This window comes from Lathamus discolor, chromosome 10 (genome assembly GCF_037157495.1).
Source record: "Lathamus discolor isolate bLatDis1 chromosome 10, bLatDis1.hap1, whole genome shotgun sequence".
NCBI classification, from domain to species: domain Eukaryota; kingdom Metazoa; phylum Chordata; class Aves; order Psittaciformes; family Psittacidae; genus Lathamus; species Lathamus discolor.
The window spans coordinates 8,832,586-9,409,301 of NC_088893.1; the positions used below are offsets into that span (position 1 = coordinate 8,832,586).

At 38.2% G+C, this 576,716-nt stretch overlaps 5 protein-coding genes and 3 long non-coding RNA genes across 17 annotated transcripts; 4 read left to right on the forward strand and 4 right to left on the reverse strand.

The window, feature by feature from the left end:
* The first annotated feature begins 204 nt into the window (after positions 1–204).
* On the forward strand, positions 205–152,236 carry GABRB2 (gamma-aminobutyric acid type A receptor subunit beta2). The gene is made up of 9 exons (XM_065690325.1): positions 205–319; positions 444–535; positions 1,475–1,542; positions 55,767–55,987; positions 88,776–88,858; positions 134,368–134,505; positions 135,771–135,923; positions 137,021–137,265; positions 151,862–152,236. The coding sequence occupies exons 1-9, from the start codon at positions 243–245 to the stop codon at positions 152,207–152,209; spliced, it is 1,425 nt and encodes a 474-aa protein (XP_065546397.1). The 5' UTR covers positions 205–242; the 3' UTR covers positions 152,210–152,236.
* Positions 152,237–225,018: 72,782 nt separating this feature from the next.
* Positions 225,019–466,884, forward strand: ATP10B (ATPase phospholipid transporting 10B (putative)). Its single transcript, XM_065690824.1, has 27 exons — positions 225,019–225,050; positions 228,119–228,256; positions 337,742–337,901; positions 407,335–407,387; positions 407,489–407,534; positions 414,374–414,667; positions 415,692–415,886; positions 428,538–428,742; positions 432,286–432,371; positions 435,049–435,155; positions 438,759–438,890; positions 441,109–441,236; positions 442,380–442,632; positions 443,565–443,800; positions 447,596–447,775; positions 448,343–448,928; positions 449,465–449,571; positions 450,306–450,432; positions 451,855–452,039; positions 455,415–455,727; positions 456,916–456,992; positions 457,540–457,665; positions 459,016–459,216; positions 460,896–460,976; positions 461,088–461,192; positions 461,421–461,608; positions 464,581–466,884. Exons 6-27 carry the CDS (start codon positions 414,393–414,395, stop codon positions 465,080–465,082), a joined length of 4,395 nt encoding a protein of 1,464 aa, XP_065546896.1. The 5' UTR covers positions 225,019–225,050; positions 228,119–228,256; positions 337,742–337,901; positions 407,335–407,387; positions 407,489–407,534; positions 414,374–414,392; the 3' UTR covers positions 465,083–466,884.
* An 11,188-nt stretch (positions 466,885–478,072) lies between these two features.
* Positions 478,073–489,703, reverse strand: LOC136019844 (uncharacterized). The gene is made up of 3 exons (XR_010615090.1): positions 489,621–489,703; positions 486,711–486,821; positions 478,073–480,583 (listed from the first exon to the last, which is right to left on the reverse strand). It is a non-coding gene; the product is annotated as an uncharacterized LOC136019844 (long non-coding RNA).
* Positions 489,704–494,813: 5,110 nt separating this feature from the next.
* LOC136019843 (uncharacterized) lies at positions 494,814–500,518 on the reverse strand. Its single transcript, XR_010615089.1, has 2 exons — positions 495,964–500,518; positions 494,814–495,197 (listed from the first exon to the last, which is right to left on the reverse strand). It is a non-coding gene; the product is annotated as an uncharacterized LOC136019843 (long non-coding RNA).
* Positions 500,519–509,224: 8,706 nt separating this feature from the next.
* On the reverse strand, positions 509,225–526,106 carry LOC136019842 (uncharacterized). 7 transcript variants are annotated; one of them, XR_010615085.1, is made up of 5 exons: positions 526,042–526,106; positions 525,624–525,759; positions 513,900–515,224; positions 513,082–513,166; positions 509,225–509,546 (listed from the first exon to the last, which is right to left on the reverse strand). It is a non-coding gene; the product is annotated as an uncharacterized LOC136019842 (long non-coding RNA). The 7 variants fall into 7 exon arrangements; XR_010615086.1 differs by lacking the exon at positions 526,042–526,106 and adding an exon at positions 525,942–525,979; XR_010615084.1 differs by lacking the exon at positions 526,042–526,106 and having other exon boundaries at positions 525,624–525,859.
* A 13,893-nt stretch (positions 526,107–539,999) lies between these two features.
* PTTG1 (PTTG1 regulator of sister chromatid separation, securin) lies at positions 540,000–545,396 on the reverse strand. Of its 3 annotated transcripts, none has more exons than XM_065690396.1 (6): positions 545,206–545,396; positions 544,295–544,397; positions 543,798–543,976; positions 543,058–543,142; positions 542,083–542,232; positions 540,000–541,569 (listed from the first exon to the last, which is right to left on the reverse strand). In XM_065690396.1, the coding sequence occupies exons 2-6, from the start codon at positions 544,374–544,376 to the stop codon at positions 541,490–541,492; spliced, it is 576 nt and encodes a 191-aa protein (XP_065546468.1). In that variant the 5' UTR covers positions 544,377–544,397; positions 545,206–545,396; the 3' UTR covers positions 540,000–541,489. The 3 variants fall into 3 exon arrangements, with proteins under 3 accessions (XP_065546468.1, XP_065546467.1, XP_065546469.1); XM_065690395.1 differs by having other exon boundaries at positions 545,190–545,392; XM_065690397.1 differs by having other exon boundaries at positions 543,058–543,139; positions 545,190–545,391.
* Positions 545,397–545,479: 83 nt separating this feature from the next.
* Positions 545,480–559,172, forward strand: SLU7 (SLU7 homolog, splicing factor). 2 transcript variants are annotated; one of them, XM_065690394.1, is made up of 16 exons: positions 545,480–545,581; positions 546,269–546,454; positions 547,073–547,226; positions 547,514–547,594; positions 548,196–548,360; positions 549,818–549,883; positions 551,380–551,427; positions 551,921–552,052; positions 552,328–552,425; positions 553,804–553,871; positions 554,057–554,196; positions 555,088–555,249; positions 555,685–555,789; positions 555,974–556,048; positions 556,303–556,407; positions 557,359–559,172. In XM_065690394.1, the coding sequence occupies exons 2-16, from the start codon at positions 546,291–546,293 to the stop codon at positions 557,536–557,538; spliced, it is 1,743 nt and encodes a 580-aa protein (XP_065546466.1). In that variant the 5' UTR covers positions 545,480–545,581; positions 546,269–546,290; the 3' UTR covers positions 557,539–559,172. The 2 variants fall into 2 exon arrangements, with proteins under 2 accessions (XP_065546466.1, XP_065546465.1); XM_065690393.1 differs by having other exon boundaries at positions 545,532–545,841.
* A 6,726-nt stretch (positions 559,173–565,898) lies between these two features.
* On the forward strand, positions 565,899–574,510 carry C1QTNF2 (C1q and TNF related 2). Its single transcript, XM_065690426.1, has 3 exons — positions 565,899–566,126; positions 571,356–571,604; positions 572,917–574,510. Exons 2-3 carry the CDS (start codon positions 571,364–571,366, stop codon positions 573,528–573,530), a joined length of 855 nt encoding a protein of 284 aa, XP_065546498.1. The 5' UTR covers positions 565,899–566,126; positions 571,356–571,363; the 3' UTR covers positions 573,531–574,510.
* The last annotated feature ends 2,206 nt before the right edge of the window (positions 574,511–576,716 follow it).

Below are 576,716 nucleotides of genomic sequence, written 5' to 3' on the forward strand. Positions count from 1 at the left end.
TTTATTATTATTATTATTTTAAATAATGCATTTCCTTCTTCCCCTTTAATTTTTTTCTTTTTTTTTTTTTTTTTTTTTTTTTCTTGGCAAGGAAATTTGCTCCATCTCCAGCAGCAACCACTGCTCCTTTTGATGTTGTGGTACGCCGTGCGCATGCGCTTCACATTAGAATTACTGCACTGGCCAGAATAAGTTGGATCTCCTCTTCACTGAAACCCTAAATCATATAAAAAACTAGAGGGATGCTGAGAGTCCGGAAAAAGGGTTACTTCGGGATTTGGTCATTCCCTTTAATAATAGCCGTGGTGTGTGCACAGAGGTAAGTGATGAGGGTATCTCTTTTGCTTTACTTTGAATTGCATGTATGCTGCCCCTGAGAGGAATGTGCACCTTTGGTCTGAGAAATAAGAAATAATAAAATGTTAATCTCTCTTTTTCTGTAGTGTCAATGACCCTAGTAATATGTCACTGGTAAAAGAGACCGTGGATAGACTGCTGAAGGGCTATGACATTCGCTTGAGGCCAGATTTTGGAGGTAATTTGCCTGCTTTTGAATAGGAGCGATTGCATCTCCGGGCTGGGCACCTTTGGCGTGTGGGGGTTTAAAACGTGTGGTGGGTGCTGTTGCTTTGGGGTGCGCGTGTGTTGCCATTTTCTTAAGCTGATCCAAAGTTAAGCCCGTTGTTACTCAATTTTCTCAGCACAGGGTGCTCTTAATGCGATCACTTAAATCTCTGGCATACTTGCAATCGGTCCCTCATTTTGTGTGTGTGCTGATACTTTATTAACCTGTAATTAAACCCTTGGTTAACTGGGTTTATCGAGATGCAAATCTCTTAAGTTTACCCAGCGCTTGCTGCTCTCAACCTAATGTGCCTGTGATCACAGTTACTATTTTTGAGTACAAGATGTGCTGTTAACTGATACAAAAATGTCATTTAACCCCCTGCGTGCTCCTACTTCGAACTACTTTGTTTATTGCGGACGTGTTGGCTGTGGGTGCCCCTTGAAACCACCAGCCCCCCCACCCCCCCTCCCCGCAGCATCCCCCTCCCCAGGAGCTCGCTGGTCGCCGTCCCCCGGGCTACCCCCTCCGCCGAGGCTGGGGGTGATGAGGACCCGGGTGGCAGCCGCTGAGGCCGGGGCCGCGCTCCACGGAGGGGTTCCGGCGGGGGGGGGATGTCCCCACGCTGCGGGGTTTGATGGGGGGGTCCCAACGCCGCGGGCCCGGGCGGCCGCGGGCAGCACGTGTGTGCGTTACATAAAGCCCGGCCCCGCTGGCGGGGGGCGCGCTCCCGGTGCCGCTGCTCGGTGGGCGCCTGCTGAGGGGCGGGTGTGTGTGGGGGGGCGTTCTCCCTTCCCACTGACTTTGTGGGTTCGTTCAAACGCCGTTTCGTTTGTACGCTGTGAACTCCGGTAAGAACGAGTTAAGTTCTCGGGAGATCACATTGCCGACCGTCTCGTTGGTTTGCAGGTCCCCCGGTGGCTGTGGGCATGAACATAGACATCGCCAGCATAGACATGGTCTCGGAAGTCAATATGGTGAGTCTTAAGGGCTGGGGCTGGTGGCTCTCTTGAGGGGGCGGCTGTCGCTTCCCCCGCCCCTGCCAAGGCAGAGCGGTGCCCGCGGGGGTGAGGGGACCCTGCGCAGCCTCGTGCCCCGGGATGGAGCACGCCGCCTCCCGCGGGGTCGGCAGCGGCGGGCGGGCCGGGGAAGGGTCCAGGTTCCGCGTCGCCGGAGCTGGGGCCGGAGCGCCGGGAGCCGCGGACCCGGGTCCTGCGGCGGCGCTCCCGAGGCTCGGCCAGCTTTGCCGCGAGCAACGGCGCCCCCTGCCGGCCGCGCTCCTGCACAGCACCCCGCTGCGAGCTGGGAGCGCTGCCGCGCGGAGGGGCCGCGTCCGCGCACCGGGGCCGCGGGGACGCGGAGACGAGGTGTCGGCGGCCGCCCCGGTTCTGCGCCGTTATTGGTTTCGGTTTCTGTTGTGGTATTAAAAAAGAATTTGCAGTTTTGTCTTAGTAGTGCACTTACGATTAAAAAAAATCAAAAAGTTGGGTTTTTTTTTGCGGCTTAAATACTATTTCGGATGGTTGTGATAGTTAATGATTTAAGAAGTTTTAATTATTCAAGGTGTTTGTTTCTCTTAACTGGTTTGCACTGGCTGTGCTCAAATGCTGAACTTGTTCACAGTGTAATAACTCAATGCTTTCTATGTTTCACTCTCGTTACCTGGGAGACTAATGAAGTGTGGAGAGAATTGACGAAGTCTCAGATCCATGCTGTAGAAGAAACTGTTCCTGGCTTACATGAAACTTTCTAACATTTCCTCTTTTTTTTTTTTTTTTTTTTTTGAATATTTACTTGGACATGTTTGGGATCAAGTTTTGAAGTTTTTCTCTTGCTTAAGGGCACAGAATTTGGCCTGGTGTTCTAATGCTTTAAACAAGAAGGACAAAATAAAGACACTGAAACATGGCAGCAGCAAGTGATAAAAATAAATGTGGTTTTGTGAAATATTTGTTTACTAGTGATAGAAGCTTGTTGCTTGAAGCAAACTATTATTCTTGAACACGTTGTAAGGAAGCATCTTTTAAATACAAATATGGTTGTAAGGATAGTGCTGAAGCTTCAATGAAGCATTTGAATATGATATTTTGAAAGTTATTGGTTGCATTAATATTACTTTACTACTAAAATATTTTGTTTAATTCCTCAGTGGCATCTTTGGGTTCTCAGACATGTTGCACTGAATGAGTTGGCAAACATCTGGTCTCAAACTGGATGCACTGTATGAAATAAAGGAGTTTTCTCATAATGTGAAGTATAGCCTTTGGCCTGATTTGAGGATGACATTACTAGTGGTTGTATTGTGAGACTGGGAGGTCTTGGTGAGAAAGCTTGGTACTTCTCTTCTTCAAGATACCAGGAAAATACTGAATAATTTTACCTTGAGGAAAATTACTTACAAAATATTTCCAAGGGGCTAGAGTGGGCTTCCAGACTGTTTTCCTAATCTTATAATTTAGTTATCTACCTTCAGGAGCTTTAAGTGCAAAGAAAAAAGATGGCATTGTATTTTAAACCACTTGCTTTTCATTAAAAGAGCTACGAGGTATTGGGTTATTTCTTAGACAGCCATGAGCAGTGTGGGAATGGTGAGGGTTTTCTTCCTGGACTGATGGAACTGCCATCTACTAGGTCAGTGTTATATCCTCACATCTCTTTGAAACTGGAAGGTGGTGCCAAATGTTTTCTTTTGTGAAAAGATTGTGAAGATACTTTCTTCTTTTAATGATTTCTAGAATGTTGGTCTCCAATTAAAGGTGAGAGTGCACCAAAATACTGTGATCTGACACTTGCAAACCTACTAAAAAAGAAAAAAGTGTATTATATTTAATGTTCTGTATATTATATTTAATGTTCTGTAGTCAGTTTATTGTGTTTCTATAACGGAACGTGACCTTTGCGTGAAAGGTCTTTTCAGGCTATCTGCAGAACTCTAGGGGGAGGGAGGAGGAAATGTATAGGCAATTTTGTCCCACGCATTTGCCTAAAGTGTTTCAGCTCTAGGGTTATTTTACTCTTAAGCTACCTATTTCTGAAAACCAGGCATTCATTTTAGTGGGTTCTTTTTGTTTGTTTGGTTTGTTTGTTTGTTTGTTGTTTTTTTTTTTTTTTTTTTTTAACTTCTAGTTTCAGAAGAGATTCCAAAGCAAGCTTTTCTCAATCTGCTTGTCTGCAAATGTAACATGTAACAGTTAATTTTACAATGGTCTTTATAGCCTAACAAGTACTAACATACCCTGATAGGTCTGAAAGAAATGAGACATGTATATCAGGTATTTTGTTGTCTACTTGCAAGGTCTTGACTTTGCCTTGCAAAGTCATCAGAATTTGGGGTAGAAACCAGGAGGAATGCCATGGAGTACTAGGTGATGCAAAGCTTTCTGAGATAATAAGAGACACACAAAGAATGTTTTGAGTTTATGGACCTACTTTTCTGAGCCATGGGCTTGCTGTTGCTCTGGCTGTAGTCATGGCAAACACCACTGACTTGAGATGAAGGCAAATCAATGACTGGGGTAATGTATTAACATTAGTGAGATTGCATGTTGCCTTGAGAGGAAGGCTAAATAATCATTGTTATTTGGCTTCAAATTGGTTTTGTTAACTCCAGTGTTAACAAACTTGAATATTATCGTCCTTGCATTTCTCTTCCAGCCTTGGCATATTCCAGCTGCCGTATACATTTTTTGCTGCTCTGAAGGCAGAAGGCTTGTCTCCAGTATCATGAAGTAAATCATAAACATTTTACTTTGCTGAACAGGAGAATTTAGATTTACTGTTATAGAAAATGAATGTGTGTTTAGGATGCTGAATTATGTTATCGTTGACTTTGTATTCTTAAAGAGGTGATAGATACTTCATGTCATGACAAACTCATAGTGTAAGAGGCTTTACAACTGCCCTCCAGATAAGTTGAAGCTGTAAGATGTTTAACTTTTGTAGTCAGAAACTTGAACTATCATATATCTGAGTTTTCAAAAATGATTTCTAAGTACTGGTACTTGTGAATATAATTCTTTTCAGCTCTGGGGAGTGCACTGAGTGCCCCTAAGAAAAGTGAGAGCTTCAGGAATATGTAGCTGTTGACAAGTGTCATGACTGGACTTATTTTTTTGTATTTTAGAAAATAAAAATATCCATGTGGTAATAATTTTATGCAGTACAATAATGACTATTGCTAATTTCACTTACCTGTCTGGACCAGGCCATGCAGTAGTGTTGATTGTATGCTTTATGCTAGTGATACTGTAGATTTTCTTAAGGTTTCCCTTATTCAGATAACAATGGAAAACAAACCATGGAGGGGCATGAAAGCTACTGAAATGGTTTTCCTGGGCTAATGAATTTGATCTTACATAAGATTAGCTGTATTGCAGCGAGTCTAATGCAATGTTCTTAAGATAATTTTCAGGTGTTTCTTACTGTACTTGAATTTTATTCTTAGCATCTTTTTCCTTAATACTTAATATTAAGGAAATAATTTATTGAAAAAATTATACTTTCAGAGGGCTTCATAGTTTCTTTTTTCCTCCCCCCCCCCCCCCCCCCCTTAATAACTACTGCTAGCTGGGCTGTCACATTTCCACATTGTCATCTCCTTATTTAATTATTGAAGTAGAACCCTTGACAGCAGAGCAGCTTAGACTCTTCTCCATTCTTATTTTCTCCCCTTTCCTCCCAGCAGTTCCCTCCCTCTGTTTCAAAAAATTGGTACAGGTTCATTGAGAAAAACACAAGTACATTTTCTTCCCTAGACACCACTGAAGATTCCGCATAACATGTTGTGCATTTGATCTATCTAGATAAGACATGAGGATTTCTATGGGTAATGTTGGTCATGTGGTGACTTTCAGCATCTTGGCTTATTCCCTATTAAATAGGTCAACACTTTTCCTTTGTTTTTTTTTTTTTATTTTATTTTTTTTTTTTATTTTCTCTTTTTCCCCCTTCTTCGTCTGTGGCTATTCTGGGATTACAGCACAGGATGTCTTGAAAAGAGAGAAAAATGTTCTGTGGGTGTATTTTTTTACCAAGGAAATATACACATTTTGAGGTAAAAGGGTTGTATATTTAAATAAATATAACTATTCATACTATGGGTTGTTGGGGGTCTGCAGAGAGGAATTTGAAGAGTGTATTTAATTTAAAGTATTTGCTTGCTTATCGTTTTACAGATTTTGGCACGTGGACTCAGTATGTGTACATGGAGTTAAACAGATACAATAGATTGGTTTGTCTTAGTGGGAGCCGTTAGGGTTGATTGAGTGCATAATCCTTCCATCAAGTGGGAGTTGGAGAAACAGAGGAGCTGTTATCATCTATCAGGGAAAGGTTTACTTGTTAGTGTGTGCCAAGTTTTACACGACAGAATGTAGTAACCTCAAAGCTCTAAAAAAATTATAGATTTTAATATTATATTTCATTTCTATGTTTGAGATATGCCAAAGTTGCACAAAATAGTGTATAATACTCACAGGTCGGAATATCCTGAGTCCAAAAAAGCACAGGCACAGCTATAATTTGCTGATAGACCGCTCAGTTTCAGATGCTTTTGATGAGACTCACTACTGGTTTTCTTAAAATCCCTGATGTTTTCTTAAGCTATTTTCAGTATGGGGCATTAACAAAGCTTGAGACATGTTTAGATTATGAGAACAACATAATCTTGTGTGGCTGCCTCTCAAGTTGCAGCAATTATCCTTATGTATGTAAAGGGAAGGGCTTGTGGAATGGGGATTAAGTGGTAAGAAAATAGGGCGGAGCTGTTCCAAAGCAGAAAACTCTTCCAAAAAGTTATGGGCAGGGGGGGAAGCATAGAACAGGAAATAGCATCCTATAGATACTGGTAGAGAAAGAGCTGTAGAAAATGGTTCCTGTCAACAAGATTTTCTTCTGTCAATCTATTTGAGTTGTACACGTAGCTGTACACAATTCATAGAATAAGTAGAGGACAGGACTAAAAATGCATTGAAAATGAAGTATTAGAAATATCAGAAAGTTATCACTTCAATAATCCTAAATACTTCCTGCTGCTAGACACTGTTGGGTTTGTTATTTCCTCTGTTTCGTAGATGCATATGTTTCTTCACACAAAACTGCATTCCTCAGCAGACAGTTTGGATTTGGCTCTTGCCAAATTATCATGCTTATACACTTCTGACTCATCCTGAAGTGTCTACAGATACTCCTGTGAATGCAGAGCAGGTGATGCGTACCTCAGAAGTGAGAACTTCTTTTCCTGCAATCCTTGTATCACCTGTTCCTTCAGTTACTGACTGGGATAAAATCACAAGACCTTTTCTTTTGAACTGGAGTGTATTACAGTAGTATGGATTTCCAATTCTTGTTACTACATGTCTCTAATTGAGGCATTTTCTTTTCTTAGCTCTAAGGTATGTAAAAAATAAATAGGAACTCCCATGTTCAAGTAACACATTTATTCTTGGGGACCAAAGTGAAATTATTTATCTAGAACATACGTGAAGGAATGTAGTGAGTTTGCGGCTGCTTTTCATAAGGTAGTCCAGAAGCGATAATGCATATTTATACTATGTGTATCTGTATTATATATATTTAGAAGCCTGATGTAATTCTTTTGTCTTTTTAAGGTCAATATAAATGGTTTGTTAATTGGATTGCCCTTTCAGTGTGCTACAGTGTTGCAAAACTTAAATCAATAGAAAATCTTGTTTCCTTGGTGGTCCTGATGCTTCAAAGTGATCTCTTGCTTCTGAAGACCAGGTGATGGTTGTCAGTGATTTTAGAGATTGCCTTGGAGGTGGTCTGTGTAACTGAATTAATCATTAGTGCTGCCTTGTTTTCAGAAAGCCTTGACCTATAAATATTTAAATAATTTGGCTGCTGCCATTGAACAAAAGATATGTTTAATATGTTTCATGGGCAGTGCTAAAGCATGGGAATGAGCATGAAGTGTACTCTGTTAGCTCCTACTATAGCCTGGTTTATTTCATAACTTCTCTGTTGAAAAATCACATAAAATCATTGTAGATGAGCCATGTAGTAGAATGAAAGATTTTTATCTTGTGCTCTACAAACCTGTTACAAGTTTAAGCTGTTCCAATGGTCGTATTTGTGCTTCTTAGTGACTCTAAAGTCTGTCAGTGCAGCATGACTAAATCCTTATTATTCCTTCCTCCTTTTTTGTCCTCATATCCAGTGCAGTTCTCTGCAAGGTTTATAGTACAGTCTTTAGTGTTCCGCAATGTTGAAGCACAGACTTATATAGTAATAATTCTTTCATTTTTCTAGAAGTTATCCAGATTTCTTGTAAGGTTTTAGTGGTTAATGCTGTAGGTCTCTGCAAGTGCTTGCATGAATTAGGTAAGCAAGATTTAGTCCCTTCATTTCAAAGGAGGGTGTTCATCCATGAGCTAACTTCGGAAAGGTCTCCTTTGTGTAACGGAAGAAAGCATCTTGGTTGTCTTTAGCGTTAACTTCAGAAATAGTCAAATGACTAGAGTTATTAATACTGAAAAATTGTCTACTATGGGTGGATCCAATCTGTAATTGAACAATAAATGAATGTGCATAATGTTAGAGTTGCAGGCACACTGTGGGTTGTCAAAAAAATAAACAGGACAGGAGCAGCCTTGATGCTTTGTTGTTAATTACTCCTCTTACTATGCTTCTACAGGGATTCCCACCCAGCTCACATTTCTTGACAGCAGTGCTGTGTACAACGGACATATCATGGCTGAAATAACACAAGCCGGATAAGAATAGTGACATAGTGGGCATATTCAATTGGTCTTAACTGCATGAAGGCCAGGTTGTGAAGTAGCAGTGCTCTCTGTTTGTAGGTTTTGCCTAGGAAGTTCATTGCATGCAAATTGTCTGGCTAAGTATTTTCAGACTAGCTAATCAATGCAAAGATTCTCCCAGCCTTGGAATCACATCTACTGCATATGTCATTTCTGTATGGGTTTTACAAGTAAGCATGTAATTACCTCCCAATCAAAACTAAAATTTCTGTTCTAAATAGGAAAAGACATTTAAGATTCAGGAAGTTGAAATGTATGCAACTGAATATAGATTTTGTAGGTCATATTTAACATAGGTTATTGCAGGCCAGATAAAGCATTTAGAGTATGAGCTTTTCCCATGTCCCCAGACTTAAAGAACAAGGGGATGATTTCTGTTTATTTTAAGCTGCTTTTTTTACATATCTCTATCAAGGTTAAATCCTATTAATTTTTATTCTGTAAATACTGACAGGAGGGATTAATTTGTTAGTTTTGAGGTAATAAGAGTTTAACCATGTGAAGAAAAAGAAGAAGCCCTTCAGCAAGATGCATTTTGCATTTCAAGTATGTGCTGTTGTAGTAGATACAGTAGCGGTTCGTGATTTTCTTATAGAGAAACTACTGGTTCACTGTGATTGTGCTGAAAGGCAAATTCAGCTCTATAAATTTCAAACAAGTAAAAGGAAAAAATTGCAGTGAGTTTGGCTTTGGACAGGGGTAAATATAATAAATTATTCGAATGAATATTAGAAAATTCGTCTGCTTGAAGTGGAAAGTCTTTGTTCCAGTGCCTGATCTCTGGACCATTTCCTCTTGCTTTCCTTCTGTAATAAAGAGGAATTTCTGTTAACTACGCAACTCTGTGAAAATGGGGTAAGCCTCAGAATTTTCCTTCACAGCTGAGTGTCCTTGCTGCTCTTGAATGTCTCTTTCCTGTGGTCATGTTTTGAATTCTCTGCTGCATAACAGCCTGGGTGTGGTGCACCTTTTTTCTAGATGGCTTACCAGCCACTGGTGGTTGTGAGTGGAAGTATTCAGCTTGCAGAGGACCAGAAGCAGAGGTCTTCCATGTTCCGAAATAACCTGTGAAAGGCTGGAAACATATCCTTTACTTTCTTCTCTGTAGGAGCCATGACTTGTTACTGTTATTAGATATGATTTAAGCATACCAGTTTTATCTATTTTTTTCATGAGATTTAAAAAAAAACAGTCTGCATGGGCTTAGGCAGGAACAACCTGTCTGCGCTGCCTTCTCACCTGGAACAGCTCCATCCTGAATAGAAGTGCACATCTTAAGAATTAGGAAACTAAATAGTCAAAAGGGCAGAAACTTGTGAATGTAACTTTTCCCAGAGAAAAGTCATCCCAGACAAGTCTCTTGAAAAGTTGTTTTGGATTGACATAGGGCGAAGGGCTCTAATGTGCAAATTGCTGCTGTGTGTTGCTTTGTTTGTTTTTTGTTTTTGATGGGTGTTTTCTGGTGGTGGTGTGGGGTTTTATGTGGGTTTTTTTGTTTGTTTTGTTGTGTTTTGTTGTTGTTGTGGTTTTGCTTTGGTTTTTGGTTGGTTGTTTTTCTAAATATGACCCTTGGAGAAAAATGTGCGGAAAGTGTACAGTTAGGGAAAGGTGATGCTAAACTCATTTGAGATGAGAAGAAAGTCTTCCAGAAAAGTTAGTGACTTTTCATATATTTGGGTGTCTGAGAACTGTGATATTTGTGATTTATCTTTTTTGGAAGTGATTCTCATTTAATTTCTTCCATTTCATATGGCTGTGAAGTAGCTACAAGTTCCTATTGCTTTCAAGGATCAGAAGGCATTTTTTTCTTGAGACCTGCCTATTAAAGTTAAGTATCTGAGTCAGATACTGAAGCATTTTGAAAAACTAATCACTGCCGTGGATGCAGAAACCTTTAGAAAATCTGGTCCTAGTTGCTGTTGTAAATTAATATATTTTTTTATGGAAGTTTAAATTGTGTTTTTAATACTTGGAACAGAGATTCTTTCTGCTCTGAAGAGTAAAATTTGCTGAGTAGAATTAGTGTTAAAACTTATTTGTTCTCTGTGTAGGCCTTTGAAAAGGTATTTTATAAAAAAATTGCATACTTTATTGCATCCATTTTGTGAAAGTAGTGACATATTGTTAATTCCTCATGGTCCATAAGGGTAAATAAGTGCTGTTTGCAGAAGTTATTACCCAGTAGTCCAGATATCATTATGGTCCACTGTGTAATCCATATTTGTTTCTCTTATGAAGTGTAGTTTTGAGTGAATAGACCCTGCAGCTCCAAAGGAGTTGTAGAATGTTGTGGAAATTTTTTCTCTCTCAAGGAATGCTGACCCAGTAGGCTCTGTTGGCTCCCTCAAGGGTGTCACAGTAACAACGTGAATCCACGTCTGACAAGATGTGCACTGAAGGAGTCATAAAATTGAAGTATAAAAATTAGTTTGAAGGCCCAGTAGACTGAGTTTCTAAATTAAATAATTTAGGAGCGTAACTCACTGATTATTCCTTATTACAAGGTGATGTACTCTTTTCAGATAATATATAGGGAAGAAGAAAAAAGGATTAAACAAATATGCATGTTACTTACGAATGAAAAGCAGCATTTTGCAACTAATTGCATCGTTTCACTAATCAGACAAGTCCAGAAATGATCAAAGAAACCTTTTAATCAGTCTGAAATTTTCTTAAAATGTATATGACTGTTCAATCCATTATACTGTCCTGTTGCTCTTTTTCACTGATGTCTTGTGATCTGGGATGTTTTTAAGAATTCCATCACTAAGGTAGTATATACCACCTGAGGGTGCTCAGAGTAAAGTGCTAACAACCTCAGTAGATAGAAAAATAACTTGCAAAATTACTCTCTTTTTTCAATTCTGAAGGAAGCCTTTCAAAGGTGTAGGATCGTTTACTGAGTTAAGCATAGCTGAGAGTTTTGTTATCAAATTTCAGTCCAAAGATTATTATTATAGCTGATGTTTAAGTCCCCAGAAAATAGATTTGTAATGGAAATGCCAGGAGACTCTTAACTATAATCATTCTTGTTACTGTAAATGCCTAGAAATGAATACAGTTTTCATTAATCTGGTATTATGTGAGACAAGTGACCACTTATAGAGAAATCCATAATAATTCAATTTAACTGGCTGCATTCAAAAATGCACTTAAATGTACCCACCTCTGTGCATAGGGTTTGCAGAATGCTTTTGTGAGCTCAAGTCCCATCTGAGACTTGTTTTGCAGTCTTAAAATGTGTAAATCTGATGCTGATTTTTCCACTGAGGCTATTTTTGCCTGTTTTTCACAGAAGATTTGTAGGTACCTAAATGACTTCAAATGCCTTACAAGATGTCTCCTATAATGTCTCAGACACTAAGTATGAATAGGGACAGGGTAGTAGTCTCCAAAATTGTTGGGTGCTTTTTTGAAGTGAATGGATGTGCTTCGTAGTTTTTATTGGCCAGAAAGTCATAAGAACTTGCTGATGGCTTTGATATAAGGATATTTAAAAGCTGATGAGTTCAATCATAGGAATAGTGTACCTTCTTATTCTTAGTCTTGTGTCTGTACCATAATCAAATGCACCAGTGAGGCAGCATTAGGAGGCTCGTGTGGTTCCTTCTAGGGCAAAACTTTGCCTGTTAATAAATGGAAGACATCAGTTTACTTCAGTATTGTTCTGACAGCCTTTTTTGCTTTCAGTAAAATGAATAAAAAGGAACCTTTTTGTTCTGAACCATAAAATCATCTTGGGTAAGGTAGATAGTAATAAAAAGTCTTAGGTGTAGAATTAAATTTTGACTCTTTGAGAACGCAGTGATGTATGAGCTTCTGATTCGTAGCATTAGACACTGTGGAGATAGACATGTATGACATAATAATATGCTGACTAGGTAAGTTTTGTAAATGCATGAAGGCAGCAATTCTTTAGTAAAGATACAGAAAGGCTTTGGTTTCATCAGTTTTATGGGGAAGCGATTGTTTTTGTAAGGAAGTATCTTGTATTTTAGGCAAGTTAGATTATCTCAGGTTAAACTCTTTGAAAACAAAAATGTGCATATGTGTTTTCTCATTAAGTAATTCATACCAAGGAATATTTTCAAATGGAGCATGTAGTACTGCTGGTAGGCAAAACTACTATTCTTTTGTAATATTAAACAGTTTGTATTTATTCCTTTCAGTATCTGCTTGTAAATTATATTGGAAAAGGCATATTTTTTTTTTTTAATTGGATATCGTATCATTATAGTTAAATAATATATTGACTGCAATATACACAACCTTTTTATCTTTGTAGGTGGTAGGAGCTAAAATATTGTTTAGCTGTGGACATTAATATTGCCACTTTCCTCAGGTTCTGTGTAGTAAGATACCACAGCACTACAGGCTGGTTGGTTGGTTTGTTTTTCCTTTTCTGTCCATACTTTGCTGTGCCTTTCTCGGTGAACAGCATACAACCACCCTTCTTACATCACCATCTTAGAAGTGAACCCCTGTGTATTTGTGGCTGTAACTCAGTAAAATTGCTGTTTGGCTTTTGAAAAATGATTCTCAGAATTCTGTGCTTGGGGAGAGATTTGCTGTCAAAAGAAACTTGTCTTTGTTTTGGGCTGGTGTGAAGCCTGTGTCTATCAATGCCATTTTGAAATTTAGTATTCAGGACTGCAGGATGTAATATGAGAAGTAATGTGTTGAAATCACACCAAGGTTCGGGTCCAATATGAGCCAAAACTTTCAGTAGTGCAAATACTTGTGGGCTGAAATTGATGATTTAGGTAACTCTCAAAGAACTGCTGTGGTTTCATTGGAAAGGTGGTAGGTCTCATCCTATTTTGAGAGAAAAGGAAGGGGTGAGAAATGCACAGCAGGAGTTCTGCATCATAAATACATGACTTCATTACATTTGTTTATTTTGAATGATATCTTAAATGGGAAGGAACTGTGTCTGGTAGCCTTAATTATGAAATAAAGGGGTGAACCAATATCTGCATTTCATTAGCTAATGGAGAACTGAATATTGAATAGATTTTAATTGATTAATATTATTAATGCTTTGTTAATACAGAAGTTAATACTCCTTCATAGCTCTGATGGTAAATGACAGACTGCTTACTCAAGCTTGAAATCAGACTGTTTTCCACAAATTGAAAAAATAATTCTGTATATCTGATGGGCAGATCAGGAAAATGGTGGTGTTAGCGTATCAGCAGAACAACCAAATTGAATTGGTTTTGTCTGGCTTCAATTTTTACCTTATATTTTGATTTCCCTACCTCCCTCCCCCCCAGATTTTTCTGCCTCAAAAACTATTTTCTTAACATTTCCTTACCTTTTTTATTACCTTTAAGATAGGGGAAAAAACAGTTGAGCTTAAGTAACAACATCCATTAAAAAACCCCAGCAGACATTCTTCTCTGTGTAGACATATAGCAAGATCACATTTATTTATTTGCTGGTTTTTATTTCCTTAGGCCTTGTTAAAAGGCAGGTTGTCAAGGAGGGAAAGCTTGATTTAGAAGGTAGAAAAGCATAATCTTGAATAAGGGGACCTCAGAGGAATTGTATTAGAAGATTATATTAGATTGAAAAAAATGGCCTCAGAGTAATTTTTTGGGGCAATAGAGAGCCTATATTGTGGCCTGAAATGGGAGACAGTAATGTCATTATTAACAGTGATTCTTTTCTTTTGTTTCAGATTAGAGCTTAAGTGATTTTTACTTTATTTTTTAAAACTATTGAGGGATGAATGTTGTTTTGATCTAGTACCTTTACCAGATACTGTGGTGGGTACATTAAGGAAGACCACATAAATTTAGCAATTTGCATATGTTAACCTGTACATTATACCTTACAATTTCAGCCTTGCTTTCAGAGTGTATTTGAGACCTCTACCACTTTGCTTTCCAGCATATATCTCTGCTACAGTCAAGTGATTCTGATGGTTATTGGGCAGTTATCATGAACATGGTGGTTGCATGCTTGAATACCTACTGATTTTACCAGTCATCTTCTGCAAGAATACTTTTGTGAGAAAATTTTTGAAATTCATGTGCTGTGGTTATTTGAAAGCATCACTTCATACTTCCTTATTTTTATGAAATACTGAAGTGTTTTTAAACCTGAGTGGTTCTAGTTGGAATGAGTGTCCCGTGGGTCAAATTCACTGAGATCAGAATTGTAAGGGTGACTTTGGTTTTGTTGGAGTTAATATTTATGTTGTATATATTTTCTGGGAGAAAGAAGCTTCCTGCCTTGAAATGTGTGGGGTTTATGTTGATTGTATTTGTGGCTGGAGCTTCTGGGGTCAGTCATTATTCTTTTGCAGACATGCTGACTGGAGGTTTTGTTGTTTTTAATGCTCATATCAGAGTAAGCAATTGTCTGAGGTATGTTCCATGGGCAGCATTGGGTGTGTTGAGACTAATATTTGTGGGAGAGGTAATTTTTTCTTGTTTAAAATCATTTTAAGGAGAGAGGCAGTCTGTGAGGTGAGGCTGTGTTTGCAGCATTGGCAATTTGTCTTTTACGGATGACCTTGGGACTTGATCTATTGAGGACAGAAGGACTTTGCTACTGTTGCTGTTAATTACAGTAAATAAGTGGTGTGTTGAAGGCAGTCTTGTTCCTGGAATCTTCTTACTTCTCATCTACTTCTGTTTCAGGCGAATGTTCATTGAGACTGCCCTCTGAGTTGCTACTGATCTTCAGGTTTTAGTGCAATATATCTGTATTATATTAGAGACATCTATTTGCAGATTTTTGAGTTACTTACGTATTCTTCAATAATAAATTGAGAATATATTCTTTAAACATATTTTTGAAACTTGTATTTCATAACAGGAAGTTAGAACATAATGTTAAAATCTGAGTGGAATTGAATATAGTTACTCAGCATCCAGACAGACTTTTGATAGATGCTGGAATTTGATACATCCTCAGCAAAGACATGTGTGTATAGTGTTCCAAAGAGCTTGATATATTGTATAAACAATGACTATTTATATTCAAAATCCTCCATTTTGATATATTTAGATACAAAACCTTAGAATATAGGAACAGATAGTAAGTGATAAAGTGAGATTGTGTCCAGAGTAACCATGGAAGATATTTCAATCTATGTGTTATGGCTTTGGAAGTCCGTGTTTTGTTTATTTAGGATCACTTCCATTGGGTAAGAATAACACAACATCATTTCTACCAACAGAATAGGATCCTAGGTGAAGTCATGATCAAATATTTACAAGAAGCACTCTGGTAAAATCTGAGCTTGTAGAGAAGAGAGAATGAAGTATAACCATTGTGAAGTAATATCAGGCAACTTACGAGACTTAGGAAAGTAAGTAAATTATATAAACCAGTATAACCCACAAATAAACACAAGCTATAACCACAAACGTTGAAAGTCTTTAGTAGTATTGTATTCAGATGTGTGCAAGACACCTTTCTAATGCAAGTTTAACATTAATTTTTAAATGTTTTGTCCTGCTTGGGAGAGAAGTATATTATGCAAATTGGCTTTCAAAGAGAAATGGTTGATCGATTTTTATTTGGTTTTTGAAGAAACACAGTACTATAGAAAAAAACACTAAAACGTGGAAAAATGTTCTATAGAAGATGATTGACTTGTGTGAAGTCATTGACAGAGAAATGTGGAAAAGATCCCAATGCATGTGAAAGGCAGAAGATTTAAACTACTATTAAGAGTATTGTGGAAGGTCAAGGATCTTCTTTATGGCGCACTGAAATATTTTGCTAAGTCATTTATAAATAATTTATTAAAAGTATAAAAATATTTTGTGCCTTTTTTGGCTTTTTTTTTTTCTTTTTTCTTGATACATCACAGAAGCATAATAGAAAAGAGAAATAGCCAAAAAATTGAAGCAACTCAATTTTGTGTTTTCCATCAAGCAGCCCATTCTGTCCCATGGTGGTGAACTCCTTTGATTCTCCCTGTTTCTATTGTTGGGTATTTCCATTATACTGCTCATGAAGGAAGAAGCAAGGAGACAAATGCTGAGTGCCATCTGTGATGGCATATCTGTGATGGCAGCCTTCATGCTCTGCAAGAAGCAGGATTTAGGGGCTAAATTGATATGTTCAATAAAGATCTGTTGACCAATTAGCTGGACAAAGACTGATTTACTTTCTCTTTTTTTTAACTGCCAGACTTAAGCAATCCTTGACTACCCTGGTAATAAACTGTGAACTGGTAATTCTTGGGGTCAGTGTTTCTTAGTGTAGAAGAAGGCACTTTGCAGGCTGTGCTTATTTTTGTTATTACTCACTGGGCCTGTGGGTGGGAATTGTTGAGGGTGGTTTTGAATGCAGCTTTCCCTCTATTATTTTTGAAGATCCCTGTCTCCTGGGGGAGGAGTGTAAGGCTAGTATCGGGGCAGTTCTTCACATATATTTATCTTCTGTGCCAAAAGCTGAACCTACTTTGCAGAACTTGGTAATAATCATGGCGTTTTCTGTTCTTTTCTCCAAATAGTTTTCTCCATGGTTATTAGACTTGTGGGTCTTTTACTGCTAATACTAAGACAACCTTTCCTTTTTGAGGAGGTTTCTCACTTGTGAATCCCACGGTGGGTGATGGACAGCAATTTGCAATGTTCTATGCATAAGGTCTGTGAGAAGGATTGCAAATACAAGAACAATGTCTATTTATACAAAGGAAAAGACAGAAAAGGGGTTAACAGTTAAGCAGTTGTTAAGATGTTAAGTTAACATCTCTGTGTGTAGGGAGGCAGAAGAGAAAAAACATACTAGCTTTGAAATTTTTCAACCCTGGGATGCAGACTGCCACACACTAGGAAACTGGGAACCAATGAGGTGGTAGTGAAAGGAAGCAATTGTCCAGCTTCAGATTTTATGTTCCTTTTAGAACTTACTCCAAATAACTGAATAGTAATCAAGACAAATTACAAACCACGGTAGTTTAACCTCTTGTAATGGAAGGTGAAGTTAAATGATGGTTCCTGTAACTTCTTCTAGGATCCAGAGCAAAGTCTGGAACAGTGCTATCAGGTACTATGGAAAAAATAGGGTCTCTTCAATCCTGTGGTCATATTTCCTTAATAACTGAATTATGGATGAACTGATACTTAAAAGATGAAGTTTTGGAGCCAATGAAAGACAGCCATAGTAAAACAGCAGGGAATTTATAGAGAATGAATATAATAAGTAGCTTTTAGTTAAGTTTGTTCTGAATGTTGATATATTGATGTATCTTCCAAACTCTAAATAGAGAAGAGATAAAGTAGTTTTGTATGTATATCTGTATATATTTGTAGGTTGGAGGAACTTGCTTAATTTTGAAGATCTAGAATAGAATGTAAGTATGCATGGCTATCTTTGGATATATACTATGTCATTTTGTAATAAGAGAAACCACATGCTGTTACTGCTGTTGCATGTGCTATATAACTAGAATATGTACTTGAATTTTCCCCTCGCCTTCCTTTTCTAAGGAAGATGTAAGTGAAAGCTTAACTAAGAAAGATATTTGAAGGTAGCTTAAGGATGGGGTTTTGTAAATTGGCATTTCTGTGATGTAATACAGTCCTATTTGATACAGGTCTTTAAAGAAAAACATATACAGTTCTGTCTTAAATATGCCACTTACAACTTCCATCTTATGTTAACAATCATCAATCTGCTCTTGAAATGTCACTAATATCAATTCTATGAAACATATAGATGGTTTTGAATTTGAAACATTCATTTGCTTTGTAATGCCTCCTATATAACTGGCAGCTTATTTAAATTTGTCTTCGAAAGGTGTATCTGAGATTTTAATGTAACTGGTATATGCCACTCTTGTAGCATGCCCTTGTTTTGTATAAAGAGTTACATAACATTTTTTTGAGAACTGTGGGTTTTTTCTCCTTGTGCAATAATCTAGTTATTAGGTTCCCCCCTCTTGACTGTTTTCTGATGATAGTGTATCCTTTTACTGTGGGATGGTAAACCATAACAGAATTTGTTCCTTTCCCAGTCTCTAGTTTAAGTTGGATCCACATTGTTGGATCCAGCATGTCTGGGATGCCACTCCGCATCTGGGTAAGAGCCCTTTTTTATTACTAATTATAGAATGAATCTAGAGAGTGGTAGTCTCCTGGAATAAAGTCAGCCCTTGTGACTTTCATAAATTTTTCTGTCATATTTCCTACTTGCAGTTTGACCACAGCAATGCTGGGTAATACCTGCACACAAAAAATGCATGTGTGAAAGTTGAAATGCTTTCATGAGCTTCTTTTCATCGAACATCAGCTAAGGTGCAAACCTCTCTTCATCCTATCTGCTCTGTTTCTGCACTGTTTTCTCTGGTTCTTACTGCTAATTTTTCATTGATTTCTGTTGGTCTGGCCTGACTCTGCAATGCTTGCTTCACTCTCTTCCCCTTGTATGTGTGTGTAACAGATCCCATTCACGCAGTTCCCTGAGTCTGTTATGTTTATTCTGGCTGATACAGTAAAATGGTTAAGCATCAGTGGTTCAGCGAGTGTAAGCATATTTACAAACAAAAAATGTGAAGTTGAATTTGTCGTAAGTGTCTGACCTATGGCATTAATCTAGGTGGCACTGCTGTTATACCATGACACTGACTGCAGCAGTAATGGCAATCTATGTGCTTACCAAGACAGAAAAAGAAATTCCGTATGTTGTCCTTACATCTCCATTTGCTGAGGACACATATCCGTAAGACATAAGCATGTGCTAGAAGTTAAGCTTGTAAGTGTTTTGCTGAACAGTGTCCTTTTGGTCACACTGGCTTCAATCTGCAAAACCAGACAGAGATGGGAGGTGGAGGAGTTTTCCACTGTAACTAATGGTAACATCATAAACAGGATTATTTCCTGAGTTGTAAGTGGCAGATTAGACAGCCATCGAGAGAAAATCTGTTTTCCAGCAACCATTCTCAGTGATAAAGAACCTTAGGAGGGGAAGATAAAATGTGATATATGGGCAGAATTGTTTCTATGCAGAATATATTTTCCAGATTTCCCTAGAGGCATCAGCTGTTCTCTGAAGAAGTTCGTTGTGCTTCTGATCAGCTTCCCACACATTCTCACCCACACCACTTTGCTGTGTCATCTTAATGTCATTTTTAAATACTAACAAAAGAAGCATTTTGTTTATAACTCAGAAATAAAAATCTTGAGAGGGGGAAAAAGAATATCTTTTGTGTTATTTTAGCAGATCAAAGCTGACTCATGAGTAGCAAATATGAAATAAAGTAACTAATGCATTTAAAATTCACAATTCCTGAGTTAAGGATTTGTTAAAGTAGTACTTTGATTATAGTAATCAGATTTCATACGCTTTTTTCATATATGAATTGGTATTATTTTTAGAAAGTTTACCTTGCTGCAAAGTATTAAATTTAGACTATATAACAGTATACTAATTTGTAAAACTAGATATAACTGGTGCTTTAAATAGTGTGCTAAATGGAACAGTGGGTAGGTATACTGGAGGCTAAGTGGGAAGATGGAAAAACAACCTTACTCTGGAGGTGGTGGTGGGGTGAAGCTATGATATGATTTATGTAGCATGGGAAGCTTTAGTCAACTCTTGTCATTTACAGCCTTTATGCTGTCCTGATATAGCAAGTTCCTATTAGAACCAGAAATAGTTACTGCCGCCGTTGCAGGCAAGCACTCGTGCAAGTTAACTTTTACGCCAAAACTAGACATTTTCAAGACTACTGAACTCCATGTAGTCTCTTGGAACTGCAAGGTGAAAAAATATTACCCCTTGAGAGGTCACTGAAGCTTGAACAAGTTTCCTTCTAGGAAAAGGAAAAAAGGTGTTGAGTATTCCACATACTTTCCAGTTGTATGTGGAAATAACTAGCAGTATATGAATAGCAACAGGAGAAACATTATCTGCATTAACTATATCACATTTTATCAGTAGAACAAGTGCTCTATCTCATCTATCCTGTACATTTCTAGGCAAGTATCAGTCTAGTTTTAAATTTGCAAATTTTTATTATTCCGGACACCAATATCTCCATATTTTGTTGGCTACTGAGAAACTCAGTTGGGATTTTGATTGAGGTAGGGTGGTCTTGAGACCAAGGAAGTCAAATCTTCTGGACAAAAAGAATGTTTAAATTTGAATTAAGATTTGATTCCATTTATGTAGAAGTTGACTTCAGCTTTTATTTTTTTTTTTTTGACACTATCATGAGTTTCTTCACACATGTTGTAATAAGAGCTTTCAAATTGTGGGGTGCGCAGTGCTGTGGTTGCTGTTTATTTTGCAGAAGCAGCTACCAGCCCTTGCAATGACCCTGTTCTAATAAAGACAAAGATCTTGTGCTTGAAGGAGGTGAAGTGCAATTGTCTCAAAGTGTAACCAACGATTTATCTCCCCTGTTGCCTGAAAAGTTTCTTTTAAAAATACATGTATAAGCTTACTGGTGAGGAAAGGGCTTCCAGAACCACAGTAGTGTTCTAACTATCCACTGTAGGAACATCTGCCACTAGAGGGGCCAAGGTTTAGCTCACTTGGATTGTCTTTCTGTATTTAAAAGCAAACAAACCCCACAAGGAATCCAGAAAGAAAACCCTCCACCTATTTTCCAGTAACCTTAGAGCACAGTTAAGTCTATGACTTACAAAAGTAAGATAGTTGGAGCTGCTGTTATGGGCACAGTTTTATTGGTGTGTGTTAGATTTAATTTTTGTTTCCTTTCTCTCTGCTTGTGTAGTTACACTCCTGCTAGTAAGAGAACCTGAGACTTAAAATGCACTATGTAAAAAGCAATGTTGTGATAGAGAATTAAAGTTTTGATTAATTCATTTTGTCTGAAGACCTCAAAGGTCATTCTTTTTGAACCCGAGTTTGCTGTTAAGCCTTTCAGTTCCGTTTTGAGTTAAACTGATGTTACAGTAATGTGTTGTTTCCCAGTTTCAAATGCATACAGTTCAAATCTGTCATACTAAATACCAATCGACTTTCTGCAGCTGGCTGTGGTGGGAGAGGGCAGTGGCTTGTTGTTTCCTTTCATTTTACCCTCATATATACTCACTAGAAAGAATTGGAGAGAGAATGAAGCTGAGTAGTCACTTTAACTGAATGGGTATTAACTGTAATGTGTGTTGCCTTTTTTGTTTGTTTGTTTGTTTTAATATGATGGCAATTGTTGCTTATCATTAAGAAATGATGAAAACTTGACATTTCTTAAGGATACCATTCCTTAAGGACACAGCTTTTGGGAATGTCTCTCAATCCTACCAGGCTTACCAGTCCTGTTTTATGGAAGGTTGAATGACCACCTTTGTTACACTTTTAGTGAGACAACTGTGTTAATCATCTGATAGTAGTAAGCTTATGTGAGAGTAGACTTTGCATCTCGAGATGCTATTTATATATCATTTTAAGTGGTGTGGAACAATGGTGCTGTTCTCTGTGTCACCTCTATACACCTCTGACACAGCATTTTATACAAGTGGCTACATTATAAATGAGACTTCAATTTCATGATTGCATCTCATTATTACTGACTTGAGACAATTTTCCCTTCCTTTAGCACCTAAGTTACAGGAATTAACATTAACAAATACTTTAATTCTAAAAATATTGGTTTCTAATTCACAGCTGGAATTTACATAGATCTTTATTCATGAAGGTGAGAACAATTGTGATACTGCTTTTGGTTCAAATGAAGCCTTCCCCAGCGGAAAGAAATTGCCATGTTGGGCTGTTTTCCCTCATGTTTTCTAAATATAACTCAACAGCAGTCTGGTTCCCTAAGCCATCTGCATTAATAACTCTAAAGAAAATAAAATGTCATATTAGACATTTATTTTATAAGTGAGCATAACTTGGCAAAAATGAAAATAATTCTTTGTAAGGAAATACCCTTTTAAGCAAAGACAGAGCTCTCAATGTGCTACAGCATAGAGGTCTCATGGGACTGCTGATTATGCTTGTCTCCTGTTTATAGGCACCCAGCTGTGGAGGCACTTTCAAAATGTTTATTTTAAGGCCTAGTTTTGAGTGAGTAGTAATTATTCACCTTCCTCTGAGATTTTAACTTCCTCTGTTTTAGCCTAAAACACTGTATAATAGGAAAAGGGTAATGATTTCTTTAAAGGTGAACCAGAGCAGCACAAGGGAAGGTTTAAAGTAAACAGGTGGAATTCAGGTAAGCCAATGGTTCCAGCATAACAGCAGTATCAGTTTACTGTAATTGTCTTTATGAAAATAGTCTTTTACAGTGACACAAACAAAATGGAATAACCAGCATTTTATGTTCTCCGTATAGCTGCTGATGTTTTCCTTTATGCTCATATTTTTTTCTGTCCTTTCTTTGGTTTGTTGCATTCATGTGTTTGTTTGTAATGATAAATCACATTCAAAACTTTCTTATTGTTCAGACATGCAAAGATATTCTCAGAAGGGAGCCATTTAAGACCAGCATTCCTTGAATTACCATCACTAGGATTTTATAGGTATACTATTCAGTATTTCTCTTTTCTATTAGGAAAGGTTATGCTGTCATTACATTGCAAACCAAAACTCTGGGCTGCAATTCTCCCAGGAATCTATCTTCCTGACAGTGTCATACTAAATCCTCGGTATGATCTCTTTGCTCCATCCTCCATGCATTGCATTTATTATTCTGCATTCCTTTAAATTTCTGTGGTATTTTTCCTGTTTGATTTTGGGTCCACCTTACCTATAGTCTTCTGAATTAAGGTGTGGCAATAGCAGCAGGGGACTTACTGCGTTTTATGATTAAGCAATGGGAGGAAGCTTTGTTGTCGTTACATTTGTTGTTTTCTTGTTTGATAGGTTTTTTTCTTTGGTTTTGTTGGGGTATTTTTTAAACCCAAGTACTTTCCTGGATGTAATTGTAGTATATATAAGGGTGGGAAATATTTCCTTATGAACCTGTATGTTCTCTACAGTAAATAATGCTACAGTGGAGATGGTTTGACTTAGAGAAGTGTGAGACTGTTAATGCCTTCCTCTTCGGGATTCTATTGGCACTTAGCAGCTTTCTCTCGAGGCTGCACAGCCTGGCTGCATATGCCCCCTTTTGATTAAAAGTTAAGATTTTCATTCAGAGATCAAATAGACAGCTGTAACAGCCTTCAGACAGTAGATAAGACCTTTAGCTCTATGTGTGTTTTGACTTTTTTATTATTTTAAAAGATTTGATATAAATTCTGCAGTGACTGCCTTTTAAAAGTCCTCACTTTCTAGTGACATCCATACAATAGTAATTGAGCTAGAACTTTTGTATACTTGGAAGTAACAACTCTAAAATATCGAGCACCAACTCTAGGTAAATGCTGCCTTTTCCATTTATGGTGCTTCTAATGCACACATTTCTTCTTTCAAATTTCCTTCAAAAGGACATCAGTGTGTGGCCTAAAGAAGAAGGAAATAAGGCTGGATTGCATCAAGCAATCCTGTGGGCTCACAATATAACCTGTGAAGAGTGATTTTAATGCATTGTATTGGAGCATCTCAGTATTGTCCGGGGGTTCCTCTGTTTGCTTAAAAAATAAAAATAAAAAAAATAAAAATAAAAACCTTTTGAATACAGGAGCTCATCCATGGCTGCTTTTAGCCATATTCATGCTATCAACCCTATGTAGTTTAAATGGCAAATGAGTAGTCTAGTTACCTTTAAACGTCTTATTATGAACTTCTGTCCTGGCTCTAGTGTGTCTGTAGCAGAGAGGGTATCAGTGTGGTAATACTTGTTTTGTTAAAAACTAAAAAGTAATCACAGTAGCACTTAAGTTAGAGGCTACTGTGAATGTTCTCATGTCAGCATTCACAAAGAAGGGATGATGTATTAGGTGCTAATGACACAAAATTATTTGTTAATAGTTTCTCCATGTACTGTTTACCCATTTTTCTTAAAAGCTTTTTTAATTTGGTTTTTAACTTAACACTTCCCAAACCTTTATTACTGAACAAAAACTGAAGTAAAACTGTAGGATATGAGCGTTAAGAAAGAAGGTGAAAGACATTTGTTTATTCCTGTACGTATTCAGTGCTTTGAGAACTTTAATGGAGTACCCATTCATGCTGCCTGTAAGAAACAAAATCCATCAGCAAAGAATATGAGAACATCTGGAGTGCAAGCCAAGTATTTAGGTCAACAAATGACAGTTGCTAAAAAATGGTACAAGTTAAGGCTAGTGGTTGAGCCTTACTTCTGCAGGATTATCTTAAAATAGTACTTTTTTGTTGTTGCTCAGTGATTTAATTTATCTCTCAAGTCGCTGGGAGGACATAGTTTTCAGCTTCAGCAGCTTTCCACATGCTGCTGTCCTTTGGCTAAGGTAATTTTATTGATCTTATTATTAATGTGCATCAGAAATTATGATGCAACAAACCTTGTCACAAGGGAGCAATGTCTTGAGACACACTTGCTGTAAAGGACCATGTGCTTTTGATGTCTGAAGAATATTTCTCCAGAGAAGAGGGTTTTTATTTAAATCTTTATAAAGGTCTGAATGTGAGATATTTAAATTGTTTATACCCATAACTCATAGACTTTTTCTTCAGTGCGTACTGGGGTTATTCTCATGTGACTGCAGGGCAAGTCAGAGTGGTCTAGATGAGTGGTCTAGATGTATGTGTCATAGATGAGGTACTTTATATGTAAGTGTATTAGGTTATACAAAAAGAGAAACAGTGAAGTGAATGAGGGAATCCAGCCAAGTAATAACGGACATGTAAAAGTAATTTGACAAACATGGCAGTCTTTTGATATTAATATTCTGCAGTTGTACAGTTTAGGCAAATGCCAAGTTACTTTCAGGAGGCTGCCTAAGAGTGCTTTTAAAAATCGAAGTGAATATGGTAAAATGCTGTATCCAGTAGAATCTTACCTGATTTTCATAAGTATATTGGAAAAAGAGTTGCTATTATCTTAGCCTTATTCCTCAAATAGAAAATATAGCTGCGATTTTAAAGTAATTCCAGTTTGGGCTTTATTAAGGCACTTTAATCGTATATACATACCGTAAGTAGGCCTTTAGAGTCATTATACTCTGGTAGTGAAAGAATAAGTGCAGGAATGTGGGTAAGAAAATTAGAACTACAAAATGTTTCTTAAAACTGTGCACTATAGCTGTCCTCATATTGAGAATTAGCTTAATGTAAAATTCTATTCATGTGAGTACGCTTTTTCTTTTCAGAAGTAAATTATATCAAATATATATTCATCAAACACATTAAAGTAATCCACAAAATTTTCACTGAGCTAAGGAATGCATTTCTTTCTTTAAATATTTTCTAGCCAATTGATTAACTGTGATGTAGAAAAGATTGCATGGCACATATTTTAATATGTAGAAAACAATGTAGGAAATAAGTCAGCCGTGGAGCTGTTCTCCACCTAACAAAAAAGAAAAAAAACAACTCCATTATTTAAGCATTTCTAAATTATTAGAAAAAAGCCTCTTGAAGATTTTAAAATATTTTTTTAGTTTATTTTTTGTATAACAGTAAATAAGAAAAAAAATCCACAAAAAAAAAAAACCAAAAAAAACGAAAAGGAATAGAACAAGCTACAATTAGTAACCAGTTATTAATGGCATGCTTGTTGATTAGGGCAATGAGCAGCTGACAGTGATGCAATGTGCAGTGATGTGATGACAGACAGCAGACAATTTCCATTAATACTCCAAACAAAAAGAAACTTTATTTGGTTTCTGTTTTGTGGAAACCTCAGTATAACATGCGTAAACTCCAGAGAAGTTCTTTTACTCTTCTGGCTCATTAGAGGTGTCAGATAATTCCATATTTAATCTCCTGATGATACTGGATGATATTGTCATTTTCACTGATATCTGACTTGGTTTTGTCAATCTGTGCTTTAAGTCTCATGGATTTTTTTAGGGACTAAGTGCTGTGTGGCATCCTTATGGCATGTACTCTAGCAAGGTTCTGGTTCTCCATTTGTTCTTGCTACCCTTTAGCCAACCTTTTCTGAAACACGAAGAGCTGGCTTTCTGCTTTAAACTTCTGGCTTAGGCTGCTTCTGCAGCTCACCCGCCTTTCCTACCCCCGTCTTCTGTATGGGTCTGTTATCTGATTACTGCTTCCTTCTATTTGCAGGTGCTTCAGTTTGCTTTCCTGCATCTTCCCTATTTGTTACTCACAGCTTCTCACACCTTTGCATAGATAGACTGTTAAGGATTTACTGATGGGAAATGAGAGTTGTGATTTCAGAAGCATGTATGTTTTCAAATTAGCAACATTCTTGTCTGAAGCAGATAAGTAGGTATTTATGTGTCAGAATCACATAGAGCTTGAGGTTTGGGGTTTCTTTTGAATTGTGTATTCTCTTATCTACCTGGCGTGTTCTGAACCTTGTTGCACAAAGGGCATGTTGAGACAAAAGACAAAATGTTGATTTTAAAGTGTAAAATGTTTCTGCTTTTGACTGAGGAAACGGTAATTTCTGGATCATTGTCTTGTGCACATAATGGCACATGTTCCTGAGCATGACTTTACTTTTTAATTCAGGTGCACTATGCTAAGTAGAAAGCCATCTGACCAATGCTGCAAAGTGGCCCTATTGGTTTAAAGAAGTAATTTGCCTGAAGTGGGACCTATTTTAGAAGGTACAGATAGGAACTTAACTGAGGATCACAACATAAAGCAGAGGACAAAGGATGTGGGGAGTCATCAGGAGCTGATGGTTTTGTTCAGTGGAGAACGGCAGTTGTATGTGAAGAGAATATTTCTGTTGTTTGAGATGAAAGTCACTGTGAAGATGCATCTTTGGCAGCTCTGAAGAGTTGAAAAGTGCAATCTTCAACTTTTTTTTTTTTTTTTTCCAGCAGAGACCATTATTTTGTTATGTGTTTGGCCAGTGCCAAACATATTGGGGCTTTAATTTGTTGCCAGAGCTTTTGAGTGCTAGCCATAGGCAGTAACATTTGTGCAGTTATTGCTGTCAGACTAAGAATCTGAGGCAGGTGGACTTGAGGAAAAGGTATGAGCATATAAATATATGGATAAAGCAATTAATTAGTCAGATTTACTTTCAGAGCTATCATTATGTACCACAATTTTACTTGTAACATTAAGGTGTTTAAATCTACACAGATACGTTTAAATGTAGTCATTAGTAGCAGCAGCAGGAGTGTAAAGAGGTGTTCGATTGCTAGAAGTTACAAGGTAACAAATACAAGTCACTTTGCTGTCAGATTCTAGTGGCTATGTAGATACGACTGGAACTGTATAGGTCTGACATGATGAGAACTTGAAGAAGAGAGAATAGATATTTGATGGAGTCTTTTGAAAAAAGGATGAAGGGACCAAGAATTATCATGAAGGGAGAGAATAGTAGTAGAGGAAGAACTCAACTATCAAATTTATGTTGAAAGATTTGGCACTATAGTGGTGTCACTCGAGTGAAATTTGATGGGCTATTTATAAGAGCTTATTTACCATTTGTTTTCAGTTTACAATGCCTATGATAAGTTTTATATTTCATAATAGTTTTTTTCTGGGTGTGTGGAAGTTTTTTGCCTAGCCCAGCACTGGGTAGTTTAGCAGTGTTAGGTCTGGTCTTTTCATAATTGCTGAAAAAGAGATGTGTTTTTGTGCAACTTCTCCCTGTAATATTCTTTATTCTCTAATTTCAAACCTTCAGATAGACTAAGCTGCTGCCTATCTGGAGGGGAATTTAGGTTACAGATTTTAGAGTAATCGTTGTGAGTCTTCCATGCTTCTGGAGGTATTAAGATGCACTGAATAGCAATAGTTACAAATTCAAAGCCTCAGATAAAAGTAAACCAATTTTTCACCTCAGTAGCAATAAAGATGCTTTTACATTCCTCCCTTCTGCATCACCCTCCTTTCCTCACCCAATCAACTGAGTGAGAAACTCACAATAACTTTAACCTGCATCCCTGAGAAGGCTCAGTGTGTAAGTAAGTGCAGTTGGGAAAATCTGTTTCATTCAGAGGTATGTTTTTAAAGCAAAATAGTTTATATAATAAATGCCAGGAGATGGCTTATGGGAGGCCTTTTTCATAGGGCAGAAAAAGGCTGGGGAGGACAAGTGTCTTGTCAAGTCAAAGCAACACCCATTAGCCACATCATTCTCATGTGGAATTAAATCCGTAATCTTTATCTTCAAGATAAAGAAGTTTGGTTCTCAAGAGTTGCTTCAGCATCATCTTGAAAGGGCTTGGGTTTCTTTACTTTTTTTGTGTGCGTGTGTTTTTGGGTTTTTTTGTGGGGGTTTTTTGTTTGTTTTTTTTTAATTAGTCCTAAGATGCACACTTCTCGGAGCACATTTGCAGTTATGTTAACTAGAGTGAAAATTAGGTGTCGATAAGTCCTTTAGCTTCAAGGCAGTATCTGCATTAGCATCTGGTTTTGGAAAGAGGAAAAGAATGATGTTCAGAGACTCGCATCTTCCTGCAAGGCTTCTGTTAGAAGGAAACACTAACTGAAAGACTATTACCTAAAGAGGTAAAAGATTATTTTTTTTTTTTTTTTTTTTACCACTGTTTTTCTATAACTACTTTGGAGTCTGCTTGTCTTGGGAAATTGGGTTTGTTCGTGCATTGCGCTAGAGGTAACTCACTTTCAAAGACAGCTTTTAAGAATGTTGCAGAAATAATTTTCACATTTTATGAATTACTGAGGACATAGGAGAAAGCTTCTCTATTCACCTGCATACACTCTCAGTGGCCAAATTACCATGTATATACCATGTGCTAATTTCACACCTAATCTGAAGCAGGAGGAATCCGGTCTCCTGCACTCTGAGAAATGTGTGTATCCTGGTGGGAATTGGGAGAATGGTTAGAAATGACCAAAATAGAAGAGGGAAATATCTGTGGTTTCAGAGCAATTTTAGCAGGGAATTGATTGTACTGCAGCTTCTGTGTGTTAGGGGTCTCTTCCAGTTCATTATCCTGCTCTATTTCATGCTTGTAAGTTCATTTGCATTGAGTTAAAATTAAATGAGCCTATTTATGACTGCATAAATATGGTCACCTATTTCATTTTAAGTGTCCTCTGACTTTTTTTTTCCTCTGGTATATGGCAAGGCACAAGTACATACATTTGGAGTTTATGATCATACCTTATTAATATATATCACCATGTTTTAAAATTAAATACTTGATACTGCTTCTGTACATTTATTGACTACAACATACTATTAATATTGTGGGATTTCTTTCTGTAATATACCAGTAACATCACTTAAACATTTCTGCATCAATGACAGGTTTTAAGTTGTTCTCATCATAAGTGCTTTGGACTTTTTAAAATGCATGAGACAGAAAAATGAAAAAAAAAAGAAAGGTGGTGTGTTCCATTTTTGGAAAAATTAGCAAGTTCTATTCATGTCAGTGCTCTCTTATCAGAAAAAAATGTGTGTAACAAAATAATTCTGGTAAGCATTGCTTAGTTACAGTCATTCAAGTAGTAGCATTATGTTAATTTTCTTCCTCCCTGTTCTTACAGAGTTCTTTATTGTACTCAACTATAATACAACTACTTAGTTTGTTTAATTCCTTCTGTTTTATTCCTTTAATATCCAAATGCCAAAAAGATTAATGTCACAGAACCTATCTGGATAGTAGGCATGTTTGAAAAACCAATGCCATTGCATGTATGCTGTGGATGCCTCTGTACTGTACCAAGTATGTTTTTGGTTTACAGTAGGCTCATGGTACCCCTTAATTAAAGGAAGCTATGTTATTATCTTGCTTAAAGCAGCATACCTTTTTAGGCAGCAAATCAAATTATGATAAAATGTTGCCTGCACATATTTCTTTATATATAATTCTAATTATGAAAAGCACAATGGTGTGTTGGAGTTATTGCTGCCACATACCTTGTAATGTGGAATGGAAAAAGAGCCGTGTTCTTCAGATTTCATTGTACAAGTTATGTCAGAAGTTTTCAAATCAAACATTTGAATTATTGTTATGGCTTCAGATGAGCATGTTACTAATGGTTATATAGACCATGCTTCTGCTAAATACTGAGGGACTAAAAGGAGCAGATATCCTCAAAATGTAACTTTTTTTATTAATTGTTGTCTTGCATGTGAAGATTATTAACAATATATGTAAGCTGTTGGCCAGAGAGGGTTTTTTAAGAGTCTCATCTGCCTTGTATTTGGATAAGGTTTTATTGTGTACACAGATTATCATTTCTTTTTAATTTAGTCATGAGACTGTGGTTTTACTGTAGGTATACAACTATCTCACTCTAAGCGTGATGTCTTCAGAAAATTATTACGTTGCAGGGCTGTGTGGTTTGGGGTTGTTTTGGGATTTCTTTGTTTTTCTTAGAATCTGAAGCTAACATCCAGGATGTTAGATAACCCTAATCCATTATGAACAATTATTGCTAATGACTGAAGAACTTAGAAATTTCTTGCTCACACCATCTGCAAAATTTAATGCAGAAGTAGAAATTCTTACTTCTCTATGAGATCATTTGGATTTTACAAAACTGAAAAGAGAATTTTGCACTTCCTTAGCATTTATTATGCTCTGACATTAGTAATGCAGCATTTTGCTGTAGATAATCAGGTCAGCTTTTTAGGATGTAGGCAAAAATTGCCAACAAAAATTGCACATAGCACTTGGAAACCAAAAAGGTAGCTAGACAATGGTTTTGCAATTAAATAAAGATGTTACCGGCTGTTTTATAGATTGGTCACTGGGGCTCTAATGTGGGATAATTAACTCTACCTTACATAAGGTAAATTATGCTTTCACTCTTTGGGTGCTACTAATGAAAGGACCTTTAGGGAAATGTAAAATGAACTGTAAGATCAATTTTTAAGTCTGCTTCGTGCTGTTTACTTTAGCTACCACATTACCTTATGCCACAGGGAGTATGAGGAAGCAAATAACAATCCTTTATTCAGACATGTATAAACACAAACATGCAGCACATGCAATTTAAGTCTACCTCCAGAGCATTAATGGTTTCTTAGTGTCTGCTGAGATAAGTTTAAGAATCTGTAGATTTCTGTCAAATTGTAGTAAATTTTGGTATGTCCAGGTCTTCTTTTAATATACTTGGACACTTCCCCCAGAAGGAAAATATAGCTTTATTTACCAAATGTCTTAAGTAGTTTGTTCCTGATTACAAAAAAGTTTGGAGAAGGCAGAGGAATTTGACTGAGGTTTATTGCCCAAATTGCTGGATGATCACTAGACCATCAAATGAGCAAAGGAGACTGCACAAGAATTGAGGAGGAGGGTCAAAATACCCTGGCCTCCCAGATTAAAAATTTGGGGGGGAGGGGGGAAGAAATCAATGCTTTCATAAAGGTTTTACTGTAGAGCTGCTGTAGCAGTTGCTAAAACAAACATGATTATTATTAGAAGAGTCTTGTTTCTTCTTCCAGTGATCATTACACATGTTTTCCTGTAGATATGTATGTGTTTCAAGCTCCCAAATTGCAAGATATTTTTAGTAGCTTCAACGTGAAATGGGTCTTTTGTTGCGCCTTTGTTGTTCTCAAGTGCCTGCTGTCTGAATTATAGGCAAGTTTAATCTTTTACTATATTCATCTGGACCACAGGAGAATCCTCATTTTAATTAGTAAATTGCTTTCCAGTTATGTGTTTCCATAAACTAATCATGGTTGAGTTTGCATTGTGTTGTGGTGCTTATCCACTCTGTCAAGTCTGTGTTAGGAGACCAGCTCACCAGCTGTGAAGGAAGGAAGTAATCTCCTGTTACTGGAAACTCTGAAAAGTCTCTTGGCCACAGCTTTGTCACCTGTGTGCAACCCATCATGTGTCTCAGAAGGGATGCTGTTAACCCTCACTTGTGTGCTGTAAACCAGCCAATAGCACTGAGTTAGTTCTTCACTAGCAGTCATTTTTGCAAGTTACTGCTGCTGTTGCTGAGGATTTTAGCCCCTAAGGATTTGGACTCCCTGCTGGGTTTCCATTTTAATTTCAAGAGTCTTTGCACTTTCTTCAAATATTGTGTAAGCATTTTTTTTTCCTTCAACATCATTATCAAAGAGTTAGGCCACTTCCTTGCTTCTTATACAATTTGGGATGGTGGTTTGCTGAGGCGGTAGTTTGCTGAGGCAGTGTTTTGGCTACAGTAGATCTTATCAGCTGTTTTTGTATGGTCTTAGTAAGAGCTATGGACAAGGCAACAAGGCACTCAAAAAATAAGCCCTGCCATCCCAATTCTGTTTTCTGTTACATTAGACTGCCCACAGGCCATTGCAAAATCTGCATCCACCTGAAGAAAATGGAAAGCCTGTCTGAAGATACAACCAGTCCATGGATACATAAAATTTGCTTAAATCATCTGCTTTTCCTTCAGGTGAAGGAGAATTGCAGGGCCTTTTCAGGATGTTGCTTTTTCATCTCGGTGCAGAAAATCAGAAAACAAACATTTTTGTAGTAGTGATTGAGTCATGCTTCTGAAACTTCAAACAAATCTCAGAGTTATTGCTGCTTTGAGGGCCCTACTGTGCAGGAATGGCGCATGAACAATGAGTCAATGGAGGAGAGCAGTCTGCTTTCTTTAGATACCTGAAGTTTCTGAAATATGATGCCCACATGCTCTCCAAGCCCCCTTTCTTGACATACAGCGTACCTCGTTCTGAAGGTTGAAAGGACACCAACCCTTTATGCTGCTGGTATAAAACACATCCAAGTTTTTATTTTCTAGTGAGCAAACCCAAGTAGAAAAACATTCCTCTCCCTTAGGGTAAATATTTCTCCATTTCTGCTTCTGGTCATTCTGCTATGCTCCACTGTAAGGTAGGGAGTCTTAGTTTCTATATCTATAAAATGGCCATAAAGATATATATATGATCTTATTTAATACTTAGGTGAGGTTTATATGCTTGGATTAAAGGTTGCACATGCTGCAGGGTTCTGTTGGAAGTCATTTCAAATGCTGAAAGTTCAGAGCAACACATTTGAACAATTGTTGCTCTGTCTCAATATCAGGTTTCAAATCAAACAATGTAATCAACATATCCTATTCAGTATAATAGAAATATAATTTGTAGTAGAATATTGTCATACGATTAATCTCCCTTGCTTTGCAAATAAATGGCTTAGCTGTGCCTTGGCATTTAATAGCAGCAGGAGACCATTATCCTCTAACAATACAAAATTCATTGACATTATCTCTTAAGTCACAGTATTGCAGAAAGAAATTGTCTAAGCGTGTTTCCTTCTACACTGAAAATAAAATGTAAATGTAAAGTATGTTAGTTCATGCAGCTAATTTCTGTTCATCTCCATCTTCTCTTTATCGAGATAGGATTGTGAGCAGGGACAGTTCTTGATGTGTTTTATTATTAGGAAACATTTAAGATTTTCTCATGTTTTAAACAAAATGAAGAAGGGCAATCTTGTTTTGATGATGCTTATGTGGGGGTGGAAATAATCTTAAAACTTTAATTAGAAAACCACACAAGCTAACCTTAGACTTCTTTCAAAGACAGATAATGATATGTGGTTGTTGGGGTTTGTTGCCCTTTTTTTGTTGGTGTTGTTGTTTTTTGTTGTTGTGTTGATATTTTGTTGTTGTTTTGGGGTGTTTTTTGACTTCGGCAGTGGTAACAACCACACTTTTTTGGTGGAGGTGGTGTTCCTTGCTTTACAAGGTCCTGGATTCTGCCATGTGCTATAGGATACCAGCATACATTTCTGCAGCAACTTTCTTGGCTCTGCCTCATATTTCACCAAACTAAGTGGCCACTGCCATATCATCTAATAGACTTTAAAATAAATAAATAAATATAAACCCACTAAGTTAAAAAAGGTTGGGAATAAGTTGCTCCTGACCTATACTCTCAAAAGCCACAATTTGTTGTCTTTTCCTCCTTTTCTTGTCTTGCTGGCATTTTCTTTCACAGAATGTACAAATAGGTGGTTTGTTTCTGTGAAACTAATACTGACAATGTCCTGTTAATTTCATATTTTGTCCAGTTTTGGGGTATGCTTAGCTAGTTGCAGATGACTTTGCTTGGCATAAGAAAATTACATCTTTAAGGATCAGGGACGCAGAACATGAGACGTTAACTGCAATGCAGCCACTAAAGTTTGTATGTGAAAGGCTGGAATCAGTCTGCCAAATGGAGGAGGTACCAAAGTAATTTCTGAAAACTTAGTTATGTTTGCATGTAGCCTTCTTGTTCCCACATGATGGTAGCACCTGTTGCTTTCAAAGTGGTCTTTTACTGAGTTTTATGTATGATGTGGGGTGTTTTTTATAAGACATAACAAGGTGTTATAACTGAAATTTGAAACTTGCCATTAAGTTGCTTCAGGGCATTGCTAAACTCCAGACTCTTGTTTTATGTTGTAGTCTGGACATTTTCTCATTTTTCTCGTAGTGATTTTACATACATGCTGTAGGATATTGTAAGCTAATTTTGGATAACCTGGTCAGCTGGAGCAAGATGTAGTCATTGAAATCCCATTTTATGGGAAGAAAGAAAAAGGAACAAGAGATTACGTAGACAAATGATCACTGAACGAAGAAAAAAAAAATCCAAATCCGAACAACTCCTTAAAATGGATATGTAGAAATATTCAGACATCAGTGTGTGTGGAGGAATTGCTTAATACCTTTGGATCCCTTTAGGTGGAAAAATGAACCATGGTTTGATTTTCCTAGATATTAAAAGCTATCCGTTACAGTTGCTTTGTCTCAAGGAAATTTCAGCAACTTAGATTTGACATAGGTGCTCCACTTAAATGTGTTCAATGCATAATAACGTTATTCTTTATCTAGAACAGTTCTTGGAAAATGCTGTCTTGTGGAACCAGAAACTCATAAAATTTGGATGCTTTTACAGACAAGTAATTTGTTATTAAACACTTGTATCTAGAGCCTTCTTTTACACATTTAAAAAGGCTTTCTAGCTCTATATGAGATGTGCAGTTCATGTTACATTCCTTTCAACTTACTGAGCCCTTGAGTCTACCTATTGTGAAATTGTGATGCATTATGGTATTTAGGCTATTCTGTTGCTGTTATCTTTAGTACCAAATGCCATTGCTTGCATAAACAAAAAAAGATTGAAGTCTTATTATATGGTAATACAGACATCACAGAAAAGAGGGGAGCACTTTTCAGGGGTTTCCTTAGCATTGCTATAGTTAGAGGTTTTCCCAGGTACTTCTGTATTCATAAGATGCTTGTATGTAACATAGAGGTAGGGTAAAAGGATAATTTTTTCAGCAGCTGACATGTGAATGTAGCTGCTGTAATGTGGAAGAAGGCCGAATCAGAGCTCTTCTAATCAATTAGACCCTCTGCCTGTTTGGCTGCAGTCTTGCAAACCTGTATTGAGCTTGTACTTTTCTGTAAGATATCTTAAAATATTTACAGTAAAACTCTTGCCCTATTAACAACTAAACAAATGGACATTTCAAAAATATATAAAACAAGAATAATCCTGTAATGTATGAATCTGTTGAGAAGACAGATAAATGAGCTGGAGAAATCCAAGAGAATTAAAGTCAACATACCTTTTTCTTTGAAATACCAGATGAGATTTATCCCATAGCCGCTGACAGTGGGCTATGGAAATATTGTCAGTGTTTTGAGAATTAACACTAGTTACCTTTATGGGAAGAAAGTATATTTAGATAGTATAAATATACTATAATAAATATATTTATATTATAATAAATATATAATAAACAGAATATAAACTGAAAGGCTGCATTAACCCCCGAAAATAGGTCTACTGTGTCCAGGTTGACCAGGTGTACATGAAGGAAATTCTATCAGTGTTCCAAAACATTGCATGAACATACAGAAAAAGTATCTAAGAACAGGTCTGCTTTTGTCAAGCATTTTTTTGTAGCTGTGAAGCTATCAGTTCTTTCAGTGCTCAATTTTTGTGTCAGTGAATATATTGCCAATACTGGGGGATTTAAGTAGGTATCATTTTCTACAGTTAACACTGTCTGGTGTAAAAGGATGAAAAAAAAATATCTTCAAAGAAGCAAGAGAATTCTCTGCTATTACCATTTCTAAATGTGAATTTTTGAATGTCATCTGACACAGGTCTATGCCATGGCAGGATTGAGTGAAGTCCAGTCCTTAGGGATAACCTGCCTCATCTAACAGTGTATGAAACAGTGTATTCTTTTGGCAGTGTATTTTCTTCAAATTGAGAATAAAATTAGAAAGTTCTTTGAGCAAAATAAGACCGTTATTATCACTTGTGCAGGTTAATACAGTTTCGTGTTAAGGCATAAAATTTCAATAATAGGACTGAGGAAAATAAATACAAAATTTAAGATTATTCTTGGTATTCTCCATTCTAATTTTTCACGTGAAATACAACTCAGTGGTTGGTTATTTTGAAGCCAAATGACAACAGCTATTATAACACTGTCATTTATATTCTGTCTCCAAACAATACTGAGGAGCAAATTTGTCCTACATTAATACCAATAATAAACTTAAATGGTCAGTATGGAAGAGGATACCCAGTATGCAGGCTGCCTTTACAGACCTTTTAAAATACTTACTGATAGTTAATAGAAGATAGAGACTAATTTACGCAAATTCTCAGTGAACCCTTCCATATGTGACATGATTGATTGTCAAATTTAGTAAGTTCCTATGAATAGTACCATGTGGCTATGAGAGATTCAGAATGGGACCTAGAAGAGTATGTACTGTGAAGAGACAGTAACACTTAGCTGTTTATTTTATATCAAAAATTCCATAGAAGAGTTAAGATGTGCTTTCCATGCTAACTCCAGTTGTTTACCTCCAGATTAACATAGTTTATATGTGTGTGTTTGCATGCACACAACCCTAGCACAAGTTAAACTCAAGTTGTCTGTCCTGTCAAAAGACCTAGGTTAAAGCGTGAATACTGTTGGCAGTAAAATAGAAGGTCACCTATTGTCTGCTGCTGAAAGACCACAACAAGCCACTTAAGTCTTGTTCTGCACCATCTGCTCCTACTGCAGCAATTCTGGCTTCTGCATTGCATGGAAATAATGTATATTAATGTTAGAGTGGAGAGAACCCTTGAGTGCATGATGAAAGTGTGGGCCTATATACTGGAACAAAAAGCACTGAAGGATCACCTGTAAAGTAGCTGCATTTTTGGTGACATGACATTAGGAAAATGATGAGAAGTTAATTTGTGTATTTTAAATTAGTAGATATTTAGCTATATATGGAAATGTTCAGTTAATGTTTTAAGTCAGATGAAACAATGTAAGTTTGGATAGATCATTTGCTTTTATTTCATTTTTTCTAGAAGTAGGTGGAGACTTAAAAAACCTTTTGTCAAGGTTGCTTACAACAAGGTGAGTTAACTTCACCAGTTTCATCACTTACATTCCACTTTTCCCACATTCTGTTGAACTGACTTTAAGAAGTGGATTACCATTTTGTAAAGTACAAAGTGTAAAGTACCCCTAAAACTACAAATTAGTTGAATTTTTGTGATCTGTGACATTTCTGATAGTACCCTGTATTCCTGAGGTAGAAAGCTAAGGCACAAGTCACTGAAGTTCAGGAGAAGTGAACAAGTTTTGCCCTCTTTCTTCTTTCTTAGTTTATTTCCTTTTCTCTTCATATTAGGGGTCTCAATTCAGATAATTCTTTGCTGGTTGTGTGATGGCACATTGTCCTAAGAAGAACATTTTTCCATAAAGGTTTGTTCCATAAGTAATTTTAACTAATGTCAAATACTTATGAATCATCCTCTTATCACTTACAAAAAGAACTTTTAGTCTTCCATCTGCTTCTCCTTAATTTTCAGCTTTATTACACATGCAATTACAATTTTCCTCTTCTAAATAATTCACTACACAGTTCATTTCACACAGAAGGTAAACGAATAAAAACTTGTTTCCTTTAGCATTAGCCTGTCTGTTTTCTGTGCATGGCTGGCAGCCAGGAATATTAGATTTCAACATCCAATTTTTAAAAGTGTGAGTTTTGTGTTAATAATAGATAATATGTATGGGTATTGTGGAAATTATCCACTGGTTGGAATCTGAATCCTCTTTTGCCTGATTTTGCCCCTTCACTTTGTTGTCTGTTCTATTCTAAGCAGAAAGGCGAGTTATACTGAACTAAAATATAAAAAGTGGTTATTGTATTACAAATAAGCACAAAGTAATGAATACACTGAGTTTTCTTTATCAACTAGAAAGTTCCTGTGAGATTGCACTGTTCTTGAACACAGTTGAAAAACAGGATTTAAAAAATAAAGCATAAATACCAGTTCTCTCACCTGCCCCCAGAAAATCCTGAACAAAAAGACAGCCAACCAACCAAAACACCTGACACTGACAGGAGCGGAAAGATGTTTTCTCACAAAAACCAGACTATGACACCTGGAAAAAGGTTAAGAAGGTGTTTAGAAGTTATCAGCAGATTTTTTAATGTAGTGGATTTAAGGTTCTTTCACTTTGTTTGAAACATCTGCCTGAGGTGTTGGAGGGGAAGAACTCACATTTTTATTATCATGCAGAGGGCTCATGTCTGAATTATGACAGAGGAGTCATGTCTGGATTTTAAAATTACTGTTGATGCACAATCTACCAAAATATATAGATCACCCTCCAAGAAATTTGTTCTAAGTAACAGATAGACCTAACTCATTGAGTTGGCAGTTGACATACTGCCAAGTTCCAAAGCAATGAAAATCCATACATTGTGGTACTAAAGCATCATGGTGTACTTAAGAAATATACTTAGTAATTCAGTACTTCTGTCTGTTTTATTGTAACTTCATTGGGGTAGAAGGGGAGGGGAAAACTCAACTAAACCAATGAAATGGGATGGGATCATAGAAGCTGCGGCCTATGGTATGGAGTTGTGCTTTCCTGATTAAGTCATCTAAAAATTTACTTTACAATTATACATATATAATATTGAGAAGTTTATGGCAGTGGTGTGGGTTTTTTTGTTGGTGTTTTTTGTTTGTGGTTTTTTTTTTTTTTTCTTAAGGAATCACACTCATGTAAGGATTTAGAATAAACTTATACTGGGAAAGAGACTTACTGTTTATTTAACTGCTTAATGGTTATTTTTCTTACAAAGTATGACAGCAATGTAAATAAAAGGCAAGTGAAATGAAGTTACCAGAAATTTAAAGGGTACATGGAGGCTTTCCTTACACTCAGATTAGAAAAATAATAATCTAAATTGAATCTCAGAATCAAATACAATCTGAAGAAGAATCCGTATATAAATAGCTGTCATGACGCAGATTTCATTTGAGTTCCCAGTTCAGTGAAGCTCAGAATTGTGACTGTCTGCATTCATAGTCCATAGAATTAAGTTTTTTCACAGTCTGTACTGAAGTTGGGCCCTAATTTAACTGTGTGCAGGTTTACCAGACATATGAGAAGTTTTGTGCCTAAAATTTCTGGTCCTTCACGAAATAGCAAAAGTGAACTATTTTTTGCCTGTGAATTTACCTGGTGATGTGGTGGGGTTTTTGTAGGTTTTGGTGGTGGTGTTTTTTGTTTTGGTTTTTTTTATTTTGTTTTTTTTTTTTTTTTAAGGCTCTTCTCAGTATTGTTTTGGTAAAGTGCTCAAAGCATCCTTGGAAAGCACTGAAAGGCATGTTTAGTTTTAAGCACTTAATGTTTTCCTCAGGAGAGCTGCTTTTATGAAGTATTGAGTATGTATTTCCCTTCTGTTCTTGCAAACTTTGCTGTAATTTCTTCCCTATATCATATAAAGAGTATTTAACTCTTAAAGGTTCTGACAGCATCTTCAGTTTCAAATTTTCCTTGCTGAATAGCTCAAACAGCAGATACTAAGATTCAGATTTCAGTGAGTTCCTAAATATGGGATTTGAGAGTACATGCAGCATAACTTGAAGTCATTAATATGAACTGTTCTAGACAATCATGTTATGCTGTAAGCCAGTTGAGGTTCAGCTTGACTTTTTGAATACTGCAGAGACGAGGAGATAATTTAAGAGGAGTACTTAATTGTAATATTTAGTGACATTAATAACAAGTTGCCTAATACAAGAAATTAAGCTATTAATTTTAGGGTGTACTTGTCTCAAAATGTTCATAGAACAGCTCAAGTTGGAAGGAACCTTGAAAGAACAAAACATTCTTGCTACCATTCCCTGTTCTTCCTCCACCCCTGCTGAACTCCCCCTCCTCCCTCCCTCTCCCGTCCCCCGAGATGTCACCAGTTCTGTAGATAAGACCGTGAGTTAAAACACCAGCCTCTGTTCCTGGGCTACCAGGCATAGTGTTTTCAGTAGAGATACCACTGCAATTACAATGTATCCAGGCAGTCATAGTATACTGTAGTAAAGAGAAGAACTTTAGTACAGATGGTAAAGAAATATTGTATCAAGTAATGAAGCAAAAAGCAAACAATGAAGAATTTGCATTAGAATTAGATATCAAAACTTTGAACCACATTGTATGCAAGCAGTCAGTGACAAAAAAATTTTACTTGGAGTAAAATCAATAAAGACTTTTCCAGGAAGAACATGTAAGTGATTTTGAAGTACTATTTGAAATGAGTTAGTTACTGTTTGTTTCTTTGGAAAACTTATGTTTGACATATTAAGGTTGACTTAGATACTGGGATAGTCATGCCATGGATCAATATAAATGCCTATTTAAAACAGCAAGATCTATTGAATAGGATTTTGAAAATCCTTTGCATGTTTATGATTCTGAAATGGTGCTTGAAAACATTTGGTGTATTCTCATATTTTAGATTTTAAGTCAATCAAAAAAATTTAGTACATGGTAATGATGTGAGATACATCAATTGATCTTACGTACTTTAATTGATTTTTAGACATTTGCAAAGAAGGAATATTGCTATGGGGAACACCAGTACTTTTCACTAGCATAATGCCTTTTTAAAGGTCTTTAACTAATATACTGTAAATGTTATTTATTATAATGATTTTAGATACAGTAATTCTCCTAGGAAAGCAGTATAAAAAAGAGAGAACTTAATGTAGGATCCTCATATTTACCAAGTCTCATTTGCCAGTCCAACTTTAAGCTAAATTTATACCTTAATTTTAAATCATCTAAGATATGTCACTTTTGTCTCAAAATAATTGTTTCTAATGTCTCGTCTATAATAGCACAGTGCATATAGTTTACTACCCGTAAATTTACTTTTTTGTTTATTTTTCAGTTTTAATTCCTTTCTTTTGTAAATATTTCATAGCAAAGAAAGTATTGAGTTTTTTAGTAGGTAGTTAGGAGTCAGCTGGAAATAGTATTTTAAAATATCCTGTCCATAATGGAACACAGGGCTTCTTTTCAGTCATGCTGGTATCAAATGCTGGTTCTGTTGTGTTTCCTTACAAATATGAATTTGAGTGCTTTCTCATTTTCAGTGTGACTTTCTGGCAAAGGTGATGATCAGAATTCAAGAGTAGAGGGTTGATAAGCAAAGCCCAGTAGGAACAAATTTATAGGGTATAAGTATTGCTAAAGGTTTTGTCCTTTCTTGCTTTCTTGTTTGCTTAACGGGAGGTTGGAAATGGTAAGAGAATGAGATCACTGGCATGTTAGTGAAACAGTTTGGCAAATGCATTACTTATTATTTCACTTTTTCAAATAGGACAAAATTATTCTTGAAAGGAAATTTTTAGAGAACTTCTGTATCATTTAGGCATGGTTGAGAATGCACCTCAGAGGTTCTTTTAAAAAAGTCTTAAATTTTAACCACTTTGTAGCAATATAAGAATATGTTGTGTTTTTGTGACTCTTGAGCAAGAAACAATGCTGTTCTTTTCAAAGAATAGATGTGTCACAAATCAAGCCAGTGAACTGATGTATAAATGCATTTCATGCATGAATTAACCAGCTACTAACTAGCAGATCTGAAATCAATGTGTTGTGCTTGCAGACTAACATGTAGTGTGCTCAGGCAGAAATCCTGTATAAAGCACATGAGTTCATGGTTAGAAATATATGAGCTGCTTGAGATTTTACTGGTCTAACACCTGCTACAGCCGTGTACTTACTGTGATGGCTTAGTCTAGTATTTGAAAGAAAAAAACAAAACACTTCAGCTAGAGTCTTTTTGAACCTGTTAAGAAGAAAACATTAAACGAGGTCTTTATGTCAATGGTACAAAATGAATTTAGAAATTCATCACTGCAATTTCATCAGGACTGACCAAGCTGCCAGGAGATGGGTTATTATTTTCAGGACAATCTCAGTGGAGTCATCTAGAGCTTTTTCGTAATTTTTGTGTATGTATATGTTTACTTGAATTGCTCAAAATTGATACTTTTAGTAATGCATATGCATTCAAACATATTTATACTTACCATGTATTATAGAACTACATAACTGTATGAAATTCAACATGTATTATGGAACTGTAAGTTTTACAGTGAAGTGGCAGTTTATTTGGTGGGGAGAACAGTGAACATCTATAAGGGCATTAGTGACTAAAAGCCTATTATGGGTTTTTCTTATCTGTATTTAAATTTTGAAAATGACAGGCAGACATAAGTTAAAGATGAAGGGTTTTTTTTTATTGTGGAAATACAGACATTTCTCTGGAAAAAAAAAACAAACAAAACAACAGAAAGCAAACAACAAAATATGTTTGACATCCACTGACTGTGGGAAGGAAAGTTCATAATGGCTTTTTCATAAATTTCCAGCTTGAAACTGTTTGCTTAAGTAATCTGGGAAATGAAAACACATTTCGTGTAAGTTTTGAAGATTCCTGCTCCTACAATCTCAGTGTTTCTTTCTGATCCTTGGATTAGTTTGTTTTCCACACATTTCTTAGATTTCTGAAAGAGTTCTTAATTTCTTTTTTTTTTTTTTTTTCAGAAACTGAAACAACAGATTTCATTGTAAGATCTGTGGCACAGGCCAGATATTCTCTTATGAACTGTAGAGAAACATTCTGCCATATCTGACTAGATGAAATTCATTTTGAGTTACAGTTTCTGCTCTTTTTTGCTGGTTATTATATCTGCCAATTTATATTGTGTCCAGTTGTGTTTTCTGGGTGAGAGCAGTTCATGTTTTGGCACTATGGCTGGGAGCAAGTCAGTCCATTTGTTTTGCTGTTCAATGGACCAACAGATACTTGGTTCCTTTAAATGGTGAAAGCAAAATATGAACCAACTCTGTTTAGCTGAATTGGTGTTGATATTGCTTCATTGACTATATATAGCATATCTGTCTTAATATCTTTTATGATGTGATAAAGTGAAATCTTGTCTATTTTTTAGCTTTACTTAAAGCTATGTAATTAGATGAAACATTAATACTTTGATCCAGTTCTTAATGTGAAAATTGAGGGATTAAGTGGAATGTGTCTTGAGACTTCTTTCTAACAGAGTACATTGGCTGGTCAATTTTGACCTTTTCCAAATACATTAAGATGTGAGAATGATACTGCAATTCTGTTTGTCAAACAGGAAGCAGGTGCATTGCTTTCTGTTACCTGTGGAAGAAAACTACTGCTCTTGCAAACTCTGGATTAGCATTCCTTCAGCGGTGAAGAAAAATCAAAACTCAGTTCTCAGTTACTTTTGAAGTACTTGTAGAGTTCATTATTTCCTAGTTACTTCTTCCCGCAGACATTTCAATAAATATCATGTGAGTAAAATACAAAGAAGGCAGAACAGATTGGATCCAGACTGCTGGTTTGGATGCTCAGATAGAAGGAATAATATAAAATGGAGAGTCCCAACAAGTTCTATAAATGCCTTCCATAAGAGTGGTTGGAGGGAACTGCTGTGAAAGTTTGAAGTTCACTCTGCAAGATCTGAAAACTGCTTAAAAACTATCCATGTTTTCAGAAGTGTCTGCTAAATCAAATACATTCAAGGCACGAATATAATGAAGCTCCTTGCTTAGAAGTGGGATCTATTTTTCCGGAATAATTTCCTGCTGCACTTATCTCTGAATTTGTGAGAAAGGAAGAAAGTCTGGAAACTTTAATACTTTTATTACCATTTCAACAAAAAGCAGGCTGATACTTATTGTGGAGATTTATGGTATGCTTATTCTTTTAAAATATACTAGATTCCTATTAATGCCAAGTAAGAAATTCTTTTCATGCCATTCCATTAACCATTTACCTATCATGTCTTGAAAAAGGTAAGCTTCTGTCTTGTTCTTTGTGTTTCCAGCTGTCAAAGCAGTTATTTCTCTTTGGTCACTGAAGTACAAGCCTGACTCCAGCTCTGGGAGAAATAGTGAACCACAAAGAAGGAGGCAAGTTTTGAAGGTTGATGAGACATTTTAATCTAGTAAGGGACATACAGATAAATCCACTCAGTAATGAAGGATGCCCATGTATAGAGTATGTTTCTGAGAATTGATAGTTACAGGTGTAGTGAAGTTAAATTAATAGGTCTTAATGATAGCTTCAGTCTGACAAAGTACAATCAGGACTGTTTACAAAGTAACTATTAGCTGTTGTGGCAAATGGAAATGAATTATTTAACTGCATAGCAAGTTCTCTGGCACAGGTAGGAAGCCATTAAGACTGAGAGAGGGAGAACAAAGAAAAAGCTGTCAGAATGTATCTACTGTATAGCAGCAGGGAATAACTTCATGGGAAGTGAAGTTTGTTGGTGACAGTTGAAGAGCACAGGAAGTACTGAACAATCTATGCATTCAAAAACTCAATGCTAAATGAATTCTGTTGATTTCAAAGTGGCTCAGATAGTTGTGAGACTAAAGAGTAGAGGGAATTATTGATCAAATGGCACAAAAAGACTGGACTAATGATATGCTAAATAAAAATGTTTAGAGGCAGTAGTGTGCAATGGTTCTAAGATATGACAACAGTGCTTTTAAATCAAACCGAAATTAAACTGAAATTAAATTACAACCATTGCTAAAATAGGGTGTTAATCCTGAATTTTCCTTTTTGATGAATAGGGAGTTTCTTTCTAAATGCGTACATCAATTTCATTGTTATTAAAATGTTGTTCTAAACCATATAGAAAGTATGTCTCAAGTTTTCAAGTTTTTCAAGAGCAGATTGGATAAAGCCTGGAACAATTTGGTCTCACTTCACAGCTGCTTATGCTTTAAGCAGAAGGTTGGACTAGAGACCTCCTGAGGTTTCTTCTACCCTAGGTTTCCTATGATCTTGTGAAAATACTAATGCAGCATTGTCCATGCAAATCTTTCCAGTATTAATCTCCTGTTGATTTCTTGTAGATAAAATATGCAGATTGTTTGTGGAAAACTAGTGGTATTCTGTCGTTGTGGGCATTGCAGTTGTTCTTTACTATAAAGTCTTATGTGCCTGCCAAGGAAAACATACCTTTATAACAGAGGCACTCAAAATGGAGATTCTTCCCTGTGAGATATTCCAATAGGCTTTTGCTTTGCTGAACCATGACCAATTTAAGGTATAATTAATGCAGGTGCAATCACTGTTAAAGATGCAATATTTTTCCAACTGATTCCAGCCCCCTGTGCCTTATTTTTTTCTTCCTCAGATATAATTATATACGTTTATTTTTTTGTCTGCATCACTTATAAATGCTTTACTGTTTTCTCTTTGCTGAAGTGTTGGACTGTCATGCAAATTGGACTTTCTATCAGTTTCCACAGGCTTGTCATCGCTATGAAATAAATTATATGTACTATTTAAAGTTGTCCTTTTACTTCAGTGCTGGCAATTCTCTGCAGTGTCTGACATTTCTGAGAGAAGCAGCCTGGCGCATCTTGGGTTACAGGGAGGAGAGTGTTTAAAATACAGAAAAAGATCTACATGACAAGATGCCTCTTTTCTTTTTTTTCATCCTCAGACTCTTCACTGTTCAAACCCCATGAAATCTATACGTAAGGTTATGGGATTCAAGCGATTATTGGCCAAGGAAGGCAGCTAAATCAAATTATTTGGTCTATTCCTGTGAGATTTATATGTAAACAGGCAAAAAACACATTAGTCTGAAGTGCTACATGTAGCCTCTGGTGTATTAGACCATGGTATATAAACGCTTATAGGAATGTATCTGTGGGAGATTTGCACCCTCCAGAGTACGTTGCTTATTTCAAGACATTGGTTTGTCACTAACAGATTAATGAGCTGTTTTAGAGAACTTGGGATCAGCATAGCAGAGAGACAAGGTGTTGCAGGATCTGTGGTCACAGTGCTTCCCAGAAGTGAGTTGCTGCTGGTGCTTCTTATGGGTGTGGAGAATGGCATTAAAAATACCTGCAGATTACAGTTGCCTAGAATCATTTCTATTTGTTTCCAAAGTGGATGCAGAAGTATTTGGGGTTTCTACCTAAACTTTGTTTCTTTTTTTAGTTACAACTAAAAAACCACACAAAAAATAGCAAGAAAACAGCATAGTAATGTAGCATGGTTAGTAGTGGTGTGTGAAAAAATGTGTGCATAGAGACAGAGGAAGAAGGACTCTTGAGTTCATTTAGGAGAAAAACAGAGCGAAAATAAGATCAGGAATAATCATGCACATGCCTGACTGTTTTTCTACTGTAAATTCCTATGAAGTATCAGCAGTTCTTGGAGACCATAATAAGCTAACAAAATCAATTAGTTTAAGTTTAGTTCAGTTACACGGTACATTATTAAAGGAAATGTTAAGCATCTTCTTATTTCTATAATTCTGAAATGAACTCAGTATCACGGAGAAAACGTTTGGGTTTTTTCTTGTAGAAAACTTTCCTGAATTTCACTTTCCTTCTCTTACTCACTGTCTCTCTTACATCAATAGTCTCTGTGAGATTGTTGTTTAATGAGTGCAAAACATTTCTTTGTGAACTGACCTTAAAGTTTCCTTTAAAGTTTAAATTTATTATTAAATATGTCCCTGGTGGTTTATTTTTAGAACTGGTTACAAATATTAGACAATCATATCTCTTTTGACAAAATTGTATAATAACTGAATCTGTATCTGGCTAAGGGGTACTCCAAGTCAGAACAAAAAAATATGGCAGTGACCAGTGTCCAGAAGCACTGAAGAAAGCAATCATTTGATGAATTAATGAGCTATCAGTATTGTATTATCAGACACTTTGTTTAGGGAAGCATTTAGAAAGCACTTTGATTTTGCCCACTCTTCCAATGCTAATATAACAGGGTTTTCTTGGTTATTGATTACCTACAATTTCAGTTGAATTCTGAAAAAATTATAGGGCTGCCCAACTTGATCAGTAATTTTACTCTGAAGCTTCCTAATATCTGTCTGACAGAATATGTTAGTCTAAGCTTCTTGTCTCTCTCTTTATTTTTTTGTCTTTAAAATAAAAGTGATGTTTAGTAATGGCATAATGCAGATACTGATGAAAATATTGCCTTAGTATTGATTAATATTAATATTTACTCCATCTTTTTTTTAAGAATTCTTATAGTAAGGCAATCTGAGATGTTTTGGCTGTCTCAATCAAAAAGCATTTTCGCATAGGTTAGTAAGATTTTATTTATCTCTAGGTCACAGATGTTACATCACAGGAAGAGCAAAAAATTGATAGTGTTTTCACCTGTGAAAGAATTCATAGGAGAAAAATCTTGAAGGACAAAAAATTTATCTGAAAGTCACTTGAAGTGTTTTCTGTTCTGTGATACAGATGGACTATGATGTAGATTTGACAGAGGGTAGCAGTAATACCAGAACACAACAGCAGAACAGAAAAATTACCTGAGCATATTTAGGAAAATGAAGAATATACATATACATGCCTTCTTTAGTGTGTCTGTTGTAGAAATTATCTTGTGGAAAGCTTCTCTATTGCTGAACTGAGGAGACAGCTAGCTTTTTACCTGAAAGGAAATACGAGCAAAATAATCTGCTTAGTAAAACAAACTAAATAGAGCAAAGTAAATTCCTTTTCCTATAAAAATGATCCAATAAAACATTCATAGAGTATTTTTCTTTTTCAAGAAGTACATCCTCAGGCAGCCCAATTAAATGGGATCATGGAAAGGATGTATCTTTGTTAGAATATTGCATTTCTCAGTAGCACTAAGTGTACAAATTCTGTCTGAAGGTCAGATAATCAGTTTTGTCAGTTTTCTCTTTTTAATATTAAAATTAAATTTGTACTTTTTTTCCTTGAGATAACTTTGTGGCTTGTTTTATTATTTCTGAAAGGAGTATTGTGTCATCACTGATAGTGTAGCAACAGGAGTGTTATTATTGCTGTTTTCAACAGGCTTTGCAAGCATTTGTAGTGTTCCCATTACTTCATGGCTCAGGACAGTTCGGAGGTTCACTGTGTCACCCTAATACACAAACATACTACCATTTTTTGCAAAACTGAAGCAGCAGAAGTGACCACTTGGTGAGATAAATCAGGAATTTGCCTGTGGTTTAGTTTGGACTCTAGGGAATTACCAATATTGTAACATTTCAAAGTTTTGACCTAGTATTGAAAATTATCTGTTTACAGCACTTCTTGAGGCTGGAATATTTTGCATTGTTCATAACTGTTAATAGTTCAGGGAAAATGAACACTGATGTGTAAGGTTAAGTGCGTTAAGACAGGACTTCTTAAAATATCAGCAGGTTGTATGTTTAACGGAAAAACTGTAACTGTTCATGAGGGCTAAACAGGTTTTGTAATGGGCAGCTGAATTCTCCAGCAGCCTCAGACTGCAGCAAACTGTTAAGGATGTAAACAAACAACCTGTTCTAGTAGTAAAATGCTGAGTGCATCTCAAACTGTTTCTACTGGACCAGAGCCTGAAGCTGAGAATATAGGGATTGTTTTACATTCTTTTAGATGTGAAAAGGCAGACAGAGCTAGCTAGCATAACAACAGCCATATTAATGGCACTTTTGTCATTGGACTCTCCTTGTCTTGATGAAGTGACAACATCTTAATTGGAGGGAGCAAGACCGTGTTTTAAAACAGATAAATTCTGGGAATGTTTATTCATTTCAATATTCTCCTTGAAAGAATATTGCAAAATACTGATTCTAAAAATAAATGTGCTTTACCTGAACATTTATTCATTTTATTATTAAATATGTAAGATATTCAGAAGTTAACTGCACTGATAAGGAGCAGCTGCGTTAACTTGGCATTCATTCCGTTTCTAACTATATTCTTTAGGCTTTGTTTATGTGTTGACAACTCTGGAAATTATAAAGCATCCGGAAAAAGAGGACTCATCCAAATGTTCTGCACCAAAGCATGACCAGAGTTCTCAAGTTGCAGTCAGAATTAATGACTGTATTCTTATCCTGGAATGTTCTTTTGATTTGGGTTGGTTTTTTTTTTTCTTCATTAAAGGTATCAGTAAGACATGTAAGTTTCTGTTACCTGTTCCTGTTTTTTTGGATCTTGTCTGTAAAACAAAAGCTTAGGCCACCATCTACCCTGATCAAACTTTCCAATTGAATTTTCAGTTCTGCTTAATCACCAGTTTATTTTGACTCTATTTAAGAAATTATAATTTTGTTGTTCCTCTTCTTTAGCATTTTCAATCATATTTTTAACTCTTTCAGTACTATTAAAAATAGCCTATAATAAGAGAAGCCTAGTAATAAAAGCAATTTCAATATGGTTTCTATTACAGGTATTTACCTTTCTGGAGATCAGTGGGATTGTACAATTGCATAGGAAATGATCTGTGAACTCAGAATTATTTCGCTATTCTGTCAAATGGCTTGTGATACAAAAGTAAAGAAAAAATTGAAAATCAAATATAAATCCTTTTGATATTTTTGTACCTTAAAATATTCTATTCTACTTTGAATGCATGACTAAATAATTCTACACATAATTTTGAGACAGAAAAATAGTTTCCATAACTTGTCTTGAAAGTGAGTATTGATTGCATTTATTCATCTTTGCATTTGCTTTGCTACTCTGAGAATCCTGCAATGCTTTATAAAGAGGACTAGATATTTTCCCAAGAGAAAAATCTGAAGCTATCAAGATACGTGACTCTTGAGCAAATAGCAGTTAGATTACAGTTTTCAGTGCAAGTTCACTTTAATCAATCTTCCTCTTATCAAAAGACAGCAAATCAGAGAGAGCTAAAAGACACATGGCAGATGCTCTTTGATTAGAATGACACACAGATTGCTGGCTCAGTAAAAGTGCAATATCATGGTTCAGGCTGTGTGACTTGTCAGAAATTAAAACCGAGTGTCACAGTGGCTTGCTAAACTAATTGACGTTACAAGAAACATATCAAGCTGTAACTGCTTTAATTTCAGTGCATGAAATGTAATGACGCTGCATCGCAGTACAATGTATAAATCACTGTGCAGAAACAATAATAATACTGGCTACTGTCAGTAGTACCAAGCATACACAAATTCATGATCTGTCGCTGAAATGGTAAACAGTCTCTTACTACAGATTTTATATAATCAGTGGCTTTATGTCTAGGAGTCAAGCTCTGCTGACAGCTGTTTGGCTTTCATGCACAAGTCTTGTTTGGTTCAATAATACTGTCTTTTTCTAAGAACTGTTGTAGGAGATAAACAGCCCTTCTTTGATTATTTGTTCAGCTGAGAAATGAGAATTGCTGATGAATAATTCTGGGGTAGCTGCTGCAGAATAGATGGTAGGCTTACTTGTTAGGATCTTTTCCTTTTTGGAAATATTGTAGACTTTAGATCATACAATTCCTGACAAGAAAACCTACCTGGTAAGATTTAGGAGACAGAATTAGCTAGAAGTGTTTCATGGATTTGAAGACAGTCTGGAAAGTAGAACTTGATAGATCAAGAGAGTTCAACTTGAATTCTGTGTAGGGCTCTTTTTTTTTTTTTTTTTAAGTAAAAATTTGCAGAATGTAAAAAATACTCTTTTGAAAGAGCATATGACAGAATTTATTTTGACACTTCTTTGGTATCCCCCATTCTTTCGACAGTTCATTCAACTCTTATGTAAGTCACTTTAGTGTCTCCAGTATTAACAGAGCAGACTTCTTGTGTTAACTTTCTTGATGTGCGAGATAGGTAATTATGAATCAAACATTGTAGTGGTTGGTTTTAAATGAAATGAAGATTGAAGGGATTGTCAGTCAGCACTCAAGGAAAGGCATGGCTTTTGAAATAAATCAACTGAAACTCCTTTAGCCCAAAATACTTTGTTTTGGATTGTTATATGGAACATCAGAGTAGTGAAGTGTGTGCTTCCCACTGTAGAAACTGCACACATCAATGAAAATTCTACTCCTCAGACACAAAGTTAACATTTGCTTCTTTTTTCTTATGTATATAATAGCTTTTAACATATCAAAATAGGTTTCACAGTATAGATATACGCATTTAATAATTTACTTAATGGCACTTTTAAATATATTATCAACAGACAGCTTTTTAAATGTACCTGGTAAGTAAATATAGTATTCAGGCAAAATCTTTACTGTCAAGTGCTTTCAGAAGGAAATGATATAACTTTAAAAATGTCAAACTGAGAAACATAGTATTTTTACAATTTAGGAATAACCAGGAAAGTGGTGAGAAGTGGATCTAAGCCAAACCACAAATGAGTTCTCCGTTCATTACTGATGAGTAAATAACTTCTTCAGCTCCATGCTGCTATCTGTTACAATATACAGAATATTCGTTCTACTTTTTTTATTTCCTCCATTGTTTCCTGATTTTAATATCTGAAGTGTTTCAGTAGCTGTGTTATATGCCTGTTAATACAAATGTTGGTGTACATTTTTAATATGCACTGTCAAATCAGCCCTGTTTTGTGTAACATAGAGTTATCTTTTAAATCTTGTTTTTGCTCACATTGCATCTTATCCTCATGTTTAGAAAAATTCTGCATCTGGTTTTGTATTAGACTCCCACTGTCATTGTGAAAGTTCATGAAATCTCTTTCTTTTTTTTGCCCTGATCCTTCTTCCAATATAAAAAGAGGACCAGCAACATACATCTCACAGTAATTGGCCTATGGGTCAGTTTAGACTTGTGTTCTCATCTTTTTAAACCAGCAACAGTCCCAAACTACTGTTTCTTTTTTAGCTTAAAAAAAACTTTTATTTGAAAGTATTAATGAAATGAAAGACTATAGAAATGTGGGTTTTCAGATCTGATGCTTTCCTGCACAGTATCTTCCCTTAGATTGTTAAGTTGATGGTCATTAATTTACAGCTCGGCTGTCTGTAACAATTCTAACAACTCTATATATCAAAACTGAAGTTGAAATCTCCCAGTGTATTTACATTTTCATCAGCTAAAAGTGTTTGCAGACAACCACTGCACAAACATAAGGTTCAGGAAAAACAAGTTACTCATAAATATGCTGATACAAATGAAACAGCTTGTTACTTTTTATTCACAGAAGAAAAATTGCATTAAGATTAACATTCTCTAATATTTGCTGCTCTTGTGTTCATTGTGTGAAGTAAGAAAATTGTGAAACTGAACTTTAACTGATGAGGAAAGGAGGAGAGATGTTTTTGATCAGGACAGAATAGGAGTAACCATCCATTTTCTGTTGCTTCAGTTTCTGTGTCTGAGGGAAAAAAATCTATGTGAACAATGTAATAATGAAAGGTATACAAATGAAAATATTTGTGTATTTACAGAAAATACAGTATTTATATTCTATGTTTTGCTTAACTTTGGCAATTCTGATAAAATTTTGTACAGCATTTCAAGCTTCAGGTGCTCAGGGTAACGGATGAACCTCTTTAATTCTATTTGTACAATGTGTCTCTTTATTATGCCTGTATTGTAAATAGTCTGTACCTTTGTAGTTTATATATGTGTATTGATATACAGTGACAGAATCATTGTGAGGTTTAGTACTTTTTTCAGCTCATTAATTATTGCCCTGTGCTAGGCTTTTTAAATAAATTAACTCCTGTTTCATCTTCATACTTATAGTAAGCTTCTAACAGTCCCATCCTGTGATTTGTTAGGATGTGAAGGCCTTAACAAAATAAAATCATCCTTTACTAGTCAGTTCTACTCATCCACTTTTGTTTCCTTGTTTTCCTATTGACAAGATGTTTGCATGATTGTTTTGATGTTTATCCTTAGAATAGACAGGAATTCCCATATTTAATGTGAGTTTAACAGACTCTTTTTCTTGTCGTATTTCTGCTAGATGACAATATTCTTACTCTCAAAGTATAAAGAGTCTTGGGATCCTTCAGGGACACTTTGTACCTCCGTATCATCTTTTTGAACTACTGTTTCATTTTGGATTTTGAAAACAGATGCCTCCCTCATTTATAAGGAATGAATTGCACCTACGTGACAAGTTTTCCTTTTTTCTGACTACTCACTTATACTTTGAAATACGTAGCTTGGAACACATTTATTTTTAATAATAATTAAAAAAAACCCCACAAAAAAACAATCCACCAAAGCAATCAAGGTTGTGAGAGTTTTATAAAAACGTTATTTAAGGCATCCTGTTTTGATGATCAGAAACTCTGGTCACATATGAAAAACTAGGGCCAACAGATGACAAATAATTTTGAGTTGGAACACCAGCTTTGTCTCTGGAACAGAGTGTGTTTGATTCTGAACTCGAGCCGGGTGGCTTGGCTTTTCTTTCAGCTATACCAGTGCTCCAATTTTACAGTTTTATGTAATTCATTTTTATGCACTGAACCGTGCATGTTTAGTTTTCTTCCTCCTCCTCTTTTCTGCTTTTACTGAGGTGTAAAGAGGGAAGCATGTTCTATATATAGGCAATATACTAATAAATGTAGATTACACCTTAGAATAGGAATAAAAAGCAACATTCCAAGGGTAATAGGGGAGCAATTGCTACAGCTCATCTACTTTATGTTGTGATATATTAGTATAATGAAGACTAATATATTTTCTTACTGGCAATATATTACTGAACATTTCCTGGTATCTGGTTGTGAATCAGAACAGTGATGAAGCATAACAGTAAAATTCTTCAGATGTAGGTGGAACGTTCTTGAAAGCAGACTCATCCTGATCCTGAGGGGTGGGAAGGGAAAGAGATTTCAAATAATGAAAATTGGTCAAATTAGCATAGTCATGAGGTAAATATATTTGGTAGTAAAATAATTGGAAGAATTATTTGGTATAACTTGTAATTATGCAGTTTTGTTAATGTTTGTGACATTCTACCATACATTTTTTAAAATGAAAATGCATGTAAAATACAGTTATTTCAGATGCTTTTAAAGTATTTAGGCAGGAAGTTTAATATTTCTTTGCTAACTGTAATAAAAACCGTTTCAATAGCGGTCTCTAAAATATTCAGTAGCTAATGAGAATTAATATTGCAATTTATACATTAAAATATCAGTATCTTGCATACTTTGTTATGCAGTGCTAGAAATTGGTTTGTGGGATGTAGTCACCATAGTTTATTATTTGTTCTAAGTTAGGTGGGAATTCTTGTTTTCAGGTGCGTCAAGACTGATGTGTAGATAAAGACTTTTATACTCTTACGTAGCTGAATCCTGGGGTTCCTGATAATAACAGCAGCTTTTGTTGGCTTTCTCTTGAAAGCAATCTTTTGTAAGCTAACAGTTCTCACTATTTAATCAAGTACATGTGAAATATGAGTTCTAAATCAAAGTAGGCTGGGGCCTGATCATGACTACTGTAGAACAAGCAAAACAAAAACCGGGTTTTAGAATATGCCTCCTTTAGGTATTTCTTAAGTAATGTTTTACAGTCTCCAGTGGTCTGTGATCAGACATACAACTCCTTTGTATATTATTTATGGATGTTTTTCTAATATAGACTAATAGATAATATTTTGCCCCTGCATAACATGTCTTAAAAAATATAATTTCTGTAGTTGTATTGTTCTCTAAAACACTACAAGGTCAAACATGTCCAAAGTACTGTATGTTAGACAAAGCAAGTCTCATAATACTGTAGATATTTACCCAGATGCTTAACTGTGCTCTCTGAATTGCTCCATTGAAGTAACCAGAGTTACTTCATCTGTAAAATTAAGTAGAATACTAAGGCTCTGTTGCATAGAAACCTCAGAGACTTCCCGTTGATTTCAGTGCCCAGGGGAAAGTTAACAGACTTTGAAGAGATTTTAATTTAGAGAAGTGTTTGGGTGGTAACTGCAACTTCAGAGATACAAGACCTGATCCAGAGCTCTACTGAATACAGTGGAGACCATGAGATGAAATTCAGATCTGTGAATATTCTGTTTCTTAGAACTCCCAGGCTTCTGCAGTGCTACAGGAATTGCCGACTGCTAAGCCTCTACAATTCTTTTACTGTTTTATTTTTAAATACTGAAATAAGAGCTCCCAAGTCATTCATAAAATGTAAATACCCCATCTTTTCTGTGTTCTCGTTTCTCCTATTAAGTATACACAAGATGTTCAGTACTGTAAAAATAAATAAATCAATCCACTTATAGAAATTCTGAATGCTAATGTTTGCCTTTAAAAACAGTTGCAAAGAATAAATGTGCATTTGCATAATTTGGTGGGTTTTGTTTTTTTTTTTTTTTTTGCATATGTGTGCTGTCTGTTTCAATGCAAACTTTTTCTTGTTTTTATAATCACAGGACTATACCTTGACAATGTACTTTCAGCAAGCGTGGAGGGATAAGAGGCTGTCGTATAATGTAATACCTCTAAACCTTACTCTGGACAATAGAGTAGCTGATCAGCTGTGGGTTCCTGATACCTATTTTCTGAACGACAAGAAGTCATTTGTACATGGTGTCACCGTGAAGAACAGAATGATCCGATTGCATCCAGATGGGACAGTCCTTTATGGGCTCAGGTCAGTATGAATCATTTCTGACTCTTCTCTCTTTTTATTTTTAGTCTGTATATCATAGCTTCAAATTAAAATATATTCTTTACCTTTTTTGATGCTATTCTTTTTATTGCTGTATTCTGTATAATTTACTATATTCCAGATGCAATTTTAATTTAAGTATGCTAGGAATGGACAAAGGTTTTTATTCTTATTTTATGTAAATTGTGTTGATAAACTGCCATTCTTGGAGCAGCTGAGATACTTGTATTAAGGACAGATAAGACTGTAAATATTATTTAAAAAACTCATTCTGGATTAAAAGCCAGGTTTAAAGCTGTTTCCTCATAGAAACTGAAATAAGAAATACCAAATGAGGATTAGAGATAAAAAGGGAAGATGTATGACAGCTGAATTGATAGTCTAACTAAATGATGCATTTCTGTAAATATTTTTGATTGAATAGTAGATTGGTTTACATGCTACACAGATGAATCAATTTTCTGATTTTCACTGAGATGAGGCATGACTCAAAAAGTTTTTCAGCCTGGTGGTATTACCGTGTATGACTATAGGGAGAGTGGCAACTGGAGAAATCAGCAGAACAACTTCACTCCGAAAATCTTGGAAACTGGGGGAGCTGTTTATTTAGCAATGCTTATAGAAAAAATAATTTCCAAGAAAGTGATTTGCAAATATTCCTGCAAAAGATGACTGACAAAATGGTGTGAGCAGGTAACAAAATAGAGAGAAAGCATTGACTGGGTTAAAAAAAAAAAAAAAAAGCTGCAGAATTTAAGTGTAGAATGCCTCATATTTTGATATTGAGAAAAATATGCAATAATAATTTTGGGGAACATTATTCTTAAAACTTCTATTCGTGTATTTCTTTCATTTTCAATTGAAATTTCTATTGTCTGTCTGTAACTATTATGTCAAGACGCATGCATTATTAACATAGTTATTTTCTTCCCAGCTGTAAAGACAAGTGGCAGTGTCTTCTAGCTCTTAGGTAGAAACCAGTCTCCCTGAGACTGAGAGAGAGTAGATGAGTGTTCTTACCACTGTGCCAGAGTCAGGCTTCAAGTGCCTCCTGTCTGGATGAGACCTGGTCTCTTGCAATCTGTGGCGGATGGTGATTCACCCCCAGAAAAAGGGAATGAAAAGCGTGAAAATGTTCACTTGATAGATACTTTAGTTTTGAGGCACTCTCCTAATGTGCACAATGCTGATTTCATCCTTCATTGTAGAATATTTTCCACTTGGTGAAAAAAAAATTGGGCTTTCCCTGTCTCCTCAGCTTCCTCTATGTTTAAGGAATAGCACTGCCTTTTATAGCTGGCAAATTATTTTTCTACTTAAAAAATAAAGGAAGAAAAATAAAGGGCTGTTATAGTTACTAACAGAAATAAAATTAACTGGCTACATCTGGTACACAGCAAAATTATGCCTTCTTGAAGTGTGACCACAGTATCAAAGTACCTAAGTGCATTTGCAGGCAGCAGCATGGCTGTTTTTATGAAACTTGAAACCAAGTAGAGCATTTTATTAAAAATTGCAATTTTTTTTTTTATTTTTTTTTTTCCAGAAACTGAAAAAACAGCTTTCATTGTTAAATCTGTGGCACAGGCCAGATATTCTCTTATGAACTGCAGAGAAACGTTTTGCCATATCTGACTAAATGAAATTCATTTTGAGTTACATTTTCTGCTCTTTTGTTGCTGGTTATTATATCTACCAATTTGTATTGTGTCCAGTTGTGTTTTCTGAGTGAGAGCAGTTCAGGTTTCAGCACTATGGCTGGGAGCAAGTCAGTCCTTTGGTTTGCTGTTCAATGGACCAACATATACTTGGTTCCTTGAAATGGTGAAAGTGAAATACAAACCAACTCCCATTAGCTGAATTGGTGCTGATATTGCTTCATTGAGCATATACAGCAAATCAGTCTTAATATCTTTTATGATGTGATGAAGTGAAACCTTGTCTATTTTTTAGCTTTACTTAAAGCTATTTATTTAGATGAAACATTAATGCTTTGATCCTTTATTTCTCAGAGTTTTGTTTTTTTTTTTTTTTTCAATACTAGCTATCACTGTGTGGTATCCAAAATGGTTTTATAATAATTCTTTATGTTGCTTCTATTGCAGAACTTGCACACAGCTCAAAATAAAGCTATATAGAAGATTTTTTTTCTTAGGTCAATAGTTTCAGATCAGAAAATAATTTTCTAATGTTCCAATATACCTAGCAGCCTTGTATTTGTGATTAGCAATTCTTACATCCCTTTTAAGACTGTCCTTGGTACATTTCAAGTGTTCTCTTTGCCCTGTGAGCTCGCACAAGATGCATGATGGATGTGAATTCTGCCTCTGTTTCCTTGTTGTGCTGAAACGACTTGTATGCTGAGGGCAGTGGCGAGATGACTGTCACTGTGTACTCTCCCTACCTGTCACAAAAGATCAGGGGCTGCAATTGTCATGGGTCCAGCTGCAACTGTGTTTTTGAGCAGCAAAAGAGGAAAGGACACCTCTTTTTTCTTGGAGAGGCAGTTTATTCTGGTGTAGAGGCTGTGCAACATGAATTGAAACCTAATAGATGAGTCCATGGCAAGAAGAGTGTAGAAGACCCTCCCTCCTCCTCCTCCTTAGACTCAGTTGAGTAGGTCTTGGAAAGGCTTTCTGGCTAAAATGGCTTTCAAATACTGGTGTGGATGTGGCAAATACACTTGCTGGTAACACAACAGAATTGTATGATTGGCCATATTCTGCTTTTGCCTTTGCTGGACCATGTGGCAATCAATGATGTGATTCTAATGATAAGGTTTCAGTTTTATAGCTTTTAAAAGCTTTAACTATCTATTTAATCTAAGATTAATTCAAAATTAATGTGATTTAAAGTGTCCAGAGTAGTGATATTTTTAATGCCCGCTTAGTATTAATTTCCACATATCATCTAAAAAAACCCTGTGTACTATTACTGTTCTGAAAATCATTACTGTTATGGCTGTGTTAATTTACTTCAGCTTATACTTGCAGTGGCATATTCTGACTTTGAAATGCATGCTACTACATTGAAATTCCTTTAAATCAATTTTAAAATTTTACTTTTGCCTCCCCAAACATCTATTTATAAACATGTATAAATGTATACACATGCACACACAGACATACATATATTACTGTTAATTCGGTTTCATATACTTTAATTGCTGTAATCAAATTCGTTGAACTCCAAATCATCTTATTACTAAAATGGTAATGTAGAGATGTAACCATCTCATTCTTCTATGGCCCTGTAGTTCAATTTCTATTTTGGATGTAAGAAGCGGTGATCCCTTAACATGGGGGTTTTTTTTGTGTTTTTCCTGAGAGAACCCATGCAGTGCACAGTGTCAGATCTGGTTAGGTTAAACATTATGAAAGTAAAATTCAGGGAGTCAATTTTGTAAGCACCTGCCTTATACTGTCAGTGAAAGGGGAGAGAGAGAAATGGGTACTAATGAACGTAGACATCTATATGGTAGTTATGATGTCCTTGTAGCCTGCCCTATTCACTGCTACAGGGCATAAGGTAAGGGTGTAACTGAACTGTGACCAATCTCTTACAGAGAACGTGACATACTGGTTACTTTTAGGTTTAAAGGGATTTTTATTTCTGAGGGATAGCTGCCAGCTATTTATGTTTTGGGAAAATGCTTTTTTTTTCTGTATTCCAGTTGCAGTATAGTGTTTACAAATACAACTGAATTTTTTTCTTTTTCCCCAATTAAAAATAAATGCTTTATTTCATATTATTTTCCTATTTCATCTGGCAAGAAAATTCTTTGCTGCCCAGACCAGGACATTCAACAGATGATATATTTAAATCATTAAATGGTAGAAAATTGCAACATATAGTCTTAAATGAAGAGTCATTTCAGGGAAAATTGCTATCTGTTGGTAGATAAGATGACTTGCAATAGGATATTAGTGATTTGACAAGGTATATAGAAAAGTAAACTTGGAGGATCAATATTCAAATCTAGGATAATAATCAGTGTGCACTAGGTTGAGCTAAGCTTGAGTGACATATGCAGCCAGAACTCAGGAAAAGGCATGGCTTTAACTAAATTTCTGTATCCTGAAATATCTGGTTTATATAATACACACAGCAGAAATAGTTGCTATGATAGATAAGATCTGGTGTTTCTTAAATTTATTTTTGTAGATATGTACATATATATAAAAAAAATTCCCCTGACTTTTGACATCAAATCTGTTCTGAAATGCAGACAGAAAATTCAGCTGTCTTCTGGTTTATTCTGTGCCGTTCTGGGGAAGAATCACTTCTCAGATTTTTGCAGTCTGTGGAAGCACTGGAAGTTTTCCAGGGTTGGAATGCACCTCTTTGCTGGAAGAGACCATCTGGGTGTTGTGTGTCAGAATAAGGAGGAACATAAGTTTAGAATACTGTGGTTAAATATCGTTGAATAAGTGGCTGAAGAAGATGTTAGATGTGGTTTTGCACCTTTAATAGGCTGGGTTTAGGGATATTTACTCTTGCGTACACTTATTCTTGCAGTCCTCAAAAGTGAACTCTGCAACACTGGGTTAGACAATGAGGAATGATGATTACATGGCAAAGAGTGCTGTATACTTTTGTACCTCTTCAGTTGACTGTTTTTATGTGTTCTGTAACTGAAGCTTGTGGGTGTTTTTTACTGAAAAATAGAACATACACAAGTTCTGATAGTGTCCACATCCTGTGAAGTGATGGCATTTCCACCCTTTTTAGCCAAAAGAAAAACATAAAGAAGTAGGCAGAGAAATTTTGTTGGAAATTAAAGACTTGTCCCACTTGAAAGCCGAAAAGTTTTTAGTTGGTGAGATTTACTTAATATATTGCAAGCTATAAGTTTCTAACCCAACCAGCAATAATTCCTGTTTGACTGATATGATCTAGCAATCTCTTGTAAATGAGTGAATTATGTGTACATTGGTCTTGCTTTATCCTGTCTTTATTTCTTGCTACCAACATTGTGTCATGTGAATTCAAAACAGTCCTGGATGCTTGGATTCAGCTGTGCCTTGTGCTTCCTGCTCACTCAGCTTCAGCAGCATGAAAATTTTCAGTGTTGCAAGTGAAATAGATTCTCCCACACTGTGCTCTATTAAAATAGCCTTGGGCATTTTTGTTGCATTAATAGACTTGTTCAGCAGTTTAACTTCTCATTTGCAACTTATTATCTACAAAATCTGATGGACAGTTTACAAAGCAATTGCCTTTCTAAATGCCTTTAGTTCTTAGAACATACTGTTTGAGAGGTGAATTGTTCACATCAGACACCCTTCAGTAAATCATCTGATCTTTATTTTGCTACCTTTTGCTGCTTCTGACACCACCCCCAGCCTGCTTGATAGGGCTTATTTTTTAAGTGTAATGTGGAGCTAAATTTTAATTTTTCAGTTTCAGGACCATAGAATCATTTGTGCTAGCTGGAATTAAAATGATGCCTTTGGGCCATGCAGACTATTTCAAATATCCTTGTAATTCCTAAGCTTCCTCTGCAAGAGAGATCTATCCTGCCTTTTTGCGACAAAAATATATTTCCAGATGGTGGACAGAAGTTATTTAAAGACTTTAAATGTGCTTCCATGCTAAACAAAAATTTTCTCAGAAATCAAGCATTTGCATCTTTCTTAATTTGGGGATTTTGGAAAGGATAAGAAGGACCTGGGCTTCTTTTCTGGGGAGGAAGATGCTATTTTGGATGCTGTGTTCCTGATCGTGGTAACTGTCCAGGGGCAGGTGCTTCTGATTTCATCACCTTGCTGCTGCTCATGGCTGTGCAGCCCTTCACTCAAACTTGTCTGGTCTCAGGAAGAAAACAAAAGAAACATTATAATGAGGTACTCTGGAGTGACTTAAAAGAAAGCCCTGCAGTGAGATGCTGTTCTGTCACTCTTGTTTCTCAGTTAGAGCACCAGCTTCCTCTTTCGACAGTATCTCAAAATACTGTTGCCATTTGTTAAAAGAAACATTATTATAAACCAGACATAGCTTCATGAGGGTGTTTAAAAGTGTCATGCCAGGGACATCAAATCGTCAGTAAATTGTAATGTAAATTTGAGGGCCAAAAATTTACATGTTAAATGCTCGTTTGAAAAATATGTTAACGATGCTTAGACACTAGGCCCCTTTACTGTCTCTGCCCCAGTCATTTTGGCCCAGCAAGAAGACAAGGTGTCATGGAGTGACACAGAACTTCAGATTGAGAATGTTTTCTTGAATAAAAAGATTCAGATGTTTATCCTAAAATAAGGAATGTAATGGTATAGTAGCTTTCTGTTGCCCCAGTTAAACATGTAAGTTTTCTCAATTTTGGATATCACTTCTTGTCATTCTTTTTATTTTATATAAATATATAACACTACATTTCTTGATATGACAATAAGGGCATATACAAGCATTGCAAAGAGTGAGTGAAAAGTGATTTCTTTAAGACTTGTTTGAGCATGAGACTGTACTGTGAACAAGTGTTTCCATTGTGGTAACTGGATAGCTTTTTGTGTTAGTGCTCATGCTCACAGGTACAGTTACTGAATTTTCGGTTGCCAACAGTACTGGAAGTCAGTTCACAGTCTGGCATGCAGTTGTTTAGTTTTTCACAAGAAATCAGGTGAATTGGATTCCTGTGTCCAAATTGTCAAGACTGTTAAAGTATACATGCACAAACATAAGAACCTTTAAATATTGCACACAAGCGTTCAAAGCAGGAGCTTTTTGAAAACAGACACAAATGTGAATGTAGTAAAACATTGCCTTGAGTTGAAGTCATGTAGCTGTTGTGAAGACACAACAGAGAAAAATAGTGAAGAATGCTGAACAGTTATGCAGAATTTTGAGCACAAAGCATCATCTGCATTAAAAAGAAAGCATTCCCCTCATCCAGTCTCATTGTTTGGAAATCCAAATAGGGCAAGTCAGATACCAGTTCTTGTCTTGCACGGTGCATATAGATCCAGCATAAGGAAAGAAACTTGAATCTCAGTGTGTTGCTTAAGTAAAATAATTTTTGTTTTATCTATACAAGGTATCATCAACTCTCACGCAAAGTAGTTGCCAGATTCTGTTTTCTTATTCAGGAACTCAGCACAGAAACAGAACTGCTGTTATTTTAAATGATACATAAACTGAAGACCTGGATTGTCTTTGTGACATGAAAGAAATCATACAGCTCCTCTGCCTCAGTTATTCCATTTATTAAATGGAATGCTAAAACCTGCCTTCTCACAGGGGTGTTGTGAAGATTAATTAATTAGTTTCTGAAGTGCTTTGATCCCATAAAACACTACCTAAGTGTCAAGCATTATCATGAAGAATTATAATATGCCAGCCTTCATATGCACCTTGGGATAGCTGTTTTATAGATACAAGTCTGTTCCATTCTCCTTAGAATCACATTGTTTGACTTTTCCTACATAGCACGAAATGAGCTAAGTTTAGGAAAGATGCAATTTTTGGAAAAAAGAGGAGATCACTTGATGGTCATAAATACCATTTTCCATTAAGGACTCATAGACTAAAGATGCATTTTGCTATAGGATTTGGAATGGTATAATTTCAGAACACCTCCATCCACAGCAGGAGGGAGGGTAGTTGAATTTTAAATACCTCCCTTATCTGAAAGAAAACAAAGATATCTTTCTACTTCAGTTCCTTTATTAGATCTTAAGTATGGGATAAGTATTCAAGAGGGTCTTTTCCTTTTATTTTATATGAAATGGCTTTTAAATCATTAGTATGTGAATAATTAATTCAATTAAGCTTAATAAGGAAAAAGCTTTAAGTCACAGGAATCTTTCCATTAAAAGCCCTATTATCCAAGATTATTACATTGCAATGAAGTGAAAAAAATTCTGAGTTTTATTGCCTAACAGACAGACTGGCATTTAGTCTATATTAGCAAGAAAAACTCCATCAGCTATAGAACCATGTAACAGCTTAAGTTGCTCCAAGGATATTGCATATTCCAAAACCAAATAGAGGTCATCAAACATTTAATCTTGAATTAAAATTTAAATATTAACATTATTTAGAATTACAATGATCTATCCAATTTCCCTTCTGTAATGTCTTTTATCATATCATTTTAGCTGGTAGTTGGTAGTCCTGACAATTGAAATTTCACATAGAAAGGACATGCCTAAAATCCAGAAAACACTGATCAAGTCTCAGCTCTTGAGATGGATGTTAAATATGTGTATGCACACATATGTTTAAATGCATAATATATATTCGATATGTAAATACAGTGCATGTATATATGCATGAAGTTCTACTCACACATATTTTTTGTCTAAAATTGGTAAAATCTCAGATGGATGTCATAACTAGGGGCAGGCTCATAGAGCTTCATGAGTGAAACTTTAAGGCCTTGCATTTGTAAGGAAAATAAATGTTATGACACTATTTAGAGCTAGTACCTCACAGTCACTTTCTACTTTTATGAACATTACTGTAAGACATTGTAGATTACTATTTATTAAATGGAAGGAGCTTTTTTTTTTTTCCTAGCAAGTGTTTTAACTGAAGGTGCAAGTACTTGGGCATATTTCTCATTCCAGTTAAATACCTAGGTTTAGTGGTGTTTTGATTTGTTTTGTTTCAAAGGGTTATCCTTTATTCTTGAATGGAATCTCTGTGAAGAATAGCTCTTTTCTTCATCTGTTGTTTTGTCATATTTTGTTATTGAGCTCTAAAAAAATGGTAAAATTGTTTCTGAGAAATAAGAATTGTCTGAACTAAAATCTAAGTCTTATTTTTAAAATATTTTTCTCATATTTCCTGGGTCTATTGTCTATTCTTTATTCCTGTGAAAATTTAAATTTCTTATGGCCCTCAGTGTGCAAAGCAGCTGAGGAAACCTTTTATTGGAACAATATTTAGTCATGTTTAGGAGAGAAATTAGAAGTTACAAGAAATTCCAGGGTTTTGTTTTTGGTTTTGTTTTTTTTTTCTTCCTGATAAGTTCTCCAGACTCCACTGGTGTGTGTAAACATCTGCAGAAAAGCACTTTTATGCCATGCTTATCACTGATCTTTAGGCTGTAATGCAGGCATTTTTGCATCAGCCATCAGAGAATAGGTTTTTTTCTCTTCTATATCAGTTGTGTAAGAAAGCAATATTTTTTTTTCCATAGTTGCTCTTTCTTTCTGAATAAGCATCCCTAGAACATTCCCTGCTTCTGCTACTCAAGAATCATGCAATTTGAGGAGTGAGGGAACAGAAAAATTTGGAAAACCACTCTTTGAAATTCACATGAATGTGCCATCTGTATGAGCAGATGGGAAAAATGTCTCAGGGCCAGGAGGAGACTGTGAGATCAAATCAGAAGGAAAGAACTACAGACAGACATGTTCCTTGTGAGCAAAAAGGTCCTTAGTGATTACTTCATTGTCATGATCTGGAGCCTAGTCCCTCAGAAATTGGTGTCTCTGTGGCAGAAGGAGTTTTGAGGGCTGTAGTCAATACCATATAGATTCCCATGGCATGTAATCTGCGGACACTCTCTTTTCTGGGAGACTGCCAGAAAAGAATAAATGCTCAGGTCTCCAAATTATTCTCACATATGAACTGTGAATACACACTGTGCATTTCACAGGGAGGGTTCACCAAAGTGTGTTATCCTCCTTAGTTTCTAAATCGAGAAATCATTGTTTTCTCCATCTTTATATGGTACATCATTCTTGAGGACATTCTTTAAAGAATAAAATTAATTGCAATAAATGCAGACTATCGAATATACATGACTTCCTTCAACAGGTTACAATTTCTGTTGCATGATGGCTATTGCTGACATTGGATGTCAATTCACAAATGCTGTGAAATAGAATCACAGAATCATTTGAGTTGGAAAAGACCTTTAAAATCATTGAGTTCAACTGTTAAACCAGCACTGCCAAGTCCACCACTGAACCATGTCCTTCCGTGCCATGTCTACACATGTTTTAAATTACCTCCAGGGATGGTGACTCTACCACTTCCCTGGGCAGCCTGTTCCAGTGCTCGACAACCCGTTTGGTAAGACATTTTTCCTAATATCCAATCTAAACCTCCCCTGGTGCAACATGAGGCCATTTTCTCTTGTACTATTGCTTGTTACTTGGGAGAGGAGACTGACCCCTGTGTCGTTACAACCTCTTTTCAGGGAGCTGTAGAGAGCTGTAAGGTTTCCCCTGAGCCTCCAGGCTAAACACCTGCAGTTCCCTCAGTGACTCCTTATCAGGCTTGCTCCCTAGACCTTTCACCAGCTTCATTGCTCTTCTTTGAAGCTGCTCCAGGACCTCAGGGTCTGTCTTGTAATGAGGGGACCAAAACTGAACACAGTATTCAAGGTGTGGCATTACCTGTGCCGAATAAAGGGGGGTGATAACTGTCCTTGTCCTGCTGATCACATTTTTTCTGGCTCTTCTGGTTTTCTCATGACATCCTTTTAGCTCTCCTCAGTTGCCTGCACCTTCTTCCAAAGGTCATAAACTCTCCTTTTTTTCCCTGGAGTTCCAGCCAATTTTTCTGTTCAGCTGTGTCAGCCTTTTGCTCTGCCAGCTTGTCTTTCACCACATGGGCATGGCCTGCTCTTGCACCTTTAAGATTTCCTTCTTCATGAACGTCCATTCTTCCTGCACTGCTTTACCCTTCACAACTGCCGCTAAGGGGCTCTTTCAGTCAGGCTCCTAAACAGGCCAAACTCTGTCCTCTGGAATTTTAAGGTAGCAGTTCTGCTGATCCCCCTCTTCTCTGAGAATCATAAACTAGCATTTTGTTCATTACTGTACCCAAGGTGGCCTCCAACCATCTCAGCGCCTGCTAGTTCATTGTTCACAAACAACGGGTCCAGTGGGGCACTCTCCCTGTCTGGCTTGCTCACCAGCTGTTTCAGGAAGTTCTCTTCCATATGCTCCAGAGACCTCCTAGACAGTTTCTCCTCTGCTGTTTTGTATTTCTAGCAGATATCTGGTAGGTTGATGTCCCCTATGAGAGCAAGGGATAGCAATTTTGAGCATTCATAGCTGCTTATAGAATATTCTGTCTGCTTCTTCATCCTGGTTGGGTGGTCTACATCAGACTCCCACCATGGTACCTGCCTTTTTGGCCGTCTCCCTGATTCTTGCACATAAACACTCAACTCTATCATTGCCGTCATTAAGCTCTAGGTAATCAAAACACTCCCTGACATACAGGGCTCCCCCACTGCCCTTCCTGCCTTGCCTATACCTTTCGAAGGGTTTATAGCCATCCACTGCAGCACTCCAGTTGTGTGAGTCAACCCACCAGGTTCCCATAATGGCAACTATATCATAATTTCGTGCTGCACAAAGGCTTCCATCTTCTCATGTTTGTTGCCCAAACAGAGAGTTAAAGCTTGTGAGTACGTTATCATTTACTGACAAGTGTTTATCTTGGGACTGTACTTTAAAACTCTTGACATTTAAAAGTATTTGCTCCAATAATTTATCTTGAAAAGTGAAAGGGATATAAAAGCACATGAACTTTTTATTCAAAAATGTCTACTTTTCCCAAAGCCCTGTGCAGGATTGTAAAGGCACTGAGGATTATAAAACTAACATTTGCTTCCACTTAGAAAATGTAGTGATTGACTTTAACAACCATTGCAAGACAAAGTTAGTTTTACTGTAGAAGGTGTTGCATGCCAGTGCTTTGCTTATTTAAAGTGCTTATGGAAAATGTATTTAGTATATATTGAAAACGTTATGGTGCATTTTCTTCAGAATGCAAAGAAACAAAGGATGAATAGCTGTTGGGGGAACACTATGAAATCTCTGTTTCATCTGCATTAACTGAAACTGGTGCGGTGTGGTTAGGACCAAATGTTAGAGCATTTATTTTTCAGGCTTCTTGTCTCATAGGCCACAGATTTTCTAGCCTACTTTAGTGTGTTACTTCTATCAGTCCTGATCCTATCCCCGCTGGGAAGTCTCTGAGTAAACACTAGAAATGTTGGAGGTAGAAGAAAAAAATTCTTTATTACTGGCATGCACAATTTCTGTCCCCTTTCTTGTCATTTGTGACTTGTCATGCCAGTTTTATGGCAGTTGTTACTGGTGGGAATGTTAGCAAAAATTAGCTAGCAATCATTTGCCTTTGCATAGGATTTGGCTTTTGGCTTTGGTTAGTGATTTTTTTTGTTTGGTTTGGTTTGTTTTTTATAACCTAAAAGCAAGATGTGTGTTTGAGAACAGCCATGTACCTTAACAAGGTAGTATAGCTGATTCTGCATAGGAAGAAACACTGCAACAAAGTTCTGAGTGCTTCTGCTTATGTGGGAGAGCAACAAGACATTAATTTACCATGGTCATAAGGCTTCTCACAATCTACTTCATAGATATTTTTACCAAAATATTAAAAAATTCAGCCAATGAAAGCCACTCGGAAAGAGCTTAGAAATCCCCTGAACTCAGATGCCTACAGAATGTTTGGATATGGTCAGCGGAGGTGGTAAATTATTTTTAGACCTTGCTGATAAGTTCTATCCTTTCAGTGAGATATCATCATCTGTGTTTTCATCTTATCATTCTGTCCCTAGAAGATGGCTCATATCTGCTCCATTTGGTTCTGTATGTAAAAAGCAGAGATGATGATCAGTGCACAAGATGGGAAACAAGACAAAGGCAAGGGGGTGCATACTGAATATTCATCCATCTCTCCTTTTAATTATACACATTAGAAGCTTATTTCATAATTACATCCCAGACTACATTTTATTCTTGGCTAACAACTGAGAATAAAGCACTGTACGTCTTTAAACATAAGTCTGTGGGCTGTTTCTACAACAAGACAGTCTCCAAAATGCATTTAATTCTAATGTAGAAATGCTGCATTATGGTTATCCTGAAAAGCCTTTGAACATTGTTTCATAGCATTAGTGTGGCTGAATAAATGGCATGTACAGCACAGAGCAGATAACTTTTGTTGCTGTTGGAATTTTAAAGAGGTAATAGAGTAGCCATAAGATAGACATGCCATTAGTAATTTTCTTATAACTTTGGTATGCCTTCAAGAAAATACATTTAAGAGCTGAAATATTTATCTGAAAAAGATTTGTGCAAGAGCATTGCTGTGTTAAACACACACTCCCTGCCCCCCAACCAGACTGAGTAGTGTATTCCCTTTGGAAGGAAAACATACTGTAGGTACAGTCAAGATAATTTTTTTTTTTTTTTTTTATAGGTTTCTGTGTTCAGCTTCTGATGCAAAATGTTTTTAGGTCACAAAGAAGGCACGGTATAATTTCAGGGCAATTATTTGCATGTCATTAAAATTAAAGGATGCTGATAAAATGCTGGGTGCTGGTGTCCAGGAAGGTGATCTTAGTTTTCAGTTAAATGCTTTTGATAATAGACATAGATAAAACTTAACCTGGTTCTGAAGGGTCCTGAAGTCTTTTCCAGACATTTACCCTGCAGGATTCAGAGTTATGATATTATAAAATATTTAGCTAACATAAAAAAGACAAAAAAACCCAACTCTGAGAAATCTGAGGAAGCATGAATGCAAGCTAAGTTCCAGAAGAGATTAAGATCCTTTTTGAGAGTACAGAGATCTTGGTATGCAAGGATCAGCAAGAAATGTTTTTCCTGCACAGGTAGCTCTATAGTTACCCACTGATGTTCACGTGGGGTCCCACTCATGTAAATCATCAGCAACTGCAGTTTGCTGTTTATGTCAGGCTTCCTGTTACCATCTTTTTTTCTGCTCTTCCTTTGATTTAACTTAACAGATCCAAAGCTTATAATGCATTTACATATCATGGCATTCTTTGTTATATTGAACACTTGACATTATTTCAAAAAACATCAAAAAACATTATGTGCAGGGATAGCTCAGAATCTGATACTGTAGTGTTATGATGCTATGCTTTTGGTTTTTTTTTTTTCTGTGTTAATATTTTTTTTCCACAAGTACTGAAGGTATTTTTCATGTATTGATAGACTCCCATTCTAGCTGTCTTGCCTGGTAACATCTTGTCTGCTTCACTTTATTTAATCTTCTTTAAGTTTCATCTTTTCATTTTATTTCAATACAGCTTTATCTTCAATGCAATCTATATCTGTGACCTATGGGATTTCTAGGAAGATATGCTGTGTCCTGGTCATAGAAATAATGGTAAGACTGAATAAAAGCACTGAGATTGTTAGCAGTGGGATTACAACCCCATAGCACTGAACGCAAGAAAAAAGACATGGAGAGTTATATTTATTTAATATCAAGAATGAAAGCTAGTACTAAGTGTTATGTCTGGTAATCATTATACCTTTTACAGAATCTTAGCAATTTGTTCAGAGGAAGTAATAGATATCAGATCAATGTAAGGCAGTTGAAAAATACATGACTGATAGATGCAATGCCTGAACTATATAGCTTCAGGAGGGAAAAGGTATTTATGACTTTAGCTTATGAAAGAAAAAAAAAAGTATCAACAAAGCAGTTTTTCTCACTTAGATTTATTTTTTATGTTGCATTTGTCAGTGCAATAAGTAACAAAAAGGTCTTCTAAGTTTTGCTTTGTTAGGTAATGGATCTGTATATTGCATTTTGTCTCATGCTAGATATGTTACTTATGGCCAAGCTGATAAACCTGGAGAGTTTGTTGAGCCTTAGCAAGTATCTCAAGATATCGCTACTATATTCCTGATTTTTTCACCCCTGAAAAATGGGGTGAGAATGTGGCAAACTAAATATTGTGCCCATGGCAGAAAAAAAGATCTGTTAAAAGAAATAAGGTGTCTTCATGCTTTCAGACTTTTAAAATTCCATTTCAGTTGAGAGAAATGAGCAGGAAATGCAGGTTCGTTTGTGTTCATTAGATTTGACAGGCATGAGCAAGTGAAGTGTCTTACTCAGTTATTTGTTGTGCAGTAGTTCTTATCAGCCCTGGAAAATACAATGTTCAAAGTGCTTTTTAAAAGATACTGATAGTTCAGGCCTAGTGTGACACGTAATCTTTTGTCCTGAGTACTGAAAGTAGGATATCAGTTAAAAGAGTAAGGCATCAGCTCTGCATCAGAGGATTTATCTACTAAAAATGTTTTAGTGAAGCCATTTTGTAGGTAGGAGCATTGGAGATAGTGGTAACTTATATCTGGTCAAGAAGTAACAAATCGCACTTGTGGATTATTAGTTATCGGTAGAGAGTTTCCATTTAGATAAATCAGTGCCTCTCAATGTTGGCAAAAAGGGTCAGTGTTAGCAAAACCAGTTCTCTTCTCTGTTTCAAGCATTAATTTTGTATTATATTCAATATTGAGTAGTAATGAAAATAAGCTATATAGGTAAGTCGAGATCTGTGAACGGCAATGTCAGAGGCTGTGTTGTCGTCGTCCCAGTTCTGTCCCCTCTATCTCTGATTTGTAATTCATCAAATATATTCTTAGTCCTGATGAAGTTCTCCCTCTTCCTTGTGTTTGCTTTGAAAATGCATTATCCTCTCCCCTTCTGGCTTTGCCTGACACTACCATCCTGCGTTATCACTGTGTGCTCATCCAGGCTTTCTGTTCAGCAATTTCCTAATGTAAAGTCTGTACAATCTCTAAATCTTTTGGAAAGCCAGTTGTGCTTTTTTATGATCAGTTTTTCATTCAATTACAGACCTTTTTTTATCCCGAGTCATCATTTTCCTCTAAAATTTGCAATGTTCTCTATTTTCTTTTCCTCCTTATTGCAAAAATTGGTTGAACTGGTTGGGGGGAGGGAGGAGGGTTGCCTTAGATTAGTAGCATTTGATTGTCACTTTGTCTTGATGTCATGCTTCTGCTTACTAACTACTACTTAAAAATGCATCGTTTTCACCCAACTCCAGTCAGACCTTTTTTAGAGTATTGTTTTGAGGCCACTGTGACAGTTTCAGTAAATGGTGAGTTTTAATTTGTTTGTCTAATGAAGATTAGGAACTTGGCTAATGACTACATAGTCATAAGTGATGATGCTTTTCCCTCCTACTCCCTCGTTGCTTAGAACATATATTAATTGTGCAGATGGTAGTGGCTTAGCTATGTGATAGTTCGCTTTCCATCTCCTCCTCTCATGACATTTACACCATGCAGAGAGGGTGTATTGCCATCTCCTTATTTATGAAAACTTGTGATTCATCACCTGCCTTTTAAATCAAATACTAAGATTACATCTTGTTGCTAAGAGGCAGAATTTAGATGTGTGCTTTCTTCTTTTAAACACACCTGTGCCAAGCTTTGCCTGAAACGTTCAAGCAAATCACAGCCAGAAGCACTGAATTTTCATTTTCATTCCTACTGACAGCATGTGAAACTTGCAGTGCCTGTTTTATGTGGGTAACTGCAAGTCATTCCTTATGTATTCAAATGATTCACAGATTTTTTTTTTTCAGTGTTTAACCTATCCAAAACTTAAGGCAAGATTTACAGGTATTTAAGTTTCACTGCAAACATTTTTTCAAATTACTAGAATACAAGTGTGATTTGTATGTGGCAGATAGAAAGTAAACACTTTTACTGCCTTTTTTTTATTGTTTTGCTTTTCTTTCCTACTTGTGCATTGATTCATTCTTACAGTTTGCAAGAAACAACAGGAAAAAATCATAATTTGGGCATGACTAATGAAGAAATTCCTTAAAATTTCATTTTTTCTTCAATGTCATCTGTCTCTCATGGCCATCTTACCTACCAGATTGTCTGCTATTGCTTCTTTCACATAAAGGTATTGCTGGCTTTGTGTTCAAACAGTTTTCTGGGTTTGTTCTTCATAAAATTACCTGGTTTACTCATAATTTAAAGGCCTTTTTACTTTTAAGTATCACTCCTGGGTTCCTGATCCTTATTTGCAAATACTAGTGCAGCTGAGTTTGCTCTTCCTTTGTATAGGAAAGAGCCTGTGTTGCAGGTAAAATCAAAAGAAGTTGAGGATTACTCTCTGAAAGTCACAGTTGCAGAAAATAATTCTTTTGCTGTCAATTTCAGTTCTACCTTTGGTATCTCTTTATATATACGTTGTCTTTGGCAAGATAGGGATTAAAATACGTCTTACTTGAAATTGCTAGCAAGGGAGGGGGTAATGGCGCATGAGCCTTTGGGTCACAGAGGGTTGATGCTGAGAGAGAGAGGAGTGGGTTTGGTGTCAAGGTTCCTGAGATATAGAAGGTCAGAAATGTAATTGGAAAAGTGACCTTAAAAAGAGTAGAAAGGACCTGGAAAGAATTTGCTTTTCGTACATACAGAGTTGTAGGCTTACACCCAGTGTATGGTTTCTGTTACCTAACACAGAAGATCCAAAGGTTTTGAATCTTATGTAGTATTCTGAATTTAGGAGGATTTCTGCTATTTCTGCTTTGAGAAGAGACAAGTTAGTAAGACCTTCTTAAGGCACTGAAGTCATGATTGAACCAGTTGACTAGAAAATGAGTAAATGAAAAGGTGAGATCCACTACAATTTGAGATTGTTGACTGCTGAAAATTCTGACAAGTACAGGAGGTTTGAGCAAGCTGGTTATCACCTCGGTGTCTGTATTGCTAGGAAATGTGGATTACAGTGCAAGCAGACTCCGTCTGACTTCACGGCCTCTTCCCTTAGTGAGCTACTGATGTTCATATGATTAGTCTTCTTATTTGTTAGCATGGAGAAATATCTAACCTTAAGAAAGTTATTAACCTGCTGCCATAAATATATGGTCTGTGGTTAGAAATGAGTTTTACCACAGATAGGAGAGATTTTGCAGAGTCACTAGCTCTAACATTAGGTTACATGAACATATGTAATGCATGACAGTAGTAATGAATTTGGTCAGTGCTTTGAAATATCTGAAAAAAGTTTGTATGTGAAATACTGAAATGTCGTGACAATTAAAACAACCAAACCAAACAAAAAACAGATGGATATTTCTCCCTGTGTAGCGCTTAACTAGATACTTCGGAATATGTACTGTGCAATGCAAAGAATGCTTGGCCTGGCTTATACAGAGCTATCTTACCCCTTCAAGACATGGCAGAGAATTTTCATGTACCTTTCCATATTTCTCACTTGAGAAACCTGCTTGCCTATAAAAATGTGGCTGTTTCATTATACAGCCTTCTCTCCTACTGTCCCCATATTGCAGGCAGTGCTGACTTGAAGTCCACATCCCTGCTAAGACTTTTCTGTTGAGTTGCTATTTTTAAAAAGCTCTTCAACCATCTTTCCCGTAAGTATTATACCTCATGGTGGGAGTGGTGCAAACTCTTATTATCCTTGTACATTAAGAGAATTAAAAGGTATTCTTGCCAGGTGGTTAATGGAAATGATCATGTCTTCTTACCATTATTTTGTATCAGATAATAGTGTTGATCTGTGGACATTCATAATGTGAAAAATAGCAAACAACATTTTAAAAAGACAGTGCTCTTTGCTGTTTATCAGATTCCTCTGATAAACACCAGTTTTTACATAAAGGAACAAACTCGAATATTGAAATTGCTGCTTTATAAATATGAATCCTAGGAAATATTCATTTTGCTGCTGGAAATTCCCTCCTCTGAAGCCTATTAAACAGGTTGATTTTGTGAGTTGTCATCCACATTTAGCCAAAGTGGGTGGCCACTGCTCCCATGCCTGGGCTTAGGAGTAGGTGAGGATATGTAAAAGAGGACACAGCAGTCATCAAACTCACTGTTATGCCTCTCGGATGGTTATGTAGCTTAACCTGCTATGCAAGTGATGCTTTCACCTTGCGGTTTTATGCTAGTGTTTTCAGTAACCTCAAAGTACCTGTGCATTTAATCAAGTAAATGACTTCCTGATGCTCTGAATTTAATTTACTGAGTTTAAGCATGTGTTGTCCTATTGTTTATGTATAAAAGACTTTTGAGTAAAACATGGGAGTAATTTCAGAGATTATTTGAAAAAAACGAACAAACAGAAGATGCACCTTCTACAGCAAAATGATCACCTTAAAGAATCCCTGAACACAGGGGGCAGTTCCAGGATAGGTCTGACATCTCTGAGGAGCACTTGTTTTCTCATCAAGTGTATATTTGAAGTATTCAAGGTAGAACTGATATTTTGCAGCTGAGTCTTCATTCATCTCAAATGTTAACTATTCCTAATTAATTTCTTGGAGAAAAGAAGGTCTCATGTATAGCCAAGGTAATACGAAAAGCAATGGGGGACATGTTTTCTAAATTACATTATGAAAGTGCACAATACAATATCCAGTTCTGAATATAGAAAATGCTGAAAGTTATACCCTCTGTCTGCGTAAGTATATGCAAAGCAGAGACCTGATTAAACTGATTAGAGTCAGTTGAACTCTTCTAATTATCTTAGAGAATGTATGACCTAAGACTCTGATAGCAGCAGTGTGTACAGAATCATTTTGGGATGTTAGGCAGGTCAGAGTCAAGTAGAGTCTTCCAAATCTAATAGCTTTAGTGATAAATGCAAATAACTGACTATAGAAACTGATGGAACTTAAATTAAAATGGAAAAGAAGGGATCTTGGTAAGATTGCCGAAGCTTGTTTTAAGTGTATTTGATTTATTTATTAAAAAATGTACTTTGGAGCAAAATATGGTAATTAGGAGGAAATTTACATATCCTGCCTCCCCCAGAGTGTATGGATTATTGTTCTAGTCCCTGGAATCTGGTCACTGAGAAGTCTCAAGGGTCACATTTCAGCAACAGGAAAGAGCCAACTGAATATCAAAAAGCAGCCTCTATGTAGCTTTTCTATTTAGATTTCTCATTTCTGTTTTTTATATAGCTCATCAACCTTTCAGTTCTTCCTGCTAGTATGATGCAGTGAGTGTGTCAGAAAGTGGTTTTGGGGTGTTTTTCCTGCTTGTGTTTGGCACAGAGTTATCAATGTTCTGAAATAAAGATGAGGAAGAGAAAGGTCATAACTGAACATCCTAACTTTGCCACAGGAGGAGATACAACCCTTGAGAAATTATGTGGATTTCAGCAGGACAGCTGGAGTTAACTTAGTTGCATATCAATTGTAGTCATGAGGTTTGACTCATTTTAAAATTAAAAAAAGCCCTATATGCTTCTCTCATGCATCCAATAAACTCTTAACTAAAGTTGAATTGATATGAAATATAGATACTGATTGGGAAATGTTAAAGAGCATAGCTTCCCATTCTCAAAATAATATTGCTGCTACTTTTATAATATATTAAAGCAATAAGTATATTTGTCTAAAATGGACCAGATAGGAAATGGAGGATTGAGTGCATAAGCCTAAAACAGTAGATGAGAAGAGCACTGAGGCCAGACTTGACATCTGGAATGTGATAAGAGACAGTTTTAAGTAATTTATTTATTCATTGTAAAAAAATAAATAAATAAATTGCAGGCTTAGGTATCATGTCAGTGGACCTGTCTGTCAGGGGAGGTGAAGATAGAGCATGACCGGATATAGCTGCAAACCGTGTTTTCTTCACCGATGTGTACTTGTAGATAAGCCCAATTAGGGAAAATATCAGTGTTTAAGAATAAAATGTGCAGAATAAACTGTTCCCATTTTGTCCAAGTCAGATCTGTCATAAAGCTTTTATATGAATAAGAAGCATTCTTTGTTTCCCAACTCCCCATTGTAGTGTTTTATGTATAAAATCATCTGTATGTATCTTTTTCTCCTACCCTGCAGGGGCCTTACCTAGGGTCAGTTGACATTAATAAGAATCAGCCACTTGAAATATGTGTGCTATGAATTAGACCTAAAAATATCTGCTAAATCTTTATTAATTGTCCTCAATTAAATACTGTTCATGTGGGAATAGTTGTTCAAATGGAGTACGTAGCTACTGCAAACTGGTGATTTATTAGAGACAGCTTAAATGGCCCCAGATCTGGCTGTTAATTGGGGTGGAGAAGCCCCACTGACACTGGAACTTCAAGGCTGAAGTTCTGTAGCTTTATATCTCTAGGGGTTAGTTATTACTCTACACATATGAGATGCTTTACATAATGTGCCTTATTCTTCTGTGCTTTATAGAAAGTCCTTTAACACAAATCATGATTAGCAAAAACTGGTAGTCATTTTAGGTGAGTGATTTCTATAATTTCAAAATACTGTTCTGGAATGAAAAAAAAATGTACATTAGTATATTCATATTTGCATAGTCACTATCTGTATTTTTATTACCCATCTTTGTCAGACGCTACATCTTATTTGCTCAGTACAGGATTTGATGTCCTGTTTGTGCCCCTCTGCTTAGATAACTAAAAGTAAATATGAATTTATATAAAGTAATATGAATTTGTATAAAATAATATTAATTTATATGTCATAAATACTATTGAAATAATAACTGCTGTTATTTATTTAATACAACCTGAAAATCTTTTGGAAATAAACACATCACTGAAGCAAAACAAAGCAATTCAAAACCAATCAGGAGCTTCATTGCTTGTCCTTCCCTGTTTCATGATACTGCCTTCCACCCAATTACCAGTGCAGTCAGCCTCTTTTGGTAGATCATGGTGAGTATGTGAAGAGGAGTGTTCCTATGAAAAGTTAAAAGCAAGAGAAGTAGTTGGAAGCAGGCTGTGATTAGCCACAGACTTTGTTCAATCCTTCAATCTGTTGAATCGTTCAGAATGAACTGAAAGAATTCAGTCTGCCTTAAAAATGTTTCTGGCCTATCCCCTCTGCACTGATGTGAGGTTTCAGTAGTTGATGCTTTTAATGCATTAAGATACTTGGATCTACAGGTCTTGAAGATCTGTGTTTTCACAAATAGATTAGTGTGAAGTACTTGCTATGTGGTGCATGGTTAACATCAGTATCAAAACTATATTTTATTATAGATGCATCATTTGGGGGAGTAGAGTGTCTGTATTTTTGGTATCTACTTTCTTTGAGTGTTTTTGACCCATTAAATTTCTCCCTATTCTAGGGAAGAACTTTCTCACTCACGAATTGAAAACTTGATCCTGTTCAGTAATAAGTAGTCTATGGACATGACAATTGCTGTGAAAAGAACTGTTAAATCTTTCCCTCAAGGACTTTCACAATGCGCCTTTTAATTCTGTGAGACCTTCTAGGTTACTAGGTGTTATGTATGTGAGTTGTATCACTGCAGTATCTTGAAACAGGCCTTCAGTACTGTAGTGCCTTCGCTCTTCAGTGCATGACTTAATGCAGTTTCGAGAGCTGGCCAATGATAAGTTATCATGCAGTGTATATGTCGTGCTGACATCAGAGCTGTCAAAGAAAAGAAAAAGTATAATTCAGTCTAATTATTTTTTTTACTTTTTTTCCAGTCATATAATGCTTTTTGCTGTAAAAACTAAAACCTAAAAAACTTACAGCTCTGTTGTTATAGGAATAAGTATGAGTTATAGGAATTAGTAAGTCAAAGAGTGGAATGAAATTAGAAAAAATAATGGTTAAAAAAAACTAGAAATGAAACAATATAGATCACTGTTAGGTATTAATTTAGGGTCTCATAGCATTATTATTTTGGTCAGCTTTTATTTCTTGTGTTAAATCTATAAATTGATTTAAGTGTTGCAGCAATGAAGTACAGTTCATGAATTATTGATTATAAAGATTTGTTTAACCTCAAGGATAACAAACTAGATGATATGTGATATTTCTCAAGCAATGAAACCCAGTTCTTGTTAGTCTGTTTGTCAGGGATTGAAACCAAGGTTTGTCTGCAAAAAAGGGAAAATACAACTGCAGGGAGAAACTCTACTAATCAGTAACAGGGCACATCAAGGAAGGATGATTAAGGAGCATATATTATTCATATAGTTACATATATGTATGTGTGTGTGTGAGAATGTATTCATGTTGCTTGTCGTGATAAGGTGAGGGTACTCAAGCAATTAGTATTGCATGCATCGATACTGTAGATATGTTAATGGCAGTATGGATAGTCTCAACCACACTGAAATATAATATCCCTTTACTTTTTGTTTTACCAGTAACAGTGATATTTGCATGTCTGAGCCCTGCAAAATCTGTCATGGACTTCTCCATCTATTACATAGACTTCACCCCTCCACACCTCCCCCCCCTCTTTATTGCCATGGGGGAACGAATCATTACCACCTACTAAAGTGCAAATAATGGTCATTCAGCAAAGTTAAAAGTGAAATGATACATTAGTGTCAATGTGCTCATCTAGCCGTAGTGTTAATATGTTAGCATAAGCGGTCGTAAAATCTGAGGGCAGTACTTCAGATGCTTTGGAACCTTAAGATCATCTGTGTTGGTTGTTTTCATTCTCTTCATTGACAGTTGATATTACAGTGATGTTTGAAAGGATGTCAGTAGAGAGTGGATTTACGTATTTGGATATGTCTCTTAAAGTTCCCTATATACTGGTGTGAAACAAATGTGTATTTGCAAAACGAGATACTGCTCTTATGACAATAATCAATTACAAGGTTATTTCGTTTATTGTACTGTTCAATAGTAGCATGAAAAGGGGCAGTTCCTTGTTCTCTTTTTTGCCTGTTGAATTGTGTTAAGCTTAGAAGAAGCATGAGGAGAGAGGGAAGGTGGGGACATCAACATGAAGGCCTTTCTGATGTGCTTTGCTGCCTGTGCTTTTCAGCTCTCATCAGAAATTAAAAGAAAAAAATTAATATTTTGTACAGCAGTTTGATGCTGGCTGGGCTCTCTCAGGTACAGAATGAAAGAGGTATCTGTTACCAGAGGTAAGGAGATCCAAAAGGCAAGAGTACTTCAGGCATGGAAAGCATATAATAGCTGCAGTAGGTGAGGCAACTGTGCTGTAGGGGGTCGAGCTGGTTGGAATGAGCTCCATTGTGACAGAGGGGATCTGTGGCTCTTACTTTTGGGGATCGCTCAGCGTGTTTTGTTTTCTGCATCTGAGTATCTGCTGAAAGGCACTTTGGTTTTTACATGTATACAGGGAGGAAGGAATGGGGAGAGCGTTCTCTTTGTCATCAGTAAAAGCAGAAGAGAAAGAAAATAAATTTGTTTAAGACTTGGTCATAGATAGAGGCAGCCTAAAGTAATGCTATATGTAAAGTTTATGTAAAAGGGGCACTAGAATAGCCTGGAGAATAGTGTTTACTCAGAGGAATCAGTGTTAGCACACAGTGGCGTGGTTACAGTTCTGCTCAGAGTGCAACCAGAAGAGGCTGCACAAGCGCAGAAGAGGCTGATGTCGTAATAGACTGATGTGGCAATCCTTGATACATATGTAGTAGTTAATGATGCAATCCGTGTTAAATATGTATTAGTAACCAAATTTTAGTGTATAAATTGCGAACGTGATGTGACGAGGTCGAAGCCAGATTTGGGCGAGCGCCCCTGGTTTCCCAGCGCTGCAATAAAGCACCTCATATAACCATTCCGGTGGTTATGTGTTTATTCTTACGCTAACAAGAGGAGAACTTTTACCCTTACCCATTGCTCACACGGTGGGCAAGTCACCCATGGTTGGTTGTACCAGACACTTTGGCATGCTACTGAAAACATTCCTGGTGCATTTTGGGGAATGTCAAGTTCTCTATAGACAGAAGGTAGAAGAAGAAATGAAGAGAAGGTTATTAAATATGTCATTCCAAGCAGTGAAGTTCTGTTAGAGGAGAGTGGAAAGGAGAGAAATTATGTGTTAATGAGCTTTTCTTGCTAGAAATAGGAAGGTGTAACATAGACTGTTTGATCGGGAGGAATGCATGGAGTCACATAGGCTATGCAACTCTCCTTGTATTCTAGTCCTTGTGGATGAAAATTTCTAATTGTAATGGAATTAATAAGTAATAACCTCTGCCCATTATTCTACTCTGCTTTACACAGTTTGCCTTTATCCTGACTGTTAACTCCCCCCCTGATTGATTGCTTTTAAATTGTATCTCCTGCTTTAGGACAGGGAGAGTTCATTTTACTTTTGTCTCAGAATTTTGTCAGGGTTAGAATTTTATGGGTTACTGCTTTGTTGTAAAGGTGCTTGAAAGAAACGGAAAATTTTCAGGTGTGTGCTAGAGGGTTTTATTGACTTTTTTCCTGCCTTTTTGGATCTGAGAGTAATTCTGCTTATGAAAAATCCACTTAAATTTATTATTTTTATTGACATTTCCGTGTGGGAAATGAGCCTTTTTATTCTGACTCACAAAAGTCAGAGGAATAGGAGTTTTCAGCTCTTATCTTACTTCTTCTGTAAGAATTAGTAAATAAACTGCAATCATAAAACTGAATGTGCTTTTTCTACTGAAGATTGGTTTGACATTCACATTAATTTTTAACTTGGGTAGAATGTCCTTTCTCCAGAATGGTGAAAATACTTTCCACTTGGATGTCTTCCTGAATAGAAAGTAATTGGTAATATTCTTGGTGGCATTTTATGAAAAGAAAAGATTTTGTGGGACAAACTCTGTAACGGAAGTATAGATTAAGACCATAAGGAAGAAGTCACTACAGTTTCTTCATGAGCTCATCATCCAGAGCACAAGCTCTTCACTAATATAGGAAGGTGCAGGAGCTGCAGGTTGTGCAAACACCACTGACATCCGCCTTGAAGGTGGTTTCCATGAGAAGCTGTGTCTAGCAGTTGTTGGAGGTTGACTACTGGAGACATTTCAGAGATGGGGAGGATAACACACCTTTAGGTAAAAAATAGTAACTCACTATTTTCTAAAACCCATGATTTAACATTCAGACACAGGCTTCTGAGAGAAACAAGGTAGTGCTCTTCCAAAGATGAGGGGTGCACTAGAGGGTGGTAGCGCTGCTGTAACTGCTAGCCTCTTCAGGCATAAAAAGGTAGCCTGGGGGTAAAGTTCATATTGTTTTACCTATGATAATCTGTACTTCTCTATTTCTGCTTTTTAGCAGCAGTATTATTTGTGCACTGAGGCAGTGCATGGTTTGTGGAGAAGATACTAATATTTTCCCTTAGATCTTCAATTATTTGATTAAACATTATATCTTTATCATCCTGGAATAATAAATATTAGTGTAGGGTACATTTACAGTCCAACATATTCACTAGAACTAAGCACCAGTTATTTTAGGTGCTGCTGAGCATTGATTAAAAAGTCACAAAATCCATGTGTCATGTTGGGAAATTCTAGCTCTTTTCCACAGTATTAAGAGAGCCTACATTAAATGGAGTGTAATAGTGGAATTTTAAGTTGGCTGTTTATAAAGAGAATGCGATTACTTCTGATCTTTTAATGCTGTCATGTATAAACTTGAATTGCTAGCGCACCCAGCAAAAAAGGTTGTGAGGAAGGTGTTTTATATGTTCCAAAATGCATTGAGTTATACAATTTTCTTTGAGAAATTTATGAATGATAATTTGTTGTTGTTGTTGAAGAGGCTTCAACATTAAAGATGTTATATAGACAAATATATGATTTATTTGTAGTATGCAACATGTCTTGGGTGATAGCAATGTAAATTTTTAAGAAAAAAAGTTGAAATTATGCACTTTTTATTTCAATGCTGACAATATCTGAGTGAAATAGACACACAATTTTCACAATCAGAATAAGTAACTTGTTTTGAAAAATATTTGAAAGTAAAACTTTCAGTTTCCCAGTGATGGTTATAAAGCAGAAGGACTACGAACTCTGTATAAGTGGAGGAGTGGTAGTAGTTACTAGCTTTTTATTCCAAGGTTGTTTGCTATAGACTGAGTCGCTCAACCATCGTGCTCGTATTGTTTTGCTGTTCTGTACCCTGGTGTTTTAGTATTCTCCCATTTATCTATTTTTATTTCTTGTGCAAAGGAGAAGTGAAGTGAATGCTGAAAGACAAGGATACGTTTCCTAGTAATAAAATATTAAAATTATGAAGTGCTCCTCTGAGCTCTTCTGCCACAGCTGCTGCATTGTGGTATATGGCTGTTATCTTCTAGAGGAGCACATATAACTTCTGAGAATGGCTTGAATGATTTTGGTCTAAAGCTGAGGTTATTGTACTGGAAGATTTTGTCATGGAATGAAGTGTGCTTTTTACAGGGATTTAAATTATGAACACGATGTTGTGACTGGGTTTTGAACTGTGTGACAGGATAGTAGGCAAAGCTACCTAATTACAACAACAATTTAGAGAGGTACATGCAGAAAGATATAGCAGAAAATTTGGCACCATTAAATGGAAATCTATGGCAAAATTCTCATTCTTCTTAGTCATAATTCCTTTACCATGAAATAGTAGCAGAATTCTCCAGTTTTCCATGACTTCCCAGCTGGCATGCAGATGGCCCAGCAGGCTATCTTTCAGCAGAGAAATACAGAGCTTCTTCCTAAGAAAAATCAGAGGCATATATTAGATTTTTTTTAGAAATCTTGCATGTTTCTTTTACCAGCAGTATAAACAACAACAAAATTTAATGAGGTTGAAGTTTCTTTCCCTGTTTTGTATTGCATTTAGAAAATGCTTTAGCATCATATACTTATCCTTGAGTTGCTTTATGGTTGTGCCTTCTAGCTTCAACAAATACACTTACTGCTTTCAGAGAGTACCTATCTATTCAAAGATAGCACACAACAGAAACAAGGGAAAGACACCTGCATGTTATTACATAGTGAGTCCCAACTGGAGTGAGAAAAATGAGCCAAGTTAGAACTTAGGCTAGGACTACTCAGGAAATGTTGAGAAGTGGCATTAGAAGAGAGCATGTTACAGATTCTGGGTGTCCTGACCATATTATTTCATCCCAAACCAAGACAGCAACAAAACAATTGTTATTTTTTTTCCTATAAAACCACACTGAGAAACTCGATATGCAATTTACAGTTAAAAGATTATAGCAGTCAGTAGCTGAAAGTTCAGGTTTAATGATGGACATGTAGAAATGTCACTATTGTCTGTGATTTGCTTAACCCAAGGTAATACAAGGGAAGCTTATCTTTTATGTGACTAAGCAGGAGGAAGGATTCTGCAAACTCTATTATTAGTAATCTATTTTAATTTAAAAGTAGATCTGTTAGTATGTCTAACAACCTTGACACATATGTCTAAATCAAATATTATTGTTCAGGAGAGAGATTTATCACACTACAGTTTTGCTCCCAAATTTCCAAGTATTTGAAATTGGTTCTGCTGGCTATTGCTGCCACCAACATTTCCAACAGTCACGCAGCAGGGCTGTTTCCAAGAAGCAGAAGTGAAGTGTGGGTTTAGCTGCAGTACATGTTTTCAGTAACTAATTCAGGGAGTTTGTGACTCCCAGTCTGAGTGTGCAGAGGATTCTTATGAAGTCTATGATAGAGATGTAGTCTGTTATAGAGCATGGTATCCTTGCAAGCTCTTTGGGTTGCTCCAGATATTGTTAATGGGGAGTCATATTCTGCCTTCAGATGCACAAATCTGAAACAGAATCTCACACTGCTTTTGACAGGATATATGTGCATACATTTAAAGTAGATATTGGTCTTTGTATTTTCCTGGGTTTCAGCTGTGTCTGACTCAATAGGATCCCAATCTGTGAGTGCTAGAGTTAAGAGAGTGTTACATAGTTCTCATACTACCACTCTACTCAGAGGACCTATCTGAAATTGTCACCTTCTTGCTCATCATTTCTGTTGTGTCTGTAATCCTGTAATTACAGGTCAGGGCTGCTTCCTTCCAGGGCGGAGGTAAGTTTCTGTTGCTGCTTATTCCCCATAGCTTCGTACAGCCAGTTTTACTCCAAGAGAGAAATGGATTCTGTCCATCTCCACCTATCATTAGCATTGCTCTACTGTCTTTCAGTGCTGTTTTCTGTTCACTGGTGATGTCAGAATTGTTTAAGTTGTTATTTTGAATTTCAAATCCCACCTGAACTTGTCAGAAGAGTAAAATCAATGGGATTTTGAAAAACTGTTCCCTGTGTAATACTGAAAAAAACCAACTATTATCACTGCTGAGATAGTATTTGTTAAGTGTATTATTTTCTGCATCACTTCAAGTTTGGAAGTGTTATAAAAAACATTTTTATGGCTTTCAACTTTGGCCTGTGAAAGGAGCAGTGCCTATTTCCAGCTCTTATTTGAATCATAAAACCTCGTCAAAGGTTTGGAGACAAGGGCAGATTTTCAGCTTTCTCAGAAAGAAAAGTTTATCTGAATTACTTTGTATTACCAAGAGCAAACTTTACTTTCCCTTCAAGTTATTTGTGGTGCAGGATTCTTTGCACTGTAGCTGTGCTTACTTTGACACACAAAGTTTTCTTTAGGTCTAGTTCATAATACTTCAGTCAGTTCAGTGCTTCAGGATTTGCCTTTTTTTTTTTTTTTTTGGTGGAGGGTGAGGAGAGGCTCCATGATCAAGTCTACATTTAAAACACAGATCATAAAAGGGGAAGCTAAAGTCTGGTTTGTATTGTTAGGAGGCTTAAAATAAAATATCACAAAGTTTTTCTTTCTTTAATAGTAGATGAAGATTAGTCTATGAGACAGTTCTGTGCTGTGTTTCGTTTCATACAGTGTTTCTCAGAGAGCAGTGTTATTCTGTCATCCCTAATGACTGCAATGTGATGAGTTGCAGTGCGGGTTTTTAAAAGGTTTCACTTTTTCTTTTCTTTTTTCCTCCCATTTTTGTTCTGAAGGTTACATTATGCAAAATGCGATGGTATGTTTTGTGCACCAGTCCAGGCTGCATACAAATAGTTTTAATCCTTTAATGAAAATTGGAATAGCTCCGGTTTGGGGCAGAGGCTTTCAGCCTGTTTCAGATATTCCTATCTGCTGTAATGAGCGGCTGTTTCTTTCTCTGTCTGAAGAGGTATAGGTCATGTGGCTTGACTTTAAAATAGTCTGAGTTGGTCATTCTTGCATGCTCTTGCATTAGTAATTTGGTTTAGATATTCACCATGAATTGCAAACCACTAAGAATTTGAACAACCAAAAGGTAGTTTAGTTGTTGAAATAATTTTGAAGATGAGAGTTTTTGCTACTTTACGCTGAGTGTGAGAAAAGTCAGGATAAAAACGAGGGAGGTACAAAGAGAGGAAACGACAGACTCCTTATTTTATTACAATGGATTTGCATTATGGATAAGAATGAATAAGCAAGTTGAATTAAATGCATTATTCAAACTGCTGTTTTGGCTTGATTAAAGCTCTGCTCTACCAATCATTCCCATTATTGTGCCACTTTTTTTTTTTTCTTTGCCCCCCTTATTTTCTGATGAGGTAAAGCACTGTGTATTGTAATGACTTTATAATGTTCCCTACACAGCTTTTATCCTATCTGGCTGCAGCCTTTGGCCCCTTCTGGGTTATTTGCTGCACCCAAAAATCCTACTGAAGATATGTCAGAATTGAGAATGCTCAGCTCCACCATCAGTGTGAAAAGACACTTTGTGGAGGATAGCACAGGAGTGGCTTTTTCTCTGTGTTAAACCCCCTAGTCTGATGGAAGCTAGTAGGAAGAATGTGTTTAGGGCAGAGAAAGGTATTAGAAGACTTAGTAGTCAACCAGGTTAGAATTTACCACTGTTCTTTTTTGCACTTCAACCGTGGTTGTATATCTCTGCTCCTGCCTTTTCATCTGTGAAGTACTGAAATTCTTCTAAAACTCATGACTATAATATACACATAGATATGAAAATAATGAAGGTATTAAACAGAACAACAAACCTCCCCACCAAAAAACACAACCAATCAAAAAAACATGAACTATAATTTTTGTTTTCTTTTCTCACTCTGCCTTTTCTGATGTTTTCCCCCAGATAATCAATCTTGCCTTGATACTGGAATAGGGCGAAATGGCTTTGATTTTTCCTCCAAATTTTAAGACGCTGTATATGGACTGCCAAGAGATTTTTATTGTTTTGGTTTTTGTTTGGTTTTGTTTTTTCTCTTTTAACAATACATGCTTCTGCTGCTTGCTCCATTTGCAATTGCTATCAACAAACATATATTCCTCAGCAGGTTTTGTTAAAAGCTGGAAGACTTTTATTGAGGGAGCCAAAGGATTCTGTCATCTGTAGTGAACTGACACTGAAAACAATATGTTTTCAAAAGCAATTTTATGGGTACCCATGTAGTGACTGAAGAAAGAGCTTAGTACCAAAATTTAGTTCTTTTTCTCTGGCAGCCCAATATATATGAATGGTCAAAATGTGAAATTAAGGGATCTTGTCTGGATTGACCAGGAAGAGGTAGGACTTCCTTAGTATCTATAGGAGTAACTTGCCCTTACTTTTTTTCTTTGAAGACATTTACAGGGATTTTTTTTCTAGAAATCACAGTAAAGCATTATTAGATAGTAAGCATGCTAATGAGAAGAATGTAACTTCAGTGTTTCCTAAATGTCTTGTGGAAGGGATTGCTGGAGTCAATTTTGAGTGAATTTTGAGCCTCTCTCATGCAACTGTAGTTTTCTGCCACTAATGAGCTCTTATTTAAGATATTTTAGGGGAAAGAATGAGGTCTGTCAAATGAAAGAGTTCTCTGTCTCATCAGACAGAAGAAAGTATAAGAAGTTTTTCAAACACTTACTGACACTCTAAATACCTACTATGAAAGGCCAGTGAACTTCATACTGGGGGAACAGGATTTTGAGAACTGTTGATCAGCAAAGTCTCTCTTGAATATCCTGGAAAGATGTAGCTGCTGAAGCTGTCAGGTCATGCACTGTCTGCATGTGCTGTAGGCACTCCACCTATCACCTTGGGTCCCATTTTGGAGTTCTATCTGCTCCATCTTGGGATTTGTGATTTGAGCTAAATGAGCTAAATCATTTGAGTTTATGAGCTAACTCATTTGGTCAAACTTTCAGCTTGAAGAAAGCTTGTACAGTTGGATGTGGTGCAGTGGCCTCATTTTTCTACTGGTGTGGAAGCAGGTTCTCCACATGCAGCTGGCCAGTCAGCTGTACTTAACACTGAGGGGAAAATCCTTGTTTCTCTGAAGAGTCTGTATAAATCACCAGGCTCTAGCAGGGGTAGAGGAAGGGCTCTTGCCAGGTAGAGAGGGAGAGAAGAAAGGCTAGAAACCTCTCAGCTGGTACACTAAATCCACACCTGGCTCTGTGTGGAGTATATGCAGGGCATATTAGTTTGACTGTTGGTAGATTCCAAATTATCATGCTTTACTAAGTTACTATAACATTGCTTGGGATTGGGAGGAGATTAAAAATTGGGATTTTTTTCTACACATTTAGGTGACGTGATGGGAACACAGTTAATAAAATGCTGCTGAGAACTGTGTTTCCGTTAATATTCAGCTCAGGGTCACATCATTCTGTGAGATTTATCAGCAAAAGATTTATTGATGATACAGATGTTTCAACATCTTAAAGACATGCTCAACATGTTAATTTTACTGGGCTTGGTGAAATCTGGAGGCACAGATATGGTTCTAAATTTATTTTTTTTTTTGAAAGTGGTCCTGAAAATGTTTGGGTTTTAACATGAAGATAAAATAGTATTTTATTTATAAAGCATTATTGAACAGAAGAAAGAATTAAGTTTCATAAGGGGATTAAGGTGTTAACCCAGGATACAGTGTATGTCTTTTGTTTCTCTTTAGATTTCCGCTGCTACCTTTCATTGAGCCTGTCCTGTTTGGTTTGAAGTCTTCTGCTAGAAAATGAAATACTGCTGCCCTAATTCATGCTTCACTTTTTTAGGATAAGTTGGTTGATGATTATTAAAGCTTGCAGTACTGTGTAATGGTGTGTAAAGGGGAAGCTCTCTGCTCGCCCACCAGACTGGCATAACCTTCTTAGAAAGGCATTTGTTACAAGTAAACAGCAGACACAGTATTTCAGCAAAAATAGACAAGAACATCAGTTATGTAGAAATATATTTTCTTCTATCAACTGTGTGTAATCAAGAAAAGATTGGAACAAGACAAATTAACAAGCTCTTCTGTTTCCTTCCTAGAATTACAACAACAGCTGCTTGTATGATGGACCTACGGAGATATCCGCTGGATGAGCAGAACTGCACGCTGGAGATTGAAAGCTGTAAGTACTTCTGCAAATCCTACTTATTCTGTGGTCAACCGCTTCAGAGTTTTTTATCTCTGTCATACTTTTTTTTTTTTTCCTTTTTTAACATGCTACTAACCCAGTTCTTCCTGATAACATTTAGATCCTTGTAAACACATGCAACAAAATAGCTTTCCAGATGGATTAGTAATTTGTGGCGAAGGATTAGCAAAAGTTATTCTGTATTTTGAAGGACAATTTACAGCTTTAAAAGTCTTATTTAAATACCTTGTTCAAGTTCATGTGAGGAGTACAAGGATTACTATTGGTTCTTTATCCTTCTTTACCTCTGAACTGTGTGGCAGCTTGTTTCCATTTTAAAATGATGGTAAGAGGTTAGAATTGTTCTTGAAATAGGTGGTTTGTGGTTAGTTAATTTGTTTTTTTTCTAGATCCTATGCTACAGTTAAACTTTCAGCGCACACAACACAGTGTTATATAGACTGATTTAATAGCTAGTGTCTCTGTACAGCTTTCTATGTAGACAAAACGCGTGAAATAAAATTTCAAATCTCTTTTCACTGGAAAACTTCAGAGAATCTAAGTACATCTGAGAAAAAGCAAGTCATGATGACTTTTTTGAAGACAGTATGCTAATCATACATTATTTGGCGCTCTAATTAAGATTGTATCAGCACTTTAAAGATGTATTTCCTTTTTCAGGACAACCATAAGTAGTTCAGGTCGGGTGTATTATTAAGTTGAATGTGGCAAGCAGAATGGAAATTAATGGCATGTTTTAAGATCCAGAACACAAAAGTATGTGTGTTTTTAAAGTAACCTCTGTATTATAAAAGATTATATGGGATTTCAGTGTGCACCGAAGTACAAAATGACAGTAGCTTGTGTGGTAAGAACTTGGTACGGCTTAGCTTCTATTCTAGAAAGCATTTATGAATATGCTTTAAATTTGTGTCCAGGTTTTCATTTAGAGTAATTTAAAGATGTGAGAAAATCCTTTCCTGAATTAACCCTGTGACACTGCTGTTTGAAATAATTTGCATGCATAAAATAAGAAAACTGAGTCTTGATAAAGTTCACCCCTTCAGTATGCTGAAATACACAAGCAGCAAATGTGGACTTAGCTCTTTGAAGAGTTGATAAAATCCTGGTCAATTGTTGTTTTGATATTTTTCTGTTTGTTTGAGGACTTTTTTTTTGTTGTTGTTGTTTTGGTTTTGGCTTTTTTTGTTTGTTTTTCCACAGCTAATTTTTTTGAATTCTATTGATAGCATTTGATTTAAATTTTTTACCTGCAGTCTTTTACTGGTATAGCTGGCTCATTTTAATGTGGGAGAAAGCTATTGGCGTATCTGTATTTGGGTTTAGAGAGAATTTCACTGAGAATGTTGGCTTCCTATGCTGGTGTCTTTTAACTGTTGTTGTTGCAAGAAAATTTGTCTGTTTTCCAATTTTATGTGAAAGATGGAAAGCTGGAGAATCATCCTTTCTATTTACAGCATTGTTTAAACAGTCAACAAAGTCTTGCCATGTCTCTGCATTGTTGAGATGCCTGAATCTTCTTGGGATTCACAAACTAGATATCCCCCACCTGTCATGCTTGTAGGACACAGTCTGGGAAATATTCCCAAGAAATACCTCCCAGGTCAGTCCTTATGCAAACCTGAAAATGAAATTATGTCCCTGCTATTCAATGAGAACACTTTTTCTCCTTCAGACTTAGAATGTGGAGACCTCTAGGTTGACATTTCCCTTTCATCGGATTTGAGTAGAAGTCTGAAGCCACATTAAGTTCTCTTTCATTAAATGATCCTGGTAAACAGGATATTGAGCTCTTGAAATTGTTGTTGCACTTGGCATGAAGAGCACAGTACTCATTGTATGATAGAAGAGTAGGAGTTTAATTTGCCATAATGGTCAGGATGCTTGCAGGAGAGCTCCTTTATGGCTGTATTAGCTCTGTTGCAGCATCACAAATGTAAAATGGGTTAAGATCAGGATACTGTATGTAGTTAGTCTGGCTTTCATTTCAGTAAGAAAAGCCATTAAAAAATGTAGATAGAAGTAATACTTGAACTGTGTTTTGAAATACTTTCATGCTGCTTTAGGTAATTAATGCTCTTCATTTATGTCATTCTTTTCAGGTAAAAAACTGAGTCTGTCTATACTTTAGACAAAAATGCTGGCAGGTAGATAGGCAGAGTGAATGAGATTGAAAGTGACTTTGAGTTGTTCAGTGCAGGTACTCCAGTCACAGTCACTTCTTTAAACTGGTTAAGCTGCATGCTAAAAGTAGGTTGGTTTCTTGCCCTACTGATCCGTTTGGATGTTTGCTTCACCACTGCTCTCTTGTGGTGATTCAAAATTGTTCTACCCCAGTTGTTTTCATGGCTATCAAGGCATGAAATTATTCTCGCTGCTTGTGTCAACAATTCATGTTTTTTTTTTAGCTTGTTGTCTTCCCCAGCTCTGTGGGACCCTCATAGTACATTTAAAGAAAGTGGTCATAGTTTCTCATAGGTTTAATTTCATGAACATGAATATGCCAGTCTCTTTTAGCTTCCTCATACAAGAATGTGCTAAGAGAAATGCAGAATTAGCTAATATTAGTTCTTCACTAGGAATAACTAGTATCATAAACAGTGTCCCAGGTGAAATCTTTATTACATTGTGCCTTTTTCCAAGAGCCACCTTTGCCTTTCTTCACAACTACGTAACTTTCACAGTTGATAGTCTTTCCTGGAACAGTACAATAAGGTGTTTCTCTTACTCATTTTCCAACAGTGGATTCTAGGTTTTGGTAGAGTGGGTTTTTTGCATAGTACTAAAAACACATGACTTGGCATTTTATAACACGGTTCTTAATATTGCTACACTCCTTACGGTTATCCAGTTCTTGTTATATTTGTTCTGATCATTCATTGTCTTAACAATGGCTGCAGATTTTGTTTCATTAGAAATTCTATTAACACATAAATACTAAAGAATATTAATTCCAAGGAGGAATAGCTTTGCTTATAACCGTTCTCTGCATTGAGCATGAGCTATTCTTTCAGTGTAGTACAATTTCCTACACACCTTTTATATGTCTTTACTAATTGCCTGTTCTTGTTCTATAGGAAATGTTTTTACTAAAGTCCAGGTTAGGTATACTTTGTTAAAAAAAGGAGTTATTGTCTAACCAGATACTTTAAGTCATGATAGATTTTTATGATAACTCCATACATGTTAATGTCTTAAATGTCCTTCTGTTCTTTCTCTGCTTCTTCCTGCCTTTCCACGTACCCCTACCTCCATTAGTAATGCCAGAGTTAATTGCCTTCTTAGCTGCCTGGGTTACTTTTTCCTTGTGTCATTGTGTTTATTGAAGTTTTTGTTAATGTAAATTTGCATAAATCTAGATTAATTTGAAAATTAGAAATTATGATGGAAAAGGGTTGTATGTAAAATATAAAAAATGAAACGTGGGAGATGGTATCATCTATTACAAGAAGCTGCCTTTTCTTATTTAAGGTAGTATTAGTGAGATCAGATGCTGGAAGTGTGAGATGACTATTCCCCATTTGTTCAAAAGGTATCAGCTTTGGAGAGCTGAAATCCTATTTTTTCTGGTATACCTAGTTATATCTCTGTGATCATTTTTTGCTTTGCTCATCCTTAAAGGGCAGAAACGTGTTAAATGTTCAGTTTTACTATGATGCTTCTAAACCTGTAGGCCATCTTTTCCAAGGGGTCTAATCTGAGCTATTCTACTCCTTTTCTTTTGTTATTTCCCAACACACTGAATAGCAGGGTTATAATACTGAAGGGAAATCAATTTTCCTATGTATTCATTTCTTAGTTTCCCAACTTGCAGGCAACAGAGAGCTTTTTCCTTTTCAGCTGAATATTGACTTGACTCAGTAAAATACCTCTACTTTCTGCTCCCTACCTCTGCCACTGCTGTTTCCTGCCTCTCTGGGGTTGTAACTGTTGAAAGGAATGTCTTAGCTAATCAACCATGAGACTCAGTGGAGCTCAAAGGCACAAAGAAGAACAAGGGAGTTTGAAGAATACTTCCAACTCCTATAAACAAATAACAATCATACTGTGTATTCTGTAGCATAGCAGAGAGAAGTCACTGTGATTCTTTCGATTATTTTTAAATGTAATCCTCCAAGATTCATCTGGTAGGTTTGGACCTTTGTCCATTTCAATTACATGATGCCACATAAAGATAAAACAGTTACTTCAGTTCCGTCTTATGTCTTATGTTCCGTCTTAATGTGTTTGGCATAGTTATATTTGTGTTATGCTGAGGTATAAGTCAGAAACTGACTGCCTTATGGCAGTGATGGGGTTTTTTTCTCCTCTATTTCTTTGTTGGTGTGGAACAAACAAGAGCACATTGAGTTTCTTCTTAGAAGCATATTCTCAAAAATGTTTTCCATAGTGTATTAAAGATGTGGCATAAAAAAATAAAGTGTTAAAGCCCTGCTGTCTGAAGCTTTAGCAAACAGGGAGCTTGCCACTCAGATGTACTGTCCAGGGAAAAAGGGCAGTCAGAACAGCATGCACAGACACGGAGGAAGGACTGTTCTGCTGATGAATGAGAAATAATTGTTTTCAGAACATGTCATTTATATAACTGCCTGGGGTGTTTGCATCAGAAATCATTAGATTTTTTTTTCTTTTTTCATGACAAAAAGGCCACAAAAGCACACTAAGTTAAAAAGCTTCCATGAGATAACAGAATCTAGAAAAAGATGGAAGGAACAGATGCAAAAGTGTTTCATTCCTCACAGTACCAGTGCAGTCCAGTATCAAAGGGTTTCTAATTGGATCATCCTGAGAGCTCATCAACAAGAGAAGCAGAAGTCATCTTTGTGTGCTCAAGGTGACTTTACAAGCACATTTAAGGCAGTGAAAAGAAATCAAGGATGCTTTTTGCTAAAGCCTTGAGTACTTTGCAGATGGCTGCTCTGGCCATTGATCAAAGCTGTAATCAGGTCACATGGCACAAAAGGTGGAACTCCAGGAGCCAACAAGACAAGGTTTTTCTGGGTTAGAGGCGAATGTGCTTGATGCCAGGAAAGAGACTCTGCCAGTCCCCTGGGAGTGAGCGTTCAGCAGAGGATACTATGGGAACATGTCACTTCCAACAACTGCACAGTAAGTGGAAAGCTAAATACATGAATTGTGAGCCACTGGTTAACAGTGATTCATTGTTTTTTTAGTTTTTTTTTTGTTTCCCTTTCTCAAGTTTAGAGTGTGTCCTGTCCCCCCTGTCCCTTCAGCTAAGGCTCCTTTGCATAGTGGCCCTGGTGCAGAGAGGATATTCCTCTAGCAGCAGAAGTTGACCTTACCAAAGTACCCCTTTTTTCATCCTTGTTCAGATGTCTTAATGTGGATTCTATGTCAATTCAACCTGCACAGCACATTGTGGGGTGAAGAGACATAGATTGTTTAGCAAACCTCGGTACCCACACAGCTTATTAGTGGCTCTGGGGACAGGTACTTCATTCTTTATTTGCCCTTAGTTTCATCTCAAGTATGTCAAGAAGAGGTACAATTTCACTGACAGAATGCACACTGGCAACGAACAGGAAATCCTTGACTTCTCTTAAGTGTGTAGATAGGAGGATGATTCAGTAAAAGCTAAAAAAAAACCCCACAGTAAATGATTCTTCTGGCTAGTCTGAAGAGGGGAGGGAAATATAGACTAACCATCAGTGCATTTACCAGGGTGGGTTGTGTACAAGCGAACTAGTGTTTGTAAGGTTTTCATACACACACATAACCCCAACAGGGGGCTTGTGTCAGGCTTTCAAGTAACGTGCAAGGTATGTTGCCCTGCAGATAGGCAAGAAGGAAAGCTAAGGCCCAGTTAGAATTAAACTTGGCTAGGGATGTTAAAGATAACAGAAAGAGATTCTATAGGTACATAGCAAATAAAAGACAGACTAGGGACAACGTAGGCCCCCTCTGGAAGCTATCGGTAGAACCAGCTACACAGGATTTGGAGAAGGATGAGGTTCTTAATGACTTTTTTGACTCGGTCTTCACTGCCAAAGGCTCTGACTGCGCCACCCAAGTCTTGGAAGGCAGACGCAGGGACTGTGAGAATGAAGACCTTGGGCCCACTGTAGGAGAGGATCTGGTTCTATACCATCTTAAGAACCTGAACATACACAAGTCCATGGGACCTGATGAAATCCATCCGCAGGTCCTGAAGGAGCTGGCAAATGAAGTCGCTAAGCCACTGGCCATCATATTTGAAAAATCATGGCAGTCAGGTGAAGTTCCCGATGACTGGAAAAATGGAAATAACCCCCCATTTTCAAGAAAGGGAAAATGGATGACCCAGGGAATTACAGACCAGTCAGTCTCACTTTGCCTGGCAAAATCTTGGAGCAGATTCCCCTGGAAGGCATGCTAAGGCACATGAAAAACAAGGTGCTTGGTGACAGCCAGCATGGCTTCACTAAGGGGAAATCCTGCCTGACTAATTTGGTGGCCTTCTTATGATGGGGCTAAGGAACTGATGGCCGGGGTAGAGCAGTTGATGTCATGTAATTGGACTTGTGCACAGCATTTGACACTATCCCACATGACATCCTTGTCTCTAAATTGGAGAGACATCAATTTGATAGATGGACCACTCGGTGGATAAAGAACTGGCTGGATGGCCTCACGCAAAGAGTTGTGGTCAATGGCTCTATATCCATCTGGAGACCAGTAACGAGTGGTGTCCCTCAGGGATCGGTGTTGGGACCGGTCTTGTTCAACATCTTTGTTGGTGACATGGACAGTGAGATTGGGTGCGCCCTCAACAAGTTAGCCGATGACACCAAGCTGTGTGATCCGGTTGATATGCTGGAGGGAAGGAATGCCATCCAGAGGGACCTTGACACGCTTGTAAGGTGGGCTGATGCCAACCTCATGAGGTTTAACCATGCCAAGTGCAAAGTTCTGCACCTGGGTTGGAGCAATCCCAGGCACAGGTACAGACTGGGCAAAGAAGAGATTCAGAGCAGCCCTGCGGAGAAGGACTTGGAGGTGTTGGTCGATGAGAAAATGAGCATGAGCCGGCTTCAGTGTGCGCTCGCAGCCCAGAAAGCCAACCTTGTGCTGGGCTGCATCAAAAGGAGTGTGACCAGCAGGTCGAAGGAGGTGATCCTGCCCCTCCACTCTGCTCTTGTGAGACCTCACCTGGAGTATTGTGTGCAGGGGAAGTTTAGATTGAATATAAGGAAGAAATTCTTTCCTGTTAGGGTGGTGAGGCACTGGAATCGGTTGCCAGGGAGGTTGTGAATGCTCCATACCTGGCAGTGTTCAAGGCCAGGTTGGACAGAGCCTTGGGTGGCATGGTTTAGTGTGAGGTGTCCCTGCCCATGGCAGGAGGGTTGGAACTAGATGATCTTGAGGTCTTTTCCAACCCTAACTATTCTATGACTCTATATTTCCTACTTTGTGTATGTCTTAGTGCATCTTTGCAGCAGCCTACACCTTGGAAGTTCTCATAACATAAAATGATGTACAATTTACAAATGAGGAAAGAATTATACAGAAGTTCTGCAACTGCTTCTTAATGCTTTGAAGCAACCTGGAGTTAAATTTAAAAGGGAATCCAAGAAACTAATATCCAGTCTCTGCTTATCAGCACCAGACGATACAGGCAATGTAGACTTTTCACAGAGAAATTCATACCTTGAAGCTCATTTTTATCATTCTAGAAATGAATATGGAGAATATATAAAATCATAAAGATACACAGGCAAAATACAAATAGTTTTTAAACTTCTAGAGCATTTTGCCTTTTATATCCAGTCTTCACTAGAGTACATTTGTTGTTATTACCCATAACCCTACCTTTTATCAAGGGATTATTGGGAACATAAGAAAGCACTAGATTCATTTGCTAAGGGTTTGGAGAAAGCCAAATGTCCATGAAGGCATCACTGATGCTGTAGAAAGATGCCCTCCAAAAGAAAATAATATATTTCTAAGAGATACTCTCACAATCTTACATGCACTAAACTGCATGGAAGTGTGGAAAGCTGACAGTTTGGCACTTAACAGTCCTGTTTACCAAAGGCATGAATTTCATAAGTTAAATATTCACTTTTTTCTTTTTACTGAAATGAATAGCAGGACCTCTGTTATAACTTCTCATACTTTAGATAAATGTTTTTATGTAGGTCTAGTATTCTTTTCAAACATCTTGTAACTGGTGATTTCCTCAAGAGAAAGAATATTAATAAATGCTCTTGGAAAAGACATTGATACTGTTACGTATCTATGTCTATGTAGTGTGTGATCTGAGATTATAGTTAATTATTTTCCTTGGAGTACATCTATTTTTATTTTTATTATTTTTTTATTATAATTTTGCTGTGCTTAAAATGGTTGAAAGCTTTGATTCAGTCAGCAGGCAATTCAGGTGGAATCTTAGGGGGGTTGGAACTAGATGATCTTAAGGTCCTTTCCAACCCTAACTATTCTATGATTCTATGTTGACTCTTCTGCAGTATTCATTGTTCTGCCAAGTTCTCCTATTTTGGTTTAGGCACAAAAGAAATTGCTTTTAGTTGAGCCATAGCTTGCTCACCTGTAATTTTTCAGTTGTTGCCTGGTGCTTGTAAGTGTTGGACCTGATCATTATTAGCTGTAGAATATTGGTTAAAAATATACAGATCTCCTGAAGGGGCAGGAAAAACATGCTTCGTGCTGGCATGCATTGTATTCCAGCCAAGCAGAGGTCACGTTACATCAGAGGCTGTTGCTCCTGGTAATAAGTAGTCAATGATTTGAAGTGGCAATACCAGCAATTTTCTGATCATTCAGTTAGGCTGGCAATGCTTCTTGAGTTTGGCCTAGTGACACACTAATTTGTCATGCTTTTTTTTATCATTGTGACAGCTGTAGGTTCTGATACAGCTTTTATGAGCTATTATGAAGTTTATTTGCATTGAGTTCATAGCAGCTAACATACCTGACCTTGAGTGGGTTGTGAGAGTAATCCTTTCCCTCCTTCCTCCTCTTTTTTAAACAGCAAACCCATTTTTGGCAGACAATGTTTTGCTCCCCTGTTACGCATAGCTTGCTTGGATTGCAGAGTTTAGTGCTAAACAAAGGTTTAGTCAAGATTTGGTGAAATAGCCTGAATAACAAAGTGCTATTTGTAAATAATGCCCTTACTTCAATCTATCTCAAAAAAAAACTTATATGTGGCAGTTGTATCTTACTTGAAGTTAGAAATGATCATATGTGATTACTACTTTATTTTTCATGGAAGAGTGAAATGTCTCAGCATTCATATGTATTGCTAAGCCCACTTCTGGTTTTTAAGCCTTTTTTCTTTTGGATATGTTCAATTCATGATGAACTGAGAATATCCATTAGGCTTTCTGTGAGGAACAAAGTTCAAATATATAAATACGGAAAATGATCAAAGAATTTTCATTATTGTGTTTGGCTCAGTAACAAGTTTCTTGTTATATACCTCCAAAAGGCATCTCTTTGTAACTGAAAAATGTATACATTGCCTTTGGACATTATGCTGTTTGTACTGTTATTATAATGTTGTGTATGGAGTACAGGTATGAATAGTCGGCCATACAGGAATACGCTGGAAATGCATTCATTGAGGTTACAGCTTTAGATCTTGCAGTATGCCATATTTCTACTCTTCAGCTACAGAGCAAACTACTACTTGATTTGCTATCACGCAAGCTTGTTTCATCTTCTGATTGATGTGTTACTTGAGCCAGGATTTGAAATGTTACCTCAGCCCAGGCAACAATCTTATTTAATAAGAGGTAACATAACAGAAAAACCAAGGAATTGATGGAAGTCAGCATTCAAACATATGTCTAAGAACGCACCTTTCCACTTTGACATTATGTGTACAGGTACTGCGCTGTAGAGAAGACTGCGTGATATTGTAAATAACAACTTGTAGCAGTAGTAATCTGCAATTATCATGAATGGAATCAAGTGCTGTGCTGAATCCAAGTACTTTACTGACGTGTGAAAGATGATTATCTGAAGTATTTGATGTTTTTTGCATAACCTCATGCAACAGTTTCCTGGTAAAATCACTGGTTTTATCTTACTTTCTGAAACTGTTAATTACAATCAACATACATTAGAAGCAAGTATGTGTTCAGTAGCAGACACAGCTTTGTTCAAGGCAAAGACCTGTTGTGGGCTGCTACAAGAGCTAGGTTCATAAAAGCAGAGCACACATTTGTATTTTACTGTGTGAGAGCTCATCTGTGCACATCAGGGGCTCTTCAAGGAAGTGGCTGCAGCCTGGAACAGTCTCTTCAACAGCTTACTTCTGGAAGACTGATCTGTTCCAAAATGTTACACGGACAACCTGAGTGACACTGAAATTGTGGTGAGTTTTGCTTTTGCTTGTGAATTTTGATTTTCTTACTTTGTAACCTGTTACCTATTTTGGGGAAATTATAGAAAAGGGCAAAGAACACAATGGTGTTTTCTTTTTATCTGTGTTCTCTCTTTATATTCTTTTCTTTGCAGAGCCAAAATGAATAATATAAACATTTACAGTGGTGACTCCTATTCTGTTAGAATTACTTTCGTAGGGATGGTATCCATGCCAAGGAACTTTTTATTCTTCACATACAGCTCACGTGAATGTGGAGGGGAGGAGATGAACATCAAAGTGCTGCACGTGCAATGCTTTATACTGTAAGTTGCTTATGTTGCTTATAGCTTATGCTTATAGCATACTTTTTATCAGTGGTGCTGTATACATGTACTAACCAAAGTATCATTTCCCTTTCAGGTTTCAAGAACAACTTTCTGCAAGTCCAGAAAGAGCCACAATCTTATTAGATCAATACATGATTTATTTACCTGTGAAACCAGCCTAATTTCCTATTAAAGATTGTTCTCTTATTGTCCAAGAAGAACTAACTTTTGCTTATCTCCATTTTTATTAATTTATGGGAAGATGGGATCAGAGAAGTAGGGTTTGCATTTTGCTATGAGGGCAGAAAAACCTGTACCTCACTGTCTCCAAAATTTGCATTTTACTTTACAATGTGTTACGTTATAATGTGTTATGCCTTCTCTCTTTCTTTTACAACGATTCTTCATGTGCTGCTGAAAATACTGTGGAATTGATTGTATGGGTGTGGAAAATTACTTTTGTTATAAAATTACAAGTTCTTTGCTGTAAATGTTAGCTTTTTTCAAGAAATAAAACAGGGTTTTTTGACTGTTGTATCTGTGTGTTTCATTATGAATATAAAGAAATTCTGAGCACAGTAAAAGGTAGGAAACAGTCTACTGAAAGATGACTACAAGATTGTAATGCCTGGCAGATGATTTTTCTATTTTTATATTAAAAAAATGTAAATGAGAGTACTCATAAAATTATATATAAAAATATTAGGTGTTATAAAAATAATTGTATTTCGGATGGCAGATCTTGAAAGCAATGTAAAAGTAAGTAGCATTTGTACTGTGCATGTTCCTGTCAATTTGTGTACTGAGTACAGGCTTTGTCATTTTCTGTTTGTTTTTCTTGAAGATACATCTTGTTGCAACTGAACAGTAAACTCCTATTTTCACATGTTTACATATGTATTAGCTCTTATTTGGCCTTGAAAGTGTACTCAGGGGCACTTTGTTCTGTGTCTGGATGCCAACTTGCTTTTGGCTTTAAGGAATTTAAAAAACAAAACAGATATTTATCAATTAGGTAATTATGTTTCTTACAAATGGTATGACCATAATTTTACCAAACAAGTTGTAAATATATAAATGTATTGATGCAAGTATAGTTTAAGTGTGATTTTTGTAGTCTTAATGATCATATGAACAGGCAACTTAACATGTTCTCATACTTTAAAGTGTATGTTAAAATGACTTGCTTTTTCAGGCAACTCTAGCATGATTTAAACTTGAGCTTTGGCCTTCTGGACTCTACTGAATCAAAGTTCAAAGCTGGAGCCAGGATAAACAATGACATAAAGGTTTTTAGCTTCACCTAAATAATATTTTAACAATTTAATAAAATAGTGTCTGTAACTGTGCTATTGTAGGAAAAGAACTGTAGATGCTCTTTATGTTAATCTCTTAAATCATTGCCGGATCACTATCCTTTAGAGGAAAAATGAGCTATATAAATTCTTGAAACATTGTAGTTTTGTCAGCACTGAAGAATAGGAATAGTTATTTAACTTGCACCTTTCCCACAGAAGCACTTATGGGAACAGCAGCATTAATTTTAGGGGGTTTTACAGCTGGCATTCAGCAAAACTAAGTTTGTGTCACATACTAATCTGCAGGTGAAATACCCGGAAGGGAGAGGTATCTGTTAGACACATCCTTTGAAACATAAAACTCATTTAGCATTTTGTCTTGGAAGCCAAAGAAATCAGCTGTAATATCTCTTGGTCTGTATGCTTAATGAAATCCAGGTCAGCCTAGTATTAAATGTCTAGAGAGAGATTCTTTCTTGAGAAAAACAGAGGAGAGGTGGGCACATAATGTGGATATATACCATTCTATGATATGATTTTTTCATGGCCTCTGGCATGGTAAAAACAATAATTTGATCTGAGTATTATCCATTGATTTGAGAGTGTGTTTGTGACAGTAGGGAAATATATACTCTCATTGCACAGCAGTATTCAAGGTTCTCATCGGGTGTTAGCTATATTTCTCTTAAGTAACTCCAGTGTAGTACTTTTCACAAACCTGATTGAGAACATACAACAGTATCTGGTTTAGTACTTTAGCATGAAGTGATCTTAGCTTTGTATTTAGGTAAGATTTGATGACTTGTGCACTTGTCTTTCTTGCTTGAGCGTAAGCCAGCATCTCCCACTGAGTTAAACTCCTGTGACTACTTCCTTAATTTTATTTCTTCTTGGAATGGAAAAGCATTATCTTGAATTAATACTGTAATCTTAACATGGCTGCTCTGGAGATGAGAAGAATCTCGGGTTATATAGAAACAATGTAATTTTATGATATCACTTGCTTTCACTGGGAAAATATCATGGGTTTGAAAGCATCACATTTTCCTTAAATACAGGAATTTAGGCAACCTAGAGCAGCTGCTTGGTTTGTGTGTTTTTGTGTTTGAGTTTGTTTGTTTTTTAAAATCCCTTTTGCCTTCAGGGATTTGGATGATTGTGGCAAGTATTTTGGCCAGAAGGTAGAATAAAGCTCACTAGGGAGACTCCAGATGGGACTGAAAATACAGCGTTGTTGGTTCCACATGTTCATGAGTTAACACATGAGGCCATTTGACCAGCCAAAAACAAACTCAGTCTGTTAAAAGAAGATAATACGTTTTTTAAGTGCTGTTATTAAGGTCCTATCATTCTATTATGACAAATATATCTCCAAAATCCTGAATTTGTTTATGAATACTGGCTATTCTGCGAGTGTCTGACCTCCGAAGAAGTGAGCTCAGCTATCAGCTCAAGCACTATCCTCCCTGGCAAGTTATCCAGAATAGATTACAAGCTGCTTCCAAAGGAAGGATAAATGTAAGCCTTAAATAATTATGAGGATGATGAGTAGGCAAGCCTTTTAGTTAGATCTTTCCTTATCTAAATTGTTATTCCAAACATGATAAAAATATCGAAGTATGCAGTAAAAATATCTGAGCAAAATATCAGAATCAATTGCACAGAGGAAGATAATTAGCAGATAGTGTGCATCTGTTCTTACAGGCTCAAAGAAGGGCAGATGAGCTGATGTGGAGCTCTGTGTACTTTAACCTGGACTATTTTCAGCCCCTTGGTTATCTCACTATCTGTCCACTGCATTGCAGCTGTCTGCAAAAAGTATTTATCTAACAGTAATTCTGTTATTTTCTACAGTGCATCCTACAGTGAATGTTGAACTCCAAAGTTCTGATTTTGCTAGTGATGGAAATGGCTGATGCCAGTGGAGTTTCCTGGGCAATATGGACAGGGGAGTTCATGACAAAAATAGTTGCAGAGACCTTATCTCTCTGACCCAATAAATGTGGACTAAAAGCTGTCCCCATTTAAACACTTTTGTATGAGAAGAAATGTTCTCATCTTAAAGGCATTGTTGTTGCAACTGGGACATGTGGTCTGAAAGTGTATGTACCTCTTCCCAGCTGAATCTTGTTGGTCTCTCATAATACTTGTTATTGTGTGCTGATATCTCGAGTGTTTAATAATAATTTGTATTTCAGATTATTGTCTGAGAATAGGAAGATATCGTCAGTGTACTGAGTTTTACTCAGTATAATGGAGTGCCTAAATGAGACTTTTAGTGCGCAGAGAGTAACTTGTTCAGTCTCTTCTTGATGGCTGCGTTAGATGTCAAAGTTGTGAGGTTGGTCTGCTCTGAATCACCATGTGGACCAGGCAAGTTTTGGCGCTTTGCATTGTCTTCAAGGAGAGCCTCTCTCCTTTCACTCTCTGAGTAGTTGTCTAACTTTGGCATCAGTGCATTGATGTACACAGCATTGAAATCCTTGACTGACATTTCTGGAATGATCAACATAGCTACAATTGACAAACAGTATTAAAATTAAGGAAAGAAACACAAAATTAATTACTAATTTGTAAAACTCTTTTGTCTGGTTTTGGGAAAAAAAATTAACAGTTCAAACACATTTAAATATAACTTTAGTTCTATTTATTTGTAACTTTATTTTTGGTGAGGAAATTATTGGGTGTTACTTACTGGGTGTCTGCAGCTCAGTTACGTATTTTTTGCATTTTAATTTGTTCAAGCTGATACAAAAAGACCTTGGGATATGTTTGATCAAATATCTCAAATTCTTGGTTTGCAAGGATAGATCTGCTGTTTTGTGAAAGCATGATTGTGCTTCCATAGATCTTGTTAATGGTTGAATATTTCACCTATAGGACAGGGTTATTGTTCATTCCTCATCCGTTTTTTACCTATCTGTATGCCCTGTATGACTTCTCTGAAAATTGATGGTAGTAAAGAATAAGGGGAAAAGTTCCTTAACTTTGAGGCTATTTTAGGAAAGAAAAGGTAGCTGTTGGAGTTGATGCCTTGCACGGTATTCCCTTTTCTGAACATGAAGAAAATATAGTATCTTCCTGAAAACTAGCCCAGCCAGTTCACATGTTATGCATACTTGATGTTGATGTGAATTTTCAGGTTGTTAGAATCACATATAATGTGGAAATTTATATATTAAAACAAATTATTGGGTATTTGTGGGTTGAACTTCAATTAAAAATAGAAGTTTTCTTGTTTCCCCTTTGGAATATTTAAGGGGGAAAAAAGCTCATGAAGCAGGTTGTGTAAATAAGAGGAGAGCCCTGTGTCAGCACTCTGTCTTAATTTGCAACAAGTAGAGATTTCACTTAATCAGTTCTTGTCATATACTTAATGCTTCATTGCGGTGCTCTTTACACATAGAAGATGCTTTTTAGGATTGTACTGCATATTATGGAGTTTCCCTGATTCAGTGGCCTGAGTCAGTTTTGCCTCCACTGTAGCTGCTTTTCGTTCGGTTCTTTTTGTTTGGTTGGGTTTTGGGGTTTGTTTTTTTTTTTTTTTTTGGGGGGGGGGTTGGTGTTTTTGTTTGTTTGGTTGGTTTTGTTTTGTTGTTGTCTTATTTTTTTTTCCTCCTGGTTTGCTTTTTAAATTCAGTTTTCGTTCTTATTCTTTTTACATGGTCAGTCTTAATTCTTCCATCTTCCCTGTTAAATGGAAATGCATGCTATCTGCTAATTATCTTCTTATTGAATTCCTTGTGATCTCTGTCATAACTCCAGACATGTTAAATGCCCTCTGAAGTATGTCCATACTCTTGTCTGAACCTGAAACCTTTTCTTGGGCATATTCCCAAAGGATGTGTAACTATAGAAAATTGGCAAGTTGCCTTTTTGGACATCAAAGCAATTCTAAACTGTTTGGATTTTTTGGTTGTCCTGGTGTTTTCTGTTACCGTTTTCCTGTCTCAGAGTAAATGTGTACACGTCCTTCCCTCTGTGTATCTGTTAAGTGGATTAGTAATGCACCCCCACTCAGAATAAAATATTTCTAGATTTTTCCTTACTGTCTTTAATGGTGAATCCTGCTCAGTAGCACTGAAGCAAATGTTGAGAGTTAATGCAGTCTGTGCCACATTATGGGGAGTATTATCTATCTCACTACTGATGGCTTCATGCTGTGCCTATGATTATTTGTTTTCTGAGTTCCTGTGTTGGAATTGTCAACAAGGGATTGCTTTCCTTATTCTAAACCTTCTTTAATAAAACATGCACCAGAGTATTTGCAAAGCTGGCAGCTCATTGAGACCTTGCACCCTCTGCTGTCAGCTGAGGAGCCCTCAAGGCTGCTGCCAGCCCATGGCACCATTACAGGCACAGTCTCCAGAGAAAAATCACCTCTAGGCAGTCACAGTAAGAGCTGGAAATGTTAACAATATTAAATGAGCCACAGAATTATTTGCTCAGTTATTTTTTTTTTGATCTCTAGTCTGCAAAGTTGGTCAGCTGTATATATCCTCCTTCCCTCTACTCCATACAAATATTTGAACCAAACACTGCTTTTCATGAGCAGATCCCATGTGGTGGTGCCTGGACCATTTCTGAACAGAAGAGTTGTTTGCTGCAGGCAGTGCATGTCCTATATTTTGACATTAATAAGGTTCCTGACATTGTATTGAATGATATTCTTATAAACAAGGGTGGGAAACACAGACTACAGAAAACGATCTTTGGAAAATAACATGAAGAACATGATTATTGAGTTTACTGGAAGGAAAAAACTTTGAATCAAGTCAGTCTTACCTGTTTTCATTTAATGATCTGAAAGTCATTAAACTTGCCTAAATATTTGAGTAGCTCTAAAGGTTAGAGTTGGGTTTTGAAGGTTCTCATCTAGCTAAAGGGGTGGCTTGAAAAATAAATTCTGCATTTTACACCTCAGAACTGGGAAATAACAAGGTAAATGGCAGCCCAGGGGAGGGCTGTGGGAAGCAAAATTAAAGAAAACCCCAGCCCTGGAGAGGTGTCATGGATTTCAGTGTGACACTGATTCCTTATCAGTGTGTTGTGAGAGTGGTAAGGCTGACAACAGGGTCTGTTTCTAAAATAACTGAACAAATTTTTCTGTTCTATTCCATAGTGGCAAGTACTCAGAGGTCAGGCTATGTCCTTCCAAGGACTGCACCTCAAGGGAAATCTGTGGTGATTAGAGAATATCTAAGAGATACTAATGAAATTAACCCAAGACCTGGAAAACAACACTTAGAAGAAAGATTGAGGGGGGGTTGTTCTGGTAAAGAGGAATGTAAGGGAGAGATGGGATAAGTCTTCTATAGAAAAATACATAAATATATATAAAAATACATAAAAATATATTAAAAGTACTGTAAAGATGAAGAGGATAGTCTGTTTGCTATGATGTTGGATAGCACAAGATGTAATTAACTTGAATTGCAGTAGTGAAAGTTCAAAGTGAAGATGGTGGGCATGGAAAGGATAATGATAACCATAGTAAGATGCAGGGATAGAGCATGGCTCTTTCACCTCCTATAGCGCGGCACAGTGGGGCTTTCAAGAAAAGCAAAAACCCATTTGGTGGAATTGCGGAGCTACTGTTGCCCTTAACCTTGCAGATAGTTTCTTCATGAATGGCAGATGGATACACTAGTGTGAAGTTGTCATTGTATAAACAGTTGATTGAAAACTGAAGGTTAGGCTTGACAAATGGTTCAAGAAGTCAACATGTCTTACTCAAGGCATTGTGTTTGCATTTCCCTCCTACCACTGTAAGAGTATATGGCCAGAATAAGTATCTCTGAATATAACCTGTAGCATTGCTCTCTTCTTCCTTTTCAGATCTCAAGAAAGTAAAGACTGTTTTGATTTACCTTCTAGTAGAAGGTTGTCTATCCTTTCCGTGTGTGATGGCATACAGCACTTCAGATGCATGCAAGGATCAGTAAATAAGCGTATTGCTCTTGATATTCGGTAGTATTTATGTATGCATAAAAGACATCTTTCAGTATTTGCAGCTGCAGAGCTTTATAGGCTCCAACTTTCCAAATTTGTCTTGTCTTTCTCTAGAATAGCCCTGGGAAGTAGGTATCATGTCTCAATTACCTTGTGAGTGTAATTTTTGTACTATGAAAAAAGCTTACAAGAGAATGGATACTAGTAGTTTTGGTTGGTTGGGTTCTTTTTCCCAGGGAGAAATTACTGCCTGCAGACATGATGTGGCTTCAGGTCTGTGTGAGTTTTATTCATTGTTTCTATTGCTTATGGCAGTGAAATAAAAAACCCATGAAGACATGATGATATAATCCAGGAGCTGTGGACTTGTTGGAAGGCTGTTGTTTAATGTCTTCTGGAACTAACAATGGCATTGCTTGGTTTTGAGCAATTTCGGTTTGTCAGTGTTCCTGGCTTTTGGTTGTTTATGAAGTTGGCAAGGTTCTGGATTGCTCTTTAGGAATGAATATATTTCTGTTAAGCCTGTTTTGCTTCCAGTTTTTTTTTCTCTGGAAATTAGGGTTTCGTTGGTTTTATTTTTTTTTTTTTACTTTTATGTTCTTTTAATGTTTTCTGGTACTGCTGCTTGCCAGCCATCGTTCGTTTGGGAAGCTGGTATTAGTTATAGCTGGTCCTAATGTCTCAAAGGTGTGAAGAAGAAATGGTAATGTTATGGTTCCACTTCTCTCCACAAATAGACTCAGCAGGGGAGTCCATCATGTTGTCATGCTGCACCATTTAAAGGTGCAAGATTGCAGGAAATATTTCCAGGAGTTTTTTAGATGAACATGTAGGAATGAAACTAAAATCTGCTTTTGGACTTTTCATACTGTGTGGTTTCTCATTATTTGTTGCCTCAAATCTGGGAGCCATCTTTCTTAGCCTAAGATTTTTCAACAGAACAATTTCAGCCTTCAGCAAGAAGGCACAATAATGTAACTTCTTCGATGTGGACATGCCGGGGACATTCCCTGCAGTGCACGTGTGTGATGTGCGATTTATGATTCATGCGCAGAAAGTAGAAAGAGGCTGTCCATTTTCTGTCTTAAGACATCACCATTTTATTCCTCTCCGCTATGTGTCGTACTCTGTCCTGCACCTTAGTTATAAGGAGTTGTCTTTCCTGTGATTAACCTTAGCAGATCCCTGTTTTGATAACGAAAGATAGGGATGGCATATTTAAACAGTCAATGAGTTCCATATTATTAGCATGTTCTGTCTAAATGATTGTGATAAAAGCTACAAAACATGTGGAAGTGAAGTCACATGCATATGAAGGATTATTTAACTTAGTGCTTTTTTAAACAATGTGTAGTATCAATGCAAAATATTTTTCTTGCTGAAAGATGTAAATCAAAGAGCAGCGTCTACTGCGTTGTAACATATGCTACTGCTTGGCAAAAGCAGTGGCAGAAAGTATGTCAAACAACGGTGCTTAGAGTATTAAAGTTTTAACAAAATGTCAGAGAAAACTGGAAACCGGTTAATCCGCAGAAATCTGTCATAAAGATTGCATTGTAAGGTGGTTTCAACATGAGTTCTAGTGGCATATGGGAGCTTAAAATATAATCTAATGATATATCTCTGTCTGTGAGATGTTTATGTAACAACAACAGAGATGTCTTTTCTTATTAATTTATTAGGATAATGAAAGTTGCAGTCTTTTCAGAAAAATGGAAAAGACAAGTTTTACTCAAAAACAATCTCAGTGCAGGAACTGAGATTGTTCTTTTGTATACATTTATGGAAACAGAAATGATGCATCTAGGTTGGAGCATGCTGGAGACTGGCAGCCTGCTGTATGGGAATCTGTGTTGCTGCTGTCTTCTGTTATTGTGGATTGCAGCTCTGGGCATTAGTGCATGTAGCCCAGCAAAGAGACATGATAGAAATACAATATAAACCATGGACTTAACTTCCTGAATGGGAAAACAAAACTTTGTTCAGGGGCAGCTCTCAGGGAAAGAATTTTATACAGGAGTAATCAAGTGAAGGTCTTTTCCATTGGAACTGGAATTTAAAATGCTCTGTCTGTAATGCTGAAGAAAAATCCTAAATTATTTCCACATGCTTCAGTTTATAAACCAGGGGTTTGATTACTCTACTGCTTGGTTTTATAGGAATGTTATTATGTGGCAAAAATGTTTAAATCATAGTGAGTTTCTAGTATCTATATTGGTCCAAAGTGTAAATAATTTTATGTGTTGTGGAAGGTTTTATAATTCAGCTGTTTTTTCTATTATCGTGGTTGGTAATGTGACAACTATGATGTGCGTATGATGCAGTTAAGATACTTGTTAGTGTAGTTTATGTCAAGGGCTATACTTACACTGCTAATCAAACACTGGGACACAAGAGCAGAAATCTCTTTACTGGATTTTTTCCTCAGAAGGTAAATTTCTGCTAAACATTGTGGCAGAGGATTTCTGCTGTGCTTGCTGCTACAGCAAGGCTGTGTCTGCAGGGGATGGTGAGGAGGCTTTTCCGCACAGGTCCCCTGGGTGACAAGGTGTGAAGCATTCAGAGGGATGGCATATCCCAGACATCTCATGCTCTCTGGGGAGGCCTGGGATCTGTTTTACTGCACTGTGCTCTCCAGCACCTGGGAAGTGACAGTGCCTGAGCAAGAAGGTTGTCATCAGTTTGATGGTGTCAGGGTGAGGAGCTGATAGGGCTGGGCTCTTCTCAAATGATCAAGTGCTTGTCGTTCTGGCCGCTCTTAAAGCTAAATGGGCATATTCCAGCCTGATTTTAAAAGTTAGATTTTGCTTTTCATAATTATTTTAAATAGTCTGCAAAAGGACTGAGGAAATTCTCTCTGATAAACTGCTATAGAAGGATAGTTCTTTTAAATAAGAATGGAAGTTTTTAATGCATATGTGTTCAGATCACATTTGTTCTGAGCGATTTTCTAGTTACCCTGGAAGATGTGTGCACCTTATCTTATACTTCTTTCATATAGCCTTTTTTTTTTAATTAACTAATGATAGTGGGAGAGAAATCAGTGCCCAGTTTTGAGGATTCTGTAATATGAAAGGACAAGGTTTCAGCAAAAGATAGCCATCTACATAATTGCTTTTAGCTCTTGAAATGTTTTCTGTGACTGGGAGAACAGTGTTTATACATCACTGTTGGCTTGCTTTGTGTGGTGGAGAGAGGTGTGTGGGAAAAATGCCATATGATTGCCTTATTACAGACTGTATCATAATGCAATTATACAGTACAGTGAATTAAGGTAACAAAGTTCAACTACAGGCATCTACTGTTGGATTTAGGATCTCTATGTTATATTCTTCCTGCACTTTGGAGAAGAGAGATGTTTGAGGCTATTAGTCCTTTTAATATTGTTCAGGTATGTGCCAGCAGCATACCCCATATATCTATGATGCTTTACATTTCTTGACACCTTTAGTAGCCACAGTTTAGAATAAGTATAGAAATGGCATGGTTTCACAGGAAAATTGAAAATACCGCTTCATGACTCGTTTGTCTGTAGCTGCATAATATTTTGTGTCAATGCTTCTCTACAGTATGAGACCAGCTTTAAAAGCAACTACATCCTTCAGTTCAGGAGAGTGTCATTTTCTAGGTGCTGAGAAAAATAACCAAACAGCCTCAGAGTACCATCTGTTGTCTGACTTAGGGTTTAGCTCACCTAAGGGTAATGATCTAAAAGTCAGGCATCTAGCTAAATAAACTGTTGGATCTCCCTGCATTCCAAGGGAAGTTCTTATATCCCCAAGAAATCAGGACATCACACTTAAGAGGAGATTAATACTCTTCTGGAAGTTATTCATTCTTTCCACTTTCTGCAGATGAAGTCTAGTTGTCTAGTCTGAGTTTCAAGATTAGGAATCTGAAGTTAGGGATGCTGAACCTTTCTGCAGCCAAAAAATGCACTGGTGATATCCCCAGAATTCTCAATGTGCTAATTTTGTGCTTTTGCAGTATCATCACTAATTGTATATTGTCTTGTTTATCCTGCTAGTGAAACTGGAAAATTCCTCATATCCTCATTTTCTGTGTCCATGGAATGTGTGTTTCATATCCGAACAGAAGCTCTGTAATCTGGACAGTTGACCATGGGTCCTGATGCTTGTCCATGGGAACCTGTCTTTATATAAATATATTTGAATCCTAGGAGGATTGAATCATGGTAGTTTATTCAAAATGAGAAGGATTTCATGTTAGTTATAATCACGAACTGAAAGACTGTACCTCTTCAGTCACCTTCTTGTATTGCAGGAAGAAAACCCTCTTATATGTTTCAAGTATTTGTATCTCTAGATTCTCTCAGAGAAAATGTCTTTGTTACAAAGTTATCTTCAAAACTGATGGGTCGTCCAGGTTAGAGATGTTAATACTGTAACACTGGAAGTAAGGCTTAGTGTCCCTAACACTGCATGCACTTTCCTCTCAATGTTTTTTAATTTACAGGCTATTTAAACACAGCCCATCACTCAGCACTGTCGTTATGTTTTGAGCAGAGCCTTTGCTCCTGTGTGGTTCATGGATTAAAAGCCAGCCTGGTGACCTCATGCATACTAGTATGAGGGGTATTGCTTTGGCCAAATTCATATCTTGAAGATGAAATTAGTGACTAAATGCTAATTGATATGTAAGTGCAATTGTTACAATGAAAAGGAGCAGGAAATATCCCAGGTAAGTAATCCACTTCAAAGTGGTGCACACTAGCACCAGCCCCTGGAGACCATACCTGATGAAAGTTTCCGTTTAATGAGTGGTGTTGTAAGGTTTAAGAGAAGACACGTCTTTTTATGTATCAAGTCACTAATTCTTCTTACTAGGTTGCCAAAATGTTGCACCTCTCAAAGAAAACTCACGAGAGCTGTGTCTCAGTAAGGGTGAGCATCTCGTGTGGGACAGCACCAGACTGGGAAACAGATTTCTGATTCTACATTTACTATTAATTTGGTCATTTCTGCGACCTGTGGTGACATCTATCTGTACTATACTTTTTCTTTTTTTTTTCCTACTTAATTAATATTTCTTTTGATAACAAACCCACTGTAAGAGTTGAAGTTGTTGTAATTTAGAATGATATTGTTGTTAGTATAGAATGTTAGGAAGAAGCTTATTATAGAAAGAGAAGTATAAGTGAAATATAACTTAGCTTCTGATAGAGAACGGTACTACTGTGGAGCAACTGCTGAAGTTTGTTGTATTTTACGTTTATCAGCAATAATTCTTATCAGCATTATGCCATTTACATCTTATTACCTCCTTATACAAAGCTGGTTTTGTTAAGCTTTTTCTCTTCTCCCACATAGCATTACATGATGCAGGCATCTAATGATTCCCCAAGAGAACGCATACCATGTACAGATTGGTCCCATTACTGCAAACCACATAATAAGATAATGTTATAGTCTGTTACACTTAATTTTTCAATGATTGTTTCTTACCTTTCTTACAGATTCCAATCAGAAATTGATAGCATTAGTCAGTATCTAGGAGCACACTAATCTGTCTCTCCCTGAAGACTGCTAGCTATATGCTGTCTGTCCTTCTTGAGCACAGTTAACAGATTATAATTTTGATACATTTATTTATATATCCTGTCAGTGTTCACACATAACAGTTAAAAAGGGGGAATTCGGTATTATTTATCTTTATATTTTCAAGAAAAGTATGTTATTTTAGGTAGTCAATAGATTTTCAATATGAGCAAGGTCTGAAAAATAGAGCAGGTATCTTGAAATCCAGAGGATTAAATGCACTTCACCTGATTGCATTTATGTAACATATGCATGAATTCCTGATTTGTTCCCCTTTACTTCTTTGGCTGTATACTTCTATTTTCCTTCCCCCTTCTCTCTGCCCCACCCCCCTTAAAATACAGATAAATACTCTGAATTTAGCTAGTTAAGAGAGTGTAATTTTCAGAAACACTCAAGACAGCCCTCACTCTGAAATGGTTCAGATAGTATATTTTATTTTTTACTGTCGAGGAAGTTGGCATTGACTAAAACAAAACACTTTGAATGTGAGTGAAGAAAAAAATGTTGCTTTTGTGTCACAATAAATCAATCTTCAACAAGGACATAGAATTTTATGTCTTTTCTTTTTAAACTGTAGAGTATCCAGTATGAGAATAAATGTTTGTCACAGGAAACAGACGTTCCTTTGTAGAACTTAAAAAAAGCCATAAAAAAGCCCCAAACCAAAACAAAAAACCAAAACTGAGACCATGTTATTAATAGTAGCAGAGATCAAAGAGACATCAGGATCTGGAGTATTTCAATTGGAACCCTCAGGTCAGAGTTTTCAGCAAGATTTGAGCGAAAAAGTCATGCTGGTTCAGATACTGCAATTACTTTGTCATCTTTGCAACCAGCCAGGACTTTCATCTGGTTTGTAGGAATGGTTTAAGAGCTGTTTGCTGGGGCTTTGTTGGGTTTGGTTGGTTAGTTTTAGGTTTTGGTGTTTGGCTGGTTTGGGGTTTTCTTGTGTGTGTGGCTGTTATTTGTGGGGTTTTGTTTGTGGGTTTTGTTGTCATTGTTGGGTTTTGTTGTTGTTTTGTATTCCTGTGTTCATTTTATGTTTTAAAAAAACAAGAATTTGTAAATATTCCATGAAAAAGAACTATACATAGAAGTAGAAATCCTTTAAATTAGTCTGTGTTAAAGATACGCAGAGTAAATATGTATCTACATATATGTTGATAAAGTAACATGAGGTAGCATTTTTTGCTCCTAAAGCATCAGTTCCCTGTTTAAAGTACTAGGTGAATGATAGGTGCACTAATATAGAAATCTGTTTTTTAGTTGTGAGGAGGTAGAATGGCTGTCTTTAAAGGCTCAGTTATAAAGTACTGCCCCATCAAGTTGTGAATGATCTCTGTGTGCGATTGAAAATGATACTCTGAGGCTGTTTTGTTCCCACAGAATCATTTATGTGCTGTTTAAACTGTTACCAGCCCAAGTGAGCTGCTGACATTGTTTTACCATTTTGCTGTTGTTGCTACATTCAATTAAAAGCATAAAAAGTTCACTGTCACGTAGCATCAGCAACAGCCACCTTCAACAAAGACAAAAAGCATTCAAGAAACACGTAATGAATTAAAGTCAGAAAGATGAACTAGATGAGAGAGGATTTTCCAGGAATATTTATTTTATATTTATTAAACTTAGATGAAAGTTGAAGTACGTTCTTACCATTCCCCTTGAAATTACTTTTCACTTAATAATATGTGTATATATATATAATGTTTCTCTCTAGTTATACCTGTATCAACCTATAGATATGCTTCACACAGCAAAATGTATAAATGATTTCATGTGACTGTGAGTCCCAGCCTAAGTACCACAAACATGTTTCTTCCATGTCATCTATATATGTTCCTAGTTACATTAACTCCCAGTAACACAGTGGTGCATTGCACACCCTAGATGTTCTCATACCTTTTACCAGTAGTAGAATTAGGCTTGTTTCACTATCATAGCATTTGTGACCCAGGTGGCTACAGTGTGGGAGCACAGTGAAAAGGATAACAATGATCAGCATAACATAGACTTAAATCTTGTGTTGTGGGAGAAAAGGGAATAATGGAAATTGGAGATTCAAATTCATGCTATAATTCATTATTGTGTCTTTTGTCAGGCAGATTTGGAGAAAATTTGGACTTAAAATTGTACCTGCAAAAGCGCAACTGCAGTAGACAAATAGCAGATAAGTCTAAAGAGAAGCTTTTCAGAATAAGGAGTACCAGTGATAGATACTTTTCTTTACTCAAAACCTGGCAGTGCTTCACTCAATCTTCATTCATTGCTTGCTTATTTTAGATGGAAGATACACTTTTACTGTGACTGATGGCAACTGAAAAGGTTTCAGGATGGAAGCATTATCTGAAGGACTATGCTTCTCAGACTATACCCTGCCAAATTTTTGAGAAAGCATCTTAGACACCACCTGTTTTTCAGAAATTCTTTGGCAATTAAGCCTTTAAAACTGAAACTCCCTCTAAGATATCTTAAGTCACATTTTAATCTCTTAAAAATGTTGATGCCTACATGCTGCAGATTTAAAAGCAGTGCTATTGTGGGAAGAATTAAAATGCCTAATTTTATAGATGCAGGTTATAAGTGATTCTAGGTGCACACCACAGGAATTGAGTAATTTCCTTAATCACCAGCTCACAGTCACTTTACAGTGGATAATTAATGTCACTTTCTGACTGAGAGCTGAGCTAGGGTAACCAAATGATGGAGGTGACAAGTGAGTTTGGAAAGAAAATCCACGATCCACAAACAAGTAACATTCACACAGCACACATCATGCCCTGGAGACTTTCTTGCCAAAGGAACTTTACAAAAGCATATGTGTTTACAGAATAAATCAGATTCATTAAACCTGTATATATTTAATAAACCCACTACAGAAAATGTAGCAAATTCTTTTGTTTTGATGGGTTTGTGAGATGGACTTCCAAAGCATTTTTGTTTTCACTCAGGAATATATATACCAGTGATGGCTTGTATTCCAGCCAAGCTGTATAAGTTACATTTCCCTTGATGATTGCCTGGTTATTCGTGTACTTTCTCCCCCTGCTAGAACCTACTGCATTATTTCTCCTTATGTTTGCTGCCAAGAAAAATGGTTAAGAAAATTGTTATTAGTGCCATATTGCAGACAGTAGGGCAAAGATTTGCAATAGACTTGTCCATGGCAAATCTTGCCATAGCATGCCACAGGCTTTTCTTTAGTCATTCCTACTCCACTTTGATGCTGTATCCACCTTTTCTCATTAAAATATCAGATTGCAATGCATTTTGCAGAAGTTTATATAAGGCAAAGCAGGGAGGTTTGATATCTTCAGTATCATTTTCTTTGCTAGAGGAATATAAAGTGCCTCAAGTTTTCTCATTGCACTGAATAATTATGGAACTTTTCTCTACAGATGTTCACTGAATTTTCTCACTATCATAATGAACATGTGGGACTTAGTACATTTCAGTTGAAGGATTAACTGCTTCAACCCTCCCTCATGATATACAGTATGATCATCCGCTTCTATTTCAACAATGCTCTTCAGTGCAGCAAGAATATTTTAGTTAAAAACCAAGTTATCTAGTAGTAGATATTTCTACCTTTACATTTTTCAAAAGACAGCTTAGTAATCTGTCAATGCCATGTTCAACCATGCACAGCTGAACTGGTCACATAATTTCTCAATTTTGTTTTTTTTTCATCTTTCAATATATATATATTTAATATTAAAACCTTATGTTGTAACAGTTGATTTGAGAAATTGGTAATATATAGACTTAATTAACAATTTTGCAAATCACAGGATTTTATTTTCCTTTCAATAAAAATAATAGTAAGAAATACAGAACATACACCTACATTTTATAATGAAAAGTTATGATTTCAATATTGAATTTAAAATGTTAAATTGTGTTCCATATTTCTGTTGTTCAAAGGACAGCCTTGAGGCAAAGATGGACATTTTTGAAACACTCTTTGCATTTCTATTTAGAAAGACATTGCCAGAATTTCTAAAAGAGGTTTTCAAAATTATTTTCTCTCTCATTATTTATGTAATTACCAAAGCTCACAGCTTTAATCTTGATGCTTTATTTGTCCTGCACTGCAGCTACATGTGGATTTACTAACAGTGGGGTTCATTAATGCTGGTTTTCTGGTATCTGTTCCTTTCCTTTCATCATTAATAGAATAGGACTTTAACTCATAAGTATAATGCTGATGGAAATAATGAATAGCTTAATCAACGACTTCATCTTTTCATCAGCGAGGTAGTCTAGTGACTTGATGTTAATGCTAATGAATTTGACAGCAAATCTAGAGACAAAACATTAACGACAATCATGTAAGATAGTAGAATTGAATTTGAATTTTAATTCACAACATTGGTAACTGTAGCGGCTTACCAGATGTAGAAAATGCTCTTACTAGTCTTTGCAAGATGTCACTTCTAGAACTGTGAATGAAGGGTATGTTTCTATGGATGTTTTGCATATGTATCAAAGCAAATACCAACTCGCTCCTAAGCAAGTAAAAAATGCCAGAATTGAGATTCAGTTCGTGATTTGTTTCAGTTCATTGTTAATATTTCTACTGTTGGGACACTTAAAAAAAATGAATGATCTGCATTTTGGGATGTGTTTTAATACCTTTAAGTAAATCCATGTTCTCATTTCTACATTGGGCACACGAGAGAGAAATAGTGGGATTTAAGAAAATCTCAGATCAAATGAACTTTAAAAGTACGGTGAAACTGAGTCTTCTTGGGTCTGCATATGTGGCTGAGAAGGTGCTTTTGACCATCCACACAAATGAGCATTCCAGTTGTCTCCCAGTGACAACCAGTCTCATTCAGTGATCATCCTCCCTGCCTGTTTGATCTTGTTTTCTGCCAAAGGGAGCAAGACCTCAGGATGTTTCACACCACTTCCTTGCACGCATGCCTTGTGGTGCAAGCACAACCATTGTATACCTGTGGCCACTCACAACAGCTTATAGGGATCACTGTAGCTAGTTACAGAGAGTAGGTAAAAGATGCTTATAAGTTGGATTTAAACTGTGTGCAGAAATATGAAAATAAGCCTATTTCACTGTTCCAGCAGTATTGCTTGGGTTGGATTAGGATTTTGGAATAAGTCAGAGACTTCTGTAGGCAGCACTGATTGCTGAGAAAGCAATGATTCTCTGTCGGAATGAAAGAAGGATCTAAATGTGACTAGAGGAGCTGTCTAGCAAATGTAACATAAATTATGACCCAAATGTTTGTTACTACAATTCTTTGTCACTTTACACTTCAGAACAGGTGTTAGCCACAGTCTCTTGGCAAAATTGTATCTTTGCTAATTAAATTCTGCCCTACTAAATTCCCCTTGAAATTTTAGTTGGATTTTGTATTCCTTACTGTATGCCATAAATTGTTTTGTGAAGCTGGTTTGTGCTATTAAATGGTTGCACTTAATTAGTAGGTGGCATACTCCTCATGCCCTAATACAGTGCCTTATCTTTCATCAAGTTATTTAAAATTTATTAATATTGGTAGCTACAATCCATGAAATGTTCATCAAACAAAACTCACTCTTAGTTTTCCCCAGTCTTCTCAGATTTTATTTGGCTAAAAACTGTGTTGGGGAATTGTCTCGAGGGGATGTACAGGTATAAGTGTAAAGTGTTTCCTTCTTCAAAAAACCAAACTCCAACCTCATCCATGCTGAAGTCTGATTTACAAAGAGAGAATAGTATAAAAACAGACTGTAAAATGAACTAAGCTGAAGCATTGTTCTCATGAGGCAGATGTGTTTTGGAAGTATGCTTACTAAAACCTCTTTTTCTCTGTGCTTTGGACCATCACAAGTTAGCACCTCGTAACACACTATGGATTGATTTGCATATATCTTAAAGATATGCTCAAACTGGATTTAGATAGCAATAAAGTCATAAACGCTTTATAGTCTACCAAAGTTGATGTTAAGGCGGACAGCTTGGAAACAAAATTGTTTCATTTGGGTTTTTTCCTATTCTGCTTCTAATTAATTTTCCTTTTTAAGAAAGGCTTTTCTTTGCTGCAATACTTCTATTGTGGTTTTGGTGTTTTGTTTTTTTTTTCTTTTCCAAAGTTGATTTGATTTTTTGCCTTCCTGTAATTTAAGTGCTAAAATACTTCTGGTCTTTCTAAATTAGAATTATTTTTCTCTTGATAATGTCTTTTTTCATATGATTTAGTTTCTAATGCTGTCTAATGCTGCAATGATGGCAAGACTGATAACAAGTACCCAATGCTAGCCTGACGTTCTTTCCCATCACTTTTCTGGGCTGAAAAATATCTTATTGGCAGATCCTCAACAGATGTAAACCGTCATGACTCTATTGACAATCAACGCCAGCTTAGCATCTGCCACTGTATTGTTATCTTTTCTCAGAAATAAAATTCTTACTGCAGTTTCTGAGTTACCAGTGACTGAAATATTGACATATGGTAACTGCAGAACACAGATGATGTAAGTACAACTTCTGATGTGCCTGCTTGTGGTAAAACAGCACAGACTTAAAAGATTATTCTCCAAAAAGTAAGTGGAAATTCTCTTTCGAAGAAGGTGTCATTCCCAAATATGCAGTTCACATGTAAGTCCTCAGGAATTTTGCTGTTATCATATACAACAAATATGATGGTTTGGTGTTTTCCTATTTTTCTTGATATTCATTGTTATTTGTATGGGATATTTTTTGGTATACTTGATGTTCAAGGTGTGTAGAGAATGCCTTTGATAGATGTATATTTATATACATAGTTTAATGCATTAGACTGTGTTTTCGTACACTGCTATTTAGAGTGGTTAAACCGTTCAAAGTCTGGGTATTTAAAAAAGAAATTTAGCATATTTTTACATATGCTTTCAGAATTTTTTTTTTTTCCCATGTATTCTGCTGCTTTTTAGTGGATTGCTTGCTGGTTTGCCAGTAGGCTTTTTAGATGGCTGATTTTACATTAATTTCATAACTTCAAGTATCGGTCTTATTCCAAGCACGCTGATGATCCTACAGAAATGTTAATATAGTTCTATTTCCTTTATCTAATGATGCGGCAAATAGTTATAATGAACAGGGTCATGAATACATTTGTGTTAGTGAAGAGGGCAATAGTTTGATCAGTGCACCATAGTTTTTAATTTCATTTATTCTAATTAAGCTGCTAGACTGCCCTCTATGTGTATGATTTTGTCCAGAGTCAATCCAACCAATCAAGAAAAAAACAACTTGGAAGAAATGTTATGGTTTAATGACTGTCCACTTAGCATTTAATATTCTTAGGCCCTTTTCACCCCTTTGTCCTACAGATGTTGATCTGTTTTAGAATTGTGGTTCTGATGTTGGAAGGTTTTTTAATAAGTGATCTCCAGCTATATGTACAGGTAGAGCAGAGGGAGAATTTGGGATGTGCCTGGGGAGGTGCAGAGGTTGACCATACAGCTTAAAGCTCAGTGGTGAATCCTCTCGAAGAGCTACTCCTCGCTCCATGCTGCTCCTGGGCTTCTGTTATTTACTATGCTTACGACCACAGGAATATAGGTGCTTTGGTTTTTAATGGGGTTGGGGATGGCCCCTCTCCTTTATGGTCATAAGCATTTATATTTATGGTACTTATTAGTATGGTACTGTACTGTTAATGGCTAAACAGTTCCATCAAAACAAAGAGTCTAGTCTGTGTGGTCCTCCAGTAAGGGCTGTTTCACTTCAACCCTTTTAGTTTGGGTTTTTTTTTAGTGTAGCTTTACTGACAGTTTTTTCAATAGTGCTGCATGATTTTGCAGACCTGCAGGATAGTTTTTTGTTTCCTTGAAGAAAAATGTCCTATGTCTTCCCCTTTGACTCAGCAACAATTTTTTCCCAGTAATTCTTTCCAATAACTTCACAGAACAAGAATCAGGCTCAGTCTGTGTTTCTATATGAGTGCTTGGTCCAGGGAAGGTAATAAAGTATTTCTTAGCTATTTCACCCCTGTACACACAAGTTGGATGTAATCACAGACCTTGTGCCCTGGAAAACATTGATTTTGCAGCCTTTCCACACGTCTGGCAGCTCTGTGAGATATTCCAAATCAAAGTGGCTGCTAAAAGCCACTTGGGACAGTCCAGTTCTTCAGTGTTCCTACTAACCCATGACAGAATGACATGATAAAACTCTAATGAGAAAGATCGGTATCTTCAACTCAATGCTTTCCAATGATATGATTTGTGTATTGCCATTTATTCTTTGCCACAATAAGAGGCCTTTCAGTTCTGAGCTTTAGACAAATAATTACCTTATACAATAGTAGTAATGAAATATTTCCTAAAAAAACCCTGCAGCATATATCTCTGTGTAACATGAACTGACTGCCACATTAATTCAAACACTCCACAAAGTTGAGAGCACCACAGATAGGGGGACAATGGATTAAAAACATGTTGACAAGGTGGCTGTCAGATACTTGCAGCACTGATGTGTTCCTGAGCCATGACAGCCTCCTGGAGACTCAGGATGCTACAGAGCAGGGGAGGAATTCAATTTTCATGTTTATGGTAACAGAGCTCACTGTACTTTCAGCTTCTTGCTTCTACACAGAAGCAATGCGTTCCCTGCAAATAATAATTTTCTGATTTGTGAATCCCACAGACATGCACAGGATAACACTTTCCAAAGGAAGCACAAAGTTAGAAAATAAGAATGTAAATGTAGACAGTGACATATGATGCAAGTAAGCCTTGGGTTGTAAGGCTGTGCTAGGAACATGAGTGTACAAGGAAAAAGGCAGCTTAAATAGCGAACACACAAGCACAGGTATGGAATTCTGTAGGGTCATGTGAAAATATTGTCAAATTGCTTGATTTTTTTTTTTCTTTTGTAATTTGGAACAGAATTTAAGTCATAATTCCTTCAAGAATTAAGCCATGCAGTTGTGTGAGAAAAAATATAGTGAAGTACTAATAATAGCATTTTCCATTGCTGCATAGTGTAATATACATTCTTGTATTATTCATGTGATTTTCTCTTAGTGTTTTTGAAGAAGGGTATTTATTTCAAAGGCACGAGAGAGGTGCAGTCCACATGGGGCTTTCAGCATAAAGATTAAGTGCTTTAACTGTTTTATTTGGGGCCGATTCTCTTTTATGTATGTTAAAATATTATACTGGATTCTTTTTAATGAACATCTACATGCAGATATCCTGCTTTTCCAGCCCAAGAGGCAACCTTATGTAATGCATATTTGCATATTGACACAGTTATGATACTAGAGCTGGAGGAAAACAGAATAATAGTCAGCAGTGTGCTAAAATCTACTTGCAGGGAAAAGTTCCTTTAAGGGTTGGCATTATCTTGTTAATGTCACATCTACTTCAGGAAATAAGCATAGCCTCGAGCAATGCTTGGAGTTGTTACTCAGAAGGAAAGTGAATGTTAGAAAAGTTATAGACAATTTCATTAACTTAAAAACTTCTAAAATGAGAAATGTGGTGATGAAGTCTTCTTTGTATGGTACCTGGGAGCATCTATGCAAACCAGAGGAGAATAAAGGATACCATTTAAACCAGGATATTACTTATAGAGCAGGATTTATCATGGCTGTATGGTGCATAAAAGCCAAAACTTTAAACTGAACTAGAGTAAGTCTGTTCTTCTAGTGAGAAAATGTGAAATGAGGTTGCTTGTGCCATGGGTTTCACAGCTGTAACTCTTAATGGCAGTTTTGGGGCTCTTCAGGGTTACTGCCTTCTGTGCCAGTTAAATCCTGAAGTACATTTGTTTCTCCTTCTTTGGCCTTGTCCCATCTCCTGTTAAAATGCTTCCACTTCCTGTTACCTTGTGCATACCTATCCACAAACATTAGCATCTTGTTATCCAGCAAATAACTTTTCTTTGTATACCATTTTTACAACCTGGAGGCTTTAGTGTCAAAAAAATTTATTCTTACCTCTTTCAGCATCCTAAGCAAGTGGTTGGGATACTGCCAACAAGCCTGTGCCGTCCTTTTTAATATAAGTGCCACACCACAGTTTCCTACAGGAATGTCCTCTGGACCCTGAGGCACACAGCTCCCACTAAAATATTTTGAGAAGGCAACAACGTGGTTTCTGACACCAACCAGGCTGTCTGAAGGACATCTAGGAATGTTACAGGTCTATTGCAATTTTTAGGAAATATTGATGTAGTTTTGATTATACAGGGTCTATAATTAACATTCCTATAAACTTCATTCACATGATACTGTATAAATAGTTCTCTACAGCAAAGGTGCATGTGATTATCCTTGAAAAAGCTTTTAGAAGACAAAGGACTTACCAAGATAGGAAATTATATTAAGAAAAAGTTCCCAAATCCATATGGATAACTTTAGAAAGAGTATTCATTATAACTTACTCATTACTAAAAGCAAATTATTTTTTGCAGGCTAAGTGTCCAAGACTAAACTTTATTCTACATGTGTAAAAACATGTGGTTTTCTAACATTCTAATGATGTCTAGCTTTTATCAGTAACAGTTTTTAGCATTTTGTGTTGAACAGTTGGACAGAGAGCAATGTTCCTACTCTTTCATTCTTCCATAACCAGATCTTAAAATTAGAAGTGTTTTAGGTATTACGATGTCCTTTATACTGCAGGTAAAGACAAAATAACATTGCAGAGCATTACCTCACGCTGCATTGCAAGCTATGATATCTTAATGAATAAATATTTTTCTAAATTGGATGAATGGAACAGTCACTAGGCAGCAGGGCTTTCTTCTACCAATTACGCTTTTGTCCTTATGGCCTTGGATTATTAATACAGCTATGGAATAATTAAGCAGAGTGGAATATTGATGTAATTTTATAAATAATTTTAAGGTTGCGGATGTGGCTCATCTTTCCTATCTGTTTTTTAATGTACATCAGCATTCAAAATTTAGGCTGATAGTGGGTTGTGGGAAACTTGGCTATGTAAGAGCAAATGTGTTGTAAGGTATTAACAATTGAGCTTATGTAGACGATGCTTTACTGGTTCATTTGTTTGACTATATTCCAGTTTTGAAAAGACCAACTCTTAAATCAGATCAAAGGGCAAAAGTCCAACATATGCAGTCATTCAATGAAGTCTTGAGTAAAAACATTAGAAGGTGTTTATTTACCTGATAGATAACAATATTCAATATCTGAGCCCCATCATCATTTCCAGACCATATGCAGTAGGTTTGACACCAATTTTCCTCTCATAAATTAATGGTAATGTAGCCAAATGAGGTAATAGTATAAGGATCAGATCAGGACATGGGGATTAGTACAGGCTGCATGATGGTAGGGTGCAAATGTAAATGTTTGTTTACGATCTTTGCCCTTAAGAAAGGGTGGGAGGATGTCGTGGTTTAAACCACGACAGAGGAGAAAAGTATTTGTTATTTACACTCACTTAGAATATATAGATGTATGTTTTACTATGAAAATTCTGCTTCTGGAAACATGGCCTACTCAAGAGCAGAAAACAGTTGCTAATAATTGTTTCCAAACATCAGAAACAGCCTTCAGTTTTATGCAAAAAGTTGGGGTTCAGGGGATTTCCATCAGTCTTCAAAACTATCTTTTTGGAATACAGTTGAGAAACTCAGTGTATATTTGCATCAAAGTACAAGAAATTGTTCCCTCTGCTCCCAAGTTGGATCTTTATTATTATGCAAAAAATATAACAGTACTTTCAAATTGAATCATTGCTTATATATATGCCTCATTTGAAAACGCGTATTTTGTATGTGACTGTGGTTGATGAGACTACCCATGCAAAATCTGTTCAACTTTTAGCCATTTTGAGGGTATGTCCTTATTAGTACACATATTACCTAAAATTTGTGTTAGAAACCACCAAATAAATTTGCTCAGGTACACCCAAGCATGGCACAAGAAATGTGCTGAATGAAGACTGAGCAGAGGCTGAAAGAGCCTGATTAGGTTCAAGATAGTCAGGTCTTCAAAACAGTGTAAGACCAAAACGATGGCATTTACAGCCTCAGGTGTTTGTGGTTTCCTTCCACTCATTCAAAACAGCTCTGATTGACTTCTCAGAGGTGATGTTGCCCTTGCTATGTTCAGTTAGGTTTTCCAATTGTTATGGGCTGCTTGTGCAAAAAAAAAAAAAAAAAAAAAAAAGTACCAGAGATCTTTTAAAAGATCTATAAAGTTGATTTTTTTTTAATTTTATTTTTTTAAATATAATATAAATGCTTATTTACTCAGTCCCTTAGGGACTGCACAAGTCCGATGGAAGTATCACAAACAGAGCTCTTGTCCACCTTTTGTTTATGGATTTTATGTATAGATCTAATAATATTTAAGAGATGTATGGTTCATATACTAATTTTGTTCAAGTGAAAATTTTAGCCCTGTATATTAAATATGTGCACTTATTTACCATCCTTTTTACACTTGAGTATTTTGGGTATGATAGAAGGTTCAAGCAGTCTTAGGCATTTTGAGTTGGTCCTTCAATGCATATAGTACAGTTTAGCTTCCTGGGAGAGCTACTTATATTCTTATTAAAATTAACTAGCTTGAGCTGGGAGAAACAGACATTTTTCTGCAAGCAGTTTTCAATGCCAAACTGTGGTATTAAAGATACTTATTCTTTTTATTTAACTTTGACTTGGTTTCATTGACTTAAATGTGGAAGAAAATAGTTATGAATGATGGAGTAACATTTTCTTAAGTCTTGCAATGTAGTAAATACGTTATATTTTCACTGCCTGCTTATACCTCATGGCACTTGTCTTTTCAAAATGGTTCTTTTCACTTCAGTTCTGTTCATTCTGTGATTTAATGGCATTGAAATAGATGGCTTAAGAATTGATGCATTCGTTTTTATCATATTTACATCAGCTGCAATTCACATTTAAATAGCAATTTGTTATTTCTGCCTAAATGTTGCTTTCCTTGGCAACGATTGATCTCATCCTTATGCTTATATATTGCAATTTCCTGTTACATCTTTGAAGGTCTACTCTTACGAGAAGTGAAAGTAAATTTCTTGGTTCTTCTGTATAGCTGGTAATCAAATTGAGCTTCAAGAAAATTGACCATTATCTCGGGCTTCTCAATGCTCAGCCTCCCAGTATTCTACTATAGCTTATTTCTAATTGCAAATTAAGCGAAGATCTTTCCCCATCCCCCAGTAAAAAGTCTCTTACATATATGTCATGTTTAATATTGCTACCTATGTGTTCAGGAACTCCTTTTTTATATGATACATTTAATAAGGAATTTATGAATTTTACCGCAGTATTGTATACAAATCTGCTTTTTAAAAGTTGCATATTAAAGGATCTTTTTTCTGTATAATTTTATTATTACTGGAAATGAGAAATAAGTATATTTAATGCTTTGTGTCAGCAACAGTTACCACCCATGTTTTCTTCACAGTGACTACAGTCATTACAGTAACACTTTCTTAAAGTCACCCATGCTACGCTAACAACTCTTTCAAACATGATCCAGACTTAATCAGTACTCAAAACTGACATATCGTCAGTCTTATCCTCAGAAGAGATCCTCTGCTAAACAAAGTCAGATAGGTAATAAGAAGCTGTGGCACAGCTATGGGGTAGGATGTTTCTAGGATGTTACTGTATAAACTGTGAATGGTTATCTAACGTTTGTTTGCCTACAGAAATCAGACATGTAATCTCAATAGTGATGCAAACTCCTGAACTTTAGACATTTAAATAAATAAAACTGGACCAGATGTATTATACATTAGTGTGTTCTGGGATATGCTTAATACATAAACAGCACTCTGTACTTGCAGTAAACAGCAAGCACAAATAAATGATGGAGATAAGAAGAAAAAGGTGAAGAGCATTCTTGCATGTGATTTGCGAATTCTGCACAGTGTCAGTGTATAGCACTGCAGAGACTAGCTCTGGACAGTGTGGTGCCCAGGTGTTGCTGAAGTCTCCGAAACAATGCAGTTCTGATGACGTGGCACCCGCTTTGGGCTGATTAGACATTGTTAGTTTCATATCACCAGGCACCATGCTGCTGCATATACTCACCTCTGTTACGTGAGGAACATTTAGACTTGCAGGATCTTCATGGTATTGAGTACAATAACTTTTTATATCATTCATACTGGTGGGAGTAACTGAGCTTAGGGAAGCAGAAAGATTGAAAAAAATTGCCAAGTCCAAGGAGCTAGGCGGTTTTTGAGTATTATTGCACAGTTCTCCATGTTTCTGATCTATCTTTCTTTTCCTAAAAGTATTGTAATAGTGGAAATTTACTTATGGAAGCATCTTGCAGCAAGTGCCTTAAAGTGCAAATCATTTTCATTAAAATAATGAGAAAAAAAAACAACCCAGCAATGATGTTTTAATGGGTTGTGCCAGGACAATTATTGTGTAAGTTACCAGGCTTCTCTAAGCAAGAATCAGCCTGAAGTGCCTACATGAAAATTAAACTTGGTTCTGCTATTGCCATGAGAAGCCTCCTCTGAGCCCTGGAATCAATTTTGTAATTTCACTTGTTCATCAAATTACCTTTTTTACCTTTTTTTTTTTTTTTTTTTTTTTTCATTGCTGTATGCTGTCCTACAGTAATAATGGAGTCACATTTCCTGCCTTCTCCCCTCCCCGCCCTCTCCAGTAAGGAGCCATTTGTACAACTTGAACGTGGTTGCTTTTTGAGAATGTTACAATTTAGTCTAAAAATCAATTGAGTTTTACTGTAGTCAGAAAATCGTACATCCCCTTTTGTATCCAGATCTTTAGAGCCTTAGGGAAAAGGTCTTCGAAGTGAAATGTAAAAAAGAATTTTCATGTTTTATGCAGGAAAGACAGAATTTGGGGGGTGTGAGAAAGAGGAGAAACAAGTACAATATGTTTTTTCCAGCTTCTCAGATGCCAGATGTGTTCAGCAGTACAGAAACTGGCTTTTCTTTTCCTCATTGTATCAGCCCACTGATTTCATTGTACGGTGACTTGCATTCTCCTTGGCTTTGAAGAGATCTGCAAATCCAAAGAAACAATTCTAGCTTATTCTTTCTATGTTTTTGAATAAGTGGAGGTGAAGAATGAAGTGATGCAGTGAACCAAGTCTGAGTGTTCTGAAGGGTTTCAGAATTTCAAAATATGCTTTGCATGTTACTTATGATTTTTATAAGTAATTTTCTGTTTGCTCTGTGCAAATGCGGAACTGCTGAAGGAATTCTTAAAAAATGAGAAAATGGTGGTTCTATGTTTAAATATAAACAAAATGTATAGATATTGCTGCCAAAGGTGTTCCATGATCTGTTGTGTAAACAGGATTAACCATTTATTTAGTATGCCTCTATAGCATTCATCTCACGGTACAGGGCTTGTAGGTGTCGTGTTCCTCAATTAGTCTGTGGCCTTCATTTAAATAAATTAATATGTTTTAAGACTGTCAGCAAAAAATATTTTATGTATTCTGAATTAAAACAGTCTGGTATAAGTATCATCCATCAGTTCTCTCCATTTTATTTTGGGAAGCTACTGTATTGTGAGTGGCTAGGCAAAGAGAATAGCAGAGATAAGTAGCTTCATATTCATTCCCTACTTGTAAGTTTATAGATTTCTGTTTATTGTAAAATAATTTAATGGTGTTGGGTTTTTTTGCTTGTTTTTGTAGGAATTTTGTTTGTGGCTTTTTTTTCGTTGGTTGGTTGGGTTTTGTTGTGTTGTGGTTTTTTGTGGCTTTTTTTTGGGGGGGGGGGACGGGACGACGTGTTGGTTTCGGGATTTTTTTTCTTTTTTTTTCCTGAAATACCATGTGTAAATGCAACTGCTGTTCTTCACAACATATCTGCTATTCTTGTAAGGGGTTGCTTTATAATAGTGTTTAATTCCAGAACCAGCTGTAAGCTGAGTTCTCTTGTTCTTTATATTGTGAGCAAAAGACAAATACCTTAGGAGAGCAGAAGGATTGCGTAATGCCAGCTTTCACTGAGTCTCCAGACCTGCTGAGCAAAAACATTCTTGAAATGGCCAAATAGTGCTTCACTGTACTTCCATGCTGACAATGTTCCGAATTGCTGATAGAAGATGTAACTAGAGGAACACTTTATCCAAAAAACTAGCAGATGGAGTTAGGATTAAGACTGTTCCCAGCAGGATCCTGTTGTCTCATTGTTAATGCTCAAGTAGTTCTTCTTGGCTCAGATGTGATGCTGGGTGTTTGCATGTATTGCTCAATGCTGTTCCAGCCGTGCTAGACAATTTGCTGATGGTTCAGAGCAGAGTGATGTTAATGCACGGTCTCAGAATCCTCTTTATGTTTTAGCCCCATTTTCACTGGTTTGCATGTTTATGTCATTATTTTTTTCCCCCACAAATTAAGAACTGTCTTATCTGTGGTCTCCAGGTGCTACCATAGTGTTAGTAATACGGACCACTTGAATTCCTACACAATGGGTACACTGTAGGTGTGTATTTGTATCTGTTAATCTAAAATATTGGCCAGCTGTCATGTACAAACAAAAGCATTGTGAGGTAGTGAATCCTGCTGATAAATCCTGAGTTTTTTAGGAAAGTTTGCCTTCTTTTTTTCCGTTTTGTGGTGTTTGTGACTGCTGTGTTACATGTAAATACTCTCAAGCTCTGCCAGTAATGCTACAACTTTCATTTTAGGTTGGTTGTAGTTAAAGAGCTTCCAATTTTTGACTTCTCGTAGATAGATTGGAAAAAAACTTACGTGGTTTTGTAGTTTCTGTATGAAAAGGTTTTTATTTTATCTTCTAGTAGTTGTTTTTCTTCTACAGTACTTCTTCATCTGTCATTCCTTGGAAGTACAGGCAATGATAAACACCCTGTCCATGTTAATGGGAGTAGAGAATGCTTTGCTTCTCTCAGGATTGGTGCCATATTACCAGGACAATATATTGATTTGGTTGACTGCAGATGTGTGATGCATGACAGAAGTGAGAAATTGAACTTTCTGAATGTGAAGTAAATCGTGCTGCTACTGATATATAAATGATTTAGGAAAAAACAATCAATCAGATTCTCTGTGCTAGTAGCAGTGCTACATAAAATGTAATACATAGTAAAACAACAGTTCTTTTACAGTCTAAATCAAACAGACAGTATTCTGTGCTAAACTCAGATTCTTGCAAAAATTACTTGCAGCATTTTTGGGTTTAGCATGATTTACTTTCTAGGTAACTGGCATGTGATCAGGTAGTTTAGAACTATTGAGCTGACATAAATTCTGCCTTTTTCTTGTCAAGAGCCACTGATTACTCTTCTAGACTGCTTATTACTATTTTTAATTGGTTTGTCTTCAAATAATTTTAACTTGTAAGTACAGTTGAATAAGTCTCAAATACCTGCAGATGAAGTTTAGGGTTTTGCACAGATAATTGAACTTTAATATCTGTAAAACATCCACTATAAACATGAATAGGCCTATTCTCTCTTCTGGTAGATGTTTTGCAGATATTAGACTTACACCAAATTATCTTTGGGTACTTTAGCAGTACACAGTAGCCTTCATGTCCCGATGACTATGATATTCTTTGCTCTCCTTTTCCATGCTATGAAATGAATGGGATAATTTATCCTTCCTGGACAGAGAGAGAAGAATTGTAATGAAAGCTTTATGAGACTTTCTGAAATTCTTCCTGCTGATATCTATTAACAAGTCTTGTCATTCTGTGTCAACGTCTCAGCTTAGCATTTCCCCAGGATAAGTACCTTCAGCAGTAGGGAATTCTTCACAGTCCTCCCAGAGCTTTGTGTATTTTGGAAACTGCTCTGAACTTTTGGGTGAGATTTTCAGAGGAATTCAGATCTCCTTAGGAAGCAATTGTCAATATTTGCTCAATATTAAGGTTATGAGAATACAGGAAGGAGCTTGATCACATCTTCCTGGTAGAGGGGGAATATTGAAGCATTTCAGGGCCTGCTGGAACATAAATCCTGGAGTACTCCTTTGTGAACTTGTATGATTAGATGATTCTACTAGCAGATGTTAATAGAAAAAAAAGCGATTTCATAAATGTATTTTCCCTTACATAAAAAGGTGTTTCTTTTTCTTGCTGTAACTTATTTTAGTATTTATTTTGTCAGAAAGAAAAATAAACGATTTACTTATGAGTCATGAAGTTTAACAGTTAAATTACCTCAAAATCACACAAATTACCTTGTTTAATTAAACAAATTAATCCCACAAATTCAGTAAATGGTAGTATTAGAATATGGAATTTGCTGTTGGAAAGCAGGGTTTGAGGTGGACTAAAACTCAGCCGTATCAGAAAGGAAAAGTGAATCCTCATGACAAGGTATGTAATATTATTCTTTCTAAACTCACCAAGGATGTTATTTTATATTTTTCATAACATATACTTGCCAATCATCCAATCATCCAATTTGTTACTTTATTTTATTGTCGATCTTATTTTAGTTTTTTTCTCTCTGAAAGCCTGGAGTGAGACTTTATATATAAACTGGTGACAGACAAGGAAGCCTAAGTAAGCTGTCTGCCTTTTTCCTGAAGACAGACTTGTGTCCAAAGATATCATGACAACCTGATAAATTTCAGGTCTGCAGGATCTGAGTAAGCTGTGTGCTTATGCCACATAGCACTTGAAAAAGTGAAGAAAGAACTTCATGCACTGAATGAAGGATTTGTGCTTCACACAAATACCGAAACAAATGTGTTCCCTTCAGCTCTTATTGAACTGGGTCTGTCTTGCCATAAACACAATCATTAATGACCTCCATCCATGTACCATTGATCTTCATGGAAAATTACTTTCTAAAGCAAATGAAGCAGATCTAGCAGTACTTAAAATCTAGCATCCTGCAGAGAGTGGAATCAGCTTGTCAACAGCCAATGCCCCAGTGCTAACAGTGATTTTCCTTCCTGTCAGACAAAACAACTGCTTCTCCACTGGGAGAAGGTACACGAATAAGTGTAATGTCCAATGTACATTATAGAAAGGACAGAATGCCTTCATTCCATGCAAGTAATTTTCAGGAATACAACTTTTGCAGGTATCCACTGGAGAAATAGATGGTGGGGCTGTGCAGGATGAGACAGCCACAATCACAGAGCCACAACCCACAACAATTCACAACCACAACCCCAGAAGAAGAGGAGAGCTACCCAAGTGTTACATTCACAGTGCCAGAGCCAGAACTTGGTATAAAATTATACCACAAGAATTTATGAACATCAAAAAGCAAAACTGAAGGTTGCAACATACTGTCAAAGCTTTCCAAGTTGTGTTTCACAGCTCATGTCTTTTAGTTCAGAAACTATGGTAATGTCAATTATATGGCAAAGTACAAGTATTCCTAATTTCTTGAAATGTTCAATAATTGAAAGTGCCTTAGTATTTCAGGTCATTTTTGAATGAAGGAAATTTTTAAAGTGTTGTGCTCATCCTTTGTGTACCCTTTGCTGTCTTTTTATGTGGTGGAAATAGAGCAGTTTTAATGGAAGAAATGAGGGATGGGGAGAGAGTCTCTCATATAATTAGTCAGTCTTAGAAAATAATAACTAAGCAGCAGAATACCTTATTTCCTTGTGAGAACAAAACAATTCCAACCTCCCAGTGAGTCGGTAATTTGACTTTTTAAAATAATTCTACGGATGCTATATAGAAAATTCAAAACCAGTTCTAGCAACAGTCTTGGCTGAACTAAGGATGCCTTGCATAGCTATTGGAAATCATTATGCTGAAGCTATTCTTATCTCTACGTACAGTATCTCTTGGCAACAGGAAACAATTTTGTGCTGTAAATTTCGTCTGCAACAATTCTATGTGGGGCGCGTAGATGCAGTAAACAAAAAGAAAAGTTCAATTGCATGTTATCTTCCTGAGACAACTTCATCTGATGATGAAAAATGCAGATTTGAACATACTTTGTATCACAAAATGTGGAAGAAGATGAAAAATGCAGATTTGAACATACTTTGTATCACAAAGTGTGAAAGAAGCATTGGTATGATGGTGGAGTCACAGGTAATGTTTTATTACAGAGGATAGGCCTAATGACAAATAACAGTAATCTCAGCTCCTTTTTAGACTTCTCGTGTTTTAGGCTCTAAACCAGTCACATAATATCTATGAAATTCTTTAGATTGCTCTGTCCAAACAGAGTAGGGAAGCTAAATATTGTGCTTCCAGATTATTCCAGGTTATGTTCAATTATTCCTTTGATGATTCTCCTCATGATCAAACAAGAGAAGGTATGAGGGGGAACTCATCAGTGACCACTGATGTAAGCTATTTGTTGATGTAATTTAAATTCTGTTTCTTGAAGAGTTCTGGATGTGTCAAAAGCATACCGTGTTCCACATCCCACTTTTTCTCCCTTATTTATAAAATACAAGCTTCTTTATATCTTTGGTTGTTGTCAGCAGCCAGAACTAGTGAACTTTGGAGTAAGTGGAAAGATTCAGGAATAACTTATTTGACAAAAATTTAAAAAATCTCTCATCAGTTTTGCTGTCAATGTCAGCACCTTTGAAAGCAGAGTGGGTTCCATCCTGAGTTCTTGATGTTGACAAGCTGCTCAAAATCTGCCCTGTATGAACGAGATGGCTCTTATTCCTGAAATCACTTTTACATTTTCTGCCCTCAAACTACTTTTGATTTGCTGCTGGCTCCATGAAAAACAGAATGAAAGTATTATACAAAAAACTGCAATTGCTAGCAATATGCTGTAAGAATGTAACTACCAAAATAATTTAAAGTTTGCTGTATGTTGGATAGATTTTGATGGTTGTTTCAGTGTTTTTGCAGATTATTGGCTTCGTATCTTCAAACTCGCCTGTCTTCTGCCACTGCTGTATGCGTGGGTTATATTTGAGTTATCAGAAAATAATGATGCATGGAAACAATTTTATAGTTTCTAGGTTATCACAAAATGCATAATCTGCATTATTTCTTGAAATTAAGTGCTATTTGAGCAGTCTAAAATTGTTTTAGTATATCATTTTGTCCTTTGCCTGTGGGTGAGAAATCAAGGTCATAGATAACATTTTACTATGTCCATTTCCCAAAAAGTCATAGTAATTATTCTGCCTCTGAGTTGTTTTTGCTTACAGTTTTCAACAACAAAAACCTTTAAATGACTACAAACCTTTGTGGATATCTTATTCCCTGGTTTTCAAACACATCTGCTTCTGATATCTACTGATCAGTTCCGCAAACCAACTCCAGAGTATGCAAGTTAGCTAAGCTCCCATTTGGCAAACCCAGATTCATATTTCATGCATATGTTTTATGACTGTGTGAACATGTGCTGTCTTCTGTTTTCTTTCGTGGGTGGTAAGATTTTTTTGGTTTGTTGGTTGGTGTTTTTGTGGGTGACTTTTTGCAGGTATTTTTTTGTCATCCAGAATGATGGCTGTTGCTTCTGCTACAGTTGCTTCCGGCCTCACTGATTGTGGCTGGCTTTTATTGCATTCAAGCCATTTTCAGAAAAAGAATGATGCTGGGTTTATAAGGGATATCTAAATGGGTTTGAACTAGAGTTTGTCCTTTGTATCCATAGTCAGAGTATAAACTACATAGCATACAGAGTAAATATAATGAGATAACTGTACACTGAACTTCTCTCTTACCTGTATAACTTTCACTGTCCTCTTTCCTTTGCTGATCATGATGCACAAGACAGAAAAGCATCTCTTTCAGGCAGCTCTCTGTGATCTGATCATCTTTCTGGTACCAGTTCTGGTGTTTCAGCCTAAGGGCTGAAATTACAGCAAACCTACGCTGTTTTATCCAGCCTTGGAATTAGAAGTTACCTTAAGCCAAATCTACAGTTGCTATCTATATATGGGATGTGTGTAGCCCTAATTTGTTTTTAAAGGTTTGCTTTATTAACATATTAGTATAATATATTTTTTAAAAGATTTCCATTCAAAATTGTATTTCAAATTAGCTGTCTCTGAATGCTCTTATCTATTATGTTATAAATGGTTTATTTTTAGAAATATATTTTAAGTTATTTCATTAATTCAGAAGATATGTATATCTTAACTGTTTACTCCTGTTTTTATAGATGGCTATACAACAGATGACATTGAATTTTACTGGCGTGGGGGTGATAATGCAGTCACAGGAGTGACAAAGATTGAACTGCCACAGTTCTCCATTGTAGACTACAAGCTTATCACCAAGAATGTTGTTTTCTCTACAGGTTTGTGGAGGGGAAGCTAAAAGGGGAATTGACTGGGAAGACTTTTAGAAATGAATTAATTATTAACATGCAGTTCAGGATCTGAGAAAAAAAAAATCTTAGAAACAGAAATAAATTAGGGCAGCAACTGTGAATTTTGAAAGGAGCAGTTTTTATTACAGCTTTCATACTGTAAGGCGTCACCCATTAACATATGAAGAGGATACACTAGTCTGTCATGTTAGGTTCAGTCAAGTAAGCTGTATTTTCTGTTTTCATATGAAAACTAATTAAGCCTCTTATACAGTTCAGTGCCCTAACCCCAACAAGAAATGATCCAGCCTGTAGGAAATTTAGGAACATATCTCTTAGTATTTCCAGATGTTGCTTGTGCCAAGCTGTGGGTGTATTAGACTGATTATTTGTCCTTACTGTAAACCCATTAAAATCTTTGTTTGACAGGATTTGTAGTTTAGCTTAGGCAAGCAAGGATCTGACTTTCTGAAGGCTGAAAAGGTGCTTTGTGAGGAGGAGTAGAAAGTAAGATTGGATTTCATCAAAACAAAACAAAATAAAAAAAAAAACCAAATCCCAACAAAACCACAAAACAAAAACCAGCAAAACAAGCAACAAGAACAAGTAGAACTTTTCGGTGACACAATAAATCGTTCAAGGGAGACAAGAGTTGGGCTGGGCTGATATTATGTGATGTTCTCTACCTCCTTGAGAAAGATGCTAGGTGTGTTTAAAAAAAAAAAAAAAAGGTCTTTAAAACTCACTTTCTAGGCATAGATAAAAATCGTCTTTGAAGGGAGTATAGGAGGATCTTGAATTCTTGAAAACCAAGCAGAAATGGGACTTGGATAGTGATCTTTAGGTACTCATTTCAACAGAAGTTTCATGCACCAAAATATTTCTGGTGTTCAGCGACAAAAGGCAAGTGTTGTGTTGCTTGGAGAGAAGGTTGGAATAAGGGTTACACTGAAGTAGGCGTACTGCTTCTTGGCACTGAAAAACACTTGTATGTGTTGATGCTCCAAAATGTGTTTGGATTGTTGTTGAATATTATGGTTACCAGCAGAAACGCATCTGGAGCATACTAGTACCCTTAGAATAAAAGATTATTTAATCCCTGTCCTTGCTAGAAATTCTGCAGCTGATTATCCTGGATTTTTCAACTGTCTGTGTACTCTTATGTTGCATGAAACAATCAAACCAAAATGACAGAAGAATGTTTTCAGGCTTTATACAAGTAAATTATGGCCGTACCAAATATTCTCTTTTAGGTGCCTACCCAAGGCTGTCTCTGAGCTTTAAACTTAAGAGAAACATTGGTTACTTCATTCTGCAGACCTACATGCCTTCTATTCTGATCACTATCCTGTCCTGGGTTTCCTTCTGGATTAATTATGATGCTTCAGCTGCAAGAGTTGCTTTAGGTAGGCATTTTTACACGTCATGCAGTGTGCATTAACTGAATGCTTTTTCTTGCTTCTGGCTTAGTGGGTAGTACATGATTTGAAAAATAAATCTTAGATCTTTTTATGTCTGGCTTGTTAAGCTTTGTCTTATTTGAATCAGGATTTAAATCATCACAATTTAAATAAAAATTAAAGTGATTTCATGTCTGAATTAGCTAACTGTATAATCATTGTAACCAGAATTAGCCTAATTGTCTCAACGTTTTTTGTTGGTTTACTGCTTGGTTTTTTGTCCAAAGAGAATGCATTTAGTTTGCTTTTGCCCATGGCTGTCCAGAATACACATTCAGCACTGTGTTATGGGTTATAAATTGCTTTTCCTCTCAGGTATGAATTAAATAAAGTTTTACTAGGGTTGTATAGCTAACTTCTCCTCAAGTTGAGGGCTTTCTTTCCCTTACTGTTACCTTACATTCTAAAAGGAAACCATTTCCCTAATTAAACTCTAGAGTACTCATATCTCATCACTAATCCCATGTGTGCTTGTTTATGTCCTCATCAGAAGATCTAAGCATGTTACAAAACTAAATGAGTATCTATTACCAAATTTTTTATAAATCAGACCAATTCCTGCCAGTACAGGTCTCATATAGATAAAACAAATGAATCACTTTAAAGGATAAAATTGAGAATTTGACATTTTAACTTTATAGAACGCTGTCTGAGTTTTACCAGTCCTGTGTAGATTTTCCCATAAGAATTCAGAACCGCAGACATTCTAAAAATGCTGGTAGAAAGCAAGATAACAGTGACTCTAGGCTGGTAATTCATAGCAGAGACTCATTAAACTTAGAGTTCAGCTGGTTAAAAACATACTCGTAGAATCCAACTACCATTTGTCTGATTGAACACAATTATTTAGAGGTGTAATTTTCTTTGCTATACAAAATATTAAATACAAAGATAAGATACGGAACACAGAGGTTGCAGGTGGGCTTTTATCTAGCAGGAAAAAAATAGTATTTTTCAGCTTAAGCATTTGAATATTATGAACTATTGTACTGGAAAATTAAAATTAATTCAATCAATAGACATGTCCTTTTTTTTTTTTCCAGGAATCACAACTGTGCTCACAATGACAACAATTAACACCCATCTTCGAGAGACTCTTCCCAAAATTCCATATGTGAAAGCCATTGACATGTATCTTATGGGATGTTTTGTCTTCGTTTTCATGGCTCTGCTGGAGTATGCGTTGGTCAACTACATCTTCTTTGGCAGGGGACCACAGCGCCAAAAGAAAGCTGCAGAAAAAGCTGCCAGTGCCAACAATGAAAAGCTGCGGATGGATGTCAATAAGGTAAACTGAAACAGGGATGTGTTTTTAGCATTGCCCCCGGAAGGCAGCCTTTCACTTCTGCCAGACAGAGCCTTAAAATATAATTTCTTGTAGAAAATGAATAGAGTGGGATTATTATCTTGTTTTAGCTCTGCTGAGCACTGTACTTAGCCACCTCAGCAATGAATGGTGCCCTCTAGCCTGGAAAACAGAATTACTTTTTTCTAAAGCATGAACTCAGTTAAACTTTATTGTGAGATGGTTTTTCTCAGTCAGGATGTAGAGTTAAATATGTCTAATCTGTTTCCAGAGGAACAAATCCAAAATGATGGCTATAGCTGATATTCTAGTAAGAGCTGTATGGAACATTGGAAATAAAACTTAAATTTAACCTACTTCATAAATCTTTCAGATGACCTGGATAAGAAATATTTGCTAGAGAAGTGTTTAAAGCTTGAAAAGTTTGCATATGTTCAATGTATAATGGCCCAGGATACTATTGACTAAGTGAGAAACTGCTCAGAAATTGTAGTGTTTTAAGTGCAGCCACTAACTCAGATCCACGCAGCCCGCTCGCTCACTCCCCCACTTCCTCCCCCAACCCCGCTCCTGGAGGGGCGGGGAGGAGAATCGAAAAAATGTAACTCCCACGGGTTGAGATAAGAACAGCCCAGAAACTAAGGTATAACACAAATCACTGCTGCTACCACCAATGATAATAATGATAAGGGAAATAACAGGGGAAGAGAATACAATACCACCCATTGATACCCAGACCGACCAAGCAGTTAAGTAGCCCTTCTGGGCAACTCCCAGTTTACATCCTGGGCATGACGTGCTGTGGTATGGAATACCTCTTTGGCTAGTTTGGGTCAGGTGTCCTGTCTCTGCTTCCTTCCAGCTTCCCCTCCTCCCTGGCAGAGCATGCGGCTCAGAAAGTCTTTGGTCAGAGTAAAAATTTGAGCAGTAACTAAAACATCAGTGTTATCAGTGTTGTTCTCAGGCTGAGAGTCAAAAACACAGTGCTGCACCAGCTACTAAGAAGGAGAAAAATGACTGCTACTGCTGAACCCAGGACAGAAATAAAACATCAGTGTGCTGTGCACTTAATTTGAAATCTAAAAATGGTTCCCTGGGGATTGAGAATTGAGGCAGAAAATACATTTGCCAAGAAACACACTTCTGGAAAGAGTATCCATTATGCTTAATGACAATGGAGCACTTGCAAAGCACTTGTCGTTTTTCACTTTGACCATCTTGGATGAGTTGCACACAGTGGCAAATCTGGGCTGACTGCTAAAATGTACTCAGTGTGAAATGTATTAACTTTCATATACAGGCAAAATTGGAGAGTTAAATAAAGTTAATTTATTTTGTTTGTTTTGTTGGGGTTTTTTGGCATGGAAAGATTTTTGAGTTTATAATTCAACGTGATTACTCCAATGGGAACGAAACAACTCAGAATTAAAAGAAAAAATCTAAATCAGAAAGAAACTAAGTGATTACAATAATTATTTGTGAAGAGGAAACCTAAGTTTCATACAGCTCTACTAGTGGAATTTCTCATGTTTTTTCAGAACTTCTACATTACCACAGTGTGCCTGCGGACAGAAACTTTTTGTTTCATTTTTGCTGGAACAGCAATAATCCATCACATGTTGATAGCATAAAACAGTTTTATAGGTTATAATTTATAGTCTTTTGAAATGAAGGATTATATTGTCATGGCTCACATCTCATTCATCCATTAATTTATTTTATTTTTAATTTCAGAGAAACATGTTTTAATGAATGAAGGCAAATGCATAATGATGAGATTAATTTTGATGTTCTGGTACCATGGATCATCATTTACCATTGTAAAGTTCATGAAGACACTGTAAAATTTTTTTCTGTCAGCGTTTTTTCAGCAATGTAAAAAATGCAAGCTTTAATTTAATTTGTAAAGTTTATTTTTTTTTTTTAAGCAGTATTCCTTTAAACAATCAAGGCTATTAAGTAAGAAACTCTGTAGGTAGTTTCATGAAGGATCTGCATTTACATTGGGCCAACCAAATACTTCATCTCTAATCAATATCTAACACTGAAGGATTAATTTTATGAAGTATGAGTGTTTTTTTTTGTGGTATTACTCGATTCCTTTTATATCACTACAAGGAACTGAGTAATAAACCTCAAAACATGAGGATGAAAACTCCTGTACAGCTCTGTTTTTGCATTCTGCATAGACATTGTAAAAAAGAGCTATTGGAAGTGCTGCTTATAGTGCAACATCTTTGTTTATACATTATAGGTCAGCAAATCTGTAATAGATTTCTTCAGATTCCAACACCTTTTTTTTGTAACAGCTTCTTACAACTTCTTGAACAAAAGGTGGTGAGAAGCGCTGGTTAGTCCTTGCATCCACAGGTACTTGCAAAATTGAAGTTAATACAGGCTCTATTTATGCTGTCAGCTTCTCTGATGTTGAGAGATTTCAGGACAGGTACAGACATTGGTAATCTCTCTGTTTTAGCTCAGTGTTATTCAGAAGATACTAAAGAACCTATAAAACAGAACTGAAGCACAACAAACAGAAGCTGTTCTTCCATGACTGTGGTATCTCCTGAATTCAGTGTAATCCCTTGGAGATCTGGGGATGCAGGAGGAGAATGTCTGGTTTCTTCCATTTGAGCAAACACAACCATGTTGGCTGCAGAACTTCCCCTGAGTTATTCCATATGAAACTGTGGCCAAATCTTTCTTTAGATTTCATATAACATATACCTAGTATGGTCATTTTGGTTTGGTTTTGTTGTTGGATTTTTTTGTTTGTTTTTAAATCATAGTATGGTTTGGATTGAAAGGGGTTTTTAAGGTCATCTAGATCAATCTTCCTGCAGTAAGCAGGGACATTTTCAACTAGCTCAGGTCACTCAGATCCCCATCCAACCTGACCTTGAATGTTTTCAGGGACGGGACATCTACCACCTCTCTGGGTAACGTGTTCCACCGTTTCACCACTCTTACAGTAAAAAATTTCTTCCTTGTATCTGGTGTGGATCATCACAGAAGACTGTAACTTCATATACTCCCTCATTTTCAAAGGTTGTTGGCTCTGTTTGGAATAATGGAAGGAAGAGAAAGGATTTGGCCTGGTTTGCTTCTTGAATTCTGAAACACAATTAATAAAATCATGGGGAAATTTAAGGACACAAAACTCAAGGAAGTTTCAGACTCAGTTACCAGCAGATACGTTATCACAGACTTGTTAAATCAAATTGGACTTGATTATTTTCTTTGCAGTGACTTCAGCTTAAAATGGCTGTGTGCGTGATTGTTTCGCTCTTGAATCTTCTCAGGCTGCATTCAGCAGTTCATTCCTTTGGTCTAACTCAGCATCTTTTGCCTCTTTTATCTGTAAACAGATGTATTGTTGTTTACAGATAAATCACTGGCTTTCTTCCTATTCTAGACATCAGTCATGTATTTGATACAGCATTCACATAATTTCACCTCTCTTTTCAAGCCTATTATTGTCTTACCTTACACTTTTTCTTCAAATGCTTTTATGGTCTTTATAGTCTCAAGACTTTGAATTTCTTCCGTTCTAAATGTCATAGCACTGCAAGCGTATAGATAAGGGTAGGTAAACTAGGACTGTTGTACGTGTAGTATATATAACCCATTGTTATGCAGTTTTGTTCTGTCAACTTTTCTATTTTAAATAGGAATGTTGATGGTTGTCAGCATCCTTTTTATCATTTGTAGGCACATTTCATACTGTCTTTTCCTGTGCTTAGGACACCAATATATTGTCTGTTCTTCCAGCTGATTAGCAGATATGTTAAAAAATAGGGTGAAATTCTAACCTCTGGCTTCACCATATCATTCAGCTAACTGTCTTCCTGTGAGTAATTGTACATATATCTAGGACATATCATCTCAGTAGTTTTAAGATAATGTATCAAAGGCTTTACTGAAATGCATAGCTTTCATCTGTTAATTCTGTAATTACATAAAAATGGTCTGGAAGGATTTTGTCTAGAAGCCTCTATGAAGTTTCTTTCCTTCTAATTGTAATTTTGGTTTCTGTTTCTCCTTGGGAGACAAGAGGGCAGGGAAAGAGAAACAAGCTACTGTGGTATAACCTTTCAAGTTTTCTCCTTTATGAAGCCTGGCTTTGTGTTCAAGGAGATGATTAGCCTAACCAGGATCTCAATCTAGAGGCTGGTACAACTGCGAATAATTTCTGAGGTAAACCCCCAGCCATTTATACTTAATTTCTGTTACCACAGTTCAAATATGGAAGTTCTTGGTGCTCTCTCAGTACTCATTTATTCTCTGTAAGTTTCATCCAGAATCCAGTAGCCAAAATATTTTTGTTTGATTTTTACATTTTCTCTTACATTGCTGGATCTAGTAATTTTACCTTGGATGTTTCCATCTTGGAACTGTGGCTTAGATGGGCTTGCTGATGCTGATTGCTGTGATGTGTCTGGTGTATCTTCTAGTTTTTGTGTTGTTCCAGATTTTCAGACAGATTACTTCTCAAGCCCTGAATTCTCTTTATATTTTCCTGTATTACTAAATTCCCAGTCTTCCCGCTGCTTATGCTGCTGTTACATCTTTTGGATTCTTTGGCTGTTTTTTTCCTGCAGTTGCTTGTCTAACTCATTTGATCCAGACTACTACATACATTAATTGCCTTCTTTGGAGGTGTAAGTAAGGTGGAAATCCTTTTCAATATCAATGATATGTGTATTTGTTATTCTGGATAGATCAGAAAACCTCCATTACAGCTATGTGCTAATTTAATGGAAAATGTAACTGTCACTGTAGAGACCATGGTAGATGTACTGGGCTTTATGAAATCCTGATTCTTCCTCTGTAAAGAAGTAATTCTTGCATCTTGCCATTTGTACATTTGACAAGGGGTGATCATAATGGAAAAGCAGCTGTATGCCATCCTCTTCCAAAGCAACACAGATTGGAAGTGTGTCAGGTAACAGAGATAATAATCACTGTAAGTATTGATCAGTTTGTATATCAAGGCTCTTGTTAAAAGACAGCTCTAGATCCATCCCTTGATGGAGCACCTTGTCAGTCTTTTCTGAGACATCTCTAAGGTTTCCTTAGCAGGATATTGGCTAGAAACAGGATGTGATACTTGCGCTTTTTAACCCAGATATCAGACCTTATAGAGGCATTACTATATAATGATTTGCTGCATCTTGCCTTCCAATTCTAGTCGTAACTTTCTGACTCTTACATGCATGTTATTTAGATGTGTTTAAATTATTTCTAAATTATTTTCTTTATATTTAGGTCATCCAGGTTTAGAACAGTTAATTATTGCAAATTATTATTTCTTATATAAAATGGGTTTGTTATATTCTTCAGAAGTAATTTGATTTACCACTTCACAGAAGTAGCATTATGTTTTGCATAATGTAAATGCATCAGTTTTAGAATGCATACAGTTGTGGTAATAATTGAAGCCTAGATATTTCCAACCTAGCTTAATGCACAGAGACATTGTGAGTGCACAGCCTATATACCTGGAGTATATGGTAACATAAGTCACATAAATACAGCTCTCTAATTTTGCAATCATGCTGTTGTTACTGGGAGCATTAATAAAGCAATTTCCCTCTGGAAAAGAGAGGAAAAACGTCAGCATATTATGCAACACTTCATAGAACTGGTTATACAGATTTATGCAGTCTTTTTTTTTTTTTAAATAAATGTGAACTGACATTGCTAACCTCTGCGTGTTCAGCTAAGGGTTTGTTTTTTTCTGAACGCAGACTTTTTCTAAATATACTGAGTGTATTTTTAAAACACTGGGCAATTCTTTACTCAGTAGTCTAAGTATTATGTAAGGTGTTCAGACAGCGCACCTGAAAGTTACAGTGCATTGCTATTACTGTGTCAAGTCACAAACAAGACAAATTGTCAGACTAACAGTGTTTTAATATGAGAAATTTGGGTGCCAAGCAAAGAACATGGAACTTCAATATGATGATGAGATTAAATGGCACAGTAACAGATTTGAATAACAATATAAATGCTCTTGTGAAGAAGGAATGTGGGACTTAGAGAGCTAAGAAGTTTTAAATAAGTACAGGCTTGCATTTCATTGCCCTCCTGACCCACTGTTGTTGTACCCAAGCTAGCACACAGCTGCTAACTGAGATGGCAGGGAAAGAGCAAATAGGAGCTTAACCTGCCCTCCATTGCATTTAATGTGGTAACTTTCTTCCCCTTCAAGTTGTCCTTGCTGAGTCTTTTCCTTACAGATTTTTGACCAAGGAAAAGTCTGACCAAGCTTAATCAGAAAAGTTTAATAGTTGTCCTCAGAGCTTTCATTTTCAGAAAATTCCACTGCATTGTCAGAGTTTTAGGGCAAACAAGACCATTCAATTCACTATTTCACACTTGATTGTGCCTAACTGTTATGCCAGTTGCTGACACAACTGAGGATGGACAGTTTCTGGCCACTGTATAATCCAGCAAGGAAATGGGGCTACCACAGCATCTTCCTTCTCCAAATGCACGTTTTCAGATTCACTGGCTCATATACATGTGCTGTTTGAACACAAAGACTGAATACTGTTTCATTGTGTCAACAGTGCCATCCATTACACTAGCACACTTGGAAATGGCACAGAGTCAGCTCAAGTAATGCTTTGGTAGCTGCCATTTCCATGGCAGCTTCCAGACTTACTTTCATCACTCTATTAGTGAATAAGTGGAAAAGTGTGCTGTGGAAGAGTCTGTGCATTTTTTCGCTATCATAAACACAGATGCTGCCTTTACAAAAAAGTGGTGAAATTAGATGGAGTGTGGTCACCTGAGCCAGTATGAATCCATGGATATATGTATGTGGCCCTTTGCAGGCCAACCTATGATAGGTTTTTTTGTGCTGTAAACAGACAAGGTCGCTCTCCTCAGTTTTCAGACTAAGGTGTAAAGATGCATTAACAGGGCTGCAGGCCTGAAATAATGTACCTTGCTCAGAAGCGATGCTCATTAGCTTAGGCTTGGCTAATGCCTTTATTTCCTCTCTGATTTGCTGCTGGCTTTCCTCTGGCTTTTTCAGTTCACAGCAATATTTGCTCATTTTTATCTGAAAAAATCACGTAATGTACCTCTAGTGAGGAAGAATTATTGAAAAGGTACCTAAAACCAGGCAGTATTTGTTACATAGAACTGCACCTTTTACCCTATGCAGTAGAGGTACTTCTAGTATAAAACGTGACTAAGCACGTACAAAATGTTTAAAACAAGATGTAAAAATTTATGGGAAAAAAGAGGATTTTTAAAATGGTTATCTGCACAGAATCAGTTACTAAATTGAACAGGATATTAAAACACTAAGGAAACATTAAGGTTTTAAAATTTCAGTCTAAAATCTCAGATCCTCACTGCTCTGTATTGCTGGAGCTAATACTGCCACTGTCCAGATTTCAGTGAAAGGATTCATCAAGGAGAGTTTTCCTTTAGTTTGCACTACAGGACTGATTCTCTTGATTCAGGGTCAGAAGGTGTTCCTTACACAGAAGTTTGTTGAAGGACATGTAATAAAAATAGGCATGGATTATAAAAGCTCAGCCTTTCTCCTAAATTTACATTCATACATTATCAAGCAACACCTAGCATATGAAAGAATCAGCAATGCACAGAGCACTTGGCCAGCCTTTTTGGGTTTTGTTGAAACCAGAGGTTTAATAGAAGTGAAATTTGAGGAAGTTCCAGTTTTAGCCTGCAGCATTGTGCAGAAGCAGTCAGAAGGTGATTTATTTCCACGATCTGTAGCGGGATTCCACATGACATCTGAATAAAGGTCAAGTCAACTGCGTGAGGTTTTTCTTTCTGCAGCTGTGCTCCTTTGAATGCCATGTTTAATTAATGTAAGACCAGTGTGTGCACACTCTATTTTTTTAAAAGCATATTATCCCTTTTGCTTTTGTAGTGCATCAATAAACCTGCATCCACCTGTGACCCTGAATTAAATATACTTTCGGTTACAAGAAAAAATTCCATTAATGCAGTTTATATCATTATTTCAAATTGTGGGGAAGTAAGGCAAATCATATACAGTGAAGTAGAAGAAATGTATGTAGCTGCAGTCCAGAAGCCATCTGGCTAGTGAATTTGGTGAACTGGTTTCCCAAAACAGATAAGCTCTAACAAGTTTGCCAAGGTTTAATTGAATGGCCATGAGTCAGCCAATTTCCATGCAAAAAATAATTTGTAACTCTAAATTTTATGTGCTAGATGTAACCTAGTTGTGCTCATGAATCTTGAGATCACTGGGCTGTGTACGCTAGGGTGGCACTAAGTGATAAAAATATTATTGTAACGTAGAAGATGACTGGTTTTCAGCCTCTGCTTTATTTATAGTGTCTAAAATGGTCATGTTTGGTTTCTTTTTGCAATTTAGAAGAAATTGACTTCAGATGATCCAAAATTTATAGCAGAAGTGTTTACATAATCAGAATTATAGTATCCCAAACTGGTAAGAAGGAGGATACAGATTTCAAGTCTCTCCTTTATAGTTTTTGCCCATCTTTAGAGTATCGATAACTATTCAGTAATGCTTTACCTTTATTGTTGTTTGTTCTTTAGGCTGTAAGCTTACCTAGCCCAAATCAAGTTAATACTTCAACTGCCCAAACTGTTGTGTTAGAATATATTTCAAGACTCTATCCCAATATTTCAGAAATATTTTTTGCTCAAAATCTGTCTCTCACCAGCGGTGGAAGCATCCTAATTCCCAGGAAAGACATGGTGCATGCTACAGAGAGTGCTTGTCCTACATGAAGGTAAAGATTGAGCAATGTTAATGAGCAGAACAGCCCAAATGACCCAGGAATAACCTATCGAGCAGTATTCAAAACAAAATGTTACTGATGTAGCATAAGAACTGGGCATCCGTTTGGACATGTACAAATTGAATACTTTCTTATATGTGTATAAGTAAGTCCACCTAATTTTACCGTCGTTTAACTGCACATTTTAGAGTCTGGCCCAAATCTTAGGTGTATGTTGAAATCCAAGCCAATGCATGCTAACATGGATATGTAAACAGTTACTGCAGTGCTGACAATAAATTCAATTTTATACAGACAAAGGAAACATATTCTTAAGGGCATTGTTTCACGTATGGATGTTTTGAAGTGTTAGTCACTTGTGCTTTATGAGTTCATACGGCTTCATCTCAGCAGACTCGGTTATTATGTCAAAAATGTCTATATAGCTTTAGACAGGTGCCATTTGAAAAGTATTAATTCTTTTTTCTTCCAGAGTGAACTTTGCATCAGCTGTTACAGCACTATCTACCTACCACACATTATCCTGTGTAGTCAGTGCAATCCCCGGAGATAAGTGGTTTCTAATCAATAAGTCAAACTTGCTGATAAGGTGGCAGATCCCTATTACATGCACTTTGTACTTTTACCTAAGCTTGCTGTAGCTACTGTGATTAGTCAGGAATGTGATGTTACTGGTTTTCCAAACAAAGCTCAGCTGCTAAGAGGCAGGAAATTATTCTATAGATGGTACTGAGGTGTTTATGTCTTAACAAATTAAATTACATGTCTAGGCATGTCATGTTGGTCGTCATTGTGAGAGGAATCTCTGTTTCCACCTTCGGTTCTTAAGAATTTCTGTTCACAGGACCTATAAATGATGAGACCTAAGCTCAGGTGTTATTCTTTGTAATAAACTACTTCTGTTCTCCCTTAGGGATTAGCTCATCATATTTTGCTTTTGGCTAATGGCAGCCCTACTTAACAAAAGGATATTTATTTTGAACTTACAACTTTTTTGTTTCACAAGGTTTTTCTATCAGAAATTCCATCCCTGCTGTCTGTTTTATCCATGGTTTCTGAGCTATTCTGACATAATATGAGTGCTTGCCTGTAGTTGAAGGTTATAGGTGAAAATGAATAGTATATGAAGAGGGATAAGTGTCAATAATGTATCTTTTCATTAATATAAATTTCCCTCCTACTATAAAGCTGTTTGGGTGTAATAGTAAAGCGTAATCACTAAGATGCTGGTTTACTTCATGTTAATAGTTTCAGAGATCTGGTCATCCTTGGAGGATTTCTAATGTACATGTGTAATGTGTGAGTATGTGTGTGTGTGCTATAATTTCCTTGTATTTTACAGTTTCTAATGTATTAGTGTAAGAGGAATTCCTCAAAAAAGCCATCATTTTGGAGTTTCTAGGTAGCAGGAAGATTGTATTATGGTAACATCTCTACGCTTTCTTCTGTGTTCCCTTTGTTTGAGGCCATCAAAAAGGTCATGGCCCCTTTCAAGGCTCCAGAGTCAGCTGTTCTTCCAGTGGACCTGGACCTAGAAGTGAATATCATTTCCACCATATATTTTGCCATCCATCTATAAGATTGATTTTTTTAAAAACCACCACCCTCTTGCATGGTTATTGAACTCTCGTCATTTCTCCTCCACTTCTGCTTCCACTTTTTATTTCCACGGTACTTGCTGCTGCTTTTTCTTCATCTTCATCTTCATCCTCTCATCCTTTCTTGTCCCTGGGAATTTCTCCATTGAGTTTGAACTCTCCTGTTCACCATAAAGAGTCTGGTTCTATGGTTGAACAATCCTTCAGCACCAGGAGATCTTTTTAACCTTCTTCCACCTCCTTTTGAAATCACTTTTACACTTACTTTTCCCCCAGAATAATTTTAACAATTGTTTTCATATCATCATATCTTCCTTGGTCAAGTGACCAGTTGGAAAAAATACATTTACATCACAATGTTATGTTACCTTGAGGAGCAGAGCAAGGCAGTAATAGCACCTCTGAAGCCAGAATATACTTAGGCTAATTGTTGGCTTAGAGGTCCTTATATCTTTTAATTAGTTGTCCTATTATTACCCTAGAGTGCTTTAATTTTAAATGAAAGATAATAGCTGCCTTATCTCTAAGGAAACTGGTCTTGATTTTATTAACTTACAGGACAGAAGAATAATTGGCACATATCATTGTCCAGAAATGTATTCAACAAAGGTATCTTTCATTGTTTTCTAATGTTTTTATCCTCAGAGACTTAAAATTCAGGTCCTGACCACTTATGGTCATTAAAGATCCCATGGCACTTTTTTAATAGTGTGGTCATCTCAACCCCAAGCACCTGGCCAAATATCAATTTCTGTAACTGTTTTGCTTACCTAACATTCCCCACCACCACTCACCCACCCCATAGTTTCAATTGGCTACAGCATTCTCCATTTCCTTGACTAAAATATAGTGTACTGTTCTGCACTGTCAGTCACCACATTTCACCTGAGAGGTGATTGTGCTTCACTGGGAAATAGCTCTTCTTTCTAATGGTTGTAAAGCGCTTTGGGATCCTTTTGAATGGGCGGTGCTGTGTACAATTAACGTAATTCATTATCATTCTATCTCAGGCTTCATTTAGTTACAAAAGCATGTTTTATTTAGAGTTGGGCGAACCTACTTGGTGGAAATAACACTCCCAGCTCTCTCTAATCTGAAAAGGAACCTTTTGTCAAAGGTTGACAAGTTAAGTTAATTTCTCTCTGGGTTTTGGTTTTTGTTGTTGTTGTTGTTGTTGTTTGTTTCTTTCTCTCTTTTCATATTCATTTGTATTTCTGGATTGGAACTTTGGGAGTCCTCCACAGTGGGAATTCAAAATACCATGAAAATGCTGTTCTTGTTATGGTTAATCCACTGTTCCAGGTACAAAAGGGTTAAATTAGTGCTTGAGAAGCACCTGAACTTTGTGGTGCTTACCTGGCTATTCTAACACTTGAAGGTTCGCCCATCACTAATTTTTACCGTATTTTGCATTGTTCTGAAAAATTCTTGGAATATTGAAAAATGCTGTGCTCCAACTCTGTTATCAGTGTGATATATGCAGAAGACGACACTTTGCCCTAGAAGACAGTTTAGAATATTTCTAAATGGGTTTTTTGCCCAGCATCATTAATCTTACTAACTACTGCCAAGATTACCAGATACCTGTAGCATTTTGCTGTGTGAAGAAATATGCTAGAATGAGAACAGAAATGACAAAAGAATCAAAACAAAAAGTTAAATGGAGGAGTAATACCATGTCACTAAAACATGCCTGGATCTAACTCTAATAGACTAAAATAACTATTCTTGTATTTGTGTTACATAGAAAGTATATCAGTGTAAAAAGCACTAAAATTTCTAGTATCATCGCAGATCAAAAGGCTAAAATACTCCAAGTAGATTCAGCCTAAGAAGATATAAGATGTGAACATATTTGTTGGCACTAAAATCTTTCCCAAAATAGTATCATAGAATGCACAACATTGAGGTGAAAATAACTCAGGCTGTGGGCTATGGGGTAAAACCACTGCATTAGTGGTGGTATGTCAAACTTCCCCTGATGTCATTGGAACTGAAGTTTCTATTCTTTTCTTAAGGCTTTGTGAAACTATGGAAAATGTAACTTTCCAAATGGCTTTGCACCCCTCTTGTAAAACACTTCTGTTGTTTTTACATGTTCCTGGAATGAATGAATTACCAAATGCCTGTAATTGCTTTTCTTTTCAGCATACTGAAAGTCTTACAATTTGTCTGAGATCGTATAACAAAAATGAAAGCCAGTTTTGTCTTACCCCAGAAACACATAAGAATTTTCTAAATAACTACACTTACTAGAAGGAAATGTTCAAAAGTTCTCTTTAGAATTTTTACAGATGCATTTGAAAGCTTTTGTGTGTGTTTGCTTTGGTTTGTATTATAATAGCAAAATACTGGTTTTGCCTTAGTTTTGTCTAAGGCAGAGGAGAAATGATTTGATGGCCTTCCTGGCTAGAACACAGTGTTTCCTCACCATGCTTAATATTGTGCTACAAAGTTGTTAAAAGAATTTTTCTCGAGTTCCAGCTGAACTTTCCCATTTTTCCAATGCTTCTCAGAAAAGACTGATTTCCTTAAAACCGTAGAAAATTTGAAGATTTCATATGGCCTTGACAGAAAACATGCAAAAATAGATGATTTGGGCTGCTTCACATTGAGACACTTAATTTAATTTAAACCTAAAATATAATGAAACTAGAGGGGTGCAAACTCACATATATTGAGGAGAAAAAAAAAAAACAAGGGGGAAATCTGGCATCTGGGCAATGCTAGTTTTTATGCATCACTTGAACAGATGTAATCACTCAAATGACAGCGTTTCAGTAGGTTCAAAGAACTTTTGTAGGTATCTGACTTTCCTGTTCATAATACCGTGCAGTGGATGCTACTAAAAGCTGTATTCAACTAAGTTCTCTTATAGTGCCATATAAAATATTAGAAAGGGGCTTTTTTCTTAAAACAATGGCAAATACAGTGCTATATTGGGTAGTGTAGCAGGGTGCCTGCTGCTGCCTTCCAAATATTAGAGAATAGTCTGATGCTATATTATTGTTTAGAAATCCACAAAAGTCACAGTTTGTGCACTTTCAATAAAGATCACTGTATGTATTATGTACATGATAAATTAATAATGTGGCTGAGTTATTCTTAAAGGAGCTCTGAAACAGTTTCACTTATTTGGCCTGGAGTATATCTGCACTGCCATGACTAAGTCAATGTACTTATTTAGCTGCTCATTAGCTGTTATTTTTTCTAGCATACTTTGATCACACAATTTAAAATGCATACTTAGACAAAAGTGGGAGGAGAATTACAATTTCCTAAATAGCCTTACTTTTGTTTCCTAGAAATGGATTATTTTGAAGTTCTCCTACCATACTTCAGATCTACTCCAGGTTGCCTAAGAGTAGAAATCAGTTCTTCATCTTTGAAATCCTCTTGTTTGTCTGAAGGGTTTCTGTACAACTTCATATTAATATTTTTATCTCACTGAACTGCCTTTAAAAATAAATATACAGTAGCTGAAACTACCCATTGAAACAACTGTTCAATGTACATTTGACGTGATTACACTCTGTATGTTATTTTCTTTGCTTGAAATTGCAGATCTCTGCTATTCCAGCATTCAGATTTCCACAGCATGCACTATATTTATGAAATTCATTAGCACTGCAGAATGGAATTTCCTCATAGGTATAGTTTGGCTAAGTTGGTGCATTTCCCCAAGTAACCGGCAGTCCTGTTTGGGATATAGGGACTGAAAATTTGCATTCTTTTATGCAGTGCTCAGAGCCTCATTTTACAGAGGCAGGGAGACCTTGTGAATACCTGAAGTTTTTGTCAGAGCAGAAGCTTTTGTTTGAAAGAAGAAAAGCCAAAACAGACCCTTTTCCATTTGATTTCTCTCTGACACCCCACAAAACTTCAATATTTGCCCAGGATTTCCTATCTAGTGGCAGAATCCCACATTCAAGCTGAGCATTGTACTTCTTTTCCAGGTATTGCTCCTACTCACTGGGAAATACTATTTATTGCATTATGCTATACTGGCCTTATTGTTTCTTGGGTTCAAAAATAAGTATAAACAATTAATATAGTCGCAGCTATGCTTAAAGTCTTTCAGACAGGCTGATATCCAACAAATTAGTAATGTTAGGTCTAGCTCTCGTCAGCATGGCTTCAGTTTGCAGCTAATTTGGCTTCCTTTTCCTCTTGCTAAGTCTTCATTTTTATTTTTTACAGATGGATCCACATGAAAATATTTTGTTGAGCACACTTGAAATTAAAAATGAGATGGCTGCCTCCGAGGCGGTGATGGGGCTTGGGGACCCTAGAAGCACTATGCTGGCGTATGACACTTCAAGCATCCAGTACCGGAAAGCTGGCTTACCCAGACACAGCTTTGGCCGCAATGCCCTGGAGCGACATGTGGCACAGAAGAAAAGTAGGCTACGGAGACGTGCATCTCAACTGAAAATTACCATCCCTGACTTGACTGATGTAAATGCCATAGATCGATGGTCACGCATATTCTTCCCTGTTGTTTTTTCCTTCTTCAATATTGTCTATTGGCTTTACTATGTGAACTAAGAAACAAAGCCACACAGGAAGCAAGAACTGGATTTCTCTTCAAATCGGTTGTACAGCCAAAAGTGGGACTTAGAAAAATTCTATTCAGGACAAAAAGTTATTTTAAAACACCTTAGTTGCTGGCCCACTCTATGGTCTGTTTTTATAATGTTTTGGTTGTATCTGCTAAATCTTAAATACATCAAGTTGAAGTATGGACATATCCCCTTATCAAAATATAAGTGTATTGTGAGTGTGAAGGCAGATTGGATTTTGACAATCACTTCTGTCTCATTGTCCCTCACTCTTTTTTTCCTTCTTTTTTTTATGGCCATTTGAATTTAGAGGTAAAAATTATAGAGCGGCATTTGAGAAACAAGTTCTAGTTTCAAAAGAAGCACATACCATTCCCTGGGAAACTGCATATCCAATTCATGCATCTACACTTAAGAGAGTGTACTAAGTTGTTATAATGCTTATGAAACATATACACTTTACCTTTTTAAATGTGTAAACTTGAAAACAAGTAGTGCCTATCATCTTTCCAAGATGATGATGGTCAGAGGTTTCCCAACCATATTCAGGTATTTCCTGATATTTATTGAAAGAACTAAGCCTTTGACTGGTAATATTAGGGTTGGGTATTTGCACAGAAGCTGAAGCAAAAAAAAAAAAATGAAAAAAGGTAGCCGTTACTTCAAGAGTTTAATTACACTCTTGAATGTTTCCTGCTTTAGGTGGTTTCCACTGAAAAACAAACAAATTTCAGATTTGCTTTAGAAAAGTTTCAGAAATAAAAGTGAGACCTTTTTTTCACTCCATAGAGCTTTACTCTTATAGGCAAAATAGAATAGACAGAAAGTAGAATTTTACAGGTAAAGGGGAGATTGTCATTTACTCTATTGTGGAACTTTTTTCTGTAAGGAAAAAAAAATCGTAAGAAAAGTATAGAGTAAAATTCTGATGACTTAAGTCAGATCCCAAGCATTGTTTAACACAAAGTATTTCATGAAGTAAAAGCCACATCTGTTGTATCTACGCTACTTCTCATCTGCATATCTCTACAAATCTCTGAAAGAAACTAGAATTCAAGTATCTTCTAAATAGTAAAGGATTTTTTCAGGCAGGTACTTCTTCCCCATTTAAGTATTCCTTTGGCAATATTTTAAGATAGTTCTTAAGAATATTTTTCATGAAATATTTTCTATGGTTTTTTTGTTCTTGCTTAAAAAAAGTAGATTTTTTTTACAAGTTTCTGTGGGGTTTTTTCACTGTTTGACAGTGAATGACAGTGATAGGAGGAAACCAGTTCTGGGAACTAATAGGCCAATTTTTTTACTTCATTTTGAGCATATACTATGCTTATTTCTGCTTCAAATGGGAGAGAATAGGCCTGAGACTGCAATGGGATTTGCCAGGCATACACACTACCTTGTTGCTTTCAGGGAGTTGTGTGTATGTTCACGTACTGCCTCCAGGTTCAGACTCTGCGGTATGTAGAGACATGCTTTCATCATGTGATTGACTCTTCAAGTCAAAATGTTGCTTTTTATTCACATACTTAATTTCTGACTGCATTTCATACATAATGCAGTAAGCTTTGCAGATGCATTTGAAATTTCAACTGATAGGTATGAACCTTGTTGGATTTTTTTCCCAATTTTAAGAAAAGGAGTCACATCAAAATTCAGTATTTCCCTTCAAAGTCTGTTCTTCAAAAGCATTATTATCACAAATAAAAACAGTCTTCTAGTATTCTTCTGTACAAACTTTTATTTCACGAATGATGATAGACATCAAATATAAAACCTTATGGAGACTATGTTAACTCTCTGCATTGGTTTACTGCATCAGCTATTATGAAAACCACAGAGGTTGAATCCTAGAACTGCACATTCATTTATCTGAAGTTACAGTACAAGCCATAATACTCTCTGATGTCACTATTCAGAGAGTGAAAGAAAATGTCTGGTTTCTGCCCAGGTGTCACTAGGAAAGATATGTGTGGGGAAGGAGCACTTTTTGCTTTTACTATGTCCTTCTGGCTATTAATGTGATGTATAAAATTAGTGAAAGAGAAGGATTCTATCATTTTGTACTAAGGCTTAACACTGTGATATAAAAAGATGGGGGTGAGAAAGACTGGCGAGGCACTATCAAGGGAAAAGTATAACTCAAGCCCAAGGTGAGCACTTTCTCCTCTTCTGAGATACTTGAGTGAAAGTGAGAAGTTATGCCAACATACAGGAGATACTGGGTTTGCTATATGTGCTACCCTCCAGGTGAACTAGAATAAATTTGCTTTTACTTTAGAATTGACCGAAAATGATTATTCTAGGTCTTTTAATCATGTTAGTTGTTGTTAGTTTCAATAAGTAAAGTATCAAAGTTAATAATTTAGGTAAACCTTGTAATATAGTTGCACATTTTGTTGTTCTATTAGACATAATAGCCAGCAATTAAGGTGTTTTTCATCTTTGTGAAATTCATGGGCAAATTATGACTATAACATGGCACAGTTTTAATGAAATCTTTGAGATCAATCTGTAAATATATACTGTACATGACTGCTAGTAACTATGATACACATTTTCAGAACTGAAAATTCATGCAACATTTTTCTGTGTTTGCATAAGAAATGTTATGTTTCTATCCTATCACAGTTTAATGACTGGGAAGAAAGACTCAAGCAATGACATTGTCACCATTTCTTTTCTCATTCCCAGGGGAGGAAACCAGAGTCTTAGATAACAGCATGCTGCAGAGCCCTTCAGAGAGTTTTTACATTCAGATAAAAAGGACATAAAATCTGTAAGGTACAAAAGCACAATGTACGGAGAAAAGGAGTGGTGGTCTTACACCTGGGGGAAAATTTATTTCAGACAAATATGCATTAAAATTAAACCTCAGTTAATTTTCACTATAATTATTAGACTGTGTTCTAATTCTATACTATAACACAGTACTAAATGTAAGTGAACAGATGTTTAACATAATCAAACTATATGTGCATATGGACATGCACCTAGATGTCTATATGGACATATGTGTGTATATATACACGTACTGAGTATATATCTGCGCACACATTCATATGTTGGTGTGTTAAAGGAATAAGCCAATAATAGTTTTGTTTCTACCATCAAGCAGTGTATGAATATATTTTTGAGAAAAAAAAGGATTAATGTATTTAAAAAAAAAAAAACAACTTACTATACAGGGTAACTGGGTATTTCTATATCAGTCAATCAATGCTTATAATTCGTATGGAGCATTGCACTGTTTGACATGATGATAGTACTGTACCTCCTAGCATCTGAAATTAGACTAGTCCTCACATTGCTTGCCTATTTCTTCTCTCTCTTTTTATAACAACATTGTCCACTAGTAAGTTTTCAAAACTGACAAATCCTTAGGGAACCAAGAAAAAAAGGCAAAAATATTAACTATTTCTAGAAAATAATCTAGGGTGGGATGGCCAGGGTACAATACATCAGTAGTGATCATAACATTTTGCTATGTGTACATAGAACATACAATGTGAGCAACCATAACTTAAGCTGAACGTGTGTAAATATTATCAGATTTCTTAAACATTTTTAACTTCTAATTTGTACTTTATGGTAAGGCAAAAAGCTAATTCTACTTATGGTTTAGGTTCATGTGTCCTAAAATTATGTAAATAATTCAATAAGCTGTAAATGAGCAGTCAATAGATACAGTAATTGTTTAGTGACTTTTTTTTACTAAGTACAATAATTGCAGTGCTCTAGCAGAGTAATTTAAACACCCTTTTGCATAAACAGATTTGGATTCCAGATATAAAAAAAGTACAGAAAGTACTGTAGTGTAAAATAACCACTGCAGCCACTGCTAGCACAGTTGAATCTCTTGTATGGTTAAAATCTTTGGGCAACAGAAGCTTGTAACTTGGCATTCAGTACTCAGATTAGCATATACAAACAGGGCCTGGTTTTCACTTACAGTAAGGCACCTTTATGTTGCTCCAGTGAGTGGAGAGGTGAAGGAATCCAATGTAAGTGAGAATTTGGCTGTTGGTGATTTCATTACAGAAAGCCTGCATATTGCGTCTGTCTGTTTCTGAAATCTGTATCTCTTACGGTATCTAATAGTAGACTTCTATTTTTCTTTACAAAAAAAAAGAAAAAAGGATGTTTGACTGTCATTAGATAGCATAGTCCCCCAAAGCCAAAGAATCTTCACTCCAGAAATTGTTTAAAAGGGAAATATAATAAGTCACTGCTTAACACCAAAGGTAAAGCTTAATAAAATGCACTAGGAACTTTGTCAAAATTTTTAAGAAGCAAATGGAATGTTGATCAAAAAGACTGCCCTATTCTACTTTGTAAAGATAGTAATAACTTAAATACAAATTAATATAAAATTGAAATAGATCATCTCTACAAGAATATGCAACACTAACATTTCATAAGTATAAAATTATTTTCTTTGTAAGTGCTTTGAGAAAAAATGAAACTTAACGATGAAAAATCTCACCTCTACTTTCATACTAAGGGTTGTATTTTTTTAATGTTTTTCAGACATGAGGTCATCTATTCCAATTTGATAGCATTTTGTATGTTTTCACTGTTGCTGTCATTTGACAGATACTCACCAGGCTGTATTGTTCATGGTCTGTCCTGTTACTTTCAGTTGAAGACAAAAAGAACATTTGAAACATGATTAATTCTAACAAACTGACTATGATTTGACTTCTATCACGTTTTTATTTGCATGGGTGTTTAAATGGTTCTGTTAGTACTGTCTTTGCACAGTTCTGATTTATCTTTTTTTACTTAGTACTATTTACTTCATAATGTAGTAATCATCAGCCTTACTAATGACCTTGTAGCCTTTCTTATATGCACATAATGCACATTTTCCAATGGCTAGAAAATGCAAAATACTAGTGGATATCATTGCATCAGATCTTCATGTCTTTCTCAAAAGGACTGCTAACCTCTGGGATATATGAGGTAGTAAAATGATGATTGTAAATGAGTAGCACATAAGAGATATTTTCTTGAATTTAAAATTATTGCAGCCAGTTTCAGCATGTAAATATATAATAATGTTGGCTAGTGTGTAATTCTTGAACTAAAAAAATATAAATAAAGAAAACCGAAAAGATGTATATGTAGTTGTGTTATGTTGGGCAGGCTATTTTCTCAAAACTGCAGAAATTACAGTTCTCATCTGAAGTGAGTATCTATGAATATGGGACGGAAAGGGACACCAGGAGGCTGGGCACTGAGGCATCTCAAGTGTAGGCTTAATATGCGTTGAAGCATCTCAAGTCTAGGCTTATTATGCGAAGAGGGAGCTGTAACTCAGTGTTAATTTGCCTATGCAGCAGTCAAGAGGCCTTGTGTGTCTGGGGAATATAGGCAATGTATGCTGAAATGCTCAGTGCTAGTCACTAAAAAAATGCTGAGAGGAGAGCAGCACAGAAAATCTCACAAGTTCACTAACACCTTCTCTTGGGAATGTGTTACTGATGGTAAGTTGCTGGTGTTCTCCTTATAGAAATATGCTAGCTGGTGATGGTGGGATTGTATTTCCTTTTTCTGAAAAAGGTCTAAACAGTCTTAAGTCTGTCTATGTGGGCTTAAGATATGGAATACTCAAGTTCAGTACTTCCCTCTTCCTACTTAACATCTAACAGGGGAGGTCCTGGATGACCAAATTATTGCCTCTTTCAGGATAGTGGATTTAGCAGGTTTTTTTGTTTTGGGGGGTTCTGTTGCATTATAAAAAACATTAACAGATGAGCAGGAGAGAGCAGTCAAGCACGGTCATGAGAGGCATCTGTACTGCTCTATTTCATCTGCTGACTGGTACAAAACTTTGCTGGCAGTAGCACAGTCTAGAAACTGGATCTTGTCTCGTGCTCCCAAGATGTAAAATGTTCACTAATACAGATCTTGCTTCTAGTAGATCTTGATCATTAAATAGGCTTCAGAAATAGACTTGTTTGTTTGCTTTACTGAGGGAACAGTACACATCTATTAGCTGTTCTATGCCAGCCAAGCTCTATTAAAAAGGAATTCATAGCTGTGTTTACAAACCCCAAGTATCACTACATGGGGGAGATTGCAGGGTTTTTATTTGTAGTCTTAGCTGTACATACCCGTTGTTTCTACCACAACTTGATTTTTTGGTTGATCCAACCAGGGGGAGCAGATGGAGCACCAGAAAAGAGAACAAATGGTTGTCAGGCCCAAGGCTGCCAAAGGCTAAAACTGCCAAAGGCTAAAACTGCCAAATCCTCATTCTTGTCTGGAAATGCAGACAGCAGTTGGTAATTCCTTTTGAAGTTACCCACCTGGCTACACGCTGTTCCTTGCCCCTCAGCAGCACTGCTTTGATGGCTGATCTCTTCTGGCCCTCTTTTCTGTGGATAAAAAGCACTTGCTCTTCAGAGAAAGAGCAGAGACTGAAGACAGGAAGATCTGTGCGTCTCATGGCTGGTACTGAGGTGAGGAGATGCTGATTGCAGGATGCTGGCTCTGTATCAGGAGACATAGAACATGAGAAGTAATATATTCCAGACTCAAGCATGACTTCATCTCTTCACTGTTTGAAATATATTACATCTTCCTCTGAAGCTTCTGAACAGTAGATATAAGTTCCGAAAAAAGACTAAAATGTCACCACTGTTGCCTTCTTACAAGTATGTGATGTACTGTTGGCCCTTATTTTCACAGATGATAACAAGCTTGAATGCAAAGTATTTCATCTTTAAGACTGGTTCGTGATTTTAGGGTCTAAAAATATTTATACTTATTGGTGAGTATCATTTCCAAATCAAAAAGTGTCTGTCTACCTTTTTGTCTATATGTATCTATAAACGCATGTAATGTTATCACATCCTAATAGGTGTTATATGAAATCCACTGGCACAAAAATAAGACTTGTGCTGCATAGTATTTGAATAATTTATTCTCTTTATTCTATTCTGAGTTTTAACACTTACTTCATTACTTGTGTAACATGGCCTTTCCTCTATTCAGTTTGCTTGACTGCAAATAAGAAACATTAATATTGGTTTCTTATTGGTATATTGTGCTGTTGGATATATCTTGATAACCTAAAATTGACAAAATATGTTAGAAATTATCTAGCATCACAGTTCTCAGCTTACTAAAGGAAAGTGTTCAAAAACTGTGTAGATGAGGCCCTCAGTGATATGGTTTAGTGGTGTGCATCCTAAAGAATGAAATTGCACATCTGTCAAATATTGAGCAGCTGTGAAAGAATGGGAACTGGCTTCTAACACATTGTAACTGCTGCATATAAAATAAATGTAACATTAACAGCTACATAGCAAGTATGTTCAGTAATGCAAATTCTTTGGTTATCAAAATTAATGACCAGCATGACATTATTAATTTGTAATGCTTGTTATTCTTGAAGGATATTTGAGTGACTGATTTATTATGATGTTCGTATGAGTCTAGGCAAGCAATAAATAAAAGAAATTATGGTTACATACAGAAATGGGGGTTGGGTATTCAGGTGATGTAAATTGCTTATGTAAATGGAGATATGTTTGTCTTGAGTGAGATACAGGCCCAGGGAGGTCTCCCTGTGTGTGTGTGTGTGTGTTTAATTTCAAGGCAAAACTTTTGAATGCATCTTATTCTTGAAACAGAAGTGTTTTTCCCCCTCTTTCTGACAGACTGTCAGAGCTGACATCCTGCATTCATTTTGGCATTTAATGGCTAAGGGCACGCTTCCAGCTGAGACCACTTTTTTTAAACTTTCTCTTTTTTACAAAGAATATAGCCAAGGAAACAAAGCTTCCTCTGCGCTTTAAAAATGAAATCATTTAAACTGCACACATTTTCTGTTTCTGTGCTATTTATTTTTCAAATGGTATTTGAGTAAAGATATGTTTATATCTATGGATATGTAGAGTCACACATATTCACATTTCTAAGCTTGATTGATATATCTAAAGACTGATGCTTTCTAAGCCCACGTGAAACTAGTCTGTGGCCTTTGAGTTCTTCATGCTTAATGTTTCCATACACCTTTTCTGAAGGGTCCGGTTGATCATGTCAGTCTTTAATCCTAAACTTTTTTGTTTTATGCCACTGATGTTTATGATGATACTGCAAAGAGTGACCATGGACAGGCCCAGGAGTATAATGTCATGCAGCTTACAGTGAGTTAAGTCCTGTCATATGCTTTTTGACAGCAGCAAAGAAGGGAAAAAGTTCAGTGATAAACCCATAGCACAAAAGCTAATTTGGCCTAGGAAGAATTAGTGCTGTTCCATTATTGAGGATGATATTTCCCCTTCCATGTTGATGTAACGTTAAGAAATTGTATTTTCAGGTGAGAAGACATTGACAGGAGAAGCAATGTGGATAATAGATCGAAACCTACACTTCAGGACAGCAAGATTTATCTTCAAGATTTGCAGAGAAATTGGATTGTTTTTTGCTGTTCTTTTGTATTTTATGTTATGACAGATTGAGGCGTTTTTATTATTGTTGTTAGTCACCATTCAAAAAATATCTGCAATAGAAATATGGGCCAGACAGGTGGGAAATCACTGGGGAAAACAAAAAAAAAATAAAAGGAGAAATAAAAAAAAGGAAAAAAAATCCAAATCAGCATGCAGAAATCCAGCTCATACCCTCCCAGCCTCCCAAGCTGCAACAAAGTGTAGTCTGCATTGCCTAATTTATATTCTTTTCTCCAACTCATAACATACTTTAAAATTTGAAGGTTTTCAGACTGTACGTAGTGAAAAATTCTTTCTCACTCTGCCCCTTTATATGAGTTTGGAAACCTAGCATGAAGCTTATCATGAAGACCTTGGCTAATTCCAGTGAATGAGTCAAGTCTTAATTGGTTTTGGAAGGGTCTCCAGATCTCTCTAAGAAAGGTTAAGAATTATTTATTTGCCTTCATTACTACCCAAAGCACTGTGATTACTGAACAGGTTTGACATTCAAACTAATTAAGGCTGAGAGAAAAAAAATAGAAAAGGCCTTTATATGAAATCCAAACTAAAATTTACAAAAGGAAGAAACAAAAAAATGGAAAGGTCAGGCAGATGAAAAGTAAAGGATGTTTTCTCACTCATGCTATAAGATTTTAAAGGAAATACAAGCTGCTTCTCTGGCGTAGCATGTTTCTCTGTCTTTTAACTGCAGCCCAGCCATCCATCACCTGGTTTTCCTATTTCAGATTTCTTACAGGAGAACCATATGAGGTAATATCTTCTGGTGTTAATGAAAGGAGAAGATGTCCAGCATGTCTGTAGTTCTTCCCTAGGGGTGTATTTTACATCTGTCAATAGTTGAAAACAAATACCAAATCCTACTCCCTTTACTCTGGTGACCAAACTTGGGCCCAAAGGATTTCACAAGTTGTTAAGCACCTCCTTGAAAAACAAGCACTTCCTTTTACTGTGCATACCCAGAGTGGTTAAATCAGGGGAGGAAGGGAGGGAAGACCTTAGTCCTTTAATGACTGAGATAACAAGACAAATCTGTTGGACTCTAAGTGCAAATGTTTTGCTTGGATTTTTCGAGGATTCATGCATGTTACTGAACTGGAGACCACACTGTATGCAAAACCTGTCCAGCACTGGGAACACAGTTGGCTTTGCTCATTTGTCCCAGAATTTAAGCGGATTATTTAATTCTAAGGAAATAGAGTGATAGGGACATTTGAAAATATAGAAAGTCATATTGTAATGCCTTGTACCATTCTTCTTTCACAGAGAAGATAAACAGAATGCCACTTGCTGGTTTCTTGTTTGAGATCCATCTCTGGAAGAGGACAAGAACTGTGGGCCAGTACTTTTCTTGCTTAAAAGTACATGGTAAATATGTCTTTGTCAGCAACTCATAATGCATGCGGTAATAGCTTAGTTTTGATTTCGTGTCATTAAATTTGACCTTTCAAAATCCTTTTCTGCTTTTTGAAAACATGAAATTACTTTGTTTTATATCTCCATAGATAGCTGAACTGCTCAGTTATGATTGCATGGACAAAACAGAAGTTCTTTTCAGTATCAGATGAAATTCATTCTATCAAAAATATGTAGGGAAAAAGTATATGCATTTTGGGTATTTACTCAGGAAAACATGGTATTTGTTTTACATGGATAATTTATATGATTGTAAATTCTTGCAATATATTTGGATTTAAATTTTTGCAAAATATTTATTTTAAAAAAATTTTCAAACCCCAAAATTTTCCACAATGCAAAATGGATGTTATTTAACACTTTTTAAAAATGCAATTATTTTAATATCCTAGTGGAAATGGTTTTCTAGGAGATTTCATTCTTCCTTTCAGCTAAAATATTTTTTTATTTTTCATGACAAATATTGGGAGTTGAGTTGAAATTTTGTTTGTTTTTTGCTTTTTCCATCAAGATATCTGGAAAAAAAAATCACCTAAGCACACCAGCAGTCAGCTTACCTCTGAAATACTTAGATTTGTCATGAGGAGGAAGCAGGATTGTAGGACAAGAAAACCCTAGGATTGACTTAACAGATTTTTAGACTTTCAAAGCTTGCATGCTTTGATGATCATACCTTTAAAATTTCTGATTAGTTATAAACAATTTATGATTGATTTAGCTGATGTTTCATTTAAAAGCTTAAAATTCTCATGTGAGGTGTGTTGAAGGTATAGCTCTGAGATTGACCTGATAAAGTGGGAGTATGCGGTTCCTGCGTGGTGGTGTCTCTGCAAACTTGGCCTCCTCAACTCTGCTTGCTGTAACAGGTAGGACCCATAATATGCATGTCTATGAAACAGTGATTGATTTGCACTTTGGTTTTTGCACTCATGTCATTTTGCTTTAAGGAATTAAATTCTGATTACCGTAGCTTTTGCGTATTTTAAATTTAGATGGATGCTTTGGAATGTCTAAAAACATTTGCCACATAGACAATAAGCTGACTGTCAGACAGGGATTTGTCTCAGGTTTGCATCCCATGTGTCATCCTCCCTCCTCTTGGAGAGAAAAGTGCCCCTCTTCTGTCCCAGAATGGTTGGATGTTATTTGGCACAGGGAAGGCAGCAAACTGCGTAGTCACGTACTGAGGACATGGCAGTGCTTAGGTCACTGACACCTCCTAACAGTTTACAACAGAAAGGTCCTACAAGACTTACTGTGACCCTTTGCCTCTCAACTATTGTTACTTAGATGTGACAGAAAGGGAGAATGTTGAATGACACTTTCTGTTCAGACATCCAAGCTAATAATGTCCTTTATAGGTTCTCAGGTCCTCAAAGGCCTGTAAGAACTTATGATCTAGAATTAAAGATTATGGGCCTTAAATAGCAATGGATTAACCTAATATTTTCATTGAATGCAGAGTGCATAGACCCTTGCACTGGGTGGACATGCTAAATACACCTGTGTTTTGAAAAGTAACACCTTTAGTCTGCTTATCATTCTTCGCATTTCTGTGTTTGTTAGGTGTCAGTCCTCAGTAGCTATGAACAGAGCAAACAGACACCCACAGTCTACCTGCAAGCACTGTGTGAAACAATGAAGTATAGATATATAGAAAATAAAGAGTGTCTTTATAGGCACCTGGTGCCTGATTAATTTGCATCAAAGCTGAGGAAGGCTGTGCTCATGGCCCTGTTGTTATTGCTAGATTTTCTTACTGCACCCGTTACGATAAAGCATTACCAGCACAAAAACCAGTCAGGTACTTGCTGTGCACTTAGAGGAAAGGATTGCTAGTTATTAGTCAACTGCAGAAGTGTACTGCTATCCTTTGTATTTGTTTTCTTTCTTTTAATTTCTTGCTCTCAGACAAGAAAGGAGAGCTTCCATTTTGGCATACCATTTTTTTACCAACCAGCCAACTTCCCTGTTTCTATCTGATTCTGAGATAAGTTAGTTCTTCAACAGGACATTCCTATTAAGACAAATAGACCAACATACCTTATTTCATTGGAACCAGCTCCTTTTCTGACCGCTGCAGTATATTACGGTTAGTCCATTGTAAATTACATGCTGTCTCCAGGGACCTGTTCTGTACTTGAAATATCACAAGACTGCTGTCATGCATAGTGCTGCAGAGAGCTGCTAAATTTATATCCGCTAAAAATGTGCTTTACATTGCAGTGTGACCCACTTTAACTTTGATGCATACATTGGTTGCTTTTTCTTTTAAGTATTACCCATTATTTTCTGTTTGTCCACAGTTTTAAATTGCTCAGAGAAGGCCCTTGGACACTCTGTTATTTGTGCTTGGTGTATAGTGTGATTATAATTTTATAAATCTTGGACATACTTCCAAATTCCCCTAGAGACAAAACATGCAAAGGGCAATTTTGTCTGCCAGCCCATGTAAATTCTATCAGACTACATAAACAGACAACACTGGCAGGTTGGCTCCTGGAGCTTATGGTTTCTTCTGCTCCTAAGCAGCTGGCACAGCAAGTAGAGAGGAAAGACTGTGAAGCACAACTTACACTAACAGATAGATAATGGCACTTCACTTGATAGTTTCAAAATGTGTCCTATGAGACAGTTTTAAAAGCTTTGGGTTTTTTTTTTTTCTTCTTGTACATGAGAATAGGAATCTTTCAAATTCCAGCCTGTTTTTAATAAAATTTTAAAAACAAAGCATAACTCTCTGATTCTGTATTCAAGTTCTCCTTCTCATTCTTAGGGGAGAGAAAAAGCTGAAGCTTGAAATGCCTCCAGGATACTATATACCAGAAATCACCATAAAGAAGTACATCCACAGGAATTCTGCCAAAAAGCATTAGTGTATAATAAGAAAAATATATAGCAAGACTGTTAGTCTACTAATTAATTGGTTTCCTAACATGGTTAAATAGAGGATAATATAGTCCACTGAGTAGACATTTATAAGTGAACCTAGGGGAAGAAGAGAGGCAAGTAAATATTGAAAAGATTTTTGGTGTGTTTTGTTGTTTTTTTTTTTTTCTCTAAATCATCTTAAGATGGTCAAAAATGGTCACCAGCAGTTATGTTCCTTTCAGGCAAGAAACATCTCCTTGGTCATAAGTGATTCCACACGATCTGCGCAGTTGGACTAGATGTATGTTGTAGGTTCCTTCCAACTGAAATATTCTGCTCCACTCTGCTCTATTCTGCTTCACTCTTGTTATAGTTTTTGTCCTAGGAAAATAGCACAGCATCCACTGGACCCAAAAACTGTGGTACTGAACGGATGTACAGTGATAATGGACTTTTCTGGACCATAAGCTTAAATTCCACTCTTGGACAGGCATAGACGGGGTATGAAAGTATGTCTTCTTCCAGCAGATGTCTTGGCACCACATGTTATGATTAGCTGGATGTTTGACTGGAATTATGTAACAGTGAATGTCTTTGCAATAGTAAATATTAAGCTGTGCCTGTGCCTACCCCTTCTTTCTTGGGAGTCTTTCTTAAGAAAATATTCCTCTTTCTGGAACAGAAGAGGACTGGGGAGTTACTTAAGAATCCCAAGGGGAGGAAACCTCACCATCTCTGAATGCTTCTTCTCTTTGGCCATTCAAAAGAGTGCAGAGGTGAACCTTGACTATCTCAATGTCTTCATTTAAAACTTCAATCTCAGAATGGTTATGCTGACCTTTTTACAACATTGTGGGTCCAATCCCGTTATTTTTTAAATAGACTTAGGTTAGGTGCATCTGTTACCAACAATGCACAGAAAAAGTTGCACTCCAATTGAGCTGGCAACACTTTAAAGACATTTTCAAAATGGAAGGTCTAAATAAAGTTTGCTCATCTGAAGACTTGAAGGGGTACTAAATACATACCAAACTAAATCCTGTAGCAGATAATTTCCTTAAGCAATTTGCTAAACATGTCTTTCTGTGCATAAAATTACCCCTGTTTATGTGCAAGTGTTTGCAACTTTCTTTTGCCCTTAGAGTGTTGTATTGAGAAGATATACCCAAATGCGACTCAGAGAAATGTAGAATATAAATATTACTATTTTAAATGAAGGTAGTGAAAATGTCAACAGTTTGGGGCAAAAAGTTAGACTCTAAATTTGAACCATTCTTTGCAGGCTGTGTGAAGTCTGGAAGCTAATAAGCTCCTCTTGATCAGCTGGACATCAGGAAAGTTCATGCATAACCTGAAGGTTCATAAATAATGAAAAAGGTTTGGGTTTTTTTTAAGCTGATTTTTCATGAAGAAACAGAGTTTTCATAGATCAGTTTTTGAATGGAAAATGGTTAATGTAGACTGTAATTATTGATCTGTGAAGACAACTGGAAATGTAGTACCATTTTGTTTCCTTGTTTGAGCTACTCCTGGGTAGGAAAATAGTTTAACAATTTAATGAAGAGCCTTGTCAACTCAAAATCACAGGCATTTCTTGGCTAGATCTGATGGTTACAGATCTGATGATACATAGGAGGTACTTAATCCAGAAGAATGCTAAAAAGGGCTTTTTTCAGCCGTCATAACTCAATACTGTAAAAGGGGATAAGAATTTGAAAACAGGTTTACCAAGATCCTTTTGCTGTTAGTAGTATTTTCTACCATCAGAAAGCATCAGCTTCTCAGAAGAGGCCCTGGGAGGCCGCGGGGACAATCAGCTGACTGCAGATCTGTAGTGTGCCCTTGCAACAGTGAGGCTGACTGTATGTTGGGCGCTATTAACAAGACTACAGCCAGCAGCTAAAGGGAAAAGTCTCTCTTGACATATGATGGCAATGTGTAAATAACACATGTGGGTCAAAAAGTAATATTAGAAAAAAAAAAGTAATCTGTTCGTAGGTTGTTGCTCCAAAGGCAAGTTGTTCATTTTGCCTCATTTATCCTTTTTTCATTTCATTGAAAATAATATAGAAAATTCAGTATAACTGAGATTACTTTGAGTGCAATGTATGCATCGTCATTAAGTTCATACAAGTACTCCCCAAAATTTAGAGTATGTTCTATATTTACAGTGTCACGTACTGTGGTGTAATTGGAGGAATAATTAAAAGGGTAAACTTTTATTTTTTACCAGGCTATCTTTTTACTCATCTTTGTGGAAATCTAAAATGAATGTAAGCTCAATGTTAAGAAAATGAAGTATCTAGAAGAATTCATATTACTTGAAGCAGTAAGCCACATTTAAGGAAAAAGCATTTAGTTCCATTACACGAAACCACAGCCTACTTACTGCAAAAGTGTGATTCAGATCCTTAAACACTGTACATTTCCTGGGATTTTTTCAGTTTTAAAATTCAAGGTAGCCTTTTCTTACAAGCAACACATTGCCATGTGGTTTGCCATTTTTTTGTCAAAAGCTGCATGTAAGAATCAATCATTTTGTCAGTCAGCTGCTGTTCTGCATCTCAATAGCAGCTGCCTTAAGTACCTCTCAGGTCTCTTGTCTAGCAATATTATGTCGTGCAGTTTTTACTTTTTAAGGACAGTCAAGACTGTACTAATCCCAATTTTCAATCTAAGCCCTATGATTTTTAGGATGGAAAGAAAAGGTTTATTTGTATTACTATACAGATATACTATAGCAGCCTGTTTTCTCATTTGTGTTTTAGTTGGCTTGCTTAGGACTTTTATGCATATGTCAGTAAATGTTTTGATAAAAAATGTTACACAAGAAACAGCATAGAATTGTGCTATCTGATCACCATAGCTACTCATAAGGTAAAGTTAGATAATGAAGCTTGCATGTAGGTGGTAAAAAACGGGGACACAAAGCAGGGTGTTACTGGCTTAGATGTGTACCTCAGTCCTAAAAAGCACTGATACAGCCTGAGGGCTTCATTTGCCATGGTCTCCCTGTCCCAGGATCCTCTGAGGTCAAGCCTACAGGTGAAGTTTTGGCACCCCAAGTGTTCTTCTAGGGTTAGAAGTAGAGGCAGCCCAGGGCACAGGGAGATGACCCCTATAGGAGCCAGCACAGTGCACTGACCTAAAGCTGGAGCTGCAGCAGCTGCAGAGACCTGACTCTAACCTCATATAGATGGATCAGACTTCTCAGCAGCTTCACAAAAGGTGTTTGGAGGCTATCTCAAGCTGGCACTGCTATGCCGGCAGCAGCATCTCTGCCCTCTACAAGTGTGGTGTTAACAAGAGCTGTATCAATGGAGGGGTGCTTTATTCTCTGGTAGGTGCCATGAGCAGGTGTCAGGGAAGATATGAAAGGACAATTGTAGAGTGGTATTTGCTGGCTTCTTGAATTGTGGCTCAGGAAGTCCTTCAATCAAAGACGGTATTCTCTTCTTAAGATACCTAGATGATTCTCCTCCCATAAATTAATATATGTACTTTTTGAATCCATATAAACTCCTGAATCTATGCCATGCATTAGCTATAATGCCTATAGTCTAGTTTGTGTGAAGTTGTTTCTCGTTTTGGTTTGAATTTGGCTCCTAGCCATTTTATTACAGCAAACAATGAATGTTGCTTTTAAGCTTTTCACTAGCACACACAAGTTTATAGATCTCTATTATAACTCTTTCATGTGTCTATCCCACTGGGCTAATGATACCAGTGAAGTTTTAAAGTACAAGGGAAAAGATCACTAACTCTCTGCTGTACATCAAGTATTTGGATGTGTTAGAAGTGTGACAGAAGTATCATAAAAGCCTTCAGTTATAAGAGTGCTCTCTTAACAGGGCTAATATTTACGAAGCTGAAAACAAAAAGCAAATAACCTAGTGGAAGACATAATATTTAGCAGCAGCCTTATTTGTGTTAGCTTTAAAGTATCTGCTTTAGAAAGTGATTTGATAATATTTGATGGTGTGAGTCACCATTCATATGAAATTCTGTTGATACAAATAAGCACTGAAGAAACTATGGTCATGTGAATATACTGATAATTAAGAAAGAGAAGCCGGAAATAGCTAGATGGTTAAGTCCAGCCTGTGCTATTCCAAGTGGGGTGACAATTTTGACTTGAGGGAGAAACCATTTTGTATGTAACACTTTCAGCTAATTTATTACAACTATTTTTCTGAAAACCTGCATCCTAGATGTGCCACCAGTTCAGTTGCACTTGAGTTAACACAGAAGAGTAACTACTTACTTCTACTTAGTACTAATAAGCATGGGGTTTATGATAACGAATGGAGGAGAGGATGAAAACCGCAAGAGAAAGGGGCAGAATGATAGCAACTGCACTTTCCCTGCCTTAAACTTACCACTGAGGGAGAGAAAACATACACCCTCAGAAGAAAACAAATGTAAGGAAATTGAAAGGTGACATAGTAGAGACAATACAAGAATTCCTTTTACTGGAGAGTCTTGAAAGAATCAGCTGTGGTATGGTGGTGAAGGGCAAGTGTCAAAAGTGTCAAAAGAGGTGAGGTCATGGGCTCTATGGACATTTCTGGGAAGACCCCTGCTTTACCACTGTAATAGTTGTTCCCCCTGGCCAGTGACATTCTCTGGACTTTCTCCATTACCGTTCTTAATGCCTTAAAGGTGCCATCTTCAGCTCCTTGGCTGGGGTTTAGAAGGCTTTTTTGGAAATACAGGATCTTGGTTTGGCCCAGATGGCCCATTGTGCTCATCTGCAAGTCATTCCTTGCCTGGAGCTGATCTTGTTTGAGCTCCCTGCATCTACAGAGAGAAGTTTAACTAGTGTTTAGACAAATTGCTTGCTTGTTTATCCTAGTTGGAGGAAACCTATACTCCATGGAGCTGTGCCTGGGTCTTGTCTCTCACAATGTGACTCCTCTGGGCCAAAGGAAAAGTCTTTAGAAGTGGTAGGGAAGGCTGCCTGAAAAATAGAAGTTCTGTTTAAATTTCAGGGGTTTGACATTTGTTCTTTATTCTGCACTGAAACAAATTGAGACCATGCAAATTAAGTTTGTGAAAACATCAGAGAGATCAACAATGGAATAGCTGCTGGGAGTCCGAGATTCGAGATGTTGTTCTTCCTGATTCATTTACGTCATGGGCAATGTTCCAAATCACCCTTCATTAACTTAATGAATATTTAAAGAAGTATGAGAAATGGCATAGAATACTAAAATCCCAGCAATTAGGACTTCAACCACAGGTACAAAAGAGATGGATATTTGTCCCTGTTCTATGTAAATCCTTGCTCTGACTAGCAGTCCCCACTATTTCAGTGCAGTTTTGTTCTTAATAACTCTTCTTAATTATATATCTCTGTGCAAAAATGCTTCAGAGGATCTTCGTATATTAAGAACATTTCTTTTGAAAATTTATCAGTGTATTCTAATATTGAAGAACAAGATAGCTTCCTGTGAATGCTTTGGAATGCTTCACAGAGAGACACTGAATGTTTCAATAGAAAGACAACATTCTGTAGTGAAACTATTGGAAATTAATTTTACCACACTGCCCCTCATCTCAAAGAAATGCAGTGCCTTTTGAACACTGGGGTAACATAAACTGATATCTTGATTTGCAGCATATTAAAAGATAAATGGTAGCTTATTATTCATTCAATGTCAAAAGAACTCCTTCCTCAGATTTATAGCAAATATATTTGAAAAGAAAAAACAGAAAACCTGACGTGCATGCAAATGCATGTTTGGAAGGCAAGAATAATGATTTCAATTCAATTCCGTGGACTGCAGACATAACTGTATCTTCTGAGAAATTAAATATACAGACACTGACTTCTAAAAAACTGGATGGATTTGCTTGAATCAAGCCAACAATATGCAAGAAACAGCAATATTTTAAGGCAGAATGATAGGAAGGGAATGTGATCCTATAAGACAGTACGAGTTGTTTTTGTTTTGGGTTTTTTTTTTTTTATTTTTTTAGATCAAGCTTCTGTATTTTTCCAAATTTTTCTTTCCCTAAAGTATTTCCCATAAGTTGTCCCACCATGACTAGGTGGGCTAATCTTGAAGTAAGATGTTACTCCGTGTGCACTATGAGAAGATCAAAACATAGTCCAAACGAAAATGGCAGTTTCTCATTTAGCTGGTATTTGGAGACAGGGAAAGTTAAATGTCAATGTATAGAAACTTCAAAGACACAATCTTGAATTGGTTCATCCTTTCTGAATTTTTGCAGTCTGGGGGACATAAATTTTTCGTTTTCGTTTAAGTACCATACTGAACGACATTAGAAACTACAAACAGAAGGTATGATTAAATACTTCTCTAAACATAGATTTTCAAATCACTGCAAACTGACATATGCAATCACTTAAGTACCAGTCAGTACAAGGCATGATTATTACATGAGTATATATCTGCTGTCACTTCATTTCACAACCCACAAAGTAGGCTGTAACAGTGGCTTTCCCAAAATCATTCTGTCAACAGTGGCTCAGCAACACTCAGGACCCTGATTTTGTAGTAACCCACAGATCTTTATTATGTGAATGAAGAATTAATAATGTGAAATACGGAAGTCTCCTTGGATTTTATTTAGTTTACGTGGTGCTCACTGAAAAATGCCATATGCAAGATGGAAGTCTAATGTGCTGTGACACTGGATGGTTATTTTCACATGTGTTTGATACTGGCCTTGATTTTTATTTTTTTTTTCAGTGGAGAAACATTCAATAAATTCTAGACAGAGAGGTTTTAAATGCTTAGGAAAGCCTATACTATATATTAAATTATATATTCATACAGTATTATAGTACTCAAGAATATATCATTATTGTACAAGACACAAATTTATGGATGAAATCACAGTGATAAACTTTAACAAATAAACTTGATATACTCAAGCATTTTTCTTTCATTCAACCCAAAGAAGGAGTCTGACTGCAGTATTTAAGTTCAACCTACATTAGTGCTGACAGGAGAGGAATGAAGACTCCGTTACATGTGCATTTCTGGAATATTCAATTTAACCCTTGGAAACATCTTACAAAAAGAAAGAAAACCTTAGTTATTCCAATTTCCTTTATGGTTTTGGTTTTGTTTTGGGTTGGTATTTTTTTTATATATGTATGTAACTTCCTGATTTTCATCAAAGAATAATTTGGTAAACATAATTATACACCAGAAGACCTACAACTTCACATTCAATGCTAGGGCTTTGATGGCATCAGTATTTAAATAATGTTGATTCTAACGGCTACTTACTTTTGGATAGAGTGATTAAACATCACAGGGAGGGGAACGAGTACTGCCAAAACATTTTAAATGCCATCTCAGCAATGTGGAAGACTTGGCATTTTCCACTGCAATTTTTCATTCTTGAAGTACCATAAACATATGCTGAAGAAGTACTTCAACTGCCTTGGAATAGTAGCACAATATACTCTCAGCTCAGCAGCTCTGGACATTCTTATTTATTTTTCTAAATTAAGACACTGTACTTCATGAGAAATTAGTGCTGACCCAGGTAGTCATCACAGAAAGACATACTATCCTTTCCATTACAGTTACACAGGTGTATTTGCATCCTTCCATCATCTCTTTTGTAGTAATCAGAATAGGAGTTATCCTTCTGCTCTCTCCCATATTATACTGCAGATACCATGCAAAATGCTGTATTCCCAGAGACAGTCTTTAAAGTCTAGTCTTCCATTTTCAGATTTCTTAATTTGTTCCTCTGTTTAATCTGGAAAACAGCATCAGGAAAGGGGTGAGTATGTTATTGCAGTTTAGCACCAATATTTCCATTGACTCAGTAAGCTACTGAGTAAGTTACTGGAAGAGATGTGGTTTGCATATATCCTCCACCATTTGGAGTGTGGGTGGAAGGCATGCTTGAACTAAAAGTGTTAAGATGACACTATTAATGGTTTTGGATGATGCTCCTCCTATGAGAACAAAATAACTTCAGCCAGTTAATTATTTTGTCTGCAAAAAAGTAACAAAAGGACTTACTAGTGTCCTTGAAAAGGTAGGAGTGTGTGTGTGTCTTTGAACAGATACATATCTGTATGTTTATACAGACACATGGAAAAAGAATAGTTCATTACAGTGAGAATAGGGGTTATTTAAATTATTTTATTAATTATTATTAAATCACAGGGGTGATTTTAATTATTTCTGTAGTATCCTTATTTATTTTTCCATGCTTGCTTAGAGGTAATCTCAGTCCTAAACTAGTTAATACAAATGGGAGCAGGAGAGAGATCCTTCTGCCTCGTGTTTGCCATCCTAATAGTTTCTAGCTCTGTAATAGGAAACCTCCTTTGCACACATGTTTATAAACCATGCAGGCTGTTGAATCTGCTTTGCCTTGTAAGAATAGTGCACAGGACAGTCAATGTGGCACTGCTTCTCAGTGCTTACTTTTCTCTTTCTCCTTATTAGCTAATTTGAGCTGCTGGAATGGCACATTAATGATTCTGATAGAAGGCCCAGAAAAAGCAAAACTGGAAAAAGAAAAAAAGCTGAATCTGTCACTAGAGCACCCCTTCCATTTTTTGTTATAAAAAATTGTATTTCCTGTATGTTTTCCATGACAAAAACTAGGCTGAGCTGCCCTCATGGCCCTGCTGTTAGAGAGAAATCAGAGGTCCAGGTAAGCAGAAGTTTTCTATCCTATGCAAAGAGCTCAAATACGTATTTCTGAAAGAGAAGATCAGTGTGCTTTTACTGAGGATGAAACTGTCACTGATTTAACAGCAGTACCTCATGGTGTCACAGCTTCTCAGAGCTGCCCTTCTGCAGCCATCTGTGAAAGGACTCTGTGGTTTATAATCTCTTCCTTTTATAATGATATTCTTTAGAAATTATTTTTAAAATACTGATGAGTTATTTTTAGCAGATGTTTTCTGAAGCTGAATTCTAAAGTATAGTGTGGATTCAGCAACAAATGACCTGACAAACTGGAGCTGAGAAGAAAAAATACCGGCGATAGACAACTTCCTGTACCAGACTCAGTGCCAGTACTCCAGAGCCACAAAGACATCTATCTCCAGCTTCATGCTTATGATTCAAAACACACTTATTGACACATATCAACAATTTCTCCTCCAAACAGTGGTAAAAACAACTTTAGATGCATTTTCAATTATTTTATTTTTCATTTAGTCTTACTTGAAACGACAGCAACATCAAATCTTTTGCTCATTCTCACCTTTTTCCTTCAGGTTCGTTTTATTGTTGTTAGTTTTTTGTTTTTCTCTCTTCACACCATACTGCAGGTTTGAGTGTCTCAGAGCCTATGAGAAATTGATACTGAGACGTGCTGAGAATGCATTGTAGTTACCAAGGAAGTGGTTTCCCAAGCAACAGTAACCACATGAAATTTGACAGAATTTCTTCCCCCGTAACTGTATCATGTTTGCAGCATTGGAGGAGGCAGAGTGTGGGTAGCATAAGTGATTTTCTCGTTGTTAACCTCACTTTTTGAAGCGTATATGGTGATATTTCTGCCTTTGTTAAAGAGTTAACTTCAGTTAGAGCTGAACGCTTGTATTTGCGTGTGTGTTGTGGGCTGGATTTTTGTGCTCCTTCTAGCAGACAGATTGTGGATGTGCCAGATAGTCCTGCAGCATGTGGGCAGATGCTAGAGGCAACATTCTCAGCTGTTACACACTCAGTGATGATATTTACCATTCAAAAAAGCCATGCCAGCACCTTGGTTTGCTCCAGTAAATTGGATGAGACAGTTGCCAGCTTGATGATGTCAAAAAGTGTAGGAAATATGTACGTGTTCAGTATTAGTGGACGGATATGAAGCAAGGGAAACAGAGGGGCAGAAGTCCCAACTCCTCTACGGTGGGGCAAACGAATGACTGTATGTCAGCTGGGCCACAGTCAAATAAGGCAGTATTATAGTTCTTCTATCGTTATTAAGAAATTACAATAACACAATGAATGTAGCTCTCTGAAGACTGACTTGATTAATCCTTGTTCCCAGAAAGAAATAGAAATTAACAGACCCAACATTTTAACAAGCAGTGCAATTTAGTATATTTTCTTAATAGAAATGTAACTGATGTTTGCTAAGTGGCAAGTCACTGCAAAGGTGCTGTTCTGAAGGGCTCAATCCTGCATGACAAAGAAACAGGGAACTCGTACTTCAGTGAGTTTGTTTGGTATTAAGTTTGTTTGGTTGGTTTTAAGAAAATCTAATTTTATTTTAATAATTTGTCTTAAATTCAGCAATGTCTCTTTATATCCACTTCACATGCATGGCAAAATCTAAAAGAGGAAATGGGACTGTATTTACATGAGCAGAATCCTGCAGGAAGGTGTGTATTTGAAGTAGGAGGTATATTAGTGTAATACTTAGGTTCATGTTGTGCTTGTTCCCTTGCATCTTTTCTGAAAACTTAGATTTCTGCTTTGACTAAGATAAAAAGATTTTTTTCATAACTCTTAGAGCTTAATTTTTAACTCTCACTAGTCCTCTGGATTGCAGGTCTCCACGGATAATGAAACATTTGAGCTACAAAAGCTTGTAAAGTATATGAAGAAACCATTAAGTATATCGTGAATCTGTTAAGCTTCATGGATCTGAGGCAGCTTTGTGCATACCCAGTGTAATGGACCTGCTTTTTGCCCATAATTATAAGTCTCCAAGCAGAAGAACAGGAGTGAATGAGCAAGGGGATAGTTGGGCTTCATTGGCTCTGGATTTGTACCAGCCCCCGCAGCTACAAGATGGCTCCTAAAAAGCCTTATTCTTTTTCATCATTATTTTTTTTTTTCTACCTTGCTGAACTATTTCATACAAAGAACTGCCTTTTAAACCCATCTCTCAACCCCTCTTCAAGTTCCAGAACTGACATATCTCTCAGCTAAGTATCATGTTCTTTTTAGAGAAAGCTACCTCTATCCAGGCAGGCCTCTCACTTTACTAGAAAATACACAGCGGACACAGACCTGATCAGTTTGTACACTCAGTTTCAAGTTGTGAAAATACAATCAAAATCTTTTCAGATTTAGTGGATGAAATTTTTGAGATCTAGTATTGTTTATTTAAAAGGTTGGGATTCACTCAAAGTGTGATGTTATGTGTGGGATAGTCCCCATGTGGACTGAATGTCAAAGATCACTATAGTGCCATTACACTAGATGAAATAAAGTATTTTCTCCATGAAAAAGTCATAGAGATCTAAGCCTGCTGCTGTAACTGGACTGAATTGAAAGCTCTTCCTTCCATAACGAGGAGGAGTTCCTCTTTCTCCTCAGCTTCTGGAATGGCAATACTAACTTACTGCCTGAAATGTGAGCTGCTAGAAAAAGTCTAATGTCTGGAACAATGAGAGGAAGTTAAAGAAAACAGAACAGAAAGCTCCAGCTTTCTCATGAGCTAAGTATAAAGGGCTTGTAACTGTGTTTCAGAATATTTTCTTCCGGTTGTAAATATATACCTATGGATAACAAAGTTTTGTCAGAGGCCATATGCGAAGTTTGATTTAAAATTTATAATTCAGAGGGCTTTTAAAACTTGCACTCAAGAATTATTTATCTAACCTGCCTATTCAATCTGCTAGCCATCTATCACTTTATCTTCTCCTTCCCCCTTGACTCTGTTATTTTAGACACTATTCATTTGCCTCTTTGTATGATTTATCACCTGCTCTTCCTATTCTTATCTATCAATAGACAAGTTGCCTCTTGCTTCTCTTCAACATCATTCACACTCCTTTAGCTCCACAAATTACGATCTGCATTCCTTCCACCTCACTATCCCTTTCTCCCTCCCTTTAACAGTTATGCTGCAAATACACTTCAGGCATTTCTTCCATGTCCCTTCTTCACATCCACCAACTTGTCCTACAATCAGATTTATTCCATATTTTTTCTTCTTTCTTTCCTAGTTCTAGCAATTTTTTTTAATGGAAATGGAATAGCACTCAGGTCATGTGGTGTAGACTGCTCACCCTAAATACCTGATGTTGAACTAGTATTTTTATGAACTACCTAGTATAGTGCCAAAACCTGCTGATTTGAGTGCATTATGGGAACAGGTGGCCGAGGCATAAGCAGCAGTGGGAAGACTTTAACTAGGTATTAAAAACGGACATTTGGCTGTAGGACAAATCCCGAGCAGAAGGGCAGAAGGGTTCATTTTAACCCCTCTTTTTCAAATTTATCCATTCCCCTTAAAGATAATTAAATTTTGCATTTGATATACTACAAGAATATTGATTTAGTTATTTTTTGCTTAGAATAAGGAAACTGCTGTCTCCTGGCAACATCAAATGTAAACATAAATACAGAATCAAATACGGTGGTAAAATGTCACAGATTCAAGTGGCGCCCTGCAGTGAAAGGCTAACAGATTTGCTTTAAAGTAGTTTATATTTTCTTTTTTGCTTTTTTTTTTTTTTTTAATGAAACTTTACTCACATCATTAACCCCTAATTCAAAAAATTTGATTTCCTTCCAGGTGAATCTTCTATTATAATAAAAACAGGTTATAGTCCTTTTGCATACACTGTGATGGAGAATATGTGTTCTGTCAGCTTGTGCAACATTTCTGGAGCAAGTATAGTGCAACACACAGGCAAAGTACTCAGTTGGGTAAGAATGAGGAGAGAAGATGATGCTGTGCAGGATATCCTGGTTGTCTTATTATGGCTTATCTGTCATAGTAAGGAAGGAAGGTGGAGGTGGCATTTTACTTTAGAGAAACGGAACATGCTCTGCTTTCGAGACATTTTACAAAGCAAACTGGGAGAGGATGCTGCAAGGGAAGTAACTGCAGGGTTTCTGGCAGCAGGAAGGGGGGAAATACACAACCAAACCACCCAAGGTGAGGGAGGGACATTGCCAGGGACCAGCAGAGATCTGGTGGGGTTCATTCAACCCTCAAAGCCACTAAAGTGTAGAGGAAAGTAGTTGTCCTATGAGGTCACAGGAAACAAGGCATATTGACTCTCCCAAAGTCAGTCACACCCAGCCCACCACAACATTTGATTATTTGAAAAATTATTTTATTCTGGTTTATGTTTTTATAATAAAACCTGCCTTCAGAGGCTGGAATTCAGAGTAGGGAGCATATTTATTGTGAAGAAATGCAGGGCAGACACATCCTTAAGGCTCTAGCTATCTCAAGTTCCTGCTATGTAATGTTTAATATTTTACGTTGAGGGTTTTTTTTCCTCCCTCCATCTGCTGCTAGTGTTTAGGAGGATATTGAGATAGCCTGTGCTCTGCACAGCTTGGCAATTCCCTAATTTTTGTTGTAATAATCAAAACACTGTACCAGAACACAGTGATAATCAAAACCAGGAAAATGTGCCTCTTCACTGTAGTCAGCTGATTTAGAGGTCTGTAATTAATTACAGAGAGTAAAAGCTCTTTTCTAGGCCATGAACCCATTCCATTGCATCTTCAACTTTTTCTTGCACCATTCTGTCATATATCTCTTTCAAAATCTGAGACAGGTAAACACATCTGACACCATGTCTAGTAGCTTTCCTAGATGTATTTAGAATTATCACATACGTTGCTGGTACATCACAGGATTGCTGAGATGTGTGAAATCTAACCCTAAACTTTCTGCCATGCCAAATTGCTTGATTCTTTCTATGGCTAGCAGCCATAAGGAGCTACATATATTATTTTATACCTGATTCTTTAGCTGATTGCATACATGTGGTTTTAAGCTTCTAAAGAGCAAGGGTGCACACTAAGTGCGCAGCTCTACAAGACTGTAAGTTAGTGTTACTGAAGTTCTACCATATATCCCTGTCTCTGGGAAAGCAGTCCTTCCCTTTGTGTTGTCTGTATATTGTATCAGATAAGAATTAAAATTGCTAAGAAATATCCCACCACCATTTATCTTCTGAATTTCTCCACCTCGCGATTCATCAGTTATGACTGATGGCATCCAGGAAGAATCAGGGATGTACAGCCAGAGCAAGACAGAATTATGGCAGTACTGATACAGATCAAACTTAACTGCTATGAAAAACATCCTGAGGTTTCATATCAGTACTGTAGAAACAGCAGTAAATTCTGTTTTGCTTTGAAGATGATTGTGTAGTCATTCTAAAAGGTTGTATTACATTTAAAGTTGGGAAGAGGCAGACCATAGTCATGTTTCAGTGTTAAAACCTGTACTTTGAAGTAATTTTCAAGTTGATTAATTTCAACATCTCCCTGTGGGGTCAACTTTGAATGTAAGTGAGACCTCTAGCAGAGAGCAGCTATCTGCAAATATTTGAGTGTCCTCATCAAGATTTTGGGTTAGTGAAAAAAACATCCAGATAGAAGGTCTTTATGTGTAAGGTTTGTAATACCATTCCGAGTGCTCTAAACATCCTGAAAATGTTTTAACCAGATGAAATTTGTACATTTTGTAATTGGAAATTCAGATATTCCCTTCCCAGGGAGCCAATGAGTAGTAGTAAGTTGAAATCTTCTAATCCTAGATTTCAGCAAAAACATTTGCAGAAACGTTTTGCAATGACAGGCATTGACCAGAAGATTGTCTCTGAGGGACAGGACAGGACAGGAGGAGATAATTTAATGGGTTTTCTGCATATGCGTAATATTAAACATTTTCTTGTTTTTTAAAATTCCACACTATTTCTTCAGTAGTAAAATAATATGCTTATTTTTGCGTTTCAGTGAATTCCTTAGGTGTGTTTCAGTGTTTTTCTTGCTAGTTAAAGGAGTGGTTGACTATTGATGAGGATTTTTATAGCCATGGGTATGGTTCATTGCTAAAGATGGGTCTTGGTTTTATGATTTGTTCAGCCTGTACAGGCAGCCAGAAGAATTGAAACTGTATCAAATTGCACATTTGCCAAAATGTCAAACAACTTCTATATGCATGTTGACCTGAATTATTACATCCATCCACTTCTTTTATTTTGTATTGGAATAATATTAACATTGTTTGTTGAATGCCCTTATTTCAGAAAAGCCTAAATTCCACCAGCCCACTTTTCAATGACTCCCTAGATGGAAACACCATCTTTCATCCAGCCCATTAAGTCAGTTTTGCTTTTAAATGATGAGGTACTGAAAGGAAACTACTGATAATGTCTTAACATGTTAAAAACCGTGCTTGTTGAAGCTATGGTGGGATAATATGGCTATATATAATAGCCATAATAATATATAATAATTCATACATAATCTGTGACATTCTTTCATTGCATCTGAAAAAGAAAAAAAAAATGTTATGAACACATTTAGAGATTTCAGGATTTAAAAACAGAATTTGTCACTGAAGACAGAAAAAAAAAATTGCTAAGGAGGTTGCGGGGTTTTAATGCGATAACATGTGTTATGTGGTTATATTGGTAGAAAATAAGAAGTTTCTACAGGAATAAGATTTCAGTACAGTCAGTTACCAAAGTCTTCATGCTATCATCTCAGGTGAGGGAAAAAAGATAGTTGTCTGAGCATTTACAGCTGTGATTTCTGATCTTTCTGGTAGGTTTGAGAGAATTCCTCTATATTGTATTTGCACTGAAGTCAGAAAAATACGAAAGTTTGAAATGTCACCATTTCTGCATATATTTTATAGCAGAAACAAGACTTGCCAGCTTTCAGATCCAAATATCTGGGCAGCTAACAACTCTTCATGTTTTCTGTAGACTTGTCCAAAGCCTCTAGAATCTTTTGGGAAACACGCCATTGTGTCATTTTCATAATATGCAAATACTTTTTGTTTACTTATTTTCCTCTAAGTTTACATAAAGCCAGGAAGCTGAAGAGCATTACTCTGTCATAGGTATGTACAAATCCTTTACATATGCAAGGTACGTAGTAAGCTTGACACTTGTGGAGAACAGTACAGATTTTGCTGCTTCTGTCCCAGGCACACTAACATCTTGTTGAATCGTTTCTAAAAGCCAACTATGATAAACAACTATGACAATCTTCTGTTCTCAGACTACCTATAAACATCTTGGCTTTTTTTTTACAGATGTATCTGTTCACATTTACTTTGTGCATACTGTGTGCGTACAACAAATATTAGCCTCCAAAAAATTATGCCCATTTCTGCAAATGTTTCTTCAGGCATTATTATAGGCCTTCTGCCATGACAATGCTGCGTGGGTTTAAAGGACCACAGTGGAGGTCATGAGACAAACATTTGCACAGGTGCTTAGTTTATAAGCATAAGTATTTTGTCATTCTGTAAATATTTCGATAGGAGGAAAGGGAAAAGATCGCCTTCTCCACCACCACCTTTTTTGAGGGAGGGGGAAGCTGTGGTAGCAAGACTTCCAAGATGTGAGTAAATCAGTTTTTATTTTAGAACAATAATGTGGATTTAGAGCATTTTGAGCCATATACTGGTGGAGATATGTGGTCCTGAGGGCCAGACTGAATCTTGTCTAAGATAAAACTCGCACCATGTCTAATGTAAAAGCTGAGGCATCAGCACCAATTGTGGTTTTTTTCTGTTGTTCTGTTACTATTGTTCCAAATTGCTCATTGGTGTGAATGCAGAAAACATTCCTTTCAAATTATCATTTAAGTTTTCTAACTTCTGTGATCCTTTTTTAGCAAGTTGTGTGGGTTTTTTTTTTTTTTTTTTTGGTAAATTGCCAGTTTGCTTCATTGAAGAGACGTAACTATACAATTAAAATCCATTTGAGGCTGTTTTACCAAAATAACAGAAAAATAACACTGAATTTATTAAAAAATTACGTAAGACAAATGATACTTTAGAATTCATGGCTTGATAAACTAAAGAGATGGACCTAAGTTGTACAGGACCATTTTTCTCTTTTTTTCTTTGCATTGTCCACTGCCGTGCCATGTGACGTGATTTACTACAGTCAGACAAGCTTTTGCTGAGTTTGCTGCTGGGACAAACACTGAGAATACTGAACAGTACTAAATTATGGGATAAGAGACAGAAGTAGGTATGTGTATAAGGGCTGGAGAAGGAGTTTACATGTGTGGAATGTGCAAGAAGTGAGACTGATAGGAATTACTGAGATGAAAGAAAGGTGCTTGAGAGGTGTTGAAAAAGAAAACATAAACATTTACTGATCTGTGAAAACAGTAAGGAAGATGAAGAATAATGCTTTATCTGACATTTCTCATATTCTTGTAAGGTTGGAAGACAAATAAAAAAGGTCTTTTTTTAGCCATGCACCAAAGGTAAAAGCTTGTCACCAATTTCACTTACATCTCACTTCAAGTGAAATAACTTCCCAGTTCCTTTTCTTTTAACAATTAGAACCAATTATCTGTTCAGAAAGATTTTGACATGCTTTCCTAACATATCCTTTGTTGCGCTTATGTTTTTGGCTCAATTGTTCTTTTACAGAAAGTTAGAGCTTAATTTTAAAATAATGTTGTTTCCATATCCAAGGAGCAGTTAGCATCACAGCTGTTTTCCTTCTTTTCACTTCCTGATCTTCTCTTGATTCTATTACACCCAAAATGGAATCTATAATGTAAAAAATGCCCTTCTATGTATATGAGGGATGGCTAAGCTTTCAAGTAATGCTAAGTCATGATCTTTAAATAGTATTATCTTGTTAATTCCACGTTTTCTTTCTGACAAATTAATCCTCTTCAAAGTACATTCATTCAAGAATTGTTCAAACAGTAATTTATGAATGGAGCTTTTATCTTGAGGGTCCAAGAAATAATACAGACCCCTTTTGGCAACAGCAACTGCTTTAGTGCATATTTTCTCAGAAAGATTATTTCTGAAGTTTAAATTATAAACTTTACTTTAGATTTAGCCATTTAACATTAACATTTTTTATTGGTATCTTTACTGGCAATTTTCTACAGAGTGATCTTCTACCTAGTTCATAATGTGTTTAAGAATCGGTGGGCACATTAGCTTTGGTTACTATTTAATATATTTTCTAGAACACTTGCCTATATTTCATCCTTTATGCTGGCTCTGAACTGTCTGCATTACATTTCATACTTATGTTACTTAGTGTCTCTAACATTAATGAAGATACAGAATCTTCCAGAACAAGCACTTATTGTATTTATTATTCATATTTTTAAATGGGAAAAAAGCATAGAGCTTTTGGAAACACGTTTAATTAGGATGCATTTCCTTAAATAAAGTGATGAGAATAGGTAGGGCAACAAAGGCAATTCCCATGAATAACTATTTGCAGTAAGTCTTCAAATAATAAAGCATTTTCTTCATGGGCTTCTATTTCTTTCATCCTGTATGGATAACACCCGTCCCTCTCAGAAAAAACACATCATCTAGTTTTGAGGTACTCAGTGCTGACAGATCATGAATTTTCATTGGCTGAGGATTGAGATTTATTTTTGTTTAACATAAACTCACATTTCAAAGTTACTGTAAGGACCTGTTAAATTCAGAAAGCATTGTGCTACATCTGGTAAAGAATGTAGAAAAGGAAGACAACAGTGTCCTTAAAGTATTAACATGCTCTTCCCATATACAAGCATTACTTCTTGCCGTATCCTGTATTTCCACTTATTTTTAAGGTGAAGCAAATGAAGTCTTAGAGAAGCATAGAGCTGGGACTTGATTCAGAATCATCTTTCTGAAGAGTTAATGTTTTGCAAAACAAATGGGCATATCCGGGGGCTCTTTCTCAACTTTGTCTTATTGCTGGATACTGAACTATAAGAAAGGAAATATTAATGATTTCTGGTACAAAATACATGAAGGTATTAAGCATATATAACAAGGTTCTGAACTAATTTCTTGAATATGAATTGCACAAGGAGAATTAATTATGCTTCAGAGACAGTCATGTGGCAATGTACATTCATATCCTTTGTAAAATCACCTTTAATGATTGCAATATCTATTAGAGAAATTCCGAATCATTCCTTTCTAATTTTATGATCTCTCTCAGAATAATGAGGATAAGCTTTGCCTCTGTTCACACAGTTTCAGAATCCTAGCCCTTTTTATCTTTAACATTCATTACCCAATCAATTTCCAAAGTGCTTTTCTTCCACAGATTTTTCCAGTAGATGTTTTTATTTTCTTTTGTTATTTTTAGTATTTACCTTTGGACACTAAGAAAAAAAAAATTTTTCTTCCTCATCTGTTGAATTGTTCTTGGGTTTTCTTTCTTTTTTCCTACTGAGTTTCATACTTAACAAATATTCTAAGGACAGAATTTCCAAATGTCATTAATAGAATACCAATAGGATAGTGAATTGTGGAAGTTAGTTCAACAAAAGCCAGAATTTTGAAGAAAATATTGCTACTCAGCCTTGCTCCTTCTGCTTTATCTTTTAAACTCTATTGAAAAGAAAAAATCCAGAAATGTTCGTTAGATTGAAGGAGCATATGTATGGCCACATCAATGTAATTTTCCTATCTAGTACTTAATTTTCAGTACCAATATGAATTGTTAATTATGAATTGTTAATAGAGCTAGCAGTTGTATATTTCCAAGTGGAGAATGCACAGGTTATTAGCACGTAAATTCCCACATATAGGTTTTGAAAGCTTTTCTCAGATCTTTGGCTTTTGTTTCCTGCTGTGCTCAATTACTACTCCCATTCTTCAGGCTCTAGTCAATCTTCAAAAATCATCTCTCTTTCTATTTGTATGAGGGTAACTGTACTAAATTTATTATAACACTCTATTCCCATTTTTTATCTTAAAATCTAAAGCAATTTAAGATTCTTTGTATGGAGGCCATAAGATAAAGCTAAATTAAATTAAACTGAATTCAGCTGAATCTATCTGACTAGGCTAACAACTTTTAAACTTAACAAAAAAAGTTAAGATATCCAGTTAAACTGATATATGAGACAACTAGGTACTACTTTTTGTACAAAATCTTCAGGGGAGAACAGATCCTTGAGAAGAATTTCCTGAATAATCTTTGATTTGCTGCTGATATTATTGCTGCTACTAAAACCTCAGAAAGAGCGTTTGGCAGTTATCATAATCTTCACCTGGAGACTCAGGAGGATCTGCAGAGCACTAAGATCTCAAACTGACAATAAAAGAAAAAATGACTCAAGTGAACACAAAGAAGTTAGAATGTATTCTAGAGAAAAATGACACACTATTTAAACATAAATGGAAAAAATGATTTAGAGAGAGGGAAAATTAGGCCCAGTTTATTTATAGTGAGAGTTATGCTATTTATGGTTGGACCTTGAATTAAGAGATTTATTTTATACCGAGTTATTTTATTACACCAATAACTTGGTATTGTTGCAAAGAAGAGCAATTACCCTGGTAGATAACTTATAAATCCTGGCAGACAATATATAAACAGAATTTATTTTCTGAAGCCTAGTAGCTCTGCATTAAATACAGTGTGGAACTTGTCTTCCATATCCAAATTATGTTGAACACAGCATGACCAAATAAATTCAGCAATTTTCTTTCAGAAGCCTGTGACTGTACCTGATCAAAAAGGATTCAAAAACTTTTTCAAATCAAACATAGCTTTTTTTTCTCTACAGAAAATAAGATGTTGTGAAAGAACTGAAATTGGTGAGGATAATAGTAGAGTGCATTCTCCCACACAGAAGGAGAGTCAGGATGATTTCTCTTAGCCCTGTGAACTCCCAGTTACCCTCTGCTCTCTTTCATCACTACCAGATTATCACAGATTCAAAAGTTTTACTCTCTTAGAATGTCTTAGCTTTAAGGAGAGAAAACTGTCAGCCATGCTGCCCATAACAGAACTAGTAATTGCACATGCACGTATGAAAGGTCCTTCTTCAGCGTGAAGGCTTTATCTTTGTAATTGTCTTACTACTTTTGCTTTCTCACAAATAGTTTTCTCTGACTTAGTTCTGGAATTCTAGATAGCTTCTGCCAAGCAGAAAACTCAAGAGCTATGTGCTATTTATAATAAATAGGTATATCACACACATTTCCTAAAGAAAATAAACAAAGGCCACATCTTCAAATGTGTGATAGTGTGATCTCATATCCTGCAGACAGATTACACCAATTTACAGACACTGATGTCTTATCTGCTCTTATTATTTGGAAGTGAGGCTAAACTGATTTGATTTGGGATTGTTTTTAATGGAGTGTTTTGAGGCACATGCATTGAGTTCACATATTAACATAAGACTTAACTGATTATTGACATTAAATTTATATTTGACAATGGGAATTAATACAATTTGTGTTAATCCATAACAACACATCCCTTGGAATGTCTGACTTGGCTTAAAAGTCCATTTTTGTAGTTGCTTTTATATATTGACTTTAAAATTGTGTGAAACCATTGGAATACACAGCTGTACTTTTTTACTGTTTTGTTTTTTTGGTTTTTTTTTTTTTTGTAGTTTATACTTCTCTAATGAGATTACTTTTCAGGGTTTATGAAATGTTTTGTCATAAAGTGGTCATTTAATTCTTGTGTTTTAATTGTAACAGACCATTATTGCTTCTGATTTATCCTCTTACAAGCAAATTTAATCACAGGAGCTCTGTTTCCCTCTAATCTTTATTAGAGTAGTGGAGAGAACACTCTGTACATATATTTAGCAAATAACTGAGTATTTTCAAAAAAGACAATTCCTGAAAATCAATGGAACAAAATTTTGTTAAAGTGAAGAGTAATGTAGAAGTATCTGAATGGCTAAAGAGAAACGTTTAGAAAGAGAATATAGCAATGTACATATCTCAACATCAGGTAATAATCTGAATATCTGAAGTTCTGCTTACATTCTAAAAGAATAAATGTTCCAGTAAGTTACCTGAATAACATTATCTCTGCTATTATATCTAGGCAATCTTACTTCACTAATATTTGTTAGTTTAACTTTCTTCATAACCATTAAGAATTTTTCATACCTTTTTGTATACTTAAAAAGAAAAAGAAATCTTGGTTGCTTTACTTTTCTCAGGAAATAGTAAACGGTGATGCCAAAAATATTTCATTTACATTGCCAGAATTAAAGGTATCTCCTCCTCTTCTCTCATGTGCCTCATTTTTCCATTATGCTGAATTTTCGAAAGAAAATAGTATAAATATCAGTTCTTAAAAATCAAACTGTGTGGAATGGAGATGGGGGGTATTTTTAGTTACAAAAATTGATTGCTTCAGCTGACTTTGTTTTATTTACGAAAGATATTATTTTTTTCTCTTTTGCTGGTATTATGAGCCAACAAAGCAAACACTTGCATATTATGAGACACCATTACCACAGTATTATTGTGCAGGCTTCTCCCACCTGCTTTTTGAAACGTAATAAAATATGAAGCCATGAAAAAAAAAAAAAAGGCTTTTTAACAGTACTAGAGGCATATGCTCTACCATATTTTTTACTGGGTAGTAGTTCAAGAACTAATTACTAAAACCAGAGTCATCTAGTGTTTGACACACAGGGAATAAGTAGCGGGTACTATTTTTATGCAAGCTTGTCCAAGCCTTTTTCTTCAAAACAAATGCAGTTTTGAAAATTTAGAACAAGGAAAGTCGCCAGATTCAGACAACTCTGTAAAGCCCTCAATTTATTTTCTAAAACTTTTCAGTGACTGACATAGGAGATCTGAGTTTTAAAGTACTAAATGAAATGAAATTAAGAAAATAACAGGAAATAACCCCAAAGAGACAATATCCTTATTTCAACAAAGGGATTATGTGGGTGTGTTCTCCTTACATTTTTGCAGTTATTCCAATGCACAGAGCTAATAAATCTATTTACTTTTCTTAATTTTTCCACAGCATTCTTGATTTCTCTTATTAACAGTGATGTGTGTTGCATTCTTTTGAGCAGGGCAGCCAACTGTTTGGTCTGGTAGCATACTCCCAGAGAGTTGCAATAGCAGCTCTTAAGCTTTTGTTTCCTCTTTAGAGTTTGATGTAAATATGGCTTTGTGAAATAAAATGTGCAAGACAGACATTGTGTATGCTTTGACCTCTGCTCATAGAATAACATGAGGATTTTAAAAATCCAGCTTATTTTAAAGGAGTAAAATACTCATCTTTCATGAGCACAGACAAATGCTTAAAAAAAAAAAAAAAACAGAACAAAGTTCCTACACGCTTTGTTATTGCCCATTATGTCAGAAGTGACTGGTGTCTTGACACGGTCAGTAAAATTCACCTATGTTTCAATCATTTCTAGCCAATTTCTGGACTTTTAATTAAAGTTACAGGTAAATGTGTGTTGAAATTCAAAGGCTGAGGGCTGGGCACACGTTCTGCGCTCACTTTCCAAGGAGAGAGCATCCTCTACAGCAGAAGGATGAAAGTCAGGATATCACTGATTCTGTGCCACCTTAAACCATGATAATTACTCTCATTAAAGTGGTGGTTGATGCTTTTGATCCAATTGATTCTTGCAAGTTTAGCAACTCTAGATGTTAAGAGATGTATATAACTGTGTTCACTTATCTATGTTTTTACATCTGTTGCTATTCTAATATACAGGTAACTAAGATGTATCATATTTTGCCATCTGGATTGCTTGTGTTTGGTCCTGAGAACTGTGAATTTTGAGTTCATGGTTAGAAGAAAATCAATTCTGAACACTGAATCAGAGAAATCAGCAGATGCTGAATTCTAAATTGAATTGAATCAGTGAGCTCCATTTAAAAGCCAAACATTCGAATTACTTGGTAAAAGTTCCATAGATATCTGTTCAGAGAAAATCTTATGCCTTCAAAATAAACAGTACAAAAAAGTAAAGGCTGTAATTTAAGTACTGTGTTTTTCAAGATAAAATGCAAACAGAATAATTAATAGAAATGCAAATACATTATTAGTTTCTAGAAGAGCTTTATCTTGTGAAACAAATCATTTAATTATAGTGACAAAGCTTGCAACTGAAACAAAGGAATTAATAAAGGATTTTTTCTCTTAGAGGTGAGTAGGAATTTTCTCCTTATATTATTTTTTTTTCATCATGACACATAAAAAACTTATAAAACCTGAAAATTTCTACTAGAATACATGTTCTTTCTTTTTCTTTCTTCCCCACCACCCCCACCACCCCACCCCCCCGCCAAAGATCTTTTTCCTGTCCTGAAGGTAACTTCTGATTCAGGAAAAGATTGATTCTGATCCTCCAAGTAATAGGTATAGATGTAGCTTTGGTCTTTTTCCCTCCTCACCCCTCTTTCCTTTGTCATGAAAAGCTTTGAGAGTGCTTTAGTTTGTTGCAATATACGGTGGGAATATCCTGAAATCTCAGAAGTCTGTAGCAATACAATTGTTGCCTAGCTCCTTCTTGCACAGTGTAGTTGTCAGCTGTTCCCTTTTCAGAGTTCACTCAAACCAGATTGATATTGGTGCTTGAAAATAGTTTTGTTCCTAATGCCTGCATCATATATGTCGATCACAAGACTAACGCGGATGAGGACGAAACACTCTTTGACAGACTTCAAATGGTTTTGAAGTTTTAAGAGATTAGAGCTCATTCATTAGGTGAGAAAAAATAACACAATCTGGTTTTGAAGGACTGATTACAAGTGTTTAACCTGAAATAGATCTTACTCAATTTCTTGCATTCGTATTGTTTTGAATCACCTTGAACTTAGTTTCAGTACAGGCATCTTTCCCATCCCATTTACTCTTGCGATATGTGATATTGGGATGCTTGTCAGTGCAAGGGGGTTGCAGTCTTGTCTCTGATAACAAATGTAAAATGGCATCACAGAGGCATATAAGAATGGGAGACTGCAAGGCCAGACACAAGAAACTTGACTCTTGACTGCACTCTAAAATGTAGGGTTGTGGGAAGGCTCAGTTGGAGCCAGATGATGTGGGGGTTGCGAGAGGGTCTGAGACAGCGGGGTGAAGCTGTCGCTGTCTGGACAACGTGTACTCAGCATTGTGATTGGATTATTTACCTGGGGATTTTTACTGGGGCCAATGAGATCGAACATGGCATGCTTGCGCAGGTTGGGAAAGTACGGAACAAGGGGATAAAAAGGGCTTGATTGTAATAAAGTTGGATTTGAGTCTCCTCATCAACTTGAGCCCATGTCATGATATGCCACATAGGGTCTATCCCAGGTTACTCAAGTGTGTTCCTCAGTGTGATCTAGGAGGTAAGTTAAGTTTCTTAGCAAAGTGATTTCATCAGCTGTAGGCTTAGCTCTGAGGGTCCACTGACACAGGGATAATCCTACGGACAAACAGGAAGTTTCTGATGAACTGTTGTAGCACATTCATATAGTTGTCTCCAAGATTACTGTGTTCTATACCTCCTGCTGTGAATGCCTCTTTTTCATTTGAGGTTTCAAATTGATGTTTTGTCAAGGAATTCAATACAGTCCTTCCATTTCTGCAGTTTTACCTAGGCTTTCCATTAAGTTAAGGTTCAGCAAGAAACAGCAGGCTATGCAGCAATTCAAAACCACATATTCAAGCATGTTTACTTTCACTTTATTTCCAGTAATTTATGCTGCTGAAGATAGAAACGAGACATTTACTAATATCACATGTACACATAGAACTTGCTCAAAAACTATAGTTTATTAATTTTATAATATGAGCATGTAGGGGACCCATTAAATTTACCCAGTAGATGTCTGAGTTACAAACTTGGGTTACTGACAGCAGTAATGGCTATGGTTGGTGCTCATTATCACTAAATGCAATGAAGGATCAGCATGGCTGGTGTTTTTTTCGTATCTTAGCTGTCAGGACCGTAAGTGCCAAATCTCGGCTTCCGTGAGGACTACAAAGAGTTTCCTCTCACAGCCAAAGACTTTCCTGCTCGCCCTTGCCAATCTTCTTGTCTGCTTTGTCCTTATTATTCCAATGCTAGATTAATATCTTCTCTGCCTCAGCTTGTCTTGCTTCATTTTCTTTACGTACATACTTACAGGCTCTCTTTCTACGGCTTCTTGACTCCTTTATAGACTTGTTGTTCAGATTGTGGTCTGGTCAGCCCACTAATTTGTCTTTTCTTCTTACTATTTGATCATAATCTCCTTGGAGACTTATGCGCTATGTGTCATTCTTCCTTTCCTGCTGGCTTCAGGTCACAGCACATCCCCCTTCATCTCCGCATTTCACTCTTAGCTCCTCCCTGCTTTCTTACTGCAGTAACCCTGATTCCTTTGATCCTGCCTTTGAGTATATTTTATATGTAGGATGCACAATGAGCAGCTGGTCTTGCTTCCTTCAATACACAACTACACTGGATTTTAATTCAGACCAAGTTGGAACCAAGATTCAGTGAAAACTCGGTGAAAGATTGGTCATCACTCAGGGATATTGTGCCTGCTTAGGGAAGACCAATCATTGGGATTTTAGCTGCTATGCTGTACTTAAGGAGTTAGGGAGAGGTGAAAAATTTCTTAGCACTTGAAAACAAAAGATAAAGTAGATTTGATTGGTCTGAATTACAGCTTGCACATATTTTGCTTGCTTCTGATTCAGTTCACTGTAGTGAAGGTCTCTGCTAGAAAATCCATTAGTGTGAATGAGTGACAATATAATGCAAAACCAAGTAAATTTCAAAGTTTTATCTTGCATTGAAAGACATGAATTTTTAAACTTTGAACCTTAAGACACTCAGCTTGTTAATAGTTCCCTTTAACTTGTGTTCTCCATTTCAAAGTCTGTGAGGTGTTTAGAGCAAGGTCATTAGAACCGAGGGTGAGTTTGTAAAAAATTTTGCAAGCTTTTTTGTCTTCAGCATTTAAAGTATCTTGCTCGATACATTGATAAAACAAAAATTATAGCCTAGAGTTACTTGGCCATCCTGGTGGAAACCATGATTTCAAACTTTTTATTTATCATGAAGAAACAAGTGACAGAATAGATAGCACTTTTCTAAAATCAGAATTTCCTTTCTGGCTGTATCCTAATTGGTTTTATTGTTTGTACTTCACTGAAAGCTATGACTTTCATGGATAACTTTTACTATTATTAAATAAAAATCTTGCACCTCAGTTTCTTTCTCCCACTTTCTGTAAACTGCTCAGTTAACCCTGAAACAAACCATTCTCGCCATAGATATGCAGCAAAAAAAAATTACGCAGTTCTCCAGAGGCTGTGAACTTATAAAAATATGTAATTAATTCAAAAAGTCTCCTGAAAATGTAAATATCATCCAAGATCTGTAAGGATTAATTTTAGAATATTATGAACTGCCATAAATTATAACAGTTTTTCAAGCATCAGTGTTTTGTTGTTTTTTTTTTTTCAGATGCAGACGAAAATGTTTCTGATGTATTCCTACTAACTTCTGCTTTCTAAGATCACTGGAACAAGTTATGTTTCAAGCTAAATGCATGTCTAATTTTCTTTCTCTAGGTCTGCTCCTGAGGTATCTGACATTTACCCGTGCAGTTGCAATTCCATGATCTTCCCACTATTGACCATCCCTAGGGCTGCAGTTTCTTGGCTATCAGCTGTTCCTGCAAATCTGCCTGCAGGTTTCATAATTCTTTCCTTGGGGGACCTGTTTTGGTCCTTTAAAATTCACATATTTGATTTTTAGAATGCGCCTTTGATTTGATTTGGAAATCGACTATATGAGTAGTAGAAAGATACATTCCTGTGTGTAAGAATGTCAGGAAAGTACTTTGATAAAGTAGTTTACATGCATATTTAAATTGGTTAATGGATCAACATATAACCTGATCTCAACTAGACCTGACCTAGCTTCTTAAATGACTTCTGAAGCTGTCTTTGTCTCAGCATGCTCACTGCTGTATTGAGCATTAAACCCTTCAAATTTAGTGCTTTTATACTTCTGTTTTTCAGGATGTACGCCTCTCAGTTTAAGAAGCAGATCCAGTCTTAACTGTAATTGAGGTATTTAAACAGGGGAAGTTTAGCTTAGTCTCTTTAAGCTCTTTAATGTGAGAGTGGTGAGGCTGCGGCACAGGTTGCCCAGGGAAGTTGTGAATGCTCCATCCCTGGTGGTGTTCAAGGCCAGGCTGGACAGAGCCTTGGGTGACATGGTTTAGTGTGAGGTGTCCCTGCCCATGTCAGGCAGGTTGGAACTTGACAATCTTAAGGTCCTTTCCAACCCTAACTGTTCTATGATTCTATGATTGAAGGAATTCTTGAGCCACAACTCACTAGAAGCTAGCAAATGCCACTCTACGATTGCCCTTTTATATTTTCTTACAGCTACACTTGTGCAGAGGAAAGGAATTCTGTGAGGTGCATCCCAGTGCCTGGGCTGTACCAGCAATTTGATTTCACCTGGATATGAACGGCTTTGTGTTGTCCTGTGACGCTAGGGCCACTTTTTGCATGTAGGAGGAACTTTATGGCAGAATATGGCCCATGAGTCAGGTGCTATTACAGGGCACAGACCTTGTGCTGGCCCATACAGCCCGGGGGGAGGTAGCCTGTCTCCGCCAATGCCTTGAGTGGGGGCAAGACCAGCGCAGCAGCGGTAGAAAGAGAAGCCCTGCAGGGGGCGGCACAAGGGACTGCTGCTGGGAGGGTGAGCGGGGCCATTGCTGGGGGCCTGAGGTAAAAATGGCTCCGCAGCCTGGGGCAAGGGCACAGGGAGGGTTCCACATCTCTTCCTCACAGGGGGCCTCCCAGCAGCATGGTCTTCCAGGCTTACAAGCCCAGCTTGGTCTTTAGTGTTGGGATACAGAGGTGTTCAGGGTTTCAGGGATTCGAGACTTGAAGTCTAGTTTTTAGCAAGGGAACACAACAAATGCAGACTCTGCCACTGTTTCCTTCAGAGTACTTGGTTGTTGTTAGTCCACAAAATGCTAGCAAATGATGTTAAACTAAGCAAAATAATTTGCAAACAAACCTTGGTTTTCTGTGTCCAAAACTTCTTGTTTTAATTTCTTTTAGGTTGTAATTGACTTTATGGAGACATGTATGTTAAGGCTGTTCATCTGATTAGATTCCCAAAAGTAAAAAAGGAGATCCTGGTACTATCCATACTCTTGCAACTCTAAGTAGATATAATACTTACTGCAAAGTATTTATACTACTAGTATACTATATAAATATACTAATAGTATATTTATACTATTTATATTTAATATTTTACTTACTTACTTATAAGTAAGTCTTATTTAGTGTAACCAGTAATTTATTTCGTTCTGCTATGAGTGAAAAAATTGATTCTGTTCACTTTTATGTGCAAAGATTGCATACTTACAATACCAGTGTATGATGCTAGCCCCAGTCTTATAGCCCTCCTTCACCACATAAGTTTAGGCACTTCAATAACTGGCAGTAGTCAATTGAATATAACATATTTTAACACCAAATCCAGTGTTGTAATAAGCATCTTATTTGAAGCAGTAGCAGCAGACTATTATTCTAAGCAGCCTTAAACTTCCTTAGCTGTAACCAATTATTTAGAGTTATTCAGGGTAAAATATATAGGTGAGATGTTAATAGAGAACCTGTTAGCCCAAAATACTGTTTTAATCAAGAATTTGAAATGCAGACTAGAGTAGAATTTGATACTGTAATAATACCTTTCATATTGAAGGCATTCTAAAGCAATATTCAGTAATGAGCTAGGTAGATAGTGTGGGTGCTCTTACTGTGTGTGGAATACAAATACCAATAGCCACAATTTGTTCAACATGAGCTTTCTTACACAGAGATTTGAGTATGGAAATATGTTTGACTGGAATGAAGAAAATTGTTTAAGACACTGCACACCTGCCAAAATAAGAATTTAAAAAGAGTGCCAGCCTTTTCACCTAAGCAGAAAAAAGAATTAAACAGATTAGTTCAAGTTTTTTGTGTTTTCAGCAGTGGTTTCCAGGGCTCCATGTCCCTTCCCCTCAATACCTCAAGCCTCAAAAATAGCACGTACACCCTCACTGCAAACAATCTGTGAAAACAAGCAGCAATACACCTAAAAGCCCAACAGTATTAAAATAGGGAAAACTGCAGTGTGAGAGTGTTACATTTCTTTGGTTTCAATGAATATTCTACTCTTCAACCAGCCACGCGAAAGGCTTCTAGAGTCTCCCTATGTCCAAGTTAGTATGTGGATTGCAGCCAAAAATTCTCATAAGGTGGATAAAAATGAGTTTGTGTTAAGAAAAAGGAGAAAAGAAAGATTCCGTCTTCTTGTACCTGGAAATCAATAGCCATACAGTAAAGTTTTACATAATGAATTGCATTAGGGAATAGGGGAGAAAAACAATAAATTTTTCTTATGTATGTACTTTATGCACTAAATGCTTTGTATATTAGTGCCTTGTAGCAACTCTTTAGCAATGAAGTTTTTAAACTGTTGATTTATGTATTGCAAGAAAGCTTCCTCATAATTAAGGGAGAAACATGGACAGCAATATCTTTATATACTGTACAAATTTGCATTAGATTCACTAGAGAGAAATAATATGAATATCTGAAGAGAGGACAGTCTGTATTTGTTAAATACATAGTGGAAAGTTTAAAAAGTGATTTTACTCTGATTTAAAGGCTGAACTCAGTTTCAGAAGGCAACATTAATACAAAAAAAAATTAGAAAAGATAATTTGAGTAATAGAGACAAGGATATGAAAATGTTTTGAAATTCTTACTCCTCAGGAAGTAGAAAACAAATCTTTGGCAAGTGGAGTAGAGATTTTGCTATTCCAAGGATCAAAGATTTCATTCTTACTTTCTGGGAAATGTTAGTAACCTAACTATAGATTTGAGAATACCAGTTTATAATATGGGATAAACCAGACTGACTTCCAAATAGATGTAGGATAGCTACAGAAGAAATATAACTTCCTGTGCACAAGGTCCTGGAAAATTGATTTCTTTTGTTTTGAAGAATACTTGTCTCATCAGCTCAAGCAAACTTCTGGAGCAATTAGGCTTCAGTATGTTCAAATACAGGATCCATAATTTTTTGTTTCCTTGGTTTCTCTTTATGAAACATTCATGTCCAATCTCTTCCTGCATTTGTGTTTACAGAGTCATGAGTTTCAGATAACTAACGTGGGTGAGATGTTCAGATGTCACTGTGGAAGCATCACTGACAGACATAGAGATTCAAATATATGTTTCTTCTGTGACATATTTATCATGTGAGTGAAACATTTAAGTTCGGATAGGATATCTTCATATGTTTGGCTTCGATGACTCTCCATCTTCGCACATAACCTATCTAAAATGTATTTTCCTGCATGTTCTATCTTTTGAATTTTTATTTGTTGGTTAGCTCACTTGAAGAAGTGGCAAAATAATGTGATACCTTTACATGTAATTGTTCTTCAGTGACATACCTCTCCAGATGAGCAAGGGAAAATTAATAACCTTTTAGATTTAAAAAGTTTCAAGAAGAAAGGGCACTGGGGGAGTTATTTGCCAGTCTGAAGATTTTTGTAACAGGAAAACCAGTGAAAACTCGAAGTCTTTTGAGAGAATATTGTTTCCCTGTGTCGTGGTTTAAACCCAGCCACACAGCTCGTCCACTCACTCCTCCCCCCCTTCTTTCCCTCCCTCTACTCCCGTAGGGACGGAGAGGAGAATCGAAAAGAATGTAACTCCCACGGGTTGAGATAAGAACAGTTTAGTAACTAAGGTATAACACAAATCACTACTGCTACCACCAATAATAATAATGACAAGGGAAATAACAAGAGGAAAGAATACAACACCTCAACACCAGCCGACTGATAACTCACACCCCACCTCCCAAAACGAGCACCGACCGATACCTCGTCCAACCCCGCCGTGCCCTAGTCCTTCCAGGTAACTCTCTGTTACATCCTGGGCATGATGTGCTGTGGTATGGAATACCTCTTTGGCTAGTTTGGGTCAGGTGTCCTGTCTCTGCTTCCTCCTGGCTTTCCCTCCTCCCTGGCAGAGCATGAGGCTCAGAAAGTCCTTGGCCAGACTAAAACATTTGTGTTATCGGCTCTGTTCCCAGGCTGAAAGTCAAAACACAGTGCTGCACCAGCTACTAAGAAGGAGAAAAATAACTGCTACTGCTGAAGCCAGGACACACTGGTTATCAAAACATTTGACAGGACAGAGACCATTATACCTCAATGAAACAGACAGCCAGAGGAAAAAGGAGATCTGATCTTTGAGCAAAAAGATAAAAAATTATCAGAGTTCATGACTCTGTTAATTCCTGCTTACTTAACTTTCAATGAACTAGAACCTTATTTGTCCATTAGCTACATGAGCATCTAGAAATGTCATGCTGCAGTCTTGAAGGATCTGAAATGCTTTCAGGTGGGGCATGAAAAAGGAAAAGAATCGTTCCCAGAGCAAAACTCTAAGCTACCACATGTTTATCTTTTCTTCCTTTAAATAACTTCATAAAATTTGTGGGAAATTGTTTTCTGAATGTTTTTTAAGCTACTTACCTCTACTTATGTTGTTCTCATACTCACTTTTTAATGACTAGAAGAATTATCTTGAAAATGTGTTGTCGCTTTTGAACTGTTATTGTCTCTTTAAACTATGATTTTTAAACTATGATATATATAGTGAAGCATACTTTGAGCTGGCCGTCTTGCTTGAAATTCATCCTATATACATAAACCCTTTAGAATATATAAAATAGTATTTTTCATTTGTTTCTGCTTGTTCTTCTTGGTACTTTTTGCAAATGTGTATGCATGTCTGTATTGAGGAAAGGGAGGATTGAGAAGCAGTGGTTCATCTCCAAGAATGGGATTTTGATGTTCACAAAACATATCAAAAGCTGCCATGTTGGATATTAAATCGTGTCCTTAGTACTTACCTATTATATAAGTTCTTAAACATGCAGTACATTGCTGCCTGCTTTATTTGCTTTTGTCATGTTCCAGGGCTATTCCCTTATCACCATAATACCCTCTGCAGTTGTACTACTTGCAATAAATTACTTCTGCTTTTTCTTTTGTTCTCAAGGTTATCCTAATCTCTCAAGAACACCTAAGGACACTAAGGCTATGAAGAAACAGAGAATGACAACTGAAGTTCCATTACAAGCTAGTAAGTTCAACTTTTTGACATTTGGCATTTACAGTGAAGTGTACAGAAAATATATGGAGACCTTGTACTATCATGCAAAAAACTATCTCTCTCATTGCACTTTCTCAGCTTGCACTATGAACAAAACACTGCACAATGGTGACATGGAAAATATTAATAATTTTAAGGCAATCACATGTTTATTTTTCAAGGATGATCCTTTATTTGTAAAGAATTGGGGGGAGGGAGGGAAGCGGAAGAGATGCAGTTTATCTGATCTGATTATTAACAGTTAAAGATGCCTGCTCTTCAGTTATTAAAGGGATTGGGAGTGACTGGCTCAGGCTTACACATTTAGCATTTAGGTGTCAAGAGTTAAGCCAGATCAGTTCAACACTGTATGTCTAAGAATTGCTGAGCAGAAAAATCAAATTCCTAGCCCAGTTAACAGAGAAATGTAGCACAAGCAGCCTGCAGAGAATTCAGCCTTTTGTCATATTCTATGCAGAGACAATAAATTCAGTACTACTTGAAAATGTCTTATTTGCATAGGTACAAATAATTTTAAAATCACAAGGTATTTATAATTGGTAAAGTATGGAAAAGAATTAAGCTGACATGACTTTCGATATGATACAAGACAGACTAAATATCTTTCTTCTTAAAAGACAGGAAATTGCATGAGGAAGTTGAGATAATAATTATATTTTATATTATTGTCATTTTAATTTCTTTGAATAGTATCCAACTTTTTATATACTCCTATATATACTGTAGTTTTCAGTGTCATGGCTAAATTTAAGGTCAATCATAACTTCACTTTGAGAATTTTCTAAATGTCGGAAGTGTTAAAATGTCATTATTTCATTATTTTTATAAAATATATCCATAATCACTTTACTGTTATTGTTTCATTTCTTTGGCTACCATACTTGCCTATTGAGCATTAGTTTCAAATAGATTACTACAATTTTTGATGCCCTATTAAACCGGCACAGCTAACTTGTTCAGTCCTCCTTTTTTGTTCATCAAAACTGAGATAATATTGAGGGCCACTTTAAATTTCATCACTGACATAACCAGTTTTTTTTGAGGTACTACTTAACCAATTATTTTTTTGTAAACATGACAGTACAACATAAGTGTCACCTCCTCCCCTGTGAAACACCTCAAAATGTAGTTCTTTATTCTGCTTCATAGTTGAATCAATTGTTGGCTTAACAAGCTACATCTAGAAACCAAGCTGTATCTTGAAGAAAATGTTATTACTTGCTCTGCTTTAAGTCCAACTAAACATTTAGACAGTTTTTAATTGAGAGAAGGTTGGACAATGTAATAGTAATTTGGAGTCAGGAGTGAAAGCAAAATTAGTTGCTCTGGCGCAAGCCCTGGGCTTGTTATGGAAGAAGATGATTACTATAATTAGTGGTAGTGAAGATGTACAATTCTCTTTATAAAACGGCTGTGGATGATTCTCCAGAAAATTATTATGCTGTCTGTCTAGCCAGAAAAATATCAAAGGGGCACCTGTGTTCCAGATAGAAGCAGCTGTAAATGCATTGTTATATAAGCAGTCACTGCACTCTCAGTACTGTACTTGTTGCTGGAATCAGCCTAAGCTGGAGAATTGGTTACATTCAAACAGAAAGAAACAGGAGGGAGATGGACAACTTTTAAACAAAGATCCCTTTCCCCTCAGTTTTCTGCCTAACTGATATATGTTATGTCTGTAGTTTTGTTCTGGAGGTCAACCTAGGAATTCATCTTCCCAATTGCCTGCTGTAATTCATAGGCCAGAGAATAATAATCTTTCTTCTCTCCCTAACCTCCCAAAAAGTAGTTGTTTAATTCTCATATGGAAAGCGCCACAGCTTCCATAAGAAGCTTGAAAGCTTATCTGTCTTTGCATCTGTGCATTTTGTTTTAGATGGTAGATACATAGGTTCGAAAACCACTTTAAAGTAAAAAGAATGACCAGAATGGTCACTGGTTCAGTGAATAAATTTTCATCTAGAAGGGGAAGGAAAATTTCACTCTTTTTCTGGTCATTTTGCAAAAGAAAACAATTTCTGAATTTTTACTTTTTTTTTTTTTTTTTTTTTTTTTCAGCATGCTTTGAAACTTACTGGCAAAAGACCTTTTGAAGAGTAGGCAGAGGAATACTTATGTTTACCATCTACAGTGAGGTACATGACACTTAAGTCTTTCAGGATTTAATAATTTCTTATAATTTAGAATAGCTGAGATCTTTCTATCTAAAGAAATTTTACAGTGAACTTCCTGTTCAGTTTATATGTTACTTAGAGTCTATATAATTCAAGGACATAGTTTCAAGGTTATGTCTTTGCATCTGGGAGTTTAAATTCCATGTAATTTACTTATTAGACAGGCATTTAAGTCCCTTTTCAAGCTGTGGTATCTTACCTGGTTTGGGGTGATTATACAATTTTAAATGCGCTGTATTTATTTGCTCAGTCAAAGAAGAAGTCTGTGAATAGAGCTGTATTTAAGCGCAGTTTCAGCCAAACTGCCTGTTATTCTGCTAGTGACATATATTAACAGTCCTATCTATCATCTGACTGTAACTTCCCATCCACTACTGATGGCATATAGATTATTTTTCTCACTCTGGCAGTGCTGCCGCCTATGGCGTAGAAAGAATAAGGGCATGCTTGTAACAATAATGCTACATAAGTAGTACTTTCAGGCCAGGGAGAGAAATACAGTGTATCCAATAGAAGATTAAAGAGAATTTGTAGAGAAAGAACTACCTGATTTGGAGTGAAGTCAGGAACCCTGTGGTTAATGAGCTCATCCTTGAAAAAAAAAATAAAAACCAAGGCAAATTATTAACTCAGGCCTGAAGATACAGGTCATCAAAAGTAGATCATTAATTCCATATATTTAATGAAATATCAAAAAACATTATTCAATAGTATCTGAAATTGTGACTTAAACGACAATGATAGCATAACATTTAAATCTAAAATGAATTTCTGCAGACATTTTGCTACCCTGATAAAATGGGGAGAAAATCTCTCTCAAAAGATGACAGCAGAGTCCTCATGCTTTTTTTGTTTAATCTGTTTCAAAGGCCAGCAGATATTTTGTAACAGTGCCTTTCTTTCCCAAAGCAGACATCTGAGGAGACCTTGTATTTGATGCTCCATTTCCCACACTAAAATCCCCTGCCTTGACATTGTTCAAGGTGAGCTTAAATAGGGCAAGACACATGCTGTTCTTACAGCTGTATTTGTTCAGGTGCACAGTACTCAACTGCATGGGGCTACCTGCTCCCAGTACTAAATGCCAGAAGACACAAAAAGGGGAAATAGGTAGGGAGGAGAATTTTATTTAAAGGTCCTGCTATTGTTAGAACAGTTAGAGTATCCAAAAGCATAATTAGCAGTTTCAAACAAAAGGTTTTCTTTTCTTTGCTGTAAAAGAAAATGAATTATAGAATTGGCTGCTCGTGGCTTGGATGGGTATACTGTTTGCTGGGCATAGAGCTGGTTGGATGACCAAGCCCAAAGAGTGGTGAACAATGGAGTTAAATCCCGTTAGCAGCCAGTCAGAAGTGGTATTTCCCAGGGCTCAGTATCAGGTCCAGTTCTGTTTAATATCTTTGTTAATCATCTGGACAAGGGCATTGAGTGCACCCTCAGTAAGTTTTCAGATGACACCAATTTGGGTGGGAATGTTGATCTCCTTAAGAGAAGGAAGGTTCTACAGAAGAAACTGGACAGGCTAGAACAATGGGCCAAGGCCAGGCCTGTCTATGTGCTTTGCTGAATCACAACAACCCCATGCAATGCTACAGGCTTGGGGAAGAGTGGCTGGAAAGCCCTTGCAGAAAAGAGCCTAGGGGTGTTGGCCAGCTGAATATGGGACAACAGTGTGCCCAGATGGCTAAAAGGGCCAGTATCATCCTGGCTTGTATCAGAAATACTGTGGCAAGCAGGACTAGTGAAGTGCTCAGCATTGTTGAGGCCTCACCTTGAATACTGTACTCAGTTTTGGGCCCCTTGGTCCAAGAAGGACATTGAGGTGCTGGAGTGTGTCCAAGGAAGAGCACCAAAGCTGGTGAAGGGTCGAGAGAGTGGCTGAAGGCCGTGAGCTTGTTTAGCCTGGAGAAAAGGAGGCTCATTGGAGACTTTATTGTTCTCTACCACTGCGTGAAAGGAGACTGTAGCAAAGTGGGTATTGATCTCTCCTCCCAAGTAACAACCGATTGGACAAGAGCTAATGGCCTCAAGTTGTGCCAGGTTTCAATTGGATGCTCAGAAAACTTTCTTCACAGAAAGGGTTATCAAGCATTGGAACATGCCCAGGGAAGTGGTAGAGTCACCATCTCTGAAGGTATTAGAAGACATGTATGTGGCACTTAGGGACGTGATTTAGTGGTGGACTTGGCGGTGCTGAGTTAATGATTGGAGTCAGTGATCATAAAGATCTTTTCCAATCTAAACAATTCTATAATTGTTTTACGGTGATAATGTTCAGATTTGGCTGTTTTAAGAAATAGAGTGCCCTCCTCTTTCTTTCCAAAGAACTGCAGGCTCTACCTACTTTTGTTTTATTAATTTCTTGTAGAGTCCTTATTATAGAAAATAAATGTTAATAGGATGCCTCTAGCAGTATAATTAAAACTTTCTGGCTTGATTAAAGTATGCAGGCTGTCAACTGCTACACCATAAGAGGTTCTGCCATTGACATTTTGGAATATGCAATGCATTCAGGGGGAAATTTCCCAAAGGGGGTTTACTTCTAAGTAAGCATAATTCATGACAAAATTTTAAGAAGAAAACTGCAAAGTGAACTAGAATAAGCAAGATATTTGGTATGAGTGAATCTTACTAAAGGTTCAGCCAAAAAATTGATGCTGTATTCCCAAGACAAGGCTTTATACATTTATATATAAATAATGAGATGTTATATAAAAGTGTATGTGCTACAGACAGCATTGGTATCTGGGCATCTGCCTTGCTTACTAATGAGGCTAAGACAGTGGAGTGAGTCATGTTGCCAAGGAATATGTACTTGTGTGCATTTCTGAGAGAGATTTCAAGATCTGGGTGTTTCATTCAAAAGAGGGGGGTTGAGAGGAAGGGGGCAGTATGAGTAGGTGTGTGAAACATAAAGTAGGTGGTGGAGAGGCTAAAGTGATGTACAGAATGATTGTATGTTTTAATAGAAATTATCCTTTCAATGGAAATTAAAATAAACTCCCTGGTCAGGTCAAGGGAGAGTAAAAATGGTTCTTTTATAATAACTTTCACTGTCTGAAAATTGTTCCTATAAAATGACAAACGAGCATGATTCTATCACTAACATCTCTGTAACAATCCTACTCATTTTGGTTTTGGTTTTTGGTTTTTGTTTTTTCCTTTTTTCTTTCATTTGTTTTATTTTATTTTATTTTTTAATTTTTCTGATTTTTGAATGTGACCCTGGGAAAGAAAATACGCTTTGATTTCCTTTAGTTGTTTTCACTGTACACAGGCTGAAGCTTGAAACATTCTGTTCAGGATTTCATAGGAAACAAAAAGCAACCCTATAACATTTTGTTATTGTTTTTTCTTAATTTGTTTATTCAGCTCATGTACGCAGCTTGTTTAGGACTAAGATCTGCAGTGCATGGGACTGACTCTGGCATAGGTAAAGGTGTGGCACTGCACTAAGACAGTAAATTCAAAAATCATGCTGCATTCTTTGTCTAGAACTATGCAGGTCTGTCTACACAAGTGTAAGGCATGTCCAAAATTTTATATGTTGGACTGAGACTCTTGATAAGAAGGTGAAGGGGTGATCCACCAAGATATAAAGGATTTTAAGTTTGCTGAATCCCAGATAAACAATACTGTTCCTACTGTCAAACAATTCCTTTGTTATAGCTCTGCACATACTGTTCTGCTACTGGATCTTCTGAATGCTGATCCAGGCATTCTTCTTTATTAGCCAGCCCTTGCCTCTGGGTCCCCAAGTACAGCAGGTTTTAAAGACTTGCCAGACAAATCTAAACCCCCCAAATTTGTTTGCACTAAACCACTCTGGAACTACATGAAAAATCCTTCCTTAAAATAGAGCCTTAATGTATAATGGGTCTATTGTGACTGACATGTAGTATGCATAGGCTCACCTTCTCCCTTTTCTGCTTAGATAATAGTGAATCAAGATCAGCCAGCTGGAGCCTTCCTTCATCAGGATGGTGACCTAAGTCATCTAGCTTTGTGCTAGGCCTCATTTAATTAAAAAAAATTAGTTGTTTTCCAGCATGAATCATACCAAGCAGAAATAGCCCTTTGAAATGCTTAATAGTCTTTCTCTCACTAATTTTATTTCAAGAGATCTCTGGTGATTCAAATTTAACTACAGTTCAACTCTGAAACTTCTGCCATATGGGTTTCCCTGAGCTGTTACATAATTCATCATAGGCTGAAAACCCTCAGATATTAACTTTTTTTACTTAAGGCAAATTTTCTAATGAAGTTGGGAAGATAAAAATCTGAAGGAGAACGGGTGTTGTTTACTTTATATTCTTTGAGAGCCACAAGGTTATGTGCTATCTTGTAAATGGGCCATGAGTTTATTTTCTCTCAAGAAGCAAAATGTCCCTGGAACATTACAGAGAAAATGGTTTTCAAGACTCAGTTCTAAATTTAGAATTGTCATTAATTGTCAGCTTCTGTGAGGATCAGTGTTTTTTAATGATTGCTCATCATGAATTGCTTTCTAACGTATGTTTCCTCTTTGAAGATTCTTTTTCTTTCAAGTTTTTGGGGACATAATGGCCTTGGAAGAACTCAAATGTTGCCTTTGCTCTGTTCTAGGATGAGGATGATACTAAAACCTATTGCTAGTACCATCTGTAACTAAACAAAGCACTGTGATAAATGAAAGAAAGAACAAGTCAGTACTTTCCTAACTTTTAGTAGACATCACAAGTATGTTCAGGCTTTGACACCTTTATGTATTCTACTGAATTGGTTGTGGATGGAACTTTAAATGTAAGCTACACCTGTGTAGAAGAAGGATAAAAGAAAGATGTCAGCATTTGAACTTGAAAGAATTTTGCTGATAGTATCTATTACAGATTTCAGGTTGTCCATTATAGTTTGTTATTTCATTCATTTCTCACAGTTGCCTTTTCTGTTTTCGCTTACTATGACCTTGCAAGGAGAGAAAAGAAGTGGAAGTGCAAGATGTAGATCAAAAGATTTACCAGTAATGGTAAATTTTAATAGAAAAAACCTGAAACCATTTTTCTTTCTCGATCACAGAGATGATCAAATTAAGAAAGTAATTTCATCTCCCTTAAAGCAGCTGTATGACTGAAAGAAAATTTATATAAACACTTTCTGTATTTGATAAGTAGTTCAGTAACCTAATTAATACATTTTAATTAACATAGTGCCTGAAGAATGACTTGTGTTGTACAGAAAGGATTGTCAGGTAATTATAAATTGGTACCCACCATTTTTTTTAATAATTAAGTGAAGTAAAAATTTGTGCAGTCATGATTTTTGCACAGTTGTATGTAGGAGCTCAGTTATAAAATTTTTGTCGTGCCATCTTTATATAACTCCTCTGTTGCCTTTTTTTCTGAGATGAATTGTTGCAGTCTCTTAGTCTGCTGTTTGGCAAACATTTAAAGCCAGCATTGTCCCTGAAAGGTGTAAGCACAGTATTCCCTCATTCATTTAATCCCTGTCGCCATGCTGCCTTATCACCTGTTTTGGCACAGGTGCTTGTATGACCATATGGTGGATCTGATGGTGGAACTGATTCATTTTATTACTATTGATTTTAACCAGATTTTTTTTTCTACCAGAGTAGGTTCCAACTCATTTACTGTTTGGCTATTTGGTCTCCTAGAGCATCTTATGTAAGTTTTCCGTAACTCCTTGTCAGCCTGATCTCTATTTTTTTTTTTTCTTTTTGCTATATAGTATTTTTTTGTTTGACTAAAGGTTATAAAACATGCTTTCTGTTTTGTGGTCAGTTCTTTTATTTATTTCTCTAATTTTCTAAACTTCTTACTGCTAAGGAAAGAGCTTATCTTTCCACAGTACCTAGGTTTTGATTTTCATTAGCTGTGTTTTAGGACTTGTGCCTAGGTATATATTCTTAGCGGTTATTCTCCCTCTGTGCATTAATTTATATTTATACATACTGAGTATCAGCTGCAATTCTATCACCATATTATGTTGTCTTGTAAGATCTTTCTGAAGCCCTCTGCAGTAAGTTTTGCTTTTGATCATTATGAAACATTTAGCACGGACATTTTAACATTCGACCATATTTTCAGATCATATGTGTGTGTGTGTGTGTGTGTGTGTATCTACATATATATATATGTATGCAGATTTGCAATGGAGGTCCAGGATGCCTTCCTTTGAGATTACTACTAAACTCCATTGTGCAACCTTATAATTAATTTCTGCCATTGTTTTCTTGTTTAACACTTAAACAGAATGACCCTCATTTTCCTTCCAAGACAAAATCATTTTCTTGCAAATGCAGGCAAAGGCTTTTTGTCCTTTTTCTCTAAAGGACAAAGGACTGTATGAAGTATTTGGAAGTCCACATATACTATATAATAAGGATTTCTGTTAATATATTTACTGATTCCATTAAAAAAAAAATTAACACTAACAATATTTGTGGCCATGACTTTAGTCTGTCAGAACCAGTTCTTTCTGTCTTTTTTTACAAAGAATCTGAAGCATATAAAGTATATCTAGTTATTGCTGTACAAAACATTTTCTGCATAATTGATACATTTTGTTAAAATGAAAAAGCTGACTTTTCATTTGACTAAGAACCTGTGCTGCATTGCACACTTGCACTGAGTTGACAGAAGGGATGATTCTTTAAAAGAATATCAGTCCTTATTCTGACTTGAAATGATACTGGGTATGCAGAGATTTATCTTTCACTATTCTAAAACATAAATCCCCTTAGTTTTTGTTTACAAAGAAATAGAGAGCAGTGATACTACTGTGGGTTAGTGCACTAAACTGAATCCCAGAATAAGGTATTATTAAAAATGCTGATGGCAGTCATTCGGTTCCTCAAAACAAACTATAGCTTTGAGATTTGGGCAAGAAATCAGGAAATAAGGTCTAGTAGTGAGAATGTTTGGTACCATGGCTTGTATGTATCTGGGAAGATTTAGTGAGTCATATTGTCACCAGTGTTTGAATACTACCTCCATATTTTATTGATAGATCCAAAGTTTCCCTGTGACAAAAAAAAAGCAGAAAGATGTTGAAAGAAGAAATAGATATGAAGAAGAGCCTACTTTCAGACAGCTAAGAAGTAGAAATAGTTCCATTTTATGTTCTTCAAACCACACTTACAGGATGGGATTGATTAATAGGGTAAGAGATTTCCCTGAGAGATTGTTCTCAGTTAATTAGCATTTTCTTCCAAATTTCATTTGAGTCTTAGATGATGGTAATCTATCAGAGAGGTTGAGCTGGGGTTTAGTAAGGTGGTTTTTTTCCTTGAAAAACAAAGGAAGAACATGTGAAGAAGGACAGGAGAGAAAGATGGGATGAAAGTAAAAACAGATTAATCAAGAGGAATAGAATAAGTAAGAAGAAAACATCACTGAGCACAATAGACTTAAGTATTGCTTTCTGTAGGTGCTTTTGTTTAAATGCACTCCTTTTAGGCTCAAGGGACAGGGATCATAAAGAGCAAATGGAGCAAGGAAATGAGGATTTATCAAAAGCTACAATTTGGAGAATAGCAGAATTTTTTTATATCCTTTGTATGTTTAGTCCTGAAGAACTTTACAACCACTGTAAAAACTTTACTAGAGTAATATCATTTGTTAAATAGTGCTATGTGAGATTTGTATCAGTGCAACAAAAAGAGTGCTTTGTTTTGTTTATTGAAACAACAATATTAGGGCAGGGTTATTTGGGGTTAAATATTCAGAGCCTTGATGTGCCTTTGAGAATTTATTCTCATGAGACCGTTTCATGTGAAATCTCTAAAAAGACATTGACCACACATAGCTCATTAAATGACCCCATTCAGTCTGACCAAAGACTAAGATTCAGAACTTCAAATCCGACCTTCTATCCAAATTATGTTAAATATTAATTTCCTGCTTTGACTATATAGTTGAAGCATTCATTAAACCATATCATGTGGAAGTGCATTTTGTATATGCATTTAAGTTTCACTTATGTACTGGACTATAAATACACTTAAGACACACTTGACTAAATAATAAGTAATTTCCAGATACAGAGAATTATCTTTGATAATTAAGATGGACTACCTCTGTGTCCTGATTTTGGCTGGGATAGAGTTGTGATTCTTCCAGAACTCTCTGTTCTGTTTCCTTACTTCAAAGCAGGTCCCACAGAAGAAACTTTGAGGAATATATTCTCCCTGTAGTTTCTAGGTTGAGTTTTCTGTGATTACAGACAAAATCCATGGTGAAAATAAATCTCCCTAATAAACTTCTCCAATTGCAGAAAAAATAAGAGCATCTAGTTTCTCTTTTAGTTTGTTTAGATAGCTGCCTTATGGACTTTGTCTTTCAATTGCCGAGTTATGTACAGGTTAGATCAGTAGCTGTAGCAGAAAAAGACTATAAAGTATCATGATTACTGACATGCTCGGCAAATTCATAATCTGTTGACCTTCAAGTGTATTGGAAAGCCCATCTGTTTGGACAGGCTTTTGCCTGATAGGGGGCCTTCTTTGTCTAATTGCAGTTCTATCGCTTTTGTCATGTTAACTAAAATAAATTTCATACGCGTGCATAATGCTGTTCAGTGGGTGAGTTTTCCTCTAATCCTTTCCTCAAAAACCTCATTTGGTTCCTTAAAAACCACGTTTGAATGTAATGTATGACTGTTTATGCCACTGACTGGAGACCCATGTAGCTAAAATTGTCTTCCTCAATGCAGGCTAAGGGAGAAATTTTGACAATTCCACAGCCATTTCATTCTTTTAATAGCTTTATTATTGGCTGTCCCAATGCATTAATTTGCAATGAAGCTAAACTGAATTAGTCATATATATAAAAGCTCTTCAGTGTTGCACTTATACGAAACTGAAGTATTTCCAGCTGGTATGGCAGCTTGTGAGGCTTTTTCTGGCAGAAATGTCATGTAATTTACCAATAGGTACAAAATAAAGAGTTACTTCTAGTTTGTTTTATAGGTCTTACTACACCAGTGATAAGGGCAGATGCTCAGGGAAGCTGGGAAAGTTTATCAGTTGCTGCTAATATGGTTCACGCAAGACACCATTGCTGCACCAATTTGACATGGCAAACGGAATGTTCATCAGGCAGCCTTTTATGCAGTGGGGTCCAGTTCAGGCATATTATTATTATAACAAAGGAAAAATAAATGGCCATCATCTCTTCTTCCATTCAGTCTGTCTAGAAAGCCAGAAGATTCAGTCATTGAGGCTTAATTTTCCTGTTTTGACTATTGAATATTAGCATCCATTTTCCCCTTCTTATCTTTGTTGATTATGAGGAGAGTAAGAGCATACTTGAACATGAAGAGCTTCTCTTGTGAATCAGCTACAATGGTACTTAGAGTTAATTTTTTTCTAGGTTCATAACAAATTGTGGCTTTGCTTTCAAAGTAATTTCTTTCAGGTACTTGGACCATAACTTCAAAAGAAAAAGCAGGAAATTTTTGATAACTAAGCTAAGCTGAGGTCTATTTAGGGGAAGGTGAAACAGTTGTTAGGGCGAGGGATACTTGAACATAAAAGTGGAAAAAATCAGGTTAGTGAGAGCAGCTATTTCAAGCAGTATGTGTGTACTTCTCAGTTACGTATAAATACTCCCGATTCCTATCAGACCTACCAAACCCAGCATTTGTTAGTTTTTCCAGGTATTAATCTCCGTGAAAGTTGATGTTATGTATGGAACTAAGGATTAAAACTGAAATTACTCTTACTTAGAAACCGCATTTTGTGTCATGTTTACCAAAATGTCTCTTAGAAATGATCAGCTTGCCTATCCAAATATCAATCATAACATTTGGGTTTACATTCACCACTCGATATGGCATTTCTTCATATGACCATTCATCTATTTATACTCCTGTTCTACTGGCCTCAGAATTGACAATGATATGTTAGTTTTGCTGTCCTAATTCCAAAGTGTAAATTTAATGAGTTTTCAGCAACTAATGAGGTGTCACTAACCACATGAATGAAGAGTCCAAAATTTTTGTTCCCACAAAAAAGTCTCCATCTTTTTCTATGTTAAATCACATCCTGGGCTATGTTAACAGGAGCTTGTTTAGTTGGGTTTTTTTTCATCCATTTTAGTAAACAATTAAACATACTTAGGCCCTAGTGATGTGAGTGATTTCGTAAGAAGATGATTTTTTCTATCCTTAGAGTTGCATACAGAAATCAGTGAATCCAGACATCCATGTCTATTGGTTTAAATCATGCCCCTTTAAACTGAGACACATAAACTGAGTGTTTTGATTCAGCAGGGTTAATGAATAAAATCCACAGTGATCGTCACTGTAGGGAGCGATCTTGGGAATTGTATGATCTCAGGCCAGGATTCAGGATTATTTTCTAACAAAATTCTTCAAGTTCTATACAGAAATCTGGATTTTCCTGGCTATTCAGGTAGTTAAAGCATAATTCCTAATTTATTATAAATATTGAATACACCATATATTATTTAATTCATCACTGATGATTGTAGTAGACTCACAAAAATGACCCACTGATTGTGAATTTGTTTAGTTCTTGCACTGACTTTTTTTTTTTTCTAAGAAATGATGGCATTGTCCAGGGTTCTTGCTGAGGAAACTCGTGTTCTGATTTCTAAAGTCCTTCACTTTCTGGGTTAGTAGTGTGGCTTTTAAAACCCACGCCTGCTGTGGTAAGCGCTACAGTATAAAGGAGCCACTGCAGGGAGAGGCAAAATAGTATAGTGAGAGCCAATGATTTCTGCCTTTTCTTACTAAGAAACTGTAAGACTCCACAGAAATTGTTATTTCTGACTGAGATGTATCCTTCCAAATAATAAATGACAAAATATGTGTGTCCAACTGAATTTTAATCCAGTTGAACATGGATTTCTCTAATGAAATCTGAAATTAAAGAATACAGTGTCCTGACAAGTGGAAAGTGACAGAATGCAGGTCCTGCTGTTGTTGCTGCCTTAATTACTCAGGGTTAGCAATGATTACATTACACCTCTATATGACTTTCTCAAAAATAGATCAAACAAGTGAAGGGAATAATTTAATTCCTCGACTTGATCCTGAAGACTTTTCTTCTCCCTCAACCCAAGGGTATGCTTGTGTACAGTTTGATCCTAGCAACTCTAGCTCACTTTAATGTATTAGTAGATGAAATGCTAGCATTTGAAAACAATATCCAAGTTGGTGTGTTTGGATTTTTTACACTGTTAACCTCTCAATTTATATGCATATATCAAGTTACAACTTGGTGCCAAAGCTGAATATATTACTGCATACAAAGCATAGTGTTAAATCTTAATTTCTTTGAGATCTCAAATATTCAGTACTGTTAGTGCTTACAGCATTTTATAAATTAGGAAATGTATGGTGTATGCAAAAGCTTACTGTGAGGTGTTTCCATTGACTTATACTCTTGTCTAAACACTTGAGGATGAAAAAGTTCTGCATCACCAATCGTTCTTGTCATCTGGTATGATTTATACCTTATCAGTGCTTTCCATTGTTTCAAAGTAGTTTATCTAAAGCAGACAAACACAGTGAGCTATAATAAAGGCTTCAGGAAGTATATGTATGAAAGTGAAAAGGTATCTTTACTCCCAGATAAATTACAACAATAACATGCAGCTCAGGTTGTTTCACTGAAGATGACAAAAGAAAGGATCCGCTTGGGCAAAGGGAATATTTCTGTAGTTGTAAAATAGATCCCTTTTTTCTGTAGAAATCTGTTCTTGTGTGTACTGAAAATACTGAACATGATACTGAACAAAAAACTGAGGCTATTACCCTTCCTTTTCATCCTCCTAGTGTCTGAAAATCTTTCAAATATTTCAAGCATACAGTAAAAGATAAGATCATGTGCTGCTACCTGCATTTCTGGCTAGTACGAAATGAAAGATTTCCACTTTAAGTATAGCCCAGAAGTGAGAACCCCTGGGATTTCTCCTATTTCTTCTTAGTATGTGATAAAATTGTCTGTTTGATGTCAGCCTCTCCTAACTCCTTTTTGGTTTTTTTTCCTCTGGATCATCAATATTCTTAAAAAAACCCACAGGCTTTGGAATATAATCACAGCATGCTGATTCAGTTCACAGCCAGTGGTTGTCAAGATACCCTTATAAGTGTTGCTAACTCAAAGTGATCATACTATTAGAATATTTCTCCATATCCATCTTTAAGAACAAGCAATAGGCATAACAAAGTTAAAGGCCCTTTTAAGTCATGCACCATGTTAGTTATCAGGAATGATTTTGTAGTTAAGATATTGCAGAGGGATTCCTAAGGCCAGGGATTCTTGGCTCTTCCATGCGCTCGCTGTGCTTTGTTGAATTATTCTTTTCGTCAGCATTTCAAAGACAGCTAATGATGGTTCATGTTGACACTATTTCAATCTATACTACTTGTCTTTCCAGTTGTCTTTATCAACACATTTTATGGCAAGAGGCAAAATTACTAATATAATGATGTATCATTGTAACAGAAAAGTAGTCCAGATGTAAACTATGTTCTCAAAACATTATTGATTAGAAATGTGTTTAGCAAATATATAGTCTGAATATATACACATAACTTCTCTAACTTACTTTGTAAACCTCATTGACAAATTCAAAGGATAAGCATACAAGAATTTAAAGAGGCAAATCTCAGTTCTTATTACAGACATGTAAGAAAAAAATACTTATATTTGTTGTTTTTTAAGTATATACATGTATATATACATGCTTAAAACTATAATTACAAGTATATTCTGAAACTTAATTTACTAAATTACTTCATATGAAAACCAAATCATAGCTCAGAGAAATGTTTTATATAGAAAATGAAAGGCACATTTCTTTTATATATGTGGGATCCCCTTTGTGAAGAGAAAACACAAGAACTTCTGAAACTTATTTTTCAGAAATAGACATCTATGACCACTAATGCAAGAGCTGTATCCTTATATTCTTGGATGATGTACTTTATTTTACCTTATTGTTTAGAGATATATGGATAATAACACAACTAATATTTGTTCAAATATTAGGAAATCACCAAGATGAAAGTCAGCATTTAAAAAACAATTTACAATAGTATTTAAATTGATGTCCACCAATACATACTATTGCTTCAGTGGTTTTTTTCCGAATTTACTTCAAGGTTCAGCCTTCCACCGTTAGAATTATATTATCTTTTCCTGCACAATATCTCCAGTGTTGTCTCCTTTATTGCTGTACAGTTTATTATCTTGCTATATATCATTTAGTCTAAGTAAGAATGTTAAGTACAAAACTTTTCTTATCAGTAAACATTTTCTTTCTTATAAAATGGATTCATAGTCTGAATTTAACGTAGCTACATCTTTTCAAGGTATTGAATAGGCTTTTGTGTACATATAACAGATCCAGCATTCCATCAGGCCTAAATACCTTACATATTTTTTAAGAGGTTGCTTTAGGAAATGTAAAGACTGGGATTATATCCTGGCATCATTAAATTCTTTGGAAGTAGGATTTTATTCTGCTCTTTCAACCTTATGGAATACTTTTTCTTTGCCATTCATATGTTAATCAAGTTACTGTCATGAAATCAAACCTACATAAAGAAAGTACTTTATGACCAGCTAGTATTATAATTTATGTATACAATATAGAGTTCTTGCTGTTTAGTTGGGCCATAAGCTCATGTTCTACAGATGATCTGAAGTCAAATGAGTCAGTTGTCATAATAGAGATATAATAAGGCACTGTTAATACCTGAAAATTTCAGTTCTCAACAGAGCTGTAGGCTTCTTTCTTCCACTTTTACAACATAAGTAATTTCTGTTATCCAGGTGTGATGAGTATTAAATGATCTATGGAAGAAATCAAACTAACAGACTTATTTTATTATTTGAATGATAGATCAAAAGAAAGATGTGCAAGCCAAAATAATAAAATATGGAGATTGGATAATAAATCTTTTAAATCAGGTTTGAAAGTAATCAACAAATCTAGCACTTTGACTAATGGAGCCATGTATTTCCTACTCCTTGAGGGCTTATTTCTAACTTCTACTAAACACATGTTGTTCTCTGAAAATACATCTACACATTGAGAAATATCTCTTTATTTTTTCCTTTGGGCATTCAACTTGAATTATAAAAGGATGTCAAATAAGATTGCTCTTTCCTTTTTTTTTTTTCTTTTATTTCTTTTTTTTTTTTTTTTGACAAAATCTTATGCTACTCAGTTGTTTCCTTAAAGAAATTATCCCTTAGATAAAATAACTCAGATAACTTAGATAAAATAACTCAGTTTTTTTACTTCATGGCTACTGTGCAAATTTACTTTCCAAGGAAAGATAGTACCTCTGTCTGATCTGTAGTGCATAAAAGGTAGCATTCTGTTTGTTACCATCATGACAAATTTCTAGACCAAGATGAGACACTATTTTCTGAACATGCTTAATCCTCTGACTCTATTCATTTGATATGCATTATATAAATATTGTATAATACATGATGGAAATGATGTGGTAATTGGGCAAACTTTAAAATTATTGGCATGTTAACTGCTTTGATCCTTGTCTCTGAAAATGCTGGTCAGTTCCTGTATGTGGTTAGCAGCATCTTTAAAATCCATGGCACAAAAAGTTAACCAGGTTTAATTACTGTTATTAAACACTAAATTTACCTAAAATATAATTAATTTTAAATTTTGCTTGATTTGTGGGTTGGAATCTCTGCTTTGTGCCCTTTTATTTAACAGTTTATCTTCCATCCATTCAAATAATTTTGTGTTCTTTTTTAATTTGTTTTTTTTTCACAGCCTGAAGAAAACTCAAAATAAAATGGGAAAATATTATTGGAATTGTCACTTTGAATCAAAGTTTCCATTACCCAAAAGCATTTTAAAGGTGAACTTAATTTTTGTTTTTCTTACTGAGCTTCTTTTTTCTAGGTAACACAGAAAAGGGGTTGTTGGTTCTTTTTTCTGTTCATAATAATAGTGGGTTAAAAGAAGCCCAAAGCTAAGTACCAAACTATTCTATACTGACTTGACCTATACTGGTGACAGGTCAAGAATGACAAATCCCATCACATCAGTGACCTTGAACAAATAAGGTTTTACACAACTCACTGGAATTAAGGATGCCATATGTTTGAACATGATGTTTATTGCCTGGTTATCATCAGTGGGCTGAAACTGCTTGTGAGGCTTAATTTTTTTAATTTTTTTAGTTTGGGTTGTTTTTTTTTCCTTTTTTCTTTCAAGAGCAACAGTGCCTACTAAAAGCATGTTCTTAATGTATTTTCTTGAAAGGACTGTCTTGTCCTCTGTGCAGTCAGGAGGTCTAATCCAGTGAGCTAAGCATACATCTGGGAACTGAAGAAGAGGTATTTGCTACTCACTCCGACTTGCATTACAGTTGTAGAAAGAACATATATTTCCTTATGTTTGCTTTTTTCCTGTTTGAGAAACAGACTATTATCTTACATGGTGTTTAACATTTTGACTGATGCAAGCAATCTTAGTGGTGTAAGTCTATGAAACAGAAAACATAGAATCATAGAATCATAGAACAGTTAGGGTTGGAAAGGACCTCAAGATCATCTAGTTCCAACCCCCCTGCCATGGGCAGGGACACCTCACACTAAACCATGTCACCCAAGGCTTCATCCAACCTGGCCTTGAACACCGCCAGGGATGGAGCACTCACAACATCCCTGGGCAACCGATTCCAGTGTCTCACCACCCTAACAGGAAAGAATTTCCTCCTTATATCCAATCTAAACTTCCCCTGTTTAAGTTTTAACCCGTTACCCCTTGTCCTGTCACTACAGTCCCTGACGAAGAGTCCCTCCCCAGCATCTCTATAGGCCCCGTTCAGATACTGGAAGGCTGCTGTGAGGTCTCCACGCAGCCTTCTCTTCTCCAGGCTGAACAGCCCCAACTTTCTCAGCCTGTCTTCATACGGGAGGTGCTCCAGTCCCCTGATCATCCTCGTGGCCCTCCTCTGGACTTGTTCCAACAGTTCCATGTCCTTTTTATGTTGAGGACACCAGAACTGCACACAATACTCCAGGTGAGGTCTCACGAGAGCAGAGCAGAGGGGCAGGATCACCTCCTTCGACCTGCTGGTCACGCTCCTTTTGATGCAGCCCAGGATACAGTTGGCTTTCTAGGCTGCGAGCGCACACTGCAGGCGGCTCATGTTTATTTCCTCATCGACCAGCACCCCCAAGTCCTTCTCCGCAGGGCCACTCTGAATCTCTTCTTTGCCCAGTCTGTAGCTGTGCCTGGGATTGCTCCGACCCGGCTGTAGGACCTTGCACTTGTCATGGTTAAACTTCATGAGTTTGGCATCAGCCCACCTCACAAGTGTGTCAAGGTCCCTCTGGATGGCATCCCTTCCCTCCAGCGTATCAACCGGACCACACAGCTTGGTGTCATCGGCAAACTTGCTGAGGGCGCACTCAATCCCACTGTCCCTGTCAGTGACGAAGGTGTTAAACAAGACCGGTCCCAACACCGATCCCTGAGGGACACCACTCATTACTGGTCTACAGCTATCATGCATTTACCATTTTTCTGTCCTAGCCCTTTATAGACTGGACCTGAAATGACTCATTTTGTTTCCTATGCCTTTCTTATGCCTTAATTTCTATGCTTGTGCCTTTATTTTCTACTACCTAATATTAAGGAGGCAGTTGTATTTATAAATGGAAAATAAGCTATCCTTGTTGCATGAAAAGGCTACAAAATGTCTGGAAGAAAAAGCCTATGATAATGTATAAGTCTGTTCTGAGAATGTCCATCAATGCCCTTGTATTATCTAAGGTTTCTAACAGTTACATCTTTGGCATGAAAATAGTCTACCCTTCCTGAATAACTATAATGGGAATATCATCATGTATAAGGCAATTTCTGTCAATTCACATACTCTTATAGAGACATGTTTGACTCTCCAGCCATTCATAGTTCTATTTCCTTCATAATTTTTCATACCTCTCTGTTTTATTTACAGCCCAAAATGATTGGGATTTTTTCAGACAACTGCCTGTGGAAATTTCACAAGTGACCTGTACTGTCTTATTATTATTTAGTCAATTCATTGTATAACAGCCAAGTATAATTTATGTTTACATCTCAAAAAAATACAAAACTTGTTACCCAGAAGGCCTAAGAGACCAAAAATAGACAAATGTCTTTGTATTTCACTAGTGAAAGACAGCAAGAATGTTATTTTAAATAATTGTTTCATATGCTCTTCTATTCTTCAGTAATCATTATCTTCTAGTACTTAGTAGAAAGCACGCAAATAAGGACACAGTCTATGTGCAGAAACTGCTGCCATTTACAAGGTAGAATATTTGAGACATCATGCCTAATAATATTCCCATCAGCTAAGGTATAAAATACCGTTTTCTGCATCTTGGATGGAGAATTCAGCAGGTACTCAAGTAAAAGCCACCTAAAAATTCCTGACAAATACTGAAATCGTTAGCTGATACTAAAAGATAACATGCCTCTTTATAAAGTTTAAATCTGTTAACTCTATTTAACAATTCTTTCTTGAACAACAAAACCTGATATGGGATGTAGGATTCTCTGGTACTCCTGCTGAAGATGAGAGATCGCTTTAGATCTGGAAAAGGAGCTGGTGAGCAATATGCACTGGGAAGTCACCTGCACCTTGTTTGTGGTCTGACTAAAAAACAGCATAAAACTTCAGACTTTACAAGCTTCAATTGTTACCCTAGCAAAAGGAAAAAAACTGCAGCATTCCTATTATTGCACTTGGGGAAAAAGGAAGCTGATTATTGATTATTTGCCTCTTTTCCTTACTTGGGCATTTTCTTCTTTTCTCTAGGTTGTATTTTGTTAAGACATTTTAAAGTACAACATTATAGCTCACTGAGCCCTTGGACAGTTCAGTTTAATTTGGGGTAAGTTTTTCAATTAGGCATTCATTTTTGATCCTTAGAATAGAACTTTGCCTTTTCTGCTTCCATTTGAAAGTTGGAAGAGGAGTGTGCTGCAAAGAAATCTAAATCCTCCCGCTGTTTCCTCTCCCTTGCCTTCAGATATCCACCAGTAAAAAGTCTGGGGTTTATAGCTTTAGGTAATAATACTCTTTTTCTCCAGTAAGTTTTTCTATCTACTATAAAGACATGTTTGTTGTTACTTCTTGTTAACAGATCTGTACAAGCACTAGCATTCCTAAGTTACCTTCAGTGTTAAGTTTGTGCAATAATCTCCCAGCAGAGAGCAAAGAAGTCAGACAACCAAATCTTAGTCTTGTAAGGTTGTGCCATGAGTCAGAACTAACTGGCTGATGACTACTTTAAAGGAAACTGTTTAAAATGTAAGTGCACTGTGAACTGAATGAAACAGAGAACAGCAACAAAAATCCTTCAGGTGGGATTGGAAGGCTGCTGAGGAAATTTTGTTTGAGTCATGCAGCTCCATACTAGGTAGATGGCTAAAATGTCTTATGACCTTGTCTCTGTTCACCTTTTGCAGACAAACAGCTTTCTCAGGAGCCTGCTAAACTGTTCTTACTATATTGCTCTCCTTTGGCTAAGGGGATACATTTAAGATGACACCATTATGACAATATTCTATTTCCCTCTAGTCTCCTTCATCAGTAATCATCCATTTCCTTGTAATTCATAACTGTAGATCCAACTGCTTAGTGAGACAAACTTAACTCTTCTGGCATTCTATTCTCCCTCTTTGGTGAGCAAGATTCAGTAACTTTAAAGATCAAATCTTTACTGAGGAAGTCAAGACATTTCTTGGGCTAGTGAGCTGAGTATGTGGAACTAACATTTGCTTTCATATACTTCATGTTTGCAGGACATGTTCAAATGCTAGAAAAAATAATTCTTCAATATAAATTGATCCTATGTCAATCTCTTGAGCTTAAATATATGTATAAAACATATAGATGTTTAAACAAATCTGCTTTCTGTGTGTGTATATATACCCTAATATGTATACATGTGTATATATACACTTTAACAAATATCACTAGCCTTGCCTTAAAGGAATATAAATTAGAACCAGCAACCTGTAAAGGGTTGGCTAATAGGACACAAATAAAATCTGCAGTTCATGAATGCATAGTTAAGATACCGTTGCAAAATTTCTCTTGAAAAACTGAAGTTAATCAGGTATTTGACTATTTATTTTTAGATGTAAGAAAAAGGCGTAGGGTTTTTTTAAGTGCCATTTGGGATTTTTTTTTTTTTCATGTTCTCTAGCTATATCATAATACTGAATCTGTAGGAAAAAAATAGTTATTACATGTATGTACAAAGGCTCTTGATGGACATCACACAGGATAAAGGCTATAAAAAAAGAGAAGTAGAAAACCACATAAACATAACGATTTAGTCACTGCAGTCCAGCTTGGCTATTCTGTTAATATCTTTCTATTCACAGTAAATACCGATAAAACATCTTTTGTACTTAGCTTTCTGGCTACAAATTTATGTGATCTTTTCCTTTGTTATGAACGTTTCTGCTTCAGAACTGCTATGTGGAGACTCCAAAGCTCTGGAGTCACAGCAGAAAACTTGTGAAGCTTCTGTCCTATATTTCTGAGTGGAAAAACATCTAAACACACACACTTGCATTATGTTCTACTGTCAGAACATACTATAATAGTGTCATTTTTAGTGCTATTTTCACTTTACTGAATACTAAGAAGAAATATAATTTTGTTCATTAGTTTTACTTTGAAACCTCAGACATGCTAGTTGGGAGTAATGATTCCATAGCCTCCCTGGGCCACCTATTTCAGTGCTTTAAAATCCCAGTTGTCTTCCCCATCCAACTAGAGAACTTTGGTTTTCACGTTTTCCTGTGTTGACGGTAAACCCAGTTTTTCTTCTTTTTTTTTTTTTCAGGTAATTGCGTTGTATATAAAGCTTTATACTGCACCTCTTTTCCTAGATTAAACAGATCCGGTTCCATCAAACCATTCTTATGCTTAATGTTTGCAGGTTACTTATTATTCTTCTTGCATTTGTTGGATTTTCTCCAGTTGGTCTACCTATTGCTTAAATCGGACACAGTCTGCAGCTGAAATCTTGTGAGTGCCACATAGAGTGAATTGATTACTTTGCTTTTCCTATATCCCACAGTGTTTGCCTTTGTCAGAAGCACAATATTGTGATCAAAAACCTGTTTTGAAGACACTGTCTATTGAAAAATAGAGAACTTGCATTTATGCATGCCAGATTGCTTCCACTAATCTCTTAATAATTTGTTCTAATCCTGTCTTCTGATATGTTTTTCAGCCTTCAAAAGACGGCATTGTCTAGGAACTTAATAAGTATATGCATTCATCATTCAGGTTGACATTGTATATTAGGACAGGCTGAGGAAAACAGCTCTGGCTCAAAGTCACCTCATCTTTGCAAATAAATAGTCCAAGTTTTCAAATGCCTAACTGCAAAAGTAATTAAAATCATTAATGGAATTTAGTACCAATCCTTGGCTGATCAAATATTTACAGGACAAAGTTCATAACTAGTGATAGAAAGACAATAATAGGTTTTTTTAATAATGATGCATTCCTTACATATTTGATAAATTTACCACTAACACGTTTGTAAGAATCATACTAAACAGACCCAAATAAAAGAGTGCCTTAGCAGTAATCCAGCAATACAAGATGGACTTAAAAATCTTGCACATCATTGCATCATTACATAGGCAATATTCAGGTTTAGTTCACAGTGGAAGAAAAGTCAGTGCTATAGTAGGTGATTCAGCCACCTGACCTATAACAATTATATACTTTAGAGCAAAGTATCAAAGGTCTCTTAAAATTATGTCTCCTTAATTCATAAACATGTGTCTTGCTTCATGTATCAGTGCTACTGATTATAATGGTAATGAAATTTTTTTATGACCATTTTTTCATCAAAATATTCAGACAGCTTGCACAGTCAAACATCATGATTGCAAATTAAAGCACTAAAAGAAGAACACTGGTTGGAAAGAGCTAGCCTAAATTTGGAATCCTATGAGGTGCTGTGATGCCTTTGAAGAGTATTTGACATCTAGCTGTCAAAAGTTATAAACTTGCAGGATCTTAAAATCAGTAAAAAGTGAAGTACTCCTCAGTTTGATTAACCATTTTAGCAAAAAAAAGCAGTACTAAAAATAGAGTACTTACAGAGTTAAAACTACAATAACTTTGCATGTTTCTCAACTGATCGGCCAATTGAAATCCTCAGGATGAGCACTATATTGCATGAGAAATACTGCCTCATTTGAATTTCACAGCCATACAGTATAGTGTCATATGAGAGCTTTGCAAATTGTTAAAGAAATAATTGTCATAAATTTTTCAGGGTCTGGAGGAGAAGGTGTTGGGTCACTTTCGTTTTTTATTGTTTTAATGTGTTTTTTTTTTTTTTAATTTTATGACTAGAAAATTACAATTTTGAGAGACATTTGAATGGGAAATATAGGCAAATGTTTAAACCTTCAGAAGTTTTGTTTGATATAGTCATCAGCCAGAAAGCCCAAAAAAGAGACAGCTATTGCTACCAGTGTCTAATATATACAGAATGAATAGATGATAGATGGCTTACTGGTTTGACTAGTATCACTTAAGGACAAGTAAAATCAATTGAACATAATGTCACTTAATGTCTAATCTCCCTAGATAGAAACTCTATTTGTTCTTCTGGGTAGCCCAGCATTCCTTAAGATCATGTACTTTTAATTCAAATTATCCTAGTCACAGGCCTTCGATCTAAACAGTCTCTGGGAGTAGAAATGTAAAGTGTCTAGCTGTAGGTCACTTTTCAAGTAGGCAACTGCTAAGAGGAGCTGAAGCTAGCAAAATGAAAACAAAAATAGAATGGAGGAAACTGCTAATGCAGAATATGATAATTATACAAGTCAGCTAAAGTAATAAAGCAAAAGAGGTCATAGTAAAACTAAGATTACAGCTACAAGTACTGAATGCAGCAGCAGCTAAACAGACCAAATTTCTCTGCTGTAGAATGCAAGAAGTGATTCAGGGAAAATAGAAGTTGCAGAAAACCTTGCTATCCCACCTCAATCAACTCAGATCTTAAAGCAGAATGGCTAAAGATCTCCCAAAGGAAAAGCCTACCTACTGGGACAGGCATGGTCATAATATTCTTAAATTAGCATTCAATTAAGTACCAGAAGCATATCTAGGTATCAGAAAAGTGAAAGAAAAAAGCCTACTCTGAAGTTTGTGTGATTGTCACCAGTGGAGCTTGCTATTTCACTTGCTAATCTCAAGTGGATGTTGAGACTGATTTTGAGGCAGACTTGATTAGCTAACACTTCACAACTATAACCTTCACAGGAAAATCCCAAGACTTATTTGTGAGCTTCCTGACTTCCTCCAATAGGCTCAAGCCAGACAATCTGTATCTGCCCTCTGTCTGTGTCTCTCCCTTCCTCTTCTCCTCCCCTCCCTGCCCCCCAGATATACACAGATATTATTTCCAGGCTAAGTTCTTCACTGAAGTGAACATGACTTATTATATTTCTGCAAATTCTGTGTTATGACTCATAACCTGTCTTGTTTGTCTTAAAACTCAAGTATGGGTACTGTTAGCTATTTAAAAGTATCAGCTTCCTAAAAATAAATAAAAATTAAACGTAAGTAGGGTATAGACATCACAGTTGCTAGCGAGCCTTTGGAAATGTGACCTCTATGACTCGGGATTCAAAATACAATTACAAACAAATCAAATGTAGAATCTAATAAATAGAATTTTTTTTTGGGGGGTGGGGGGTGTGCCTCCTGATTATTTAGTTTGAATATTGGTGATACTGTTATATTAATTTGTTAATATTTATTTTAATCTGGCTCCCAGAAACTAATCATAGACCAAAGTACCTCATGCTAGGCACTCTAAAGTCCATGGTCAAAGACATGTAGTCTAATAAAGGAGTCATCGATTCTCTGGACTAGCCTAGGAGTTGTCTTCAACAAGCTGAGCTGTATATAGCATAATTCCTCTCTCTTCATTATATTAGTCCACACTGTGCTGATGATCTGTGATTTAGTGAAGGACGAACTCAAGGTCAGATCTCGTTAGTAATGTTGGCAGTATATAACATATATGTTTATAACATATAATGTAGGCAATATAACAACTTTTGGTGGTTTCTGCTGCTTTCAGAAAAGCATTTTTTTTCCTGAGGAAAGAGAACATGGAACTGCATAAAGTATTTACTACTACATTATTTGTTAACATATTCTTGCCTCTTTAACAAATACACAAACTATTATGATAGTTTGGGAAATATTGCATTGCAGGCACAAAAACAGATTTTAAGGTTTGTCTCTGTACTTCTAATCTCTGTCCCTGCAGGGTGTCTAACTAATGATGATTTGTTGTTTGGAGTTTAATTAAGAAAAATTTAAGCTTTACTTACTTGTGTTCTTACAATTAAATGCAAATAGGTTTAGAAGATCCTGCTTGGGTATGCAAAGAGGAAAAATACTGACAATCCAATAAAAAACAGTGTAAAAAGGCAACTTAAGTCCTGAATAAGGCAAGCTACACAACAGACTGTTTAGTATTGACTTGCAGGGGGTGAAGTGGTAGTTAATAATGAACTCTAAATTTCATTTGAAATAGATCATAAGAAGTTTTCTGTCTTAATCAACTATGTTCCTGGACATACGAACAGATAACTGTTCATATCACCACTGTTTGGTTTTTTTTTTTTTTAGTGCTTTCACTCACTCTGATGTGTTTGTCCATTTGCTTTAGTTCATTTTTCCTTAAGCAATTCTTGGCTTGTTTTCCATTGCTGCCTTCCTTGTTGGATTTGCTCCTACATCCAGACCATCCGATTTGACCTCATACTGGACAAATTCAGTATGAATACACATTCTATCTTTCTATCTGTCCTTAAGGCATGCAATCTAGCATATTATTGTACCCACAGATGCATGTACATGCAAATTTCTCATTATGAAAGTAATGAGAACTAGATGAAAATAAAGCATACTTTTAATATTCATTACGTTAATCATCTGAAAGCCTTGCATTAGCAATTCTATCACATGGACAAGTGTTATCTTAGAAGTTTCAAGGTTTCCAATACAATTTTGTATTCTTTTTCATCTTGGTACATTATACATTTGTGTATTCTGACCAAGATAAATCAGACTGTCCATGTGACTGAAGCTGAGTATTTACTAAATCAGGGATTTACAATGGTGTTCTCAAAAGTACAAAAGGAGTTTTGAAAATCCAATAAAAGGTACTGTTTCTATCACATCTGATTCCTGACTATCCATTTAGAAAAAAGCAAACTCTACAGCACTTTCAAAACTTAAGATTAATAAATTTTATCATATTCCATACTGAGTTCAACCACTTATGGTATTTCATGGCTTTGTAAGCTAAAACTATATTATACTAATCTGATCTCATATTTCACAACTCATGCAATTACCTCAGAGATTCAGGAAAGATTTTTTTCCCTACTAATGGTACGACTAATGAACAGTAGTTAATTCTATTAATAGGAAATAATTCCTACTAATGAACAGTAGACAAGCTGGTAAATGGATGTAGGTTGGTTAATTCTGTTTTCTTATATATGAAAGATGAAATTTGTAGCAAGCTTAGAAAAAAACAGAGATTTAGATGGGCCATGCAAATTTTGTAAACTAATTTCTAATAGCTACACCCATGTAAGTGTGTCCTGATTTTGGATGGGACAGATAATTTTGTTCCTAGTAGCTAGTACAGTGCTGGGTTTTGAATTTAGTAGGAAGATAATATTGATAACATGCTGATGTTTTTAGTTGTTGCTAAGTAGTGCCTATACTAACACAAGGACTTTTCAGCTTCTCATGTCCTGCCGGTGAGGAGACTGGAGGGCCACATGAAGTTGGAAGGGATACAGCCAGAACAGCTGACCCCAACTGGCCAATGGGATATTCCATACTGTATGATGTCATGCTCAGTATATAAACTGGGGAGAGTTAGCTGGAAGGAGCCAATCACTGCTGAGGGACTGGGTGAGCATTGGTCAACATGGGGTGAGCAATTGTATTGTGCATCACTGTTTGAGGTTTTGTTAAGTTGTATCTCTCTTGGTTATTTATCTTTTCATCATTATTTTTATTAGTATTATATTTCACTTTATTTCAGTTATTAAACTGTTCTTATCTCAATCCATGGGTTTTACCTTTTTTGATTCTCCTCCTCATCCCACCAGGGGTGTGTGGAAAGTGAATGAGCAGCGGTATGGTACTTGGCTGCCTGCTGAGGCTAAACCACAACAGCATGTCACCTTTGAATAACAGATTTCTGTGCCTCAGTGACTTCCTCTACCCATACCAACTACTTCCTTAGTCATCAAGGAGAAACTAGGAAAAATCACCTGTAACCATTCAAACACAAACAGGACACAACTTTGTGCTCAATATTGAAACTGTATATTGTAGAGTGTTGTTGATAATCCTTGGCTTTGCTCTGTGTGAATTTAACCTGTGCTTTCAAGGCTGATGGTAGCTGTTATAATATTTGGGGATTATTGTGTTTCACTTCCCTTTTCTTTTTTTTTTTCCCAACCATGAAAATATTAAGCCCTAGCAAGGTTATTTATTTTGGTTTAACCCCGGTATTCTTCTGATGCTTTTTCTCCAGCTCTACAGACCCTTTTTCACAGAAGATAAACTGCAAGTGGCTAAGAGTGCTAAATGACAAACTTAACATATAAAAGGTCAATAGACGATGTACAAAGCAATGTAAATGTTTGAATAAATCTAAAAGCCCTTTTAGGATTTCATTAAATAGGCTTTAGAAAAATGTTCAAGCCTCTCATGTTCAACCTGTGTAAAACCAACATGGTATGGAAACATACAAAAGAAGCTTTACTGCTGCTACTGATACTGATGTGGTGAACATAAGGTATTGATTCTGTGCAATAAGAGAATGCTTAACTAAGCACCTGTATTCTGAGTTGTTACTTAATTTTTCAAACTTCCTAGGGTTTAAAATTAATAGTTAGAAAGAATCACTGCACATTAAAGAATTAAACTGAGCCTGAGACTTGAATACTTTGGCTCCTCGCTTTAGAGGCTCCTCCCACCATCTTGAAGCACAGATTAGAGCTAATACATTGCACCTGCTGCTGCAGGGGTGCAGAGTTTCCTTTCAGAAACAGAGTGAGTTATCTGGTGGATCTGTTTGCTGGTAACTAACCAGAGAGAGCATGAAACAAGAGGACAGTAAGCATGATAAAGGGTGTGTTTATCTTCATGTAAGTATATGAAACAGTATTACTTTGTTGATGAGCAAGAAAAAAAGAGAGTCTAATACTTGCCTTAGCACATTGTATGGAAGAGCTGGAGAGCAAGTACAAAGCAATGCTATGCGACTGTGTCTTAGTGATGGTACTTTACTTCCACCAGACCTTAGGAAGTTTTTCTGAAATACCAAGAGACTATTTTAGTCCATGGGAATCAAATACAATAGGTTAGTGTGTGTGAGTTTGTCTGAATGTTTCCCCTGAATGATAGGAAAAATGTATTTGATCCACTTGGAGAGAGTAATTTTGTTCATTTCCTAGATGAAATATAGTGAAAGTAGCTCAGAGACATGTAGTTTTCTCGCTGATGTTCCTGCTGGATGCTCAAAAATTTATAGTAAGTTTAAAGGACCTGTGATTCTATATGACAGACATGCACAATACTCTAGTACCATGGAAAGTTGTTCTATATCCTCTGCAGGGGGAGAAAAATTATTATTCTAAAATGTTTGGATGCAGTGTGCCATCTTTTTGTAACTGAGAATTTTTCCCATTGTCTAGCTTCATTAATTCTCCCTGTTGTATTTATTAATCCTTGACTGCTAATTTACATGTCAAATGTTCATAATTCACTAAACTGCTTGGTTATCTGCTATGCCTTTGCCTGCAGTAACTTACAAAACCACTTTGGTGACAATAAAAGACCCTGCCAAGACCTGTGGAAACTACTACTACTAGTAGTTGGAGACAGTTTTATTAATGAAGAAGGAATAGATCCTTAGCTGCTAGCAAAGCCACAGAAGCACTGATATATCTGGTTACATGTTTTGCTGTCCTTAAAAGTATGTATCTTGATGTATGCAGAAAGACTGTTATCTTTGTTCTCTCTCTCTCATTTTGCTTATTGAATTGTGATCTACTTACACTGAATTTCAAATGAAAGAATTTTGCTTTAATATGTGTGTTTACTTAAACAAGTTAATGGGAGGTTCCACATTCCTGCTTTGGTGGCAGTTCATTACCGATTACTGCTGAATAATTTGCCCCTAGTATGTGACTCAGAAGTCACAACTGGCAAACACTAGACCACAAGGTCAGAATGCATTTGATCTATTTAACTGAGCTAGAGCAACAACAAGAAAAGAAATCCCACAGGTATATTTTGTTTGCTGTATTTTGTGACCAAAAATATTCAAGATAATTTCATTCATTTTGACACTAAATACGCTAAAGTTGTAGACTAAGTCTAAAAAAACTGTAACCTCAAGCTCAATTTTACTGTATAACAAAATTCTGAGACATGCTGTAGGCTTTCTGTTGAGTTATTGCTATTATAAAGCCCCGGGACTAGATTTTGGTTATGGATTTAACATTAACAAAAAAAAAAAAAGATTATTCTGAACACAGCTGTTTCACTGAGGAACACTTCATTTTCCTTTGTATACCTTGGAGACAAAATATTACTAGCATGGTGTATGCCTATAAGTATCTGACTATGCCAGAGGAGTCTGACAGACAAGACCAGCCCTTGAACCAAGGACAAGCTGCATAATATTGCAGCCTGAATGGTAAGAGATAATATACTAAGAGCTGATCATAGGAAATGAGTGACCCTGATTTAATTCAGTTTAAGTTTAACAGAAACATAAACCAAATGGGTTATTAATTACATTTTTAATTAATTCAAATGGGCAAGTTTTGAGAAATTAAGGGAGCTTGTCAGAGAATTCAGCTGCACTGAAGAGCTCAAGCCTTTCAGTGTCGATGAGGCCTGATGTTTTTGAGGTTTTTGTTACTAACTAAAAATGCAGAGCTTTCCAGAGTTGTCTTTACAAACTTTTGAATTTCTTGCAGGAAATGGTTTCAAACCTACTGGGTGAACGGCTACTCAAGAGAAGAATATTACAAATATGCAGAGAGCCTGTAGGGAATGGAGAGACAGATCAATCAGCAAATAAATCTGCTTCAGAAGTCAGAAAGCTTAGAAAAAAGGTAAGAACTGGCGAAAGATGTTCTGGTAAATTTAAAACAAATAATGAAAGATTCATGCAGTAAAGATTAAAGATAATGTCAAGCTTCAATGGAGAATGTGATACTTGTTTTTCAATGGAAGCGGTTTTGAAATGGAAGAAGAGAAAGGGTCATTCCATGATAACAAAGACTCAGAAGAGTCCTGAAAAGTTGCCACAATGGGACAAAAATTAAGGTTGTTTTTTAAAGACTGAAAGACTTACTGCATGGCATGGTATATGATATGGTAGGAATTTCTAATAGGTGTACTGTTTCAGAAACAGATATTTAGTTTCCTTTAATATTGTGATCCACAGAACAAATCTGTGCAGTGACCATCTTAATCGAACAAGCAAATGGTGTGATTTATTCCTCATACTGTCATTAAACATTTAATTATCTTGTAATCTAATGATTATAGTTTTACAGAGTGTGCATTCTTGCATTCTTGGTGCATGTCTTATCACTTCTGGGGAGACCTGTTTCAACAGTGGTGTAATGTTAGGGCTGTGTCAGACAAAGACTAGTGTGGTTCTGAGTCATCACATTTGTGCTCTGGTATTTTTGTGTGTGCGCTCCAGTTAAGTGTTCCAAAATGTACCTGTTAATTACTTCAGCTCTTGATGTTCATAGTTTATATTTAACTATCTCTCAGAACTCTCCCATAACTCATAACACTGTGGAAAATGGTTACAGAATGCTACAATTCTAATGTGATATCATTTTACAATAATCTTAAACTCTTTTTATATACATTGTGTATATGAAAACTCCCCCTCATTTTCTTCTGCCATGAAAAGGACTAGTAATTGGTTTGTGAAACAAAGAAGTCCCATGCCTCTGTCAAAACAGAGTGTAAGTTGAACAAAGACTCTTGGTTGGTCTTCTTTCCAAGCATGATTTTTATCTGAGTGGAGTCCTTTGTGCTGGAAACATCTTTGGAGACAAGTGAAAATAGTTGCCATGGACACATCTATGTGAAAATCCTATATTCTTTTTTTACTCTGTGACTGCATACTGATATGCATTATATAGAACAGACTGAGTGTCCCCAACTTAATTCCTAACATGCACTGTGACTTTTATGCAACTCCCTACACAGCTAATTTACACAGCTTGCTTTCATTGCAGTCTCTATCAATTTTGGCAATTTCTTGCGAGAGACATGGCACCACATGCTCACTGATAGCTCATAATAAGCCAGTATCTTTGCTGTTAAGATAACTGTGAACATCATTAAATGAATGCTATGCCAGGGGGAATGGGTATCCTTCCAAGAAAGCTTTTCATTTATCCTGTAGTGTCAAGCACAACAAACAAACTGTAATCAGCCTGAGCTGCTTGGGATTTCTGGGGTTGGAAATTTCTCATACAGTGAAATTCAGTGTGTTCATATATAAGGACAGCAGTGCACCCTCCACCTTCTGGTAGCAACCTAGAAGTCCTAGGCTAAACCTAGTTTGCTTCAAAATATCTATCCAGACAGATATTTCTGGATAAAGAGTTATGTATTATTTTATCATTATATTAATGTTAAGAAGTTAGATTAATGGAGTTGGGGAATACTGATAGATAGGAATAATGTAAAGAATGTATTCTACCTCCTACATATTTTGCTATAAATAATGTCAATATATTATAAAATATGCAGGTTATATATGGTTTATATATGGTTTATACGTTTTATAAATCTAGTATAAATAATAAATTAAATGGGAATAAACTGATAAAAGGTTCCTGAATGAGCTAATTTACTATAAAAATTATTTTATGAGGACATAATAACAGTGCTTCAGTGAAATGTCCAGCTGATAGATTTGCTACCCATTCGTCAGATACAGTGTGTTTAGTGCAATTTAGGAAAATACTGTGTTTAATTCATATTCATCCTTCTCCTTCTAAGCTAAAGGCAAGTTCTGAGTTCACAAAAAATGCTCAGAGCTCTTCTGAGGGCCTTGGAGGGAATGACAGGCTACAATGGAATAATAGTGGTTCCTTGAGACTTTAAAGAGGAGGAAGTAACAAACTTGTCAGCCACATATATGTACAGCAATGCACTAACCCTCCTCCCCCCTTATTTAAGTCACTGACTGTTCATGTGCAACTAACGGTAGTAATATTCCCCTCATCAAAGTACACAAATGAACAACATTGATTTATTCTACTCTATGAAAACAGCTTTGCCAATATTTTCTCAAAATTTTCATATAATTAGATTTTAAAAAGGAAAACTCAGCTTACAGTACAGGATTTATTTACTTAAGATGTTGCTGTAAGGTAAGTATATTTGCCTCCATCTGCCTGGAAATTTCCTGGACCCCTTTAGTGAAAGCACTGGGGTACTTGTCCAGAATCTGTTCGGCTATTTTGCTTTGATCTACCTGTTAAGGCTACTTTGCTTTGATCTATGTAATACTGATGAGTCTGAGACTGACACTAAGCAGCCAGTTCTGCAGGAGATACAGTGAAAGGCTTCTGCTAAAGCTGAGTACCTACATCACGACGATACAGCATCAGTGACCCTCAAGGAGGAGGTGTGATAGGGTCATGAAGGCAGTAATTCGTTAATACAGTTATAGTATAGTAAGTATGGAAAAGTTTCATTACTAGAGGCAGCTCAGTGTAACAATGTCTGTTCCTGGTTATGTACACTCGTTTGCTTTCGGCTTCTTATACTTACATCTAGAGGTGTTTTCCTCTCTCTTCCCTTTTGGAGCCATATAGGAAAGTAAGATGACTGCTGTGATATATTAGAAAATGTTCTAGATGTGACGTGTTTAAACAGATAAATGGTTGTTAAATTACAGCAGAACTGAAATCTTTAACATAATTCCAAGCCTATGACATGTAAGAAGTGTTCTGGATATGTTGGTGCTTCTCTTAGCTACAGTTCAAACAGTTCAAAAGTAGAAGAGATTTTTGAAGGAGGTAACAGGAAAATGCAGTAGTATGTAAGTGTGTGTGCTCTGAAGGCAGTAAAGGTAACTGATAAATTAAATAATGCCCTCCAAAGATACAAAAGTAGTAGGCAGATCTTTAAGGAACTTCCTGCTTCCTCTGAGTGATCTTGAAAGCTTCCATAAATTCAGTGGTATTCATCACAACCTTCTGCTGCCAAAGCAAAGACTCCCAGAAGTTTATGTAATAACATAATAATATCATGCCTATTAAAAATAGATTGTTACCGAAAACATCTCTTAGAAATCGGTCTGTACATTGTGAGTAATTTTAATGATCTTAATGAAGATTTTTTGTAAACTCAGATTATAGTTTTAAGGCATTTAGGATTGTTTCAAACCAAACATTAACTAACCTTGTAAACCAAAAGAAAAAGAATGTCCTAAAGTTACTATTTTGTAATGTAAATTTTTAGTTAAATTAAATTATTATTAAATTATTTTTAGTCTGAACAATTTTGATATACAGATGAAATTTCTTGGTCAATTAACCATCTCTGATGAACAGAAGAGGAATTCCTTGAGCAGACTTATGCATAATATTTTGGCATTTAATTCACTGCAGCCCTAGGGCATATTAGAGAATGTATAGAGCCATCTGGAAAAAGGGTGAGGGGTTGTCTCCTGAGGGAATTCCATAGTTGCCCTGATAAGTCTTCAGCAGATAAGAAGCTTGTCAACGTTATGTAATGCCACCACTTCAGTACATTTTGGCACTGCACTACTTATTTCTAAATGGTTGATCATTGAAATGGAGAGTCAACTTTACCTACCTGCTAGGTGATTAATACAGAAGCAGGACCATCTTTCTAGTTCTTTTGTCATTATGATACGCAGCTGGAGAAGAGCTGTGAGGTCCAGACTGTTACTATTCTTTTACTTTCACTGCTTTAACTATCACTCTTCTCACAGGAAAAAGAACAGAACTGTGTTTCTTGCTGTCTAGGCAGTGGAATGTCTTGTCTCCCTGCCTGGATTGTCTTGATCTTCTGACCCAACTAGAAGTTGGTTTACAACTGAAACTAAGTAACCAGATACAAAAATACTTCAGAATTAGGTGGGAATGGAAGGGCATTGTAGCTATAGAATAATTGGTCTTATCAGATCCTAGTCATAAGGTATATTTGAAAATTAAAAGTGCCTATCTGAGTCAAAGAAGATCAAAGAAAATGATGGAGTAGATAAATTGAAATCTAATTAGTAGTACTTTTGGTGCCTCTTCCTTACACAACTGGCTAACTGGAGGCAGCTTAAGTTCAAAATTAAGTAGCTGGAAGACAACAATTAAGACATTAAAAGGAAATGTTCTGCCTTTAATATTCTGAAGTGTGTTCAATCTCATGTGTTTTACTGCAGCATCTGTATCCAAAGTAAGTAATTATACAAGAGGAAGGAGAAGACAAAAAAAGCTTAAACAACTTTTTATATATAGTGAAGTTTAAAGAGACATCCCTGAGAAACTTTAGATCCTAAACCAAATATTAATCCTTAGGAGCAAGAAAGAAGTCCTAAGATGGGCTGAGTAGTAAGACAAATGATTAAAATTACTTATCAGTATTTTATAATTCTGAGGAAAGTGGAGGATAGCTAAAGGCTTCTTTGTTAATGGTGATCTGAAACCAGAAACCATCTCTTTTCAAAGATGCTTTTATTTGCTGACTTAATCTAGTTATTACTAGACTGGCATCAATACCAGTATTGAGAAGTAAGTTCTACAGCTATATTCAGTAATAGAATACATCCCTAGTGCTTTTGCAGGCTCAGATTATTACATTTAAGCATATATAAAAATAAAATGTAAAAAAATGAGTAAAAACATACTTATTGGGAGTTGTCTAAGAATCTTGTTCAACTGATATAAATTAAAATATTTGGGGGGGGGTTAAACTACATTTTACTGCAAAAATTTCTGTGTTTTTTACACTGCTAAATTAAAAACAAATAAAAAATTGAGAAACTATATGAATAGCTTTTTTCTTTTTTATTCTTTCTTTCTTTTTTTTGCCTATTATGTTCTTTTAGTTTTAGTATTGTCTTATTAAAGCACACGAAACTGTGGCACTTTAATAGTACTGAATTTTAGGGCAGCTCAATGACCCTTTTGTAAAGTCATGAAGGTGATTATTGGTTATGTCACATTATTGAGTTCCATTATGATGCAATTATATAGAATAGACAGTATTTACCTAATTGCTTTAAAATCTGAGTAAATGAAAAAAGAAATCCTTTAGTAATTCTTTTAATATTAGTTCTTAACAAATTTTCACCTTTATTCACCAAATCATTTTCTGAAACCAGAAAGTGTGTAACAAAGCATGTTTTGAAAGTACAAAATCTATTTTAAATCTAATTATGTTAGTGCCCCAAAGTAGAGAACAGAGCTGAACATATAGCTCACTTTTCTCTAGTTGCTACAGTGAATTCTAAATAAAAAAGTGTTAAATAAAAATTACCAAAGAATTTTAAATATCCATTCAACTGCACTAATTACTGTTGAGCAAAATTTAAATTTTTCTGAAAGTATGGAAAAGTAACAGATGCAAGAATGAATTAATAACTTGCCATAAATATCACTTTTTTTTTTCCAAATTCTTCTTCTTCTGTGTACTCTGTGAAGATTCCTAATCCAAGTTCAGCTCCACAGCTTTCAGATCAGAGGTTTACATCCTCCTCCCTATCATTTGTGAAACCTCTAGGTCAGAAGATTGCTAAAACTCCATTCCATTGTGGTTTTATAATTATTTCCCTGCTGTTTCTTTACATTGCAGTGATAGTCTTTGTTTGAAATTTGGGTGTATCTTGTAATTCTTCTTATCTGCATATGAATGTCTCAAAATCTTCTGCTAGTGACTAAGTTTACCAAAGGAAAAGAAACTTTTCTGCTTTTCTACCAAATCTTATTGGTAATTTCCAGATGGTGAAACTGACCCAGATATTGTCTTAAATTAGCAGCTGTTAAGTCTTAGTTATTTCACTTTTCTAGATTAGGAGAGCTATCAGCAGGACCTTGCTGTCTATATAGTGTATTAAAATATCTTCACCATTGAAAAGTTTATTCAGGTTATCAGAAGCTGACTAAAAATCAACATAGAACCATTTTTATATGTGGTATTTCACTTATACAAATATTAGTGTACCATGTATTGTAAAGTATAGGATAAAAAGATGGGTTTTTTTCTGTACTCCAGCAGTATTAAAAAGCGTGAACTCAAGACAAATGAAGTTATGTGTTTAGACTTGGTCAACAGAGCTCTGATGTCTCAAATACTTCAGCTACAGTTCATATATTCCAATTTTTACCTTAACTATCAAAAATAACTGAGCACTATGAAAATCTTCAAAGTTTCCTTTTTTAAATTATTAGTTTGTATCGCTTTCTTGCAATTCATTCTTCAGACTTTGGACTTGCAACATCCAGATGTTGGTTTAGATGCAGATTCCATTTAATCTGTATCTCCAGAATATGTTTTCATTTGCTCTCATTCCATATAAAATCATAGATTTTTAATTAAAAACATATAGTTCCAAAGCTGTCTTTTAAGTGTTGCTAAAGGTGTATGTAGGTAAATATTCATGTGAATTTTCTACATTCCCATTATTAAAACTTTTATGAGCTCTCAGTAAAGTGAAAAACTTAAGCACAGTTCAGTCTTTTCTGCTCTATAACTCTAAAATGTTTTCAAAGAACAAGTGTAATTGTATGTTAATGTTATTAACTTCTTAACTTCATGATCCAGTTTGCTTGATTCTTTTTATTGATAAAAGTATTGTTAGAAAGGGAGTAAAAATCTGTGACTGTGTGATCAGGCAGAGAAAGCGAGGTTTCCAGAGATAACTTGTTTGTCCTGTTTACATCTGTTATTTCCCCTCAAGATGTTTTGTATTATGAATAGGAGGTACTGAAATTAGTAACATCCAATGACTACCCTTTAAAAAGGCAGTGAAGATATACTCACTGTGAAACAAAGTTATGAATAAAAAACGAAATGCAGGACTCTTGGAGCTGCTGTGTCATAGCTTCCATAAATAGGTGGAGATTGTCCACATGTAGCAATGAAATTTTTTTTTTTTCCAGTCCATTATCACAGCCATGGGTCTCAGTGCTCTGGAAAACAATTGAGATGCAAATGCAAAGATTTAAGTAGCCAAGAATATAGCATAAATTCATCACAATCCTCTGTTTCATTTGTTATCAAATTAGGAGTTGAGCTAAGGAGAATACAAAATCATACAACTGAAGTTCCAATGAATTAAGTATATTAATCTTTTATCCTTGCAATCTTTAGGGAAATGGAAACCTGCAGGCAGGAGGATTCTTCTGTGAAAAACAAGGAAGAGCTTTTTGTTTAAATTGCTGTTGTGATTTGTTATCCTTGTAAGAATAAAAACAAGAATTGTGTTCCGAATGGCTAAAAAATCTTTGGTAATAGAATTATTAGAAAATATAAGAACAAATTATTTTGTTTGCTGATTGTGTATAAGTTGTGGTGGGTTTTTTTTTTCAACAGTCATTACACAGACCACTTCTCTTACAGCAATTTAAAAGCTGTTATAAAAATTTCAGCTTAGAGAATGCCAATCTCCATATTTGTTATTGCTTTAAGGCAATATGGGAAAAATTTCTTACTAGACAGTTAGTGAATTTATAGCTGATGAGAATTACGTGGTTTCTGGCAGTAACCAACCTATTGAACAGGACAGGAGGATTTTAAGGTCTAGGTTATATTCTAAGTGTTTAATAATGTTGTTTTTTCAATTTGGACCATACATTCTTTACCACATTTGATCAGGACTTACTGTGAAACACTAAAGGCCTTTCTTTTTCCCTCTTATAATGCCTTGCCACAATTCATAATAACCACATCATTCATGGGCTATAGTTTAAGGAAGCATACCTTAGAGTAAGGTTCATTTTATCTGTGAACTATTCAGTGCTTTCAGTGAGTAAAATCTGACAGTTTCAGAAATCACAAAAAGTAAAGTACTTGGCCTTTTTTTACAGAAGCTGTCAGGCTCTACTAAAATTCCCAGTGGTATTTCTTTCAGTGAATTTGTGTCAGCATCACTTTTATGTTATTTTGGTTTTTTCATACGTATATAAGCTTAAAAAGGTCTCTCTGCTTTAATGTTTATTTGGTTGTCTTAATTGGCGCAGTTGTATTGCCATTTCCTTTACAAAGCTGTTGTTATTTTAAAGTTACGAAAGGTATAAATATAGCAACAAGTACTTTTAATCTTATAGGAGGGGGGGTTGTTTTGGTTTGTGCTTTTTGTGCTTTATATTTTGTTGGTTTTAAGATCATATAGGTAAACTCATATCCACTGCTATTAATTAAACACAACATATCCCATAAATATTAGATGTATCACCATACCAAGGATTGCAAATAGTTCCAACTAGCTCTTAAATCTTCTCTAATATGTTGTTAGAATATATTCTGCAATATCGGATTATCCCAGAACAGGCTTAAGTTAATGAATCAATTGCTCATTAAAATTGCCATGCTTAGCATGGATGGGAGAAAGTTACAGTATCTTACATTTCCACTGACTCTGAGTTTACACCTACAGTGGGAATCAATTTAATATGAGCACATTAGTTCAATACTCCCTAAATATCCGTGCCCCTCCTCATTAGATATGTTGGGAGTGGTGAAGCAAACCATGGCCATAGAGGGAGCATCTGCATTTTACTCCAACTCTTTTAGATGCTGCAGCATTACAGGTGCATGTCTTGTCTCTGTTTAGATCGGAGCTTGCCTGCAGCAAGCTAGTTAGCCATACCCCTGTAGCATTGCAGGTTGCCATTTTCAAAATAACACTTGTAGTTGGTTTGTGCCTGTTTGCCTTCTTCCCTCTGTGGCACCAGGGAGTTAGGATAAATCTGTCACCTAGCACTCTAAACCATTTTTCTCCTGTGGAAGCTTCTGGATCACTGCCTGTCATTGCTGATCTATAAATCAGTGTGCTCCAAAATCTTTCATTCCTGTATTCCAGTGCACATGTGGGGATAGAGCAACAAGTGCAGTACTCACCATGACTTCTAAAATATATGCTTCCTTTGCAACTCTGTAATGAGATAGGTCAGAAAGACACAAAATATTCTACCTTTTGAGATCCTTTTGTGATGTAGTATTTTATTTTAACAATAGCATGTGAAGGGAAATAAGAGTGTCATTTCTACATGGAAAGTTATGGTTTTCCTACTATCTCACAACACCTAAGAGTCCAGGTATATGTTTTGTATTTTATATATTTTATATTTTATTTTCACAATTATTTTTCTTCTCTTTAAAAAAGTCTCAACATCCTTTTAGTCAGATCTCTGTGACTTTTATATCCCTTGCTTCTATCACATCAGGTTGCCATGGCAATGCTACAAAAATATTCAGAATCATAAGACATTCATGAATCATTCGAGCCAGGTTTCTGAAATTAAAGTTAAAACGAGTAACTTAAAAGTGACCCTGATATCTGTGTATCTCTTGAGACTTTACCACATAAGTCCTGAGATCAGTTGCTAGGGCTAACGACAGTGTCCTTTTACAAATGTATGTATACATTGTGCATGTTGGTATACTAGTAGAGCTTGTGCACTAATTATACTTTAGAGATTTTCTTCCCTTCTCTCACATCACTACTCACAAAGCTGAGCCACATATGTATCTTCAGTCACAATTCAGTTTCTGTACAAAAGGCAAGCATAAAAAGTTCTCGCCTCCTGTTTCCCTGTCTTCAGGCATTAACTGTGCTGTGCCATTTTTTACAGATGCTTGCATAAGCTGCTATGATAGCCTCCATTAACAGGTGGAGGTTCAGCCTTGCAGGTAATCCCCCTGAGAGATCTTTAGACCATCTGTACCACTAAAAAAGAATTTCCTAATGTCTTAGATGAATCCTTCTTTATGAATATTTTTGCTATTTCTTTTGCTCCTACCAAATGCAAGGAGAAATTGCTCCTTTGCGCTCCTCAGACCTATTGTCTAGTGAAGACTTCCACTATATTTTCCTAGTGTCTGTTCAACTCCCTGTGCCAGAAATGTTGCACACTTACGATCTGTTTCTAGATCTTGTGTCATTCTTGTTCTCTTCTGGGTATTCCAGCTGACACTTGACATCTAAAATCAGATCTAAAGCACCAGCTCGGGTGTTTTCAATATCAGTACAAAAGCAGAAAACAAACTTCATTTATCTTACAGGCCTGTTTCCATATCATGAAACAGTGATTGATTTCACCAATTATCATGACATATGCTCAGCTAATGTTCCATGATAGTCCCTAGAACCTCTTTCACAGATCTGTTGCCCATACCGGGTTTTATGTACCTTAAAGTTTTAGTGGGTATAGCAAATTTATATTGCTCTTTTGAAAAGCATCTTTTGTACCAGACCGAATCTCCCATTTGTCAAGATTGGTATGAGTTCTGAGCATATATGCCTAAGTACTGGCAATCTTTGCTAGTCTGCAAATAATAAATATAATAATAATAATATTATAATAATAATAAAATAATAATAATATAATATAATTATAATAATAATAATATTATAATAATAATAAAATAATAATATAATAAACCTAATCTTTATGTTTTCTGCCAGGACAATATGAAATCATGGACTAAAAACATATACTTGTGGAACCCTATTCAGTGCTTCTTTCTGCTTTGCTAATGCTTCTTACCTGTTCTTTTTTAAATTAAATGAAGAAAACCTCAAAATTACTAAAATTATGGAGAACTACCTCAAGTGCTTAGCAATCTTGCATCTCTGTAAGTATGCAGGCCTCAATTTACACAGAAAATGGAATACAGTATGTCTGCATTGCACTGAAATATTTAAAATAACTGAAGTGACAGGTACTAGAGCAAATATATCTGTCTCAGGTATCATAGTACAGTAGCTTATTGGTATTGTGACCTAGTCAGCTTTTCTTTCCTCTTGTCCTGGGTTGTATAAACCTATCATTTGCCTACACCGTGGAATGTGCATTCCCCTCCACTGAAGTATCACACAGCAATAATAAGTCTGCCTTAACAGAAGGAGAAACATGAGTTATTCCCACTGAAGTTAGGACTCCCCAGAGTTATTTCTGCCAGAGCTGTGGAGTGTTTATAGCAGTAGTACGTACAGGGTGCATGCCAATGTGCTGTAAGTGTCTGCAGCAGTTAGATCAGAAAATTCTGGAAACCAAAAGTTTTAACTAAACATTACTGTCTTTGATGAAGTGCAGCATTGTTTCTAAACAAAAGTCAAAACCAGCACTTAAAAAAAACACAAAAATTGGTGTGAAATCAGAAAGGAAGAAATCATAGGAGACAAGGAAACATCACCCATTATGTTCCAATTCACAAATCTTTAACACAGTTCCTGTGATGATACTTTCCAAGACCAGGTTTCCACTGAGGTTAACTCTGTCACTTTTCCTAATGTGTTATCTTAGTGATATTGTACTTTAGAAATCTTCTATGTAATCCAGCAGAAAACAACTGAACTAATGGGCTGCTATGGAGCTCTCTTACTTCACAGGAGGCTTTGCCAGCATGCTCTGTTGATGAATTCCTTTAAACTTATGCTAGAAAAGCAGTGGAGTGTCAATAGGGTTGTTTTGCCCATAGCTATTGCAAGTGGTGCTTCTCTGCTACTCTTTTAGGCAGTATATTTTCTTTCTTTGTGTGTGTTGTGTTTGTCTGGACCTTTCCTCATGGTTCCACTCAGAATCATATGCATATGAAATGTTGCTGCTTTTTTACAAGGTTTTTTTAGCTTTGCTTTTCACTTTTATTAAAGCTGCCTCTGTTGACATTTCTTATAGACATATTGCCAATATTCCTCATGTTAATCACCCACTGGAATGCCAAGAAAATCAATTATAGATATAGTTGATGAAAAGCTATAATTATTAGTAAAATTATATTAATGTGTCATTTTAAACCTGAATCAAAGCTGTTCAAATGTGTTTATTTAAAACTGTAGAATGCAGGTTTATATTTGTTCTTTTTTATTCAACAGTCCCCACTAATTTTGCAATTTTTGAACTACATTACAAGGTGGTTTCTAAACAATATTTGATAGGAGCTTTAATTGGAATAATAAGTTTATTAAAATTGGTAGGGTCTATGTAGAAGAAAAAGCTTCTCAAAAGAAAAAAAATCATGTTGGAGGCCATCACCATCTTTTAAGATCTTTATCACCATCTTTTAAGATCTTTATCTCCTTGTGTATTAATTATGCTATAGAAAAATTGCCATATTTAGAAGTAATTAAAGGAAATTAAAATCTAAAGTTTTAGTGTAGGCTTTTCTTATCCTGCTCCTTCATTAAGAGAAACTTTAGTTTAAGTCTCCAGTGGAATAAACTTTACTGATACCACTTTTTCTTCCATGTTAACATATTGAGTAATCATTACAACTGTAAAATACTGGGAAAAATAGTTTACCTAAAATTCATTGTTTCTCAAAAGTTTAAGAACATAAAATTCGTTCAAGTATTAAATAGATGTTTTAGCTGATTTTATGGAAGCTGATTATTATACCAGTTTCCATAACAACTTACGTTCTTAATTGAATGAATTATTGAATCAAGTGTTTCAGTTAAAGAAATTACTTTCGATACATACGTAAAATCTGGGCTTTAAATAAAACTAAGTATGACAGGAAATAAATAAAATTATTTGGAATCTTGATCAACATACATCAACCTCCTACCAAAGAAAAACACTTTTTCTCAAACTAATGATGACTATATACAAAACAGATTGTAAGTTCCAGAAAAATACCAATTAAATTGTTTATAGCTTCCAGAAGAGTGCAGTCCCTCCAAAGCTTTCACCCTCTTACAAAAAAGTAGCAGAAATTCCATGATATATGACAGAATGCAGAGTTTATTTGTTCTGTGTTCTACAAAGTTTGTAACTAGTTCTATAAGTCTGTAACTATAATAATTGAACTTCCTAAAAGGTGTCTGCTGCTCAAAATGCTATTCTATGATTCTATGAGTACCCCTAATGAAAGACAGGATATGGTAAAATATTGGTAGGTTCAGAAGGTTTTACACAAGTGTGTTCTTACAAAGATCATGTCCTTTGAGAGAAGAAAAATAGAAGGAATTCAGGATTTTCTATAACCTCCAAAGATGATGTGCCTGCTTCACTTTACCTAATTATTTTCTTCCACCAACTAAGATGAACTGTATTTTAATTTGCAGGACCGAGCAGGTAGAAAGCAAATCCCACATTTCACAATTGCCAATATAAAATATCTTGATTAAAGGGTATTGTTTCTATGGTACATGCAAATATGGTATGTGTGTATCTATATATCTCTGTGTGTATATTTTAAATACATAGATTCATACTTTTAAACTTATTTTTATCTATATTGGGTTTTGATGCTGAAACCATTTGTGCTGAGGCACAGCAATATATGCATAGATTTGTAAATCTGCTCATGTAAAAACGGATTGTAGTTGTACTCTGCATCATGAGAACAATCTCACTTGAATAATTATATTTGTCTCTGTTACAAACACAAATAATAAATATCTACAATACTTACTAAGTTACTATATAAAATTCTCCAGCATGAAGCTTTTTGAACTAGCAAATGGCTGAAATGAGCAACAGAGATGTCTACAAGTGATCCAGCTCTCCTGGTTCATTCTTTTTCCTGTCCAGCTACAATTAAGAATATAAAGACAAATTAGCTAAAGAATTCCTTAGTTCTACTAACAATATTGTGCTGTTATTAATCACAGAAAGTCAAAACACAGATATCTCTGAATGACATCTGTAGAGATATACCAGTATCTGGAGACCTTATTATTATCTGTGTTTTTTCTGTACATCAAGTGTCTGTGCTTGCACTCCAATGCACCCAGCAGAGTTGAGACATCTAAATAGTCTGCGGTTCATGATGCTGGCAAAGAACTAAATTGATTCTGAACTGTCTTCAGGTTAAATGAGCTTCTCTGCCCGAGTTTTAATAGCGAGGTAGAAACACACACATAGAAACTGCAAGAGCAGTTTTCTTAACTCTGAAAACAGTTAAGAGAGACCTTAGCTTTTCCAATAGTTTTGTTTCTCAGGGTGAAATGTCTGTTTTGTTTTTGGTTTCTGTGTTTTTCCAAAATGTTTGGTTATGTTTAATTCGTTTTATACAAATGTTTAACAAATTTGTGTACATGTACATGTATGTTCTACATGTACACAAATATGCAGGGCGGAAAGGGTTAGTACTGAAGGTAAGAAATGCTTGTGTTTATATAATATTTCTGAATTGGGAAAAGGATAAAAAAGGAGAAAAAAAAGAGCAAGTTGAGATTTCATGGACTTTTGAATTCTAAATATCAAGAAATGCTGTTTTGGTGGGATTTTATAATTTGTAAATTAGTTTTGTAGCTAATAATATGCTAACATGCATTTGTTTTAATAATTTTACCTTAGTTGCTTCATCCATAGAAATTTTCATCATTAAGTCTAGCTTCTGTTTCTCCATGTGTTGCTTCATCTGCTACTCAGCCAGCAGCAGAGACATCATCATTTCTCAGACCTAGATATGCCTGAAATGTCTTTTTTGCTGCGCTAATCCTTCATTAGTCCAGTTTACTGCCCTTAGAATGTCCTCTACTATTTAGCCAGCCTATTGTAAATTTCTTATTGTTTAATAGGTAAACTTGAGATCTCTGATATTTGCCATGTTATAGGCTTTATTTTTTCTTTCTGTTCTTTAAACTCTGATTTCTACTGGTAAAATTTATGAATATGTCACACACATGAAATCTAACTGAAAAAGGATGAAAAAAATACCTTATGCTTTGTTCCAAAAGTTGTTGCACTCTTGTATATAAAGAAAAAATATAATGCTAATTTTTAAAGTTTACATTCAAAATGCACATAGAGCCTCAGTTGAAATATTCAACTGGGGCAGGCCCAAGAAAAGAGGCAAAAACATGAGATCTGAAAACTCTAACAGACAGTGTCTCGAAGGCTGAGCTCTGCCTGCGAGGCAGTTTTATTAGCTCTCCTGACATCAACAGAAACAACTGCCACCAATGACATAATATTTACAGAACATTATTTCCTTGAAAGGATATAAGCATAACCCTGACATATTTGGCCAAGTATTTAGCTAAAATTGTCAAGAGCAGCTGTAGATGTCTTCAATTTCAGTGATTGGTAGCCTTTAAATGCATTGCTATTTTATCTCTTCACTGGAAATGGTTTGTTTTTTCAGTTCTCCAGAGCTGCTGGAACAGATATTTTAAAACTAGGCTAATTTCTTATTATTGTCTCTAAAACCATGTTCAAGACTCCACCTGTATGAAAATCTATGCTGAAGTAGTATGTTCTGACAATGCCATACCCCTGACATATTTAATGTTACTTTTCTTATTACATACCCATCCATTTTAATAGATAAAGAGATGTCATATTGTACTTCAGTATTCTTGCATATCACCTAAAACTGACCCATATTTGCAGTGGTTTATTGAGTTAGTTCCTCGACTTAAAAGTTTCTGATGTTTCTGTAATCTCAAGTATTTCAATTAGACCCTGTGTAACATCCTTGTGCGTTCTGACGTAGCAAGGTCTAGTTATTTCATTTCATATGTTTGTTTGTGTAACATGGTTTCAATGATGTATTCATATATTCCTGAATTCAGGTAACGCAGAACTGGGTTTGACCCACTGTGTAGCTTCTGAAAAACTACTAAATACTTAAGGAGAAACAAATCGAAATAGAAAACTCATCTCTTGATAATTTATCATCTATCGCTCTTGATGGAAAAAGTTCCAGTATTAAACTGTACTAATGTACTGAACTAGCACCAAATTAGAGCACAATGAATGAGGGTATAGTAAGTGTTGATTTTTTTTAAAGTATTACAATACTGTGACTCCTCCAATATTCCACAAGAAAAGAGACAAGGGAAAAAGTTGTGCATGCAGTATTATCTAGAGAGCTATAAAAAGCTAGTTGAGCATGCAACAGTTAGAAGTCTGAAAACTCTGGAGAGCAGGAAATATATATTTTCCATTTTATTCTATCATAACATAATGTAAATGCTTCAAATGAGTTGTTTAGATTTATATTTTCACTAAAAGCCAATGGAAAGCCTCTGCCTGCTTTACAGTTAAGCTGCTCTTAGTAATGTATAATTAAGAAAACAGTTTTCTAGTTTGTTAGTACCTCTTACTAATAATTCCCATGGTAAAGAAAAAAGACATTTTTTCAGCCTAAATTTTACCCAGTTTTCAGATACAAATTACCTAGCAGGCTGTGTACTTATTTTTCAGCATCAAGAAACAAGATGCTAAAAATGATAGGCAATCAATTTTTGCCTGGCTGAGTTGGAATCTTTTGAATTTGGGAGGATCTAACTTTATTCAGAATGTGCTAAGAACCAACCCACAGAAATTTGGCTTCAAAACTAAGGTTGCTTTAAAAATAAACCAAAATAATGTATGTCTTTGTGTTTATAAGTTTTAACAACATAGTGGTATGATTTTATTACAACTGAGAAAAAGGAGTAAAGGTGAAAATATTAATATCTTTCTGAAGTTTTGTTAGCTGCATTGTAGAGCGTTAATTATCTGACAAGGCTTTAAGAGTCTGAGCCAAGTCCATTGAAGTGAATAACAAGGATACTTTAATGCTCTTATGCGATTCAAAAATCATAGGATCAATTCACACTAAAGTTCAAAGATTCTTTTGGAAGCATGCTCTTCCCCATTCCCGTGCCCCCCTTTCTCTCTATTCTTTAAATTCTCTGCTGGCTCTGGGGGTGGGGGAGTGGGGGGGATGGGGGCTTCTCCCTCCTCACTCCCCTCTTTTTTTAACACAAACTGATGATGCATAGTAAGGACTAAGAATATACTTCATTCCTTCTTAAAATGACAGCACTGTATTCTGAAATCTAGCATATCTGAGCAGGATGTACTTGAACAGAATGTAAGAGCTGCTGCAGATCGTTGTACTATGCAGTGGTAGGGGTTTGTTTTTTAGTTTTCTGTTGTTTTTGTTTTTCCTTAATCCCACTGCCTTAAATGGCCTGAACTTATTATTATCAGATATGATTAAATTCACTTTCTTATAGTTTTTTGAAAATGAGGATGATGCAGAAATTCAAATGGACTGTTGTCTATATTTTATTTTTTTTTTTACTTTAATTCTGAATTGAAATTAAGTGAGGATAGCTTTACTAAGTTTGTAAAGCCTTGATTCTCGGTTTGTGTTCCCCCCCCCCCCTTTCTAATCTTAATGAGGAGCTGTTTTATAGAGCTACACTCATTTTTACCACATCATGAGTGTACGCTTAGTGGAATCAGTATTTTAATATGGGATTTCTAGGAGATTGAAGTATTACTTCATCATGCTCTATGTCCATCTGTTGGAAAATAATATTTGAAGGAGCCTGTCATGGTTTAAACAAAGTCACACAGCTTGTTCACTCACTCCCTCCCCCTTCTTTCCCTCCCTCTAGTCCTGGAGGGACAGACAGGAGAACCAAAAAGAATGCAACTCCCACGGGTTGAGATAAGAACAGTTTAGTAACTAAGGTATAACACAAATCACTACTGCTACCACCAATAATAATAATGACAAAGGAAATAACAAGAGGAAAGAATACAACACCTCAACACCAGCCGACTGATAACTCGCACCCCACCTCCCAAAATGAGCACCGACCGATACCTTGTCCAACCCCGCCATGCCCTAGCCCTTCCAGGTAACTCTCCGTTACATACTGGGCATGACGTGCTGTGGTATGGAATACCTCTTTGGCTAGTTTGGGTCAGGTGTCCTGTCTCTGCTTCCTCCCGGCTTTCCCTCCTTCCTGGCAGAGCATGAGGCTCAGAAAGTCCTTGGCCAGACTAAAACATTTGTGTTATCAGCTCTGTTCCCAGGCTGAAAGTCAAAACACAGTGCTGCACCAGCTACTAAGAAGGAGAAAAATGACTGCTACTGCTGAACCCAGGACAGTATCCACCCCTTATTCCATACCATTCATGTCATGCTCAGATCCCACATTTTCAATATACCATCACTCTTATCTCAGTGCACTCTTATCTTAGTGCATGGACCAGTTCCTATAATGCTGTCGAGTCCATTCGGTCCATGATGTCAAGTTCCATCCCTTGTAGCAGTCTTTCAGAATGGGAGAGACTGTGTGCAGTGTTCACACTCGTGAATAACCTGGTCAGTAGTGTCCATTGCTAAGTCCACCCTTCAATCATGAGTCCATCTGCTACTGCTGAACCCAGGACAGAGCCTTAGAAAGAAATTACACCTTTTCAACTGTACATTATTTACATATTTAAAGGATCTTGGGTCTAAGCATCTGTGATGCTGGTTCACCCAGTCACCATATTCCTATTGAGATTGTCCATCTATCTTTCTTTCAGACGAGATATAAAACTACCATGACCTGTTGGACTGCATGTCTCTCGTTACCCTCCCTATTCTTCATAACAGCTTTGTCATATGATACCCAGACTTAAAAACACACGATTAATAGAATTACTGATACATCTTACGTGTTTGGCAGGAAGGAGTTCAAGAGACAATCGGATCTTCATAAACAATAGTTTTTCCCCTCAGATCAGTGTTATTTTTATTCCACTGTTTCTAGTGAAGGGTAAATAATAAAATGACCAGATAGTACTGTGTCCAGGGAGATGCTGTGTTGCCTTAGTGTATCTTTAGTCCTTTTTCAAATGCCAGTATGTCTGAATGTCACAGGCAGAATCCTCTTATGAAATGCCACTTCAGCAATTATCATTTGCAAAAAAAGGAAGTGCAGAGAAAGATTTGAGAACTGCAAATCAGTTTGGCTTTATGTTCTAATTAAGATTTTGATCCAACATTCAACTATCTTTCCTGATCTCTGCTGCTACATATAGAGGAGGAGAAAGCCTTGATGCGAATATGGAGAAAGCATCTTCCTTTGTAGGATATAGAAAGGAGCAGGCCCTCTGCTCCCAAAGAATTATGTTTCCTGAAATAGAAGGTCACTTCATCGCAGGATAGCAGGCTGTCCTTGGTGCAGACCACCACCTTCAGGCCTGGAGCCTGAGTATAGGGCTGGCTGCCATGTTCTGGACACAACATCACTTCCCCATGCTGATGTGGTTTAAGCCCTCCTGCCTTATTATCCTTTATATTTTCTTCTACTGTGATGCTGCAGGAGAAAACAAGCTCTTGTGAAATAGGGGTTAATGAGAGGGAGGTATTAAGATACCCTATTTTTCTTTCCCTAACACTTGGAAATCCTGACATGATTAGAGATGTGCAATTTGCACTATATTTTTAGTTTCCCCACATACCTATAGTCTGCAGATCTTAGAAGATCTGGGGTTTAAACTTGGATGGTCTTCCTGCTGGTCTCAGATTCTTTTATTTTCCTCAATCCAGATATTCAAGCATGTCATCATCTTTCATATCTCTCCTCACAACAACCTATAAGATTTGGTAACAATGTTACTCTCAGCTTCTATAATGAAGTACAGGAAGGTTAAAGACAAAAACTGCTTAGCTCAGATTAATTATGTGCCTCTAAAACTATCTGGCAGTAGACGGTAATAGATGCAAGGACTAAGAATTCTGAGAAGCAGAATCTCAGTCTCTGTGTGCAGTCCAAGGTCAGATGGAAAGTTTGTGATGTACATGCACACTCTAATCTCTGGACAATCCTTTCCAATTCAGTCACCCCAGCAGGAACTGGAGCTATGCCACAAATGGACCTGGCTACTGAGGTTAGTTACTTTGGCTGGAATTGATGCAAGGAGCATCACATATTGCAAGGCAAATGATCTCAGTTAGAAAAATTAGCAAACTTCCATGTTATTTCACCTAAAATCTGTGTAAGAGCTAAATCAATAATCTTATGGTAGTTATTCCTGATACCTGGTGTTTAGAAATCCTTTTGAAAATGTATTACACTGCCCCTGTAGTTACTCTCTGAATTTATTCCAGCTATGTTGACAATTCTGAGGCAAAATCAAAACATGAATAAGCTTCTGGTTTGTAGATAATAGGATGTTCTAAAGAAAATCCAGTAGAGGAAATCATCATTGTGGGAAAATTCATTGGGCTAAAATTCTATTTACTTTCTTTTCTTACCATTTAAGTTCACATTTTGAAAAGGAAATCTTATCCAAAATTATACAGTGCAACTCTAAGGTGAGGGAGCATAAGTCTTTCCCAAAGAAAACAGAGATGCTGCAAATGCTTTTTTTTAGTGGAAATAAGAGAATAGAATTAGAGGAGATTAATTAAATACAGCAGTTACAGAATGTGTACTTAGTCAACTTAGATGTTCATGGCCTTTATACCAAATAAAAAGAATTGGAATCAGAATTAAGCCATTGATAACATTATTTTTTTCTGTAATATAAAAGATAATCCTATGTTTGGTTGTATTACCAGCTATCAGCCTTTTGTAGGCTCTGAACTAATTCTGTCCATGATTGTACAGAATAAAAAATGTCTGCTCCATTATAGTAGCACATACTACAGGTTATGCTAAAAGTGAATATTCATTTTGTTGTGCTGGGTCACTAAAAAGTTACAGCTGTGGTCAGAACATCCTGTCCTCTCAGTTTAGAGTGTTGTTGTGTTACTAGACTGTAGGCTGAAGTCATCAAACCCAAAAAATCTTTAAAATGAAACTTCAAGACTTTCGACGCAGAATGTCTATTCTAAATGGTAGCTGAAAGTAGCCAAGAAAAATCTGAGTGTGGTGTGCTTATGCATGAATCTGTGTTTGTAGGTATTATATCTGAAAATATGGAGGAGGAAACGCACCCTCTGTCTTAGGACCCATTTGTAGTAAGACCATAACACTATAACTGATATTCAAGGCATAGCTTCAAATTTATTTGTTCTGTCTGTGGTAGGCAAGTGATGCCTAGTGTTTTTGGCTCCTGTGAGTTTTGAACAAAAGAATTTCTGAAGATCGCAGCTCACGTGTCAATGTTGTAAGTCCCTTTTACAGCAGCTCAGAAAAAAAGTGGACAACGTTAGCTCCTGTTTACCCAGAGATGAAAGCAGGAGCACTATTGATGTTGGCAGTTCCACAAATTGATTTGAAAAGAACCGCTCCATTTGTCATTCCTCAGAAGAGGCACACAGCTGATTTATCTTAGTCACCAGTTGGTTGGGTAATGTGACTAAAAGCACAGCACATCATAATCACCCCCTTAGAGAACTGATGTTTTTTGGGTTGTTTTTCTCTTGACCCATATTTAGGATCATAGAATCATGAGCAGTTTGGGTTGGAAGGGACCTTAAAGAAGAACTGGTTTCAAACCCCCTGCCATGGCCGTAATTTGCTGTGCATTCACAAGTATCTGTTGATGTGCATGAGTGTTTCCACTGACACACTATGTTTGAACTGGTTAAGAAATTGACTGTAATTTTAAAAGCTGTGAGCAAATAATAGACTTAAAAACTACTTAGAACTCATTCATATATCAAATCCAATGAATGCTAGGGGTGAAACTACAATGAAAGGGTTGTTTTCATGATTTATGAGGTAGGCTGTTCATTTGCAAATACAAGTGTTTCCACTGTGAGGATTTATTGTCTGTTAGTGTGGTGGCCAATAAACAAGAGTAATATTAAGTTAAAAAAGATTTGAAGTTAACACAAGCTTGTTGCTCCTTGAAGGGTATTTATAGCAAATAGCATGTCATTTATTAAAAACTTTAAATAACAGGAATACTGATGTACTGTGAATATTCAAATGATATCTAATATTTAAACCACATTACTATAAAGTAATGATAATTAATCCTTAAGAAACATGGGAAACAAACATCACTAAGCTATGAAAGGAATCACCATCTTTATAAAGATGTTTAATTTCACCTTATGTGTAGATTGTAGCACATTATTAGATGATTTGCTATTATCTGGTTTCTGAACAGGAGATGCTACTATTTCAATACTAGATAAATACTGTCCTTGAAGTAGTAATTTTTCAGCAACAAGCTTTCAGCTGGGATTTTCTAAGCAAGATAATGCTAAAAATTTAATGATGTAGTCTCTGGAACGATGTATCTAATGTATATCAGAGTACTGTGCCATGAGTATTCTTACACCCTAACTGACTGGGATTGCAGAGTCAGTGTATGTGTAGTTAAGTTACTCCTGTATACTTCTAGTACTCAAAGACAGTCCTTTAAAACTCTGAAAATACCCTCTTTTGGCCTATATAGCTGATTTGTTAAGGGGTTAATTGAAAACAAAACAGACATAAAAATAGTCCCTACTTTAAAACATTGGTCTTCATAGAGTCAAAAACCTAAAATATCAGGTTTCCTCCTTTGGTTCTAGCAAATAATATCCTTACTCAGAAAAGTAATTCCACTGCATTAAACTAGAGATGTAAGCATTTTATTCTCACAACTAGTTTCTACCTACATATGGCAAAACTTCATGAATAATAAGCCAGATACACTTTAGATTTCAAGCTACTGAGTACCCAAAGCAATTATTTTGTTTTTTCATTGACTATAGGCTGCAGCGATAACAAAGTCACCTTAACACAATATGACTGCAAAATATGTTTCAGTCCTTTAGTTGAAAAGATTTGCATAGGAACTTTATGTAGGTTTGGATTGGACTTTCATTTTGTAATAAGTGAATCATTTCCCTTAGACTGACAAAAGTTCCCCGATGACATTTCAAGCATTATATGAAGTATATTCTATCCTGACTCACCATAAAGGTTGGAAGCAATCTCTTTATTATGCTTGTTTAGGTTCTTGGCTTATGTGTTAGAGTTCTATATATGTTCCTGTTAGTACTATTAATAGTGTGGCTATGGAGATCTGAAGTTGGGGTGTGATTCTACACTGTCAAATCTGTCTTTGTTTTGCTCCTAGGACCTACTCACTTGCCATTACACAGTCTAATTTGCCCCCTGGGTTCCCTTCTGAAGTGAGTCAGCTAAAAGTCTCTATAGGAACCAGGGCACAGTTGACCACATAGGCTCAGGGGTTCTTCCAGAGATGCTGAACATGCTGCACATGCTTTGGCCATGTGCACAGCAGCTTTGGCTCATGCTGCCCAGGGTTTCCTCAGATGATGTTGCATCTGGTCCAGTGTTCATGCACACCCTCCGGCCTCAAAGCTGAAGCATTTGATACTCAGAGTTAACCTACACAAGTACTTTTACATGCTACAATGCAGAACCTTCACAATTTTAGGCAATCGAATCAAATAAAAAAATATAAAAATAATCATCTTTTACTGGCCCACAGGGATGATGGCATATGTCTGGACACAGCCAAGTCTGCTTTGGAAGCTAATAGCTATGGGCAAAGTGAGCACAAGAACATCCAAACCAGCTGGTCCTGGCGCAGTTCACGGGAACTGTGCACTGAGTTATCCAGTTCTCTTCAAACTTACAATGAGATCCTCCTCTCTCAAGTTTTCCTATTTAAAAAAGAAATGAGCTCTCTTCTGCAGTCATGGAATTTGATGAGAGCACAAGCAAACTAACTGAGAACCTAGCTGCTAGTTGACTTGGTTTCTCAGAGAAGCTGAGGGAAAATCAGTAATGTTGTTAGGTTATTTGGTTGGGTCCGAAAAGGCTGTTTTAAAGGCTGGTTTTAAAGTAGTTAGGGATTAAGTAAGGAAGATGCTGACAGTTTTGCTATCTCATAGAGAAAATATTCCAAAGCAGGGCAAATGGTATCAGTGACAGATGAGCAGAAAATGCCAGTAAAGGGATTCTAAGGTAAGTGAAAATCATGAGGGAGAAATATGGCTATTATGAATCTAAAGACAGATGACAGCTAGTGAATCTTGAACTGCCCATGAAGAAGAAAAGCCTGAAGACTGAATTAGGGTTAATAACATGGTTGTAAAACCTGGAATGATCTTGTAGAAATTGTATTGCCAGATCCTTTAAAGCTGGCCATTATATTTCCATGAGAATACTGCCTGAAATGCACAAGTGGGCTGAAAGAAAAAAAAAAAAATCTTTCTAGATGAAAGTAATATATGAGAAACAGCAGCTGTGTCATGTACACAAGTACCAGCAAAGCCATATTAGTGAAATGAAATCAGTTTAAGCCAGTGGGACTGCTGTTGGTCAGATTTGGGTTCCAAAAGTGCAGCTGAATTCCAAATCTCATTTTGAAACATGTTAGAAACCTAAGAAAAGCCAATTTCATTGGGCTGTAACTTACAATAGAAAGTTTTATGTAGGAAATTTCTAAGTGATTCCAAAAGTAAATGTAATGCTCATTAAGTTATAAAAGACTTCAAGATAGAATTCTAGTCACATATGTCTTCAGAGTATGAGACTAGAACAAATTAGGTTGAAGGAAAGAGAAATTAAAAGAATGGTCTAGATTCCTTGTTTTCCCAGAGATTTGCCTTATTTCCAGTGGCCATTCCAACAAGCCTGAGACTGTGAACCTGCCGCAATGATGACTACTTATTGCTCCTGCACTAGCCAGAGATTCAGAAACCATCCTACTTGTAGTCTGCTTTTCAGATAGCATTACTGAGGTTCATGTAATGCAGCAGTAATGGATATATTTATTCTGTAGACTGTTGTGACTCTCAGTAGATTCTATTAGTATTGCACTCCTTAAACACATCCATAACTTTGAGCAACTCTTAATACTCTTTTATTCTTTTGCTATTAAAAATCCTTTCTGTAAGTATGGTAGAATAGAAAAAACTTCAGGGCATTAAAGTGTGAGTGCCCGTATACTACAGGACTGGGATGGAAACTTTAAATTGGTTGTTGGTTTAAATCGGTAAGGCAGGCTGGAAACATCATTGCAATTGTTAGTGAAAGAAATAGCTATGTTTGTTGAGGATAGGTAGTTACTCCTTTCTTTAGAAATTTTGCAGAAAAGCAAACATATATACAGGTACATCTTCTTGTGCACCAGTGCCATAAGGCTTTTCCTCTCATCTGGACTTATTCAAGTAGGCTCAGAAAAAGATTTTTATTTTTTTTCAACTGCATTTATATTTTGAAAACTGTCTTTTAATGATTTTTTTTTTGTCATTTCTTATCAAGTTGAGTAAAGAAATGTTATATGATGTCTAAAAGCCAGCTGGCAGTTTCATGTTATGAGAGAATGTTTTCTTTCTAACAAATTCTTTGTCTAGGGGACTCGTTATTTTCAAGTTTAAGGAGCAGAGAAATGAAAAGGATTTCTGAACAAGCTGAAATACCATAATCTCCAAAGTCGTGTCTGCAGCTAATTCTGATTCAGTGCTTTCTCAGTGTCTCTTAGCCTTTGTCAATTAAAACTAGTTAAAAGTTAGTTCCCAAATCAGTTTTTTAATAAAAATTCACATTTTTTGAATGTCTTTTCTAGACAACCAAAAATTAGTCATTTAGAGTAGGATCCCACTATAATCAGTGGGGAGAAAAATATGTCTTGATAAGTGATTCTCTCCATGTGTCTTGGATACTAGTTTAGAATGAAATAAATCACCCCGAGAAGGCACTTATGTCTTTCCAAATGAGGTCGCTTACAGTGATCAGCTTAGTTGGTTAAACTCTGGTGAGACTACTAGTATTACTGTATCTTTATTTCCTTGAAGATAAAGGAAGGTGACATAGCATGAATTTTAATATAGGGAATTATAGAACTGCAATCTGTACACATGCATAATACATATAGTGACAAAAATCTGTCAAATCCTTCTGCATTTGGGTTTTCTGTATTTTTAATTTGGACATTGTCAGACACTAACAATAATAGAATGTCCAAACACATTTCTCCTCATACAGTATTAAACTGAACTCTCCTTGTAAAAATATTTCCCTTTGCTTGCATATCTTTACGTCTGATGAGAGAATAACTTTATTTAACTGATACAGCAGTAATTTTACTGAATCTTACTGGCCTGCTGTGGATGAGGAATACATGCCATTTAATGTGTTGCACAGGTAGCCAAAGCAATCCATTGTCTGTAGATTATGAGATTATTTACTGAGCCATATGGACTTATTTCCCTCTTAATGTGACCCGAAATAAACCAGACCATAGTAAATAGAAACATAACTGAGGAATTCACTCTTTCAGGCTTCGAAGGTAGATGTCTAGATCTGATTTAATCTCAGATTTCAACTCCATCAAGAATTCTGACAATAGAACAATTTCCTTTCTGCTTAAATTGCAAAAGGACTTCCTGCAAAATAAGCTTCGTTATCACTTGCATATAAATATTTAAGTTGAAGGAAAGCTCTACTATAATGTGCTACCAAAAGCTGATTAATTTGATGTGTTCTTGTGAAACATTTGGGGTTTGTCTAAGCAACCTCTCCTGATACCCATCAGTTTGGTTAAAGAGCTTGCAGCCTCCCTCCACTTCAGTAATGAAGTCCCCTCTAATGTAAATAGTTCCCCATAAATGAGATGAGACCTTCTTCTTCCATAGTGTTCTTTCTAATGCTTCTAATGAAATCGTTTGGCACAGGATTCTTACACCAGCAAGATTTCCATCTCCATTTCTTTTAAAGCTGATTGATAGGATATTTGCATAAAATAATGAATTACATTCTCTTCTTTTGAGACTCTAGTATAAAACTGGCCATACCACAGAATGGGAAGAGCTGACTCACTGCTCTAATTATAAATCTAAAGACTAATTAACCTTCCATGACTAAATTAAATTCCAAAATAAAAAGGACTGACAGAAGCTTTTAAACAAAGATTTGAAGCCCACTGGAATATAAAGTACAAAATATATTCAGGAGGCTGGTTTTGAATTTGACATTGATGAAGATGTTCTGTATTTGCAAATACTAGTTTGGGAAACAGGGATTGAGAGTTTAACAGCTGAGGCAGTCACAGCTAAAATGTAGTACTGCATGTAGCTGTGTAAATTTATAACAAAATTCCTTCCTGCAGCATTGTTTCAGGTCAAGATTTGTTTGTTCATTATTTAAAATAAAAAACATTAATCCTGTTTTTATTCTATTGGAGGGCAAACCCCACAGAATACATGATTTCTGGCAACTTTTTTTTTCAAAATTAAACAAAACTGCCTTGTATAAATGACAACATCTTTGTGGACTGGAAATTCCATTTCCCTCACAGAATTCCATTTCCCTTACTGGAGCTGAATCAGATTCACAAGCCTAAACGGCAATAAAATTTTCCATCTGTTCAAAAAAAACAAATAGGCCTGATTCTGAATGGATAGATAGATGACAGTTTGTTGCATTATTTTATTTGTTTCTGTTCCAATAGAACCTTAATTTTAGATTTTGGTACGTCTTTGAAATAAGGTCATGAATAAATTAATAATGGGTTGAACAATTCATTCCTTCATCTTCTCTCCAAGCTTTTATTCCAAGTGATTATGACTGGGTAAGCACCAAAGATTTAATTTATAGCCACAATCTCTGTCCTCAATTACTTTGAGTGGATGTTCTGCATTATTCCTCCTGATATTTGGTTATATGACTGCTAGACACCATAGGTTTTGCCAGTAACTAGTGCATGTGAGGAGAACTCAGGAAAAAAAACGGACTCACATTGACGTTGTTAATGTATGTCAGTAGAACATTTAGAGGAAAGTATCAGATATTAATTTGCTGATCTGAATTCTGAATCAGTACAAAGCTTTTGTGTTATTGGTTCTGTTTAAGGTATTATAATGGCTATAAAGTATCAACTTCTGCTGTAGTGATTTGCCTCAAATATGTGATTCTGCTTTCCCTGGATAGTTAATTAAAAGAAAATGTTCAAGATTTTTGTAATAACTGTGTTGCATAAGACTGTGCTGTTGATTTCTTCTGAACTGTTGAAGGATCCTATAAAAAAAAATCTTTCAACAAAATGAGTCAAAATCAGATACTTTATTCAGAGAGTGGTTATTTAAGGTTATTGATAAAATTAATTGACAACACAATGTCTGCAACTGAATACTTACATGTCATAGCCATATACTTACAGTCATAGCCATTACCCTGTAAAAGGTTGACAGTGGGTATTCCTCAGCTGAGCTTAGGACTTCAATAGCCTCATTTTGGAAGCTGTTAGTAGTAATCTACTGTGCTGCTCAATATCTCTGAAAGTCAAGCTAATAATAAAAATAAATGCATTGTTAAATAAGAATAATTATTATTAATAACATTATTACTTAAGAACACACTTACTGTTGCTTCAGCGTTTCATTAAGCCCTGCTGAGTTAATTAAGCTATTATTCTTAATATTGAAAAAAAATCCATGTTCTGTTTCTGTAGGATTTTTATTAGAAATTATTCCTTAAAAATACTGTTTTAAGAATGAAAATGAATACAAAATTTCTGATACGAAGTATCAGCACAGTTAATAGATACATCATTAATACATTTATGTAGGTTGAAAGAGAGTAAAGTAGTATCTAATTAGAGTGGAAAGCCCAATTAAAACAGAGATGACCCTGCACATTAGTTTGGTGAATTTAATTTTTTGTGTGATACTTGATGTTTATATAAATTTTGCATTAATGATATACAGACTGAGCAAAATACTTTCTTTACTTACAATTCTTCCTCACAGCACATTTACTTCTATGGAAAATTTGGTTGCAATGTTGTTACATGCCAAGCATTTTGGGGAATGTGAGCCATGGTATTTCCAAATGGTGATAGTCTGCTTTGAGCCAAATAGTCTGCTTTGAGCCAAACACAAAGTACTTGCCTGGTTCAGAGGACACTGTAGTGGAGATGTAAAATGAGAGTACAATACCAGTAAATGGGATTATATAAGTAGCTAGCCAAATTAATGACAGGGGATGCAGTCTTCCACTTAATATGAATCAGGTACAACGGGCACTGAAGATCCAATCTAATCAATTACTGATTTGGCTCTAAATAAGAAGAGGATTTTTCTCTTACCTCAGTCTTATATTTGCCAGACTAAGCAAGAATTTTCTCTATAAAGAAAAAACAAAACCAGAATTCTCATTGCTTGATTAGGCCAAAAATATGTAAAAATGATTCTGAGCTTTTTCTTTTCTTAGATTGTCACCTGGATGGTGAAAAAGTTTGGGCCAAATAATGCTCACAGTTCAGGAGAGTTGTGTATTTGTTCTGCATTTACACAATGGTAGCTTTCTGCAACACGTTTAATTTTCAATATGCTCACCATATTTTTGAGAATCCTTCACTATTCTTGCTAGGCAAACGATCAATTTATTATTTTTTTTCTTTTACATTTTTAGCAATTTTAAATTACTTTTGTTCATTTGTATGTTTTCAATGAATGTATTGTTTTAATGAATTATAATGTTGATTTCAATTGAAACTCAGTGATATAAGTAAATGATAATAGATTGAAGGATTAAACTAACTTTATTGTAAAAAATAAAAATAATTAAGCAAACAGCACAGGCACTTGAAGAACGTCCAATTTTAAGAAACAAGTAAAAGTTTTATTACAAGGAGTTGGAAATTTGACTATTTATGACGATGTTTTCATATACATATATATGACTATGTTTAACAAAAATAGTTCAGATTTTGCATACTGACTATATGATACTGGAAGAATGCAGTAAAATGTACGTATCACATTATTTTAATGATATCAGGAATGATTTTCATTGTAGGATAAACAAATAATAGACCAAATTTCAACAACTTACTCAAATTGTCTTTATATCAACTGTCGAGAGTGGAATAAGCAAACAAAATGAACCTGTAACACATTTGTTACATTTCTTCTGCCAGCTCTGAACCAGATGTACTTCGTGTGTGTTCAGGCCATAAATCTGTGAAAGGAACGTTGTATAGAGATTGCAGATTGAATCCAGAGTAATTCTTTGTACTCAGACCAGTTATAGTTGCTGGCCTTTTCTTGGAATATGTCATTCTCTCTAGAATAATGCTTTTTTTGGGGAAATTCAGATACACTGAGATATTCAGATCTCATTTACTTCAAGGAGATTATAGAAGAGGTGTGAAATAACTCCAGAAATACTGAGATGATTACATAGCTCACAATTACACCAAAATAAACGCAGCTCAGTGATAGACTTCTCATTCACTGTGGTTTTTCTTGTATCTGCACCATGGCTTCTGTAAGACTGAGTTCAGCTTGAAGCACTGAGCTGGTTTCACTGTCAGTCAGTGCATTTTTGTAGAGAGTTTCTTTGATTTTCTTTGACACATCAATTTGATAGGTGGACCACTCAGTGGATAAAGAACTGACTGGATGGCCACATGCAAAGAGTTGTGGTCAATAGCTCAATGGCCAGCTGGAGACCAGTAACAAGTGGTGTCCCTCAGGGATCGGTGTTGGGACCGGTCTTGTTCAACATCTTTGTCGTTGACATGGACAGTGGGATTGAGTGCGCCCTCAGCAAGTTGCCAATGACACCAAGCTGTGTGGCTTGGTTGATACACTAGAGGGAAGGAATGCCATCCAGAGGGACCTTGACACGCTTGTGAGGTGGGCTGATGCCAAACTCATGAAGTTTAACCATGACAAGTGCAAGGTCCTACAGCTGGGTCGGAGCAATCCCAGGCACAGCTACAGGTTGGGCAAAGAAGAGATTCAGAGCAGCCCTGCAGAGAAGGACTTGGGGGTGCTGGTCGATGAGAAAATGAACATGAACCGGCTTCGGTGTGCGCTCACAGCCCAGAAAGCCAACCGTATCCTGGGCTGCATCAAAAGGAGCGTGACCAGCAGGTCGAAGGAGGTGATCCTGCCCCTCTGCTCTGCTCTCGTGAGACCTCACCTGGAGCATTGTGTGCAGTTCTGGTGTCCTCAACATAAAAAGGACATGGAACTGTTGGAACAAGTCCAGAGGAGGCCACGAGGATGATCAGGGGACTGGAGCACCTCCCGTATGAAGATAGGCTGAGAAAATAGGGGCTGTTCAGCCTGGAGAAGAGAAGGCTGCGTGGAGACCTCATAGCAGCCTTCCAGTATCTGAAGGGGGCCTATAAGGATGCTGGGGAGGGACTCTTCATCAGGGACTGTAGTGACAGGACAAGGGGTAATGGGTTCAAACTTAAACAGGGTAAGTTTAAATTGGATATAAGGAAGAAATTCTTTCCGGTTAGGGTAGTGAGGCACTGGAATAGGTTGCCCAGGGATGTTGTGAGTGCTCCATCTCTGGCAGTGTTCAAGGCCAGGTTGGACGAAGCCTTGGGTGGCATGGTTTAGTGTGAGGTGTCCCTGCCCATGGCAGAGGGGATTGGAACTGGATGATCTTAAGGTCCTTTCCAACCCTAACTATTCTATGATTCTATGATTTGGGTTTTTGTCTATTTTGTCTCGCAGAGTTTTTTGACTGCCTGTTTCTGACAATGAGGAAGGGAAAGCAGGTATCTCTATGCCATGTCATTTCATTTACTAAGAAAGAAAAATGTGTGCTTGGCTTTAGTTTTTCATTGTTGTATCTAAAGTTTTCATTCAGGAAATTTGTTAGGCAGTGTTTAGACAATGCCTGTGAAGAAGTCTTTCCATGATCTTTTCATTCATACAGAAAACTGAAAGGAGGATATTTTGCTTCCTACCTCATGAGTCACTTACTTTATTTAAAAAAGGATATTCAGTATTGCAATAACAGCAGATATTCCAACCTGATAGTCTTTTGCATTGGGTTTCACACACCTGAATTGTATCAGAGGAAAGCTCAGAGGGAGAAATCAAGCAGGTGGCTCCAGTTAAGCATTAGTTCCTCCTCAGTAAAAAGTGGAAGGATGCTGGGCTCTTTAAAAAACAAGCCAAAAAATGTTTCACTTAGTCTAGAGCACTCAGGAGGAGCTGTAGAGAAAGAAACAAAGCCAAAAAGCTTTAGTAGGTTAGGTGATTTGTTTCACCTAAGATTTAAGTAAAGGGGTAGATGGTTAATGGGAGAGGGTTCCTGAGTGCTGTGCATTCAGTATTCTTCCCTGCATTGTAAGTGTCTAAGAAACTGAGATTTTTGTTCGCTTTTGCTCTGAGGAAAAAAATCTTAAAAGGTTAGGCCCCACAGCTGCAATTCAGTTGTACTTTTCATTAAAGCTCAAAGCCCAGAGCTTTGCTTTCAGAAGTCCTCAATAATTGTGATACTGCAACATCTATTCCAGCAGTAGCTACCTGCAACTTGTACTGGTTTTCATATTTTTTGAATACATATGCTGCTTTTCCTGATGTAAATGATAAGTGTCTTCTTTAGCAGATATTTGGTTTGTGGGAATTAGGCTTGGTTTGATTTTCATGGTTGATTTTTATTGATCTTGTATGAACTGACAACAAGCCTTAGTAGTTCAGAGAGAGCCTTGTTATTGTGTTACTGCTGAAGAGTGTATCCTTATTTGTAGTTTATCAGTGCAATGACTGTTTATTTGCAGTTTTTAAGTAAAATTTATACTATTTCTATGTTGTGCTTAAATGAGCTGTAGTACAGACTTATGGAGATAGTCTCTTCGGACAACCCCCTCCCCCCCAGAAAAAAAAAAAAAAAAAAAAAAACAAAACCCCAGCAAACCAACCCACCAAAACAAACAAACCCCCCCTCCCCCCCATTTGTTTGCATTGTTTTAGTGATCCAGAAGAAAACTGATTACTGGACCTCAAAACTGTTTCTCTTGTGCCAAGCTTTAAGCACAAGCCTTTAAAAACCCTTACTGTGTCCCCATCAAGGGATTCATTCCAACATCTCTCCCATTCTCTCTAGTGTAACTGTTGCTGCCAGCTACAGCTGATGTGTTATCACAGATTCTTGAACCAGCTGTACTTGGTATGCACCCTTTGAGCTGTACCAGAGTTCAGTGTTCTGTAGGATGCACATAGCATGTTGTGGTCTCTACTACGTGGAGCCAGTGGTGTGTATTTTCTCCCAGTAAATTGTTGTCTACATTAGCAACTTGGTGTGCAAGCTTTCATGCATCAGAGCGAGACAGGAAGGTGAGATATCTAACGAAGCATCAATAAGACACAAAATCTTCCTTCACAGATTTTTTGCAATTCAGCTCTCAACACTGTACTCTCTAAGAGTGCTGTCATCCTTACTATCCTATTTTGTTCAAATAATTTTCAGTTCAATAAACTTTAATTCTGATTTACATGATTCTGATTTACATTGCTTCTGCACATCTCCTGCTTCCATAGATAAACTTGTCAAACTAGCTTGCTTTGAACCCTTTGCTGAATTCTATTCCATAACATGGCATCTGTTCTTGAAGATGCTCTTCAGTCTTTGCTAGCAGTTATCTTGGTGAGTTAACAACAGAAGCTGTAAATTATCTCATGGGCAAAACAGTGGTTTGTTTCTGAGGAAGAAAACACAATTGTTTGCTGAATAGCAAGAGATCCTGCAGAGCAGAATTCTTGGTTAACTATTCTGTTATCCTTGAGCACTGTGCCTTCAAATGTCTAATCTAGTTATTTTATTTCTATATTTTGTGTCCTGTATACTGTACAGGAACTGATTTTTTTTTAGTACAGAGCATAGAATCCTACTACTGGAAAAAAACAAAAGAGTTCTGAATATGAGGTGTCAAAGTTTCTATGTCTTTACTAGAGTTTAGGCTAGGTCAATCTCTGCACTAGATGTGAAAAATATTACCTCATCACTGAAAAATGCTCTATAGAAGAATGTATGTTAATCTGTATCGGTTCTCAAGGTTGTACAGCAGCTTTATTCCTCTCAATTCTGTAGTTTCTAAACTATGGCTGAAGGTGGCCAGAGCATGCTGTGTATCAATAAGCTTTGCTCGTAACCTGTTAAGTGATGTCTTCCCATTTGGTAGGATTATGGGATTATGAAGATGATTATTTATCAGAAACACTTTATTTATCAGAAACATATTATTTATCAGAAAAGCACTTTGACTGAAACACTACTTCTTAAAAGGGGTCAGCATGTGTAAGAATGTTTTTGTACTAAGTGTAACTGACAGGAGATGTAAGACTTAATTGACTTAAATACTTAGCTATAAAAAATAAAAAAGCGCTACATGTGAGACTTCCCCTCGCCCCCCTCCACCCCCCCACCCCACCCTTTTTAAATAACAGTTAGAAATCAGATATTTGGGGACTGGGGAGTCAAAGCATCACCCTGCAAGAAACTGTTTTTCTGCTTCATACCCAGAAACAAACACTACTTTCCTTTGGAACTTAGTGTGACAGGAAAAAAATAGCACCTTAAAGGTTTCAATTCTCTCATTGCTTTAGATTGCTTAAAATAGTTCTTAAATTTAGAACATGCAAATATAAAAACACGTATTTGAAATATTCAGAATTAATCTGCTTTTTTTGTTTGTTTTTACTTTTTCTATCAAAGGAAATCAGGGTGGTAGCAGAATGGTATTTTAGTAATTCACAGACAGACTTTTAAGTTGTGGTGCTGGCCTGAAAATTCTGAATGTCTTCCTTATTTGTGTGTAACAGCCATTACTCTGTGAGCAGAATATCTGAGAATCCAGTGAGGTACTCCGGTGCTGCTCTGAGGAAAAGGTGGAATAGTAAGTGTTGTCTGTTCAGCAGCTTCTTTGCAAATAGTTCAGACTGATGTGAAGATCAGAAGCTACCATGAAGTCATTGCTTTGTCTTTTGTTTTTCACATCCAACATGTATCTATGTTTTATCTACTTTGTTATAAAATAAGATTTTTTTTCTTTCCTATTTCTCCCTTCTACTACCAGTGCTTCAGAAGCCACTGGGATGATGCAAGACAGTAAGCGGGAATCTAATGTAATGCTTCAAACAAATCATCCAAAACATCACGGAAATCTTAATTGTTTACTTCATGTGCCCATGCTAAAAGATGATAGCTTGGAATTTTTTAGCTCTTAGCCTGCTTGAAAATCTTAGCAATTTAAAAAAAAAAGGGACTGAGAAAATTTCACATAGTATAAAAGTTAGTCACAGCCTCTTTCATGTCAAGAACGCAACATTTCATTGAAAATATTTCCCAGGCAGTTTGAGTGGTTCTTTCTTCTTAAAAGGGCATAAAGCAGGTGGTGGATGCAGAGGAATCTCTGGTTTGGGTTTTCTCTGTTGTTATGGGCTTTTAGTTGTTTGTTGATGGGTGTTTTTGTGGGTTTTCTTGGTTTTGGGGTTTTGGGGGATTTGGGGGTGGGGGATTTGGGGGGATTTTTGAGGAAAGGGATTTAAATGTATTGGAAAGATGTTATAATCCAGTATCATGGGTCTGAATCTGCAGAACTTGGAGGGAGAAACTTCGTAGACTCCTAGTGTTACTCTTGGAGTTAACTGTAATTCCTACTTCTTGCTCATGACATGATTACTTTCATGATATCTTCTGCATAAAAAATGTTTACTGAACTGGTGTTATTTTCTCCTTTCTGGTTGATCATCTGACTGCTGTTCTCATAGTTCTGGTTTTATGGTTAAAAGTTTCTTCAACCAATGAAATTACTTTTGCTACCTAACGTTGCAAACTTCGCTGGACAAGGACCTGCACATCTCCTGTTTGTGGTCTGGTTTTGTAACACCTTTGCTCCTTGCTAGTATGGCTCAGTATTTCTGTACATGCTTTTAAAATCTAAACCAAGGAAGGTAAGATCAGAGGAAAAAATACAGTCTCACCCTTAGCAGTATGAAAGGGAACTATAGTACAGATGTCAGAGGCAAAACAATATAAGGGGACCTGGATAAAATTTACAAAAGTGATCTTCTCAGGTTCTGCCATGCTGTGAGTAGACTAACATTTGTGTCAGTTTCTTCCCAAATAAAATTGGGTGATTTTGCTTTTCTATCTTAATGCATTCCTACAAAATTGCTTATAATTAATATTGCCGGATAATGGGGGTTGTTGGTTCAGAATATTGTTCTCTTTCCTTCTAGACATTTTTTGAGTCATTCATTTATAATTATTTCCTATTATGCTCCAAAGTCTCACATGAAATACAGACTAAAATTATTTATTCAGTCACTTGCAAGGCACTGTTTTTCACTAGGAGCTGGAGTTTTTTCTATGGCTACAGTAACTACCCAAATGTGAATTTAAGTGAATTAACATTCTTATAAAGTCAAGGTCTGGTTAGAGTATTAAATAAAAATTTGTATCAATATTATATCTGTCATATGGTGGCATATTCTACTTATAGAATACCTAAGTAAATATTTTACAACATTCTGTATTTTACCAAATAGACTTAGCATGTCACTGTCTCTGATACACTCCTGTCTAGGCAGTAGCAGCTGGACAAAAAATGAGGGAATGAAATTTGTGCTGTAGGTATTGTTGATCACAAAGCATAAAGTCGAACTGCAAAACTGAAGAACGTAAGATATTCAAGTGCTTTAAGGCCAGGTTGGACAGGTTGTTGAAACACCTGGTCTAGTGGAAGGTGTATCTGCCAATGGCAGGGGGGTGGAACTAGATAATCTTTAAGGTGCTTTCCAGCCCAAACTGTTCTTTGATTCTGTTATATTCTTGTAGCACTGAAGTGCTTTGAAAAGTAGACTAGTATTTAGAACTGACTGAAATATTTCTATTGTTGCACATCCTGAACAAAAAGGTAGAGATAAGAATTGCAGCAAGAGCCATGTTAGCATAAAATCAAGACTTTTAGAACACTTAACTTCATTCTATATGCCCATAGGAGAGGTAAAGTGATGTATCTTTCTGCTTAGGTGTCACTTGTCTTAGATTATCTTCTGTAAATATATGAATCAGATAACTGGAAAAGAAAATGATATTTTCTTCTAATAGACAGATGTTTTGAAACAATGCTATCAGATAAATGGTTCACTTGATGATTTCTACTCAGAACTTGAATGGTAAGCTATTATAGCTCCAGGCTTAATATGTTACCTGGGATATATGAGACACTGTGTGCTATATTTAGCTTTAGTTAACTTACTGATCGAGCAGGGTTTTTTGGTGGTGTTCTACCTCGGTTTGTCTTAATATTAAAATGATAAATATTTTCCCTGAAGATAAAAGATATTTACATTATATATGTAGTCATGTCAACAAAATAAATGCTTTGTGGTCTGCTTTTATTTTTCTTCCAAACAAGAAAATACTTTTATGGATATCTGAATAACAGTTTAAATAAAATGGAACATGTTTAGTTTACTACACAGCTTTATTCACCATGACAACCAATATATTTCTATTCTGTTACACCAGACCTTTTCTAGCCTCTATTCATAGTATTGTTCAAAAATGAATTTGTGTTTTTATACTTTTTTTTTTTTTAAATAGCATTTAGGAACAAAGCACACACTCTTTTTTGAACAGGCATCCAGATATGTGAACCAAAAAAAAACCCATATTTATTGCAAGATTTATGGGATGCTTGTCTGATGAAATGGAAGGTTAAAATTCAAGGATGTAAAATGTTAAATGTTAAATTCAAAGATGGTAAGCTTACCAACTGATCTGTAGGGATCTGAAAAATAAACTGTCAAATTCAACACCCATTGTGAGTCTTGGCGTTTAATTAATTTCAATGGCTCCTGTCATGTAGTAGAGAAAAGCTAGTTGTTTATAGGTGAGTGTTTTCTCGCTCAGTGCAAATGCAATAAGACTTGAAGCACAACACTGCATGCCAATGTGATATTTTTTGAGTTACAGTGACACCGATTCCAGCTATGTACCAGTAACACACAGTAATACAAAATAATTACACCACCACGTTAGCCATTGTGTGACTTACATCATCTGCAAATAATCTCTGCTCAAAATATTGTAATGGCAATGATAAATACATTTTTTTAAAAAGGTCAATTTAAAAACAGAAGTGTAAAGCTATGGATGTGAGCTGATATTTTAGGATATGTTTTTCTTCTGATCTTTTTCCTTAATCTAGGCTATTTCAGTTAAAATGCCCCATGGATGGCAGCAGTGTACTAATAAGATGGCAAATGGAGGCTAAGTCTGCTTGAGGAAAAATGTCCAAACTAAAATGTCATGATCTGTATCAGAAATACGATGCTGCACCATTTGAATTGTGGAAATTTTTATCTATATATGGGGTTGTTCAAAAGGTTTGTCACTCCAGTAGTGGTTTGTTTTTACACTGCATGCATGTGCTTTCTTGCATCGCATTTTTAAACCAGTTAAGAAATTAATGATGTAATTCAGTAATTATTGCTGAATAAATGTTCCCAAAAGGATTACAGTCATGAAGATTCCTTGAGAAACCAAGTATTCACTAAAGGCGCTGAAGTACTTATAGTGCTTATTCTGCACAATACTAGTGATGTTGAATAGTCTGAGTGAGTTTCTGCAAGAAGTAATTATTACCTGCATCTCCAGTGAAGCCAGCTTCCACTGACTGCATCTGAAACAGCAGGGTTTTGGTTCTGATTTCCTTTCCTTTACCACCATCCCTCTCTTCCCCGCTTCCAGCAGCCAATCTCTTCTCACTGCATATAATTTAATAATCAGATAAGTGAAGTTAACATAAATAACCACTTTTCTTATTGTTCCAGCCAGTTTAGTAAAGATTCACTGTTGTCCCTGTCCACCATTTTGATTGCTCTATAGAAAAGATACGTAGTGCTGAACATTGTCCCCTAAAGAGAATTTCAGTTATATTTTTTGAGCAAATGTTCTCTCTGTTATTTGAAAAAAAAAAAAAAAAAAAGAAGCTTTATATCTTTGTCTGTGAAGGTGGCATGAGAAAAAAGTTCCAGCTAATAATTAAACTAATTTAAATAGCATGCAATTCACTTAAGAAAAGGAAAGAAATATACTAGGATGCTTTTTTCAAAGACCTGATTAACGATATCTTCAAAACATATATAAAAATACCAAACAATGTTATTTTTGAAATTAAATCAATCTGTTACAGATAGTTAGGATTTCTTAATAGATATGGCTTAAATATTTTAGATAGCTTAAATATTTTGGATAACTCTTCATAGGGGAGATAAACAGCCTTGATGTATGTTTTTAGTATTAGGTGATATTTGATCAGTAGCTTTAATAAAGAAAAAAACCAAAAAAATAATTCATTCAGTAAAATTACAAATTATGGTGGTTGTCTTGTTTTGGTTTGTTTTTTTTTCAGAGGTTACCATATAAGTCAGTTACCCAGGGTTCTCTGTGGGTTATCCTCATTCTTTACAAGAAAATCAGAGGCCTTCTGTTCTTCACACTTCCAAATATTGCATGGCAAAATTACTCTTCTACATCTTTTGTCTGATCATCTGCTTGTCTGTTTCTGTTATTAGACCACATCATCTATTAATAGAAAAAGAATGTATTTTTCTTCCTGAAAAAAGCAGGATAGTTCTTCTTACACATCTGAGCATATTGCACAGGGGCAGCCAATTAGGGAAGCAAAGAGTCAGCAATGGGTGATTTCTGTGATAAATCACAATCATCCAGCTTTTCCTTGAACCAGGTGAGACATGAAGAATTGATGCCAAGTCCTTCCTGATCAAACCTAAAAGCAAAATCACTTTTGTTCAGAAGCTAATAGGAAAATCTTGGTACATCCTCTGCTCTTCCTGAAATTCCAGGTAGTCGCAAAGGGAATTTGTTTATAATTCACTGAACTGTGCATGAGTGCTTCTATGTGTATGGATGAAATATGAAGTTGGTGGAAAAATGTTCCAGCAAAATGCTGTTGGATCTTGATTACTCATGCTAGATTTAGTGGAGTCATTATTTCAATATTATTATGAAATAAAATACATTACCATGTAGTCACCACATTATTAGTGTAAAATTACTCTACTGGAATAAATAAATACCTCCATAGGATCCCATGTTAGCCTTATCCTGTTATCCTCTGGTAGCTGTGCAATTAACTTGTCTTGACAATGCATTGAGCTGGCCAAAATATTAAATTCAATAGTAAGTTCATAATGCACTAACTTGACATCTACTACTGCCTCTTTCAATTTGCTAAATACTTGCAAAACATCTGAGTATGTGGGCCCTTAACTGGATTATTTTAATCACTGGGTTCTGTCAGAATGATTGTTTAAATAATTCTTGAATTAAAGCGTTTACTTCTCTAAGCTGAAAATATTTTCACTTTCATAATGGTGCAGTTTTCTTCCTGTTGTGGGTAGAAATGTAGAATTCTATGTCTCTTTTGGGAGGAGGAAAATGGTACTGAGGAGCTGTCTGTATTCTGGAAGAGGATCTTCCCCATTTGATGTGCATGGACAATTAGGAGCTGGATTGCAAATAGGGGGTTAGAGTCCTTTGAGGACACATTTTGTGCAATGAGATTTTGATCTGGGGTTATCTGTCTTTGAAATAGAAAAGCTATGGAGTTCCCATCTTCAACTTCTTAAAGGGAACTTATGGAGGAGGAAAATAAGATTTTTGTCCTTTCACTCTACACTCTCAAAAAGAGGCAAGGGGGACACATTCCAACATGTGAAATTCTGGTTAGATATTGGGGAGAAAGTAATCAATTGTGATAGCAGACAGGAACTGAAAGTAACTGGAAAAAGAGATAGTGTCCTTGAATATATTCAGAACTTCAGTGGATGTGACAAGACATAAAATGAATTTGATACTCACTGGCCTTGCTTTTAATAGAAGGTTGGACCAGAAAATGTCCAGGTGCCCCTTCCAAACTTGACTGCTGAATTATTACTGGCTTTAGGATCATATGTGCTGGGGAAACATTTGTGACTGTAAAGTGGTCCTGGGCGTGCTCCCTTCCCAAGTACTTTAACAAGCAAAACAATTGGGAACAAGATACCTTTCTATTGGAGGCTGTTGTATTTTAGTCAGTTAGTATGATTTTGGTACGTATGTATCCTCAGGTGAATCTCTTATGTAATATGATTTTTAATGCAATGGAGTTAAACAGTCTTAGAATTTCTTGGTATTTAGTTCCTATTGCTTCTCTTGGGAAGTAGCATATTTTCCTGTCAGTAAGCTTTCCTCTATATATAGCCTGCATTTTCTTTGTCATAATGTAATGCTGCTGTTTCTAGCTATGCATTGTGTGTCACACTAAGTAATCCATTCCCACTTGGAAGTTAATAGCCTAAAGATATGTTATGCCTGATATATTATTCATTCTTAGTCATCGCTTACCCAAACAAGTTGCTTGTGTTGTTGTTGGGTTTTTTTGTTTTGTTTTGTTTTGGCTTTTTTTTTAACCTCCTTTAGTCCTCTTAACACAAAAGAAAAAACTTGGGTGCTTTTCCAGCTCTATCTGCTTTTTTCCATTAAACTCCCTCTAGTTTTTCCATGTCTGTCTTATCACATACTGCTCAAGACTTCTACAGTTATTTAAGAGAATACTCTTTGATTTGTGATAGGCAGTTCGAATAATCTTTTTGCCTGTTTTTGGAGGCGTATTACATTGCAAACAGATGCCGAATTTGCTGTCTGACATTACCTGTAGACTTTCATCTTGCAATATGACTGCTTTTAATGAATATAAACACTGAATATTATTTTCTTCTCAGGGATATTAACTTACATTTTTCCATGGTGACTCTTATTTATACACTTTTTGAGAGCCCTCACTGAAGCGCCATATTAAAGTATACAAACCAGATTTTTCTTTCTTTTTGAATGCTCTGAATGTTTTTCCTTCTTTAAAAATGCTTTAAGTTTGAGGTGAAAGCTAAGTTTTTATTTTAATTTTACCTGTAGAATATGACTGAATGATTTAAAAGTCAGTGCAGTGTTTTGGTTTGGTATTTTACAGGTCATCTAAATTTTTTTTTTTCCCTAAAATTAGGGAAATCTTTTTCCTTCCAGATACTACAGATTTCCCTTCAAAAAGGTTTCAGAAGGTGCTTTTGCTAGCCACATAAGTCTGTTTTGATCAGTAAAGTTTACTGTATGATAACAAATATCAAGGACGATTAGTTTTTTTCAGAATCTACATGACAGCTGCAAAGACAACACTGATAAACCACATGAGATATAAAAAGCAGAAGTTTATTTGGCTTTAAACCATTCATATTCCTTTGCACTGCATATGAAAACAGTAATGATTCTAAAAATGTCATAAGAAACTTTAACTCTGGAAGACAGTGGCTCTAGTTGGCAAAGCACTGAAGCACTTTAAAGCATGTTGTACTTTAAAGCTATCTCCACCTTACATGTGTTTCAGCAGTTTTATTCTTACTAATGTTAGGAAGAATTAAGTTCATCTGGCTATTCAAAAACCATTTTGTGTTAGCAGTCTACATAAAGCCATCCAGAAATACTGAAAGGATTATTTTGTATTGGATATAATCAGTTAAGTATATTACAACAACCGGTAATAACTAATGATTAAATCTGCATCTTTCTAAGCTGTGTGCTTAAAGCTAGGCACTTACCTTTGTTCTTTTAAGGCTTTTCTCCAGGAGTTTCTTTGCTAATTGTTCATCATTGTATGCAGTAAATGAGAGAATTTGAATGATCTCCAATCAATAAGCACTATTATTTTAAGTTCACAGAAAGTCACAGATCTTTAGGTAATGAGGTACAATTATAGGAAGTATTTCATTTGGACAAGTTGTTCTAGAACTGGACCTCTGAAGGAGATAACACTGTGGAAGGCTTCTTATGTTTATATATGATAATCCAACATCTAAATTATCAGATTTCTTCTGCCTGATAATAGCAATCTTATTGGAGCCTATCTGATTGTCTTAAATGCCAAGCCTGATAACAGTAATTACTTATGATACAAAAATCATTGGATGGCCGTGCTGCAAGCTAATAGGCTTTTTCTAGTCTTTTTCTCTAAACATATAAATAAGCTTGTGCATTTTAGAACACGAATAAATTTTTAGCATTCCAGAAAATCCTGTATGTTGATTTTGATATCTTATATTCATCATTTGAGTAAAACTTTTCTTTTTCATACAGTCTCACTGCAAACACCCTTGTTATACTTCTTGAACTAAATCAAAATCTTTGAAATATTGAAAAGCAGAAACTTGTGTGCTAGGAAAGAAAACTATTCCATTCTTTGAAATCTCTTTATACATGTGTATTCTACCCCTCAGAATTCATTAATCTTAATTCTGGATTTGAATAACTTACTGTTATATTACCTTAAAGAAATAGAAACAATAAAGTGTATAAGTATATTGATGTGGGAAGAGTTGTAACTTACATCAGCATGGTTTTTAAAGTTTTGGTTAATTTTTATTAGTGTTAACTTGTAAATTCCTATTTCCTTATCTAGATTTTAATTTTTCATTGTGAAATTCCTTATACAGTATCATATTAATGCAAGCAGGCGTAAACTGTTTTCACTCTTCCTCAGTATCTCCACAAAAGGAGGGGGTGGAAAATTAGACTTTCATGCCTGCATTTTCTATAAAATATTACTATTGTTAGGAAGATGAATGGGACAAAGATTATTCATTTCCTTCCATTAATTTCATAGAGTGTCATTTAGCAGTCAGAATCCTAAAACAATGTGTTGTTTGGGTTTTTTTAATGCAATGCATGATTCTATTGTAGAACTCATTGCAAATTATATTCTGTCAGACAAAATAGAAAAATTCAAGAGAGCTTAGGCAAATTCATGCAAGACAAGGTCACCTGTGGCTATAAAATCATGATCTGAATACACCTTTTATCTTGGGAATTACTGCAGCATCAATGCATGCAGAGATTATACCAGAGATGAATCATTCCTTTATTGCCTTGGTTTTTATGCTTTTTACCGTCTATTATTGATTCAAGTGGACCCTATGTGTCATATTTTTCTAGTACTTGTTGTGTTCCTGACAATGTAAGTACAAATTCATCTAGCTATGGTGTTGTGTTGTGTTGAAGTGATATTAATCCGTAACTTGATAAAGAGATTAAGAATAGATACAGATAAGCTATTCAATAGTATGTAACCTGTTGTTGAAAAAGTGTGAGAGACTGACTAATGGTGGCTAGCATGTCATGCAGTCTGTGTGAGACCTTAGAAGTATCTTAGGACCTAGATTTTACGAAGTCTGGTGCCTGTACTGGCCAAATGTATAGAATCAGTGGACATGGAGCTAAGTACAATAGAAAGAGAGAGTCAGCAAAAAAAAAAAAAAAAAAAAAAAATCTGTTTCCATTCTTTGAGTTATCAGCAAGGAAATGGACTTGGAAGATCCAGCTGAAGTGCTGTGTTTTGAGTGTTAAAATATATTCTACAAAGTCCCTCACCAAAGAATCTCTAGCTAGGCTGTCAGGAGATCAGAGAAGTCAAGTGGACAAATGATTGAATAAATAAGGTGAAGTACAGGGTAAAAACTAATGACCAGTTATTATGGGAGAGAAAGGTCTCGGTTGAGTGCCATCATGATCTGTGTTAAAGAGCATGACTGAGAATATGAGAAAAAGAGAAAAGAAATTACTATGACAGAGAAGGAAGAAACTTTTCCTTTCCTTGTAAGAGCAGGTGCCCTCATATAAAGCAGTAGGTGGTAGATTCAGAACAATATTAAATACTTTTCCATATAATATTTAGTTAAACTAGAAATTTCTGCTCTACTGAGCTATATAGCATATACATGTAGGGAGGGGAAAAATACTGATTTATTTTTCTCACTTTAAGAGGAGGAAACATCTCTTAGAACCCCTTGCATTCAGAGGATTACATCTACCATCATAACCTTTCAAAGCCTATACTATGGATCAGGTAGATATATATTTTTAGTGCTGTAAGGCTATCAGAATAGTTTATCTTTAGAAATTATCTTAGTTACCTTTCATAGCCAATCCTGCTTGATTCTTGATCATTTGCACTTTGTTTCCATTCTTGTGAGCTCTAAATTGTGTTAAGACATTATTTTTTGCCTGTCTTTTAGGTTCTCTGACACTCTATTTCTAAGCTTGGATCTTCTAAAACTCTTATTTTATAAAAGATTAATTTCTTTTCCATAGATGCAAAGTTAGTCTTTACATCATCACATAAAATTTCCAGTTCCCTCTTCATTAAGAAGGAAGACCAGATCCCTTTCTGGGAGAGATTTGCTTCCTTGTGAGAATGCTTTCCAAGTTCACATGGCCTTAAGTTTAGCAACAATATATTTAATCTTTCTGTTGTACCCAATTCTAACTTAAGTATGGGAAAAGCCAAAGACAGGTGTCATGTGTACCGACGTCATGCGTACTCATTGGTTCTATGTTAATCACACCTTTTGTCTGATTTCAGGACTGTGTCATCCTGGAGTGTACAAGTTCACTGTGGTACATATATGTCAGCCTTCATGTTTACTTGCTGTTTCATATACTGTTTACCATAAGGAATACAGAAAGAAAACAGCAGAATATACATTAAAAATTGGCAATCTTTGCTAACTAATGGGCAACTTCTGTGTGCCTAAACTTTTAATAACTAACCCCTGTTCAACCAGAAGTTAATTTTCAGGCTTGATTGAGTAGATCACTTTTCTAAGAAGGCTTCTTACGATTCAATTGAAAATATATTTCAGCTCGTTAGTAACCATATTTGCCTGGGTGTTTTCATTGTAAAAATATATACTTTCTGTATACAAATCTATTTTTAACTAAGGAATTTGAGGCTATCTAAAAGAAAGCTGTTGAGCTTGTTACAAATACATAGGCTAACTCAAGCCAATTATTCAAAGCCACCCCTTTATTTCTGTGGTTATACAGTAACCTAAGTAGTACAATTAAAATTTCAAATAATTAAAATTGCTTTTAACCCATCTACTTTCATGTTGTATTGTTATAGCCTGGGCTTTGGAAGAATCAGAGTTCTAAATGTCTTAAGAGTTTGACTTAATTTTAAAGATTCTTTATTTTATTGGACCTGTAGTGAGAAGAAAAATTTATTGCTTGATATGGTTAATTATTATCATTATGTTCACATTTGGAACCTAAGTAATTATTTACTGTCTCCTGATTCTAAGTAATCAATTGCATTAAGTGCTTAAAAGTATTTTGGTTTGCTCTGGCTAACTGCTTGCTACTATAATCATGAGGAAATACTTGGGGTTTACTTGGCTTTTTTTTCAACCTTGCCATATTTACTCGAAGAGAGAGGAGACATGTTTCTCTTTTCTCTCCTAGCATAATATATTTAAAAATATATCTGAAAACAGTAATTTTCTTAAATATAAAAAAATTACATATCTAAACTACTTAGATGAGCTCTTTCCCAGTTGTAAAATGCCCAAGTGATTAGGTAAGTTCCCATATCCTTTAGTGGATGGTGTTCTTTTACTGTGATAGGAGAATGCAGCAATGTAAAGTTACTGGAAGTGCACACAGTGCCTCAGAACATTATGAAATCAGTCTAATTTTCCATATTCCAACCTGTTTAACTTGATTCCTTTGCTGTGGGTGCAAAACGAGAAGACTCAGCAGATAGCATTGGTCTGTGTTTATTATACAATGCTTTGAAGTAATAGCCACTGGAAATTTGCAGTGGCTATTCCTTTAAAAGTTTTGGCTGTACTGTAAAATACTAAGTTTCAGGAAAGCAGTAGAGTGAATGGAAATTATGAGATTTAAAGGAAGTAAATTACACCTGGAAATTGCTGATATAACAGATAAATTGCCGTGAGGGTTTTAAACTTTGAGAAAATTGTGCATAAGAAAGTAATTTGTTCTCTACTAAAACTTTTTACTTTAATATCTTTACAGAATTGCAATGAACTTGCAGAATGTGAAGCAAGACGGTAGAACTATTTGTACTTTGTTGATAAAATAAGCTCTTGGTATAAAAACAGTGCAAGCTGTCAAGTGCAAATGCTGCCATTTGTCTCCTTAGCACCTGGCTAATGATCCATGACAAATATCAGAGCTGAGTGATAACTGTACAGTGATATAATCCAGTGTCATGGCACAAACTTTACACCAAAGGCTTCAGTGATGTGTTTTAACCACTTTGCTGTTAAAGACTAACACTGAAAGGACTTTCCTGTCCAAATAAATTAGTCTGGGTGACAGAAACAATTTACAAAGCTCTAAATGTGTTTCTTGGTCTATTATTTGGAGGATCTAATTGTGGAATATTCAATATAAGTAACATTCTGAAAGGTATCATTGGGATTGTGTCTGAGTAAACCTGCCTGTAAAGCAAAGGACTGCATGACTGGTAGACTGGGGTTTTCTTCACACTATTCTGTCAGGCAACAAGAGATAATCAAATGAGACTCATCATGATATCAAGATGCCTCAGATACCGCGTTTGCTACCCCTCCTCTCTAAGTTCTTGTCACCTTTTGGAAGCTAACAGGGATAGTATTTAAATAGTTAATTTTAGAAGAGCAGACTCTGCTGAAGGATAGAAACTTTCTATATTTGATGAAGGGACTAACTTCTGTGAGGATTTAGTACTGCACAGGTAAAGTGTTATGATTCTAGATTACCATTCTTCAGAACGGATGTTGAATTTATACTGTGTGGATCATTGAGCAGTTCTGAGGAGTTTATCTGACAAATATGGTAGAAGATGCAAAAACCATATCTTGTACTACCTGAAACTTAAAATTCAGCTAAAGTTCCCACCTCCATGTATAAAACCTGGCATCTTTTAACCCAATTGTAATGTCATTACATGATTGTGGATTGATTCTGGTGCCCAGATTTGACTCTGTTTATGAACTCTGAGTATCTGTTTTGATAACATCTGCTTAAACTTGCAGTCACAATATAGGAGGAGTTTCTATTCTGACCAACTTTCCCTTGGAATACTACCTCTACATGTTAAGGAAATGACTTTTTTTTTTTTTTTTTCTAAAATCCTATTACTTATTTTTCTCCATGAGACAGCTGTACTTGTAGCCAGATTGATTGTTACAGGCTGTAAATTCTCTGAAACCAGTGGAGCTGTCTCATTATATTAGTGTATAAAATAGAATATGTATGCACCAAGTTAAAAAGCAATAGAATTTTCTTTTCCTTGATACGTTGAAAAATCTGCCATGATATAATAAGAAACATATGTCGACTTTGCTTGCTTGTGGCTCTTTCCTGTAATTGTTTGGTTGAAATTATTGTAGTCATCTCTTCAAAACCTCGAACATCCTGTTCCACCAGCTCAGGTATTCGTCAGACCTTGCCATGATCTGATGAGGCTTACTAAGCCAGCAAAACAAATTGGAGAATTTTCTTATGGGTTAATGAGCTGAATCAGCTCAGTTGAAAAGCATCATGGCCATGCATATGTGAGGTAGAACTGCACGGCAGGGAGAAGACATGGTTTAAAGTGTCAGGGAGGGTATAGATTCACCATATATATATAGCAACTAAGATTTTGGTTTAGGGGAGTGGGTGAGGTTTGGGGTGGGAAGTGAGGTGTTGACAGACTCTGAGGTTTCCTGACTTTGAAACTACTTTTTAGTTTCGAAGCACAGACTAGCAGTTGCATGTACAGAAGCCTTCTCTTGTTCAAGGTATAACCATTAGAAAAAGGTTTCTAAAACAGAATTTTGTGTAACTCCTGGCACATAATTATATTGCCAGCATCAATCTGAAAAAGGACGCTTATTAATTATATAATAGTTGTTAAATTTTCTGCTTCTTTTTTTAGAAGTTAAATGTTTTGCTCTTCTTAATCCTTCCTATCAACCAGCAGAGCAATGTTGCAAAAATTACGGCGCACTGTTGGGATGCCATCCAGTATTTATTCCACGTGAATACTGCATGAATTTGGTGGAATAGCCTCTAAAGGGTAAAGGGTTCTGTGTGTGAACATTTCTGTTGATCAGTTAATTTATATTTTTCTTTAGAGAAGACGAGGGAAATCCCCACATCAAACCCGAAAAACCCCTCAAACACCACCTAGACATAGGTCTGTTTCTTTCTAAAACTTCAATACAGAAACTATTTCTGAGCAGACTGTGAAACAAGCCTTTGTAATAAACCTGTGACAATCCACCATCTCACCAGAAGGTGTAAAGTCGTATGTTCTTGAAGACCATACTTATAAGGGGCATGTTTAAATATGCCAAGCACACAAAACTGACCCTTTCAGCCACAATGATTACCTGTTCTCCTGAGATAAGGTTGACAAGTGATTGAATAACAGAGGCCAGAGCAGAAAATCAATTCTGTGCTAATGAGCACTCAAGGCTATCGGGCAAGCAAATAGCACACAATTGGTTAGGTTAAAAACAATATTAATCTACTCATGGTGAAAGGAAAAAGTGCTCCTGATCCTGTGAAATGCATTGTGAAAGTTAATTTTTTTTACTTAAGTGTTCTTATCCTATATATCTAAACCACTTTTGCTCTTGAAAGTTAGGGAGTCCCAGAGTTACTCATAAATAACTTTTCTGTCATCTTACACATACCTTGATTGAGCTCCTGCAGTCCCAGCTCATTATCTATTGTGTGGAGCAGAACAGGTGGATCAGAGATACTGCTGTCAAGTTAGTTCAGAAGTTATTAGCTTGGTTGGGAAACATCACCTTTCATTAACGAGCATAGATGAAGGCCCTGTGAGCAGCTTCATTTAGACTACAGCTGTTTTGGACATACACTCTTTCCTAGGCAGTGAAAAGAAAATCTAGATCCTGTAGGCTGACATTCAGAAGCTGTGGGATAATTGAGGGGTTTATTTGCTTTCACTGTAAAACACCTCAGAGTGCATTAATATCACTCACTTTTATTTGCAATCCCATTTGTTGTACTTAATATCTGTAGTAGCATTCTCAGAAGCTACTATATTACTATATTATGACCACTCAGGGATAAATAAGAGTATAGGACCCTCTGGGTAAACACTCTAGATCAGACACAGAAAATGGGGCTCTCCACAAAGGACTGTGTTTCTTGATGTTTTCTGATGTTTGCAGGTCTCTGATAGAAGATGGGAGATTAGAACAGCAAAAGGGATTTGGTGCATAATAATATTTATTGTTTCATTTGTTGTGCTAATCCCCACCCCATACTTGGCCTGCTTAATTTTTCTTTGGCAACGATCAGTTTCCAAAAATAATCACAACTGTCTCAACTGTTGGCAGTGCACTCATGCAATGGCTCTTGACTCACCTGGTTGAGAGACTCATGGCTTCCTTGTCAGCTAAGTAACCCTGTCCTCACTACTCATTAATTAGATCATCTTTTATCTGTGATAAACACTTATCACCTTGACCAGGGGGGCAATGACTTAAGATCATAGCTTTCCAGTTATGGTCTCTCCCAGTTGCAGAGTGTCCAATGAGCGCAGTCTGGTGCTCTGCACATATCTAACTCAGAAGTGCAGGCTGTTAATCCCAAATGAGTAGCCATTATTATCTTTCATAAACTGACACAATTTGTCTTTCAAACATATCCTGTTGCTTATTAACTGCAGCTTTTATTAATACTAACTTCTATTTATTACTGACTGCCTCCCTGGCTCATAGCCTCAACCACAATTCCAGGACAGCAAGATCTTGTAAAAGCATCTAATCAGTTGTGCTGAAGAAGAAGTGATCATCTTAGGTCAGGGGTAACGTTTCAGATAATGCAAAGGGGGCTTGACCATTATTCTGGTTTCTCCATTTGTTCTTTGTATCACTGCTCTCAGTCCAGCTATTTTCAGTTGTCTGTGTTAAGCAAAAATATGCTTTTAAAAGCTGTTTCATAGTTTTGATTTCTTGGTTCTGTTTTTCTTCCTATATATGCAGTGATAGGTGAAAAGATCTGTTGACTTAAGATTGTTAGAGAAGACTGTGAAATAATACTTAGTAAGTCTGATGTAATTTACCTGGAACTCAGTCTTCCAGTAACGTATGGAAGATGTTGCTGCAAAGTAGTGATACAGAATGTCAAGATTCAGTCAGATGTGGTCAGTAATCTCTCTGCTGTGTATAAAGAACAAAAAAGGGTGCTCTGCCTATGTCTTAGCAATTTTTATGCTATTAAAAAAAAAAGCAAACTATAAGTATAGAGCAACAATGAGGATAGAAATCCTGTATCAGTAAAGAACATAAATATTGTAAAGTGGAATCTTAGATGCTCTTCATTTGCAATTTGGGGTAAGTTAATATAAAACACATTCCCCTCACTCATGCTCCCTTTTCCCTGCCTTCACTTAGGTCAGTCAACAGCTGGGACACATAATTCACACAATCTTCAAGTATCACCTGCATCTCCCCGACGTTATGCACTTTATCATTAATGTTACCCTGGAGGCTTACTTAATCCTTCACAGCAGAGTGAACCAAGACACTGTGGGCACAATTCAATTAATACAGTGTTACAGCTTTTCTCTAGTGAGTCAGAAGTCTTTCCTCTGCTGATGTAGTTGTTTTCTAAATATAACCAGGATTACTATTTAGTATATCTGTATATAAATAGATTTGTTTCATTATTTTGAGGGAGCAGAGATTTGGGTAAATGGAGTCAATGGGAGAGCAAGGCAGGGGACAGAAACTAATGGAGGAAAAAAGCTCCAGAAATAAAATTTTTCAACTGCTACACGGTAACTGTTGGCTAGCGCTATACCTTCAGCTATTTATCCTTCAAAGGAATGTGAGAGATCTGTTTAACTTTTGAGGGATGCAGCAGTCTCTCAGTGCAGTCTAGTGTTGCCTGTCATACTGTGTGAATTAATTGCTGGATAACTTGTAATTACTGGACCAGGCCGAGAGGTTTAGAGATTGATTATGCCTCTTTATGAGATGTATGGTATATGTATAGGATCAAAGGTCATCTACTGCAATACTGGAGTCCTTAGCAGAATTTACTGGGTCAGATTTCACCACTTTGGCTGGAAAAGAAGGAAACTAAGTTATTTCACTTCAGAAATTTATCTTTTTCATTGAAAGTTATTGATTTGCATCCATTTGTTATTACTATACTTAAAGAATAGGAAGGATTAATGGAGAAACTGTCATTATGCTATCTATGGGAGTCTTGACCTCAACATACCTTCCCACTAATGAAATAATATGGCTAGTTACAATAAGAAGAGTTGAATTCAGATAATCTGTGAAGTTGACTTAACAGTTTGAAAATTGCCTTTCCCTAGTGAATGTGTTGAAATGTAAATAACATAAACCTCATCAAGTAAATGGCATTCTGTTAGCTGTTAACAATCCAGCTCAGATACACACACCCTCTCTTGTACACATAACTATTTTGGATTCCATCCCACAACAACTGTACTTATACTAGCACCAAAAAATGCATTCCATGGGTTAATGCATCCTGAGTTGACCTGTAGAAAGGGTTTCTAAATGAGAAGCTGAGTACCTCTGTGTACTCACTGACTGCAAACTTTGTACTGTTCTTCTGTCACAGACAAAGCTGATGTGTGAATGTTGGGTGTACTTTCGTTAACGTCATTGCTTTTTTGGTCAGAGAAACAAAAGATTACTGAACTTTAAGTAAAGAAAGTCTGTATCACTGTAAGATTTTTTTTGGTGGTTTTTTTTTTTTTTTTAATGATTCAGTGCAGAATAACACATACAATCACTGTATGTCTAAGTATCCCAAGATGTATTTCTTGTATTGCAGAGATTTTTTTCAAGCTTAGACAAAATGAAGTGTTTCGAAACTCTCATTAAGTGAAGTCCAACTCTAACTTTCCTTCTTTTTCTTTGGCTTATACTATAAAGTTATATTTTTAGCTATCTGACTATAATCCAGACACTTTGTTACTCTTTATCTCTCCAGTTAATCCAATGACTAGAAAAGTCCATTATTCTTCAGTTCAAGTATTAACACCAGGGAGACAACATAAAGCTGAGAACTGCAAATGTGTCTGTAGGCTTACTCTGTGGAAATACTGTATTTCCTGACTGTTTTCTCCAAATCTGTATGTTCACATTTCCCATTTCATGTGGCAGAAGGGATGCTGTGTCCCTGCCTCAACTATTATGCTCACAGTTGAGTTAACAAAGGTACATTTTGAGTACTACTGTGACATAAAATTGGTTTGGGGTTTGTGTGCATGTGTCTTTTAATACTCTTTAGACAGGAGATTAAAGTTTGAAAGTGTTGGAGTACAATTTAACAGTAAAGCTGGCTGAAATGTGGAACTTGCAGGTAGTCAGAAAACTTTTTTCAGAAGCTGATTTGTTCTAAGTTCAAATGTATCCTGAAAAAAGCAAAGCTTTTAATTGAGTATTCTTTTTAGTAAAAGACACATGGTACTCTTCAAGTAAAATGTGCTGCCTGACAGGTTGTGGCTAGAAATGATGTGCCTTCAGCCAGTTTCATTGGGGCCCATACTAAGTAGCAGTGTTGAGACTAACCAGCCTTTCATGTCTATTCATTGCATGTAGTCAAAGCCATTCATTTTGCACCTATGTTTTTGACAATTGCTTTGTTCCATGGAAATATTAGGTGAATTAAAGCTATTCCTGTGGTGCATTTTAGGTTAATCACCATTTTGTATCTTTACAAAAATAATGTTTCATGCAGAATATTATTTTTTAGAGTGTGTCTGTGAGAGACATTATGCAGAAAATAGGAAAGATAATTATTCAGCACTATTTGGCAGCACTTTATCTGAAACACTGAGGTTTTCCATTTTATCTAACATCTTAAAAAGCAATTAGATTCAAATAAAACAACAAAAATTAAGGGTGCAGGACAAGATCTATGAAATAAGGTTTCTAGAACTGGACATCTTCTAGACAGAAATATCAAGGAGACATGGAACTGCCTACAGATATTTTGAGGGTGGGTTGTTTTGGTTTTTAAGGAAACATCAGCTCTTCAAAGCTTTTGCTTTTGAAAGGCAGGCAAAAATGGTTGCTCTTTGTCACTAAGAGCAGAACACAAGTAATTGACTGAAAGATCTGTGAAAGAAACAAATTACAGGGAATTTTATACCTTGCTTTACTGCTGCAGATACGTATTTCAAGAAGATATTGTAGGACCATCATCATCTGAGATTCTAAACATGGACTAGATAACCAAGTGTTAGTGTAGATATCTCTTCCTAGAGGGAGAGTGAAATATATCTTCCTTTTCTTGTTTTTGCTATTTAGCTCATCCAGGATCTAGGGAAAGAGAATATAATGTGTCATACAGGGTTTGCAGTTACAAGGTAAGTTTTTATTCCCTTGTTTTTCTACCAAACCCCATACACTGAAGTGCTAAACAAGTCCATTTGTATGTAACGCTTTCCAGCAGGTCCTGTTGCAAGTAAGATTGAGCGATTTTTACAATAGAATAAGATAAATCATACCTCTCTTGCTTTACTATACCTATTTTTAATCATTAGTACCTGCATGATACTACCTCCCCTGAAAGTCTGACCTTCAAAAACAGTCAGCCAATGATTTCCTGTACTCGTGGAGGCATTTGAATTCCCGTCTGCTCAAGAATGATCAAAGTCAAGGTTATTGCAACCCCACCATCTTTTGATATCCCAAGATATCTTTAAAAAAGAGAAGGGCAGTGATGTAGTAAAGTGAACAATCAGGATGCTTATTTTATTTATGAATAGGAAGCTATTTGAGCACTGAAATGAAGAAGACAATTGTAAGACAAATCCTGAAATAGTATGTATGATTTTTTGTTTATGTGTCAACAAAAACAAAGCACAAACCCACAAAACCCCATCATCTTCCTGCACTTGGACACCAGGCTCCAAAAAAAAAATAAATAAAAGCAGCTTTGCACTTGCATTAAGAGAATGAGCCCATATCTAAAAGTTATGAAGGAAGAAGAAGGGTGGAAGTGTGAGATATGTTCATTCATTGCATGTCAGATATCTAAATCAATCTTTGAAACATTTGTTTTTATTCTTTCTTACTTCAGAATATACCAGTCTTTTTCCAATTTCACATATTCACAAATCCTTTTTTATGCAGCCTTGACCTTCAAAGCTCCAGTAAATATTTTTTGCTCCTTTAATTTTCTCTTACAGCAGATACTTAGCTTGGTATCACTCACCACTACATAGAGCACAATGATTAGCTCTCAGTTGGTACAGAATGTACAGAATGGGAGTCTTCATTTGAATCACAACACTGACCATTTCCAGCTTGCCTGGAAGGGGAGTTTTAGCAATCTGTTACTTGTCACCCAGGTACAAATCTTACCTGGAAAAGCAGACCAAAGTAATAGTGGAAGGTGCCTGGAAATGAGCACCTGAAGTGGGTGTGTGGTGTTTTTCTCTAGTCCTCTAGTGTGTCCCAATAAAGTCACCATATCCGAGCCTTTTACTGCTCTGATCTGCAGTTTCTTCTCAGACTGCTGTTTTCAGGTGGGACCTGAAACTAGCATCTTCCAAAACAAACCTTTATTCTTTTTACTCAGGAGTAATATTGCAAGCAGTAACCTAATGAGACTGAAAACTGATACATTCAGTGCTTGCTCTGACACAAGCGGTTGATGGCAATGAAGCCTGAGGCTGTGCAAATGAACTGGAACTGGTATTTTTGTCTGTTTGAAATTCAACAGCAGGGAGTAAAATTTCCGTGGTCTTTTTCGAAGTAGAATGCTGGAGAAATATGGGTCAAAAGTGCTGAGCTTTTGGCACATGCCCATGAATTCTTCTAACCAATATCAAGCAAAGAACAGAGAACAGCTTTTCACTAGGCAGTAAGGAATATCGTGGGGGAGAGGGACAGTTTCTTCAAGGTGATTATTAGAGAACAAGGGGTTTTCCTCTTTCAAGCAGAATGATGTATTTCATAGAAATAATGGTGCTTTATTAATGTGTCTCTATTGTGCCATACCTGAAAAAAACCCTCAAAAATCTTCTATAGGCCTGCCACATCACCTCTCTCTCTCAGAAAATTGTCTTAGAGTTTATATCAAATGTGAAGAAATCCTCAAGCCTCTCTTGTTATATTCTGCAATGACAATTTAATCTCATTGAGAGGTGTATTCTAATTACAAGTATATCATAAACACTGAAACCTCATTTTCCAGCTAATTTGTGAGGCATCTCTAGAGGGTATAGATTTCAGGGATTAGACTGACTGAGCTGCTTTAGTAAACATGGTTTATAACTCCTAAAAAAGTGATGGTCATTAGAATGACCCCCAGAGGTATGAGATTTGTGTTGCAACAACATGGAGTATAAACAGACCCTTTTGGTCAATTATAAAATGCAAATGCCATAGTTAATTTATTTTATAAGTAAACAGAATTTGTGGACCAAGGTGTTTAAAGAGTTTTCATTTATGTTGTTTGATAATTTACTTTTTTTTTTTAATCAAGAGATACAACTTTCTTTGATACCTGAAAGGGAAATATAGGAAATCTGAAGGATACATGCAAAATAATTTCAAAGAAAATTGCAAATACTTCATGCTGTTGATAAACCAGATTTTAGCACACTTTGAGATGCCAGACAAGTAGTAGGATTGTTTTAGACCCAAGTCTTAAGGGAACAGCAGAGTCCATGCTGTGTTTAGATGGCTACATTGCAATAATCATAGGCCGACAGTAGCAGACGATCCCACTGTATTGGGCAGAGCTGAATGTTGGGACCGTACTGAAGGTGTTTCCCAGAAAGCCTAGGAGGTGAGCACATATGTGTTAGCACTAAGCATATAGAAGAGTGTGTGTACATGCAATAAAGATTGCAGAGGAAATGAGAGATAGCAGAAGTAGTTTTGAAGATGGAGAAATAAAAGGAACTTTGTATTGAGAACATTACAGTGGACTGGTTTACATGCTGTTGAACAACTGGAGATCAGTAGAGGCCCTGAACCTACCTGCCAGCTAATTCCTGCTATTTTTCACATGGTGAAATAAAACCTAGATTCTGATAATGGATGAGGGGAGTACAAGAATTATTATATTCAAAATCATACAGTTGGAGAAAAATGTGATTGGATTTTTATATTAAAAAAAATATTACTCTACAAATAGAAATATCTGGAAGATAGTTGGGGTGGGTTGACCAGCTGCCGACCAAGCTGCTTTTGCTCTATCACTCCCCTACCTCAACTGTACTAGGGAAGAAAAATACAAAAAAAGGTTGAGATAAGGACAGCAACGGATCACTTGCTAATTACTGTCATGAGCAAAACAGACTCAACTTGTGGAAATTAATTTATTACTAGCCAAATCAGAGGAGGGTAATGAGAAATAAAACCTAAATCTTAAATAACCTTCCCCTCTATTTGCCTCAATCTTTTGAGACGATTCTCTCCCATCCTTTTCATCTCAGTTTCACTCCTAATATTCTCTACCTCCTATGTTTCAAAATATAATAACAGACTAAGTCTGCTCTTTACCATACTTGGTTACATTCCTACATTGTTGAGAGCAGTTTAGGATTATATTGCTAAAATACTGCCACCTACTTTTATTTTCTGCCTTCTGCCTGGTTTTCTTATGGCTCAAAACATTGCTTCCATACTGCAACAGTACCATCCTTTTTTGTTTTATTTTTCTGGTTCTAATTTGATATTACTTTTCATGTTCTTGCATTTCATATCTTTATGTCATATTTTAGAATTAGGATCTAGCATGTAATTTCAGCCCTGTGTCATTAAAATTCTTTGTTTTCTCTCAGCAAGTTTCCTTTGCAATTACAGAATGTTCACAAAACTGTTCCTGTGGTCAAATATAGGTCTCCATTTTTCTAGTAAAGATAATTTTCAAAACTCAGTGTGGAGCATGTGCCCAGTATTGTATTGTGGAACCTAGCTGAACTGGAAGGTCATTTGATTAGGTAATACCAATTTCTTCTGTGGTTCTTGACAGCAGGGGAGTCAGAGATTCATGAACTCACTTTGTGATTCCCCCACCCACAGAGGAAGGATGTATCCTCTGCAGAAAATAAAAACTCTGTGATTCTCCTTTGCCTTGTGTAGGCCTACTATCTGCTTCACAAAAGTACCACTGTTTTCAGGCAAAAGAAATCTGTTTGTTTTAGTCTGAAAACACCTATAACAGAGGGTCATGAGTACTGTCTTACTTCCACTGAAGTCAAGAGAGAAGGCTCTGTTTTCACTTATACAAGTGACACAGGAAGTGCAGAATTTTTCTCAGCTACTACTCTACAAGAATAAATCTTAATGCTCCCAGAGGCAGGTGGGCATTGTCACTCTGCATGTAAAAAGTTGGTAGCTTGCCTTTGGTGTAGTAGTGAATCTAGTAGTATCAGAATTTAAATGTCATGAAAACTGCTCATCTCTGGCCACTGTGCAATGGTTTATGTTCTCTATGCAATATACTTCTCATTTTTCTTTTCCTGAGAAAGCAGGAATACCACTGCTGATTTCTGTTACGTTTTCCATCCCATAGGGTGCTTAACATGTCAGGTAAAGGGCATTATCTTCTTAGTGAATATGTGCCATTTGACTGTTCATATGGTTAGTCCTCTCAGAGAGAATGTTGACAAAGCAAGATTCCTTGTGATCCAAGATACAGGAGGCACTGAAAAAAAGTTTTTGGTGGTTTTGACAATGCCCAGTAAGGCTTAATTTCCAGTTTCCCTTATCTAGTCCACTTTATCTTGTCCTATGACTAACTGATCGAATCAGTGTCTTGTTTTATAAGTAAGATGTTTTCCTCAAAACTTACATGTATACAGCCCATTTACGGAAAAAAAAGATGCTTCTTACTGCTATATTCTGGAAATCTTTTCTTTCTGTGTGAATTCTTTTATTTCACTCTGAATGCTACATTAGAAACAGATGGAAATCTGTGATCATTTATGGGTGTTTGCATATCTTTGTTTTCTTTTCCAAGAAAAGTGGCTTTATACAAATATGCCAGGTATAACTGCCAGCTCGTCTGACTCAGATCTAATAACCAACTTTTTCTGTTTTCCAGCCAAATTAAAAAACAGGGAGAAGGGAAGAAAGAAATAGGGTGGCATAAGTCTTAAAAATTAAATGCCTATGATTTAATGAAAATTGTCATCCAGAGAGACTGAAATCCTTTGAACATTTGGTTGTGCAAAATCGATGGACTGGAGGAGTTACCTCAGAACCAAGTGTACAGTGACTATTTTTTACCTAGATTTGATGGTTGGGATTTTTTCTCCTGTGTTTTTGTGAAATGTTGATGAGTCACTTTTTTTCCTCTTTTATTTTGTGTGAAACATGTCTTGTTTCTGGCCCTCAGAGTGTAAGCTAATGCTTTGGCATACTTTGAAAGGGATGATTTCAAAGTATGCCAAAGGTTTGAGAATCAGATGCGATAATTGATTTTTTAGGGTTTTTATGTCATCTGTTCCCTCCCAAGAAAACAATAAATGAAGGATACTGCTTCAGAAGCAGAATTTATTTCTCTCTTACACAGTCCCTCAGTTACCCTCCTCTGGAGTGGAAAACCTTGAACAATTAATGAGTCGTGCCACTTAAGAAGTTTGCTGTTGTATTTTCTGTTCTGTCATGAAAACCCTGCGTGCAAAATGTGCCAGCAGAAATGTCTGTTTTGATGGATTTTTGATGGATTAATTACGATGTATATGTTCTAGCGTGTTGACACTATAAAAAGCGTGACCAAAACTTAAGCTTTATTTTCAGGTCTGGGTGCATAAACAGCATGGTTTTCCCCATTTGTAGCTTTCAACATTCTGTATCTGTAATGCTGATGATAAACTCTGCTTCCAGTTAAGGAGAGGTTAAAGGTTTGTTCGGAATAGGCTCTTGTGTCAGGAAACCTAATTCTGGCAGAGCTTCCAAGCACTCTTTACATATAAATCAATTTGACATATTGGTTAAATTTTGACCCCACTGTGTCATTAACTGAACTGTTAATTTTAGCAGAATCAGAAGTTCATAGTTAGTCTCATCATTTCTGATACCTGTGTGCTATGTACATCTGGATGCAACCCTTATCTTAATTTGCTAACTCCAAAACAAAAAAAATTCTTCTGCTCTTGATTGTCTAGTGAAGTGTGCAAATGTGCCCCTTCTTAATGTTATCTTTTTTTCTTGCTAACAGTTACTGAGGTTTGTCTTTTCTTAATTAGTAAATGCAAGACCTTTAATTGCCTTCAATTCTCCTCAAAGGAAATTTTAAGGATGCAGAATGGAATGAGCTAAACAAATAGAGGGTGACAAAAAAAGAAGTAGGGATCTTGGTTCCATATATTGGATCTAGAAGTCTGTCCATCCCTCTCCCTCCGGGTTATCGATGAGGACAGTGCAACTAAATATTAGTACAGTAGGAGAAACAGGACGGGAATGAAAACAAGGCATAGCTTTAATTTCCCTTGTGAACCAAATTTCTCAGTTAAAAAATAACTGACTTTCACATAATCTGAGAAGTATCAAATCAAGAACTTCAGAACTAACATAGTTTCTGTCCTTGCTCATGGCACGGGGTTGAAACTAGATGATCTTTAAGGTCCCTTCCAACCCAAACCCTTCTATGATTCTTCTGAATAAAGCTGTCTAAGGAGAAATATCTCTGCCTCTCTCTTGTGTTCTGCCAGGACAGTAATGTACTGTATTATATCCTGTTTCATTTGGAAAATAAGGAAACAGTGGCTGAATACCCTGTTTGTCCCCTTAACACAGAAGTGAGTGGAAAATATTTAGGTTTTGTTACCAGTTAGAAAATGGTAGCTCCTTATTATTGATGAAATATTAAATGACAGCTTAAAAAATAAAAGGGTATGCAAGCCAGTTCTCCAGGACTGTTTTTCCTTGATAAGCAAACAGGATTGTACTGTAAGTTTCTGAATGCCTAATCCTTCCTATTATGAATTATGTTCTCTCTGTTAGGAATGAAAAAGGAGAAATGCATCCTGTTTGGATTTGGAATACAGATTGCAGTGCTTCATTAGTAAAGCTCAGTAATGCTAATTATCTTAAATAGCTGTCATGGAACAGAGTATGTAGTCATCTAAACCACTGATGCCAGGTTTTGGGTTTGGTTTTCTGCGTCCTTCCAGGCAATGTGGCTATATGCAACCTATTCCAACTGGGGAACCTTCTCTGCAGGTACTTGGATGAGGAGTTATGCAGCGTAAGGATATTATTTCAACAGTATTAGAACATAAATACCTCTTCTGCTCTGTCTTAGGTTCGTCCAGCTCCTCAGCAACTGAAATATTTTTTTGCAGAAAAGAGCGGGGGCATACTCTTTTGGGCCAAAGTGGATGACAGGGTCCATTTCCCTTGTTGTTCTTTGTTCAAGAAAGGAGGTGATGATAAAAAATATTACCAAAATATCAGTTTATTTCATGTGTTTTTTCTTAGTGGCTTTTGGCTGGGAAAGCCTTGATTTAATAATAATTTTTTGCATTGGTTTGTCATCTTGATTTGTGTTAAGATATTTTTTGCATTCTTATGATCTTTTTGCCTGCTGTGTTTTGTTCTGTCATTTCTATTGATTCTTCTCTTCCACCTCTGTCTAGTGTGCCCAGTTTAGCATCAGGATGTACACAGATGCTGTATAAACGACACAGAAGTAGAAAGTGGTTAGCAGAGAATTTCTCTAGTGTTTCAGTTGATGCTAGCAAAAACAACAGCTCCCTGGTAGATCGGATAGGACAGAGAGAGCTCACAGTGCCAAAAAAGTGAACAGTTAATTTGGTGATAGAGGATGTTTTCCCTTCCACATTTTGATACTATTGTCTGACACTTCACAACGCCAGCTGGGTTACATCTTACACTTCTCTACATCCATAGGTACACAGAGATGTCATCAGCAGATTTTTAGTTTTGAGTATTTCTGAATGTGTCAGTGTGTCTCACCAAAATCTGGCACAGAGATGTGGGATTCATATGTGATTTTATGGAGTTTTGTTTCTTCTTATGGCAGTTAAAAACTGTTCCTTTGTAATGTTATAGAGAACAGTTTCCAAAGTAGATAGTGACAGAATACAGTATGTGATAAATTCTGTTGACTAGAATGCTTCTTCAGCCTAGAAATGTTTGATGTATGAATCAGGTCTATTATTAGAAAAGCAAGGTTTTTTTGTTTTCAACTTTATCACTGACAGGTTAAACATCTTTCAGTAGTACTTCTACACATAGAAAGATCAATATAATGGGAATCACGAAAGGACAGAAGATGTCCCTCAGAAGTATCATAAATCTATTTCAAGTTAAGCTCTTTCCGTGCACAAAAAGGTGTCTGAAGATGGGGGAGGAAGAATTTGGTAATGAGTTGTGATTGTTATTCCTTAAAACATATGCTCAGCACTCTGTAAACAGTGTATTCAGCTGGAGAGTTATAGACATTCCATAATGATTGATTGCTTTTGCAAGAATTGAGCCAAATCAAACATCAGTTACTCATTGATAACACACTAGACAGGGGAGGTCTGAATTTTCATTGTGTAGATATCAAACAAAGCAAATGACTCTGCTGTTGTAAAAATAACCTGTGTTGTGAGATGTATGCATTTTGAATATTTCTATGTTTTGTTGTTTTGTTTTCAAGAAACCTAGTGAATACTTTCAGTAATTTGTGCCAATAAAAGTAACTTTTTTGTGTTTTAAAATCATAAAGCAGTAGCTATTATGATATCTGATTTGAAATTTTAATATCTCATGCTGTACTATAGTGCACTCTAATTTTGTTTATAGCATTTGATTATCATGTCAATTTACATCCAGGGTAGAAGAAATTGGCTGGATATCAAGCAATAGATTTTAATAGGTTCACCATCTGTGTCATTTGGTATGGCATTCAGTGATTTTTGTCCTGATGTGACAAAGAAGTTATCATTCTTTAGGCACTGCTGATCTTCTGTTTTTGCACGACTAAGCTAACTGCATGTTGCTCAGTCCCTGGTGTATGATCTGCACATAACAACCTCTTAAAGGTAGACATGACATGAAATACCAAAATGGCACAAGTATGCTCTGCAAGCACTACTGTTTCCAAAATCTTTGATATTTTCAGAAGCTAGTGGGAGAAAAGAAATTCTGCCAAGACTGATCACCATTCATTAGTGCTGCTCAGGGATTCAGACTAACTACAAAATGTGGGTAATAGAAATTCTGTATAATGATTGATATTCCTGAGTAAATGGCTTGGGGTTTAGTGCATACATCAGATTCTTGTATCTGATAAATTGTATCATCAGATACAATTTAACCATAAGAGCAACCACAGTTTATGAGTGTAGGGCACTCCTCAGCAGGTGATTGCAGTCTGAAATATGTGCTGTGCTGTAGGCTGCCAGATTCTGAAGCCAGAGTCTGCAAGGCAGCCACAGCCAGCAATATCAGTACTGTCTGACGATGTTGGGTCTGTACTAGAGATCTTGAGAATCTTCGTATGCGGGATGCTTTTGTCTGTTATGCATCTGTCCTGCTCATTTGGTCCATGCTTGTAGACCCTTCGTGGTGCATACAGTATGTTAATGCAGTAGTTCCCCTCTTGCTCTAGATTTTTGTATGCCTTATCAGCTAGCTGCATGTTAAAGTCTTGGAGAAAGTATACCATGGGTAGTATTAAGCTGTTAGAAGGTGGTGAGCTGGTTTCAAACTTCCTTTGATCTTACCACTGAAATGTGCACACTTCTACTCTGTAGTCTTGTGCTACAGCTTTCACCCTGTCCTGGGTTAACAGCAAAGTAGAATATGGTGCTCTGTGCCACGTACTTGGAGAGTGTCATAGACAGAGAAGAAAAAAACTTTAAATCTCTAGTGTCTTTGGCCAAAGGGTTGAGGAATACAAAGGGGCAGCACAATGTGGACTGAACTAGCAATTGCTTGCATTGCTCGGTATGAAGATTCAGTTTCAGTTACTACTCCTCTTCTTGCTGCTATACCACCACCAAATTTTACCTGCATGGTCATGCAACAGAGACTTCCAAGCTAGGTTTTTGTATTATAAATGATATGTAAGCCTCTTGAAATTTAATGACCCATAGCAGTGTTATGCAGCAGAAAGAGCTGGGGAACTCCCAGGGTAGGAAACATTTTACCCCTTTCTTATCCTAAAATGAGTCCGAATTCAGTACTCCCAGATAAACAGATTTCACACAGCCTGTAAAGACTGACAGTGAATGTGCAGAAGAGCAATGGTAAATTAAGAAATATTATTTACAGCATTCTCCTGTGTTCAAACTATGTTTCTTCCACTTTTGCTGCCTTCATATATGAAGAAACTTTATTAGTTTGACTATCATGGAAAAAAAAGAATAAAAGCAAGAGAGGTTGTGATAATATACTGAGGAAAGCTATAGGAATAATACAACCACCCCCTAACCTCAACTTGTTATGCTGAGAATTCGATGGTATGTGCACAATATTTCAGATGAGAAAATTAGGGAAAGGAAGGCGATGAAAGGAAGACAGACCTTCATTGCCTGTAAGCAGCCAAATTTCTGTTTAAACACTACAGTGGAAGCTTAAGTGACTAGCATGAAATGGAGCAGTCCAAGTGCACTAGAATCACTGAGGTTTTTCGCCAACATCAACTGGCAGAAGAGGGAGAATCAGCATCTTTTATCACTTTTGAATTGTGGTTATCTACTGCCCATGACCAGCTGTCATCTTCCAGCTTTCCTTTGCTTGCTCTCAGAGGTTGAGTGGATGGACTTTTGGAAAAAGATTTCAATCATTAAATATCTCAACTCTAAATCTAGGCTTATCCAGATTTAAGCAACTCATTTCTTTCAGATAACCCAACACTGCAAGCACAGATAATATATGTTTACAAGTCATCTATAGTGCCTTTCTTTGTTCTTAAATAGATACTTCTAAATTCCAGCTGAGATGCAGTGAAAGGGCTGGGTTTTGATCTTGTAGCTCTGAAGGGAGCCAAGTGCAAAGAATTTCACATGATTAATGCTGATGAATAATTTATTCATGTTAATAGAGAATAACAAAAATATGACTCATCTTCCTACCAAAGATTTTTCTTTTTTAGAGTGGCATAGATGTATGCTGACATCAAAGGAATCTGTCACAAGTTGATTTTGCTCACCAGGATCAGTGTGTTTGTTCCATGTAGGCACAAAGGAGGTGAGATCCATTTTTTTTTTCCCCAGTAAGAAGAAATATCAAACCTCATTTGAACAATTTTTTTTTCATGCACAATCTAATATCATTAACTAGAGAGCCAAATTCTGCCAGGAGGTTACACCTATGAGTTTTTCATGAGGTGTAGACCTATTGCAGATTCCTCATAGAATGAATATATTCTACTGTCATCACAACACCTCGATTTCAAGTTCTTGATAATTAAACCAGTTGAATGAACCTGGTCCTATTAATACCAAAAGTGTAGCAAAGGGATTGAATGATTTGCTAGATTTAAGCTTCTAATCTTTCCTTTTTTCCCTGCTTTTTTATCCTGTGCCCAAAAGCTATATTATGCAGTAATTACTGTCATTTGCTGTGAGAGACCAGGAAGGGAAGCAGATAAAATCTAACATGGACATGGCAACAATTTATTCTCATTATGCTGATGACTGTCATTCAGTTTCTCAGTTACATATTCTCCTTGCTTTCTCCTTTACTCTTTTGATTCAATTTTGAAATAAGAATATGAGAGATGCATATTTTAAAACTGAGGGTTTTTTTCTTTAACGTTATGTTTTGGAGTAAGTCATCTTAGTTTAGCTACTAAAGACGGTTTGTGGAACCTTATGCGAGCTGCTAAACTGTAAAGAACTGTTGTCTTTAAACACATTCTGCGTTGTGGTAACCCATATAAGAGCCAGCCATACACTTACTTCCCACTGTGCTACAAGTAAAACAAAAGCAGGTCTAATGAGCTTACAAATGCTAAACAAAAATTCCTCGCAAGGAGGATATAAACTGATTTCCAAGACAATGGGAGCAGGACTGGAATCACTTAGTTGTACAATTAAGGAGAGAATTGTAGTATTTTGTTATTTTAATGTGTATGAGAGAAAGATCTTGGATCACAGCTGCTTACGAAATACTGTTTATCTGTGGTGTTAGTAGAAAGAAGGAAATTGTACTCTACAAATGGCTTACGTTTGTCAGGCTGAGACACTTTTTTCAAAGATTGTTACTTACTTGCATTAACTGAACAAGCAATATTAATCAGTTTGGGCTTCTGGATTCTGCATAATGTATTCCAGGCATAGGCACCTCACCAGTGCTGACTCTAAGTACTTTTTTTTCCACTTTTGCAAAGTAATTGCTACTTCTGGCACTACTCCCCTGGGGCTAGGCTCCTGCATTTAAATTACTGACTTGTCTAACTCTTCATGGTAAATATACTGGCAGGCAGGCAGCATTAGCACTTCGGTTGCTGCCAGTACCTTTCTGATAGCACTGTTTTTATAGAGATTGCAAAATTCATCAGTGTTTCCCATATTGGCATGTTCTCTCAAATTAAAGAAATGTTTTCCAATTTTCAGGATGGGATTATTGCTTAGATCTTTGAAATCCACCCCATACTGTGACAAGGAATAGTGTAAGAGAAAGGCAATCTTCTTGACATTATGCTTCATCTGAGAACATTTTTACATGATCATTTCACATTCGCATGCAGCTTTCCATTGAATAAGCAAAACAATATGAAAATTAATACAGTGACCATTGAGTAGCCTACACCTTATTGTGCTTTTCTATCTGCTTTGTCACAAATGTGTGTCTCCTTAGACTGAGATACTCTACAAAAATAAAACTGCTCAGAGGTTTCTACTTAGCAGAGTAAGCAATGACATCTATTTGCCAGTCAGCTGCTGCATACTGTGATTAAGAGAAAATGCTCACTTCTCATAAGGATGTTGATTATTCCCCAACATAAGCTCAAATGACTAGTTGCTGATTATATTCTAATGTGTTAAAATGTTTGGGGTTTTTTACCAGGATTTCTGTATTTAGAGATAGTGACTATGGGGGGGGGGGGGGGGGGGTAAGCATATATGTTGTTTATAAAACGAGTTCTTGTGGTTCTGTACAAAGACTTTAGTGGAAGCTCTTCATCACTGAGTGGTGACTCTAGTCAACATAACCTGATCCTGTCATAATCTGCTGCATTACTCTTTGTTTACACTGATGACTCTTGAAGATATGTAGAAGAAAACTCTAATTGTATATGTGGAGACTATCTTCAGTTTGAAATGCTGATGAATGGTGCATGTAAGCATGCACTTACAAAAGATAAAGAACTAGTGAAATAGCAACTAACACCTAATAATAAATTCAGACAAAAAGCTTCTTGTTGAAAGTAAACAATGTCTGGCGGAACACAAGCTTATAGTCCTGTGGTCAAAGTGAACTTGGTGACTTTCCATTAATTTCCCTGCTCCATTCAAAGATATCCAATGCTTGAAAACTTTCTGAAGAAAGATTCTGATTTGCAGAGACCCCTCCTCAAAACTGAAAGCTAACATTAAGGGCCACAGTGAAGTAAATATATAATTTCCCTTAACAAGCGTACATAGGATTGTACATTCTTGTTGAGACAAGTAAGTATTTAATGGATCTCCACAAAATTGATTTGGGTGACCTGCATCAAAAATGCTGGTTAATACAGGCACTTCTTGTTTGGTTTAGTCGAATGAAATGTTCTTACTCTGTTCTAGCTCTGCAAATAATTTTTAAAATCAGCCTATTATATAAATAAATGCAAATTGATTGCAGTGGTGTGGCAAATGTTCATATATTTTCAGGTAAAAGAATCCAAGTGAACCAAGTTAGTGGCTCAAAACTTCATAAAAACAAAAGTAGCCATTTTCAACATGCCCCAGTAAGAGATGAGGGGGAGGAAGATAAGGCAGGATCAAAATTCACATTGCATCATCTGCTAGAGAGCTGAACTGCAGGTGTAGTGCTGACCTTTCTGAGGTGGGCAGATAGATCTACTTCTCTTGAACTCGTTGGCTAGAGGAATCCTATCCTACAACACAGTCCAGACAGATCTTCGTTTAAAATTATCAGACTAAGTAGGTCCATTCAAAACATTGGGGTTTTTTATTATTTCTTGGGTTTTGTGTGGGTTTGTTGTCGCTGTTTTGGGGGGAATTTCGTGTGTGGGTTTTTGTTGGGTTTTGTTTGTGGGATTTTTTTCCTGAGGTGGCAGCTGAGAAGGAGGAGCTGTTTTGTTGCTTTTGTTTGAGAAGTGTCTCAATGAAAAAAGATTCACAAAGAACAGAATCAGGTCAAGACTGTAATATATTCTCATAAAGTATTTTCTTCATGCGAGAGATGCTGAAGTGGAACTAATGAACTCCTATTGCTGTAGTTGCGGGAGGTTCAGGAATAGTGAGAGTATTTTGTTGTTGGTTTGGTTTTTTTTAATTCTCCTTTTGGTAGACTGGAAATGAGCAATATCTACCTGTCAAATGAAAACAGGCGGGGTAAAGTCTGATATTGCCAGCTTGAAAGCACCTCCGAACTTCAGAAACAATGGCTGTTTTGTATACCTTGCAATAAAAGGGGAAAAAAATGCAACTTGAGACAAATGATACTTGAACTTTCAGCCTACCTGTTTCAAAAACTCCTAAGCCTAGCATAGTGTTCTTGTTGAATCTATTGCTATGCTTTAAAACCTGTACTGTGCTTCAGGATGAGTGATTCACTACATGTTATCTCTTAATCAGAGTTTGGGTATGATAGGGAGAGAGAGGGTAGTGGTTTTGGTCAGTTTGGTTTGACACTAGATATTGAGTCAGGTCATAAAATGGCAGGACACTTAAGGCAGCTCTGTGATGTTTAGTGTGTTTGCAAACTTTTGGAAAAGATCTAAAGCTAATAAAAAGCCACCGAAACTAAAAAACTCAAGTGTTAGAAGTGGTGAAGACACTGCTTTGCAAATGCCTCTTTAAATTTCCTTGCATTGTGTATTTCCAGAAAATTATTACAATTAGCTTTCAGTGGTTGGGGAAAATTTCCTCTGCTTTTATTGCAATAGCTTTGTACACATTACAAAATATTAGGCAATAAGTCTGAGCACTCTGAAGGTGAGGGATCCTGATTTCTCAAGCTACAGTATTAGCTGTAGAGCTTTATTGAATCAAGCTGTTAAGAGCTCATGCTTTAGTTCTATTGGATCTGGTTTGAGAGATCAGAATCACCGTATGATTCTGGAATTTTGTCGGGAATATCACAGATATTGGGTCAGTGCAATGTGTCCCCATAGTATCCTTAAACATGTCATGAAACCCTTCAACAATTCTACCACAGCAATAAATTAAAGCGTTGGTGAACAATGTTTCCATGTGTTTGTTTCCAAATGTGCATTTCTCTTAGGAAATTTTGTATGGCTGAGTGATGCTTAATTCTACCAAAATATTTATCTGGGCAAAAACTGGAACATTATACTTAAACTTGCTGCAGGTGACTGAAATAATAGTAAGGCATGAATTTTGAGACACTATCTTTTATTTTTTAATCAACCATAAACAGTTATAATCAATACAAATGGGCAGTGAAGGCTACAGAAGATCAGTGAGCCAGAAAAATCAGTGGTAAACTATGGATGGGATGCAATGCTGTCTGCTTTCTTCCATGGAATGAATGCTCTATGTGCCTTAACAATGTACCTGCTGGCGCTTAAGCGTTCTGGTTGGCTTCCTCAGCGTGTGATTAAGATTAGCGTTGGGATTAGGGTCACTGTGAAGGAGATGTAGAATATTATGAGCTCTGTGATTGAGAAGGCTAGGATGATGAGGGGTTGTACTGCGATTAGGGTTATTGTGAAGATTTGTTTTTGTGTGGGTGGTTTGTGTTGTAGGTGGTTTTTGGCTTGCTAGGATTATAAGTGGTATGAGTCAGCAGGATAAGACTAGTAGGGGGGAGGATGTTTGGTCGGTACCAGCTCATTGGGTGAGGTTTTTGTATGGGTAATATGAGGGGATTAATCACTGTAGGCTCAGGGTGGCAATTAGTAGGCTGTATATTGTGGTGTTGTCTCATAGTAGTTTTAGGGGTGAGAGGAGGGCTGTTGGGAGTAGTATTATTGTTGGTAGGATAGTTTTTAGGATTGTAGAAGGTTTAGGTTTTGTAGGTGGTCAGAGCTATGTGTTTGTGTGGCAGATAGTAGTATTGCTAGTCCTGTGCCCACTTTGCAGGCAGCGAATGTTAGTATGAGGATTGGTATGAGGGTAAAGGATGATGTTTGGTTTTCATTTGGTCAGGTTGGTAGGGTGATGTATATTGATAGTATTATGCTTTCTAAGCATAGTAGGGTGGAGATGAGGTGTGCTCAGCGGAAGGCTAGTCCTAGGCTACTTAAGGTGAAGGCTGAGTAAAAGCTTAAGTAGAGAAGGGGCATGGAGAAAGTCATAGGATTTTTCCATGATCCATTTAAAATCCTGGACAAGACAGATAAATGGAAAAAAAAAATCCATTTAAAAAAATCCTGGACAAGATAGATAAAAGGAAAGCAAAAGAGCAAGTAGCACTTAAGGAAATCTGGCTGGATATTCTATCTCTTTCTCTCCAACTAAAACATTGGGGTGATTTTTTTTTCAAAAAAGGTATAGCCAACTGTCTGATTAATAAATTGCAATCAATTGAAATGCCTAATTATCTCCTTAGGAGGTTTGTAGAGAAAGTAATGGATGAAACATGCATTTCTCTCAGCATGAGGAGCTGGCTAGAACAGCTTCATAGCTTAAAATGAACTTTCATTGTAAGTGAAGAAAGAAGCAAAGTCTTAAACAATGTGTGCATATGATTTTCTTGTTCAAATTGGGTAAATCCAAGAGTGTGATGTTTGTGTGCAGATAATTAAAACAGCGGATTAGCAATAAATGTCTTTATCTTTCTTTCAAAGTCCCAGTAGAGATTATATTTCTGTACAATAAATGAGCGGGGAAAGATTGTGAAGTATTAGTGGATCTTGTAAGAAGTTTCACATATGGAGTAAGTGGTTTATAGTTCCCAGTGGTAGAGATGGAACTGTTAAAGGAATTTAAACCGATAGTCCAAGGGAAAATGTCATCAGGTTTTAAGGTCACTGTATGCTCACTCTATAAGAAAAAAAATCTCAATATTTGTCCCCTTTTGTTAAACAAATCCGGCTTTATGAAGGCTTGCTTTCTTTTTTCTTCCTTCCCAAGACACCAGTAAGGGAATTTCTGAACTTAAAAACACCCAGCACCTTAGCTTTTCCTATGTGGTTAAAGTTGTTTCATTTTGCTGCTTTCAGTAGCTTAGGAGTAGACACCTGGCCAGTTGTGATTCTGACTTCCATTTGCAAGCAAATAAAATGGGAGTATCTGAGTTACTTCACACACTAGTCCATGTAACAGTTGCTGAAGGCTGCTGTTGAATGGAATGTGTCTTGTCAGGCTTCTGTATTAGAGGAGTCCGGTAATATACAATGCTTCAGTCTGGAAAAGAAAGGACTAAGAGGTTTACAAACATTCAAGATAAATCATGGATGCTAGGCGAAGGGATGGGAAGAGAAGGTGCTGAAAATAGCTAAAAGCTATAGGAGAAAAATTTCATGATTGTCCTGCCTCACTGTTCTACTGCTGCAACTGTTTGAGACAACATGCTGCACTAAAGGGACATTTTATGTTGGTGTGCCTGTTCATATTTACTCCTTAGCTTCCGGTGCATAAATTGGCACAAACCATAAATGATATCAGAACATGCTAATACTGTTGGCTGGTAAATGTAATAGGTGCTTGAGGAGTACATATGAGGATACAAGGCGTTCCTTCTCTACCGGAGCCCACCAAAGAGAAGTTTGATAGACACATCTAAACATTATTACATTACAAGGCTAATTCCACTGTCCAGTGTAAGTCTCAGACCTCAGCTGAAAAACAGCAAATTCTGTTGCTGTAACTAGTCAGGGGGACAGTTTCCATTATATTATGTCTGGAAACATCAAAAAGCGGGGACAGAGGTCTTCAGAGAAAAATCCAGCTGGATTTTCTCTTTAATGCCTCCCATCTGTTAAAGAAGTGAATTAGTGATTGCTCGTTAAAGGGAACTAGCAGTGATGTATGCTCTAGAACTGCTAATGCAGCAGGTGTGGATGCAAGGGAACGAGGCCAGTGGACTGTACAAAAGGGCAAAGCTTATTTGTTCTCTCAACAGTGTCTTGTATGCCACCACCCAGAGCAGAAAACAAGGCTTGACTGAGTAATGTCTTACTCAAGATGTTACTTACTCCTTATGTTCTTATAGAAAAGACTGTTTTAATTTCTCATAAAAAGGTTACTGTGAACCATGAAAGCTTTCTTGCTTAGTTAACTTTGTATAAGAACACCTACTTTGACACGTTCTCCTTTACAGCAGAGCCTAGATACTGGATTTGTTTCAGATTGCATCTTTTCACTTGAAGTAACTTATCTCCTCACTTTGAAATTCTCAGAAGTGCACCCTGAAATTTTTGGTTCTGTAACATGATTTAAAAAGTCCGCAAGAGTTACTGATGATTTTGCAATTAGTTTACAGCAAGCTGAATAGTTCTGGCACTTTTTACTCCATAGCTATCTCTACAGAACAAAATTTAGATTTAAAATGTAACAGATCATGCTTTTTCATCCTAATTGGGTTTCTCAGACAAGACCTCCATGCCCCAAATTCAGTGCTAGCGGAAGATGCTGAAGTGCCATCATATGAGGCAAAACATGCAGATAAAAACCCAAGACAACAAGAAGCCAATCTAGGTTTCAAAAAATGTCCTATTTCAAGGGAGTAAAGACACTCATCATTATTTACTCTGAGCAAATGGAGTGCCCAAATTGCTTTATTGCTTTTGTTGTTTCCCAAGCACAAACAGAAGTCAAAAAATACTAAAAACCCCAGAGTCACAGATAGAAAGTGAATAATGACAAGAGCTAAAAGTTTCCTTACAAGTTCCTGAATGCTGTATTGATGCCTCTGACAGACGGCGAATTGCCTGTCAGTATCTCACCATTTGAAAAAATTTTGCTTTTAGCAAACTGCTCCTCCTTAAGAATTTTTCATATGCTCAGAGACCAACCATTTAAATTTCCAGCCATTCATCAAGAGGTGTGCCATGTGTCACTTTATGAATGCCCAGATACACCTATTATGTAATGAAAAAAAATGCCTTGTGTAAGGTTCTGTTAAGAGATTAGGGTTTATTCCTATACCACTCATTGCGTTATCTCGTCAGACCAGCCTTATGCTCTTTTTGATAAGCTTCCCATTCAGGATTCACAAAGGATCCCGGAAATCTATATATATTGCTTACCTTGCTGCTTTTCCTGACCCATTCTCTATCTCTTTCCAGAGGCTCACTTTAAACCCTCTCCCTTACCCTGTCTCCCACTTTTTAATCCAAAACCTTGAAAGTCAAAATATTCCAGCTAAAGAATTGATGGCTCTGCACACAGCTGTCATCTCATTCTTCTCTTCTAACAGTGCTGTCTTCTGCTTCAAGGTCAAGCTTCTCCCAGATCCTCTGCTGGCTTGAAGTGGGAGGGAAGGGAGACAGTGATTGTGAAGAAAGCTTCCTGGAAATAACTGCTCAATAAATTTAGCCAAGTGCTAAATTTATAGGGAAGGGAGGAGAAAGAGGTGGCAGTGTTGTTTTTTATTGTTTTCTCTTAATAAAGACGACAGATGCTTTGAGCTTTGATTGGGTTTTGGTTTGGATTGCGTTGTTTGTTTGGTTTTGTACACAGCTTTTCATTTAATTTGGGCCAAAACAACCTTTTCAGTATATACCAGTATTGCTACCTTTCAGCAGAAGAGAAAAATGCTTCTCCACTTAGATAAATTTTTGTGCATTAATTAGGGAAGTATAGCCTGACTCAGGAATTCAACTGTGTCTCTGTATTCAGGAGCTGTGCTTAGTGTTTGACTTCAATTTTTCTCTTGCAAAAGAAGATGGTACAGGATTTCCTAGTGATTCTAAGTCTAAATTTCTTTTTGTGTACTCCCTTTGGACACTTTTTCTCCTAGTATTCATTTCTCACTGATAACAATTTATTCCAAGTCCCAGTTCTGCTGCCTTTGGATGCTTCCTTGCCTTTTCCCTGGTGTAGGGAGTGAGGAAGGAACACAAAAAAAAAAAAAACCAAAAAAAAAAAAACAACCTTGCAGTAGGATTTTTTTTTTTTTTTCAATTTTATTTCCTTAAAACTTTAAAAACAAAACACTGAAAAAAGTCAGTGGCTGCAGTTTTAGGAACATTTGTGTGAGCACTGGTCTGCACACAAAAAGGGGAAGGAACAGTTTCTACTCCCATAAGCTGGACTTGTGAGGCAATGCAAGGCAGAAAGCTCAGTGTATCCACTCTGTCTTCCTGGGTTGTGAGTCTGCACTAGACTCAGCAAGTGAGGACGTTTACATACACCTACATTATTAACATTCTGGGGGAAAAATAACACCGAACTGTTCCGTTCAAAAAACAAATATTTTCAACATTATTTTCTCAGTTTCAACTATTTTGATGTTTTGTTGGGGTTTTTTGTTTTAGTTTTATTTATTTTTTATTTATTTATAAGGGAGAGGAAGGCAGAATTGTCATATTTCAAATCCAGAAGTACTGTACAAAGTAGGCATACATTACAATAAAATATTTAGCAATAAGATTTCTCTGTCTTGAAGAAGTGTGTCTCACTGTCACTGTAAATGAAAAGTCACTAATGTATTTAACTTTGAGCATGTCTCCACACAGAGTTTTCTTTTCTCTCAACTTCAAATACAAAAAAAGTATTTGAAAAGAAAAGGTTAAGTAGAAAAACAAGCAGAACAATGCATGCTTCTGTCTAATCTCAGCAATCTGGGACTGTGTAGTGTACTGTTGCATGTCAGGCACACAGTGCATCTGAAAGAAAACTCAGAGAAATGCTTTAATATTGTAATTTTCAGATATCAATACTGGGGACCTAAGCTCGAAACAAGTATCTGTGTGCATTTAAAGAACTATGTATTCTGAATGCTACTGAAATGAGTGTCACCTCTTAATTACTCATTTACATAGCTCACTTTGTAATTCACCTTTGCAGAATCTTTGTATTGCCTGCTTTTCTAATGGTAGTGTATGCTTTCTGTGTTTTAGAGGATATAAATTCTGTAATGAAGTGTGAGTTTTAATGAGCTGGTTTTTACTTTGCCTGTATTTGAGGAACATATTTATAAACATCTAAATAGAATCACAGAATCATAGAATAGTTAGGGTTGGAAAGGACCTCAAGATCATCCAGTTCTAACCCCCCTGCCATGGACAGGGACACCTCTCACTAAACCATCCAACACAAGGCTTCACCCAACCTGGCCTTGAACACCGCCAGGGATGGAGCACTCACAACATCCCTGGGCAACCCATTCCAGTGCCTCACCACCCTAACAGGAAAGAATTTCCTCCTTATATCCAATCTAAACTTCCCCTGTTTAAGTTTGAACCCATTACCCCTTGTCCTGTCACTACAGTCCCTGACAAAGAGTCCCTCCCCAGCATCCCTATAGGCCCCCTTCAGGTACTGGAAGGCTGCTGTTAGGTCTCCACGCAGCCTTCTCTTCTCCAGGCTGAAAAGCCCCAACTTCCTCAGCCTGTCTTCATACGGGAGGTGCTCCAGTCCCCTGACCATCCTCGTGGCCCTCCTCTGGACTTGTTCCAGCAGTTCCATGTCCTTTTTATGTTGAGGACACCAGAACTGCACACAATGCTCCAGGTGAGGTCTCACAAGAGCAGAGCAGAGGGGCAGGATCACCTCCTTCGACCTGCTGGTCACGCTCCTTTTGATGCAGCCCAGGATACAGTTGGCTTTCTGGGCTGTGAGCGCACACTGCAGGCGGCTCATGTTCATTTTCTCATCGACCGGCACCCCCCAGTCCTTCTCTGCAGGGCCACTCTCAATCTCTTCTCTGCCCAGTCTGTAGCTGTGCCTGGGATTGCTCCGACCCAGGTGTAGGACCTTGCACTTGTCATGGTTGAACTTCATAAGGTTGGCATCAGCCCCCCTCACAAGCGTGTCAAGGTCCCTCTGGATGGCATCCCTTCCCTCCAGCGTATCAACCGGATAATCAACCATTATTTCTTAAATTTCTAAAGTAGACATTAGGAATTCTTGGTTAGAAAATAAACAATTGATAGCTTTCCAGAGTGCTTGTCATACAATGTCAAATAGACATTAAAAATAGAAAATAGACAGTAAAATTAAAATAGACAGTAAAAATAGAAAAAGAGGGCATGTGAATAGATCTTAATTTCCAATAAATTTATAAGAGATATAGGTTAATGTGAAGCTACATTCAGGGTGCTTCTAGCCAAATTAAATACCAATAAATTAGATGTCAATGAAGAGAGACATTTGAAAGTGGGAATGGATTCATTTAATATTAAAATTAAATTTAATAAAATATTTTAAAGTGAATGGTGGAGAAAAGGCAAAATTCTAGTGAAAGCTTGAGAAACAAGAGAGGAAGTTCACTGAGGAGATGGTACACATTTTGACAGAAATATAAATAAAAATAAATTTTATTTCTTCAATTCCACCAAGAAGTAGAATTTCCCAGACATTAAATTTTTTTCTTTTTTCTTAAAAAAAAAAAAAATATGATTGTAATGAAGAGCCCAAATGAAAATGAGAAGTAGTGGCTTTTCACAGGCATTGATGTGACTGAGCTGGAGTGTGCAGCATTTGGTGTTCCAAGTATGACATAATGGCTTGAAAGTAGATGGAGTGGGGCACATTCACACTAAACAGAGGAAAACCAGACTTTATAGACTTGCAAGTAATGAACTGCATTGTGGATGTTTAGGATCAGTACAGTGAATTGTCACTGCATCTACAGTGATGGATATAACTATTACCCTAGCCAGTTTAGACAGTAGAAGCTTGCTGATGCCTTGCAATGCTAGAAAGCCAAGAGCCGTGAAAACAGACAGTAACGCTTAGGATTGTGTGGGTCTGAAAAACGATGACAGAAGATATTAAATGATCATTTAAGACACTGAAGAGATCATTAAAAAGCAATAGAGATGCTAAATAGAAGTTGGATTTCTGCCTCTCCCTTTTCTCCCATACTCTAAAATGACAGGAGGTTTTTAAGGCCAGAAATTACAAAGAAAAGACATCTTTATACCTTTAAAAATATGTTTAAAGAAATAGATTTTCCCTAGCTTAGTACTATGAACTACTTCACATATACTCACTGCTCAAAACTGTTATTTAACCGTGCACCATCCCAAGCATCTTCCTTGACCCAATTGCCCATGCTTAACGCAGAATGTAGGGTGATGGTTGGTTGGGTTTGGGTTAGGTTGTTTTGGTTTTTATATTCTTTCAAGGAGCAGAAAAAAGCATAAAGAAGGATAGTGGCATAACAGTCATAACCTGTTGAAAAGATTGACTCTGAACTGAAAACACAGACAGCTCCTCTGCCATCTGTTATACCTGGAGATATCTGGCATATAGCTATATCAGCGTCAGGTGGAAAATCTACAGGAGACGTTCTAAGGTCATAGATATGATAAAAACAGAAAGAAAGGATGCTGTGTAGGTGTTACATGCCAAAAAAAAAATGGTTTCCTGGTGAATACCAGTTTGATGGGGTAGAAATAAAGGAGCTCCCACAAGGCTAAAAGGAAATACAAATTGTTCTGAGTAACCACAGAGGGGATAAGAAGGAAAAGCAAACTTAAACCTCTGATGTGGTCCAGGGACAGCTGCCAGCTGCATGTGTGTTTGCAAGTGAGGAGGCTGATTCTTGCAGCATAGGCTGATAGATCTAAACACCTTCCAGGAGACATTTGTGGAAATTTTAAGCTCTAAGAATCTCAGGGGATTTAGGCTTGGAATCTACTCATGAATGACACAGCCTTGGCTGTGAAAGAGATTTGTCATCCTACCAATCAATTTAACCACAAGAATACCTTGAGTGAGCATCCTTAAAAATATAGCTATTCCCTTTCTTTTAGTCTATTGCTACTCTAAGCAAATTTTGTACTTGTTTAGACAGTCTTCTGCCAAGCACTTGTTGGCTTGCTTTACTTATGTGCTTGGCTTTGTGATAATGTTTGTACAAACTTGTAAGGTTGGATCTCTGCTTATGAGCAAAGGATAACTTATAGCTGCATGCCTGATATTTTAGGAGATTTAGCTACCTGCAAGACAATTAAAAGGAAAACTTGGTTTAGTTTTTATTGCAAGTTAGTCTAATGTTAAAATCAAGTGTTTAAATCCCATTGTAGTAACAGAGTAAAATGAGTTCTGAAACACAAAGTAAGGGAAAAGTAAAGCAGTTGTAGAAAAGAGAGAAGATAGCAAGAGGGACTGATTTGTTTAATTGAGTATTTTTCCAACTAATAATTAAATTTGAAAGGTCAAAGAACGTGCACTCATGGTCTGTATCATTGGAGAGGATGTAAAAGTATTTGGAATTGGACTTGAAGAGTTTAATTTCTAAATGCAAATCTGTAGTGGTAGAAGCTATCAAATTAAAATAGGGGCAGCTGTGCTCCACTAATTCACATCAGCTATGAACCCCATGCAAATTAGTCTCCATCAGTTGTGACCCTGGATCAAAGCTCATTTTACTGACAGAAATCTCTGTCAATGGAAAGGACATGCAAGTCAGGAATAGCAAAGTAGCAGGAAAACTTATTTTTTAAAGACTTAGTTTGTTCATTTTGATCTAGCTATGGCATAATTCGAGGAATCGGGGCTTATTCCTGCAACCATGTATGTTACAAAAGAAACCAGAATTTAATTCATGATTCTGCAAAGTTCATTTCAGTTTCCCTGGGCTGGTAAATTTCTGCATCACCAGAAAATGTAAAAGCAGTATCTACCATTGCACTAATGACAAATAGTACTTTATGTACTTGTTTATGACAGTAAGGAAATCCATGGATAGTAGTATGAGGGACTCAAGTAACTTTAGAATGGTTTTTGAATCTACTTCCACATTGTGTTTTGGAAGGCAAATGCTATCTAACTAGGATTTTATGAAAATACTTCCTTAAGGGTTAAGTAGGAATATAAAACTGTAGCACTCCACATTTATCAATATCACTACCCTAATACCCTTTTGCCATTCTAAAACATGTATCAGAGAAAACCCCAGTATTCCACTATCCTCCCTAAATAACTGTTAAGGAGTTCAGTGCAGAAGGAACAGATAATCAGTACAGGAGACTCCTAAAGTGCTGATGGATCAAGCTGGACAAATGTTATCAACTTGATCTTCTCAGGTTTTTTGCATTATGTCACTGATACTTTCAAAACATTTTTTTCCTGGAACTGATCTTTGCTGAACTCTTTCACTTTTCTATTTCAATGTTGTACTTTGTAAGTTTATAAATTCCAGAAAATACACTGTTCTGCTCTAATCTTGAGCACTTAACTACTTAAGAAGTTGCTATGTTAACATTATTTTATTTCCATAAAATACACATTGCTTGATTATTGTTCTGCTTGAACTCTGTTCACTATTTTGTATGAATACTGGCATGAGTATAGAAACATACATTCGGATACCCTCACTAGCAATAAAAACTGGTGGGGCTGTTGTGGAAGGAAATATCTGTAAGTCCTGAAAACTGATTTTATATCTCTGTAAAATATTTGTACGTCAAGAAACAGATGGGAGAGAATTCCTCCCATTTCTAGCTGTTCATATTCTGATTTGTTTAGATTGCATCTGTTACTCCCTTTTGTTCTGTGTAATAAAACTTGTGTCTTTTTATATAAATCCAAAATACTGTGTGGTATTATCTGGACTATCTCTTATTCTATTTAGGCACTGATTTCACTTAGAGGAGCATATATTTTTCCTTCTAAACTCTTCTGATAACAGCTGTCAAACACAGAGTTTGGGAGGGATTGTGTAATGTTTTGGATGGACTTGCTAGTACTGAAGTTGCAGTGATTTGTAATCCAGCAATGACCTTATCAGATTTCTGCAGACATGTTCAGCTGTGGCTGAATGGTCATAACGTGTACTAGCAACAGGGGGACGTGTTAATTTTACATTTATTTCACATTGCTGAAAATGGTTTACTAGGTAATTATGGATAAATGTGCTGCACTGAAATAAATGCCTTAGTATTGACATCAGTGAGCTGACACACTACCCTTGATACTCTGCTAAATACTCTGTTTATGAAAGCTTGTTCCGTTAGGTGTTCATCTTATCTCAGGCATCATCAGAGTGCTGTGTGAGCCAGAAATTACCCACTCTCTTCTTCTGGAACTCCAGAAAGGCAGCTATCTCTTGCTCTTATTGATTAGAACTAGGAGGAAGTCTTGGTATTACTGACCTGAATGGAAACAGTAAGAGAAGGAAATAGAAGCAGTTGTTTCAGCTTGCAGGCTGGAAGGATTTAGACAAGATTCACGTTAAAGTCCAAACAGCAATAATCAAGAAGGAACCTCTAAACTTTTCACTCATAGCTGCTAAATGTGGTAGCATACTTGGAGGTTCAAGACAGAATGTAACTGATGCTCTGAATGTAACAGAGGCTGTCTAAGTAGTTTTGCTTCATTACCTTCTTCTATAGGCAATGTTTTTACCACATGCAGAAAAGAAAATCTCTGAAGTGCTTTTCATAAAAGAGGGCCAGTCAAAACAGATCACAGTTGTACTTCAAATAGTGTTTATTTAATTTGATTTCCATGTAGCCTTCATTGTCTACTTTCTTTTACATTCTCATTTCCATCTGGAAGGCTGGGAAGGCAGCTGGCTTCCCAGCAGACACCAACTCCACAATTAGGTAGCTGGCAGGCAGCTATTGCTTTCCTGTTTGTGGAGACTGTCTGCCTTGCTGGACCTCATGGCACGCTTGCCCACTATAATCCATTTGCACTGGGAATCTGGCTACACCTATTGGCCCTTGATCAGGAATATAAAGGGTTCCACTGGCTCTTGAATAGCAACAACTTTGTATAAGACCAGGCATTAGAAACATATGGACTATAAAGATTTGAAGCCAATTTGCTGTGTTATCTGTACTCTTCATTTACCTTGTAAGGAAATATGTTGGGTACTACTTTGAAGTATACTTAGACTGTCTCATCAGGATGGCACAATAATACTATTCTTGTCTTGATGGCTATAAATCAGAAAGATGCTCCTGAAGCTGCTCCTTACATACATTCGTGGCGGGATGTTCCACACTGTTGGCAATGTCTGAGCAGCATTAATCTTTGCTCCTGTTTTAAAGTCTGTTCAGTTCTTCTCACCTTCTCTACTGCTGTAATCTTCCACAACTTAGGAATACTGTGAACTTTAATAATCGCCAAAGATTTTTCTGATATTCAAAACCCCGTCAAAGCTTTACTGTGTTTTCTTTGCTTCTCTGAGGACTGGTAGACCATGATGCATAGCTGCTTGCTTACAGATTAGAGAAATAAAAAGTTATTCTTCAAAATTATTTGAAAGTTTAATGTGGGAAACCAGAAGACAGGCAATTAAGCTTATGTAACATATACACACGTGGAGTGAATATGCATTATATATACAAGGTCTTTCAATCCAAAAAATTTCACAGAAATTATTTGAAATGAGGGGTTTTTTTTTAATTTATAATTGTGGTTCTTGTCTTGAGCAATCCTTAGTTCAGCAGTTTTAGTTTTCTTTTCTAGCAGCCTAAAAACATTTTCCTTTTCTCTGTACACTTTCCTGTGGTATTGCAGAGATGTCCAGCACTCTGCCAAAGATGCCAGATTCAGATTTTGGGACCTCTCTTACAAGCTGTGTGTCTCCTCTCCTTCAGCAGCACCCATCCCTGTGAAATACTGCACATTATTTGCGGTCTCTAAGTTACCACCAGCCATTCTGCCTTTATTACTAAACAATCTGGCATTTAACCAGCACCAATAACTCCAACAAAATGATGTGCTAGTACATTCAGAGGCAGATCATAGAGCTCCATGCTACATCACAGAGTGAGCATTTCCTTAGCTGTAATGATGAATCCTGATGGAATCTGGTGGGTAATATTATTAAAAGTTTAAAAGTTAAAATCTTTCATTTTATTGTATTTTTTTTATTGTGTGCTGCCTTTTTTTTTAATTGCAGAAGTCTAAGATAAAAAACTAAGAAGGCAAAAGTCAGTAGCAATTAGCAGCTTCACACTTTTTTCTCCTAGAATATCTAACCCCAGGTTTAGATTTTATTTTTCCACCTTCATTTTCCAGATTCATACAACAGTTATCTGAAGAGAACATAACATTTTGTACACATCAGTTACTGACACCAGTTATTTTTATCTTTTGCATTCTCTAGGAGGCAAACAAGCTTCATTATCTTCATCTTACAGAAAGGAGCTTCAGGCAGCAGAAGAGCCGCCTTGGAAAATTCAGTAAACACTAATATGCATCTTAAAGCTATCCTATAACCAGACAGCATCTGAAGCAGGGATGGACAACAGATTCTGTTTCCATCCTTCAGTGTCATGCCTTTATTCACTAACTATCCTTTCAGTTTTGCAATAACAGAAGCATCTTTTGTTTGGTGGTTGTTATTGTTGTTTTACAATGAAGGAGGAGTAGAAAAAGGAGAAATAGTAGCCTGAATCTAGAATGAAATTATGTTTAATTTTAACATGATTACAGACTGTTATACCATCAAGCTCCCCATGTCCTTATGTAGCATAGGTACAGATGTTTTCTTCATGTTACAACAGAGGTCCTCTTATGAAGTGTTTAGTTTTTGCACCTGTTTTCTTAGGCTTTGGTTAGCTGAGCTAATCTACAGGCTAAATCTTCAGAAAATAAATATTATTTCAATAAGTTACAGTGGATGAAGACAGAAGCAGTTTCTGTGGCTATTTTGTCTCTTCTGGAAAGTGCCATGAAACCTCATACATCAAGAAAAACTTACTCAAATTATCACACACTTGATAACAATTTTTGCCAATCTCTTCTTTTCCCGCACTTCCTGAAGCAGTGGTCACTAGCCGCATTCCAATGTGGTCTAATAATTTTGTCCAGAAGCTCTCCTCTCCTTCACACTTGAAGAACACCTCTGGGTGGTTTGCCACATCCTTCAGGCATATATGCTGTGTGTGTCCTTACAAGTGGCATCCAGCTGGTGTTAGAATCAGTCTTGTTTAACTTTCTGGCTGCTGTTACTATCCTCCAGCTTTTGATATTGCATCTGCAAATCTGCAAAAAGAGCACTCCAGGTGTTACTTGGCTTCAGATTTTGTTACAAGATTTTTTTTCTTATCGTCCTCTTGCTAATTTGAATATCTTGGCCAGACTCCAATGCAAGTAATTACATTCTGTCTAATTTTCCCTGCCATTTCCATTGCAGATGTTATTTGTCACTACTTGTAAGAGTGCTGGGTGACAGTGCTGTTAAATTTCCAATGCATATTTGGGTACTAAGAAGAAAACTGTGCATGGAGTCCAAAAGGAACTTACCTTCCTCCATTTGATCATAAATATCACATTATTAATCCATTTTTGAGAGAGGAAAGGGGAATACATTTTGGTCTGGCGAGTTTGTTGCCAAAAGCGGCACACAAATACACTTGCTATCAATGTGTTCTTTATATCAAGTGTTTAATTACCAGAAACAAGCTAGATGTAGAGTTGTTACATTTGAACATCCATGATCCAGAAGCCCAAGATTTCAGATTCTCACCTAGTTTAAATTGATAGGTCCCATTTGATTGGTGTTAGACTGCATTTATAACAGATAAGGCCCCAAACTATCAAAGACTCCATATTCCATTTTCATGATGTCTGTAGCCTCTGCTCTTGAAGGCCATGATCTTTACAAATTAACTGTTATTGCACAAGCTGCATAGTGGAAGTGGATTAATGTCTCTGTTCCAGAAAACACTAAGGTTCTCTCACATTGCCTACAAGTATATATTTAGTTTCTGGTATGTGAAGTAATTCAGGAAAAATTACCTCAAAGATGAATTGGAAAATTAAATGGCATAGAATTTATCTTTAAGCCTTTATGAGTCAGGTAGGTTACCTTACTCATGACTTTCTATTATATATTATGATAACATTTATTATGGTAGTCATCAATTATGACCTCTCTGGATTAGTTGGGTTTAGAAGAATTAGATTTGTTCTCTAAATTAGTTTAATCTATACAAATTTGAGAAGTGGTTAAATCAGAATAAACAGATATCAGCAAGGTGTAGTATTGCTTCAAGTCATTTAATTAATTGTATTGTCTAGAAGCTTCAGAACTGAGAATTTGCTTTATGCTGCAAAGCTTTAGCCTCTTGCATTCAACATGGTTTTATTTCTATGGCTTCTTAAATAATACTAGGTCTCTAAATAGAGGAATAAACAGGTAAACTTTTTTCTGTGTTTTTATAAGAAAACTGGGCAATCTTTTCAAATTTCTCCCTTTGAATATTTGTGCACTTTTACCGTAAGAGCTGTTTCCAGCTCAGTGCCACAAGAACAGGTCAGCTGATTAACTGACCCTGTGGTTCTTAAGGTCTGTGAGAAGAAAAGGCATGTAGAAATTGCTTTGGCATAATATGAGTTTTTCCATTAGGTCAGTAGAGTTTCTGATACAGCCAGAACCACAAACAGCACACAGATGAATGAATCCCAAGTTTTGTGCGCACAGAATAATGAGTACTATCTCCTCGTTACAGAGAAGTGGAGGTAAAAAGATTTGTAGTGCACTGAATAGTTCAATTTTGCAGATTCCAGTGTGTCATGGAGTAGAAGCTCAACTATTAGCAAAAGTATAGCTTAAGCACTGGGGAGTTCAATGCAGAATAAATTATCCTGCTCAAAATCTGTGCCATATTCATATAGACCAGGATCCCACAAAGGGCATTTTGCAGTGAAAGTCTTTGATTGTGCTCTTCCTGAGAAAGTTACTGCACTGTAGGTGAACTGTGTTATACAACCTGATGTGGAGGAGGACAGGGAGTCCTGACCTAAGAGATATTTAGGATGATTTTCTTAGTAGTTGAGTACATACAGATCTTTTGGGATTTAATCTCTATTTGTTAAACAAAGCCAGGAGTGCTTCACATCTTTGTATGTTTTATTTAATAACTACTTTGAACCACTTTAGGTTACATTTCTAACCGCCTCCACTGCATTAAAGTGCAGCATGAATACTGTAAAATATTTTTCATTAATATTAGCTTGATTTTTTTTTAAGTGATGTCATTTGACTGTTTTATTACCCCTTTCATGTTTTTGTAAGTATTCAAACTAATAAGGAATATTCCTTTCCTGCAACACACACACACAGGCAAAACGTCATAAAAAGTATACTCTTATGTCTGCGTTTTCACTGAGAATACGTTTCTACCTATTAAATTAAGGGAAATGGCAAGATTTCAAAATTTAATCTCTTTGAGGTCATAGAAACTCAGGTAGTAAATATTGTATACATGTCACAAGGCCAAGAAGTAATTATAGAATCTTAACGAGAATGTATTTGAGAAGCTGAATTTCCTCCTAGGCCATTCAGAAGTAGAAAAGAGTACAATCCAGACAAAACCATTCTGGGGTACATTGCCTGCTACACTAGCTGTAACTATGCCCATTTGACAAACTGAGGCACTTAATAACTTAAAAAAATTTCTTTACACAAATGCCACTGGATTAGCTGGCATAGAAGTCTTTGTCTGACCCAATACCAATAACATACATAGGAATTTTTCCATTCTCTCCAATGATCACAGATATAAAACCTTAAAAATGACACTGCACCAATAGTTATAATGCATACCTGTTGTTCAGATAGCCCTTGGGGAAAAAGAAAAAAACAAAAAACCCAAACCTGATAAAACCAACAGAGTTAATGGAAGTGTTACAGAATCCTATGAAACAAAATGTAAAAGTTGATTATTACTTGAAATTATTTTCTTGTAACCTGGCAGGAAATTTTCTATGAAACCTTTTTCCCCATTGCACATATTTTGCTTCCTTCTTTAAAATATGTTATTTAGCAATGCAGTGCCAACATCTAGTTCTAACTACAGTGTAAAAATGCCCGGTACATGAACTGTGATGGTCTTTTGCTGTACCTTCTGCCAGAGCAAATATCTCAAAAGGAAATACAGGCTCACTGACTTAAAGGCTTACAGAACTGGTCTTGTAGCTCTTGCTTATGTAAGTATTTGGTTCAATGCTTGTGATATAACTGCTGTGCTTCCCAAGGCATTAGCTTTTCTTCTGAAATGACATTGTATTACATTGTGTCATGAAATATTTCTAAATAATAAAAGCAATAAGATTTTGATAGTCTTTTCTTGGATATCAGACTAATCTATGGGGTATTCATTAAACTGCAAGAGTGGAGCCTTATGAGTTGCTCAAGCTCCCCTCCTTCACTGATTTAAACCAGATTGCATATATCTGCAGCTCAAAGAAGATCTTGCATAAAATTAAATCCATGTGACTTATTATTTTTCTCTTGCATCTAGAAGCCCTTGTGAGATATGCTTTAATTAAACAAGTGGCACCATGGATTTAGTTTCAGATACATTGGCTGCAACAAGAATTTTTATGATACTCTTTTCTAATCCATAAAGGAAAAAAAATGTTGAGAGAGAGGAAGACAAGAAGAAAACATTCTTTCCCTTGTGTCAGAAATGATGCATCAGATCTTGCAATAAGTATTGCTTTGTTCTTTTGCTCCTAAACATCCATTTACATAAAGCATAGCGCATGTTATGGAAAAGTTCTTTTGAGAGTGGTCATATGTGGATGGATGTTTCCCTGCATTTGTTGGGTTGAGAGCTCTCACACCTTTCTCTGGCATTTGCATTGGAACTGGAATGGTGCCCGTAAAACCACCTTGCTCTCTGTAGCCTAAGAAAAAATCATGGTTTCTTTGATGCGATTTAACTTTTGTAAACAGGATTACCAGGATTACCACTTGCCAATTAAGCACAGTACTTCTGCATTAAATATTTTCCTCTATGTAAAACAAAACTCAGCTGAATTCTACACTGGAATAGCATCACCATTCTGACTCAACCCTACAGAACCCCAGGAATATCAGAAGTAGGACTAAAATTATCATCAGATGCTTCAGTCTATAGCTCATGCCAGAATACAAAGTAACTGCTCTGAAGTCAGCCTGATGCCTTTCAGCCGAGACAGATCAGGGGGTTAACAAAGATTTCTTCATACTTAGGCCCTGTTCCAGCAAAGCACTTAAGCATATGCTGAAGTCCTGCAGCAGTGTAATGTCCAACACTGGTTTGATTGCCTGTAGATAGCTGGCTATAGTTTCCCTTTGTCTTAAATCTTTTCTCACTCAATGCTGATCACATAAATACACAGATTAAAGATGAACATACAAATAGGATACTATTCAAGCTGATTCATTTATTAGTTGCAGTAGGTTCCTAATTTGAAAAAAGGCTACAGAAATACCCTCTCTTCCTCAACACTTACAACATACATTTTGGACATTGTGTAAATGATGCGAGGCTGTATCGTATGTGTGTCGTTTTCAGATCACAAACCTCCCTGATTCTCATTCTTCCCTATATTGTCTATAATGAATGCACTGTGGCATCCCACTAGGGAGCTGTTGTGGAATTGCAGCTTAATAGATCAATATTTGCATAACAGGTTTCCAAAGTATATCTAGTGAAAGTTCTAACTGTAAAGTTTCCTTCTGTCACAGCACATTTGGACTTTCATTTGCAATTTCTTCTTTAAAAATCATGGGTTTGCTGTTTTATTCTGGGGCAAAGATCACTGTGTTTTCCTATATAATGGAATAGGCAGTTTTCTTTCTTGGCAGAATGCTATGAAACTTTATCAGTTACTGTTTGTAGATAACTGAAGTTGTAAAGCAGAAGCTGGTAGGGAACAGCAAAGAGCTGTCATTTTTTTAACACTATAGGAAATACATCCTGGAAATGCTATTCTTTGCTTCTCAGATTTGTTGGGTTTTGTGACCTGAATACTACTTGAGCAAGCAAATCAAGCATATTAATTAAGGTTGTGGTAAATGGCAGCAGTTATGAGTAATTATCTTTAAATCTTTCTCATATGCCATAGCTTTCAAAAAGATATCATATAGCATTTCTTCAAAACTAATAGTCTCAGTAATTTTTTTGTCCTTATTTTGAAAGGTTCATTAAATGGTCCAGCAGCCTGATTCTGGCAGAACAAATGAAATGCAATAGAAATGTAATTGTATATTTGTTCTACAGGTTTGGCCATGCTTCTGTATTTGTAGATAATTTAATGCCCATTAAAAGCATCCATCCTGATGCATATGCAAACAGCTGCAGTTCTGGTATGATTCTGATGGTCCTATTTGCCATGGTACTGTGAAAATATGTCCAAAAATCCACCCAGATAGTGAGTTCTGCTCTCCAGTCCTCTGCTCGTGTTCCATTGATTCTCAAACTGCCTGGCTGTTATAGACCAATGGTTGTGACAACCATACTCTGTGTTAAAGGTGTTAATAGTCAGTAAATTACTTCTGACAGAAAGCCATGGAAACTAAAACTATGCGATATTCTGTCTCTGCTACGAAGAATTTCCTTCCTTGTACACAGTACAAACAGCACAGCATCCAGCACGCACATCTGATTAATGGCATTGACTGATCCAAGCAGGCAGCCCTATTCACATATAAGTCATGCATACAGGACTTTTCAGAACTCAGTCAAAGTTTATGTGAACACATTTATTGATCTTTAATGGACATCACAGTTACAAATACGTGTTTGATTAGTAAAGGAAAATAATTGTTTCTGCCTTTTGAAAATCAAGCTGAATAGTATCCAGTAAGGATAACTTTACAAACCACCAAAATAAAATGGTGGAAATTTAAGAAGTTTTATAGAAATCCACTAATTTGAAGGTGTTTATATGACAGAAGGCTTTAGGATAGGCTGTCAGTTTTTGAAAAGCTGCCATTCTTCCTACATGTCTAAGACCTTCTCCATCTTCCAGAGCCAAATCTCCTCCACAGTTCTTTCTTTTTCCTTTCCCTGAAGCAAGCTTGTAATAGAATACACAAAGCCTCCAGTATTTTGGGGCAGGGGCAAATTCTTCCCTGCCCATGGCAGAGGGGTTGGAACTAGATGATCTTAAGGTCCTTTCCAACCCAAACCATTCTATTATTCTAGGGCTCTATTCTGGTCCCTCCTCCCCCGCCTCCCCCCCCCCCCCCCCCCTTTTTTTTCTTTTCCTTCTCTATACTGTTTACCTGCTGTAACTCTGCTTTCTTATTTAGGAAAAACAAGCATACAAAACAAATAATAGGGTTTTTTTTCAGCTTATTGCAACTTTAAAGGGTATCTGCTTTATGTGCCATTACCTTTAGGGATGTCAAAACAGAATTTCTGAGGGAAAGCTTTTTTTCCTTTTTCTTTTAATTACAGTATTGTTAAGATAGTTCCCTCTAGATAATATCAGAGAGCGGGAGCTTGTTTGGGTATTACAGCATTAAGTGGGTGTTATTGTTAACAGCTGAATTCCTCTATGCTCTGAGAAAACAGTAACAAGTTAATGTGAGGGGGCTAACAGTCACCAAAGTATTTGTTTCCTCCCACAAGCTTTGGAATGAAAACTTCAGTGTAATAGCATAAAAAAACCCCCAGCCAACCAACCAAGCAACCCGTTAGCACAACATTCCTGCTGAAGCCCACACTTTAACTGATCCTTCTCTGACATTCTGACATCTGGGAGAGCACAGACAGTCTTTTTGGTGGGCTTTAAGAAACCACTCAGGTCATCACCTCCCTCTTCATGTCATTACTCTGGGCCAAGAACCCAGAGACAAGAAACAGTAAAGAGAATCCTTTGAGGTTGTCTATGAAGGCACAGGGAATTCCAGGAGATGCCTTGGTTATGGTCACAAGCAAGGACTTCATTCCACCTAGCAGCTTTGATCTATTAACAATCAAGCAAAGCAAGAAAAGGGGTTAAATACATCAACTTCCCATCTCCCTCCGCCTTCCCTCCTAGACCACACACCACTTCATAAACAAGGGGAACATTTGCAAAGTATTCTGAGCTTCATACTCAGCCCAACAGTTACTTCTGAGCCTCTCAAGGGAGCAGAAGATCTCTCTCTCCTACCTCTGAGCACTTAAGGAAGCCTTCTCCAGTCCCACTCTCATTCCACATTCTAATAAATTCCGTAAGGCAGGAATAACTTGTGTCTTTGAATCTGGCTCACCTGACCTTGCCAAGTGTGGATCAAGGTTTCCCCTTCAAACAGGAAAATTTCTTTCCAAGTGTATGTTCCAAGGAGGTAAGAAGTTTCTTTTGTCCCAATCTTGTCTCTGTTTGTCCTAGTATTTAGCTAGTAAAATGCCAGGGAGATAGGACTCTGTGAAATAACTGGATGTAGGAAATGGCTTCTTTTCTGTTCAGGCTGCTCTAGTTCCTCAAGTTAGAACCAGGAATTGAGTATGGAGCTTTACTTTGCATTTTGCAAAATGTTCTGGATTTCCTTTTACTGAAACTCAGTTAGTGCAGCTGCTTAATTAAGTGTTTCCAAAATCTGAGCAACTATAAATCTTTATTCCAGCAGGAACTGCATTGAGATCAATATTCTCAGTGATGAGAGGCAAACAAAATAGTGTCACAGCAGGATGCCCCTTTCTATAGGGAGAGATATTCCCCCTTGTTATTAATAGAAATGTTTAGTTGGAACTAGTATAAATAGATTTGTTTAGAAAAGGGAAATGATGCTTTTGTTAAAATTTTGAAAGTAATTCTTACATATTATTTAAAACAGAAGATTTTTACAGATCAAAGTAAATGATGGTGTCCTTCATCCAAGGAAATTATCATCTGAGAATATGACCCAGCCAACAGTATCTGGATTTGACAGTTCACAAAAGTAGTTTATGAAATGTTTTTAACACTTGTGCTGTTCCTAGCTGAATTGTTGTCAGAAGGGAGAGACCATGTCTGTAACTGCTAAAAGTATATGTAAAAATGAAAAGGAATCCAGGGAGAAATACTGATATTCCATATCACTTCAGAAGTCAAGCCAGACTTTCCTATGATGGCTTATTTTGCAGGATAATTCTCTTATTTCCTTTGAAAGAACCTTTAAATAGGGAAGAAATAATAAACAACAAAGGGAAAAAATTGCTGGTGACAGCATAATATGGTAATGGTCCCAAACCTAAAGTCAAGTCAGTTTTTTAAAGCTTGACTGAATCTTTTGAAGTGGAATATACTGAGGTAAATCTGGCACTGATTTTTATATAAATTTAATATATTTTATGTAATAAATATACATATTTAAAATATTTTATTTTAATATATATTATAAGCAAATAAATAAATAATGAGATTAACAGCTGGTATTAGTGTTCCGCTCTTCAAAATAAGGCCAGGAGATGAGACATTTCCCTTCTGCTTGCCCACTGGGTGATTTGCACCAATATTTAACTGTACCTTGTTATGCTTCAGGTGATTACTTGTGGAAATATAGCAGAAAAAGTTTTTTCCTGGTAGGTAAAAATTGGAACCCACTAATGCTGATGCAATAGACCATATGGTCCCCATGGTAGGTGTGATAAAAAGCACCTACAGCAGAAAAGTTACAGTACAGAGCGCTGTAAGTCTGCTTGGCATAATGTACAGGGGTACTGTGCCAATGAAATGCACAGTATCTGTTGCCTAGGTGCATGGAGGAATATAACAAATAAGTCTCTAGTCACTCAACATATGTCAAAACATGCTGCTTGGCTTGAGGTCCTCCTGGTTCACATGGTTATCCAGCAATATTCAAGAAAATTTTAAAAAGTATTAAGGGAAAGTAAGGGGGAAAATAAAAAAAGCAATGTATTCTCTTTTACGGTGACATTTCTCTTAAGTTTACTTTTTCTAGTTTTTTACATCTCAGAATCATGTTTTCATAATCCTGATCCTTGATGCCTCTTGCAGCTGATGAGAAGGGTACATGGATCGCCCTGTTTAACTACAGATCTGAATGCTTTCTATTATCATGATTAGACAAAGCAGACTGTGGCTCTTTCTGTCTTCTTAATTTCAGGCAATTCTGGATATCATGAAAATTCCCCTTTGCCTCAGTGCATGCATAAAGACTGACTACTTTGAAGTGCGTTGTACTCATAAATTTCTGAATGAAGCAGATAAATAAGATGTCTGTTTATGATGGAGGAAACAGAGGCATTTGACATAAGAAGCTGCCTACCTTGCTACCTTCGTAGTAGACCTAAAACTGGAGCATATGCATACCTAGTTGCTGTAACCCTGTTCAAGCCACCAGAGCTTACCATCTTGATGAGTACTTCTACCTCTTCATGCCAGCAAGATATCTTCTGTTTGATCACTCATTTCAGTTATGTTAGTGGTTATGTGTCTTTAATAATGTCATTCAGTAATGCCTAGCTGATTAACACTTTGAATCAATTTTGGAGAAGGTTTCTTTCAATTTCTTCATGTAGTAACTGTCAGACAGATAGAAATCATATATTTTGGTTTTGTTTTTTTCTTTCTTGGGGGACTTAGTTCGTGAAATCCAGTTTTATCACCCAGAGTACATTTGTATGGATGTCAAGACATACCTGTCTTTCAGCTTATGGGTATTAACTCTGCCTTTTTGAATTCGTTTGGAATTGAATAAATGAATTAAGAAGTAAAAATCCTTACCTTCAAAACCTGCTTAAGGCTGAGAAATGAAGATCCCTGATTCTGCTGGTTACATCCAGCATACATGATTGACTAGCATTTTAACAGTTCAAGATAAAAATCTTACAGGTAAGAAGCAGAAGTAGTTTGCTCACTATCATAGAGCTGAAGCTTGATTTTTAAAATATGGATATATGAGTTATATATTAAAGAATGTTTAAGAAAAGCATGCCATATAGATGGGCTTCTAAGCCTCTAAGCAGTTACAAATGTACTGAACCAATTCTGATTTTAAAGAAATCACTGACCACATTTCACCTTGGCTTCTTATCACAGTCTATAGTAACTGAGCAACTTCTTAATAAATTCAAATTAACCAGTGGCAAACAGAAATATAATATAGTCTTTTCTGAAAACGTCTCTTTATTTATGCATCGCACATACTATGACACAACAAGCCACATGTTAATGATTTGTTTCCAATATTGCCTTAGAGCAATAATAAAAAGTATTCGTAGAAACTTGGTAGGGCAAAGACATTGGGTTGAGAGCAACAGGAAATGGCCATAGCTATTTTTTTGTTTACTGTTGCAGCAAGAAATTGCTTTTCTAACAAAAAGCCCCTGAGTTTACGCACAAAGGCATAGCATAGGAAAGGTTTTTCTGTGCTGTGGAAGCAACATGAAGAAGGAAGAAAGGTAATACAGCTTATGGATTTTAAAAGTACCACAACCTAGCATTTAAGACATTGGGGTTTTTTTTTTCAGTTCCTGTTTATTGTTCCATTTAATGCTGAAAAGAGAATACAACATTGCCTTGTTTTCATAGATAAGCTTGCTTTTTCAGAACTAATCTAGTTTAACAACTAGAAATAGTTGTTAATATTCGGCTGGGTATGCAAATTTTCATGAACAATGAAACAGCATAATGCACATACACATAAATAACTGGCTAAATTCTCAAGGAGTTTTTGATGTAATATATATTTCATAAGAACAGCAATTCAGGAATGCTACTTAATAACTTAATAAAGAAAATCTCCAACATTTTGGTGTTTACTAAGCAATGAAGGTATGTACTTTTGCATTACAATGTCTAAGCAAGAAAGCATTCATATATTTATCTGAGCCATCTCAGCAGCCTGTACACTCTCTTCAAGTAGCAGTCAGTGTCTTTGAAACACCATGTGTTATATTATTTTCTTTCAATGGTTCCAAGAATATATACCCTTTATCAGCATTTCACCAGGAATTTCACTGTTCCTGAAAACTAGTCCCAGGATATTTAAATCCAGACTTCCTGATGGAGTGGTAAGAGGTCTTTCAGTCAGAGATCCCAGGAATTCTACATTATAATGAACGTAGGTGATCAACACCTTTTGTTGGAGAAAAAGAGGGGAAATTGCTGAGCACTGTCAGAGATCCTGAATAAGAGTTATCACCTGTAAAAGATAAAATTCCTATTTCTGTTCAGTTGTTTATGCACATCTCTATAGTTACTGAAGCTTGGACTGCAGTGCAATTTAGTTTACCGAGAACTTACCTTAAATGAGTGGATAATTAAGACTATTTTGTGCAAGTTTCAGTTCCCCTATCTGTGTGCTGTTTATGATGCAAAATAAAGAATTGTCTAGAAATTATACTCCTGTTGCACTCTAAGGTCAGGGCAACAGAATGTGATGGGGTTTTTTCAGTGGATAAAGAAATCAGGTGACTAAAACTTATTCAAGAAAAAACACAGAAACAAGTTTTCAAGACATAAAACAAAACAAGACTGTGGTTACACAGTATAAAAATATGATGTAGGGACTTTCCATCCTGAATAAAAAATGATATGGCCATGTGATGCAAGGCCTAGTATGGTATGAGATTGTTCTGCTCATTCAGACTTACTCAGAAATGGTGATGGGTTTATTTTATATTAGCTAGCTATGTCAGACTTTGTTGTCTGCCACTAGCATAAACTCTGCATTGAGTATTCTTTCAATTTTATATAAGTTATACTCAATTTCTGTCAATTTTATAATACATTGTAGATTGGGTTTATAAGTTACGTAACATTCTAGTAGTGCTCTGTTAAATTCCTTAAAGCCAAGGAATTTCTCAAAGGCTCAGTGGAATGATTTGTGACTTAAGGCTGTCTAAAAACCAAGAGGATATGGCCTAGCAGTTTTAGAGGAATAAACTTCCCCAGGCTTGTTTCACATGAAGGTTTTGTGTTTTTATTTTTCCAAGGCTGTAATTGATTTTTTGAGGACTTTGGAAAAAAAGGAATGAATAAAAACCCAAACCAAACCAAAACAACCCACAAAACTTGACATAACAACAAATTAACTCCATGTAATTGATATGTTCTCCACTCTGTGTATAGTTTACAGCTTTCCATAATGCCCTCTTAAGTCAGGTTGAAATAATCCTATTTTCTTCATTGGACCCTACAGGACAAATCCGATTCTGGTATGCTTCCAGTGAAATGAACAGTTACTCTTGGGACTAATTTGGCCAGAATAATTTGACCTTAAAATGATTTCTAGAGAAGAGCATTTTATCTGCACCTTCTCCCTTGAAACAGATAAGAATGCTTGAGATTTAAATGACACTAAGACCTGTCCATTTTCTCACCCTCTTATTCTCCATCACTAAATATGATAAAATTATTAGTAGTCACAGTTTTCAAGCTCCATGAGACTTAATGAGACTTTTAAGAACTTGTGTTATTAAAATACAGAAAGTTTCTTTCTGTACTTCTGTTTCTGTAAGGTAGTTGTTAGTGTACGTCTGGAGCATTATTTCATGGATGAATGATTTTTTCTAACTTACTTTGGTGCCTACATTTAGATCAATATACTTGTTTCAGAAACAGTCGTGTCTCTGACTAAAGGCTTTGTTGTCAGCAGCTTGCTAGTGTGAGTGAAATCCAATTTGTTTCCATTATAGACAAAGCCACAACCAAACGGCAATTTATTTTTGTGTATGTGTATGCTGCATATGCACAGAAGTGACAAAATCAGAAGGAAAATAGAGGGACTAAGTTGCAAGCAGTAATGGCAAAACTTTTTACAATGTGTTTGCAGCCTCTGTTTTCTGCACTTGCACTCATGGATCATCAGTACAGTTTTCATGACTTTTTAACACTCTCAATACCCAAGATCTGTAAGACTGAGAAAATTAAGACTTGCAACAATGATCTTTTGTCTGACCTAAATTAGATCACTTTATCTCAAGAACTGATTATTATGCTTTATTTTAAGCAGTTATGAAGACAGGAAAACAAAGTGACTGACAAGCACTGAACAGTCAAGCATATTCTAATGATTTATCTTTTTAACTTTATCTTGTAAAAGAACTTCTGTAGATCTCAGAGCATAAACTTTAAATGTGTGGTGCTACTGCAACAAAGCAAAAATTATTTTTCTTCTTTGTCTTTACTAATTAGTGAGTATCAGGGAAAAAATACTGAAGTAATCTGGGTCTGCTGAAATACCAGTTTCAGGTACTCAGTGTGAATTCCAGGGTTTGGGAGTTGGTTTTTGAGTCACACTTTCAAAGCACTTAAACAAAAATATTTTTGATGATTTTTCCCTCCCTTACTTTTAGGGGATTTCAAAATCTATGAGGCTCACCCTCTCAAATTTCCAGGCTAACAGATTTATTCCCATGCAATTTAGCTGATGCATGATGGAAAAATAAAAAACAGCAAGTTGGCTTTTTTGAGAGATATCCTCCCAAAAGTTGTCATCCTTAGAAGCACATCTTGATGCTGAAAACCGATTAGAATCCAGGTCTTCCAAATCTTGAGTCTTCAGTATACAGTGCTGTTTTTCAGGGCGAATCATGAAACATGGCTATTGTTTTTTTGAAATGTCACTCATACTGCACTGTTTCAGCAGCCCTGTGCACAGGATGCATGTTATCATATATGCACATATGATACAGTATATTTACCAGAACTCTTGCGTCTAATCTATTCTTGCTGATTTTCAGCGTGTCCCTAGCTCTGATTCCCTCCCACACCTCTTTTCACTCAATCTTTGATAAGGTCCATGTTTTCAGAGATGTGAGGATTTTCTTACATCTGACAAGTCTCTAAAGAGGTCAGGAATGTAAGAAGAGACAAGAACCCGGACTGCTGGACTCTTTCCAAAACTGTGCTGTACTTGACTAAGTCATTTGTTCACTCTTCATCTTTCTTTAGAATGGGCATAACTTTTTTTTTAACATTGCAGAGAATGGCAGAAGGATTCTATACATTCTATATGAATTCTTTGTACAAAGAAACTCTATCTGAATGCTAGAAACTATTTTCGGTCCAGATTTTAGCACAATATGACGCTTTGATCTATATTAATGCATTTTTTTTTTTTGGTGGAATGGAGGCAGTTAAATGGAAATGGGTTTAGAAAGATGAGAGTTACATTTCCTGCCAATAATTACATGTTTCAAAGGGGAACAAAAGGGAACCTGAAAGGCAGTGGATCTGACCAGTTCTGATCTTTGTTCTGATCAGTCTGTGGGCAATGCTGCTGTTTCGGGATTGGGGCTTTGAGGGTTTTATTTTAGGTGGAGAGGTTTTTTTGTTTAGTTGGAGGTTGGGTTGGTTTGGGTTTTTTCGTTTGGTTTGTTTTGGATTTTTTGTGTGGGGGGGTGGCTTTTTTATTTTTTTTAGTGTTTTGGGTTTGTTGGGTTTTTTTCATAGAGAGAATCAATGTGAAGTAGCACTCTACTTTCTTCAACTGCTGTTTTAAAAACATGGGATGGAAATTTGTTTGCCCTCTGCTCCTTCAGGCACAAATTATGTTTGGTCAAACCAGACATTCTCGGAACATCTTACAGAATTGTTTTTCAGACCAAGTTACCCATTCTCCTTCTGGGTTTGCATAATAAAAAGATGCCGTTTTACTCTGATAGCATTGGCAAGACTGTTATGGGAACGATGAAGTCTCCTCGGCAGCCTTCAGTGTAAATTGCCTCCTTGAAGGAGACTGGGCAGTTAATTTCAATGGAAAGGAAAAATTAAATGAAATGCAACAATTAGTCTGCATTTATGCAATGATTTAAATCAGCTTATTGTCAAAAAGCATATTTGCAGATATTGCAGTTGCTGTTATATAAAAAACATATGCTTGCTTTTGTGCACATCAAAGCTTGTGAAAATTGAAAAGATAAATTAAGCAGGAAGTATAATGTTCCTTTAGTTTCCAAATTGCAAGAGGGTTCGGAGCTAGAGCTTTAGCAGGGATGACTTGATAATACTTTTTTTCAGTTTTTTAAACATCTTTTAAGGTTACTAATTACATTGGCAGCTGGACTTGACCTAAAGTGGATCTGAAAATAAACTGTCATTAATAAAGCACTGGTCTGAAAGTTCAGGTCCTTGGCTTCCACATTCCATTTCCAATTTTTCACCTGTGATTTGGCTGTTGTTTCTTTGTGAGGTTCAGGTTTACCTTGCTATAAAATTCCTCATGGTTGTCCAGAGTTTTTATGCTGTTTGTTGTATTTGCTGACTTATAGGTCGCTGTTATACACAGTAGTGCCCCAGTTTTGGTTTTGAGTGGTAAGCATCAAAATTACAGTCTGAGTTGGATCACTGAACAATCCAAAACATATGGTCTATTTTCATGTATACAGTGGTGTTGAGGTTTTCCTCCTATATTATTCTATGAAAGCCCATATTTCTCAGATTCTGCTTTGAGCTAAATTCTGAGATTGTGCTTAAAGTTATGTGATCAGTTTTATTGCAAGAATATTATAGTTCTTCATGCATATGTGAGATATGAAGCTGTAAGCTACATGGGTTTAGACTTCTGAGATGGGATTGACTTTTTGCTCCTCAGTTTCCATTATCATTTTAGACACTGTATTTCATTATGTTTGTCTTAGATTGCTTCCTGCATTATTTTTAAATCTGACAGTGATGTTGGATTTTTTAAATTAAAAGCCCGATAACTTTCAACTAGACTTCAGCATGTTTTTAAGGTCTCGGTAATATAGAGAGCTGGTTGTTACATTTAACATGTTAAAGCTCTTTTTAGAGGAGTTATTTTTGGGAGGAGTTGTTTTCTCTTGCAAGTACCTCTGCAAAAGTTATGTTTTCAGTATACGTACTAACAAGCAATTGAAATGATTAATAATTCACCAGTAAACTGACTCCAGGCTACTTGGTATTTCTAATACTGATTTGTTCAAGTCTATATTTTGAGAATATCCAACTCAAACCTTTGCTCCATATCCTCTTTGCCCACATCAATGTCTATCACTGTAATGATGTTTCTTATCTTGCTTGTTTGAGTTCTGTATATTTAATTTGAAAAACACTGCCACGGGAAGCTAAGCAGTGCTTAGAAAACTGGGGTAGGTCTGTTTGTTTCCATCTACTAATTTGTTCTATCCTGTTAGCTCTCTTAATATTTCCTGTGCATTTGGCAGGGAACAGACATGAATATGACTGTGTTCTGTAGAGCAGCCACCATTGCCTCTAGCTGTTTCAGCAACTCACCTTGCCAACACGTTTTTTCTTTCCAGTTTTGTCTCCTTGAACAAGGGAGGAGGTTTGGGGCAGTGCTTGTCATCTAAGAGTTATTTTGGGGTTAGCAGGGTTAGTATTCCAAGGTGAAATGTTTTCATCATCCTGAAGTGGTGCAGAAAATGTTCACAGATTAATAAAACATACATAGGCTTAACCAAAAGGGTTTGGTTTTACATTTCTGCTGTGTTGTCAGAGTATATTTGAAGTTAAATTGCAAAATGTTGTTTCAAATCAAAATTTAAATTAGGTCTGTATCATTATCTGCCATTTTTAGGTTTGATTTAGTAGCTGTACTGAGTTTAGAAATTTCTCACTATCGACTTTCCCTTTCTGTTTCTATCTGAATATTTCCCAGAAGTTTTAAGAATTTTTATCAGAAAATAGTCAAGCACCTCTGTTGCTGGAATCCTTCCATTTATTGATAACTTCATAATAATAAATACACAAATAACCAGTTATTACCTGTGACTGTCTTGCACTTGTTTTAAAACCTTCTGTTTAAACAGTATCATCTTGCTCCACAGACCTCAAAACTCTGTTTTATAGTGAGAGATAATTTTTTTCATACAGCTTAAGCTATAAGAGGTTTACACGTGCAAGTTTTCTATTTACGACAGAAAATCTAGTTATTTGAAACCGTAATATGATCTACTTTATATTCCGGAGCTTCTCATGCTCACTTCCCCCACCCTGTGCTGCAAAGAGAGAGGGTTGCCCAGAGCATGTCTGCTAGGATCCAGTGATGGTCTCATTCCTCCTGCTGTGTAATTTTTAATGCGATGTCTGATGTGGCAGGCAGTTTAATGAGAATTCTGATAATTAATTCAAACTTAACTGTTGAAAATGAACAATCCATAATTAAGTGAATGTGATGTGATGACTAATTAGTTGATGTAACAAATAAGCCAAAGTGCAGTTCATTTTTAAAAAGAAATATTTGAATTGTTTGACAAAAAGCTCTGTAATGCAAGCAATAATACATTGATCTTTTTGTTCTTTTTTTTTTTTTTTTTTCACTTTCAACCACTGGTTACTAAAAAATTACTTGTAATATTCCTAAGAAGTTGGGTTTCAAGGTCAGGATTAATCAAAAGGTTGATTATAGTTATCAGTAGGTGTTTGGCTATAGAGATAAAACCAGCTTTTTTCTTCTCAGTTACTATATAGCTATTTGTAAATTTACAGTTTATTCCTTATCCCCAACATAGACTTGCAAGTCATTAATAGATGTCAGTTTTTCCTTGCAGTGAACCACTATAGATTTATTTTAAAGTTTAATCATGTCCTATCTCTTATTCCAGTTCTCATAATTTTAATTTATACAGGAAAAAAATGCCTTAATGAAGACATGATTAACACTCCAATTGTTAGCAAGCAGTATTTTAATGGTAGTCATTGTGCATAATAGAGGGTGTTGTTTGGAAACCTTTTGCCTGCTGATTGTGAAGAGCATTTAATTAGAAATGTAGCCCTGGAGCAGAGGTGAACCTTTGCTCCTAATTGCCTCTCTTGGGAGCTCCTCCCTTAGGCAGTCTGGGGCAGGTGGGACACAACGAGAACAGGGGGGGGTGAGAGGTTCTGCTGCTTTGGGCAGAGCTGATTCTCCAGCTGAACCCTACTGAGCCAAGGGATCCAGCAATGCTCACTTGTTTGGTGTGACCTCCACAGTCTGCCTCCCTTCAGCTTCCAATAGTGGTTTGAATACTGCTACACTTCTCTGGTAAGCAAGGTCTCTAATGGAAGTGGAACTTACTTTTTTATTATTTTTTCACCCTTTTTTTTTTTTTCTTTCACTGAAACAACTGTGTTGCTCTAGGGGGGGAAACAAAACTGTCAGTGGTAGGTTAATTTTTGCCTTCATTGAAGTAAAATTCCCTTTGTTTCCATGTAAAAACAAGGATATGCTAAGCTCTCATGTAACACCCATCCTCCAAAACTAGTGTTTTGCTGAAAGAAAAGAACTGGAAATTGTTTTCCTAGGGACTCAAGGATAGACTAAAAGAAATCTCAGCTTCTTTTATAAAACAGTCCTTTGGGGAATTTATCTTTCTTTTGTCTTTCCCAAGTACTTTTAGAGCACAGACTTACAGAGCAAGTCCGGTGTAAACTTCGCATCTGTTAATAGTGCTTATCTGAGTTGCCAGGAACATGAGGAATGTACTTGTCTTACAACTGGAGAATTTGGTGCAACTGTAAAAGACAAACCCTGGTTCGTAATGTGATGGGTTCCTTCACAGTTAAAGGGAAGAAACTTTTCAGGTGAATCCAGAATAGGGTCAACAGCGTAGAGAGTAAGTATCCTGGGACTTCGACACAGAGTGTTGTTTTTCTGATAGCATAGAGCTGCTTTTTAATCTAAATGTTGAAGCAAAAACTGTGTGATGACAGAGCAACTTTGGTTAATAATGTAGGTGGAGAGGTTTTGGGTTGTGTATCTTGAAGGAAAAGAAATTACTCAGAAGTGAAACGGACAAATGCTGAAAAAAATGCCTTAATTAACAGCCTTGGTTGTTATGTTGTTTCATGGAGTGTGAACTGTCCATTTCAGTGTTCTCTACTTTTATTGCTGCTCTTGCACAGGAAACCACCACATGATGTTCTTCTCTGTCTTGTTACTTGATTAGACAACAGCAACAAAAAAAGTTTAGTGGAGCTAACTGTGCTGATTAAAAGGGTGATTCTGTTAAAAACTGCCCCTGCTTATAAACAGATAACAATTGAGAACCAGAGGGGACCAATGAACGCTTCAGTCTGACATTCTGCCTCTTTACCAGTGCTGTCTGCTATAGCAGCCGGAAAGGCTCCATAAAGCCCTGCGCTGTGTGGTATTTCACCCTGCCTAACACCTGGAGTCTTAGAAGGTGTTCTGCTTGAAACTGCAAGAAATGCCAAAAGTATCTATTACAGCCATAAGTTATGAGCTAATTATTTTAAGAAGTCCGACAAATTCTAGCTGGGGAAGGGTCAATCTAATTAATTTCAAGGCCAGCAGTTTGGAGGTTGTTTGCTCAGTAGAAATCAGAGCAGTTCTGATTCTGCTGGCTGGCTCACCTGGCCAAGCCAGGTTACAGAGATTGTCTTTTTTTAATGTGCCTCTTTCAATTTCTAAGGTGATACTGATCTCTCTCAGTCAGCTTTGAGTATTAAAAATATGGAAAGAGAAGCTCTAAGGAACCAGGGAAACAGCCCCTCCCTCTTAGTTTGACTTGCTCCTTCCATGTTGCTTCTGCTTCTGTGGTAGGGCTGTAGTGTGGAGTCTGAGGGGGTGAGTGGACCAGTCCCCTGGGCAGGGTTACTCTGCCCCTCCAGCACAGCACAGCTGGCATGGGTCTTGAGCTCCTCTGAGCCTTACAGTGAAGAGTGCTGATTTCCTCATACAGGAATGAGCAGCAATTGGGCTACGTGGATTCCCTTGCAGGCAGTGCTCTGGACAGCAGTAGATATTCCTCTAATCAGGCAGTTGCCAAATGTAACTTCAGAAATGAGGAGCATTAGTTATCTGAAGAAGAGGCAAGAGCCTGGTATGAAAAGGCAGCATTCACAGATTAATCTTTGGCTACAAAAGATAAAAATTGTATTCAGAAGAAATCTTACAGCTGGAAAGAGAGGCTGAAGAAATGCCTTGGAACAGAAGTTTGAACTTAAAATCAGAAGAGATTTCTTCCACTATTATATTTCTCTGTAACAAGCAGACTTTCTGAAAGGTGATTTATAACTCATACAGAATAGATCACTCAAATTGAAATCTTTGCACAGGCACAAAAGTCAAAGATCTTGGGGAAGGGAGGGTTTTGTATGAAGCTTGTGCTAAATGTGAGCCAATGGAATGAATATTCGCATGCCATTGTCCAAAAGCTGATCTTGAATTTGCTTTGAGTTCTCTTCCATAAAGAAACTGTCAGCAGCTTTTTGCCATCAAAACTTATTTTTTTAATTTTCTTTAAATTAAATATATATTTCCCTGTTGATGTTTCAGGCCAGGCTGAAAGAAACTTTTAAATGCAGTGTAAATCAGCTTTTCATTTGAGTTTATCCTAGATTATTCCAATGCTTTTCAGTTTTGTAGACTGTATGTATGTCTGGTTCCAATTCAATAGGCTTGTGTGAATGTGGAGTCATCTGTATTCAGTGCATCCTTGGTCTCAGGTCAGGGGATTCTGAACCTGAGGCTGGATCCCAGCTTCTCCCACTACCAGTGCTTATGGTCACTGTCCCTTTCAAGAAGAGAGAAGGACTCCTATAAATTCCACTTCCTCTGTGGAATATTCCTCTGGGCATCTCTGGCTTAACTAACCTGTCTTGACCACCTTTCAAGGGAGAGTTCCATTTCTTATACATATATCTGTATATGAAGTAAAGCAGCCTCTCAGAATATGAGTTAATCAAAAATTTGCTTTTATGAAAGGGACAATGAATCAATGTTAATGGTTAAAAAGGAGCATTTTGATGATATTCTGTAACAGGAAAATCTTTTCCTTCTCTTTTTTCTTGCTCTACTGGAGGGAAAAAAAAGCAAATTTGAGTTTAAATGTTTATTAAATATGGCATGCACATTGAACTTAGTCTGTACTGTGAAATGTAGCTGGTTTCCAGAAATGGGGGGTGAGGGGTGGAGGATGGAGAATTTACCCTAGTCAATGCCTTTTTCCATTTGTGAAATTTTGACATCTCCCTCTGGTGGCAAATGTCTGAAATATCCATCATGCAGCTGCTGTAGGGCGGGGGGGGGGAGAAACCTGTAAGTGTATTCCAAGGTACACACTTGAAATTAGCATACTTACAAATATGCAAAGCATAACAGACCTACTCGCTGGAGCATAGCTTTGACGTGGGAGAGAATGAGATGTAGGTTGGCCCAAGAACTGGGATTAGCAGTATCCACTGCGAATCAATATCAGAAAAAGACAGCAAGAGCAGAGGCTTTTGCAGCAGGGTCTAAGGATGGGATTCCAGACTTTCACGTGGTACAAACCACTAGGCTGCAAATTCAACAGTCTCTAGTAAAGTAAAATATTAAACACAAATTGTCAGGGAGAAGAGATTTTGAGATTAGGAAAATGAAGGATACTAAAGCGTAATTTTTAACATTCTATTTTTTTATTTATTTTTAAGGTATAACATTGTACAGTCTGTATAGTCTACTGTATATCAAGGAATACACTATTGGACCAGAACCTATCTATTTTTCAAGACGTGGTGATGAGGAACAGAAAATATTGCTTCCCACCTAGTGGGGTTTTTACTTGAGAATTATTGGTGTTGTCTGTTAATAAAAGTATTTTTGTGAAACTTAGATATTCCAGTGAGAGTCAGAAATAATAGCACAGCTTTGCTTTTCCAGTCAGCTTACTCACTGCCCCTTTTCAACTATGTCATAGAATTATAGAATAGTTAGGGTTGGAAAGGACCTGAAGATCATCCAGTTCCAACCCCCCTGCCATGGGCAGGGACACCTCACACTAAACCATCCCACACAAGGCTCTGTCCAATCTGGCCTTGAACACTGCCAGGGATGGAGCATTCACAACTTCCCTGGGCAACCCATCCCAGTGCCTCACCAGCCTGACAGTAAAGAATTTCTTTCTTATATCCAATCTAAACTTCCCCTGTTTAAGTTTGAACCCGTTACCCCTTGTCCTGTCACTACAGTCCCTAGTGAACAGTCCATCCCCAGAATCCCTATAGCCCCCCTTCAGATACTGGAAGGCTGCTATGAGGTCTCCATGCAGCCTTCTCTTCTCCAGGCTGAACAGCCCCAACTATGTGCTAATAGCAAACTATTTCAAATATTTATCCATTAAAACTATTCAATAAACAAAATAGAAACTTAGAAAGCCACCTTAAAACTTCGAACTGATTTAAGGGAAGAGTGATTTGTCTTCACTATGATTGTCCTGGATAATTTAACAACTTCTGGCTCCCAGAAATCATAACCTGAAACCCTTGAGTAATCCTCTCAACCTAGCTCTATCTTATTTTTTTTTCTCCTCATCCTGTGTGTATATAGTTGAATCTGTTCTTTTGTACCCATGTTAATGCTTCCTTTAGTCATCGATCCTTTTTGTCTTTACAGTTGATCTCCCTGTATGTAGAATATAAGTAGGTGCTCCGTATAAATAAGCTCCCCAGTAGGAACCAGATGCTGAACTTTATAGCTGACTAAACAGAACCACTAAAAGGTGATATAATATGCTTGGCATCTGTGAGTCAACATCAAGATGTGCTCTAAATACTATTGCAAACAAACAGTGACGGTTTCTGGACATAAAGAACTCAATGTGCTCCATTAGTGCTGTTCGAAATTGCTCCCAAGGGTTGTAGTTCTCACTTAATTCAGATCACTTATGTAATTTCAGAGTATGAACTGTTCCAGGGAACTGCAACTTTAACTGATTTCTACACTGTTTGGTGAACTTTCTATTTAAAGGTTTCTTGTGTTGAGTCTGGAACTAATGCATTAAATTCAGCAGTATATAAGAGCTCCTGAAATGTTCAGATTAGAAAGTGCTACTTGTTGGATGCTCCATGCCCTGCTTAATGGTCTGAGTTAAAAAGCAGAGACATAAGCAGAGGCAGTCTGTAGTGTCAGGGCCTGGATTCACCTGTAGCACTTACCTTCGTTAATCTTGTGTTTATATTGTTGGGAAAGTATGTGCTGCCTGTAAAGTGAGATAGCTTCATAGTCAAGCTTGATATCTGATTCTTGGCCTGATTCTCAGCGGAATTTAAATGGGATTCCTATGTGCAAATGTGTGAAGCCTCAGTGATTAGAAAGCTGCTGGAGTGCTGGAGTTAGACCAGTGAATGCTTGCAGGTGCTGATGCTGTGCTTGGCTTAGCTAGTAAGCTTTGCAAAGCTTTCCGTACATGGAATGTTTGTTTTCTCTACAAATGGTGTTTATAGAGAGTTCATCCCGGGCTGAATTCTGCATTTTAAGGAAACTTTCACAGATGTCCTGTTCTGTGTTTTCACTGTTACAAGCCACCACTGAGTCATGCAGCTAGTGACCTGCTGACGAGCCATTCCTTGCTGCTTACTAAATATAAAAGACACTGAATGGACAGACATAAAACTGAAGATTAATTCAGCATCCAGGCCAGCCACTGATGAGTTGTGAAAACTTATTCTTCAAGTAACACAGAAGGTCTGCCTGCTGTGACTGGTTGTTTTTTTCCTAGAGATTAGAAAATAAGAATCCTGGGTGTACCCAGAGCTGCAAGGGTGATATTATTAGGCATGCACCAGTGTTTGGAGGTGCCTGGCTGACTGTTCCTGAACTGTGACTTGAGATCTCCCTAACATACAGAAACGCCAAGCCCCACACTTACATGCTGCCCTTAATCTTTCAGTCTCCCAGTGCTTTAAAAACCTGCTTTCTAGAGAAGGAGATTTCCAAGAGACTGAGCCATGCAATGGGTGGTAGCAAATCCACCATCCACTTACCTGAACACACCCTGAGAACAACATGAATAAAACATTTGCAGGCTTAAGCGCTTATGTAAATTCTAAGCAAACATTGGGTTTATGCTCCTACTCTGTGTATGTTGAGTGGCACCTTACTCCATAACGGACCTCACTGACACATGGGTGACCTTAAACTAAATATTTCCAAGCATAGTAAGGGTGTTTTGTTGTAGTTGCTGTGTTTGTGGATTACTTGCCAAATTTTTTAATGCAATTGATCTTGAAAAATGAAAATCCATGGCTTAGATTTGGGGGCAGAAGGTTGGAGGGTGCTCAGGTTTGGGATTTTTTTGTTGGTTAGTTTCTTGGGGGTTTCTTTGGTGGTTTTGTTTTGTTTGAGGTTTTTGTTCATTTGTTGGTTTTGTGGGGGTTTTGGTTGGTTGGTTTGGATTTTGTGTGGGGTTTTTTTTTTTGTGGGGTTTTTTTGGGGGGGGTATTTATGGTGGTGTGGTTTTTTTTCTTTTGTGTTTGTGGGTTGTTTGTTTGGTTGGTTTTTTTTATAATCCAGCTGAAGGGGATAAAGTCATGGTTTCAGTTTGCAGTTGGTTAATCCACTTCGAAACTCCATTATTCTATTACTATTTTTGGTCGGAGCAATCCCAGGCACAGCTGCAGGTTGGGCAGAGAACAGATTCAGAGCAGCCCTGCAGAGAAGGACTTGAGGGTGTTGGATGATGAGAAAATGAACATGAGCCATCTTCAGTGTGCGCTCGCAGCCCAGAAAGCCAACCGTACCCTGGGCTGCATCAAAAGGAGCGTGACCAGCAGGTCGAAGGAGGTGATCCTGCCCCTCTGCTCTGCTCTTGTGAGACCTCACCTGGAGCATTGTGTGCAGTTCTGGTGTCCTCAACATAAAAAGGACATGGAACTGCTGGAACAAGTCCAGAGGAGGCCACGAGGATGATCAGGGGACTGGAGCACCTCCTATATGAAGATAGGCTGAGAAGGCTGGGGCTGTTCAGCCTGGAGAAAAAGCTGCGTGGAGACCTCACAGCAGCCTTCCAGTATCTGAAGGGGGCCTATAAGGATGCTGGGGAGGGACTATTCATTAGAGACTGTAGTGATAGGACAAGGGGTAATGGGTTCAAACTTAAACAGGGGAAGTTCAGATTGGATATGAGGCAGTTCTTTACTGGAATGGGTTGCCCAGGGAAGTTGTGAACGCTCCATCCCTGGTGGTGTTCAAGGGCAGGTTGGACAGAGCCTTGGGTGAGATGGTTTAGTGTGTGGTATCCCTGCCCATGGCACAGGGGTTGGAACTAGATGATCTTAAGGCCCTTTCCAACCCTAACTATTCTATGATTCTATGATTCTATTCTGACCTTTTACAACTAAGGATCCTTTTGGATAGTGTATAATTCTATGATACACTTTTAAAAGTACTATCAGTTAAATATTAATGTCAGTTCTGTAACATTGTGAAAAAGCAAAATGCAGGAAGTGCAGAGATGAAAACAAGGGGGGTTTTATGATTCCCTTATTTCAACATAGTTTATATGGAGGTTGAGTGGGGGCATGAGAGAAGATTATTAAATCTCATTATTCCAAGTGGAAAAGCTGAAATACTAGTGAGGATTTCATAAGCCTGTTTCAACCACAGCTTTTCAGTGTTGGGAGAGCTTTGGGCAGAGGAGGCTGCTCAGGCTAGCTGGGATGCTGGCTTGCACAGGAGGGCAGACAGGTGCTTTGGAAAAGCTGGTGGGTGATTGCGTGGGTGTGATAATGAGGTGCTGTTTTGGTTCTCAGTGTTCTTTTTCTGACAGCAAACTGTCAAGATTCACATTATGTCAGTGAACAAAGATTGTGTAGCCAAAAACCACAGGCATGACCAAATTTGCAGTAGCTTGATTATGGTACGCTGTGAGGTTTGGATTAGCAATTTTTGCTTTTTATTTAACTTTGACCGATATAATAGCCACGGCACCTTCATAGCAAACATCCAAGGTTTATTTTTTTCTTTTTCTAACCAAAGTCATTGGTCTGTGTAATTTATATCATGGCTTTGCATTTCCTGTCTCTGATTACAGCCAAGTACATAGGGCTTTACATTAATCTCTTTACAGGGATTTATAAACCGTCTTCTGATTTCCCTTCTTCCAGGTTCCCAAGCCGCATATTTGGCTTCAATTTCAGGGTTTGAACTGACCCAAAAGATCAAAGCAAAAGACATCCAATTCACCATGATGATTGACTTGTAGCCAGACTTTTATAAGTTGGTAATTTCTGTGTGACAGAAGGGATATAGCTTCCCAAATCTCATTGACATTCAGAGGGGTTTGGACACACTTTAGTCTTCTCTCACAATCCTGTGTTTAAATGGGCTAGGTCTGCTTTCCTTTCAAAGTAAATATGCATTTCTTAGGGTTTTATTATTATTATTTTTCTTATTGATGAATTCTCTGTATTTAAGACTTGTACCTCCCTGAGACACATTCATCCTGCTTCTTGCTGACTCTCAGTGGTGTTGACAGCTGAGTATGATTATACATGATAACAAATTACTTATGTCAACAAAAGTTAAGAAGTAGGGAATTTTCAGATGACTCACACTCCTTCCAAAAATACAAGCACAAAGGTGGGCTTAGGAAACACAACCAGAAAATCTTAGATTTCTGAAAATGTTACCAACATAATTTTTTGGTCATGATGTAGTAGGCATGTAGCTAATTGATGCTGTACGCCAAAGACAGAAGTTTCCAGCTTCCTAAGAAACTTGACCTTGAAGAATACACTGAAACCTTTTACAAAAGATTGTGGAATTGCCAGCTTTTTCAACTGAAGAATAAATACAAAAATACTTTAAAGCATAGCGACTTATTTAACTGTCAGTGCTGTTAGATCCAGCCTTTTTTCCACCTTCTTATGAATAGAAGAGCAATGAATAATATGTGTAATAATTACCAATGTTTATTAATTAATCAGTAGTTATTAACTCCCCTGACCCTACAGCATTTCCTTTGCTTTGTGGATTGCTGAGCAGCAGCCTGTGCAGAGTAACACTTAGGTAGTAAACAGCAAAACAAGTGTCTTTGTGAAAAGAATTCGAGAGAATGTCTGTTTTCAGAGTAGAGTTTTCATTTTGAATAGGGCAACCAGGGCTGTAATTTCATTGTTAGCAAAGTATGAACAGAAAGAATCAAACTGCACATGTCAAGAATAATAAAAGAGCTTGAACTTTTTAGAAGCCTTTTGTTTTTAATTTTAAGTAAAGGAACTTCAGAAATGCTTTTAAAATCTTAATCTTCAATACTGTTAAGACTGGAAATTGCAATTGCCCCTCCTTTAACCTTTGGTATTCTCCCCAATATTCCTCTTTGTCAAATGTACTCAATTTTATGAGCTCATTATTTTTCCTGTACTAATACATTTTTCTTATCTCCTAATTAACCACTGCTTCTAGCATACTCATGATGGCATGCTTACATCTGCTCTGGCTTCTCTCCCTTATTTCAGTGCAGGTCTTCTGATGCAATTGACTCAGCTGATGCTTTGATGCTATTCAAGCTGTCTTCTGGTGTCAAGTCTACGTGGTTCCAGATCAGCGGAGGTGGGAATCCAAAAGGACAGCTGCTAACAAATCTTCCTAATTAAAATTTGAGAGGGACTTGAACAGGTAAATCATAGCAAAATTCCTTACGTTCCTTCAGCTTTCAAAACTTGATTAAAACCTTTCCTTAAGATTTCAGTTCTGCATAAAACATACTATTTATTTATTTATTTATTTATTTATTTATTTATTTAGCTTTTCATGTTCAGGCAACATTTTGTGTGTCTTCTCTTGAGATCTCCTAACTTACATTTCATGTGTGATCTCTGCCATGCTGACCTAATTTCTTAAGGCTTCAGCCAACAGTTACAAAAGCAGTACAAAAGAAGTGCAAAATGTTTTTAGTCAGAGTCAAAACCTTTGGTCTTAAATTACTTTAGCCAGCACTGATAAATGATGTTATTGTTTTGTTTTGCATCTCCACCTGATATTTTATACATGATAACAAGTGTATTTAACTTGATATTTTTCTACAGTTTTCCATTCTTTTATAAAGCTATTTGCTGACATAATAGTCTGTTTTGATTTTTTTTTTTTAATCTGTTATCTGTTGTGCAGAGTTTTGTTCTTTGTGAGGCTATACTGAAGTTGATGCTACAGATAAGCTATTGAGAAATTAAATCACTCTAGTGTGTGATGAGAAAGCAGGCAGTGGTTAAAGTCTCAGATGTCTTTCTGCATGAGTCATCAGTTTTATCCAAAATCAAGGCATTTCTTGGTTTTGCATCTTTCCATTTTTCTTTGAAGCTTTTTCAGCTGAAAGGCTGTAGACAGAGGCTTGCAGAATTTCCCAGAGATAGACTGGTTGGGTAGAAGTGCATCTTTACCATAGCATGAGTTCTTTGCGACCAAGAGGGTCTCATCTATGGCTTTTGTAATCTGATGGTTTGTGGGCTATTACTATTCTATGGTCATTGCAGATGCCACTTCATAACAGCACATTGCCAAGTATTGCAGACTTCTCAATGCAAGATACATGCACTGCAGAAGGCATGGAAATATGCTAGCAATGCAGTCTTTATGTCAAAAAGTCCTGTAGCTCTTTTCCTACTAGAAAGCTGGAAGGGTAAGGTAAAGAAAACACTAACAAAAATGATAGCCTTGGGTGACTTTCATTGCACAGTGCTTGAGATGCTGTATTATTTCAGACATCTAGGCCTTACAGAAAGTGGAAAATTGATTTTTAGTGTAATTTATATTAAAAATCACTTAAATATAGGAATACACTAAAATATTCTCTTAATATCATATTGTTTAGTATTTATTAAATATTAGGATCATTAACACCACTTTACACATTGTTTGTTTTGTAATTATACAACCTCCGTGCTGTTATTCGCATCTCCCATCACTGAGTTACTAACACCAAAGTTTACATGCAGCTTTTCATTCATTTCTAGGAAATTTGCTAGTGAGGGGCTATTAATTTCTCAAATTGCTGACTGGAAAGTAAATGCAGCTTGAGGCTTTAAGTGCTGACAATGTTTTCCCATTTTTAAAGGTAGTCTAGCTCTCCTGGCTTATCATCCAAGAAACCAGTTTGCCAAGCTTAATGAAAGTTTCAAAAGTGGGAAAAGAAATTAAAGTCCTTTGACAAGGTCATTAATTAGAAACTGGTTTAAAAAGAATAGGAAAACTATTATCTGGTCGAATGATACTGTGCCCATATGGTGGGCATTGTTAGGCTGGTAGAACTGGATGATTTATTTCCATGTCATAGAGAACTTTATCAGAGGAGGAGGATGTTTAAAGTTTCACTGTGTTACATTTTGTAGATTTCCCCCACCCCCACTGTATCTTACCATTAATTTATCTCAGGCAAATATTCTGTACAATGGCTTTGTTTTGTCTGGCTGCTGATTAATTTTCCCTTCCTCCTCTCCACTGGTTTGCTCAACAATTATCAGGCAAGTGGTCCAAGGTGACAAGTATAAAATTCTCCTTGAAAGAACAGCAGAGGTGGAGCAGTTGCTGTGGTTAGCAGCAGCTGGTCTTGAAAGAGAACCATCCTGAAAGATCTGACAATACTTTTGACAGTTCCTCCCCTTGTTTTCCCTGTGAAATGACAAACCCTTTCACAGACATCACATATCACATATAATATTTCTTTCCTTCAAGCTATGCTAAGCTCCTGCTGTTTGACTCTGATTCTTGTGCTGGACAGGGGAAAAAGATATTTTCCCACCTGCACCATTCCCCTGTTGTCTCTTGGGTAACTTATGGCAATAAGAAAGAGTCAACCAGCTTATTTTAATGTCAATGTTTGCACCAGTGTTTTTGTTGAAAGCAAATGGCTTCTCAAAAGTCATTTGAAGAGCCTGACTTAAACACACTGTCCTTTCTCTTAAAACTGCAGACTGCTAATGTAAAAGCTGATCTCTTTCAAATGCTCTATTCTTATAATGAAACCCTTTAGAAATAGAAAGAGGAATGGCTTCCTTAGGATTTTCCTTTTTTTTTTTTTTTTTCCAGAAGGCTGCAGGCATGACAGGAGTGCTTTCAGCAGTGACCTGTTACATTACCAGAGATGATAGTATGGTGTTTGTTAATTTGCTGTTGTGATGCTTTAGGCAAATGTAATGGGTGGAGAGGCAAGAAATCTATTCAGTAATGTCATCCCCTCTAAAAAAGGCTATAGGAAAATGGTTTATTATCATTGCTTACAATCACTGCTTGCTGGTTTTCAAAATACCAACAATATGTCAAACGCTTTCAGGAGACCTGTGAGAAACAGCTCTTTCCTCAGATAATTTACAGTCATGGCAGGCTGTCATCTGCTGGTGTGTATGTGTATTTTCCAGTTTTTATTGCCCTTTTTCACAGAAAGGCAAAAAAGAAAAGCATCAGAACATTCTCTGTTGTCAAATGAAGGGAAAATAAACAGGAGAGGGAGGCAACATGAGTGTGGAGTCATGCTTTATTTGATTTGTTGAGGGGAAAGTTCAGATAATTATCTAGAATGTTGCAAAGCTTTTCCTGTCAGCTTTGATACATAATGAGAATTTGTTGGTAGACATCCAGAGGGAAAATTGCTTTGAATTCTTGCATTGCATTTTACAGTGTGCTGTTTCTGTTGGAATGAATGAATGAATGAATAGTGGTTCAGTGTGTGCATATATGTTGAGCTGTAACCAAAACTTGCAGCGCTTGGGCAACAAGATGGTGCATTTCCTCTGCATCTGTGCCTAAACTGAGAGCTGGCCATTGCAGTGTTCATAAGGCTCCAGCCTGTTCTTTTAGTGATAGCTCTGAAAACAAATGTATTCCTTCCAGCACACCGTGTCTGGTTCTTCTGTCAGGCTCAAATGTAGCAGTACCATCTTCCTGTTGCAGCTCAGACCTCTTAAATAGTCTAATCTCATCCATTTGGTTACTTCTGCCAGATTTTCATGTCTTTGTCACAGACTTTGAGCTGTCCATGTTCCAAAGCTTTACAACTTTTTACTGCAAACTATAGTATGTGGCCATCTTTCTGAAGATTGGTAGTATACTAGTACTCTGTTTTCAAAAGAAGTTGGAGAACTTCAGCTTGACTCTTAATTGAAACTTTACTGGTCATGCATCAGGATTCGTTTGCTAAAAATATAAATTAGTTACCACTGGGTAAATTTCAGCAGTTTCTAATCTTTCCTTCTAATTTCTGTATTGGTTTAAATTAATTGTTATTCCAAGGATTGCAAGCTCTTCCCTATGACCATGAAATGACTTTTACCAATGCATTATCACACTTGCTTTGAATTATCATGATTCAAGAGATGGGGAGTTTCAGTAGCCATTACCATCTAGAAAGGAAATTGTTTTTTGTTGGTTTAATGTTATTCAACATGCTTTTCTTTCTAAACATCAAAGATCTGTGTTTGCTGGTGGTGGTTTTTATTTATATTTTCAGTGCCTAACGAATTCACATTTTGACCTGGGCAGTATTCAGAAGGGTCTAAAAGGCCTTGGTTAGAACAAGAACTACCATGCCTTAGCTTACAGTTTACCTGATTTTCTGGGTAAACATAAACATGCTATACATATCTTTCCGCCACAGGATCCAGTTTTAACTGGCAATGGAGGGCTACAGGGGGTGGATGGCAATATTTTCTCTTTTCCTACCTTGTAGAATGCCCTTCCCACTTGTGCCCTGCTGCCCATATAACTTCAGATCTCCCAAACAGAGAATAGCTTTGGTGTTTTGTGAGAACACGACTTACCATACTGTTTTCTGAAGTATGTAAAGTAATAGAAATAAAACCTTGCACAGCCAACTCTCCTTGAGACAAGATTTTGTTCCACTAGTAGATGAAATAGTGAATTGTCATTCAGGAGTAAATGGTGTGTGGCTGGAAGTAGTGAATTCACCCATTCAGCTGCTTTGGTGGGTTGTGCCTCCACTTCTGTAAACTGAGGGAAGCATTCGTCTGGCACACCCAATGTTATGAGAACTAAAACCAAAATGTTGCAAGGGCCTTTGATGGGTAGTGGTGAGTTCAAAAAGCCACAATCACTTAACCACACTAGCACTTTTAGGGAGCTCATAACTGAGGTTTTAGATATTTCATTTGCTTATTTGATTTTGTTTTTCCAGAGCAATATGTTGAGGTTTTCTATGGTAACTAGAGCTAAGTTCTGTTTTTTCCCAGAAAAGCACAAGCTAGTTAAAGCCCCATATTTCTTTCTCTTAATGAAACAGATGAACAAAAGAGGAAGCAGGGGCAGGAAGAATGGAAAGAGGAATGTAAGAGAGGAATACTGTTAGATTTGTTTCTAACGGATGGGGAGGCCAGTTTGGGAAGACTGGAGTGGGTAACACTGCATTTCTTCCAAGGACCACTGTGTTAAGTAGTGCTGTGTTATATTTCAGCAAAATTCAGAATTTCAGCTAATCATTTTAGAATGCTTATTGCAAATGGAATTCATCCTGTAGCTCTGAGAGTAATGGGGATAGAGCTTAGGAAGTAGGAGAAACTTTTGTATCTCTTCTGTTTCTCAGCTTCGTGCAATCTGTTATTCACAGCAGAATGACAAGTTCCTAAATGGCAATGTTTGTGGGGAAAAAATCCAGACTATTTTGACATAATTTTCAAAACCGGGGAATCCAGTGATGAGCTACTCTTCATAGCAAGTTACAGATATCTCCTGAGTGACTCAGATAATCTAGGTAAATTGTAAAGTCATAGCAATTTAAGAGTTTAAGTCCTAAGAGTATCAGAGAACAGCTGCTGTATGTGCGATTAAAGTAGGCATGGGTAATTTTCCAGGTATATCTACTTCCATTTAGTGAATTTCATTGGTGTTTTCATGCATCCTTTTGATTAAGTTAATGTAATACTCTGCTTTTAGAACCACTGATAAGATGATTTATGTGCCAGTATTTCCCAGTGCTGCACTGCTAGTGTGTTTGCTCTTGAGATAGATGACTGATGGTTTAAAATGCCTGAAAATGTTTCTTCCATTTCTTTGTGACAGTTCATTAAGAGACTATAAACAGAAACATCCTTGGTTAGATACAAATCAGATTCATCAGCAAACATGTGAAACATGCATTTGATCCCATTTACTTGATGTACGCAAATAATCCATAAAGGTGATTTATTATTCGCACTTGCTTTATCTCGCACGTTCAAATTATAATCAATAAGAGCTATTATTCTTTCAAGTAAGAGATTTATAGACCTTGGTCATGATGTTATAGCCAATATACACATAAAAATCAGTTTGATAAGCCTTTACTTTTACATTCAAGTTTCCTTGAGGCATAGCAACTTAATTGGATTCCATATTATGAAACAAACTAGATCATAATACTAAATCAAATAATTGGAGGGGAAAAATGGGTGTACCAATCCAACAGTTGATTTCTTTTTCCACTCATAACATGCTGGAAACATGGCTAGTCTGCATTTTTGTAACTATGTAAGCAAAATATTACTTCCAGCATTTCTTCATTTAGGATGTCTTGTCCCGTAGTGGTTTAGCTCTTGCTTTGTAATGGGTCAAGAGAAAAAAGGGGCTTGAAGACATCTGCTCAGAGCAAACTGACTCCATAACTCTGCATGTTGTATTCATCTTTTGTTGCAATGATTTGTACGTTACAATACCACCCTGCAGTTTGACATGCCTGGAGTAACTTCTAAATTCTGTAGTTTCTGTGACTTTAAAATTTGTCTCCCCTCAGTTTAAATAATAGTGAGAAATTTAAACTTCTTAATTTAGTGTTGCCTGACTTCATAGTCAAAAACATAATGAAAAGATCAATTTTTCTTGGGGCTATTTTTTCAGCCTGTCTGCAGACTCAAGTTGATATTGCCATATCCACTTACCCTATCTTTATTTGCTAGCTATTCTTATTATCTTAGAGGAATACCCCTTCTGGAATCCCAGCTGATCTCTAACTCTTAATATGTACAGTTGAGGAGATACTCCGCAATAGTAACAGTGAAAAACAGATTCTCACTTCCTCAACTTCATCTGCAAAAATATTAGCTGTGGTTTAGGTTTGGATTAAAGGCTTGCAACGTAGCTAAGGGAGGGGGGCAAATCTGTACATTCTTGAAGACAGGAGATGCATGATCCATCTGGAAAAAGAGCAATTCCTATGCTTTTAAATATATTCTTAGCCCAGCTTTGTGCATTTTAATAAACCAAAGTAAATTAGGGTTCATACAATGTGCCTGGAGTCTCTACTTTTCCCAGAATTATGTTTGACAGGTATGATGATATTATGACATATTCTGTTGAAGTTTCATTTTAACTCCTCAGGTGGGAGGCAAGTACACCGTGGGTGAATAGTTCTAGTGTTTCCTTCCTTTTTGATACTCTGAAGTAGATTGTTGGCAAATTGCTGTTACGTTAATCCTTCCATTGGAGGTAGTTTACTAACTGAAGATTAAGAATGGGTTTAGTTTAAAATTGCATCTGTACAGCAGCAAATGAATTGCATTCTATCTCTATCTGATATTAGAGGTATTTCATTGAGAGTGTATTTGTAGCCAAGGCCTTCAGAAAGTACTAATATTTATGAACATATTTATACATTATTTGTTACCACTGTATACTTGGATCTATTAAAACTTATTATTTGCCTCATTGTTATAATCTTAAAATGAAGATTTTCCTCTGAAATTATAAATATGAACTTTTTTGAGGTAGGAAGTTTTCTGCAGATGATGCTTAAAGTGTTGCTCTGTGTCTAAGCTGCCACTGTTTTCAAGTATTAAAACTATACATCTGTGATTAACAGGTGATTCTAGGTTATTAACAAATGAACTATTATATACTAATCAGGCAAATCATATATTTTGTTTCTTTTCAGAATGTTATTATAATTACCCATAATAGCATCTAGTGAATGTTTCATCTCATTTTGAATTGGTGCTCTTTTTTTTTCTCTTTACATATACGAATTACTTTAAATTCTGCTTTTATTCTAATTTGTAAATATTTCTTCTTACTTTGCTATCTGTTGCCTCATCAAAACATGGTTACTAAATCTTTTATTTCTCCAGTGATTTTTATATCCTTTGGGATAGTGAGTGTATACTCCACTACTAGGGACACACTGAACTGAGTTTTAACACACAGGGGGAAAACAAATGTTTTCTCTCCCCTCTTCTGCTTTCTCTTCTCCTGCTTCCATGTAAGTACCATGGGGAGTTGCTGTGGATTGTACAGACTTCTCTATAGAAATAACTCCGCTTGCAGATAAGATACAAAACACCAACTGGAGTAAAGCATGACATCTAAGATACCAGTCTTAAATTTCACTGTCTGAATAAATTTTTGTTGTCCAGGATTAGAACACAAGGAATTAATGGTTTGATTGCACTGTCTTTCCAGACTGGCTTAATGTTGAGGCAACATAACTCTCAAATTGGTGAGCAGCCAGCTAATGCACACAAGAGTTGTAGTGTGCTTCTGCAGTTACTGATAGCACTAGTTAAAGTCTCACTGCTCTGTCACCTCTTCTCATCTGAAGAGTGATAAACATTTAATTTCCAAGGTTCCAGAGAATTTGCTAAAATTCCATCACAACAGACAACTCAGCCAGCATTTTCTGGGGAGCAGGTTAGTAGCTATTTTAGTTAACTGAAGGTAACTGTAAAGATTTATATTCTGTGATAGTTTCTAGGTGGGGAAAAAAAACTTTATATCAAATAAAGTACTGATATGTGTTGGATGTGATGATAATTTGAGTATCTGTAGCAATGCTTCCCACCAGATGGGCTCTAAGTAGGTTGAAGTTGTGGCAGCTGACATTTAGGATGTAATCTGAGGAAAACAGGAAGGTAGAAAGCAAGGGGCAAACCGTGAAGTAGAGTGGAAATGGAAAGAAATAGAGCAGTGAAAATGGGAACCTTGCTACTGTTTTCTTGCAATCTAATAACAGCAATTCCTAAATCACTTTCCTGTAGGAGGAGAATGCTTGTTTCAGAACAGATAAGTGAGATATAAAGGGAAATGTTTTCACTGGAGAGCCAGAACTGTCCCACCACAAAGGACATCATAGTTTCAGTGTGATAGATTCTCAGATAAAGCACAATGATGTTGCAGAAGCCAGCCAAAGTCCATGTCTGGAGCAACAGCTGTGTTAAACAGCTTTCTGCAAGGGTAATACAAATTTCACCTTATTAGTGTTTCATATCCCAGTGACATGATGTGTGTGCCTTAAGGGGCTTGCTGTCTAGTGCGCAGCTCCAGTTCTTTCTTTGGTTTTATTAATTCATTTGACAATATATGTTTTAAGAGATTGTCATCTACTGTACTAAATCCTTTTGTACCTGGTGAAAAAGGGAATGTGCTTGTCACTGCTTCATGAATACAGCTGATTTCTTCAGATTCTCCAGGGGTTAAAGGGAAACAAGATTTCACTTTCAGCATCTGTGTGTTATTGCTGGCACCTGGCAGTCCACGTGCTCATTGCTGGTAATAAACAAGATGCAAACAAACTGTTTCATTTGTAGACTTACTTTCCCTAGTTAGCTTCAAGCTTACTCTTGACCAGCTGTCGCTGAATTTAATAGTAATGATTTGGCCTAAAAGGACTGGTGATTGCTACTTGCCAGAGAAGCAGCTGGAAGAATACAAATATTTCCTTTTCATTTTAATACATGTTCATTTTTCACAAACATCTTTTCTGGGGTCAAGCATGTGACTGACTCATTACAGGGCTGCATGGTCACAACTGGGGACTTTGTCAGCCCTCAGCTATTACTGTAGCTATACCATATTATCAATATTGGATAGCATTTGTTCCAATGGTTGCTACACTCTTCACATATAAATGCTCATTAGAAGTTTCATGAATATTTCTCTACTCTAGCTTCAAAACAGTTATTTAAAAGTAAATTAATTTTATTGTTCATGCTATTTTTCTCTGTTTCTATTTCATTTCCCCAGGAAGATACCTATACTTATCTATACTTGAGATAGTCAGTAGTTTAGTATGGTATAAGTGGACATGATTAGCAGTTTCACTTAAAGATTTCTGACTACTTAGCAAAGCAGGTAAATCCAGCCAGGCTCCTTAGATCCTGCCTTCTTACGAAATCCAAACAGTCTTGCACCTATTGTGCAATGAGTTTTGGAAGCACTCCATGTTTCAAGAACCTGAAGAATTTTTAATGTGTGTGGGACTTAATTTGTTTATAAAAACAGATACCTATTCTTTTGTGGTTTGTATAACCACTCCAAATGCACTTATGTACAGGATGGAAAAAACCTTACATGTAATCCATGGTAGATGTCATCTATCTGGACTTATGCAAAGCGTTTGACACTGTCCCACACAACATCCTTGTCTCTAAATTGGAGAGATATCAGTTTGATGGATGGACCACTCGGTGGATAAAGAACTGGCTGGATGGCCTCATGCAAAGAGTTGTCAATGGCTCAATGTCTGGCTGGAGACCAGTAATGAGTGGTGTCCTTCAGGGATAGGTGTTGGGACCGGTCTTGTTTAATATCTTCATTGCTGACATGGACAGTGGGATTGAGTGCGCCCTCAGCAAGTTTGCCGATGACACCAAGCTGTGTGGCTCGGTTGATACGCTGGAGGGAAGGGATGCCATCCAGAGGGACCTTGACACGCTTGTGAGGAGGGCTGATGCCAGCCTTATGAAGTTTAATCATGACAAGTGCAAGGTCCTACAGCTGGGTCGGAGCAATCCCAGGCACAACTTCAGGTTGGGCAGAGAAGAGATTGAGAGCGGCCCTGCAGAGAAGGACTTGGGGGTGCTGGTCGATGAGAAAATGAACATGAGCCGGCTTCAGTGTGCACTTGCAGCCCAGAAAGCCAACCGTATCCTGGGCTGCATCAAAAGGAGCGTGGCCAGCAGGTCGAAGAAGGTGATTCTGCCCCTCTACTCTGCTCTTGTGGGACCTCACCTGGAGCATTGGGTGCAGTTCTGGTGTCCTCAACATAAAAAGGACATGGAACTGCTGGAACAAGTCCAGAGGAGGCCACGAGGATGATCAGGGACTGGAGCACCTCCCGTATGAAGACAGGCTGAGAAAGTTGGGGCTGTTCAGCCTGGAGAAGAGAAGGCTGCGTGGAGACCTCATAGCAGCCTTCCAGTATCTGAAGGGGGCCTATAAGGATGCTGGGGAGGGACTCTTTGTCAGGGACTGTAGTGACAGGACAAGGGGTAATGGGTTCAAACTTAAACAGGGGAAGTTTAAATTGGATATAAGGAGAAAATTCTTTCCTGTTAGGGTGGTGAGGCTCTGGAATGGGTTGCCCAGGGAGGTTGTGAGTGCTCCATCCCTGGCAGTGTTCAAGGCCAGGTTGGATGAAGCCTTGGGTGGGATGGTTTAGTGTGAGGTGTCCCTGCCCATGGCAGGGGGGTTGGAACTAGATGATCTTGAGGTCCTTTCCAACCCCAACTATTCTATGATTCTATGATTCTATGAATGATTCTATGATTCTATATGCTGCATGGTTTGTTCCCAGCAAAGCATGATGTTCAGTGGGTTAAATCCTGGCCCCAGGTGCTTCCAGAGCAGTCTTCCCTGCAGCAGTACTCTGCTGTGTCTGCTTTTGTGGGAGTCTGGAATGATGACACAGGTAGTGCCGTCTGCCTTCCTAAAACTTGCAACCCATAGAAGTACTGTGTTAAAAACATCAGTGTGAGATTGGAAAATGATGTATGCTTTGGTGCTTCTTCATGTCATTACACTTTGATCAGAGGTAAATTCATCTGTGTTTTAGTCCTAGCCTTCAAGTTTAAGGCTCTAGCAATGCTATTGAACTATATGTCACTAGACTTTTTTAGGACAGTGTTTTCTAATGTGTGATATAAATAAGTTCAGCAGACCAAGTCTTTGTTACGTCTTGTTTTCTTCTTGAATTGTTAGTGCCTTACTTTATGACATGAAGTATTTTGTCTTCAGCTACCAAGCAAGTGTCACATTATAACTGAGCATTCTGGAAAATTCAATCAAACATGACTACATTGCTAAGGAATATATAGATTATAACTCTGCAGGGTGTATATGTAAAGCTGGGAGAGAAGAAGGGAGAGCAGAGAGGACTGAAGGCAGAGAGATCAGGCTTTTACATCATGTGAAAACTGACCTTTATTTTTTTCCCCCCACATGAAGCTGTGTGCAAGATCTCTCTTGTTGTGTATTATTTTCCATAAAGAGATAGTAAACCTCTGCACAGTCATTTTGCCAATTGCTAAGTAGCTGTTTAAGGCTTTCCCTCCAGCAACTGAGCTTTTTATCATATTTGAATGGGGTTTTTTATGATGCGTGGGAGATATGTTTTTGTATGATGCTTGTCAATGCCATTTATATCTCAGTATAGGAGGACTTCTTTGGTCATGTTGGGTGCAAAAGCATAGATGTGTCAATTCTCCCCTGTGGTACTAGTGAAATTTCTTTGTTTCATTTGTTTTATGGAGACTATTGACTGGTGAGATCAGATATGTCAAAAGGAAATTATTTTTTTAATAAAGTAATAGGATTGTAACCTTTTTCATTTTCTGTTACAGTTGCGGGTACAGAGGTACGTTTAATGTACACACAGGATGTGCTTGTAAGAGGCATATTTATAAAAGAAAATGTACAACCCAGAGAAACTTTAGAAAATGGGAGAAAAGAGACTGTGATAGACATAATGGTCCATATCCAATATATTCAGCTAGTCCTGAGCATAAGCTAAAATGCTTACTGTAAAGCATGACTGCTCCGATCTAGCTGTTCTCTGTATTAATAGGGGAAAATCCTTTAAATATTTAATTTCTCCTTATGCTGTCTTACAAAATTTCAGTAGTTGCTCCTCCTTATCCTTATGGTCCAGTAAAGTTTCTGTAGTGTGCCCAGATGCTGCATCAGCACTGATCTCTGTGACAATAAATCACAGAACTGAGAAGGAAAAACTGTGATCATAGGAAATTGGCTTTAAGGCCAAGGGATGAACTGTGTAACACCTGGCCTTAACAGTATGTACAGAAGTGATAGATTTGAAAAACAGCAAGTAAGCAACTCACTAAATACATGTTTACTATGCGGTGGATTCTTTACTGAATCGTATTATTTCCACGTGCAATTATAGAAAGATTATCATCAGTGCTAATATAAATATGATCTGTTGAATGCATTTCACGAAGGAAATATATTTTCTCAATTCAAAAATAGTTTCACAGAAAAAAATGAAATGGTAGTTATCGGAATAGCCCACTGAATATCTGATTGCTTGTAGCCATTAAACCAAGACAGAAAGCTTCCTTTCACATTAAATTATACTGTGATGAAGGAATTACATTTGGTATTTCATTCAGGATTTTAGACTAAAAATTCTTCAGGCTCCCTATGTAGTAATGTATGAAAGAACTAAATGAGCTCATTTTCCGTTGGAGATGCATGAAAGAGAGTGGTAGAACTAGGGGAAAAAAAGGCCTTGTGAAGGAGAGCACAAGAACTATCTTTAGGCAAAGGAGATTCGATTTCTGTCAGTAGTCCAAAAGTTGTGGGATTTGGGCAAATTCCTACCTCTGTTTCTATAACAAAGTGAACAGCTACCAACAGGTAGCTACCGGTAGGTAGCTGTAATTTCTTTGGAAAAATGGTCTGCTTTATGATGCATAGCACAGTAGGAGTTTTCCATTAGTTAGGGCCTTTAAGTAGGATTTTTAGAAATGGTCTGTATGCTCATGTGTTACTGAAGTAAAGTAATAATGTTGCTTAAAAATTTGAATTGAAAGCTGTATAGGAAGTTGTAAAATTACATTTACACTGAAACTTCATTGGAGAATTTGGGACAGGACTCTGGCTTCAGAAGAGCTTGTGACATTTTATTTCATCCTTGAACTTTTTTAATTTTTTTTCTAATGGCTTTGCACAATGTCTGGAAAGCTACGATTTCCTATTGTGTTCATAATCTGCCAGGGAGCCCTGGCATGGGTAGAACCCTTAATCTAGGTCAGTCCACCTTGAAAGTATAGTGGCTGCTTGGCAGCCCACACTCCCCATGTCCTTGTTTGCCACAGTAATGCATATTCACTATTTGGTGTTTACTGTAACAGAAGGTGTAGTTTCAACTTTTATTTTTAAACGTACTATGATGAGGGGATGTTTCAGCCCTGGGCTAGAAATCTGTGCCTAGGCATTCATCTCAGCCCGAGGATGGACATCTGCACATTGTTCCTTCATCTTCACCGAAGGCACTTACTTTATCCTTATGGAGGTGGGATTTGGAACTGAATGCAGATAGAGGACCTCTTCCATCTTTTCCAGTGAGGAGCTATCTTCTTATTTTATTGGCCTTATTCCCCATCCGTCCACTTATAACAGCTAACATGCACCTTCTGCTGGCAGTCTTGATTTGAGTCACTTTTTGTTTTAATATAAAAGTTGCAACTGACCTGTTAATGGCACAGAGACCTCTACTGATTTGCAATTTCTCTCTTGTTCAGTTGCTGAATGCAAAGTGAAGGGGATTAATTCCTTGGATTTGAGGGGATTCTGCATACAAGTTTACTGGAGGAAAAGAGAAAGAATTCTTATGCAACAGTTAAATTAAGGACACCTCAGCTTAATAAGACCCATGCCTGGTTGGGTTTTTTTTAATTTTCCTTTGACAAGATTTTCCTTGGTCAGATTATATGACCTAATACATCCTCCGTGTATCAAATTCCATTCTTCAGCCTAAAGCAATGTGATTGTGACTGCATCACGAAGTCCAAAGCAAGAGGCAAGGAAGAATTGGTCTTATACTTCCAATTCAGTTTTGTTCCTATTATTTCCTTCTGTCATTTCACTCTCAGATGTACTCATGTTGTTTTTCCAAACATACTCCTGGGGTTTCACAGATGGGGAAGGAGTTTATCTCGGCTCCCTGTGTAGTGAAACAGTGTGCTGAAAACACTTTCACAAATGTTGATGCATTCGCTGTGCTAGGTTATTACTTCCATGTCACTTAATTTCCATGGAAAATAGTAACAAACACATGTCTAGTTTCTTGTAACACCACTAGGATGTCCAGGGAGTGGAGTGAGTTAAGTGTGTGGTAGTTCAGGGAACAATTTTCAGCATCTTTATATATGCACTTAGGCTCAGTATTTGCAAAGGATCAGGATGCTCTCTGAGGCTGTGGAAAAGATGTACAACTGAACAAGAGATGGCAGATGTTCTGATTACAAATCATAAGAGAATCCTTACGGAGACTTTAAATAGTCATGAAGGCTGGCTGGATGTAGCCTTATTAGAAGTCTAACTGCTTTATAACATAGTGTTGCTGGTGGAAGCTGAAAGCACAGATTAAGGGAAGTAGCTGGACCTTAGGGCAAAATTCTCAACTTGAACTCTTCTCTACAAAGCAAATCCCAAGCATGTCATTCCCTTCCATGCCCAGGACTTGTATTAATCTCAGAGTGGTTTGGGTTGCATTTGTTCTTTTTTGGTTGGGATTTTTATGTTTGTTTGGTTTTAGTGGGTTTTGGGTTTGGTTTTTTGGTGGTTTTTTTTGTTTGTTTTGGTTTTTTGTTTGGTGTTTTTGTTCGTTTGTGGATATTTTTTAAGAAAAGCCTGACTCCTTGAACCAGTTAGGAGGAATATGGGTTTGTAACTGTACTAAGTGTTAGAACCTGTAATACCAGTGTCCTGGGTTCAGCAGTAGCAGTCATTTTCCTCCTTCTTAGTAGTTGGTGCAGCGCTGTGTTTTTGACTTTCAGTCTGGGAACAGCACTGATAACAGTGACAATTTTAGTTGTTGCTCAGTAATGTTTACTCTGACCAACGACTTTCTGAGTCTCATGCCCTGCCAGGGAGGAGGGGAAGCTGGGAGGAAGCAGAGGCAGGACACCTGACCCAAACTGACCAAAGAGGGTATTCCATATCGTTGCACGTCATGCCCAGGATGTAGGACTGGGGGCAGTTACCCAGAAGGGTTAGATCATTGCTTGGGTCGGGCTGGGTATCGGTTGGAGGGTGTGAGCGATTGTATTCTCTTCCCTTCTTATTTCCCTGATCATTATTACCATTGGTGGTAGCAGTAGTGGTTTGTGTTACACCTTAGTTACTGGGCTGTTCTTACCTCAATCTGTGGGAGTTACATCCTTTCGATTCTCCTCCCATCCTTCAGGAGTGGGGGAGAAAAGGGGGTAGGGGGGAGTGAGCGAGTGGCTGTGTGATTCTGGGCTGTTGGCTGGGCTTAAACCACGACAGCCAGATGTTGAGTTTTGCTAGGGGAAAGGTGCAGGAAACACTATATCTCTGAAATCCGTGAGGTTACTCCACAGATAATTTGATGTCACCCAGACCGGAATCTCTCTCTACATGCTAGAAACACTCATCTTTTACATTAACAGCAGAAGAGCTAGCTAGCATGAGTGCAGAAGCAACATTGCAGGAACAGTGTGGCTTCTGCTAAGCCAAGTTTTCTTGCTGTTTCTTTTGAAGACACAGCAATAGCTTTCATAGTGGACTGTACACAGCTTCATTTATGGATTTGGAGATAAGTCTTTGCAAAAGTTCCGCTTCACAGACTTCTGCTTAAGCTGAAAGCTGCAGCTAGCCAAGGGAGGACATAAGAGTGGATCCAGAGGATAAAGACTAGCAAAAAAAAAAAAAAAAAAAAAAAGGGAACAAGCAATTGCTTGTCAGAAAAGCTCTTCTAAATTGGAGAGAAGTATTAAGCAGGGTTCCCAAAGGGGTAGTCCTTGAACATAGACGGTGTCTAATTTATATATGTGACTGACGGGAAAAGTGAACTAGTTAGTTGCTGATGAAACTAAATTTGGAGCAGCAGAGGCTGTGGAACAAACAAGGGAGACTTGAAAGGATTCCAGACTGAAGTATGAGCCTTGGTATATTAAATGAGCTCTAATATAGACAGACATATACCACAATGCAGCAAACAGGAAAAGTTTTTGAAAGAGAAAAAACTTTATTTAAACTGTAAAAGAATAAAGCTCAAGGGCTTATAGCTTCTACGACCTAAGTAGAAAGATACAAAGAGCAAACAGAAAACATGTTTCCCATTGAACTAATTGGTTTACTTTAGTATCTGATTTTTTTTCTGTATTTACATACCTGATTTTTCGCCCCATGGAGGATTATTCCCAGTCTTTTTCCTGAAACTATTTCAAAGTATGGAAGAATTGGCTTGCAAGGCAATTCTAATCACAGATTTTCAAAGCAGTAAGAACAGTTTCAGTAAAAGCTGTCTCGTTAGCCATTTATCCATCTATAGGGTTAAGATATGTTCTATGGAGAAAAGTGAAATGTTGGGCTATTAGATAAAAAGTAGGAGAACAGTTTTATTTACTTACTTGGTTTTTATGCGTACATGTGTTTTTCAGCAAAGTTAATGTTAAGTTTGTCCTTTCTGGCATTGTGCTAATATAAACCCACAGTCCTCTGGAAAAAGCACGTGTTGTGCTATTTGTGGCATGGATCCCCCTTTTTCTAACCTCACTGCCTTCAAATGGCGTCTACAGAGGTAGTAAAGTGTCCCTCTGTTACACTAGTGCACTGCATCTCTGTTTCTCCCATCTATGGATATAATGTAAATGTATCACCAAATGCTGCCCATCCAGTTGTAGACTGTGCTTCCAAAAATCTTTAAGGTGGACTCCATAAACAGGCTTATATGTACCAGAGTTGCTGGAAGTATGGGAAGTATAAATCAAGTTGGTGCAGCTTCTGCTGCCATACAAGAGGAAGGTGGACCCTCTTCGTGGGCTGTGGCAACATTTCCCAGCTCTGTCCCCAGCCATGCATAGGTACATTATTTACATGCAGCCTCTTCCCTTCCTCTCATGCATGGACAGTGTTCAGACCATTCTCGGAGACAAAAGAACACAGTCAGGTGCTGTGGCAGTGTGTACCTGAATCTGACCAACAGAACAGAATTGAGCCTTGCTTTGTTGCTGAGATGAAAGAATGTGTAAATCCAAGGTCCTTGTCCCTTTTGTTGCAGCTCAATTCTGTGAGTTACATGCCTCATTTTGCAGTATTTCATTTTTGCACAACACCACATAGGAGCATTGTACAGTCATGTACAAATGTACAAACACATCATCTCACACAAAACTGTAGCACCACAGTGCTGCCAGCCAGGTGAAACTCCAAAGAAATCAGTGCAGTGAAGCAAAGCATTTTATTGCTGTTGGTAGGGTAGTTATATTTTATTTTCCTGTCTGTCTTGTCTGTCACCTTGGACAGCTTTTCTGGCTCTGGCTGATGTGGGTTAATCATGGTTACTGGGGCAGACACAGGCTTGTGTAGAAACTAATGTGGTCAGCTTGGAGGAGGCAAAAAAACATCAGTAGCAACTTCAGGTAATCTTACTTTTTTTGTTTTGAAATGGACTCGCAAGAGGTTTTAGTAATGATTAAAATTGCATCTTGGAATTGCTTTTAATTATGATTAAGACAACTGCTAAATTTAACAAGATACAATTAAATATCAGTTTATTAAGCCTGGATTTGTTGCTGATTAGCAGTTATGCATGATGTGCTTTTCTAATATTCCTTAATCCTAAATTAATGGTTTGGATAATCAATTGGTATTTAATATATTAAAAATTTTTATCTCAAAATGCAAATAAAAGCATGCAGTTCTGAGCTGTGTATTATATCAGCCCCATCTATTACAGACCTGAGCCCCAGCACTCTGCCATTTGAAGCAGCTTTATAACAATTGTAAAGCAAAACTTCAGAACAAATTGAAGCGGAGTTTAAAGGCTGCTGTATGTCTTGGACAAGACTGTTTCAAAGAGAGCAGTTGTCAGTCAGAGAAAAGGTGACTCTAACCTCTGTTCTACCTTGGGCTCTAGGCTGAATTCAGCTTAGCCTGAGATCTGGTACCTTCACTGCAGCCATTTAATACCACATTTAAAAACCTTTGTCATCAAAACTGCTGTCTTTAAGAATGCATGTGATGTCTTAAAGAGAGCCTATTTTAATTCAATAGACAGAAGACTTGCCAAACGTCTGTTTTGTTTTCAGTATTCTTGTAATTTTATTGGTTTTTAATAGAATGTTTTGGAATGCTATTGCTTGGAGCACACAAGCTTATGTTTTCAATAATCGGTGTTTAACATACCGATTCTTCTCAAGCTGTTGTTAGCTGTGCTGCTTTCATGGTGGTTCAGAGCTTTTTGGAAATGTACTTTGTTTATGCACAGGGTTTTCAGGGAGCATTTACTGTGATAAAGCACTGATATCTTAAATTATGAATACTGGTGCAGTTTAACTTTTCAGTACGTTTTACAGACAAATACCTTAATCTGAAGTCCCAGTACCTATACAGCTCTTGTTTGGATTAACTGGGTGTTTCAGCTGAACAAATAATTGTGCCTTGTGTCTGTACCATAGTGTGGGCAGCAGTATGTGTTACTGTAGGGACAGGCATTTGCAGATCTGTATTTGCAGAGTAACTCAGATCTTGCTATGCAACAGAAATAATGGTTCTCAGATCCACTGAAACATCCTGCACACGTGGCTTATCTTCCTCTGCTCTTTTACCTACCATGATAAGCATCCTATCCCCCACAGTCCCCTTTAACTGAGTTATTTCATTAATGAGAATAAAATCCACTTGAGCTCTTCTTACATGAGTCTGTTAAATTGCTAGACCTTGAACTTGAAGGGTCCCACAAAACTGCTGTGTTACTTATATGCCCTTTGGGAAATCTAACCTACCAGATGCCTTGAACACATATAATTCAGGTATTAGATTTTGGGTGCAGTGCAGAGCAGGAGCAGAGGGAGCTTCTAAAGCCCTCTCCAAGATCTGTCAAAACCATGGTCAAAAGTGTCTGTGCCCCATGGCTCTGATTGCCTTGCGAGGACTTTTTCCTTGTTAAAGTTCTCATTATTAAAGTCTCCTGGAAACTCATTTGTATCTGACAAATAGAACAAAACCAGGAGAGTATTCAAGCATCCCGATTTAACCCTCTGAACAATAAAATGGTAAACCCCAAGAATGCATATGAAAAAAAAAAGCAAATAAATATGCTATCTTATACTGTTTTGATCATCAGAAATAAATTATCACTTTGCATTTCCGATTAATTCTGCTCTAAGTAGCAAAAGGGTCTGACTCACTCCAGTTTACAAGTACCTTAAAGTTTATCTACTTTTTTCCCCAGCTCCATCACTTTATTTAATAAAAGGCATATAACTCCCTATAAGCATGGCCTCATTCACATTCTGAAGTCAGTAAACTTACATGAACACTGGAACTATAGATGTATTGTAATTATGTTGTAAGTACTAGATCTTTTGGGAAAGATTATGTCTTAGGAGTGATGTAACCCGTATTGGTAGAATATCACAATCTGCTGGTTGTGGTTTGTTTCGGTTGTTTTAGGTTTTTAAACCTTGCCTTCATTTAATAAAAAAAAAAAAAAAAAAAAAACAACCCAAAGAAACAAATAAAACAAACCCCCACAAACAAAAACCAAACACCACCACCAACAAAGAAACATGTTAAGAATTTTGCCTTGATTTTAAATGGAAAGGATAATTAAAATCTTTGGCCTTTGCTCTTTTTAATTTGGTTTTTTCACTGAACTTTTTTAAATCTCTGGTATGAAATATTATTGATGCTTGCTTTGGAGAGAAGCTTAACATAGATTGTTTTGGCATGTCATAGTCAGAATGAAAAATCCAAGATGAATTATTGTGTTAGAAAATAAGGGACTTGACTCCTACAAATGAAGCCAGAATGCCCACTAATGTACACCCAGCAGTGCATGGTGTGGTGCTGTCTTTAACTGCAACAAAAAGGAGCCAAGACAAAGCCTTGGAGGCAAAACTCAAACACTTGTATAGGCAGGAAGGCTGTGTAGTTGTTTTGTAATGCAGTCTTTATTTGGACAAAATCTTTTGCTGTTTCTTGGGCAAACTGCTCAGAGCAGAGATGTCTCTACAAAGGAACACAGCCAATATTTTGGGGTATTTCCTTATTGATCTATAGAAAATGTGCTGTTCTGAAGGAACAACATAGTCATCTCTTATATCCTAATACACTTTTTCTGAATCTTTATAAGGTCAATCAGTTTATATTTCAAATATGAAAAGTATTTGACTATTTCTTTTAAGCTAATCAAGTAACTTAGTATTTTGGAGACCTTCAGCTCATAGAAGTAAGTTCAGCAGTCTTCATTGTAGAGAGATGATCCAAACTAATTCAGGTTTTGGGGCTTCATAGATTTCACTTCCATTTCAGGAAATCTTGGAAGTGAGAGAATTATTGTAGCATTTAATAGAGTTATGGAACACATTAGGAAAATGTGCATTATGTTTAGATGCATGTTTCTGCCACTGTGATATGTGCAATCTTTAAATGTCGAAAAAGTAACTTTCATGCAGGGTGTAGATTTTCTTGATGCATTTTGCTGTTACATTTCAGCGTCGTAACAAAACAACATCATTCTATTTGTGCAGAAGTAAGAGTCTGAACTTGCTGCCCTGATAGAACTAAAGCTCATACTTCCCTCAGAAGCTGTGTTTAGCCAAAAGGGAAGCATCAAATCCCTAGAAGAGCTGTTTTATATCTGAGGTCCCTCTGCAACAGGTAAAAAAGTTACTCCTCCTTGAATGCTTTGACCCCTCTTTGTGCCCTTTTCCACTACTCTATATGAAACATGTATATTGGAAAAAGATAATGGCAACCAGCATCAGAAGTTCTCTCTGTACAGTGAAACCAGGTGCTGCTTCTTGCCAAGCAAGCTTTAGTTTATACACCTGAATTATTTTCAGGCTCATTTAGCTCAAGTGAGCCATGTCTCAGTGTTGTATTCTGGTTGCTCAGGGTGGTTACATTAGTTGTTCATGCAGAGCTGTCATCTGGACTGATACAAATGATGAAATGCATTACTGCCTGTGTTTCTAGTTGTAGTTTTGCTCACAATTTTTGATCCATGTCCATTGCCAGCCCGCCTAGCTGAACTGTGAGGCACTAGTTAATGAAACATTGAGATTTTAATGGAGAGCCAAGAACCTGGGGATGGCAGGCTTTAGTACATCCTAAGTAAACAAAACAACGGGAACAAGTGTTGGGACTAGGCCATCTGAGGTCAGTGCACAAGACCAGGGTTCCAGAAACCCTAATCTGTTTTTCTTTCTGCACTGATATATCATATTATTTAGTACCATCCTTCAATTTTGCCAGCCTTTTGGTTCTACATTCCTTCACCACTTGGTTTCTCTCTTCTAGGACAAGAATTATCTCTTCTTGCTCTAGGGAGTCGGGGATTCTGAGACTTCAAGGCACTGCTGAATCACGAATAAATAACAAATAATCAAATGGGAGACAGTTGTGCCACATAACCACAGAAATGTACTTCTCAACTTTGTCTCCTTTAACCAGTACATAGGGATTATTTTACAAATGTACAAAATACAAATTCTGTGACTTATTTGCATTTCAAAGGCCAAGTTGCTCTGAACATCTGTTTATCTGCCATGTTTTTAATCTCAAATATAATTTAAAAATAAAATTTAAGCTATCTTTTCTCTTTCCTTGTCTTCCTGCTATGTGTCTTTTATGGTTGTAGTTAGGGAAGTGAGTCAAAATCTGAGCCATCACTGAGCTGGTGGAAGGAGAGATGACAGATGAATTCGGCCAAGACAGGGAAAAAATATGTATGTTTGATTTCAGTTGTGCAATTGTATTGCATCTCCTGCTGTGCTTTCTGCCTTTTAACCACACTGCCTAAAGTGTTTCCACCAGATAATTAGATTAAAATACAAGCATTTTTGGCCCTGTGGCTTTGAAAAAGAAGCAGCATAGTATCCCACCAGACAGATTGGATTTGATCACTATTCTTAGGTTAGCAAACCATAAGACAAGAAAGCTGCAAATTTTGTTGTAAAATTTAAACTGGTACTTCTGTCTTCTTTCTGAAATTATTTGACCTTGAGCTTATTTTTCTCTGAGAAAATGATCTCTGATGTCAGAGTCATTAAAATTATCATTGCTGCCAGTCACAAGACTGAGTTTGTTGGCACATTAAATCTTTCTTGTAAATGTGGTTTTATCAAAGCCTATGAAAAGAAGAATGTGGCTGAAGGAAGATATTTTTTTGGTGGTTTGGGTTTGGATATCCTTTAAATAATGGGATTCTTCTTTAGTATTATGATAAGCAAAAGCAACTACTGTATTACTAGGAACATTTCTGAAAGCTGTTTGCCTACGAAATTGGAGTATGTTTCCCAAAGAGAGCATAAGGGGTCGCATGTTTAACACTCCCTGTGCAGCACAGAATAAAGAGTGTTTGACTGGGAGGCAACGTAATTAGACCAGTTGATTAATTTAGAAAATATTATTAATTTGCCTGTTCAGTACTGGTTGTAGGGATTGCTAAAATAGAGAGACAGACATCATTTTAAGAATCTTTTGAACATCCAACTGGAAATAAGTTTGAATAGAAGGGTGCTTTGCAGCAGGGGCAGATGAAACAGCTGGAGAAGCAGAAATGAGACTCAACTCTGTGCTTTTGTTTGGCACCTACTCATTTGAAAAAAAATGAAACCAGACTGTCAGACTGGTGAAATAAAAGAAATTACCCTTTATTTCACACATTTTCTGTTGTGTAGGGAGACAGCCTCAAGCCTAAAGTCTCTGTGAAATAGGTTTAAAAAGACAGTCTTGGTAAAAACCTAGGCTTTGTGCATATTATAAAACTGCATTATCATCTCTCCTTTAACTTTTTCCTACCACCATTTCTCCCAGGAATAGCCCTAAAAACATTTCTTCTTTGCAGTTGTATAAGTTAGGTGCAAATATTGCTTTTCCTTACTAAAATAGAGCTGGCTGCTCAAGACTGTAGTGAAATTTAAGCTAATATTCGTCATGGCTGGAGGAAGCTTGGTGTCCTCAAATGTCTCAACACCTATGAAACAGAGAAGGGAAGAATTTAGTAAAGGACTGATAAATTTGTATTTCTTTTGTTTCTTACTGTGAAGCACTGAAACTGTATCCTTATGGTTTTATTGTGTGCCATGCTTTTACCACAATATGTATATTTTTCTTAATGTTCTGCTTGATCATATCCAGGTTGTCTGTATTCTATGTCTCATGGAAAACAATTTTGCACATTTTCGATGATTTTTAGATGAATTTTTCACTGTGATTCAGATCTTTATTCTAACTTAGCCAAATCAAACAATCCTTTCTTTCTTTATTTTTTTTTTTAACCCCAAAAAGGATTTTCCTCTCTTACAAGATTGCATTTGATCATTGTTTCAATCACATGACTAAATAAAATCTAACATTGCCATCTAGTGTTCAAGTACTGGATTATATACACTTTTTCAGTTCAGTGGTATCGGATAGCCTTTCTGACTATCATTCGTAACTGTGTGGTGCTCAGCTGATATAAATGTTTTTTGTTTCAAATACTTCTATTTTAGTAGTCTTTTTTTTTTTTTTTTCTTCAGAGGAGTAACTTTATGCCTAACATCATAATAATGTGTTTTATAATGATGCAAAGAATCTCAGATTTGTACAGTTTCAGGACTGTGATCAGTATTGTGAGGAGTCAAATGAGACAGGAAGACAGAGAATAAATTCTATTTGTGATCTTCCTTTCATTGCTCTGGTAAAAGCTGTTTGAATAGTTGACACAAATGAGCATCTTATCACAGAGTGTGATTCAACTTGGGGGGTGGAAAATTCACTTGGAGAGAGTGTGTTGGAAATTGTAGGTCAAAACAACCTTAATGAAAGAGGAAAATGACGTAAGTGCTTTGAAATACAAGCCACAGCTTTGCAAGGGAAAATCTGAAAATTATCTCGCAGTTCCAGTTGCCCGCAGGCTGTGTTGTGAAGCCTTTTCTGAATAAAAATAGGTGTTATTGCTTACTGGGGAAAGGCCATTTCTTAATAGTGACCCCAGACAGCTTGCAGAACTTTTCTGTGGCTCTGAGCATCCTGGGCAGTAGCATAAGCAGGCTAAGTGTATGACTGTTCCTAGTTTAGGTACTTGTAAGAGGACTTGACCATATATAATGAATGGTAGATGTACCTCTTTGAGAAATGCATTGATTTTTTGGGTCTATTCACTTCTTAAGTAAAATGAACTGCTGCAGTGAAAACTTCTTTCAGAATTGCAGGCTGATAGCCCCAAGCAGACTGTCAGACTGCCTGTTTGTCTACTGCTCTGTTGTACCCCTGTGATTTATTCTCTTTTACGCATTCCCATTATTGATTTTTCTTTTCTGTCTGTCTTCAAGCACAAATACGAGGAACTTCCTTGAGAGCCAAGGTTCCTTAACCACCTTTTGAAGAGCCCCTTCTCAAGGGTCTATCTTCCCAGCCTGTGACAGGAGCATTAAGCTCAGCTTTCTTCCAGCTGCAAACACCTGCAGCATGGATTCAGCAGAGCTCAGTGCAGTGTTAACTTTGGAGATCAGACCCCAGCTATTCTGCAGTGTTTCAGAGGAACTGCAGAAAACTTCACAGTCAAAATTTGTGATGTGATCATAGGTGATTGTCGTAACTTTATTTTGCCTGGAGCTCAGCTATAGGGAAACATGCTTTGCCTATATTTTTATAAGATTTCTTATAGCTGCTGTTTTCCCTTTACAAACATAGAAGATCAATAGATGTAAAAAACCCCAACTTTGGGGATCCCCTTCATGAACAGGTTGGCAGGTAGCTGTTGTTTGTGTTTATACAGTCTCAATCTGAAGTTTTATTTTTATTTGAAGATTTAAAACTGTTTGGCTGGGAGATGAGGAAATATGTCAGGCAGGGTTGGTAATACGACTTTAGACCTGCACATTTCTTCGGTTAAGAGAAACTCTGCTTCACTACCATTTTCTGAACACTTATAAATTGCTTCAGTGATTACTTTATGCTCACTGTCCTTTTTTATATAGTGCCCATGTGGTTTTCGTTTCTAGTTTATACTCTTGCCTAATGAGATAATACAAGACCTAAAAAGATGCTGAAAATTGCTAAATTGTATTGCAAGCTTTGCTTGCATGCACGATGAAAGCAATTCTGATACGGTTATGTTGGTTGGTTGGCTTTGTGGGGTTTCCCCCCTGTGTGTCTGGATTTTTTCCTGTTCAGTGGAAACTAATGAAGCTATTTTTAAGCAAGTATCATTTTGTAGGTTCATACTGCTACAGTTTTTAATACCTGGTTGACATATAAATGTTATTTAATTGTCATGTGTATATCTTGTAGGAATGTAGACAAATCAGTCTTGCAAATCTATCTAAGGAAAATTATGTTTATTTAACATAAAAGGTAAATATTGCATCTAACTGAATTGGAAGCAATTTCTTTCTAAGTAATATTTTATCATTGGCTTCCTTGTATACATTAACAGTATGTGCTTGCATTTCTCTGGACTTGAGCTGGCTTGAAAGCCCCATGCCCTATGGTATGGAAGGTGATTTTATTTCTCTCATTTCAACAGAAGTCATTGGCACTAGGGAAGTGATTCTGTTCCTCCAGAAGTAAAAATCTTCCAAGCGCATTCTTAATGTTAGGCAAGTTGATAAGCCACTGTAAGCTATGGTGCTGTGAGCTCAGATAAAGTTGATCATCAGAAATAAATGTGATGGAGTTAGGCTCTCACAGGAGAGAAAGGCCCCTGGGATGCATTGGTTCAGATTATAGGTGGAAAAAAAGGCATGTGTAAGATGGGTGAAATCAGACAGCAAGAAGTTTTGTATCAGAGGTCAGAGAAACATGACAGCAAGGGAGTTTGCCTGTTGGAACTGGAGAGCTTCCATGGTTTCTCTTGTCCATCTTACCTGGAGCTGCCTGGCTCAGACCTTGCCTCATCTTACCATAGCTGAAAGGAAGCTTTTCTTCAGGTAAGTACTGCCCACTTTGAGAGTAACTAATTTCCATGGAGACCAAGGAAAAGCTCACCAGCTATGCATGGGTTCTATTGTGCTCTTATTAATACAGAATTATTAAATAGTCCTCTAAAGCAAGTCAGATGACTTCTGTGGTGAGTATCCCTACAATATGCATAACCCAGGTGCTACCACAAGACTTGTCAATAAACCAAAACCAATGCTTTCTGTAGCTTTTTAGGTAATCTGCATGTAATGTAACTGGAGCAAGATTAGTCCTTCATATTTTGGTGCTCTCAAAGTCACAATAAATAGCATGTGAATTAGCCCTTCACCCCTTGAAATAGCTACAGATCTCATCCCAAGCAAAATGATATTAGAATTGCAAATCATTATGAATACCATCAAGCACTCAAAACCTAATATAGAAATGTATGCAGAGATAAAGCAGATATTGTGTTCTCCAGGTTTAATGAAAAATGTCTGATACTTTTATAGTTGTACTTTCATTTGATCTGTTTCTCAGGCTTTTTTGTGATGAAAAATCTGAGCGCAATGTTTCATAAAAGACAATTCTCTCGCCATTTTCTTTTATAAATATCTGTTACAAGTTAGAGCCCATCTCTATTTAAAATCTGTTTTCAGAAAAAAAGTATATGCTGGAGTTACTTTTGTACCATTTGTCTTACAGAACTTATTACCTATAAACAACTCAGAATGTTTTATTTTCCTTTTGCTTGAAATATTTCCTATGTTTCTCAAAAGAGCTTTCTACATGGCAGTGAAATGGAAAGAATATTTTTTTCTGAAATGGAAAAAAAGCACTCTAAAGCTATTTTAACATAGGTACAGGCTTTTAAAATTAATAAGTCTCTAGGAAGCAAATGTTAGTGCTGGTTGAGGAATGAGCAGTTGTTGTGCACCTGGCTATGTGTTAAAAAGTAGTCAGTTATATATTTATTATCTATTGAAGCTCATTACTGTGTACAATCATGTAAAAATTATTACAGCTTTTTTAGCTGTTTTGCCCTTTCACACACACACACACACACACACACACACACACAAATAAATGTAGGTTGACAGTGTTTTACACTGAATAACACTCCAGCAAAGTAAAATGTTAGGATACCTGTTTCTGGAGGTGAGAGAAAGGACTGCAAATGTACAAGATCTCAACATTCTAATTAAATTCTCAATCACACAATTTTCAGCAGTTAATCTGCCTTTAGAGCAATATTCATTGATTAGATTCTTGACAATGACTTCCAAACAGGTTTTTCAGATAGCTACACTTCCATCACTCAAAGTCACAGTATTTACTTGATAACTACTGTCTGTTTTCTTTTAACTAAGTATAAGAACATTTGCAGCTATGATAGCTTAATTGCAAACATTTCAAAATAGGACATTACATGCATTATCAGGTTAGGTCTCCTTTCACTGCTTAGAAAAATCATGCTCTCCTTACCTATAAACCACTGTATTTCTATTTCCAGCGTGGTACAAGTCTTGCCTCCTTTTTTGAATACTTTTGTTTCTCTATTTAGTAAAAAGCAGAACACCCAGCTAGGCCTTTCACAAACCTGACTGATTTAAATTTGTAGGCTTGTGTTAGAACTGCCTTTGTACAAACATATTCACCCTTATAGCTGTGACATGCAACTGTGTAGTATAGATACCACAGCATGATGGTATTGTGAGAGTCTGAAAATTCTCAGCAATAGTAATTGATCCCTTCAGGAGTTTATTTTTCTGCTTTGAAATATTGAGATTGCATTTTGCATAAATAGATTTAAAGCTAAACTTTCATTTTCATCTCTTTTCCATTTGACTATCCCTTTTTGAGGTCCTTGATATGGTCTCTGTGTGGGTGCCAGCTAAGCATTTGTTTTCCTTGGGAAGCTTCAACTCTTCCCTTTTGTTTTGCTTAGTCAGACTGCTTTAGGTGTCCATTTCTTCAGGATTCTTCTTTTAATATGAGACACGAGTCAGAAATTAATAGACAACATGAGCCTGGTCAGGGAGATGTGACCAAGCACATGTAAGAGGTAAGGCTTGAACTGTGGTGTAAAGCTTGGATGGGGAAAGAGAAGGGAAATAGATATAAAGCATTAACTTTATCAACATCAAACTGTAAGATAAAATAAATAAAAACATAAGGGAAATAACTTGCATTAAAATTAATGTATTTCAATTATGGTTCTTTTCAGTCTGCTTCAGTTCATAACTTTTTCTTATTCCTACATCCGTCATTTGGCTTAATCTTTTCAGCCTTTAAGAGCTCTTTTATGATTATTTTCCCTCAGGCCAGATCTCAGTACATAACATTGTAATTTACTCTTTTCCAGTGTTCTTTCAAGCTGTCCTGCTGCCTAGACCCATTGATATGACTAGTTAAGCACTGTTTGCTTAGCAGTTGACTGGGCAACAATCAACTGAATGCCATTTTAAAGGGTATGACTGATTTGAGCAGTTCTCTTGATCAGGAAGAAATGACTGAAAGATACTTAATGCACAAATAGCAATGGGAATTAAATATTTGGTTTAGTTACTGTGATCAGTGAAGTCCAAGGTACAACGCTAATAAATTCTCTAATGGCTGTACTTCCCTGTAGTACCTGGCATACAGCTTGGAAATAGCTCTATTTGGAAGAAAATTAGCATATTTTAGAAAGAGGTATAAAGATGATCTGTTAACTGAGGATCTGGACTTGTACTCTAGATTTCTCAGTCTATCTAATAATGTTATCTAATGTATCTAATAATCTAATCTTATAATGTTGGACAAATAATTTTCTCACTGTAGCTGTATATTCTTCTTTTCTTATTCAGTGAAATTGTGTGTTCCTTCAAGCAGGAACTTCTGCATGTTTTGATAAGCTACATGTCTTGGCACAAGAAAGAGCTGATTGTTGTGAAGTAGCTTCTTGATGTCTTACAAAGAAATAGCAGCAGGCATTGTAGTGACATCACGTCTCTTTGTCACTGAATCTTTCACATCCATGTTCAGTATTAGACTTTCCAAATCTATAGCAAAGTGTCATCTAATCTGGCAGTTGAACAAACACAAAGTCTTCCAGAAAGGAAGGAGATGTAGAAGGTGCACATTCTAGCAAATACGAATTCTGTTCAATTTACTAAACATAAACTCGGTAGGTAAATTAACATTAACCTTAACTAAAACCTGAAAGGAGGGAGAGAAAATAAAAATGGAAAAGGAAGACCTGACTAGCATTGGCAGGCTGATATTTTTTACCAGAGCTTGCGTTCGCTCCACTCCACTCCAGTCAGAACACAGTGACAGTGATGTTGTTCGAGACCAGTGAGTCAGGCTGGTCAAATGTCTTTTGTCCCATAATAGCTGGAAACCACAAGAAATCTTGTAGTTGCTAATTAAGAAATTATCAGTCTCTAAGGAAAATTCCTTCTTAACTGCCTGAGCTGGCGTATTCCCTGAAGAGAGAATATTTTATATTCCTTATGTAATTATACAAGAGAACTTAGAAAGTGCTGAAAGAAATTCCTTTTTAAAAGTAAGTGGATATAAGAAAATTAAGAAAATTATAAAATCCGTTTTCAGCTGAACTGTAAACACAATATAACTAATGTGGGAAGCAAACACGGATGGAAAAAATAATCTCTTCCCATTTTTTTCCTTTTATTTCAAAGGGTAGATATGGATTAAATATTATCTTTTTCAGAAACAGTTAAATAAGACTGGATTTTATACTGACTCCTAGGCAGAACACAGAAAAACAAGACAGGTATTGCACAGCCTCTCCCATGCCTAGACCTAAGCATGTTAGATCTAACCCACTGTAGGCTTGTACCAGCAGCACAAAAGCTGTTTTCAGCCAAACTCAGACATGAGAGCTTAAAAAAAAAGTCACAAATTTCTTCTAGCTATAAAAACTCTATTAAGTTTGTAGACAGTAATATAAGTTAATTGAGCATCGCTGTCCCACAGAGACCGTATAAAAACATAACCAGAGCTGAGTCAAGGCCTTTTATGGTTTTGAGTCTATCCCTTTGCATTGCATGGTCCACACCCTGAGGATGGGCTGAAGTTAATAGCTGACCTAATTAATCACCTACTAAAATTGTGTTGTTATGGCATGGGTGGGATGCATGCAGAATGGGCACAAGCCAGTGTTAACTGTGATCCTGAAAGGCTGCTGTTAACATTTAAATAGGAAACTCCACTTTTGCTGGTCAGCACTGGTGGATCCCATGAGACAGTGAGCGCTGTCTTGCCACAGCAGTGAGCAGCAGGTATTGAAGACAGTAAAACCTTCCAGCTGTTTTCATGCTTGACTTGATGCTTCTCCCCAACCCCTTGCTGTGAGGTAACTCTGAATACAGTGAGGAGTTAAGTGCTGCCACAGGGCTGACCAAATCAGTTTGGGGTATTTAGCCAGGTCTTGGGCTACAGCCAAAAGCTGATCTTTTTTAAAGCCAAGGGAATTTGACTCAAGATCATAGGATTCACAAGGTTGTAACAAAGCTGATCATAGCTGGGAACACTAGAAAAGCTTGATCACTGCCTTTGCTTTTCTGTAGGGGTATTTAATCACTTCTCTTTGGCTTTCTGGGGGTGGTGGCCTTGATGCTATTTTAAGAAGGTGATTGAGTAGATGAACCTTTCACACAGGGTAGAATGTTTACACAGGGTGATGGAGACTTGGGGAATAGTTTGGCCTGCCAGCCCACCTGCAAATATTCTGTTACCATTCTGGTAGCATGTGCTATGACCAGACACCATGAGCAGCATAGACATGTCCATTCAGAACTGCCTTGCACAAGCAGATGAAAATTATGTATGTGTTTGGAACAGGATCAGAAGACAGTCTAGTAGTGACTACAGCCAAGATATTTATAAGGAGGAGTTATGAAGTGTTGAAAGTAATGGAGTACATGTAAGAAAATATTATTTGAAAAAAAAAAAAAAAGAAGAAACAAAACCCAACACCCACTTAAATGTCATATATGCAGTTAGAACAGCTTTCACAATGTTTAAGTTATAACATGACAATAATTGAGCTTATAATGAAAAGGGTGAAAGTCTCTTCACTAGGGTTTCAGCAGCTAGAGGGCTATCAAAATGTTGCTTCACTTTGTGAAATGTTAAGTTGGCACACATAAATTATTTAAGTAGTTTCTGAAAGCCAAATGTCTGCAAAGGTACTGGGATTGCATATAAATTCTGAAACACAAGGGATACTGCTGGAGACAGGTACAGCGCAGCGAAGCGTAAGAAATGCAAACTGAATTGCATAGCTTACAAGCAGCATTAAAGAAATGTATCTTGGCTTCTAGTCAGTGAACCCAAACATGTTGTACATTATGCAGACTGCTTAGCAATTTGCATAATTATAAACTCCCCTTGAAACAGTAAACATTACTGCAGAATTTGGTAATACAAAAACCAACATTAATATGCATTGCTCATTTGACTTTTTAATTTTTCCAGGGTCTTTAAAATCACCCATGTTTTAGAATAGGCAAAAGAAAGACTTTTTCTGTAACAAGTAATCCATATAGGAAAGAAATGAAACATTAAAATGAAAACTTTCAGTTTTAATATACAGTTGTCATGTTGACTTTTGAAGCTGTTTCTGGTAAAGTTTTATTGTACGTTTTAGATATAGTCTTGAACTCTTCCAAATAATAATCCATTAACCACAGACTGCCAATATGTGAGGGGGTTCAGAAAAGATTCTCTTTATTGCTGTGGATTGCAGACAATACGATTACGTTAGGGTACTCTGCTGTGTGGCTGTGGAGCAGAGGAGCTGAATTAGTGGCAGAACACTAATATTGATAATACTTCATGGAAGACTGCAGAAGAGCTCTTTCCAGGGAGATTCAGGGAAGAAATATAGAAGTTTAAATTTAAAATGAAAGAATTCTCAAGGAGACAGGAATAATGAAAGTATCCTTTTGTTAACAAACTGAGAATACTGCATTGGGAACTTTTGTGAGCACTATGCCTGGTTCATGTTTTAAAGCCTGGTTTGGGGACCGGTTAAGGAGGGAATCTTATGCACTGGTGAAAACTGTTGTCCCCTTTATCCTGATGTAACTTTTGTAAGAGCTTCAGCTTCTACATATAGTAAGTAAGTTTGACATGTTTTGTGGAAACAAAGTGGAAAGTGAGTGTGACCCCACTAACGCAAAGGCTGTAGAGTAAATTGAGTCCCAGTGTTAGGTGCTAAGAAGTCTAACTGGGAGGTAGCCACAGGAAACACAGTTTTACGGCGGTGGTGCACAGAGCAGTGTTTCTCAGAGATTGCCTGATGAGCCTGGTTCAAGTACAGAAAGATAAATTAAGGAAAAAAAAAGTAGCAAAGATGGACTGCTTAGAGAGTCTAAAAAAAAAAAAGTTCAAAAGGCTGTGTGGTATGTTAGCAATGCTGGTGCGTCAGTGCTCTGCATGCTCCTTCGCCCTCAGCTATTTCATTGAAGGGCTGTTGTTTGAACTTTGAGAGAAGCAGTGATGTGTTTGCATTTACCTCTGTGAGCATTTTGACTCATCCTTCACCATTTGCCATTGCAGAGCAATAATCTCCTTAATTCCAATCCTTTAAATAAGCTTTTAGAAATTAAATAAATAAAGTGAGCATCAAGCAAACAAACAAGTATCAAGCAAAGAAAAAACCCAGAAAGCATAAGCTTCTACGTAAAATAATTATCCCAGCAGAGAAAACTACCTCTAATTTTTTTCAAGGAAGAAATTGACAGGACAATAAGTAATATGTAATCTTGCTTGTTTTCTGTTCCTAGCAAACAGAAAAGCTGCTAGCTCAGGCAGAGCAGGATGCAGTTAATTTCCTATATCCTCAGGCCAATTAGACAAGTTGAAAAATCAGTCTCTGTCAGTCTTCTCCATGGGTATGGGTAGCATATGAGGGAGTGGTTGTGATAGCTAATAGTAATTTGTTTCAGAAGATAAGAGCAATAATGCTGTATTTTGTCGACCTGTGCAGTAATATTTGCATTAAGATTTCAAAAAGGTACCTTTTTAAATACTCTTTTACAAAATTGTGGGAGATACAAAATCTCCTTGCCTTTATATTTCTTATCTGTTTGCAATCTTCTTATCGGTGTAACCGGTAATGGGGTTTACCTGCAAGTGATCACTAAGTGGCTAAATCCGCAGCAACGCTTTGTATGGTAATTTCATGAGGATTAGGAAGGTGCAGACTAGGAACACATGCCAATGTTGGAATTCTGTTGTATTTCTGAGGCTTAATTTGAACTACTAGTTCACCTGATTGTTCTTCCCACTTTTTGTGGATAAAGTTCTATGCAAAACATGTATGGCTTTAAGCTTCTCAGCTCTTGAGTGTTAGTTAATGCAGCTAGTGAAGCTGCAGGCCAGGGGCTACCAAACTTCCTGACCCTAAGAGCCATTTTCTAAATTATTGAATGTTGCTAATAGCCATATCCTTTTGTAAGTCTCTCTGTGTCCCCTATATTTTACAGACCAAGACCTTGTACCCCATTGTCCCTATACCCTTTGCCATTCTGAAACAAAGATAGTTTTGGCTAATTACTGCTATTAGATTTCATAATAGAGACCTCTGGGTTCTACTGAAGAGTAAGGTTTTATTTACTTGTTAATAGGCATGATATTTATGGTTTTGTGCTATTTTCTGCTGAACAAATTTATCTTCCTGTTTCAGAGATGCATCATGTTTAGATAATGTTGTTCTGGGATTTGCCTGTTCCCATCTCTTCAGCTTGTGCCAACATCAGGTTCAGCAGCCAGTGCTCACTCTCCTGCCCTCACACACCTCTGATTACAAATACCCTTGAGTTATTCTGCACTTGAACAGATTTTTTCCCCATGTGGTATTGCAGGCAGACCCCTCCTGATTTGAGGTCATCTAATTGTAAATGCTCTCAGTCACACTGGGAACATGCTTTTAGTAGTTACTTCACTAATCACAAAATTGAAAATAACCCAGCATTCATTTTTATTCTGGGTTTACAAGGGGTAACCAGAGTCGCTGAAACTTTGCTGATACAATACACATGTCGGCAAAGAGCACAACCCTTACATTTGCAGAATGGTGCGTGTTTGTTCTTGGGCTGAGCCACTTTTATTCCTGCCTTCAATTCTGTGCAGCATCAGTCTGAACAAACCAATCAACACCATGTTTTCTCCCCTCTTCTTGCTTTTAGTGGGCTTTTCAATTATTGATGGAGTGGGCCCAGTTGTTCAGAGGGGCAGACCTGGGCCTGCCTCTCTGTGTGCTGGCTGGGCTCGTGCATGTCTATGCTGTTCTCAGAAAAATTCTTTGGAAGAGCTGAGAGTCCTTGCTGGGCACACAGAGTCTCATTTTGAAATAAACTTTCTGTAATGAGTAAACCCAAGGTGCTTGTTTTCAGTGGTTTAATAGAGCATAAGTGCCTGGATCAAAAAATGTAAGAAACAATTAAACAAAACTGGGTGTTTTCCTTAGCATTCTCCAGGGTGCAGTCAGCAAGCATATTTTGCTGCCTGCAGCCTGTCTGTTGCCAGTTGTTACCTTTTACCACAGATATTCTTTTATTTCCCTGCCCATTGTTTTAGTTACTTCATGAATAACGAGAATTTAATTTGCCTCAATCTTAGAGCTACTGCATTTTTAAGTAATTGCAAGTGATATGGGACTATCAGAGCTTAGCATATTATAATATGTATTAGCTGCTCCAGCTGGCTCTTGTAAACAAGCTCTTTCAGTAATATTTTATTTCTATGTAGCTGGAGGTTTGCTTGAGCATGCAGCATACATATTTTAGCCTTGAACAGTTAAAAGTACGCTTGAAAAGCAGAAATTCAGAAAGTTAGTATTGCATATACTGGGCAGTGTTAATGTTCCTGTCACACTGAAACAATTTTACAGCCTCTTATTTAAAATTAATTAATGGATTTGAGACTTGCAGCAAACATGTAAATAGTCTGTTATGGACTGGACAGCAAACTGCCAGTGCTTACTTAAGAGGCATTTGGGGAGCAGGCAAGGATAAATTCTTTCTCACAAGCTCTTCTCCCTGTGCTCCATCTCTGTATCTCTCCTTCTGTTGCTGTGTGTAGGGGAACTCTTCTTCATTAGCATCTTTTGGGAGATTATACACTGCTGTCCTCAGAATTGGCCTTTCCACATGGTGTGCAGCTTGCTGTTTGTGAAATAAGACATGGGTGGGTGGGGGTGTGGGTGCTCTTTCTTATTACTTTTTACCAACTCATTACATTGTTTTTGCTAAAAGGCTGTTCAGGTAGTTCTATCAGGACTTGCTTCTAAAACCAGCCAGCACAGAGAGAGCTAATACAATGATTTTCCACCTTGTGTGGAATTTAATTAGCCAGAGAGGTTTGGGAAGCTCTGAGGCTTTCTTAGCCGCGTAACCAGTAGAGTGTGGGCCTCTGTGTGTTTATGCTTGCAGGACAAACTCCCCTCTGATTTCAGTCTAGTCAGATTTGTTAGGTATTTTTCCCTCCTTCTGGTTATAAAGAAGGGAGTTGGCAGGTTTTGCAAATATTAAGGCCAAATATCCTATTGGGTACATGCACGTCTCTGCTCTTAATTAGCTTATTGGCACGTTGAGTAAGCTTCTATCAGAGCAATTGAAGACATGAGTCACTGCTTTCAAACACCTTTGGGGAGCAGCCATAGTACTCACAGCTGGAAATTTGACCTTAAGTAGTTCTTAAAGTACATAAATCATATAGATATAGATGCTGTATGTGTTCTTACTGTAGTTCTGCAGGATCACAGATTTTATTATTTGATTTGCCATTGCTCATTTGTTCTTCATGCTTACATGGTGCCTTGACAGAAGCTCTCATTTATTTATAAGCATTAATTGAACAGCTCACCTCTTGAAAGGTAGGTGCAGGTTCTGTACTTCCTTGAAAATTGCTCCTCCTTGGTGTCTTTTTGAGTTGTATCTTTTTTATGTGGCAGACCTGCCCAAGACAGAAGCTGGCATGTGAAGGTCTTACCTGCAGTGGTCTCTTCTCCTTCATTCTCCTTCTGCATTACATCTGAAGTTGACTGGCAGCTGGCATTGCCACCATTTTACCCAGACCTCAGAAAAAATGTAGGTGATGTGACAGCTATGTTACTCCCACCAGTCGTGTCAGAATGTCAGGAAATTAAATAAGTTGATGTAGACACAAAAAGTGAGAATACAAGAAAAGAAGTGATATCCACTAAGTAGAAAATGCTGTCAAAGTAAAACCACTTGGAAAACAAGGAATGTTTTCCCTCTCTTGTCTCTTTGTATTATGATAATCTCAAGAGACACAGGATCTGTAAGAAAAAATTGCATGTTTTAACTATATTTATGAGGAAAGCAGTGTTGTAGTAGCAGTCTAGTCCTGATCTTTTCTCAGTGCTTATTGTCTGCATGTTTGTGAGACCAAAGGAATATTAGGCAAATGGTCAGCTCAATAAAGTGTTAAAGAGGTCTTTGATAGTGTAATCTGACCCAGAGGATTATTGGAAAGATTGATTTTACTCAAAGTTTGCATCTTGATTTTTTTTGGGGGGGGGATTCACATTGCAGTGCTGAGAGATGGAATACAACTCCTAAGCAAAGACTGATCAGTTACTACTGCTCCAAAATGGATTTGTAGCTTTTTATCTTAAAATCCATGACAGTCTCAAAATAAACATTTTGAAATACAATAAAGAGTAAGGATTGCCTTCTTTGGTAATAGATGGAGCTAAAATGTTCTTTAAATCAATTCAACTCTTATTAAAACCTTTAACACAGAAGATGCCTTGCTCTCTCATCCGACACTGCAGAACCCAAATGAAGCTAATGAACAAAACCAAGAGAAGCGGTGCGGGGGGAGTGGAGCACAAAAAGCTGCCCCAGACTCCTGCAGTATCACTAGTCTGATGAAGACTAAATCTACCACCAGGTCCCATTTTAACAAGGACCTACATACCAAACTTTCTGCCTCTCTGTAACTGAAGCTCTTAGCAGCTGGAGGTATTCATATTTGACATGAAAAGCAGGGGGTTTTGTCCAGTCTGTACATCCCTATCATCTGCCTTTGGTACCTGTGGTGCTTTTCAAAAAGCAGGCAGGTTTCTGAAGGTCCAGTTCCTGGAAAATTTGGGTTCTCAGTGCTGTCCACAGCAATCCGGTAATTCGGCCATAATTTAAAAACACAGCCTACTTATCCCACTGCTGCTCACAGTTTTGCAGTTATTCTTGATAGGTGAGCACAAGTGAGTCTTGTTACAGCAGTTTTAGAAGTTGCTAACCTCAGCTCTGGGTCACTGCCATGTAGAGGAATCAGCAGGAAGGTTCATAGTTACTGCCCCAGAGCAGTGTCCTGGTCAGAACCAAGCTGGGAACTGGAGCCCTGAGGAGCTGGAGATGTGTGCATGGGCATGTGTTCAGAGATGAGGAGTGGTGACCCCTGGAGCAGAGGAGCTGAACAGAGAGCTCAGGGACGTGACCTGCTGAATTGCTACTGCAAGATTTGCCAGCTGTTTTCAACCAGTCCTGAGCTAAGGAATGGAAGCAGAATTATCAAAAGTACCTGTGTGATTTGGGAGTCTGTCTCTCAGTGAAACCAATGGCACAGGCTCATATGAGGATGCTGATATGTCTTCACTGACAGACTTTGCTCCATCTCCTCAACACAAGTGCTCTTTGAGGCAGGGGCTGCACCATAGCCGTGTTAGCAGGCCATTATATCTTGTGTCTTGAAGGGGCTCATTAGCTTGGGCTCAACACTTTTAACCACGGATACACATCTTTCTGCTCTGGAGTTGATTCACCTCTTGTGAGCTCAAAATATGGGTGAGTGAACTTATGTCTGCACACAAAATAATAAGTAGACAAGCCACAGCATCACGTTGGTATATGTATTCATCTTTGAGACTGTGATGCTCTGCTGACTTCAGTAAGAAAAAGTGACAACGTTCACTTGAGATTCTACTTTTGTACATGGAATATTTTGAACTGAAAATAAGTAACCAAATGAATGGGGCAAGTTGTCATAATTGTCATTATCTGGTAAGTCCCTGCTGCTAGCTATGCAACTAAAAGTTAATTCTAAAAGTGAGAGACTATTTCGATATTTATTTGTATCTGCCAGCACTAAGAGTACTTATATCTCAGTGGAGAACTAAAAGAACAGGCTGGTGCTTCTTGGCTTTTAAACCAGAAAACTGTTCCCAAAATATTGATTGTCAGAGACCATAGTAATAAGATTGCAAATAGGAAAGCTTAAAGATTCAAACTTTCCTAGTGTCTTTTTGGAACTTTCTAAATTCTTTCTCCAGTGACAACTGAAGGGGGCTGGAATGCTGTTTAGAAGCTTAACAGTGACATTTCTTGGAAAACCTTATTTTTTTCACTCAGAGTTCAGTGTTCTGTTTATTTCTGTAGGCTTAACCATGAGCAATACACCCCAAAATATTTATTTTTTAAGGAAAAAGAAAGATAATAATTTCAGTGCTTGACAGTGGGATTCATCAGGAGAAAATAAGCTATGGATTTTGTTGGGTTTGGACTGATGACTACGTTTAATTCTTAGAAAATATAGCTTGCATTTGGTTTCAGTAAATAAAACCAGATGCTTTAAATACCTCTGTTACTCTCTGCTTAATTTTCACTTAAAACTTTATTCATGAGAAAAAAAAAATGTTATGAAAGAAATGTTTCTCCACCAATGACCTAATATTTTAAGTAAAAATTTATTGCAAGCAGTTTCCAACAAGCTGCTGCTTTTTTTTTTTTTTTTGTTTTCAAATTGACTTATTTGCTCTTCCTTGGTTTGATAAAAAAAGGGCACTTATTTTATCTGAATGATAAACCATTGATTTCAAGGGTTAATACTTTGCAACAAAAGGTATCAGTGATGATCTTTTCATTACTGGCTGCTTATGACAAATACAGAGAAGTGAGACATATACAAACATTTAGATTATTAATTACTCTCTGTAAAATAACCTTCCCATTTGATGGCTTGCTTCAGCTCCACCTGCAAAACCCCACAGGATTTAGTCACTGTTTCGACCGCTTGGATCAGAACAGAAAGGAAGGTTCCCTTCCTGTGAAAAGTTTTCCATTCTTATTGTATTGTATGTCTTTTATTAAAAGCAAAACAAGGTTTTTAAATGCTGAAAGTCCAAGCTGAGACAGCAATTTCTTCTTGTTTATAAAAATGAACTTTAATGAATGGGGTTTTATCTGTTTTATCACTTTTTCTTATTTAACATGATTACTTTTTTATTTTAGCAGATTTTTTTCTATAGCACAGCATTGATTTAGGACTGATTATCTGAAAATGGACAAAGTTAACTTTGGAATTTCTAAACCTATTGCCGTATGATATCCATTTTGTTAATGATTCTTCAACTTTATTTTCATGGCATAAAGACAGTGTGGAGTTGGCTGCAAAGACAGACCTCCCTCTGAAAGGTGTGCTTGGTCGCTGCCTTGGTCCAGCCATGCTTTCCATCCAGCTTTGTGTGGAAAGATTTAGGGGCTGGGAGTGAAGAGGGTGACTCATTGACGAACAGAAGGTAATTCCTGCTGTCTTTTCCGTGCCTACCACTGTATGACCATCAAAATGGATTAATCTTGAGAATAGCTGATTTTTGACATGGGGAGATCTCTGTGATGGTTATTCAAACAAAGACAGAGTCTTTTGATTTGGAACTACAGCATATGGTCACATCTCAAATATGTAGATACATGCTCTCGTTTTCATGTTTCAAGGCCTAGATGAGAAAAATCATAGAAGCACGATTAAAAATAGTGTGAGAGATTGTATGTGTATGCACCAACAAGTATCAACATACTTACTTTTTTCTCCTTATGGAAAGTTTGAGCGGGATCTGAATTCTAAGGGAGTTCACTTTTGATTGGCAATAGGCATATTATTACTATTTTTTATATTGAGTCAAGAGCAAGCTGTCTTTAGGTTAGCCACAGACTTCCATTTACTGTTAAGTGGAAGTAATGAATGCACTTCTCAGTGGCCAGGATGGAGTTAGCAGTTTCCCTGTGGTCTCCCATGACAGGCTGAGACTGATGAACATCTTGGCATCACTTCAAGGCTAATGTTATAATCCTAATGGTATTTATTCAGGGTCTGATGGTTCCATTGAGTATGGCATATCAGTCAACATAATGAGGTGATCGGGCAAACATTAAACCTAAAAGTTCATCTTGTCTTTTGTCCTGACTTTTGGATGATCCTTCATCCATCAGACCCTGTTGTAGTCCTTTGGTAATGCTCTCCACTATTTTCTTGTTTTCCATCTCCAGCTGAGCATTTCTAGCTTTGCAGCTAGTTTCCCACGCCTAATTTTAAAAACATTCTGGAGCCTTTGAACGTATAATGTATCTTTCCGTTCACTGTGTCTGCTCTGCCAGGCTGCTATAAAACTTGGTACTTCGTAAATCACTTTGGAACAATTTGTACCTAAAAACACTATCTGAAAGAAAACTATTCACTGTCTTGCTTCAGTGAATTACCACAGCAAGCAATTTCTGCCACAACCCTCTGCCACAATTTTTGTGCTAACTTTTTAAGAATTTCTGTTGTATTTTTCAGCCTAAGTTGTTGAAGGATGAAGAGAATAAAAAAGCCTATAAATTGTATACTTTCTCAAGATGTCCTCCTTTAAAATATCTGGCTGGGTAGAACTTGGAACACTATTACTGAATGTATTCAGAGTGATGGTTTTGAAATAAAATCAATAATGTAAAAAAATTAAATTATAGTTTAAATGTAGATTAATATATTGCTGTCAAAAAAGAGAAAAATAATGATGCTGACCACTTAACCCAGAAAAGGTTCGGACCGTGGGGAATACTAATATATATTGATACTAATATATCAACATAATCTCTAAAAAACATAATCTCTAAAAAAAACCCCAACCAAACAAAACCCCACCAATTCACAGTACTCTTGTTATTCTGCTTTAATAAATAATTCTGTTTACAGAAAGTAGTGGTAGATACAGGATTTTTGAGAAATATGAAATGTGTTTTAACCATCGCTTGAAAGATGGACCATACAAAGGATTAAAACAAAGATGTTGGTACAGGTAGAAAAGACACATTTATGCAAGCCATGTGCTCCCCGCTTTGAACACAATTTCTCAGCTCTAAAATGAAGATAATTATATTATTCTAACTCTAAAATAAGCTGTTATACCTTTCAGTGTTCAGCACTTTTTCAGAGACCTTTATTTTTCTAAATTTTATTTTTATAAAGAAGAAAGTGCAACTGAATGTCAAACATTTCCTTAGAGTGAAATGTGACTTGATTTCTTGCATTAAAGATGGAGAAGAGAGCTTCTCCTGGGCTGTTGATAGGACAAGGGGCAAAGGGTGTAAACTGGAGCATAGGAAGTTCCACGTTAACATCAGGAAGAACTTCTTTACTGTAAGAGTGACGGAGCACTGGAACAGGTTGCCCAGGGGGGTTGTGGAGTCTCCTACATTGGAGATATTCAAGGCCCGCCTGAACAAGTTCCTGTGTGATGTACTGTAGGTTACCCTGCTCTTGCACGGGGTTGGACTAGATGATCTTTTGAGGTCCCTTCCAACCCTTGGGATTCTGTGATTCTGTGTAATGTATTTCTTGAATTTGCCAAACTCTTTGCTCATTACTTGTCTAAAAAATAGTTAACAGTAATTGTTCTGTTCTCAGCTAACTGATGCTTTATTAAAGCAGCCCTCTCCCCCAAGAAACATTTATGTTGGGGTGTCTCTCTTTTAAACATTGCAATTTTCATAAATCGCCATTGTTAGGCAGTTCTGTATGCCCAGTCCATCAGAAGTGGAAGATGCAGATTGACGCAGCTTCCTCTTGTCCCACTATCCACGATAGTGGTCGTCCTTTTAATTGTGTGAATAAGCTAGGTACTAATTGGTCCTTCATTTTTCATAGTGAGAGAGGATAGGAAAAGAAGTTTTAGCTCCTTTTGGTACTTGAGACAGTAGTAGCAATCTTTGGATCTAATTTAATGGTTTCATTATACTTCTAAGTAGAATTTGATTTATTAGTAATTGAATTCTGTGTTTCACCAGTTTCTGTCAATACGTCTCTTTGTTCCATACTGATAGTGAAAAGCAACAATGTGCTGTACAGAAAATCACAGATTGTAGATAGTATCAGAATTATAGTCTTTAAAATTATGTATTTCAATTAGACATTAACATCTGGTATGGACTATGAATGCTTATTTCCATACCTGCAGGCTATTTGATATGAAGAAAACCAAAGTGTCTGGAGAATTTGTCTGCAGATGGAGTTTAGTGATTTAATTTAATATAGCAATTGTGCAGAATGCATTGAATTTAGAAGTAGTGTAAAATTTGTATGCCATGTACGTTCTATGTATTTAAAAGCTGTTCATTACATAAATAATGCTTTCCCCTTCTGTTGATTTTCATAATTGATTGAAAGGTGAAGGAATAATCTGGACAATATCAGAATCTTTGGGGAAGGTTTTGTTGAAAACCACCTTACTTTGCAATAACATTCAAGACTTACAAATGACCAAAATGGAGAAATACATTGGACAGCAAGCTCATTTTGGTTAAGATGTACATGAGGAATCTCACATCAAACAGTCAGAGCACAGCCAAGTTCACTCAACATTCATAATTATTACTGTAATGACCTTGTTTGTTCTGGAGTTTAGTTTTTAGTTAAGTTTTTATTCACAGACTTTAAACTAGGAAGTGTTCCTGTGCCTTTGCAAAATAACTGTTTTATCTTACCTCTAAGTGCTGAAAGAGATGACTAAAGAATCTTGAAGTAAAGGGCAACATTAACAATTTTACAAAGCACTGTTGAAATTTTATGGTCCAGAGTGCATGATTCACTTAATTCTGTACTGCTGTCCCTTATAGGGAAAGGTCTTTCTTGGGAAAGGAGTATTGGGAACAAGACCTGTGTTTTGTGTCAGTGGCTTCTCCTGTCTTAAATTACATGTATGTGTTCTCATTTGATTATAGTTCTATTGTTTTCAGGTAGAGGAAAAGGCTGAAACAAAAATTGTGTGAGAGAATTTAATATCAAGAATGAAAAGTGATTATATTCCCAGGAATGCTACGTGCTCTGCTTCTTAAGCTATTTGTTCCTTTTGAGATAATGCTTGTCCTTGCAAAGGATAGCTTCCTTTTCACATCCGCTAATCTCAAGGATGCAGCATGAAGTCACTAGTGCTTCCCCTTCAGCTATTCCAGCAACACATGAGGAAGGAATTTATCCATGTAAGCTGCAGCCATGCTGAAGATGTGTCACTCATACTTGCAAGACCTTTTCCTTGCTGGTATGAAAAACTGTCACATATTGCTGCTGGGAAGGAGGGAGCTGAAGCCATCCTACTTTAGGTCTTAATATCTGACCTAGACAGTGAATGTTTATTTATCAGTCTATAGGCATCTGATATAAGGAATTTCAGGGCACCAAAGTGTATGTCTGCAGATCAGATGTATAGCCCATCTTATAGCATTGTACCATTAGAAGAAATTATACCTTGGGATTTGTACCTGGTTCCCACTATTCTTGCTTTCTGAGTCTCTATCAGGAAAAAAAATCCATTCCACTCGCAGACTCTTATAGTTTGCTTGAAAAAAACCCAATACAGCACATACTGTTGTAGGGTCATGAGTTTGTCACTCTTGAAATAATCTGGCTAAGCAGATGAGGTGAATCAAAAAATGAACTTATAATGAGCATATAGAAATATCTATGGGTCAGAGAAATTTCTATGGGACTCTAATAGAAGAAAATGCTTTATTTGAACAGCATCATCTCCGTGCAAAATACAGAGGAATGGTTTGGGGGGATCAGAGCATATTCTTTACTGAAGACTATCATCCCACCAGCTATGATCTACTTTTACTTCTGGTCAAAAAGCAGTGACTTTAAATCTTGCTTCTTAATTGCTCATTTGGCAACACTGTCGCTGTGATATATTATGCAACCTTTCACTCTAATGATAGTTAATTACACAAATAAATGCTACATCATTAGTGCCTGGTAATAAGGAAATCTTGCCACACTGTTTGATGACCAGACATGACTGAGTGACATTGCACTCACTCTGCTAATTTTCTTTGACTACAGAATCTAATAGCAGAAAAGAGGGGTTATGCCAGATGGTATTTTTGAAGGTGGGTTTGGGGCTTTTTGCCCCTTGTGAAATCTCTGACATTTGTTTCACTTTCTGAGTACTCTTTCTTTTCCATTTTTGGCCTTTCTATCAAGAGAATGAGATGCTCTGATTACTCTGAATGTATTACTGTGTCATGATCAGGCTTTTTCTCAGTGGCCTGCAAATCCTGAAGACCACCATTCTTGTGGTAACAGAACAGAGGGGCTTACTTGGCTGGCACGATAGGAGAGGCTTTGCTTTAACATGTTCTGTAAGTCAAGTTCACCATGTTCTGCTGCCTTTGTGGAGCTGCTGTCAAAGGAAATCAGCATAATTAGATTTGGTCCATTCTCCCAGCCTAAAGCCTGTTGCTGTTATTTCTGTATTTTCACCTTTTTTTTTTTCCTCTGTTAGCTTAAAGTGAGACCTCTATGTCTTTAAGGATAATAATGGGAAATAAAAGGTACATGGGTCTGTTTTCCTAGTAACATAGAATCTGCTACCATTTGGCAAATAAGACTTTTAAGTGTATTGCTGAGAAATTTAGTATTTTGTTACTGAAAAATATGAAAAAATAATTTGAGCTGTGATTTTTTGGTTTTACTATTTTGTTTCCCAGTTAGTATAGTTTATAACAGTGTTAGAAAGAAGTGTTGACCTTTCTTTGAGGACGAGTACAAACTGTCTCATGCATAAGAAAATAATACATCTTTTGACCAACCTTGTTAAGTTTTCTATAACTGTAAGAAGTAGGAGTAACAGAATTAAAAACTTAAGTCTGGACTCATCATAAGTAGGATGATCCTCCACACTCACAGCAGTCTCTGACAGCTGCCTCCTTAGACTATTGCTCTCTTCACTTCCCTCAATATTGTGTCATTCGTTCAGCTAATTGGGCAGCTCTAACTAGGTCAGTCAACTCATTCTCTGGATCTGCCTGGAAAGAGCAGAGGTAGATGTAAGAGTGCAAAGTGAAATATGTCTCATTCTATTAGCTTTATCCCTTGATTTCTTGTCTGTTATCACAGAACTGGGCTTCAGTTTCTGTCAAACCAAGCACTGTAAGCCACAGCCACACATGCACAAACAAGGAAGTGTTTCAGAACCATCTTTCAGTTGTAACTCCTTCTTGGCATATCACATTTATTGATTAAACAATTGATTAATGAAGAGAAAGAGCTGTTCTTTAATCTAGAAATGCAGTATAGTGTTGCCAAAGCAAGTGAAGTGCTACTAAGCAAAACCACTCCATGATCTCTGGATATTGCAATGTAATACTCTCTACAATAACAGGATATTAATTAAAGGTAAATGATGGTGGAATCATGGACAGCTACTACTTGGAAAAATTGTCTTTTTATGTTCCAGTTAGCACTGAAGATAGAGTGATTTGCTGTGCCATCGATGAAACGGCAAACCTGCATCTTGGACGTCTGAGAAGGGCAGGAGCAGAAAGTTTTATCCCAGCAGTGCGGACACAGATAGATTTTCATCTTGTATACAGAGACTGCTTCTTACACAAAGCAAGAAGCAGCACTGATAGTAAAACATAGTAATGCATTCCTTTGCCTTGACTTGCAACCTTGACTTGTAACCTGTTGGTAATTTAACAGCTTAATAATGCAAGTAAAGTTAAACTAGCTTAAAAGTATCAGAGTTAGGGGGTTGATCTGGTTCATGACAAAGATTTTTTGGAAAGATTTGCTCAGTTCAGCAGGATATGTTAGTTTAGGTGATGTCTTCCAAACCAGTGCAGACAAATGTAAAGCGTGATTTAACCAGGTTCGAAAATCAATCAGCTTGAGAAACAACTCACTTAACTTTGGAACAGCATGCTAGGTAAATGTTCAACAGAGCAGTGAATGAGAACTGTAGTTCAGAAATACATGTTTGATTTACTAGGAGAGTTGTCATAAACAAAAAAGTCTCGTCAGTGACAAGAGAAAGAAAAGCAAAAAAGAAGAATCCTGCTATAGGTCAGGATAAATTCAGAGCAGATGCTCAGCAGTCAGTGATTAAAATGATTAATTAAATTATTTCTCTTCAGTTTTGGGGTGGTTTTTGGGTGGGTTTTTTTTTTTTTTTGTTGTTGTTGCTGTTTGTTTTTAATTCTAAATTTTTAGGAGAAATGCTGCAATAAATATCTGTTATTTGTACCCAGTGTTATATTTCAGTCTTGCTCCAGATATCTTCCAATCCAAACAGGTAGTTTAAAAAGTATCACAAAGGGATGCAGGTCACACAAGAAGCCTGTAGCAGAATGAAAATGAAAAAAGGTTTCATAAATAAAACCAGGTGCAAACATCACAGTTTTACACTGACTTCCCACTATTGGCAGCAACCATCCATGAGAATAAGACACTGTTAACAAAAAAGGGCACATGGCTTCATGATTAGATTAGACCACTTCGGGAACAGAAAAGATGTAGGAAACATATATTCATCTCCAGATCTTATAAATTTACTCCTTTTTTTTTTTCATATTATGTTAATGAAAGTCTTCAAATTAGACATGAATTGCCTTTCCCTTCCATTGAACCAGAACTATTCCAGAAAAAGAAATTAGTTGGACACAGGTGATGTTAAATCAATGGCTGTGTGATGAGTAAACAAGTCAATTCTTGCTAATATTTCATGTCTTGATCTTTTAGATTTCTCTCATTTTGTTGTTCTTGAGGGTTTGAAGTTTGAGGGTTTTTGTTTGTTTGTTGGTTTGGAGTTTTTTTGTTTGGGTTTGTATGTTTTATGTTTCCTATTCTATCAGTTCTGCTCGGAAACTTCATTAGTATGTTTAGCATTTCATTTTAAAGACTATACTCTTAGCTTCTGTGATACTGTACCTCCCTGAGGGAGTCTGCCTTTCCCAGACTAAATGCAGACTTGTAGCTAGTGTCAGCTTCAGCGTCACTAGCAGCTTTGATGGCCTCTGCTTTCCTTCAGCTCCTGTAAGGCTGCACTTTTGTCACCCTCAGGGTTAGTGGTGACTGTGAAGGGTCATGGTTGCTGTAAAACAACTGGCCAGACAGCTGAGCGCCTGGAGGACAGTGATTTCTCTGCAGGATCATTGATCTATGCTGTATGTTATTGTGAGAACATGCTAAACCTCTGGCTACCAGTAATGAAAAGTTCATTTGTGGAATTAGCCAACATAACATATAGCTATAAACCTGGATTTGACGTGGGACTTGTGGTCCTTTTGATACTGAAATTCTGCTTGTATTTTTCATGCGCTACATCTGAGTGTTATTAAGGGTGTATCTGCAAGCTTCTGCTTTGGAGAGAAGACACTTAGCAATTAAAATGTTAAACTCTTTTTTCCTATGAAGGCTTGTTTTAAAACCCTGGCTAGATGACAAATGAAAACTAGCTTGACTGACCCCAGAAATTTGCCATCTCATCTCGTGTGTCCCTGACCAAGCAGTTAAAGGTCTGCAGATGTTTGGGCAGAGTTTGACAGTCATATGACCTGCACAATTGATTGTTTTAATAGGTCCTGTGCAAAGCTGGGTGCAGCAGTGAGGTGGGAAGAAAGTAGGAGGCGGCGGAGCCTCCGCTGTTGTTACAGCGCTGTCAATCCCATGAGTAAATCCACTCCAGCTTTCTAGCTAGTTCACCCTTGCATGAGCTGTTATTCTGTGTCACTGTGATATTTCAGGAACAAAGTCAAACATGTTAAAAATAACTATCTCCTATCATTTATTTTTATGAATTTGTATTATTTTGGGTAGCAATTACTGGCTGACTCAGTTGCTGGCAATGGAAAAGTGTCATTTTAAGTAAGTCAGGCCAAGATTTGAACAAGAATGAGACTATTTGATAAGATGTCAACAAGTGAAGGTTGTAGCCTTGTCAGTGATGACATTACAGGTTCTATCATGTCCTGTGCAAACTGTCATAAACTTTAAACAGGGGTTTCAACAAGATGAATTGCTTATGTCAAATGAAGTTATGGGTCAGAGCTAGACTTGAATAAATGGAAAGTTCAGTAGGCTTTTATTTTCTGGGATATTAAATCAATTCAGAGATTTAATAAATAAATAAAGATTGCAATCCAACTTTACTTAAAGAACCTGACTTTGGGATTTGAAGGGATATAAAGACAGAATTTTAGAGGTTCTGTATACTCTACAGCTTGTCCTTACAAGAGTGAAAATCCTAGATGAGAGTGGAAAATAGTTGGTTGTGTGTTTCTGGATTGATTAAAAGAAAGTAAAAAGTTTGTTTTAAAATGGTCAATCCTGTATACAGTTCTAAAGGTAGAGACCCCTGTGCATCGGTTCTCGAACTGGACTAAATATCTTTATGCTATAAAAGTTTTCTGCTGTTGAAATATTTTCTTCAATGACCCTGACAATGAATTTTTAAATTTTGATTTTTATTTGAGTGAAAGTCTACATTCGATTCAAAAGTAAAAAGAACATCCATTGTGTTCAAGGATTTCTTCTTCTTTTGAATAGGCAGAAATGTTTGATTCACATGTCTGATCTAAACACAAAAAGTGCACAAGGTGGTGAAAGCCTTCTTCTTTACTGAAAAGCAGCTGCAATTCACCCTTCATGTTCTTGAAGATATTGGGTTGATAGTTAAAGCCACCTCAAGAGTGGAATTGGCCTGAATGAGTGCAGCCAGCACACTGAAAGGAGTATGAACCATGTTTTCCTAGAAGTGGAAGTTGTCTTCTCTGAATCTTCCCTGAACCATGAAAGCTGCAATCTCAGAACCAAGTTCTGTGCAACTTTAGTGATGGGATTAGCATCAACTGAAAAAAGGTCAAGAAGCTGATGGAAAAGAGGTGATGAACCTAACAAGGTGAGCAGATTTTAGCCAGCGCACAGTAGCAATTAGAGCCATTCATTTGTAACTGTTCATATCCATACAGATAAAAGCTACTTATTATTTGTCTTTGTTAACAGCTAGGGGGCTTTCATCTTTTTCATGCAGAGTGAACCATTCTTTTCTGACTCTAGATGTATGGTTTATAACTTCTACTTTGCTCTGGTACTGGAATGGCATCTGATGTGCTCTCTAAAGCATCCTCTTTGTAAAGCTTTTAAAACCTATTTTTATATTTGTTCTTTGATGTAAGAATTTTTTTTTCCCCACCTAGTTCATATTACATGAAAGGTAAAAAAAGGATACAATGTAAGTACATAATAATTGCCAACTAAGCCAATTTCACAGGAAATAACAGGTTCTTGCTATTAAAATAGTGCAAAGGTTTTCCTATGGATTTATAATAAACTCTTTTTACAAATTGATCTTATAGTAAAGATTTTACAACTAATACATGTGTTACATCAGAAAGCAGTCAGACACTTTGAAACATCTTCATCAAGTTACCATCTCTTTATAAAACAGTGATAAAAAAAGAGCATTTTGTTTCTAAAGGCATTTCATAAAAATGTCCATCTTGGTAAATCTCCCATAGAGAAAGTGTCTAAAGTTGAGATAATAGCTACCGACTTCTGTGACAGCCACTCTGGATGACAGACAAAAAGTGGAGAGTCAGTTGTCCGTACCCTGGCTAATGCTCGCTGTGGCTGCTATTCACATTTTCTGTCTGCTGTGTCTATTCTTGGTTTTCTGCTTTATATACATTGACTTATCATCACTATATCTCTTGAGGTGTCTTTTTTTTTTCCCTTCAAATGTTAAAAATTCACATTTGTCCTCATTTTGGGGCCATCCAAAAATGGTCTTGATGGCTTTCAATGTTACTCTCTTTCAGGCCTAATCTAAAGAATGAATTAATGTTTATAGACTTCATTGTGCCTTAATGTTTATTGTTGCTTTTTATGATAGAGGAACTGAAATGGGTTACCAACACCTGCCTTTAAAAATAATCTTATCTAATTATTGATATCTATTCTTTTCATAACAGTGTCCTTAAAGTTATAGTAGTCCTCAAGAGCGCATCACTACCATAATATGGTGCAACGGTGGAGGCTCGTTGTTTTTTTTTCAGTTGCTGAGATTTTGCCTGTGAGGTTATCCAGCCAAGGCATTAACCTGTCAATCCATATGTGCTTTTTCGGAATGCTGTATTTTTACTGAAATTTACCTACAGCATTTAAGCAGCATATATAATATGCCTTCCTTTCTGTGCCTGTCATTAGTAGAGAGATTAAAAAACAGAAGTCAAATTTTCTTGTTAAAGCTAAGTAGTACTGGAATTTAACAGGGAATTTATGCCACCAAGACACAGGGGCTAAGTGCCCATGGAAAGAGAGATCATTGCTTTGCTGAACACTCTGTAACCTCGTGTAAGTTAGGTGCTCGTCCTGGACGTTTCTCCACAACTACACAGTAAGTCTTTACACATTTAGCATCCTTAGCCTCTAGTGTTCAAAGCAATTAATTTTCAAATGTTACAAGCTGCAGTGCAACTGTTACACTCTATCAAAGTATAATTTTTGCCTTTACATTTGGGGCTGCTCCTAGCCAACTCCAGCAAGTCTGTTACTCTCCTAGCTGCGTATTGCAAAAAGTGAGAAAAATCTTTTAAGTGGTTTTCTTCTGAAGTGCCTAAGCAGATCCTCAGAGGCTGAGGGAGAAGCAGGAATGCTTGTGGTCCAGTTGAGGTGGGCAGGTGAGGATGCTGAAGTAAGGCCCTTGGGGAAGAAAAATTGTAAGGGAAATCAAAGGGAGCAACTTGCTGAGAGTAGCAAAATAGCTTTCCAGCTATGACGCCAGTGTTTGAAGCCTGACTACTACTGCTGGGGTGAGTGCCGTTGTCTACACTGTAGACAATTCCTCCTTAAAATGCAGTTCAGGTGGGGCTGTCCAGATCATTTAACTATCTGTTTAAGCTCTGAAGACGTTTGATCCCAGCTGCTGGTGTGGGCTGATTATTTTTCCCAATTGCAATACCAGTACTTTTCTGAGCTTTTGCTGAAGATTTACAGCAGTGCGTTTGCAGAAATGAGGCTCAAAGAAGGGCCCATTCCATCATAACTTTTCCTGCCTCCCTGCCCTGCCATGCCTAGTGTAAGCTCCAAGCTGTCTTACTCTTTGTAAAATGCCTCTGGCAAGTGAAATCCCAGAAGATGGAGCTGCCTAGGTTGAGGTAATACTGACTGCCCAGAATGCCAAATTAGTCTATAATAATTACATCCTTAAACTGGTCTGGTTTCATGGTTAATTTGGCTGGCAGAAAATGAAGAAGCTATTTTTGCAGCATATATGCACCGTATGAATATAATTACTTGGAAGCACTGCAGACTCCAGGATTGAATGCTTTTGAAAAAGAGATGTCTAATGAGCATGAGCAGGCCGTGCTGTTTGCAGTTGCCTGGGTAACTGAGATCAGACCTGCCTCATTCTGTTACAAGTGGAGGAATATACACTAATTCCGATATTTGTGCTGCACCCTAAAGTATTTTCTGGAGAGAGAAAAGGTCAGAAAACATCTCCAAACCTGCCCCTGCTGCATGCATCAGAGAAAATGATCAAGCAATTGATCTCTTGCACAGGAGAGCTGTGTATGACTGGAATAGAAAGTAGCTAGCCCCCTTTGCTGCTGCATCTAATTGCAAATGCTATCCTGCAATGACAAGTACAGCATCATTGGTGTCTGCACTGAGTCTGATTGGACTTTCAGAAACAGCTCTGAGCCCTGAGCATGGAGATTGCAAAGGTTTTTCCATCTGCACAGTCAAGAGGTCTGCAGGACCCTGCTGTGGGAGCCCAGGCATTCGGAGCCCCAGCCTGTGCTGCTGAACTGGGCTGACTCTGCAGAGCACTCAGAAGTTTAGTTTAATGCAGACAATGTCTGTCTGCTTTCACAGTGTTGCTTCCTGCAGGGAACATATCTTCCCTGTGCAATTCAATGAGCTGCTTGAAATTTCTAAATTACTTGTGTCCCAGTAACCTTGGAGACTACATTCCTCCTACTGCTATGACAAAAATTGTTGGAACCAAAGTTTTAGTGGCTTTTGGAGCATGCTACAAGGCTGATTTCTCTGGATGCTTGAGAAAGGGAGGAGATTTGAAAGTGAAAATGGCACAGTACATTGGTACCTCCTAGACATGGTAAATAGGAAAGGCAATGCAGTCCCTAATGTTGTCTATACTGCATATGGCTTGTACAAATGCAGAAGAGGGGTATTAGATCGTGCAGAGGAGGGATTATCAAAAAATCCGACTTTCACTAAGAGGTAGAAAGGATGGATAATAGTTTTAGGAAATGTTGACTTGAACTTTACTTTAGCTTGTTCTTAGTTTGGTAGTCTTGACTGAAATAAAGGCTAGAATTTTATTAACTACAAGCATGCTGGTTTTTCATATGGAATAGTCAAAATCATTATGTAACAATTATGCCAGAATAGATTATGCTGCTGGAACTGTAACGGTAAATCTCCCTGTGTTGAAAAGTTCACTGCCTGCCAAATAGCCACAAAGACCCTGAAGTTATTGCTGCCTCTTTCTGTTGCACGATGTCTCGCAGAGAGTTTTCATAGATGAGGACTGAAAATATGAAGTGGATTTTGAAATACTTAATTTTCTAAATGGTGAACAGGAAGGATGAACAGAGAGACTGAGATTTTTCTTCAACAAGTTTTCAGTTTGCTACTTAAGAATTACTGACTTTCTCTAAAAAATCAAGAGAAATGTAATGCTGAAACATCCTTGTCTGCAGCCTCTCCAAGCTACTCAATCTGTCATTTAACCTGGCATTTTTGTTCAGTGCCACTTTCCAGGTGTATCTGTAAAAATGTGAATGTGTTTTTCAAGTTATTTCAGTCAGAGAGCTTGAGTTCAGTCCTACTGGATAACATGGAAAAAGATTATTTCTTTTTTTTACCCCCAGAAAGATGAACAGTATCCATATATGGCATAAATCCACTGAGACACAAACCTTCATGTCAGGAAACCAAATAGGTGTCACTGCTGTCATCTTCCTTTTTACCCAGGCATGTGCAATGGCATTTTGCTTAAAAGGGCCATTACTGAGCCTTATCTTAACACTCCTCAAAGCACAAAAAGTTCTGTGCAATAGAGTAGCATGGATGAACACACTGACAGATGCCCGAAAAAATGAAGTGGTAGCAGCTCCTAAGATTAGCCTGCTTGCAAGTTTGCTTTCATTGCTCAGAAGCATCTTCTTCCTCTGGTCTTCTCCATCTGGAGAGCTTGAGAACTAAAAGGACTATCAGGGAGTATAGATTTCATACAGAAAGCAGCAAAAGGTCAGGAAAACTGTTGTTGCTGTTCTGTATCTTTCTCATATCTGTTCCGTTTTCTGGTCTCTTTGGAGAAAGCAAAAGGGAGTGTACTCTGAGTCAGTTTTCTCAACATGCTACCTAGAAATGTTGCTGAAAACTCAACCTCTTTTCTTTAACTTCCAACTGTATTTTGGGGTGCTGTCAGGTGAATGATGGTCAGTGATTCAGGTATGACAGAATTATCCCGAAAATCTTTCTTCTTTGGAAAGGTAGCAGATTGTCAGGAACTTGCTTGAGATGCCGCTCCAGGCTCTGCTGCAAATCTTCCTAGGGGTTTCTCAGCAAGAGCCACACACTGCCAAGAACACTTGAAAATATAGCTTCAGTTATAGTTTCTTAATCTCCTGAAATGCCTGGCAGTAAACTCTGCTGAAACCTGATTCACCACAGCCTGTACAGCAGCCAGACAGGCTTACAGATGCCCTGTGAGCTTCCCATGCAGCTCTGAGGCTGACCTGTAGCATCTGGAGCTCATCCACAGCACAGGCTGCCAACCATGCTGAATGCTGCTGCCGCCGTATGACAGAAACTCAGATTCCCTGGGTACTTAGACAGGAGCACCTATCCAGCCATGCTCTCTGGGAGACCTAAGCAGGATTTGACCTTTAGGACACTAGATGGCAAGTGCAAATGTAGAGCTTTGTCTGGGAGTTTTCTTTTAGCAGTGCCACTAGCAATCTTTTGTTCAAATGTGTTGCTTGGCTACAAGTCATCCTTCTCATTTGAAAGCCCACGTAAAAATCGAAGATGTTTAAACTGACTTCTCTGCAGTGTTGGCTGCTGAAAGAACATACTGCTTTGCAATCAGGCGCCTGGAAGTGAAAATATCCTATAATGTCTTGCTTTCTTGCCATTTAGCTTGTTCAAAGTCTTGTGCCATCCTTTAAATAAATCTAATAATAAACAGCAGCTGGAATAATTGATGCAGAAAAATCACACAGTGTAACATTCTGTATTTATTGTTTGTCTTTTAGTGGGACAGACACCATTAGTTTTAGTGGACTTGACAGCAGTTCTTCCAAGTAAACGACTTCTTGATCTCCGTAACATAACTCTGCCATCACAGGTCTTAAATATGGTGTCTTTCAAAAAAATTGGTTTATTTTTATCACTGATATGCTGTGCAGTGAGGAGGCAAAGTACAGAATATGCTGTGATGGCCGTGTCTGGTTTCTGCTTGATTGGCTTGGACTGTTCAAGGAGGAGGGGAAAAGAGTTCTACCACGAAGTGACGAGTGTTGTGCTGCTGTAGTTTGAATAGTTCACCCACTGTGCCTGATCATAGCTTTTATTCTTGTTTGCTGACAATAAAATAACAGCTTAAAAGCCCTCAAACTATTTATTTGGCACTTATTAGGGTGTGGGGGGTTAACTTTGCTTCTAATCCTTATCCTTACTACCAATCACGTAGGAACAAGTCACCCCCTGTAATGCAGTTTAGAAAGTTAAATTCTAAACTCCCTTCAGAGCTTTGGCATCTATGTTGTAATGTGTATTCTGCTTCTGCCAAAGAGGGACAGAGCTGGGCTGACTGGATCCCTCAGAGTCTTCTCCCATGAGGCCTGAGGTCACCAATCCTTCATAGAGCTTCACAGATGTGTCATAATAGAAAATGATTAAACCTCAAAGCTTTCATACATAGTTTTTAAATATTTGTTGTTTTTAATGAAAAATTCATAGTCTTGATTTTTCTGACCATTTTTTATCAGTTTTACCAGACCTGAAGTCTTCTTCAATCTGATTTGGATCATCTCCTGACCCCAGTATACGATTTCATATTTCGTATTGGTTGTGTCCAGTAGCTCAGCTTTCAATTAAACTCAAAAATTTTGGCAGTCTGCTTCAAAAAAGCTGTTTTTAGATAAACGTGATCAAAACCTTGTTGTCAAAGGAGTTGCCTTAAAGATGTAGCTAATTGCTGAATCAAAACAAGTATTGTACTCTCCTGAATGTTAAATTTTGATTGGGTAAATCCTTGAATCCAACAAAACTGTGCTGAATCATTCTACTATAGCTTAAGTACTTTGTGTTGGAAATAACCTAAGTGTCCTACTTCTGATGCAGTAGCTAATTAGAGACATTCTGTTAAGGTTAACAGCCCTAAAAATATGTATTGCACTGGTAATTAAAAATAAGGGCACCCTACCCTTAACAAACTACAGTCATATTGCAACTTGGCTGCAGAAAAGTTTGCCCTTTAATCTGTACCTTTCTGGAACATGGATGGATTCTATAGTGCAGAGAGAAGAATACCTGATTTCCTATCCTTTTTCTACTACCTTGTCCAATTTCAAGTAGCTCTATTAAAGAGTTACTTTAAAAGTTTAGTGAATGGAATGAAAGACTGTAGCTTTCAGGTCATGTCCACCTCTCCCAAAGCACCTGTATTTTGCAGTTTGTATTATGTGTGACCAGCTTGGTTGTTTAAAGCAAGGGAGGCAATTATGAAATTGGGGAGATTTCTAAATATGTTCATCAGTGTAATCTCAGGACAACCATAGTGCTATAGTAACAGTGGATGGTGCTGGTTTTCCTAGGTTTTTCTGATATTTAGGAAATTGTTAGTTATCCTTTGCCAGATATTTACACTTCCTAAATACAGATATTTAATTTAAAGCACTGACCTTGTAGGCATATTTTACTTGACAGTGTACATAATTAGAAAAGACAGGCTGCTTGCATTCTCTCAAATCAACCTTTATAGGACTCTCACCTTTTCTTCTAGCTAAAGGAAAATTAGAATCTGAATATAGGTATTTTGGCTGTGGGTATATCCCTAGAGCTATTGCAGTCACAGGCAAGAATTTCTATCCTTGTCAGACCTCTGGTCTACATGTCTCTGAATTTCTTAAAGATGTATTTGTGGTGCTTCTGTCCTTGGACATATGCAGAACTTGAGTGGATGATGCCCTGAGCAACCTGCTCTAACTCTGAAGCTGGCCGTGGTGTGGTGGCAGGGGTTGGATCTTTAAGGGTTCTTTGTAATCTAAATCTTCATCCTCTGAAGCAGGAAAATTAAGAAAAATCCATAAATCTTATATGGTGATAAATGATACAACTATTATTCTAATCTTGATAGCAGAAAATATGCTCCCAGTGAAATATTTTCCCTTCTGAATCTCTGGTTTTCACTACTACTCTTCAAGCTCAAACTGTTCCTTGAAAGGAATCACAGAATCTTAGAACAGTTAGGGTTGGAAAGGACCTTCAGATCATCTAGTTCCAGCCCCCCTGCCATGGGCAGGGACACCTCAAAGTAAACCGTGTCACCCAAGGCTCTGTCCAACCTGGCCTTGAACACCGCCAGGGATGGAGTATTCACGACTTCCCTGGGCAACCTATTCCAGTGCCTCACCACCCTTACAGTAAAGACCTTCTTCCTTATATCCAATCTAAACTTCCCCTGTTTAAGTTTGAACCCATTACCCCTTGTCCTGTCACTACAGTCCGTAGTGAAGAGTCCCTCTCCAGCATCCTTGTAGGCCCCCTTCAGATACCGGAAGGCTGCTATGAGGTCTCCACGCAGCCTTTTCTTCTCCAGGCTGAACAGCCCCAACTTTCTCAGCCTGTCTTCATACGGGAGGTGCTCCAGTCCCCTGATCACCCTCGTGGCCCTGCTCTGGACTTGTTCCAGCAGTTCCATGTCCTTTTTATGTTGAGGACACCAGAACTGCACACAATGCTCCAGGTGAGGTCTCACAAGAGCAGAGCAGAGGGGCAGGATCACCTTCTTCGACCTGCTGGTCACGCTCCTTTTGATGCAGCCCAGGATACGGTTGGCTTTCTGGGCTACAAGCGCACACTGAAGCCGGCCCATGTTCATTTTCTCATTGACCAGCACCCCCAAGTCCTTCTCCGCAGGGCTGCTCTGAATCTCTTCTTTGCCAGTCTGTAGCTGTGCCTGGGATTGCTCCGACCCAGCTGTAGGACCTTGCACTTCTTATAGTTAAACCTCATAAGGTTGGCATCAGCCCACCTCACAAGTGTGTCAAGGTCCCTCTGGATGGCATCCCTTCCCTCCAACGTATCAACCGAACCACACAGCTTGGTGTCATTGGCAAACTTGCTGAGGGCGCACTCAATCCCACTGTCCATGTCAGTGACAAAGATATTGAACAAGACTGGTCCCAACACCGATTTCTGAGGGACACCACTCGTTACTGTCTCCAGGCAGACATTGAGCCATTGGCAACTCTTTGCATGAGGCCATCCAGTCAGTTCTTTACCCACCGAGTGGTCCATCCATCAAATTGATATCTCTCCAATTTAGTGACAAGGATGTCATGTGGAACAGTGTAATGCTTTGCACAAGTCCAGGTAGATGACACCAACTGCTCTACCCTTGTTCATCAGTTCTGTAGCCCCATCATAGAAAGCCACCAAATTGGTCAGGCAGGATTTCCCCTTAGTGAAGCCATGCTGGCTGTCACCAAGCACCTTGTTGTTTTTCATATGCCTTAGCATGCCTTCCAGGAGAATGTGCTCCAAGATTTTGCCAGGCACAGAGGTGAGACTGACTGGTCTGTAATTCCCCAGGTCACCCATTTTCCCCTTGTTTTCCAGTCGTCGGGAACTTCACCTGACTGCCATGATTTTTCAAATATGATGGCCAGTGGCTTAGCAACTTCAATGGCCAGCTCCTTCAGGACCCGCAGATGGATTTCATCAGGTCCCATGGACTTGTGTACGTTCAGATTTTTAAGGCGGTCTCGAACCAGATCCTCTCCTACAGTGGGCCCATTCATTCTCACAGTCCCTGCGTCTGCCTTCCAAGACTTGAGTGTTGTGGTCAGAGCCTTTGCCAGTGAAGACTGAGGTAAAGAAATCATTAAGAACCTCATTCCTCTCCAAATTCAGGTTAGCCAGTTCTCCCGATAGCTTCCGGAGGGAGCCCACGTTGTCCCTAATCTGTCTTTTATTTGCAGTGTACCTAAAGAATCCCTTCCTGTTATTTTTCACATCCCTGGCCAAGTTTAATTTTAACTGGGCCTTAGCTTTCCTAACCTGCTCCCTGGCTTCCTGGACAACATCCCTGTACTCTTCCCAGGCTGCCTGTCCTTGCTTCCACCTTTTATAAGCCTCTTTTTTCATTTGAATTTTCCTCAGCAGCTCCTTATCCATCCAAGGAGGTCTCCTGGCCCTCCTGCTGCACTTCCTTCTAGTTGGGATGCAGCACTCCTGAGCTTGTAGCAGGTGATCCTTGAATATCAACCAAGAGTCTTGGGCCCCCCTGCCCTCCAGGGCTATATCCCATGGAACCTTACTAAGCAGGTTCCTGAAGAAGCCAAAGTCTGCTCTCTAGTGCTGAGAAATGCTTAGAATGCTGAGAAACTAGCAAAAATCTCTTGTTCTCTATCTAATAAGTCAGTAGGGAAAAGAATTCAGGATCTGAGGAACGTTTTATTTGCTCTACACTCTGTTGCTCTCTTAAAAGGTGCTTGAACAGACTGGATGAAAACAGCATCATAGACTACAGCACTAACTAGGTGAAGTGATCTGGATGGACTCAGAGGGCCTCTTTCCAATGAGTGTTGCTAACATGGGTTATATGCTTGTCTCCTCAAATGAATAGCTCTGTGTGGAAAACCCAGTAGTAGCAGGAAAACAGAATGAGAGCGTGTGCCCAGAGGACTGTAGATGGCCTGCTAAGTGCGGAGAACATAGCTTCAAGTGTGTCTTGTTGAAAAGATCTGATTCAGTTGGCACTTGTTTCCAGCTTCAGCAGCATGTCTGGAAACAGAAAGCTGCTGTGAGTCAAAGCACAGATACAGGCAGATAGGAACAGAAAGGGTAAAGTACCCGTCTACTGGAGCTGTCAGAAATGTGTGAGGTTCCCCATGGGCTATATAAATAAAGGAGCTGTCTGGGCAGGAGGTTTGAAAGAAAGCCAGGTGGCTGCAGTTGCTTGCAAGAAGGTTGATATGCCAAGTAACTTTTTACATCTCTAATGTGTGATAAAGGTTTTGCCCTTGACTTCGAAGTAACAGAGAATTTGTCACACTGCCTGATACTTTTCTGGCTTTTTTCTTCCCATACATCAGGGTTTGCTATAACCATCCTACAAATAGCTCATGAGGTACCTAGTGCTTAATCTGTGATCTACCTCGCAGTCTTGCCGCTGCAAATTGTGGGGATGCGGTGTTACTTAGATTGGCAGCCAATGCAGAGTTCAGAGAGTTGTGTGTATCTGGCTGAATTCCAAATGGATAATTACATTCTGGCTACCTAAAATTCCCCTTATTGCTTTTTGAAATCTGTTGCTCAAAGTTGTTATTATAATGTCGTTATTTGCTCTTAATTGGTAACTACCTTCCACTCTACAGGTGACTTCATTTCAGTGACAAGTGAAGTGACCTGATACGTATTGTAGGTGTCCCCATTATAAATTACAAATCCATCTAAAAATGTAGGGTTTCATGCACTCTTCATCCCAGCTGCTCTGATCCCAGGGATATATTTCTGCAAAGAGTACTTGTAAAGTAGTCCTCTCTGGTTTACCTAGAAACATCCATTCTTCTATCGTACAGTTACATTTTGCTGCTTTGGCAGTAAGTCTGTTACATTTCTCTTGTAATTTATCATTTTATCGCTATATGCAAGGCATCACTGGCCTGTGTCTCCTGTGGTCAAAATGACCTGAAACTCAGTGGTAAGAAGAGATTATTCGCTCTGTAGAAGCTTCTTCTCTTCCTGAATCTGGCCATAATTTTGAGTCATAACATCTAATCGGACCTTCAGTACCGTAGGGGATTTTGTCAGCGCAGTGGTTGGGAGATCCACATTATGTGTGAATTCCATTTCCCGGATCATTTGAAAGCTGATGCTCAAAGTGCTTATACAAAGCTCTGAAGTGTCTAGTGCCAGGTGCAGGTATTGAAGGCTGAAATTATACATGTTCTCCTATATTTAACTGTAATTAAGCAGACACTTGAGTATCCGTTCATCTATGTGTGCTTTTTTAGGCTTGTCACCATTCAGTAAACAAATCATTTTAACTTTATTCCTCACATAAGGTATATGCATGTAAGAGATTAAAAATGTTAAGCTGTGCAAGGTAGACTTCACATTATTCTTGTGGAAAATGTGTTTTGATGCCATTTTCATCCTGTCTCACACAGCTTCCTCTAAAAAAGAAAAAAAAATTATCTCAGTTTAGGAGAATATGTTGCTCACTGGCAAAGAAAAGAAAACGGAATGAAGCCTGTGGAGTGCATTGTGAAGAGTTGCAAACTTGTTCTCAGCTTTTGAAAACAATACCATAATGAGCCTCCCACTTAAAAATCTGTAGTAAAAAAAAAATAAATCTATAATGCTCCTGCTAATAACACCACATTTCAGTAACCTGGATAATACTCTCACAGTGTTCATGCTCTGCAGGCTTCATAAAAACAAACAAGGAGTTGTTTGAGCAGTGCAACTTCTAAAGCCTGGTTTAGGGAGGAGTAACTCTTCTGGATGTTATCAGCCACTGCAGAGTATCACAACTGCATTTGAACCACAGCCTTTCATCTGGGGGAGACTCCCTGGGGTGTTTCTCTGTAGTCTGGCTCCCTGTTTTCAGCGAAGTTGTGGGGTATTGGTGTCTTTGAAATTGAACTTAGCTGATTCAGAATTTCTTCCTGGGGAAGGAAAAAGGGGAATGATCAATGGACTGATACCACAACTGCACATGCTTCCTCTTGCATCAAGGCTAGAAAGAAACATGTTGCCTACAGCATAACCTTGCAAAGCTGAGCAGTAAAGCTGATTCTGTCCACTCCTATGATTGTTATGAGGAGCCCCTCCACCCCTGGCCCCTTTACAATGCAGGTTAGTTCAAAATCACAGCTGATTTTGCTTTAACAGTGACACTGGAAGTCCAGGAAAATGCAGTGCCAGAAAAGATGTGAAATCACTGCTGCATCTACTCTCATTTTTGGAAAGCAACTCTGTTATAGTTAATATGTCTTGAAATATATTTGGGACACCTAAGTCATGCACTTGGCTCATGAATTGGTTCACCTTCGGTTTGAATGTGTTACATTCTTTTTTCTTTAGATAACCTGCAGAAGACAGTGGCAGTGCTCTCCCTGGCTCCTGACACAGAAGTTTGTGTCAGTCATTTCCTACCTGCAAAACACACACACTAATGACCATGCACGGTCTCCTACAGACCTGATGTCTAGCTCTTTCAGCTCTGCACTTACGACTCTGGTACAGCTGCTAAGGGCTTTATTATTTTTTAAATGTGGTGGGTTCAGCTAATTTCCATTGTGATGAAACACTCACATCGAAGTCAGTTCAGCTACAAGCAAATAGCCACCAGTCTGATCTGCCTACAGTTCTTGTAACACTTAAATCCAGCTGTTTTAATGTTGGTAGCCTCAGAGCACATATGTGGGATGGTAAATGTTTTCACCATGCTACAGAGAGGGAAAATTGTCCAACAAGAAAGTAACAGTGTATGTTATGATACTCATTCAGTCTATACGTATTAAGATCTGTATCCTGGTCAAGTGCATCAACACTGCTGTCATTTAATTAGAGCCCACTCTACTTTATATTTCATTCAAGTTTTAGGTTATGTTTGGATTCCCTCCTCACCCCAGCCGTTTACTGTACTGCCTCTTCAGGGCCATTGAACTTGTACTTGATTATGGGAAGAAGTGCTGGTGCTCAGCCTCCCACATTACTTATTTGTTCTCAGAAAGTGTTATTTCTGTCAGGAGGCAGTCTTGTGAAGCAGACTATGTGATTTAATATTTTGCAAGATGTGTAATAAGGAGGCAGGTGGAACTGGCCAAAATGGTGCATGTCCCATTTTGACCAGTAGGTGAAGCTAGGAAGATTTATTGGGTAGAAATACTGCCTTCTGGCCGTTAATAAAACTAAAGGGTTTGGGTAGTGCTGCACAGTTATTTCTCCATGTGAATTTATGGGGGCATTGGGCAGAGTCGTTTTTCTTCACCTGTTTCCCTTTTCCTAGGGATGAATGATGGTTGTGCCGCTGCTGGCTGCAAGGCGAGCAGAGAGCAAACAGTTCATAAATGTAACTGCTTCCAGGAGAGCTCTTCATGTGTGCAGCAAAGTGCTCTAATAGAAAAAGCAGGCAGGCAGGGTGAGCAGGTTGTAAAATAAATACATGGCTACTTAAAGAGTTGTCTTTGCTCTGTTTATACCTCACTTGTCCAATACAGACTGAGTGGATAAGTTTTCAGTGGAAGTGACTGTCAGTTTTTTCTTAGACAGTTCTGCTCATCTTCAGTGTGCCATGTCAGTCATAAACTGCCATTGTGCCTGTTCTGTTAATCTCTGCAGTGATGCATAATGAATAAAAAATTAAATCTGGGCTGTAAGCAACTAGTAAATTTATAAAAGACGTACCTAATTCTATTTCTACTTCTACACACTGTATAAAAACAAAGAGTCTTACTGTTTTTAATTTGTTTCTTAACACCATATAGCTCAGATATAAAATTAAGTTAGTTTCTATAGTTCAGGAAGGGCTCTTTCTACGTTCATTGAGAAAAAAGGAAAGATTTTGACGAATTTATGTTCAAAATCTAAGTCAGTAGAGAAGTGCCTTTTTTCTTTTAAAACCTTCAGGTATTTTTTCCCTAGGGCAACACCAGAAATGGAAGTATTTGTTTACATTCAAACATTCATTTGTTTCTAACAAGTGTCACCGACCTACTTTAATGCTGTTGCATGTGTAATTGGGACAAAATAATGTGTTAATCTTTCTTTAAAAATGGGAGTAGCCTGCAAAGCCAGAGCATATAAACATAATAAAAAATATATAGGAAATAGAGCCCTGAATCCACATTCTCTGCCTGCTATTTGCCTTTGAAGTATTGTGCCTGATAAAAACACTGCTGTGAATTTGCCAGGCCCTGTGACTCACAAGTTAACCTGATGCTGTGGGTTGACTTTGCACAATGCTAGATTTATGCAGGCAATTTCTTTCTATCTCTCTCTGTATGGTGAAATCCTGTTGGAATGGAGTGTAATGCTGAGAGAATTGTTCCTGACTTTTTGTCCTTGCTGTGACACTAGCAGCTGTTTTCCTATTTGCAAAATGGATTGTTCATTTACATCACCGACTCTTTACAATGGCTTCCTAGTTAATATTTGCAAAACAGGGCTTTAAAGTAAGCTTTACACTATTTCTTATCCTGTTCTCATGTTGATCAGAGCTGGAATCCATTAGATACAACATGATTTAATATCTGAACATCCTGCCTGTCTATTGAAACTGTCACTAGTTACCACTTCAGTTGTGCACTTTCAGCTCCCATCCAGTAACACTGTCTCAGGGGCTTCATTTGAACAGAAATAACAAAAAGCACTCCCCAGCTGTGAGGTTTGAGGGCAAAGCACACTTGACTCTGCAGAACATTCTCCAAGGTGTGGCAAATAGGTCCTGGGTAATTAGTTAGGGTTGCACATATCCTTCCTATCTCCTCTCCACCGAAAAACCACTAAAACACATTTTCTTCTGTAGTCTTAGCATTTGTGCTGCTCTTCTTTGGGCAAACATCCACCTACAGTGTAGCGTGTGACAGATCTCTTGAAGAGAACTACCTCACGTTGCATCACTAATTGATCCCAAAAAACATTAACACCAGCTGCAATGCTCTTTGTTGTCAGCAAAAGGTGGAACTTCCTATGTAACAGTCTTGAAACTTTCTTTGTTCCTATTACTGGAGGAAATCACTATGAATGTGTCTATATGCTACATGCCTATATTTCATGAAATTAGGGAAAATATGTTTTAGGAGAGACACCTATTTTATTTCTTGGTGTTATCAAATCAAGAATTCCATCAAGCACAGATTTACGCTCAATAGAGGAACAATTTGATAGACGTATTGGCCAGTGTTAACAGGAAATCAGGCTATGCAGTCTCATACCTCAGACAGCTACAAAACTAGGAACCTTGACTGTCCAGTTTTAAAACAGCTCACTTTTCTCTTACCAGTGGAAATACAACTCCTTGATAGACTGCACTATTAGCTCTTATGAACAAGCTTCCTAGAGTGTATAGGTTGCCTTCCATACTACTGTTTCCTGAAAAAAGGTGCTCAGATATTACAGATTAGTCAGACTATTGTGTAATGGCAAGATTGACAAACTCAACCTTCGTTTTTTTCTCCAAGCGGAATATGCCCCTGAAAATAATTTTATGGAATCCACATGATACCATAACAAATGATGTCTTGAGGTGCTGCAGTGCACTGATGTATGAAAAGATGGTATACTAGCTACAAATAGGTGATTTTGCCAAAAAACTTTGTCTTGTATCTGCTGAGGAAGACAGTAAATTTGCTGTGCAGTAGCTTCTAGTTCAGACTGGGGTAATAGTAACTACAGATTGCAGCGGTTGCGTTATAACCTTCACCCACGGAAGCAATGGTGGCAGTTAAAAGTTATTACAAGCAGCCTTCAACTTTGGCACCTTTATTCCAGCAGCTGTAACTCCTATGATATTTATAGCTTTGCTATGTGCTAATACAATGAGAAGTGACAGCAGGATCAACACCCAGGACACTCAAGTTAAGAAAATATTTAAGAAACAGAAAAAAAGAAAGAGCACAATTTAAGGGTTTGAATCTGTCTCTCTGAATTTAAAGGAGCAGAAATCCCATTGCTTTCAGTAGGTCAGCTGCGCTTATGTAAGATAGTTAATAAACGAACAAAGTTCCAGGAAGGTGACTACTTCACAGGCTCATAGTATCATCTGTTCAAAACAAAGCTGTTAAACAATTACGGTTTCCATCATCCACTTCAGGGTTATAGCTAAACCTAGCTCAGTTAATGATTGGAGAAGATGATTGAGTTGAATACCATGTGTAACAGCAGGTTGTAATCAACTTCAGTGTGAAGATATAAATTAAAATCAGGTGCTTTTAAAATCAAAAAAGCCTGAAATCATTGTAGTAGCACACAAGTACACTGCTCTGACAACAGCACGGTCTTTGGATGTAGCAGAAGAGAAGCTCTTTCACACGCTGTGGCACCAATTGTAACACTTCAGATTTAGTTAGGAAAAGTTGGCTGCAAGTCTCTCTTATGCCAACAGTGTGAGCAAGAAGAAGATGATAACTGTTTTCCTTTGACTCAAAAACAGATTCATGACCTAATACATTTCAGTGGAAACTATTGTATATGAAAAGTCAGCCTAGAAGTGAAGTCATTTACACATCAGACTCAAACTGCATTTATGCTTACTAACATTTTTTGTTATGTTTGACTTTGAATGTCATCTGCTTTGGGTAATAGTGAAATGAATGGAGTGCTTTGAATTGCCAGTCTTTCAATTTGCATCAGAAATCAGCCACTATCATATTTTAAAGGCAAGCAAAAAATATTTGGTGTTTTGTTGAAACAAGCCCTGGCTATAAATCATCAGAGTGATTATATACTTCATGTTCTGCTTTTTAATTACTTCATAATTAAACCCTGAATTTTGTGCTAGTGTTTATGATAGTAGAAAGTTCTTGTGTACAACAAACAAATAGACCTCAGAGTGGGTGAACAAAACAGCTTTTTATGCACTAAGTTTTAGGTTCTTAAACAGTTTCTTGAATATTTTAGAAATTAAAACAATCGTAGCGGAAGAAGAGGAGTGGTGTCGTCATTTAAGGTAATTCTTCAGGATGTTTTCACAGTCTGATACTTATCATTCTGCTTTAAAGGTATGTTTCAGACTTAAGCAATCTTCAGCAGAATTAAAATTTCCTCATTTCCATTGGCTAGGTAGTAATTAACATACAGGTTATGATAATATGGTCTCAGATGTTGTAATAAGCACCAAGTGAAGTTCAGGTTTGGAACTAATTTCTGAAATCCCTTTTTATTTCAGTGTTAAGATTGGCTGTTCTACTATCACTTTTCTTCCATGCTGCTGCTTAATTTTTGGAATCACTCAACTGATTGCTCATTAGCATGCTGATTTTGCATTCACATAAATGACTACACAGGATGCAAAGCCAGAAAAGCAAACCTAGGGAATCTTCAGGCTGGCAGATGCATATGTTTGCTTTTTACCTTCAGGTTTCATATGAGGTTTCAGACCAGAAACAAGAATTTGCTGAAGCTTACTGTTCACTAAGGGTTTTATGCTAAACCTTGCTAGAAACATAGAGTTCGAACGTAGATTGGGAGAGGAAATTTGAACTCTTCTGTTTGTGCTTCTGAGAGATTCTGGCAAGGAAGTATCTTGTACCCCAGCATGAGGAGATGCTCAGTTAGGATGACTGTCTCTGTTGGGCCCAAAATAGTCACAGCATGGAGTGTTACAGCTTTATGCTTCCCGTCAGCCTATTTTTCTTGGCAAGTCTTTGCCTTGCCTAATTTTATAAAATAACTGCACCGCTAAATAACGAAGAGGTGTTTCATCAGGTCCATGCCAGTTCTGCTTAATAGTGCTGGTATTTAATCACGATTTTCTTTACATGCAGCCTGAGTACTGGAATAAAATCCATTTTTCTGAAATTTTTATAGAGCTCACTTTTTAAATTTACTTTTGAGTCTCAGCTTGTGCTGCAGTGCATCCGATATACTGTAAATACATAGATTTTAAAGTGACAAGGTGAATTTCTCTTGTTTTGGGTATACATTTTCTGATGGAATAAGATGTGAAGTTTCCCAAGATTATGTAATAATCACTGCTCCCTTGTAAAAGGTATGGCTTGAGTCACCTTGCAGTACAAGCGTAACCTTTCGTTTCCATGGAACATTGCCTGTAGGCCACTGCTCCCTAATTTCTTGCTTCAGAAAGAGCCAGAATAGATTAACTAGTTCTAGTCACCTGTAATAATTTGCAGTGTGAATGGAGCAGCCTTTACTCCCTCAGTCCCCTCCCACCTTCCGCTGTCAGTGCTGACCAAGTTGGCTGCCTATCAAGGTGGCTTTTCCTAAGGTTAATGTTATATATCTGTGACCTGTCAAATGGAGGAAAGAGAAAGATCATAGAGGAAATGAGATAGATTAAATAAGGTTTCAGGTACCTTTCTAGGAAAACCAGGCTGGACTTGGCACATTGTAAATTTTGGTGATTTAAATTCCTCTTTACATGGGGCTGGAGGGAAACATGCTGTCAGCAAGTGAACTTCCACACTATACTTTCTTTGTGGTCTTATAAAATGGTTTCTGTTGTATTATTTTATCTATGTAGTTTAATTGAATGCAAAAATGTGCATCCCTGTTGCAGCCTAGGGGAGGAGGAGAGCACAGAAAGAAAAAAGAGGATTGAAGGGAGTCTCAGTATTTCTAAAAAAGGACTTAATATTTTCAAGGAGCATTTCACAAGTATGTGCCGTTATGCATTTTGTGCTCAGATTTTTATAGAGAAATTTGCAGTGGTCTTTCAGGCCAAGGAAACCTGTGGCTGAGCAGGGAGGGGAGATCTTATCCTAGCTCCATCCTCCACTCACTGATATGGTCCTTTCATTTCTCCTGATGTGGTGCACTGCTGCCAGGAGTACCTCTCTGGCTGAAGGCATTTTCACATCATTCTGTCAAAAAGGCCTGAAAAGCATCACTCTTGATTGAGCCAGAATAACTTTCTCCTGTATACATATATGTACCTTGTTCCACAGCCCAGGTGTTACTGGACGTTCCTTCAACAATACTGTGCGGTTACATCCCAATTAAGCTTTCCCTTAATCTTTGATTGACATGGAGCTGTGCCCTACTGAATTTGCAGTTGGTTTAGCCTCTGTTTTTTCTTTCCGTTTTATATAAATAAGTAACTGTTCTCTTTGAGGCACTTTAATATTCAAATTTGGAGAACTGAAATTAGAGTCAGCACATTCTGACAAAAAACATAGTTGCATAAAAGGTTTTTACATATAAAGGATCTTCTGGTCAGTTTCCAATTTATATTCAATTTTTCTGCTTCCTTTTGGACTTTTTCAGCATTGCTGAGCTCCCACATGAACATCTGCAACATAATTTTGATCATAAGTGCTTTATAATCATACACGCTATAAATATTAGATTGTCTTTTAAAGGCCTCTTCACTTTGATTTTGAATATTAAGTGGAACAAACAAAAAAAATATTATTTAGACAATTGCTCTAATTTGAGTGTCCTCATTTCTAGGCTAAAATGCAACTAAATTCTGCCATTGCTGGAGTTTGAACTGCATGGTCTTCTAATTAAGTAGTTTGCAGGACCAGTCAGAGAGCTTGAGGATTGGATTGAAACAGATATTAGTCTCTTTTGCAATAACAAACTCAGAAGATTTCTGAATAGGCAGATGAGAACACAAGGGAAAATTTCTGCAACCTGCAGAGATGAGAATGCTCCTCATGATATATTCAGAAAAACAAGATACAGCTGTGCAAAAAGCTTCCTTTCTTCCACCTGAACATAGATTAGATAATGAGCTGGATGTGTATATTTGCAGTTTGCCAAGTAAACCTTTTCTGATTAAATGATCTTCCAGTACTGTGGCTCTTGAGTCTGCCTCACTGTGCCTTACACTAATCTCAACTTGCCCCCCTGACCTGGCATACCTGTATCTCTTTGCTTTCTTTTTCTCTAGGATCTGTTTGGAGATGGCTTAGCAAATGGATATGTTGATTGCCACCTGGGCTGTGTGTGTATTGGGAAGTTACTTTGCTCAAGCAGAGTTTCTGTAGTCATGCTTAATTTACATTTTGGAGGGCTTATTGCAGTCTGTTACTCCACTGCTGGTTTTAGACTGACTGGTTTGGGCCCGACAAGAAATTGAATAACTTGGCTCAAAATTCTTTAGTGCTTTTAAAATCCTTAAAGATGGACTTTTCCCCACCATGGAGGGATGCCACTATTGTAAAACCGTGATAATGCAAGTTACTGCTCCTTTCTCTGATTGCTGGTGTCTTATGTATTTTTATAGATAAACAAGGCAGAGACATCAGATGCAGAACTTCCTGCATACCAAGAGTAGAGGTGAGCTGGAGATACATGACATGACAAATGGATGAGAGAGACACAGTGTAGCATATTCATCTTTTAATTTCCTTATCCGTGTTTCCTCTTCTAACAACCAGGTTATGGAAAGAATGGAGATGTAGCTTTCTAGAGTTCATGAAGGAGGTAGGTCTCTAACATTTTTTATTTTATTTGTTCTTTATGAACTTTAGGAATTACCCTTTCTTCTATGAACAAAGAATTTAATGTTTGCCTATATGTAAGAACCTATGTGGAGGCTGCTTCCAAAGGCCAGTGATAGAGGCATGTAACTATTGTATACACTTTTGTTTAGGCCAGTGTATGTTCATGTGGCATAGATTTATTTTTTTTATATATACATTATTTAAAAGGAATTGTAACAGCAAGGGAGGTTATGAGTGCTCCATCCCTGGCGGTGTACAAGGCCAGGTTGGACGAAGCCTTGGGTGGGATGGTTTAGTGTGAGGTGTCCCTGCCCATGGCAGGGGGGTTGGAACTAGATGACCTTGAGGTCCTTTCCAACCTTGACTATTCTATGATTCTATGAGCAAAAGTTCCTATATTATGGTTCTTGTACTTCCTGGATAAGAGTAATAAAGGCCTGATTTCAGAAAACATCTGTATTTAGAACAGTACCCTGGGCATCCTCAAAACTACATACATGGCAAGATGTGTGGTTTCAACTATTTCTTATAATGACCACACTTCTGTAATGTCTGAACCCTGAAGTCTGGTGTCTGGAACTGTTTACCTATATGAAAATATATATGCATGTAAAACATTTTCAGGATATATAGTGGAATTCACTGGCTGTGTCTGGGCACTAACTTGTAAAAGAAACCTCAAGATCACCTCACTCATGAAAAAGACCTAGCTTCTTGCTATTTTGGACTTTGTAAAAGCTCGGGAAAGTGTCTCTTCCCAATGTCTCCTCAGCTGAAGGTGTGAGCAGGGCAAATGTCATTACTGTGTTGGAAGCTAGTAAAGATGTAGAGCGTACCTCTGCCTGCACTTGTGAAAAGTCAGTGGGCCCAAATGTAGTAAGAATAGATCACTGTAGTATTTAGTCATGTTGGCAGCAATGAGACTCACTGCATCTAGACAGATAATTTTAGTCTAACTCTATTTAAATGAGCATTTAATACAGGAGACCAGAGAAAGCTTGTTATTCACAGAATGAAGCTAAACATAGCATCCAACATTGCTGTTTGCAAGTTGAAAACTTCCTTTTTGAATAATATCTAATAATCATCCTGGTCTGTGTGACCTGTATGTCAGCACATGCTGAGAGCACATCTATTTAGAAACCAATCTCAATAACTCAGCTGCAGCCCTGCAGAAAATTGTGCTGCCTAAACATGCCTATGCGCTGCTCAAGCTAAAGGAAAGTTATGCATAGGCAGTGAAATCTAGTCTGTCCTCAGCAGAGTCTTATAATTAACCTATTATTGTAAGATTTTTGGATTTATTCCACAAGGAAGGAGAATCTAGTTGAGACATGAAAAATGTGTCAATCTAATATAATAATAGAATAGGGAAATCTTGTGGTCTAATGACACATTAGTTTCATGAAAAGCTCTTTTCTGTTTATCCCACATAAGCACAAACTTGCACTCAAAAACGTTATGTAATTGTCAGTCCGTAATACATTTCTCTTGTCAGCTGAAAGACATCAGTCTGCAATGACCAGCTTTATTTTTGAATGAAACAGTTCTTTGGAGCTTTTAATTTCTAGCAACTTTCATCCTGCAGGTATTATTTCTTTAATGTAAAATGTTACAGCATAATTTTAGCTGTGTTCCATATCCTGCTAATCACTGTAATCTCCTTCCTCATTCTTCCCAATCTCCTTTCCCTTTTCCATTAGTCTTAACCACAAAGTGGGGTTTTTTTCTGAGCTGATGTCACTGAGGAGGTATTTTTAAATAGCGTTACCAAAAAATGAAAGATCTTCCTAGCAGAAAATTGCAAAGCAGATGAAGAAGTTCATGGCTGAGATTTCTACAACACTCAGCTCACTTGGTAATGTTTATCTCCCCAGCCAAACCTTCCCCTGAATGACTCTTTTGAATAGATGCCACTTCATCCATATAGGACATCAAGAAGAAAAAATGCTGCTGCTTTTAATTATGAAATATAATAGAATTTTTGGAGTAATGAAATTCAGTATTAGAGGGACTTGTGTTATTTAATGTCTTCTTGCCTTACAGGAAATGTCAAAATGAAAATATCAGGTGAAAACTTGGAAGGACACTTTCTTAGTTGCAGTTCTTGATAATGCATGCATCTGCATTTAAGTGCTACCTCTGCATTTTCTCACAGTACTGATTCTCAAAAATAGGCTCCACTCTGTCTGAAATTTTGCCCTAAAGTCAGGTTTTCAGACATACTCAACCAAATTTGAAAAGGAGGTATAGACCTTGTCTTTCCTTGGTAGCTCTGAAAGTTGCAGCTTTGTATTGCTGGTTTCTTAAGTTGTTTTTACATATTCATATGAGCAGGATTGTTTTCTTTTTAATGTGGAACTACCATCTGCTTGCACATGAGGCATGATTGTGTAAAAGATTTTGTGCATACGCAAGAGAGATGGGATTCTTCTCCAGCTTCTGAAGTCTGGGTTGCAGAGATCAGCAGCTGAGTCTGTCATTTGGCAGGAATGAAGCAACCTCAAAAGAGAAAAAGTTGTTTTCTTATTTCTGACTTTCTGATGAGCTTTCTCTTACAATCAGCAATACCATTTCTTAATACAAGGAGCTTCAAAAAAGATAATATTTAAAAAGAATACTTGTATGTGTCACAACTGATCCTTTCTTGTTAATAGCATTGGCATGGGTCTCTAATGCAGCCTGTTTCTATCTTAAGAAGGAAGTTTTCTTTAATTGGATGATTAAGCAGTCACAAGCAGGATGCTAATCGTATAGAGTAGCTATGAAAAACTGAGAGGGTCTCTTCCCATTGTCAACACAAGTATGCAAGAGGAAAACACCATCATCGGGTATTCCTTTTCCAATAAAGGGAAACATTTCCCAAATACTTTAGTTGGCTTGCAGTTCCAGTGCTTACAAATAGAAGTTCTCAATTGAGCACTCTGAAATTGAGACTGCTCCAAATTACATCAACTGCATGCTAGGTCTTATAATACTATCTTGCTTCTGGTTTGTTTCTTATTTAAGGTATGTCTCTTGCCAAAAATGTCACCATTGTACAAGAATGTCTACGTATTCCCACTATGTTATGAGATTAAAAAATAATAGAAAAACAAGCATAGGCCTGCCTGAGAGGGCTTGAGACAGATCATTATACAGTAGTTCATCTCTGATAAGCTGAACCACCCGAACATGTTGAAATCCACACTTGGAAAGGACTTGGCATCATTTCTTCTGTTTCTGTCTTTCAGCAATTCTCTCAACAGAAGGAATAAATCATTATCCTGTTTCTCTCTGGTTCCCAAATATGTTCACATCCCCTGGATACCCTTATGTTATGGATACAGGCAAGGGCTACCTGTGAAAGCCTACCACAGGGTCTGCTAAATCTTGAGCATACTTTGGCTTCATTTAGGGCAGAAATGTAGCACTAATCTTAACAGTGGTGGCAGTTTCATTCATTGATTAAATGCAACAAGAAGAAAACAAATGAGGCTTTCAAAACATGAATGGTGACCTTATGTTCTATAAGGTATAATTAATGGCTGCTTGTTGCAATAAATACATTCCTATTGTGTTTATTGCATACGCAAAATCGTCTCTGAAACAGGGTAGTAAATAGCTTTTCACAAACAGTATTTTTTCAGAGTACTGTTACAAAACTGTTAGGCAAAATGTATACATTTGCCAAGAATAGCAGGATGCACTCTTTTCAGTTAATAGAAGTTGGATATTTAAATTCATATGCAAATGGAAAAGAAAATAAGTGTTTAATGATGTTCTCCCTCTGATTGCCTGATGCATCCCAGACTCTACAGAAAGAGTATGTCAGTCCTCCTTTTGTTATAAAGAAGTTCAAGACCTTCCTGATGACAGTGTGAATGATGCCATTTTAACTTACAGTGTATTGTTCACTCTTTCATCAAAAAACAGAAGACTTAAAAAATTTCTTGGACATACATTTTTTCATAATTTTATGGGCGAGGTACAAGTGTTTTCAAGCTTTGGTTATTCCTTCGCATTTCCGAAATATTGATAGAAGCTTGTGAAATAATGTGACTACTGCATCTAACCTCCTGTGCTAACACCAGCTTACACATTTCTCATCTCACATTTTAGTGTAACTCAGTTTTTAGCTGACACGTTTCTGTACCTTTACTTTAAATAGATATTAGTTTAATTGCTTATGTGTTTCTTCTCTTTTTTCCAAATGCAGAAGTTCAGCAATTGAGATACCCAGACATATTTTAGCTTCTTGCCTGTCTCTTGAGACTGTGGTAGCTTCACTGGAAGGTCAGAGAAGAGTGACTAAAGTCTTGACTGAGGGAAGGAGTGCTTTTCCTGAAAGGGAGAATAAGATAAGTAATGATTAATTAGAATCCATATAATTAATATATGACTGTGATTGTGGAAAACTTGAGTGGCATTTGCACAAGGAAAGACACAACTGGTTCTAGGTTAGATTGCCCAATTTTGTCTCCCTGGAAAACTACGTGGGAAAAACATGTCTGCCTTGTTGAGGCTTACCCACAGTACATCCATGAATAACAGAATAGAAAGAAAGATGGAAAATAGTTTCTTGAAACTGAGGCTTTTTACACTGTTGATTACACCTGTGTGAATGATAGTAATAGCATTAATTTACTATGACTTCACAAAAGACTGGACAATGAGACACTGAAAGCTTATACTGCCATGATTATATAGCAATAGAGGGAAATAGTAAAGGATATTCCTCTGTATGACTTACATGAATAATTTCTCCAGACTTCCTCACACTTATTAAGTTTTACGATTTTAAGGACATAGAGGGGTTGTTTTTGTCCCCTGCTTTCCAAGTCTGACAGCTTAAGCACAGCCACATGCTTTCCTTTTATTTCTCCTCATATTATACCTCAAGCAGTTAGAGGGTAAATGAGCATAATGCAACTTTCTGCAACCATGGCTGACGCTTCTCTGTCATTTCTGACCTCATCTGTGCTGAAGTGGAGTATATGGCAAATCCCAACCATGCCAGATGGAAGAAAATCAATCACTTTAGTAAACGTGTTGAAAAAAAACACACTTACTGGTTCTTTCAATGATATCTCTGTAGAAATACAAGTCAAATGGGTGTACATATGTAAAATATATTAGAATTGCAGAAAGGGGATTTTATGAAGCTCTTTTAGAAAGATCTGGGACGAATGTGTTAGATACATTGCCAGAGGAATGCAATATTTTCATGGGTTTCCTACCTTACAGAAAGTAACTGTCATAACACATCAAAGTGCCAGTAAGTTAGAAAATTCATGTAAGCAGTTAGCTGTGTTATAGAAAAATATCATTTCTCAGAAGGACATATCTTTGAGTACTTTCTTCTTTCCTACTAGGTCGTCTCCTAACATTGATGGCAAGTTTGGGCTCCATTTTATTCTTACTGATCAAAAATAATGCACATTTGCATCTTCTATCTTTTCGTTGCCAGCCATTCCCAATACTGTAGAGGTTCCCCAGGCACTGCTGAGCAACCTGAACTCTGAATTAAAGGTTTTTGAGCAGCTAGTGAATAATAGTGTATAAGCAATACTTGTTGTTTCCTGATGAAACAACACACTTCAAATGTTTTTCCCGCTTCCAAGCTCAAAAACGTACATATTTAAAATATGAATAAGTTTGGGTTTTTTTTCTTTCCAGAGGAAGTCATATATTGCACACAGTAAAAAGTAGGCTTTTTGAAAGAGGAAGCTGGAGAAGCAAAGGACTTGCTGTTATAAACAGTTTCAAAGGTTTAATGCATCTGAAATGTGTTTCTTTAGACTGATACAAACACATACAGATATTCTCAGTCTGCTTCAAATTCTGCTGCTATTAAATAAAGTTTAAACCCGTTTTTAAGTGAATTGATCTAAATGGCAATTGTCCAAATTTCACTTTTTCTTTTTTTTCTCTGTATTTCAAGTCTAAGTGAGGTGGGTTCAGTTCACACACTGTTTTGTGAAACCTTGAAATTGCTCAAGGCCAGCAACTTTTCCTATTTGCTTTTCCACATTTAGTGCCTCATCATGGCAAAGCAGCTTCCAGTCCCCAGACTCCTGCTGTTGGTTTGAGATTTTACATGTATTTAGATTGAGCATAACAGTATATACACCTGTGCTGCTGAAGCTTGAGTGCTCTGCACACTGGATTGCAATTGCAGTTGCAGATATATGAACAAATCAAAACACAAGTATTCAATGATAATAGGATTAGCACTGGGAGATTTAATTCCTTTATCTCTCCAACCAATAAAACACAAATTGTTCTAGTGCTAGCTGGCATTTTCCATTCAAAATATGTTTCTACAGAGACTCTGGAAAACTATTATGTGAGTGTAAATGAGATTAACCCGATGTTGTGGCTCTTTATTATCTGAGCTTTTAAGATTCGACACCTGAATCAGTCCTTTTGTAAGTGTGAATAGAAAAAGTATTGTAAGAAAGTCAGACGTTTGAGGAAAAATACCTGAATAGATTTGGTAGCAGTTTATGACTGAAAGAAATGATACAGAATTTGTGATGGAAAAGCCATTGTTCACCTCTGTTAAATTGGTTTTATCTATGGTAGTTTGCTGTAACACACACAAAACAGATTTGGGGTTTCCACCCCCTCCCAAGGTAGAAGTAGCTATTTTCATATCGAAGATTTTGTTTTATCTTTATTCTGTGCATTCTCTGAAGAAAGTGCTGATATCAAAGACTGAACACGCAATGCACTGAGTATTGTTTGCTGCTTTAAACCTCTGCTAGCAAGACATGAAGTGAATTTACTACCAGAATGGAATTGGGTTTTATTTCTTGTCATGCATTTGTCTTTCAGCCTGACATCCCTGCTGTGAATGGCTTTGTCTGTGGACTCTGCTTTGTACCGCTGGCAGCGACTCGGAGCTCAGAGTTCCTCCCAGACTCCCTCAGAATCAACACCACTGCTGTCTTCTGTCAGAGACAAACCAAGACTCAATTTAAACAAATGGAGGATTGTGTTACCTGACAATGAGACACAGTGGAAAGACTGGAAACAAGCTTCTCTATTTTATTCTGGAAACAGGATACAGACCACAAAATATACGTGGTTCACTTTTTTGCCCAAAAATCTTTTTGAGCAGCTTCACAGGTAAAAAAACATAATTCAGTGATACAAGAGGTTTAAGAGCTCTTGCTGAGACAGTGATATGTGAGAACAGTAGAGGAAGGCTGCTTTTGTAGTTGTCACATTACTAAAATCTAGTGGTGATTATTTGTAATCAAATGTCCCTTAATTCACACGGAAATGTTTAAAGCAAGTAAACACTGGGTGTACTTAACCAATGTTGTGGCCAGCTTCCTGTTTGAGTGCTGGAACAGTTTTCTATGTAAAATTTTCAAGTTGTTTTAATTTAAAAATCCATCTGTTTCTTTCTTGAATAAACCTTTACTTTTTAAGAAGATGAAAAAACATTCATTGGATGTGTTGAGACACCTATGAAATTCAGTAGATTTCAAAGGCAAGCAACTTTGTTTACCAGCTTATAAACAGTATACATGTATATGCAAATGCTAGGTCAGGTTTCTTTCCAAGTGCTGGTTTGAAATTATGTGCCCAGCATAACAAATTGTGTTAATAAGATGCTCATGGAAATATCATTATAATAAATATATATGAAAGTTGTAGATACATCTCTAGCTTTGAAATTTTCATTCTGTATATTAGATTTACACGTTTATAGTTTGACCTTCCACCAGTGCAACACTTTATGAATCCTTCCATTCTGAACATGTGGGTTTTTACACCCATTCTGTTACACTGGTTCGGGGTTTTGAAGGTTTTGGAGGCTTTTGTTTGATTTTGTGCTTATTTTCAGGACTCAGGCAATGGGGGATCATTAAAGAAGTTTCAGCTCCTAAAGGAAAAAGGTGTTCATAATAAGTGGAAAAATTGAGGGTAGCTATAATATTATTAAAATGTACATCACAGGATCTTCTAAAGAAAAAATTAGCATCTCTGTTAAGCAACTGATTAATTCATTCTGGGAAACGAAGAGGGGAGGGTAAAGGAGTGAAAAGATTAATGTTCCTTTGACACAAAATAGGGGGTGCTCATTAAGAAAAGGACACATTCTAATTTCTGACTACTTTTAATTTATTTTATACCTTTTCAGGCTGGGTAATCTTTATTTCTTCTTTCTGGTGGTTTTGAACTGGTTCCCACAAGTAGAAGTCTTCCACAGGGAGATTACTATGCTGCCTCTGATTGCAGTGCTGCTTGCCAGTATGATTAAAGATGCTGTAGAAGACTACAGAAAATACCAATTTGATAAGACAATAAACTCCTCTAAAACCAGGGTATATGACAAGTAAGTAAACTAAACCGATTATTTTTCCTTGTGTTTGATGTGGTAGAAACTGGTCATCTGATTTTGTATAATTCCCTCACTGATCCTTTGGAGTATAGTAAGTTTGGAAAAGCTGTTATAAAAGAGTTTTGTTCTGCCTTTAGAAATGCCTTATTTCTCTCACTTAAGTCATCCTGAGATCATTGAAGTTTTGTTTCATACCACAGCAGTGTGTGCTGTTATACAAGTTTTCATTCCAAGTTTCCAAACCAGCTTGCCAACACACACAACATCCTCCCCATACAGCAGAAGAATCCAGAGGGAAAATTAAACGTATCCAAGTCTGGAAAGGATTGCTGGGGCTGTTTAACAAATTGGAGCAATGTCTTTCTGGCCTTTGACACTAAAATCATTAATACAAAAACTAATAATAAACTACATCTAAGTATAACGAGGAACTGAAAACAAATGTATAGGACTTTCAGTAACCGCAGGTGATCAGTACAGCACAGTTTCACTTTGGGGATGGTACAACACCTGTAGTAAGCTGCAATGTTTGCTCAGTACTGACTCAGAAGGAAGAAATATTTTCATGTGCAATTCTCATTGCAACATTTTTATTTCATCATAGTTTCTTCTCCAAGTACTAACTTGACTTGAGAGTACTTTGCTTGTCACTATACAATGAAATAAATAGGAGTTTTCATTGAGAAGAAGTTTAAATGTTTGGATCTCTTCCTTTTTTCTCCTTTCCTTAAGCCCAGGTCATAGAGAAAAAATTACTGTGATTTGCACACATCCCATTAGGTTTCATGGAAACTAGCCCTCATTTGTGCTAGCATACTTACGTGTCGGAGGCACAGGGCCCAATGAGGAAGAAGAAATGAGAGGCTGGAAGGGGTGACTGGGCTAGAGAGGGACACTTTAGGTGTCCAGAAGCAGGAGGTCTATTAGAGAAAGATCAGGCTGAGGAGAAATCCAGGTAGACTTCCCTTCAATTGCCTGTGTTTATGTATAATTCCTGCAACTACCATATCATAGGTTTGTTTATTTAATAATCCATTTTATGGTCATGAAAACAAACAGCAGATAGAGGAAGTAAAAGAGAGAAATAGTGTCAGTATTGAGACTTACAGCAACTATCTGTTGACTTCTGGGACACACAGCTCTGCCTATTACCTTTGAACTTCCTGGCAACACCCAAGCTTATAAAATGATTCTGAAATTCATGGAGTGAACCATGAAAATCGTGTGTGTGCTCTCAGCTTTGTCACTGCTCTGTGATAAAACAGAGACACTTCATGTGAGCAGATAGTCAATGTCAGGGAAGTGCTCTGAACAGGGCCTCCAGGTGTATGCTAACAGGAATAACAAAACATTCAGGATGCTTTTGTCATATGCAAGGTGCAGCCTCCCCAGCAGGCTCTAGGACCCAGCGCAGCTGAGTCAGGATAATACCTGTCCCTAGGCAGGTGGAGGCTGGGGTGGAAGCAGAGGCAGCCCTGGGATTCAGACACCTTGACTCTTTTCTCTACCACTTCGGAGTTTGCTTGGATTATTGAACTCTTATAACTTTATTGGATTTCAACTTGAGGCTACATTTTGAGAGGAAAACAAGATGTCAAGGAAAAGTGTTCCAGGCTGCTTCTCTAGAATGATATGGAAAAAACATTTTTTCAAGGAAACCTGCTGCCAATGTGGTACTCCAGACACTGAAATCCAGAATGAAGAGCTGGAGAAGAGAGGAAAAGTAAAGAAAAGAAAGAAGAAAAATGAAAATAAACGAGTGATCGTCTCCAACTTGAGCTTTGGAAGTAAGAAGTGGAAGGAAAATCCAAACAGATACTATGACTCCAATAAAATCAAGACTACAAAATATACTATCTTGACTTTCCTCCCTAAAAATATCTATGAGCAGTTTCACCGCTTTGCTAATATTTATTTTGTGGTCATTGCACTGCTGAATTTTGTGCCCATCTTGAATGCTTTCCAACCAGAAGTTTCTATGATCCCAATTTGTGTTATAATGGCCATGACAGCCATTAAAGATGCTTGGGAGGACTTCCGGCGGTATAAATTAGACAAAGAAATCAATCACATGGGATGCTACATCTACAGCAGGTGAGTTTCATACAGCTTTTATTTAAAAAAAAAAAATATTGCCTTGAGATCTTTTATAAATGGTGAGGCTCTGTTCATAAAAATTAATAAATAACTGCAGGAAAATCACAGTGATTAAGTAAAACAGGGAAAAATCCCAAGGACTATATTTCACCTGGGATTTGTTCTGATACAGGGAAAGATTATTCTTTTTTTGTTTAAACCTCATTTTCAGACTAGGAACGTAAGTTTGAGTTTTATGTTATTGGTGTGGCTATGGCCTTTTGAACACAGAGTGAAAACATATGCTGTTGTGGGACCTGTTTGCATTCTCAGATACAAAAGAAAACCTCTTAAAACCCTAACCCTTTGAACTATGTTTAGTTTTATTCTCTACTCTGTACACTGTTCTCAGTTGTATTTTTTTACTAGGCTCTATGTAAAATAAAACTGTAAAAATGCTGTTTAAAAATGGGAGATAGTAATATATGTGTCTGCTCAGTTATCTCTAAGTGGATTAACTCCCTGTGTCCATGCTCACTACTTCAACATGTCTCATGACCTCTTCTTGCTTTTAGGACTTTTAGGATTTTGAAAATTATGTTTTAATACAAAGAAAATAGTATCAGAACTGTTCTCTCAGCACAGTGGAAAATTGCTTCTCCCTGTTAAAATCTCACATCTGAGAGACAGAAGAGCAAAACTTTCCATCTCTGTGAATGCTGCCTGTCATATGTCAAATTAATCAGTAGTGATTTATATAATGTAGTTTCACAAGCAAGATCCTGCAGAACTCTGGCTTTTATCACACAGCACTGTCATTTCTGTTTGTTTCTCTTGTATGTGTTTGTCAGATTTTTATTTTTATATCCTGCTGGTTAAAGAGGAAAACAATGGATTTGCTTGTCAGGGGACTAAACTTATCCACACATATAGGTAATGACTTGCCAGAAACAAAACCTCACTGCTCTCCTTGGCAACTTGTCCAAAAAAAACAGACATTTTACAAGTTTCTAAATATTGTTGCTTTAAGATTTATTCTCTTCAACCATGAAGGCTGTCAATAATTGTAGCTCTTTGGGTGGGGTGGCTAAATTGCCTCTTCTGACTACCCTTGAGATTGCAATCTATTTGGATTTTTTTAATCTTTTCAATATTGCATGAACACATGAAGCAATGGATTATTTCTTAACGCTTGTTAAAACCAGTATGAAAGAGAATAGGTGGTGCAGTAGGTACTACTGAATGAATCTGCATAGAAATTATTGCTTTACATAAAGCAACCATGTTAAATATAAATTATCTGAAAGCCTTTTATCATGGGAACACAAGAATTGGGGAATACAATAAGACTTGTTTTGTATAAGAGAAAAATGTCCGTAATGGAATTATAATATATGTACAGGTCCAAATTCAAATCATAGCCATGAGTACCTAAAACTCGACATGGGCCTGTCTTAAAATTGTTTATCCCATCCCATAAAAGAGACTTTGATCTATGAATACATGTTGCCTAGAATCTTGTCTATCACTAAGGTTTTATTGCCCAAAAACATGATGTAAGGAAAGGAAAATGAGGAGGGCTTCAGATTATAGCATTCACCCTGTCTGGAAAAGCCATTGGTAATTATAATTGCCATCAGATCAGTAGCTACAGCTTATTATATCATGAATAATTTTAATCAAGCTTCTATAGCGCTTTGGGAAGCTGATATTTCTTGTTCTTCTTGCTGCCTGCGAAGTCATGGAAATGTATAATGTCTTCCAGTTTTCTTTCTTATGAGTCATCGTCTGCAGGTAATTTTTTAACATAGGTGAAAGTCCTTTTTGAAACACAGCAAATTTTGTAAGTCTTGTGGCAGCAAAATATTCTTTTTAATAAAGCAACTGATCTTCCATTCTAGGATGAAAGATTACTTAGAATTTAAGCGTTAATCTTGGAGAGTATAGGGTATTTCAGATTTCAGTAACAAGAACTCTGGTTCCTGCTCAAAAAAAAAAAAAAATCAATTAAATACAAAGGCAGAACAATCTTTACCAAATGCTGAATGTTATCTAAAACTTTCTTGAAGACTAGGGGAAATGAAGTAACTTGCCTTCTTTCAACACAGAGCAAGGGAAATTTAATTTAAAGAGGCTGCCCTGTAAACACATTTCTTCTCATTTTCTCTTCACAAAGATCAGCTGGAATGGGAAATCTAGTCTGCTGGCCAAATGAAGGAAAAGACACTTCAAGCAGTATTTAAAGAACATTTAATTGAGAAAATGGGAGACAATTAATAGTCATTGAAGTGTCTTGGGGAGATGCAATAACTTAGATCTAATATTTGATTGTGGAGTTTTCAATTTCTGAACCAAAACTTCTGGAATCAAAATAATTGCGTACCAACTGTTGTGCTGTCAGAAGGAATCTCTCAACACCAAAAGAAGAGAACAGAAGATTCAGTTGCAGATGGCACAGACCTATGTTTAATTGCCTTCTTTCTCCTGATGTTCTTCAAAGTATACTTTGCTTTTAAATTTTTACAAGCAAGGCAGCTTCCATTACTACAAAATTGTCAAAGTATTTTTTATGATGTTCTGCTTTATTATACCTCTTTAATTGCAATTTAATTCCTGAGATCACCTGGTTTCATGCAAACTTAATCAGTTATTCTTCATCCAGAACATTTAATTATAATCTTAAGATATGTGTGATGTTTCACATGTTCATTTTGCTATGCACAGACACCTTGTAGTCGAGATCTGTGTATAGATCATTCTCTTCATCTTTCTTGTCAGTCAGTCCCTCCAGACCTACTGTGGTTACTTTTCTCTGAACTCTCCCTGGTTTGTCATTGACTTACTAACAACATGGGCCAGCACTAACTGTAAGTAAGCTGTAGGTAAATGTCAACCCCACAGTTGCTAAAAGCTATTGTTTCATTTTCTTGAAATATTATAATGGTCAAGGAACTACTTGATATGTAATTAATGTATGGCTAGGATCTGATATACCCCTAGGATTAAGCTGTAACAGTCTATAAATCCTAGAATTATAGAATGGTTAGAGTTGGAAAGGACCTTAAGATTATCCAGTTCCAACTCCCTTGCCATGGGGAGGGACACCTCACACTAGACCATGTCACCCAAGACTCTGCTCAACCTGGCCTTGAACACTGACGGGGATGGAGCATTTACCACTTCTCTGGAAAACCCATTCCAGTGCCTCATCACCCTCACAGTAAAGAACTTCTTCCTTATATCCAATCTAAACTTCCCCTGTTTAAGTTTGAACCCATTACCCCTTGTCCTATCACTACAGTCCCTAGTGAAGAGTCCATCCCCAGCATCCTTATAGCCCCCTTCAGATACTGGAAGGCTGCTATGAGGTCCTCCAGGCTGAACAGCCCCAACTTTCTCAGCCTGTCTTCATACGGGAGGTGCTCCAGTCCCCTGATCATCCTCGTGGCCTCCTCTGGACTTGTTCCAACAGTTCCATGTCCTTTTTATGTTGAGGACACCAGAACTGCACACAATACTCCAGGTGAGGTCTCACTAGAGCAGAGTAGAGGGACAGGATCACCTCCTTCTACCTGCTGGTCATGCTTCTTTTGATGCAGCCCAGGATACGGTTGGCTTTCTGGGGTGTGGGTGCATGCTCATGTTATCTTTCTCATCAACCAATACCCCCAAATCCTCTGCAAGGCTGCTCTGAATTTCTTCTCTGCTGTAGCTGTGCCTGGGATTGACCTGGTCCAGCTGTAGGACCTTGCACTTGGCTTTGTTGTTAGCTTCCAGACAGAATCCCACACTTCTAGAAAGTTTAACCTTTTTCCCTCAGAGTTTCAATAGTTACTCAGATGCAAATAAAAAGACTATGCCCGGTTCAAGATGGAACAGCAACACACTTGACTGAATGCACGTACATCAAACAGCAGCAGCCATAAAAACATTAACATTATTTAAATTATTCACATTGCTTAATTTTAATCACCTAAACTCGGATATCTGAGACAGCAACTCAGAGAAGCCTAGTTTATATGCTTTGAATCATCCTGTAGAGCTGTCACATAACTAGTTAAGTCACTAAGCATCCTAAATGAAACAGTGTGATTACTCTTTCAGTAGAAAGTTCTTCTGCAGTGCTTTCAGGCCCTGTGGTCTTCGAGCAGTTCTTAAAAGCATCAATCTCCTCCTTCTCTGTAGGTGTGGTGACGTGTGTGATACAAAACCTTCAGGGATGGCCTTTGCTGTGACTCTTTATCTGCTTTTAGTGTAAGGTTTCACATAATTTAAAGATTTCTGCATCAACACCAACTCTGGGTTAGTCCTAGAGCAGTAATCTGGAAATACAAAGACCTCATGTCTGTGTTGCGTGAAGTTAGAACTGCCAACAGCTGAAAAGCTGGAATTGGCTTAAGCTAGACTCACTGGTTTGAGAGAGAATTAAAGTATTTCAGTCAATAGAAGTTTTGTCATTCAGTGTGGCAATTTATCTCTATGACAGCAATGGAGATCTGCTGTGTACAGGTTGCCATACAAACAGTATTCCTTTTATTTTCTTAAAATTAGAGAAACTGGGTAGTGAAGACAAAGGCTGTGTTTCTGTTTTAACATTCACCTGCTTTGATCAGCTGGACCTTCTGAAGGCAGAAGAGATTGCACCTCCCCTGGATGCTGCCTGTGTCTGGGATTGCAACTGGGACTGGCCAGGGACACAGTGATCAACAGAGGTCTGTGGCCCCTGGAACACAACAAAGAAGAGTAGGGAGCATGCCTGAAAAAAGGAATTGACCTGCTGTCAAATCTCAGAGGTGAAATCATAAAGACAGCTTTTCTTGACCCCAGAGACATCACACGAAGCTCATTCAACCCAGGATGAACCTGAAAGCTTGTAGAGTAGAAAGCAGGATGAGAGGAAAATACCATCCTGCCAAGGGCACAATAAGCAAAAAGACTTGTTGACAATGCTTTCATCTGAAGTCTTGCTCAGCAGCACTGAGTTTTCACTTGTTAAAGAGCCTTTTCTTTCTGTTTATTATTTTTGTTTTCTAACAAAGCATAACTTTAAAGACTAGGAGCCTGCTGGAAGTTTCAGTGAGTTCATCGTATACACCAAAAAAAAGAGAAAGCCTAAATCCTGTGGCCAAGTTCAAGTCCCTCAACTTTGCCTCAGGCAAAATTTTCCTGGGCATAGCAGTATCAGGGCTTCTACACCTTAGTGGTGCTTTGAACAGTGCATTAATTTCATCACCTGGAAGCTGAAGATCTGAAGATCACCAGCTCTTGAATGGCTGAGGTGCATTCCTGTGACAGCCACAAAGCATGAACTTTGAGCAACTGATACATTAATTACTTCTTATAAAAAGTAGCAATATGAATAAGTTACGATGACTGCAGGATTATTCTGGGGTATGATGTTATTGCAAGTCACCATCTATTAGGACAGATCCAATCATTCTGTCACCTGTACGTACTTCAGGACTAAGTAATTTTTGTACCTACTTTAACTATGGATACTTGAATTAACAACGGGTTTTACTGAAGTGCCATCTGTTTGTGCAAGCTGAGGCATTCTTCAAACTTCCAGTGAGCTGAGATAATGGCCTTAACCAGCAAACAGGTTTGCTATGTCACCACACAACTGCTTGAAAGTGGCTCCAAAACTGTGAAGGAATAATTAAAATGTCAGTTCGTTTATGGTGATCATGCTGATTGTGTGGTGAAAAAACATGGGACATGTCCTACTGACTAAGTGCAAAAGAGAGCGTCAAGTTTTCAACACTCAGCTGGTCCAGGCAGCAGCACTTGAAAGTCAAAAAAGCAGTGAGCTAGAAATTCTAGTCGGTCAGTGTGTATTGCTTCAGTGAGGGTCCTCAGTCTCTGTGGAAGGAAATCTATAAATACATTACAAGGCTACAACTAGTTTGTGTATTGCTTTATCAGAGCTTTCTTTGAGATCTATTACCTGCCAAGGCATTTAATGCTGCTTCACAGAAAAAGTGCACTGGTTTAGCAGACAGCAGCAGAAGCTACAGACTAAAGACAAAGGGCAACTACGTGAGAACCTGTGGTTTTTGGCTCAGACACCTGCAAAATCGTGACCTCATGGCATTGAGTTCCATCCTAACTGTCCGAATTTTTAAAACACCATTAATACCTAAAGAGAAGATGGTTTCTACCATGTTACCTCAAGAGCTACATGGTCATGTAAGGAGACAATTGTAGCAAAAAAAGATGATATAGGCTGTGCTTTCCTGAAACTTGGTAAGTTAATGGGAGTCCTTAGAAACTAATGATTAGCAGCCAATAAGTAAGTGACCTTAGAGTTACCTGTTCATTCCAGCTGGTGCCAGACAAAAACAGCAATCATATTTTGTTCAAGGCAGTTTTTAAAAAATATTGGATTTTCCTCAATGCAATAATCCATAACTTTTATTTCTTCTTTTGGTACAGGTCTTTATAAAATTGAAACAGATTTTAAAAAGGCAAGTTAAAAGAAATGCTAAACCTTATATATGGACGTATAATATATTTTTAAAGTTCGGGTACTTACTTAAAGTTCACATAAACTTGAATTGATTACAGAAGTTGAATATTCGTTTTTATTATTGAAATAATAGCTTCATTGTTAGGATACTATAGACAGTTTTAGTACATTAAAATCTATTTAAAATCTATTGCTAATGTTAAGGAATTTTGAACACCAAAATGGTTTAGAGATGCATTTTATTAGACTTCAGAAATATTTCACTCCCATTGCCTTTAAAAGGTGCTCATTGCTGTCTTAAAGTAGTATTGAAATCCTGAGAGACTGGGACTATGGGGAAAGATTATAACTGCTTGCTATTGAGAGCTTGTTGCAGGACTGGCTGCTGCTAAATGACATCATCGATGCTACTGGGCTGATGTCTACATCACAAAAACAACCTTCCCAGCTACTCTATAGTATCTTCTTGTTCTCAGATAATGTCTCTTACTTAGGAATATAGTCAGCCAGGTTGTGCTGCACTTTGACCTATGGGCAGATTTCAGAATTGGTTCCTTTCCAGTCTAGTGCTTTCTTCAAGTCTTAAATCTGCTCCTTTGTTGTCAGTTCTTTGGAGTTTTATAGCATTAGCTTCTATCCATGAAGTCACGGCCATAAAGTGTAAAACATTTTGTGAGGTTTTTCCATGTAAAAGCTGGCTTAATCTTTGATAGCCTAAAATTATGTAGGTTTTCTATTTGCAAAATTAGATTGTATAGGTGAAGTACACCTGTGTATGTCAGTACTTCAGTGTAGAACTGAGAATCTCAGAACTTTATTTTTTATAAGGTTCTCTAAGACAACCTAGGACTCATGGACGTGCTGTGGGGTGCACATGAAAAATTACTTTAATCTCTCTAAAGGGCAGAACAATAATTATTTCCTCCCATTCACCATCCATTTTGACCCAGTTTTTGTTTGAAATTTCTCTTTATTGAATCAAAGAATGTGAAATGAAATTGTCGACACAAAGTCAATAGTTTATTCATGTTACCCCACAATCTCCAACCACAGCAGTATCTTTTTATGATCCTTTCCTCCCAGAAATTACTTTGTAAAGTCTGTTTAGCTCAGGCCTTCTGGTAAGGTATGATGAATCCAGTAACAAATTCTGGCAGACTTCGACTCTTCAAGGCTAACTGCTTCTTTTCGTCAGCACTGTACTCTGATGGGCATTTGCATGCCACCCATTAGCCTGGGACACTAAGGGAACTCTTTCCAAGTGTGATGGTGATAAATTGACTGGTAAATGAGAGAAGGTACTGAGAAACTTTTATCTTGGATAATGTCTTTGATGTTTTACAGCTCTGATGCCATGTGGTATAAGAATTAAGTTTCAGCCTATTGAAAATCACCACATCTTGTTTATTTTACTGGATAAATGTGTTTGCACTTTTTGTATGTTTCTCGTCAGATCATCTTATATTTATGAAGCTCCTCTGTTTATTTAGCAACTGGAGCTTGTGCTATGAACTTTAATCACTGAACAGAAAATGGGCAGTGTTCCCAGTTACAGGAATTGCTAAAAGGAAATTGCTTCATTTGAGAAATCTTTTTAGGCAACTGTGTCTGTGCTGCTGTGGGGTGCACCAGGTTCTTTCTGAAGTGTTTTTCTTCCTTTCATCCATTGGTAGCTCTCTACAAAGTTGTGGAAAACCTTTGTACTGTAGGAAATTGTTAATCTTACAGCTCCAGCTGAATAGTTCTTTCAGGGAAAGCAAATGTGTTTCTTTACCAAATTCAATGCTTGTTGGGACAGAGCGACAGTCTGTTCTCCTGAATGCGGGTTTGGGATTCTAGTAATTCCTTAAATCTAGTCCATGTGCTAAGTAAAACTTTTACTCTGATCTGAAGGAGGTCATTTAGCTTTACTGACTCACTGTCTCCTTTGTAATTAGTGAATGGGCAGAACCTGGAGCTTAATGTGTAATGTATGTTTCAGAGGGAATTATTGAAAAACTACTACAAATCTGTGATTTCTGTGGATTATTTTTGCTAACCTGGTTTCTTTAGGCTGATGTGGCAGAGAGCCAGCTGGGCAAGGCCCTTCTATAGCATTTTATCACCAGAAAAAATCAGAAGTGTGTTCTGTAAACTTCAGAATTGCGCAAAAGGTGACGTACAGAGAGGAAGGATTGCCTTGCAGAAGTTACGGCAAACACTATGTGCAAACTACACACAGCATCCAGATGTCGAGGATAGCAAGACAAGCTATCTTCTTGCTGTAAACTGCTTCTGTACTCTCACTTTTATGTTTTAAACAAGCAGATTAAGGAGTTCTACCCAGACATTGTTTGACACACGAAGGATTCATAGTTACTTAGTTGATTTGCTATACTAACATTAGTATCTACTTTGTAGAGCAATACTCAACATGCAGCAGCTTGGATACTTTTCAAATAGAAATTGTTCTGGATTTCATTTTGTTTTTTAATGTGCAGTAACATCAATTTACTTACAACAAACCTGTTCGGTGTGCCCTTTCATGTCCGTTGTTGAGAAAAAAGTGAAAGACATGAAGATAAGTAGAGTCAGACAAAAGAAAGAAGAATGAAAAATTCAGGAATTAAAAATTAATGTAAGAAGGAAAAATTATTGTTATGATACTATTATTTTGTAAGGGCCTCACACCCAGCAATGAAGGGTTTAAAATAGTTAGGGTGGAGGGAATGTCTTTTTTTTTTTTTTTTTTTTGAGTAAAAATAGGATGCCACCAGGAAATGCACAGAATTTAACTGTGTGCATAACTTTTTCAGGAAGCTGTTGTTTCATGTTTCACAGATAAGGACATCAGCCAAGTACAAGGGTTTGCCTGACAGCATTATGCCTGGCTCTCCTTCGTGGAAGGCCAGGAAAACAGGTTAGCAGGAAGTAGTCATTTTAGCCTTTGGCCTGACTGGAGCAATGCTTGGATGTGTGCTTTGAACTGCCACAAAAACTCTTTATCTGCTGTATCACTGCTCCCTTTCTCATGATACAAATGCTTAATTGAAAGACAGTCTTCTTCAGGCAATAGATGAGGATGATTAAAAACTTAAGCAAAAATGAGACTCTGACTCATTACAAAAAGCCTTTTACTGTCTGTCCAGTAAAGTATCATGAGTATTTGTTTCTCTTACAGAGCAAGATAGAAGATGATTCAATTACTCATATTGAAAATAATTTCTTGTCAAAGAGTTAGAGGACCTGGGCAATTGTTACCCCTGTTTATTGTGCAGTTTTTAGTTTGCTTAGGTGATTAAGAGCAGTTGAAGGCTAAACTATTGAAAATGTAATCGCAAAAAAGTTTGCTGTTTTCTGAACCATTGAGCACTGATTTGTTGATGAAATAGTAATTTCTTGTCTTTGAAACGCTTAAGCTCTTTTTCCTTTCTGCTTTCTTAGTTTGTTTGGCTTGGGGGGGGGGGGGGGTTGGTTGGTAGGTTGAGTTTGGGTTTTTTTTTTATAATTAATTTAGAAGCTTTTTGTTTCTTACCTTAACTTTTCCATTAAACTTGAGCTTTATTGCATAATTCTAAAGGGTCATTTGTTATGCTGGTTTACCTTTTCAACTTATTTCTGTGGGCTAAGCTCAGATTTGTAATTACCTTTTGAGAGTTCCTGAAAGTCCTGAAGCAAGTGTAGCTGAGAGATCAGTTTGCTTCTTTCAAGATCTGTGTTGTTGAAAACTATCTGAGAAATAGTCACTTGGTCAAAACCAGTGTTTTTTGGTAAAATGTCTAGATTTCTTGAAGAAGAAGCTTTAAAACACCTTTCTTAGTCTGAATGACTTTCTATCCTTTGCTCTGGAGATTATAGGGCTACTGATAGAATGGAGAACTTTTGTTGTAGTTTCTTTTTATTCCATGTAAAGATTTTATTTGAATGTGATGAATGAAGTGATAATGAAAGAGTTTAAATCATTGATTTCTAGCTGTTGTGCTGTGACTTTTGAAACAAAATACAGCAATGTGTACCTCTACCCTACCCCCTTATTTTCTTTTGTTTTTTGAACCCCACTAATCAGGAAGCCTGCATGCCTAATGTCACTGCTTACCTATTACCTGTTTTTAATGCAACAGGGAAGAACATGCTTATGTTGAGAAATGCTGGAAGGATGTCCGAGTGGGGGACTTTGTGCAGCTGCGGTGTAATGAGACCATCCCTGCTGATATCCTACTGCTGTACTCCTCTGATCAGAATGGGATCTGTCACTTGGAAACTGCCAACCTCGACGGGGAGACCAACCTTAAACAACGACAGGTTGTGATGGGCTTCTCCAGCCAGGTAAATCTGCTGAAAATGCAGTCTGTGTAGTGCTGGGTTGGTTTAGGCTTATCTGCACACCAGCTCCAGCCATAAACTGCAGCAGTCCTGACTGGCTGATTGTGCTAATACATCTGTGACAGGGGTTTGCTGTCGCAGCTAATAATGCACTGTATGAAAAGAAGCAGTTTGTCCTAAAAGGTTTTTGTTATACTGGCACAGGGATGGCTGTATAAAAAGGAAGATTAGCTCATTTTAATTTGCAATTGTTCTTTGCAGCAAGCTGCATCAGCAGATGCTTAAGCAACCACACACATTACCATGATCCCAGAGAGCAGCAAGTCTTTTCTATGTACAAGCCATCCATACACCACAGGTTGTTACAGCACACAGCACATCCCACAGCAAAGCCACTACTACTGAGTGAATTATTCTTCCATGGAAACTGGAAGAGAGCTCATAGCCCCACTTCCAGTGTGGCAGCAGGCTTCCTTATGGATTTTGCATCTCTGTTGCAACTGCTGTACCATTGTTTGTTTGCTAGGCAGGTAGGTGTACCAACATTTCAAGTAGGAACTGCTCTAAGGCACACTAAGTTGTAATGATATAATGGAATCTTTTATAGAAGTGTAGTAAGTAATTGAATAGGAACTCAAGGTAAGTTAAAATGTGAAAACTTAAATGAAAGTTATGTGTTTGATATCAGTTTCATTGCTAGTAGGCATCAGTTTGAATGCTTAAAACCACTTTATATATTATTTCCACAGGCTGTATCATTTCCTTTTTGCAAACAGTTTACTGGAATAGTCTCTTGAGTCATGTTTGGCAAACCTGAAGTAAACAAGAAAATACAACTTAGAATTGTACTTGTTACATTTTAAAATACCTTTTCAAACATAGCAGTGCAGTTTTTCAAATAGCACAGAGCAAGGTTAAGGAGCTGTAGTATGTGAAGAAGAATATTTTCTTCCATTGGGACCACTCCAGCAGACAAGAAATCCTAAAACCTGGCAGATAATTCTAGGAATTACATTCAATTTTCTATCCATTAGTAGCAGTGCCATTAGGAAGATCTTTTGAGGTTATTGGTGGGTCGGACACAGCTGCCAATGAGCAGTCAGATTCATTAAATAAAAGTACATCATTTCCATGGCCAGTTGCGGTCAGGACTGGATTCCAGTTTTAGTTTCTATTTGCTCAAGTGGAAATTACTTTGCATGCATAATTATGGACTTTCTCAGGTGGATGCCACAGTACAAAGCATACCTTTTCCAGTGCCCTGCAAGGATGACAAGCCTGGCTTCATCAGTAAAAAAAAAAATAAAATGCTGCATTGTGTATTTTTCCTTCTACAGGAAAACAATGTTCTACCACTATACAAAATGAAACTTTTGCCTCAGTCATGTCCAATATGAGGAAGTCGTTCTTTAAATCAGAAAACTCCCCCATGCCAAATCATGCTCCAGACTACCTATTCATGGTTATTTTCTTTAGAGTTTGAGTTGTTATTTAGATAAACTCTATGACCAGAAGTGTTTATACTTACAAAGTTTTGTTACGTTGGCAGAGTGGAATGCAGTTCTGACTGTGGTGATAGCCAGTGCTTAGGAAAGTCAAAGCTTAAATAGTCAACTATGTTACTCTATCATTTTAATGTACTAGAGTAAGAAATACTTTGGCTAAAAAAAAAACAACGAACCAGTGCCCTAAATATCATACGTACAGGTTTTATTGTGCCAGCTTCTTCCTTGTTCTTTGAGGTTTGTTTGGTCCTACAACTTGTGTGCTGTGTAAATTACTCAGAATTAATTGTGTCTATAAAGTGTGAGTCTTTAAGGAAGGAGGAAAAGGAAATACACATGAACTGGGGTTAATTCTTTGTTTTAGGATATGCTTAGGAATATGGAATTCACCTGCCTGAAAAAGACTGAGAGGAAGGATTATATATTTTTTTTTATATTTTCTTTTCTCTTGAATTTTCAAATACAAAATTATTGTCATCAAAAGAAAAAAAATTTGGGAGAAAAATCATCCTTCTGTATCCTAGCTAGAAGCTTATTAGTTTTCTTCATTAGTAATGAGTCCTCCAGTTGCCTTTTGCATCTTCCTGTTCTCCTGTTGTACAAGTATTTCTAACACAAATATATACTGATTTTCCCAATGAGTTCACTGAGTTGAGTAAGATTCACCAGAGAAGAACAATATCTCTTTAAAGAGACTTGAAAAATATTCCGCCACATGAGTCAGAAGGTATACAAAATACCCTTATAGTCATCAAGCTTTTGTATTTCCTCCAACTTTTCTGAATCAGACTCTCTGCTTGCTTGTACTTAGATATTATACAAATATTATATATGCATTGCTCAGTGAAAAAAAAAATAAGAACAGAACAGAGAAAATAAAATAAAAATTAAAATACTAAAACACAGTGGAGAAAAAAAAAATGAGAATTGAGGACTGGCAGTGTAAGGAAGGTATAGAATCATAGAATCAACCAGGCTCTCCTGCAGTCTGTGAAGGTTTTGTGAATTCCAATGAGGAATTCCCAGGTTGTGCAGGTTCTAAAGGAATCTAATCTCCAGAAGTCCCTCTTGCTGTAGGAAAAGGTAGGGAGGCACAGCAGCAGATTTGATTTCCAGCTTTCCTAATGGGAGGAGTTTGGATTAAAGTGAGTTTCAGTTCTTTTAAATATTTTATGGTGCAGCAATAATGATTCTTTTTCACATTCCTCACCTACCATTTTTATTACATTTTCTTAATCTAAAATAAAAGTTCTCTATATTTTTCATTTAAGAAAAAACACACCATTTATGTCAGTCAAGTATCTCTCAATCTCTCTGCTTTCCAGACTGCTTCATGTAGTCAAAATCCCAAGCCTGTTTCCTTGAACACAGGGGAAATCAAGCAAAATTGCGTGTCTCAGTTCAGTTCCAAGCCCTTTTTGAGTGAACACTTGGCCTGAAAATCTGTCTTGTTTTGTCAGTGCCAGTGGTTTGGTTTTATTCTACTGCCTTCCCCCTTTTGCTTTTGTTTGGGGCTTAAGGGGTGGGTTTTGTTTAATGTTAGTCTTGCTCTTAGTCTTATTGGAATGTAATAGTTTATTCAAATGTGTGAGCTCTTATTTTATGATTATACCACCCTGACCAGTAATAAAACTCTTCTAACATATTTTAAAGTTATGATAAATCCTGAAATTACTTTCATTTGAGTTTACTTTTGGTTGAAGGCTGTTTTTTCTTTCATAAATAATTTGAACTATTTGTTACATTCTCTTTAAATGAAGACAGAGGTTTTCACTAGTTGGCATTTGTGATGTCTTGTCCAATGCACAGCATTTTCTGCATTAACCAATTGTTAATCCAAGAGAGGAAAATCTTGGATCTTTAGTCAGCCCCTCTGAAGCTTTGCTTCAGGCCAAATGAGCTAAACTGTCTCTGCCTCTGGTAAGGCAAGTGCTGTAGCCTCCAACTATGATGGTGGCATCTATTTAGCTGCTTTTAGTGTTTTAGCATTTCAAGTATGCATCATGTTTGACACTAATTCTCACTGTGTTTCATCTTGCAGAATGTGCTGTTTGAACCCGAACTTTTCCAAAACACCATCATCTGTGAAATGCCTAACAATGATCTCAATAAATTCAAAGGGTACATGTGAGTATTTGTTATCCACAAATGTATTTTGTATCTGAACTTTAACATTTCTCTTGGAGGAACTGAGTGGAAGAAACATATTTTGCAGAAAATGATGAAATGTCACTATTATCTATTCCTGGATTCAGAAGCCAGTGTAAAATGTAGACTGGAATATGTGTTCTGAAACAAGGCAGAACAAAGGCTTGACAATGAATTATCAGTTGTTTCATACACACTGTTCTCACAAGGCTTCAGCTCCTTTCAGAATTCACACATAAGCTCATTTATGTTTGACCTGAGGGTCAAGGTAGGCTAGATTTTAAATCTAAATCCTTCCCAATGTTTCAAGGTATTCACCTGCATGGCTCTAGTTTCTTCATATTTACAGCCACAGGGAAAGGGTATCCAGGATCTAACAAACAAATCAGATTTACTTCTTACAGCTAGAAAAAGCAAGCAAACAAGAAAAATCCTAGTGAACCAGTGTGTTCGAGTGGTATCAGAAGGGTGTCTTTCACCATTTATGTGAGGATAAAGCTATATCCTCTGTTCCTTATGTTCTTTCTTCATTAAATTATTTTGGCACAAGCATAACAGGAAATCTCTACTGAAAATTTGCGAATTCAGCAATTTTAAGGCTACTCCCTGGCTGTAAGGTATATTTGTATGGCATGGATCATGTCCTAAAATTCTCTACTTTCTAATATGCTGCAGCTGTTTCTCAAGACCCTCTTCAGAGTTGGTCCATGACGATTTCCACACCACATCACAGAAATACCCACTGCCCCATACCAAATGCAAGTCCCACATCACGCAAATAATTTAACTGTATAAACGTGTCACCATCCCTATCCATGCCTTGTTAAGGTTACTGGTAGCTAAACTAGGAGCTAGTGGCTCTACAAGAATGCAATGAGTGATGCCCTGGTATAGCTGCAAATAGGCAGATCCTCTGACATGAGTAAACCAGGGGATTGTCACCTATTAGCACTGATTGTACTTATTCTGGTCTTGAGAATTTATGCCCTGCAAGTAAGATGCCTCTAATAGCAATGCCATTTCCCCTCTACTGTGATATCTTACAAGGGAAAAAGAGGTCAAATTTGTATTGATCACTGGCTGTGGTTCCTGGCTTTGAGGACCACTGGGTATAATCTAAATTGAAGCAATCCTTCCAATTACCCTGCTGTAATATGGCACAGAAGCACTGAGATTATAGAAATGTAGGCAATATGTCACAAGAAAACACACACAAATACATATCCTTAGGCCCCAGGACTGGTTTCAAGATCTTAAAATCTCTATTGAAAGTCTGTAACAGAAATCTCTTGTAAATGCCTATTATGTCTTCTGTTTGGTGGAATATGGAATTAGCTGCTTTTCTCTCCCTGCTTCAGGGGTAAATGGAAGAATTTGCCAGCAAATATTACTTACTAACAGTTAGTGGAGCTTGTCTTTGGTCTGCTGTTATTTGAGCTATTTTGTAAACACAAATTACTTGGAGTAGGTAACATTTTTCTCCAAGAGCCCTTAATAAATTATTGAGGCATTACTGGCTTGCAACAAAATAACAGCAGTGCTCTCTCTGCTAAAAATTATAAGAAAGAACTTGGTGACATCCATCTGACATGTTTGACCACAGCAAATACTGCTCAGGGGGATGCAAGGAAGCTTCTACTAAATAAGTTCACCGCGGCTGAATCTACATTCCTTGAAAAACAGTTTTCTGGCATTATTGGGTTTTGGGTTGGTTGGTTGTTTTTTTTTGCAATTCCACAAGCTGTAGGGCTGTAGGTTGCTGGCAGCTAATCTGTTTCACATATCTAGTTTGATATATAACCCTGTGCAGCTGCACATAGCCCTGTTCGTAGCCCTGAGGTAGCACCCAGCCTTGCTCTCCCTATAGGTGACACTGTAGTTTACTGGTGTACGCAATGCCAAATATGAAAGTAGCAAAAGATACGTTTTTAGAAAAAATATAAATTCTGATGTTGATATTTACATGACAAAACCAGATAAAATGGCTGAAGAGAAAAATCTCTAAGGAGCCTATCAGAGTATATCATAAAAACTGTGAACAAAAGTAGGTTTGTGCTTTTGTTTTCATAAGCAAGTAAGAAATTACCTGCCTGATGCAGCACTCTCATTATAATTCCCATTAAATTTTCATCTGTCTATCCTGCTGTCAGGAGGATCTGGTGTGTGATGGGACATCTTCAGCCAGGATAAAAAGTCTTCCATCCAGTGTCAAAGTGAGGAAAAGAACCTCAGCCTAGAGAATGCTCAAGTGAGGCTCACAAAGATGAGAAGCCCTTTGGCAGCTGACAGAGTCAGAGCCTCTTGCAGGGTGCAATGTATTCATTTGAACCTCCAACAGCACGCAAACCCTATTCGGCTTTCTAAAAGAATTTAATTTGAATGACAGAGCATAATGTATCTTGGCTTCCTTTATGAGGTGCTTAATCTGCCAGGTAAGGTACCAGTTGAAAGCCAAACTTGATTCATATTGACATCATGACGTGCACACCATGTGAACAGTCTTGGGGTCCTTACTGAAGCTGAGTGATATATAAGCAAAATAGGACCTTCACAGTTCCTTGGTTTCAACTTGAAACAGACATGCACACAAAAATTTTGTTTAATTCTGTATTAGAACAGGAAAAAGCATCATTTCATTCTCTTCTATTTCTTCTAGGGAGCAACCAAATCATGAACGGGTTGGTTTTAACGTTGAAAGTCTCTTGCTTCGTGGATGTACAATCAGAAATACTGAGGCTGCAGTAGGAATTGTTATATACGCAGGTAAGATGTACTGTCTATCTAGGTAAACATAGAATTTCCCTGTAAATACCTTTAAGTAAATAAGTGTAGTCTAATATCTCACAAGAGTGTGGCACTTTAAGAACTGGTTGTGCATGGGAAAATGAAGTAAAGATATTACTCATCCATCTCCAAAGTCAGCAAGTCCTGAACTGAGTCTACAGCAAGTGACAGTATCCTTGTGTATGTCAAATATCTTGCTCTTTGTGCAATACCTTGCAAAAATACCCAGACAAGTGAAGAATTGCTAAGGTGAGTTTAACTCTCAGCTCTGCAGCTCTGATTAGAATACTAATTCCATCTGGCATAAAACCTACACAGCTGCCCTAAGGGAGGTCTCAGGGGCTCCTCAGGGTAGAAACTGGTGCAGCTGAAGATCTACCCAGCAAAAAAAAAAAAAAGATCATCACAAAGCCAAGCTGTGCCAGTGCAAGCACACAGGTGGCAGTGAGAGCAGCAGCTGGAGGTAACAGAGGATGCGGCAGCAGCACAGGTTTGTGCTGACATAGATATAGTGTGTGTACGCAACCATGAATTTCACTCAGTAGAGGTATGAACTAAGCAAGACAGCATCAGTACCCAGATCAAATGCAGCAGTGCCATGTTCAGCAGAGGGTCAATCCATCTTTTCCTCAGTGTCTTTTACCTTTGTAGTGTTACCACTGCGTTTACTCAGTGAGCATGATTTATCATTGACTTTGCCAGCTGTTCCCTCTTCTGCTTCAGATAGAGTATATCAGCTATGCTCTTTATTTGTAGATTAAATAAAAGTCAGTTTACACCCAACAATTTATCCCATTATTGGTTATCTTTATCTTCCCAGTAGTCATGTCACCTGTTTTGTGTCTAATCAGCAGCAAGGAGTTCAAGGCTAAGCCAACTAAGAGAAAAATCACCATCTCTGCAAGAGCCACTTATCTTAGACTGATCTCCACAATCCAGATTATTTTACCTGACAACTGGCCATTTTACTTCACTATTGCAGACATGGACTCTGAATGTCCAGAGCTCCCATATGTTTCTGAATCAGCCTTTGCTTTGTGGATCTTTCATTGCCTGTCTCTCTGGACACCACATATAAGGATGGTGCCTACCAGATACAGGAGGAAAGCCAGAGCCAAATTCATCACTCATTTTTTTGGATTTAACTACTGTATAAAAATCTCTGTAGGGATCATTCCGTATACAATTGGAGTAACTTGTCTTCCCTTCTCCTGACAGAATTTCTATTTTATTTCTCTTTAGTCAACCTTTTCCAGTATGTTCCTTTGACTAGCAGCAGAGATCCTAATGTGGATCTCTGTTAATGTTGCTTAAGATGCTAGTAGCAAAGGTTGGAGTTTTAAAGTCATTCTCAAGGTAATGGTGTCTTTGACTGTGTGAGTCTTCAGTTTCCAACTGACATCTTATTTCTAATGTCAGGATAAAAGTTTATTCTTTTTCTCCTAAAAATAGACTCGCTTGAGCCAGTATCAGCCTAATTTCTAGGGTTTTTTGCTTATACTCTGGCTTTTAATCATGGTCTGTGACCTTTTCTGAACAATGAAAATCAGCTATATAATAAGATGGCTCATTCTCGATTTTTATAACTCTATTACTCCTCAAACTTCCTTTCTAATGTAAGAGTGCAGCCATCACTTAATGTGATTGTTTAGCCTGTGCAGTTCTCATCTGACCCAAATCTAGTCATACTTTTCATGGCTACCCATGGTTCTGCACAAAGTAATAGTACTAATGTACAAAAACTTCATTACTGAGTGACAACCAATGTAGTTTTCCCATTGTGATAGGGACTGCAGCAAGATCTACATGCTTTTCGGATAATAAAGTACCAGAATGAAGTTTTAGATAAGCCCATCAGCATCCAGCAACAGCGAGACAAGATACTAGTGGGGTGGTAGGTGAGATGCTGTGTTGCACAGCATATAGAACTGTGAGAACAAAGTAGCTTATTCCTCTTATTTCTAATATTGTTTCTTGCAAGGTGATATCTGTATTACAGATATGTTCTTTTCCTGTTTGTCAGCTGAAGTTGAAGGGAATGATAGAGCTGATATTTGGAAAGAAATCTCTTCCTATTATCTTCCTGAAGTGAATCCATCAGCATTTCCTTGAGGGTTTTCTGGGAGGGATTGTGTTTTCGATACAAAATATTCTGTTAAGCATGACATAAAAGAAAAGTGAGGAACAAGAATCACACAGCTGCTGGAGGAACAGAAGTGCATGCAGCAGTACCCTCCTCTTCTGTGTAGCTTGGTGGTTAGAACATTTGTTCACTGGAGGGAAGACTTGGGTTTTGCTGTCAGTTCTGCCTATATGGGAGTGAACATACATCTCCTGCTTCACACGTTCTACCATGAATATCTGACTGTGTGGAATGAGTGGGTATGTACACAGACATGATTTGGAAAGGAAGGAGCAGTGGTAGTATAAGCTGGTCCCACTGACATAGCTCCAGGCTGTGTAAATAATTACATATGCATTGGAACAGGAAGCCGAGTCCCAGCTCTTGGGTGAATGTCCTGAACATAAGGCCGGAGAGTAATTTTCTCTCTTGCTCTCTGCCTCAATTAATAACCTTTGATATAAACCTGGAATGAATCCATCAGGAGTGATTGAATCGTACTTAACTTCCAGCTTCTAGTTCCAGCCACTTTCCTAGAGAAAGCCAGTACGTAGCTTAGAAAATAGTCCCTCTCACACACATCATGCACATACAAATGAAAACTAAATACAAGTCTACAGGGTCTGTATTTTCAAGAAAATGGACTATAGAAATAAATATTAAAGATACCACTTAATATAGCAACAGATGGTAACCAAACATCCCAATTGAGGAGCCACTGCTTAGGTAATATTTAGATAAAAGCAATTTCTGCTTCTTGGCTTCTCATAACATTCCCTTTTCCATTACAAATATACCAGCTCATTCTTATTCAGTAAGTTTTAAGGATTGGGGTGGGGGCCTAGGGGTGGGTGTTTCTTGTCCTACTGCTTTGTTAGCACTTTACAACTACATAGCGGAAAAACTATTTAACTTTAGCGTCTGTCACTGCTGGATCTGGCATGTTGGATTTTATTTAAGTTAATGAATGTAATGTGTTTAGTGGCTTTTAAATAGCTGCTGAAATATATTCAAATGTAGATTTCAGGACTTGGTTTAACACTTAATCAAGCTGTTTATGAAATACAAAAATATATTATTATTGTTCTTTTTCCTTTCATTCTCAAGGAGGTTTGGTTTTTGAATATTTATATAAACCTTGTGATCTTACTGAATTTGCTGTCTTTGGGAAAGTAAAGAGTGTATGACAGCTGAAATCTGTAACATAATGGAGGTCTTTTGTAAGCTTCTAGATTTAGTCTCTCATATATATTCTGCTACTCAGTTAAATAAGAAGATGGGCAGTGAAATTACTGAGTGAGAGTCAAATGAATATTAGTCATGAATATCCTGCTAGCATTTTATGAGAGAAATACTTAAAAAAGAAAAAATCAACAACAAAAAAAACCCAAACTACAAACAATGCACTAAACCCTACAAAATATTACATTAACGTGATGATATTCATTTGTGTTTTGAAGGTCATGAAACTAAGGCCATGCTAAATAACAATGGTCCTCGTTACAAGCGCAGCAAGATAGAGCGACAGATGAATATGGATATTTTCTTATGTGTGGGACTCCTGTTTGTGATGTGTCTTGTTGGAGCTGTAGGTATGAACCACTGACAAAAATAAACCTCTGTTTCATTGCTTTTTTTTAAATGGTGGTTAAAATTGATCTTATAGACATGAGCGAGACCAGATCTAGAGCTGAATGCTCTTTATACTGCTTGGTCTTTCCAACAGACAAGTTAAAATGGAAAATCTGAGCAATTCAGATGGGAGAAAATTCATCCATGGCTACAACTATTTCAGTGAAGACCCATCTTCACTGTGGTATACTGTGTGTAAAGCTAGCAAGTGAAAGTCATTGGGTTAATATATTGCAGGAATTGGTACTTGCCAAATGAGATTTGTCTCCTGAGTGGATGTTTGTTCCTTGTGTATAACAACAAGGGTAAAATGATGTGGCTTTACCTTCATTTCAGTAACATCTTCTAATATGTTCAGGAGGGCGATGTTTGCCAGAGCTACCCAGTTTACAACAAATGAGCGGCACATGGCTAATTCACCCAGTTTACAGTCTTGACAGCTACCTTCCTTCTTATGAACTTCACAAATGGCTGTGAGGTGAATTAATAGTTTAAGTAGGAGCAGGCTGCATTTTGCTGGGGTCCCTGCAAGTGAGCATTCTTGAATGCAGTAACTGTTGTTAGTTGACTAAAGTTTACTAGATTGCTAATTTCAAAAACATCATCATCACTGCATATAAGCACCTGCTTGACTTCCAGCCCTGATTGCAGTCTGTCCCAGGCACGTCAGGATTAATGGGATCTCATAATCAAAGAATCATAGAATGGAATCATAGAATAGTTAGGGTTGTAAAGGACCTTAAGATCATCTAGTTCCAACCCGTCTGCCATGGGGAGGAATAATCCCGAGGAAAGGGCCAAAGTTTAAGCCCACTGACTTCTGAACAGGTCACTGCTTGAAAGATAACATAGACTCTCTTGAGAGGCAGAGAGACACTTTATGTTTGTTGTTCCTTGGCTGCTGTCACGTAGATGTAGTCATTGTTTAGTGTGTAAGCACCTTTGAGAAATGTCCTTAAATGTAAGTTTTAAAGTGGTCTCAACGTTTAATTAACAATTCATCTGATCTGATTTTAAAAACCAATACAAACAAAAACCCCAAACATAAAATGTCTGAATGGCAAGTGAAACATGTAAACATTAACAAGTCCATGTTGTCAATTCAAAATATCTTGTAGATCTACCATGAGTTCTTGCTTTGCAGCCTTGTCTAAATGTAGGGTTCTAGGAAGAAATATCACTGGTGGATCAGTTTTAAGGACTTTTCTTGCACACAGTGGAAAAATAGGGTAAGAAGTGGTTTATAGAGCATAGTTGTCCTTGCTCAGACCAGTTGTGGTCTCTAGCAGTGACGATAATTTGCATTTCTTTGGCAGCATTTCAGTAGGCAGATGCTGCAAAGCAACTGCTTGCTTAACTGATGTTAATATAAGTTTTATCAGAGCTGGATATGGGAAGTGAACTGATGGAGGTTTCTGGCATCTGGAGCAATGGGGGACACCGAGTTGTTTGTCCTAGCTCTGTGTGAAGTTTCTGATGCTATAAATTTAGTAACATCCTTGAGCAAAGTTTATTTCAGTAAGAGCAATATACAAGGTGGTAAAATAATCATGATGGGATGTTGTTAAGTGCAGAAAAGAAGACTTTGTTGTAGTAGTGCAACGATATCTACTGACATTTAAGACACAGGAAGAAGCAGCTTTGGGGTACAACCTGATTGAAAGGAATGTAAAAACCAGCTGTCCAGACTGAGTTATAGGGGGGTTGTAAGCTCTAAAAAAGACAGATTGAAATCTTGAACAGTCAGGAAGGATAAGGAAGATTTCAGTTTGTCTCCATAGAGGTTACAAGATTTCTTTCTGTTAGAAAGAGGAACGGGAGTATCCAGCCCTGAGAATTTTTAAAGTGGTGGACGTGGAGTCCTCCAGCAGCAAGCTGTAGAATGAGGAAAGGTCTGTGTAGAGCTGGGAGCCCTGGGAAACATGTGCTGAAGGAGAGGAGAAGAAAAATATCTATGACCACTCCTTTCTTACTAGCGTATCAATTGTATGCATGTACTATAAAGCTCTGCATATACTTCGCATTCTCCAATAGGTTTGCAGCATTGCTTGGGGTCTGTTGCTTTAGAAATGTGCTTTCTTTTCAATTATCATAGCAGTCCATATCTGCAAATTTCAGAAGCTTTGTTAATGACCTCTACTTCTCAGCATATTTCAATATTGTATATCATTCCTGCAGGTCATGGCATTTGGACTAGAAACTTCTCAGAGCATCCACCTTATGATGTCCCAGATGAGAATGGCAATTATTTGTCTCCATTTCTTGCCGGTTTCTACATGTTCTTGACAATGATAATCCTGTTGCAGGTAAAAGACAAAGGCCTTCTTCAAGGAAGAAACAGTTCAATACTGAGTGTAATCACTGATGAATAATTAGTATCAACTAATGATGGTGCAGCACCTCTTTAATCCTATTTGAAAATATTTTTAGGAGTTTCAAATCATGCATGTGTGAAAGAATATATTCTTTCTACTTTCTTTCTTTCTTTCTAACTGCAGATTTTTCTTTCTCACACTTGAAACCCACAAGGATATAGATAGGAAGGATGCGTATTATATCTTTAAATAACTCCAGAATCTTTAGCATATGCAATAGAGAGGATGTTTACATCCAAATGTCAGCTTTTCCTTTTTTTTTTTTTTCTTTTCTGCTTATGTCCAGAATTCCAAAATAGAATGCCACGTAATATCTCAGGAAAATGGTGAAACAAAAATTGTAATTTTTTCCCACCAGGGAATAATAATTAGATTTAGTTCAGCTGGTTTAAGAAAGAAACTAAATTAGAAGTAGGATGCTTGCATATCTGAGCCTGATTAAGCCTAATTGGGAGAGAACATTTTACGGGACAGGTGGAAAAAAATCACATGTACTTTCCAGATTTCTCGAGGTAATTGCTGAGATTTAAGTGGACAGAATTTCTTTAATATGAATGAAATGTGACAATAACTTTCAGAGCTGCTCAGAGGTTTCTTGGGGGATTATTCTTCATTACTGAAGCAGAATATTTGTGCATCTTCAGAATTCATTATTCAGGGCAGGGAAGCTACTGAGTGGGAAGTGTTGCATGCAAAAGGAATTGCTTGTTGAACTTTTTTACATTAAGAGTTAGTCTGTACTATTGCATCCTTTCAGAGTTTCAGGAGGGTAAGGGCAAGCATGCTTCTCAGTCCAGACAATGTGTTTTGTAAGCGCATCTTCTGAAGGACCCATCTTTGCATTTGGTATTATAGGAATTTTCTGTTAAATTTACCACTTATTGTCCCTGTTTATCCATTGCTGTTCTGTGCAGCATTTTTTTTTCCTCCTCTGAACTATTAGTATTACTGAGTCCAACAGTCTCTAGGAAGAGCTGTTTCTTTCAAAAATGTTGGTGTACTTGAGCCAGGCCACTGCTGACAGAAAGCAGTTAGACTTGTCTCATCCCTCAATAACAATTTAAATTCTTTCAGGTTTTAATCCCCATTTCTCTTTACGTGTCCATCGAGTTAGTGAAGTTGGGCCAAGTTTTCTTAATTCACAATGACATTGACCTGTATGATGAAGAAACAGATTTGCCCATACAGTGCCGTGCCCTAAATATTCCTGAAGATCTTGGACAAATCCAGTATATCTTCTCAGACAAAACTGGGACGCTAACAGAAAACAAAATGGTATTCAGACGCTGTACTGTTGATGGAATTGAATTTTCACATCAGGAAAATGGTGAGAGACTTTTCTATATTAGCTTTTCTCTCTAAGCAACTAAATGTTATTAATTTAAATATTCATATTTAAACCTAATGAGCCCTCTGACTGAATGTAGAACTTTGTGAATTTGTCTTCATTTTGTGAGGGACTCCTTTTAGAGAGTCACAAAAGTGAAGGTGTTTTAAATGATTCAGAAGTCAGATGTGAAAAGTTTTCCAGTTTCCTCTGCAGGCATCTCGGGCTCTGCCTTGCATTCAATACCCACTTGAGCATGCAGAGAGAACATTTTCTCTTTCACTTCTAAATGAGTGCCAGCCAACCTTTTATAAGCTCACAAACGGAGATTAGTTAGTAATTAAACTCAGTGGGTCCAAAAGTAATTACCAAAGTCTTCTGTGTGATATGAAAGCTACAGCTGCACATTTTCTTGAGTTGACCCTAGTTGCAGTCCTTATCTGAAGTCTCTTGGCATTCAGTGCTCTGAATCTAAGGGTTTGACACAGGCCCACTCTTGGTTGCTTTCTCTCTACATAGCACAAAGGATTTTATTAAACTGGCAAGCAGCTGCCAAAAAGATGTTTGTGCTCTGTGACTGAAACCATTAGCAAATCTGTGAATTACCATATTTCACTCTCGTCTTCCAGTCAACTGCAAAATGCAACTAAAGAGACCAAATATCAGCAGAAGTCCATAAAAGTGACTGATTGGCTTGCAAATGTATTTTTGTTTTCTTGCAATAACAATCATTGGAAAGTGGGAGCTGCCAGTAAATGAAGTGGATAGTGAAGTTTTTCTGGTGTTGGCTCCTGAGATGTTCTGGCTTTGGTTTGGTTTGGTTTGGTTTGGGTTTTTTGACCAGCCAAGGAATTCCTCCCAGGCAATCAAAAAAAAAAATTAAAATATATAACCCAGAGTAAGAAGTAAGGTTTAATTTTCTCTTTTTACAGCCAAGCGCCTGGAAACCCACAAAGAGTTGGATATAGATAATGAGGACTTGCCAAAACTTCAGCACCTCACTCTTCCTCCAATTAATATTGAGACACCAGGCACTTTAAAGCAGAGGACCACAAGACCTTTAAGGAGGTGCCAGAGTGCTAGGGCTCATTTTCAGGGGCATACAAGGAACAGGTCACTGGGTCGTCGTGACAGCAACCAGTCTCAAGTGGCGTTCAGCAGTCCCATTGTGAGTACAAACAGATTGAGCTAATGCTTGTAAGTTCTTTCTGTTGCATTTTGTGGTGGGAAGCCAATAGGTGGACAGGAAAAATCCAACTTCTAGAGGAGCTGAAGGAAGGAGGCAAAGCGCTGAGGTCCTCGCTTAGAGTGTGCAGGCTGCAGTTGCAGGGAACTAGGTGAGGGTTTGTGAATCTGGGTCCCTGTATCAAAGATGACAGCAGAAGAGTGGGGGACATACAGGTGGGATTTTGTGGTGGTTGTTTGACAGGAGGAGGAAACATGAGTTTAGGGTCCAAGGACTGAGGCTGTGGTTCGTAACAGTAGGAAAGAGGTACTTTGCACAAAGAGGAATGAGCTTTTTGTGCTGTTCTGGTTCACCAAAATGCCAGGGTAAATGAAGTGGGGATTCTGGGCTTGGATTGTGCAAGAGGACCTAGAGACATGTGTCTGGAGCCTGGCTTTGCAGAAACAGGAGGCACAGGTCCTCCTGGGAGATGATGTTCGGGAAGAGAATATGGCTTTGAAGTCTGAGTTCAGACATAGCTCAGAAAGCCACAAACTACTTCTTCATCTAGCCCTGCAACATATCATCTCTGTTAAAGTTTGGTAATACCTGCGCTGTGCCTGCAAAATGCCCAAGCTTCACTCTCCAGAGCAGTTCTGGGAGTCTGTTAGTGTGTCAAAAGATAAATATTGCATTTTTCAAGGCAAAAGAGAGAAAGCAGCACAAAGATAATAGAAATTAAACTAAAAGGACTTTTCAGGTTAAAGTCTTAAACCTACAGCTTCTAAGAAGGAGAAAACTGCTACTGGTGAACCCAGGACAAGGTTTTAGACTTGCTGACTTTTTGGGGGAAGATAAATATATTATAAAATATTACTTGCCCCATTTAGTTCCTCTGTCATGTAGCAGATATCAGCCAGTACTTCTGTTCTTGGAATATGAGTCGTTTGTCAGTTATTATCCTAAACATTTGCCACCCCAGTCCTCATGGGATGTTGAGAACCCCTCAACTGGTTCTTGAGAACCCATGGGTCATGACTTTTGAGGACCTCTTGTGGTCCTCATAAGACTTCTTAAAATGTGATAAATTAATTTCTTGCAGGCATATTTCACCAATTATGGTTTTTACTGCCAGACATCTTCTTCTGTAAATACACTGCCATGTTTGTGGTTTTTTTTCCACTGTAAGAGCAATATCTGAGGAACTAGTATCAACAATTTTTGCAGAGGAAGATTAAGCTTCTGTCATGGAAATAACCAGCTTTAGCTGCTAATAGGTGTCACTCTATCTGGATATATCATTTAACCTCTGTTACAGATATGAATAAGTAGTAATTGCCCAGAGGGTGTAATGTGTATTGATGTCCTTCAAATGATGCATAGTAGTATCTTTCTTTATCAGGCAAGCCAATTCCCTATTAATGAAATGGGGATAATAAAATTTTCTATGCCTCTGTGGTTCCTGCGCTTTGGAATTTTTATCACCTTTTCTGATACATTTGCAATTTACTATAAATCCAGAGCATCTTGAGTACTCCAGTTACAGAGAAAGTATCATGGGCCTGAATGTACTTCAGTAGTCAAAGTTTCTTAAAAAAATACATCTTTGAACAAAGGAAAAAGAGAATTAATATTTAGTCTGTCTGCTTTTTAAGTATTCTTATGAATCAAGATCATGACAGTCCATTTCCTTCTAGATTTAATAATTCTAATAAAGTGTCTTGCTATTAAAAAGTTCATGAAGATTTCAATTGTTCTATTGTCACAAGGTTTTAGTGTCATAAATTTGATGAGATGTTATAAAACTGATAAGGATATTTCAGAAACTGAATGGCACCAACCATTTTATAACATTGGCATTTTCACTAAAAATTGCTAACGTTGAAAAGTTGGTAAATCTAACTGATCATCACTATGAGTGTTGTTTAATTTACTCTTTTGTTTGTTTGTTTTTATATAAGTTCAGGCTGGCCAATGAACAGACTTGTTTGTCTGAATTTTTTTATCTCCTGAAGTTCCATAACACTGGAAGTTCAGGTCACCCTATTTTCACCATGAAAAAGAAAATGAGAGAATCTTTTCTGATAAATATGTTTTTTATATTGCTGTTTTTAAAACCTGTCTCTGAGGCCACAGTTAACCTGATAGGTTTCTATTTTTCCAGAGGAAAACTTCAGAAAGTTTCTGCTAAAGTGGGATGTCCACTAGTGCGTTGTAATTTTGGCATGAACTAGAGGTAGATGTTGAAGATATAGATACAAAAGAGATTGGGTGGGATAGTGACAGGTAGGAGACGCTGAGATCTGTGAGTACTAATTCGTGGTTCATCAGGCTCATTCTAACTGTGAAAATGCATGAGGACATTATAGGAACAGCTGGGCAAGCCAGTGAGTTTCTGATCTTTCATATTTTAAATCTAATTCCCACCATAACTGTTTTGACAATTGTGTCTGCACATATGTGTTCTTCATTAGAGTTTTTCAGTTAAGCTATTTGGGATTGCTATATGGACTAAGTACAGTATGGGCAACGGGCAGTTACCCATAGTAATTGTCTTCTGCAGTGAAGTTTTGTGAAAGAATGACAGCTTTAACTTTTCAGCCTCTGATTTCTTTTAATAGACCAGAGAAGATAAAAAAATCAGGCTTATGCTCAGTATGTATCAGTTTGCTGGAGAAACGACTGCATCTATACTTAAAACATTTCTCCATATGTGAAACAAAAGAAACACGAAAACAGTGAGCCACAGAAACCATAGCTTTCTGCAGCAGAGAAAGTGCAAAACTTTGTTTCTTCTTTGGATTTCAATTGCGCTCTGTGCTGCAAAATGAACAGCAGATTTATTTGTAATTATTAGGATGATTTAAGAACCACTATTCACTTTAGCAAGCAGGAGGTACTATGCAACATATTGAGCTCAGCACTACACAGCCGTGAAGGTGAATGCCTGACTTCTGTTGCATATATATGGAACTTAGGAAAACTGTGCCAGATTGAAGGAAGAGAGTGTAATAACTGAGATGAGCTAGAAAGCAGATAAATCATTTTGGCAGTTCCTTAAAGAAAGCATCCAAAAGCATTGGCTTACAGGAAGGTCTCTCTTAAATTTGGAAGCTTTTGGTAACTATGGCTGTGCTAAGATGAAATTTCCATTAAAGTAATACTTCCGTACCCCTACATCAAATTAAATCATAAGTAAGTGACATTAGGTAGTTTGGCTTGCAAATTTAGGTTTGATTAGAAAGAGTGTGGTAGTAAAATTACAGTAATATTTCAGGAACAAATGAAGTGTGTATGTATTCATTGTAAAAACTGAGGAAGAACAGTTTGAGACAGCTGCTTCTTCTGGGCACAAAGCAAAATGACTCTGGAAACAAAAAAGTTATACTGCTATAGCCAAGCCGTAAGTACAGTATATTCTCTGTTGAAATAACAATCAGCTTCCAAACTGAAATGGGAGATCCCAAGTCCACTTCCATTTGGAACGGCCCTTAGTTCAGTAGTCAGCAGTTTCAAAATTGGGGGACACAGCATAGATTATTTTTTATTTCTAGTAGATCTTAAATAAATTTCTGAAAGCATCTTCTATTCCAAGGTGCATTTCATTCAAACTATCTAGTTATACAACTTTTAGAAATGTATTCTTTTTTCCCTAGATGTTACGTACAAAAGGTGTTTGCCTTACATAATTCTAGATATAAATTCAATAAGAGGCTAGAAGCAGCTCTCTAGTTGATAGTTCTTCCTTAAGGACAAGGGTGAATGGGAAAAATCTTCATTAACTTATTTCTCTTTCAGGAAAAGGATGTGACTCCTGATAGCAGGCTGCTGAGGCGAGTGAGAGAAGCTGCGCTCCAGACTGAAAACCTTTCTCCTTTTATACATATGAAGACTTCCACATCCCTTACTGACTTTTTTCTTGCCCTTGCCATCTGCAATACAGTCCTGGTCTCCACAGCTACTGAGCCAAGACAAAGGGTAATCTAACTTCAAGTATATGAGGAAAATTGATTATGCTTCCATTTAACAACATACTGTGGTGTTCTGTGAAACCCGAAATGGTGAAAAAATAGTTTGGAAATTCTCCTCTAGTTCTTTAACCTTTTTTGTAATATCTACTGTTTCATTGCCTGTGAATATGCCTTCCTGACATGGCTTTTTATGTTTGATGAATAGCTATGGCTACCACGGTATCTTCACTTTTTCTTTTAGATTTTCTATTACATATGCTATAAGTATGTTGAATATACTGAGTTTTCTCGATCTCTCAGGCTATTGACAGAACTACAAGGGGTTTGATCCCATCTCTGTTTCAGAGGTAGAGGTACAAATCACCATCAATTTTGGATGCCAGCTCACCTGTGACTCCTCTACTGAATTCCTCACCACAGTTACATAGGAAAAAAAAATAGGGAAAAAAAAAAGAAAAAGGTTGATTTTCTCATTATCGTCATTTAGAAATAGAAAAATATGTTGAGGTTTTGAAAAGTATCTTGTAGTACACATTTATTTCTTTTTTAACCATAGGTTTTCTCATAATTCTAGGTCACAGTACCACCACCAATAAAACCTTCAGGAATCACCCTGGAGAAGATTCACCAGATATTTCAGAGGCTAAAATTAGCAAGCCTTAGTCAGTCTTTTTCATCATGTCAGTCTAGTTCAGACCTAGGTGCTAGCTTAAGTGCAAGGAACCCAGAAGAGCAGCTTGCTGCATTGGATTGTTGTGACAATGACAATGACTACTGTGCCAGCGGTAGAGACGATGGACTCCAGGGCAAGGACAGCACCGATATTGGAAGTGCTTCCTTGGATGAAGTTTTCAAATCTGTGACCAACAGTTCTTTGCCAACAGACTTTTGTTATGAGGCTGAGAGCCCAGATGAGGCAGCGCTTGTCTATGCTGCCCAGGCATACAGCTTTACTTTAGTGTCCCGAACTCCTGAGCAGGTGACCGTAAGGTTGCCACAAGGCACGCTCCTGACTTTTGACATTCTCTACACTTTGGGATTTGACTCAGTAAGGAAAAGGATGTCTGTAGTGGTGAGGCACCCTCTAACCAAAGAAATTGTTGTCTACACAAAAGGAGCTGACTCTGTTATAATGGACTTGCTGGAAGACTCTGCCAAAGGTAATTAGCCGATGAGCTATTTTTGTTGTGTCTCCTATAAAGAAGCACAAGGAGTTTGCAGTACTCTTTTCTGCATGAAATATTATATCTAGGCATTAGAAGCACAAAAAAAGAAGCAGCTTTCTCTAGTGTTATCTTTGCAGATCAGAAGGGAGGTATTTATTTAACCTGAGTAGTGCTCAGAATATGGAATGGGCTAATTAAAATTCACTGACAGCACTAACCCATGTGGATTGTGTACTCTGCAATAATACTGTCATAAGGGTCTGACCATCGGGTTTCAGCTTGTCAGCAAGAGTGCTATAACATTAACAAACAAACAAACAAAAAAATCCAAGCCATGGTGTCTTAAGGGAAACGAGCATCTTTAGCAGGCTTTCAGCTTAGGCATTGCCAACATTTCTGGGCTTTTAAAGGAATTGCTGTTATATTGGAATCCAGTGTTTACTAATGCCTACTCCTTTTTAACCTCTAGGCCATTAGGTACTGAAATGGTCTGTGCTTAAACTAAGGACATTTTTCCTTGTATTTCACAGATGACATTAGCACAGAGAAGAGAATGAAAAGAATAAAAGAAAAAACACAGAAGCATCTGGACTACTATGCCCGTGATGGCCTACGAACTCTATGCATAGCTAAGAAGGTAGGAGAGCATTAGCCTAATATTGTTTATGGTTTTGCTCTGTGCACATCAATAGATTTATTAGGAAAATATAATGGTTATAAATCTTTCTTCTTCAAAGAACAACTCAGGCACAACCCATCTTTTTGTCCCTCTATTTGGTTGCTCTGCAGTCTGTTTTTGCTTTTTCCTAAGTGTGAGCAGATGATGGGTTTTTGTTCAGTCTCACAACATTAATTTCTATTTCTCTAATGATAACTCTAGCTGACCTTCTCCACAATGATTCCAAGCAAGAAATAAAAAGCCCACAGAGGAGCCAACCTATTTCTGTTTTGCCTGGCATTCAGCTTTCAAAAATCTTGCCCTCGGGCTGGGTTAGTACATCTTAGCCTGATACTGTAATACAGAAGTTGTCTATGTGCAACACATAGGTCATATTCAAGACCCGCAGAAACGCAGAGCAACCTTCAGAAACTGTGTTTTCCACTTCCAAGTCCTAATGAAGGGCTCTGTGTTTCTCTGGGTCACATTTTTAAAGTCTCAGCTGTAGGCCATGTATACACACAGGAAGGCAGGTCTATTTTTCTCATTGCTACTAGTTCTTGCAGTCTTCTCTTGGAAAAGTTTGTGTTATGTTAAAGATGACACAGTACTTTACCAGCCTGGATAGGAGCTAAGTCTTTGTGATCCAGAACGTTTGCATTCTTCTCTTATTTAAATTTTGAATGAGCTCTGTTTTAAATTGTGTTATGCAGGTCTTGAATGAAGATGACTTTCAGAAATGGGCCAATTTTCGTCGGGAGGCAGAAGCTGCAATTGACAACAGAGATGAGTTGTTAATGGAGACAGCACAGCATCTGGAGACCAAACTCACCTTGCTGGGTAGCTAAAAATAAGAATTGTCATTGTATGAAGTATCTCACTTGCTCTCCTGTGATATTCTTGGCAATCAGACAGACAACACCTTATACTAATTTATATCAAAAAAGCCTTCCTCCGAGGTTTGGAAATCTCAGGGCTAGGGTATACAGACCAATGACTGTCTAAACATTTTGAGCAGCATTAACTTTGAAAAAGTGTACTGAAAATATGTGCCAGGAGCAAAAACCATGCACATCAGCTTTTACTGTGGCTTAGCTGACACAGTAGATAATGAAGTTCCCATAATTCAATCATGTGTCTGTGTCCTTAGATAAACCTTTAAAATACTATAAATTAACTTCAGGTTTGAGCACAAATTCCAAGGGAATAGGTATTTTTGCTAGTGAATTCCTGCTGCTGTTGCATTGTCATGTTTGCTTTCTGCACTCTGTATATAATATTTCATGTTAAAGCTTACATTCATTGGCACTTGTGCATCATCCATCATCCTCATATCTAACACTATTCTGTTGAATTATGGAGGAATTCATTCTGTTTCCAAACATTTTGCTCTTCAGGACTTTGATTTTTGGAGTTATCTCAGTCTCATCTTTCTGTGAATACAATCTGTGCCCATACTTCATTATCCTGAATTTCTGTTATTGCAAGCTATTAGCGTTACGGCTTCTCATAATCTTTGCAGTGATTTAAAAAAAATAGAGTAATAACAGTAAATGCCATAAGCAGAACCACATAGGTAATGTTGATCTTGTCAGAATCTGTTACCTTTGCCAAATCTTAAGGATCTTGTGTGCTTTCATTCTTAATTTCACAAGTGGGTTGTTTTTTTTTTAGTTTAAATCAATATCCATGTTTAACGTATCAGAGTTGCTGCGTCTTCAAACTGACCTCTAGTGGAAGAGATAAGTGGAGAAATATTGTAACATACAGGTGGTGACTTGTTATCAGGATGAGTGCTTTCATCTGCTTCTAAGTTTGTGCATTTTCAAAATAAAAACTTACTGTTCCAGTTCCCTTTGATGAGTGAAGCATTTGACTTGATAATAAGGACAGCATTCGTTTAAATAGTCAAAGTCCATCTTCTTCTGGTTGCTTTGATGGGGCTTAATGCAGTACTTTAAAAATGCATATGGTGTAATTTCTCTGCCAGTACATTGTCATTTTGGATTATTGAAAAGAAACGAAATGCATTGTTCTAGCAATGAGTAAAATGAAATGCCAGGACTTGGTTTCTGACACATTCAGATCTTAATCCAAATGCAGATCTTGTGCCTGTGTGTTTGTTTGATGGACAATATCTTGGATCAGCTCTCAATAAGTTCAGGATCACAGCTGGAAGTCAAAGACATCTTCTTTAAAAAAAATGGCAACATGATTTCCAAATGAAAGAAAACTAGTTAATTTCTTTTCCTGTTTGCCCAGGAGCAACAGGGATTGAGGATCGGCTGCAAGATGGAGTGCCTGACACTATTGCAGCTCTTCGAGAAGCTGGGATACAGATTTGGGTGCTGACAGGAGACAAACAGGAAACAGCAATTAACATTGCGTATTCCTGTAAACTCTTGAACCAAAGAGACACTGTCTTCACAATTAACACTGAAAGTAAGGTGAGTAGAGAGACACAGAATTTACTATCTTTCTCTCTCTTTGCAGCTTGACAGTGTTTTGCTTTAGATTGCATTCAGCACAAAACAGCCAACCTAAAGCCTACATAGCAGCATTAGGCCAGAAACCCTTTAGATCACATGTAACAGGATGAATTGAAACACAGGACAGGTTAAGTTTTATTTAATTAAAATACAATGATTTAGATTGGATATAAGGAAGAAGTTCTTTACTGTTAGGGTGGTGAGGCACTGGAATGGGTTGCCCAGGGAAGCTGTGAATGCTCCGTCCCTGGCAGTGTTCAAGGCCAGATTGGACAGAGCCTCGGAAGACATGGTTTAGTGTGAGGTGTCCCTGCCCATGGCAGAGGGGTTGGAACTAGATGATCTGAAGGTCCTTTCCAACCCTAACTATTCTATGATTCTATGATTTTTCTAAGCTAAAATATTCTTTAAAAAAAAATAAACTGCTTGAGTCCTTAATAATATTGATATCTGGTTTCTGATCTTGCAATGGAAATTTCAGTTACAATGATATTTTAACCCTCTGAGCTATGTGTAGGAAGAGACTTGGAAAGTACTGTGTGATTCAGTCTGGAAAAGGTATGTAGGTGTAGTTTCGATTCAATTCAGAACTTTCTAGTTGTATGCTCTCTAATAGGATTAGGTTTAATCAGAAATTTATTAGTGAACAATTTAATCCAGTACTTTTTGTGTAAACAGCATTTCACCTTCTTGGAAACCTGAATATAGTTCTTGTGGGCCAGTTAAAAAATAATCACTTTCTTGACATAGTTGTTGATGTGTACAGATATTCCCTGAATTTCCATGGGCAATAAGGAAGGCAGTAGGCAAAGCAAACATGCTCCAAAATGAGGACAACCACTTCAAGGGGCATCTGTCAGCTCCTATGACTCACTGAAATACAGTGAAAAGTCTGTGGTGTAATCTATGGCTGTTGTTGAAACTGTCTGAATAGAAGAGAGAAAATAAGATTCCTGACCTTCAAAGAAGATAAATGCCATTGAGGACGGTGAGAGTACAAGACTTTGGAAAAGCAACCTTGGCTTTTGCAGTCTATGAAGCAGGTTTGGGAATGTAGAATACCAGGAAAACGACACTTTGCTTTCTGAAAGCAGAATGGCTACCACTGTGCACAGCCTAACATTTCATCCCTCCAGGCATCCTGGTGGAAGAAATGGCTTTGTGGGATGGATTTTGGGGAGAGCAAGTTCAGGCATTGTGCTTAAACCAGACCCATTGCATTTTTAAAACCCAAAAGCAGGGTTCAAAATGCCAGCTGTGATGTCCTTCTCTATTTTCTTGCTAGTGACTTCTTATTTCCCTTATAGCTCTGGATGCCCAGGGGTGCTCTTGGCAGTAGTCACTGCCCGTTTCCCGGTGTGCTGCTTTGTCCTTTCTATGCAGCCCACATGTGTGGCCCATACTCAGCAGTATCAGGAGTTACATGAGATGAGCCTCAACAAGGTCTTGGTTGCCTCAGGTTTTTCTTCCCCACAGAAGAGGGGTTAATAACACAAGCTTGCCTTTCTGTCTATAAAGCTATTGTGAGGATTAATTGTAGTTAAAATGCTGACTGTTTTTCTTGTGATAGACAATTGTATACAGCAGTTAGATGGCCTACTTTCTAAATGCTTTTGTCTGCAGTTAGTAGCTCTCCGAACAAGAATAAAATCCTATGCAAATGTCTGTCTCTTTTAATGTCATGGAAATAGGGAAACACGCATAGATGATACAGAATTTGGCACGGAATACATTCCTTGCTTCAATGTGTAATTTCATTTGATACGCATATCTGCTTTAACGGGAAGCAGAATGAATATATTTAGGATGGAAATTAGAAGATGGTTTCTGTCAGAGAAGTGCTGCAGGCGGGACCACCCTGGCTCCTGGAATCAGAGGCACGAGCATTTACCCATAGCACCCTATATGGCCCTTGATCCAGGCTGATGCAAGCTGTGTATATATGGGCACTGGTGTGAATATGGGTGGTTCAGTGGGCACTGGAGTTGCTCCACAATAAGATTTAGTTCCCTCCCTTTCAGAATGAAGCCAAGGACACTGGTTCTGAAAGGGTCTCCCAATGGCAGAAGCAGGGAAAAACAAATAATGCATACAAAGCATTTGCCTCATTAATTTAGCCAGAATTAACCCTTGAACTGGCATCAGTGGGAAGGGAATCTCTTTAGCCCCTGAGCCCAACAGCTTATTCAAATGCTGAAAAGTAAGTACCTTCCAGGAAGCAGCAACACAAGGAGGTCTTTCGGGGTCTTCATGTAAAAAGCAAAGCCAAGGCAAAGTAGGAATTTCCACTGCAATTTTTGGTTTGTTCACGGAAAGATGTTGTTGCTTTGGTATTTCTTTTATAGGTTTTAAGTGTGCAGGCTAGATGCAGCTTTTTATTAGATGTCAGAGGTACATTTGATTCCAGAACCTCCCACTTAAGTGTAATTTAAATCTTGCAAACATCCTACACATGTACATTATGCAACATAAAGTGAAAATAACATTTTAGAACTGAATCATCTCTCAATAAAGCTGACAGAAAAGGTAGAAAAAGGAGTGATTAGCTCCTCAGGTATTCAGTGCCATGCCATGGAAGGAGGACTTTTAGTACTAACAGGCAGCATAAATACTTTTAGATCATTCTGTTTTTTCTCTGATTGTAGTGTGCCAATTTAGGAGATCTGTATGGGAGAGATAAAAGTGCTCACCTTAAATCTTTTTGCATTTGATACTAATTCGATTCCAGTTGTTTGCATCTAAAAGGGGACTTCATTCCAAAACGAGGCAGATGTGCAAGAGGGAAAGACTTAGTTTGTGTTTGGGGCACAGTGCTGGGCGATATGAAGCTTTATTTCTGTCCCTAATAGAAATGTGCATGTGACACACACCTGGTTTGTGACCTAAAAAAGGCCAAACTGTCAAAGCTACCAATTCATTTTGAAAATCTGAACCTCTTGTTTCTCTACCAGTTTGTTTCTGAGGGAAGCAAGCACTGCAATATCTCACACCTTTCACATCAGAACTAGATTTTGAAAACATCCTTTAGAAAAGAGGAGGTTTTTAAATTTCTTAACTGTAATTCCAAATAAAATATGTCCTCCTGATGGGAAGATTATTTTCTTTTAAAGTAATTCTTTACTACAGCTAACTAGCTGTTAAGATCCACAGTGTTTCACTGATGGAGTTGACTCTCAAATCTGACAAATCAGTGAGTTTCTCAGTTTTCTCTAATGTTTACCTGATAGGCTTAAACCCACTGGCGTGATTATACAAATATACACTTTGCAAGGTGCTGTGCTGTAAAGGGAAATGGGGATAACTATTTCTAGAACTACTTCTGTTTTCTCACAGGAAACCTGTGAATCTCTCTTGAATTTAACCTTGGAAGAGGTGAGGAAGAACTATGAGGCAGAAAAACCACGGAGGAAATTTTTTGGCATTATCCCAGCATCTTTTGCAGCCTCTGCGGCCCCAAACCCTGAGTTTGGGCTGGTGGTTGATGGGCGGACATTGAACATCATCTTCCAGGGGGGCCTGGAGGAGAAGTTCCTGACACTGACGAAGCACTGCCACTCAGTGCTGTGTTGCCGTTCCACACCTCTTCAGAAGAGCATGGTGGTCAAGCTCGTCCGGAGGCAGCTTAACGTGATGACCCTATCAATAGGTACCTCCATTCTGAATCTCAGGAGAAAGGGGGAAGCTTTTTCCTTCTGAGTTATGGAAGTGTATGGAATATATTGTATGAGCTATTCTTTGTGCCTCAGATAGATACAGTGGGAAACCAGCATTGAATACTCTTTCCTGATCAAAAGCCGTATAAAAGTCTTTCTCCAGCTTTCATTGAACAAACCTGTCCCCCATTTAAGCAAGACAAAGGCACTCCAAATTCAGAATCTCCCAGTAGTACCTTTCATGTTCACCAGTACAAATGTATGTTCACATTCCTCTGGGTGTGGAAAGCATCAGTAGTAGTCACTGTTTTGCCTTTTCATAAAGCTCTTTCCTGTCAGATTTTCCGAACTGATAAAAACAGAGTTATCCCAAGAGTGGTATTAAACACAGACTCTTTTGCTTTTCACATCCAAATAATGTGAAATGCTTTAAGTTTCATGCTTCACTTTTGGTAAGTGTTCCCACTAAAATGCTTACAGAACTGATTTTTATGACTTAAAACTAAAAAATACACCTCTCTGGACCAAATAAAAAAAGAAGTGTCTGATGTATTTTCAAATTTCTTGCTTTGCCTTAGAAGTTCAAAATACAGGGTTTCAGCCTTCCACTTCATTTATTTTGCTTTGCCAGCTAACCTAATTCAAAATCTTCACATTGCAGGCAACAACCATACCTGTTCTTTCCATGGAAATTTGGTTATGTATATGACACATTGCTGCAAGTTGAAATAAGCAGAATAACTTCTGAAACTGGCTTGTTACACTGTCAGCACCAATCAAATTTATCATATGATTTAGAGAATTTAGTGAAGTAGGGTGCTGCAAAGCATGTTTCTGAGCTCAAGGAGTTCACTAAGCAGAAACATACAAAACAATACAGATGTAGGTTGTGTCGTGGTGTCCGTAACACCACCCAGCTGGTCCCAGGGTTGGGGTTAGCCCTGGTGGATCCAGGTCTTCTGGAAAAGAAGGTGTTCCAACCAAGATCAGTGCCTAGAGGTCATGATTGCTTGCTGCTTGATGATGTTACCTTAAGTAACTCAAACCTAAGATGTGTGGCAGTACAGAATAGCCTTTATTAATCAGCATAGCTAAGGGGTTTTTCTTCTTCTGATATAAGCATTTCATATCAAGCACCCTTTCTTGCATCTTTATTGATCCCTTCTGTCTTCCCATTCTAGGTGATGGTGCAAATGATGTAAGTATGATTCAAGCAGCTGATATTGGAATTGGGATATCTGGCCAAGAAGGCATGCAGGTATGCTTTCAATTTATTTCCTTTCCTCATTTGTCATATAGTCTCTCGCCACTTATTAAGTTTCATAGAAGCCCTATACTCGAGTGTCATCTTAAAAATGCAATTTGGCATCATTACTGTTGTAAATTAATATGCAGTTTGTAATTATGGGTTCAGCCAAAAGAGAGTGTTTTGATCCAACAATTACCATGCACGGACAAGCGTGTGTTTGCTCATAAGCCTGGAAAATTAGCAGATGCCTGGCCAGTGTTAGGTCAGTATCTGGCTTCTGAATCCTCTTTGCTATAGCATTTCCAGGTTTTGTTTATTGTCTTTCAGTATTTTCTGCCCCAGCTTCCTTCTTATGTATCCCCCTTCCTCATTTTTCTAAGATAGACTGCTCTGCAGAGATAGAAAGTTCCAACTATTTTCTCAGGGTTTTGGTTTATTGGGTTTGGGTTTTTTTCTGCAGCATTAAATAGCAGAAAATCATTTCCTCATCCATGTTCATTATGTTGATAGTTGAGAAACATACTGTAAATTAACTTCTATTTTTTTTTTACCAAAGGCTGTCATGGCTAGCGACTTTGCAATATCTCGATTTAAGCATCTCAAAAAACTGCTTCTTGTCCACGGACATTGGTGTTATGCTCGCCTGGCAAAGATGGTGATTTACTTTTTCTACAAAAATGTGGTAAGACTCTTCAGACTCTGGAAATTTCCATCCTAGAAAAGATTAAGTCCAGGGCTGGGATTTTTGGGGTGGTTGGTTTGGTTTTTTGCAGGTTATACTCTTACTTTTTATGAAGCTAGTCTTCCTGTTTCTTCAGTTTTCAAGTTTATAACATGCTACCTTCTTCTTAGTAGTGTGCTGTATAAAGCATTGAGGAAAATATGGGCTCTAGATATATTTTGAAACAGTATTATTCCAGAGGGAAAAGGACTCAAGGCTTAGTAACTTTGATAGGTAGTTCAAGAAACTTTATTAATAATACCCGTGAGCCTCAAAATAAAATTTACATAAGGAAGAGCAGATTATTAGTGCTGGAATACATAAGACGGCATTGCACTAAGAATTGTTTGCCTGTGAAACCTCTGAATTTCTGCATTTAATTTGATAGGAACCACTTGCAAGTAATGGTGTGGTCATATCTGGCATTTTTATTAAAAATTTAATGTATATGCAAATGAGCTGTGCATTGAAGAATAATGTAAAGTGGAAAAACCTGATAGTAATACAGTTAACAAGACTGTGCAAACAAGTCCATTTGACATGAAATACACTCTGAGCATGAAAGACTATTTACTTAGAATTCAAAGTATCTGGGTTGGGGTTTTTTATATATGATTTTGAATAAAGATTGCTTCTTATCACTGTTAACATTTATAATGAAAATGGAAACTTCTTTTTTCTTGATTGGGCATCCTTTTAGAGTTCAAAAGAGTAATTTTCAATGCAAAATAGCTCTCCAGACTGGGGTGCTGCTCTTCTTTTATCTCCCCCGTACCATTAAGGCACAGGAGACCTTTGATTCTGCATGGACAACCAGTTTGCAAAAGGATTTAAAAATCTGGTGCTCAGAGCTGTGAACAGTCAGCTTAATTATTCTCTGACATGTTCTTAAAGAAACCTAATGGCTTTTAAAAAGCTGTATGACAGTGGATCAGTGTGAAGAGCATCCTCAGGATATACTGCTTTATGAAATAAAGTGCAGAGCTGTCTGCTGATGATACCTTTAACCAAAACAATACATTCTTGAGAGATTCTGTTAATAACCAGTGTACTACATAAACCTCATAGGTGGAACTATGAGAGACATAGATCATCTATGCATTGCAAACTAAAGTCCAGATCAGCTGTAACAGCTAGGAACAGTGTAGGGAAAAGAAGTGGATGTAAAATAGGCCCCAGAAAAGGTGCAGCTTTAAAACTCCCACAACCCAGAGAAATGAAATCATACCAGCCTGAAGGATGTGCTTCTGCTCATGTGGGGAATCACAGTTTGGCTTGTAAGAGTTTGTGTTTGTATCTGCTTCTACACAGAGCTATGTCAACCTGCTCTTCTGGTACCAGTTCTTCTGTGGGTTCTCAGGCAGCACAATGATAGATTACTGGCAGATGATTTTTTTCAATCTCTTCTTCACGTCGATGCCCTCTCTTCTCTTTGGAGTCCTGGATAGAGATGTTTCTGCAGAAACACTTCTAGGTTTGCCCGAGTTGTATAAGAATGGACAAAATTCAGAGGTATGTCTTGATTGCTGAAATAACTGCTTGATAAGCCACAGGACTGCAGGTGTCTTGGTTTTGTGAGGAGCAAATTATAGATTTATTTGGAACCAAATGATCCATTTATGGTTTCTAGTTTATTGATGTTCACTAAAAGAAGGTATAACTGTCAGAAGAACTGGTAAGGAACATATGATTGAAGTTGCTTCCTGGAAATGAGGCTGGGTGCTTGTTCCATAGCTGGAAGATGTAAATGGGAAGGTTTATTCTGTCATTAAATATATGGAGCAATCCAGTTTGTTACCAAAGCTGCGTTATAATAAGTGATGTGCTAGTGAATCAGCCTTGTGTTTGGTGTTTCTGATCTGAAGAGATGATAGAGCAAATATGTGTGTGCGTGTATATATATATATATATACACACCATATTGATGGAAAATTTCTCAGTGAAAGCATAAGGAGAAAACAGGATAAGAAATGTAACAAATTAAGATAAAATAGTTTAGCTGGCCCATGATTAAACTCTGCTCAGATCTGGTGCTTTGAACAGTCTCAACCTACTGAAGAAGAAAAGCTTGTTAAAAAGATTACAGCAAAGTGACTTGAAACACAAACCCTTAAATTGATAACCAACTTGACTGGGTTTTTTACTTTGACTACTCAGTGTTGACAACCCTCAGAAAACATTAATGAAATATGACACATTTTTACCCGTTTGCCCATGAGGTTTCAAGAACCATCCTGATATCAATATGTTTGCAAAAAGGACACATATACAGACATACATACCTGGTTTTGCAGATACATACAGTACAGTAGCACTTATTCCCAATTGCCTTAATATTTTTAATATGAAATTATGAGAATGTTAATGAGCAAAATTTGAAATTATCTGAGTTTGAAATTGCAGGGTACTTACGAATTTGCTCGTTTTCTCCTAATATTTACTTTCATTTTCCTGGACTGCGATTTTTGGCACTGATGAACGCTGGTGGTTCACACTGTGTTTAATGATGGTTTGAAAAACCAAGGCAAGAGAGTGCAGAATTTGAGGCTTTTAGGACTTTCTATCACTTTTCTTAGGAACTCTTGGACCTCACATACGTGCAATAATATATGTTCTTTACCATTTTGAAGAGGTTATTGTTGTTGCTTTGGCATTTTGTCTGCATTAAAACAACACAAGTCCAGCCTTCTGTCACTCCAATAACGTACCCCACTCCACCAGAGCTGTGGTCACACAGGTCACTAGATAAGTATAAATATGCCAAGTAATCAAATTAAAATGGCACAAAATAGATGTTTTGGTAGAAAGAACCTTAACAGAAAAGAAATCTGATCAATTCTATAGCTCCAGTAAGAGCTTTGTTTGAAAAATGTTTGAGGAATGGGGTCCTTTGCGGAGGTGGGGGGGACATTCATGATATTCAGCTTATAAGACCTTCAGTTGACTGGCTAACCTTCCTAAGGTCTGTCTTTAGTCAAGGTCTGTCTTCACTTAACACAGTGAAAATGCATTTTCACAGATAAGTGTTCAGTCTAAATCAGCTGCTCAGGAGCCTTTTACTCATGAAGAGAGACCAGTAGTTGGATAGAATCAGTAGCTGGATAGAAGAAAAACAGGCAGTAATTATGTCTTCAGGACAGCCTATAGATGTGTTTCCCATCATAATGACCCTTGTCTATAAATTCCTACAGATATACAACCTATCAACTTTTATCATTACAATGTTGGATGCTTTCTATCAGAGCCTCATTTGCTTCTTTGTCCCTTACTTGGTAAGTATCAGGGTCATTAATATTCTCATGTTCCTGTTCTCCTTAAAAAAAACAGATGAATTCACTTCTGAATTGTCAAAGTTCATCACAGTCAATCTGCCTTTTTTCTAGACCTATGAGGACTCTGACATAGACGTGTTTTCCTTTGGAAACCCCATGAATACCATCTCCCTCCTGACAATTCTCTTGCACCAGGCTCTAGAAATGAAAACATGGGTACGTGTTTGACCTGTCCCATTCATTTTTACTGTTTTTCTATTGTGAACACAGCATACTGTACAGACATTGTGTTTTAGAGCCATCTACCTGAATTCCAGGTCAGAAAAAGTAGGTAACAGATGCACTATTGGATATGTTCTTTCTAATCTGACTTTGTATCCTCCTGTCTTATACCCAGAATCAGTGTCACAAGCATCACTGTCATTTTGCACATTCTGCTTGCAGACCCTGTTCCACGTGGTAACGATGATTGGCAGTGTGGCATTTTACCTGGTCTTCTCACTGATCTACAATGCCTCCTGTGTGCTCTGCAACCCTCCTACCAATCCCTACTGGATTATGGAGAAACAGCTTTCAGACCCCACCTTCTATTTGCTGTGTCTTATTACCCCCGTCATCGCACTCTTGCCGAGGTTTGAATGATTCATTGTTTTCCTCTCAGTTTTCATTTTGTGAATTTGTAGGCATTTGAGTGAAATAACAGTAACGCTGTGTTATAGATATGTGGTATGTTGGGCACATGTGTTACACAGGGACAGGTGAGGAGTGTGGAAGTCAGATGCCTGGGTTCAACTTTCCAGTTCATGAACCATCAATTTATTCAGTTATACAACCCTAGAGAATCACTTTATATCTATTGCTTTTGTTTTCCAGCCAGGAAAACCTTTCTTTCTGGGGTGCTTAGCAAAGTTTACCACTACAAATCTGCTACGAACTTGCTCCTTATCATAAACACAACGTTGTTGAGCTGATAAAAACTAGAAAGAGAGACTTTGAAATAGTCCTATATGCTTTGAAAGTTACAGAATGTATTCTGTTTAAGTACATTATAATGCATTGTTAGGCAAAATTAAAAAACATGTTTATATATTAAATAATTTTCTGCATCCAGAATTTTAGTTCTACGCTGTGTGACAAATCAGGTAGGTTAAAGACAGCTTTGACTGAGGCTGAATGCTGTCTGGGGAGGGATTTTGATAGGTTGCTGAGAAAGATTGCTTGAAAAACACAGCAGTTCTGTTCCTGTATATGTATGTGGCAACCATACTGCTTTTCATACTTAATACTGTAATCATTCTTTAAGCAGATATGCTTTGTCTGAGTTTCACTACTTATTTAAAATCTGTGTTTGTCCTTGGACAATGACAGAAATGGTTGGTTTCACTGTCTTGCTAGTGTCCTTCTCATCCTAATTGTCATGTAGTGCAGCACACTGGTATTGGAAGAAACAGGAAAATATTTTTAGTGTCTGATTCTGCAAGTGCTTTAAGGCATTAGAATCTGAGCCTTAACTTTGTCTAAAAAGGAACCTTTCAAGACAGGTAATATTTTTCTTCAAATTATTATTTCCCCATTTGAGTTGAGATGCTCTTATGATTACATGTTACATTATATAACCAGGTCAGAATAAACAACACATAGTTCAGTAAGGTCTCATGTCTTCTGGGAAGGGCATCCTTTCCTAGTCTGTTCTGCCCCTGTGTGATTTTTGTTTTCCTATCAGCCCTCATTCACAGTGTCATTTTAGACCCTGAGCTTTCTACCAAGAGCTACATCAAACACGTGGTTGGAGAACTTGTGTCTCCATCTTGGGAATTCAGCAAGTTTAAGATTGTTGCTGCCTCAGCAGGATACTGAGCTTAAAGATTTTTATCTTCCTATCTTCAAAGTTGGAGAACTACAGTTCCTTCATGTAGGTACCCCAGATTATTTTCTGCAGAGTCCTTCAGTTCACAGAATATCTACCCCCAGTTTCTGCTATAATTTAGCTGTGTCAGCGTATCACAGCAGTGGTGAAACCACCCTTTGTTGAAGTGCACTTAAGTTCACTCTGTTCATCTCACCACACTGCCAGCTCCCTGTCTCCTTCAGAAACCTTGGAGCCTTGAGATTCTGGTTTCTTTCTAAGAAGCTTCTAAGAGGTTTTGTTAAAATCCTTGGTCTCCTTGGCTCTCCCTTTTGCTATTGCATTCTGTGCTAGCTGACACTTCTGAGACAGTGCAGGTGCCCCGTGGGGGCTTGCCTGTGCCCTCCCTGCACACAGGCTTTTCCTATAGCACGTTGCAGTGCATCCTCCATGCATCCACATCTCAAAACTGCCTCTGAATTTTATTTTGGGACACAAACTGCACTGTGCTAGGTACTAAAGCCCTCAAATCTGAGAAGAAAGGGATCTGAATATCATGTTCATTCATTGGCAAGGGAGGGTACTGTGTCTCTGGAGGATTTCAACATATGAACCAGATCTACTTCTCCAGCTATGGAAGGCAGGCTGTGGTCTGCCAGGAAGCACTGTGAAGGCCTGACAGGTAACTGGGTCTCACACTCTGCAGGGCTGTGGGAAGGGCAGAAGCAAATGAAAGCAGTTCATGGGATGAAATACACAGTTCTCCTTCCTTTTTCTGTCTTCCTGTCTGGTCCACCTGCAGTTTGCATAGAAGATACAGAGGACAGCTTGAGGGGAAAGAGGACAATATGATCCACACCAGATCTGCACAGCCAGACCTGGTCTCTCTGTGGCTGTGCTCTTAGCTGCCCAACTCTAATTAGCAACTGAACAGTTCCCAGTCCTGAGATGCTATGGGATTAACCAGCCTGAGCCCAGGCACACCAAATATATGTTTATCCACTCCTGCTTGTGCAGATAGGCCTGAGAAACCCATTGCCTTAAAAGACCTTTCTGTACTTTGTTTGGCTTGTTAGGTTTTTTAATCTTGTTATACTTATTTATGCATACATTTAGCAGCAGGATGTGAGGACAGCAGCTTTCTTAACGCAATTTCAAAGAGTCCCCATGTTTGTTTTAAAATGCATATCGAGGCCATCTATGTAAAGGTCAAATCCTATTAAAAAGATGCTTTGAAAGAGACTTTGATTTTCAGACAAAACTGACGTGACATGGAGAGAAGCTGTGTGCTTTCTCACTGCTCACAATATATGCTTATATAAGTTCTCTGTTCTGCAAAGGGGAGGTAGGACACTTTCTGGTTTTTACTGCCTCCTGAGCAAATGCATAAGCCAAGGGTTTTAAATTTCTGGGTTCATGATATATGTAGTATATGTATATGTAGCAGTATAAATATAACTCCACCTCTTCAAATACTTCATCTCTTGGTAAGTTTCTGTGCATCGTTCTTACAGTGTTCCTTAATCAGGTGGTTCTATTAGAATATATTTAGTATTTATATACATGTAGTTGACTTGACAGGTCAAGGTAGGTGTGTACTTACATGTTGCATTAAGATCCAGGAGTCAACCCAGGTATAAGGTGTTTACTAGATGTCTGTAGAGCAATGGAAAATTAGCAACTGGATCTGTGTTCTGTGATGCAGATTGTGGAAGGAACCCTCTAGTAAAATAATCCATTCTTTTCCTATTTCATCAGGTTCTTTATTTTTGCTCTGCGAGGAACCATTGGAACACCTCTGATTCTGAAAGCACAGCAACTAGATAAACTTCCTAAAGGGCACAAGGATCTTGAAATCCAGAAATTGAGATCAAGAAAACAACCTAATTCTGTCTCACCTGTAACATCACCTACATCTAATGATGATCTTGACCAAAACATCAGCCACTTATGTGTGTCACCATTTTTACATCCAGCCGCAGAGGTGTCTCACAGGGACACAGAAAGACAGAGACTTTCAACCTCCGAAGTAAATCATCTCAGGAAACAGACTCCTGAAGAAGGCTACTATTTCTTTAATAGGTGGGCAGAGGAAGAATCTACTGCTACAGACCCTTCAGCAGGACCTTTCTCTGGCCATTACCCCCTTGTACCCAGCGGGGTAACAACTGGACAGGACAGTGGCAAACTGACTAAAGGTAATGAGAACAGTTTTAACCATGGAAGTCACCGGCGATCTGTTAGTGCAGTGACACTCTGAAGGGACATTCAGAAATGGGATACACAGTCCACGTGGAGAAGGATACTGTAAGAAAAATAAAAAGTCTATTTATACTTAACCATGATGCTCGCTACAAAAGGAGAGAGACATGAGGAGTAGTACAATAACATCTCTAATGTGACTTTTCCTAAGAGTGCATGTAGTTTGTCATTACATGACTTCTTGATCTTCCTGGTTTTGTCTCATTAGAGGAATGTTAAATGAGCATCACACAGTTTCTGAGAAATACACAATTTCTTTATTTCATCAAGAGATATTTTTCTTTCACGGTAATTGGGAGTAATTGTACTAGTAATGTTTCAATGTTATTATGCTATTGAGGTAATAGAAAGAGAATCCATTCTATATTAAGTCTTAGAGCAACACATCCCGCTCTAGCTTTTACTATCAAAGTCTTAAAAAGACCTTACTAACTTAAAAATTAGTTCCACCTGGAAAATATGTTACCTCTTGGTATTAAAGGTATTTGCAGAATAGCAGTATTGGAAAGAGATGACAGAATGTTCCAGGTTTTAATATACGGAATTCATCAGTATAACAATATCAAGTTTATAGTCTGTTTCCCTGAACAGTAAGCTCACTATTTTTATGCAGCCAGTGTTTTGACCCGATACTGTTAAGAAAAGAACAAATGAATTTATGAAGTAGAAAAAATGCAAATACTGAACTACAAGAACTGAGAGAATAACTCAGGGATAAGTAGAGTTTACTTCATACCTACAGAAGGAGATAGATATAACAAGTCAAATTCAAGGACATGTGTTCTAGAGTTCTAAAGTTGTCCCTCCTTTTTCGTCTAGAAATCCAGTTTCTTCCTTACATTCTCTATATTATTATGTAGTGTTGCTGCATTCAACCAAGTATAAATTATGTTCCTCCCCACAGTTGGTTACATTTAGTAGTTGATGGAGATCTCAATAATGAAGATTTTGACAAGCAATATATGAAGGTCACTAATCACATTGCAGTAAGTAAATAGTGTAGAATGACCAAAATATGCACAATACATTTATCCCTTTCAGTATCTCAGAGCAGCAAGATGGAGGGGGGAAGAAAATGTCACCGTCATCACTATGTATTGCAATGCAATGAAAGGTGACTGGTATTTCTTATAGAAATGTTGACTACTAAGACCATTTCCCAAGTTTTTCTTCACAATGTGGGGTGAAATCTGAACTTTTTAAAATTCAAGCCGACTGTGCTTTTGTGAATCTACTGCTGCTTCTGACTTAAGTAGGTTTTAAGCCTTTTTTTATGCATGTCATATTAATTTGGCTATTTACTATCACAATGTGTGATCTGTTTCATAACCTTATATTTAGAAAATACTAATTTAACTTCTGTGTGTTATAATAATTACTGTAACTGAAGTCTTCAAGATGTTACTTTAAAGCAACTCAGGCAAAATTGAGTATCATATCTGCCACTGGGATTTCTGATAGCCAGAGCAAGAGCATACATAGAGCTGTAATTGTTAAAGTGTTAACTGTCAGCTGTAAAATAATGCAGAAAGATATATTTTTTGTGCGATATACAAAAGGAAGGGAATTAGGCATAGCTGAGATTATTGTTAATGGAGTGTGAGATTGTTCAAATGTTTGCTCACTAGCTGGGAATGGACCTTGGGTGACAAGACTTAAGACGAAACCTTCATGATTCACAACCATGTTCTTACATTAAATGGTCCATTTCCTTTGAGCTTAAAGAAGATGCCATTTTCTTATGCATTTTATTACAAAATGTGAAGTGTTTTTATAATAATAAATGTAATATGGTCATGATTTGGTGTGTCATTCAGAGGACAAAAACGGAGGCAGAAGAGTGGTTTTCCTATGTCACCATGAGTGACAAACTCATGTTTCCAGAGGTCACTCCTCTATTTAGTAGACCATGCTATAGGAATGCTTATCACAAAAACTAGATAACAAATTTATCTGAATGCACAAAGGGACTTAGCATATATGGGAAAGGGCTGGACAAGTTATGTTTAAGCAAATCTAGAAGACCTGTAGACATTCCTGAATTCAAAGCACCAATTAGTTCCATGTTTTCTCATCACAGCTTCTGCAAAACTGTTCTAACATACATTTTGCCCTGACAGCTGGGCTTAGGTTCAGGAATGGCATATAGGTAAAGGAGGGCCTTTTAAGAGGGGGAATGAAGGAAGGACTGCTTATTATCTCCTACAAAATCACACTTAAAAGCTCTGTGGTGATGGAGGCCTCACTATATTAAGGGGTGAAATAGGTAGAAGACAGTCTGTAAGTTGCCTCCAGACTGTGACCAAAAATAGTTATTTCAGTTAAAGGAAAGAATCCAGATATGAATGTCTGCCTTAAGTAATTCTACAGCTAGACCTACAATCTGTTAATTCTGTTGTGGAAGACGATAACAAAACAGTTCAATAGATTCATTTTCTTGAAGATTTTGCAGCATAGAGGAAAAGCATTCCTGACCCTCGAGGAGAGAGAAAGCTGAAACAACCAGAAAAAGTAAGGCAGCATCAGGCAAGACCTGGCCTCTGCATCCCAGCTGACTCTACAGCTTTGCAAATCTCTCCCCTGATAGGGTGACAGTGCTACCATCCCTCCTCCAAAGCAGATGCTGACATAGTTCAGGACCTATATTCACTCCTAATCAGTGTGATCTTCCCTTTACCCTTGGGTAAGCAGTAATCATGAACTATCATGTTAAAAAGATGGTGAACAGGCACTTCCCTTTGATCATGAGCTGAAACCCCTTTGGGAAGTAGGATCTAGAGCTAAAAAACATGATTTTTTTTCCCAATGAATGTAAGCCTACAGTAAGAAAGCAAGCCCTCCGAAGAATTTATATACAAGAGGGGATGTGTATTTACTAAATGGGTTATTTAGACATAACTGGAATTCCAAACTAGCTTTTTTATTATTATTATTTCAATATATATTTAATAATACTGTCAAGATACATGTTCCATTAGTTCTAATGGGAATGAATGCTTCACAACAGAACAGGAGTCTCACTTTTTAATGTATCCTCTGGTGATATTCAATATTTCATGTACTTGGACTATGAAACACTAAAATTCATGTGTTTTTTAATGGAATTATTGCATACTCTTTTTTTTTGTTCTATGATATTATTATAATAAGAATACTATATATGCAACAGTGCTTTGAGCTATACAGAGTTGTACCTATGCGGCAAAATGAAAGTGGCACCTCATAGAGGCTTACCAGGTCTATTGGCTGACTAGCAGATGCAATGACAGGCTGCTTGCAACGGTCAGTGAAGAACCATCCATTGTGTTCTCAACAAGTTGTTCAGGTTTTCATAATACGAGGTGCAGGAAATGCATATCCATGTCTACACTTTGTTTGTGTCTTAGCACAGCAAGTTGGAGATGTGGTCTTTGAAAGTTACAGTTGATTATCTGCTTGATATCAGTAATAGCTGTTCAGCCTAAAATCCAGAATTGTTCAGGTGGGGTAAAGGGATCTTTTTTCTTCTATCTCTCAGAAATGCAAACTCAGGTTTTAAATTATGTAGAGATAGCTTTGCATTGTGCTCTAGCAGAGAAACCACTTTTCCCAAGGATGAATTGCGTATATTTTGTCACTCTGTTGGCTGATGCTGCAATGTTTAATTCATTTGTTTGATTGCACTTTGAGGCGGTGTGCCAGTACAGAGCTATTTGCTTTAGGGGCAAGGTGACTGCAGGCAGGATGTGGCATGATTAGGTACTTGTAAGCAGCACTGATGAGTAAAAATATAAACGTGGAGACAAGAGGCTCTTAAAGATAATGATCACAGAGGGTGGGATTTAGAAAGCTGACCAAATAACACTGAAGATCTATAAAGCACTTTTGACATTGTCGGTGATTGGAACTTGCTGCAATTATCAGTACATGAGAAAATTGTGAGCAGAACTTGCTGCCCTGCTCTTTAATTTAACACCTGATTATTCTCAGCTACATAAACAAGACTGAGACTGAACAGAGTCTGAATCATTATTTTTCCAAACACATCAGAGGGGTAGTTGTCTGTTTTCTGAAGGCATTCAAGGCAATGGTCATTTATTCTCCATCCCCAGTGCAGCTACTGAAGTATGCTCCAACCTCGAGGCGTACATTGCAGGTTTCTTTCCATGTTAGTGGCCAAAGAACTTGAGTGGTTATTGTGTTCTTCGACAGGAAAGCAGAGCTCTGTAAAGGATCACCGCTGTAACCAAAAGGTCAGTTTTTGGCTCCATGGAAACTGATTTTGACCTTGACTTCACAGAAATCAAAAGCTGCTACTTTGCTGCTGTCATCCACTCAACACTACAAAGCTGAGTCAAGATCTCTATGGGCCTGGGGAGCAGTTTTGCTGCCAGCCTTGGGGGTTATTTCTCCGCCACAGTTCATTGCCCTCATCATGAGGGTGGCACAAGAGCCACAGATAATCTCTTCAACTGCCTCAGATAACCCCGACAAGGGACTTGTCAGAGCTATGTGTTATGCTTTCAGTTGTTCAGATATTGTTCTCCACAATGTGTTGTTCTCCACTTTGCCTGCAGTCCTGGAAAGAGTTTGAAGCCAGTCAGAAAGCAAAGTCGGGCTCTGCAGCTGAATGCATTCGTTTAATAGCCTCTAGGCTGTTCCAGTGGGTCAGCAGGTACTTCAGTCTTTCTGGGCATAGTACTTTGCATAAGATGGCATCCAAAGAACCTCAAATGGAAACAATGTATTCCAAGCACTGAAAACAATTTAAAATAAGTAGACAATACATTGGAAGAGAAATCCAAACACAGCTGGACCTTCCTTTTGTATGCTGATATTCCTCCCTGGTTTGCTAACCTTGTTCTCTTTGAACTCAGACCACTTAGGGAACACCTGTACATTTATTTGTTGCGTTAAAAAAAAAATAACCAAACAATCAAAACCCCACAGCAAACAAAAAAAAACACCAAAAAATGGACAAATCTGCAGGCAGGCCAAGAACCAGGTGGATTCACCAGAAATCTAATTAGAGCCTTTCTTCTTTTGTTAATACTTCTGACAAATTTTGTCAGGAACAGCTACCATCTATACGTGCTCAGTCCGAAGTGGTCCTCTTTCATAATGTTTAGGCAGCTTGAAGCCAGTAATGTCATGGTCTAAATCAAGGTCTGAAGAGGAAAACAGATTCTTCATTCTGTTACTGCGTACATGGGACAGGAGATGGTCTAATAAGTACCGTACCAGGAACGAACCATAATGATAAAGGAAGAACATGTCCAAGGCCTTCTGGAAGTTTCCAAACAAGTTTCTTAAATGACTTTTAGGCATTGTTCAGAGGTCACTCAAGGTTTGAAGTGTCTATCTAACATGTTTTATAAGTAAAACTAGTTAGGCATGAGTCCCCGTGTGCTCTCAGTTAAGTGCGGAAAACTGTGAAGAATGGCCCCACACTTTGTAGTAGGCTAAAATGATTTGGCTTTTAATCTTCTTTGGAGTGGAGGTAATGCTGTAAAGATTCAAATAAGATTTCTCAAAAATTTTGAATGTATATAAATTATGGGAATCTGTTCTTCAGATCCATTGCTGCTTTTTATAATCTTCAATTTCACAGTAAGGAGGGAATATAGTCCAGAGACATCAAAGAGCCAGAATTGTGCTTGCAGCTATTAGTTCTCAGATAAAAAAAACCCAACTCAAAGCTAAAATTTGCAGGCCAAAGGAATGTAACTCTCCAGCACCTTTTGATAAAGGAGTCCAAGCACACACCAAATAAATATTTTAAATCCTAAAACTGATTCGGAATGCAGCTCATTTAAAATGAATATTCTGGCAGCATGTGTGCATTTGACTTGCATTCATTTAAAATTTAGACTGATTTACAGTTTCATGAGATTACTCCACATTTGGTTGTTTCTGATATATCATATTTTCACAGAAATGTATGACACTTGAGAATCTCAACAGAGAATCTGCCCTCTTTGCAGTAAGGAGTTACAGACAATCCACCTCAGCTGTTTGTCCTCCCGGGACTTCATTAACAACAACAAAGGAAACTGTGAGAAATTAGATTAGTGGGGCTTGCTTGGAAAGAACCTGCTTATTGGACTCACAAAGGTTCATCCACAATCCATCACTGAAATAAAGCTTTACTTCTACTGTATAGAAATACATCACAATAATGGTAGGGATACAGAGCAAGCTCATATGCTGTGATAAATGACAAGACTTCCATGGTGTTCAAAGCATTATCAGAATCCATTTCATACCTCATCTGTTATTATAAGCATAAAATGTGCAAATGTTCTCCACTGCTGTAAATGTCAGCATGCTGGGGGCAAATGCTTTGATTTTCTATCAGCAAATAATGTTAAATTATATAGTGTTTAATCATGCTTAGTGAGAGTGATGAACTTTAAAGAACGAGTTTCTTTCAAATCACTCCATCTTCAGTTCTCCTGGAAATGGACATCATCATTTATAAAATCCTGAAGAAACCTTCCCCAGCCTGGAGGCTTCATGGTGGTTCAAGGGTGATGGTAGAGTGCTAAAATACAAAACTATTTAGACATCAAAATTCTTTTGATTGAGGCAACCAGGTATTTGAGCATAGGATTTGAAAGTTAACTTCAAAAATCAGAACCCTCATATAAAATTATAGAATCATAGAATAGTTAGGGTTGGAAAGGACCTTCAGATCACCCAGTTCTAACCCCCCTGCCATGGGTAGGGACTCCTCACTCTAAATCATCCCACCCAAGGCTTCATCCAACCTGGCCTTGAACACTGCCAGGGATGGAGCACTCACAACATCCCTGGGCAACCCATTCCAGTGCCTCACCACCCTAACAGGAAAGAATTTCTTCCTTATATCCAACCTAAACTTCCCCTTTAAGTTTGAACCGATTACCCCTTGTCCTATCACTACAGTCCCTAATGAAGAGTCCATCCCCAACATCCTTATAGGCCCCCTTCAGATACTGGAAGGCTGCTATTAGGTCCCCATGCAGCCTTCTCTTCTCCAGGCTGAACAGCCCCAACTTTCTCAGCTTTCTCATCGACCAACACCCCCAAATCCTTCTCCACAGGGCCGCCCTGAACCTCTTCTCTGTCCAACCTGTAGCTGTGCCTGGGATTGCTCCGACCCAGGTGTAGGACCTTGCACTTAGCATGGTTGAACTTCATAAGGTTGGCATCAGCCCACCTCACAAGCGTGTCAAGGTCCCTCTGGATGGCATCCCTTCCCTCCAGCGTATCAACCGAACCACACAGCTTGGTGTCATCGGCAAACTTGCTGAGGGAGCACTCAATCCCACTGTCCATGTCAGCGACAAAGATGGATTATTCTGGCAGATTTTAAGCCACTGAAGTTCTTTGCATTTATAGAAGTCTACATTACCTGGTATGGTACAACAACAAAGCTGTTAATTTCTAAATAAAGCAGTTGCATTTACCAGACCAGTTTTTAAGTAGCTGGAAGGTAGAAGTGGTCCACTCCTGGACTTTGTGGTTTTATACGTGTGGAGAATCTCACCTATACTCTTTCTGAAAGGAAAGGTGCAGGTAAAGGTATGGGAGCGATATATGGAGGAGATTTTCACAGGCAATAAGAGAATATAAATCTTCAAATCCCAAACATATAGTGAAAGGTAATACTGCTAGTATCTTAGCAACCAGAGAAACTTAAAAGACAAGCTGTACAGGGAAATCAGCTATAACCTGTCTTCAAGAGCTCTCTCTGGTTTACACATATTATGTGTTTCTGAAACTGGGGTTTTAATCACAGCATTTGAAAATACAGATTTTTTTGTTGAAGGGCTTCATCATCTTTGGTTTCTGCTGAGGAGAGGTACATTTTAGTATTTGGATCTGTAATTCCTAATTTTTTAGAGCAATTTTATTAGCACATACTAGACCTGAAGGGTTGCTTGCGAGAGACAGTAGAATTCTCTTGTGAAAGGAAAGCCCTCTGGGGTCCATAGCAGACCCTCTACTGCATTCAGTGGCACAGAGACAGGTCCTGCATATACCAAGAAATAGGAAAGTCTGGTATTTTCGCTTGTTTTCTAATTAAACTGGCTTTACCACTTTCACTACAGCCTAGAGTTTCCGGATTTCTATATTACCCCAGTATAAAGAAATAGATACTTTTTTTTCTAAATCAACTGAAATGGAAATATAATATTTCATGGCAGTTGTGTGGCTTATATCAAAAGTTTTATCATAATACAGAATTAATATGAGATCTGTCTATTTTTAAAACAGCTATTTTCCATACAGTGTTTTTGGTATCAAATAGGAGAAACTTTGAAGAAAAATGGAGTTTGTGGAGTTAGTCAAATACTAGAATAATAAGTGCATATGAATGTAAGTACATTAAAGCTTCATATTCACTTTGTTGCTCTTTTATAATAAGAGTTTCAGCACCTACTGCTTGTTATTATTCCTGTCATCATTAACTTTCAGGATAATGCCACAAACATCAGACATTTGGAAAGTATTTTGTTGGAAGTATGTCCTTAGATATGCTCTATTTGTCGCATGTAGTGTTTTAAGCTCATACTGGAAAGTTTCAATCACCTAATAAAACAGGAAATAGGTTAAAGTTCAAATTAGTTGTGTTTGATGAAAAGCAGATAGTCAATGTTCACAGGCAAACCTCTGCTTTTCAATGTATTTAAATATGACATTCAGTGATACAAGAAAATCGTTTTTATAGGAAAGTATTCAGAATCCCCCAAATGCTCACATTCAAGAAATATTTTGTCTACTTAATACTGTTTATTTAGCTCTAATCAATTGTCTGTCAGCATTGAAACAATTGTTTCAGCTCACAAAGAGCAAAACAGAATTTATTGTAAAAATACTGTTATTAGTTTGTGTATAGTTCTTTCTTTGTTAAGCCACTAATAGTTCAACTCTGCTAAATAATCAGATATTTGGGAAGAGGAAAGTTAACAATTTGCCTGTATTTCTGACAAAAAGAAATTGTACATAAGTGGTTTTAACTTTCAGTAAGACTTCAGCTTGGTGTATTGAAACTGTCTGCCTGGCACCAACAGAAAGGTCTTACACAGCTTGTTATTTACTGAACATCCATCCCCCTCCAGGCCTTTTGGGGCTTTTTGTTTTGTTACCAGACTTGGAGCTGACTCAAGGGCATTTTTTAATTAGTATCCTGAGGTTAAGAAGTCACTTGCTGACTACCCTGCCTTTCCCAAGCCAGCCCTAAGGATGTTCTTCCCTCTGCACAGAAGTTCCAGGGTCAGAAAGATGCAGGTGCCAGCAGCAAAATGGATAATGTGCTGCTAAAACAAAGAAAACAGACATTGAGAAGTGTGTATTTTTCCAAACTTGTGCAACAGATGGTTTAAAAGTCTGTCCCCTGCAACAGCATTCTTAAACAAACCAATAATACATAAATGCCCTAAAACAACCAGGGGAAGGCTGCCTCACCAGCTGGTGTCCCCCAAGGGGGTACGGACCTGGACAGCTCTCTGTAGGAAAACAAACAGGTTGCTTCAGGGTTCATCAGTTGCAGGTGCTGCACAGTAATGTTGCCTGAGCTAAATGCCTTTCAGGAGGTGAGGAGCAGTCTCTCTGGTTGCCCTCCCACTCTGTAAGTGGATATAATAATCCTTTGCCCTACCTGGTACAAGTGGCATGACAATAAGTCTGCCTTAAGTCATTAGAGGCTGGGGTGCTGGCAAAAGTGGGGGAGTCAAAAGAGGGCAGGAAATAGTGCTGCCAAGTGTTGAGAGAACCCAGACCAGATTCCTCAGGAAAAATCCCTGATATTGTATGGTGGCTCCTTGCAACCTTATGAGAACTAACAGCAATTGTTTCCAAGGGAAATCTGAACAGTTTCACAAAGTGCAAGTTTTAATTTCAATAGTTAACACCTCAGAAAATAAACTCCAATTAGCCTCTTGTGCAAGTACAAATATTTATCATCGCTGCTTCATGTCTTGCCAGTCTAGCAGCTGACATCCATGGCATTCAAGTTCCTTTAAGCTTGCCAGTCAATATTAACAAGACACTAAATACTCAGATTGCACCTGTCCATTAGAGTAAATTGACTAGTTTATTGTCTTCACAGTCGTTTGAAGAGTGATAAGCACCAGCTTTGAACAACTTATAGGAGAAGATTTCTTGATTATAGCCTTTGAATCCATTCTAGGAGGTAGCTGACAGCTGTCCTTCCTGGTTTGGAAACAATCAAATTAGACTCACTGCTAAAGGATGATACTATTAAGAATAAGCTTATGTGGTGCAACAGAAGATGATGCCTTGATCCTTTTATTCAAACTGTAAGGCAAAGATTGGCAGGAGAAATTAGTAGGAGAGATAAATGTTTTGTTAATACTCAGAGACCTGTTAACAGCAGAGAGTGACCTGCTCAATATTACCTGGGATGTTCTTAATATAAAAGACAAGGTTTCATTTTTAATAATTCCACTCAGGGCAACAGGTGAGTAAGCAAGAGGTGTAATTCAAACGAGCGTGCTGATTTGGCACCCCTGCAGATGCTCCTCTCTCTTTGTCCTGTAGTTCAGGTATTAAGTAGTGTGTGTTCAGGGTGAGAATCTCAGCCCTGACATGCAAGGTCGTTTTCTTGTGGGAATGGCTATGAAAGAACATGCCCAATAATTAAGGTTTTGTGAAACAAAGATAAATATTCCCCATCCTGCATAAAGAGGTTAGATATCACCAAATAAATGTAAAATAAGCCATGCTGAGCCCATAGTACTGTTTCTCTGGACTCACACTTAGCCAAACCTTCTCCATGAGCTCTGATGAAGTCCTGCTGCTTCCTGAGCCAGGACCTGCCAGAGGTGAGGGAAAACCAGACAGATAAGTCAAAGATGAGCTCACAGTGGCCATAAACAAGAGATCCCAGTTTTGCACCTTGCTATGATTTTTTGCAGATTTCTCTTTCTAGGTCACTGTTCCTTGCACAGATGCAGCCCAGCTTTATATAAGCTTTGTGAAATCAGGTCTCTCCTCATTAATTTTTCACTTGCAGTCCCTATCTATTTCTTTTTCCTTTGCCTACTGATTCTTCTGCTTGGATGTTTTCCTTCTGTTTCTTATTTCTGAAGGAGGTATCTAGACATGAAAAGCAAGAACAGAACAGAGCTGAGCTAATTAGCAGCTGCTTTAAGGTATTGTTTACCCTGCAGAGGAACACATCTCGAATCAATGCCAATTTGGATCACAAAAATGTTGCTAGAGAGAACCAGGCCAAAGCCTTGAAAGCCCTTTGACAGCCCCTTTTCAAACACACAATTTTGCTGCAGATAAACCCCACTGAGAGACATTTCCCAGCTCCATAGGTTCCTGCCTACAGGGAAATTGTTGGAAACATGTTTCTCACCAGTTCCATGTAAGTGGAAACACCGTGTGAACACTTTGAGTCAATGTAGAGTTGTTACTATTTCAAAACAGTGAGAAAAGAAGCAGGAAATGTTTGTTTTAAGGGAAAAAAAAAAAAAAAAGGGAAAATTATGTGAACAAATAAGAGGGCGTTTTGGTCTTTTTACCCATTTTATAATATGGCTCCAGTTACTGGGAAGGAGTCAGAAAAAGAAACATGTTTTTTTCTGATGGACCCATGTTGTCAGAATTGAGGCTCTGTCCTGGGTTCACAAGCACATGCGTACTCACATATGTTTCCGGTTTGTATGCAGAGCCTTGGCTCCACTGTATGCGTGCTTTTTTTAACTAGTCTTCCTGAGTATGAAGGGGTGTTACAAAGATGATGCACTCTTCCGATCAGCTGTACTCAGTGGAGGCAGGGAAAGAGGAATTAGCTACATCTTTGATAAATGCAGTTCAGGTTAGAAATTGTGAAAATGTTTTTTTCCTGGATCAGTCTGTGAATATTGTTGCTCATGCAAATATATGAATTGCTCTGATTTCACATGGAAAGATTTGCATTGACTCTTTGAACTAGTTTAGTTACGAATTAAATCGTAACTGGTGAAATGTATAATTTGAGCTTGCTTGCAGTTCATAGCAAACCTACAATGATTTGCAAAAAAAAGAAAGAAGCCTCTGTCAAACGAAAGCAGGATGTTTGGTTGAAGTCACTGCACCAACAGTATGAGCTCTCATTTGTTCATCAGGCTGAGATGACAGTGTCACCTAGCAACTTTTGAAGGGCATTCAGACTTGACAGTGCTGAACTCTATAAAAAAGCCTATAAATAAATTAATTTACAAATTAATACTTTTTATGAGTGTCAAAAGCATCACATTTGACATTAAAAAAAATAACACCATAGAGGGGGAAAGGAACCAAAAAGCCATTTTCATGCTGGCAGTTATGTAGTGAGAGGATTTAGACTGAGTAGTCATTAAATACTGTAACCCTGGGAAACAAAGGCTTGCATTTCCAATATCCCTACTTTGAAACATATACATGCACACCCATAAGGTTTATATATATATATATATATCTGTATGCAGCTATCTATGTATATTATTTTAGATTAGTTGCAGGTTTTCCCAGGTACTTATGTTAACAGAGAAGAAAGATTAATCTGTTTGCCCATACTATTGAATGCCTCCTAGTATGTACAATTCCTTCTTCTTCAGTCAGTTTATAACCTCTGCTGCTCTGCCAGCCCACTTGAAGATCAAAGCGTGGAGCACCATAGTGGTTTGTAGTGTCACAATCCAGTGACTTCCCATAGAATTCCTGCTGCCAGAGCTGCCTGATGGAGCAGATAATTCTCTGCACATGGAAGAGCTCAGCCAAAATTAACAGTCATGTTGGCCAGCAAAACTTAGCATGATTTTGGCTGATGGATCAACTGTAGTGAGGATCCTGTTCACCCAGACAGTCTCTATGGTCTACAAAGTAAAATTGTGAAAAAGCAGAATTAACAAAAGCTAAATTAGGTCTAATAATTTGCAAGGGGGAGTCTTGAGTAGTCCAACGTCACAGAGGCAGAGCCTAAGCTGTCCTTTGCACAGCTGAGAAGACAAAGTATCCCTCATAGTGGATTTGAATTATTATTAAAAGCTTTCACAAAGTGAAACAATAGTGTAGACTGTGAATTTCCTAAGACTGATCAGACATGTAATATATCAGTGCATTTGCTAAAAGTAAGGGAAATAGAAAATATTCTAGAAACATTCTAGAAATAATAATATTCTAGAAAGAGACAAGTGGGTACATATCGCATTGCCTGGCTGTTTGTGACAGTTGCTCTTTACCTACATGGCCTCTGTGGGTGCATTAGTTGGTCCCTGAACACGTGCTTACCGTTGCAGTCCCTGGTTGTCTCTGAGTTTACACTTGCAGTCATTCATCACTCTCCAGGTCACACAAAGGGACTTCACCAGGGTGGGGGAAAGAATAGGTGCTAATGGGATCTGTCTGCAGGCTTGTTTTAACAGGCTAGTCCAAAATAGATCTGAGAAGCCTAACAGCGCTTTAAATCAACTGAAGCTGGAAAAGAGGAATCAGTTTGAGGTTTAAAAAACAACAGCAACGTAAAAGACTTTCATAACAGTGAGAGTGGAAAAAAAAACATTTTACAGGAATTAATTAATGGCTCTATCCCAAAACCTTTGCTTTCTGCTTTCCTTCTGTCTCCTGTGATCCTTGGGCTTAACCTGCATTATAACTGAGAATCAGCAGGGTGGATACCTGGCAGCTCAAAAGCAGCACAGATCTGCTGGGCTTAGCAGGACCCATCATGTCTACGCTGCATGGGCACAAGTGATACCTCTGCTGCCTTTTTTCCCCTCCGCTACAAGCGTATCTCTATCTGGTAGAGGGCAAAAACTCCCACATGCTCCCTTCCCTGTCATGGTGCTGTCATAGTGCTGGTTAGCCCATGAAGAGGGGGAAGGTTAACCAGGCAGGGTAGCCAGCTGCCTACACACCAAAAGCCAGAGAAGCGTCAAGGTTTTATTTATGTTAGATGTAATTTCTTGATCCTCATGGATATTTTGTACACCTAAGGGCCAGGGCAGATGTTGATTATTTTGGTACCAACCAACTTCTTGTCTATACATTGACAAATACAGGTCCCAGTCACACATTTCCCTTTCCCACCTGAATGTAAGAGGAAGACTCCCAATTTCCTGGACAGGGCTGCTAGCAGCAACAATCAGAAAGTCTGTGCCTAGCTGACTACACAGTGAGGTACCTCTGTGAGCTGATGTGCACCAGGTGGGAATGGAGATGCCTGGAAGGTAAAGCAACTCCAGTGTGTCTTTATCTCCAGGCATTGTGTACACAATGGCAACAAAATATCAGCTCTTGTTCTAAATGGCTAAAAATGCTTTGTATTAATCAAATCGATGTAAATTATTCCATTTAGATAACTGGCAGCTGTGACAGGCTGTACAAAGGTACTCTGCTAGCTTAAGTAGACTTGGGAACTCAACTCTCAATGCTGAAGAAGCAGCTCATAGCTGAGGTTAAAAGCACAGAGAGGAGACAAGGACCAGTTGGGTATCTCTGGACTAAAGGGGTAGAAAAGGCAGTATTAATGAGTCTTTCCAAAGCAGACCTGCTATTGATGTGTCCCCACTTCTACTCACTAAAAGCAGGGCCACACTTGTAGGCATCTAGTGGTTCAGATCAATTCGTGATGCCATTAATCCTGCAGTAGTGGCTCCCTTGTACCTCACCTAAATCCGTCATCTAAGATTACACATATGTGGTCTGAAGGGTCCTGTCTGTAAGCTTATTCACAGTGTCGCTGTCAACAGGCTGACATTGCATTTCCATCCGGAGTTACTGATGCTGAGCTGGAGTTGCAGTCAGGTAACAGCCACAGAGGAAAGTCACCATTGAAATTCCCCATAGAAGGAGTTTCTCCTCCTAGCTATTCCTGCTCTTACACACACTCCTGTTTGATCCACCTCTGGGCAAAGACACACAGGCTGATTTAGCTGCCAATGACGGCAATCAAGGTCATCCTTGACTATTTTTATGCATCCTCTGGGCTATGTACACTGTAGGCTATTTATAACCCACACAGAGGTATTCCTCTGCTTAATCAGTCTCCTGAGGGTGTGAGTCACACCGCAGACAGGTCAAGCTCCTACCAGGCACCAGACAATGAACAGCTACTCTGGTTTCTGGGTCCACCTCCTGTCCATGCACTTTGATACTAAAGGTCTTCTGGAAGCACTCCACCTCCCAGGACATGCATCCACCACTGGGGTTTAACACCAGGACAGCAGAGGGAACTGTTTAATGCATTGGCTGAGGAGATGGACAGAGGAACTGAATTCAACACCAGCTCAAAAGAACGATGCATACAGCTCAGCCCTGTGAGCAATCCTTTTGTCCTTGCAGAGAAGACTCCCACTGTCTTCCACCTTAGGTAGCTTCAGGGTATGAAAAGCTGTGGTAAAAGAGTATTTTATGCCAGAGAGGAATTTCTTCTTCAACATCCAAATGTTGAGTTCAACTGAAGTGTCAGCCTGTGCTTTACAGACCCCACATATGGTGAAATGACATCCTCACCAGTTCATCCCATAGCACATTTGGAGTTCTGTAATAGAATAAGAAAAACACTTTCAAGACAAGAAATTATATTGACTTCTCTTACTCCAAATTAGTTTAGCATTTTAATATTGTTTAATTAGCTACTTGCAGGGGTTTTGTAGACCAGTTTATAAGGCTGGGAAAGTATATTTTATAGTACTGTACATACAAATAATAAATTGTAAAACACAGATGTTGCCACTAATTGTAGTATTTTTAAGTGAAAACAGTCTGCTTAGCTTTTAATTAGGTTTATTCCAAACAGACACAAAAATAGAAATGTACTTGTCTTTTAAGTAAATACCATCTGCAATATATTTCTGTAAAACTATCTAGTGCAAAGAGATATCTGTGGCTTGCTATACTCCTGTATTATCTTCTTTATGGTATGAAGCCTGTTAGTACAGTGAGGGTAAATCAGCAGTAGTGGTTGTATTGCAGCACAGCTCTAGCAAGAAGCATGACCCCACCTGTTTCAGTTGACCTCTCAGACATGTTTTGTGTTAGAGGTGTCCTTGGCCTGTTATCAGGATTACACAGTGAATGTCTGCCTTCAACCCCTGTCTGTATGCCACTTGGCACTGTAGGACAAGCAGTGAGACTGGCACACCATGGGCCAGAGAGAGAACTATAATAATGACTTGCTGAACTGTGCACACACAAATTTCATCATTATTTAAGTGGCATGAAAGCAGTAAACAACTGCAGGAAGCAAGCCAAAAGCACCCGTTGTCACTTTACAGCTAGCATTTTTTAACATGCTGCACAACCATGGAGTTTCTTCCTTTCGTAAAAAGATAAGTCCAAGTGAAATAACCCCTAATACTAGCTAATTTATTTTCCCATTCCATGTTTTGCACTTCCAAAGCACAAAAAGTACCAATGTAAATGCCTAATGCCGGAGGAATCAGGCCACATTTGTCACTGTTCACTGATGTACAATTTGCATGTACAAGTTTACTTCCAGCAGCAGGGCTACAATGCATGTAAAGTAGGAGGCTTAGTTCCACATCAGACCATTGCAAGCTATTTATGCCCTGGGACCAGTTGTGAGAGTTATTTATGCCCTGAGACCCGTGCCTGGCAGACGGGCATCACTGTTGGGAGGAGAGTGTCTTCTCATTACCAGAAGCCTTTAAGCTCAGCCCAAGGGCAGAAAAGCAGGACCCATGAGGCAGCCAAACAGCCCCAGTTGTAGAGGGTGTTTTAAGACTCTCAGAAACATCTATTGCACAAGACGCTGCTGCAGTGCCACCCATGGCAGCTTTGCAGGCTGAGATTCTTCACTGATGTAATTCCTTTGCCCTCACCAGCTAGTCAGACCAGGCACTGACACCCCCTGCTTTTAATGGCTTAATGTGAATTATACTTCTCAAAATTGAAAGTGCTGTAAATGAGCCTCCTCAACTTGCTCTCTCCTTTGCGATGCAACAGGAGAGAAGAAATAATAAGAAAATCACCTACCACTGCTTTTTTCTTTTAAATGGGGAGTTTTACGTTTAAACCCTCAGCTCCTCTATTCCATCCAGACTGATATTAATATATACCCACAGCCTAAAAAGCTAAAGTAATGCCTGAAGCCACCATCAGCTGGTGACAAACTGATGGGCTCTGTGGTCCCTCTTATGAATGCTGGATGATATGAGGAAGGGAAGCAAAGTAGCTGACATCATATCACTATTTGTAGTTGTAATATTGGTTCATCTCTAAATCAAGCAGAATCAAAATCTGGGAAAAAAAATATATAATTGTTTATCTAACCTTTTATTTTCTTTTGTCGTTAGTTCTTATTCTTGGGGAATGGGAGTGGAGGGGATGGGAAGAAATTACAAACAGAGGAACTTCTTGTGCTCTCACACAGAGTACATAATCTGCTTTAATCAACTGTCTCTGAAATCTTGGGGCTGTTGCAATGCTTGGGAACACTGAGCTTGCACTCAGCGTGGCTGACCTACACATGGACACAAGTTCTTTCCTGTTAGGGTGGTGAGGCACTGGAATGGGTTGCCCAAGGAAGCTGTGAGTGCTCCATCCCTGGAGGTGTTCAAGGCCAGGTTGGACAGAGCCTTGGGTGGGATGGTTTAGTGTGAGGTGTCCCTGCCCATGGCAGGGGCGTTGGAACTGGGTGATCTGAAGGTCCTTTCCAACCCTAACTATTCTATGATTCTATAATTTCTCCCCCCATAAGGAATTCTCCCCACCTCCAAGACACTTGTGCCTGCCTGCCAAGCCCAAGCACCCAGCCAGCCCTCTGCTGATGCAAGGTGTTACATGTGGAGTCACTTGATCTGGGGGTGAGCTCCAGCCTAGGGACCTGGATGCCCAGCCTTCACTGCCATACACCCAACATCAGCTTCTCCTGGGGGCCAGCCCTCCTGAACTGCCACACAGGGACCTGCACACAAAATAATTAGCTTACAGACACTTTCTTTTTAAGAACTCCCATAGCATCCCAGGTAACCCTGCTTTCTCGTCTTATTAATTTCGCTCTGGTTAAATGAAAGCTGATAAAATAAAAACTGCTGTAAAACCAGAGAAAATTAGGTTATGTAACGCCTTTTTTTATTTATTTAGCATGATATCAAAGTTGTTTCTTATCATTCTTCAGGTACATTGTGCTCGGGGATAAATTAAACTGTCTATTCAACAAAGAGGAGCTGTTTTTTCCACTGCTACTTTTCTCTCGCTTTCTCAATTCTCACTCTATTATTAGGGAAAAAAAAAAAACCAAAAAAAAAAAAACCAGCCAAAACCCAGCTTAGCTGAAGCCAGAGGAGCCCTTCCAGCTTTGCACATTCACACTGCGCCTTTAACTCGAGTAATCCAAGTGTTCCATCTATCGGTCCCTGGCCGATACAGCAAGCATCAAAGTGAAACGTACAATGATGTTTTTCTTTACATAATTACTTGCTGATGTTGACAAATGGAGTGACAGCTGTGCCCTTTTTAGGGCAAGATTTGTGCAGAAATCAAAGTCACGTAAATAATTTCCCTGGGTGATTTTTCCCCTCTCCTCATCCTCCCTGCTCTGTGCCCACAGCCCGGCTGTGTGCTGAGCTCCAGAGAGCAGCCATGCGGCTGGAGCCACAGATGGGTCCCACTCCCCCAGGTGCCAAATCCCACTCCCAATAATTTCTGCCATGTCTTGGATTTGCTTCCACTGGAAATGGTATTTGGGTTTTTATACACTGTGATGACAAGAGCCAGCAGAGTCCTCTACACCCCCAAAACTGAGAAGGGGCAAAGAAGAAGGAGAAGGAGAAAGAGAAGAAGACAGAGCTACCTGTTGGGAAATACGGTGGAGCCATAGGGTTCAATGTGTTACTGCCACTTCCAGATTACCTCTTGCAGGGCTGGGTGAGCAGCATCCAGCCACCTCTGGCTTTCATCTGCAGGCAAAGCTCAGTGCTCACACAGGACTGGGTATCTATCTCCTGGAAGCACCCAGAAAGGTGAAACAGGTACCGGAGGACAGCAGAGTTTGGGGTACAGTGAAGAGGTCACTTTTTACTGCTCTTCCCTGCCCTCCCTGCTCTGCTTCTCGTGGTCCTGACACACTCCTAGAGCCTGTCGGCTCCTGACAACACATGAAAAGCACAAAAAAAAAAAAAACTAAGAAAATCCACTTCTGCTCTTTAAAGAGTTCAGTCAGTGGGGCAGGTCTTCCAGCAATCACATTGCGGTTCTGGGGATGGCAGAGGCATGGGTGGAGGGGACTTGATCAAGGTCACCAACCCAGCAGTTACTGGTGGTTGAACCACTACAAATTTAATGTACTGTCTACTTCTTCTGAAGCAATTTCATTGCTCCATTTTACCCAGAAGGCAGCAGCATCTCAGGTCATCCATGCAGGCATGAGGAGGGGCCAGGGGGTCCTTAAGGCCAGGTTGCTGTATCATATTATTTCCTAATCACACAAGGATGTGTGATGCCCACCAAAGAGTGTGGCAAAGCCTGTAAATCAGAGACAGAAGAGGTGATGGGGTGTATGCGGATGTGTGTATGCATGTACACATGGGGGGAAGAGGTGTCCTCTGCCTGTGCGTGCTGTGAAGGGCAGGACTGCATAAGTACTTCTATCCCATGACATTGCATTCCAAATATGCAAGTGTTAAAATAACTAATCAGAACCTGACCCTGCAAATAGATGAGCAATTCCTGTAAGGCACCAAGGTTCAGCTCCTGTGCTAATACATTAACTGTCTATGTTAATCTCAATTAGGCAGAAAAGTCTATACATATTAAAATTGTCAGCTTTCTTATTTTATGTGTGTAAGGGCAAGAAAGAAGTCAAGTAAATGTGTGGATGACACTGCTGAGGGAAAACACAAAGTACACCAGGGAAAAAGCCTTTTTTTTTTCTTTTTCAAGGCTAATATGACCTCAGGGCTCCTCAGCATGCCAAAAACCTGTGTGCCATTGCATGGCATGGCACTGATCCAGAGGCATGAGTGACATCAGAAGATGCTATAAAGTTCTCTCCAACCTGCCACCTCCGGGGCATCATTCCAGTCTTAAACTGAAGGAGCAGTGGTGTCCAGTGAGAGCAGGGCATGAAGAGAAACTGAGGCAGGGGGGCCTGGGGCACAAGCCAGGTGGCAAAAATGAACCTTAATTACTAAGAGGGGACAGAAGGAATAGGAGAAGCCAGTTGTTTCTCAGCCCAAGATAAATGATACTGGGGATATTTACCCAATAGAACGGGTAGTTTTACCCAAATAATTGGGAAATTTTATCCCCCAAAATGAGCCCAAAAACTTACAGCAGTAAAACGATACAGGTCAGAAATCTTTTCCATGTGTATCTGTGGGTGTTTACATGTGCTTTGATGCATCAATGCAGCTAGAAAAGGCACAAACAGGTAATGATTTCTTTCTCATCTTATTTTCAGTATGACTTTCTTGTCCTGCTTCTGCTTAATGCTTGCTGGCCTGAAAATGGCAGTTCACCAGTTCAGATTTCACCATCAGCTTTGGTAGTTATCACATTTGTGCTTATATAAAGGCCATGAAAGTCCTTAGTTCTTCTGTTTAAATAAAAAGTAAAATCAATCCTTTCTTTTCTTTTTTCTTTTTCCTTTTTACAAATGACAACAAAACTGTGAACACAGGTAAGAAAATAATTGATGCATTCTAAGAAACTGTCAGGTGTGAAAAATGTTGAAGGCTCAACAACCCTATTAATGCTATGAGAAGGTGTTAGACAGCAGATTTGTGTAGCAGCACCAACACAGCCTAAGATATATATGACAGAAAGTAAGAAAACAAAATTCTGTGCAACTACTCCATGGTTTTTTTCTTCTAGAAACAGTTCTGCAATGCACGATCTGAAACCCAGCAGCTGACAGAGGGATATGAGGCAGGTCCACCTAGACGGAGACCTTTATTAGTAGTAAGTACCTGCCTTGGCATTCCTGCAGGGGTTTTGGAAACACAGCTGCAGGTGACAATTAAAGCGCAAAGCAGTCTTTTCTCCCTTCATGTTTCTGTTCCTAGCTCATTTGCCTAGGAAGTAGATGAGATAGAGGTTTAAATCGTTCTCCTCATTTATAGAGCTTCCTCACTCCTGCCTTAGGCTCTGTCCTGCCCATGAGTAAATCTAGGCGTCCACAGCACCAAAGGGACAGTCAGAGCCCTTCTCCTCTGTAACCAGACATACATGTAATTGGCAAGATCCATGCCCTCCCTTTGCATCATCCCAATGACATGTGGGTCTGTATACCCACACTGCTTTATGAGTCTGAACATGAATACCCCAAAAATATTCTGGTCCTATTTGATTACCAATATATGTAACCAGGCTTTAAGAGCTGAAGGCACTTTTCAAAAGCTAGCTATGCTGATGCTGGTGTCCCTGGAAGAGTTGGTTTCGGTGATTACCCCTTTCCTTCTCTCCATCACTCAGCACTGTGTCCTTTATCTTAAACTGCATGGTATCATGCCCTGATCCCTTTCAGGAAAGAGACTCCCCTTTCCCATCCAGCTGCGGATAAGTCCATTGCAGAGTATCTGCCATGTTTCTCTCTAGACAAAGCACCATGACAGAAAACAGCCTGAGTTTTTTTCTTTTCATCAAAAACAAAACAAAAGCTCTGAAAAGCATTAATTTCCCATTAGAACTGGAAATATTCTCACATTGTACGATATTGCCTTTGCATTTCACTGTTCTGCTGGCATTTCAGAAGTTTCAAATGAAAAATTAGCTTTCAAATAGTAGGATTTCTTGATTAGAAAAACTTGTTGAAACTGTAATGGAAAGATCAGAACAACTTCATTAGTCTTCATTAAATAAAATAAACGTTATTTCTATTCCCTTCACATGCAATCACATATTGTGACTATTAATATTTCAGAGATGTTTCTTTTGCCCCAGAATTGAATGTATAAAGCTGCAAACCTCCTTACATGAAAAACAACTTACGATCACTAGAATGACACACAGTTCATCTTTTTTACGTTCATTAATTTTCTGTAAATAGAGCACAGTCATTTTGCATTGTTTGCACTAATGGAGAGCTCAGAGCAGTTTACCCTGTTACTACTTATCATTTATTTGGGTGATAATTTTAAAAAGCTTTTAAATTAAAATGATAAAGACAGTTAGGGGGAAAGATACAGCCTTTCAGAATGTTTCAAGTATGATAGATTACCCCTGCAGAAAAGATGGTTCTCATTTAAGAGACGTGCTAGGGCTGACAGCACATCTCAAGCAATTTTTCAAGCCCCTCACCTCATGTTAGACATCTTTCCTGAAGCCATTTTGGAGCATGATTGCACCAGCCCTCAGCTCACCCCTCTGCCAGGGGCTCAGCTTCATCCAGCCGGTCCCTGGAGCACCTGCCAGCACAGACGGGTGGTTTTTGCCTGGTACCTGGGTTCTGATGAGGGACCCACTATGGCTCTGCTCTGCTCCATGGGTGTCAGGCAGCCGCTGCCAGTGGCTGGTGACACCGCCAGCTGAACCCACCGTAGTCTTTGGCCTCACCATATCCTTCACCACTGCTCAGAGCAGCAAGAGCTCCTGGCATACTCTGTCCCATGTTTGCACCCTCTGTGTATGCTGCCCAACACACACGTGAAAAATACCCATGTTTGTGATGGGGCCATTGTAACCAAAATACTTGAGAGAAGGAGGGACCCCTGGTCCTTGGCTGACATCTTTCTGCAGTGCTCAACCAAACAGACATCTTCCAACACTAATTTCCCTCCCCCATTTACTAATTATTGAACAATTGAACAAATATTGAACAATTTTAAATTAAATTTAAAAGCTCTTAATAACATGTTTTAAAAATTATACTTTGATAATACAAGCTTTTAAAATCCAAGCTCTACTCACATTCCCATTGCTCCTCAGAGCCCTGCAGCCCCTGAATCAACACATGCCAGGCTGGGCCCCCCAGCACTGTCCAAAATAGGAACACTGCCTGGGGGCTGTAGCAATGGGTGACACCCAGAAATCCTGGGGTTTGCTCCAAGCTGTTTAAAGCAGACAAATAGCTTCATAGCAAGCAACACCCTTGAGTAAAGTCAGCCTGAAGAAAGTGACTGTAGTAGCTGTAAGCAATGGCCTGTTACAAGGCAGGAGATGTGTGTAGCCCCGCTGCCCTACAGCATTCCTGGCACTCTCCCTTGCTGCTGTGGGGTTAACTTAAGGCTGAGGCACCTATTACATCCAAAATACATTTATTCTCACTGTCAACCTTTTGAGCTCCACTTACTGAGTCCTCCTTGGTCTGAACACTGTTTGTCCTAATGCAGTGGGAGGTTTTCCATCATGCAGTGTTGCCAGTGTAAGAGCCACTGTGACACTGGCTCTGTGGGTGCTCCTCCAGGACAGTGCTCATCAGCTGAAGGGGTATAGGCATTTCGAGAGGAAAAAAAGTGTTCCATATTTCTGTCATTAATGGTTAATTTGTGTTGCAATTGGATGTGCTCATCATATCACCCCAGGCACTTTCTGAAGAGTGAAACTTACTTAAAACAGTGGAAACAGAGATTACACAAGTGTCTTCAGCACATAGCAAGGCAAGTGAGCCTGTTTTGCCATGGGCAGGGGCAAAGCCACTGATCTGACAGGTTGTTCCAACCTAGAATTACTTGTTTGTCAGTAGCTCTGTGTGACAGCCAGTACTATTTGACATGGTAACACTCCAACTAGCATCTCCCTCTCTTCCTACAAGAGCTTTGGTTGCCTGCCAGAGAGATCTGGGGCGGGCAGGAAAACCTGGCCAGCTCTTGGGAATGATTTAATTTCCTCCCACTAATCTGGTTAGGGGCTCTGAGACAAGAAGAATGAGGAAAGACAGGAGCAACTAGAATTGTTTCCCATAAAGGCAGCTTATCTGGTTCTGCTGACTATGGAGAGAGCCTAAAAGCCTGGCTGCCTAACTTAGACGCAGAGTTTGTGGGTCTGAAAAAAGACAAACCACAAAGCAGTCAATATGCCTATTCTCCCTATTGACTAACCCATCCAAGCACTCGTCATGCGTATGTATTGGAAAACAAGCTGCATGAGTTAGGTCATCTTTGCTACTAAATTCACTTGCACCCTCCACCCCTGAGGCTGATGGTGCAGGACCACAGCACATTGATGGCCACCATACAGAGGAAAGTAGGTCCAAAACATTATTGCATTTAACTTGGCTCTTATATTTCACCTAATGTACTTTACGTATTCATTTTTCCAAGCCTTTCCTGCCCATTAACCAGGACACCTTGCTTTTATGGTCGAGCAGGTCACTCATCTAAATTTACGTCAGCTATCCATCAGCATTTGTTCTTACCATGCTTATATTATTATTGCAGCTTGAACTTGGCAATTATTTTCTAACAAAAAAAACAATTCCAGCAGACAACTCAAGAAAGTCTCATTAAACAAAATACCTTTTGTTTTCCTTTTTTCCCCAAAAACAAACAAAATCCAGTCAGTAGTGAGTTCCCTTATCATCCCTAGATGCTGGGAGAAGAGGTAGGCTCTCACTATTCTGAAACAACTAATACCAAATACCATGCAATCAGCTGAGGAAAATCCTTTATACTTACATTAGCTTCCAAAATCATGGGCCATACCAGCGTCTGGATGCTGAGAGTGCTTCCATGCATTATGTAGCCAGTGAGGCACTGCTATAAACTATAACGCGAATGTAAATTTAACATACGGTCATTACACAAACCAACATCCTGCGAGCTGGGCAGAGACAGAGGGGTTGACTGACATTCCCCATTTTCTTCGGAAAACACCAAGGCTGCCCTCACACTAAGAGCCGGTCAGGGTTTCTTCTCCAACATTTTTAAATCCAGCCCGTTTCACTCCTTATTTCACCAGATTGAACCAAGTACTTCCATAGAAAAAATGCAGAAGACACTTCCCAGCAGTAAGGCAGTAAGAAAGAATTGAATAGTGTTTGGTATCAGCTGTAAATTTAGTTCATCATAAAGCACTTAGAAGTGGGTTTGCTCGCAGTATTAGATTTGGGAAATGGCATATGGCATACCAAGTGATTAAGGCTGTAAACTGTACATTTAAGGCCTGCTCATAATGAAGTTCTTGAGAATTTTGCAATTAATGGGAGAATTGGGCCTTTCATAATCTATTTAAGCAGAATACATCATGTGCCATGGTAAGCTCCACAGCAAACAAGCTGTCCAGGCATTTGTGTTCCGTTGGAACCCAGAAGCCCTCTGAATTGCAAAGGGCCCCTTCCCCTGCCCATGTTTCAGAGGCAGGGGACGATGGGGCACAGGCAGGCGGGTGTCTCCACAGATGGCCAAATGCTCTGAATGCAGCAGCGTGATGTCCCCAGTGCCCACCTTCTGACAGCCACCCAGCAGGGCTGTTTGCTTTATGCAACGAGCATTTGTCATTCTGGTTTTGTGTGCTATTCAAAATTTTGTGAGAACAACTTCATCCCGGAGCGCCGCTCTCGCACAGTCACATCCTGCTCTCCCTCTGCTCACCCACAGCTTATGAATTCCTGAAAAAAGGAGTTTTAATGGGAGTGCTGATTCAGCCTGAACTTTGCTGTACCAGCACAGAGTGCATAGAAAAGATGAAATAAAAGGACCTTACAAATTCCAGCTCTGTGTGCCTGATGATTTTCTCTAGGGAACAACCTGGCAAGTTATCTGACAATACTCATCCAGAGAAGCTTTCGGTTTGCCTGTGTGCTGTGCATGCCAATGAGGTCTGGAATAAACAAGCCATGCAGCAAAGCAGTGTATTATTTATGCATTGTCACATTCATCTATATATAACAATTGGTCCTAAATTAAAAAAGCAGGTATCAATATTGCCTACGTGCTGGCTCCCAGGGAGAAGCTTGAGGGAAGAAGGCAGAATTTCAGTAATAAGGGCTCTTTTCCTCCTACTGATGTAAGCAAACAGCCTGTGCCATTGTAGCAATGTTTATGCCAGCAAATACCCTGAGGTGTTGCACAGAAATCAATCTGTGATAATAAAATCTCAGCAGCTCCTGAGGTCAAGCCCAGGCCTTGCTGTATGTTTGGGGCTGGGGGTGAAGGGTGAGGTAATTAGAAGGGTAAACTCTTCTAATTTGTCAGAGCACGGCTCATGAAACACTATCTTCCAAGCCCTGAATACCATGCCGATTACAGCTTGGTTCGATCAAATTCAAGGACAGGAGAAATTGCAGGATGGAAAGCAAGTAGAATTGGCTGCAAGCTGCATGAATACGTGTTTAGAGAAAACTTCTGCAATGGAGTCAACTGGGAGGGGACCACTTCTGTAGAAACCAAATGACTTGGCAGGTATTTTTCCACCCTCCTGTGATTGCTTATTCTCGGTGCAGCACAGCCAGGACAGGGCATGGCAGCCTGGAAAAAAATGTCATGCCTGGCTCTGTCACCTCAAGGAGCATCGTGCCCTGAAGTGACTGTGGTATAGAGGACAGAATTATGGTTTCACTGTAAAACCAAGCAGGGTAAAGCCTTACTTCACTGTAAAGCCAGGCAAGGAGTTGTCTGTGATGACTGTAGTTTGTGTGGCTATTCTGCACCTCGGCCAGCAGGTCTAGGAGAAGCAAGTAAAGGAGTCAGGTAGCCATAATTTCAACATGCAGGAAAAGCCAAGCTTTGCTCTAATTTTCCCCTAAAGCTCCCAGTGTTCCTGCAGCAGTGAGATACTGTCATCACCCACACAGTCTCCTTTTCTGTTCCCCTGGCTTCTGAGCACAGAGGGCTGCGGGCATGCTGGCTCCTGGGGTACGGGACTGGGCTCCCATCACTGCGTAACTCAATCAAATGAACACCTGCATATTTTCCTCTAGCTGCTCTTTAAGCTTCCTCCCTGACTCAAAAATCACAGCAAAGTCAAACCTCCACTGTGCAGAAAGTTTGGACAATTTATTAATGGTTATGAATGACCCTGAGATCACACTGAGCTGGAGCTGCTATAGGGTGGCCATGCTTCATGATGCTTGCAGTGCCAGAAAGAGACAGGAAAATCCTAGGACTCCATCCCTCAAGTCCAAACACCCCTGAAATACCACAGGGATTTAAATATTGCTCTTACCACTAGTGATGACCATGAAATTGCCTAAGCTGGTGATCTATATATGGTATAAAGCTCAGGTTAGTTACTCCCGGAGTCTGATGTAACAAAGCCTCGAGCCACTTTGTACAACTAGAAAGAGGTTGAGGAGAGCAAAGTGGTATGAAACAGAGCTGAAGAGACTAAATCATCTCTGACCAAGAGGTGACATTGCTTTTGGAGAGCCAGCTCGGATGATTGCTCCAGATTTTGCCTGGTCATACAACTCTTCCAACTCTATAAACCTCAGAAGGTCTCCAGTCACTCACATCCTTGTGAGTTTTTTTGTTATGTCATGATGAAAGGAAAGGCTGATGCTCTTTCCAGCAGTGTCAGAAACCCCATGAGAACTCATGGCCACCAGGACCCTCTTACTACCAAACCTGGTCAAAAAACAGATATATTGGGGAGAAGATGTTGGCTGAAAGAGATATGGTTAAAACTTTCTTTTCAAACTTCAGGCTTGTTTTTTGTACCAATTATGAATGAAGATTGAAGTTGGCTTTTGTTCTATTGATTGAAAAGGAGAATGATATGTGAAACACAGTGGAAAGGACGTGAGATTTTTACAGAGGTGCTCAGATAGGATTGATTCATCATCACTGAGATTTTAGAAGTCTAAAGAAAATCCATACAAAAGATAGGGAAGGTTTTTCAGACCTCAGACATCATCAAAAACACTACTGCTCTTTGAACATAAAAACTCCACACACTGTAAGGAGCCTTTGGATTCCAGCATTTTTAGCTGAACTACTCTTACTATAGATTTTAGATCTCCCCTCATAGTATCTGTCCCTCATTTCATCATTCTTTTCACTATAACTTAAGAAAAGCAAGAAGCAGGAGGCTCACAACGTACAGTCCTGCCACTCACTGCTCTTTGTAACATCTTCTGAGTATAGGTATTCAGAAAGAAAGAAAAAGACTTTTGATAGTGAGGAAAATCTAGACAACAGACCCCTGCAGTTATACAGTCCTGGTCCTTGTGCCAGCTTTGTGCCATGGACTGACCAGATCCTGGCGGTCTATCAGCAATCAGATACAAATCCCAACCAGACCCAGGTCACAAGCAGATCCAGCTTGACATTCAAAAGTCCCACAGGCTCACAACTTTACTTTTTCTTACATGATTGTCTTTCACTTTTGACCTAGTACATATATTAATAAAACAGTTTTTTCTTTGGGTAGTAATTTCTCCACCACCCTGTTAGACTGTTGAATCCACGTACACCAGGGATTGGTCCAACAAACCTCACACTGCAGCACTGAAACTGAGTGCAGGCAAAAGCAGAGTTTAGTCCCCTCTGCCTGTGGATTTGCTATGGTAGAGCCACACCACAGCTGCCTTTTCCTTTGATAAAGTTTGCAGCCAGCCAAGTTTTAGGACCAATTTGATTTTCTGCAAGCCTGCTATTCAGCCAGTCTTCCTGTTCTTCCCTGTGCCCTCTGAGGGTATGTGCTAAAACCAGTCAGCTTTGGAGAGCACAAAAGCAGAAGTGGTTCATAATACCTTTCTGTAGGGCTGGATTCACCAGTTACAGAGTCCCTCGGTAGATCAAAAGCTATTTGTACCTAAAATGGAGTAATTAAACCCAGCTCACAGCACAGTGCAGTTCTTGCATAGGTGAGATTAGCTGGATGGGTTTTACCCTGCTATTAGGCTGTTATCTGAAACTATGTCCAAGCTGAGCTGAATAATGACATTTGTGTCTGCAGGCATCATTTCTAGCGATGACTCTGGAGTTTACCTTGGCTGAGATGCTTGGGATCAGGGCTGGGCACAGGAAGCTGCCATCTAATCCTTCCATACCGATTTCTCAGACGGTTCAACGCTACCACCTCTGAAAATCCCAACAGTATTTCACTGGCTTTGCTAAGGGGACAGTGGTGGCAGATCCCATTGGCAAACAGGCAGTGCCACAGGAATTTGATCACTACTTTTGATTCTCTCTCTAAGGCAGCTCCCCTCAGATGAATTCTAACTTTCCTACCGCACACTCTCTTTAGACTACACCCCTCAACATCAATAAAAACATGTTGACAAATGAGTGTGATAAAGCTAACTTGTCCAGCAAATGCCTGAGAATATGTTGGTTTCCTTAGTCTCTAATAATAAAATTAAAACCTAAGAGGGTTTCGTCCTTTCTAGCACATTGAGACTGTATTTCTTCTTCCATTACCTTGGCGAAGATACAAGGCAGATGATATTCAATTTGGGTGATGAGGAACCAAAACAGGGTTGTTTTTCTGCTGTTGGCAGCCAGGCAATCAATCACTGCAGCCCCATGGGAAGAGCTTTCTTCTTCCTGCATCCCTGGAGAAGTGCCCATGACAGAGCCTCCAGCAGCCTCTGCTCTCTCATTCCCAACCCCACAGCACCGCAGGAGCTTTGGGGGGCACAGCTGCTTCACAGGTAGGCTGCACACACCTGAAAAGGACTCACAGCAATCCCCAAAATCCTCCAGAAGATTAAGGGACAGGTGGCACCCACTCAGGTCCCAGTGGTGCCGCACGCCTCCCCATGCCCCAGGGACGCCCATCAGCCTGCCCATGTGCTTGCGGCAGTTGTCAGCCTCCCCCAACAGCTTCAGGCTCTTTCACACCAGCACTTATTTGCAATATCTACCAGCTCTGACTATTTAAAGCGATCGGAGATTTACATCAGGAGACTTTAAATATAGAAGTAATTTTGTGTAAACTCTTGCCTTTATTGCAGCAAGGAGAAGGGAGGGAAAAGCCTTTCTTTTTTTAGACTTGGCAGGAAACAAGCAGTTAAATAAGTGAATACTATAAAATGAAAATCTTAAAGTGATTACAAGTATGAAAGGAGTGAATATCAAATTGAAACAGCCATTTAATCAAGACAAAGTACAGAAATCCAGCAAGTGGCCTCTTTCCATGATCCCATAGAGATGCAAAAGGAGGTGGCTTACTGCAGCATTAACACATCTCTGTTGCTTGCTGCTCACTGCTGATACCCCAAAGTCTTCCACCCTTTGCAGCTTTTCACATGCAAAATGCCTTCTTTTATGGATCACCCTTGATGTAAAGCAGCTTTAATTATCCAAGAACTGAAATAAAGATGAAAAACTAATTGCATTTTAATTGCTTTAATAATGGCTGCACTGACTTAAATACTGAAGGGTAAAGATTAGAATGCCTTTATGTTAAGATGCCTTTCCTTCAAACACAGCTTCTTTGTATTTTGTGCCAGTCTTCCCTCACCCCATAAACATTCACATCAGTGTATGCCACGTTTATTCCTAAACTCCTGAGGTGGTTTGGTGTGTTAGACAGTGATATCTGTACACTGGAGCTTTTTACCATAAGCAATTTTAAGGTTGAGAGATTTTCCTGTAATGTACCAATACCAAACTTCTCAGCTTGAGGTATTTGCTTATCCCAGGCATCTGAAGACTGGGCAATAACAGCCGTTTGGAGATGGGTGACGGCAGTGGGAGGTTGCAGTGATGATGTTAAATGGTGGGGAAATTATGCCGTAATGCAGGCAGCTCCCAGAGCCTGACAGACAGTATGGTTCTGATAGCCCCTGCCACAGGGAACCTTGAGTTGATTTTCCTTGTTATGTGCAATGGGCACACAAGATCCCCAGGATTTTGGAATGGAAGGGGAGGGCATTGAAGAGGATTTGTTTTCTCTTTGCTGTACTTTATGTGCCTGTTATGCTAAAGCGCAGGTGGAAACAAATCCTGCCAGTCAGCTGCAGTGGAGGGAAGAAACCTTGTCAGGCAGCCTTTGGCAAGGAAGCCTCAAAAGCCTGACCTATGCTGCCATAACAGCACCTCGGAAATGAGTGTGAAAGTCATTGTTCAATACCCGTGTATCATCTCTGAATGTCTCAGTTGACGGGTTTTCCTTCCGCACGAGGAAGCCTTCTGCTTCTGTTGTCATCTCTGTCACAACAGGAGCTTTAATTCCTCACACCAGCTTCCCACCGCAAACCAGAGCACTCTCTTCTGCATGCAGTTCCTCCTGTTTCTACAACACCCAGCAGCATCAAGTCAGACAGAATAAGCTCAGGAAAGGTAAAGATGCAAGCAGAATATAGAGTGAGGCTATTGACTTGATGTGCCAGACACAGGCTGGACTTGACTCCAGATGTGAGCTGAACAATAACAAAAGTCTTGTACTTTATCACCTTTTAAAGTACCTGGAGACAGGTCCAAACAAGTGCTTCCAGTGAATGATTTCAGGCAGCCATTAGCCTCATACAGAGAGAATAACACATATAAATAACAGGCCAGTCTACTCCGAGCAGAAAAAAGTTATCAAAACAGTTTTTAAGAAACACTGTAATGTATTGGGGGGAGCAAAACTCATTCTCTCCCCCTCTCCCACTCCCTCTTGCTATTCCTCTTCTTTCACTGGTTATGACGCTCAGTACGAATTCAATACTGATGGAGGTTATGCTGCATTTTCATAAGCAGTCCAGAGGGAAGCCTTGAGGTTATAAAGCTGTTATTATTGGAGTAGTTCATTTCTGCTGGAAGAATCATTAATTCAAATTGCAAATCAAAATGGAAGCAAATTCCTCTATTTATTAAGCAACTAATTTCTCATTTAAATTAAAGCGAAAATAAGCCAGATATTGGTTACGCCTCAGCAGACTCCTGCTCTGTGAGCATTAGAAACCACAGCAGGTTGGACAGACCCAGTTCCCACCAGGAGCAAAACAAGAAGTAAGTCACAATATGGTCCCCCCAGGTGCCCAGTACACCTACGGACCTGATGATGCTGTTACCCTGAGCTGACCCTTCGGTGCAAAACTGACACGTGAACAACAGCACAAAAGGCTGCTCTGGGGGGAGATGAGGCTTATTGAGAAAAGATTTTGCTATGTTAAAAGCAAGCATAAAGTAAATATTATAGACATTCTTCAGCCCCGTGTAATGGGAATACTGCCATAGTTAAGGCTGAATTGCAATTTGCATTCAAAAGTAGAAAGAAATTACCGTAGTTCACATTTCAATGAATGAAATTCATCTCATGAATTAGCATATGTTGCTGTGAGACCATTTCCAGTTTCAAAGGAAGCCAAATTTTGTGTACAAGGCTTTAAAAATATTTTCTGGTTTTTGCAGAAATACTCTCAAATGTTCCCTCTTGAAACATCTCCTCTCTTCCCTCACACCACTGGGGAGTCCTGCCAAGGGGAACCCCCAGATTCCTGGGAAGTTTTGTGCAGCCTCTTAACTTTTGTCCAAGCAAGGAGAAGACCAGTGAAGCCATCTGTGGGCACATCAACAGGAATGTGTATATCTGCCCTGAGGAAAGGGGATGGTGTGGGGCCAGGTCAGGAGAAGAAGCAGCAGCTATGAAGGGCAAGGTGAAGCCCACCATGAGCAGAGGGGCAGACTACCTCATCCAGAAACGCCACCATGCTTCTCCCCAGGAAGCCTGGTGCCCCTGAAAGCAGTGATGCTTTACACATAAAGTATCCTGCAATGCCATTTATCACTGGTGTACCTACAGACTCCTCAGATAGGAGTCAACCAGCACAGAACTTTGGCAACATGAGACCTTGTGAGCTCTTCCATGCTGCAAGGACCCATGGCTGGTCCCCTCCCTCCTACCCTGCTGCAGCTTCATGCTTTGCTCCCTGCAGGATAGTTCTGGGACATGTGGTAGGGTTTCAGTCTCGCATTTAATTGGACACATTAGACTTGAGTATAGAACTTGATAGACCAGAAGGAAATAGGGCAGGTGGGGCCAGTGGTCACAAGGTCTTGAAGCCCAATCCATGCCTATGCTCCTCCATCAAATTTAGCGTCTCAACAAGAAAAATCTCTGCCACTGATTTAAAGATGCTGTGAGCATAGGCAAGACTTTCTCCCACTGCATGCAGCTTAGATCTTATGGCTGGTCAGACCCTCTCTGCTGGACTGCAAGGATAAAGGTAAAACTCATCTGTGCACTGCAAGAGCCTCTGAAGTATTTTTTTATAACATCCTTAAATGACAAATCACCTGTAGTAATTGCAATGTTTTCAGGGTCACCTCAAAAAAGGGTGCTGCCATGATCCAGCATGGCTGCAAAGCTGGACTTAGTCTCACAAAACCGAGCTTTCTCACAAGGTACTTGTGTTTCCTGCTCCTTCTTCAAATACAAATAAAATAAATACCATATTTTTACCATTAAAAATTCAGTACCTATATTGCTTAAGCCATCAAACCTATTACGAACAAAGTGCCAGCATATTTTAAAGTAATAAACCAAGCACAGTATCTACCAGTGAGGCCATTGCATTGCTCTTGGAAAGTGCAGTAGGAGGATGAAATTATATTCGTGACAAGGGATATCACTCGATTTGAATATCAGCTCTATTAAACAGAAAATAACAAATGCATCAGCTCTACAGCACCTCTGATAGAATGCTGAGGAAAGTATTTGGTAGGGTCAGTAGGTAAAAACTGAGCACAATAATTCTCCTCATTGCTGTCTTCATGGGGAGCTCCAGAAGTAATACGCATTTACAGGGAAATTTAACAGAATCTATGGAAATGTACTCTGTGAGAATTTTCCTTTCTTCTGTGGCAGTTGTTTGGATTTTCTTTTCAGGTTCAGATTATGAAAATGATTATTCAGAGGGGAAAATAGCATTGTACAGATGCCACTTTGCAAACAGTAACTTCAGGAGGAGTAAAACGTTATCATCAGAGAACATGGCAATTTGATTGGCAAGTGAGCAGACAGGAAAACGTGACAGCAAGAGAATAAAGATCAGCTCTCACAGTGTGCAGCACCTGTAGCACTGCCATGGGCTGACAATGCAGCTACTGCAGAGCCTCCTGCTGCACTCACCAGCTTGTGCAGAGTCTCTGCCGTTTGCAGAGAACTCAGTGGTCTGTAGAAGGTTAACCACGGCAGATATGAAGCTAGCCCAAATTTGCCCTTAGCTAAAGTTTCCTTGAGTCTATACAAAGCCTATTCTGCTAAAGGATAGTTCAAAGGTCTATGTGCTTCTCCAATACTTCCTAAATTCATCTTAACCATCTTATGAGAAGTTTAGGTGTCTTTCTAGAGCCCTCTTCACCTCAGCAGGCTTCCACTTCTAAGGCAGAGACCCTCCAAAACCCTTTTTCAATCTGAGCCTCTGCTGGTGACCCTACTCTGTAGCTCACACACCAGCCTAAGAGCATATTATAGCCAGCCTGCAGACAGTTTTAGGAAAGGCGTAAGGGAGAACACTTTCACAGAAAGCATCATTAGGCTGTCAGTGGCCTCATTAAGCAGAGGGCACCTTGGTCCCCAGATACACAGGGAGCAGCGTGTGGGCCATTAGCAAAACCAGGGCTGCCCAGGACCCAGCACAGGCTGCTGCCGGGCTTACGGCAGGATGAGACCCACTGCCCTGGCAAAAGAAGGGGCAGAGAGCAGGCAGGTTAATTAGTTCATACTTTTAATTAATTTACCATTGCTAATAGATGTTACGGATATAGTCCTGGATTCTTGCTTATCTGACAGGGTACATTTACTACATGTCAAATGGCAGGATAGGATTTTCCAACCATTTCTGCCTGCTTGTGCACAGACAATGTTCCTGTGAGCTGTGTCTAACTGGTAGAAAGTATTTTGGTCTCCAAGCCTCATCATCTCCTTTTCAGACTGACCACTAATCCGGTCTCAGGCAGGCTCCCCTGTGCTGGACTGTGATGTGCTCTCTGTGTGTTTGAGTGTGCTGGTTTGCCTGTGTGTGCGCGCACTGCTGGGGTTTCTTGTTGTTGCTGGAAACAGGCATGTTTGAGGCTGCCATCTTTTCTTCTGTTCTGTTCTCTTTTACAAAGGAGGGAAAGAGCTGTTCACTGCCTGCGGTGAGACCTGACCTCAGGCAGAGCTGCTGAGGGGGCAGGAGCTGATCACAAGTCCTGCCACATCCCTTCCCACATGAGGCTGCCAGCGCCAGTGCCGCTCCTGCCACAGTCAGACTGCAGCTCTGCTGTTTCTGCCCTGATTGCCATCCTCCCAAACCACAGCACTTGCTTAGGTTGAAGCATAAGGGTCTCACTCAATATAAAGAGATGCACATGGATTCCAAATTAATCCTTTGGACAAATGTCTGCAGGAGCAGGCTTCTGCTCTGCAACCAGCAGAGCCTCAGGAGGCAGGCTCTGAACCCCCTGTGCTGTCACACCACCCATATGAGTTGTCCCATAAAAGAACAGATTTTTGCCCCAGAAATTAGCAGCTCAACACACTGAGATGTCTGCCACGTTTCTCAGCAGCTGAGACTTGCGATTGCTTACAGGTAAGCCAGTGGCACCCTGGATCTGTACTTTGGCACTAGGCTCACATCACTGGAACAGGTTAGGTTAGAAATCCAATGTCAAGTGAAGAATGGTATTTCTGTTTCTTCCCTGCTGCATGATGGGAAACTGGAGGAGAAAGAAGAGGTGAGAGAATCAGACCTGAGTGCTTCCAGCAATAATTAATAGCAAATGTGGGCAGCACACACAGAGGGCTCCACAGCATCCATGCAGAGGAGCATGTTTGAGCCAGAAAGCTAGCCACTGAGACTGTTGAATCAGCAGGGAATATTGATGTGATTAACAATGATTTGATTTGGAAATCAATAGGAAGGAGATTGTTTGCTTGCTTTGTCCAATTTAGTCCATGAAATACTGGCTTCAATACAGGGAGAAATTCAGCCGAAGCAGGAAGGGGATTTTGAGGAGGGGTGGAGTGGGGTGTGTTTGTTATTTTATCAGACATCCGTCTGGATTCTAGCTGGTGAAAACTTGAGCATTCAATCAAGTGTTTTATGTGTGTCTATAATAATCCGAACAAAGGAACAGCTGACAGCTCATGATCATTTAAAGATAGAGCAATTTCTATTTAGCAATCTTGTGACTGCATTTTCTGTATGTACGTGCAAGGCTTCCTAATCATTCTGTGGGTTTTGTTGCAGCTTGGCTGCAAATGAAACACTATGAATTTACAGGAAACCCAGCACAAACACTAAGTCTTTAAGAGGAATATTAAGAAGCCGTTCTCCTGGGTCGCAGGGCGAAGAGGCTGCATATGCACAGCTATTAAAGGCTGCCAGGTATAAGTTGTTGGGCTTATATTCTAACCCTAGGAGGAGTAATAATTTATCACAGGTTGCTTGTATTAGAGAGAAGCATTTCTTAAACTGTAGTCACATTAAATTGCCTCTTTAGCTCCAGGGAGCTGTTTCTGCCAATAACTCCTGGGAGCACTGCAAGAACTCTGGGTGGAATTTCTGTGGTGTGGGCTGGGAAGCAAACTGGTCATTGATAAGTGATCTCTCCTAACATTAATGTTTGTTGAGATATGTGAAAAGCTCCATGATGAAATCCCAGACCCCATCTGAGGGTCTTGTTCTGCCACATTAATTTGGCTGAGTAACCACTTGCTCCACAGAAACCACTAAAAAAAGTCAACACAAGGAAGAGCAGTAAATGACACACCAGAGCTGAAAGTTTGTCAACTTACTATTGCCCTTGGGAAATTTATCCTCCTTAAAAGCAGCAGCTTTGTCAGTTATGATGTAATTATTTCATAACTCACTGTGGGAAATCGAGGTTTTGTGTGCCCCATGCAATCCAGCAGGTTACTCAGATACCCATGAAGTGCTTAGTCTCTCCACTTAGTTACTTTGGAGCTGCAAGGCTCTCCCTGGCTTGAATCAAGATGGGATGTTCAACACCAAGTCAATTATGAATAAGGAAAGTTGATGAAATATGACAGCGTGACAGCCCTGCCATTTGCACAGGCCTTTCCCACAGCCTGCGATGGGCACGGGCTGAGAGGGTTGCAGGACCCAGTCTGTACCAGGCACCTCTGCCTACAGCAGGAGAGTTGGCTGCTAATTCCTTGCCTCCCTCACAGCTCCCAAGGCAGCACCTCTCCTTGAGTACGATCGGAGGTGCTGGAGGCTGTGTGAACTCTGCTGTCCAGAGAGCTGAGGACTGGCTTACTCATCAGCACAGAAAGGAGCAGAACTGCCTATACAGCTTATTGGAAACACTTATATCTCGGACACCTCCTGTTGAGACTGCTCACAGACATCCCTGGTTAGAACTTATCCACTTGCCCTTGCTGTCCTTAGGACCAGATTCTCCATGTAGTTGTTATCCTTAGAGAGCAAAACTTAAACCTCCTCAGAAAGTCCTTACCTTTCTTATCCAGTCCTTGACCTGCTAGAAACAAAATGCCTCCTTTCGAAGCAGGAAATCACGTCTGCAATGCTACCACCACAATTTCAGCATGTCCCTGTAGGCCTGGACTTCTTTGACAGAAAAGTCCCACCAGCTGAAGATAGCTAAGTGCTTTTGAGCAGTGGTACCGCTGCAGCTCTGTTTTCTGTGCCAGAACACGTTTCCCCTTCAAACATCTCAGGGAAGTTGAAATAACTACAGACCAAGTGAAGTGCCAAAATATCAGCTTATAGACGATGCTCTGCTGCTTAGAACAGATTAACACGTTTTACGTACAAAAGCAGTGAATGGAAACATTGAGTTACTCTATATTTAGACATTGGGCAATACCAACATAATCCAAAGAAAAGTAGGAGAACAATCTTGCAGTGGAAAATGCCATCAGCAGTGAGGCTGAGCCCAGACTGCAGCAGTTAGCAAGTTAAAACGATTACAGCAGTTTGGGCTGAGATCACCTGAGACCTTAGAGATTTTTTGCTAACCTTTTTTCTGCAACTATATTCTTCACACAGTAGACAATTTGAGTAGTGATTCAATTCACTGCAGCCTCCTCCATGAGTCATTACTGAAGCAACTCCTAAGCAAAGGTTAACATTTTAAACAAATGGCTCTACCTTTTGAGAGGGGATGCAAAACCCAGCTGGCCACAACTAGGCAATCAGAGAAAAGGGACTTCAATTCTCACAGGTGAGATCCCTCTACATCCACTGATGCATTCCTATTTCAGGAATTCAATGCTACCCTTTTGTCTCTTTGTGCAGCTATTCAGTGAGGCTCTTTATCTCTCTGTTGTATATTTGTAATATTTATTCACATAAAAAAAGACCTAGAAGACCTGGACAACAGCCAAAGCTTTTTCAGATAAAAAATACCCCTACCAGTAAAACGATTATCTAATTGGAGCTGTTCTGTAGCTCTGGCAGCAGAGGAGACTATTCTCTCTCTCATGTGTGGAGAAGGAGCATTTTGGCGCTTCTCTGCACTATGGAAAGGTGGCTCTGCACGCAGCAGGGCAGTGCCGGGTGGATTTTTTCTATCTCTGTAATACACTCACCCAACAAAGCACCTGAAGAGCTGCCTCTTTCACTTTTATTTCATCAGTGTGGATGGAGAGTGGCAGACACGCAGTACCAGTCCTCACAGCACCCCATACCTCCATTGTGACAGGGTCTTTCAGCCTCTGTGCCCAGTTTGAGCCTGCTGAAAGCTTTCTTTTGCCACAGTACTGACCCAAAGATCTGCACCCACAAGGATGCTCTGCACCAGGTCTGGGTCCAGACTACAGTCCTGGGGACAATTGGCTCTGAAGCTCAGTACTTTGCTCAGCAGCTCTCTGGGTTTCTATAAAGGCCCAGTTGTACTTAATTCCAACTGCATTCAAAACTAATACCACCACTGCCTGTATGAAATAGCTGAGCCACATCTAAACTTTGTGTGTGTGAGAGATAAACACTACACAGGCTCGTGGCTTGCCTATTAAGGTGTTTGCCCTGTTGTTCTTACCAACATCAGCACTGCTGACAAAAAGCAAGCAATGCATTTTAATAAATCTGGAGCGCTGTGTTTGGTTTCCCAAGTAGCTCTGCAGGCAGCTCAGCGAAAGGGACCTGCATTCTGCTGCAAACCAGACTTCTTTGGGGAAGGAGGAAGGAGAATAAGCAAATATTCCTGGGGTTCAGATGAAAAATCTTCTGTGCGAACAGGCAATCCCTGAAGCAAAGGCAACCGCAGAGCTGTTTTGATTCAGCAACCCTGGGAAGGCTGAATTTCTTCTCATTCAGAGTCCAGGAAAGGGATGAGACAAATTCCCAGTGCCAGTCAGTGGAAGTATAGGTTTTGAGAACACCCCATTACTAACTTTACCCCTTGTTCCAATACCACCTGTAATTGTTTGCTAAAATTAATATTCTTAAAGCAAAACCACAGAATCCTAGAAAGGCTGGTGTTGGAAGGGACCTTAAAGATCTAGTTCCAAGCTCCCCGCCATGGATAGGGACACCTCCCACCTGACCAGGTTGCTCATAGCCCTGCCTAACCTGGCCTTGAACACTGCCAGGGATGGAGCAGCCACAGCTTCTCTGGGTAACCTGCGCCAGTGTCTCACCACCTCCTCATAGCAAAGAATTTCTTCCTTATATCTAATCTAAATTTACCCTCTTTCAATTTAAGGCCATTCCCCTTGGCCTGTCCCTACAGGCCCTTGTCCCAAGCCCCTCTCCAGGTTTCCTGCAGCCCCTTCAGGCACTGGAGCTGCTCTCAGGTCTCCCCTTCAGGAGCCTTCTCTTGTCCAGGCTGCCCCAGCCCAGCTCTCTCAGCCTGGCTCCAGAGCAGAGCTGCTCCAGCCCTCGCAGCATCTCCGTGGCCTCCTCTGCCCTCGCTCCAACGGCTCCACTTCCCTCTTGTGCTGTTGACCCAGAGCTGGATCACAGCTGCAGGGGGGTCTTGCCAGAACACAGCAGAGGGGGAGAATCCCCTCCCCCTTGACAGCCCAGCACACAGGGTTCTGGGCTGCAGGCACACACTGCCAACTCATAGCGAGCTGCTCATCGAGCAACACTCCCAAGTCCTTCTCCCCAGGACTGCTCTTAATCCATTCTCCTCCCAGCCTATATTTGTGCCTGGGATTGCCCTGACCAAGGTGCAGCACCTTGCACTTGGCCTTGTTGAACTTCATGAGGCTGGCATTGGCCCACCTCTCAAGTATGTCAAGGTCCCTCTGGATCCATCCGTTCCCTCCAGAGTGTTAGCAGCACCACACATCTCGGTGCCATCAACAAACTCGCTGAGGGTGCTCAATCCCTGTCACCGACGAAGATGGTGAGCAACGCCAGTGCCCATAAGCAGCCCTGAAGAATACCGCACCTCCTCTTCCACTATTTGTACCTCCAGAATTAACTGGCAGAGGTTCATTCGCTATTTCCGTCCCCCTAAACCGCTTCACAGACACTTAGCACCCTATATCACTAGATGCCCACACCCCGACTGCATCTTTTCTCCTTGCATTCCTTTCCCTTATGAAACTAAAACCGGGCTCCCCCCCGCTCCGCCGCTCTTCGCCGTTACATTCCTGCCCTCTAATGGGAAAATCGAGCCTAGCAACTTCTCTTGCAGAGAAGAGGGAGGAAAAGCCCCGAGGCACTGAACACGGTTGATGCCTGGCAGTGCAGCCGCGGCTGTGCCCCGCTCCCCCCCTGCACGTGTAGGCGAGGGGAAGGCTCCAGCGCCTCCGCTGCGGCAGAGCCAGATGGCAGGAGACAGAGCTTGGAAGGCTCCTATAAATATTTGTTCTGCTCAAGCAAATATGCACTTTTTCAGTTTCTCAGCCAGTTTTGAGGCGTTTGCATCGGAGGCTTTACCACAAGATGTCTTGGACCTCAGAAGGGGTTTATAGGAGATGGTTTCATTTAAGCAGAAGTTCAGAGCACTTTTTAAAATGTATTTAATTTGTTTTTCTGAGGATGCGAGCTGCAGGATTAAGGGGAAAGAGAAAAATCCCTGAAGGAAAGTAAAACCAAATGGTAGAAACAGGAGGCCAGAGCTTGCCACGTGTCTAGCCAGGATGGAGTGATGAAAGTTTAAATACTAAGCAAATTTACATAGACTAATTTCAAAGCTACTGACACCAAATTTGCTGGAGAGCTCCTGTGAAATGAGGGAGAGCAGTGGGTCTTAAAAACCTCAACTCATTGAACTAGAGAAGGACTAGTTATGTTGGAAACAGCACATTGTATCTGAATAGAGGAAGCCAGACCGGTGACAGACAGATCTTTTGAAGGCTCCTATAAATATTTGCGCCTTTGTTTCAATGTAAAGTGCCCCGCAAGAGCTTGTCCTGACAGCTCCACTGAGCCATTGGTGCCACAGGTCAGAGCAATGCCAGCAGCCACAAGCTGCTCTGGCAGCAGCAGCCCAACCAGTGAGTGCTGAGGAGCTGTAGGGATTCAGTGGCTCCTTCAAGCAGTTTTTGAAAGCAGCTCCAGTATTTACTTGGTTAATTCCTTCCAGTTGTGAGCTGCTGTTAGAGTTTGTTTTCATGTTTTCAATAGTGGGGAAAGTGCAGAACAAAACAAACAAGTGTTGGTTCCTTTCCAAACTGCATTTTTCATTCCATTACAGTTTTGCAGCTAAAAGCACTGAACTGCTGAAAAAAAGATCTATCCACATCTCATCTCAAACAGTGACTAAGAAAATTCCCATTAAAATGAAATTTAAGCAAAAGTGATTGCCAGCTGCAGGTTAACTTATACTGAAGCAAATCATCCCAGCATCAATCCCTGTCTTTTGCCCTCTAATTGTGTTCTTTCTCCAACCACTGAAAGAAACCAATTTGACTTAAAACCCCACAAACCAACCAGAAAAACACACCATGGTGTGCTAGAGCTTCTAACACAACTTTCCGACTGCCCCTATGCAAGCTGAGAATAATATTTTCGTTGTAAGTCAGAAAGATTTAGCTCATGGTAGGACTGCCTGAGTACAATGTCCTGAAGTAGATGGTGTTAATGCTATTTTAATCCATGGTTTGGCATGGATCCTGACGTGTCCCCAGCAGACGGATGGGAATGCAGTGGAGCTCTCTGTGCCTGCGTGCTGCACATGGCACTTCACAGAAGAGCTTTAGTCCTTGGGGCTCACCAGGTTATTTTCTGCATCAGACCTAGCAGAAAAGAGGATGTACATGACCGGATGATGTCTTTACAGCCCTGTACCTCCAGCCCATTTCATGCTTCGCTGATACTCAGTGAAGAATGGGCACACCTCAGCTCTCCTTCCTGCATGTTCACCTCCATGCCAAAGGCATGCAGGGCTCTGCAAACCCTTTGATATGTGGTTGTACTGTGATAGGGAAATTTCAAAGCATGAAACTGCTGAAGCCTGGATCCAGTCCTGAACCCAAGGCCTACATCTCCTTGATGTCTATGAATGCCTCCCAGCACATTGCATGGTCTAGACTAGAGGATTCCTCCAGATTCTATTCAGCCTTATTTTCTTTGATCCTTCCGATCTCCTATCAAGCCAGAAACTTGCCATGCCAATACAGGTACAACTCCAGCCCCTTTGGCAAGTTTTGCAGTCTCCATTAGAGATTCACAGCCCTGAATGAAGTGTAGTTGGTTTAGCATAATCAAGTTTCATCATTCAATCTCTTTTGTTTGCAGTAGTGCAATTCCCCTTCTGGAGCCCTGCCTATCTAATAGGCATATATTCTTCTATGTCCTAGTCCTCTCTCACCTGATCACAGCAACAGATGTGGTGTATGGGTTAAACACTGGATGTCCATTGTGCCGAAAGGAGGGTGAACACAACATGAGTTATCCAAAATGCAGAGTGGGAGGGCTGGAAGGTGTTAAATGTTTCATATCCCTTGCATGTTTTCTCTTAGATGTATTGTGAGAAATGAGATCAATTCAACTCTTTTTTCTACAGATTAGAATAAAGAAATACAATCCTCTTTGACTACCCTGATAACACATCCTCAGCTGGCTCATTATAACCTATTGTGAAGCATTTCAAAAAGTGAACATTTCACCATATGGGTCAGGAATAATCCTGTTGGTATGGACAAAAGGTACCCATGCTCAGTTATACAAATGCGTGCTAGCTGAGGAATGTGTCTGTCCACACCTAAGGCATCTTTCAGTGCAAATCGGTAGCTTCAAACCTGCCCAGGCAAAAAACAGTGCAAGAGTGATGGGGCAGACACATCCCTAAAGTGGCTGGAGGCCAAAACCCCATCACTAGGAGCAAAGTTCCCTGCCGCAGCCCTGAGAGCTTCCTAGCAAAAGAGCCCTTACTGTTACATCTGTAATTACATAAATCCCTTCGATGCATTTGTGTCAAAACCATTGATCAAGAAACAGCATTAATTAGACCTAATCCACACTTCGGAGGCACCAGAATATATCATCATGGCTCAAGGGGGTTTAGGGCAGCAGAGTGTATGTCTCAGCAAGGCTTCCTTAATTTTATCCTGATGATTTTGAAGGTGTGAATGCACACAGAAAAAGAAGAGAGAGGAAAAGAAAAGGAAAAATAGCAGCTTTGCAAATGTAACTCTACTAAGGTGCTGCCAACACAACTGGGTTGTCTGTGAGTAGTCTACTGTGACTGTACCTAGAGAAACTGAGTACACCCTGAAAGTCTGTGTCTTTGAGAAATGTTGAAATATCACGGAAGCACCAAATAACCTAACTGCAAGCACACCTATTTGCTTCTCTCGGAGCAGGCAACCAGACAACTGCATGGGCAAAGGGCTAAAAAAATCACCTGGGTTGTCCAATGGAAGGCAAAGTCTGGCATTCCTGGCAATGCTCCACCCCCACCCACCTGATCCCAACACCACTGTCCTTCCACCACACCACTGCAAAACTAACCATCTGCTAGAGAGAGCAGGAGGGCAGGCACAGGCAGGAAGAACAGGGAGCTGGAAAGTGCCCCAGGTCTTAGGCTCTAAAGAGTTCAAGAAATCAGAGGAATCTTAAAAAAAAAAAAAAAAAAAAAAAAAAAAATCACCAAAAACCCCACACCACAACCAAAAAAACACCTCAGAACCACCAAAAAAAAAAAAAAAAAAAAAAAGAGCTAAGCAGCAGCTCCCTCAACAAAACTGTTATTCCCAAATTAATGAGATTTTGAAACCCCCCTCTTTAAAACTGGAATATTTCCATTTTAAATTGTACAAAGACAAAAATCTTCATAACTACCCTGTTAAGAAACTTCTGCTGCTGTTTCAGAGTTTTGGTGGAACGCAGTGCATGAAGGTTGCCATAGCTACGAGCAGATTTTTAAATAACTGTTTTTCATCAGAGCAGCTGCAGCATCGCTCAGAGACGAGGGTGAAGCGGGGAGGCTGGCAGGAGTCAGACCAATTCTGAGCTCCTAATCAAGCGACTCTGAGATTTTCACAAACAGGGCTTAGAAACTTTTAATGCGCTTTCTGCTTTTTAAAGACAATATTGCCCTTTGTTCTTTGGCAGCGCCCCAGCCAGCGCTGTCAGCACTGCATGAGAGCTCAGTCAAGAGAAAAGCTTTGTTTTCCTGCTGGGAAAGATAAAAATTTCCACTGCTAAGCCCCTACGATGGTGCAAGTGCCCAGGCACTGAAGGACGTGCTGCAGCCTCGGGTCTGTTCTGAAGGGCTGTGTGAACCAGCTGATGTGCCTAAAAATGTCACAAGAACCACAGATTTCTGCATCCAGGCAAAACTCTTCCTTACATGAGCCTGCAGAGGAAAACACAGAAAGGATAAAATATGCAAAACAAGTGAACCTGTAAAATGTTAACAGGAGGCTTTTGAAGTGGGTCTGATTTAGGTGGTTCTGCCTCTAATGGTGTTTGGTGATCCGTGGGCATCAGGAGGCATTTTCCTCTCCTCTAAGATCTCTCCCTGGCAGGAACAGGCAGAGCAACTTTCTTGCAACATTGCAAGCAGATAATGGACATTTCTGCTCTATGGGCAACTGTTCAGAGGAGGTCTAAGCTATAGACAACACTGACAGCATCCTTTATACTCAAGTTTTTCAACCAGTGATATTAACTATGGCAAAATTCCTAGAAAACTTCAAATAGATTTATTTTGTGTCCTCAGCCAAGTACATCCCTGTGTCCCAGTCCATAAAATGAGAATAAATACAGAATAAAATTTCTCACAGGAATACCACGAGATTTAACTCCAGCACAATAGTAATTGAATTGCTATCTACAGAAACTGGAAATGCTTGGCTGAGTCCGAGTGCTTTTCTAGACAACAAATTAATGATTATTATTTAATACACTATTATGAATCTGAAAGAATCATCCCAGTGATGATTATTTTTGTACAAATTGGTTCATTTATCTATGATCTGCTTCTAAGAGGTAGCTCCACAGCACAGCAGAGTGCTGCCTGCTGCTCTAGCAGTGATGAATGAAGGCTGGTGGTGCTCTGCCATCACCCGTACAGCAGAGGAGTTTACAAGCAAGCTACAGATATTAGCACATACAGACAAATCCTCTGGGATTTGTGTTTGTATTTCAAATCTGACTTTACAACTTCCTTCACATCTTGAAATGGAACAGCTTCCTTTCCCAAAAATCTGTGCTTCAAAATCAATAGTTTTTTCAATAGGTAGTAGACCATAGAGGTTTTGTGGGGTAAAAGAGAGGAAAACAAAGGGGTAAAAAGTCAGAGAAAGGGTTTTTTTTTTAAATTAGAAAAAGCTAAAGAAACTTATCTTGGCAGATTCTTCCAACAAATGACATTTTTTGATTAATTCCTTAGAATTAGTAAAAAATTTCCAAGTATTCAAGGAAGTGTTCAAGGCCAGGCTGGAAGGGATTTTGAGCAATATGACCTAGCATAAGGTGTCCCTGCCCATGGAAGAGGGTTTGGAGCTGGATGATCTTTAGAGTCCCTTCCAACCCAAACCATTCTATGATTCTATGGTCCATAAGTGCTGGGGCAGTGCAAATCCTATCTTTAGCACAGAAAAGAAAAAGAAAAAGTGGAAAAGTCCCTCATTATAGAAACTAATGGGAACCAGAAATATCTCAGTGCCTCAGTTAGATAAAGGCACAGCTTGCTTCAGCTGGCTTTGCCCAACAGTCCTCTCCAGGCTGGTAGTGAGCAGTCAGAAAGGGGAAGATAAGGATGACCACCAGAAAGACACCCCAGCAAATACCTTTCACAATAACTCTAACCTAATGTAAATTTTAAAAGTGTGTCTTTGCCAGTGCAAGAATAGGCTAGTACTGCAGAGTTAAAGAGGGATGCCAGTGAACAGAGGTTCCTGTACTTGAGTGCATGTGTCCTGCCAAAGACACAGACCTTCCAAGCTATCTTTAGGTATTAACTTTTCTGATGTAGTGGTTTTTTAAAGGAAAGAGAAGATAAAAAAGGACAACCTGCTGTATGGCTGGGCTGCCACAAAACCAGAATATGAGTCATTGAAAACTAGTGACCTTAGTCAGCATACTGCAACTCATAGCTTTTAAGCCCTGCTGCTTCTTTCCCAAGGCAGATGAGAGGCTTGTCAAAGCTGTAGTTTCCATATATACACATGCACACTCACACTCATATTAAAGTGCTGTTGCTCTCAACTGTGCAGACATCAAGATTACTGAACCTGACATAAACTCATCATTTTCCTGGAAGTGAATAGGGATGCTAGCCAAAAAGAAGAGCCACATTCAGCAACAGCTATCTTGTCTTGGGGTACTAAAGAGCACCAAGTCCAGGGCCACCTCTAGAGGAACAAGCAATATACAGCTACTCATTTGAAAAGACTTAAGATCGTCTGCTGAGAATAAATGCCTGTCTGCAGCCTGCACTAACACCTCTCATCAGCATTCACTGGACAAGGCACACATGGTGTAAGAAAGAAATGTAGAGGCTTAGGGAGAAAAAGATGGGTGGGAGGCAGCAAAAGGGAGCAGGCTTAATGCCACAGGTCGCTTTCTTTTCTCACTTTACCTGCGATGCAAACCACAGGAGCACCTACATGGTTGTTACTGCTGCAGCAGCTCCTCTCCCTGTCTGCCTCTGTCCACTCCCCTTGGTGTTGCTCTGCTATTTTTTTCCACTCTGCTTTTGAAGTAGTGCACAAGCCCCTGCAGCACTCAGGTCTGATTTTTTCACCAGATTCAAGCACTATCTTGTAGCAGGGAGAAAAGTGTCCTGGGGGATGAGCTAGAGAAAAGAAGAAGAGAGACACAATCCCACCATATGCAGGGGAGGAAAAAAATACCACAAGGGAGATGCCCCAAGAGAGGCAGGGAGGGACTGAGGTCCAAGAACTGGGTACAGAATGTCAGCCAAAGGAGTGGGAGGCAGAAAACCACACAAACAGCAGCAGAGGGTGACACTCGGGCATTCTCATACCAGAAGAAGAAGGGTGTAGGTATCTGTCCTAATTTGTTTGTTGTGAATAGCAAGCAGAAAGCCACCAAGTGCAGAGCAGCAAGCACGCTAGAGAATTCGGGGCTGCTTCTCCATTTTAGGCGTTTGGACTCTCAGTTAAAATGTAGGTAGCCTTGCTGGTCTGCCAGAGCTGTGCCAGGGGATTCAGCCCGTTGATTTATACAGAACAAAATAAACAGAGTAAGATTATAGATTAATAAGCACCAGAAGGTGGCATAGATCAGCTTGAAAAAGATGAGGGTATATTCTTTTAGCAAATGCTTTACCTGCCCCAAAGTCAAGTTACAAATCTGAAGCAGCAGTAACAAATTCACTAAGCTGCATTCACCTGAATGATTCTGCCAAGAGGAAAAAAGTACAATGAAAAAATCAGAATTTTACTCTGAAATGAAACACTTAGAGGACCAGATTGAAGAGATCAGTTTTGTAAGTCAGGGAACAAGAAAAGATGAGAAAATCCTTCAGAAGAGACGCAGTCACCAGAATTGTGATGCTTTCACTTCTGGTGCTTGTGCACAAAGCTGGTGAACTCAGTAAGGTCTTGTATCAATTAATACACGTAACACGTTCTACATCTGACAGAGCATCAGGAAATGAGTCACTGAATCACTTCAGCACCATGACACTGCATTACTTCAGTGTGCTTAGAGGCACGTAGCCTCGTACAGGCTGGCTGGAGTGTGAGCTGCAGGGTGAGGCATCCTGAGGACTGCCCTGGTTACAGAGAAGTAGAATAAACCAATGCACTGACAGGGAGCACAATTAGACAGACAGAAGGTACATTGGTTTGAAACTGCACAGTAAGAATACTGTTCTGCTGAAAGACATGGCACTGTCAGTCTGCAACTTGAGAACTTACCTGATTTGAAGATCCCAAGAATGTCCAAAAAGAAGATGCCTAGTCACCCACAGGGCAAGCAAGGTTCGAAAGTAACTACAGGAGCCTATAGCAAAGGAAGAACACACCGAATGATTGATCACTACAGGGCTGAAAGGCAGACTTGCTTCTGCTTTCAAAATAGCTCTGTGTCTAATCATTTTAATCTGTTCTCTCCCACCCAGCAGGAATTGTGGAGCACAGAAAACACCTGGGCAGCTGTGAGACAAAAAAAAGCAAACCCTGGGAACAGCTCTTTCCTCCATTTTTTCACATGAGCAGCTACAATCAGAACATATACTTTTTCAGGACAAAAATACCAATTACTTTTTCATTACATGTGGGCTGTGCAACTGTTTTTCTACGTGCAAGCCCAACACTAGTGAAGAGCTGGAGCTCAAAAGCTACACATAAGTTTCATGACTTTCACCTAGGCACAGGCAGTCTGTGGCACTTGGGGAGGTTCAGTGCTATTCACATACAGCCATCAGCTCTTTGGTAGTGATATCCTATTTGCAGTTCAAAGGTGTGGTGCTCTAGTGTGTGAATTTGTAGGGAATGAGGAACCACACTCTGGGGCTCACCACGAGAACCCCCTCACCCTTCCTGCAAGTATTACTGCAGGCACAAGCCATTATCAGCCTAACAGCCCTGGATCTGTTCCTTCACTTAGATGATGGTGACTTGTTCACCCCTTCATCTTTTAACTATTTAAGCTTAATTCAAGACAACATCAATTTTGTTATTATTAGTTCACGACTTACTGTGGACTCTGAGAGAAAAAAAAAAGCATTACTTACACCATATTTTGAGGGTTGCCCTCAAAGAGATGGGACGGCAAAGACTCCTGCACCAAAGACCATCTTGATTTCATCAGTGACTTGTGTGGTTACCACTATAAACACATCATCTTCTCTGCTGCATCACTGCCTGAAGGCTGGACTTCATAGCAAAGGAAGTGGATGAAGTTTTGCACCTTCAGCCATCTACTATCCACCATGCTGCCTGCATTAGACATCCTGTAGAACTATTCTGTTCCTCTTCGTCTGCAGATTTTTCTAACTCTGACCTCAAATTTCACTTCCTCTTTCTGACAGGGATGATAGAGGAAATGAAAAAATGAGACTTCATCACTCTGCTTTGTGCATTCCTCCCTCTTCTTTAATGGATATTCTCATAGCAGGAGCTTCTGGAACTGCTGAATTCTTCCAAGAACTGTAATATCTAGACTAGTGAGCACAATACACTTCAGACAGCCACAAAGAACATCTTCAACAGCTAGAATAAAAACTTCTATGAAAAGCACTTCAGTATGAAGGTACATCTGTATCCACAGGCAGCAGCGATTGTATCTGATTATTTTTAGTGTAAATACATTTTCAGAATAAAAGGCACATGACAGTTTTAAGCTACTTAGCTGAGCACGCTGCTCCTGCACCTGTGGGATTTTAATATTTCTATGCTTTTGCGAGCATTGCACTGCAGGGATGAGATCAATGTATCACTTTACTGAGCTGGAAAAATGTAATTTAGAAGGTGTTATTATTGCAGGAAAGAGGTGGAAAGCTCATTAGCAGTGATAACTCTTTACATGTTTAAAGACCACAAATATTATTTTCCTGATGCCTGAATGAAAAATTTTAGCATAGATCCTCCAATAAAAAATACATTAGCCTGTGACTTAAATAAATCCCCCTATAAAGGGATGCTTGTGCTGCTGAGCCTTCAAACAGCACTCATGTTGCCATCACTGATTACACTAGAAACTCCCTAATCCAAACACTCTGGGAGCATATTACCATGTTCAGGAAAGCAAATGCGTGTTTATGTAAGGGTGCTGGCAGCTGGTGCGAATGCATATTCTTTACAGTCACAACCGAGATATTTTTCTTGCTGACAATGGGTATTTGGCAAAGCAAACGAAACAATAACTGCACAGTAGTGGTACCAGACAGAGGAGGTTACAGCACATTATCAGCTGGGAAACTTGGTGTTCAAATGTGGGAGATCCAGGGTTGTACTGGCCTAGTGAAACTCACCACAGCTGCTTGTAGGAGCACTGCATCATTTTGCACTATCTGGGGACTGTCGCTCAATCAGCAATATCTCAGGATTTATATGCAACCTTGATAAAAGTGAGAGGAAAGAACAGAGTGAATTAAGCAATGAATAGCAACATAGAGCCTCTCAGTTAAGGAGAAATTCAATCACCATATAGCTATTTAACATGAGAGAGCCTGTCCTTCACATTGAAACCTGCCTGTTAAAATGATTCACATCAGTTATTCTTTCTCTCCTACTTGCTGCTATCACCATCCAGAAGAGTCAGTGAATGATCAAGTGCTTCTTTGATCTCCCGTGTGTATGAAGACAGAAATATCCAAGCTGAAGAACTGAGCCCCATGGGTCTGACAGCAGATTCAATTACAACCCATGGAATTCAGTTCTCAAAGCTGAGAATAAACGACATTCATTTTAAGGCTGTCCTGATGCACAGTAGTATCTCATACTCCTGCTTGCTCTCTCCAGTGACTGGCTGCCTTCCAGGTGCTGTAAAACACAAGAGTGAAATCTTCACTGCAGACAAAGCAACTCTACCCGGACTGTAGGTCAGATGCAGAATAATGGCCAGAGGACATATATATTGAGAAATGGGCTATTTTATATTTCCCTCTGGCACCAGAAGTGGCCACACGCATAGACAGAATGTGCCCTAACATATAGCAGAATGCTTAGTAACAAAAAAATGGAATTTATAGCCAAGGAGTATAACCGTATCACATTTTGCACTTTTCTGGAAGCCTTTGGGAATTTCAAAGAAGTAGGTTATAAATATTCTTCCCTTTTTTTTTTTAATACGACGACACAGAGAGGTAAAACCTTTCAGAGTCACACAGCAAGCTTCGTTAACAAAATAATCCATCCAGAAGCTCAAGAGAAGGAAATCTGGCACTGGTGCAGCCAACCAGAGTTGTCAGAGTCTGGGTGGCAAAAAGGCCAACAGAAGCCTTCAGTGTTACAGCTACATGGCTGTGCCCTGACACAACATTGTCTGATGTGACAACCTCATCCCAGGGTGACAATCTCACCCAAAGGCAGGAGGGTAAATACAGATAAATATCGTTCGAATGCACTGTAGATCAAAGCTGACATCTCAGACAGGAAACACCTCGTCGTTTCTGACACAGCCTGAGAGAAGTCACAGATTCCATTAAACGTTAGACCCCAGACTTGGAATTTTTGCGGAAAAATAGACTGGTTAGGATGTTGGATGATGTATTCTTCTGTAAATTAGATGTTATGTTTGCATAGCACCATGTGCAAACAGTGTCGTTTCAGTTATAAAAAAAATAATAAAATTCAGATTTATTTGGGACATTTTAAACATATTTCTTGGTGTTCCAGTGAGAGGAGGCACCACAAAAAAAATCCCTTTGGGTTCAGTGAACTAAATATTTGGTTGGTAATAAAATATTTGAGGTCAAGGGGATTTCCAATTAAATATTTTAGCCTTAAAAATAAATTGAAGTCAATTTACTGAATGGTTCAAAGAGAAGGATTTCTTTTTTTTTTTAGTGTAGCATTTCTAAATTATAGATAAGTATGAATTTTTCTGAAATAACAATGTTGAATGCAAGTTAAAAAGCATCAAGGAGTTTCTAGTTTTTCCCTGAGAAAGTAATTTGATTAAAAAATATTTCCAATTTTTTTGACTGGAAAAATCCCAACTTATTCCAACCAGAAATTTGGCCAACCCCGGCAGGAGTTCAAAGCTCCCCCAGTAAAACTCAAGCCACGAAGCTGAAGTCAGGGGTACCAGTGACTGTGCAGCCAGCACTGTGTGGATATTAAAACCCTATTCTTTGCACAGCGTGTCCTACAGCAATTACTATCTGGGTTTCTAAATCACTTTATTTAGCTAGGAACCCACTCTGAAATTTATCTCTAAAATCTTCATCTCAAACGATAAAATTGCAGTGAATGATTCTTGATAGCATCCAGTGCCACTTTTTCAGCTAAATTAGCAACACATCAGAGGCTGAGAGCAGAGCGCGCTGTTTGGCAGGACATCCAACCGCCCTGCTGCTGCAGTATCCAACTGTGTGCCCATGTCTTTATGGCTGTAAATGTTTTCTTAGGCAGCTGAACCAGTCAACCAAACAACAGAAATTAAAAATATGCTTCTTTAACTGTTTCTCTTGCTGGAAGGGAAATCTCTGAACAAACATTTTTGCAATATAACTGTCTTGTGGCACCCACAGTCCCACCAATCTGTGAGTGGGACTCTGAGACTTCTATTACAGGAAAGGAAAACCAAATTAACAATTAAGACACAACTTCATCTGCAACTTTGAAATAAGATACCGCAGCAACGAATTTTGCTTGTCTGATTTTCTGATTGGTCATCAGAGTACTGCTTGTGAATGAGATCGTTCTTGACATTAAACAAGACATTCACCAGCAGCATGGCCCTTCTGCAGTGATCACTCTTCCAATCTCGAGCAGGACAGAAAATCAAATGGGCATTGATGAAAACACAATATGGTAAAACAGAGAAAGGCTCAGGAAGATTAAAGGATGTTCCCAGCCCTTGGGACAGTGCCCCCACCTGTGTTCAGCACAAGGCATTTCTATCACCTCGAAGGAGGTGATCCTGCCCCTCTATTCTGCTCTTGTGAGACCTCACCTGGAGTATTGTGTGCAGTTCTGGTGTCCTCAACATAAAAAGGACATGGAACACTTGGAACAAGTCCAGAGGAGGGCCACGAGGATGATCAGGGGACTGGAGCACCTCCCATATGAAGATAGGCTGAGAAAGTTGGGGCTGTTCAGCCTCGAGAAGAGAAGGCTGCGTGGAGACCTAACAGCAGCCTTCCAGTACCTGAAGGGGGCCTATAAGGATGCTGGGGATGGACTCTTCATCAGGGACTGTAGTGACAGGACAAGGGGCAACGGGTTAAAACTTAAACAGGGGAAGTTTAGATTGGATATAAGGAGGAAGTTCTTTACTGTAAGGGTGGTGAGGCACTGGAATGGGTTGCCCAGGGATGTTGTGAATGCTCCATCCCTGGCGGTGTTCAAGGCCAGGTTGGACAGAGCCTTGGGTGACATGGTTTAGTGTGAGGTGTCCCTGTCCATGGCAGGGGGGTCGGAACTAGATGATCTTGAGGTCCTTTCCAACCCTAACTATTCTATGATTCTATTGAGGGCCTGCAAGGAGTTAGCACTACCTGGATACCAGCATGGTCACCACACTCAGCTGGGGACACATAACTTTGGCACTTGTTTGCATTGTGCAATCAGGCATGCTAATGACAAGGAAAAATATTAAATGCCCCTCCATGAAACACAGTAAATGGACCTGTGACAGCTCTTAAGTTAGCTTGCTTGGGCACTGCCAGTGGCCCTACCATAGCAGCCCCCTCCCTGGCCAGGAGGGCAGCTGAACACTGGGGTGCAGCATGGTGTACTCCCCAGCCCAGTGCTCAAGAGAAGCTAAACCCACCTCTCCCACTTTCCAGGTGAGTGCCTGCAGAGTTGTTACCTTCCGGGGAGATGAGCATGGGGAGCAGACATCCACAGAACAGGGACACAGATGAGATCTCTGACTCATCAGGAACCTGCAGCACCCTCTGCAACAGGCAGCTCTGCTCCCTCCCAAAGCTCTGGGATGGATGGACCTGTCCCAAAGGTCCCCTTGGGGAGGACACCCCAGCTGAGCTCTGTATCAGTGAGTGTGTTAGTAAAATCCCTAAAGGGCAGGTATGGACTGGTGCATGCTCATAATTCCTCAGTAATTTTCAACATAAGTTGGTTTTAGAGGTTTTTTTAACCAAGTAGGAGAAAAGGTCAAACTCTCTCAATTTGCCTGCTGAGTTTAATACCGTTGCAGTGCATTAGCTCTCACAGATCTTAAAAAACACAATGCCAGTTTCAGCCACCCTCTGCTTTGACCACTTATCAACTTCAAGTGTGCCATCCTCTGTCCTTTCAGTGTCATTCCTGCAGTGCCCCCCTCCCTGTGAGAGCTCATTTATTCAAGGATTAAATTCATGCATTTGCAAACAAGAAGGCGGCCCATAAAATTATATTGTTCTCCCTTGGCAAGAGCAGAGAGGAGGTGAGTTTTCAACAGGCCATAAATCTACTTTTTGAAAAAACATTATTTTTTCCTGTTCCAGCAAGCTCCCTTAGTACCTCATAGCTTGGAGACCTCATTACAGGAGAATTAACTATTCCTGCAGAACAGATACTTAGTAGGCGATCATCATATAAAGTTTTACTGCTTTACCGAAAGGCATACCTTTTTAGAGTGATTAAGTAATGTTAAGTGCCTGAAAACCATTCTTCCATAATTTTCCTTTTGGAGTAAATATGTTTTAACAGGAAAAGAGCATAAAGATCCTAAAGCCATTAAGTTAATGGAATGTATAAATTCTCCACTTTTTCCTTATCATCCTTCACTTCTATTCCTGATGTTGGCATCACTACCTTCCTTTTTGATACAACATCTACATTTCTCTGAACATACAACTCAAGAGTGAGATTTTAATGCTTCTTAACCAGCCAATGATCTACTGCAGCTTCGCGTGAAATCCAGATACTGTTCAAATGAGCACATCATGGGTGGTAATTAATTAGCACCAATGGGCAACTTGAAATAAAATATGAGTATGGTCACATTTCATTAGGAGCATAATGTATCTTCTTCACCCTTATTTAGTTAAATACATTTTCCCCGCAGCTAGTGGAAAAATACATATCTCACAGCTACACTGACATCTGGTTAGTTGAAACAAGAGGGCAAAATGGAAGATGAAGACGTTCTAGAGATCTTGAGATTAATAAAATGAAAGCCCGCAGCCATAAAGGACCACAGTGACACCAGAGGCAGCCATACACTCGAACCCAGCAGAAGCTTTCAGGTTAAAACTGTTCCGCTGTGTCTCAGGGTGTGAGAGCTGAGGGTTTCAGAAGCAGGGCCGTGGTCTGCATGCTCTGTAGAGCCCGGGGTATTTTGCTTGGTGGGCAGATGTCTTCCACCCACCCGCTGTGACAGCACTGCCAGGTGCTGCTGCACGCCAGCCTTGCACCTGCTGCTGGGGTCAGTGAGAAACTGCTGCTCGGCACAACAAACCCAGACCTCAACTTTTAAAACCCAAACCATCAACCTTTAAAACCCTTTCCTGACCTTTCTGGGCTTCTCCATGTAAAAGTCCACATTTCTCTGACTTTCCCTTCTTTCCCACATCCCTCAGCCAGACTCTCCCTGGCCCATCTGTCCCCACTTAGCCCGGGGCAGGCAGCCTCCTTTGAACCCCACAGTAATTGAAATTCATTCCCCAGCTCACTGTCCTGTAGGAGCTGCATGTACTGGGCCTTGGGGAGCTTGCCTTGTCCCTGCTCAGGGCTACATCACACCAAAATCAACCTTTCTACACTGACCGCATCTGTTTCCATCACTCCTACCAACAGCAGAGCTAAGAATCAACAATAAAGTCTTGACTCTACTGGTTAGGTACAAGGCAAATGCTGCCCATATCATAACACACCTTAGATATTGTTAATACCTTTGAGTAAAGAAAATATGCATGTTTACAGGCAAAAAGTGTTCACATGCAGAGTCAAGATTAATCCTTCCTTGCTCTATAAAGATCATGTTCACCACTGAAAACCCAAGACCAAAGTTCTGGTGCAGACTTAAAGAAAAAGCACACCTTGGCTTTGCTCTTGAGTTACACTCTGCCACTATCAGACAGTTCACATCAGACACTGATACACTGGTGCTAAGCTCCAAGATTACAACCAGGTTCACACCACATCACTGCCAGATGAGGAATTGCCTGTAGGTATTCCTTCTCCTGAGCCCTTCAAGATGATGAATGCATCAGGCCCATGACGCCTTCAGCCCAGCAACTACACAGACACTTTTACTGCCCCCCCCAACCCCGCCAAAAAGAAGAAGAAAACAAAAATGGTTAATCAGTATTTGGAAATAAAAAAATGTACATCTCCTGATGAACTGGTATCAGCCCAAGCACATATTTTGGGCTTGGCAGAAGCAACTGCATTTGTTCCCAATATGCTTTCTGAAACTCCCAGATATTTCCTGGATGCATTTTTAATATCAAGTGGTTGTTATATTTCTGCTGCCAATGTCTATGTCATGAATAACAAAAAACAAAATTTCCTCTCCTGTAGAATTATTCCACTCTGCTTCTCCGGACATTCAATTCTGTTGTCTCCATTTTAATCACATTTTCCAACAACACAGTGCTTTGTGCAACAGACCATCTTCCTTCATGAAAGATAAAAATGACTGCATATTCGATTTCAATTTTTGGCCTAAAACTTCCTGATTTGGGGGGGAGGCATTTTTTCCCTAATTTAAAGAAAAAAATACATGGCAAAAGAGAGACGAGGCACAAATCATTAAGGAGAATGTATATTATTAAGGAAAACATTTCTTTACAGTGAGGGTGATGAAATACTGAAATGTTGCCCAGAGAAATGACAGATGTGCCATCCCTTTAATGGATGGATGGATGTGGCTCCGGCAACCTGATCTGGTTGAAGATGTCCCGGCTCATAGCACAGGAGTTGGACTAGATAACTTTTGAAGGTCCCTTCCAACCCAAACTATTCTATGATTCTATGAGTTACACCTAGTTTGCCATCTGTACACATCGCATCTGGTTAAAACAGTAATATAGAAAAGTGCATAATGAAAATGTCATTTCAGATTTTTACAAAGATCTGGCCACCAGCAAGAAAGACTTCTAATATCAACTATTCTTTTTAATAACCTCTATAGCATATACTCACAGTATGGTTACAATATAGCATAGTTTCAGTTATATTCACAGTAAGCCATAATAAGTTACAGCCTGGAGGCAATTTCAGCAAGTTTTGTATTGAAAAATACAAGCATTTATGGACTTCATATTTTTTTTTCATATACTCTCAGCTAACAGGATGAAACACTGTATAGAGGGATGCAAACAGTCTAAAACATATTGTGCACATTGACACAACTGGAAAAAAAGCTGTATTAACAGCCCCCAGATGTTGTAAGCTTAAAAGCCAATTTTCAGCACTCTAATAAGGGTAAAGAGAACTGAGAAGTTAAAGTCCCTTGCAGCTCTGCGGAACACCATCTTTATCTACTCATTATCACTTCAGCAATAAATTTTCACTCTAAACATACAATAAATTTTATACCAACTGACTAATAATGAGGATGAAGGAAAAGACCTACCTCTTCGAATATGGAGCTGCCTCCAAACCCAGTAACACTTCCTCCCTTGGTCAGGATAGCTGATCACCATACCCATGGCAGATGCTGGAGGTGACACACATACTACCTCCAGCCCATGAAAAGACAGGCAGGGTGGCAAGATAAACTGTTCATCTGAACCAGTTCCTGACAAGTGTAGGGGAACTGAGTGAGCTTGAAATGACTGGTTAATCCATGTGTTTCAGACACGATCTAAACACTCAAAAAAATAGAAAGAGGGTAAAAAGTAAGCAGGAGAGAGTATATGGCCATTTCTTGTTCTCTTCCAATCTCCATACTTGCAATAATTCAAAAGAACTGGTAACATTTGAACTGCTGAAAGTACACAGATATTTACAACATTTGTCACTGCATAACTACTAACTATTTATTAATCCCAAATGGATAGGTTCTGTATTAACTGTTAAGAACCAAACAGGCAAACATCAAGTAATCACCTTTTTGTAACTCTCCCCTTATCTAAAAAAGGAATGTGACAATCACCCAGCAAGGAGTTTATTTGGAAAAACACGCTGTAGTAAATAACAGCAAAGTTGGTAATCCACTAAAAGCAAGAGATGGTTTTTTCTTCAAAGTGGTTCAATGTATAAATATTAGATATAAAAGATTACTGTATTTATATTTTATATTGTAACTATACTGTAGTTATTGAAAACAGACTGTGAATAGCATGCAGTACATTCATATTCAATACATACAGTCTGGTTCGCTATTAATTTACTGAAATAAACGAGTGTGATATTAGAACAATGAAAAAGCTCAAGTACTGTGAAAACTGGCCATAGTGCAGAGAATGATACGTGCCAGTTAAGGTAGTCTGGGAGCAATGAATTTTGACCCAGCTAAGGAACCCTAACCTCTAGAAGCTATTTAGGCAGCATTACTCAGCCAGAGGGCTGTGGACCTGCTGTCAGACACCAGGAGCTGATCCATGAACAGTCTCATTTAGCAGATGAAAATATACACCTCTATCCCTACGCTGTTGGCAGGGATGCACAAGCACTGGCAGACAGAGCTAGGAGCCTGTTTATGGATGCTGCCAGGGATTGCCTGCAGGTGCAGACAGCTCTTTTTCAGGCATGTGAAATGGTCCAAGGTTTTTGTTTCAAAGAGGCTCCATTTAAAGAGGGTGAGAAATGCTGACGTAGCCAGCCTGGGGGGACCTGGTGCTGCCTTCCTCTGGCATACGCTCGCCTCCTGTTCAGGGTTTCAAATCGTGCTCCCCTTGAGCTCACCCGATCCGATTTTAAAGAAACATTTTTAGATGCTGTTGAGATTCAACATGATCACATCTAGAACACTTAGTCAAGTATGTTGACTACAACTAATGGTTGCAGTGAAAGCAAAGACGTACTTTGATGCATGTACAGACTTAACATAAGCTCGTTAGAGGTGCCAGTATGGCCTTGGATATCCAGTATCCACTAAAAGATTAGATACAGCTTTGAATAATTTTTTTCTGGCTTCTCCTTAATGAATCCCCCCAAGAAGGTCACAGATAGTCACCAATGTACTTGAAACCTCCCTCTTGCCAAAGAGCCCCCATTGCAACCTCAGGCCCTTGTCCTGTCATCTCTGCAATCCAGAGATCCTCTTGGGAGCTGCAGGCCCTGCTTCCCAAGAAATAAAACTGTATTAAGCACCAGTGAAGCCCCATCCTGCAGCAAACTAGGACAGAGTACAGATACTTGAAAAGCTGCAGAAGAGAGTAGCTGAAGCCCTGCTCATGAAATTGGGGAATTGGTTCAAAAATTATATGCAAAATCTATTTCAATAATGAAAACTGACTTTTCTCCTTTCTTTTTTAATTATAAGAAAAGATGGATAATGCTTTTTTTTACCAATAAAAAGACATAAAAATATACATTTTTATAATCCAAATAATTCACGTTTTCATCACCATTTCCCAGAGAAAATAAAGTCTCAACATTCTCCAAGATGACCATGAAATACAGGCAGTCCTAGTAATGGTCTGTACCAAAGATAAGGCTTTGAGCAATATTTATATCCACTAAGCAGAAAGAATTAAAAATAAGGCAAAAGAAAAATGCAATTTGGCTGAGCCTGCAATGATTTTTCCCCCACCCCCAATTATTTTCTGAAGACAAAACACATTAATTTTAGGTACATTACAAGGGGGTTTTTTGGACCTAAAACAAACAAAAAAATGTTTCTTTTTTGCTATCGTTATTACTATTATGAAAACAGAATTTCTTCAAAAAATAAAGGTTTAATCCTGAAAATGTTAATACATCGCAACTTTTTACTATTTACCGGATACTATTTGCTGCACTCAGTTAAGCTTTGTAGATTATTTTAGCTCATTCAAAATTGCATGTTTCAGCAAGCAAACTATTCAGAAAAAGAAAAGAGTAACTGCCTGTCTCTAATCAGTTCAAGAGATGGAAGGATGGGAGCTGCCTTATCCTGCAAACTCCAGAAACCCATCCCTGCACCTTTCCAACTGAATAGGGAAATTCCACCATGGAAAACTGTGGCATTTTCTCCATCCCTTTTTTCCATACTGTAAAACAAACTTTTGAATGCTTAAATAAGCTCAGAGCGCAGACAGAAAAAAAATAGATAAACCATCTTCAAAGAAGCAAAGGATCAACATGAAAGAAAACCAGGTATAGCCAGTCAATCCCCTCAGCTGCAATCAAACATTGCACTATCAAAATCAGTGGCATCTGATGGAGATCATCATATCATAACATATCAACTAACTCACATCCTCTCCCTGTTTAAATAGTTGCTATTTAAGGGGGTTAAAATACAGAATTAAAAGGAAAAAAACATATACCTAAATCATAATACAAGGAAAACATTAATGCACATAATGGTACCACTGCCCCTTGTTTCTGAATTGCCATTGGAATTGGAATAAAGTCATAACAGCGCTGGAAGGACAACAGCAAAAACTTCCTGCCTGGTGAAGAGAAGCATTGAAAAATGTGCAGATTCCCTATACAACAGTATTCAAAATCATTCTAAACTTCTCATTGCGTTAGCATAAATATAACCCCAAATGGCTTCAAATACTTGATCTTGATTCTGCTGTTGTTTACAAAGCATAAATCTGTCGAAGCTGGAATTGAGGAAGAATTTGGCATTTTGATTCAATCTTCAGTGTGCAGTTTACCTTTCACATATACAAAGCATACTGGCTCTCAAGCAGAAGATAAGCATGTAATAAATCAGCTTACATTTTTTTCAGCTCTTCCACAGTGGAATCCCCAAAATTCATTTTATTTTATCTTTTCCCACTCTTCAGCTTTTTCTCTTTCATTTTCCTTCCTCCTCTTCGATCACCACAGGTTTGCATTTCTCATTTTCTATTTTACATCACTCCGCTTTGTTCTCTACAATGGAAAGACAGACAGGCAGAAAGGCAGACAGACAGCACGGAGAGCCAGTCCAAGGTAACAATCTCGGACACCCACATTCTGGACGATCTGTTTCTCTCTCAAAAACATTTTAACTTTATAAAGGGAAGGAATCAAAACTCATTTGCATACAGGTTCATTCCATCTATTCAGCTCACCCGTTTATAGCTCTGGAAAGTCCCTTTCTGATTCCCTGGTTGATAAAAGAGCCAGGAAGGTAACGCAACAGCAGGGAGAGGTGAGAACTGTTTTGCTGACCTTGCAAGCAGGGATTAAACGAAACACTCCTTTTGCCTTGCTCAGAGTACCCAGCTGGGAGATTTGGGTGCTTTTTGTCCTTTAGATTTCAAGGTTCAGACCACACATGTAGAGCTAAAGACTGAAGTCAGAGAAACCCCCACTCTTGCACAGGAGGAAGCTCTGGTCAGGCGCTCAATACTTCAGCTTCCGGACTGTACACTCCGCGGTCTAATCTGGGGAAATCCTGAAAACATTATCAGATGCCTGATAAGCTCTTTAGCTTTCAAGTACATAGTGATTCAGTTTCGGTCAAAACCTCAGTTGAATACAGTTTTAAAATCTAAATAAAAAGCAAGACCCTAATGGAGAAGAGATTAGACCTGTAGCCTAACAGCTCTGGTAGCCAAAATAATGCGACTGATGTTTAAAACTGGCATGAACAAATCTACTTTTCCATACCTGCATCAAGATGCTCGGTGTGTGTAATTCCAGCTTATTAAAAAGGGATGGAATGAAATGTCTGGTTAATTAAATGCCTTTATTTATCCACAAACAAATAATGCAGCAGAAGCAGCAGCACAGATTGCATACTCTATCTTAATGTTCACCACTGACTTGAGGCAGATTGTTTCTGCCTCAAGAGAAAGAAACTGCTTGAAACACTGGTACCCGCTCATCCCACAGGCTTCTCGGGCAAAGCTGGCAAGTGTGCCAGTCCTTGTTTTGCTCAACGTAGGCACTTGCTTATCAGGCATTAGACAGATGTTTCCAAACCTATTTCACAGCCACTCATCGCAGGCTAACAGCAGGCTCTACTCTTTGATCTGTGGATTTAGCCCTGGAAGAGTAAAGCTCCACCACCTCAGTCTGAACCCCCAACATTTTCCAGTTCTGGTGGGTACTGAATCAGGACTCACCCACAGGAAATCACTCCCACTCCACTGGTCTCCTTCATCTCAGTCAGGCCAAGGAGCTTTTCCAGGATACATTCCAGGAGGTTCTCCTTCACACACAACTTCTATAGATCTTGGAGAAACCCACTCCATCTACAAGTCTGGAAGCAGCTAGGAATGTTTTCCCAGGTACAGGACTGCAAGCATTAAGGGCTTAATCTGTTTTCCACTCCCAATGAATAAAACATATCAAATGCATTTCATGAGAGCTCTGATGTTTTCTGCTGCATTCACCCTAAGGGCTACCACAAAAACAAGCTCATGTATGGACCAGCTACTTTGGAGTGAAGAAAACTGGGAAGATATTTATTGTTAATAACCACATCCCTCTGAGTCAGTACAAAGGCTCAGGTTGCCCATACTCAGGGCAAAAGTATTTACCATCTTCTGTTTCATTCCAAGATCTGGTTTACAGATCTCCATCTAGGCTAATACTCAAAATGCCTTTTATAAGAGCAGAAGTTTCACACACAAAATCATTCCTCATTTTAATACCTGTGTTAAAATATGCAACAAGAGTAATTTACATTGGAAGACAGATCTACTGACACTGAGTCCAGATCCAGATTGGAAATATTCCCAAAGTTTTGAAAACATCTGGAAATGGCATTTTGCTTTTCACCAGCATGAGACCTTGTGTTAGCTAATAAAATACCATGATGCTGCCCTGGGTCAATTTTGGGCACAAAGAAGCAAAGACCCTCACAGGATTAATCAATAAGGATGTGCAAATGAATCTGTGTAAGTCATTGCTTAGGGAGACAGGAACAGTGATATTTCAGGCTAGGATTGAGCTATATTTGCAGTGTTCAGTGGTACACCTTTCAAAATGCATCCTCGCTCTAGCCCCAGGTTTAAAAGCCTCTTTGTAAAAGACACTGAACTACATTAATCTGGTCCCTGCTGACCAATACATCCTTGCTGGTTCTTTAAGTAAAGACTATTCAAGTTTCCTGGGTCCCAAAAGGAAGGTTTCATTATGTGCATGTGTTACAGCTGGGTAACTTAAAGCTAAACACAACCCGAGTCCCATGGTGAGAGAATCACATTCCCCAGTCCTCAGCATATCTTCTAAGCAAAAGCAAAAAGGTGATCAGGAAATCCTAAGCATTTTCAGGCCTTTACAAAGGGAGGATGACAGGACAAATTCTCTGCTTTGTGAAACAAAAGCAAAGGCTAACAGGGGGAAGAAAGCTTGCACACAGTGACTCATAAAGGAAGAGACAGACAATATACTGTGCACTGCTCAACAGCTGACATCAGTCAGGACAGTTATTATTGTCTTAGCATCTCATCTGGAAAGTTTTGACTAACTGAATTTGGGTTTGGACAGGAAGTCTAAATTCAGTGGCTGGAATTTCTTGAGGCAATATTACGTTAAGCCAAACAAGACAACACTACAGCCCTGAGTGCAGCACTATCAGAAGCACTATGTGTGGTCATGCAGTGCGTTCTAAAGGCATTAAGTCACAGCCCAGCTGACAGAACCATCACCATCAGGTAGTTCCAGCTTCTCTCCTTTATTTGTTGCTGTTCACTCTATTCTGTATAAATGGCTGACTTCCTTCTTTCACTGGGGGGAAAGGTCCTCACAAACGGAAGGATCTCTCTAAGCCAGTTAAAATTTTTACAGCAGTATAAAACATGCAGGCATCAGAGATAAATCAGGTCCTGCATATAAAATATCTTTCACAAATATATAGCCTTCAGAAAGCGCAGTAGATATATAGCCACTTCTTGCATGATTTCATGAATCTTCCAACCCTGCTTACAGCATTTCATTGTAACAGACAGTGAGATAATACCATGAGTTATGAATTCCAAGAGGAGCTGGAGCCTGGTCCCACTGAAAACTATGGCAAAATCCACAATGTTTTCGAAGAAACCGGGCTTTCTCCCTCAGTACTATTAAAAACAAACTTTCCTTTGTTTCCCTTGAGGTATGAGTTCTTAATAAGCCTGAGTCTTTTTCTACACTATAGAGTCTTGTACAAGTACATATATCATTTTCTACTTTTGTGCTTCCAGTTGTCAGGTTTCTTTAAGCTGAGTTGACTTACAAATCTTATGAGCTCTCTCATTGATTTCTGACTCATTCCTTGAACATCAATACGATTTGTTCAAGAGATCAGGCTGACAGACAAACCTAGGTAATATTTTATAAACCATGCACCTTCCATAGCCCACTTTGCACATGGTCAAATCACAAGCCAGGTAGGATTTGATTAGCCAATTCTTATTTTGCACTACAATAGACATACAAATTAGGACGCGGTGCTCCCACCTCTTCTGCAAGCAGTGAAGAGCTCTGTCAGGCATGCTTGGGTAACAGAGGAGAGAGGGGATGGCGGAAACAGCCCTTCCACATACTCCTGATAACCTGTGCAGCTTCCAGAAGCCACAGAGCTCTGCTTGTGGACAAGACTCACAAAAAAGGGAGGAACAAGCCAAGACAGGAGCACTGCAGCTACCCTACATGACATGTTTCTCTAAACTGGGAAGCTTTCCCAGTAGGAAATGCCTGCAGAGATTCATACAGAGGCATTAACCTTCCCCCCAGAGTCTGTTTGTGTACGTGAGTGCATGTACACACACATAATTCTTATCCTAAAGGAAGAATTTTGCTCTGTAGTTGCACAGACGGCTTGGATGTTACAAGGACAGCTTTGCTCAGGGTCATAGCAGCCAGATTATCTGTCCTAGTGTCTTAAAACCCTGCCAGAGTTATTCTCCTCAGGTTTATCATTCTAATAATTGTTTTTCTGTGGCTGGCTTTAACATGCATGAAAACCAGGCTGAGAGCCAGTACAGCACAGACCCCACCACGCACCCACAGATCTGCCCCAGCTCTGGCCTGGCCTGGCCTGAAGCATCTCTGCTGCTCACTGCTGCCTGAGATGAACCCTGGGCTTGCCTGCACCCCGCACTTATGACAAACAGCTCTCACCAGGGTGAATGCAGCATTTCAATGGGTTAAAAAATATCTGCTGCCACCTTATCAGCCAGCTTGAGTGAAAAGAATTGATGCAGAATAGTGTCAGGCAGCACAGTACAATGTCTGTAATAAGCTTCATAGATGGCTTCACTAAGATGCTTTGCACTCAGAAGTTAAAGAAAACAGGAAGGTTTCAAATGAGTTACTAAGACAGGAAGTGAGTCAGCCCTGAGCAGGAGAGACAGCAAACAGCAACCCCTTTGCTGCAGATACACAGACAGGGGACAAAGACCTGATCATCCAGAACTGAAGCGAGTGAACCTGGGGGCAGAGCATGCCAGCAGAGCAGGAGCAAAGAGGAAAAGGGACCCTTCTTCACTGACCAGTGAAGGGAGCGAAGTCCTCTATGCAGAGGACCAGTTTGCTTTCTCCCTGCAGAAGCAGCCTAACCACCAAGCCACCATCTCATCCCCTCCCTGCCCAGGCACATTGAAGCATCCCACACAGCTCTGCTCGGGAGGAGCAGCTGAGAAGTGTCCTCCAGAATAACTCAGCTGGGATCAGGATTTGAAGTCCCCTCAAGCATCTTGAAATCTGAGCACTGGCCTCTCACGCACTCATCTGAGCACTGTGCTATTGGAAATAGAAACACCAACACCTCCTCCTCAGCTGCCATCCTACTCTGCCCGCATCCCACACGAGAAGAAATCTCTCTGAAAACACTGTCACAGCAGCCTCCACAGACCAAGAAACATCTTAGCAGGGCTTAGGCATAAATGGGAACCTAGCTTCATGTCCAGTAACAGATGCTTACCCAAGTATCAACTAGAGTAAACAGAAGAGCCATAAGCCATCAGTGCTACCGCAGCTCAGCTGCACGACGGCAGAAGTTCTGAGGATCTGCATGTTCGGGATAAGTACAAAAAAGGCCCAAATGCTTTTGTAGGTGTGGCTCCAGGCACACAAATTACATCTAAAAATAGAACCTGGCTTCCGAAGTCACACAAACAGCTTTGAAAATTTTACTCTAGCGATTTGACAGCACTGCCCATCACACAGAAATGCTGTATTCCCGGTTGCGGTACCAGGAAATAACACTCAGCTCTCAAGTCTGGACAGTCACACAAGCACTGAGGCTCTCCACGGGCGACAAATTCCCACCAACATTTGCAGGCTCCTAAATAGGGAAATAAAGAACTAGCTGTTCCACAGGTAGTACGTCAGGTTCCTACCGTGTTGGCCTCTGTTGCGAGCACACTGTTGAAGCTCTTAGGAGGACAAACCCATTTTTGCTCTCTTTATTAATCAGAAAAATAGGATGCTAGTTCCAACTAAAAAAAGAAATACCTGGCGAAGGACACAGAGCTGGCTGAGTTCCAGCGCTAACAAAGGTCCTTTCCCCTCTGCTCCTTTCAAGAACAGTCTTCTACAAAGCAGCAAACCACTGTAGCAAAAGACTTCAGAGTCACAGCATGGTCACATACACCAGGTTGGGGAACCGGGATATGACTGAAGTAGAGTATGAGCTTCCTCAAGGCGACTGGGTTTCAATGCAAAGCATTTCCAGATCCTTCCTAGTTTCAAAAGAAATTCAGAATAAGGCGTGGGAAGACGGGCACAGAAAAGCACAACTCTTCAGAGGGAGGTTTACTAACACTGAAAGAAGCGGTTGAGAACCTCTTATCTGAGGAAAAAAAGCTGAGGCAAGATTGGGTAGAAAGTAAAAAGCGAAATCCGGCACCTGGTTACAACTTGCAAGTTTTGAACGGCTGCCAGCAGAATAATTATTCTTAGAAAAGTGCTGTGCTGTTGGAATCAACTTCCCGCAGGAATGATTCCATTTTCACTTTGGTTGTTTTCTCCCACACGAGCTCTGGGAGGTCGGCATTGCTGCTGGAACGGGGGATACCGCATTCACAAAACGAAGTTTAGAGAGTAGAGATTTTGTAGGTCAGCTTTGGAATTAGAAATCTTGGTTTCCTAAGAATGGGACACCATAACTGACAGTTTAAAATACCTAAAAAGGATTTATCAGCTCCTTCACAAAATCCAGGAGGTGAAACACAGCAGGCTCCACTCCAAAAGACCATGGAGCTTCTAAAAGCAGCTCTCCAGGGCTGTGTATTTTTTGAGGAAGATGATGGGCAAGGACTTAGCAATACCTAAACAGCCTTAGGAAAAGGTTTCAAGCTGAAAAGAGGTTGAGAGCAAAGAAACTGTCACTCACTGTTTGCTGCTGGATGTGTTTAGATGAACAGAACTCGGTACATTCCCTGAAAATAAACAGAGTCCATCAGAGAGAATCACGACTCACTTCTCCTGCCTGGAGTTTCCACGGGCAGCACGTACAGAGAACCACAATTCTGGCTAACCAGATTTTTTAAAGGAGGTTGGTATCATGCTGAGTGAAATACAAAATGCTCTGAACTACTCAATTCCAGCAGTACAATGTATTTGATTAAAGAACAAGACGGTAGGTTAGCTAAACATGTTAGTTTACAGATTCCTGAAGCTGGAATGGTTTTGCTCACCTGGCTTAGAGAAAACTGAAACCGAACAGTAACTGGTTCAAGCTTGGCTTTGCTGTTTGGGGGTTTTCCTCAATCCAGAACTGAGTCATAGAGGCTTTGCAGAACCTGCACTGGAACAACAGCCAAAGAAAACATTCCTGCTGAGGAAACAGGTCCACTGAAAGCTGATATCCCCGATGGGGACATCCCAGCACAGAGGGTGTCTGTGCCTGCTGCGATCTGCCGTGTGCTGCAGCCCCAGCCCTCGCAATGATTCACCAGCGCATGGAGCAGCCCTTCCAATCCCTGCCCTGCAGAGGTGTTCAGTGCTGCTCTTCAGACACCAGCGGGGACCTGCTCACAGCGGGGACTTCCCACATCTGTCCAAGCTGCTTCAGAAGGAAGGCTGGCTATAGCCACGCTATTCACCCCACAGGCTGGAGAAGGGGGTACTGCTCTGGAGAGCAGCAAGGAAGGGCCTGCAGGCATTTCCCTGCGACAGTCCCAGGGAGATCCCTCACTGCAGGGACTGGCACACGTTGGTTTTTGTCTCTGTGGATAGTTGGGAGTTTACCAAATGAGGAAGAACAGGGTGACCTGGGCTTCATATCCCAAGGAGCTCTGCTCACTCTCCCCTGCACTCCCTCCAAGGTGCACACACAGAGTGCAGCTGTAAAAAAAAACACTGTAGGGAATATTAATATTTCCAGATATTTTTGCTTAAACCCTCTAAATATCCAGTATCCCATCCCTGCAGTGCTGTAGGCCAGGTTGGCCAGAGCCTTAGGTGACATGGTCTGGTGTGAGGTGTCCCTGCCCATGGCAGGGAGCTGGAACTTGATGATCTTAAGGTCCTTTCCAACCCTGACTATTCTATGATTCTATCCCAGCTGGCTGCTCATGGAAGGTTGGCAGCAGCATCTGGTTTAGATGTCAGAAGCAATTTGAGCAGCAACAGTGGTGAGAAAAGCGACAGAGAAATATGAAAGGCACTCTCTGTTGTCGCACAGCAATCACTGTCACAGCGCACGAGAAAATACGTTTGTTTTTTGGAGAAAGGGTCAGCGCCTGCCCTCTGTGAAGACAAGGGTTTATAATTCAGGATCAAGGAGAATTCTCTTCCTTATTTGGATCTACGTCATGCACACAGGCTGCTGTGCCCAAAGAACTGGCAATGGAAACACAGGTAAGGCCACTGAGATCTAGTGGCAGCTGCGTAACTGGCAAAGCACTTGAAGTGGTGATGTGCACAGAGGCCACAAGGTAGGGGCTCTGCCCCGCCCCGCTGCTCGGACCTGGTCCCTCACCCTGCAGTGGGGCTGGGGCTGAGGCCTCAGAGAGGCAGCCTCACAGCAAGGGGAATGTGGGAAAAGTTGGTTTCTGCCCACCCTTTCCGGCCATCCAGCATCAGGGCCTCCCTCTCACGGCTCAGCCTCTCCTCTTTTCACAGCACTCACACCAAAGCCCTTCAGATGCCATCGCTGAGGTCTCTGCATCCTTTCACAGCCATCCTGCATGATCATTCACAGCAATAACCCCATCTCTCACTAATGAGATATTCTCTTCATGTAACCCCAATTGTGTCATCAATACTTTGTCCTCATTCTTCAAAGCTCCCACTCTGACTTCTCCATTTTCACTCAGTGACTGGCTTTGCCATCCACTGAGACTTTGAACAGCAGCACAGCAAGTTCAACCTCTCACCAGACAGCAAATGCCCCGCCTTGTCATTCCTCTGCCAACGAATATATTCGTAACATTATGCGAATTAAAAACAATTATCTTTGCAATAAATACATGCAAACCTGACCATATTTAAATTCATTTTCGCTTCTATATTCAGAGATGAAGACTGGACTTACACAACACTGAGCTCACAATCACTGCAGCAATAAAAAGGTCCTGGCTTTCCCTACAGGCATCAGTGTGGCAAGAGGGGTCTTTCCTCTTTCGTGCCACCAAAGCAAAGGGCCACCTATGTCAGACGATGAGGCTTGTCTCTCCTGACAGCATCCGGAGCTCCCACCTCCCAGCCATAGTGAGGACAGCCCAGTTCTCCCTGTCCCACCTCCCCAGTTTAACCACCTCCAGGTACGGCAAGGGGCTGCCTGTGCCAGCCTTGGCATGGCCCCTTGCTCTTGGTGTGGTGACCTCCATTTCTACCTCCATGCCGTGAAGTTCACCCCATGTGCTTTCCCACCATGCCTGCTGGACCCAACCTGAGGATTTCGGCTAGTTTTCAACCTGCAGCAGGAAACAGGGGGAAAAGGCACCAAGAAAACAGCAGCTCCCACTTGCTGCTACACTCTCTCTGCAGAGACTCTGTGCAGCAGCTTGGTTTTGAGACATGTCTAGAGCAAGGAAAAAGGGAGCGTGGATGTATGCACATGAGCTGTTGTCACCCCCTCCTGACTGCAGCACTTTCGAAACTCCTGGGTTTACTCAGTGCTCTCAAAGTTTTGCTCGTGGAAATTTTGCCTGCATTAGGAGAGAGCAGAAGATGCAGGATCCGGTCTCTAGGAAACACAGGAGCAGATCCCACAGGGTTGTTGAGCACTCACGTGGAAGTGGGCTCAGCCGACGCTGCAGTGCCCTAAAAGGCTGGATTTACATCATGCACCCCAAGGGTCACTTTTAGTTACACTGGTGCCTTACCTCTGTACTGCTGGTCAGAGGAAATGGGGTCAAATTTACCTGCAGAGCTGCCCCAACCATGCTTTTATCTCTTCTGCAGGACCTTTTCTCAAGTCAGAAATACACAAGATCCACACTTGCCATGAAGAGGGGCTGACAGGTCAGCTCCAAAAGGTGTTTTTATCAAGGAGGCTCTGGGTTAATCATGAAAATGAAACCAAATGTCTATTGCTGAAGCCAAGTGGGATACCTGCATGTAAAAGGTTATTAAATGCTCAAATAGCTCAAAAAACAGCTGCCTCCTCCAGGATTTTGCTTTATGAGGAAAATACTCAACCCCAAAATACAACACTTGTGAGCCTGACGCATGAGTGACATCTAAACTGGGCACGGCTGCCAGAACACACCTCAATGGTACAGCAAGGTGAGAGTGGTTTTTCTCACATCAGAAACCCATGTTTTCTGGGGCATTCTAGTGGCTGGTTTAAGATCTATGAAACCTACTGCGCTGGTTTTGGCCCGGATAATTAATTTGTTTCACTGTGTTTTGGATTTGTGCTGAAAGCAGTGTTGATAATACAGGCATGTTTTTGCTGTTGTTGAGCACTGCTTACACAGAGTCAAGGCCCTTTGCTTCTCACACCAGCCCACTGCTGGGAGGGAGCAAACAAGTGGCTCTGCCAGCTGAGAGTAAACCACAACAGTCCTTTTTGGCTCACCACATAGGGCTCAAACAGTTCTAGATAACAACAGATTTGGCTGGAATGTGCTAGATCACATTTGTACCTGTTATTACTGCCCAGCTATTAATCAGCAGGCTCCTGTGCTTGCCATGGAGCTTGCTTGCCTTACTGTAAATTAGAGTCTAGTGCTTGTTAGTGGCTGTTTTTTTGCCTTTGCTCCTTGCTGTACCACTGCACTGCTCATCATCTTGGTGTACCATGCCTGGGACATTCTGATAGCAGCAGTGGTGGTGCCCCAGGGCTGGCAGATGGACAGGACACCAGTGCTGTTTCTGTGCTGCTGTACTGGACAGGCTAGAACTCCAGTGTGAATTTTGAGTTGAAGGTGCTACGACCTGTGGATGGGTCCATGCAGGAGCAGGACACCGCAAAGCATCTGTGGCTGTGGATAAGCCCATGCTGAGCAGGTACATCTCCAAGTTTCCGAGGCTGTGGTTATGTCAGGCTATGCTGGAACTAGAAGCTGAATTTAAGGTACAGTAAGGGAAGTGTTACCAAGAAGACTATGTCTCCACACATGTCTATCACCCTGCATCATTCAGTCTATTCTTTGAATCTTCAGTGTCCCATGTAAAAAACCTTTGCTTCCCCTCTTTCAAATCCTTTTGTGTACAGCTACACCAGTCATTACTACAATCCCAAAGGAAGCATCTCTAATTCTGCTTCAAGTGACTGAAAAATGATACAAGAAAAAGAATCTTCATCACCAAAATGGTGCCTCCATCTTACTTGACCTTCAAGGTCCTCAGCAGCTTTTAAGACAAGTTTAGCATCTCAGTGATATCCTTGCACACTGCTTTCAGCTCCTTGAACCTCCCCTCAAGCTTCATTGACTGGGAGAGATTACCTCACCTGTTTGAAAAGCACAAAAGAGCCACCCCAGCAGGCTGTTCGCATGCTCATTTTTCATCCTGGCTTTCTTCATAATCTGACTGCAAGAAAATACACTTTAAGGACATTTTATAACTTCTCCCTCTAATTCTATAGATCGTTCAAGCACAACAGACCCACCGTGCTTTCAACTTCTTCCCAACCACAGTTACAAGTAAATTTATCAATGATGCTTTGTAACTTTCTATGCAAGAACACGTGCTTGCGGTCAGATCCCAACCAACCAGTTACTAAGCATATATTGTGTATATAAACTGTATATAAACCTCATTATAGCATGTTGCGCAGATCAGTGCCTATGTCTCTCAGAACACAGTTAGTACCACTTTGAGGATAGTTAGAGGGACATTATTGTATTTCTATACAGCTAACACTAATAAAACTACAGTGAAACTAAAAGTTACAAGATTCCTGGCTCTGCTAACCCTAAAGAGACCAATTGCCTCAGGCTTCTAATTCCTTTTCTTTTTAAACAACAAAAGATAAAAATGCCCTTGGCTGATATACTATTCCCTGCAGTCATAGCGTAAAGGCACTCTGAATTCCTTAGTGCTGACTTTTATCCTCCATTTCACATTAATGAAGCAAAAAGAAACCCATTACAGATGCCTGCACTGTGCACCAAAGGCAAACATCACACCACAGCTGTCAGGTTGAGGGAGTGAGAAGCCGTAATACATGCTGTTACCATGGTGCCACCCGCTGCCAGAACATTACAGATAGGATGAATTATCTGATGTGCACTGAAGTAATTTTACTCAGCCTGCTAAGAGATTATTTTTCTATGAATCTCCAAGTTCTCCTTACGGAAATCCAGGTAAGGATTTAAAGTGATTCTCACAGCCAGAACGCTGTCAATGATGCTGCTTTACCGAGTCATAACCAACTTCAAAGATACCTGCTCTGTGTACTTGGTTACAATCCGGATTTGCCAATCATGGTTTACAGTTACAATGATTTAAGGCTTGTTCAAACTGAGAACAAGCTGGCAAGCAAGCATTTGTTTTCATCACAGCCATGCATTTAAAATCCCAGATTTTACCTCAGATCTTTGCAGGAAGTGTAAATTGTGCAAGTAAACCAAAACATCACAAGCAGTTTTAAATAGGACTTCTGTTGTGCAGGGTAGTGTCAGACACCATTTTGAGCTCAAGCTGCATCTATCTCAGACAACACCCCACCAGAAAACAAAACTTTACCAGTATAAAAAGCTGCGTATATCAACATTAGAACAGTTAAGGAAGTTGATTTTTCAGTCACTGGTGGAAGTCAGTGTTAACTGAAATGGCATGAAACAGTGCCGAATTCCCAGCGCTATCCTGACACTGAGCATCAGGAAGCCAGCACTTCAGGGGCTGACACAGACTATGTTGTAGTTACAGTTTACATTTTCTAAATAGGAGACTCTGCTTCTGTGACTTCCATCTCCTCAGGTCACTGCAGGCAGGAAGCTCAACCCACAGATTGAGTCTCACCACAGCTTTGTTCTCATGCAGGTCACAGGAACATGCATTTCTCTTTAACCCCAGCTAGCCAAGCTGAAAAGTACATGAAATGGGGAGAAAACCCAGCTGAAACAAGTGGATCTTTCTGATGAATGTTTAGAAAATAAAACTTTACAAAAGCAAAACCCTGGACCTGCATTAACCAGAAATCTCAATGAAAACGAGAAGCCCCAGATGAGGTGCACTACTGTAAGGAACAAAGGCATTCCCAGTCACCTGAAATTTGGTGCTAAGAATCAACATCTAACCAAAACTGAAGTTAGCTTCATCATTCATCTGCTATAGACTTCTTAACTCTGGATTTGTCAAGGATGTGTCCGAAATTAACCATTAGCATTTATTTATTCTGAATCTTTTAAACCTAAAGGATCATGGACATTTTAAAAAGCTAACCAGTGTTTAAATATTGAATACTAATTAGCTATAGTAGTAGTATAAAGAAAACTGGTTTCTGCATTTTGTTTCTAATTAGAGTTATATTCCATACAGAAGCTTCCTAGCAACATTCCTGTTTTGGCTCAGAGATGGGCTACATGATGAAACACCTTTTTGGTCTCAACTATTTACAGATAAGATCTTGAAAAGTGCTTGTTTCTTACTCAAACCTAGCTTTGACTGGCTTGTCTTGCTTGCCAGCAGGTGTGAGAGACAGGATTTGTAGGAAATCTGATGAAACACACTAAAAAGGATCCGAAAGAAAACGTTCCTCTGCACCCAAAACACCCTTTCATATTTTTTACAGGAAAAAGAAAATTGGATGTAGGTAAAGGACACAAAGCCTATGACTGTCTTTTCCCCTAAAGTTTGAAAGGATTTAATAATTCAAGCAAAATAAGATTATACCAGTCTGAACTCATATCATTTATTCTAGCATTGTTATCTTCTGTTCTACACTGCAGCAGCATGCATTCTCATGCAAGACCAACCAGCAATATTCCCAAGTCTGACTCACACTTTGCTTTCTGCACACCTGTTCTGCTGTAATCACAAGGAACAACTTTTTGGGATTAAACTCTGTGAGTACCAACAGGCCTATCTGAACCACTTAGCACCTTTACAAACTTTAGACAAATACTTACCCATTTTGGTATAAAAACTTAAAACTACCAAGCATGTTATAAATGTTGACATGTGTGCATGTATGCATACATGGACTCAGCACAAAAAGCTTATCTCCAGAGGCTCAAATAATAGATCTGGGTGCTTGATCACAGTGATCATTTTAAACCAACCAAAAATAATTATATTTGCCACAATAAACATCCATAACAGAAAGCACTAGTACCTCCCTCCAGACAAAATGTCTGTACATACAAAAAGTTACAGCCTACATTTATGATGATTTCATGTCATACGCTTATTGGTATCTCATACCACATTATCACACGCTTTGCAGACCAAGGACTGTTTCACCCATGTGGCTGCTTAATGAAGGGCCACATGATGGCACTGTGGAACCAGTCTCAATGCCTTAATTACAGCCATTTTTGTGGAAAATTGGGCTTGGACTGTTTTCTCCAAGCTTATTTGAACTGGTAAAGACTAAAAGCCAAAGGAAGATGCATTTTAACACTTTCTTTTACAGTTATTATATATATTATAGTCTACCAGTCTTGCAGCTGGTAGACTATACCTATTAAACTTCTCTCAGCACAGATGGGCAAGTTATTTCAGAATCCAAAGCTATTAAAATGCAATTAAGGATCAGCCAAAACTGGAAAACTCTATACAGAATTTTCTCAATCATATTTTTTTTGTTTGATATTCCCCTGAATTCTTTGAAGTTTAAAAAAATTACAAGAAACTGAAGACAAAGACCATTTATTGTATAATTCAGTACAGTTTAACCCTTTAGTCAATACTGAACAAGTTTGAAGAAACAGAATGAACACCTTTTCACTTGGTTAAATCTCATAACCCAGTAACAGCAAGTTTCTAGTCCCTATTGAAGGTCAGCATTTGCAACAGGACAATTCCAAGAAAGCCCATCTACCCCCCAACAAGAAAAAAGCATTTAAGGGAATGAAACATCTTGAGGAAACATCCATAAGCAGGAAACAGTAAAACCGAGTATTCTGTGCTCTGCCTGCTACCCTTTTCAAAACTAAAAGGAGCCTTCATTTTGTCATCACAGCAGGGCAAATGCATTCCCTTCAGCACCTGCAGACCAGACAACCCATTGAAAAGCACATGCACTCCTTCACTGCCTGCATTAAGCTTCCTAGAAGCAACACATGAAAGGACTATGGTTACAGATTCGCATCTCATCTTCAGGCAGTCAGGTTGCACCCACAGTATGCTTCCAAGCAGCAGAACTGTGGAATGCAGCACTGACCACACCAAATTAACCCAATTCCTCCACTAGAGGATTTATCATCTCATAGTTGGTTCACAATCATTAAAGCATTTTTCTTGTTAATTCAGACATTACTGTAAAATGTGAGCTGAAAAGCTGGTCTTGCTATTATTACTGCTTGCAATTACAGAGTGCCACAGTGTAACGGCAATACCTCCTGTTCAGAGCTCAGGTGCATTATGGAATACAGAAAGGCTTTCTACCTCAGCATGTGACCAGAACACAGGCACAGCACTGCAATCCATGTTAATAAGCATGAGCTGAAAGCTGAAGGCAGCTCAGGCTGCTGTCACACAACTAGATCAGAGCACTGCCCAAGAGCTGTAGAAGTAGGTAAGTGAAGGCTGACAATTGATCTGCTTTATGTAATGAAGAACAGGAGTTAAGACCCTTAAAACACAATAAAAATATATATATTATTGAATCTGTGTGTTTCTAACTTGAAGGATGGGGTTTCCTCACAGAGCACAGACAGTACCCAGCAATCAGCACTACAATGATGTGACAATTAGAAGCAGTCTACAGCTGCAGAAGAATCCAACACATCTTGAACAACCACTGTAAATAGCAAACAAGTTCAATAAAAAACATGCCACAAAAGTACCAGCTCTAGCACTTAATTTACACTACACAATTGTTTAAAACTAATGTGTATTTAATAAAGTTATCTAAACAGTTCAGACAGGCCTCAACCTATCATGACTGTGTAGTCTAATCAGCACTTACTAACTTCCAGATACAGCAGACAGAGTATCATAGTCTTGCTTTGACACTTACCCAGGCTCTGCTTTAAGTCTTCTTTTTCAAAGCACTACTGTACTATGTACATCTTGGATCTATTTAAAACAGACAAATCTAGTATTATACAGGTTAGATTAACTTTTATTTAAAAATACAGAACTGTGAAATTTGAACTCAATAGAAGCTTCAAAATATGGATTAAATGTCATAATTCGGAGGTGGCATGTCAATGATCTCATCCAGGGTATCAAGAAAGTCAGCAGTTGATTGTAGCAAGTCTGAAAGTTAGAAAAAAAATCAGTTTCTCATGAAACCCAGAATTTATACTCCCAAATATAAACTAGCTCCCAGTGGATTAACATAAGGCCCTTGAATTATTAAGGGAAATAGTCTGATTGCATAAGACAACTCTACTTAAGTAATCAGTTCACAACTTGAAGAATCTGTGGCTGTGCATGAGGTCATGCTGGAGCACCTCAAAGCATGCAGCCATGCATAAGCCCACAACAGAGCAGGTAGGCCCTTACAAGGAACAGTGCAAGTGCAGTATTGACCCAACTTGAGCTGGCTCTGGTGTTCAGTAACTCCACACCACACCACCTGTCTACAACACTCAGCAACATCACTTGAGACCACTACCTGTACTAGTTAAATTCAGCTTGACTATACAACAAAAGCTGACAGTAGTGTGCTAGCTAGGAGAGCAGTGGCAGCTCACTACTGCAGTAGATTCTTTCCTAAACCACAACGAGCACTGCATGTACTGCAAGTCATGCCAAGTTCCCACTTACTAGACTCCCATGAAGCCTCTTCAATCTTCACAGGTGAAGGAACCACGTTCACACATCTTTCATATGTTCCTTCAAATACCATGAGGGGAACACCATGCAGGTTGATATTGCTTAGTTTGTGCTCTTCAGGAAGGTCAAAACTCTCAAAATCTATTTGAAAAAGACACACTGTAGTTTAATAACAGCCTGAGAAGCCACAAATTTTCCTAGATTAAATGAAGTGAGAGCAGGTCCAAAACAGCACAATCCAACAATCCCCCCTCTACTGGGTATTTTTTCAAAGTTATATCTTGGTTGTCAAAATCCCATACATCACATAAAAGTTCCTGCTTTACATTAACAGTTAGATTTCTTCCCAATCACTATACCAAGTCAACTTCATCACACACAGCATATGTTTTATTAACACAAAAGTAGTTTTTGGCAGATTAGCTTTTGCACACTCACTTCCAGATGAACTAGACAGCTTAAGGACACACTTTGGATGATTAATAGACTATCTGCAGTGGGCTGTGCAAAGAACAGCTTTAAGAGTTGAAGATGAAACTATTATATCCTACAGCAGTAGGAATCTTTTCAGTTACAAGTTACTGTCTCAGCATACAATCAAGATTAGTCTGTTTTTCAGTACTGCTTAAGTACTCCTTTGTCTACCAGACATTCTATCAAGAATACTTGTCTACCAGTTGCTATTTTACAAACTAAGAGGCTATTGCATGGTTATTTGGAAGTAGTTTCATGCCATCACAGTAAAAGGCTGACTACTACACCTGTGAAGCACAGCTATTGCCATTAGAAATACTTAAATGAGAATGAGATGGTATTTCAGAAGTAGCAAGCACCCTTAGCTTAAGGACTCCAGAGAAATGCAATGCTAACTTATTTGCCACAATAGTTTAGAAAAAGCTTTAAAACAATAGCAACACTCATGAAAGCCTGATTGTTCATTTTGATAATTACACCAATAGTTCTTACCTCGAGGATCAAAAGGAAACATATTTTCTATTTCTGGCCACTGTTCTTCAGCCACTGCATCACAGCTTTCTAAACCTGCAGTCTTCTTAGTGATAATAGAAAGAGTAAGTTACATTATTTGAGCTACTGCAGTTTCCATTTGTAATGGCTTTCCTGTGCTATACAGGTCTACAGACAAGAATGCCTGCTACAGTCAACAGTTATGCCTAAATACCTTCAACACAAATAACCTGGAGACAGACAAATGCTTCAGTTGAGTTTACATAGTACAACACTACAGCAGCAATAAATCACTGCACCGGAATATTTACAGTCATGATACTAAGTTCCTGATATTTGACATCTGAACAAGACATTAACTCAGTATTTTCTCTAGAACTACTACTTCGCCATCAGGTACCTCCTATGCTCCTGTATGCCTTGTGCTGGTTTTGGCTAGGATAGGGTTATTTTTCTTCTAGTAGCTCATAGGAGGCTATGCTTTGGATTCACTGAAAACAGTGTTGATAATACAGAGATGTTTTAGTTATTGCTGAGCAGTGCTTACACAGAGTCAAGGCTTTTTCTGTTTCTCACCCCACCCATGCATAGGCTGGGGGTGTGCAAGAAGTTGTGAGGGGACACAGCTGGGACAGCTGACCCAACAGACCAAAGGGATATTCTATATCATAGGACAATGCTAAACAACAAGAACTGATGGGGAAGTTCTCCTCTGTCCCTCGTAAGTGTGTTGCACTCACTTTGTTTGCAGCACAATGCTGACTTTTCTGTCTTATCTTTTCCAACTTGCTTGCGACTCCTTGAGTTCTATTCACATTTCCAAGAGCCTTCCTGACAGAGCGAGGTGCACCTGGAGATGTACTGACTGTTTTTTTGGGAAGTGGAGTCTTAACTTGCGTTCGGTCAGATAAGACTTTTGCTGGAGTGGGTGAAAGAAAAAAAAATAACAAACAAGCTTTAGCACCATATCAACCCTAAAGCTTGCCTCAGTAAGTACATGTGTCAGAAAAGTAGCTGTCAAAAATCATTGTCCATCACTTAGAACTCAGGAGCATAAGCCCCATCTATGACAAAAACAGTTCTCTCCATTTTTATGGTATTTGAAGTGCTTAGTAGAATTAATTAGAGAAGTAAATATAAGGCTAGAAAACTATTACTGATCAAAGCAGTGATTAGCAAGACATGGATTTATGCACTTTATCTGATGCCCTGCTGTCCTAAGGCAGCATGTACGCACAAGATCCTGAAGGGAGTCTTAGCCGATTCTTAGTAGTGCCAACTTCATCATTCTCCTGATCAATAAAGATCAGAGTTGCCATCTTCAGGTTGATGAGAAGACTCTGGAAAGGCCATACACGAAAAAGAGGAAATTATTCTTGTCACCTTTTTTCCACCAAAGCTCACTTTTTAAACAAACCGCATTAAAGACAACACAGCTACCATGTGCTGGTCCTTAGACAAGGGGGAAGAAGCACATACTTCCCATCATTTCATAGTAGTTTAGCTACAGACCCTTATGCTTGAAGGCATTATTAATGCACATGGTAGTCTCATAGTCCTAAAAGAGCTTATGAGTTCAGGAAAGAAGTAAAGTCTCACTAGCAATCCTACAGGGAAAGATCTAATACCTTCGGCTTGCTTTGTTACTTCTCTGTGGTTTCTTTGGTACAATAAGAGTACATCTCCTAGCTAAGCAATCCAGTCCTTAGCTCAAAACATGCAGCATTTGAGCATGTAAGTACAATTACAGTTATTTTACTAGCAGATACCTCTTTTCATGAGAAAAAGAAACCGAGGACACCCTATACAAACCGGTAACTTCACTACTGTTTTTCAGCCCTAACCGAGACAATAGATCAGAGCACTTCTTCACGCTGTTAATTAGTAGCCAGGCAGCTCCCACCTGGAGCTTGCCACTGCCATTGCACAGGTACGCAGCAGCCCCTCATTCAGTAGCAGCCTGAAGGAAGAAGCTGCTTTTAATTGGTGCAGCTTGAAGGCAAGAGCTCAAGCACAAAGTCAGAGCGAGACTCACCGCCGCCGGCCTCAGCGCTCCCCTTAGTTCAAGCCACCTCCCGCCCTCCGGCTGTAAGCCGTACCACCAACCACCCTCAGCTCCCAGCCGCGCTTACCCTGCCCAGGGCCCACCTCAGGCACCACCGCCAAGTCTAAGCGCAGCAGCACCCGCACAGAGAAGGATCAGACCCGCTCCAGGCCACGCAGAGGCCAGGCCGAGCCAAGCCGCAGACGCTCCTCAGACAGCAAACCGGCAGCGGCCTGCACTGCCGAACCGCCACCTTTTAAATTAGCTCCGCATCGCCCATTGGCTACTTCGACTAACGCTCCGCAGGTGATTGGCTCAGCAGTGACCCTTCCGCCGCGCCTTCGCTCCCGGTGGCTCCACCCCCTGCTTTCCGGGGACGGAGCCGGTTGCTACGGTGACGACGTGGTTCCGCCCTCGGCAGTGCCGTCGCTCTCTGTGACGTGGCTGTGGCGCGTTCTCGGTATCCGTGCGGCCTGGCCGGTAAACAAGGGCGCGGGGTTGCGGTAGGGGGGCCGCGGGCAGCGGCGGGGACCGGCGCTTGGAGCGGCCGCTCTGGGCTCCGAGGAAGTACCCGGGCCGGGCCTGGGCCCTGGTAGGGCGCTGCTTCCCCGCAGGCCTCTCTCGACTCGCCTACGCGTAGGCTCGGGTTCGCGCATGCTGCGTGGACGCTCCGGGGCCGTCCGGCAGCCCCGGCCGGTCCGCAGGCTCTGCTGACCCGAAGAGCAGCAGCGGCGGCGGCGGTGAGTCCGTGTCCAGCACGGCGCGGGCTGGAGCGCCGATAGTGCGTGTCCTGCGCTGTGCGCACCCGCCTGGTGTCCGGCTGCGCAGGGAGCAGAATCGTAGAAGGGGGTGGGTTGGAAGGGTCCTTAACGATCATCTAGTTTCAACCCTCTGCCATGGGCAGGCAAATACACAAGACTTGTTAATATTGCTGTAGATGAACAACATAGGCAGGAAGGCACCTCCAGCAAGTGACCCTAACTAATCCATTAATCAACGTAACAAAGGAGACATTGCATTCATTAATAGTAAGGTTTTTTTTCAGCACCGATGTTTATTTTTGAATGCATTTTACAGTGTTACTGGTTTCACTCGATGCAAAACCATGATGAAGAAATGTGCTGTCAAGTAATACTGATCTGTAAGACTTTTATTTTCTCATAACAGGAAAAGAAAGAGAAAAACCAATATGTCATCAGGGACGGTAGTGAATGCCGCTCCTTCAGGAGGATCAAATGATGTGGGCCTGGAGGAACCAAAGAAGATGACAAGAGAAGACTGGAGGAAAAAAAAGGAATTGGAAGAACAGAGAAAACTAGGAAATGCGCCTGCGGAGGTGGATGAAGAAGGAAAGTAAGTTTGATTAAAGCTATGGTTGTTGTAAAGCTACTGGTTGAAAATGCCTTTTTTCCCTGATGTGATTACAGACTAATCATGATGGTGATACATGATTTCTACATGAGTCATTGCAGAAATAAATAGTTGGGACTCTCTTAATTTGCTTTAACATTCCAGTCATCCCTAGAAACATATTTTCCCCACAAAAAAATGGTAGGTTCACTGCTTATTGACCGTAATCTATTGATAGTGCTGCTAAAAGTTCCATCTATATGGCTACTTGTAAGCGGTGTTCTAAAAGTGACCAAAACATCGTACTGGGGAACTTCACAGTGTACATTATGTGTTCCCTGGCTCTTGCTTCTACGAGGCTTGTTGCTTTTGAGAAGAGGAATGTTACTGGGTTTGTGCTCAGTAACATTGCACAGAATGAAGTGTTTGGTTTGGAGTTAGGAATTAGATGACAACAGCATCGCCATGTGAACCTGTGTTTATCTAGTTAAATTTGCAATGTGTTGTAACAACTTCTTATCACTTGTAAAGCACTGAACTTTAATGTGAAAGTTATGTGTTAGGCTGAGTTGTTGTGGGTTTTTTTCTCAGTGCCGTGTGTTTATTACACATCTTTTACAGGGATATCAATCCTCATATTCCTCAGTACATATCCTCAGTACCATGGTACATAGATCCTTCTAAAAGACCTACACTAAAGCATCAGAGACCCCAGCCAGAGAAGCAGAAAAAGTATAGCACCTCTGGAGAATGGTACAAACGAGGAGTAAAAGAGGTACACAAAATGTTTTTGTCATAAAATAAAGATTTGGGTTGATTCCAAGAGGATATGATTTCTGGTAATGTGTTTCTGAGGGAGACAGGAGTTGGGAATTCTAATTCAGCGGGCAAGTCTGATTTGATCAAACACAAGGCGGTGTTTGATAATAATCAGAATACATGTTCTGGGCTTGGGTAGATCATGCACACTTTAGTTCTATTGAAAAAATTAATTGGGTGTTGGGAACATGTGTATGAATCTTGCCACAAGTTTGTACAACACTGTCTTTCTTTGTTGTTTAGCATTCTGTGGCAACTAGATACCGTAAAGGAGCTTGCGAGAACTGTGGTGCATTGACACACAGTAAGAAGGACTGCATGGAGGTAAACTGAACTTTTAGAATCATAGAATCATTTTGTTGATGTTTTAATGGTTTTTAAAACAGTGTGAATTCTAATCTTAGTGAAAAATAGCCAGCTGTAGATAAAAGAGAAATTACTAGTTTTGAAGAAGCTATTTTGAAAAACATTACAGGTATTGAAAGGTGGCTTGGAAATTTCTGAAGAAATTATTATGTAGGAAAAACAGAGGGAAGAAATGTTACTGTTCAGGGTATTGCTCATCAATTCTGTTTGTGATCAGTGCTGCAGTAATAGGTGAAAAAGTTTTAGTTCTTCGTAATAATTTGCTTTAACTCAAGTGCTGTCTTTCTGTTCCATGTCAATTAGAAGCCATTCCCAGAAATTGGTGTTTCAGTTTCTTTCCTAACTGGAAAATAGAGTTCAAAATTGATGGGGTTTGGAATCAGTTGTGCTACTTTAAAATACAGAAATTAATTACTTGCATTTATGTACAATTCACAGGCTTATAGTGCTGAATTTAAGTGGCTCTAGAGGAGCTCAAATGATACAATTTTTAAACAGGTATCTGAGTAACGTATTTTAGTCTAATGGACTGATCCGACCATTGTTTTTTAACTTTCAGAGACCCAGGAGAATTGGAGCAAGATACACAGGCATGAATATTGCACCAGATGAACATGTGCAGCCTCAACTGACATTTGATTATGATGGAAAGCGAGACCGTTGGAATGGCTATAACCCAGAAGAGCACATGAAGATTGTGGAGGAATATGCCAAGGTTGATTTGGTATGTAGCTGTTATGTTTTATTCAGGAAACCTTTAGTGTTTGGTTTGTCTGGGAAGAGGCATGGTTGTTATGTGCAGTTTTAATATTAGATCTTGTGCTGTATTGATAATGAAAAAGTGAGAGGAATACTGTGGTTGATAGCAGACTTCACATAAACTGAAAATTGAGATCAGAACTGGCAACCAAGTATGGATCTGTACAATAAATAGTCTCTCCAGATTGCTTACCTTTTAAAAGGCAAACCTTAGAATTTATTACCCAAGATGCAGATTGAATCATACGCAAGAAAGGAATTTATTATCTAGTTGTATTAGAGCCAACAAATCTCTACCTATTTTGTAACCTCATTCATGTTATTTTTTTAATGAATCCTCTTTGTTGCCATGAAGGAGTAGTATATTTGTACACAGCTCTTTGCATGCTGGCATCCTGCTGTTGCAGATGACTTTCTATCTGTATGCACCAAATGTATGTGAACACTAAGTAACTTCTAAGAAAAGCTGAGAAAAGAGTTCACTACCTTAGCTAGATGTTAGCTACCTGTTCCAAAAGATATTTAGGTGCCTAAGTAACTCCCTTCGATGCCTGGTCCTCAGTATTTTCCTGCAGTACATAGGAAGCTAGTGCTAAAAGTGATCTAATCAGTGTGCATAAATGCCTGATGGGAATGTTTAAAGGCAGAACCAGACTCTTATCAGTAGTATCTAGTGACAGGACAAGAAGCAGTGGGCAAAAATTGAAATACAAGAAATTCTGCTTAATTATAAGAAAAAATACTCTACTGTAAGGGTGATCAAACAGTGGAACAGCTTGCCCAGTGAGGCTGGGCAGTCTCCATTTTTGGAGGTAACCAAAACCTGCCTAGACACAGACCTAGGCAACCTGTTGGAGGTAAGCCTGCTCTGAGCAGGGGCTTGTCCTTGGCAGTCTCCAGAGGTACCTGCAGAAATTCACTACATGCTGCTTTGAAATCCCACTTCAGGTGCTAGACTTTGGTGGCCCTTCTTGCATGAACCATAAATGCAACATCAGTCACAAAGTACCTTAGGCACTGAAGTTTCTAACTAGTCTATGAGGACACAGTAGTAAAACATGTTTTTAAACACAACTGAAATAAGCTCTTTAGTTCTTAAAGTAGCATAAATGTATTCATGGTAGAGCTGCATAAATCTGGTAAACTTTTAACAATACAATATAAAGTAGTAAAATGGTTAGTGTACGTAATTTCCTTCCCTTCAGCCTCAGAAAACAGTGTGGTGAAGCACGGGAGTTAGAGGGGACAAGTTGTAGGCTGCTGATTTTTTACAAGCACCAAGACAGTTAACCCTCCATATTTGGTAATAATTAGCACATTTTAATGACAGCAGTCAGAGGAGTTGGTTGTGATAAATAAATATTAGCTGCACACTTGCTGTTAAGAAGGAACATTAAAACAAATGTGTTTCATGATACACAGGCCAAACGCACACTGAAAGCCCAGAAGCTTCAAGAGGAGTTAGCATCAGGGAAGCTGGAGCAAGTGGTAAGTAAACTAACTCGTAATGTATTTATGTTTAGCCTGAATAAAAATACATCAGGTTCCTTCTGCTCTCTGATGCTTTTCCTCTCTACACAGGGCCTGCTATAGTGGGTTTTTTTTTATGCCCTTCAATAATTTAAAGACTTCTCTAGCACCAGCATATTATGTGTCACATTCAAGAATTTGAAGTATCTTCTTTCAAATGGAAGTTGACTGTTTTCCTCCTATGGGCAAAATTTCCATATTATTATTATTATTATTATTATTATTATTATTGGTAACATTAATGACGTGGAATTTTGGGTCAAAAAAGCTTGTTTCACGTGGAATTTTGTTTATATACTGAAAGATTACGATTACATCTGACTGACATTGAGGTAATGACCATTACATGACTGTGGATTGATTTAGTAATGATTGGTATAAATTACAATAGGAAGGTGTTTTCTTTATGTTAAACCAAACTGGTTTCTTCTCCAGTCGTTGCTATGACTTATTTGCAGTGTTACTGCAGAGTTTGCATCTTTTGCTAGCTTCTACAAGCTCCTCTGAGATTATAGGCAGTGCTTTTGCTAATCTTTGATATAAAATTCTATTTTTAAAAATAATTTCTGATAATATTCTAAGTTTATAAAATGGGGGAAAAGTAGAGACTGCTACTGGTCGGAAATAGGGTTTTTTTAATTAAGACTGTAAGAAAGAATAAAAGCAAAAGAAAGACTACGTACTGTTGGCCTGAGCTTTCCAGAGGTTGTCACCTCACATTTTGTCAGTAGATGGCAGAGTGAACTTACTCTCCAACCCAGCACAAACCTACAGAGTTCTGGCCTTCCCAACAGAAAAATATTCTTTCTCTTTTTGGCGCCTGTTTTCACCACAAGGCAAACATTGTTGGCTTCCATATTCCTTAGAAAATGAAGCTGTAAGAAGGGAAGTGTGTTTGAAACGTAAGAACTATCTCTGATGGACAGGACCAAGACTGTTTTGTATAGCCAATTTGCTGGTCAGTCTTCTTATTTCCATTTTTAATGCTGCAAGTATTCTCAAGTTAGAGGCTAAGCAGGTTGAAAAATAAAGTCTAGCTCAGTTTCTCCAGATTAAATCATGGCTTCTGAAATTCTGTCAATCCTCATTAAGCATAAATATTGATGAAGCTTTCAGAGTTGAATCTTGGTTATATTTCCATGATATAAAAGTGTAAACCATTAGTGGTCAAAGGCATAGCAAGCTCTAACAAACAGTGACACTTCTAGAATTTGCTGGTTTTGCAAAGGCTTGGAAAATTAGTTTGGAATACAATGAAAAGGTCTCCAACATACACCTGTAACAGGGACACTTACAAGCTCTTTCCTAGAACATTATGTTGCAGTCTTTGCCACATGTAAGTTGTATTTTGCATCCATCATCAGGCTCTGCTTTGATTGCTCTTTATATTCCTGCCATCTTTCCTTTCTCCACTATCTTGTCTTCTCTGCTGATGTGCTCTTTGTTTTCTGCAGAACTCCCCAAGACAGCAGTGGGGAGAAGAGGAACCGAATTCACAGACAGTAAGATGACTACTCACTGCATCACACCATGGGCAGAAAAAAAGGGCCTGTAGTTAGTGGAACAGTGAAACAAGGGTAGCATAAGGGTTTGAATGCTGGGTTCATGCCACTGGCTGCCTGTTCTTTCCAGCAGAGATCACTGGATTTCACAGAAGGGTTTTTGAGTTTAATTCCTGTGTGTTGTCAAACCTTGGACATGCACGCAAATAACTAGTTCTTAAGTAATATAGTTTGTCCAAGATAACTGTATTCTTAATATAATCACAGTTCTGGTTTTGTAACTGTTTCCATGTGAGGAAGTGGAAATCCTTGTATTTCTGAGAACTGTTGAATGCTAGATTAGTATGATAGCACACTTCAGCTCAGGTAAATGATGCTATTTTTTAACTACACAGATTGCAGAAGTTTTAATGAAACCACTAAAGTCAGTCTCTCATACATGTCTCTAGTGTGAATGTCTTCTTTTATTTAGAAGTTTCCCATCTCTTCTCAGGAAAGAGATCATAACAGTGAAGATGAGGATGAAGATAAATATGCAGATGACATTGATATGCCTGGACAGAACTTTGACTCGAAAAGACGTATCACAGTTAGAAATTTACGTATTCGGGAAGATATTGCTAAAGTAAGTTAAGAATTCATTACAGATGTTCTTTTGTATTCATGAGAGTTTCCAAAAAATTGTGTGCTCGAAGGTTAATAAGTTTATATATGGGTCTTGGGAAATGGAGATTCAGAGCTATTCTAAGTTCTGTTTCTGCTCATTTTACGACTTTGTCAAGGTTAACCTTGTACATAGATCCAGCTTCTTAAATGTCTGAGCTGGGGGATACAGGAGTAACTTCAGTCTTTTTTAAATCATCAATATTAAATATCTTGTATGTTGTTTTCTTTCCCTAGTACTTGAGGAATCTGGATCCAAACTCTGCTTACTATGATCCCAAAACAAGAGCAATGAGGGAGAACCCATATGCCAATACAGGCAAGAATCCAGACGAGTAAGTTAAAACAGGATCATGTTTCTGTATCCAACAAAACTGCTAAAAATAAGATTAATAGTTTTGTATTTTCTCTTGTCTGTATGTTTTGTACTGATGAATCTCTAGTCAGTTATGGATAGAAGGAGTAGTAAATACGGGAAAAATATTTAGCAGCACTTTTTGTTTTAATATGTAAAAGTGGTATTTTAGTAATACTGGCCCTTAATGTTCAGGGATGTGTGGACCACCATTTATTTTCATGATCTGCACAAGAATTAGAATACTGCTGTATATAGAGGTTATACCTGTAAACAGTAATAATATTTATGTAAAGTATTTCAGTAACCAAATCTTACTGTCCCTTGTTTGTTGGAAAGCATTCAGCAGTGGAGATTAGCATGGGGTATCTGTGGTACCCAAGTGAATGCTTGAATTAGGGGTAAGAACTCCTCGTATATTAACAGTCTACATAAAAAAAGTCCGAAAGCTTTGGCATTGTCTAGATAGATAACTAAAGAATACCACAGGCTGGCTTTTGGCTGCACGTAAGAGTGTCTCACTTAAAACTCAAGTCTAGTACTTGAGCTGTGACCTGGCATTGACCTGTGTAGTGCTGTGGCCTTGCAGAGCAGACAGCCCTGGAGTAGAAACATTTATTCAGAGTACAGTAATTGGATTAGCTCTCTGCCTGGAACAGGATGGCAATGACTGAATGCTGGCAAGTAATGCTGTTTCCACCTCTCCTTGCCCCCAGCTAGAATCATGCCAGCCAGTTCTGGTTTTAGATGCAGATGCTTTCACTTCTCTCCAGAATCATAATTTGACCTTTGCTGAATCTGTGTTTCTGACACAGACTAAATTTTTCAGACTGGCTTTGGGGAGGTGAAAAGAATAAGAAGTTGGATTGTTAACACTGATTTTCAACATGCTTTATACAGTCATTGAATCTCTTTGAAGGGTGCAAAAGAGATTCTCAGATAACTGAGAATGGTAGAGCCATACACTTGGTCTGGGTGGGAGGAGAGATTCACAAATTCAAAAGAGAGAATCACAGTGCTAGAATATCACATACCGTTTATGCATATTTATTGTGCAGTTAGATCCAAGTTTGACTTATGGTGTTTGGTATCCCAGACACAGTTCCAGGTCTCTGTCGTAAGATAATTCCAGGTAAACATAGGCATCAAGTATTCTGAGTTGCTGTGTGTAATACTTGCATGACTGTGGGGAGCCTAGACTTTAATTTCATTCATGGAGTTGAATGCTTCCTCTCCCTCTGTTCTTAACTCTCAGGGCACAAAGCAGAATTTTTACTTTCCTGTTGGTGTTCTGTGGTTGCATTTAAAAGGAAATCATGTTTCTTGAATGCTAAAAATCCTGTTGTTCTTTTCTGCAGAGTTGGTTACGCAGGTGATAACTTTGTTCGCTACACTGGAGATACCATTTCAATGGCACAGACTCAGCGTAAGTGGGTTTTGAGGTCTTTGTAAGGAAATTGATTTAAATACTTAAGAGTGCTTCTTTCTTGAAAAAGAGAAATAAATCTCTTTAGGTTGAGGCTTTCTTTCAAATTACAGAATTAAAGATGATCATAATTTGCATATGTCAGTTTTAGAATAAATATTAAGTGAAACCTCTTGTGTACACAGTGTTTGCTTGGGAGGCTTATGACAAAGGCTCTGAAGTTCATCTGCAAGCAGACCCTACAAAATTAGAGCTACTTTATAAATCCTTCAAAGTGAAAAAAGAAGATTTCAAGGCACAGCAGAAAGAAAGCATCCTAGAGAAGGTAACAGACATTCCATTTTATTTAATAAGAATTCTGTTGAGTTTGAAGCCTGGGTCTTGGCGAACAAATAAAATTGTTAATGTTACCAGCATTAGCTGTTCTCAGCAGCTTGGATTCATAAAAAAGATTTTTGTGTCTAAACACACTATCTCGTCAATTAGATTAATTTTATTATTTAATACAGGAAACTTTGAAGGTCTGCTTATATGTCTTTGGATTACTGGGAGCTCTTCCATTAACTGCTAGAATTTCTCCTGTCAAAAATCTGACAGCAGTATGTAGGAGGAGTGGGAATTTGGCTTTTTTTTTTTTTTTTAATAATACAAGTCGTTGATTTTTTTTTTTTTTTTTTTTTTTTTCAGTTTAAAAGTGGTGTCTTTTGTAAAATACCCAAGTAACGGTCTCCCAGAAATATTTTTAACCATTCCTTTTCTTTGAAATGTGAAAAGCAGAATTTTCAGACTAGAGTTTTGAGTGCAGTCTTCTAGACAAATATTTGTTTTATATTTTGCAGCTGGCTTCCTTCTTGGGCAGCTGGCAACTAAATAATCCATTTAGATCCTAAGCTTGTCAGGAGTGGGACAGAAAGTACTGCTTTGCTTGTACCAGAGCCTTCTGGTTTGGTCTGAAAAGATTTCCTGCTTTGTGGGAGGAGTATCACTGCTTTAATTCTCCAGGCAAAACTAAACAAAACCAAACCAAAACCCCACAATGGCCATAGGAGGAGATGTATTTCGCTCTTAACTATTCCCTAGAGATTAAACTGTCTCTATCCACTTCATTTGTGTCTCTTTCACTGCTTTCTGAAAGAGACACGTTTTTAAAATGTAATGCCTAATTACACAAAAGGTGGGCTTTTTTTCCAAACTGTTATTTATCTTTGCATTTTAGTATGGAGGACAAGAACATTTAGATGCCCCACCAGCTGAACTGCTGTTAGCTCAAACAGAAGATTATGTGGAGTACTCTAGGCATGGAACAGTCATCAAAGGACAAGAAAAAGCTGTTGCTTGCTCTAAATATGAAGAGGATGTAAAGATCAACAACCATACAGTAAGCATATGTTAAGATTATAAAAAAAATCAGATTCCCTCCCACTGGAAGAGTGTGAGGTATGGTGGGATACAGTACAACATAATACACTAAGTAAATTTCTCCTGTCTCAAATTTGACACTCTCCTTTGCTACCAGGGAGAAATTTCCAATTGCCAGGGTTGCAATGCAAATTTGAGTTACAATGGCAATCTTGAGCTAAAGGGGAAGTTACTGTATTTCTCCTTGACTTTGAATGCAAGTTGACCACATCCTGTTGCTTTTCTCTTGTTCAAAAATGTACCTGTGTAGCTAATGCAAAATCACAAACTATTTCCCATAACTTTCCTTTCTGGATTGTTCAAATAGTTTACTTAACCAGGATATAGCCTCAGGAATAGATTGCAGCTCTCTTCTTATGGGAGTATCGCTGGATGTATGTGTCTCCTCTTTCAGAGCATTTGGGGTTCATACTGGAAAGAAGGCAAGTGGGGTTACAAATGCTGCCACTCATTTGTCAAGTACTCATACTGCACAGGAGAGGCTGGGAAAGAAATTGCTGTAAGTACTGTCTTACTTAGTCTCTTGATAAAAGCTAAAAATCATTAATCTTCCTATCTAAGTTTTAGACTGTTTGTTTTGCTTTTTTGGTGGGGTTGGGGTATTGATTTGGGGTTTTTTTTGTCCTTCCCCTTTCAAGTATATGCTTAGTAAGTGGCTAACCTTTCTCTTGTCTGTTGTATAGAATGCTGAAGCAAGCTTACTACAAGAGCAACCCAGGGAGGAAGAACACATGACAAAACCCAAAACACTGATGGAGGTAGGTTGTTTCCCTTTCTCAGGGAGGCAGATATTTTTCCTCAGCATTTTAAGAGATGGAAGATACGTATAACTACAAAATTATGCAAGTTATAATGAGTCTGAAAATCATTAGACTGCATTAATAGATCATTAACATCTCTATTAATGCTACATGAGACCTTAGTTTTCAGTAGACTCTTGGTGGGTCTTAATGGCTTCACCATTACTGTTTGCAAGTTGAATCTTAACAGTAAGTGGTTTTCCACTTTACAGATCCACCAAGAGAAACAGAAAGAGAAGAAAAAGAAGAAGCACAAGAAGAGCTCAAATTCAGATAGTGAGGGTGAAGAGAAAAAGAAGCAAGAAAAACTTAAAAAGGTGCGCTATATTCTTCAATGGTTTTGCGGCAAAAAGAACTTGAAAAATATTTTACAATGTCAGTTTTATGAAGCCTACTATGCAGTTCTTGTGGCATTCTGTGGGATGTTCTTTAATGCTTATTTTGAGCTAAAGCAAATCTAAAATGCTGTTAGATGTCCTAAAGTATATTCCCTATTTCTTGGGCAAGCATGCAATACATGTTTAGTTTTGGAAGATTTAGAACACTTCCTGTCTAGGCACCACAGCTGTAGATTATAAAAGACATTTCAGAACACAGTGATTTGTGCATTGAAGAAAGATGGAGAGATCAAAAGCACTGTCAAAGCTTAACTTTGCATTTCTTATCCCAGACATGTGCCCAGTCTCAAAGCTGATGCCATCAATCCATCCACCAAGCTATAGGCTGACTGCTGCTGAGCAGCCCTTCCACGAGCACAGCCTCTAGATATTAAGACTGTGAAATGGTGTAACCATGTGAAACTATGGTTAATCAAAGCATTGTACAAATGCAATTTCTTTTAAATAGCTAGACGGAGCAACAGGAGTAGTTTGAGGAGTGGGATAACGTGTTTCAAAAAGCATTTAAAAAACACACACCCCACCCCACCACCCAAAAAATACACATACCCAAACCCCTAAGATCGCATGCTTCCTTATCTGCTTTTGTACTTGCTGGGTCATGATTACATTTTAGGTAGAGCTGAGGAGTTTCTTACTTGATTTTGGCAATTGGAAAGAGATAAAAGTATGTTTTGTTTGTTAAATATCGTTTTACTGTCATTTTACGTTAAACTCTGAAAAATGAGCATTAAGTGAAGTGTGCTGTAGGTGTATTGGACAGATTTGCATTGCTTATCCCACCATTCTGCCTGCTGCTTCTTCTGATATGGAAATCTAATATAAACTTTCATTGTGATGTTTTGGTTTCGTTTTTTTCTTTAATTTCAGGCACTAAATGCGGAAGAGGCTCGTCTTCTTCAAGTGAAGGAAATCATGCAGATAGATGAGAGGAAGAGACCATACAACAGCATATATGACAGCAGGGAGCCAACAGAAGAGGAAATGGAAGCTTACAGAATGAAACGTCAGAGACCTGATGATCCTATGGCCTCTTTTCTCGGACAGTAGTCACGGCAGAAATCATTCCTATACACTAGACTCTTTTTCATTGTTGTTTACAGTTCTATAGAAACCTGCTATGGCAAAGACCATTTTTTGCACCAGAAAAGGTGGTGAAAACTTCCTAAGTAAGTAAGAGATTAGTAAGACCTAAGTAGATATACTATAGCAATAAATTCAATAGACATAGCAATTACTTCAGGAGACATATTTATAGTCATGTTATATGTGTGTGTATACATACACAGTCACAAATGTATACATACACACAAATGTATACATACATACATATAGGACATTACAGAGTAGAAATATTTTATCTCTTTATTGGAAAAGATCTGATCCTGGCTACAATTCTAAGTTCATTTGGCCAACCAGTATATGCATAAAGTAATGATACATGTGGCAAAACTGCTCAGAAGAAATGGTTGTTAAGTGTTGCTTAATATAGAATAAAAATTGTTGCAAAAAAAAAAAACCAGCCACTGAATCCTCTTCTTTATAAGGGAAGTTGCTTGTCACACGGCTTTAAAAGGAGAAATAGTTTCTTTCTCAATCACTTTGTAGTAGGTATTTTGGAAATGTAAAAATTGATAACTTTGTACAGGTTTTGTTAAATTAATACAAATATCTTAAATGCTGTACATTCTTTTTAATGATAGCAGAAGCTGACTGTAGAGCTTTTAAATTCTGTTTCTGCAGATGTTAACATACAAATTTCAGTCGCAGAGATCTGAGTTCTTTTGATAACAGTATTCATCTCACCCTTATAACTTCCAGAATCCTGTTGCTTGATGTAATACCAACTGTCAGGCTCTAATATCTCTTGACAATGTAAAGCAGCATCTGCTTTGTGTTTGGCAATACTAGTCTTTAAACTGAGAGTTTTCTCCTTTAACCATTAAAAGTTGGAGAAGTGTGAAAAACTTAACAGCATGACTTTAGAGTTGGAAGGCTTACAGATTATTTCTGTTATGGTTTAAACTGCCATATTAAACATGGCTTTTATAACCACATTTAATCTGGTTATATTAATGGTAGGGCTGAAGATGCTGTAATCCTGGCTTTTCTTCTTAAAATGAAGAACCTGATTACAATGTCCACTTTGTAAACAAGGAAGTTAAAGTTCCTGGCAGAAGGTGAAACAGTGTTAAACCTGTAACATGTTATACCTGTAAAGCTGCTTTCCTTTTTTTATTAGGTTGTCTCCAAGACTGCTTCCCCTTAATTTTTGTTACAGAAATACTAATTCTGGATGCAGACTTAAAATGCAGACTTAAACATCTGACTGTGGGCATTTATTTTTAAAACTTGATTCTGCATGTGCAAAAAAATAAACCCAAGTAGTGAGATCGAAGATCTAGGGGTGGAATTGTTAATATATATTAAGTACCAGGAAAGAAAAACTTCAGAGAGGAGAAATAAGCTTTGCAGAAATTGCTTTTACATTTTCATAAACAGTGTGGATTTAGACAGTCAGAGGGGGAAAATATTAGGGATAGAGTTTTCCTTCTGCTATGCTAGTGACTCATGTTCTAAGTTTCCATATCAGTTCATGTCTTGACCTCTCCATGTTATGGATAGTTTGAAGGAAATACTGGTCTTTTCCACAAGTCATTACATGCAATAAACATACATTTTAAGTGGTGTCTGTGTGATTTCACAGGTGCTTTGAGGGTTTGAGTGTATTAAGTTAGCATACATAGCTAACAATGGAAATTCTGCAGTAGGCTGCAGTGTAGTTCTATATTAAAACTATTAGTGATATTCTCATTGATGATCAACATTTTAGGTTATTTACTGTGTTCTAGAGATCCTCTGGTATGACCTGAATGCAAACTGTCCTTGGATTTTTCTCAATTAGCTGACTTGAACAGTAGACTGTTATTCTTCTCAGGGCTGTAACATCTGAAGTTCTGGTCAGTATATGTCCAGCTGCAGAGATACCAACTGCTGTTGTCTTGGTCAGTGCCAAGGCAATTGGGAAGATGAGGTAACAAAAGAATCCATGATAGCAGTTCCGTGAGTTATTAAGATAGATACCTTTTTAAAAGTAGCTAGAGACTTGATTATGAAGGAGGCAATTCAGAAATAACCCTGAAAAGAGCAATTTAGAATGCAGAACCAATAATTCACTGATCCAGGCAGCCTGTAAAGTTCGGGTTTACATGCTTGTTTAGTGAGTATTTTTCTTACGTTCAAGATTAAAATGGGGAAAGAATTAAAGGTTCACATGGAAGTCAATATAACATGTTCAGTACTATAGGGAGATCTGTTTATTACAAATAAACATCCTGAATTCCACCCTGAGCATACACTGGTGTGCATGGATTTTGCTTTTCAATACCCAAAGACATGACTGTAACTGACTTCGGGGCATGCCCTGTCTCACCCTGCCAAGAGAGAGACGATGGGGAAGATGGACCAGTTTCCTCTGGAGAAGTAGAAAGGCAGCTCTGGGGGGTAAAACAATTAGTGGAATTTTATATAAAATACAGTTCCTTGAGCTTGTGAATGATGCAGAGTAGATCTCATCTGGATCAGACTCAACAGTTAAAGGACAAATAAAGCTTAAAACATGTTGTCCTATTTATATCATAAAGGTTAAATGTTAAAGAGCACTGTGGATGTGATCATGAGGATTAATTTTCCTCCATCTGCTTCCCCTCGAATTTGGCATGCAATATGACTGCATATTCCCTATTGCACAAGAAGAATTCTTTCCTTTCTAAAATGAATGTGAAACAAGTATATAGGCTAGCTTGGGCAAAGCTGAACATACAGTGAAAAGGAGCATACTCTAGCAGAGGTAGCTGAAGTGAGAACTGGTTTTGCATGCGCAAGGAGGCGAGGTGACAGGAAACACCTTAGCCTGGTAACACAGACCAGTCAAATCCTCAAATCGTGGTACAGAACAGAGCCAGCAGCTTTCTCTGAATCTGGCCCTTGGCAAAGCTCAGACATTATTTTCTCAACTCCCTTTTCAACAAGTGCTTCGACTGCCTCATTTTTCATTCTGTTGAGTTCTGGGTGTCTGAGGCATGCTCAGGCTGCACGCTGAGCCAGCCAGCTGATGTGTAGATGTCTACATGTTTAAAACATGCAGATTAAAATGTTCTCCTTTATTTTTTGTTGGAAACTTCAGCAGTCTGCGTTGCCTTTCAAGGCATGCTAGAAGGTAGCTCTTTCACTGTCTCCACCTTTATTTGTAACTTGATCTTTATGGCTTTCCTGAGTGAGTTAGAGATGCACTGTTCTATGTGAGTGTAATTGGTTTAGGCTGCTGAGGGACCAGAAAAAAGCAGGAATGATAGCAATTCATTAACGATGAAATGGAGCTCAACTCTTAGGATAAAGAAACAGCAAAAGAGACAGTTTTCTGTGCCCACTAGTGCCTACTACAACCTAGTAACTGCAGTTTCCCTGTCACTTCTGCGTATAACTTGAGTTATTCCATACAGGCCAAAACACTGGTTTGAACTACATGCAGGCAACTCCCCATTGCTCTGTTAGCACTCCTCTTTTGCCAGATGTAACAAAGAAATAGACAGAAATATCATTCTAACTCAAACTAGTTATTTTACATGAAACAGATTTGTTCACATCTCTTAGGTCAGTAACAGAGATAATTTTTGCTTCGTGCAAAATACCAGCACATTTCAGACCTCAGTGGAACAGAGGGGATATTCACTGTGTCTAAGAAAACCTTGCTCAGTGGACAGGTTCACAAAGCCAGAATTTCCAGCCTACAAAGTCTTAAAAGTAATTCCAAAGCATTTCAGAACCAGCCTCCACCCAGCCACTCATCTGCATGGCATGTGGATCTAAGCACGGTCCTATGTGCATTGCTCTGTCATCTCCCATCACCTCTCCTGTGAGTGGGACTTGTTTTCAGATGCATTTTCAGCCTTTTCACATTTGCACATGCATTTGTTCTCAATTTTTTATGTAAAGCTGGACCTGGAGCTCCAGCACCACCTCACAGCAGAGTTTTAACCCATTGATGCTTTTATCCACAAGCTGCTATGACGTGTGCTACCAGTGCACTGGGGAGCAGATGCTGGAGCACAAAGGCTGGGGTTGACATCACTCATTGCAGCACCCTGTTACCAGGGCAGCTGTTAGAACAGCAGGAGTGGAGAAGCTGCTTTATGTGAGCACTGCTCCCGGTTCTGCATATCCTCACTGGGAAGGGGTGATGCCGTCAGCCCTTGGGCTGCATGATACCCAAGCTGAGGGAGGAAAATGATGCCTTCAGCTGGCTCCTGGGTTTCCTCAGCTGCCCCTTTGTACTTCGACAAGTCTTATGCTGGGCATGTGCAGAAGCAAAAGCACTGGGGGTTTTAACACCCAGGAGGCAGCACAGCCCTGCAGTATATTCTGCTGGTACACTCCTATTTTCTCAATACTTGAGGAATGGCTGAAAGACTTAATTTTTAGCCTGTTGTCAATTCTCTGAGAACAGAAAAGCCGACTCTAAAGCAAAGCTGTCTGCTTGGGAAGCAGCAGCAGGAAAGAGGATTTTCTCTGTAGCTATTACTTTCTGCACAGACTGTCGCTGCTTGCATGTAACACGAGTAATTGTTCATTCATCTCTGGGGCGTGCTGCTTTGCCCTGAAGGTCAGAGGCACCGTACCGTGACATGGGTAAGTGGCATTTGTCACTGGCTGTCCTGGCTTGGGTAAATGTTGCCCATGTCCCCAGGTACTGGGATTGGTGCTGATGCTGCTACAGACTATGTATTTGGGAAATACGTGGCATTTTCAGAAGAGTCTTTTCTTGTCCAAGTGTGTTGCTAGATACTAAGGCAGGAGCCAATTGTGGCAAATTAAAAAGATTGCTGAGTTTCGCTTTGAATTTGAAGGTGCAGGAGACAAAAGAAAAACCCAGCCCTAACACATCTGCACTGCGCCTGCTGTGGCTCACTCGTGCTTGGGCTGGCTCCCTCTTCCCTCTTCCTAAAATAAGCTCTATTTATTTTTATCTTAATGGGTTAGGACTGCAGTGCCTAAGCAGAGCTAATGGTCTCAAGGGTATCCTTTAGGTTTAAACAGAGATTTGATTCATTTTTATAGGGGCTTTTGGAGAGGGACAATCACTCTCTGAAGACTGCTCACAGACTTCAAACTCCTTTTAGGCGGGGCAATAAAAATTACTCAAATCACCATTCTACACTAAACCAGGCGGCCTGTCGGGCAGAAAAATGCTTTTCCCTCCCATTAGGATCTGAAAAACACCCACCCAAAGCACCTACACTCATCTTTGAAGAGAGGGACACTTCATTGCCATTGCCCAGTGCAATGGGGAGGCTGTTATTCAGGCTGTCCCCAGCTCCTGGGTGAACTACAGTTAGTCTGGCATTTGCTGAGTCATTTTATTTGGTTACAGTCATTGCTGCAAGGTCAGTATCTGTAACAGTGAAACACATCAGTACTCAGAAAGCAAACAAGGGAAGATCCTTCCTTGATGGGATGTGGTCACCCACCTTTGGGCATGCACATTTCTTACCCAAAGCATGTGTTCAGGTGATAACACAGCTAAAATTACACTTTTTACTCTGTACGTGCTGGGTGATTCACCTTCCCCTTGCCACATGAACAACAAGCTTCATCTGAAGGATGAACACACCAGAGTGTGTTGTGCCAGGGGCATGGGCAGGGGAACTGGCAGGGGCACAGGATCCTTGTTCAGCCCAGGTGTGGCAGCACCTCTGGGGCTGGTGTGGGGACAACAGAGGGTAGCACGGGCAGGATGGCTTCACTGCTGAGAGGGAGCACCACAACAGGCCCCAGCAGTAGGGACCCACCACCCTGTCCAATGCATGTCCACGGGGGCCTGTCAAGGGGAGATCAGCCTGAGCCAGCTCCTGCAGTGCAGCATTGAGCCGCCTTCCTCATGCTCAGTGGTAAAAACCATGTTAGTCACGGCAGGGAGGCTGTTGCTAAAAAGCAGCACAGAAGGGACACAGTCCACTGTCTATCTGAAACAAAATGAACTGAGAATGGAGTCTCAGGGCTGCGCTGTTTCATTGTGGACGGGCAGTTATTTGTTTAACACAGTGTGCTGCCAAGCATGTTCTGCAGCAGAGCGTCTGGGACCCCGGGTGAGCTCGGCACAGCGTTGCAGCACAGACATATTTTCCATCTGCCTGGCAGAAGCTTCCCTGCGCTGCCTCTTCCCACACCACTGAACTAGGTCAGGCTCTTGCTGCCTTGAACACGCTGCGGATCTGGGCACAAAATCGCCAGGAACCACAGAACCCCCAGGCACACCTGGAATTGCCTGGCAGGACTGTTACATTTTCAAGCATCATTTCATCCCTGTCCTGTTTCACACCCATCTCAAAACCCTGGTGTTCTGGCACAGCTGCCATGGGGCAGGCTCTGGATAAGCATAAGAGCTTTTACTTTTCAACACTGTTAGCATCTGAGGAAACCTCTGTGGCTGCCCAGGCCAATCCAACTGCACTCTGGCAAAGCTCACAGGAAGTTCTCCTCCGGTTTCATAAGAAACCTGGGGCAGGACCTGTGCACATGCAATACCCTGAGCCTTTTGGCTGACTCGAGCCCCACAAACCAATGGAAGAGCCCCTCTAAGAGAACCAGCTTCCTACAAACCTTATAGAAACAGGCAAAGAGCAAGAATTCACACCTGACTGATCACCAGAGCTGCCCCAGGGGACAACAGTTCCCAGAGCCTATGTCTGGGGTGTCCGCACCAGTGCTCACCCTATTGCCAAAGGGCAGTGGGCCTGGAGGCAGCTCCCACAGCCATATGGCAGCATTTCTAAAACAGCCCTTATCCCAGTGAGATTTAAGGTGATGATTGTGCGCGTTTGGGGAGGGGAGTTGTTCAGTGGCACTGAACTGTAGTGGGACCATCCGCACAGCACGAAAATAGCCCTATGCTTCTTTTCCCAACGTTCCCACCCCTCCCAGGAGCAGCTGAACTGATGACAGCTCACAAACAAGCTGTATGCGTACGTCCTTTTCACTTTATATCCATTCCCACCATGCTCTGACAGCAAGTGCAGACAAAAGCTGAAAAAACCCACAACAACTCCGATAAGGATGAATTCTGGCAGAGTAAGGAAAGATACTCCCAGCGTTCTCCCAGCCAGCAGATAATCTGCACTGAGCAGAAAACACTCCTTGGCTGGAGAGCAGCAGGGCAGGATCTGGAGCGCTGCCACTGAGCACACGCCCGTCGCAAGTCCTGCACAGGATCCTGGCTGGGCAGAGCAGGATCCATACACCCACAACCAGCACTCACAGGCTGCAGCCGGGAGCACCAGCGTGCTGCTCTGCGTGGGTGACAATGGCCCCAGGGCCATGGCTGCCCTCCCAGCAGGATGACAGTTCCCCTATCACCTCTCATGTTGCCAGCCGAGGCGCCCATCAGACCAGGCTGTACTTCTGTGTCATCTCACAGCTCCTGTCTAGGCTCTCCCCATCAGCCACTTCAAAAGACCAGTCTGATCCATACCAACCCCAGCAGCATCACAGAGCATCCTGCAAAGCTGGGAAGGAGGGAAGGGGTGGGCAGCAAACTCTTCACCCCCAGTTTGTCGCTCTGCACCTCCCCAGGGAGGGAAGCACCATCAATTTTGAGAGTTGAAAGGTGAACCTTTCCAACCCATTTTAAAACACATTTAAACCCAAAATCTGGGTTAATGGGTTGGTATAAACTGGGATATCAACATCATGACTTGCTGCAGCTGAGAAACAAGAGGATGGGTATTTACTGCAACTCAACACTGTTAGCAGAGCTAAAGTTGCAGTCACTGCTTCTGGTTTTACTGCCTTACCTCAAGCAACTGTTAGGGGATTTGTAATTACTTTGCAAGCTTTAAACAAAATTCCAGCCCTTTCCAAAGACAGAAGCATTCCTGCCACCCCTATAGCAGTGTCTCCATGTTCTGTCTCACACATCCACCTGTAGCAGTGCTGAGGGACTTCGCCCTCCAAATTCACATTCGCAAAGATGCTGCTTCACAACCTCCTTTAGTTCAAGCCTGGAATGATCTGCCATTACCTGTTTGTCTAAATTGTTTTAGAAGCTAGTTTCCACCCTTAGGACAAGGTTTGCTCTCCTTGCTAATGCTTCAGGATCAAGCACCAGAGTTTTTCCCTAGTTTGATGTGCATTACCCATCCTCTTATGAATTCTGTTCGTGTTGGCAGCAGCACAGCAGAGAGGGGCAGAATCGGTCAGAAATGATCCAGGGAACTCCTGAGCCTTTCACACAGGGAGAGAGAGAAAGGGGAAAGCTCCCCAAGCATCAAGAGCTTTCCAGCCATATGTGCGCAAAAATTTCTCCCTGTGCCACGTGACAGAGGAAGAGGCGCAGACCCATTACACAATAATAAAAATATGCCTTTGGCAACGTTGAGGCAGAACCTGGCGCTGCTGCAGGAAGCCCGCGACCCGCACAAAGAGGAGTGAAACCTTAAAGAACACAGACCCAGGTCAATACTGCAGACCCCTCGAAGGACGCTGCTGCGGCTGGACGGGGCTCGGGCTCTACAGCGAAACAGCTGCTTAAAGCTGAGTGGTTTCCAGCGCCTGTCAAGATCTCACTGAAGGGATCAGTCCTGGTGAGTAGATTCACTTTGCCTTTTGTTTCTTCCCCTCCCTCCTCTCAACCTTAACTTCGAAAACTGACCAAATAAGGTCTAGATCACTGAGCACACAGGTTTCCAACGCCTGCACAGGAATCCGTAACAGCAACAGTTGCCACTTACAGAAGTATTCGAGGGAGAAAACGTTCCTCAGACTTTCGCTGGGAGCACCCACCTCATACAACCAAAACCACAGCCTCTCCCTTTGCTCTGGTTCCAGTCAGAAGGTTCTGCAAGGGGGCTTTAGCACAGGCTGAAAGGTTTGCACAGGCGTCCCCAGCTGCCTAAAGCATGGATGGTGATGCAGGTTCAGGCACAGAAGATGCATCGCCCTCCTTCATCTCCTGTGGCATTGCTCCATGCAATAGCAGATAATAGCAGACAACAGATCAAACTCATATCTGGTATAACTACTTTACTGACTTGTATCAGAAATTAAATACACTCATTTCAGCTGCTGTAACCAGCAGCACACCTCATTTTATCTACATCAGCCCCATGGGCCCAAGAGCTCTTGTGCTTCTACCTCAGGGACACTGCAGGGCAACCACCAGAGCCAAGAATTAGGTTCACAGGGATAGTGATTACTTTGAAGACTAATTAGGACACCTTGAGGTATGCTGGGAAATTGTGAAGTAGGAAGATGGTTGTTCTGTTTAAGTCTCTTAAAGAGTACTGAAACAGAGTAGAATGTCACAGTTACTTGTTCGCTGCTGGGTCCCCTCTCAGGCTATCAGACCACCATCCTCCATTCCTCTGCACAGCAATCCCCCCACGCTCTCTCCTCTTCTCTCCCCTTCCACACCTCTCCTCCCCACGGGCAGGCCCACACCATCACTGCATGGCACAGGTTGACTTCCCTGGCCAAAAATCACCACCCAGCCACTGCGCATGCCTCCAAACCAGCCCATGAAACCCTCAGGGATTTTCCCTCTCATGGGAGTTCAGACCAGCTGACCTGTAAGCACCAGAAAGTACAACAGATCCTTTGCACTTTCATCTTGTTCTTATAGGCAAAATTGTCACTTACAGACACACCTATTTGATGCGTACACATCTATAGAATTGGCCTGGCTTCTAAACTGCGAAGTGGCTCAGGAAGCAAAACTGTAGCAGGGCTAGGATGAGGGTGGTCGCACCGGGGCTTGCAGGAGCCATGTGGAACAGGGATGTCCTGGTAGCCAAAGCCATTGGGGAGATATGGCAAGAGATGTGTCTCCCTAGGCTCCTGCCTGTGAGGCCGCTCAGCAGCAGCAAGCATGCCCCCAGGCTGCAGTGGCCATGAGAAGCAGGAGCTGCAGGTCAGGACTGCCCCAGGGTCCAGACATTTGCAGCACAGTTTGGAGCCTCTCCTCTCTGGATGCAGTTTGATCAGCTGTGATCAGAACATCAGGTCTCAGCCAGGGCCTACCTAGCAACTGGGAGCTCAAAGGGTCTTTCCTCCAAGACCCTCAGAGCAACTCACTGCTGCCCGTGACCGTCAAGTGCCCACCATGAGCTGCATCATCTCATGAGCCCAAGGGCTGGGTCTTCTTCAAAGCAACCTAGAAAGCACTACTGCTGCTAAATACTTCAGAAGACAGTTTCAGAGCGACTCAATAGATATTTTTAAGTATTGGGAAGAAAAGCATTGAGATCCGATCTCACCGAGGGAGAGGCACGTCACACATGAAGGCCCAAGCTCAGCACAAATGCACTTGAGAACCTCAAGCAATCCCTAGTGCTGCTGCAGGCTCTGCTGGGGAGAAGCTGTAGCCCTAAGCCTGGTCAGCCGTGCCTATGCTGCAGACACCGAAGCTAGAGCTTATGTGAAGCCAGTCCAGCCTTTTTCCTGTACTGAAATCTGCGCTCAGTACCAGCGTGCTCTGCCCTAGTGCTGAGGAGCTGAACACTCACATTTCAGCAGCAGGTCCCTTTCCTACAGCCAGCTCCCTGTCCCTGTGCTCAGACAACACAGGGTCTGCTCTCCTCCCCTCCACCACCAGTCAGTGCTTGTAACCCCCTGGGCATAGCACACGCTCCCACACAACAGGCATCAGTTCTGGCCAAAAAGTCTCCAAAGCCCTATTAACAAAGACATTAATTGTTATTAGAAAAGTAAGACCTCAGCTGAAAGCAGGCTGCATGCCTCCAGTGCCAGGCCTGCCTCCCATGCTGCCAAGAGGAAAGATGCTGATCTGTTTCCAATTTGCTTTTTGGAGCTCATCAGTCGTTCTACATCGAGGAGCAATTTTCCTTTTAAGGTGGAACAGCATGAGGTTTGTTTTCTTTCGAAGAGATTTCTTTAAGAGGTTATTTATAGATCCTCTTGTGAATGTGACTGTGCTTTGCATCCCACGCACTGCTGTGATGTGGGATGAAATGTTCTTGTGGAGCCGTTAATTAACATGGACTCGGGAGCTATGTCAGAGCATGGACCCAGGTAGTCCAATATTCCCCATCTATCCAAGTACCGGTACTACTAACTTCCCAGCCTCAGGGCATTTTGTGTTTGCCACTTCTATCCCATCAGGTAAATTAGCTGGGTTGTCTGAAGGTAGAAGTAGTACTTATGGTAAGAAGCATGAAGAGAAGGAGCTGCCCTCCTGCCCTGTGCTCCCTCTTGCCTGTTCTTTGTCTGCATGAAGCAGTCCCAGCTTTTTTCCAGGTTATGTTCCACAATGACATTTTTCCTTGCCACAGCTTCCCAGCGTCATCCACCTCCAGACACCTCTCACTTCCACCCCATTTGAGGTGGTTACTGGGAAGCAGAGACGCAGCTTTCCTTGGGACCTCCCCAGTCCTCAGGCATTTTAACATTTTATTTCCCTTTCCATGAACTGAGAAGCCTTTATTCAATTGTCCACACTAATACTGGCTGGTGATTTCTCTCTCACAGGGCCATTAAACTGACACCTTTCACCAGCAGTGAGTAAACTGAGGTATAAGGAAAGCAAAAGAGCACTGAAGAACAAAATGGCTTAACACCCAAATCCAGCCTGGTGATCTGTTCTGCATTTCCCACTCCTCTGCATGTTCTTAATTATACATATCGCAGAACTGAGGGCTCCCACTCAGCATTAGTATGTAGCACACTGCTCACTGGATGTGGAGCATGTAATGTGCATTTCCACCCCCTTCAGGAGCCAGTACCAGGATAAGAGTGCTAAGACCAACATGAAATTTATACAATACTTTAAGAATCTCATTTCCAGTGCAGGAGTTAAACATAACACTGCTGGGGAGATGCTAAAGCCTCACAGTATTTGACGTAATGCCAGGCAGGACCTTGCCTGACCAGAAGACCACCAACAGACTGAAAGGCAGGGATATCCCAGCTCATCTTCTGTTTCATCTCTGTTTAACTCCAAACTTCCTTCAGCACCAAAGCTTGAAGAAATGTGTGAAAGGCAGTTTCCTTGCTTCGCAGTCATCGCTTATACTCTGTATTTCATTAGCAGGACTTTAGGAGGTCCCTTCCTACCCAAACCGTTCTATGATTCCATGTGATAAGAAAGCCCATGCAATCTGATGATTCTTGTAAAATACTTAACCCTCTACTGTCAGAGGTAGTTGTAATAAGGGAAAAAACTTAAAGGAGTCTTTGCCATCAGGGTGCACACCTCTTCACCCTGGGGCAGGAGTTGCATCAAAGCAATACATGGCTAATTCCTTTTAAAAAAAGAAAATCCTTTGGCTTTAGCATGATCTCTCCTAATCAGAAAGCTATTATGCAAACAGTGAACCAGCCACAGATTCGTACGGGACAGTTTTAGGCTTCGTGTCTCATTTCTCCAATGGATATTCCACCTACAGAAGCTGAAAGAAAGAAATTAGGCCAGGGGATGCCTTTCATCACCCCTCCAGCTTGTTTCCATATTCATACAGCTGGAGAAGAGCCCAACTCCATCAGCCCATGGTCTGTACTCACCAGGGAGCACCAGCCTTGCTGGGAATCTGGTGGCTGTGGCCATAACCTCCCTCAGCAGCAAAGCAAAGGGAGGAGAAAATCCTCAGCCCAGACATAGGGAGGCCTTCTGTTCTGAGGAGGGGATGGCAGGAGCACCTTTACCCATGGGTGGTCAGAAACTGATACTGTATAGGGGAATGTCTTTTTTTACTATATCTGTAGCCATACGCAGAACCCTAATTCTATTTTAAACATTTCTAATACCCAGAGTCTCAGATAGGTCATGTATGAAGATGGGCTCTCGTCAATCAGCCTGATTTTGAGCATCTTCTCTAAGCTGCTGATGCATCTGAGCAATATTTCAAGATGCAGTGGAGTTATTCAGGAGATGCACATGAAGCATAGCTATTTGCAAACCACTCCATGCACAGACATCCAGAGGGATATTTTACAATATAATATCTGCTCTGCATCATTAGCTTCTTCATGGGAATAGCTTTATTCCAGAAATTATTTTCTATCACTATATCCCCACCCAGGAGTGGAGTAAGACAAGCCCAGGAGGCTCAGCCTCCCACTGTGAATGAAGGTTCCAAAAAAGCCCTTGGCATTTGCTAGACATCAAGCAGTGGCTCACTTTACAGAGCCAGGAGACCAACACAGGCCAGGGTTTTAGCAGTTACCCATCCTTCCAAGGTGAATAGTTGTAACAAAGACGGAGCTATTGCCACCCCAGAGGCAGCTCAGCACGGTGAGAGGTTGAAAACCCACCAGCGGTGTTGGTCACATCTGAAGGGGCAGCTGCACCCCAAAACCAAGCAAGACTTTGTGGGTGATTCAGCTGCAGGTTGTGCAGTGCCGTGCAGATGAACTGTGGTGAAGAACAGAACATTTTATGCTAGCTAAGAGGCTCAATGTGCACTGACAGGCAAAACACAGTAAGGACTGCCTTAGCCCAAAGCCTCCACAAGCCTGTCTTCTAAATCATAGAATGGTTTGGGTTTGGAAGGGACCTTAAAGCTCATCCAGTTCCAACTCCCTCCCATGGGCAAGGACACCTTCCACTAGACCAGGTAGCTCCAAGCCCCGTCCAACCTGGCCTTGACCACTGCCAGGGATGGGGCTTAAATTCAGCCCTGCATCATGCTATGGGTTTTGTGCTTGATAAGAAACCCCAGCTGCAGAGCAGGTCTCACTGAGGAGGTTTACACCAAATTATCTCCTATTTTCGTGCAAGTCCTGGTGGAGGGGACAGCTCCGTACCCACGCGTACTGAATACCACCCACAACAGCCACATCCCATCTCCTTTTTACAGGCTGCGCCATGATCTCTGCTGTCCTCCTCCTGTGGACTGTGCCTTGTGTGGCAAACCACATCCTGGGGGGCTTTGCCAAGGGAGCTCTGCAGGAAGGTACCCAGCTGGCTTGCAGCCTGCCCGGCCCCCCCGGGCCACCCGGCCCCCCTGGTGCACCCGGGGCTCCAGGGACAGTCGGCAGGATGGGATTCCCAGGCAAGGATGGCAAGGACGGCAAGGATGGGGATAAAGGCGAGCACGGAGATGAAGGTAATAGAAAAGCACTTCTTAACACAAAGGTAACATGCAAAAGCAATACTGCAACAGCCCAGTTAACAGCAACACATCACCCCAAATCTGAGCCCCAGCACAGACAACATCTCATAGCAAACGTCTAGAAATTTCCACTCTCCCCCCTCCAACATCTCACAGGTGTCAGATCCTGCCTGGGGGGTTCAGACTTGCATTATTTGCTGATAGCATCTTATTGCTATATGAGATTCCTATCAGCTTCATTTTGTTATGAAGTGACATTTTCCCTGTTCTGATACATGCTCACTAGACAAGACAAAGTGGTGGTCTCTGACTCCTGCTCTCAAGCAGAACAGTCAGGTGAAAAAAATCAAGCACTTGCTGCCCAGAGCACTCTAGCTGGGTGACAGGCACTGCTCTGACCATGCTGAATCTAAATCAAAGCAAACAATCACTCTTATTTAATCCAACAACCCTTTAAATTCAGCCTTACAGTCAGCAAGCATCAGGACCAGCTGTGGTGAGAACACAGTGATTTCCCGTTGCCACACTAGAGTGCACTCCTGATTCAGCATAGCATCAGCATGCCAAAGCTGCATCTTATTCTCTTCTCCCACCCCCAAACCTGGGAGTCTGGAGAACAGGTTTCCACCCACAGCTGCATTTAACCCTTGTCTTGCTGCAGCAGCAGCTCAAGAGACAGGGTATAAACCCCCATGAATTTGTCTTATATCAGGCCACACCACAATCAGCAGTTTCAGCATCACTGTGACAGCACAACTGGCTTCCCATCTCAAGGCAGTTCCTGCACTGTATGTCCTCTGGTTCATCCTCCAGATATGCCAGGCTTTTTACTACACCTAGATGCTTTGTTGGTTTATTTTTTAACACCAGATTAATGTTAAATGTAAAAACAAACAAAAAAAAATTAAAATAAAAGAGACAGGAGATGAAAGTATCCCATCTGCTCAAATCTGGGTTCCAAAAGCTTCACAAACCTGTCCCACTCATGAAAAACCCCAAACATTTAAAGCTTGTTCTTGGCTAGCTCTATAATTAATTACTCCCTTTTCTCAAGTGAGCCATATAATTGAACCAGCCTTTTGGTCCCTAAGAAGGACAGGTTGTCCTGCTCCCAAGTCCCATTGTTATCATGCCAGCTACCTACCTAACAGTCCTGACAGATGCCTCCCAGGTGGTATTTCATTGGGATTCTCACCAGCAGGGTTTTTCTCCTAAATGAAAATATACTGTTGGAATGACAGAACCGCTTTCCACTTGCCATATCCACTCTTTCACTGAAAGATTTACAAGGCTATTTATCTTCTAGGTCCACAAGGCAGAACAGGAAACCCCGGCAAACCAGGCCCAAAGGGGAAAGCGGGAGCTATTGGCAAAGCAGGCCCACGAGGGCCCAAGGGTTTAAAGGGTAATCCTGGAAAAAATGGGGCCCCAGGGAAAAAAGGGCCCAAAGGGAACAAGGGCGAGACTGGACTGCCAGGACCCTGTACTTGTAATGCCAACAAAGCCAAGTCTGCCTTCTCTGTGGCAGTCTCCAAGAGCTACCCAAGGGAAAGGCTGCCCATCAAATTTGACAGGATCCTGATGAATGAGGGAGGACATTACAATGCTTCCAGTGGGAAATTTGTATGCAGCATCCCAGGTATTTACTACTTCACTTATGATATCACTTTGGCCAACAAACATTTGGCCATTGGCTTGGTCCACAACGGGCAGTACCGGATTAAGACTTTTGATGCAAACACTGGGAACCATGATGTTGCCTCCGGATCAACCATCCTTTCTTTGAAACAGGAGGATGAGGTATGGCTGCAGATATTTTACTCAGAACAAAATGGGCTCTTTTATGATCCTTACTGGACAGACAGCTTATTTACTGGCTTCCTGATATATCCTGATCAAGATTATCTCAATGAAATATGAGAAACTAATCTGTGGGAAAAAACAGCAAACGCATGAGACCTCAGTCCAGCAAAGTGTAGCCTGTACATGGACATGAGTGGAATTATCATACAATTCCACATTTCTGGCGCTAGCAGCCTGTATTGGTTATTCAGATATTCACTTGATGTCATCAACTGGTCCACAGGGCACCAGGACCAGCAGGATTCACCTTTCAGCAGCCTCATGAATCTCTCAGTCTCGAAGCCACCCAGGGTGTTTTCCCAGATTTCAGCCTCCATGTACCAGCACTGAAGTCCTGCATCTGGTTACTCTGCAACATGCCATGGACATGTAACTCACATACTGGTGCTGAATGCTTTATTATATTATTGTTATAAAGCCTGGAAACCAGCAACCATTTCCTGAAGGCTGAGCTCAGAAGTGCCACTGATGTTAGAGACTGTATCACTGCACCTCCTCCCCCTAAACCCTATAATAGTAATAAACCCTTTTAATACAGAGTTACACTTTACCAGCTACTTAAGAGTCAGGAAGTCGTCAGTTAAAGTTATAAAAGTAAGAGTAGCTCTCAGCCTCATCAAAGCAGCACTGATAAGCAAAGGCATCTGGTCTAAATAGGAAATGACAAAAAAGAGCTCTCATTTTTAAGGTTAAAGGTAAGACTCCTCCTAAGACACAAGCTGCTGGACTGAGCATCACTGGTGCTTCTCAGATTTCAGCCTCCATGTACCAGCACTGGAGTCCTGTGTCTGGTTTCAGACTGTCTTTGATAAGCCACAATCAGAATCTAAACTGGACTGTGCAAGTCAACTACCCATGGGCTTCTGAGACACAGTGGATTATGGACTTTACAGATCAATTCTACTTTTACAAGTGAAAATATCTGCATGATTTTTGTGGACTACAGTAACTGTAGTTGCATTTAACTGTGTTAACTGTGTTGTACCTTACAAAAATCTTATCAAGTACATTTTATAAAATAAAGCTGAACAAAAATACTGCTGGAATAGTCTTGATATTTATTAAAGTGGCTTCCCAGAAGGTATTTCAAAACTATGTCACAGATTCCACAGACACTGTTGGGTTTAGGGATGGATTTTGTAGCTACCAGAGCAATGGGAATATTCCTCTCTCCAGCCCAGCAAGCTGGGGAATGCGCAGGGTTTTCTGCTTTCTGTGCCAGAAACCTGCAGGGTGGAAGAACAGGATCTGTGCATTCCCCTAAAGCTGCTAACCCAGATGGCAAATGTCCTTTCCCTGACAGTGGTTGCTCAGATAATTCGTTTCTCTTTCCAAAGTACTCTCATTTCAGGCTGTCCTGGGCTGCATCTCCAGGCAGCTTCCCAAAGGCAGCAGCAGTTCAACAACTGTGTTTCTCTTTCATGCCAAGCCCCTCACTCCCACCCTCCCAGTCCAGTGAGGGAAATACCTACTTTTTAGCTGGGCTGAGGTGCACACAGGTTTCTGCCCAAACACAGGTCCCTCAGCAGCTGTACAATGCTAGGAGCAGCTCAAGGGAGGTGGTGGGACACATAGGAGAATGTTGCATCTCCACAGCACCACCCAGCTGTGGTGCACCTAAAGGGGAAATTACATAGTACAGCTTTAATTAGTCACTGCTCCCACAATATAGATCTTGCTTCTCTCCTCATTCTTCCCCCTTGATTCACTGCATTATCCATTCCCTAAAGTGAGTATTTTTGGGGGGAAGTAGGGGTGGTTTTTACTATTATTATTTGGGTTTTATTTGTGTTCAAGTTAGTTCTCTACTGATTTTGAGCTGAAACCCCCTTGGCACCAGGCAGATATCAGGGCTGGAAGAGCACCACAGGGGATAAGGCTGAGAAGAGGAGGGTGGAGAAGCAGCAGCAGTGAGCAATTAGCTCAGCTCAGCCACTCAGTCTTCCCTTATCTGCAGGGAAGGCCCCAGCAGGGAGCCTCTTCCTCCCAGTGTCAGCCTTCTCAGAGACAAGCTGGTTTCCCCAGATGAGAAGCAAGAGACATTACTGTCTGGCAGTGTCCTTTTTATTCTAGTGAAAAGGAAAACCTGTAAATGAGTCTTTGAAATCTGGTATATCAAAATGGAAGTTATAAAGAAGCACAGCTTCCCGCTGCGAGCTCAGTGCCATCGCCCTTGCTTTCAGTCTGGGCTGCCAGGTCCTTCCACAGGAGCAGCACAGGCTGCTGGCCCCAGCCGCCTCCTCTCCTCCTGGGAGCCGCACCAGCCACCCCCTGGGTCACAGTGCTGCCCTCTGTGCTGCACAGCTCAAACCTCAACCCCAGGCACCTGCTGCCTGGAAGCAGTGCAGAACCCAAACTAATAAATTAAAGCAGGCAAGAAGGAGTAGAACAGCTTCTACAGATTGTTTAACCTCCCATGGGGCTGAACACATTTAAAGATACATCGTAAGTATTTCTGTGAAAGAGGCATGAACATTCGATGTGATACGTGTGGGTTCTTGTACAGATTGCTCTGAAAAAAGTGGATTTCATCTTACAATGCCATAAAAACAACTTGAATGCTGAACAAAATGTCTCCACTTGGCCCAGTCCTGCAAGAAGATTCATTTCAAGCCTCACCCAGGAGGGAAGGGCAGCTGGCAAGCTACAGTGTGCCTGGGTCACTACATGGTCAATCACTGAAATATTTAAGGGAGAGGGAATCCCACACAAAACTCAAAGTGACTGGCTCAGACTTCGAAGAATTTTAAAGCACCACATTCCCGCTTGCCTCTGCATCTTCAGGCTGCATTCTGGTTTGTGCTGCCATTATCCCCCAGCCAAGCAGTTACTTACTTTGTTTTAAACGGAAACTGAGATTTACATAAATTATCTTTATTCCAGAAACATAAATTTCTGGAAAGTCACCAAGTAATGAGCTGCGGTTTTCACAGCCACGCTGTGCCTCAAGACAGCACTGCTCCCACACAGGCTGCTCGCCTCAGCCCAGGCAGCTGCCTGCACCTCCAGCACAGCAGGAGGAGAGCTGGGAATGGTGGTAGATGAGCAAGCACATGGGCAGATGTCACCATGAAGGCAGGAGGAATGTCCTGGCTGAGCAGGACACCATCTGCAACTGCCAGCCCTTATGCTGCAGCATCCCCCTTTGCCGCCAAGTGTCAGAGCTGCCCTTTGCACCATGTTTTGGTACAAATGAGTCCCTCTGGGACATCCAACATGGCAGGACAGGGAGGCAAGGAAAGG

Coding starts and splice junctions, on each gene's coding strand:
- SLU7 (XM_065690394.1), top strand. CDS start 546,291: ATGTCATCAGGGACGGTAGTGAATGCCGCTCCTTCAGGAGGATCAAAT. Junction 549,884..551,379: donor CAGGGAAGCTGGAGCAAGTG/GTAAGTAAACTA, acceptor TGTTTTCTGCAG/AACTCCCCAAGACAGCAGTG. Junction 555,790..555,973: donor AGGCTGGGAAAGAAATTGCT/GTAAGTACTGTC, acceptor TCTGTTGTATAG/AATGCTGAAGCAAGCTTACT.
- C1QTNF2 (XM_065690426.1), top strand. CDS start 571,364: ATGATCTCTGCTGTCCTCCTCCTGTGGACTGTGCCTTGTGTGGCAAAC. Junction 571,605..572,916: donor AGGCGAGCACGGAGATGAAG/GTAATAGAAAAG, acceptor TTTATCTTCTAG/GTCCACAAGGCAGAACAGGA.
- GABRB2 (XM_065690325.1), top strand. CDS start 243: ATGCTGAGAGTCCGGAAAAAGGGTTACTTCGGGATTTGGTCATTCCCT. Junction 320..443: donor GCCGTGGTGTGTGCACAGAG/GTAAGTGATGAG, acceptor CTTTTTCTGTAG/TGTCAATGACCCTAGTAATA. Junction 1,543..55,766: donor TGGTCTCGGAAGTCAATATG/GTGAGTCTTAAG, acceptor TTATAATCACAG/GACTATACCTTGACAATGTA.
- PTTG1 (XM_065690396.1), bottom strand. CDS start 544,376: ATGGCAACTCTGATCTTTATTGATCAGGAGAATGATGAAGTTGGCACT. Junction 543,977..544,294: donor AAGACTCCCTTCAGGATCTT/GTGCGTACATGC, acceptor CACCCACTCCAG/CAAAAGTCTTATCTGACCGA. Junction 543,143..543,797: donor AGCATTGTGCTGCAAACAAA/GTGAGTGCAACA, acceptor ATTATCACTAAG/AAGACTGCAGGTTTAGAAAG.
- ATP10B (XM_065690824.1), top strand. CDS start 414,393: ATGGCTTTGTCTGTGGACTCTGCTTTGTACCGCTGGCAGCGACTCGGA. Junction 447,776..448,342: donor CTACTGAGCCAAGACAAAGG/GTAATCTAACTT, acceptor TCATAATTCTAG/GTCACAGTACCACCACCAAT. Junction 459,217..460,895: donor AGAATGGACAAAATTCAGAG/GTATGTCTTGAT, acceptor AAATTCCTACAG/ATATACAACCTATCAACTTT.